Source organism: Tamandua tetradactyla, chromosome 8, assembly GCF_023851605.1.
Source record: "Tamandua tetradactyla isolate mTamTet1 chromosome 8, mTamTet1.pri, whole genome shotgun sequence".
NCBI classification, from domain to species: domain Eukaryota; kingdom Metazoa; phylum Chordata; class Mammalia; order Pilosa; family Myrmecophagidae; genus Tamandua; species Tamandua tetradactyla.
Genome location: NC_135334.1, coordinates 19,609,920 through 20,098,345, shown reverse-complemented (window position 1 = coordinate 20,098,345; position 488,426 = coordinate 19,609,920). Strand labels below are relative to the sequence as shown.

Here is a 488,426-nt window from a genome sequence, read left to right as displayed (position 1 = left end):
TCCCGCGCTGCCCGCCAGGAGGCGCCCCACGCCCCGGTCGCTCTCCCTCCCGCGCGCCCCGCTCCGCGCTCCGCGCTCTCGGTTTGCTCGCAGCCGGACACAGACTCTGCCTTCAGCTGCCGGCGAATCGGGCTGGAGCCTCCGCGGCTGCTGCGGAAGGAAGAAAAAAAAAAGGGGGGGGGGGAAGAGGGGCAGTAGCCCGCCGAGCAGCGCCCGGCGCCCACCTCAGCCTCCCGGAGTTGGGACCCGCTCAGGTAAGAGCAGCGGCCCGGGCTCCCAGGCCCGCCGCGGCGCCCCCGGCCCGTACTGGGGTTGTCCCCCCTGCGCCCCCGAGCCCCCACGCATGTTCCTCTTCTCCTGTGTCCCCGACTTCTGACGCCCCTGTGCCTCTTCCTCTCCTTCCCTCTGGGGCCGCTTCCCCTCACTCCTACCCTGATCCCTACTCCCGCCCCTTCCCTGCGCCCTTCCTCCCAGCTCTCCCCTCCGCCCGCTCTGGCCCCTGCACCCCTCTTCCCCGCGTCTCCCGATCCGTTTCTGAACGGATCCTAGTTCCTCTGGCTCCTTCTCCGACTCCCTCCTTCCTCATCCCTTTCCCGGGCTCACAGCCCTCCCGCGTTGGCCCTTCCCCTTACCGGGTACAACTCCCAGCCCTGCCTCTGCCCCCTGCAGAGAAGACGGCCCCTTCCCAGCGCCGGCTTTTCTCCCTTGGCCACTCTCTACATCTCCAATGCCGCTTGTCCCAGGCTACAGTCCCCCACCTCAAGCTCAGCTCAGGCCCGGAGCCCACGAAGCTCCCTCCTCCTCTTTTCCTGATTACCATCTGCCTCGATGCCCCCTGCCCCTGCGCTGGACTCGGTCCACCCCCTTCTCCTATAAACACTGTCTTGTTTTGAGGGAACCAGCGTCCTATCAGAACTGATCCTCTTTCCTGGGGTGCCCACCCCTCCCACTCTAGTTCACCCGACCTGGAAGTGAGGGAGAAACTCTGGAGACCTGCCCTGGACCTGTGATGGGGGAGGGGGCTGGGAGGGTCGCAGGGGAGGGCAGCTGATGGAGAGTCTCTCCAGATAGGACTGGCAGAGCTGTGAGCTGTTCAAACAGGGGCAAGGTGTAGAGTGCTGGCTATAGCTGGGACAGGGATTGCAAGACACAGAAAGCACCTGTGTCTCCTTCCCTAGATCCCTTGAGCTGAGAAAGTGACTGGGAAGAGTTATCGAAGGCCTCTGGGGTGGGGGGAAGGAGGCCATGCAGAGTGTCTGACCTAGTCTGCCTGGCAGTGGTGGGGCAATGCGGGCTGAGCTTCTCCACTGGACCTTTGGCCACACAGCTCTTGGCATCTGTACTTTATGCTGCCATCTTTCTCCTGGTGCTGTTGTCTGGTGATGCCACGCGGTGCCACCTCCCTGCCTCCCTCCAGTGGTTCTCCTGGGCATGTCTCCCAAAGGCCAGGACTGTCTGGAAGTAGTGGGCTCTGGGTTCAGCCAGGCCCTTTCTTTGCCAGGCAGTGGGCATCTATCAAGACCAGCCTGTCCTCCCAGCCCAGACTAAGAGGTTCAAGAACTGGCCGAGGGACTGAGCCCTGCCAGAAACAAAGAGGACTTTCGCTACCTATGGTAGGTCAGCTGGGTGAAAGGGACCCTTCTAGGATCCCCTGAATATCCCTCACAATAGAGGCTGTTTGGTGGGTATCCGGCTCCGAGAGAGGAGTTTGGTTTTGCCTTACTCCCTGGGTGTCTATGCTTGTGTGACTGGGGACAAGAAGCTGGAGAGGTTGGCTGTGTTCTGATCCCACTAGGGAAGAAAGCCCCTGGGGAACTCCATTGGGCATCATTGAGCTGACTTTATTTGTTGAAGCTGCAGCTCATGCCTCATCATTAATCAGGTTTATTCTTTTCTTCCACTGGCTGGATGTGTTCCTCAAGGTCATGACCCTTTGGAGAGTTAATCTAATATGCACACATTACCGTGTCTGGGTTTGTTTAATTTTCTGTGTTTTGCTCATTTCTCGTGGAATGAGCCTTCCACAGGGAATTATGGCCTGGGCTTGCCCGCCAGCCTCCTGGCTGCCTCCCGAGCTCCTCCACTTGCCTTCCCCTGGACTGCTACCTGCGACCCAGCAGCAGGGCTGGTCTCCAGAGCTCTTGGGGGAGTGCAGAATGGGTAGAGGTAGGGTGTTGGTGGAGGGGAGGTTGAGAGGAGAGCTTGCTTTTCTATGTTTCTCCCATCCCCCACTGTGGGCATCCTGATCACTGGTTGACAAAGTGGTCAACCACTTTCCCCAATGTGGAAAGTTCTTCGGAGATACAGGGTCTGCTTGGTAATCTGCCTTTCTGACTCGTTTTCCCTTAGAATAGAGAAGGGACTTTTGTGCAATGTGAGAGAAATGTAGACCTTAGGAAGCGGTTCCCAGTGCTAGGAGGCATGGGGTCCCTGGAGAGTGGTCCCCAGCCCTACAGAGATGGGAGGAAGATGGGTTCTGTGAAAGGGAAACAAACCGCTCAGAAAACAAGAGGAGCAAGTAGTAGGAAGCCGTTGGTTATGTGGTTGGTGAAGGTAAGCGAGTTGCGGCAAATGTGTGTGGGAAGAAAGCATCTCTTGTTACTTCTGCATAGTACTAATCCCTTATGTGTCTATGGAGTTCTGCTTTTCAGAAAACCTGCTTCATTTGATCTCTACCCCTCTAAGCTACCATTCTTAGCCTTATAAGCATATGCTCTGTACAGGAGTCCTATAAGGAGGTATTACTGATTCCACAGAAACTGAGGCTCAGAGAAGTTGAATGACATGTCTAAGGTGCCACAGCTACTACCGAAACCTCTGCACTCCCATTCCAGTGCTCTTGCTGCTGCTCCTGATTGCTTTTCAAGGTCTCAGCTATTCTGTCCTCAGAAAGCCCTAGCCCCCTTTCATCCCACCCAGCAGGTCTCCTCCATTACTTTTTCCAACATCAGCTCAAATTTCTTCTTCCATGTAAGGGCTGATCTTTTTGGGTCTCCACCTCTGTCCTGGGCTTGGCTCATTGTTTCTTTGCTCCTTGGCCATAGACTGGCTGCCTGAACATTCTGGATGTTCTGCCATCCCCTCCAACCCAACTTTTCTAAAGCTGAACTTGCTCTCCCCCCACCCCAGGTCAGATCTGCCCTCTACTTCCCTTTGGCTGAGAGAGCACCAGGGTTCTCCCAGTACCACAGACAGGACACCAGAGACTCCTCTTCAACTCTGTCTTCTTCAGCTTCTCACACTCCACTGCCTGGCCCTCTCAGATCTTTTGGGCACTTCTAGTACTCAGCCTGACTTCTTCCTTGCCACTACTGCTGTCCCCACTTGGGGCTTTAGCTATTCACCCTGGGTTACTGGGACAACAACCTTCCCCGGGCTTCCAGGCTGCAGACTCTACTTCCTGGCATGCCGCTGCTCCACCTTGGTCCTACAAAGGACGATGTTTTATCACGTGACCCTGTCCCCGAAGCCCTCCGTGCTCCCTGACTATGGACAGAGTTCCCATGCCGTAGCTTGGGGCCATCGTCCCCTCCCACCACACACTGGCCCTTGCCTTGTGTCACACCATGGCTCTTGGATGTGAGCCTTGGCCCACTCTCTGCCCACCCTTTATGCCTAGGCCCTTTTCTCTTCCTCCTCGTTTCTGCCCATCCACATCTTGCCCAGCCTTCAAGGCACAGCTAGAACCACACTTCCCTAGGAAGCCTTCCTAGCCCTTCTCTCCCAGCAGGAAGTAGTTTTGGCAGCTCCAGCTGCTATGAGTCCAGCAGCCCTGACTTTTAATCCTAGTGGTCACCCCTGGACAAAAGTCATTCGGCTTCTCTGAGTTTCACTTTCCTCACCTCTAAAATGGGGATACTATTACCTGTCTCAAAGGGTTGTTGTCAGCAGAATGGGAAAGAGATTGTAACACGGTTTGTAAAACATGGAGGTCAGCCCCTGGCTGGACCCTTCCCCCTCACCTGCTTTGGGACACTGGGTTAGCACCCAGCTCCTGCTGGTATGATAATTATCTGTCCCTGTCTGCTCCCCACCCAGATGGAAGGTCCCCTTCCTGACAACCACAACATTTTGCCTGGTGCCATTTCCCATTTCCTGCTTCTAATAGAGCAAGCACCCTCCTCCACGTCCTTCTATGAGCAACTGGCCCTTGCTCATAGAAGAAACCTAAGTTGTTACTTGATTATAACATCTTTTACATAAAATAGGTTATGCCTTACATTTAGTAAATCCAATATAAAAAAATCTCATGCCACAAAACGTGCCATAGTACATTATGGGAAGAAAGGAAGGAAGTGTTGACTGCCTCCTTGGCTTGTTGATTCCTTGGTTTCCCCAGCTGCCCTGGAGTTGTGAGCATCTCCATTTTTACTGAGGAGGAAAGGGGCCCACAGGGGACTCCCTGATGTAACACACTGTCCCAGGTTGCAGACCCGTGAATACAGGGCTGGGACTGGAACTGAGGGTCTCAGGGGCTCTAGAACCCTGGTTCCTTTCCCTATAACATGGGCATAATTTGCTTTAAAAAAGGGGTGGGGGTGGGGGTGGGAAGGAGGCTCTTTGTTAAAAGATTCCACACAGGTTTTCTTTAAACAGCTGGACATTTTAATCATTTGCATGCAGTCTAGCAGGGACAGGCTAAGTGGAGAGTTCCCATGCTGTGCTGGGACTGAAAGGGGATTTAAAGAGGTGTGAGAAAGGAGTGTTCTCCTTAAGGGGGGGGGGGGGGTCTGTCATCAGGGCGGAGGGAGCACACTGAGACCCCTCCACAACTGGAAAATAAAGTGTGTGCTGGCGTGCTGCCTTGGTCACAGGTGAAGTCAGCACTCAGATGGGGCTGGAGCAGAGGATGGGGAGAGGGGTCTGAGTGGGTGGGGTGGGCACGGTGGAAAAGTCCGTGGAATCGGGGTGGGTAGGGGTAGGCGGAACCACCTAAGTTCAAGAGGATGTTGAAAGCCAGAGAAAAGATTCAGGTTGATGCGATAGGAAATGGGGGGGTCATTGATTTTGGGGCAGAGCATCATGAGCTGCCAAAAGAGGGGTATTGGTGGGGTGATGCAAAGGGGATAAACTTGAGTGACATTTCCAGAAAACAGCAGAACTTGAGGACAGATTGGAGATAGCAGCTGGGGGAGCAGGAAGTGTTGGGTGGATGGTGATGCTGTTTTCAGAAAAAGGGGAGTTGGGGTGGGGGGAGGCAGTTCTAAGGAAAGTCTGGTGACCCATACCCAGGGCCTCTGGGGCTCTCAGAAGCAGGTGGGAAGCCCACCCTTGGGCATATGCCACCTGACCCTGACCCAGGGGCTGCTTTCTCTAAGGAGTTTCTGACGCCTGAATTTCACCTCCCCAAAATTTCTCTTTGAGCCCTCTGAGACTAAATTCTCTACTTCTTTCCTCTCTGCCCTCCCCTCATGGCCCTGTCACCTGCAGAGGACCCAGAGAGCAGCTTTCATCCAGGAGGGCAGGGGCCGTGCCTGCTCACGCTCTCGCTGCCTCCCTCAGAAAAGACATTAATGAAGTGTTTGTCTTATTTAAGTGCCCTCACCTCACGTTTAACGAATATCTGCTACAGAGATAAATTCATAGCATGTGGGAGGTGAGGAGGGGAGAGGAAGGCTGCATAGGCCTCAGGTGTCCGGGGAGGGGTATCTGAGGCTCCTGATCAGACCTCACCCTCTGAGGTCTGCGACCCTCTTCCCTCTGTGTGTGCACCCCCCGGAGCCCTGGACGGAGGTAGGTGCAGGCGCTGCTGGATCCTGACTTGGAGGCCGGCCCCGCTGATCCCACCGTGCAGCCTGGGGCAGACCCTGGGCCCCGCCGGCCTCCTACCTACCCAGCGACCCTCATGCTGCAGGCCTTTCCCCAAGAGCAGCCGAGAGGTCTCCAGGGAAAGTCTTGTGAGGAGCTGGACAAATGCCGTTACCAGGCCCAGCGTGCCGTGCCAGGTTGGGGCAGCCCGAGGGCCAGGAAGGCCAAGGAGAAGCTGTTTCTGTCCTCTCGAGGGGTAGAAGGAAAGCGATGCCTGACTGGGGACGTGGGGGGCAGTTTGCTCAGAGGGAGTGGGACAATCATAGGTGACGGTTGTGGTTGTTCCTGAGGGCTGTGGGGTGTGTCGGCCCTGGGAGAGGCTGAAGGGTGAGCTGGGGGTGCACAGAGTCACGGGGGGCACCTGAGGAAGGAGAGCTGTGGGGTGGTAGAAGGAGAGCTGGCTTGGGAATGGCAAGTCCAGATCACTTACTACCGTGGGTGGATAATAGACTTGACCTCTTGGGGTTCCTGTTTCATGGAATGATCCCACAAAGGCCTGGGGCTGGGGAATGTGCTTCTTAAACTCATAGACTCTGTCCTGGACGGTGGGAAGGGGCCTGACCCCAGGAAGGGCAGACCCAGCAGAGGCCTGGAGGGAGATGCTGGGGAGTAAATACATGTTTAGAATTGGAGTTTAAGGGCCAGAGTTAAAGAGGAGGATTTAATAGAATGAGAAATCAATAGCCCAGAGGAGGTTAAGATGTGTAAGTGAGAAGCTGACTGTGAGGCACACTTAATAAAAAATAAGTTTAAGGAGAAGGGACATGAGGCACAAGCAGGGGGGAGCTGGACTGACCAGTCTCTGTACCCCCCACCCCCAATACTGGCAGAGACTCCCCGAGGAGGGAGACTGTTTAGGGAGTGAGGTGCTACCTTCGTCTTTTGGGGACAGCTCTCTGCCTCCCTCCCCCTGTTGGGGTGGCCTGTGTGTTTGTGTCTTCACCCCCAAAGGCCATGAGGTGTGGTAATTGGCCCAGAGCCTGAGTCCTGGAATCAGATTGAGATTCAAAGCCCAACTCTTCCAGTTCCGGGGGCGTGGCTTAGGGCAGTGAGGTTGACCGGTTTAATGCCCACTGCCGTGAACCTCAGCCGAGGGTGGCGAGTGCTTAGGACCTTTAGGTAGCAGTTGTTACTAATGGTGTGGTTATGTGTTCGCCTTTACTGCGTCTCTCCTAGCCCTGCCTGGCTCTTTAGACTCTGCAGAATAGATTGGTGACAGGGCAGGAACTTGGACATCTCCCTTTTGGGAGGCAGCAGAGGTTTTTCTTGGTCATCACAAAAGTCTAAAGTGGGTTTAGTCCAGGGCCCAGAGGGATTGACTCTCTTGCCCATCAGACAGCGTGGTGTGGACCAGCTCCGCTGAAGCCCTGAGCTCCAGGTCCTCGGACTTGTGACTTTTCCATGGTCTTACGGCCCTGCACGCAGGGGTAAGACGGTGGGAAAGACAGGCTTACACAAAGCCTTTGGTCCAATTCCAGCATCCCAACCAAATTGGATGAGGACAAAATCAGCGGGCGATTTTGATTCTTTAAGGCTCTTCTTGCTTGAGCTCCTTGTGGGGGGAAGGTATGGCCTTATCTTCACATCTCTTATGCTGTGCTGACACGTAGTAGGTGCTCAATAAATCAACAACAACAACAATAAATACCACCTAGGAAATGCGCATTATGTACTAAACATGGTGCAAAGTGCCTTCCATGTATTTTCTTAATTAATCCTCTTAATAGCCTTAGGATGCTATTATTATATCTGTTTTATAGATGAGGAAGCTGAGATTCAGAGTAGATGATTGATTAATCCAGAGTCCCTTGACTAGGAAGAAGCAGAGTCGGAATTTGTCCCTAGCCAGTCTGATTTGAAACTCAGGCGGTAAAAACTCCATGGGTGTGTTTATGTGAGCATGCACACACATGTTTCCAGATGTACACATGCGTGTATGTGAATCACTTGCTGTTCCTCCCCTAATCTCCTACACTCTTCCTCTGCTTGCCTCACTCCTTCCCCTAGTCCTCATCTCTTCAACAAAGATGCCAAAGCTCTCTCATGAGCTGGTGCCCTCCAGCCCCTGTTCTAGCCTGTCCAGCCATCAGCAGACCTGGAGGCAGGGCAGTAGATGCCCCCTACATTTTGATGTTAGTATTTCCTCGGCCCATTCTCCTTGACCCCTCAGTGAGAGGGTCACTGTCAATATTGGCAACACTGGGGAATCGATTACCGGCTCTACCCCGACTGAGCTACTGCAGCTGGAGCTGAATTGTGCATGGCATTTGTTCTAACACAGAGGCCACCCAGGGAAGGGTCTGGGTGGGGGCGGGAGAAGGCAGCTCCATGAAGCATTTGTGAGCCGCTCCAGTGAGCTGCACAGTTTGAGCAGCGATTGGCTCAGGTGAGGCCAGACTCCACTAACAGCAGCCCCAGCCTGCTGGGAAGAACAGGCAAGTGATCTCCTCCCCATTTTCGCAGCTGGCTGGCATGGCTGTCCGGGGTTGCCAGCTGGGGTTCTTAGGAGGGGGCTATAACTGGGTCCATGTGAAGCGTGTGTCCTTTTGAAGACATATGATGTTGGCAGTGTTGTTTCAGTTTGGGTCATTATTGATCTTTTTGGTGTCTCCCCTGGCCCAGTTCATGAGACCGCTGCCGAAGAACGTCTCTAGAAGGTTGGTGATCAGATGGGAATTCAGGCCTCTCATTTTCTGAGAGTTGGTAAAGACTGGAGTGGGTTTAGGGAGGGCGCTCAAGCCCTGGTAGAGGCCAGAAGACCACTGAGGGGTCATTTCCTGGGTCGGGGGTCCCAGGGCTGCTCACAGCCCCCACCAGCACACCCGGCCCTTCTGCTGAAGCTGCACCACCACCTCCCTGAGGGAAACACTTCTCACGGATCTGCCACGTTCCTGGCAATTTTTGCTCCTCGAGATCTCACCAGGCCTGGAATCTGAGAGGCAGACAGGGCAATAGGAATTAATGTCCCCCAGAATTTCAGTAACTAGCTGTAAACCATCCAGTTGGATCAGGATCCAGGACTCCTGCCCCCTTCCTGGGGCTCCATCCACACACCCAGAGCCTTCCTTGCGGCCTTTGGGAACGGTCCATGCAGTGGCCCTGCTCTTCCCAAGGTTGGAAACACTACACAGAGTAAAGCCGCATTTTGCCCAGAACAACAATACCTGTTTTATGTTTGGGAAAACTGAAACCCAGGGAAGTTAAATGAGTCATAGAATCTTACTTCTGGGAGGAACTGGAGATCATTTCATTCAACAGCCTACCTGAGGCTTTACTCTCTTCTACAGACAGAATCTATAATGGATAATTATCCAGCCTCAGCTGCTGCCTCCTCCTCCCTCTACCCCATCCTCCTCTTCCTCCCCTATTTATCTTTCTCCTCTTTCTTCCCTCCTCCACCTCCTCCTGCTCCTCTTTCTCGCTAACACTATTGGATGTTTACTGAGTTCTGGGCACTATTCTAGATGCTTTGTATAGATTAAGTTGATCCTCCAACAACCCTATGAAGGACGATTGTCAACTCATTTTAAATAAGAGGAAACTGAGACCAAGAGAGGTTAAGTAAGTTGTCCAGGACGACACCCTAGTAAAGGGCGACACAGCCAGGATAAGTTGGACATCGGGGCCAGGCTGGTGGCCGTGCCTAGGACAGGCCATGCCGTAGTTGGGCAGCCATAAACCAAGGAGCATAAGAAACACTCAGCCCCTGCCCAGCACATAGAGATGCTTAGTAAGTGCTGGGGGCTTTCCTTTAAAAATACCAGGATCGTTTTCCTTATACTATGCCAAATCTACTTCCCAAGAGTCCTGGTTCCACCCCTCCTGGGACCCAATAAAGCACTTTCCCTGGGATTTGAGGATACCTAATGAGCAAGAAACAAATCCTACTTGGGTTTCTGTACAAGACTCTCTTCCTCAAATTGAGTTTCCTAGCCAAGAAGATGACCAAGGGTGTCAGAGAAATGTCCAAAGCTAGCACTAGGCTCAAGGAGGAGACAGTTACCCAATCCATGGCCATGAGAGTTGAGCTGAGGGTTGCCGTCCACCCGTTCTTTTGCATGCATTTCCCGAGTGTCCTTAAATGGCAGGCACATGCTACCATGAGCACAGGGCGGGCTCTCCCCAGGGTTAGACCCTTACAAAATGTGTGCACAGGTTACTTCTGAGCCTGCCAGATGCTAGATGGGGTCCCAGATCCTAGGGACAGAGGGCTGAGGAGTATGGGGTTCACCTGTTCCGTTGAACTCCTTGGAGGTGCAGGCAATGCAGCAGACTCTTCACCAGAGAGGCAAAAGTTCATATGACCCAAATCTAAGAGTACAGAGTTGATAGGTGGAGAAAACTCAACAGTTTATTTGAGCAAAAACAGCACTATCCTGCTCCCCTGCCAGAGTCCAAGGTAAACAGGCTGGAACATGAACTCTGCCAGGTGGGTGCACACTGGAAGTAAACAAGGCAGTTGGACTGTCTGAGTAAAGTCGGCAGAGAAAGTGCATTTCCCTCAGCATGAGGCCTGCTGGCTGGGTGATTGGGCAGACGGGTGGGCTCTCAGCCCCTCTGAGGAAGGGGCTAGAGGAGGGTGGGATGCTGAGAGGTTGACCGTGGGCTCCTGGAGCTGGGGTGGAGTTAACCTTTGTCCTATATCCTGGCCCAGGAGCATTGCTGCCTTGTTGCTTCTAGGAATCCCACTTGCTCAACACTTCTGGCCTTGTTGTCATCACAGACTCTCACTGCACTCCTATGAAATGGGCATTATTCATCCCGCTTGATGGAAGAGAAAACAGATGCACAGAGGACCTGAGTAACTTGCACAAGGTCACACAACTAAGCCATAGCACCACCTGTAGCATAGCCTGCCTTTTTCTCTGCTGCTTCTCCACAGTGATCAGTTGCCTGTCTAAGGAACCAATAGGCATCTCTGCTTGAGACTCCAGCCCCCAGCAGGTGAGGAACGTACATAGCCAAGGGGTTGGCTCATTTATGGAATGTCAGGATGGGTTGTGGGGAGGCTAGGTCAGGCCATGTTGGGACATTTCAGAGCAGTCATCGGAGATTGTCTTTTATTTCCATTACAAGACCGTGAGTCCCTCCAGCACAGGGACTGTGCCTATTTCCCAGCATTCCATCCCCCAAAACTAGGACAGGGCCAAGCCTTTAGTAGGTGCTCAATACATATTTGTTTCACTGGGTTGTTTTGTGAACCACTTGCCTGCAGACACCCTGGATAGTGGAGCCCTAGGCTAGCAATGAGCCTCAGCTCTGGACAGCTTGGGTTAACTGCGTTCAGTTTACAGATGTGTGGGATTGCATGGTCAGTTGTACAGATCTTGAACGTGTGCCCCCAGTGGATCATGAGGTTTGCATCTCTGGTTAGCATGACCTATCCTGGAGCTGGACCAGCAAAGGGTAACCTTGATTCTGCCTAGACCTTGACCCTAAGCACTTCGTGCTCTCTTCTAACCCAACTGAGCCCTGCATCAGGGCTGAAGGGCAATGGACAGGGGTGTCTGGTAAGAGCAAAGGTGGCAATGGGGGTGTGGATCTCTGACTCCATCAGTGGTGGGAAGAGTAGCAGCTCCTATGTGTCAGAAGAGGCTCTGAGAGCAGAGGCCAGCACCCAGGGGTGTCCCCCAGACATGAGCTGTCTGCACTGAGACTGTGTGTACCCCTGGCTTCTATCCTCAAGTAGAGGTAGTTATGCAGGAGGGCAGTGGACAGGATGGGGAGTGGGCCCCAGATGGGACAGAGGGACCAAGGTCACGGCTACCTTTGTGTGGGGACAGCAAAGAGCAAACCCAATATCTGGAGAAGGAGACGAGGTCCTGTCTCCTTTTATCCTCTTGGCTCCTGAAATATGATCACGAACTGCACCAGGACCAACTGATACAGAGTCCTTGTGACCAGATCAAATAGGGGCGCCAGGTAGTTTTCTTCTCCTGTGCTGACTTCTGCTCATTGGCCGTGGGACCTGAGGGCCAGATTGAAGGAGTTTGAGACCAAGTATGGGATCTGTGGGAAGGAGCTCTAGGATCGAACGGTGATGTCTGCCATGGCCAAGGATGCAAAGAATTTGTCACATCAGAGTCAGTCCAATCATCTCATTTTATAAATGATAAAACTGAGGCTCAGACTGGGAAAGCAGCTTGCCTAAGGTCTCAGGGCTTGCAGAATCAAGATTAGAAATGTACTTCCCTGGCTCCTAGTCCATTTTTGTCTCATGCCTTTCACTATACTGATCCATGGGGAGCCACAGAAATGGAGAAATGGGCCTTGTTTCCAACTAGGGGGGCCTGTACCCTGTTTCCACTACTCTTCATCTGGCTGGGACTAATTCAACAATGACCCCAGCTTCTGGTCAGCTCCATTCATACTGGGCAGAGCCAGAGAAGCAGGTCTTGCCCACTGGGAGCTGTGGCTCTGAAAGTCAGGTAGAAAAGAGACGGACATGGCACAAACCCATGGGAGACAGTGAACACACACCCAACAGGCCAAGATGTGTGTGTGGAGACCAAGTGTTCTATGCTAAGCTGAGACTTGGCAGGATAAGCTACTGTCTCTCCTCTGAGAAATTCAAGGAAGCTTCCTGGAGGAAGTAGAACTTTGGGGAGGAGTGAAGCTTAACTGCAGTGGTGATGACGGAAGACCAGTTTGGATGTGGAGGAAGTGGCCTGGTGTGGTGAAAGGCGACAGGAGAGGCGTTGGCCAGCCTGGGGTTAGGTCCTTGCCTCTCTACTATGCAGCCTTGGAGAAGTCAATTGACTTATCTGAAGCCTCCATTTGCTCAGCAGTGAAATGGGAATAATAAAAAACCTAATATCTCAGGCTTCTGAAAAAGCAGATAAGATAACATCTATGAAAGGACTTCTTAGCTTGAGGACATACAGTATGATTTTATTGATATCAAGTTCAGAAGCAGGCAGACAAATTTAGGAATAGTAGTTCCTCTTGGAAGGAAGCCCAAGGGGGCCTCTAGAGTGCTGATAATATTCTGTTTCTTCATTTATGTGAGAAAACCATGAGCTGAACACTTTGGTGCTCTTTTCCTTATATATATTACACTTCAATTTAAAAGGTTTTTTCTTATGTTCTAATAATGGCCAGGTTATAAAAGCTAAAGTATGGTCACTTGACAGAATGTCCAAGAAGAGACCTGGAATGATGCTTATAAAAAAAGTCAATGTTTGTTCAACATTTTAGGCAGTGAGCTTATTTTCTCATGCTTGTTCTCATTTAATCCTTACAACTCCCATTTTATAAGTGCAGTGGAGCTTCAGAGAGGTTACATAAATTGCCCGAAGTCACACAGCCAGTCCAGGGCAGAGGTGGGGCTCAGATCGGGTCTGACTGCAGAACCAGCCCTCTGGGTGGAGTAGGGTTTTGAAGGACACGGAGACTCAAATGTTGTACTGAGCACCTTCCTTAGCTCACCGGGGTTTGGCTCTTACCTCTGACCATACTGGGTCCTGTAGCTTGTGTTACCCAGTACGGTCAGACAGGTTAGTCTGAGTTACAAGCCATGCTCAGCCAAATAACAAAGGTGACAAAGGCACCTACTTGCCATGCTCCCCCTAGTCCCCCACCCGCCCCTGACAGATGCAGGCATGGGTCCTACTCTGACCATACTGGGTCCTGTAGCTTGTGTTACAATGTGCAAAATAGCCTCAGTTTCTGCACTGGTCCCCATCTGGAGATGCCTCCAGAATGAAAGTAAGTGGAAAGTGGGAGCCAGGAAGGAGGGTATTTGTCTGGAAGGCAACAAAATGCCCTGTGCCCTGTACAGGTGCAGCCTTTGCAGGTCGTTTGGAGAGGGTGGCCAGACGGAGGCTCCCACAAATGGGGTGGCGCCCGATTAAAACTCTCTGTGGCAGATCCCTGCCAGGTGTGATAGGGAGAGTCGCAGTTTATCCCAGTGGTCGAGGGGAGGAGGGAGCTGCTGCTGCATATTTGAATTCTGTCACTGCCTTTCCAGAACCTGGGCTGGGGGATTTGCATCTTCTTAGAGACCTTGCTGCTGTCTGGGAGAAGAGAGGGACCCATGCCTGCATCTGTCAGGGGCGGGTGGGGGGCTAGGGGGAGCATGGCAAGTAGGTGCATTTGTCACCTTTGTTATTTGGCTGAGCATGGCATGTACTCAGACTAACCTGTCCCTGGTGTGTGGCCTTGTGTAGTGAAAGAGGGAGAGAGAGATGGCATTGTGTGCACGTTTATATGCAACTGGCAAAGCAAATAAAGCCTGATTGTTGTCCAAGGTTTCCGATCAGATGGGGAAGAGAGGACCTGATGGTGTCATTCAGGTTGCTGGAGGATGTGCTGCCCTGATTAACCCCTTCATCTCTTGACATCTCCATCCGCCCTCAACAATGGTGTCCTAACTGTGACTAGAATAAGAATATGAATGTATTCTGGTTGTCTATGTTGGTTGGTATTTTAAGTCTGTCTCTACCTCATTGGTCCTATCTCCCCTATTTAACTGGGGTTTCCCCAGCAGTGTGGGACTATGAGGACCTTTCCTCTAAGCCTCTCTTAGGGACTCCATCCACTTAGCAGGCTCCCATCTGCAGGGCTGGCTCCAATTCCCTAGTGTAGTGTAGCTTAAAACGAAAACAAAAGCACAAAGAACTAAAGAGCATTTATTTATTCTTCACTAAGACGTTATCTTGAGGTCATAACTAAACTTTGTCACCACCCCTCCACCTCATCTTGCAGAAAGGTGAATGCTGTAAAGCAGATGCCAACAGCTTAAAGGATTGGAACCAACATTAACAGATAAGGAACACCTTTCATCTAAATCATCATCAAAATGTTTAAAAAAGGAAAAGAAAAGAGGGGCAATGGGGGTTTTGGGTTGAACAAGACCTTCACATTTCATTAAGTGCATCCAATCTTGGCTGAGGTGTACAAAATGGAAACAGGACTGCTATAGTACTAAACTTCCATTTTCCAGCTGTATACACCTGCATTCTCTTTTTTAGTTTTATTATTTCCATTTTCCAGCTGTACACACCTGTATTCCAGGTCCACCCGAACCCCCTAATGCCTCCAATTCAACTATTTCCCAGCCTTTGGGCCTGCAGACAAAGAAGTAGGTAGATCTTCTCCCTCATCCAGTCTCTGTTGCAAGGCTGGCATGCTTGGTAAGCATGGCAGTGAGTTCTGCCAGATCATCAATAAAAACCAAACAGCTGACTGATGTCATCTGTGATAGAGGGACTGTTGGGATTCATTTCTTCAGATGTTCTTCCTATACTTTACAGATGACTTCCATGCATTAATTCACAGATTCAGAGTCAGCATAAGTTTTGTCTTTCTGACCTCTTGATAGGCTGTACCATCAAAATGGTATGAGACACTGCACCAGACTCCTTTAGTGCAGATGCTGCCAACATCTCTCCTGCACATGAACTACCCCATTGTAGTCTTGATTCTCTGCCTCAGGACCTTGGCACATGCTGTTTAACTCTGTTTGGATCACCCCCACCCCACACCTCCTCTCCTCTTGCTTCCATTCCTCTTCCAGGAAGCCTTTTCCAGCCAAAGTGAGCCCCCTCTTGTGTGTTCCTCCAGCCCCCTGCACTCCTTCCCTTTGGAGTACTCACCCCACTGCATTGTAGCTGCCTGCTCCCTGTTCATTCTTCTTACCCGGCACTGAGCTCTGGGAGGCCTAGAATTGGGTTGTAACATCCACTTCTGTGTCCCAGCCCTCAACACAGAGCCTGGTCTGTGGAAGGATCTTGCTGAATGCTTGTTGAAAGAAGCAAGGGCTCTGAGCGCAGAGGAGAAGAGCTAGGATCCAGAGTTCCTTCTTCAGGAACCCAGCTGGGCCTGCCCTGAGTCTCAGCCCTGAAACAACACCCCGAAGTAGGAGTCTGGAGCTCAGCCTGGGCATTAGTGAGCACCTCTGTCTTGCTCAGCCCTGAGCTCCTGATGTCTGCACGCTGCCTGCAGCATCACAATGCCCTGCAAATAAGTCTGACTATTCAGACGTGTAGGCCTCCTGTTGGGGATGATGGGGGACCAGGAAGGTGCTGCCTGTCGTTTATCCTTCCACAGAACAAGGTGGAGGAGATTTCAGTATATCTACCACTCTTGGTAAGGAGAGACCTTATCTCTGCTATGTGTCACGTTTGCTGCTAGGTGCTTTCATACCCAGAATCTCATTTAATCTCCTCGATAACCCTGGAGGTGGGTGCTATCGCCCCGTCGTATAGATGACAGAAGAGTTGTTCAGGGAGTCCACGTGTCCCAGGTTGCACTTCTGGTAAGTAGCAGAGCTGGAATCCTGTTCTCCTTTTTGTTTGCATTACCACTCCACCATGGCTGTCCTTCCTTCCTTGCACCTAAGGGAGCCCCAGGTATGTGTTCTCTGAGCCCCCTTCCAGCCCCTGTTTGGTGCCTGATTGCCCATGACCTTGGAAGTGTCTCCTGGCCACAAGGTGCAGATTGGGAAGAAACTCTGGCTTTGACAAATAGCCCTGTGGTCCCAGGACATGCTGGGCTAATTCAAGTGCAAACAGTGTATTAGTATTTATTACTCATGCTCCATTGCTAATAAAATTTGAGTTTAAAAAATAATGGTGAGCAAATGAATTTGTTGATGGTATGTGGGGAAAAGATGCAGGAGAAAGATATTTCATGGAGAAGAGTGACAGGGACTCAGCTATTTCAGACTTTATAAGATGAGTCTCTTACTAGAATAGGTATTGGGGGGACTTACTATTGGAGTCAACTCTCCACCTGCTGATGTAGTTCAAGAAGCTGTTAATCTGTAAATTGAAATTTATCAAATGCACATTTGCCAACAGTAGAAGCATCTCCAGGCTGAAGAGGTAGCTCTGGCTGGGTTAATAACTCCCAAATATCTATTTCAGTCATCTGTGTTTAAAATCCTTAATTTGGAAAGCCATTTGCTGCAAGATCCTGAATATATAATTCAGTGGAGGTCTTTATCTTCTGGGTTACAGAGCAGGCTGGGTTACACCTAGCAAGACTGAGAATGAAATTCAGACACCTGAGATGGTTCTAAGAAAGGGGCACATCTTAAGTCCCAGGGGCATGCCCTAGAAAACTCCATGATGTCTGGGGAATGTAGGAAGACAGAGACAGGGTCCTGGGGTGTTGAGGGGAATTGGAGCCAGATAGCATTTTTGGGATGAGCAGAGAATAAGAGACCCATCAGTTAGTTGGAAGTGACCTCCAAATGTCATTTAGTCCAATGCTTTGCCTGCTGTCATGGACATAGTTTAAGGTTCCTGGGTCATTTCATGTAGTATTAGAATGGGAGGGGGCATTAGAGACCTCTTTGTCCGTCCCTCCAGGTTACAGATGGAGAAACCCAGGCCTGGAGAGCTTGAGGACTTGCCTAAGCTCATACTGCTGAACAGTGAGAGCTGGAACCAGAACTCAGGCCTCCTGCCTCCGCATCTGGGTTCTTTTCCGAATCTGTCTTAGCTCTACTACTCACTCAAATAAGTGGGTATTTTGGTTTGCTAAAGCTGCTGGAATGCAATATACCAGAAGTGGATTGGCTTTTACAAAAGGGATTTATTAGGTTACAAATTTAGTTCTAGGACTGTGAAAATGTCCAAATTAAGGAATCCAGAGAAAGACGCCTTGACTTTGAAGAAAGGCTACCAGCATCTGGAACACCTGTCAGCTGGGAAGGCATGTGGCCGGCATCTGCCGGTCCTTGCTTCCTGGTTCATTGCTTTTAGCTTCAGATTCCAGTGGCTTTTGCTGAGTGTCTGTGAGTCCTCACTTAGCTTTCCTGGGACAAACTCTGGGTTTCATTTCTTAGCTTAGCATCTCTAAATGTCTGTGTCTTGGTTTCATCTCTCTGCCCTCTGTGTCGACTCTGAGCTGTCACTATGTTTTCTGCCTTTTTATTTTTTCATAGAGGACTCCAGTAAAAGGATTAAGGCTCACCTTGAATGGGCGGGGTCATATCTCCATGCAAGCAACCTAATCAAAAGGTCCCACCCACAGTAGGTTGGAGCAGAAGAACATGGCCTTTCTGGGGTACATGGCAGTTTCACATCAGCACAGGGGGTCACGGCCTCCATCTTTTCTTGCCTCAAACGGGAAACCCCTCTGGCTGGCTTTACCCAGCCAAAAGTTTGAGCCCTGGGGGTGTTGAGAAAGAAGAGCATTTACTTACCACTGCCTTTCCTTTCTTTCTCAAGGTCTTTGCCAAGGATGCTCCCTAAGGGTTGGGTCAGTGACCTTGGAGTGTTCCTGCTGAATTGGTGTCATCCCTTCCCCTTCCCTTTACTCCCAAAAGGAGACCTTCCTCTGCCCTGTGCATGAAGAAGGGTTTCAATATACCGGTCAGGGCGGCCTTGGAAAGGAGTTGTTGGTACTTTGCCTTCAAAGTGCCATTGATTGCAGGGAGAAAGACATCCAAAGGCTGAGCTGGGGCCTCTGTGGCCGCTCAGATCCCAGGGTTGCTGGTGCAAGGATGATTGCATGATTCTGATTTTGAGCTCTTTGAATCCTTCACCCCTCCTCCACAGTCAGAAGTAGCCTGGCCTCCCTGCTCCAAGCATCCTTTCCCTCTGCATCAGCCTGGACCATTTCTCCATCCCTGAGCTCCCCTGACATGACTGCCCCAGGGCTTGGGGTTGGCCCTGCCATGTCAGGCACAATGGCCCAGTCCAAATAGCTGTAAAGAGTAGAATCAGCATTTTATTGGAGGGGAAAAGGGTATTATTTAGACATTTTGTGTAAATTAGTAATATTGTAACTGTTAATTGAATATCCATTGATTGCCTGTCAGGGGGTTGATTTAATCTGTCCTTCCCCTTTTGAGTCTTAGTCAACTGCTTAAAGAGTTTGCTTGTTTTGTTTTCATTTTTCTTCCTCTAATGTGGACTTGTTCCCTGCCCTCCCCCCTCACCTTTCTACAGTGGCTTCATAATTAGCATCTTTTGTTTTCTGGAGTGGCTTTGGCTTCCCTGCAGCCTCTGGTCCCTCCCAAGTTAATTCCTCTGATTCATTCCTCAACTGAAATATCTGGAGTTTTCTGAACTACCTGGAGACCCAGGACAAAGCCAAAGGGTGGAATGGTGCATTTAAATGCTTTGAGATTTGCAGTGCCTGGAGATTTAGCGGATCAGCCCTGGTTTTGCTGCTTCATTCATTCATTTATATATGCATTTAATCATTCATTCAATGACTATTTTTTGGGTAGCAACTCTACTCCAGGTGCTGCGTTCAGCACTGAGGACAAGTCTCTGAGTTCATCCTTTTGCAGTGGAGATAGAGAAGTAAACAAATGATCACAATGCAGCATGGTATGCAGGGTAGAGGCTAACGCGGGGGACCATGAGGGCACAGAAGACAGCATTAAAATCAGACTTGGACAGCAGGAAAGTTTTGCTGGGGAGGAGGTGCTTGAGCTGCCTCTCAAAGGATGGGTAGGAGGTAGCCTGGCAAAACAAAGGGCAAGGACATCTTAGGCAAAAGAAACAGTATGGATGGCTGGGACACAGGGCCACCTGGAGGCAGAGAAGGCTGAGAGCAAGGCTAGGGGCTAATAATAATAATTATAATTGAGCATTCACTAAGCCTCAGGCAGTGTTGTAGGGCTTTCCCTCTATTATTGAATTTAATCCTCTAACAACCCTATAAACACCTACTATTATCCCCTTTAGTAGCTGAGATAGCTGAGCACCGTCCTGTTGGTGGTCAAACCTACATTTGGATAAATATGTCTGTTTTGTAACTTGGCTGTACTAAGAGGGAATGGATGCAAAACACTCTCACATTGCAGAGAAATCAGGGGTGTTGAGTTGGCATCACCAGACTGGTGATGAGAGACATGTGAGAAGGACCAGGTGACGCCAGGACACAGGGTTTGAGTCTCTCCCCTCAGACATGCCCGCTCATTCTGGCTGCAGAACTGAAAGCCTAGTCCAGGAGCCTGGTCTTATACCAGGGATAGGGAATAGGGACTTAGATTTAAGAGTCCTCCTCTGATCCCTCTTGCTGTTTTTTTTGTCTCTGCATTTGGGCATGTTTAGGCTGAGCCAGAGAGCAAGACTCTTGGCTTGGAGAAACAGTACAGTTGAATCTGTCTGTAGACAGTTGTGGGTTTGAGTCCTAGCTCCGTCATTTAAACTCCAGTGTCCTTGGTCAGGATGCTTGCCCTCTCTGAGCCTCATCTATAAAGTGGGAAGCATAATAGCACATGTCTTATAGACTTGGAATGGGCTGAAGTAGTACATGTCACGTGTTAGCCTCATGGCTCTCTGCATTGACCTTGCTCGCGTAATGTTAGATACAGCGGTGGTAGATGATGTCAGTGCCAGCCAGGCCCTCAGGTAGCCTTTCTTATCTGCCTACCTCCTTAAATGAATGGTGTTCTGGTTTGCTAAAGCTGCCAGAATGCCATATACCAGGAATAGATTGGCTTTTATAACGGGGATTAATTAAGTTACAAGTTCCATGTCTAAGGCCATGAAAATGCCCAAATTAAGACACCAACAAGAGGATGCTTCACTAAAGAAAGGCCAGTTGAGTCAGGGTTCTTCTGTCACATGGGAAGGCACATGGTGAAGTCTGCTATCCTCTCTGGGCTTCTGGTTTCAAGTGACTATCTCAGTATCTCTAAGTGTCATGTCTGAGCTTTCTCCAAAATGTTCTTCTCTTAAAGAACTCCTGTAAGCTGATCAAGACCAATTTTGAATGGGTGGGTCCTATGTCCAAGGAAACAATGTAATCAAAAGGTACCACCCAACAATAGATCTGCCCCCACAAGATTGAACCAGAAGAATATGGCTTTTCTGATTAAATAGGATGGACTTGGCTCACCGTCTCCACCATCAGAGGTGGAAGTTAGGCAGCTGAGGGGCCTTGTATTTTTTCTGATGCCCTGGCTTAGTTCAGTGAATGGTTAAAGACAAAGCCTCTCTGCCATTTTGGCTGGCACCTTCTGGTGGGAACTGAGAATAGGTCTCTGAGTTCAGGAGCCAATGGGGCAAAACTGCCTATAGCATCGTTGCCTTCTCTACCTCCTTCTCTGCTTTATTCCTCCCCAGAGCACTTATTACCTTCTAATATGCAAATCTTTTACTTATTTGTTTCATTTATTGTCTGTCTCCCCTCATTGGAATGTAAGCTCCATGAGGGAAGGGATTGTTCACTGCTGTATTCCCAGTGTGTAGACCAGTGCCTGGTGTTCAATTTGTTGAATGAATGGGTAAGTGAAAGCCCCAAATAACCATCCTGAGGGACATGCTTCACAGAGAAAGTGATATTGGATTGGGCTCTGAAGGATGCATAAGGAGTTTTCTGAGTGGGCAAGAGGAGGAAGGAGACTCCAGGCAGAGGCAACAGCATGAACAGAGGCCAGTGGTGTGAGTATTCAGGGAATAGTGTGTATACAGAGATGAATGGTGTGTGCTGGGGCATTGGAGAAAAGGAATTGGAAAGCCTGGGTTTGGGTCCTACTGCTATGTATATACATGCCTAAGAGGCAACAATAGTTGAGAGCCTACTCTCTAGGGCCGAGCTGCTTGGGTTCCAATCCTGGCTATCCCACTTAAAGATGTCAGCATCTGTTTGCTGTGAAGTGGGGATAATAATAGTACCCACCCCATAGCACTAGAGTGGGGATTAAGTGAGTTAAAATATATAAAGCACTTAGTACCTGAAGCGTAGTATGTGATATAAAGCTTTAACCTTTATTATTACAGCAGGAATTCAGTGAATGTTGAATGTTTTATACAGCTATCCATGTACATTTCTCACACTGCATATATTCATCCCTTGCTCACCTGTAATGAGCGATCTTGAAGAAATGAAAGCAATGCTCTAACCTCCCTTTAATCAGTGCAGCATAATTTTTATTTTTCAATAGTAGGCGTGAGTGCACATGAATGCTGTATTAGCATGCCCGACTGGCTCCTCCTGACCAGCAGAAGCTGCATTTATGCCACTGTGGGCCAAAGCAAGCGAGAGAACCGGAGACCAGGACGAACAGAGGTGACCGTGAAGCCATTCTGAGGGGAGCAGTGGAAGGTTATAAATGCAATTCTGGGGGCATTTGTGCATGCTGTGGAGAAATTGTGGAAAAGGCGAGATGCGCCGAAGTCTGGCGACAGGCAGATGCTTTCACAAAGAAGCAGCAGCTAGATTAGAAATATTATAAGGCTGTAAATGTTATGCCATTTCCCTCCAACATTTTGGAAGTGTGTCTGAAGCAGATGGTTTTGTTGCTCTGGGAAGACAAAGAAGCCATCACCGGGGCCAGCAGGAGTCCAGGAAGAACATGTCAGGCCAGCCGCGCCTTGTGTTCTTTTTTTTTCCCCAATAGCTAACCATGTCTAAATATCTTAGCTATGGGGTGTCTTAATTTCAGCATGCATTGAGCCAAGTCTGGATGGTGTCTTTAGGCGTAGCTTAAATCATAAGATGAAAAACTGTAAACTGCCCTGAGGTGTAGGTAGGTGCGCTCATTTGATTGAACAACTGGATCCAGAACTGATTACGGGTCAGGGTGGACTGGAGGGAGGCCACAGCTGCCAGTGCATTCATTCACTTACTCACCCATTTGATGAATATTACCCGAGCCCTGCCCGTGGGTCTCCACTGTCACAGGGCATCATCCTTTGGCCTTTGACGTATTTATCCATGGCTTGGATGAAGACCGAGAGGGCAGGTGATCAAATTCACACGTGATACCAGGCTGGGAGGGACATTGTCAGCATTTGGAATGATCAATAGGCAGAAACAATGGGCCAAAACCCACAAGATGGAATTAGCCACGAGCAAATGAAGAGTCCCACATATAAATTCCGGTAGCATGAATGAGGATGGGAGGCTTGCCTTGGCCACAGTCCAAGGCCCAGTGTGGGCCGGCTGCAGCTTCGAAAGAGGCCCCCTGCTTGCTGAGAGGCACGTGCCCCCCGTGTTACCCTGACTAGAGCATGCACAGAGGGCTCTCTGCCCAGGGCCCAAGTGCCTCACTGAGACACCTTAGTATAAAAAGTGCAGGTTGTCCAGACAAGGGCAGGCAAGATGGCAAGGGATCTGAGAACATTGCGTGGAAGGTGCTGCTGAAGGGAGGTGGGGGCTTCCCCGAAGGGAAGGGGACTCAGGGTGGCCAGTGCAGATACTTGTAAGGCTGCAGGGGAATGAAGGAGAGCCTAACTTACTTGTGTCACTGTCTTTACATTTTGCCCCCAGCCTGTGGACATGCATGACCCTTCCTTTTCTCATCCACAGTCCCACCATCTTCTCCTTACCTGGCTCCTCATGTTCTTTGGGAAGAAGAGAGTTGACAGGAGGAGGACATCTGGTTTGTGGTTAGAGGGGTAGTTCAGAGCTGGAGATGCCTAATGCCTCTTGAGGCCTAGTCATGTGGGAAGCTTAAAAATCAGCAATCATCAGCCTTATTAGGGATGTCTCACTGCTTTTTATTGGGCATGAAGAAAAGGCAGATGAGTGTGTATAGGCAAAATCCCTGAAATTCACTACCAGGGCCACCTCTGTGCTACCTGGGGTCACCTACCTGGGAGCACAGTGAGGACACGAGCCCAAAGGCCTCCTTGAAGCGTTCCCCAGACCCCGAGGCAGGATTAACTGTTTCTCTTCCTTGGTCTCCAGCCACTTAGTCCTGCCTCTGTTAGAGCACTTCCGAGTGTGCAATATGGATGCGCCTTTGCAGCCACCTCCCCATGCTGGGGAGCTGCCTGCCCCTGTTGGTAGCCTGGGCCACCAGGCATAGAGGAGGTGCTTAATAATGAATGAGTGAATATGCTACAGAATAAATGCTATAGGATAAATATATGTTCTTCTGTGTATAGGTTGGAACACATACTCACTTGTTCTTTAAAAAAAAAATCTTTGAATGGATTTTCTTTGGGGAGAGGCAGGCCCAGGGCTGGGTTGCAAGGATGTATGTCTATATTTTACATCAAGGAGAACCATGTGACAAGTTCATGATGTATGGCCAAGGCCTATGTTTAAATAAACACCTCGATTTAATTATTTAACTTCAATAAACAAAAATATGTTTTGATGTCACAGCCACAGACTCACATGTATTACAGAGCTCTGATGAGGCAGAAGTCATTCTTGAGAGATGAGGAAGGTTGGATACCATGTTGGGGTGTCCAAAATGACCCACGCATCCCTCCTGAGGTCATCTGTCTCCCGGAGGGTCTGCATCCTCAGGCACTTTGCACACATCCCTTTGACAAGAGGACAGTGGGGAGCAAGCCTGGAGATGGCGTCTCCTCCTGGTGAAGAGAGTGGACTAGAGTAGTCAGTTATGGGCAGGTGCTGATTCAGGGAAGTTAGAAATAGCCAGGCACCCCTCACCCCTCACCCCAGCCCCTGTCCACCTGACAAATGTGTGATTCCCTCCCCAGGAGGTCGATGCTGCCAAAGTCCTGCTCTTCCAGCACAAGTGCATGTGACCAATCCAGATCCTTGGAACTTAATATTCCAGGCAGATTTTCCTTTTCTTTCTCCATGAGTTAGAATCAATTTTCACATTAGTAATGAAATTGTGTCTATTACATTAGCCATTGTTGTTGGCTTCCTTGCCGCTTAGGGCTGGCTGGGCAGACTGCCGCATGCCGCAAGTTCCTTCTCTGCCTGAATGCAGAGACGGGGCAAGTGCTGAAGTTTGACACTTGTCTGAGGTCTTTAAACTGGCAACCCTCCTGGCCAACCACTTGTCTTGCCCCAGAGAGGGAGGAAGTCAAGGTTGGATTTCTCCATTGCCAAGTCAATACGACACATTTCTGCAGATGCCACATCCGGGGCTCAGGCCTCTGACTGTATCTGAGGATGGGAGAGGGGTCTTAACCCAGGGAGGTCTCAGAGAAGGCCCACGGTCCTCACCAGGCTAGGGGTCAAGTTATAGATGTCTCCACTCCTCACTCTTCAGGTTGGGAAGTTCTGTGCCTGGTAAGGAAAAGGTCGCTGACCACCTGTCCCCAAACCTCTTGGGTATCCTCAAGGCCAGAGCCACTTCCAGAGTAACTGGTAGGTCTAGCTGGGGTCAGTTTCCTAGGGTCTGGGAAGTAACACATGGGACACTCTGCTTAGGGGAAGGCACCCTTCAGAGGTGCCACCCCCCTACAGGAGGTTGCAACCCTGATACTGGGGTGGCTTCTGGGGCCTACGGGACAATCCTGGATGTTTTAGTCAACTTGTGTCCCTTCTGTCGTAAAGAGCACCTGGGTAAGAAGCAGACCCCCGAGGGTGAGCCAGGGATAACGAGCTCTTACATTTGTATTCACTGAATAGATTACAAAAGGAAAACACTTTGGCAAACATGATCTTATTTGCACAGTGAGATAATAATGAGATAGCACAATGAGAATAAGTATCATTTGCACTCCCTTTGCAGGTGGACTCCAAGTCCAGTGCTCCTTCCAGGATGCATAGCTGCCCTTGTGGCCACTGGCTGTGAGGAAAGCTGGCCAGGGAGTTAATTAGAAATATTTTAGGTTCAACAAATCTTATTTGATCTGGAGCTTATTTTGAGCTGCCATCAGCAAAGTTATTATCATTACCAACGTATTTAAAATGATTTAATATTTAAAACCATGTCAGCATCTCCTAGATGAACGGGGTCACTAAATGTGAAAGCAGAACGCTTCCGTTGGGGGCCAGACTGCAGGTTTGTGCAAAGGGGTGTGTGTGCGGAATGGTTTAAAGGAGCTCCTTAAGGGGTAAATGGGCAGGCAGATAAAGGGGCTCCAGTAATGCTAATCTCCTTGGCCTTCAAAGGCCTTTTCAAGGTTACCCACCAAAGGCAATTTAAAGATAATTGAGTTGCTGTGGGGCTGGGGCTCCAAGAGTTTCTCACAGGTACAGAGGCTGCTTGGTGACAGGCAGTGAAGAGTGAGGGGCGGAGAGGGGTGGGTGTGGAGTCCTGGCGCCCGGCTGAGCCTGGGCTTTACTGACCAGCTCTGTAAATGATCAGAAAGGCACTCACGGAATAAGCTCCAGGTTTGCAGAAGACTCTTCCAGGCCCCTGGGGAGAGATCACAAAAGGTCTTACAGATCTGAGCAAGTGGCCATGAGAGTAGGGAAGCTTTAATGTGAGATAGCGTGTGCTATGATGCTGTGAGAGGTTCATAACCCAAACTGCAAAGTGCAGGGTCTGAGCCTCTGGTGTGCTCCAGCAAAGGGATGGGGTCAGATTACCAGGTTTAGTCCTGAGAACTGCAGCCAGCTATGGACACCCAGGGCTTTCAACCTGGGCTCAGAACCCCCCGAGGAATCCATAGATACAGCACAGGGGTTTGAAGCCTCTTGCATTGTATGCAATATTGCGACTGTATGCATTTGGGGGGGTACTTATATTTCCATCAAGCTCCCGAAGAGGGCTATGACCTCAAAAGAGAAAAAAAAAAACATTTATTTGTCTGCTCTCTGAGGCTCTTCTCTACCTGCACCAACCCACCTCTCCAGGATAATTTTTACCACTCGCCATCTGCCAACACACGGTCCAGCCTAAACATGCTGTGCTAGTTCAAATTTCTTGGTCTTTACCTGGGCTGCCCTCTCTGTCCTTTCCTCCTTGCCTTCCTGCTAAGCTCCTATTCATCCTTCAAGACCCAGTTCAGCCCTTTGCTGACTCATCCCCAATGGGCAGAGCTGAGATCCTCTTTTGTGTCAGCTCCTATCTCCTACAGGTTTAATGGAACACTGATCACACCGTATTTCCAAATTATTTATTGGTGTGTCTCTTTTACCCAGAAATACCCAGGTATTTCTTGAGGGCTCGGGCTGTCTTATTCATTTCTGAATAAGCCTTTTGGGTATGCCTTCATAAATATTTGTTGCATTGACCGGAATAAGCCGTTTCAGTAAAAAGAGCAACAACATGTGGGTATCAAAAGAAATACTCTATTTTAAACTTAGAAATTAGAAAAATTGCAGCAGTGTTATAGGAAGTTGCCCCTCCCCCATTTTACACCCCCCTTCCCCCACCCCATTGGGTTTGGAACAGGCTCAGTTTGAGATACCAGGGAGATAAGGAAGGGAGATGTCCTGGGAGTGATTGGAGCACTGGTCCAGTGGAGAGACAGTGGTGGCTGGACACAGAGATTGAGGGATGTCATTGTGGAAGCCATATTTGACCCTTTTCACAAAGGGACTATAAAGAGGAAACTGAAGAACTAGAGGAAAGAGGAACCAAGCTTTGTTGAGCCCAACCTGGGTCTCCAGGGACAGCAACTGAAGCATCTTATTTAGTCCTTATAGCAACAGCCCTGGGTGTTGGGTGGAGGGCTGCTATTTTCTCTGATTGGTGAATGGGAAAACTGAGGCAAAGAAGGCCTCCCCACCCTCACTCCAGCTAGTCAGTGGCAGGGGTCAGAACTGGGTTCCAGTGAGCCACTCATGAGACCTAGGCATTCCCTGCTCACCGTGGCCATGCTGGGGGAACTTGTTGCCGAGTCTGCAAGGTGTGAACAGGTCTGAGAAGGTGTGAACAGGTCTGAGAAGGCGTGAGCAGGTCTGAGAAGGCGTGAGCAGGGCCTGATGGAGACTTTGCTAAAGAGGGAACAAGGGCACTTTTGTGTGTGCCTCTTAGCACAAGACCTCATATTGTCCTAGCAGAAATAGAGCACTACTAACTCAAAACCACCTCATCCACTGCCTTTAAATTCAGTTCTTTTGGCTGAAGCTGTAGGAAGTTAATTCAATTGAGGGTTATTTCCCCCAAGATCATTTTTTCTTGGGCAAAATGATATATGCTCATTGATGAGAGTTTAAAACTTACGTGAAAAAGATGTAAGGGCTGATTGTCTGAATCGGGCCAAGTATAATAATGTTAATAATGAAAACCTGACGTGTTGAGTGAGTGCTGTGTGGTGAATACTTTTCTAAGTGCTATCATTATGAACCCTTTTTATATACGAGGAAAGTGAGGCTCAGAGAGGTCGAGTGGCTCTATAAAGGTCACAAAGCCAGGAGATGATGAGATTTTATACACCTGACTTGACTCCAGGGCCTAGACTCTTAATTACCTTTCCCTTGTATGAAACAGTAGTAACAATGAATTTCCGAAGTGAGCAGTTGAAGCTGCTTCCTGGGTTTTACCTACTCTGGACTCCAGAAATCTTGATGATAATTGTCAGGTAGGGACCCCCTGGTTTCAGGAATGTTTAGATAACTACACCTAGAGGTTCTTTAATTCAGGCTTTATGAAGACAGAGAGACAGTTATGGAGAACCATGCTCTGTAATGAGAATTTCATCGAGTCGGTGCTCCGTGCATGCAGAGACAAGCAAAGGATGGAACACAGTCTCCTCCCCTCCTCATCGAAGGGTGTGGTTTGAAAGGTAGGCTCTGTTCTGTGCTGGTTCCCCACAGCATGGCCGGGGTCCCCTCGACTTCTCCCCCTGGCCTTCCTGTGGCCAAAGCCTAAAAGTCCTTAGTCTGCCTTGGCTGTCCAGGTGTTGATGCTGATACATAGCAGTTCTCTGTTTCTAATGGGCGTCCCATAGGGTGACTTTCCCTACAGGGGAGCAGGGTGTGGAAGCAGGCAGGAGCTCTCACTAGAAGCCACCCTGTCCAGCCCTGGCTTTGCATTTCCGTCTCACTGGTCCATCCTCAGTTAACATGGGTTTGCGCCTTCCGTCTCGCTTAGGGTCCTGGGTGCGGTTCTCAGGACAGCATCTCAAGAATCATGGGCTAAAACCCCATCTTGTCCAGAGTAGCAGTTGGGAGTTTCTCTCCAAGGGGCTCTGCCTGCTAGGCTGGGGGGTTCTAGCTTGCATACCTGCCATTCTGACGGCCTGATTCCTTCTTGCAAGAGGCCCACGCCCTAAGTAGGGGATGCAGTCTGTGCCTGAGGCCAGCCCCTTGGGTGGTGCTGGGCCCTGGCCCAGAGAGAGAGTGTGGTCATAGAGCCTGGATGGTGAAGGATGGGACTCGTCAGCATGCACAGTGCTTGGGTAGGTGGGGGGTGCCTCAGGCTCAGTTCTACTGTCAACCTTGAATTCTTTAGTGTGTCCCTCCGTTTTCTGAGCTGCAGACCATCCTCCATCTCCCAGCCCCCAGACTCTGTTGTTATTAGGCATATTATGGGGAAATTGACACACAGAACCAATGATTCTTATGCTTGCTAGAGGAACCAAGGGTGCCTTTGATTCCTAATCTCCCCAGGCTCTGGGAGAGGGCAGCTAAGAGAGGGGAGTCAGCATGGGAAGACTGCCCAGCGTTAGCCTCTTGCCTGCAGAGTACTGCGTGCCTCCCCAGGTCCCCTGTCTCTTGGGCTCTGCAGCACCAAATGCTTTCCTATTTTCTCTAATGCTTGTGTCTTGCATCCCTCAGCCCTTTGCATGTGCTGTTCCATCTACTTGAAACCCCCTTCCCTTTCTCTCTCCTCCACACATCCTCAGGAGCCAGTTCCGTGGCCATCTACTCCGTAAAGCCTTGCCTTGAAGTCTTTCCTAGGAACAGTCACCCTCCCTTTTGTCCTCAGAATACGCTAGACATGCCCTTATCATGGGCAGAGACTATGAGCTCCTGGAATTCAGAGGCCTTGCTTCAGGCATCTTTGAATGTCTAGCATCTGGCTCACAGTGCCCTAAACAGGTGGCTGTCTGGGTGCGGGGACAGAGAGATGAATGAGTAATAGGGTGACCTGGAGTGGGCAAGAGAGCCCTGCTCCTGGCTCCAGCAGAGTCTGGTTAGAGATGTGACAGAGTCTCATAAGCCTTTTCAGGGCAACAATCAGGTAAGTGGAGGAAGGTGTTGGGAGAGGGTAGAACCAGGTGTGGCCAAGCAGGGAAGACTTTCTCCTTGTTTCCAGCCGTTCAGAATTGTTTTTTGTTTTGTTTTGTCCTGACTTAAACACAGTTTTTCCACTGAAACATCATACATGGGAAATCAGAAAATCGTTCTTAGGGAAAGACCAGAAATTACATGAGCTCATCATTATTATTTTTTAATTAAAAGACGGCAACTGCCTGGCATTTGGGAAATTTGGGCCCCTCCTTGTGGATCAACTAATGTGCTGAATTTGTTTTTTATAAGAATCTGTTACAGAAACCTGCTCGTGGAGAGAGCCTTGTTAGAGCTTTAGGAAGCTTCTCATTAGTGGGATAAATGTGCTGGGTGCAAGGGGAATTAGCTCGGTCCTTGTTGCTGGGTGCCTGCCAAGGTCAGCAGGGCTGCCTGGTCCTATGTCAGCGTGACTCCCCAAGGGCTACTGTTGGGTGGGTGGGGGACTGCGTAGCACACGGGCTGTGGGGGTCCTGACTCTGGAGGACCCCGGGGAACCCATGCACAAGCATTCGGCTTAGGCTGTATGTGAGCTTTTGCCTGGTACTGGGGGCTGGTAGGTAGCCCAGCCGGAATCATGACCCAGCCCTGCTCCACTCACTCCAAGCCCTTGCTGTTTCCTGTACTGCCTGGCACCCAGGAACTCACAGACATGTGAAAATGCACACAGAGCTGTATATGCTGCTGTGGTAGGGGTGTGGATATCCAAATTGGGGTTGGGGGGGTGGGCTTTCAGCCTGATTAGGGGATGGGGGTGGGAAAGGACACACCAGGGCCATTCGAGCAGAGCCTTGATTATTATGGGCATGTGGTGGCCAAGAGACAGGGGCACCCCAGGCACAGAAATAGCTGGGTGGCCACAGAAGGGTGGGGGTTCTTGCTTGCCTGGCCATCAGGCCTGCAGGAGGAGTGGGGGGAGATGAGGCCATTGGTTGCCTTCCTGGAGGATTTGGACTTTGTCACCTGAGCAGTGAGTTTTAAGAGAGAGACCAACAGGGGCCTATTGATGTTTTGGGAAAGACTCCAGTGACAGCATGGGGAGAGACGTGCCTCCTGGATAGAAACACTGGAGTCAAAATTTCCTTGTGTTGTGTCACTGTTTTCCTGGGGGTCAGGCATTTGGCGTGGATACACAGCTCCAGAGTCATGTGCTAGACCTGAGAATCACTGCATGTTAGAGCCCAGGGAGACCCTGAAGATCACTTTCCTAGCCCCTTCATTTTACAGATAGGACTCCAAAGCCCTGAGCGGCTGAGGGATTTACCCAAAATCATGCAGCAGAGGGGACAAAATTTGCAGGGGAGAAAATTCTCTTGCACAGGAGAGCTCTTCTGCTCGGGGCACATATTTCTCATGAGAATCTAAAACTGTAAAATGCCTGTCTGAAGGGCAGAGGCGATGGTGTCTATGGCTTAGTGTGGCCAGAGCAGTTTCTGGGCCCCTCATATGCATAGCAGCCAGCTAAGGACCGAGAAGGCTGGAAGATGCTCTGTTTCTTGGCTGTTTCTTCTTGGAAGAAACATGACCTCATGGCGTGCTATTAGATGGCAGGTGTGTATGGACACAAACTGTAACAAAGTAGGGGTGCTACCTCTGTGGGGAGCTGTAGCAGCATGGGTTTAGAGGCCTCTTTCCTTTTCCAGCATGGGGGTGGAGAGAGGATGGAGGAGGCAGAGTGGACGTTCCTACTCCAGAGCCTGCCTTGTCCTTTCATCAGGTCCCTTGGTGGGCAAGGAGAAAAGGTTATGTGCAGCCACAGGCTGCTCAAATTACAGCAAAAACCTTGGGACAAGAGAGAGGCCAAGCGGCTGGTGGAGCTGAGGTGCAGCGTTGCAGCTGAAATGAGGGAAGACCAGAAGAATCTCTAAGTGGAGAGAGCCTCCAGGGACAAGAAGTCACAACTGAACAGCCAGGGCTGCTGCTGGCCTCTCTGGCCCCTTGTGGCATTAAGGAAAAGGCTCCCCTGATTATTTGGGGGCAAAGAGGTGAGGTCTGCAACAGCTTTAGCTATTGTATTATCAATAAATTAATTTTTATCATTGAAGCCAATTTGAGTTGCGTTTTTTTGCCTCTTGCAGTGGATTTTGTTTTAAGTGAGATGAAAAGCCATAAAAGGTTTTGAGCAGAGGAATAACATGATCTGACTTACATTTTAAAATGATCACTCTCTGGCTGCCATGTGGGGTCTGGACTGTCGAGAGAGTAAGAATGGAAACCGAGAGCCCCCTCAGGAGGCTGTTGTGATGGTTCCAGTGTGAGATGAAGTGGCTTAGCCTGCTCCGGTAGTAGTAATAGAATAGACAGATGCCAGCAGAGCTTTGTTGTGCTTTGTTGTGCTTTCTTGGAGGGAGAGTCAGAGGAGGCTGTTGAGTGATGCTGGGATAGGAACAAGAATTGGCTGTGGATAGGCTGGGGTTCTCTTTGGAGCAGGCTAAATTTGAGATGCTGGTTAAACAACCAAGTGGAGGTATCAGCCAGCAGACAGATATATAAGTCTTTTGGGCAGGTAGAAGGTCAGGGCTGGAGACGTCATTTGGGAGTCATCAGTGATGGGCAGGAAAGCAAAAGGACGAAGGGAGAAAATGTAGATAGAGAAGAGGGCTAAGGACAGAGTCCTGGGTAAGCTTATATTAAAGTCAAGTGGGGTGGAGAGGGCAGCATTGGAGATGGAGAAAAAATGGGCCAGAGAGGATTGGGGGTGAGCCAGGGAAGTGTGGTGTCATGGCAGCATGGAGAGGAGGGGGCGGTCAACTGTATCCAGTGGTGCCGACAGGAAGAATACAGACGTGTCTACAGGATTTGGCAACGTGTGGTCATTGGCGACCTTGGTAAGAAGCCAATCTGGTGTGGCTGATGAGTGAACAGGAGGAGAGGAATTAGGGGAATGACCCAGAAAGTTCCTTGAGGTTTGCTGTGAACAGAAGCAGACAGATGGGGCATTGGCTGGAGAGGAATATAGTAGGGTCAAGTGAGGGTGATTTATTTTTAAAGATGGGAGATTGCAGAGCAGGTGCGTCTAGTGATGGGAATGGTCTAGTGTAGGGGGAATAAATTGATAGTAGAGGAGAGATAGGGGCTGACTTCCAGAACGAAGGCTTTGAGAAAGAGCGTCGTTGGGATTCTGAGAACACGTGGTTTGGCCTCTGAAGGAGGCACAACACTTCTCCCACCATAAACGGAGGGAATACTGAGAATGTGAGAACAGAAAGAATTTGGTTTGTAGATTGGTGGTGGAAAGTTAAGGGAGTTCCTGTTTACTTGTTTTCTCAATGAACTGCGGGCTAAGAGTGATGGGGAAGGGGAAAGCTGGAGCCCAGCAGTCAGAGAGCAGTGTGGGAGGATTGCAGGGCGCTGAGTGTCCGTTCGAGGCTTGTGGTTATAAACTGAAAGTGCAAACAGTCAGCCTAGGTTTGTGGTTTTCTCCATAAATATTTGGTTGCTGAGGTGCAGGCGTGGGGGGATGGGCAGTTGGGCTTGGGATTCTGCCAGGTGAGTAAAAGGAGGAAGATTGGGGTAAGGGAAAAAGGAGGTTCTTTGCAAGGGGCTATCATTATGGCTACTTCCTACAGAGAAAAGAAGCTGAATGTAAAGACTTGGTGTCCTGAGCTAATAGGGTTTCAGTGAGATTGCCCAGGGAGGGGGTGTTGTGTGGTAGAAAATAGAGCTCGTGACCAGACCCTGAGATCCACCATGTAAGGGTTGAGCAGAGGAATCCATGAACTCAGGAGAACCAGAGGAGGAGGAAATCCAGGAGAGCTGGCATCATGGACACCAGGCAGAGGAACTGGGGGTGGCCAACAGTGTCCCTGCCTCCTGAGGCTGGCCCTGATCATTTGGTGCCATGGGTGGCTTCGGTGGGAGCCTCTTCAGAGGAGGGGGACAGGGTGGGTGGAACGAAGCAGGGAAGGGAGGAAGTGGAAACAGTGAAAGGGATCAGAAGGGGTTAAAAGTGTTAGAAACTGAACTTGACCTGGGCCCGAAGAAATGAGAAATCAGTTCATTTTCCAAGAGGCTATAGGGAAAAGAAGTTATGACCTGAACTTGGGGTTATATTTGGAACCAAGCATCAAGCTGTGAGCAAGGGAACCCTCTGAGACTGTGGGCGGGGTGGGGAGGGACAAGTTAAAAGGGGTCAGGGAACTGGTTGGAAGTAAGGCTCATGGTACTGCTGAACTCTGAATAAGCTGAGTGACTGTAAATTGCCTGCCTGTATGTCACTTGTGCCTGGAGATTTCTCACTCTGAAGTGGATTGTGTACTCCCAACACCAGCAGGTTGGAGGAAGGGCCTGGGAGAGGATTAGGCCAGGTCCAGGCCATTGTCTCAAGGTCTGGCTTTAAAAGAGAGAAACCACTTTGAAGTAGATGCAGATGGGCCTGGGAATGGGGACCCTTATGTATATGGATAACACCGAAAGTTTCTCTCTCTCTCTCACAAACACACACACATACACATACAGAATATCCGGAATTCCTATACAATAGGTACCTATATAAGGCTATAGGAATGAAGGAAAGGTGAATGAATACGTGACATTTGAAAAACTAGAGTTTTGACCAAATGAGACTGACAAAAATATTTGTAGATTGCTTGAGTTTCTGAGTTCAGGTGTCATTGGCAGAGTCAGTTTACGCCCTATAACAGCCCTGGTTAGTTGGCAGTAGCGAGTCATTATCCTTAGTCACGAAAGCTTTTCTAGAATTTCACAGCATGCCAATTCTACTGTCTCTTTTAGGTTCAGGTTGTGGTCATGTCTCACATAGTTGTTGTTGAACAAAAACTATCTCTTAACTTTGCAGTCCTTCACCTTCATGGTGAGGGTGAAATTCCTGCCTCCACTTAGTTAATTTTTTTTCTTCTTCAAGGTACTTTCCCAAGTCCCAAGATTGGACTATGACATAAAGACAACAGCGGAGGGCCTGGCTTCCTTTTCCTTTTTTGTTTCTTGTGACTCTATGCTTCTGATCCCCTCCTTTTCAAATGGGAACTATATGCTCAGCTCAGGGGACTGATAGTGAGAATAGCATGCATGCAACGCTAGCATCCTGCATCCTGGAAGAGCGGTCCATGGGAGTCCACAGGAAGGAGCTGGTTGCTTTTGAAGGGAGAGAAACTTGAGAAGGCTTTATGCAACCTCAGACCACACCCTGCCCCACAAATGGCCTGCCCTTGCAAGCTGGGGTACGAATACAGGAGCTACTGAGCTAGCAACTCATTCTTTGCCACTCGTTCTTGAGCTTGATTCCCGCAAATGAAGACACTAAGCCTGAAAAAGCCCCGTGGTTTTCGCTGGCTGGGATTCCTAACACAAAGCCCGGCCGGCAGCTTCCTGTTGATTCCTTAGGTCTGGGAGCACTTAGCATTGAGTGGTGAACCAAAAGCCTCCGCAGGGCAACGAGGGCCAGATGAGAAGTGGAAAAGCATCTCTGGAGCTGATACAGCAGCCATAGGTCCGACTTGTTTCTCCAAGTCTGATTTGCATCGACGTTACTAAGAAAGCTTTCTACCCACGTCTGCTGCGTTCCATGTGGCGAGCCAACACGCTAAGACTTTTTCATCTTCCCTCAGGAAAATGCACTGGGGACCGGGGCTGCTGCCAGTCGCACACAGCGGGCTGCTTCTCTTTCCTGGTCCGCCTGCCTCTTCCTACTCACCTACTTCTGGGCAGTTTCACATTTGGCAAGTAGAATTGAGAAGCATGGAGCATATAGGTGGTGACATGGGAGGAGGGGCAGTGAGAGGTGTCTGCTCTCTTGCCAGCACTCCTGCAGACGTCGCAGGAAAGCTGTGCGTGCAGAAAGTCCTTCCGTCCCCAACCACTCCATCACTAGGAGAGGCCTTGGGGTTTCTTCTGGCCAGCCATTGTTATCCAGGCCCCTGCCCACTGAGAATCAGGGCGATGGGGCTGCCATTTGCCTAGGGAACAACAGAAACCACTTTGCCTTGGATTTGACGAGGTACCCATGACACAGTTTACATCGGCACTTCCCACCTGGGTACAGGTCATATTTCTAACGGTTTATTTATAAATGGGCTGTCAGCTACTTGAAACCAGTTCTTCTTGTAGAAATATATCCTCAGGTGGTGGTTAGGTTTCCAGGCTGGCTCACAAAGGGCTGTTAACTTGGATTAAAGTAAATTATCACATAGTTGGAAGGGACAAGGATAGGTCTAGGTTTAAATGGAAGAGAAGTTAGGTGGGGAATACGGGTCTGCCGGGGAGAAGGAAATGTCATTGCATCTGGGTCCACATAATAGTCCATTACGGGTGGGACACTCATTCATTCATTCTTGATGCCTTTCTTTCTCTCACATCTCATATATAGCAATCTTATTTGTTCTGCCCTCAAAATATACCCCAAATATCACTACTTTTCCTCTATTGCTAGCTGCCATGCTAATCAGAACCTCATCCTCTCTTCATCTCTCAGCTTCCACTTTCCCTGCCCCACTCCCCACATTCTACTCTTCATATTACAGCCACAGTAAAGCCTCCAAAATATAAGTCAGATCAAGTCATTTTGCAAGGTTAACGCAAAATGCATCCAGGCAATAGCACCTGTTACCCCCAACCCACCAGTAAACTCTCCTATTTCCTGCCAACACCATAAAGAGGGAGATTCAAGGTTTCTTGGGCATGCTTGATTTCTCTTGGATCCTGCCTGATTTTTCCTGTTCAGCCCACCTAACTTCTCTAAGCCCATAGGTCCCTGTTTACTTTCTTCAATTTACTGATAACGTTTACATTTGGAATTGGCTTAACCCTTACCTTTTGCTTTAGGAGCAAGAGACTCTCACCCTCCTTTCACCTCTTGCATATACACAAGATACACACAGAGAAACACTTTTTGCTCCATCTGCTTATAATTACAGTAATTCATCTCCTCTCTGCTTCTTTGTTAATTGTGAATGGCAGTCACGTTCCTGCCCCCCCGTGCCAGTTCAGCTCAACTCTGCTCACAGGGCCTCTGATTTCTCCTCATTAGTCTTGGAGAAGGGACCTCCCTCCTGAGGTCCCTGCCTCCCGGAGGGCCTCCCTATCCTGGTGTGAGCTGACCCCATCCCCGCCGCCTCCCGCCCACAGAACCCACTGACCTCAGACTCCTGCTGCAAAGTCGGCCTGGCTGGGGCCTAAATTACTGTGACACTAGGGACAGGCAGCTTCTTCTTGGAGCCTGCTTGGTGGCAGCATTTGGGGGACCCAGGGCTGACTGTCCTTCTAGTGTGGTTCTGTCTGTGAGGTTGTGGGCCATATGTTATGACCGCACAGGACTGACTCGGTGACTGGAAGGAAACTTTTGTACCCCTCCCTTCCCCCTGCCATTTGCCAGCACTATCTAGATAGAGCTTGCCTCTCTGCCAAGTGTCTCCCGTTCTGCATGGCCTCCCTTCCATCTACCTGCTGTCTTCTTGCTGCAGGTGCTGGTTCTGCCCCTTCCAGGGAAGGAGAGCAGAGCCACCAGCCGTGGGAGCCTCCCCTCAGACTGTGTCTGCCTCTGGTGCTGCACTCCTGCTCCTGCCCTCCTGCTCCTGCCCATCCAATGTCTTCTCTTGACCACTTGTTTATAGTCTCCCAGCCTCCCTGCTGTCTAGATGACAGGAGCACCCAGCCATGACAATCCGAATTAATTTTGCAAGTAAAATTTCATCAGACGAACCATCAGGCGCTTCACCAAATCAAGACATATTACATCTCGTGTCTGCCCTGAGCCCATTCATCATGAAAGACGGCCCCTGAAATACCAGCCAGCCTTAGGCCAACAATGAGGTGCAAGAATGTCTGAAGCCAGTGGGGTCTTCCTTGGCCCCAGATTTGCTTGCCAAGAGGCTTCTTTCTGCTCTTTTACTGGTGATAATCATCAAAGAAGGCATTGCCCGCTGTCAGTTGGACCAAGCAGTCTAAAGCAGTGGTGCCTGAAGTCAGAGTCAGATGGGCCTGAAACAGAATCCGTTTGATACTCACTAGCTGTGTGACTTTGAGTAAGTTACTTAACCTCTCTGAGTCTCAGTTTTCTTATGCGTAAAATGGAAAAATATTTCTCTTATAGGGCTGACGTGAGATTAAATGAGACAACACTCCATGAAATATCTGTATCATAGTAGGCGCTGTATAAATGTTAGCCCGTTTTCTCCATATGAAGTACCTTAAATGCCCCAAAGGTGTTTTTGGTTCAGTTCATACTGGTGTGGAGCCCTTTGGACACAACATAAATGGTGGGAAATTAACAAATGAGTAGGTTATATGCAAATAACAATTAAATGTATATACTTGATAGAGGGAGGAAGATGGGTTCAGGGGACATTTTAGTTGCAGATAGAAAATAAGCAAAAGTTTTCACCTTCTGAAGATGTTATATGTTCATGCACCAGTCTCTTGCCTCCAGCTCTTTTTCTTGCTCTGTGAGTGTTTGGTTTTCCCCAGGCTTCTGAGGTCCTTAATGAGGCCTCCCAGTGGTACCTAAAGGGCTCACATTGTGCTGCCTTGTTTAAGCTTCCCGACACCTTCCCAGACAGTGGGCCCACTGACCAGAGCCTTTTAGGGCCAAGCAAAGGGAGACAGAGAAACTGGGTTTATAATCAGCTGGGGGGCGCTCAAATGCCCGAAACTAGGCCTTCTACAGAAGTCCAGGAGTGGCCACCCAGGACGACACCTGAGGCCCCTTAGGTGAGGTGGTGGCAATTCCGCTCCAAGCTTGGCCCCCTAGGAGCTGTGGAATGAGGTCCTGGGCTCCCTAGGGCTAATTTTGGAGGGGCAGACCCCCTCTCTTCCACTACCTTCTTGGCCATGTGTGGATGAGCCACATGGGGCTTGCCAATGACTGTTATATATTTGGGGGATTACTTGTGCTGGGTATTGAGTTCAGATGGCCCAGCAAACTCTATTCCTGTCTGTCAGCTTCCCATCTTGATGGCTGTGGCACTTAATCACACACTGTAATTCTTATTTCCTCCTGATTTCATTAAATATTTACATCCAGATGGACAAAAGAGACATATGACTAATATGCCTGCCTTCTTTTTTAAAAAAACATTTTTATTGTGAAATATAACATATACAAAAAAGCAATAAATTTCCAAGTATGTTGTAACAAGTAGTTATAGAACAGATTTCAGAGTTTGATATGGGTTACAGTTCCACAATTTTAGATCTTTTCTTCTAGCTGCTCCAAGATACTGGAGACTTAAAAAAAAATCAATGTAATGATTCAGCAGTCATATTCATTTGTTGATCCTTCTCCATTGATACTTTTCCCAATCTTTAGGGGTATTTGGGCTATGCCCATTCTAACTTTTTCATGTTAGGAAGGGCTGTTGATAATATGGGATACGGGGATGGAATTAGTTGATCTTCTGGAGAGACTGGCCCTTCGGGTTTCTGGCCTAGGAACCTATCTTGAGGTTGTAGGTTTCTGGAAAGTAATCTTAGTGCATGAAACTTTTGTAGCATCTCAGATAGAGCCCTAGGTGCTCTTTAAGATTAGCAGGAATGATTTTAGTTTTGGTTTGGCAAACTGTGCTAATTAGCAATATCTAGCCAAAGCTTGCATAAGAGTAGCCTCCAGAAAAGCCTCTTGGCTCTATTTGAACTCTCTTAGCCACTGATACCTTATTTTGTTACATTTCTTTTCCCTCTTTTGGTCGGGAAGGCGATCTCCACCCCACTATGCCTGCCTTCTTAAACAGCATACGTGGAACAGAGTTTGATCATTTTTCATTTTTCACAGTGAAAAACATAAAGTACATTAGCTACTACTGGGTGCTTTGATGAATGAAAACTCCCAGGGGCTGGTAGGAGAGTCTATTTCTCCCGCACCAAATGGCCCAAGTGTTCTTTATCCAGTGTTCTTTATCCACTTTTTATGTTTTCCTCCCTTTTGCCTACTTCATTGATGCCTCTTCTTACTTTTGCCAGCCTGCCCACCTCCCTCCTGCCTTTTCTTCTCTGTTCTGCATTTAAACTAGACGCTTGAGCTGGTCTCTCTTGTTTGTTTGGGATCTTTTGATTCCTGTCTCAGTAGAGTTGAGTCCCCAGGTAGGTGGGTTTAACTTTATGCTTTGTGTTGGTGCTGCATTGTTTTGCATACATGCCCAATTTTCCCTTTAGATTTTAAGGTTGTGGTAGGTAAGGGCCTTCCCTTACATTTGTTATGGCGTCCCTGTAGCAATGCCCTGTGTGTAGCAGGCACCCTACACATCTGTTCACATTGAGTATATTAATGCCTCTATCTGACAATGGAATACAGAATCAATTGAATCAAGGCATAGCCTAGTTGTACCACTAGAAAGAAAGGGCAAATTTCCATCGTAATACATGCAAAAGAGATAGTAGGAGTGTGGGTAAGAGCCAAATCTGAGTTCTAATGTCAGGTCCTCTGTTTACTCGTTGGGTGTGATCTTTGATAACTGTGTGCCTCAGTTTCCCCATCTGTAAACTGGGAGCATTATAGTGGCTACCTCATAGGGTTGTAAGGATTAAATAAGACTGTTTAGCCCAGTGCCTGGCACATAATGTGTGTTTGGTGATGTTGATAAAAATGACCAAGAAAGTAAATGTTTGATTTAGCAGGAGAGAAGTGGGGATGATATGAGCTTTGAAGGAGCCGTGGTGTTTTCCAGGGGCCTGTACTCTCTGCCTAGGATTTCATTCCCCTCCCTCTACACTTCCACGCCTCCGGGAAGATCTTTATTTTGCCTCAGCTATAGAGGGATATTAATGTAGAAAATATTAGGGCTGGAGATTTCCTTGGCCTTTGAATAATAGACATTTGGAAAATTAAATATTTCTGTCAAGTGTGCCATAAATCTTGGCTGTTTAGGCAGGTGAGAAATTAAAATTGCAAAACAGTCAGGGAGGGAGTGAGCCTGTCCAGCCCCCTTGCAGGTGGTCTCAGGATGGGGAAGGAGATAGTGAGCAGGGAGGAGCAAAGGGCTTCCAGGCGCCCCAGAGGCAGCCAGGAGAGGAGTAGGTTGCTGCATGTCATCAGCTTTGCAGACTTTGAAGTGCAGCTGGTTTTGATGGTGTGCTTTTCTCTTTGTGTCCCACGTCACCCTCAGGCTTCCCTCTGGCTTCCAGTCTTCCTGTCTTCTCTCCCTTCCTTCCCACAAGCCACATTCCACTGCTGGAGAGCCAGTGCAGTGGTGGTGCTGGGGGCATGCCAACCTGGGACTCCCCAGAGACTCTTGTCTGCATCCCCTGCCCCAGCAAAGGCAAAAGCTGCACGAGGGTGTCATATCCAGAAAGGGTCTCCCAGGCCATAGAGGGGGCAGCACATGTATCACTAGGGTGAGGAAACAGTAGAAATGTTTCCTCTGTATACATTTGATGATGGATGTGTGACTCGGTCATCAGTTCTTTGGGACCCCCTTAGAAACGGATACAAACCAAAGGCAGTGAAGAGACTCAAGACTGACTGTGCTATATTCTTCCTTTTGTGCATGCAATCATACAACAATTATGAATAAATGTTAAGGGTATGCCAGATGTGCCGGACGCTAAGAAAATACAGAGAGATTTACAGAATCTTTACCGTTGCCAGGCTTTGTACTAAATTCTTTAAATCCATTCATTCCTCTATCCCTAACAGTTATAGTATTATTATCCATTTTATCAAGTAAACTGTGATTCAGAAATATTAATTGACATGACTAAATGGAGGAGCTGAGAACTGAACTCACATCTGACTGACCCCAACATGAGACTTCTAACCACTTACCAATATGGCCAATAGGGAGTAGGGTCTTGTCCTTGATAGGAGCTTGCCGTGTAGTGGGGGAGCACATAAGTACATCTGGGGGGGGCTGACACAGCCTAGGATGGGTGTCAGGGAACTGGGAGGGCTCCTTGGAGGAGATGGTGCCTGAGCTGAGTCTTGAGGGCTGTGCAGGAACCACCGGGAGAGAGAGGGAGTTGGGGCGGGACTGGGGGAGGAGCTTGCACAGACACAGGCTGAGTGAGAACTTGGGTTTGGATCTAGGCAAGCAGGAGAAGCCCAGGGTGCGAGGGAGAGAGAAGAAGCCAGAGGCGAGGCAGTGATCAGTCATGAAGAGCCTTGTAAACCAGCCTGAAGGCACCAGGGAATACTGCGGGATTTGTCCGAGAGAGAACAGGTTGAGGTCCTCTGGTTGTAGTGAGACTGTGGAGTGATAGGAGGCAGAAAAACCACGGAGCTGCCGCAGACATGAGAAATCCTTGTGGCTCAAACGAAGGTCTGAAAGTAGACTAATTGGAGACAGTCTTCCGTAGGTAGAATCCACAGGACTCAGACCTGATTGGATATGGAGTTGGGGAGAGGGTGGAGCCAGGTCTGGGGGACAAGGGCGGGCAGCCAGTCCCTGAATATAAGCAATCCAGCTGCTTGGTCACAGTGGGGACCTCATGGGGGACACAGGCCCTGTTCTGGCCTTCTCTGGACAGAGTAGATGCATTATGACTGCTGGGCTGTGGGATGTGTGTGGCTATTGAAATGTCAATCCCACAGGCTGGCCCGGCTCCTAGGAGCTGGGCTGGGAGTGTGCCTCTCCGCCTTGTCCTTCCCCAGCCAAAACCTGGCAATGGACTCCCTTCTTTGCTGCAAAGGAAATGGACTCTTTCTGTATTAGGCATATGGACAGCATGTATTACTGGCCTCTTTTTCTGTGTGGTAGAGGGATCGCTTGGCCAGTAAGCATTGCTTTTGGGCTTAGCTTCTGGGTTATGGACGTATGGCCATTTGGAACGCAGCCATCTCAAAGCTATGGGATTCTAAGGGGTGGTTTCAGGTTCCCCCGGACCCCAGCTTCTTTGAGTTCTAGGTGAGAACAGCTTCTGAGGCTCAAGGAGACACTTGTCAGAGGAGATAAGACAATCCCTGCATTTTTGGATCCCTGGGAAGGAAGCAGGATGGACGACAACCTTCACTTTCCTGACTGAAATTTAAACTTTTGAAAACTGAGGACCAGTAGCTGATCTCAGTCTTGGGTTAAGCTGAGCCAAGGGCCAGGGCAGAGCAACAGCAGCGGGTCTTGTGGTTACAAGGGATGGATGAGGGAGTAGGGGAGTGGGGTGAGGGGATTTGCCCACTGCCCACCTGGTCTCTTCCTGCTGTACATCAGACCCAAGTACTTCTGGATCTTTGTCCTCTGGTCTTCCTCCTCCATCCAAGAAGGGGTTTTACATGATTTCAGTGCAAGCCCAGAGAGCCCCCTAAGGGCCGGGGGTTGGATGGGGATGCAAGAGAAAGCGTGGGTAGTGAGAACACTGAGGGGTGGTGGGCGATGTCCACAAGGAATGGGTTGTTGACTGCGGGCCCAGGAAGACAGGCTGCGGCACGGCACCGTGGGGCTCGGGCGTCGCTATGGAGTGCGGCCGCATGGGTCTGGGCAGAAGCAGCCCTGGAGTCCTGATCCGGTCTCCTCTCACACGTGTGCACTGGGCCTTCGTTACTCTGGCAACTCGCCCCGCTCAGACGGCACCAGGCAGCTGAATCCAGTCCCTTGTTAGGGGGGAAAATGCTCTCATTGAAGTGCCGGAGCGGAGCTTCTGCCTTTTATTGCAACCGGCGCCACTGGCTTCCATTTGTAAACTTATTAATGTGCGCACCCAGGGAGAGGGCCCAGGAATCGGCGCGCAGGGGGCGGGGGGACGACGGCCGCCGCATGCTAATCAGGGGCTCGGGCTGGCATAACCGAGGCGGGCAAGGCCACCCGCATCCCCGCCCCGAGCGCTCTGCCCCTGCATTGCCCTCGTTCCTGCCTGCCAGGGTTCCACCAAGAGCCTAGCCGCAAGGAACAGGCAGTGCGTGCAGAGCTGGGAGGGGTCTCGAGGCCCTGACAGGGGACAGGCGCGTCTTGGAGAAGGAACGCAATTCGCCCTCGCCCCGGGGGCTGCGCTAGCCCCCCTCTCTGGGCGTCCGGCAGCCGCAGTTGCTTCTGGTGGGGGGGCAGAGCTGCGGCGACCCCACGCGGGGAAGCAGCCGGCTGCCGGGAATGACAATGAACCTCCCGCGCGTGCCTTTTTATTTGTAAAGGGCAGCGACCCGGACGGTCAACCTGGTGATTAGCTGGACAGATGGTTACCGCCATAGAGGTAGAAGTTGGCGGCGAGGACTTCTCAGCCTCCCTCCCTGCTTAAAGGCTCCCAAAGCCTGAGCCTTCTGAAAGTCCACTGCTTTGGACCCATCTCAGCGTTTCCACAAGGGCAGCTCTTTGTTTACTCTTTTTTCCCTCTCTCCATTCCCCATCTCCTTTTCTCCCACCTCTGCCATTTTCTGGTTATCAGCTTTTCGAAGGGGGGTGGGGTGGGGCTGGTCGTGTATAATCACGCATTCCCGGTTCTGGGCTCTCCTTATTTTGTTGGGAAAACCTATTGCCAGCATGTCTTTTAAGACACAGACAGACACACACACAGCAGACCATCAGACCGAGGCAGTGATTCTGGGATAGGCGTGGGAGAGGACGCTGGAGCTGTCTTCCTGCTTTGTCACAGGAGTATGTTCTACCAGCGGTATGCCCCGGCCTTGGGGTTTGCCTGCCATGAGGCCACTCGCCACTCACCTCATTAAGGCTGGTATCGCAGAGGAGCAAGTTGTTAAAGGACCTGAAAATCAGAGCTAAGTGGCAGCAAAGATATCGAGAGCCTCCCTGGAAACTCCCTTTCCAATGGGGTGCTGCATCCCCTCCTCCTTTAATTAGCAGGAGGGTGCTGGACAAGTTGTTACAACTGCAGGGAAAACGATAAAAGATGGCTTTGTATTAGTGTGGCAAATTTTATTAAACCAAGAGAAAGGGTAACTGAAACATGACAGCCGTGTGTGTGTGTGTAGTGCCTCCTGAATTTGTAATAACCCAATCTTGTTCTGAATCATCCCTGCATTGGCATACGGAATATAAAGCGTTTAACAGATCCAGTATTGTAAGAGGTACAACAGAGAACAGCTGACTGGGAAGGGACAGGTAGGAGATGAGGGCCTTCAGCCCAGGGCAGTGCTGGCCCGTTAATGAGAGTGGAACAGAAATACAGGGTCTGGCTTAAGGCTTTGTCTCATTAATTTTGTCTTTTCAAAATTAATGACTCTTTTCTACATCTTGGTTTCCACTTACAATTCTGGGGTAATACCTGGCCATGTGAGAAAACAACTAATAGCACATTAGTTGGCAGAGAATAGGCAAAGCCATCTTTCCCTAAAGGGAGTGAAAGGCAAGGAAATCAAGGAGAGAGTTGGGCACAGGCATGTGGCCATTCTGGGTATGACTTTGGCATTTAAGCTGGAAGGGGTGAGACTTTACTATGCTTTAGTTGTGTTGCTAATAAGTGTCATTATTTCTATGATAAAGACATCGGCAAGGAGGTTATGTCATATACCCAAAGCCTAGCAAATGGCAGCCTGGATTTGTCTTTCAGATGTCAAAACCCTGTGCTTTTCCCATTTTCTTAGGCCTCAGATTTTATTTGACAAATAAAAAGAGGAGAAAAAAATCTTCATTTGTAGAGGCCATTTAGTGAGGAATTGTAGCCCTTGAGCTGTAAGGGATTTCAAGAGATCTTCTGATCAAGGTAAGAGATTACTTACTTCGCTGTGCAGAGGAAGTGACTGGGGCCCAGAGAGATGGAAGGGACCTGTCCAGGGTTATACAGCTGAGAAATGAGTGAGAAGAGAGACCAGACCTCAGATTCCTTTCTACTGAGTCATGTCTCAGATGTCTGATAAATCCATGCTGTTATTAAAATAAGAGACTATTTAAGGTGATTGCAAATAATCTGTGCACTAAATCAGGCCAACGTGTGGCATGGTTTGGGCCCTCTAGAATTGGAATGAGGCAGGAGCTTAGCATATACATCACCGATGGTTCAGGCAGTAAGCAAACCCTTTTTTGACTTTAGGTTTAGTTTTCTGAATGGGAAGAGTACCATTAAGTGGATTCATAACTGAGGGAGCAATTAATGGGTTGATGTGAACTAGGAGGGGTTACTAAGGACATGTTATAGGACTTTGTCCTCATTCTTATCTACTTCAAAGCTTTTGATGTGTTGACTGTTGGAATTAAGACCCAGTTAACTCTCAGTAGGACGGGAGAGAGGCTGGAAGATGGACTTTCTGTGTTGGGGTAGCAGAGATAAGGGTACAGACAAATGGGCACAGGACTGAAGGCTGTGAGAGCCAGGGCTCTAAGGGAGCCCTGAGAGAGTGGCTGCCCCTGCCTGGGCAGGGTATAGGGTGATGAAGTGATGGTTGCCAAGTCAGACTAGGCTAGACTAGGAAACCCACATTCTCTTCCAAAATACTTGTTTTTGTGCCTGGCTCTAGGTAGAGAGCAAGTATTTGATATTAACAGCTGGTATGTCTTATGTGAGCTTCTTGTAAGTTATCTATCCCATTTCTCTGCCCCAAGGCAGGTATGTGGACTGATCTCCCATTAAGATAGCTGTCTAACTGTGTAACATCCTTCCGAAGACTTTACAAACTCTTTGGGTGATGCAATCAAATGTTATCTACCACCTTACATTAAGACAGTTCCTTCTGGTATCCAGCCTAAGTTCTTGTTGCTGCCATTTCCTCCTGTCCTCAGCTGAGACAGAGAGGCACGCCACCCCCTTTCCAGCGTCATTCTTCCTATATTTGAAGGTTGGCACTTAAGTCTCACCTCTCCTCTTGCTCAAATTCTTTCTGCTGAGGAAATTCCCATTCAGGAGTGATTAACATGTCCCTTTTCCCAGCATGGAGTGGAAATGAGCTAAGCATTTCTATTAAAAAAAAAAAAGAAAAAGAAGAAGACAAAAATATGTCATACAACTCTAGGCTCCAGTTTGGGTTTACAAAGTGGGAAACAAAACAGAACCATTTCCCAGGTACTTTTATGTTATTGTCTCCATAATGTGCCCCAAAATATATTTCAAATGATTCATCTACAACCCAGTAAGAACAAAGGCTGTTGCCATTCATATGAAAAGAGCCAAGGAGCATTCAGGAGCAATTTTATTTTATGATGGGGAAGTGGCACAGGTGTTTGGAGTCGTTTGCCCGAGACTCCAAAGTTTGTGCCTGGGATCTCTGCAGCTTTAGGCAGGGCTGCTAGCACGGCTGCCGGTAGGATAACAGACCCACCAGGCTCCCCCGTGGTGAATATGGGAAAGGTGGAAGCTTTAAAATTTAATGCAATAGTCTCCATCAATTCCAACTTTGTTCTTGGTAACTTTGCTCCTGGACCCATCTGTTCTTCTGCCTGGACTGCCTGCTCTCTAGGCTGCTGTGTGCCTGTTATCCTAGGACTTGGCTCTGCTTTCCTCCCTGCAATTCCCTTTGCCCTTGCGTGATTTATATTTCCTGTTTCTGGGATTTCTCATCATCCTCTGCCTTGGTCTCCTCCATTGTTTTGATGGAGGTAGGTCTCGAGAACTTTGCAGGGTGGCAAAGGGTGCTGGCACTCATGGAAGGTGTTCTAGTTTGCAAGCTGCTGGCATAAAATATACCAGAAACAGAACAGCTTATAAAAAGAGGAATTTATTAAGTTGCTAGTTTACAGTTCTATAACCACAAAAATGTCCAGTGTTAAAGCAAGGCTATAGAATTGTCCAATCTAAGGCATCCAGGGAAAGATACCTTGGTTCAAGAATGCCGATGACATTCAGGGTTTCTCTCTCATCTGGACTCTAGGGTCTACTTGTCACTGAATTTTTCCAGGAGAGGTGTGTTGTAGAGCAGATCACTCCAAAATCATCCCACAATCAAAGGGGCATGAACAGGGCTATGTGAAAGGCAAAGGGAGGAGGTGCTGTGTGCTGGTTTGAAATGATGTATGTATGCTAAAAAAGCCATGTGGGCACATGGTGAACACAATCAGGGTTTCTCTCGCATCTGGAAGGGCATGTGGCGAACACGGTGTCTTCTGCTAGCTTTCTCTCCTGGCTTCTGGTTTCATGAAGCTCCCCAGGAGGCATTTTCCTTCTTCATCTCCAGAGTTTGCTGGCTAGTGGACTCTGCTTCTTGTGGCTATGTCATTCTGCCCTGCTCTCTCTGAATCTCTCTCCAAAATATTTCCTCTTTTATAGGATTCCAGTAAACTAATCAAGCCCCACCCAAATGGGTGGAGACATGCCTCCACTAATCCATCTTAACAACCACTCTTGATTAAATCACATCTCCAGGGGGATGATCTAATTACAGTTTCAAATGTACAATACTGAATAGGGATTAGAAGAAATGGCTGTCTTTACAAAATGGGATTAAGATTAAAACCTGGCTTTTTTAGGGTACATACATCATTTCAAACCAGCACACAGCACCTCCTCCCTTTGCCTTTCACATAGCCCTGTTCATGCCCCTTTGATTGTGGGATGATTTTGGAGTGATCTGCTCTACAACACACCTCTCCTGGAAAAATTCAGTGACAAGTAGACCCTAGAGTCCCATACTGGGGAAAGGTCAGGTGAGAGCCTCTGAAACTCCTTTCCACTCAGTAGGTGTGAGGGACAGAGCACTCCTCTCTCCTTCGCAGGCTGCCTTTGGGGGATTTGTCTGGCCTGCTTTAAGGGGTCTCTCTTCTCCTGACCAAGCTCCTGCCCTACTTCTCTTTTCATTCACCTCCTTGGGAAGTTTTCCGGGCAGAGTGAAAGCAAGATGACAATTCATGCCAAAAGTCATGCATAAATAAAATCCACAGATAATTCCCAAGCCCTGCTTTAGCCATTAGTTTCAATCTTCTTACCCTTTCTTTCTTTCTTTTTATATGCTGTATGGCGGGGACCACATTTCATTCTTTTTCCATGTGAATATACCCTTATTGCAGCACCATTTGTTGAATTTTTGTTTGGTTTTTTGTTTGTTGGTTTGCTTGTTTGTTTGTTTGGAAAGTGTATGGGCTGGGAATCGAACCCGGGTCTCCCACATGGCAGACGAGAATTCTACCACTGAACTACCCTTGCACCCCCCTCACCATTTCTTAAAGCTGCTAAAGGGAACACTGATTAATTTCGGTCTTTTCCCTTTTCATTTCCTCTGCTCCCTTCCTCCTTTTCTGATTGAGGTACAAATTAGCAGTGAAATGACCCAAGTAAGGTCATTAAATGTTCTGCAAAAAGATGGAAAATCAAGAGGCCTAATCCATAAATTAGGCAATCAGGCCCAAAGCGATTGAAGTGACTATACACTAGTTACCCACCTTCCCTCCCTCCCTCCTTTCACGGATCTAATAAAGTTCTAGGCTCTGGAGTTATAAAATCACAGTGTCTTTTAGTTTGAAGTATTCTGGTGTCTGTGTGCCATTAGATGACTGCATTTAAAGCAGAGTTACCTCTCTTGGATTATAATCAGCCCAAGGCTATGGACCAGGTTGATTTTGCAGCTTGGAATTCTGTCCTCAGTGTTCTACTGCTTAGATTGAAGGACGGGCAATGTGCTTAGAATGAGAGCCCCATAAACGTTTGTTGTTGATGATGGTGATGCTTGATCAATAAAGCTAATCCTGTTGTTGTCATCAAGGTATAAATCTTTAGTCATGTGTGTGAGAGTTTCCCCCTTGTACGTGATTCTAAGGAGGCCCAATCAGACATTCTTTTTTACAGTTTCCAAGACCTGAGGCATGATTTTAAAAGACCTTGGCAGTTTGCTGCTGAGGAGAAGTTGAGCAGATAAGAAGGTCATATTCAATTAGTCCAGGCCTCGCTGCCCACCCCCACCTAGTACTACCCATAGCTGCCCAAGAACCTTGCCCTCAGCTCAGCTCTCTTTAGACATAGCTTGCTGGTTCTTTGAGATCCACTTCAAATCTTGTCTCATTGGGTGGGAGGAAGAGACGTATTGAGGATAGAAAGTCAGAATCAGAGCACTGGGGATTCTGAATGGGCGTTGAGCAGGTATACCAGAAGGCTAGCAAGTTGAATGAGGGCAAACTAGGAATGAACAGGAGAGGAGTAGGGTGAGCCCTGGACTTGGGGTCAGCAGACCCTGGTCTTAACCACCATAGACAGTGTCGATGGACTTGAGTCAGGAGTCAGGAAGTGAGGGCTTGATTCTCCCATGTTAGCAGAGCAGCCCAGGGCTTGGGGTTTGGGGCTTGGGGTCCCTCTCCCAGCCTTTTATATCTGGAGGTTTCCTCAACTGACAGCTGGGCCAGTCTTCTCACTCTGGTTCCCCCACAACCTAGAGGCCTGGGCAGAACCCTGTGGAAGTGAGGCTGATGGCCAGGAATTGGGGCTCCTGTTGTTTTGTCTGCAAAGAAATCCCTCTACTTGAATTTCACTGAGAGATCTCTTGTGTTTTTGGTAAGCTCCTTCTTTGCCCCAAATGTTCTGGAAAGGGGCTAATGGGCACCTTGCTCAGCAGCCTTGTAGGCTTCAGATGGCCCTACCATGCCCGCCGTTCCTCAGGTTGACTAGTGGAGGTGATTCTGTTGTGCGCATTTAGTGCTGGGATCCTATGCTTCCTGTTTTGAGGACATGAGCATCTTTGCAAAGTCTGAAGAGTGCAGAATTTCCACTCAGCTCCTGGTGGGCTGTTTCCATTTGTCATCTCACACCGCTCCTCTCCTCTCCCTTCTCAGCCTCAGCCTTTTACCTGATTTAATTTTCACACTCTACTCAGTGGCTCCTCATGAAATTTGTCTTTTCTTCCTTCTGGCAAATGGGTCTTTCTGGCAGGAAAGTACTGGTCCCAAAGGGTTTTCTTTTCACTTCTCATCTAGCCAGTTGTTTGCTGCAGCTGAATGAGGTGCGCTTGTGAGTGTGAACAAGTGTTTGGGCATGTACATCACCCACCTACCCAGGCACAAACAACCACATACAACACTCCTGCTTCTGTCTCCTTCTCCACCATTCCTCTCCAGAAACTCCAAGCCGCTCTGACTTCCTGCTGGGCATCCCTGGAGATGCTAGCAGGACTGGACCTGGGCATCTGCCACTCTCCTCCCTTCACCTTGTGCCCAGGCACCAAGTAGCAGAAAGCCTGCTGCTAAGAGGAAGGACCCGGGGAGTGGCTCAAACGTGATTCAGACAGCATCCGGCTGCAGCTGGAAGATGCAACCCCTTTTATTTTCTGGGAGTTGACCACAAGAAAACAAAGTATGAATGGCTATAATTTACTGGGCTCCTGGGTAAATTTGTACTTCATTCTGATTATTGAATCTGTTGCCTAATTGCAGCTATAAAAAGGAACAGTCCATCTTCTCCATGAAAGCCCGGTGCCAGCTCATTGTTGTTTAATTAGTTGATTCCAGTGGTTGAGGGGTGAGTTTGGAATTACAATTATAACTCCTATTATTTCAGGGAGATTGTTGAATTAATTAGTGGAACAATAGGATTCCTCATTGTTGACATCTTAAGAACCCACAATAATAACTTTAAAATTGGTTGCAATAATGGAAGTTGGTAATAGATTTGTCTTCTCTGCTGAATGGGTCTGGGCTTTGGTGGGACAGTGGTGTTCCTTCCTGCTCCCATCACACGGTTGGGGTGAGAGTGTGGAAGCTGTTGACTTGGTGAGATTTTTGACTGACCAGGAGTGGTGGAGGAAGCAGGGAGAGCTCACTTAACTTTATCATCACCTGAACAGCTGGAGGCCAAAGGTAATGTGAGACCACAGGATGGAAAGAATAAAGAGGGAAAAAGGGTTCATCTAGGAACGTGCAGGGTTAAAGTCAAGGTCACTGAAGAAGAGCTCTGCTTGCAGCTCTGATGGCCATGGTCAGCTGCCTTGGCCAGTGGCAAGTGACAGTGTCTCCAGAGAGGCAGGCTCAAGAGATGGCAAGGCCAAGGTCATGCATGGGGAGAGCATTTGTAGCTGGATGGACCCATGCAAGCCCGTGTTCCCAAGGCCCCTCTGTGACCTCTCTGTACCGGGCCTGGGACAAGGCCAGTTGCTGTTTGGTTCCAATGACCTCCAGTCCTCTGTTCAAGGTCTTGCCTAAGCTCTTGCTGGGCCTCCAGACTGCCAGTGTTGGGGGTGGGGGGTGTTCTGGAACGATTCAGCTCTCTCTCCTTCCCTTTCTTGCTTCTCCTTCCCTTTCTTGTCTTCTTTCCCCTTCCCCCAAGAGTCACCAGAAGCATCTTCCAATCTGTATATAAAAGAAAAATATTGCACTTGAGCTCCAGCATGAGAGGTGATAATGAGAATATAGGAGAAACTGTTTATCCAGGTAGTTAATATTTGAATAATCCTGAAGGTCATGTGGCTTCTACTGTCAGTTGTATGACGTGGAACAGAAGACAGTTTTGCCCTAAACTGTGCATCTTGTGGCATTAGAGTTTTTCCAGCCTAGAGGCATGTGCAGGAGGTTGAGGCAGGCCAGGTGAATTTCAGGTAAGAGAACAGACTGTGGCCTCCAAATAGTGTGCAGGGAACTGATCCTTTGGATATGGCAGAATGGGATGATGGAGATATCTTGTTTTAGTAGGACCTTCCGGCTCTGAAGATGCAGCTGCCCAGTAAAAGATGCCCCTTCCTGACATATCTATTAAGTATTTATCTTCCCCTTTCCTCCACCACCAGCTTATCCTGATCTTCCAGGGCAAGGTGCCCTCCCAGGGACGGAGGGTTAGGGAATTTCTTGGAAGGCAGATCATGAAGATTTAATGGGACATTTCTCACCAGACAGAGGGATCGTAAAATGCAGCTAATTTAGAGAGCTAGGGGATCACAGAGTCATTTTTCCTGTCAGCTAGCAAAGGCCAGACATAAGATTATGCCAGTCCCTGCCCTCCTCTCTCCATCTCTTCCCAGCACACAGCTGGGCTGCAGCTGAGCCCTCCCTGTGCACCTACAGGACAGAGCCCATTCCCACTGGTGACCAGGTGTGCCCCTGCAGCTGAATGGCACAAGCAACTGACAGGTTATTTAGCATGGCTGAAAGCTTAAAGAGGAGAGATGCTGCAAGGAGGTTTAGGTGAGTAAGAGGCCCTGGTTGCCTTCCCCAGAGCTGGGATGTTTGGTTGAAGTTGATCTCAACTGGGTATCTATACCCACAGGAGTTGGGAAATGAAAACACATGGAGGGGCAGAGGTTGGCATAGCCCAGGGAAGAAGAAAGGAGAGGCTAGATGTTATATCAGCAGCAGGGTCCTCTGAGGCTCTCTGGTGTGTTCTTTTTCTCTTTGGCTGAGAAGGTGCTGGATTAGTACTTAACCAGAGGCCAGGAGAGAGGGTGGGGTTTAGAGTTGCCCTTAGATCTGAAATGGAAACAGCCCTGGACTTGGGCTCCAAAAGATTCTGCCACTCACAACTGATGTGATTTCTCTGAGGTCACATAAAAATGAAGGCACCAGTGGAATAAAGATCAAAGACCAAAGATGATGGTGGAGTTATACAGAGAAGGTCAGGTTTAACAAATAAGTATGAGTGCTGAATCATTGTACTGCTGTTTCTTTTAGCCTCCAGTACCTTAGAGCAGCTGGAAATAAAAACATAAAATTGTGAAATTGTAACCCATACCAAACTCTGAAATCTGTTCTACATCTAATTATTGCAATGTACTTTGAAATTGATTGCCTTTTTGTATATATGTTATTTAAAGAGAATGAGGAGTATAATGGAGAAGATAGGGTTTAACAAATGAGTATGACTGCTGAATCATTATATTGATATTTCTGTTGGTCTCCAGTGTCTTGGAGCAGCTAGACAGAAAAACAAAAAATTGTGAAACTGTAATCCATACCAAACTTTAAAATCTGTTCTATAACTACTTGTTAAAATGTACTTGGGAATTTATTGCTTTTTTGTGTGTATGTTATATTTCACAATAAAAAAAAATGAGGGTACCATCACCAGTCTTACAGTGTGTGCATGTTCAATGAAACAACAGAGCTAAAGCTTCTAGAACATACTGGGTACCCAATAAGTCAAGGACACATATATGTCTAATGCAGTTAACACTCACTATAACTTGGAATTCAATTCTACATCCTGAGAACCAGTCAGCAGCTGTGCCTCAGCCCTGGGAGCTACATGCTGGGCAGAGCCTAGAACTGGGCTGAACTGGCCAGCGGATTGCCCTGATTCTTGGTACTGCCTTGCTGTGTCTTCCTTCTTTGTTTGGGCCCAGTGTGACCCATTTCCATGTATACTCAGAATGAGAGGTGGCAAGAGTTGCACACACCAACAGCTCCACCAGTGACTGGTTTTAGCTCTGGTCCTGCCACTAATGGGCCATCGGAAGTTCCAGGCTAAGTACTCTACCTCCACAGCCTGGGGTGAGGGAGGAAAGCTCCTGTAGGCTGCCCTGTGCTTTCCCATGTCAAAGGGACCCTGTCTCTCAGGGACTGCCAGGAAGGCTTGAAGGTAGGCACCTTACCTGAAGATAACAGTTCTGTTCAAACAGCATTGATTGAGCACCACTGCACGCCAGGCCCTTTGCTGGTACTGAGGATCCATCAGATCACATCACCTCTGATGGATTGGGGGGATAACCAGTGACAATTGCCTCATCAGAGGGTGCTAAGTGTCATGTTGTGATATAGGGTGCTGAGGTGGGAGGGAGGGTGTCTTTCTGAGAAGGTGACATTTAAGCTAAATCTTGAAATGTGAGAAGGAGCCTGCCAGGAAAAAAGAACCAGGTGGGAACAGAATCACCAACCTGGGGACATACTTGGTGTCTTTGAGACTTAGGAAGTTGACCAAAGTGGCTGGATCACAGCAAAGGGAGAGTGGAGTAAAATAGGTCAGAGAGGCAGCTAGACCTTTAGGCCAGGGAAGGAATTTGAGTCTTACTCTAAAATGAGATGAGTGACACCAGAGGAGTGGTATGATCTCATCTCTATTTTCAAAAAAATAAATTTGGACTTTTAAAATAATAAATAGTAGTGGAGAAAAAGTGGAAGCAATAAATTGTAGGAGGGTATGAAAGTGATGGGGGCATGCCAGAGAAGGGCAGTGGAGACTCCGTCTTGTGTTGAGCATATTCCAGATATGTGTGTTTTTTCATTTTTAATAATTAAAGTATATTTTATATACACTTGTTCTAGTTTGCTAGCTGCTGGAATGCAATATACCAGAAACAGAATGGCTTTTAAAGAGGGGAATTTAATAGTTGCTAGTTTACAGTTTCAAGGCCAAGCAAATGTCCCAATTAAAGCAAGTCTATAGAAATGTCCAATCAAAGGCATCCAGGGAAAGATACCTTGGTTCAGGAAGGCCAATGAAGTTCAGGCTTTCTCTCTCAAGTGGAAAGGCACATGGCAAACACGGTCAGGGTTCCTCTCTCATCTGGAAGGGTACATGGCGAACACGGCATCATCTGCTAGCTTCCTCTCCTGGCTTCCTGTTTCATGAAGCTCCCCGGGAGGCATTTTCCTTCTTCATCTCCAGAGGTCACTGGCTGGTGGACTCTGCTTCTCGTGGCTATGTCATTCTGCTCTGCTCTCTCTGAATCTCCCTCATTCTCCAAAATGTTTCCTCTTTTATAGGACTTCAGAAACTAATCAAGGCCCACCCAAATGGCTGGAGACACATCTCAACCTAATCCAGTTTAACAATCATTCTTGATTAAATCACATCTTCAGGGACATCTGATCACAGTTCCAAATGGGATTAGGCTTAAAATATGGCTTTTCTAGGGTCCATACGTCATTTCAAACCAGCACAACACTCAAATTCATCCTCTTTAGGGTAAAGTTCTATAAACTTTGAAATATGCATACCGTCAGTGCCTACCATCAAAATCAAACTACAAAATGCTTCCATCATCCTCCCAAACTTCCCTGGACCCCTTTGTGGTCAACCTTCTCCCCACCTCCAACCCCTGGCAACCACTGATGGGTTTTATCCCTATAGTTTCTCTTCTCCAAATAGTCATATAGATGGGATCATGTGATATGTAATAGCATATTTAAGAGAAGTTGTGGGTTTACAGAATAATCATGCATAAAATAACAGGATTCCCATATACCACCCTATTATTAACAACTTGCAATGGTGTGGAACATTTGTTACAATAGATGAAAGCACATTTAAAAAGTTGTATTACTAACTATAGTCTATGGTTTAAATTAGGGTTCACTGTTTGTATAGGTCCACGGATTTTTAAAAATTTTTTATTGTTACCATATAAATAACCTAACATTTCTACTTTTAAACACATTCAGATGTATGTATCAGTGCTGTTAATTTATGTTCACAATGTTGTGCTACTATCACTGCCATCTATTACCAAAACTTTTCCATCATTAAAAATAGGAACCCTGTACATTTTAAGCCTTATCTTCTCGTTCCCTATCCCTACCCCATCCCCTGGTAAACTACTCTGGATTCTCACTCCATGAGTTTGCTTATCTAATTATTTCAGATCAGTGAGCTCAACAATACTTATCCTTTTGTGTCTGCCTTATTTCACTGAACATTATGTCTTCAAGGTTCATCTATGTTATCACATGTAGCAGGACTTCATTCTTTTTAATAGCTGAATAATATTCCATTGTATGTATAAACCACATTTTGTTTGTCCATTCATCAGTTGATGGACACTTGGATTGCTTCCATAGTCCATAATGCCACTGTGAACATCAGTGTGCAATTATCTGTTTAAGTCCTTGCTTTCAATTCCTTTGGGTATATACCTAGTAATGGAATTGTTGAGTCACCTGGTAATTCTATACTTAACTTTCTAAGGAACTGCCAAACTATTTTTTACAATGGCTGCACCATTCTATATTGCCACCAGCAATGAATGAGTGTTCCTATTTCTCTGTATACTTTCCAACACTTGTTTTCCTTTTTAAAAAGAGTAGTCATTCTAATGGGTGTGAAATGATAGCTCATTATGGTTTTGATTTGCATTTCCATGGTGACTAATGATATTGAGCATCTTTTCATGTACTTTCTAGCCATTTGTATATATATATTTTTTGGAGACATGTCTATTAATATCCTTTGCCCATTTTTAGTGGCTAGTTTGTCTTTTCGTTGTTAAGTCGAAGGATTTCTTTATATATTCTGACTATTAAACCTTTACCAGATATGTAGTTTCCATTATTTTCTCCTATTGTGTAGTTTGTTATTTTATTTCATGATAAACCCCTTTGAGGCACAAAAGTTTTTAATTTTGATGAGATCCCATTTATCTATTTTTTCTTTTATTGCTCATGTTTTTGGGTTTAAGGTCTAAGAAAACATTGCCTATCATAAGGTCCTGAAGATGCTTCCCTGTGTTTTCTTCTAAGAATTTGATAATTCTGGCTCTTATATTTAGGTCTTTGATCCATTTTGAGTTGATTTTTGTATATGGTGTGAGGTAGGGGTCCTCCTTTTTTTTTTTGCAAATGGGGATCCCATTTTCCTAGCATCATTTGTTGAAGAGATTATGCTTCCCCAATTGAGTGGTCTTTGCCTCCTTGTCAAAAGTCAGTTGGCCATAGATGTGAGTGTTGATTTCAGAGCTCTTGATTCTATTCCCTTGGTCAACATTTCAGTTCTTGTGCCAGTAACATGCTATTTTGATTACTATGGCTTTGTAATAAGTTTTAAGACTGGGAAGTGTGAGCCCTCACCTTCATTCTTCTTTTTTCAAGATGGATTTGGATATTCTGAGCCCCTTACCTTTCCATATATATTTGCTGATTGGCTTTTCCATTTCTGCAAAAAAAAATTGCTGGATTTTTTATTAGGATTGCATTGAATCTATAAATCAGTTTTGTAGATTGACATCTATGGGATTGATATCTTATTGATATTTACTCTTCCAACCCATGAACATGGAATGTGCTTCTATTTATTTGGGTTTTCTTTGATTTCTTTTAGCATTTTTTTGTTTTAGTTTCCTGTATACAAGTCCTTTACATCCTTGGTTAGACTTTTTCCTAGATATTTGATTTTTTTTTAGTTGTTATTATAAATAGAATTTTTTTCTTGATTTCTTCTTCTGCTTGTTCGTTACTTGTGTATAGACACACTGCTGAATTTTGGGATATTGATCTTATATCCTGCAATTTTGCTGAATTCATTAATTATCTCTAGGAACTTTTTTCTGTGCATTTTTCATGGTTTTCTGTATGCAGGATCATATCATCTGCAAATAGAGGAAGTTTTACTTCTTCCTTTCCAATCTGGAGGTCCATTTTTTTCTTGTATAATTCTGGCAAGAACTTCCAGTATGGAGTTGAATAAGAGTGGTGACAGTGGGCATCCTTGTTTTGTTCCTGATCTTAGAGGGAAAGCTTTCAGTCTTTCACTATTAAGTAGGATGCTACTTAATAGACAAATAGATATACTGTGGGCTTATCATATGCTTATTATCATGTTGAGGAAGTTTCTTTCTATTCCTAGTGTCTAAGTGTTTTTACCAAGAAGGGATGCTGGGTTTTGTCACATGAGTTTTCTGCATCAATTGAGATTATCATGTGTTTTTTTTCCCCCACATTCTGTTAATGTGGTATTGGTGTATTGAATTGATGGATTTTCTTATGTTGAACCACCCTTGCATACCAGGGAGAAATCCCAATTGATCATGGTATATAATGTTTTTAATATGCTGTTACTAGTATTAATATGTAGTTTGCTAGTTTGTTGAGGATTTTTGCATCTGTGTTCATAAGAGATATTGGTCTGCAGTTTTCTTTTCTTGTGGTATCTTTATCTGGCTTTGGTGTGAGGGTGATGTTGGCCTTTAGAATGAATAAGGAAGTGTTTCCTCCTCAATTTTTTAGAAGAATTTGAACAGAATTGGAGTTAAGTCTTCTTGGAATGTTTGGTAAAATTTCCCTGTGAAGCCATCTGGTTGGTCCTGTTGGAAGGTTTTCGATTACTGATTGAATCTCTTTGTAAGTAATTGGTCTTTTGAGATCTTCTATTTTTTCTTGAGTCAGTATAGGTAGTTTGTGTGTTTCTAAGAATTTGTCCATTTCATCTAGGTTATCTAATTTATTGGTATCCAGTTGTTCATAGTATCCTATTATATTCTTTTTTATTTCATCAGGGTCAGTAGTAATGCCCCCCTTTTCATTTCCACTTTTTATTCTTGTGTCTTCTTTTTTCTTTGTCAGTTTAGCTAAATGTTTGTCTTTTCAACCTTTGATCTTTTCAAAGAACCAACTTTGGTTTTGTTGATTCTCAATATTTTTTTCTGTTTCTTTTATTTATGCTTTAACCTTATTTCTTTCTTTCTGCTAACTTTGAGTTTGTTTTGCTGTTCTTTTTCTATTTCTTCCAGTTTTGAGGTTAGGTCTCTGATCTGAAGTCTTTCTACTTTTTTAACGCAAGCATCTAGAGCCATTAAGTTTCTGTCTCAGCACTGCCTTTGCTACATCCTATAGGTTTTGGAATGTTGTATTTTCATTTTCATTCACCTCAAGATATTTCATAATATCTCTTGTGATTTTCTCTTTAACCAATTGGTTGTTTAAGAGCATGTTGTTTAATTTCCACGTATTTGTGAACTTTTTATTTTTCCCTTTGTTATTGACTTTTAGCTTCATTCTGTTATGATCAGAGAAGCTACATTGTATGATTTCAATATTTTTAAATCTCTTGAGACTTGTTTTGTGACTAACATATGGTCTATCCTGGAGATTGATCAATGTGCATTCAAGAAGAATGTATATTCTGTTTTTGCTGGGTGAAGTGTTTTATATATATCAATAATTATCAATATTTTATCAATATCAGATATATATATATATATCTGTTAGGTCTAGTTGATTTAGAGTATAATTCAAGTCTCACATCTCCTTATTGGCCTTCTAGCTGTTCTATCCATTATTGAAAGTGGGGTATTGAAGTTCCCTACAATTAATGCAGAACCATCAATTTGTCCCTTCAAATCTATCAGAATTTGCTTCGTATATTGTGGGGCACTACTTGTAGGTGCATATATATTTGTAAGTGTTAATATCTTGTTGAATTGACCTCTTGATCAGTATATGATGACTGTCTTTGTCCCTTGTAACTGTTTTTTGCTTAAAGTCTATTTTATCTGATATGAATATAGCTACCTCAGGTCTCCTTTGGTTACCACTTGCATGGTATATATTTTTTTCCGTCTTTTCACTTTCAACCTACTTGTATCTTTGAATTTGAAATTAGTCTCTTGCAGAATGCATATAGTTGGATTATGCTTCTTAATCTATTCTGCCAATCTCTGCCTTTTGATGGGAGAATTTAATTCATTTCTGTTTAAAGTAACTACTGATGACAGAGGACTTTCTCTGCCATTTTGCTTGTCATACCTTTTTATTGGTCCCTAGATTTATTTATTTATTTTTTTGCATAGTTCCATATTGCATGCCTTATCTTTTCTATTTGGGTATATTTTTCATCTGTTTTCCTGTGGTTACCATGGAGTTAAAATTTAACATCCTAAATATATAACAATCATATTTGGATTGCTACTATCTTAATTTCAATAGCATACACATATACTTTTACCATACTCCTTTGTCTCCCAACCTCTTTTTTTTCATTTACTACCACTTATATCTTTGCACAGTGTGTATCCAAACAATAGATTTATCAATATTTTTTATTCATTTGCATTTTAGCACCTGTAGGAAGTAAGAAATGGCAATATACTACAATAATGCTGGCATTTATAATTACTCAAATGATTACCTTAACTTGAGGTCTTTATTTCTTTATGCTACTTTAAACCATTGTCTAGTGTCCTTTCCTTTCAGTCCGAAGAACTCCCTTTAGCATTGCTTGTCGGACAGGTCTCATGGTGATGAACTCCCTTAGCTTTGTTTTTCTGGTAATGTCTTAATCTTGCCCTCATTTTTGAAAGACAGTCTCACCGGATATAAATTCTTGGCTGGAAGTTTTTTTTCTTTCAGCACTTTAGATATTTCAACCCACTGCCTTCTTGCCTCCATGGATTCTATTGAGAAGTTGGATCTCAGTCTAATTGGGACTCCATTGTTCGTAACACATTGCTTTTCTCTTGCAGCTTTCAGAACTCTCTCCTTGTCCTTTGCATTCAAAAGTGTGATCAATATATGACTGTGCATTTTTCATCATGCTTATTCTTTTTGGTGTTCTTTGGGCTTCTTGGATGTGCATATTCATATCTTTTGCTATGTTTGGAAAGTTCCCTGTCATTATTTCTTTGAATATTCCCACTAAGCCTTTCTTTCTCCTCCTTCTGAGACTCCCATATGTATATATTGGTATGCTTGATGGTGTTCCAGAGGTGTCTTAAGACATTTTTGCTTTTTATACATTTTTTCTTTCTTCTGGTCAGCCTGGCTCATTTCAGATGTCTTGTCTTCAAGTTCACTGATTCTTTCTTCTGCCAGCTCCGATTTGCTCTTGAAACCCTCCTGTGAATTTTTCATTTCAGATATTGTCTTCAACTTCAGCTGTTATGTTTGGTTCCTTTTAAAATTTTCCTTTACAAAGATTCTCTATTGCTCATTCATTGTTTTCCTGATATCTTTTACTTCTCTCTATATATTTTCCTTCATCTCCTTGAGCATTTTAAAGAGATTTTTAAGAAGTTTTTCTTTGATATGTCTACATTCTGGCCTTCTTTTTTGGTGTTCTCTAGATTTTTATTCTATTCCTTTGAATAGGCCATCATTTCCTGTTTCTTTGTTTGTCTTGTTCTCTTTTGTTACTGTGGTAGTTAGATTTAGGTGTCATCTTGGCCAGGTGAAGACACCTAGTTCTGTTGCTGTGGACATGAGCCAATGGTACATGAACCTCATCTGTTGCTGATTTACATCTGCAGTTGGTTAGGAGGTGTGCCTGCTGCAATGAATAATGTTTGAGTTAATTGGCTGGTGTTTAAATGAGAGAGTGCAACGTAGCACAGCCCAAGCAGCTCAGTATACCTCATCTCAGCACTCACAGCTCAGCCCAGTCCTCTGGAGATACAGAAAGGAATCACCCCGGGGAAAGTTGTTGGAACCTAGAGGCCTGGAGAGAAGGCCAGCAGAGATCACCCTGTGCCTTCCCACATAAGAAAGAACCTCAGTGGAAAGTTAGCTGCCTTTCCTCTGCAGAACTAACAAAATAAATCCCCTTTTATTAAAAGCCAATCTGTCTCTGGTGTGTTGCATTCCAGCAGCAAGCAAACCAGAACAGTTACACACTGTGTATTTTAACATTTTAAATTGTTAACCCTGGGATTTTTTTTCCCTCAGATGTCTGTTTCTTGATTTTGTAATCAGCTGGTGATAAGACAGAATTTTCTTGAGCTTTTGCTGTCCAGTCAGGAAGGTCTGCCCAAGGCAATGCAGTGTGCAGGGATCACCTTGTCTTTCTGGCCCTGTGTCTTGTCCTAGACTTGGACTTGTTAGTTATTTTGGAGTTCCCCTGTTTACAAGTGTGTGAATGTCCCCTCTGCTTCCCAGGAGACAGACTTCCCTCCCCTGGGCATCTAAAGCTGAAAGCCCTCGTCCCATACTGTCTACATCTATAGATTTTTACATTTCTTTCCTTGTCCCAAGGTGCTTTTTTCCTAGAAAGAAAATTATGGAAACAGGGGCATACCAAAAAGGAGTTTCCCAAGTCAGTCCTTTCCAAGTGAAACAGGGTTGGAGAACCATGAGGTGAGCACAGACTGGCTTCAAAGTGTCCTCGGGAGGGGGTCAGAAAGGGTGCTGTGCTAATTTGAAAGTGTTTTGTACCCCAGAAAAGCCATGTCCTTTAATCCTGCTTCAATATTGTAGAGTGGAAACCCTTTAAATTAGACTATCTCCATGAAAATGTGGTTTGCCCAGTTGTGGGTTTGGCCTTTTGCTAAGATGGAGATGTGACCTCTGCCCATTCAAGGTAGGTCTTGATTTACTGGAGGCCTTCAAAAGGGAGAACATTTTGAAGAAAACTCAGATGCAGATGCTTGGAGAACAGTTGTTTCAGAGCTGTCAGAGCCATGGATGCTTGGAGATGCTTGGAGTGCTGACAGAGAGACCAGCTGCCCAGACATGGGCAGAGCCCAGCAGACATCACCATGTGCCTTCCCATGAGATGCTAAGCAAGCCAGAACCAGAGTCAAGTGATGGAACTGGAGATAAGTGAAGACCCAAAGACACTCAGAAAGGAAACCACTGGTATCAGCAGCTGGAAGCAACAAAAGTGGAAACAAGGACCCACAGACGCCAGCTATGTGCCTTCCCAGCTGACAGAAGTATTCTGGATGGCATCACCCTTTCTTTTTCTTTTTGTATATTTTTATTTTCAAATCTTCACACACATACAGTCTTTACATGCTGTACAATCAGTGGCTCACGATATCATCACTTGTATGTTCATCACCATGATCATTTTTAGAACATTTGCATCACTCCAGAAAAAGACATAAAAAGAAAAAAGAAAAAATTCATACATCCCATACCCCTTGCCCCTCCCTCTCATTGACCACTAGTATTTCAATGTACCCAATTTATTTTACCCCTCATCCCCCCTATTATTTATGCATTTTTTATTCTTATTTTTTTTCTCATCTGTCCATACCCTGGATAAAAGAAGCATCAGATCCAAGGTTTTCACAATCACACAGTCACATTATGAAAGCTATATAGTCGTACAGTTCTGTTCAAGAATCAAGGCTACTGGGATACAGCTCAACAGTTTCAGGTACTTCCCTCCCACCACTCCAATATGCCATAAATTAAAAAGGGATATCTATATAATGCATACAGTTAACCTCCAGGATAACCTCTTGACTCTGAAATCTCTCAGCCACTGTAAGTTTATTTTGTCTCATTTTCCTTTTCCCCCTTTTGGTCAAGAAGACTTTCTCAATACAGTAATGCCGGATCCCAGCTTATCCTGTTATTTCTGTTCCATGATGCCAGGGAGATTTACAGTCCTGGGAGACATGTTGCACATGGGGGGAGGACAGTGACTTCACCTGCTGTGTTGCTTAGAGAGAGAGGCCACATCTGAGCAACAAAAGAGGTTCTCTGGGGGTGACTCTTAGGCATATTATAAGTAGGTTTAGCCTATCCTTTGCAGGAGTAAGCTTCACAGGGGTGAACTCCAAGCTCGTGGGCTCAGCCTCTTGATTGGTTGTCCTCACTGCTTGTGAGAATATCAGGAATTCTCCAAATGGGAAAGTTGAATATTTCCTCCTTTGCAAATGCTTCTTTATTTACTGCCTAAATTACTTGGCATCAACCTTTCTTGAATGAAGGTAACCTCTTGTTGGTGCCTTAATTTGGACACTTTCATGGCCTTACAACTATAAACTTGTAACTTACTAAATTCCCTTTATAAAAGCCATTATACTTCTGATATATTGCTTTCTGGCAGCTTTAGGAAACTAATACAGACACCAGTAGATTTTCTTTCTTTTTTTTTTTTTTTTTTTGCATGAACAGGCACCGGGAATCGAACCCGGGTCCTCGGGCATGGCAGGCAAGCACTCTTACCTGCTGAGCCACCGTGGCCCGCCCACCAGTAGCTTTTTCCATGGCTCCCTACAGCTGAGCTTTCTTGACCTGCCAGAAAATGCAGCCCATCAACTAACTATCGCTTGCAGCTCTGAGAAAGTGCAGTGACTCTAAATCTCCACCACCACCACCCCTGTTCAGAGTGGATTGAAACAATAGCCACCCTCAGAGCTGGGCTTTCAGTGATCCAAAGTCACTAATCAAAATCTGTGACCAGTGATCGGCCTTGTCCATCCATGGTCTTGAAGAAGAGAATTTTTATGTCCCTTTCTGACACCAAGTGTGCCAGTTTGAAAGGATTTATGTACCCTAGAAAACCCATGCTTTAATCCTAGTCAATCTTGTGGGAGCAACCATTTCTTCTAATCTATATTCAGTACTATAGGTTGGGAACTTGATTAGGTTCCCTCCACAGAGATGTAACTCAGTCAATTGTGGTTATCAAACTTGATTAGATGGAGATGTGTTTCCACCCATTCTGGGTGGGTCCTGATTCCTCTACTGGAATCTTTTAAAAGAGGAAGCGTTTTTGGAAAAGGTTTGAGATCTGAGAGAGCCTCTGGAATGATAAGAATGACACAGCCATGAGAAGCAGAGAGTCCACCAGCCAGTGACCTTTGGAGATGAAGAAGGAGATGAAGCAAGAGACCTGGAGAGGAAGCTAGTAGCGTCGGCATGTTTGCCACATGCCTTTCCAGTTGAGAGAGAAGCACTGAATGTTATTGGCCTTCTGGAACCAAGGTATCTTTCCCTGGATGCCTTAGCTTGGACATTTTTATAGACTTTCTTTAATTGGGACATTTTCACGGCCTTAAAACTGTGAACTTGCAACTTAATAAATTCCCCCTTTTTAAAAGCCATGCCATTTCTTGTATTTTGCATTCTGGCAGCTAGCGAACTAGAACTAGTTAACTAGGAGCTGAGCCCCATGGGGGCCTGCCATGAGTGTGGGGGTTGCCCACCGGTAACACCAACTGGAAAGAGCAGTTTACTGTTCTTTACCATAATTCGCTCTTCCTCTCCGTCTTCCCTGGCTGCTGTACAGTGTTCTACTCGCCTCTGGTGTTTCAAAATAATTGTTCCAGACAGTTCCTGCCTGTTTAATAGTTGTTTTGGTAGAAGGACTGAATCCTGGAGCTCCCTACTCCACCATCTTCCTGCAGTCCCTTTCCATATGCAGCCTTTTGAGTCTGGCTTCTTTCACTTATCATGAGGCATCTGAGATCCATCCATGTTGCTGTATGTATCTGAAGTACATTCCTTTTTATTGCCGAGTACTATTCCATTGAATGGAAATGTTCATTCATCTGTTGAAGGACATTTGGTTTGTTTTCAGTTTTGGGCTTTTCAAATAAAGCTGTATAAACATTTGAGTACAGGTTTTGTGTAAACATAAGTTTACCTAAGAATGGGATTGCTAGATCATATGGTAAATGTATGTTTAACTTTATAAGTTGTTTTCCAGAATGGCTGCGGTATTTTACATTCCCACCAATAATGTGTGAGCATTCCAGTTGCTCTGCATCCTCACCAGCATTTGGTATTGTCCTTTTTTATATTTTTATTTTATTCTTTCTTATAGGTGTAGCTAATGGTATCTCATTGTGGTTTTAATTTTCATTTCCCTAATGACTAATGGTCTTGAACATATTATTTTCAAAAAGTTATTTGCTATCTACCTATCTTTTTTGGTGAAGTATCTGTTCAAATCTTTTTGTGCATTTTTGTATTGGATTGTCTGTTTCTTCAATATGGAACTTTGAGAGTTCTTTATATTTTCTGGATGCAAGTTTTTCATCAGATAGGTGACTTGCAGATATTTTCAACAGAGTGTTGGTGGCATGTCTTTTTTTAACATTTGTTCACGTTCTCTTTCTAAGAGCAGAAATTCTGAATTTTGATCATCTGATTTATAATTTTTTATTTCATGGATTGTACTTTTGGTATTGCATTCAAGAACTCATTGCCTAAGCCCAAGTGATAAAGATTTTCTCCTGTATTTTACTGTAGAAGTTTTATAAGTGTAGGTTTTACAGTTAGGTCTGTGGTATATTTTGGATTTTATTGAATATGTATCCTTCCTTTATTGATTTATTTTTGCATTATGAAGGGTTATTTTTGGTTCTTTACTTAATCAAGGTGACATAAAAGTTTGAAAGTAAATAGAGGAGTTAACATGCATTATGTAATTTTTTTGAGATAGGAGCAACAGAACTTGATTTTGGGTGTAGGACACAAAAGAGAAGGAAGAATTAAGGATGTTGACTCAAGTAACTGGATGGATCTGGGTGCCATTTTTAAAAATTATTTTAGATTTCATCATCTAAATATTATTACCCTACTTTTACCTTTTTTTTTTTTTTTGCATGGTCAAGCACGGGGAATCAAACCTGGGTCGCCGGCATGGCAGGCGAGAACTCTGCCTGCTGAGCCACCATGGCCCGCCCCTGGGTGCCATTTTCTAACATGGAGGAGCCTTGGGAAGAAAGCAGGCTGTTTTGGAGATGCCTCTTAGGCATAAGAGGATTTGTCAAGGACATAAGGGTGAGGGCTGGAGCTATACATTTTGAAATCATTGGCACATAGAGGTAGGCATGTAAGCTGATGCTTATAGTGCCACATGCTAAATGTGGTGATGGAGCTATGTATACAATGTAGGAGAACGGGGCTGAGCGGGTCTTGTGAGTGGGTCTTAAGGGTTGAGTAGGAGTTTGGCAAGCAGAGAACCTGGAGAATGGTGTTTCAAGGGAAGGAAGGATGAGAATGTGCAAAGGCACAGGAACTCGAAGCATGCCTTGTGTTCAGGAACCTACAAAAAGTTCTTTTTTTTTCCTTTCCTGTGGCCAGAGGAAAGGTGGCTGGGAAGGCAGAAGGGAGGTGAGGCTAGAAGAGAAGCAGGTCCAATTCAGGAAGGGCCTTTATTTAGAGAGAGGAATTTGGACTTTTTCATGTAGATGCCGGGGGAATGAATGAAAAACTTTCTGCAGGGGAATGACCGTTTCATTCCTTCCTCAGATGTTTTAGCAGATCACCAGGACACAGTGTGAATGAGAGGCCATGGAATGGGAAGCAGGGAGGTCAGCGAGGAGGCCCCTGCTCAGGTGCCAGAGGCTGTGTCTGAACTTGGCAGAAGTCGTAGGGATGGAAAGTTGGGATGAACATGAGGCATTTAGGATGGCACGTTCCTCCCTCGTTTCTCTTCCCTCTGTCTCACCCGCAAGGCTGCTCCTCCACCCACCCCCCGATCTGCTAGAGTGGGTTCATCCCTGGGAATCTCCTGATAAGATCAAACCCCACAATGAGACGAGTCTCTCTGTGCTTTGGCCACCCAAAACTTGATGTGCAATTGGGATCAAGACACCTAATCCTCCCTGCTCTGTCCCCAGAGCTGCCGAGGCCCCCGGTGTGGCAGTGAGGTGGGGTGCTGAGAGGGTGGTCCAGACACAGGCCTTCGGTGGCCCGGTGTTGGTCTGCCCCTTCATCCATTGCCTAATCAGACCCTGTCTACCCTGCCAGAAATACAGATGTGATGCTTCTTCCTCACTCTGCCTGAAATTGCTTTGTAATAACAGTAGGAGTTAGAGAGGCATTTTTATTGATTAAGCAATCGAGGCGATTTGTCTTTACAAAACTGAAAATATAGAGGTGTCTCTTTCTCCCCCTGTATGCATTACACATGCTTATTTATTAGAGGCAACAGTCTTTGCTTGTAATCAAGCTGATGTTTATGACGGGGCTGCTTTATAATGCCAGTCCCAGATGATATAATGGGAACTGGAATGAAAAGAAACCTAATATAACGGCTCTAACAATCAAGGGTGAGAGGCCCTCGGGGAAGGCTGCTCAGGCCAGGTGTGAGTGGTTGGAGGGGCCTCAGGAGCCACCTCGGCTTGGGAAACGGAGGCTTGTGATGTTGTGCGTGGTGGCAAGCATGGGCTTTGGACCCCAGCTTACGTTTTGAGTCCTTGTCAGCCATGTATTACCTGTGCCACCTTGGAAAAATCACTTAAGGTCTCTGACACCAAAATAGGGATACTGGTATCTAATGAGACGGCATAGATGAGATGTCTGGTGTGGTATGAGACTTATGTACTTACTCTTATTGTCACGAGCTCCCCAGAGTGGGGTTCTAGATCTAGATAGGAATGGATGTAGTTAGGTGCTGGGACCAGTAACTTGTGGAAACGGTAGGCCAGAATCTTTGGGATGATTTCAGGCCAAGCCAAATCATCCTAGGTCCTGTTTGCAGGGCCAGCCTGGCCATGGCTCGGCTGGGCAGGTACATCCGGCCTTGTGACATCTTGGACCTGCTGGACTGCCTGGCCAGGTGCTGGACAGTTCTGGTACCAGGTAAATCTGTAGGGTTCGGGGCAGGCACCAGAAGGTCCCGAGTTGCCTTTCGAATTGAGTAGGAGGAGCAGGACTTCTGTTGGACAAGAAGCTGCTGCTGGAGCAACTAGCTGCATTATTAAGAGATCTTTCTAATTCCACCCTGATATGGCATAATTGTTCCAGCCCTGCAGGGCTCAGTATGAAAACCGTTGTCAATCACCTGGCTGCTGGGATTTGCTGACCCGTATTCACGAATTCAATTTATCACCCGAACTGTGAGCTGAGGCACGCAGACTGCAAGCATGCAGGCTCAAGAGGGCCGGCCGTCAGACGTGAGTGAGACAGCTGTCCAGAGCGCCTGTTCTGGCTGCTGTGTGATGGACTTGGCCTGCCCTTGGGGACACCCAGGACCTACGGGAGGTGAGATAGCTTAGGCAGGGTTCCCTGCCTGCTCTGCCGAACCCCTGGTTTCTCAGTGCTGGGGCTCGGGATCTGTTGCGGTGGAGGCGACTTGGAGTGTGTTGGTCTTGATATTGATGTGGGGGGTGAGGTGATGCCTGGCAACCAATCAACAAGTGCATATCTCGTACCCATCGCGGGCAAGCATAGAGGGGCATAGGGAAGCATAAGACCCAGTGAGTTCCCTAGAGTCTCATGGCTGGGAGGAAAAGACAGCGGGAGCAGTGCAAGGCCATTACTTGGCTAATTCTGAAGTAGGTTTTCAGAGGCCAGGGAGTTACTGGGAGTTAGACTGATCAGGAAAGCCTCATAGCTGGTGAGTTTACAGGAGGGGTTTTCAGAAGGATTCAGTAAGGTATGGTGGCAGGGAAGGCATTGAAGGGAGGTCAAAGGTATAAGCCAAGGGGCAAAGTGTTTGTAATAATGAATAGAAGAATTTGCATATTAGTGGCTAACATAGGGCAGGGATTCTCAACCTCGGCACTATTGATGTTTGGGCTGGAGGATGTTTGGGAGCAACCCTTGGCCTCTCCCCTCCACCCCCCACCCCTGTGACAACCAAAAATATCTCTGGACATTTCCAAACATCTTTAGGGTGGCAAATCTCTTCCAGTTGAGAGTCACTGGTAGGGGACAGTCAGAGATAAGAGTGGAAATGTTAGCTGGGTCAGGTCTTTCTGAGAAGTTTGGGATTTTCTTCTGGAAATAATGGGGAGCCTTTTATGAGCAGCTGGTGCAGTGAGACATCAGGAGACTCCCATGAGGAGCTTTTGATCAGGGTGACACCACCTTCTCTGCTGAGTGCCAGAAAAATCAGATGCCTCATGGAGCCCAACTATCTTAAGTGCACCAAGCAGGCCAGGCTCAAGACAATGGGTGTTAACAGCTTATATATACCTAATAATAACCTCTACCTAGGTTTACTACCTCAGTGGTTATTGAACTTTAGCAGGCAACTTGTTAAAACAGATTGCTGGGTCCCTCCTCAGGGTTTCTAATTCAGCAGGGACCCAAGAATTTGCATTTCTTGAAAGTTCCCACGTGACGCTGATGCTGCTTGTCTGGGCAGCACACCTGAGAACCACCAGCCTACCTACTTTTAAATCACTGCCCAGACCAATGAGACAGTTTGCAGGCTGCAAGAATGCAGCCTCTGACATGTTCCTGGAAGTCAAATCGTTCCTTGGCCATCATGTAAGTGATGAAGATCCAGGAAGGGCCTAACAGATTGCAAATGTCTGCTTTGGGCCCAAGATAAGGTCTTAGGAATACCTGCTGGCTTAGCCCAGGGAACCTGGCTACCTGTGTCTTCTAGCAATCGAGTCTCTTGAATTAGATGCAGTCCCTGGAGAAGGACAGGGCTCAGAATACTTGAAAAATGAACAAGAGCATTGAGCTGGCATCCATTTGTTTTGGGAACATTCCCTGTTTATACTCTTTGGCTCACAGGGGAACTTGGAAAACAAAACATAACCCTCCCAGCAGAGGTGAATCCCCCCTGGGCTTCTCACTGCCCCCTGCCTGCCCTGCTCCCTCATCCACAATAAATCCTGTCCTCAACAGGGCAGAAGTACATTTGTCTCTTTTAATAGATATTTAAAAGTTATTGATAGTCACAAAGGCCAGACGGACCCATCGCGCAGTCTTGCTTGGGCAGCTGGCATTTCCACATGTGAAGGCTTCTTCTGCCTTCCCTCCTAGAAAGCCTGAGCAGGAAGGGAACTTAAAGCTCATTCTACCCAAAGCTCTGAAGCCCAGCGAGGAAGGTAAGGGTGAGGTCACATGGCCTAGGAGGGGCAGAGTCAGCTCTGGGGCTCTGGTCTTTCTCTAGTGCTTTAACTGATGCTTCCTACTGATTCAAGGACATTTGTCCTGAAGGTTGAGGTCTGGGACCAGGCAGTCTCAAAGCCCTTTTCATCCATGAAGGATTAGTTGTCATTGACTTTTTCTTCTTTCTCTTTAGTGTGTCAATTACTCCTGGGAGCCTGTCCCCTACTCTTGCCTCTGTTTCCTCAAAGCTGGTCCCAGGAGGCCCCTACCTGCCAGCCTTAGCACCCCAATTCCTGAGTTTGTCTTGCCTGAACAGATTGTTTTCTCGCAGCTTCAGACCTCCTCTTTCCCAGTGAATTAGAATTCATTCCCCTTGCAGGCCCTGCAGTCCTTCCTGGAAGCAATGTTCTACCTCTGTCATCAGCCTGGTGGCTTGGGTCTCAAGGAGGAACCCCTGCACCCTGACATCCAGGTACCACCCACTGCTGCAGAGAATCTCAGGCGTGTCCGTCCCATTCCCTGCTGTATTGGTAGGCTGAGCACAGTGCCTGGAAGGTAATTGGCACTCATTTCACCTCAATGAGTGTTTAGATATTCTTTGCTCTTCGCCTGGATTCAGACTCAGGCCCCTTCTCGGGAATCCTGGGGCTGACTCACGCGTGACTCAGGGATGGGTGTCAGTGGAATCTGAGACCCCCACTGCCTGGCGGCTCATCTGGGGCACCCTACCGCAGGCTCCTCTCCCTAACCTTTCAGCCATAGAGCTATCTCTGCCAGCACCGTGCTAAGTAATTTTTGCTTTGTTTTCTCAGAAACCTCTGAGATGGGTATTACAGTCTCCTTTTTCAGAAGGGTTAAATTAATATGTAGAGAGGTTAAGGGACTTGCCATCAGCTCCCTCTCCTCCCTGGATTTCTGTAGGCTGACTCTGACCCTGGGCCCAAGACGCAAATTTTGATGGTCGGTCCAAGGGACAGTATGTTCAGTGGCTAAATCACAGGAGGTCTGGCTTTTTAACCTGCATCCTTCTCAGACCTGAGGATTAAACTGAGGCAAATCATCATACTGGGAGAGCCTGATATATCTGAAAAATAGGAATGTGGTGCCACTTATTCCACTTCTTTGGCTGCGGAGATGCCATCCCTGGGGCATGTGCTCTGTCCTGTCCTTCTTGAGCCTGCAGTGCGGCTTTGACATGGGCACCTGGGTTACTGGTTGGCAGGGGTTGGGGGCTGGGAAGTTAGTGCCTCAAAAAGGCACCATCCTATGACCACCTTCTCTCTACAGCTCAGTTCTGTTTTTCCCATGCTTCTTCTTGATAAGTTCTCCTTGTAGTCACAGCAATAACGATGTCCAAAGTTTCACGTGAAAGCGTGTTGGGACAGTGGAGTGTGGGGTATACTCAGTGTGCTTCTGGCTTCCTTCTGGCTCCTCCCACCTTCCTGCCGTCTCGTCTCGGGGCAGGACAGCCGCGCGTGCAGCCTTCTTCTCTCCCTGTCTTTGTCCCAGAAAGCTATGGTTCTTGTTTGCCTCTGGATTGATGCTCAGAGACAAACATTTTGGATGTAAGTGAAGGGCTGATGCCTACATTTTGCTGAGTTGTAAAATGTCTGGTCTCTCTTCCTTTTTTAGCACCCGCCTCCCTCCTCTACTGTGCTTATGTCGTCACAGGAGCTCTTGTTCCCACCAAATGAGTCAGGGGAGAGAGCTTGGAAGAGTAATTAATTTGAGCAGATGTGTGTCAATGTCCTAGGAAATAAAAAGATGTCAGTACAAACCACTGGTGCAGGCTGTGGCCACAGAGCGTCTGGAAGGCAGGTGGGGCCTCCCTTTAGGAAAACCCAACTAGGTCAGCACCATTTGCATCACAAAAAAAACTTCACTTTATTGAAGCCTACACTGCCAGGTTCCTTAAAATTGGAGCTCTTTTGGTTTATTTTAGTGTTGTACAGGTCATTAAATACTTGACAGAGAGGCTTTAGGGACTGGAAAACTATGTTCAAGCTTAAGAACCAGTGCCAATTATGGTTCCTTCAGAAATGAAGATGAAGCATCCCAGAAACTGTATGTGAGTCAGTGGGGAAATGCAGTTCTGATTTGCCTGATTATGTCTGCACACCTCCTTTCAGGGATGATCTCCAGTGTAGAAGGTAGGGACCCCCATGCAAATGGGCCTATTTTGCCTTCATGATGAATCATGAGAACAGGAGCTAAGCTCTCTGTACCAGTTTTCTAACTGATCCTTTTTTAACTCCACTGCATTCCCTGGGACTGAGAGATTTCTTAACTGAAAATCATAGTTCAATTCAACAGTCTTTTAAGAATTTTTATCGTGTGCTGTTTCTCTAGTAGACTCCCTTAACACTCCCCAAAGCTATTTCTTGCCTTATCCTACATCGCCTCCCCCACCCTCACTCTCAACTCAGCATCTCAACTCATACTTCAAAGAGGAGGCTGGGAGCATCAGACTGGAGCTCTCATCTCTCCACCCTCAAATCTGCACTCTGATGCCTCCCTCCTGAGCTCCCAAACATTTCCTTCCTTCCATTTATGCCCTGGATCCCAGACTCTCCCTTCTCGAGGACTTTGATTCACTCCCAGCAGGGCACCAACAGGCCTTGGTGTCTCTCATCTTTGCAAAGACTGCCTGCAAGTGTGCCTTCTCTTTCAGCTGCTGCTCCATTTCTGCACACTTTGGTAGCCAATCCACGTGGAAGATTTGTTGGCACACACTGCCCCCACTTCCTCACCCCAAGGTCACTCTCCTGCCCACTTCAATCTGGCTTCCGTCTCTATCATTCCACTCAACAGCTTGTGGAGGTCACTAGTAGCTTCCATGTTGCCTAATCCCACAGACACTTTGTGGTCCTCATTTTGTCTTCCCGGCAGCATTAGATATCCTCTCCTCGGAGACACTTTTCTAGTCTCTGAATAGTGTACTCACCCTGGCTTCCTCCCACCGTGATCTCTCCTTCTGTGAGTGCTCTGTTTATTCTTCCTTTCCCCTTGACTAAATGTTGGGTGGCCCAAGCCTTGGCCCTAGGCCTTCTTCTCTTATCTAAGTGCTGTCACCATTGTCAAGCGTTGAATATCACCTATAAGGTGATGACTCCAAATTGATTTTTTATGTTCTATTCGCTTCTTTGAATTTTGGCTTTGCAATTCCATTTGCCTACTGGAATCTGCCATTTGAATATCTCACAGATATTGTAAACATATAAAAAACCAAACTCTCAATTACTCTGCCCAAATCTGTTTCTCCCTAAATCATCCCCCATCTTAGTAAATGGCACCATTTCTCCCATTTTGCAAGGCCCACATGTTGTGTTAATTTGCTTCCAAAATATGTCTCAAAGCCATACCCTTCTCTCCACCTGCCCTGCCACCACACTAGTCTAAGCAGCCACCATCTCTTTCCTGCCCTGAGGCAATAGCTTCTTAATTGGTCTCTGTATTTCCACTCTTGCTTCCTGTTCTTCACATGGTATAGCATTTTAAAAATGCAAATTGTTTCATGTTACTCCTCTGTTTTAAACCCTTCCCTGTTACGCAGTACTCTTAGAATAGAATCCTGGATTCTTTGCTATGCCTTACAGGCCCTTGTCTTGGCCCCCACCCCTCTTGATTGGCTGCCCATCATTTCCTCCCCTCTTCCATGATACTAGAGTCCCAATTTTGATTAGATATGGCAGATTTTTTTCCATAAAAGAGGTGACAACATTGCAGGAAGGAAGAACCATCTCTCTTCCATGGGAATGTTGATGGTTAAGGATGTTATGCTTGGACCAGCCTTCACGAAGGGCACGTGGCTCATTCATGGATGATGGCAGATGGCACGAACAGGTCCCTAAAAACATGGTCAAGCTGGTGACTCAATCCTGGAATCAACAACCTCCTCTCTTCTTCTTCTTTTTTTTTTTTTTTTTTAACTTTTTTTATTGTGTAGTATAACATATATACAAAACAAAGAAATGAAGAAGCAATAGTTTTCAAAGCACCCTTCAACAATCCCAGAGTTTGTCATGGGGTACCATACGATCCTCTCAGATTTTTCCTTCTAGCCACTCTAGAATATAGAAGGCTAGAAGGATTAAATATTCTTTTATCATCACAATCGACTTCTTTTACTTTTTTTGTGAAAAATAGCATATATACAAAAAGCAATATATTTCAAAGCACAGCACCACAATTAGTTGAAGAACAGATTTCAGAGTTTTACATGGGTTACAATTCCACAATTTTAGGTTTTTACTTCTAGCTGCTCTAAGATACTAGAGTCTAAAAGAGACATCAATTTAATGATTTAACATTCATATTCATTTGTTAAATTCTGTCTTCACGGTATAACTCCACCATCACCTTTGATCTTTCCATCTCTCTCTTTAGGGGTGTTTGGGCTATGGCAATTCTGAATTTTTCATATTGGAAAGGTCTGTCACTAATATGGGGTAGGGAGATAGAACTATCTGATGTTCTGGAGAGGCTGGACCTTCTAGGTTTTAGGACTTATCTGGACCAGGGACCCATCTGGAGAACAACCTCCTCTTAAACAGGATAAGAAATATCTTTACAGTTCCAGCCACATTGAGCAAGGTTTTCTGTTGCTTGTAGCTGAATACATCCTAACTAATATCCTTCCTCTCACTTGCTGTTCCACACTCATTGGCCTTTCAGCCTTGGACATGCCCAGCTTTTTTCTACCTTAGAACGTTTGCACATGCTGTTTCCTTTGTTTAGTGTACTCTTCTACCCTGCTTTCCATACAGCCAGTGCTTTTCCATCATGTACATCTCAGATAGCCCTCACAAAAAGCTTTCCCTCTTCAATGATTTCTGTATCTCAGCTTCTTATTTCTTTCGTGAATAGCCCTCAGCACACATTGAAGTTATTTTGTTTGTGTGTTTACATTCTTCTCCCCCTCTAGACTGAAAGCTCCACAGGGTCAGAGACTGTATAATTTGTTCACCATCTCATCCCAGTCACCTTCTTCAGAGAGAAACCACTCATCATGTCTTTGTTGACTGCGTAAACGAATGGAAGAGTGATTTGATCCATATTTACCCTCCCACTCATATCCTGTGTTGCCCACTGATATATCATGCTTTACACTCTAGCCATATCAACCTATGGCATTGTGGTTTCTAGAATATTCCTTAGATGTTCCCATCTCTGGACCTTTACGTATACAGTTCATTCTGCTTGGAACAGCTCTCCCTTCTTCACCCAGACACCTCCCACTCTTTCGTAGGTCTCAACTGAGATGTCAGCTCTTCCTGGAAGCTTTGTTCCCTGGAGTATGTGCTCCCAGGACTCTGAACCCACCCACACCAACACACTTACCAGCCTGCACCATGCATTCCGGATTGTCTGATTCCCCTAGACCCACAGCTCCTGGAGAGAATACCTCCTTTATCACTGTATGCCCGTCATAGGTATTCAAACATTTTTTGTTGAACTTATTCCTTTGATTAATGTGTTTCAGTGCCTACTATGCATCAAACATTGTGCTATGTGTTGGTGAAACAAAGATGAATAAGAGCTTGTCTCTGTTTTCACATTCTGGAAAGGAAGACAGACCTATTAACCAGTTAATATAATACAATGTGATGAGTGTGCGGAAAGAGGCTTTTATCACAAGTGCTGTGGGAACGCGGATGAGGAAACGATGAATTCTGCCTGGGAGGTAGGAAGTGGGGTGTTAGGGAGAGCTTCAGAGGGGGTATTGGAGGAAAGGTAAATTGGGGTTCAAGCCAGAAAAACTATTTTCATGAAGGAAGGGTAGATATCCATGTCCATGGCTATGTCTTTATCTAAAATATATGGAAAAGGGTGCCAGGCTGGGTAGATGAGGCGAGAGGGGCGGTGTAGGGGCAGGGAAAAGGAGAGGGAAGGTAAGAGAAAGAGCTTCCGCAGCTAGACTTGCACTCCTTCCCGTTGGCCACTCCTTTGTATGGAATGACTCGGAGTCCCTGGGCCCTCCAGCTTAGTGGGCGGCCAGGCACAGAGCCAGGAGCCCCTCAGCCTCACAGCAGGCCAGCTTTGTTCCCCCGGGGGCCCTGCTTGCCAGAGGTGTCCCCACTCACCTTGGAGGGTTGACCTCTTTCCTACTGGATTCCAATCTGGCTCTGCTCCTGGCCTGCTGGCTGACCGGGGGCGAGTCCCTTCCCACTGCGTCGGGGGTGGTGACACTCCTTCATAGGGCTCTCGGCAAGATTCAGCGGGGTAATGTATGCAAAGCACCTTGCGAGAAGCTACTGCACTGTGGGAGCTCAGTAATTGCCAGTCTCTCTCCTTCCTCTCCCCTTTCTTGGCTGCCTCTACCTGACAGGTGTTGACCTCCCTCTGCTCCTTGCCCCAAGCCCCCAGCTCCCTCAGGTGAGCCCAATGGTGAGCAGCAGAGTCCCAGCGTAATGTAAAGGCAATTTCTTTAGCTCCTTCTTTTTAAACAACAAAAGTAAAATTGCCTCTCAGTCTTACTTGGCTGCCTCAGCCGAGCTCCTTGCCAACATGTTTACATTAAAGAATCTGCGGGGGTCCTGCAGGTTGTGGGCTGTGTGTGTTTTGCCTATTTAGTGTGACTCCCACTTTCTCTAATTTCCTAATACACTGCGGCATTCTAATTTTTTCCTTTCAGGGTGTGAAAGGAAAAGGGAAATTGTGGCTCTGGATGAGTCTCTCTTTAGCAGTCTGGGTGAAATCCCCACAAAGCCGTTCTCCATCCCAATTAGAAACCTGTTTGGCTTTTAGGAGCGGCAGTGCCTGCCGACAAAGATTCCTCTTCTGGGCCCTAATTACCTCTTGATGGAATGAATAAAGACGTTGTGTTTTCTACATTTTACTCACAGAGTTGCTGATGCGGTGAATGTTGGATGGAACGTCTCTTTCCTCAGAGAGATTAAAAACTAAGTGCCTCAGCAACAGATCCAAGTGGCTGTGTTAGCGACAGACCTTCCTCCTGTCCTCTCTTGGTTCTGTCATTTGAGCTTCTTTGGGGTCAGAGAGAGAGAATCCCTCTGGGGGAGGCAGTGCTTTCTGCCCCTCTGGAATCAAGGCACAAAACTCTTTATCGAGACTGGCTGAAAAAATGAGACAGACAAGCATTTATTGACCACTTACTACGTGTCAGGAGTTTTCCCAACTGTTCTCTCATTTCCCTCTTTCAGCAACGTTATGTACTTTCCCTCTGTACAATGGAAAGTGCTCACTATTTCCATTGTACAGATGTGGAACCTGAGGCTCAGGGAGTTGAGTTTCTTGCTCAAGATCACACATAGTTAGCAAGCAGCAGAACTGTGGTTTGAATTCAGGTGCTAGGTCCATTGGCTCAAAGACACTTTCCTGGCCTGCTTGGTGGAGAGTGCCCAACCCTTGAGGAACCTCCAGTTCTTTTCCTTGAGACTGAGTGGCAAAGAAAGTGTGTCAGTTAACTTCTGCTGCACAACAAACCACCCCCAAACTTGGTGGCTTCAACAACCAATATTGTTTTTCATAGCTCTGTGTTAGTTACATGGCTCTTCTAGTCTAGATCATCTGGGCTGGGAATGGAAGGCTGGGGATAGCCTCACTCAACATCAGCTGGGGCAAGGACCACGTGGTCACACATCCTCCAGGAGGCTAGCTCAGGCCTGGCCCCTTCTTCCGTATATTTTATATGTGGAAGTAGATGTGGGTATGGGTAAGGGACAGGTATAGGTATTCTGCCTTCCTTTTTGAAAATAACTTCATTGGCTTGCACCCAGCCTATTTATCTTCATTCACGTGGTGGTAGAAGGTTCTTAGCAGCAGAAGAGGGAAGTACTTTTAAAGCCTCTGTTGTTTCATGCTTCCTAGTGTCCAGTTGGCCAAAGGTAGTCATATGTCCAAGCCCAGATTCAAGGGGTGAAGAATAGGCTCCTTTGCTTGATGGGAGTCATATCACAAAGGATGTGCAGGATTGGGAAGATATTGTGGTCTACCCCAAAGGGTAAAGTTCCTTAGAAGGCCATTTCATGGTGCCTGGACTGCTAACTCAGGGCTTAGAGAGGAAGCTTAGCTCATCTCCTGCATCTGGACAAGATGTCACTAAAGCCTGTTCCAGGCAGATGTCTCATTTTTTTTTTTTTTAATGCAGAGAATGAGAAAACAAAACTTCCCTTTGGTAGTTTACCCACGTTCTCATAACCAGCCATTATCTTTCATTATTTTTTATTTCTCTGAACCAGATGCTTCAGATGCCTGGGTCTGCATGTTTGGGGTTGGCATTAGGGAATGTCCCCGCTCCATGGCCTGTAGCTGCAGGGATGAAGGCAGGGAAAGCTTTGTGCTCCAAGCCTCAACCCTTCTCTCGGACCCCAGCATGTTCTGGTTTCTCTATCTGAACTTCGTATGTTAGTTTCCTTCCATAATTTGGGAAATAGAGACCACAGAATTTTAGTTTATTTGAAGGAGAAGTCCAGAAGAATCAGTTCAGGAATTAAGTCTCTATATTTCTTGCCAGCCCCATCTCAGCTTCTATATTCCCAGCTTCTCTCCTTTGCGTCTGTCTTAGTAGAATCTGCTTTCATCAGAGGCTTGCAGAAACCAGTTTTGAGGTAGCCTGCCTTAGGTATTATTGGGGTTTGGGTGCCCAGGCTTTATTGCAAGGCTGCCCTGAAGTTTTTCCTCCAACAGGGAGAGAAAAGGGAGGCAGGAGCCATGAACACTGGTGGCCTGTCCAGCTCAACCTGCTCAGGTGAGTCATTCCTGGGAGCAGGTCAAAAACTGTTAAGACTGAGGTCCTGCTCCAAGGCCTGGGACCCAGTTGGTGGCTGGTTTCCACTTTCAACTTTTTCCCACATTGGCTTGAGTTCCTAGCACAGGGTCTGGTATAGAAGAAATGTTCGGGAAGTGATGGTCCCTTTGACTGCTGTGCTGGTGGCTGAGCCCCTCTGGTGGAAGGTTCCAGAGAGGAGCAGTGCTGGGAGTTCTGGTTCAGGTGGAAGTGCAACATAATGTTCTGGCTGCTCCACTTGCCAAGGAGCGAGGAAGACCCCCTCCATGTGGGACTCTGCCTTCATGGTACTCAGGCTACTGTCATTTGCCCTTAGAAAAACAGAAATTCCTGAAGCTACTCCTTGCACAGTAGGAAACCCCCAGCCCCCTGTCTGTACTCAGCCCCCACACTGCCCTTAGCCTGATGCTTTTTCAGCTTGGCTGGCTCCTGGTGCACTGTCAGCCTTTATGTTTCATGACAGAGCAAAAGAGTAAAAGGGTTTACTTTATTTTCTCCTCTTTCATATATATATACATACATATATATATATATATATACACTCATATATATATATAAAGCAAAGTTTTCCTGCAAATTAAACAAATGTCACATCAGCTGTGACTGAATGTCTGAATGGCAGCCTTCCAGGAGCTGTGCCTCAGACTAACCTGGGGAAGCTGGGGTTGCCCACTCTTCAGCGCCCCCCCGAGAAAGCCCACCTGGTTTTTGTTCTCTTCTTGAACAGAGGGCTGAAGAGGGATGTTGGTCTTCATTTTGCCCCTTGACTCAGGGCTGGAAGAGACCACTTCAGGGGTACTGAGGCAGAGGGGTCGTCTGTGAACCCCCACGAGGGTCTTCACGTGTTCTGGGAGCCCCTGACATAACCGGCAGCCTTTTGTATGTATACATAAAGTCAAGCTGGAAGCGGTAAATCTACAGCTTTCTCCCAATCCTTGAAGAGGTTGGTGACCCTATAAGAGATTAAGACCTATGATAACTAGTTCATCTCTCTCATTTTGGATAAGAAGAACTTCAGGCCCAGAGAGGGCAAGGGACTTGATTCAAATCACACAGCATGTTAGTGGCCTTTTGTTTAAAGACCACGTCCCTGTGTTTAAGGGGAGGGGGGCAATCGTGAGGAGGGGAGGCTTTTTCTCATTTGCTGGTGATTTGCAAGCAGCTTGTCTCCTAATTGATTGTGGTTTGTGTGTGTGTGTGTATGTGTGTTGTAAGTTGGAATCACTCCCAGAAGTAAAGGGGCTGAGATGAGCAAAATAAATAAGGAATAAACAGGCTCAACGTGTGGGGGAAGTGAGAAGTGGCTGTGAGTTTGGGGTAAACTGACTCAGAACTGAAGGGGAACAAAACGGGGCCCGTGCTTACATTTCTCCTGTCAAAGCATCATGAGATGAGAAAAGAGCAGCATAAATGATAAAAAGCTGAGATGAGTTTTCATATATATTGTTTTCCTACTGTGGGGCTAAAGCGGTTGCCTTTCTCTTTAAATGAGAGCCCTGGGCTTGGAGTGTCCTCCCGATTTTTGCAGGCCTAGAGGATTGAAATGGAGCTTTCACCTTCTGGGCCATTGGTGCTGGCCTTTGATTTATCCCTCACCAGCTCAGTGCCAGCCAGGCACCCTGGATTTGCTCTTGGCTCTCTTTCATCCAGCAGCTCCTTAAATTTCCCACTTGCTCCTTTTACAGTATCAATTTGGAAGCCCCTAGGTGCCAGCTCTGCCCAGATTGGCCCCTTCTTCTTTCTTTGTTACCTTTGGATGAGCCTTGGATTCCCCCCTCCACATTCCTCTGAAATGATGAGGATGTTGAAAACATCCTTTTGCTATTCTCGATGATAGAGGGTTTTGCTTCCTGGGGCTGGTCTCCGTTTGGTGGATAAAATAGAACTCTTAAGGAACTGATTTACCACCCTACTGGTTCCTCACTGCCTGGCAGCCCCATTTGGGGACCCCCAAGCCGTTTCTGGGAGAGGCTGGATGACATTGGGAGGAAGGAAGGGGCTGGCTTGGCATCTTAATAGGCATGATCTCAGGCCACCCTCATCGCAGCCCTTGTGGGGTGGGCCTGGGTATCTCATTCTGCAGATGAGATCATGCTTCAGTGTGGGTGGGAGGAATACAGAGGGGTCTGAATCCAACGTCCAAGTCCTGGTTGAAGGTCTCACTGGGTGTGGTTGCATCTGCTGCACCTTATTTTTCCTGGCTGTGTCTTCTGCAGGCTTTTTATTCATACGAAAACTATGTCTGTCATGTTCAGCTCTAGTTCTGATCGTAGAGCCCTGGTGGCAAAAGGGAAGGGGAAGGCAGGCAGAGGGATAATTTTCTGATGGCAGAACTCAAGAGTAGAGGTCGCAAACTGGTGGGCTGCCTCATGCTGGCAGACGTGCTTTTTTGGTCTCCGAAGTGTTGTTTTGTTTTGCTTTGAAAGGATTCTGAATGCCTTTAGGCCTGACAGGCATTTTCCAGTGGGGCCACCGGCCGCTATTCCATATTACCGCCCACCTGGTCAGCTCACACTTACTGTATTGGTGTGGCTGGCTGGGAGAGTGCTTCTATGCATCTCTTCCCAGTTCTCATTCAGTGACATCGCGTTGCTATCTCCAAATGGGCCATTTTGGGGGCATTTATACCATGGAAATCAGCATACACTACAAATCCGGGCTCTTTAGTTAGTTATTTGTTTATGTTTTGGGAGCCAGTTTACCTACATGTCGCTTGTGAGCATCTGTTTTCAATCCCTGTTCTAAAAGGCTTTCCAGTTTGTTCTAGGCATGTTCACCAAGGTCAGTTTTTTCAATTCAATCTCGCTTATTTCTCAGGACAGTCCTGGGCAGCAGGTGCCATTGATCCTATCTTGAAGATAAAGGAGCTAGTGCAGGAAGGGTAGGGTCAGAGCTGGGATTCAAGAACAAGTCCTTTGTCTTCAGGCTCAATGCTGCTTGATGACTTAGCTCAGGGGTTCTTTAAATGGGGGTGACTTGTCTCCCCAACCCCCCTGGAGGACATTTGGCAATGTCTGGAGGTTTTGGTGTTTCATCCAGGGGAGGGGGCTTCTCCTGATTTCTTGTAAGGAGAGGCCAGAGTAGCTGCCAGACATCCCGTAATGCACAGGTCAATCCCACACTAAAAAATGTCAGTGCTGAGATTGAGGACCTTTGGATTAGCTGGATCCCCTGAATATTTCTCTTCCTATCTCAGGAAAAGAGAGAGAACCAAATTAAGGTAAGTGTGGTCAGAAAGGAGAAGTACTGTTTGGGAAGACATGGACCTCTTGCCAAGGAAGGCTTCAGGAGGGGTTGGGGGGACAGGTGAAGCTTGGGCTGGGCTTGAGCCCAGCCTGGGAAGTAAAAATAAGGCTGGAGAGGGTCATAGTCATCACCAAGCAGAGGGGACTGTGAGCAGAGACAAATAAGGACATGGGAGGATTTCACGAGAAGAAGAGAGGTGAGGCATGCTTTAATCAACAGAAAGTGCTCCTGTCCCAGGAAGGGGGCCAGCTGGTCTCCACTGGCCCTTAAGTCATAGGGGAAACAGAGTCAGGCTGCAGATGAGAGTTTTAGAGGGCCACATCAGTGGTTTCCAAACCTGCCTTATCACCAGAATCTTCTAGGGAGCTTTAAAAACAACATCAAAAAAGTATGTGCCAGACTATACTCCAGACTTATGTAGAAACTCCAGGAGTGGGACCCAGAATTCTGAATTTTTAAAAAAACCCATAGGTAATACTGATGACCACCCAAGTTTGGGAACCCCTGGGATGGAGGAGCATATAATTGGTCAGTAAGGGATGTTAAAGGTCAAAATGAGTACTTGAGGGAGGCCTGGAATCCACACATATTCATTCAACAAAATTATGAAGAGTTTTCACTTGCCAGGTTCCACCCTGGGTGCCAGGGTTACAGCAGGAGGGCAAAGCCTCTCCTGCCTTCTAGGAGCTTACAGGTGTTTAGCAGACAAGGTGACAAAACTTCTCTGAGCCTCATTTTCCTCATCAAATAGGACAAATGCTACAAGAAACCAAGGTCTTTATGAGGATCATATACATAGCAATGTGCAAACCATTGGCCAGTTCCTAGCTGAGCGTCCAGGCCAGAAATGGTTCCCTAAAGCTGTCTGACATCTGCAACACGCAAGAGCTTCCTCTCTTTTCTCAGTGGAAATTCCACATGTATTGAGAGTCCACTGTGAAAGGCATGTTCCAGGCAGTGAAGGATATTTAAGTTGAGGGAAACCAGGACCCACCCTCTGAGAACTTACGGTGAGCTAGACAGGCAGGTTCGTAGAACATCCAGTGCTTCAGAGGAAAGCATGACCACATTCTCTGGGTCTGGGGTGAAAGCAGTGGTGCATAGGCCAGGGGCAGCTGCTTGGCAAAAATTCCAAAGGAAGTTGTTGAATTTTGCAGGATGAATAAAAGTCTTTAGGCAAGCTAGGTGGAGAGGATTTGTAGGCAGATGGGACAGATTATGAGAAGCTGGGGAGGCTTGAGAGAATGCAGTGTATTCAGGAGTCTCTGTCTTTTCTTCAGGTGCCTCTCACTTGTTTCTTGCCCTCTTATTCTCTCTTTTTTCCCTCTTCCCCTCCCAAGGCACCACACACAATTGGATGCAGACACTTGAAAAGGTTCACCTGCTTGGTGCTTGATTTATCATTCAAACCTTTGGTAACCGATTTCCAGTCTCATAAAATATTAAATACATCCATATATTGAATATCACATTTTGATATGTTTTCACACCTCATTTGCTACTGAAGTCAAGGACAGGCTCACATTTTTCATGGCATGGGGCCCAGATTTGTCTTCATATGGTGTTTTATTAGACTCCCCCCCCCCCAGCCCCACCCCTCCCCTGCTGCCCTGTATGCATTCCTTGGGGTCTCTCCCAGCAGCTGCACTGACAGTCTACTTGGCATGGACTTCACAGGCCCCAGATGGAAAGGCCATGTACCCCATCCCAGGGGAGGGCTGTTGGCAGAAGGCCAAGGTCTCTGCCAGTCATCTCCAGGTTCCCCATAGACAGCGGCCAAGCCAATCACTGAGCCCAAGGGGAAGGGCTGCATCTTTCTGCACATCTCAGTCCATCATCTGTCCCATCCATTCATAGTTTCATGCCTTCAGCTGACATTTGATGAGTGTCCGCTGAGTCCCAGCCCCTGAGCTAGGCACTGTGAGGACTTTTAAGTTGATAAGTTCCTGTCTCACCTTCAAGGGAGAAAGGCTGGAGGTCAGTAAGAGCCTTAGAGTACCGCAGGTATTCTGGTAGAAGTATGTTCTAGGACTTGAGGGTGGAGAAGGAGGCGTTCTCCCATGGGGAGGTGGGGAGATAATGGGCAGCAAGAAAGACTTCATAGGAGTGATCCTTGAGCTCAGTTTTTGACTAAGAGTAAATGTGCAGCAGGCAGATGGAGGATGAGGACATTCTGATAGAGCATGTCCCTGGAGCCACAGTGTGGAGGGGTGAGGCAGCCTGAGCATGCTCCTGGAGCTGCAGTGTGGAGGGGTGAGGCAGCCTGCCTTGCAGGAGTGTTTTGGTATGGCTGGGGTTGTAGGGTTCAGGAAGGGAGGGGCCTGATGAGAATGAAGTATGGGAAGAAGTGAAGACAGATCATGGAGGGCCTTTGATACCACATGAAGGAATTTAAGCTTTATCCTGTAGGGGTAGGGGGTGGCGCTAAAGGGTTTAGAGTGAGGGAGTGCTGTGATCAAATGCGTAATTTGGAGGCTAATTTGGATCAGGGCAAGACCAGAGGAAGGAAGCCAATCAGGAGGCAGGTTCCGTGGTCCAGGTGGGAAATGACAAGGGTTGGAACCAGATGGAGGTAGAGGACAGGGCTTCAATCGGCAATGATGACTGATTCCGTGTTGCTGAGCCACTTGGGCTGGGTTGATCCTGAGAACAGGATTTAGATGTGAGAGACTTGTTTGAGAGGTGATTGTTGGAAGCACTGATGGGAAAGTGAGCTAGGGAGGTTAAGCAAGGCAGTACGAAGTGCTTAAAGAGCAGCTTCCCACAGTGGGCAAATGGGACTCTCTTCATTGGCATCACTCGGGGACAGTAGTAATGTGTGTGTAGGGAACACATCTCAGCGCTGTCCCACCTGAGGCACCAGAAAACTGGCATATCTTCTTTCCAATTTGCGTTCACTGGGGACTGAAGATTGCTCCAGTGTTTAACTCCAAGACATTTTGGGCTGTGGGAGGCAGAGAGTCACAAGGTATCTGCAGTGAGGAGATGGTGATTGCCAGGGTGTAAAGGATAGGATGTCTGCTAAGGTGGATAAGGGAGAGGGAGGAGCTGAGAGTGGTTCGCAGTGTAACGGATTGGGTGCTGGTGTTGTTCATAAGGAGAGAACTTGGGGGGAGTAGCCAATTTGGTGCAGAAAGGGAGATAGCTAATTGAACTTTGGCACGTCGAGTTTGAGGGGCCTATAGGACAACCACATGGAAATATGCACCAAGCAGCTGATTGTTGGGATCTGGAATTCAAGAGCGTGGTGTGGGTTTGAGACATAGATTTGAGCTTCATGTTGGGGGAGATGCCAGCCAAAGCCATGGGCTCAGATTGTAGTCAGGTAAAAGGTAAGAAGAGTAGATGATGGAGGCCAGAGCTGAGAAAACAAGAATTTATGGCGCATGCTGAAGAAGAGAACCCAGGAAGTCAACTGAGGCATAACCAGAGAAATAGGTGAGATGAGAGCAAGTGAGACCTTAGAAACCAAGGGAGGTGGTTACAAGGAAATGACATGCTATTAGTGAGGTGCCAAGTATGATGAGGACAGAAAAGTGTTCCTTGGATAATGAGGAAGGTATCAGGGACCTTGGGGGGAACATTTTTAGTTGAAGGATGGGAGCAGAAGCCAGAGAGCAGAGGAAGCCTTATGAAGTTTTATTTTTTAATCTTTTTATTGAGAAATCCTCACATGCATACAGTCCATGCATGGTATACAATCAATAACTCACAATATCATCATATAGCTGTATATTCATCACCATGATCATTTTTAGAACTTTTGTATCACTCCAGAAAAAGAAATAAAATAATATAATCTTTACCCCCCCCCATTGACCATTAGTATTTCAATCCATTTTTTACCCTTTATCCACTCCCCTATTATTTATTTTTTTATCCTTATTTTTATACTCATCTGTCTATACCCTGGATAAAAGGAGCATCAGACACAAGGTTTTCACAATCACACAGTCACATTGTAAAAGTTATATCTTTATACAGTTGTCTTCAAGAATCAAGGCTACTGGAACACAACTCAACAGTTTCAGGTACCTCCTTCAAGCCACTCCAAGACACCATAATCTAAAAAGGAATATCTATATAATGCATAAGACTAACCTCCAAGATAACCTCTCAACTCTGTTTGAAATCTCTCAGCCACTGAAACTTTATTTTGTTTCATTTATCTTTTCCCCCTTTTGGTCAAGAAGGCTTGCTCATTCGCATGATGCCAGGTCCCAGCTCATCCCAGGAGTCGTGTTCCATGTTGCCAGGGTTGTTTACACCTCTGGGAGTCATGTCTCACATAGCAGGGAGGGTAGTGAGTTCACCTGCCAGGTTGGCTTAGAGAGAGAAACCACATCTGAGCAATAAAAGAGATTCCCTGGAGGATAACTCTTAGGCATAATTATCAGTAGTCTTAGCTTCTCCTTTCTAGGAATACGTTTCATAGGGGCAAACCCCAAGTTCAAGACCTCTGCCTATTTAATGGTTGTCCTCCCTGCTTATGAGAAGATCAGGAATTCCCCAAATGGCAAAGTCGAATATTTCTTCCTCTCTCCCTAGCCCCCCAAGGGGACTTTGCAAATTTTTTTTTAATTCTCTGCCCAAATTGCTCTGGGATATACTGCAGCATCACACTAACCTGCACCAACAAAGAGGACGTGTGTGTGTGTGTGTGTGTGCACGCGCGCATTCCAGGACTAATTGCTGTCATCATTAATACATGGTTTCTGCCCTTCCCTCCCCTCAGAGGGTGATGTTGGTCAAGCTCCTAACCCTTCCAAAGCTTCCTCTTCTTTGGGGAAGAAGCACTGATACCTGCCCTGTAACATTGCGCAACTCAAAGGAATGAGGCATTTCAAAGCACTACACAGGTTTAAATGAACTACGTGGGTTTTAACTATGATCAAACTACCGTCAGAGATTTGGGAGAGTCTAGGACCCTGCTGGCTCCTGCCCTGCTTCTTTACCCTCTGAGCTTTGAGCCTCCCAGCCTCCCTCTTCTGGGAGTGCCTGTGTGCGCTGACTTTGGATGCTTTGACCTCCAGGTACACAGGCCCGGCTGGCTGGCAGCCTGTGGTCCAAAAGGTGACCTGCCAGCAGGAGCCTTTCTTTCTCTTTTCTTTTCAATTCAGGGCTGGTCTGCAACCCACTGGCAGAGATTATTGATTCTGATTGCTGAAATACAATAGTAAATTGATTTTGTAGCCACCAGTGCCTGTAACAAATTCCAAGTGAAGTTTGGAAAGCTCTATCGTGGGGTAATGACATTTTAATTATATGCCCTATTTAGGGCAGCTAAGTTATGAAGGCCTGAGCAGAGTCTCAATCCTGAATGCTCCCCAGTTCTCCCTTCCCCCTGGAGTCAGGTCTGTTTGTCCCCAACTGGAGATGTCACACGCCTTGCCCAGGCCCCTCCTGTCTCAGTGTAGCACAGTACAGTTGAGGGCAAAGTTGAAAGAGGCTCTGGTTTATATGTCTTTCAGATTCTTTCCCCCTTTCCAACCAATTCTGTGGCTCTCCCTACCTTTGTCTGACCTTTTCTGCTCCTTTTTTTCTCATCCTCTTTGCACATCTTTATTGATCTGACTTCTGGCTCCTTTTTCTCTCACCCACACTCAATTTTCTTATCCCTGCTTTCCTCTCTTTTGTCCCCTTTCCAGATATTTGATCTTGGGCAGGTCACTTCCCCTTGCTGAGTCCCAGTTCTCTATGCCTAAAATGAGGGGATTAGACTAATTGGCCTCTGAGGTTCTATGGAGGCAATACTCAATGTTGTCTCCCATCTCTCTCCCACCTACCTTCTCCTCTCTCTTTTCTTTCCTCCCTTTCCCCAGGCCAATTGTGGTTTTATGACCTGCCTGCCATTCCTTCCAGCCAGCAGTCCTGAGCCCTGGGAGAGGGAATTGCCCATCTCCAGAGCAGGGGTGGAGGCCAAGGCTGCCTTTTATGATCCTGGAGGCTTCCCCAGGAGATGAATTTTGTGAGGAGCTGGCTGGCTCCCCTCCCCCAGAACAGCCGAGTAATTGAAGAAAACATGAATGTTAATGATGCATTTAGCATTTGGAAGTTAGAGGTGTGATTAATATGTTGTAAGTTGTATATTAGCACCTTCATAGTGGCATAATGAAGACAAAATATATACTCAGAGATGAGATTGTTTATTCTGGTATGCAGTGCGCTGGCTTCCCAGTCCCTTAAGCCTGGGAGAAGGAGGTGTCACTGTGGGTGGGGTGTGGGGAGGGAGTGAGTGGGGGGGTCATTTTCCAGCCTCATGATTCCTGCTGGTGAGCACTCTCACTGGTGGGGCTGGCCCAGGCACTGGGAGGGGAGGCCGCTTGGAGTCAGGCAGGGTGCTGCTTAGGGCTTGTGGGTCAGGGATGGGCTTCCCAGAAGACAAGGTGACCCATTCTCTGGGCCATGGGGCTGAAAGATGTAAGAAAGGGTGCAGTGAAGGGCAGGCACGGAAGATGGGGAACCCCTGCAGTGTCTTGAGCTCCAGGAATGTTGAGGGTTTGCCCTGAATCTGCCCAGCCTGCTCTGGGAAGCTATTCTCTTCCCAGCTCAGAAGGTCCATGTGTAACTGAGAAATTAGAATTTAAAGGATGATCTTGGTTGCTGAATCATTACATAGATAGTTTTTCTTACTTTCTGGTATAATGGGGTAGACAGAGGGATATACCTGCAATCTTTGAACTGTAATCCAACTGCCTTGGTCTCTGATAAAGATCGTATGGCCTTTACCTTGTGCCCTTGTGGTTATAAAAACCTTATGACTGACCCTCACTTGTACCCATTTTATCCAGTTTTTCGACTTTGTAGTCTTGTGATCACTAAAGGCAGCCCCTAATATTCATTAATGAAGGGCCTTGGGTAAGCCCAGAACTAACCCACCCCAAGTCCAAAGTTATCTTGATAGCTGAAGCTGGATCTAACCAAGGCGGGCCCACCTGACATGCATAGTAGCTTGACTTCAACCTATAAGTGACCTATACCTCATTACAATACTGAAAATCACACCCATCATCATATTAGGGCCGCTATTTTCTTATATACGTTCTGTGACTGAGCATGTCATCAATCCGCCCATGCTCAGTAATTAGATCACCTCTAATTACATCATCTGGGGCCACTGTGCTCATTATCCTAAAACCTGCCCGTCTTTTAATTCTATAAAACTTTCAGAATTACTGCAGTTCAGGGAGACAGAGTTTGGGCTGATAGGCCATCTGATCTGCTTCATGCCTAGCAATAAACTCCTTCTCTCTTTGAAACCCTGATGTCTCAGGAGTTGGTCACTGGAGTGCATAGGGCGGAAAACCCACCACCTTTGTCTGGTAACGCATGCCATAGGCTATGTATAGTAAGCTACAAGCCTGGTGTCCAGCCAAACACGCTGGGAAACTCTCTGACCAGGTTCTGTATCCAATATGGATGTCCAGTGAGGCTGTTAGCTAGAACCACAGGGCCACAGAATGTCAGGGCAGGAAGGGTCCCAAAGAATGTGAGTCCAAGGCTTGGGTTTTTCAAATGGAGACTGTGGCCGAGGGAGGGGCAGGGACTTCAAGCACACAGCTTGAGGCAGAACCAGGAGAGGAACTGGCTGTCCTTTGTCATCCTCAAGGGCTCTAGATTGAAGTGCTGAGCCATGGGGACTGTGGCCCCTTGATGTGGCAACTCCTTTGGTGGGCGGATCTGTGGACAGCTTGGTTGTACAGGAGGCCAGGGAGGATTAACTCTGAATTCAACCTCACAGTTACAAAGTATGGAATAGCAGATAGAAGATGGGCAGATTGGAATATCAGCTCCTCTGCTCTCTGGCTGTGTGGCTGTGAGAAAGTCACTTCATCTTCCCCAGCCTCGGTGTCCCCATTTATCACACAGGAACAATAATATCTAATATGAAGTGTAGTTATAAGGATCATGTACACCCTATACACATGTGCTCAGGATGATTAGAACAAACACATGTGTGTGCGTGTGTGTGTGAAATACCAAGTACAGTGTCTGGCACAAAACAAGGCAGTGATGGCAGTTATGGTATTTTATAACCATTTTTACTATTTGTGCTGGTTTGAAAGGATGTATGTCCCCTAGAAAAGCCATGTTTTAATTTAAATCCCATTTCATAAAGGCAGAATAATCCTTATTCAATACTGTATGTTTGAAACTGTAATCAGATCATCTCCCTGGAGATGTGATTTAGTCAAGAGTGGTTGTTAAGCTGGATTAGGTGACAACATGTCTCCACCCATTTGGGTGGGTCTTGAGAAGTTTCTGGAGTCCTATAAAAGAAGAAACATTTTGGAGAATAAGAGATACGAAGAGAGCAGAGAATGCTGCAGCACCACGAAGCAGAGAGTCCAAGAACCAGCGACCTTTGGAGATGAAGAAGGAAAATGTCTCCCAGGGAGCTTCATGAAACAGGAAGCCAGGAGAGAAAGCTAGCAGACAACGCTGTGTTCACCATGTGCCCTTCCAGCTGAGAGAGAAGCCCTGACTGTGTTCACCATGTGCCTTCTCACTTGAGAGAGAAACCTTGAACTTCATCAGCCTTCTTGAACCAAGGTATCTTTCCCTGGATGCCTTAGATTGGACATTTCCATAGACTTGTTTTAATTGGGACGTTTTCTCAACCTTATAATTGTAAACTAACAAAATAAATCCCCTTTTATTAAAAGCCAATCCGTCCCTGGTGTGTTGCATTCCGGCAGCTAGCAAGCTAGAACACTATTAGCATCATTATTTGCTTTCAATACCACAACCTGCACACACAAGTCCTACCTGTCCCACAAGATCTGGCTGGATTCAGCAGCCTACAATGCATGGCTCAAGCACTGATCCTACCGTGTCACTGCTGCGAGTTTACCTGCCTCTCTCCCTCATCCGACTGTAAGCTCAGTGAGGGCAGACACTGGGCCTCCCTCTCTGTGGCATCCTCAGCGCCAGCTTTTGGTAAACAGTTATGAATGAGTGAGTGATCCAACTCAGGACCCGGAGGACACCGCCTGGAATGAAGCCGGTGGGCATGTACATATGCCAGCTTTTCATTTTCCAGTATTAATCACACATTCTCTGGTGCAGTGCAGGGAGCACTTTTGAGTTTACAGCACCTCCTAGTGAGGTGGCGCCTGTGGTCCAGCCTGCCTCTCAGTAGGACCAGTCAGAATGCAAGTTCTGTTGTTTCTGCAAAGCCTTCCCCGGGAGTGCCATCTTTTGTGTACTCCCATAATATTTAACTCTTGCTTCCCCTCACGTGCTTGTCATATTTTACCTTGTCCTATAGTCACTTGCTTCCCCATCCCATTTCCTCCAAGCTCTCTGAGGATGTGTATTCCTTTTTTTTTTTTTTATTTAAGTGAATAGATTTTTAAAAACTTTTTAATTGTATGTTATAACAGGTACAAAGCAAAGAAATGAAGAAGCAATAGTTTTCAAAGCACTCTTCAAAAAATGGTTACAGGATAGACCCCAAAGTTTGTCATGGGCTACCATATGATCCTCTCATATTTTTCCTTGTAGCTGCTCCAGAATATAGGAGGCTAGAGGGCTTAAATACTTTTTTATCATCACAATCAACTTTTTTCCTTCTTTTTTTTTGTGAATAATAGCATATATACAAAAAAGCTGTACATTTCCAAGCACAGCACCACAATTAGTTGTAGAGCATATTTCAGACTTTCACATGGGTTACAATTCCACAATTTTAGGTTTTTACTTCTAGCCCATCTAAAATACTGGAGACTAAAAGAGATATCAATTTAATGATATTCTTTTTCATTTAAGTCCTTTCTTCTGTGTATAATTCCACCATCACCTTTGGCCTTTCCATACCTCATTGGGGTTGCTTGGGCTATGGCCATTCTAAATTTTTGCTATTGGAAGGGTCTGTCACTGATATGGGGTAGGGAGGTGGAACTATCTGATGTTCTGGAGAGGCTGGACTAGGTTTCAGGATTTATCTGGACCAGGGATCCATGAGGAGGTTATAGGTTTCTGGAAAGTTACTCTAGTGCCTGGAACCCTTGTAGAACTTATATATTGCCCTAGGTGTTCTTTAGGATTGGCTGAAATGGTCCTAGTTGGGGGTTGGCAGGTTATGATAGGTAGCAAGTCTACTTGAAGCTTGGGTAAGAGCAACCTCCAGAGTAGCCTCTCAACTCTATTTGAACTCTGTCTGCCACTGATTCTTTATTAATTACACTTCTTTTCCCCCATTTGGTCAGGATGGAGTTGTTGATTCCATGGTGCCAGGTCTGGATTCATCCCTGGGAGTCCTCTCCCACGTCTCTAGGGAGATGTGTGTTCCTTTTGACACCTCTCCCAAAGTGAACTTCCATAGCACCCACCTTCAATAGAAACTACTATCAAATGGTATTTATTTAAATGAACAAATGAATGATTTCTTGCCATATTTCTAGGTCAAGAGCCCATTCAGGTGACCCTCATTGTTTAGCATGCTAGTTTTTCTGCTTATCCAATATTTTAAACTTCCAGAAAGCAGAGATTTTATTAAATACTTCGTGTTCTCAGTATTGGACAAATAGTATTTAATGGATAATTAATTACTGATTGATCTCTTCAAATTCCCTTTCCTTCTAAGACATTTGAGTCAAAACAAGAAACCTTATTAGCCTTGTTTAAGGGTGATAATATTTGAAAGAATTGACTGAGCCCAAGTCTCTGTATGAAATTCATGGTGTGTGTGAGATATACCATGATGTGTGGAAATCCTAAGAGTTTTTATCATACTTTCCTGACAGAAACTGATTACTTGAATGAAGGCAAAAGAGCTCAGCTAGAGTGAATTCTTAGATGTGGTCATGGAAGTTGTAAATGTTAGTCCTCATCAGCGACGTGGCTAATTGAGCTGCCCTGTAGTGGCTGGTAACTGGCTTTGGGGCTTTGCCTGTTATATCTATAAAAGAAAGAGGAGGTGTTTCTGCTGGGCCAGGCTGAGGCCACACCATGGCCGTGAGTCTCCCCTATGTGGAATCCTGAACTGGGGCACTGCTGTGGGTGGGGGTGGGGCAGGCAGGCAGGGAACACAAGGAGGAGAGAATTCCAGGAACTTAGATCTGGGAGAGGAGAGAGGTTATGAGCACATGATGCAAATCTGGGTTTGTGCAAGAAAAGGCATTTCAACCCAGTTATCCTCAGAGTACGTAGGGGTCTGTGCATGGGTAATGGGGATGCAGGATAGACAGCATCATTCTAGCCAGGAAGGGTTGGACTCTGCCTTGTGATCTTGGATGGTGAAGACGTTGAGGATGTTAGCTAATCTCTGTATAGACTAGTGTTTAAAAGAGCTTAGGTTGTGGAGTTAGAGAGCCCTAAATTCATAGCTGAGTTCAGTTACCTCCTAGCTGACTGCTCTTGATTCAGTCACTTAAATTCTCTCTTCTTCCTCTCTTGCACGGGATACCATAATAGTGAGCTCATGGGGGTGGGCATGAGGCTTAAATGAGATGATGTAGATTGCACAGCTTTTAGCATAGAGATTGGCCCATCATAACCCTCAATAAATATGAGTGGTAGCTGCTGCCATGATGATATTGAGGAAGATAACAATGGAATGGGGAAGATTCTTTATAAAACGATTTCATGCATTTGATTTCAGAGCCACCCTGAGAAGGGGGACAGGCAGACTGAGGATTTTGAGCCTCAGAGAGGCTCTGACTCATACAACAAGGCATCACTTGCCACCTGGGACTAGAACCTGAGTCTTGTCAACTCATGTCCTACACTTTGTACATACTACAGTCAAGAAAAGGGGACTGTCTGTTTAATTAGCTGATGTCGGTAAGAGCTTTGGAGATACAAAGCTCTTGATAAGAGCTAATCCTTTTAATCCTTGTCAGGGTCGTGTATGAATGTAATGTACAAGGCAAACAGCACTGGGGGAATTGACCAGGAATGCAGGGCACGGTGTGCATGTGTGTGTGTGCACATGTATGTGTCATTTATGCTCCCCTCCAGAGTGCTGCACACATGAAAGTTTGTGATTCCTGTATTAGGAGATGCTTTCTATCTGTTTGTTTCCCTAACATGCAGTGGTTCTATCCTTGGTTTGGAAGGTGATGCAGTCCCGGGGTAGGGAAGTCCCTGAGTGCTAAGTGAATGTCTGCATGACCCAAGAGGAGGCTTTAAAAGCTTGAAGTCAGGTGCAGGGTGAGTTTTCTGCATGTCACTCTGTTGACTCAGGATGCCTGTAGCATTTAAAAACTTGTCCCGATGAATCCTTTTGGCAAGATGGCCAGCCCTGCTGTAGCCTAGAACTGGAGAATCTGTGAACTCAGAGACACTCTGTTCTGCTCTCACTCAGCAGCTGCAGTCTGTGTTCTCTCAGGAGTTCAGTTTTGGCCTGAAATCATCCATCAGTCCACCCTCCCCCGGGCTCCCTCCCCTCCGGATAAGGGGCAGATGCTTGTGCAGTCAGTGCATGGCCTGCACTCTGCTTTTGGCTTGGTCCCCTAGAAGCAGACCTTCAGAGGAAGACACAAGTGCAAGGAGTTCCTTAGGGAGGGGATCCCAGGAAACCCTGGGAGAGATCGTGGTGTTTCTAAAAAATGAGACCACTTGCCTGAGAGAAGAGCCACAGAGATGAGACTGGGAAGGGCCACAGAGATGAGACTGGGAAGGGAAAAGACAATAAAGCAGGTGATAGATTGTCACTATAAGCAGCTGGGGCCCACACCCATGGGGGACCTCCAGGAGAGGGCGTAGATCCTGTCTCAGTTATCCCGAGGGCCACTGCCTGAGGGCTGCGGGACGTGGACCTGCTCCATTGCAGCCAAGGGGGCTCCAGAAAGCAGATAGTTCTCAGGTGCCCAGAGCTAGATGCCTTCAGGTGGGCCGACTACATGGGAATGTGGGCAGGCACCCCAGGCTCTCCTGGCCACCCGGAGCCAACTGGCAAACCAAACCCAGACTGGGGTCCAATGAATTCGGGGCAAGGGCTGCTCTTCTGGCCGTGCCCTCACTCACAAAGAGAGACCGGCTACCCCCAGGTTGTTTCTAAGAGCATTTTTGCAACTGGCAATGATCTGATTTATTTAAACTACAAACAAATACAGATTTATTGAAGGCTTTCTATGTGCTTCTACTGCATACCTCATCTTGGTCCTTCCAATAATCCCATGGAGTAGCTGGTGTCATTCTTACTTTCCAGTTGAGGCAACGAGAGGTAGAAGGGCTAAGTGATTCCCCCACTTCACTGTGAGAGGCAGACTGAGGGCTCTGACCAGACCCTTAAGCCCACACCATACCAGCTCTGCTACTGGTCTATCTCTGGGTGCTTTTCTGTGCTCTCTGGCACTTCACGAAGTCCTGAGTGGCCCAGATGGGCCAGTTCTGTGGGTTCCCTAGTTATAAAGACACCAAAATGAGTTCCAGTCCATCTAAAACCCACTGATTACTCCCCTGGATTATGAATCAATTGTTGTCTGGGTATGGATGGATGAGAGCCCACCCCTAGGTCAGCCTATGAGGGATGCCCCAGCCTCTGCTCCTTTAATGAATTTGTCTTCTGCCTGGCAGGGCCTGGCAATGACGTGAGCCCAGCTCTCTTGATTCCAGGAAGCCCAGCAGTGCCAGCTACTGCTTGTCACTCTCTTTGTTCCAGGGAGTCCCTGGAGACTTCTCAGTAACACATTCTACCTGTCAAGCCTGGCACCCTCCCTGCCCCTCGGGCCTGGGACAGAGACTTTGCCGTCTCTGTATCAGATTTGGTGGTTGCAGCTTGTAGCCTTGCTGGGTCCACTAGGTCCCCAGGGTCCTTTTCAACTGGCTGCTCAGTTTTCACTTTGATCTTACAGCTAAAGGGCCCTGGAGTAGGAGCCAAGAGATCTTGATTTAAATTCCAATAACTGTTCCTGCGCCCTGGTGCTTTTCTTCTCTGGGTCACAGTTTCCTCATCTTCTACGTAATGGTATCTAATATCCCTTTGAATCCTGAAATTCCAGGAATCTTGGAAATGAAGGAGTTGTTTTGCAAAGATGGGAAAGGGTTAACTGCTGGTTTCAGAGGCTGTTATCATTGGGACTAGCCATCTGCCTGCTAGCCATCTGCCTGGTCAAGTACCAGGATCCATTAGATCATCCCTAGAGACCTTGGGGCCTGTGAGTCCTAGGAGCTTGAGAAAACTGCTGACCTCAGTTCTCCATAGAGGTGGGGAATGGGGGACAGGAGGAGGAACTTGGAAAGCTGTGCATGGTGGGGCTGGGGAGGGGAAGTCTGTACTCAGACAAGAGGAAGCATTGGCGTCTGGACCAGCTCCAGGAATAGAGAGGCCTGAAACAGACCAGGCCGTGATGGATTGTGACAACTCGGCTTCTGGGTCAATAATCCCTCCACTAAGGGATCCCCAGGTACAGTTTAGCTGGACCTCAGTCATAAAGACAGCAGTGGAAAAGGGAACTTTCACAAGGGGGTACTGAGGAAAAACCTATTAAACTGCTCTTTCAAATTGGCCAAGATAGACATGTCCCTCCAGGAGCCATTATTAGCTCTCTCATCAGATGGAAGCTGGTTACTTTGGTCCAGAAAATTTGACCCCAAGCCATTTAGCCGGGTGGATGGGAGAGGAGGTTGGCTCTGTAGTGAGTGCCTCAGGCTAAAGATGCTGGGTTCAGACTCAGCTAGCTTGCTTGATCCTCTTCTTCAGCCTCCAAGCCTGCCCTTGCCCCAGAGCCTTTGGCCAAAGAGCTTTTTTTCCAAAGAAAACAAAAAGCAATAGTGACTGAGCACCTACTGTGTGCCAGACTCGGTTCTAGGTGCTGGGGCTTCAAAGTTTATAAGATAGAGGCTCGTCTCCCAAGGGGCTTAGAGTCTGCAGGCAGAGGCAGGACATGTGCAGAAGATGCTCTAGGCATTTGTGGAAGGTGAAGAAGAAGATGGAGGAGGAGTAAATGCCACAGACAGGGAGATGGCTGAAGACTTCCCAGAGAAGGAGGATTGACCAGGTTGAGGATGGAGAGGAGAGCAAAGTTTCTCTCTGGGAAAACTCTCTAAGCAGAGGTGTGATGGCAGGAACGTGTCCCTGCTCAGTGCAGATGTGTCAGGGGGTGGCCTCTGTATCAAGCACCTGGGAAAGGTGGTCAGCTTTGGCCCATGTGCAGGGAGGGAGGCAGAGTTTTGAGTGGGAAGTAGATGGGTTGGAGATGGCCATGCACAATGAGGCACCAAACTCCTTCCCGGGGTGGTTGGGAAACCAGAGGCCAGTGCATGAAGCTGAATTCAGACCTTGAGGGAGCAGACAGCTCTCAGACATGGGAACAGCCTGCTCAGATTTTACCAGATACACACTCCACGTCCAGCAGTGAGCCAATGAACTTGCCTTGTACCAAACAAGCTTACAACATCCCCTGATTACCTGTGCAAATAATTCTAGTTCCCTCTACTGCATCAAGCAGTTTTTGTTAAAAAATAATTTTTATTAGAGCACTTTTGAGTTTACAGAAACATCATGTAGGAAATACAAAGTTCCCATATACCCCCCCCCCACACACACAGTTTTCCCTATTATTAACATTTTGCATTAGTGCGGTACCTTTGTACAATTCATGAAACCATATTATTATAATTATACTATTAAATTTAGCACTCTGTTTACATTGTGTTGTACAGTTCTCTGGGTGTGTGTGTATGTAGTAATTTACATACAACCTAAAGTTGCCCTTTTTGAACATACAGTTCAGTGGTATTAATTATATACAAAAGTTATGTCTCCATCCCCATCATCCAGTGCCAGACTTTTCCGTCATCTCCAAAAGAAACTCCGTGCCAATTAGACTTTAGACATTAACTCCCCATTCCTCTCTCCACTTAGGTCCTTGTAGCCTGTATTCTAGTTTTTGACCTCCTAAACAGGCTTGTTCTGCTTATTTCATATACGTGAGATCATACAGTGTTGTCCTTTTTTCCCAATGGCTTGGTTCATTCAACCTGATGTCTTCAAGGTTCATCCATGTTGTCGCATGCCTCAGAGCTTCATTGGTTTTTATGGCTGAATAATATTCCATTGTATGGTGTGCTAGTTCGAAAGGATATATGTCTCCTAGAAAAGCCATGTTTTAATCAAAATCCCATTTCATAAAGGCAGAATAATCCCTATCCAATATTGTATGTTTGAAACTGTAATCAGATCATCTCCCTGGAGATGTGATTTCATCAAGAGTGGTTGTTAAGCTGAATTAGGTGACGACATGTCTCCACTCATGTGGGCGGGTCTTGAGAAGTTTCTGGAGTCCTATAAAAGAGGAAAACAAAAAAACCAAACAAACAAAAATAAATTAATTAATTAAAAAAGAGGAAACATTTTGGAGAATGAAGGAGATTTGGAAAGAACAGAGAATGCTGCAGCACCATGAAGAAGAGAGTTCACAATTTGGAGATGAAGAAGGAAAATGCCTCCCAGGGAGCTTCATGAAACCGGAAGCCAGGAGAGAAATCTAGCAGATGACGCCGTGTTCGCCATGTGCCCTTCCAGCTGAAAGAGAAGCCCTGACTGTGTTCGCCGTGTGCCTGCTCACTTGAGAGAGAAACCCTGAACTTCATCATCCTTCTTGAACCAAGGTATTTTTCCCTGGATGCCTTTTCTGACCACTTTTATGTTTGAACATTTTTATGGCCTTAGAACTGTAAACTAGCAACTTATTAAATTCCCATTTTTAAAAGCCATTCCGTTTCTGGTATATTGCATTCCGGCAGCTAGCAAACTAGAACATACGGATATACCACATTTTGTTTATTCATTCCTCAGTTGATGGCCACTTGGGTTGCTCCCACCTTTTGGCAATTGTGAATAACGCTTCTGTGAACATTGTTGTGCAAGTATCTGTTTGAATTCCTGCCTTAGTTCTTTTGGGTATTGTTCTAGTTTGCTAGCTGCTGGAATGCAATATACCAGAATCAGAATGGCTTTTGAATGGGGAATTTAATAAGTTTCTAGTTTCTAGTTCTAAGGCTAAGAAAATGTCCATTTAAAACAAGTCTAAGGAAATGTCCAATCAAAGGCATCCAGGAAAAGATACCTTGGTTCAAGAAGGTCAATGATATTCAGGGTTTCTCTCTCAGCTGGAAGGGCACATGGCGAACAAGGCATCATCTGCTATTTTCTCTCCTGGCTTCCTGTTTCATGAAGCTCTCCGGGAGGCATTTTCCTTCTTCATCTCCAAAGTTCACTGGCTGGTGGACTCTCTGCTTCGTAGTGCTGCAGCATTCTCTGCTCTCTCTGAATCTCCTTCAGTCTCCAAAATGTTTCCTCTTTTATAGGACTCCGGAAACTTATGAAGACCCACCCAAATGGGTGGAGACATGTTGTCACCTAACCCAGCTTAACAACCTCTCTTGATTAATCACATCATCCAGAGAGATAATCTGATTACAGTTTCAAACATACAGTATTGAATAGGGATTATTCTACCTTTATGAAATGGGATTTAAATTAAAACATGGCTTTTCTAGGGCATATACATCCTTCCAAACCAGCACATTCCACCCTCTGGTTCCTAAAAAAGACGTTTTTCCCGTATACAAAATACATTAATTTCATAACAATATCGGAAACCCTTAAACCATTTCATTAGCAATACAAATGAAATACAAAGTTAGAATTACAAGCATGGTCCGTTCCAAGGCAAAATTATCCTCTGGCTCTGGACCTGTAAAAACTCATAACAAGTTACTTGCTGCCAACATACAAAGGAGGAACAGTCATGGGATACATATACACATTTCCATAGGGAGGAATGAACACAGTGGTCACTGGACCCATATGGTTTCGAAACCCCGCAGGGCAAAGATTGTTAGATTTCAAAGTCTGAGAGTCATTGATCTTTGGGGCTTTAGAAAGTGGCAATCCCACCCTCTCCAAGGGCCTATGCAGAGGGCTGCCTCTTTCCAAATGCAACCTTGCGTGACATTGGGGAGGCCACTTTTTTCTTGGCTCCACCCTCTCCAGCATCGGGGCTGCACCCAGGCTCTCTGCCATCTCAGGGGAACACGCTCAACCCCATCATGTGGTGGCAGCTAGGTTCTCCCCAAATCCCAAGGAATGTGCTTCACCCTCTCCAAGGCATGAGGCGGCATGACTTTTCCACTGCAACGAGGTGGAAGGCCCATCCTCTGCCTTTGGGGCAAACTCACCCTCTCCACGGGCTTGGATGGGTCCACTCTCCTGGCCCAAGGCTTCTTGACTTCAGACCTCAGCCTCCATGGTTTTGCCTCTGAAGTTGTTTTTCCTCCAATGTGTCCCTTCTCTGAACCCCCAGTCCAGACTGGCAGTGGCTCTGTTTATACAGGTCCCACAGCACTCTTGTTGGCTTTCTATGCAGTAGCCTTGGATCATGCCCATCAGACAAGGAGTTTCCACAAATACTTTCTGGATAACTCCATGTCCAGTCCTGGCTTTCTCTGAGATGGCTGGCTGTTTCCACATCTGGTCAAATCTTCACATGGAGCACTATTCTCTGGGGTCTCCATTTCTGGAGGGCCAGAATTTTCCAGAATATCAATTTCTGGTTTCTTTGTACTCAATAGTTCAGTTTTCAGCTTATCTCTTTCCTGTTGCATTTCACTATAAGCTGTGAGGAGAAACCAGGCTGCAATGTCGACATTTAATTTGGAGATCTCTTCTGCTAAATATCCAAGTTCATGGCTTTTAAAATCTGTCTTCCAGCCAAAGCCACTAGTCAATTTTGCCAGATTATCTGCCATTTTAAAACAAGGATTGCCTTCCTTCCAGTTTGCAATAACATGTGCTTCATTTCTGTCCAAGGCCTCCTCAGAAGTATCTTCAGAGTCCACATTTCTATCAACAGTCTCTTCAAAACATTCTAGGCCTTCCCTCTCAACTTCTCATGACTCTTCCAGAATCTTCCCTTTATCCATTTAAAAAGCCATTCCAACGTGTTCGGTATTTGCAAACTGCAGCAGCACCCCACTTCTCTGGTACCAAAATCTGTTCTAGTTTGCTAGCTGCTGGAATGCAACACAGCAGAGACAGATTGGCTTTTAACTATTTCGTTAGTTCTTCAGAGGAAAGGCAACTAACTTTCATCTGAGGTTCCCTCTTATGTGAGAAGGCTCAGGGTATTCTCTGCTGGTCTTCTCTCCAGGCCTCTGGGTTCCAACAACTTTCCCCGGCATGATTCCTTTCTGCATCTCCAGAGGCCTGGGCTGAGCTGTGAGTGCTGAGATGAGGGATGCTGAGCTGCTTGGGCTGTGCTACATTGAGCTCTCTCATTTAAGCACCAGCCAATTAATTCAAACATCATTCATTGCAGCAGGCACGCCTCCCAGCCGACTGCAGATGTAATTAGCAACAGATGAGGTTCATGTACCATTGGCTCATGTCCACAGCAACAGAACTAGGTACCTTCACATGGCCAAGTTGACAACTTAATCTAACTACCACAGGTATCTACATAGAAATGGGATTACCAGACTGTTTTCCACTAAGATGTACCATTTTACATTCCCACCACCAATGTGTGGGTATTCCTAGTTCTCAACATCCTGTCCAGCACTTGCTGTCTTCTGTATTTTCACTAGTAGCCATTCCAGTGAATATGAGATGGTATCTCATTGTGCTTTTGATTTGTATTTCCCTGATGGCTCATGACATTGAGCATCTTTTCATGTGCTTTTTGGCCATTTATATATCTTCTTTGGAGAAATGTCTATTCAGGTCTTTTCCTCATTTTTTTTTAATTGGTTCATGTGTCTTTTTGTGGTGAATTGTAGAAGTTCTTTAGAAATTCTGGATATTAAACCCTTAGAAGATATATGGTTTCCAAATATTTTCTCTCATTCTGCAGGTTCTCTTTGACTTACATGATAAAATCCTTTGATGCCCAAAGGTTTTAAAGTTTACATCTATTTATCTCATGTATCTATTTTTTCTTTTGTTGCTTGTGCTTAAAAGTCTATTGAGGGTGGGCCACCGTCGCTCAGCAGGCAGAGTTCTCCCCTGCCATGCTGGAGACAAGTGGTTCAATTCCTGGTGCCTTCCCATGCAAAAAAAAAAAAAAAAAAAAAAGTGTATTGGGTAGTTTTCACTGGGCTTTTGCCCTGGGGTGTCTTAGTGATGCCTCACAGCCTCTGTTAGAAAGGTCATGGAAGCTTCCTGGGGCAGCAGTAGATGGGCATGACTGGGGCAGAAATTACACTTAGGACAGAGGTTCTTCCTAGGCTTAGAGAAGCCTTCTCTGAGCCTCCTGAATGTCGGCAAAGTCTTGTGTAAATAGACTGATGTATTTTTCTGAGGAAAAGTCTAAAACTTTCAATCAGATTTCCAAATGATCCCTTACCTTCAAAAAGTTGAGGACCACCGTAAATGATGGGACTAGGTCTGCCTTGCTCAGTACCTGACATATAGTAGGTGCTCAACAAATAATTGTTGGATGAATAGATGATTACGAGGAATAATGGTTGATGGGTGGGGAATGCTTTTAAATGCAAAAACTTACATCCCCATGGAAAATTTCTGGTGTAATTTATTTAATAATTATTTCCTAGCTCCTGTCATGCGTCAGGCATTATAGTACTAGTACTCTTACTGTAACTGCTACTGCTGTTGCTATTACTATGATATTACTATGATGTCTGGGCATTGTGCTAAGCCCCTTACAAACATGATCTCATTTCATTCTTACGGCAGTCCGGTGGAGGAGCTGTCATTACCCCTATCTTACAGGTGAGATGACCAAGATTCAGAGAAGGTTAAGTTGCTTGCCCCAAATTACCCTTCAGTGTAAGTGGAAAAGCTCTAATTCCAACCCGTGTCTGTCTCATTCCAAAACCTGTGTTCTCAGCCGTGATGTCTTCTTCAGGCCTGGGTGGCTGGGGGCTGAGAACATAAGGACTCATCTGCCATTTCCCCTACTTCTGCAGATTGGCTTCCTTCTCTTTGGCTGAGAGAGCAGCCTACGCTCACGGGCCAGCTCAGAACCCCCTGCTAAGTAGGAAAGAAACACAGGTTGCTCTGAGTCCCTGGTGAAGTCAGGAGGCTGCTGGGCGTGGGAGGAATCTGGAGGGTTGGCAGGTGATCCTAAGAGTCCTCTCTCTAGTTAAACTTTTCCCATAGCTCATTTTCTTGCCTCTGATCTGCTGGCTGCTTGGAAGCCCACAGGTCCCCCCTCTCCTGCTAGCCAGGATCAGGAGAGCAGGGACTTAGCTGTTAAGGAGAAATATTGGAATCATTTGACCAGGTAATCATAGGGTATTGTAAGCTTATGCAGTGCAAGGCAAGCGCTCATTGGCACAGAGACCCCCTTCCAGAAGATCAGTGGGCATTGCATCTGTGGGATTTTGGTATGTGTGGGGTGGACACGAAGAGGCTTTCCCAGCCCTGTCAGTGGGGTGAGGGCCTGGGCTGCGGGGAGGCCAGAAGAGTGGTGGCCTTGATGTCCTCAGGGGTAGTGAGGAGGCCTGGGGAGTTGGGGGTAGTCTTTGCCTTAGACTGGGAGTTCAGAGATTGAGTTCTGGTTCCTTTCTGAGTCAGTTACTGACTGTGTGACCTTAGCCAAGCCATTGTACTTCTTTGGGCTTCAGTTTCCTCCACTCTAAGATGAAGGGGCTTGATTGCATGTTTTTTAGGGCACTTCACAGTAATGGCATACTATGATTCTGGGATTCTCTGAGGCCCCACCGCTGAAGCAGCAGGACGGAAGGCCTGTGTAATAATTAACATGGGTGTGGGGTATAACTTGTGCTTGTCTTTATGATGGCTTTTATTAATATTATTATTAACAACAACAAAAATAAACAGCTAACATCCATTGAGGATGCAGTACATGTAATGCATTGGGACAAGCACATCTCTCATTTAATCTTCACAAGAAACCCTTGAGTTACCTGCTGCTATAACCCCCTCCAGGCCAAGACATCGAGCTTCAGAGAGGTTAAGCAACTAATGCAGATCACACAGCTTGTAGGGAACAAAAATGAGATCTTTGTCTAGATTGCTTGACTCCAAAACCCCTATTCTTAAACCACTAAGCCAAAGTTTTCAAATTCTTTTTTTTACCCCCAACAAACAATACATTTCAGTGTCCAACCCAGGTCACACACACATGTATATATATTGACCTGAAATATTACCCACTACATGCTCTTAAAGTTCCTTTTTCTATTTTGTTGGCTTTCACTTTTTTGAGCATCATTACTGTATTAGCTTTCTGCGCCTGCTGTAACAAATTACCACAAACTAGGTGGCTTAAAACAAACAGAAATGGATTCTCTCTGTTCCCTGAAATCAAAGTGTCAGTGGGGCTCTGTACCCTCTGAAGGCTCAAGGACAGAATCCTGCCTGGCTTCTGGGGGCCTCAGGCATTCCTTGGCTTGTGGCTGCATCACTCCAAACTCTGTCTCTGTCTTCACGTCACCTCCTCCTCTTCTCTGCACGTCTCTCTGGTAAGGATACATACAGATGCCATGAGAGCTCCCACTCCCACCCCACGGTCCAGGATAAGCTACTTTTCTCAAGATATTGCCATTTAAAGTAATATGTACTTTTTGCCATAAAAGGGGATTAGAATGTGGGCATATCCTTCTGAAGGCCACCATTCAGTCCATTACAATTACAGACTTGTGAATTTTGCCTATTCAGTGTTTTTCAATCAGTTATCCTCACTATTCTTTTTGAAGCTCACATTGTCCCACCGTTGGCCCCTGGGAGCCCTTCACATCTGCCACTGTGCCCTTTTGTTTATTTTTTGGTTTGTTTTATTTTAATTTTTTTCATTTATTTATTTTATTTTATCTTATTTTTAATTTATTTCACTGTGCCCTTTCAACATGACCCCATTAATCTGCTAATGAGTGCTTCCTTGCTCTCTGGCAAAAGATGTCCCCGGCTCAGTTTGTGTATTCCTTGGCCCAGACTTCGAATTTCTCCAAGGAACCCTGATTTCTTTTAGCAGTGAATGGTATTTCTCTCTGATATTTTCCCATTCTATTCTATTTCATTAAAAAAATGCTGATTGCAATCTACTAAATTGATTTCAGGAACTTACTTATGGGTTTGAAAAGTGCTGTACTGGCTATTCTGCCTCTCTCTACCTTCCTCACAAATGTGGGAGCTTCCTTCCCATCTGAAGGTGCTGTATCCCAAAAGGCCTGGTCTCTACCTCCGTCCACACCTCTCCTGCGGCCCGGGGTGGGGTCTGCATACAGAGGGCTGCACTCTCCAGTCACCACCCCACCCCCTGGGCCTCCCAGCCCCTGCCCTCCTCCCCAGTGCCCTGCTTCCTTCTGGGCTTCAGCCCTTCCCTCTTTTCCTCCCCCCACTGCCCTGCCCCTCCCCGTGCTGCCGGGCCTCCACTTTGCTGTTCTAATGTGAAAATTGCTCACAGATGGCACAAACAATATGGAAAAGAGCCTCTCTCTTCACTAAAGCAACACAAGATAGTGTTTTTAAATGATTAAATTGTTATTGCAATAATTATGCCCAAATCCAAACATCTTCTCCCTGTGCTGCTTCAGCCTTTTATCAAGGGTTCCCGAGGCCCCCTTGGGGTTTTTCAGGGGGTGAGCCCAATGGAGACCTCCAGAACCAGCTGTCCAGTCTTTTCTGTGGCCTTCAACGTGGACGGAAACCTTTTGGAAGGGTCAGCGTCTCATTGGCAACCTCTCACCTATAACCGGAGGCAAAGATCCCTGGGTCCCAGGCCTGGCTCCAGCTAAGCATGTCTTTCTTGGCCACCCCATCTCCATTGGTCTCCTCCTGGTCTGGCTCCCAGGCTCTGCACTCTAAATAGCCTATGGGTACTCATAGAGGGCTTGTCCTACCCGCATCTCAGGGCTAGGCACCCCAGCTTCCAGCATTCCCTATCCCTTCAGCACCCTTTCTGGAGCCAACTGACCAGAGGGAAGAAAGTGAGCTGGGCAAAGTTCTTTGCAAGAATTGTTTGAGACTGACAGACACCTTATCTATTGCCCCTTCCACAGAGTTATTTGCATTTCCTGGAGCGCCTTGGGAATTGCTGTCAACTCAGTTCTTCTTCTCTATCCAGATCCTTATTTCTTCCTTCCAGGATGATTGGAAATAGCCTCCCACCTCTTCTGTCCTCCAGTCCCTTTCCCCACCTGCTGCTCCCGAAAAGCAAGCAGAGACAGCTACACAGAAAAAAAAGTTGACTCCAGGTATCTAGTTATCTGAGAGGGGAAGGCGGTGGAGATTTAAGAGAGATCTCTAAAATATTAAATGCACCCAGTATAAAAATCAAAGGCCGACCATCATGGGATTTGATTTTAAACGAATATTTTAATGTGGACTTTAGTTTTGTATTAGGGATAACCAAGGCAGTGAGGAAGGAGGGCGAGTTGGAGAAGAGGTGAGTCAAGGGGGAGAACAATGAGTGGGAATGGCCAAGGAGTAAGTGGCCCACCAGAGAAGGGGGCACAGAGGAAAAGAGCGGAAAGGAGGGAGAGAGGAGCTCAGGAGGGGAGGCCTACAGAGAAAGGGCCACGGCATGCAGAAGCATCAGGTAAATTATTGACAGACTCTGGGCTTCGTTTCAGTTTGGGGACTCCGAGCATTATTGGCTCACTAACATCAAATTAGTCAGCTCTTCAGCTGCTCTTTCACTTAGATCTTTCTGTTCCCCCCCCCGCCCCCACCCCTTAATAGGGACAGCTCCATCTGTCTGGGAGAAAAGACATTTCAGTGGACGGAAGCCATATCTGGCCTGTACATTCTTATCTTCTTATCCTCAGTTCCCAACCCAGTGCCAGGGATAGGGCAGGAGCTCTGTGTGTTTGGTGGAAGCGGTGGGTGGATGGATGGGTGAATCAGCACTTCCAGGTGGAAGCGAGGGGGAGGATGGAAGTGTTGGGATGGGGACAGCAGCCTATGGGGGTGCCGGGAGCTGTCAGTGACTGCACCCCCCCGCCCCCCCACCCCCGGCTCCGGTGAATAAAACCCGCCTAGTCCTTCTTCTGCCCAGATTCTACCTCTGATTAAGGACCCTGACACAATATTTGAAGAGAAATAAAAAGCCAAGTTCATCTATTGGGATAGAATTAAATTAAGAAGGATGAAATTAAAGGCTTTTCATGGAAAGAGATCTCCAGGATAATGTGATGGAAGACTTTAATTATTTCAAACTGTCCCCTAAAAAAGATACTTTAAAAAAGAATTCATTTGGGGAGTCATATAAAAATATTATGTATGTATTTCTCTTTGAGGTTTTACAGCTGCTATTGATCTAGAGGGCTGCCGGCAGCCCAGGGAAGGTGGGAGGCTTCACTTCCCTGCCCCCTCCTCTATATGCCAGAGACAGATGAGGCCAGGCTCTGCTGGGAGGGGAACGAAGACCGGGGAAGGGGAACATGGGTTTAAATTACTTAGGTGAGACCCAAGGAAGAACTGAAACCATTTATCTGTTTTAATTGAATTGGCACCAACCCCTTCTTGGAAGAAGGCTAATGAACTTCCCCATCCTCAGAATAAGAGAGCAGCATTCCACATGTGAACGGAAGGTGAGGCTGTTCAAGATGCCGGGCTCCGTCAAAGCTACACTCAGTGGTAGTTCTAAGATCCACTGTCCTGTTGTCTTTCCACTGCAGCCCCACACCGCTTCCAGGAAGCTCTCCCTTCTCAAGCTCAACTTGATCCACCCTTTACCTGCAAAGGACTAGATCCTGGGAAGCCCCAGAGTTTACTCAGTACACCACCCCCTGCCTGCACCCCCACCGAGATCAAATCTCAAGGACTCCAGGGCTGGTGTCCATTCTTTGCTCTGGATCCACTTAGCCTAGAAACTCTCTGGCAGCATTTTCAGCCCTTTCCCACTTGTTCAGGGCTAATCAGGAGGATGATAGAATCCCATAGCCAGAACTTTGTAGGGCAAAACAGATTAAAATCTTTGCCAGTGGTCAGCTCGCATGAAACACCCACCTGATGTCATTGCAGCAGCATGGTTGGGCCAGTGCCGCTGGTCTGCACACCAGGCCTTTGTGTGCCCACGGAGGTCTGAGGACTCAGGGGGGCTCTGCACTGCACAAAGCCCTGGGCACACTGGGCCTGTCCCAGGCTCAGCTTGTCTTGGGGCCAGTACTGAGAGTGCATCTGAGATTGTGTGGTTTGGGGGTCCCTCTATAACTGCCATCTGTATTATTTACTGTTGAATCCCAGGGTCTCGCACATGGTAGGTACTTAATGAGTAGTGTTTGATGACTGAACATTGTGGAGCCCCACTTGATTCAGTTCTTCAAAGGAAAACGCAGCATTTGCTGTGTCCTCACAAACTGACTGGAGATGGGAGCAAGAAGCTCTGCAAAGCAGGTGCCAGGAGAGCACCAGATGAGAAGCAGGAAACCTGGGTTTTAGCCCTGCCTTTGCCTCCGACCAGATCTGCGAACAGGACAGTTCCTCTCCTGTAGTCTCTGGGTGCTTCTCTGTAAATAGGGTAGGGGGTGGTGCTCACATTCCTTCTAGTTCTGAAATGGTCTCCTCTTCTCCCTTCCCTACTCACTCCTGTGTCTTCCAGATTCACTGATGATCTGGGAGATGGAGCAAGGTGTGCAGGGGCTTCTCTGCCCCCGAGGATGAGCCTGCTCCTACCTTCCATGCCTGCTGCATCTTGTATGTAGCGGGAAAGGCCTTGTCCCTCCTTCTGTGACCTGCTGCACACAGCTGGGGCTGCCTGGGAGCACAGCTGTTAGCACAGCTGCAGTCATCTCGGCCACAGGGCCTTGGGTGAGATTAGTTTGCGGTTTAGGGGCACGAGAGTGCATAGCTGGAACTGGGTAGGAGGGCCTGGGCCTGGGTCTGGCTCTGGACTGTTTAAGCCGGACAAGTGCAGAGGGGGTCCTCAGGGGTTGCCCCTTATTTCTAGAATGAAATTGTTCTTAAAGTCATAGCAGGGCACCCCGGGAACAAAGGCTGACACAAACTCTAAAGCAAACCACGGGGTTCTTGTCAGGGGGCTGCCCACAATTTGCTATGTCCCCTAATTTCCCGGAGCCTCAGTTTCCTTATCTGTTCAATGGGGACTTGTGAGGGAATGTATGTGAAAGGTCTTTGAAACATGCAATGGGACAAGTCAGCGTGTGGCCCGGGGGGGGGCGGAATTTGCTGGCGGGGACTGGTGGTCAAAGATGTTCCCTGGGGGGTGGGGGTGGGGCGGCTGGGCAGTCCGGCCGTCAGCTGCATCCCATTTCACCCATGGGCGGAGGAGGAGAGGGGAGAGCCGGCCCAGCGGGGCGAGGGAGCCAGGCGCACCCTGAGGCCTCTGTCCTGGCTTCAGCTCTCGGGACAGAGGGCTTCTTTTGGCGACGGTGAGAATCCCACGCACAGTTCTTGCTGGGTTTGTTTCTTTTCTAACCATGAAAAATAATTGTGAAGTTAAAAGGGCTTCAAGGGAAAATCCATCCTTCTCTCCCTCTCTTCCTTCCTTTCTTAAATATTTATTAAGCAACCTGCATAGTCCTGTGCTAGGACACCAAGGGTGAAGACGTGTCTCCTGCCTGCCTGGGAACTCACAATCCAATGAGACAGATTAGGATAAACACCAAGCGAGGCACCAGCAAGAAGTAGCAGAGACATTCAGGCTTGGATGAGCTTGGCTGCCTGGGCCAATCAAGGAGGGCATCATGGGGAGGTTGCCCGGCGCGGGGCCTTGGTGGTGGGGAGGATTTGGAGAGGTGGAGAAGACAAAGAGAAACATACAGTGAGAACAGGGCGGTGGTTGATGATCTGAGTTTGAATCCTGTCTGTACCACTGAATATCCACATGGCCTTGGGCAAGTCATCTTCCTGTCTGAGCTTTGGTTTCTTTCTTTGAACAGTGGGAACAAATAGTAATATCTCCCTCATAAGGTTGCTTGAGGGTTAAATGAAATAAAACATGTATACTACCTTGCTCCAGAGTTACATGCATAAGAGGGGAGCGCTGCTGGTGCCACTGTCCCGCCTCTCCCTCTGCTTGCGCCTCCTCTGCCTCCTCCCTGCCCTCCCTGCCTCTCCTTGACCACCTGGACAGCTGCCCCTGTGATGGGAAGGGACCTGGATCTTCCCGGTGGGCCTGTGATGCGCCTGAATATGGTCCCAGGCCTCTGACAAACCCCTTCTCCCCAGCCAGTGAAGGAGGCCAGAGCTCCCCAGGCAGGCGTGAATTAAACCCAGCTTCCCTCCTGCTCCACGCTGATTGTCCTCTGAGGCAGAAAGTTTCCCTGCCAGGCCCGCCACTGTTTGTATTGACAGCTCCAGTCACCTTTTCCTCCCAGCGTCCCCCCATGCTGGTCGACTGGGGAGCTGGCCTTTCCTGGGAGACAAGGATGCAGTGCCCACAGAGGCAGCTTCTGCTCATCCCTTCAGGAACCTGACATTTTGTCTGCACCAGGGCCAAGGCCCCTGTGCTAATTGGCCAGTTGTGGCTGTGGTAGTGTTAATCCGATATCATCGAGCCAGCAGTGGGACTGGGGAAGCTTCGGTACAGAGGGCCTGGTGTGGAGATGAAGGGTGGCCAGCGCTGGTGCTGGGGGCAGGTGCACTGTGGGCATGGGGCAGGGAGCATCCCTTCCCGGCCAGGACCAAGGAGCACAGCTGAGCTCCTTCTGCAAGGGCAGTGACTGGGAGGTTTCTCTCTCTCCCCTACACTGCAGGCTGCAGCCACTCCTCTCTGCTGCCCTTTAGGGGCCCTTGGCTGCCTCTCACCTGTCAGCCCCTGCGGTGAACAGAAGCCCCTGCAGCCCAGGAGCTGGAGCTGAGCCCCTTGGGAATAGACAAGCCAGGCCTCCGGGGATCTGCTCTTTAGCTCAGACAAAAGACTGCATCTTTTGTGGTGACCTGATCACTTTGTGTCATTCAGAGAGTGTTTCTGAAACAAATCGAAACATGCTTGAAGAACAGTGAATAAGAATCTCTTTGGGCTGCACGTGTCTCTGGCAGCCCACTGGGAAAAGGAGGCGGTCCAGGCTTTGGACCGTCAACACTTCTGCTGATGGCTCTGAGCTGGCAGCCATCTCCAGCTTTCCCTGCTCTGCCGGGAAAGAGCAAATTCCAGAGAAGCAGATTCCCAACTCCTCTTCCCAGGGTGGATGGGGTTCCATCTCAGGAGCTGACAGGTAAGAGGGAAACTCTCTTGGGAGAGCTGTTCTGTTACAGTCTGGGAGTCCGTACTGTTTTGAGTAAAAATGAGCCAATGATTTACGATGATCTTTGCATACTTTAAAACTCTACTCCAGTTTGCTGAGTGCAGATTCGCCTGGTGCTGGTGAAGAGTAGTGTGATGTTCTGGAAAGTCCACTGAGCAGGGGTTCCGGAGTCCTGGTTGTGGGACCTTGGGCAAGACCCCTTCTCCCAGCCTGTTTCTTCACCTGTCAGGTGGGAATGTGTGCCCATGTGATCTCTGGGTCTTGGAGAAGGCCTCGAGCCGAGTGGATGAGAATGTGCATGGGCTATGGGGTCGGGTGGTCCTGGGTCTGGCCCCAGCTCTGTCATTTACAAGCCACGTGGCCTCTCACCCCAGCCTTGTCGTGTGCAGAATGGGACTAATCGCAGCATCTGCCTCTCAGCACCGCGGTGCAGAGTGATAGAGATGCACCAGAAGCACTCAGCATGGCGTCCCGCTCGCAGTCTGCATGTAGTATGTGTCGGCACGTGTGTTTGCTGTCGTTGTTATCATTTTTCCCATCCACTTCTGACTGTATGGGACAGGTGGCCGGTCGGGGGTTCCTGAGTGTTTCTCCAACTTTAATGTGCACATGGATCACGGTGGGGGGGCATGTCACAGGCAGATTCTGATTTGGGTCTGCCGTGGGTCTCGAGCTTCTGTGTTTCTGACAGGCTCCCGGGTGGTGCCGACACTGCTGTCCGTGGGCCACGCTGGGAGTGGACGGGCTGTGGGTGCAGAATCGCAGGCGCTGATGCACACCGTACATGGGGGTGGGACCCAGGCTGGCCTCCGAGCCGAGCACAGGGCTCTTAGGGTCTAGGCAGAGGTGCCACGAGCCTGGGAAGCACAGCAGTCCCACCGGAAGGATTCTTCCACGAATTCTTTTTTGTGGAAGAATGAGAAGGGGGACAAAGGCCTCTGAGGACAATGAGGTTGGGAGAGGTCTCCCCAGGTGGTGTCTAAAAGAGATTTTGAAGGTGATTCTTTCCTTGAATGGCTGTTTTTCTCATAATTTAGGGTGATTGTTGTAATTGACTAATTAGTGTTGGACTCACGTCCTCAGTTATTCTGAAAGCTCTTTGAGGACAAAGACAAGGGTTTCACTTTCCTCTTTACCCAGAGTTCCTGGGGTAGTAGTGCTGGGCTTGTAGGAGGACCTTGAATTCAAGAATATCCCTCAACGTCTGCCCAGGAGCCCAGGCTTGGAGATTGGTGAGGTCTGGGAAACAGGCCGTTGTTGTTCAAACAGTTTGAACAACAGTCCAATCACATTCTATTGTGCATCAGTCTTGGGCAACCTCCTCAACCTCTCTAAGTTTCCTCATCTGGAAAACTAAGAATGGCAATACCCACCTCCTAGCTTGGTGAGAATTCATTGAGATGAAGTTATATGGAGGACCCAGCTTGTGGTGGGGGTTCAGTCCCTGATTGCTCCTTGCTCTGGGTTGAATTGAAATGCTGAAGTCCTAATCCCCCAAATCTCAGAATGTGATCTTCTTAGGAAACAGGGTCATTGCAGATCTGCAGATGGGATTGGCTAAGAAGGGGTCATACTGGAGTAGGGTGGGCCCTGATAACACAAGGAGAAGAGACAGACAGGACGGGAGAAGACAGCCATGTGAGGACAGAGGCAGATTGAACTGAACCCAGGAATGCCAAGGATGGCTGGCAAACCACCAGAAGAGGCAAGGAAGGATCCTTCCCTACAGCTTTCAGAGAGAACACAGTCTTGCCAATGCCCCAGTTTGGACTTCTAGCCTCTAGAACGGCAAGATAATACATTTCTGTTGTTTTGAGGCAAGCAGCTTGCGATATGAAAGCATGCCACTTCAGCATCCTGGAGCCACTTAGAACTCAGTGCTGTCTCCAAGGGCTGCATTGTGCTGGCGGGTCCTACCTGCAAGTTAGCTCCAGGCTGCTCTTTGCCCAGTGCCTCCTGCCTCCTTCTGCCTGCCCCCTGTTTGTCTTGGTGAGAACTTTGCTCTTTCAGGGATTGCACTCAAGGAATACTCCCCAGTGGGGTGAGAGTCCTGGGGTGGGGGCTGGAGGTTCTTGAGAGGGAGAACCCCCTGCAGCCTCCTGCACCACCACCAGCACCCCACAGAGGCCTCTGCGCATTCGCAGTGAGCCTTGCTCCAAGGAACCTGGCTGTACTCATTCTGTGCGGACATGAGGGCACTGGAATGTGCTCGTCTGCCTGGGTGTTGCTGCAGAGGCAGACCTGGGAGGGGAGAGGGTGTGGATGGTAATGCCTTATTAATTGCTTGGATCTGTGACCCATCTTGGAGTTTGCACATCGTTTCCTTTCATCCTCATAAACAACCTGTGAGGTTGGCTGGTTATTTCCCCATCCTCGTTTTACAGAGAAGGAGACTTCAGAGTCACATGGTTCTCCCAGGGCCACCATTAGATGGTGGTGCCCTGTCATCTGGCTCTAAGTTCAGCACTCTTTGCCTTGGGTGACAGGTGCCCAGATGGCCACCAGCCTGCAGGGGTGGGTCAGAGTCAAGCAGGAGCATTATGTGTGCAGCCACAATGATTTCAGAGATACCTTGGCCTGTGGTTCCATTTAAGATGAAGTGCCGTCAGCAAGGTAACTATCATTATCTGGGCATTTAAAGTGCTTAAATATTTGAAACCATGTCAAGCCTTTACAGCTCTCTGTAAGTCAGAGAGGCAGTTACACCACAGCTGGGCCTCCTAGAATTCTGGCTTTTCTCGATGGGAAGTGGAGAAAACCGTTTCCTGGGTGAAATAGGGATCCCTGCAGGCAGGTGGTTCTCTCTCTGGACTTGCCCCAGCCCCATCTGTCCATGTGAGTATGTATGTGTGCTTTCGCGCATCAGTCTCCAAGTCCTTTGATTTAGACATTTTCAGTGTGTTACGCTGTGTCTGAAATTAGGCTGCTGCCTCAGCCACTGATGGTGTTCAATTAAGGGCCTGAGAAGCTTTTAGCTTTTATTGTTTATTAATAAAAATGAATTCTAGGCATTAAAACCGTACAGATTTAGCTTTCTTAAGTAAATGAAAGTGACGCATTCCCTAGGTGAAAGGGAACCAGCTATGTCAGCATGAGAAGCCCCTGAGCAGGATGGGGCTGGGAGAGGAGAAGGGAGCCTCTCAGTCTCCCTGAGCTGACATCAGGGTAGTTTGCTGGGAAGGACCAAGTGTAGGCAGAAGGAAAGCACGGCTGGGCACAGAGATCTTTTGAGGGCAGGGCCCGGCTCGCAGAGCATCTACCCCTGGCATGTGCAAATAGCCCTGCAAATCTCTTTGCTTATGCACACTGAATATCATTGAGCATGGGGGCTCTGGGGAGGCATGGCTTGGTGGTTACCAATACAGACTTCACAGGCGGCCACGCTCAAGTTCAAATCTTGGGGCTCCCACTTAGAAGCTGTGTAACCTTAAAACAGCAGCTGCGACTGGGAACCTTGTCTCTCCATCTGTGTGCAGATTGAAAGCGATAATCTATGTCAAATGCTTGGCGCAGAGGCTGGCATGTCGGAAGCCACCTAATTAATGGTGAGGGCTGACACTGGTGCCCTGGGTTTGATGGCACTCTCTCTGTCACTCTGATACTGTCAGAGTATTAATGGTTTACTGAAAGCTGACCATGATCTGTGGTCAGGTCCCACAGCCAACAGATCTTCAGACTCCAAAGCCCCTTTTCTTTCCAGCATTTGATCCTACTTCCCAGGTTGCAACAGAAAAAGCCCATAAACGCTTTAACCTGTAACAGAAAGCCCCCACTACCTACTCCCCTCCAAGGGTCCTGCCCTGGTTAACCCCCCTCAGGGGCCCCTTGCTGGGACCATTCTGGAAAAAACCCTCCCAGACACAAAAGACGCTCCCAGCCTGCCAGCCTGCTTTCCTCAGAGAGACTTCAGAGAAAGTCTTTGTTCCTCTAGGGACCCATTCAGCGTTGAGTCTGTCAGACAGAGGACCTGTTGCTGTGTCTGGAAAACCCAGTGATCTGAAGACAGTGCATTTGGGGAACTGAAAAGAGACAAGGAGCAGAGTTGGGAGATAGTGAGAAGTTCATCCCAGGAGCGCTCATGAGACCCTTGCAGGAGGGAGCAGTTCCTCCTCCCTGCCCTTCTCTTTCCTCCTCCCTGCCCTCCTCCCTGTCTCACTCACGGGGCCACCAAGTGTGCAGCCTGCCTGCCTGCAGTAGCAGGTGGCTCGACAGAGCAGCTTTTCATCTCTAGCGGCCTAGGGAAGGAGCCCCTAGACTTCACCTGAGCTCAGCCTTGACAGCCCAGGAGCAAAGGCTAGGAAGAAAATGGACCCTTTATCCCCTTTCAGGAGGGAAGATGGCGAGGCAACAGGGGTGGCTAGGTGAGGTCCAGGAATGCCTGTAGAACCTCATGTCATGGCCCTGCATGTGTGTGGTTCTCCCCCACCTGCCATGAATTTCCTTAGATGATCTGGCCATAGCCTTACAAAGGTCTGCAATTCCCCACCTGCTCAGAAGGGGAAAAATGTTTGGATAATTCTTAGAAACACGATAAACTGTCCAAGTTGCACTAAATCAGCTATGTAAATTGAAAGACATAGCTCGAAGTCCTGTTTGTTCTTTGGCAGCATAAAATTGCAAATTCCATGGCAAGAGTTGCACCAGCTCCCTCACCCCCACAAGCATTTTTACATTTCTGTTGCTCACTCTTTGCTTACCTGGGGCTAATGGTTGCTCTCCTCTGAGAGGCAGACCTGTCAGGAGAGGTGGCTGACAGTTTAGATGCCCAAATGTTTCCTCTCTGTGCTGCGGCCCAGGAGTCCAGCTGCATTGCCACCATTGCTCATTCTCCAGGTGGAGGAAAGAAGCTCAGCCATGTTGCATCAGCCTGTGGGTCAAGCTGTGGCCCAGACTGAGTTGAAAGGTGTTAGGAAAGTGTCCCCCGTCCACTTATCTCTCTTTGCTCCTACTTATCTGGTATTAGACAGTCAATTCTGGGTTAAAACAATTCTGCTTTATTTGAAATAAAGGAAATCCCCCAGAGAAGGGTAATACTGTTGAACTGCTATCAGTCATGGACAATTTAGTGTGAATTAATTATTCCGATGCTTTCCTGTATGACTGCAGAAGGAGAGGGGCGTGGTGAGGAAAGGGCATAAGGTCACTAGGTAGTTATAAAGAGGTGGCATAGGAGGGGAGCCAATGGCATCAAAGACAAACATGACCCCTACTTTGTCAGGTTATCTCTTATCTTTTTAAAAATTATTTTAATGTGAAGTCTTCATGGAAGGATATAAAACATACCACCCACTAAATGCACAAATGTGAAGTGTAGAGCTCTGAATTTTCACAAAGCTAACACATTCTTGTATCCAACACCCAGATTGAGAAACAGCACCCCAGTTGTCGCTTTCTGCCCCCCCACACAAGGTATCCGCTATCCTGACTCCTAGGGCCATTAATAAGTTTTCCCTGCTTCTCAATTCTATGAATATGGAATCATCAATAAGTATCTTTTTTTTTTTGTATTCTCTATGGTGGGGGCCACATTTCATTCTTTTTCTATGCGACTATCCCATTTTTGCAGCACCATTTGTTGAATTCATTTTTTTTTTTTGGTGGTAGGGGTAGTGCACAGGTCGGAAATCGAACCCGGGTCTCCCACATGGCAGAGAAGAATTCTACCACTGAACTACCTTTGCACCCCCAATAAGTATCTTTTGTGTCTGGCATTCCTTATTAACTATCCTGTTTGTGAGATTCATCCACGTGTATAGTTTGTTCATTTTCATTGCTGTGTAATGTTCTGTTGTATGAATATATCCTAATTTATTTATCTCTTCTATGATCGATGGACATCCGGATGTCTACTTTGGGGCTCTTAGAAATAGTCATGCCTTGCATCTCTTTTTTTCTTATTCACCTTTTAAGTCTCAGGCTGTATGCCATTATCTTGGGGAAACTCTTCTGCCCACCTCCCAACAAAGGAGTTTGGGTTCCCTCTCTTTGGCCCTTTCAGTAGAATATATGACGGCAGGAATGGTGAGCAGTTGTATCCTTGGCTCCTAGGCTAGTGTGTGGCACTAGATAGAAGGTCAAACATATTGGTTGGGTGAATGAATGAGCAAATCTTAACCTACATCACAGATTTGCTCAGGACTGACCTTGATATCTAAGGAAAACAGCTTGGGAAGGCTGTTTGTGAGCTTTTGGGAGCAGCTGGGATCCCTCTGTAGAGGGGGCATTGCTAGCTGGGCTCTAGGTTCCACCTGGATCCCAGGTGTCCCTGAGAATGGGGCTGGAATCCAGCACCATGGACAGAGGCGCCTGGCTGAGAGGATTTCACAGGCTGCCCCCCCCAGAAGGCAGGCTGGTACATAACCAGCTTTCAGCACTCTTTGGGGGCTCTGAGGTCCCCCAAAGCTTGAGGCTTCCCTGAACATTTGGTAGCCAACTCAGAGACAGGAGTCATGAAGAACAGAAGAGAAAGGGGAGAAGGTGCAGGAAGGAAGCGAAAGAGAAAAAGAGGAGGCGAGAGGGAGATCAAACACATGCCCAAATCTTTTTCTTGTCTTTTCTAGAAGCCAGGCAGGGGGACACCAGATAGGCACAGAGCTGGTGCTCTCGTGGGAAGTGAGTGTCCTCGTGTTCAGGGTGTATTTGCTTTCACTAGCAAGTGACAAAGTGGAAGCAGGAACATGAGCCTGTTGAAATGCAATGTCAGGGTGCCCTGGTGGGACAGGCTTTTTTTTTTTCCCCTGGCGCCTGGCAAATCCCTTTCACGGGCAGAGAAAGGCTCTCTGGCTGAGCAGTGTTGATTGAGCAGGTTATTCTTTATTCATACATCTTTTGCTGAGCCGCATAACAAATGCGCTGTAAATTTCAGTGCTTTAGAGAGTCTGAAACATAAAACAGGACTACATGTCCTAGTATAGCGGAGGCTGATCAGATCCCACAGACATCAAAGCTGTGTGGGGCGCAACTGCTATGTTTTAGAAGTAAACATTACATCTCGAAGAAGATCCACACTCAGAATAATTATTTCTTGGAATGTTCTGAGGCTAAAGCCGATTTAATCCATTCATTTGGCTCAACCTAGTGAAGTGTGTCAGCGCACTGAGGTCCACACCACAGAGTGCTCTGCTCCTTCCTCCTGCTGGGCCCCTGTGACCACAGAATCACCCCCCTGCCAACCCCAGTTCTCTTGTTTCCAGTGATGGCATCCAATAACTTAACAAAATTTTATATAGCACTGGGTACCAGGCACTCTTCTTCGCTCTTTTATAAATATTAACTCATTCACTCTCATAACACTTCGAGAAGCACCTACTGTATCTCCATTTTCCAAATGATGGGAAAGAGGTACCGAGAAGTTAAGTAATTGCCCCAAATCACACAACTGGTGGGTGGCGGAGCTGGGACTTGAACACAGAGTCTGCCATCTTGACCACCGTGCTTCTCTGCCTCTCAGTTTTATCTTCTAAGGTGGCCTGATAAGCAGGGGCCCACCTTTTTCAAGGATTTGAAGTAACTTTCTGTGCTTTTCTTTACATCATCACTACCCATGGTGGCCCTTGACCTTGGAAGAGCAAGGGTCAGTTCCTGGGAAGAAAGTCAGAGTCTACAAAGCACACTAGGCTTGGCTGCATCTGGAGCACCATGAACAGAGATGGAAAGGTGAACTTGATCTCAGGCCCAGAGCTATCTGAGCTCTGGATGGAAGAATTCCAAGGGCCTGCTATTTACATTCTACATCTTGCTAGATATACACCACCGGCTACCCTGGGCCTCTCTGGGATTACTGTCTCTTTCTCCTGCTTTTTGCTTTCTCTGTTCTCTTGGGGTGGTTGTCCTCCCCACCCCCTACCATAACCCCTGTCTCTCCTCTGGGGTTCTCCTTCTCAGTAAGTGGTACCACCCTCCACCCCGTTGCTTACCTTGGAAGCCTCTGAATCAAGCTTATTTCCTGATCGACATCTGATTTCCAGCACGTCCTATCAACTCTACATCCTAAAAAGGTCTCAAACACAGCCAAAAACTGTCTCTCTGTTGCCTCTACCTCAATTCAAACTACCTCAATTGCCAGGACATCTTCAATGCCAACCCAACTGCTTTCCCAGACTCCAGACTTAACCCCTTCAGTCTCTTTTCAAATTCCAGCCAGAGTGATCTTTCTGTAAATGATTCTGATTATGTCACCCCTTTGCATAAAACCCTTCAATAGCTCCACATATCCCTAGAATAAAAGTCAAACTTCTTAGCATGACTGCCAAAGCTGTAGGCTATCTGAGTTCTGCTTCCTTCCAGCACCACCTTTCACTGCTTTCAGTCCACTGAGGAACCTGCTTCCTTCCCTCTAGGCCCCCTCCCACCCCTTCCCTCTCCTTTGGCTGATTCCGACACAGCCTCAGTGTCCTTTCCCCAGGCTGCCAAAAGTTGGCTTGGGTATCCCTTCCCCATGTTCCCCTGGCACCTGGGAAACACTCTCCCTAGAATAGCACTGTTCACTTTGCATTTGAATTTGATTGTCGCCTGCGTGTTTTCCCGATGCGTATTATCCATCTTGTTGCACCTGTGAGCGAGTGGAATAATGGAAAAGACATTGATCTAGCAGTCAAGAGACTTGGGTTTTGGAACCTGCTTTGTGACCAGGATTAAGTCATTTCTCCTTTTTAAGCCTCGTTTTCTCATCTCTAAGTGAACAAGTGACCTCCAAGTTGCCTTCCAGCTCTCAGAGATTCTGGAGTCCTTTTTCTGAACCTAGGGTCCGCGTGTCTCTTGACCTTCTGTGCTGTACAGAACCCACCCTTCCACAACTCCTCTGGCTTCCTACCTTCAGCTGTGCTCAGGGGCACCAGCAGTGACCTTGGGTTCCCATTTTAGCTAGGACAAGAGCTCCTTGATATTCTCTGATGTCCTCTTCCTCCCCTCTTCTTGTTTGCTGTCAGATGTTGCAGATAATGTTGTGTCTGCCCCTGGATTGTCACAATAGGTACTGGGAGGTTGTCATATCTACATGCTCCTCAGGCTGCCCTTCCCTCAGCGGAGGTGAGAAACTCCTGGTGGCCACAACCCCCTCCCCAGATTGCACACACCTTTCGTCAGTGCTGTGAGTGTTTCATCTCATTGTCCATTTTCTTGCTTGAATGTTTCTCATTCATTCATTCAGCTTATGTTTCTTGAGCGGCTGCAATAGGGTAGGTGTGATTTAGGTGCTTAGGACACGTAAAGAACAGAGGAAACAAAATCCCTGCCCTTGGAGAGCTTATGTTTTGGCAAGTATATAGTGGGGGAGGGGACCCATGTAAATAAAAATTATAAATAAGGAATTTAAATAGCAAACGAGAAAGTGATGAGCATTATGAGAAAAAAATGAAGACAACATTCAGCAGAATAAAGAAGATCAAGACTTCCTGATGACCCAAAGCCTAGGAAAAGATGGGGGAGGATGCTGAGCTCCTCTGGAGGGAGAATGTTCAAAGGCCTCAGGGTGGGAGCGTGCAGGGTGAGCTGGAGCAGCCTCCGGGTCACCAGTGTCACCTGTAGACTCTGCACATTGGGGAATCCTGTCGGAGCACAATGCCAGTGCCTGCCAGGCCCACCACCACCAGCGTTTGTTGGAGGTTAGAAGACAGGCCACGGGGCTTGCAGCCAGATGGCCTGCAATTTGTCTGAACAGTGCCCCTTGTTAAATCTAGTCTGGTCCTGTGGGAGCAGCTGGCAGGCCTGAGTCAGACAAAGCTATTTTCATGCTGGCTCATCACTTATTAGCTTTGTGATCCTTGGCAAATCACTTAACCTCTCTGAGGTTCCTGTTGCATCATCTTTGAAGGAGGGCTCCGATGTGCCTCACTTGGTCTGGAATATTTGCAGTGTATTGGTTGGGGACTTAACTATGTGCCAGCCCATGTACTGAGTACTTTATATCCATGTCTCATTTGAAGCTGCCACCAGCCCTGAGAGGAGGGTCCTATTATTATCTATGTGTTGTGGCAGAGGCAACTGAGGCTCAGAGAGGTGAATTCCTTGCTCGAAAAGGAGGGAGCTGAGATTGGAACCTGGCCTCCCAGAGCCGATAAACTTACCTGCTACTCTGGATGGCCTCCTAAAATGTCACTGCCTCCTGTCCTGGCACACCCATCTCTCAGGATGAGGAAGACTGCTCTTGAAGCCAGGTCAGGAGGAAAGTTGGAGACTACAAAGTCACTCATCAGGCCATCCAGTAAACCCTCCCCTGGAAGAGGAGAAGGTGGAGGACTGACCCTTTCTTGTGTGCAGTAGATGATGGAAATTGTCAATGACAAGGATTGTTTTCTGCCATCTACTTGAGTTCATCCCTTTCCTTTTGGGCTCTGAGCATGTTCAAGACTTGGTGGAGTTAAGTGAGCTCTGGGTCTCACATTTTCCCTATTAGGTGCCTGAAACCTGAGGATATCTGTGCATGAATATGCATATGTATATCTCTATATGTGCATATATGTATGTATATATGTGTGCATGCATGTGTTTGTGTATGTGTATCCATTCTTCAAGACTTGCATAAGGGTTTCTCTCTGCAAAGCCTCTCCTGACTGCCCCTGGGCAGCACTGAGAGCTTTCTGCCTAGTGACAGCACTATCCTGGGCCTTGGCTGTGTGACTGCACTCTCCAGCCTGTGCCAGGTGACCAACGTCTATGCTTGTTTCCCCTAGAGAGGGCAGACCACTTGGCAGAATGACTTATGCCATATTAACCTTCTATCCATATGCAAGTGATGTTTAATGAATGCATGTTGAGTGGATAGGTGAACAAATGAATAATCTTTATGCCATCACTGCCCACACCTGCATCGGTGAGCCCATCACCTACTCCTGATCTACGCAATGCTCAATGCATGTGCGTGTGCGGTGGGGTTAATATCAAGGAGGCTGCCTTCCTGTGGGGTGGACCGCCTGGAGGATGCCTAGAGAGACTCTGGACATGCTTGGCATCTACACTTCGTCTTGGAAACACTGGGCCATCTGTGGCTGACCCAGTTGTTCTCCTCTCTTCCCAGATCTGTGGAGGTGCTGGGTTGGATGGCTCATTGTGGTTGCCTGGAAGAGCCTTTTTTCTGTGTTTCTGGAATGTTCTCCACCCTGGCACCTGTGTTCGTTTTCTCTTGCCTGCTGGCTGCTCCGTGGGTCAGTGAGGAAAGCAAGAGTGTTGGAAACTTGCTCTTCCCAGTGGTTAATGTGTTCCATGCCTGCTGTGTCCCCCTGTGCTCAAGTTCTGGGCAATTACTCTCTTGCTGGGTTTTGTTGCTGAGCACAGCAGGTGGGTCTTATTTGTAATTCACTTGCACTGTTAGCATTGGGTTAGCACCATAAGGGCGACTCATCCACTCAGGGCCCCCAGCCCCAGATGCCACTGGATAGCAGGTTAAGTTGGCTTCGGAGGTCCAGGCATTTCAAAGCTCATCCAGATCTGGTTTCTCCATTGAAGGCTTGGAGAGGTTTAATCCCTCAACAGTCACAGGACACTCCTAGTCATCCACACTAATGGGAAATCTGAACCCAAATAGAATCCCCTCAAATCATAGTGATTTGACTCGAAAATAATAGCAACAATAAGCACTATCAAGCATTGAGCTCTTGTGATTTGCTGGCATGCTGCTACAGTGGTAAGCAATCTTTGAAGACAATATAAGAGTATTCTCCATCTTATGGATGGGGGAAGTGAGGTCTGGAGGGGTTACTGGCTTGCCCAAGGTCATAGTGCCAGTTAGTAGCAGAGCCCAGGTTCAGGGAGCTCTGTCTGAAGCAGACACAAAGCTTGATAACCACTACTTTTATCTGCCTCCTTTGGGGATGAATCATGTGAAGCTTTGTGAATGGAGGGGTGGAGGATAGCTCCAATTTGCCATCCTAAATTTTTTTTTTTTGCTTGCATTAAAATTCAAATGAGTCACTGAATAGGGGGAAGATGAATAGGATTAAAACATCCTCTATAGGTTCATTTTTATTAATTAATCAATCATACATTTATTGAGCGCCAACTTAATGGAAAACGTTGTTCTAAGTATTTTGTAGGAAACAAAGATAACTCATTCATCCATTGAATAAATCTGAGAGGTAGGGAATCAGATGTATATTCTAGAACACAGGGCAGCGTGGGAAATGATGGAGGGGAAGGGGCGCTGCGAAGACTGAGATGCGACTTAGGAAGAACCTTCCCTACGTTTTGACTGTGGGCTTTTAAAATATGGTTTCAAATATACTGTCCCCTTTGATCTCGTAGCAGCCCTGGGAACAAGACAGGAAGACTGTCTCCCATTTTATGGGGAACTAAGGCACAGAGAGATTCTAGGGCCACAGTTACCCAGAGAACAAGTGGCAGAACAGTAGAAACTCAGGCTTCTGTCTCCGAGTCCAGACTCTTCTACAGAGTCGCTCTCATGAGAACCCAGCCTCATGCACTGGACTCGATCCAGCCTTGACCGTATGTTTGACTCCCCAGAGCTCTGCCTTCCTTGGAGAGCTCTAAGGAGTGCACACTTACCCAGTTCTTGGCTGCTCAGACACCTCCTTTGCCAGTTTGTGAGATAAAGCCCAGGACATGAATGTTCAGGCAGTATTGGGTCAGGTCCCTTCAGAGTCCACCCTGCCACGTTCACACGCCCCTCCCACCTGGCTAAGGAACCAGCCTTTCTGCTCTCCAGTCCCTCTGGCACACCTTGGGTCCCATCAATTTCCCTGAAGCACAGCTCTGGTCCTGCCAACCCTTGCTCAGAAACTTTCCACAGCTCTTTATTGCCTAGTGGATAGAACCCAAACTCCTTACCCTTGGCATTTGAAGCCTTCTTGAATCTAAATCAACACTTCTCTCCCTCCGGACCCCTAAGTCACAAAGAGTCCTTGCCAACTTGGCTCTTTTCTGTCCTTTGAACACCCCTTGCTTTTCCCAGCACACACTTGTCCTTTCCATCACATGCCTCCGGGCTCAGCAGATGGCCCCTCGTTCCAGCTGCAGGTTCCAGGAATGCCTTTCCACCTCTGTCTTCCCAGCATTGCTCCCTTGTTTGATGACGAAGGCTGCCCTGCCTTCAGAGAGCTGCTTTGTTGCTGTCACAGAGCATGAATTAATGGGCGTGTTATTTTACTTTTCACACAAAGACATAGAAAGCTCCTTGAGGGCAGATAGGTACTTGAGAGTTCTGACATCCCATAGTGCCTGGCATGGAGCTGGAGCCGCCTGGGCCCAGAAAGTGTGGAGATGCTAAGGTGTTGCTGGGATCTGGAAAGTGCGTTGGAAAGTGCCCTGCTGCAGGAGGGCTGTACTAAGCAGTGAGCTGAGCTGGGCTCTTGGGGTTAGGTGCCCACTTCATCAGGGTCCCTACTGGGGGGATGGTGAATGCAGGGACAGCCCACCCCGCTCAGCTTGGTAAGCCCAGATACTTATTCAAGGTCGCTCTGTGAACTATGGAAGGGGAGGGGTTAGAGCCTTCACCTGCTGGGCCTCCAAACCCCAGAATCACCCACTTCTGCAGCACCTCCAGGCGGCCCTTGGCAGAAGAGTGGGTAGGCGAGATCTGTGCTCTCTTGTGTGGCCTGTGACAGATGCAGAGGCCCAGAGAAGCTCCTGGAGAGGGTGTTTTCTGCCTGCCTGACCACCTTGGGGCCCCACCTCAATGTAACTGCCCCCTCTTCGCTCTGGAGTCCTTTTTTCCTCAAAGGAGGACCCTCCTCTCCTTCCCCAAGGCTGGGGATCCAGCCACCAACCAGAGTTGAGGCTCAGAGGAGAATGCAGGTAGACAGAGGCAGGTGGCAGGTGTGCAGGGAACAAGTGAGTAGGTTGGGGATGCGTCTGTGGGGCGGGGAGGGGAGGGCGGGTCTCAGGGGACCTTGGTGGGTGAGGAGTGGTCCAGGTGGCTGGGGGGACCCAGGCAGGCCCAGCCTTCACTGTGCACTTGAACTTCACTCCACAGAGGAGGGGACCAGGGCTTCGGGGGGGTTAAGTAGCATGCTCCAGGTCGTGGAGCCAGTCAGTGAGAGAGTCTGGATTCTTTATTGTTTTCTAAATTATTAACCAGTTTTTTTAATTGAAAAAGCAATCCAATCTTTGTTAAAAATGCCAACAGTGGAGAACACTTTAGAATGAAAAGCAAGCCCTGGCTGTAGTCCTATCACCTCTCTCTAGGGGGCAGCCACTACCCTCTCCGCCCGCGGGGAGCCTGGGGCCAGGCCTTGCCTTCTGCACAAGGCAATAAATGCTGAGTGAGGTGGCTGGCGGGAAAGGGGGTGGAAGAGCCCCTGAGTATGATCCTAGGCAATTCCCAGAGATGGTTCTGTGCTTGATGTCCCCAGTGTAATGTGTCCTTCGTCCTGTATTTTGAAGGGGACACCACTTATATTGGTATGGACCTTTATTTAAACATACCTAGCCTCCACCCCTGAATGTGCATGTACCCTGCACTGGCCTGGACTTACAGAAAAGGCTGGGGCTGACTCTGACAACAGTGTCTGAGCCACATGGAAAGGCCGATGTATATATGTGTGAAGTGACCGTGGAGAGGGCAGATGCCATGAGGTTTCACTTGGGCATGAAGGAGCCGGGCTGAGGGAGGGAGCTCCACATCTGAAGCCAGCTGCTCTTTCTTTACTCCAGGCCCTGCCTCCCTGTTACTAAGGCTCACTCCAGAGCTTTCCTCTCACTTTGACCTCAGGGCAACCCTCGGTCTATAATAACCTAACTTTGGCATAATATGGTTAAATTCTGATTGCGTCTCCCCCACATTCCCCAACCACGCACCAGCATCCCCACCCTTCCCTTCTCTGCACCGAGAGGCCCCAGCCCTTATCGGATCTCTTTAAGAAGGTTGCAGCATGCATGGTCTCACCCCAAGGCACGGACATGCTTCTCCCGGACAGCCCCTCTCCTTCCAAACACCCTGAGAACTCGCCAGCAAAAGAGGGAAGGCTGGGTTTTTCTGGAGGTAATTAAAATGCTGTCCTTAAAAGCAGTTTCTCTCGTGTCTCTCTCTCTCCTTCCCTGTTTGCTCTGTTCCTCTGTGCGTACATCTTCTGCAAGGTCTCTCTGCTCTAAATATGTTACAACGGCTCCAGCACTCGGCTGTGTTATTTCACAGCTTCAGCTCACGTGGGCCCTGCCAGGAGCCCTGCTCCCCCGGGGCCCAGGCTGGTGGCTTCAGATAAATGCCAGGGACATTTTTTTACCATTCAGAGCCATTGCAGCCCTTCATATCTGACCCATTGGTCCTTGACTTCCCACCTCCCCTTGCTCGCTGCAGTCTGGTGATTAACTCACAGTCTTCTCACCTCCAACCTCCTTTGTTTTGGTGGAAAGGAGATGCAGATGCCAGGGTCCCCCTCACCTTCCCTAGGAAGGATGCTGGGTCCAGAACAATTTACAGAGATAATCAGCTGTAGCTAAGAGCTTTCTCCTGAAATCAGGGGGCTGCAAGAGAGGGGACAGGCTTTCAACCTTGGAGAGGCAGCACTTAATAAGGGAGAATAGACATAAACACAGCAGAGAAATAGTGAAGAAGCCCTCGGCTTTCCAGCTCACTGGACTCCCTTACCTTTTCAGAGCTCTCTGTGTTACCTCCCTTCAAGGCCTCTGGGTCTCCTCGCATGCTGTTCCACCTGCCTGGGCTCTCCTCCTGCCCACCCTGCCCACATCACCTGGCTAACTCAGGCCAAAGGTCACATCCTCACGTCCTTCCACTCCCACCTTAGACAAGGCCAGGTCTCCCTGCTACACTCTATGGCATCCTGTACTTTTCCTTCTTGGCCTGTAATTATAGTATAGCATGTGATTAATGTCTCTTCCTCTAGATTATAAGCTCCACAAAGTCAGGGACTGTATGCCAGGACCTAGAATACTGGCTGGCATCCAGCAGACAATAGAAATATTTGTTGAATGAATGAAGTACAACTCACTTCGTTGTATTATATGTGTTTATACGCTTTGGCCAGTCTAAGATAAGGGAACAGTAGATATCATTTTGCTTAGAAAGCACTTTACTTGTCTGTAAAGTAATTCCACCTCCATTATTTCATTTGATCCTCTTGGCCATCCTGTAAAGTAGATGGTGTGAGTATAATTTCCCCCATTTTGCAGAAAAGGAAATGGAAGACCTGAGAGGTTAACTGATGAGTTCAAGGTCACCCAGGTCTCCCACATCCAATCCACTGAGTTTTCTCCTGTATCAGACTCTTGCCGAGTCTGAATAAGAAGAAATGCCACCTCATCAGAGAAAGCTTCTGGGATGGGATTGATTTACATTATTTTGAAGGTGAAAAAGCTATGAATTAATATTAGCAAACATGTGAGGGAGGCTGTATTGTTGGGAGAAGTGAATGCAGTCACACGTGCCTTGTGTCCAGGTCCTGGAGAGAAGTGTTTGAATGGGGAGGGTTGGGGCAATAAGAGATGAAAGGAAGGAAGTTCACATTTACGGACTATTTTATACCTGTACTCTCAGTTAATCCTTGCAACAACCTTTCAAGGCAGACATCCTTGCCCACAGTTCTATGGTTGTAATGAAGCTTTCAGGGGTCAAGTGGCAGTACTGGGATTGGAAGCAGGGGTGTGTGCTCCCACCCCTGGGGAGGTGACATTGTTAAGACGTGGACTGGGGACTTGAGCTTGAAATCTGTATGGGAGGCAATTTGGAGAGGAAAAAAAAAAAAAAAACGGGCATCCCCCCTTCTTGTTCAGTGATACCTGAGAAAGAAAGCCTTTGTGTTTGGAATATCTGTCCCCAGCTGTGTGCCCTGAGTGTTCTCCCTGAAATGCTCGTCCTGGACTAGGCAGTCGTTCCAGCCATCGTTCTTTGGGATTCAGCTTCCATGCCTGCTGCCAAGCCACCCCTGGCTAACCTGCCACGTTGTAACTTATCATCAGCTCCTAGAAGCATCTCCTGATGATAAATCCTAAAGGTTGAGGATACCTGGGCTGATCGTTTTGCCAAAGGATGCTCTCAGACTCATTCATCTGTTGCTTTCCCCCCCCCCTTATTTGGCTTGCAGGTGGGCCCTAGATCTACTTGCATTGAACATTGTAATCACCACCCAATGTTTCCTCAAAGGTCTGTTATGTGCTGAGTTGGGTATAGAGAGTGATGGGTAAGGACCTGCTTCTGGAGCTGATGGCCTGGTTCCTGATTTACCAGCTGAGTGACCTTGGCAAGCCCCTCAACCTGTCTGTCTTTGAGTTCTACATCTGCAGATGGGGCTATTGAGCTACAAAGAACCTTAACAGTCATTTAGTCTAACTCCCTCATTTGACAGAATGAGAAACTGAGGCTCAGAGAGGTGAGGTGATTGATAGACTCCTAGATCTAGTGAGAAGTACAGCATGCCCAGTGCCCTGACTCCCAGGCCAGGGCTGTGTCCTGGAATCGCAGTCCTTGTTGCCAGGGAAACTGCATCCCTCCAAAGTGGTACCTGACTGTGTTAGGGCACAAAGGTTGATTCTCCCTCATGGTGGCCATTCCCTTGCTCAGGCCACCCTGCCACTCTCCATGCTCCGTCTGCTGTCCCAGGCAGCCTAGCTGCTGGTGGCTGCTTGGAGTTTCTCCCAACCAGGGGGAGTCAAAGAACAGTGAAGAAGCCCACATCCATTTGTCTTGAGGAGCCTCGAGTGTCATGAGAAGTAATCAAGATCTTGTTGCCCACAGGCGAGGGAAAACCTGTAATTAATCTGCCGTTCCTCTGATATCCTCTGTCCTCCCCACCACCAAACACTGTCTGGTGGCTGTCAGCCTCCTCTCCATCCCACCCTGGAAAATCACGATTAATGGTGTAATAACGCTTTGAGGGAGAGAGGGGGCCAAGCGAGGGACTCCTGACAAGTCAGGAGAAGAGGGAGTCCCGGCAGCTGTGCACCGCCTGGATTCAGTGAGCGATGGGAGGCTGCACCGTCCATGCTTACAGACCGGCCACTGGTCAGGAATCAGCAAACACTTCCTGAGCATCTTCTCCACATACGCACCACAGCAAATGTTTCAGGAGGACACACGCCTGAAAGGCATGTGCCCCTGCCCCCCCCCCACCTCCAGGGGTGTACAGTCTAGTCATGCAGATAAAGCATAATTAAATGCAAAGTTAAATTACCGTTCATTCATTCAGTCACACATTTGACAATATTTAATCCTATCTGCATGGCCTAAGTGGCCTTTTACGTGCTGGAGAGAGTAAGAGAGATGGATCCCTGATCTCAAAAAGGAGGGAGCATTCAAAAGACAAGCATGGAAGTGGGAGCCAGAAACTTTAGGATTTGAGAGAAGCACTCGAGGATCTTCTTGTTCCAGGAAGCTGGCCAGTCTGGAGATTCTGCAAAAGTGGAAATGAGATTCCCCTACTGGAAAAGTGGAAACTTCTGATTTTTGGTGTTTAGGTGAAGAAACATCCTGGGCAGGTAAATAGTAAAGCAGAGAAGAGAACTCAGGAGCCTCAGCTCCCAGACCAGTGTCTCTCAAGACATTGAGGGGTTAAATGCACCCTGTGAACTGTGGGCATGGAGGGCTGGAGGGCCAAAGGAAGCACGCTCATCTGGGTGGAGAAATGGCACCTGGATTGTAAACCCCTTTTGGTAAAGACTCCAAAAGTAGCTACTGTGGACAGAGTAATTCCCACTTACATGATTTGATTGGGTTCTCACATTATTTCGAGGTATTTTTTTGATGGTCTTGAGCACTGGGGACACAGGTGGGAAACTCCGATGTGTCCCCTGCCTCCTGGCACCCGCTGCCTCATGAGAGAGGCATTATTCCATGCTGCCAGTGAAGACGTGGGCTCGGAGGGGTACTGGCATGAGCATATCCACTGAGTAAGGCCCAGAGCCGGGTTCAACCTGGTGGCCATCAGGTCCCGAACGCAGAAGCCCTTACAATCAGCTTGGCCACCCTGGGGTATCGGACAGGATCCCAGTTACATGGGAGAGTTCTGTCTCTGAACTCTCCGCCTTTGGCGTTTTCTCAAGTGCAGGAGCGGGGCCTGATTCTGTCTAGGTGGGAGCTACCAGAGACCCTTGGAAATCAGAAGCCAATCTTGGACTTCTATAGTCAACTACTGTCAAAGAAGGAACCCAGGCTCTGTGATCCCATATGATTAGACACTCTTGAATTTGAACCCTGGTACTTCTGCTTGAGCTAGTTGCATGACTAACTAAAGCAAATAAGTGTCTTTTATTTATTTTCTTTCTCCCTCCCTTCCTCCCTCCCTCCCTTCCACCACCCTCCCTTCTACTCTCCTTCCATCCTTGATAAGCTTCTGAGCTTCTCTGAGCCTCAGTTTTGGGACATGTAAAATGGGGATCGAAGCACTACCTTACAGGGTGATTATGATAATAAGGGATAAATTATCCCTTATGGCAGGGGTGCTTTCAATGAGCAGCACTGTACAAGCATCTTATCCTTTCATCCTTGTAACAACTCAGTGAGGATACTTTTATTATCCCCATATTACAAATAAAGAGATTGAGGTTTAGAGAAGTTAAATACCTTGCCCCAGGTGTATAGCTAGTAAATGACAGTGTAGAAGTTAAATGGGTATTCTCAGCTGTTACTACCGGCACCGCCTACCCTCCCTTAAACAGAGTATTACGTGTGAAGCCGTGACCACAGAATAAAGGGGCAGTGAATGCTTGCCTCCCCCTTTCCCCTGACATATTGTGGCGTTTACCTCCTGCCTGATTTACAGCATTGTGTCTGCTGAGGATGCACAGCAAATATACAAAATATACAGCCTAAACTGGGAATTTATTTCATATTGATGTCAATTCATAAAATGCCCCTTTGATCTCGGCTGTCCATTTACTCATTCAGTCAATATGAATAGAGCATCTATTTTGGCCAGCTAGGATGGTTGGGTGCTTGGGTCAGCCCCCACCCCCACCCCCACACTCCCCCCTAATAACCCATCCAGTTTCATGGGGAGGGAAGGAGGGTTGTAGTTGTAAGCATGGGGTTTGCCCTGGTGGCGAAGTGTTCAGGGGTGGTGGAAGCATGTGGGAGCCTGGGGAGGAGCCCAAGGAATCCTCAACGGGGGGATGATGAGCTGAGCCAGGCATCAGATGTGAGACAACATCCCAAGTGGAAGGAAAAGCCCCAGCAAAGGGTGGCTGGGTGAGGATGCCCACTTTTAGGGAAGTCGGGTCAGCTCTGTGGAGCACAGTGAGCAGGGGCCACACCATGGAGGGGCGTATATAGTGGAGGGAGAAGTTTGCTCTTGATCCCTTGTAATAGGAGAGCCATTACCAAGTTAACATTTTAGTTCTTACTCAAACCCTGTGTGGACAACCAACTGGAGAGGGAAAGACTAAGGAAGGGAGACTCATGAAGATATCACTGCAGAGGCCCAGGTTGTTACTGCTAAATGCCCAGCGTGGAGTGTGCCAGTGGCAATGGAGAGAAGGTTCTGGTGTGCAGGAGGCAGAATGCTGGTACTTGGTGACTGTCGGATGGCGCGGGGTGCAGGGAGGGTGGCTCATGGTGCCACCGACCGAGGAGGAGAGTGTAGGAGCAGATGGTGGTGAGTGGCAGGGATGACAAGGTGTGTCTGAAGGGCTGTGAGTCATCCAGGTGGAGATTTTGGAGGTGGCTGTGTACGTGCACACTTTCTGGGCTCGGGGTGACAATCTAGAAGGTCTAGTATGCAGGTGGTAAGGAGCCATGAGCAAAGATGACACCCCACAGGGAGGGGTAAGTTTAGTAGGAGGAGGGTCTCGGTGCTCTAACTGCAGGATAATTTATCTGTTTTCTTCTCATTTTTGTTACTTGGAGGTGAAATTCACCTAACATAAAATGAACCATTTTAAAACGTACAGTTCACTGGCATTCATTTGGTACCTTCACAATGTTGTACAACCACCAGCTATAACAAATTCCAAAACATTTTCATCACCCCAAAAGGAACACCACACCTATTAAGCAATTCCTCCCCATTCCCTCCTCCCCAGCCCCTGGCAACCATCATTCTGCTTCTGTGTCTATGGACTTACCTATTCTGAATATTTCTTTTAAATGGAATCTTACAATATATGACCTTTTGTGTCTGGTTCCTTTCACTAAGAAAAATGTCTTTGAGGTTTGTCCATATTGTAGCGTGTATCAGAACTTCATTCCTTTTTATGGCTGAATATTATTTGATTGTATGGCTACACCATGTTATTTTTATCCATTCATCCATTCATGGACATTTGGGTTGTTTCTACCTTTTGGCTATTGTGAATAATGCAGCTATGAGCATTGGTGTGCAAATATTTGTTCAAAGTCCTGTTTTCAATTCTATGGGGTATATAAGTAGAAGTGGAATTGCTGGGTCATATAGGAATTCTTATTGAAGAAATATATCCCAGGATGACTTTTTTTTTTATAGTATGATCATAATTTAGTATTGTATAAACTCACAATTATATAAGCATACATATTCATCATATATGTGTATACATAGACAGAGTCACATGGCAAGATGGAATTTTCAAAATTTGAATTCATTTATTCTGAATGGTGAGAGACGGACATTGCCGTTTTCTTCTTTCATGCCTTTTAGCATTTGTGTAAGTCCTCTCAACCAGCATGTACTACTTTTATTTTATTAGAGAAGTTGTGGGTTTACAGAATAATCATGAGTAAAGTACAGAATTCGTATATTGCCCCTCACCACCAACACCTTGCATTGGTGTGAAACATTTGTTGCCGTTTATGATAGCGCATTTTTAAAGTTGTACTATTTATTAAAGTCCATGTTTTAACCTAGGGTTTGCTGCGTAGTGTAGATCTGTGGATTTTTTTTTTTAATTTTATTCTGTTACCATATATGCTATTTAACGTTTCCCCTTTTAATCATATTCAGATATACATTTCAGTGCTGTTAATTGCATTCACAGTGTTGTGCTTCCATCACCACCATCCACTATCAAAACATTTCCATCATTCCAACAAGGAACCCTGTACCTTGAAAGCCTTAACTTCCCCTACCTATACCCACCTCGTCCCCTGGTAACCTATTTTCTAGATTCCGACTCTGTGAATTTGCTTATTCTAGTTGGATAACTCCTTTTTTTAAATGCCATTTTATTGAGATAAAGTCACACACCATACAAACCATCTGAAATATACAATCACTGGCCCACAGTAGCATCACTTACTTGTGCATACATCCCCATGACCAATGTTGGAACATTTTCATTACTACAGAAAAGAAATAAAAAGAAAAAAGAAAACTCAAATCCTTCCATATCCCTTATCTCCCCCTATTATTGACCCATAGTATTGATTGGGTACAATTGTTGCTGTAGAGTATTAAAATATTACTGTTAACTGCAGTCCATAGTTTGCAATAGGTAGATTTTTCCCATATACCCACTATTATTAACTCCGTGTAATAGTGTTGTATATTTGCTCTAGTTCATAAAATAACTTTTTAATGTTTGTATAGTTAATCATGGACATTTGTACAGTTAATCATGGACATTGTCCACCACAAGATTCACTGTGTTATACAGTCCCATATTTTCACCTCCAACTTTCCTTCTGGTGACACACATGAGCCTACACTTCCCCTTCCCACCACTTTCACACACCATTTGGCACTGTTAGTTATTCTCACAATAATGTGCAACTGTCACTTCTGTCCATTTCCAAACCTTTAAGTTAGACTTAGGATAACTTCTTTTTGAATCCTAAATTATTAAAATATTTTCAGTAGATGAAGTCTATTCGGTTCTAGGAATCATCAGTACATTTAACTGAAAAGAATACCTCAAAATTCTTTGCGCTTTTTGATAAAGAACCTAAAAACTCCATCTTTCTTCTCTCAGACATGAAGTTAGGGGATAGAAGAAAAGCCAGTGGAGTCAGAGAACTGTCCAGCCTTATAACAGCTGTTTGACCTTGAGCAAGGCCTTTCACCTTTCTTGGGCTCAGCTTTCTCATCTGGGCAAGAGCTTGTTCTGTGTGTTGAATGAGATGAAGACTGGGTAGTGCATTTTACAAGCTTTGGAGTTTGCAAACATGTAAAGTGGTGGTTCTGTTGTTTTGGTGAGGCTTGGGGATAGATTATTTCTCACCACCATGTCCAAGGTCACACAATTAAGGCCCAAGAGCATGTCAGAACTCATGGGCACTTGGCCGCTTAAGTTTGGGCTCCACGATCAGCCAGGCTTCAGGGCCATGAATGGCGAAAGTTGGGCTGTACAGACTGGAGTGTAGTCCCGTCATCAAACAAGACTCACACAGGCTAATCTGACACCTCTTTAGCCATCTGCATAATAACTTTTGTGCAGGATGCTGATCGGGCATAAATGAAATGTATTTGATGTAAATGATTTGTATTTAGTGTTACTTTTATGTAGCCTAATCAGATTTTTACAGTTCTTTTCCTCTTTGACAGTTCATTCATTTATGCATTCAACGAATATTTACTGAGGCCGTAATATATGCCTAAGATTGTCGTGGACCCTGGGGACACAGACAAATACAATTCCTGTCCTCCTTCCCCCTGTCCCTCATTGAGCTTAAGTTCTGGTGGGGAGACAGACAATGACCAAAGAGTCAGCTTGTATCCGTAATGAGCAAGGATGTCAAGCGTCCCTTGAGACCGTATTTGCTTTCATCTCTCCCTGCACCAACACTCTTGAATTAAAACACAAAGATTCTGAGCCTGATTTACCAACAGCAGAGACACCTTTACCCAGATGCTTTACCCTTCGTTTCCTTGTGCCTTACCATAGCAGGAGATTGCTTGAGGCCTTCCATTCAGTGAATAAATCTGACCTGTGCCCCTGGAGTGAATGAGTCGATGCTGGGGACACAACAGTAAACCGGAAACCGTCCTTGCCCTGCAGGAGCCCCCACCAAGCCCATGTGTGGACACATAGGGGAAAAGTGCTGCTCTTGGGAGGGTGCTGTGATGGCAGCAGAGGGGCATCATTCCTTCAAAGGGAAGTGGTGGGGTGGGGGTGGGGGGACGGGAAAGAAGTGCGCTTCCGGCAGAAGGAACCCCACACTCAGGAATCCGCAAGGAGCTGGCTGGATGACTGAGTGTGTGTGTGAGGCGGGAAGGTGGAGGGTGTCATTAAAATGTTTTTCTGAAATATTACATATCATAAGCATGCAGCTCAGTGAATTTTCACCAACTGAACATACTTGTGTGAATACCCAGAGCAAGAAGCAGAACATTACCAGCCCCCCAGAGACCCCTATGCCCCCTCCTGTTATCACTCTCCCCACAAGGGTAGCCAGCAGCTGGACTTCTAACAGCACAGAAAAGTTGTGTCTGTTTTAGTACTTTATATAAATAGAATCACAACATATGCATCCTTTTGTGCTTGTTTTCTTTCACTCAATCTTCTGTTTATGAGATAATGTGGTTTTTGATTGTTCATTTAAACTGCTGCATAACATTCCATCATGTGAATATGCAACAATATATTTCTCTATTCTGCTGCTGGACGTTTGGGTAGTTTCCAGTTTGGGAGAAATCCAAAGAGTGCTGCTATGAGCATTCTGGTCCCTGTCTTTGGTGAACATGTCCCTGCCCTTCTATTGACTGTATACCTGGGAATGAAAATGCTAGGTGAGCAGGGGATGTGTAAGCTCTGGTAGACCCATTTTCCAAAGTAATTGTACCAATTTCCACTCCCACTAACTGTATGAGCGTTCCGGTTGCTCCGTATCCTTGCCAATGTTTGATATTGTCTGTGTTTTTCATCTTAGCCGTTCTGGTGGTTGGATAGTGCTCTGTTATTGCAGCTTTCTGTTGCGTTTTCCTAATGCCTAATGCAACTGAGCACCTTTTCAAGTATTTATAGGGCACTTGAATTTATTCTTTAGTGAAGCATCTATTCAAGTCTCCTACCCATTTTTCTGTTGGGTTGGGAGTGGGGATGGGTGCGAGAATCATTTTAACACTACTTTCCTAACCAAGAGCCCCCAGAATTAGCATAGCCAGGGACTCACCAGTCCACCCTCACCCCAGAGATGGGGGCAGAGCTGGCAGCCTGCAGAACTGGGCTTCCAGGTCTCTGGAGGCTGAGGTGGGGGAGAGGGTATGACGCCCATCTGCCTTGGAGGGAGGTAGCCCCCACCAGCATTCTCACTTGAATATTGTGAGCCCAGCTGTCTCAGGAGGGAGGAAAGGCATTGATGGGGGAAGGATTGAGGGCTCATTTACAGCTGGCAGCAGAAAGCCAGGATGTTGGTTATTGCTCACAGTATTCGCCGGGCATGGGCTTCACACATCTGGGCTGGGAAGGAGCTGGCATTTGTCTGGCCCTTCCCTTAACACTGAACATGGCATCTCTCTGGCGTTATGTTGGTGAATTCTTATTCAACTCCACCGGGAAGATGTTACTATGCCAGTTTTACATATGAGGAAGCGAACATGAGAAAGAAGCTCTCACCAAGACCGTACAGCTTGCCCCTAGGCCCTGCCACCATGCTGCTTCCCCGAGTGCAGGGCATGCAGTCTCTTGGGGACAATGGAATAACCCTTCCCACTCCTTCCTTTTCTGCACTGTGGCTTCGGTTCCTTAAGAGCAGATGAACATTTTTATTCCTAGTTAGAGACTTAAGAGGGGCATCAATCATTCCACCACAGTAACACCATCCTGCCCCGTATATTCAGGGCAGGGAGTTCGAACCTGAGCTTTGGGGGTGGGAGGGAGGGCAGGAGACATCTCTCACGGGCACTGCTCAAAGTTCTCCTGGAGGGGTTGTTGCCCTCCCCATAGAGGCTCCCCTGGTGGGTGGACCAAGTGGTTCGCTACTCGAAGTCCGGGATGACGCTGAGATGGACGGGGAGGCCACCTTGCAGGGTGGAGGACTTACGCGGCCCCCTGCTGTCTTGCAGAGTTATGTCATGCCCAGACCAGCAGAGGGCTCCATGAGGATTTATAGAAGATGCCCCGCCTCTCGGCGCCTCTGGTGCTGCTTCCCGCGTGGCTCCTGATGGTCGCCTGCAGCCCACACTCCCTGAGGATCGGTAAGTGCCACCCTCACCTCATGCCGGGGGCAGCTGGCTTGGGATGGTGCCCCCCACCCATCACTCGGCAGTCCCCAGGGGGCATCGCTGCTGCTGTGGACCTACAGGAAGCTGCCGAGGTCCTGCACTGCACCCTACTGGAATTTGGCTGGGGTGTGGAGGGCAGCTGACAAGCCGACACCTCTGAGCCCATCAGCCTGCTGTGAAAGCACCCCTTCTGAATGGAATAAAGGTGCTGCTAACTCCCTGTTGTAGTTTATGACCGACCCAGACCTAGGTCATTAAGGGGCAGCTATTAGGGGGTGAACAAGGGCAAAAATGAGCCTGGGGATCCCAGATGCAAGGCTGAGATAAGAGAAGAGCTTGCCTCTCCTCTCCTCTGATCAGTTCAAGAAGGCTTCTGGAGATGGCACCTTTTTCAGGGCTGTTTGGATGAAAACTGAAGATCCCTTGGTGACCCTGGCCCTGCTGTTTGGAAGGTCCCCTGACTTTGTGTCTGCTCGTCCTTGCCTGGCTCTGGAGAGGGTGGGCAGAGCCTCAGCGGCGTGTGTTGTAACTGCTCTCTCCTTGTCCTTGAGGCTGTTGGGATGCTGGTTCTAGGTGTGGGCAGGCAGAGCTGCTCCCTGTGCCATCACTTCCTCCCCTTCCCTCATGGGACTGGAGGGGTCCAGGAGGGCCTGGAAATCAAGTGCCTCTTTCCCCGTTGGGGCTGAACCCACTACAGGCTGGGTGCCCCCAGGGGCAGGGACCAGAAGCAAGTTCAGACCAGCAGGCATAGTGAGGTCATCTGAGGGTCCAGCAACAGAGAACCTATGGAGCCAGAACAAATACCTGGGCATCAGGGATCGTGGGTGCCTCTGTGTGTGTGTGTGTGTGTGTGTATGTGTGTGTGTGTGGTTCGATGTGGGTAGTCAATGGAGCACAGCAGTGAGAAACTCAGTGACCACTATCGATGGATGAATCCATCCCCTTGCAAGACTCGGTTTACCAATAATGTGTTCAGTGTTGTTGCTTTAAATCCAGGCAGGTAGAGCGTAGGTTGCAAGAAGTCCTGTCCAAGGAACCAGCAGGACCCCAGGGGCAAGGTTAGGTGACAATTCTAGGGAGATGCCAAGTCCCAGGGAATCGTCTTAAAGCTCTTCAGTTCCTCCAGCTACCATCAGGACTGGTCCAGCACATGGCGTAGCAAGCACATAACTCGGCCCCATGAGCGTGATAGGAAGACGGATCTGTGCTCCTTGCAAGACCTGCAAGAGTGAAATTGACATGCTGGTGGTAATCAGAGGGCCCAGTGGTAGGTGGAGATGGGCTAGGGGCCAAGTCTATAGGCCTACGAGCTGCTTTGTGTTACCTTGAGAGCGTGTTTCTCCAATGACAGCTGAGAGGGACTCAAAAGGCAGACCAGTGACTTGATTCTCTCACAACCCCTGCCTGCTGCTCACCACTCTGCAAGCTTAAAATAAATAAGAAAAAAAAATCCCCATGTTTTTTTTTTCTCTTCCTCTTCCCCATTCATTTCTACTGAAACTTCAAAACCTCATTTAATTCTCATTAGCTGCAATGCAAAACTGTTCATATGCTTAAGGTACTTAATTTATAAGATGCCTACAGTTATTTAGCATTTGCCGTGAGGTCTTCTTCCCTTCTGAAAGAACAGATAAAGTGGTAACCCTTCGATTTCTATTTGTCGCTAATGGGGAACGGAAAGGGAGTCAGCCAGAATGGGCAGTGCCTGGCGGCCTTGGCTCTCCTGACACTTGTTTTCCAGAAGGGAAGCAGAAAGTGGAGCTGACAAATCCCTCTCTTGGCTGCGATGCCGATGACAGAGGGCTTTGAAGGGCCCCTCACACTCTCAAACTCATACTCAGAGCAGTGCTCGTCCAGCTCCATCAAGAGTCCTGAGGCCCTCGGCTTGGGTTCATGCCAGGCCACTTCCAGCTGACTGCCAGCCAGGGCCCCTGCTGTCTGGCAAGGTCACACTTGGGCCTAATCCCTTGCAGATGACAGGACGCAAAGTTAAGCCAATAAAGAGAAAAAAATGGTGGGGGGAGGGGAGAGAAACACCCAAACAGCCATGCCAGGACCCGTTTTGCTATCTCCTTCGTTATTCCGAGAGCTTTTTAAGAGTCTCCCAATCCTTGTGGATGGGAAGGTGCTAATTAGATGGCCTCCAGAGGGAAACTGGAGTAGGGCAGGGAACCGGAAGAGAAGTAGGTCAAGAAAACACAAGTTGTCGAGCTTAGCAGTGGGCAGCCCAGCACACAGATGGACTGGGCAAGCCTTGGTGCTGTAAGGGTCTTCCAGATCCTTGAGAGGCTCACAGGACAGGGAGGGTTTGCTGCTCCCCCCACGTTCACATGGGTCACTTCTCTCCGTATCTGGGTTTTCCTGAGATGTACCCCAGCCTCAGAACGGATGGCAGTCGGAGCAGGGCTGCTCAAAGGGCCCAGGAGTGTCAGAGATAAATCTCCCTGTCTGCTCCATCCTCAGGCCCACTTGTCTGCTAGTGACAATATGGATGTTTGTCAAGAGGCAGCCAAACCCGTTACCCTGCCTTGTGACTGCTGTTTTCATTTAAGTGAGGCATGGGTGGGTGATACGGCCAAATTGTCTATTACTGTGGCTGATGTTTACCTCCTGAATGAGGTTTTGGATAAGAGAAAGGGATTTTATTTATGGCCGTGGAGCTACCTACATAAATTCCCCCAGACTCTCATAGATATGTCATCCCCCTTCAGTCATCCATCTTCTGCAAATGTCTTTTGATTTTGCTTCTGTCCCTCTGGGTTCTCAGTGATGACTGTGGGAGCCGCAAGTTAATAAATGCTCTGAGAGGACCCTATCCCATCACCATAGCCCTGTGTTACTTAAAGTATTTCAGAGCCATGAGGGACTGTAAGAATCCTATTATCTACCCTGCTCATTTTACAGATGAGGAAAAAGGCCGAAAGGGGGTTGAGATTTGACCAAGGTCGCATGGCAAGAAGCTGGCCAGGGGAGTGGCAGTCAGTCCTGGAGCAAGGCTCCGGCTCCTCTCCCAGGGTGCTCCTCATGGCCCACCAGCGGGCTTCCACAGCCCTGCAGAAGCAGAATCACCTTCAACAGCATGTGAAGGTGATGTTCTCTTGCAATTTTCTCTAATGCTGTTCGGGAAAACCTTTAGATGTCAGCAGATGTTCCCCTTGCCCCAACATGCTAGGCCCTCAAGAAGGGTCTGCTAACTGGTTGAAAGTTACACTTTCCAGTCTGACTCCTACTACCCCTTCCCCGGGTCCGTATTTTAGCCACACTGAGCCACTCACTGCTACCCAAATATACCAGGAGACTTACTCCAGGCTCTCTCTATTCCACTTGCCCTGCTAGCAGTGTTCTTCCTCTCATACCTTCTTCTCTGCCTGGAAAACTCCTCCTCCTCTCGCCCCTCCTCTTCTTCCCCTTTCCCCTTCCCCCCTCTCCCCCTTCTTTTCCATCTTCTCTTCCTTCTCTGTCACCACCATCATTGGCTTAAATGGCTCTTCCTTGGCAAAGTTCTTTCCTGATCTCTCACTGATCCTCCCAGGGAGAAATCACCTTTCCCCACTATCCTACTATCCTATTTTCTACTTTCTTTTCCCCAAGTACATACTCTGTCCCAGCTCTGTTGTGTTGTATTCTATTTATTATGACATTTCTCCTCCAGATTCTAAATTTCATTGGAGACCGTTTAAGACAAGACCAACAAATGATATAGGCAAGTGTAGAGCTCAAACTCAATGAGTGTGATGGGTGGATGAATCCATGCCTCTTGCTTGCAAGACCTGGTTTCCCAGTAATATGTTTGGTATCATTGTTTTGAAGTACTTTCTCTGGTCTTGCCTAAGCTTGAAGCAGTAGACTTATTAGAAGAAGTATAAGGGGAGGGAAGAAGAGGGAAAGAAGGAAATACAAGAAGGAGAGAAGGTCCCTCTATCTTACTTTAAAGAGACAAAGAGGGATGGGCTTAAGAACTGATTAGGTTCTAATACAAGTTTTAGCTACAATAATAACTCTAATTTTTCAAGTGTTCATTCAGTAATTTACCCAACAGGCGTTTATTGAGGGTTGATTGCCGAACACTGAGAATACAGCACTGAACAATAACTACAATTCCCATTCGCAAAGGCCTTACCTTTGGGCAGGCGTTGAGGTATTTCATATATGCCGTCACATTCAATCTTCTTGTCACAGTCAGTGATCCCATATTACAGATGAAGAAACAGAAGCTTGGAGAGCTTTTAAAGCTCATCTGAAGTCACACAAATGTGAAATTTGAACCTGCCTGTCTCCAAAGCTGTCTCTTTTTGCTCTGCTCTTCTGCAGCTAGTGAACCCACAGAGACATTTGGGGTATCCCATTATCACAAGTCACATTAAATATATTGTGTTCTATCTGGTAAATGGAATTGAAAGATGGAATCATAATTGCTAATACAATCTCTTGCTTTTCTTTGATACTTTTACCTCCAAATAGTTTCCTAAGTGCTTGGACAAAGTCTGTCTGACAGATGGGAAAACTGAGGCTTGGGGCAGTTTGGAGGCTCCTTGATGGTGGTAAAGGAAGTCCTGCTCAGCGTGGGGGCAGGAGACATATCAGTAGGTTCTTGTAGCAATTGAATCTCTTTCTTGTTTAAAGTTTCCCTGTGTGGTGAAGCAGCAAGATCTTGGATTTATTTGACACTTTGTCTTACTAGAACCCTCAAGCACTTTACAGCTACAATTTTTAAACGTAGTTGGTTTCCCCCATGCGTTCAAAGCCCTCTACAGAAAATGTTAAACACAGAATGTCCAAATGCTATAAAGATGAAGATAATAGGAGAATTGAGGGAGTCAAGGGGGAAGAATGAAAAATGGGTTTCACATCCTGTTCTGCTGCATGCTCAGTATATCTGAGACACTGGCATTTGAATATAGCGTCTGAAGGATTCGCCTGGTAGAAGAGTAGCTGTAGGCTTTTACAAGTAGTGGCCTTCCCCAATGATGCTGCCCCATGATTCGATTTTATGAAATTTTCATCTGCGTATAACTTTTCATCTCTTTTTCAAATTGAGTCACCCAAATAGGCAATCAATTGGTCTTTCATATTGGTGATAAATAAAAATTAATGGCTTTCTCCTTCATCTGTCACCTAAAAAGGGGTTATTGGAAGGTTTCTGAGCCATAAATCTCTCCCTTGCAGACTACCTTTCTTAATCGTGTCTGCCATTCCTAGGTCTAGCACCGTGCCTGGCCCAGAGTGGGCTCTGGGTGAAAGTTTGGTCAGTGAATTATCTAGGGCCAGTTTTGAATTGTGAGCTGATCTGCTGGATATCAATTTATCTTCCCCTGGAAGTTGGCCAATGCTCAAAAATTGCCAACCTACCTATTGTTAACCTTTACAATAAAGATTGAGAACACATCTTTTGTAAGTATCTGTGTGCTTGTGTGCTTCCATGGGGCATTCTCCCCTCCTTGCTGCCCTGCTCTTCCCTCAACCCATCTTTAGGTGGATGAGGGAGACCTAATGGAAGCAGGCAGGCACCCAGGCCTGTGAGCTGTGTGGATCACACATATGTGGGTCATATCTGCACCCAGAGCCACCTGTGGCCCAGTCACCTTCCAGGAGCTCTACACAGGAGGCTTTCAGGATGTTTATCTTCTCTCTAACCCTTCTGGAATAAATCTTGTGAGTTACAGCCTCATGCCTTATCTCTAATGCCAAGAAGCAGGGGTGAATTAGGCCCAGATGCTCCATTTTACAGATTTGAAAACCTGGGGTCTCCAAAAGGCAAAATAGATTGCCTTTGGCAGTGCCAGGGGCCGGCAAATGCCTTGCTATTGCTTGATGTTTGTACCACAGTTTTACAGTTTATAAAGTGTTCTTACGTACATTTTAATCCAATTTCTGCAACAAGCTGCATGGCAGGCAAAAGTAAGCACATCTTCTGGAAAAGGGGCTTTAATTTATAGAGTGTGTGACTTGCTCAAGCTCATACCATGTTGAGTGATAAAGTCAGGGGGAAAAGAGAGAGGGACATCTCCCAGGTTGGGGCAAAGAAGGTGAGCCAAGCAGAGTCTGAGGACAGCTGGGGTGGCCAAGTCCCAAATAGGCTGTTGGCAGCACGTTCCTGATGGATGAGGCCTGAAAGTCACCAGGGGTGAGTGTGACAACCAGGCAAGTGACAGCACCAAAAGCTAATAAGTCTTGCTTCTCTATTTTGTTTCCTTAAATGTATCATTATTATCTCTGGGAGGAAACCAGGAAAGGTCCCTGTGGCAAGGGTATCAGAGATGAAGGGATGGCACCATTGCTACATGGCTTAAAGTTCTAGATAGTAGAGCTGATTTCCATATCATTTTGGTCTCTGACCACGTGTGTGTATTTGTGCCGGCATGGCCTGATCCCCTAGGCTCTCATTTGGTCCTTCAACACGTGTTGAGGCCTGATGGTATCTCCTGCCTGCTGCATGAAACAAGGTCAGCAGGAAGGGGGGCTGCTGGACCCAATGGCCGTGTGTAGCTGGGAGGAGATGGTTATGGTACTGGGAGAATACCACTGGCAATATTTTGTCTGAATTTCAAAAACCTATCTCCCCAGCTCTATGAAATGATTCACGAAAGACTTGAGGTGGGGAATGAGTCATTAAGAAATTATGTTCTTTTCACGGGTGGAAATGATGGGGAGAAACTTTGATGCAAAAAAAATGTTTACTTTCCAGATGGAATGATCTGTTTTGGGTACCGAGGTCCCCATAGCTGGAGATGGCCACAGATGGTGCCGTAGTTTCCTAGGGCTGCTGTGAAACAAGGTGCCACAAACTAGGTGGCTTAAAACAGCAGACATTTATTGTCTTCCAGATTTTGAGGCTGGAAGTCTGAAATCAAGGTGTTGCTGGGGCCATGCTTCCTCTGAACTCTACAGGGAAGAATCTGTTCCGTGCTTCTCTTCTGGCTTCTAACAGTGGCTTACGGGCAATCCATGATGTTTTCTACTTCAGCTGTCCCATGGTGCTCTTCCCTGTGTCTATCTGCCTATGTCCAATTCTGCCCTTCTTGAAGGGCATGCGTCATATTGGATTAAGGCTCACCCTTATCCAGTTTGGCCTCATCTTAACTAACAACATCTTCAAAGATTTCCAAATAAGGTTGCATTCATAGGACAAAGGTTTAGGACTTGGACATCTGTTTTTAGGGGACGCAGTTCAACCCATATCAGATAGGTTGGACAGAGATTGCAGCATCAAATGGGGAATTGGATCTGCTACCCCCAAGACCTCTTCCACCCTGGGATTTTTGGATATGATATGGCAGCCTGCAGTATGGTCTCATACTCTCATAGGGAAACAGTCCATTCTCATGGTGCCCTCACTAAAACCAAAAGCTTAGAATTGAGGCAACGATTTACATAATTTAAACCATGACTCCATTTGTCCCCAGTTGCTAGGATATACCAGGCAGTAGATAATAGCCCTACTGATTCTTTTTCTTTTGTTGGCATAGCCCTGGTCTGACCGGGTGTTTCCTTTCTCCATGTGACCACTGATGGAGGGTTTAGGAGCACAGGAAATAATGGGAGCTGCTGCTAGACATCGGCTCCGTCCATAAGTCTGGGTGGGTAGGATGTGAACAAGTGCATCGGTGGATCCAGCATGTCCGCAGGCAAGACAGTGGTCACAAGTAACTCTCATTAGTCTAGGTAAGGAGGCATCTGTTCCATATAGACTCTTCAGGAACTGGACTGGGCTGGCTGGTGGGGAGCACTAGGTAGCAGGATGCTACCGACAGCTGTCTGGCACCCCCAACAGCCCCTCTGTGTCTCAGTGGTGTGTGCTTCTTCCCATTGAGTTGAATTATGGAGCCTACTCAGCTCATGGTGGGCCGGGTAGGTGAGGCCCCTTAGTGTACTGGAATGAAGAATGGGGCCAAGAGGGAAGACCTCTGCCTGTGCATGGGCACGGGTGGAGCAGCGTATTCTTCTGGCCAGGCAAATGAAGCCACCATGCTCGACTTGGGAGATACTACAAGTGATTCCGACACCCAGACCAGAATTGAGGCTTTCTATTTGGAAGAGAGGCTCTGTTCCGAAATGCTACACCATGGGCAGGTATTAGCCACAGCCTTTCATTCCTCTTTCAACCTCTGTTCCAGTGGAGGAAGCCAACATAATTGGGGTGGAACAGCCCTAGGGGGTCAGTCCATAGGGGAGCCTCAAGTGCCTCCCTCTTCTCTCAGGCCTTTCCTTAAAGGCTTGGGCTGTGCAGAATGAGCTCAAATTGTCACTGATGCACCCAGCTGCCTCAAATGGCTCTTCCAAGCTGGTGGGGTTCTGGAGAGCAAGGGGAAAGTGGAGTCAGCTGTGTAATGGATGACTTTGGGGTTGGCTCCCCAAAGCCTCCAGCATAGTGTAGAGAGATTAAAACTAGAGAGCATGGACTCAGGATCCAGACTTCCTGGACTTGAACTTGAGCTCCCTCCTTTGCTAGCTAGTTTCATGGCCGTGGGCAAGAACTTAATTTTCAATGCCTCAATTTCTTCATCTTGGACATGGGACAGTAGTCGTCCCCACATGATGTCGTTAATGAGACTTAAATAAATTACTATAGCAAGTGCTTAGGACTGTACAGGTCTATGGTAAGTACTATGAAAGTTACATCTATTGTTATTATTTTTTTAACTTTTTTAAATTGTGTTATACGTCTATTGTTAGTAATACAACTACGGGGCCAGCCTGTCTCCATCTCTTAGCCTTCGCTTGCATGGAGCACTATTCCCTGTTCCTCTATCAAATCCTCTCTCTTCCCTCTTTCAAAGCCCTGCTTGAAATTCAGCTTTCTCAGAGATGAGAACCACCACCTGGCTTGAAAAACCTTATCTTATAGAATTCTCAGAATGCAAGATGTGTGTGTGTGCCCACTCACTCACACATATCGCCCTGTCTTCGTTGGTACTTAACCACCTGTTTTTGCAAACATTAAAACAAAAACAAAACCCTCCTTATTTGAATTCCTTCTGTCCCACAAGCCTAAGAGCACCCTGAGGGATGGACTCTGTCTCCTCTACCCTCCCAGTGTCATTTGCTTATCACACCTGGGGAAGGGCACAGGTACTGGCTAATGGATCCAAACTCTTTCCCTGCTTATAAACCGCCTTTAGTCTCACATCACTCTTCAGCTTACCCTCTTTTCCTCTCCTTCCCTTTATAGCAAAACTCTACAAAAGAATTGCCTATTAAAGCTGTCTTCATATCAAGTCTTCTCTTTCCCTACTAACAGCATACCCTCCAATAAGGCTTCTACCCCCATCGCTGACTTCCATTGTTAATTCCGGTCATCTGTCCCCCAGGCCTCTTCTTACTGGACTCAGCAGCAGCATTTGACGTAGTCTCTCACTTCCTCTTCCTTGAAACATTCACGGCTTCTGGGCAACAGCCTGTCTTGGTTCTCCCTATTCTTAGCCTCCTTTGCTATTCCTTTTGGCTTCCCTGCCCTCTGAATGTACATGTGCCCCAGAGCTCCACCCTTGGACCACAACTCTCCCCATATCACCTCCTCTGTTGATCTCATCAAGTCTCATGGCTTTACATGCATCTATGTGCTTAGTATGCTCCACCTCAGGGCCTTTGCACATGCTGTTCCCGCTGCTGGAACACTCTTCATCTGCATCGTTCTTCCTCCAAGTCCTTCTCTGACCATCCTATACAAAATGGTGACCTCTCTCTTTGTTCCCCAACACCCCATACCCCTCTTCCCTGCTTTATTTTTTCTATAGAGCTTATCATCATCTGCTATAATAGTTCTGTTTATTGTGTGAGTCCTCCCATGACAGCAAAGCCCTAGGTTTGCTGTCTGCAGTTTCCTTAGCACTTAAGATGGTATCTGGTAGACAGTAGGTCTTTACTAAATATCTATTAAATGGATGAATTAATGATGCAGAACCCGAAGGAGCTTAAAATTTGAAAGCCTTTAGAAGCAGAGACCATGATGGTTTCTCCTGATACACAAGTGGGTCTTCACAAGTGTCCCCTTGTGGAGGACAATGCAATGAGGCTGCTGGCTCTCTGCCCCTACTTTGTCTGATTCCTGCCGCCAAGCCCAGGTCCTTGCTCCCGTTGTGAGGAAGCCCAAGCCAGCAGTTTAATGACTCAGCAGCAAAGTAAATCTTGGCTGCTGGTCTTACTTTGTCCCTACCATCTTAAAACCAGGCTCTTGGCTTATAACCAAGCTCTACCTGTGTTGTCACTGCAGTGCCCCAGTCTCTGTCTTGCCTTCGTTTCTAAAACTTCACTTTGATATTCTGACTGTGTGCAGGCTTCCCTGGGACTATGGTCAACCTTGCTTTTCTGTCTACCAAGAGCCTGGAGACCTGAATCTGGACCTAGCCTCCTAGCTAGGACCCTGCCACCTGCTTCTAGCTCTTCCCCGAAGCTGCCAGTATTGGCTGGGGTGCCTGCCTGTTATCTGCCAGCAGACTTTCCCAATGGTGTGCTCAGCCTGTCTGTTTATACCAAGAATCACACAGTCTTGATGGTGACAGGGGCCCCCCAATAACCCATTCTACCTTTAACTTCTTCTGCCCATTGATTTTTCTTTTTATTGAGCCAACTCTGTCTCTCTGTGGTTTCTGCCTATTGTCCCTCAAGAATAAGTCTCCTACTCTTCCCTGTGATGGCTTTGCTGAGAGCTGAAGCATGGCTTTTCATGACCCCTTGGGTGTTATTTCCTCCAGTGATCTGACATTGGTGGTACCTTTGATTGTTCTCCTCTCCCATTATTCTGACCATCGCCTGGTCACCTTCCTCAAAATGGGTTTTCTTTTTTCTCTTTCCCGGTTGGGATGTGGTCCCCCAGTCAGAGGCAGGCTTCTGGTCTACTTCTAATCCACCATTCCATCACCTACTGCGGCCTAGTGGGAACCTAGTCCCTAGATTTAGAGCCCCTTGTTGGACCAATCCCACCAGGCCATGGCTGGCTAGTCTTTGGGGTAAAGAAAGCCAATCTAGGTCTCAGCCTATGCTTGTAAAATGCAGCCCCCTGGCCCTTCACAAGCTGGGCCTTGCCCTTAGTGCCCAGAGCTGATGCTGCTCTTTGAAAGCCCTGTAGCAACCGACCCCAGTGTATAAAGAAACCTGTATTTAAAAACCAAGGCCTGGGCTGCAACCTAAGTTGTATTCCCTAAACTATTTATTTCCCATCCTTTTTAGGACATGGTCTTTTGAGCAAGGAGTGACACAGGCAGGGGAGGGAATGCCACTTGGCTGGCAGCACTCATAAATTTCCCCCAGTGGCAGCGTTCTAACAACGTATGAGACTTTGAGCTTTCAGCTCACAGATGAAAGAACAGGGATTTTCCCAGAGATGACAGAAAAGGGATGCACATAGCCCTAGGGTCCTCAGCAGGAAGCTCTGTTTAGGAGTTGCCCCAAAAAGGAACTAACCACCAGCTTGTGCTGAAGCAGATCTACAGTGGGTGGCCCAGAACCTCTGGCCCAGCCACACAGGCGTGATAGGTCACAGGGCTAGGGGAGAGGGAGAATTCGAAGGAATTCTCCTTGCACTTCCTGGGGCTCCTGGGGTTTCTGAAACTCTCCGGAAATGGTGGTCGAATGCTAATTTCCTCTTGAGAGTCAATTTGGAAAACTTAGAGTGCTAAAGGAATTAAGGTTGTTAAATAGAAATCAGTCCAGTTGGCGGAGATGAAATAAGGTGTAAATGAGTGAAATTATCTGTGCTTTGCTCCCACTGGAACTCTCCCCTAATTTAATCAATCTCTTCCTCATCTGCCACATGCATGGTCTCCAAAAAAGCAAGATTGGCCCCTGGGAGGGCCCTGCGGAGGAGGACATGGGGCTATCCTCTTCTGGAGGCTTGCTACCGTTGCCTTGTTGAAACCCGAGCAGGGTTCCTTTGGGGTCCCATATTTTAATAGCAAGAAAGGAAATGGTTAGGCTGGGCCCGCTTGGTAGCTGCCTGCTGTCAGGGACCGTGAGACCCTCTGAGAAAGAGTGAGAGAGAAAGAAAGTGAGCAAGCACCCAAGTGTACTCATCTCACTACTAAACCATGAGCTGTCATCTGGAAGGAACTTAGACTTTCACATTCAAGTCTAATATTCCAGACATCATGGAACCCATCTGGTCTTGGGTTCAAAAGGCATGGGTTTTAATCCCACTTTTAGCCATGTGCGGATTACTCAACCTTTCTCACCTGGAATTTCTCCTCTGCAAGCTGGCGAGAACAGCACTTCCCAATTGAGAGGGTTATTGTAGTAACTGGGGAGACAGACATAAAGCCCCGTGCACAGCATGTGGCACCTGGTAATGTGTAATAAATGTCAGTTCCCATTTGTGCGACAATTATGGCAAGCATAATTCTGGATGGGCCATAGGGAGGTGGAATGAGCAAACCTGGAATTGAATTAGAATTTCAGCATGTGATCTTGGGCAAATTATTTGGCCTCTGTTTCCTACTGTAAAATGAGGCTAATAACATTCATCTTATAGGATTGTTGAGGTTATGTGAGATCATGTTTGCAAAGCGGCTAGCACAATGCCAGGTAGTATATCAGAAAACAGTAGCTAGTCTCATTATTACTTTTATTCCCATTGTTACTTTTACTCTAGTTTCCTATTGCTGCTGTAACAAGTTAGGGGAGAAAGTACTTCCTGCTCATTCGGGCTGCTGGCAGAATTCATTTCTTCATGGTTATAGGACCAACGCTCCCTTTTCTTGCTGGCCATTATCAGCTTCTAGAAGCCATTGCATTCCTTGCCTTACAGACCCCTTCCTCAATTTTCAAAGCTAGCAACGACAGGTCACGTTAGTCTCACACTACATCTCTCTGATCTCAGCCGGATAGGTTCTTTGGTTTTGAAGGACTCATATGATTTGGTTGGGCCCACAGGGATAATCCAGGATATTCTCCCCATCTTAAGGTCTGTAACCTTAATCTTATCTGGAATGTCCCTTTTGCCATGTAAGGTGACATGTTCACAGGTTCCAGGGATTAGGACTTGGATAGCTTTTGGGGGCTGTGATTCTGCTTGCCCCAGTTGCTGTCTGCTGGGGTGACCTCCACAGCTGGAGGCCGAGCCACTTGAAAGCCTTCTTGTAAGCCGTACCTTATGCAGGGGACCGGGCACTTGGAAGCTGTCCCAAGCCCAGTCCTGGGCCGAGTCACTTGGCTCTTGTTACATTCAACTTTTGCATGAGATCCAGGCAGCCCCTGAGCAGCAATGCTGATGCATTTCCTTAACCGGTGGTGGGAGCTGGACCTCTTGGCCAAATCACTATGAGATTGTGCCACAAAGGGAGAGAGAGCCGAGAAGAGGCTGCATACTGGGAAGTACTTCATTGTGTTGATTTTGTGATCTCCCCTCTTATAGCAAATCAGGGCTCTACAAGCAGAATGTTATCTGAGGCTTGGAGTGATGTGCTTATTTCCTACCATGGTAGAAGAAGGAGTCTTGGGACCTAGAGAGAATAACGTCCCCCCAGAGTTCCAGGAGTTTGTGTGTTTCTTTGCCTATCATCCTTCCAGAAAGAGGCAGATCCACTTGTGCTTTAAGAAGCAACGTGATATAGGAAGGCACTTTTGTGAGGAAGAACTAAGAGACCAAGCAGTATTGTGCCCTAGGCTAAGCTTTGTGGGAAAAGCAAAGAAATAGGATATTTTGTTGGTCCCTGTTCTAAATGTGGAAGGGTGAGATTCTCAGACACAGGGGAACTAGGGGGCAATTTGAGACAATGACTCATGAAGTGCAAAAGGTCAGCTCCAGGGTTAAGCATCAGTGGTAGTGGTGGTCCAGGGACCTTATGAAAGTTGGCATTTGGGGTTTCTTTTTCCCCTACTTGACATTGTGTCTTTCTCCTCCTGTAGTGGAGCTAATGAGAGGGTGGTGGACCATTGCTCCAAAGGGCTGCCTCAGAGGGAGACAGGGTGGCATTACAGTTATCGGGCACCCCGCATGTGCCATCACTTCCTATAAATTGTATAATGTAATTTTTAAGACAATCTCCAGAAGGGCACTTGCTAATCTCCAGTATTTAGATGGAGAAAGTAAGGTGTGGAGAGACAGAGGTCACCTCGCTGGTACATGGGAGATCCTGGATTTGAATACAGATTTCTGGGCCCCCCACACCAGAAACCTCCCTTTCTTACCCGCTGCTGTCCCCACCCCCACACCCCATGGGGACCCTGGGGCCTCTGGCCAGTGCTTCATGGATTTAGGAACCATGGGGAGGAGGTAGCAGCATGAAAGGAGGCAACGCAAGTCCACCCCATGCCACCTCAGTTTCCTTAGAGAGGCAGATTGCAGATACCACACCTCAGTGCCCTCAGCCTCTGCAGGCTTCCCTTCCAGACATTTCAGAGGGAAAAATTAGCTTTAAATGGAATCTCAGGAGTAGCACCGAAGGCATCTTTGGGCTAAAAATAAGAGCAGAGACTGTGCCATGAGGACGAGTCTGCACGCTGGCTTTATTTATAGCTGCTTATTTATTAGATTCCAAACGATGTTTAACCAGGAATCATATGGCAGTGATCTTTGATTACTTATGCGGCTAATGGGTGAACATATATTATTATTGCAGATTTATTCAGCCCTGCTAAGAAGCCGGGTGCTTCTTTCTCAAGAAGACTTCAAGGAACAGGGCCAGGAGCCTCCTTTGCTTTAAGATTGGCATGAGGCTCCAGAGGTGGCTTGGCTGGTGGTTCTGTAGACGAGGAAAGAAGCTCCACTGGAATTTTCTTTTAAGAAAGGCAATTCTTGAGAATAGAGGGGTGGGGTGGGAGTGGGAGAGAACATCCTAAAAAGGAAAGAAGAGCTTGAGCTAAGAGTTGAGGCTTTTGGGTAGAAATATCTATCTTGATAATCATAGCAGTCACTTATTGATTATTTACTGTATGCCAGGTACTCTGCTCAAAAATTATTTAATCCTAACACCACTCCACTTTACAGATGAGAAGGCTGAGGTGCAGAGACGTTAAATTACTTACCTGAGCTTAATTACTTACCAAGCCCTGTCTGCCTCTGGAGACCATGTACCCTTTATTTTGCCCTGTCTGCTTTAAACCCAGTGCTGTTCTCATCCTCTTGTTAATAAGTTTAACGTCATAGGTAAACACCCCAAGAAATAAGTGGAAAACACATTGCTCCAGAAGCCCAGGAAACAGTGTGGAGCCTGGAGTTCTGGCTTTTGTTTTGCTCCCCAGGGTGCTTTCCAGCTATTCTGGATGAGCAAGCTGTCAGCATCCCAGAGGCACTGTCCACCTGGGGGCACTAATGCCAACCCGGGGCAGGTGATGCAAGACCCAGGATGATGAGCAAGGGTTTCTCAGGCTACAGGGCCTCTCTCCCTAAGCGCCCAGAGCGTGAAGGCGGGAGCATCTGCCTGAAAACCTGGTAGGAGTGGGGGGTGGGCACGGCCAGGCACTGGGTCACGAAGGTAGGAGGCCGTGGTATCTCTGCCCTTTGGACATCTGAAGAGAGAACTCATCTTGGTGAACCGCCCCATTCCCACTTCAGCCCCTCTGAGCTCCTGAACTCTTGCTCACCTGTTACATCTCCACTCTTTCCCAATTTTGTCTTTCCAGAAGAAAGAGCTTAGACTGCTTTCCAGGTTCATTCAAAGCCTTTGGAGGCAGACCTGTCTAGGTGACTTCACTTTTTAGTATCACTCCCTGTCCCCATCCCTACACCAGTACACTCACCAGCATGCATCCTGAGCTCTGGGCACTCTGGAGTCCTCAAAACATCCCTAACCATCAGATTTACAAGCCTTTGTTCCCTCTGCTGGAATACTCGCCTTCCTTACCTGTCTGGAGGAATCTCATTCATCAGCCAAGGCCTTGCTTTTATGCAACCTCCTCCTCTAAGAAGCCCATCCTGACTGTCCTTCCTGTCCCCTCTCGGATGGAATCTCATCTCTTCAGAGTTCCTGTTCCTGGAGTGGGTGACTACCTCAGCCCTCTCTCATATGGCATCTCTCTGAGGGCAAAGCCACATCTCATTATTTCTCACTCCCCCTGGCCTTGCTCATAGTAGGTGTTCAACAAACACTGGTTGAATGAATGCATGAATGAATGAATCATTCTATTCTGGGCTTCTGTGGAGAAGGCATTTGTTCCACTTGGGACTAAATGCACACTGGTTGTGTGGAAATGGGGCTATTAGGGCAAGAAGCAGGAACTAAATGCACTAAGCTACACACCCTGAATTAAAACAGGAGAGAGCCTGGAACACTCTGGTTGGGGGAAGAGAGGAAGCTGTACCCTGGCTGTTCATCTCTGAATTTGGGAGGGGAGAGAAAGCCTTTAGCTGGGTGCGAAAGGAAGAGCTCGCCAGCTTCTCCCAGTGCGCCTCTCCTCCTTGTATTACCAGCATTGAGTCTCTGGCCTTTTCAGTTCCAGTAAAATACACTGTGTGAAGCATTTGACCTTTAGAAGGAGGATTGTGTGCGCTTGGCCCAGCATCACAGGAGCTGCTACACTACTTGGCCCTGATGTCCAACTGTTACCCAGGCAAGTGCCACCCACAGTGGCGTGGACCGGCCTCGGCCTCTTTCAGCCTTGCACCCCGTCACCCTGCGCCCTTCCCGTCACTGCTGCGGACACAGGCAGTGGCTGCCTGGGGTTTGGCCAAGGACCAGGGGACTTGAAGAGAGGATTCTTCTCTCTTCTTACAATCACGGGAAGGGATTCAGTGGGGGAGAAGAGTAGAGAGAAATTGGGAAAGAGGCTGGGACCTGGCAAGGAATGGCGATGATAAAGCTCAGGGCTTAAGAGGACAGTGCTGGATGAGAACGACCCAAGCTTCATTAACTGTTGAATTTGCAGATGTCACGTCACCTCTCTGGGCCTTGGTTTCCCCCCTCCGTGGTCTCTGAGGTCCCATCCAGCCTGGACTTCTGTGTTTCTGTTCAGTCGCTTTCACTCAAGGCTGCAGTAGATGCACTTTGGCTTCCCTGTTGTCCTCACCCTTCGTGGTTTGCCCATCCCTCCCTCTCTCCCCCTTGCCCCTCTAACTATCTCCTATCCACCTGGCTCTCGATTATCCCCTGATTAAGTGCCATTTAGCCGTTGGCTGCCTGTTCACTCGGTTTTATAGACGTATTCAGCAAGGCACAGAGGCCAAGGCCTGATTTTGGAGACGGAGGGTAATGAGGACAGAGAGCAGCGGCGGCCCACTTAGATTGGATTTTAATAAAGTTTCCAGCTAACCTAAATCATCTCCGACACAGGCAGCCCGGCATCCGCTGAGCGCGTCGGTCAGCTCCAAGCTGCCTCCCCAGCCTGGTGACAGGGAAAAAACCACAGGAGTAGGGGCCCGGGGCAACAAAAGTGGGGAGTGCTGTGGAGAGGAAGGGTCCATCTCAACCAAGAGTCCGCCTTGATGGCAAGGACAGGGCTATGCCAAAGTGCTCCGAAGTAGAGGCTCTCAGAGGGGAAGCGTGAAGCCTGTGCTTTCAGCAGCTGTTAATTAGTTGCAGATGATGAGATAATTCATAAAAATTAGCAGTGATTTCCTTCATTGTGCTAATATCACCGGGCAATAAAACTGCTGTTAAAGGATGACTTTTCTCTGCATCGAAGATCAGGATGTCAAGGAAAAAACCAGCCCTCAACAACGGTGGAGGGAACAAAACAGGAAACAGAACTGGTAAAAGAATGACAAGGGGAGTGATTTCCAAACCTTGGCTGGAATCATTGGAAAGTCAAATTGGAATGCAAATCCTGCTGTCTCTCAGAGCACTGGCCAGGAAGAAATGCATTTGGTGGTGTCACCTTGACGGCCGATGGGCAGGCAGACTGCAGCGGGGAGGGCTTCCCCTGCTGCTCGGCGGAAGGGAAGATGGTGACAACCAGACACCGTGGCTTTGGCTTTGGCCTTGAACAGGGAGCTGGTTTGGGTCCACTAGAGAATTCTCCAGAGAGTGTCACACTGGTCTACAAAGCCCTGCACATCTGACCTTTGACCCCCCTCCACCAGTATCCCTTGCTGCTATTCCCTCTCTCACTAAGCTCCAGCCACAATGACCCCTTGCCAGTTTTTTGAATGTTCCAAGAGCTTTCCTACCTTGGGACCCTCACACTCACATTCCCTTTATCAAAACCATTGTTTGCCCCATTTTTTTCGTCTGACCATTTCCAATTCATCCTTCAAGTGAAGTCTTCTCTGAACTGTATCCCATTGTACGTAGAGGGTGAGAGATGGATAGATAAAAGTCTCCTCCCTCCTTAAACTCTTCTCTATACCCCCATTGCCCACAGGATAAGGTCCAAACTCAATTACATACAGCCCCTTATATTTTAGCCCCTGCTGACCTCACCAACCACATCTCCACCTGCCCTCCCAAATCTGTGCTCTGCTCGAATTCTTTGAACAAGTTATGCTCTTCTACCTTTGTTACCATACCCAGAAGGTTTTGTCCATCTGTCTGCCTGGTGAATTCTTCCTACTTGTCTAAAACCCAATTTAAGGGCCATGTCCTAGATGAAGTGTCCCCTACATTTGGTGAGGTGCCCTTGCCTCCCCTCATTGCTCGCACCTTCCCTCCCTGTTATTGTACCTCGTAAATACCTTTATCGTAGTGGGTTTGTTTACAGTCTTACACTGTGCTCTCTCGAGATCAACTGACACAGAAGATACTCCATAAATTGTTGAGTGAATAAGTGAGTTGAAAGCTCAAAAAATGGTTTGAGGCGCTATTTAATAATTAAGACCAGAGATGATGTTGGCTTAGATAAGGGAAGTAATGATGGAGGTGGTGAGAAGTGAGCAGGTATTTTTGAAGTTGATTTGGCCAACCTTGGTAGTAGATTAGATGTGAGGGATGAGGGAAAAGTCAAGAATGACTTGAGAAACTAGATAGCAGAGGGATTATTTGTTGAGTAGGGAAGAATGGAAGAGCAACTTTGGGGTAGAGAGAGGGAGATCAAAAATTGCCTTTGGCGGGCGGGCTACGGTGACTCAGCGGGTAAGAGTGCTTGCCTGCCATACCTGAGGACCCAGGTTCGATTCCGGGTGCCTGCCCATGTAAAAAAAAAAAAAAAATTGCCTTTGGCAAATATTAACTTGGAGACATCAGATGGTCAAATAGATATAAGAAATCAGACCTCAAAGGAGAGGTCTCTGATGGATATAATTAGGGGAATCATTGGCATGTAAATGGTATTGAGAGTCCTGGAGTAGACAGCCACTTTGGGGGAGAACGGTGAGAGAGAAAAAGAGGGCTTAGACTGAGCCGTTGTGCACACAACTTAAAACTTTTGCTCAGAAAAGAAAGATGATTAAAGGCTCATGGGCCATTTTGCAAAATATGAATAGTATAGTGAATCTACAATAAACTGCAATACTTAAGTATGTATCAGACTTAACGAGCCAAAGAATTTCAAGCAGCGAAAAAGGAGGAAAGCAGTGAATTTTGTATCTGGGCTGCACATTGGCCAGTGATGGTAAGCGTGGTGGTTTGGAACTATATGTTGCCCAGAAAATCATGCTCTTAAAGCTAATCTATTCCTTTGGTTGTAAACCTGTTGTAAGTAGGACCTTTTGATGAGGTGATTTCAGTTAAGTCCTGGCTCTGGGTTGGTCTTAATCCTCTTACTGGTGTCCTTTATAAATGAGATGAAAACAGAGAGAGAGAGAAAGCACATCAGTGTGCACATATGAGCACACACACGCGTGCCACGAAAGCAAAAAGCTGAAAGCAATGAAACCCAAAACCTGGGAGAGAAGAGAGAGACCAGCAGACAATACCATGTGCTTTACCATGTGGCAGAGGAGCCCAGGATGGCCAGCAGCCAGTCTTCAGGAAAAAGCATCATCTTGATGCCTTGATTTGCACATTTTCATGGCTTCAAAACTGTAAGCTGTGTGCTCGTTAGAAACTATTCCGTACCCAGAAAAGCCATGTTTTAAATCCTGATGCAGTCTTGTGGAGCCAGACCTGTTGTTTAGGGTGGGAAACTTTGATTGGATTGTTTTCATGGATCAGTGACATACCCAGTTGTGGGTGTGACCTTTTGATTAGATGGAGATGTGACTCTACCCATTCAAGGTGGAGCTTGATTAGTTTACTGGAGTCCTTTAAAAGGGGAAACCTCAGATGTGGATGCTTGGAGAATAATTACTTGAGAGCCAGTGGGAGACCCAGATGTTTGGAGTTGCAGAAAGAAAATGCCCCCTGGAAGCTGTTGAATCTAGACGCTAAAGGACCAGCCACGTGCCTTCCCAGCTGACAGAGGTGTTCTGGACCCATAAGTCTTTCTTAAGTCAAGGTCTCTTTCCCTGTATGTCTTAGTTTGGACGTTTTTATAGCCTTAAAACTGTAAACTTGCAACTTATTAAATTTCCATTTTAAAAGCCACTCCATTTCTGGTATATTGCATTCTGGCAGCATTAGCAAACCAATAAAGCTTGTAAGCTAATAAATTCCCGTAGTTAAAGTCAATGCATTTCATGATATCTGCTTTGAGCAGCTTAGCAAACTAAAACAGTAAGGAAGATATAGAAAAGTAGGGCATGGTCTTGATAGAGCAGCTGTTTCTTTTGTAGACCAGCCAATGAACTTTATACCCAGGTGGCCTCGCACTCTGCCCTAGATGAAGTAAACATTAGCTCCAGAGTGTCCATTTTCCAGGCTAGGAAAAATTATCCTAACAATGCATTGGGAGTTTCTCAGGGGATAAAACATGAGCACAGACTTGCAAATAAGTACAGAAATTTTACAGACTCGTGAACACTTTCTGGTAATTTTTTTTTTCCCTGGGAAGAAAAACGAGTGAAACAAATCGGCTATGCATTTGATTTAATTTATGGTTGATTGATCCATGCACTTGTTCATTTCTCACTGCTACATGAATAAAGCATTATAAGGGAAGGCTTTGAAGAAAATTAAGAATAATATTTGCTTCCTGACCTTCAAGGGTTTGTGGAAACAATATGCACATATATGAAAAATTGAAGGACAGTGCAAGACAATTTAATAACTACACGAATACTAAACATATTTAAGTGTCCAATGAATGGCGCCAACAATATATAGTATAAGAGCTTAGAAGGGGAAATTCATCTTCTAATGTACTACAGTGATTAAGGGAATCTTTGTGATGACCACCTGTCCAATTATTTATCTTAAAGGAGTGAATAAAAGGTTCTTTTTAAGACAGTAAAGGAAGTCAGGGCTTAGAAGATGGAATAGGATGTCTGAACCTACACTTTTGTGGATGATGCCATTAGATCTGCTGCCATCTGTTGGTGAGTGCAGAATGGAGCCGGCAGCACCATCCTCAGGTGGTAAGAACAAAAAGAGCCCAGAACAAGCTTGTGCTGGCATCTGCTTCTCTGGGACAAATGAGTTTTGGTCTAATCCCTTCTCATTAAAAGTATGGTCCCAGGGCAGGCGATGTTGGCACAGTGGCACAATTCTCACCTGCCATGCCAGAGACCCGGGTTCGATTCCCAGTGCCTGCCCATGGGAAAAATATATATATATGGCCCCAGACTAGCCACATTGACATCACCTGGGTATGTATTAAAATACAGACTCTCAAGCCCTATTCCAAACCTACTAGGTCAGAGTATGCATTTTAGCCAAATACTCGAGTGAGTCTCAAGTCCGTTTAAGTTGAAGAAGACCTAGTTTAGTCCAGTGTTGCCTAAACTTTCCTGATGTAAGAATCTTTTAGGGTACTTCCCAGGCCCTTCTCCCTGGAGGTTCTGATTGATGGAATTAGGAAACAGCTTGGGAATTTGTATTTTTGAGAAGTACCTACCAGATGATTCCTGTCATCAGCAAAGTTTTAAAAGCTCTTCTTTAGACAATTCCATAGCTCTGACCATGCCTTTGTGGCCGGGTCAGCTTTCTTATAGCCCTGGCTATAGGACACCTTCTATTGACACCATTTCTTGAAGACCCCAATCAAAAGCTGCCTTCTTGGTCTTCATCCTTCCATCCTGTTCCACCTCTTTATTGTCAGTAGCACTTTGACTACTTCTTCCTTCTTGAAACTCTCTCTTGACCTTGGTTTCTGTTTGGCTAGGGTCTTCTTTCCCAGTTCTTCTCCAACTCCTGAATGCTCCTCCTTGTTTCATTTTCTGGTTATTTGTCTTCCCTTGCTCCCTTTATTTTTTCCTTACCCTTTTTGGAAAGCCTCGTCTACTCCATGACTATAGTTACCCTGTCTGTATAAACAACTTCCAAATTTCTGCAACCCCGACCTCTCTCTAGGTCTAGTTTTGTGCAGACGTCCCACCCCTTGTGATACCACCACTTAGGCTGGAGATCAGTGATGCTAATATGGGCTTTAGAGCCAAACGCACTTAGATTTGCAACCTGCCCTCTACTTGTGAGCTGAGGGATCTTGGGTAAAGTAATGAACTTTCTAAGTCTCAGCTTATTTACTTCCAAACTGAAATTAATATTTCCACTTCAGGGGATTATTTTGGAGGTGAAATGAGATAATATATGTAAACTGCATTATACAAAATAAGCAGTTAACATGTTAGTTCTTTTTTATAAAAGTCCTTTCTTCATGATGCCTCTGTCAAACTGCACTCAATTTCTTGTACCCATTCTACATTTTTTTTTGCCTCTGTGTTTTTGCTCATATTGTTCCATTGGCTTGGAATACCCAATGTTACTGTCTTTCAAGGCCAAACTTTTGCTACCTTGGCTATGAAGTTTCTGTTCCACCCAATCCCAGATAGCTTTCACACAAATTCCTGGACTTTACTTTAATGGTCACTCTTCTGGCATTTGGTTCACTTTCTACTTCGTATTATAATTATCTGAGCTCTTGGCATCTTTTCTATAAGAGTCAAAATTCCATTCAAATTGGAATCATGACCATATAATAGTTTTATTCCCTCAGGAGACTTAGCACAGTGCTTGTGCAGGTCCTTTCCATACCAGGGAAGCTCAAATGGCCTCGTGGTAGTAAGTGGGGGTGGATCACCTTTTCATGTGAACTGGCACATTACTCTCCCTGATACATACTAAAAGAGGGGGCAGAGATGTGGAGAATCTCAATAGCTAACAGCCCTAACATTGTGGTTGGGTTTGGAATGTATCATGGCATTTCTGCTTCAGATTTACTTTCCTGACTATATTTCATCAGTGCCACATTAATATAGGGGTTTGCATTCTATAAGCATCTACCATCTGGGAGACTGAAGGAGTGACCCGAAAGCATGCTGAGCACTGGGAGAAGCTAGTTAAGGATTTCTAGTTAGCCGGGGATAGTCTACAAAGTGAATGACCAACCCCAACATAACTGATAGTTAGCTGTCTTGTTATTATTCCTTTCTTAGCTTCTCTGGCCAAAACCCTTTATAACAGTATGGGCATTAGTCTAGGGCATTCTAATCACCTGTCATTGACATAAAACACTTCTGCTGATGGAACAGAAGCAGTGTGCTTTAAATTGATGCCAGACTGTTATAATAAAGGTGCCTTATATTTGTGTGATGACTGGTAATTTATAAAGCGCTCTCATGTATGTTATTTAATTGTGCCTGCTTCACACTCTGAAGTAGACAGAGTAGGTCCCATTATTTCATGTGGCAGATACGGAAACTGAGGCTCAGAAACGTTGTGACTTCTCCAAGCTCTCCTAGTTATTTACAGTCAGAATAGGCACCACTTTGCCTTTGTCTTTTTGATGTTGGAGTCTAATGCTTTCTCCATCTTACTATGCTCCCTTAATAAAAGTACAGTTCTTTAAGATGTTTTATTATTATTCACTTGTAGAACTGCCAAGTGATTCTTTTTTTATAAGTTTTCAGTTCTCTGGTAGAAAATCTCCATTTTCTTCTATTTTCTACATTTTATTTTCTTTTCTTCTTTAAAAACAAGGCCATCATGGGTGCATGGGTGGTTCAGTGGTAGAATGCTTGCTTTTCATGCGGGAGACCCTGGTTCGATTCCTGGGCCATGCACCCAAAAAAACCAAAAAAACAAAGCTATCACATTTAAAGTCCTTTCTGTTAACTCCAAAATCTGGGTCTCTTGTGGGTCTGTTTCTATTGTCTGTTTTTATTTTTCTCTTGGTTTTTCATCATATGCCATTATTCTTTCTCTGGGCATACCTAATAATTTTTTCTTGAATGCGGGATATTGTGTATAAAAAATTGTATAGGCTCTAGATACTGTTTCTGTCCCAAGGGATGATTTACTTTTGTTAGTTAGAGTGATGCTGATCATCTGTATCCAATCAAGGATCAAACTGAGTCCATACTGGTTTGTGTTTTGATAAGGTTCAGAACACCTCCGGTTCAGTTCTCTCCCCAGAGCATGTCTGAGGCTTTCAGTTGAGAGCCCCATGTGTTCCCTAGGACCCCTCCCTGGTGGGTCCTGAATTCTAGTCCTTGTCTCTTCAATATGTAAAAATTGGCATATTGAAAGTGTTCTGCATAGGATATTTTGGCCTCTGCACCATCCAACTTCAGAATTCTGTATATCACTTCAGGGGAAAATGGTGTCTGCCCTTAGTTTTCTCTATCTAGGCTCGAGACTGCCAGAAGGTTTCTTTGTTTCCCAGCAGCAGCCCTATACCTATGCAAAACCAGAATTAACAACCTCTCATCCTGCCCAGAAATGGTAAATGCTTCCAGGTAAGAAATGGCTGCAGAACATCACTTCATCACCTCCTCACTCACTTTCCCCTCTCTATAATTGAATCCTCTCTGATCCTTGCTGCTTCAGAAGGTCCATCATGCCTTAAAACAGATGAATTTTGTATTTTATCTAATATTTCTAGTTCTCAGTGGAAATATTGATTGGCCCCAAGCTATCCCATCTTACCTGGAAGCGGAAGTCAGATGTTTGTTATTAACATATAAAAGGCACAGGATTACAGTGGTAGTGCTTAACTAGGGGTCTCAGTAGATGGCCCAGCCAACTGCAGGGAGAGCCCACCCCAGGGCTTCTATTGGAGCCTCCGGGCTGCCCAGCCAGGAGGAAGGCAGGGGAATGGATGGGACTGTAACTGTGTGCCTGGGTGGAAGGCATCCATTAGGCTGAGGAATGAGTGTTTGGCAAGCTCAGGAGGCCTCCGATACTGCATCAGGTTTCTAATGATTTTGTCAGAGCGTTAATCCCTCGGGTGAGCAGCAGCATTTTGATATCAGCAAACAAATTGTGTTTCACCCCAGATAACCCAATATGGACTCCTGCCTGAGAACTGAAAAATAATTCATCATATTTTAATGGGCTCAAGAGTGGCTAGTAGTCAAAGATGATGTACATTGGAAATAGGGTGATGGGGCTCAGAGCAAGAGTGGGATGTGGACATGGGACTGGCTCGTCTCTGTGCCAAAATGGAATGTGTTTATGTGTGTGGGTATGAAAGAAAGCAAGAAATTCTATGAGAGCACAGAGAGCAGTGACCTTCCCTTCCATCACAAAACCCTTTTGAGTGCTCCATCTGGACCAGGTTCTGGGAGGACAGAGATAAAGAAGATCGAGCCTTCTCCATAGTCTGATGGTGGAGGCTGACAAGTAAGCAGATGATTACTAACAGTAGCACTAGGTACTGGAGTGGAAGAATGCCTTGGAAGCACAGAGCAGGGAAGCAGTTGAGTTGATCATGAACCACATGGGCAGAAGGACATTCCAAGTAGAAGGAACATGTTGAGGGAATGTGCTGCCTCAACATTTGCGATGACCTGCCTTTGGCTCTACCAAGGAGTTCCCATTGCCTCTTCATTGCCCTGGTCCGTTCTTTACCACCTCTTGCCTAGCAAGAGCCTCCTACCTACCTCGCATCTCTTCCTTCTTGAGTCTATATTACATGTTGAATTTGTTTTCTTCCTGACATATAGTCCTGGCCATTGTTCACCATTCAGGAGCATCTTTTGATTACTCTTTTTATATGAAATAAAGTACAAGCTCCTTAGTGTGCATTAAGCGCTTCCATGGTCTGGCCACAACCGACTCACTTTTCCTTTACCATCTTCCTCTCCACCCTCCCTAGCCCTACCCCACGCCCCTGGGCTCTCTAATCTCACTGGACCACTTACCGCTCCTATAGACAACCAGCATTTTCCTGCCTCCATGGTTTGTTCATGGAATTCCATAACCCAAAATGCCCATCCCTGCCATCTCCACCTGATGAAATTCTATACTTTAATCAAGACCCTGCTCATGTCACCTCCTCTTTAAGCCCCCTTGATCCTTTATTTCTAAATTCTGAAATACTGAACAAATTTGTGTATAATCTGGCTGTTCCCTGGAACTCTGGATATTTGTGTAACCCCTGAGACTCAGAGTTAGAGGTCTGAAGCTGTGAAAGTCAGCAGTACCCTATACAGCAACTGGTAAAAAGTTTGAAAAAGTGATCAGACTTCAACTGGAGATATGAACAAAGCTGATGAGGATAGGGCTAAGGTAAATCGGAATACAGGGTAAAGCAAGATATGGTTCATATTTTAAAACTTCAACGTCTGTGTGAGACCAAAGGAAGAGAGATTTATTTGGTACAAAATTTATATTTTGGGTAGCACACTATCTAATTTAACTTGTATGGCCAGTTTTTTAAATAGCATAATTACATGAAATCTTTAATTGGCGTGAGATCTTGTTGATTTATATAGGCTAGTGGGATGCCCCAATATATTCCAGAGTAATTTGGACAGAGAATAAAAAAGTACTTGCAAAGTCCCATTGGGGGACTGGGGAGAAAGGAGGAAATATTCAACTTCCCCATCTGGAGAATTCCTGATAGTCTCACAAGCATTGAGGACAGCTAATTTAATAGTCCAAGCCCTCAATCTTGGAGCTTGCCCCTATGAAACTTATTCTGGCAAAGGAGACACTAAGCCTACTTATAGCTATGCCTAATGGTCACCCCAAGAGAGCCTCTTCTGTGGCTCAGATATGGTCTCTCGCTCTCCAAGCCAACTTGGCAGGTGAACTCACTGCTCTCTCCCCTACATGGGATATGACTCCCAGGGGTGTAAATCTCCCTGATCTTCCTGGCAACATGACTCCTAGGGATGAGTAGGGACCTGGCAGCATGGGATTGAGAAAACATTTTTGACCAGAAGGGGGAAAAGAGAAATGAGACAAAATAAAGTTTCAGGGACTGAGAGATTTCAAACAGAGTCAAGAGGTTATCCTGGAGATTATGTATATATAGATATATCTTTTCAGTTTATGGTGTTAGAATGGCTAGAAGGAAGTACCTGAACTGTTGAACTGTATTCCAGTAGCCTCAGTTCTTGAAGAGAATTTACAATGTGACTGTGTGATTATGAAAAACTTGTGGCTGATGCTGTCTTTATCCAAGGTATGGACAGATGAGTAAAAAATAAGGTCAAGAAAATAAATTAATAATATCAGGTTAAAGGGTGAAAGAAAAAATGGGTAGATTGCAATACTAGTGGTCAATGAGAGGGAAGGGTAAGGAGTATTGGATGGTTTTTTTTTCTTTTTTTCTGTTTATTTCTTTTTCTGGAGTGATGCAAATGTTCTAAAAATGATTCAGTTGATGAACACACAGCTATATGATGATATTGTGAGCCATTGATTGTATACTTTGGATGGACTGTATGGTGCATGAAGATATCTCAATAAAAATATTTAGAAAAATAAAAATTCCTTGTGCTGGTTTGAAGCTATTATGTATTCCCAGAAAAGCCATGTTTTAATCCTGATCCAATCTTGTGGGGGCAGCCATTTTTTAAAATCCTGCTTCAATATTGTAGGGCAGAAACTCTGATTAGATTATTTCCAAAGAGATGTCATGTGCCCAAATGTGGGTGTGACCTTTTGATTAGATGGAGATGTGACTCTACCCATTCAAGGTGGGGCTTGATTGGTTTACTGGAGTCTTTTAAAAGGAGAGACATTTTGAAGAAACCTCAGAGCAGATCCGGACACTTGGAGAATAGCTGCTTCAGAGCTAACAGAGCCAATATAGACGTTTGGAGAGCGAGACAGAAATAGCCCAGGTCCTAATAAGCAAGGACTCACGGAAATAGCCAGAATCTGAAGGCAAGGAATCTCTGGCCCCAGTAGATGCTAAGCTAAGAGATAAAGCCCAGAGTTGTGTCCCAGAGAAGCTAAGTGATTCCCACAGACACTTTTAGAGGAAACCCCTGGCATCAGAAGCTGGAAGCAACGGAACCAGAAACAATGCCCAACAGATGCCAGCCACGTGCCTTCCCAGATCACCTTTCCTTGAGCCAAGGTATCTTTCTTTGAATACCTTAGTTAAGACATATTTATGACCTTAGAGCTTTAAACGTGTAGCAACAAATTCCCTTTTTAAAAGCCGTTCCATTTCTGGTATATGGCTTTCTGACAGCATTACCAAACCAATACACCCCTGATGCCCCTAGTCAGAAGGAATCGTTTCTCTTCTGTTACCTAATCATTCACCCTTTTGTTAACATAAATCACATTCTGCCTTATCTTATAGATTTATGTGTTTCTGCCTGTTAGTAGCTGTCACCCCGCCCCACCAGGGCAAACTCCCCAAAGGCAGGGAGAACACTAGCCACGCTGCCCTCTCCAGCACATGTCATCTGGGGCCTTGAACATTCTTGGGGCACCACAAAGGTTCATTGATTGAATGAATAAGTAAGTATTGAATGGGGTTTCCATGCATTTTGCTCTAGATGTTACTTATTATAATTAAAGTTTTTTTAAATTTGTTTTTTTTTTAATCAAGGTCAGGCAAAAAACAAGATAAATTTTATGTGAGTTTTGAGGAAGTCTATAAAAGTTACTTATGGCTGGGCAGGAGATCTGTGCAACAGGTTGGGGAAACGCTTGCCATTGATTTTTGCCTATCCCTTCCCATGCTCCAAACCTTCAATGCAAAACTCAGCTGCCCCCAGCAGCCCTAACCATCTTCAGGCAGGAGGTCCCTATGCTGTCATGGCACATGAGTGACTTTAGCATTTGGTGTTGAAGGACTGGATAAAAACGCTAAGATGGTTATGGGTAGCATTCCCATATGATGCCCTGCGGTCCCGGGTTTGGAGCAGTCTTTATGAGTGAGGCTTGTGTTCTGAGGCACATTTTCAAGTGGAGAGAGCTCTTTGCTTTCTAGATACCTTCTCTCACCACAAGCCTTGGCAAAGGCCATACGGGAATCAAAGCTGTGACCTTGGCCTCGTGCTTCAGCCAGCTGAGCCAATTGGCCACAGCAGGAATTGGCTGCACCTGTCTCTTTCTATATCAAGAGCTGAAGTTGAACATAAGACCCCCCTGTACTGAATCAGATGCTTGGAAACATCAGTTCCGTGTGAAGAGTGAGAACACCACCTGAGCGGTCGAGATGAGTCCCAGAGGGGCCATTTCTCCCAAATGGGGACAGCAGCTCTGGGACCTATGGCTTTTGCTTTCTGATGGCTTTGCACCAATAGCTAGGTATCTTGTCCCCCTCCCTCCCCACCAGTCAGTGTTCCCAAGGCCCAGATTTAACTTTCTCTTATTTTAGTTTCAGGCCATTTCTTCTTTTAATGGTGTCCCAAGCTGCCTGAAATAATTCTTGTCCTTCTTTTATGTGGCTTTGTCTCACATATTTATGGGAAGTTATCAGGTCCTCATAGTCCCTGGTTCACTGGCTTCCACCCGTTATATTCCCTTAACCTCCCTTTATAGGTCAACCTTCTAATTCCTTTCATCATCTTTATTACCTTCCTCTGTGTTCAGTCTCTCTCCTTGACTTCCTTATCTCTTCTTTTAAAAGCAAAAGGCCCAAACTTCAGCATGGGCTGCAAGAATGACTGCAACAGGGGGCAGTCAGGGGCCCTATTTTGGGGACTCTGCTCCTTTCCCCCCCACGGACCTCTTGTGTTTCTGGATTCACCATGACCTCCACTCTTCCCAAGTCATCTACCCTAAGCGCCATTTTCCTAGACTAGTCTTATTCTCAGTATGGCCCCATCCCTAGGCTTGGCGTCATGGAGAGCTCAGAAGCTCAGTTGGGAAGATTTGGGGTAAAAGGAGGAGCTGGTAGTGAGTCCCTGGAAGGCATCAGGCACTGTGCTGGACACTTCATAGACACCCCCCGTCTCTCACCTCCTTGCACTTGCACACAACCACGTGAGAGAGAGACTGTTGCCCCCTTTTTGCAACTAAGGAAATGGAAGCTCATATTTGTTAAATAACTTTCACAAGAGCACAGAGCTATTAATTGACATATTGAGGATTTGAACCTAGGGGGTGAGATGACTCCAAACACTCTTTTCTTTCCACTCTATGCAGCCTCCTTTACAGAAGGGGGAGAGAGAGTTTTGCAAAGGGTGCAGTATAACTCAGAGCAGCTTTAAGGTGAGGATTCTGATATTTCCTCTGTCACCACTGAACCCAGGACCTGGGGACAAGTGGCTTTCTTCTGGCACAACCCAATACAATAAAACTCATTTGGTTTGGTCCAGATGCCTCTCCCTTTATCCTGAGTGCAGCTTATTTCCTGCCTCTTGTGCAATGAGGTCCACGTGCCCCAGGCCCCCTGCCTGTGGCCTGGAGAGGCATGATGGGATGACTGCTGTGCTGTTCCCTTCTGAGTTGGATTAGGAGTGTCCTTCGGCCTCGGGTTTTCAAATTTTCCCCACTCAGGAATGCTGTGCCCAGCTCTTTCCTGCTCCCCATCAGCGCTGCTATGAGGGGTACCCTCGTATGATGGCTATGCAGTAGGTTAAAGTGACAGCCTCACTGTGGGTGGCCTCCTACCCCGTCCCTCCCTGTCCCCAGGCAGGGGGAGGACATGATGACTTCTGGGACCAACATAGCAAACTCGCCAAGTTACAGTGGCACCTGGGCTGCTTGCTGCCCTCCCTGCCACCTGGCAGGGAGTGGGGATGAATGTACCACTGTACCTTTGTCACCTGCCCTACCTCGTCATAAGAGCAAACACGGAAGAATAACTCCTCCATCAGAAAATATCACGAAAAAGCCCTGGGCTCTCATAGTAGAGGTAATATGAGTAGAGACGTATTCTTAGGAAGCTTTGCTTCTCAAAATCAGCCCCACAGAGCACATGCACTGCTGTAAAAACCTAGCTATGGGCATTGTGCTGGGCACTGTGCAACACAGGTGAGTACGAAATGGTATGTGTTTCCAGGCAGTGAGCCATCATATGGGGAAATGACACATAAGCAGATGAAGATAACTCTGTGTAGCAGTTACAGGGATGGAGATTTGTCTGATGGATGCCCAGAGGCAAGGGGCCAACCCAGCCTAAGACAGGACAGCAGAGGCAAGGATAGTTTTTGAGGGTGGCGTCACCTGAGCTGAGTTTAAAAGAAGAGGGGAAGTTAAGCAGCTGAAGGAGAAGGGTACGCCAAAGCAGGGTGGGGGAGCGGTGGCAAGGGGCCCTGGGTGCCATGGCAGGAGCTTGAACTTTGTTTTGGAGTGACAGGGAACTGTTAAGGAGAGGTTTTATGTAAGTAGGGTGCATCGTCAATGTATCTTTTAAGTTAAATCTTGTCAGCAGTAAGATGGAGGACATATTTGAGGAAGACAAAACTTTAAAAAGAGAAACCAGTTAAGAGACAATTGCAGCAATCCATCCATCTGTCCATCCATCCTTTCAGTATAACACTCCATATTTCATTTGTACCTAGTGTGTTGGGTACTGAGATGAGTGCTGAGTATGCAGAGGTCAATAAGAAAGCAGCCCTCCAAAGCTGAGATAGGAGAGATGGAGAGGCCTAATCTTCTCTTGTAGAACAGATGGAGAAAGGAAGACGAAGTAAAAAATCATTTTGGACATCAATTTAATAGGATTTGGTCATTGATTAGATGTGGCGGGTAAGAGTGAAAGAGGAGGCAGGGATACTCCCCATTTTCCACCTTGGGTGACTGCAGTGGCTAAGTCACGAGGATGCCTTCCATGATGTCCCCAGCACCCCAGTTAAGTATATAACCTGAGGAAAAGCAATGTGCTTGCCATACTAACTTCAGCTCTAAGACACATTTGCTAAGGGGGGGTCCCCTTTCAGCTGGTTTGGCTTTCTGTCTCTGCTATAAAAATTCTGGAGCTGTCACCGGGTGACTGGGTGGATGGGTGGGTGACCACCTGAGATAGATAGGGGTGATGCTGATCTGTAGGTGTGTTGGACTGCACATGCCCGTGGACAGCTAGGCTGAGACACCTGGTAGACAGATTGACAGGTCTGGAGCATAAGGGAGGGTTCAGCTTTGGCGTTGTCAGCAAAAGAACCCATGAGAGCAGATAAAATGATTGGGGGCAAACTTTATAGGGAAAAGAACACTGAACTAAATGTCAAGATACGTTGGTTTGAGTCTTAGATGTGCTGTTCATTCGCAGTATGGCCTGGAACAAGCCCTAACTCCTCTGAACCTCAGACGCCCTCATGTGTAAAATGATATGATCAGATACTGAATCCCAAGAGATAAAAATTGTGCTGCTCTGGTTGAGGCAGGATGTCAGGGGCCTGGAGATTGGGCCCCCTTCTCCTCCCACTTCTCAGCACCCCAACAATGGCCCCTGAAGTTGCTCTAGGGAACATAGCTTGAAAACCAGAATTTTAAGCCATGCCTGCAATGCCTCCCATCCCGTGCCAGCCTCCTGGAGCCTGATTCTTAGCTTTGCTTTGGGTGTGGGAAGGTAGAGACCTGGACTTAGGCCTCCTGGAGGTTGCTGTAGGGCTGGTGGGAGACTGGGGAGACAGACACTGCCTGGAGGCTGCTCCTACCAGCACAATCCCTGAGAAATTTTTGTCTTTTGCTAGACTAATTAAGATCCAAGCGCTTTAATTTGTTTCCCTTAAAAAAAGAAAAAGAAGAAGAAAGAAAATAAACACAGGCCATAAAACACTGCAGCCTCCTGTATTGCTTTCCCATCGCCTCCTGCAGTTCCAATTCTTCCTAGTTTATCATCCTCAGGCTTGATCACAGGAACTTTATTATTTCCTTTCCCCCTTCAGAGCATTTAGGAAGGTATTAAAAAAAAAAAATCCTAGGCCCCAACTGAAATTGTGCTTCTCACTCTTTTTAAAGGTCTGTGCTTTTTACAGCTCCAAAGGAGGAGACCCAGAGACACCTGGCTAAGAGCATTGCCTGCCAGCACATGGGAACCTATAGCCCAGGAGTGTGGGGGGGTTTGCTACTACAGGCTCGGCTGTGTTTGCAGGCAACCGTGGCAGTGGCGGCTGTGCGGCCTTCATAGCTGAGAGATTGCAGTTGCGGTTGCCGCCCCAGAGGGCTGTAAATAGGCCAAGGGCCTTTAGCGAACCTGTGGAACTGAAACTCCCACGTGCTGGACTTGTGCAAGGAGCTATTCTGGCTGCCTCCCTTCCAGCCTTTCTTGGGGCTATCTGCTCTCCCTCTGAGGTCTTGGCCCTCCTGGCCTGCGCGGCTGCTCTGTCCAGCTGCAGAGGGCCTTCTGTGCCTCTCCAGGGAACTGATCTGAACACACACATTACCCCCAGACCCCATGAGAAAAAGCCACTCCCTGCTCTCAGAGAAGCACGAAAGGTTTCTTTAGTCACATCAAGACGTCAGCTTTGTAGTACCGAGAGTGCTGGAGGCCACGCTTGTCAAAAATTTCATTTATGCACATGAGGGAGAGAGGTTAGCCTGCGGGCGCAGCCTACCCACGGCCTTCCATGCCCGGAAGGCTGCCATGGGCGGGAGGCAGGGACAGGCAGAGCTGCCTCTGCCTCGTTAGTGCTACCGGGTCCCTGTCTGGCACTGAGGTGGCAGCAGACCGGTGCCCCTGATGACCAGGATGAGATGCAGCATCATTAGGCAGGGTGGCCTGGCTGGCTATCGATCGGCCCTGTGGAGGCCATGTGGGTTGGCAGATGGAGGTGCTGTGGATATCAATGCCTGTTGGCCCAGCTGTATGCAAGCCAGGAGGAGTATTTTTGAGGTGATGAGACCAAAATCGGGCTGGGGCACCTCACACCGCTCACCTGGAGCCCCACCCGGGGTCTGGCACTCCTTGAGAGCTCCCACCCTCGGAGGCTCTTCCTGGATCCGTCTTCCAGGCTCCAGCTCTCCCTCCCCTGCAGCGGGATCTGGGCTATCTGCCTCTGCAAGATGGGGCAGCGGCCTTGCAGCGCTTGTGCAGCGCCCAGTGACTTATTCTGTAAATTATACTATAGCTAACAAGATCTAATTGACTGTTAAAGGAGAAAGCAGCCCTATGGACGTTGCAGGCTAATTGGCTCCAGGCTTGCCGAGCGTCTGGATGTATCTCTGCAGGGGCTGCACGTGAGCACATCCGAGCTGAAGGGGTTCTGCCCCAGTGGCAACTGGGGAAAAGGATGGCGCCTGCACAGCAGACCTCGCAGCACCTGTACAGAGTCCCACTGGGTGGACTTGAGGGGCTGCAGACCCAAAAGGAGCCTTAGAGTTGTCAGAGCCCATGTGCTCATTTTACAGGTGTGGAAACTGAGGCTCAAGGATGGGGTAGTTCTACCTGAGGCCATGTGGCTGGCCAGTGGTGAAGCCAAGAGTGAACTCTGAGTTTGGGCAGGCCAATCTTTCCTGTGTCAAGTCTGGCATGGTGTGTGGGGTTTCTGCCTCTTGAGGTGTTCACTGTCCAGTAAAGGGGGCAGACAGCCTCTGTAGGTAATTCTAGCCCCCATTGTGCAGAGTACTAGAGTACGAGTCTTATCTTAGTTTGTCAGTGCTGCTACGACAAATACCCCAAACTGGGTAGCTTAAACATCAGGAATTTATTGTTTGGAGGTGAGAGGTCCAACATCAAGGTATCAGCAGGCCATGTTTTCTCTGAAGTCTGGAGCCTTCTAGTGGCGGCTCAATCCCTCCCTCTGTCACCTGGCAATCTGTCCCTTTCTGTCTCCTGTGGCTTCTACTTCTAGCTTCTCCTCTGTGTTCAATATCCTCTGCTTAAAAGGTTTAATAAAGCTATATTACATTAAGGCCCACCATCTTCAAAGGCCTGATTTACCAGTGAGCTCACACCCCCAGGACTGGGGGACTAGAACTTGAGCATGTTTTTATGGAGGGCATGAATCAGTCCCTAACAAGTCTGAACCAAGCAATGACTTCTCTGCTGTACCTGGGGGAGTTGGAGAAGACTTCCCAAGGGAGCTGCAGTCTGAGCTCAGTTTTGAGTGAGATCATTCCAGACAGAGATGCCAGAGGAGGGCACTGGGATAGAGGCGCCTAGAACCTCAAATCTGGTGAGGCCCAAGGTGAGAGAGCTGAAACTGGAAAGGGACTTTGGGGCCCTGCATACCACCGTGGAGTTGAGGTGCTATTCTTGGAGCAGTGGGATGTCATTGTGGATGTGGTGTCCTCATAATTCTCCTTTGGAAGATAACAGGGTGCAGCCAGAGTTGACTTGGGATGGGGATAAGGCAAGGGCAGGCAGGCCAAGGAGGAGGCCAGTGCCCCGGCCCAAGTGAGAGATGTCCAGGTCTGGCCAAGGCCATGCAGCAGGGATAGAAAGGAGGGAGAGGAAGGAGCCAAGGACAACACCCAGGCCAGGTGACCTTAGCGATGACCGAGCCTGCAGGAGACCAGGGCTCTGCTCTCTTCGCCCTCCGTGTCAGCTAACTCCTCAACTCAGAAACTGTCAGAGCCAAAAAGAGGCCTTTGGAGATCTTCTGGTCCAGCTCCCCCAGATCATAGAAGAGAAAACCACGTCCTGGGGAGGAAGTATGATTGACTTGTGGGGGTCCAGCCCACATCTAGAACCCTGGCACCCAGCCCCTTGTCCAGGGACCTCGCTACCCTCCCTCACTGGTATTTGTGCAATGCATGCCACCCCTCACCCCACTTTTCCTTTCCTGATGGAATCACTCTAGTTCCACCCAGGCCTTGCCTTCCTTGCAATTCAGTATTAAGCATCTGTGTTCTGTTCTCAAATAAGGGGCTGTTAGAGCCCCTGGCTAGTGGTGCAGGTGGAGGGGTCAGCCAGGACAGTCCAAAACATCTGCTGTAACTGCAGATCCTAGGTGCACACCAGCACACTGCATTCACATCGGTATAGCTAGGCCTGACATTTAAAGAGAGTTTGTTTTCCTTTAGCACATGTCAACTGCTAGAGGGAATGGCAGGCTTTGGAAGCTCCAGAGGAGCCTGGGACAAGCTGCAGCGCACACAGAAAGAATGTCCTCTTGCCAGGATGGTTTTGGTGAAGGGGTCAGTGGCCTGATCTAGGCATAACTACCCCCCCACACACTCCCAAGTGTAATTGGTATTGGGGTGTTGTGTAGGGCTGGGGTTGTCGAGTTGGGGCAGATCCTTTCTGGGAAGGGTTGACCTTGGTGAGTGGGAGCCCAGACGTGGTCGCAACTGAGTGTCCCGGCTCCTTGCACCTGCACCGGTCTACATCTTTCTGTCCGACCTGGGGCTCCAGGCCACCCCATTTCTACCTCCATTGTCTGGGGATAGAGGTGGGTAGTTTTAGTAGAGCTAAGGTGACACCGCTCACCTTTTCCGGGCTGTGTTTGGCATGATGTTTCTCAAGTCCATCATATCTATTTTATAATAAGTATTTTGAGAAAGCCCACTTCATTATCCTAAAATGAAATTCTGAGATTATATAACCTTTCTGTATACATCACTTGAAAATATGTAATGTTCTAAATATAGTATAAAGAAATAATAAAAACAACATAACTTATAATAAAATGTATTTCAATAAATAAATGCTTGGGTGTACTACATGGGAGGCAAATTTCCAGTAAGCCCCTTAGGGCTCCTGTTAAGGAACACAGGGTTTGGAGTCAGAAAAACTTGGATTCAGATTGTGCCTCCAGCAGCCAGTAGCTGGGTGACCTTGGGCAGGTGAGCTAACCTCTTAAGCCACAGGTTCCCTTCTGTAAATTGCACATAGATTCAGCTGGCCCTAGGATGCATGTCAGGAGTTAATGAGATGCTCTGTGTTTAAACTCTTTACACTTGCTGACTTCTTCCCTCCCACTTCTTTTGCTCCAGATTCCCATTTCCTGATAATATCCATACTATCCTAATGCCTCATCTTTGTTCTGTACTTTACCTTTGATGGCACTTTGCCTTCATCATTCCCTGGTGCCCTGCTGCTTCTCCCCTCTGCCCATTTTTGGGGGTCCCTGTGCTGCCAGGCCAGCAGGGTAACTGCTTCTCTGCCCTCTGACTCCCCATCTTTTCTGACCTCCTGAGCCTCTGCCTTCCCTGCAGCTCCTTTGGCTCTACCTTTTATGCGAGTGGATATCAGGGGTAGGGAGCAGATCTCAGGATCCCCTAATTTACCCTGCCCACTCCCTCCCCTGCTTGCGTTCATCTGCACTGTCAAAGCATTAGGTTACTGAGAGAAGTGGGCTCTTGGCTTTCCGTGGGTCTCCAGTGAGGCCTGGCTCCAGGTAGGAGTCCTTAAATGCTCCACCACCTTCCCTGCTAAGCCATGACTGGGAGAAATCCTCAGTGGCTCTTGGAAGACTTCCTGCCTGCATCTCTCTGCCTCATTGGCTGCCCCCAGCACACACTGCATCTCAGCACACACACTTTATATTTTCCATTGCCATTAGGTGGTAATCGAACCAGATGTTCCAGTCCCTCCCAGCTGCATGTGAACCTCTGACCTCGAGTGTCGAGGTGAGAACAGAGGACTGCCAGCTGCTCACACAGCCCAGCCACATTCCTCTGAACCCGGGGTCACACGCTTCCTTAAAGCAGAAGTTTTAACCTCCTCCTGGGGATCTGTCCCTAAGTGTCTCCAGCTTGGGTTCAGTTGTTCATTCATTCATTCATTCATTCATTCATTGAACAAATACTTACTTGGTGCCTATTATGGGACCAGGCACTCTTCTAGGCATTGGACGTAAAACAGTGAATTAACTATCAGAATTCCTGCAATCATGAGAAATATAAACAATGTCAAAAAAATATATAGATGGCTAGACAGATATGGATATAGATATAGATATAGATTACTAGTGATGAATGTCAAAGAGAAAAATAAAGCAAGTGAGGGGGGGATAGAAAATGTACAAAGGAAGAACTGTTAAAATTTTAGACAGGATGGCCAAGGAAGGCCTCATTGAGGAAGTAACATTTGAGCAAAGACTTAAAATGAGAGAAGGAGCTACGTGGGATGTCTAAGAAAGAACACGCCAGAAAGAGGCCTGCAAAAGGCCACAGGCCCAGAGACAGAAGTGCACAAGGTACGTTCAGGGCATAGCTAGGGGCACAGCAGCAGGAGATAAGGCTTGAGGTGCCAAGGCTGCAGCACAGAGGTTCCTTGGGGCAAGATGGGATACAGATGGAACCCACCACACCAACACCAACGGAATATAGATTGAACCATCTCCACTCCCCCGGGTGGAGTACAGATGCAACACTCACCGCCCACCCCCAGATGGAGTACAGATGAGACCTTCCACACTGTCACAGATGGAATACAGTTAGGTTTTGAGAAAACTAAGGTCATGATCTGACTTGGCTTTTAAAGGGACTACTCTGGCTGCTGTGTTGAGAATAAGCAGAAGGGAGCAAGAGAAGAGGGAGGCCAATTTAGGAGACTCTTTTCTTTTAAATATTTTTATTATAAACAACGAACAAACGTGCAAACATTCTTCACATATGAACATTCTTGACATGGTTATAATCAGTAGCTCACAATATCATTACATAGTTGTGTATTCATCACCATGATCATTTTTTTGAACATTTGCATCTCTCCAGCAAAAGAAAGAAAAAAGCAAAAAGAATAAACTCATACATCCCATACTCCCTGCCACTCCCTTTCATTGAACACTAGTATTTCAATCTACTCAATTTATTTTAACGTTTGTTCCCCCTATTATTCATTTATTTCTTATCCACATTTTTCACTCATCTGTCCATACCATAAATAAAAGGAACATCAGACAAAAGGTTTTCACAATCACACAGTCACATTGCAAAAGCTATATCATTATAGAATCATATTTAAGAAACATGGCTACTAGAACACAGCTCTACAGTTTTAGGTACTTCCCTCTAGCCACTGTAATATACCATAAACTAAAAAGGGATTTTTATATAACACGTAAGAATAACCTCTAGACTCTGTTTGAAATCTCTTAGCCACTGACACTTTATTTTGTCTCATTTTTCTCTTCCCCCTTTTAGGTCAAGAAGGTTTTCTCAATCCCTTGATGCTGAGTCCCAACTCTTTCTGGGATTTCTGTCCCATGTTGCCAGGGAAGTTTACACCCCTGGGAGTCATGTCCTACATAGAGAGGGGGAGGGCAGTTAGTTGGCTGAGAGAGAGAGAGGCCACATCTGAGCAGCAAAAGAGGTTCTCTGGGGGTGACTCTTAGGCCTAATATTAAGTAGGCATAGCCTATCTGTTTTGGGATAAGTTTCATAGAGACAAACCCTAAGATTGAGGGCTCAGCCTATTGATTTAATTGTCCCCATTGCTTGTGAGAATATCAGGAATTCCAAATGGGAAAGTTGATTTTTCCCCCTTTCCCCCTATTCCTATACTTTCCCCCTATACCCCCAAGGGGACTTTGCAAAGACTTCTTCATTCACTATTCAAATCATTCTGGGAATTATTGGGGCATTGCACTAACCTGGACAAACCTACAAAATCTCATGCCCTATTCAAGGTTCCATGTACTTATGGTGTTCAATTAAACTGTCCATATAGGTTAAATTAGGAAATACACTAGTCAAAATATAAATTTTGTAGCAAATAAACATTTCTTGCTTTAGTCTCACATAGAAGTTGAAGTTTTAAAATACGAATGACCATCTATTTTCAACACCCTGCAATAATGACATTCCTTTGTTCTTCCTCATGCAAAAACATTTTTTAATTTGTACATTGTACATTATCATTGTGCATTCCTAGATTATACCATCTCAGCCTTTATTGTCCATCTTGCCTTCTAGTTTCATATGTGCCCTGCCCTCCTCCCTCTGTCATTCTCACATTCAGCTTTGTTCAGTGTTCTTACCAGGTAGTATTGTGCCAGCCACTTCTGAATTTTTACAATCAGCCGTGTTGCACAATCTGTATCTGGTCAGCTCTGATTACCCAATCTCTACCCTATTTCTATCTCCTGATAACCTCAGTTCTTAATTGAAATTCTCCAAGTTCACTCATTAATGTTAGTTCATATCAGTGAGACCATACAGTATTTGTCCTTTTGTTTCTGGCTAATTTCACTCAGCATTATGTCCTCAAAGACCATCCACATTGTTACATGCTTCATGACTTTATTCTGTCTTACAGCTGCATAATATTCCATTGTATGTGTATACTACAGCTTGTTTAGCCACTCATCTGTTTATGGACATTTGGGCTGTTTTCATCTCTTGGCAATTGTAAATAATGCTGCGATAAACATTGGTGTGCAGATGTCCATTTGTGTCCTTGCCCTCATGTCCTCTGAATAGATACCTAGCAATGGTATTGCTGGATCATATGGCAATTCTATACTTAGCTTCCTGAGGAACCACCAAACTGCCTTCCATAGCAGTTGTACTATTTTACAGTCCCACCAACAGTGAATAAGTGTACCTTTTTCTCCACATCCTCTCGAGTGCATGTCATTTTCTGTTTTTGTTTTTTTTTAACAATGGCCATTCTGGTGGGTGTGAGAGGATATCTCATTGTGGTTTTGATTTGTATTTCCTTAATAGCCAGGGAAGTTGAGCATCTTTTCATGTGCTTTTAGCCATTTGTATTTCCTCTTCTGCGATGTGTCCATGCCTTTTGCCCATGTTTTAATTGGGTTGTTTGTCTTTTTGTTGTTGAGTTGAACAATCTCATTATATATTCTGGATACTAGACCCTTATCTGATATGTGGTTTCCAAATATTGTCTCCCATTGTGTAGGCTGCCTTTTTACTTTCTTGATAAGTTCTTTGATGCACAAAGGTGTCTAATTTTGAGGAGATCCCATTTATCTATTTCTTTCTTCAATGCTCGTGCTTTGGGTGTAAGATCTAAGAAACTGCCTCCTATTACAAGTTTTATAAGATATTTCCTTACATTTTCTTCTACAGATTTTATGGTCTTAGCTCTAATGTTTAGGTCTTTGATCCATTTTGAGTTAATTTTTATATAAGAGGTGAGATATGGGTCCTCTTTCATTCTTTTGCATATGGATATCCAGTTCTCTGAGCACCATTTATTGGAGAGACTGTGCTGTCCCAGGTGAGTTGGCTTGACTGCCTTATCAAAGATCAATTGTCCATAGACGAGAGGGTCTATATCTGAACACTCTATTCAATTCCATTAGTCAGTATATCTATCTTTGTGCCAATACCATGCTGTTTTGACCACTGTGGCTTCATAATATGCCTTAAAGTCAGGTAGTGTGAGACCTCCAACTTCATTTTTCTTTCTCAAGATATTTTTTAGCTATTCAAGGCACCCTGCCCTTCCAAATAAATTTGGTTATCTATTGGTTTTTCTATTTCTGCAAAGTAAGTCTCTGGAATTTTAATTGGTATTGCATTGAATCTATAAATCAATTTAGGTAGAATTGACATCTTAACTATACTTAGTCTTCCAAACCATGAACACGGTATGCCCTTCCATTTATTTAGGTCTTCTGTGATTTCTTTTAGCAATTTCTTGTAGTTTCCTTTGTATAGGTCTTTGCATACTTAGTTAAATTTATTCTTAAATATTTTATTCTTTTGGTTGCAATTTTAAATGAAATTTTTTTCTTGACTTCCCCCTCAGATTGCTCATTACTAGTGTATAGAAACACTACTGATTTTTGAGTGTTGATCTTATAACCTGCTACTTTGCTGTACTCATTTATTAGCTCTAGTAGTCTTGCTGTGCATTTTTTGGAGTTTTCAACATATAGCATCATGTCTGTAGTGAGAGTTTTACTTCTTCCTTTCCAATTTTGATGACTTGTATTTCCTTTTCTTGTGTAGTTGCTCTGGCTAGAACTTCCAACACAATCGTGAATGACAATGGTGACAGTGGACATCCTTGTCTTGTTCCTGATCTTAGGGAGAAAGCTTTCAGTCTTTCCCCATTGAGGATGATGTTAGCTGTGAGTTTTTCATATATTCCCTTTATCATGTTGAGTGAATTCCCTTCTATTCCTATCCATAAAGTGCTTTCATCAAGAAAGGATGTTGAATTTTGTCAATGCCTTTTCTGTATCAATCAAGATGATCATGTGGCTTTTCTGCTTTGATTTGTTGATATAGTGTATTAGATTAATTGATTTTCTTATGTTGTACCATCCTTGCATACCTGGAATAAATCCCAGCTGGTCATGGTGTATAATTCTTTTAATGTGGTGCTGAATTTGATTTGCAAGAATTTTGTTGAGGATCTTTGCATCTATAGGCATTAGAGAGATTGGATGTAATTTTCTTTTCTTGTGGTACCTTTGTCTGACTTTGGTATGAGGGTGATGTTAGCTTCATAGAATGAGTTAGGTAGCCTTCCCTCCTCTTCAATTTTTTTTGAAGAGTTTGACCAGGATTGGTACTAATTCTTTCCTGAATGCTTGGTAGAATTCACATGTGAAACCATCTGGTCCTAGACTTTTCTTTTTAGGGAGTTTCTTGATGACTGATTCAATTTCTTTACTTGTGATTGGTTTGTTGAGGTTGTCTGTTTCTTCTTGAGTCAATGTTAGTTGTTCACGCCTTACTAGGAAGCTGTCCATTTCATCTATGTTGTATAGCTTATTAGCAGAAAGTTGTTCATAGTGTTTTCTCATTACCTCCTTTATTTCTGCAGGGTCAGTGGTTATGTCTCCTCTTCCATTTCTGATTTTATTTATTTGCATCCTCTCTCTTTCTTTTCATCAACCTTGTTAAGCGTCCATCTATTTTACTGATTTTCTCAGAGCCAACTTCTGGTTTTGTTGATTTTCTTGATTGTTTTCATGTTCTCAATTTCATTTATTTCTGCTCTAATATTCATTATTTCTTTCCATTTGCTTCCTTTGGGGTCAGTTTGCTGTTCTTTCTCTAGTTTTTCCAAGTGAATAGTTAATTCCTTGATTTTTGCTCTTTCTTCTTTTTTGGTATAGGCATGTAAGACAATGCATTTCCCTCTTAGCACTGCCTTTCCTGCATCCCATAAATTTTGATATGTTGCGTTTTCATTTTCATTTGCCTGAAATATTTACTGATTCCTCTTGTAATTTCTTCCTTGACCCACTGGTTGTTTAAGAGTATGTTGTTGAGTCTCCATATACTTGTGAATTTTCTGGTCCTCTGCCTGTTGTTGATTTCCAACTTCATTCCTTTATGATCCAAAAAAGTGTTTTGTATGATTTCAATCTTTTTCAATTTATTGAGACTTGCTTTGTGACCCGGCATTTGGTCTATCCTTGAGAATGATCATGAGCACTTGAGAAAAAGGTGTATTCTGCTGTTGTGGGGTATAGTGTTCTACAAATATCTGTTAAGTATAGTTCGTTTATTGTATTATTTAAATTCTCTGTTTCTTTATTGATCTTCTGACTAGATGTTCTATCCATTGGTGAGAGTGAGGAACTGAAGTCTCCAACCATTATGGTAGATATATCTGTTTTCTCTTTTCAGTGTTTTCAGTGTTTGCCTCATGTATTTTGGAGCACTCTGGCTTAGTGCATAAATATTTATGATTATTATTATGTCTTCTTATTGAATTGCTCCTTTTAGTAAAACATAGTGTCCTTCTTTGTCTCTTTTAATTGTTTTACATTTGAAGTCTAATTTGTTGGATATTAGTATAGCTATTCCTGCTCTTTTCTGATTGCTGTTTGCATGAAATATCTTTTCCCAACCTTTCACTTTCAACCTATGTTTGTCCGTGGGTCTAAAATGCATCTCTATAGACAGCATATAGATGGGTACTGTTTTTTAATCCATTCTGCCAGTCTTTGCCTTTTGATTGGGGAGTTTAACCCATTAATATTTAGTGTTATTACTGTAAGGGCAGTACTTTCTTCTACCATTTTGCCTTTTTTATTTTATATGTCATATCTAATTTCTTTCTTTTTTTTACATTTACTGATAGTCTTCATTTCTACTCTTCTCCACACCTCTTTCTCTTGTCTTTTCCTATCTGCCTCTAGTGCTCCCTTTAGTATTTCTTGCAGAGCTGGTCTCTTGGTCATATATTCTCTCAGTGATTTTTTTTTTTTTTTGGTCTGAGAATGTTTTAATTTCCCCCTCATTTTTGAAAGACAATTTTACTGGATATAGAATTCTTGGTTGGTAGTTTTTCTTTTTTAGAATCTTACATATATCATACCACTGTCTTCACATCTCCATGGTTTCTGCTGAGAACACATTGTCTTATTGGGCTTCCTTTGTATGTGATGGATTGCTTTTCTCTTGCTGCTTTCAAAATTCTCTCTTTCTCTTTGACGTCTGACATTCTGATTAGTAAGTGTCTTGTAGTATGTCTATTTGGATCTATTCTGTTTGGGGTACACTGCACTTCTTGGATCTGTAATTTTATGTCTTTCATAAGAGATGGAAAATTTTCAGTGATAATTTCCTCCGTTAATCCTTTTCCCTTCTCTTCTCCTTCTAGAATACCCACAACACATATATTTGTGTGCTTCATGTTGTCATTCAATTCCCTGAGTCCCTGATCATATTTTTCCATTCTTTTCCCTGTATTTTCTTTTGCTTTTTGGATTTCAGATTTCCTATCCTCCAGTTCAATAATCCTTTCTTCTGCCTCTTCAAATCTAACATTGTAAGTTTCCATTGTTTTTTTTTTCATCTCTTCTACTGTGCCTTTCATTCCTGTAAGTTCTGTGATTTGTTTTTTCAGACTTTGTTCACCCATTGCCTTCTTTATATCTTTCCTCAACTTGTTGATTTGATTTTGATGAGATTTTCCATGTCTGTCTAAACATCCTGAATTAGTTGTTTCAACTCCTGTATCTCATTTGAATTGTTGGTTTGTTCCTTTGACTGGGCCATATCTTCAATTTTCCTAGTATGACACGTTATTTTTTGCTGGTGTCTAGGCATTTGATTTTCTTAATTAGTTTATTCTGGAGATTGTTTACACTCTTTTACCTAGTGGTTTCTTCCCAGATGGCTTTGTTCTCTATCTGTTCTTTGACATTCAGTTCACATTATTATAGACCTCTAGCATAGGTTTTGTTTAACGAATCGGAATTTTTCAGTTCTTGGTTTCTTGTTTGTTGCCTTTCCTATAAGAGCCTGTTTTTTTTTTTTTTCCATAGGAGTATCTACTTAGATATTATAGACCCCAGTCAGATTTTCCCAGATCAGACTGGCCTCCTCTCAGGAGGAAAGATTCACCTACATCCGTTTTCGCTGGGGGGAGACCCAGAAGGTTGAGAGACTTTCCTATGAAGCCTCTAAACTCTGTGCTTTTCCTGTCCTGCCCAGTGATGCTAGTCTGCCTGCAGTTTCCCACCAGTATAAAGTGATGTGGTGCCTTTACCTTGAGCAGACTCTCCCTGCTGGGGATGTGGTTGAGACAGAGGAGAGGTTGTAGACTGGCTTTAATTGCTTCAGTTTTCCAGTCTAGGGTCTGAATTCCTTGAAGGAGAGATTCTACCTGAGCTGGGTCCCACCCCTCTCCCAGGGAAGGCACAGCCTCCAAGGAATTAATTCCTTTCACCTGACCAGCCTCTTTATCTCTCAGATGAGCTTAATTCCTCCCTTGCCTGGGGCAGTTGAAGCTTGAGAAGCCTTGCAGTTCTGTCTAATGAGCAGTTAACTAGTAGAAACAAAGCAAAAAAAAATTCTTTTTCAGAAAATTTTCTTAAATTCAGAACAAACCATTTCTCAGATTTGTTCATCAAGAACTTAAGTTGGTATGTGGCTCTATGGATCTCCAGGTTCTATGTGCCTGCTCCCTTTTTTTTTTTAAGCGTCCAGCCCTTTCCACGTGTTTTTGCTGTCCGATCAAAAAGACCTCTTGTGTTTTTTTTGTTTTTTTTTTCTACCCTTCCCCCTCTGTGCTGGGGCAAAAACTCCTAGTACCTTTAGCTCTTATTTGAGGTTTATTTGAGCTGGGACCCTATTTTCAGTAGTCAGAATTTGTTACTTAATCCTACAAGTGGAGCTTGGTTGAGCTAAGCCCCTGTTGCTAGTAAAGTCTCTTTCCTTTCCTTTCTGGGAACAAGGTGGCCATGCCCATGGGGGAGGGGCACTGGCCTCCATGGCTTGGGGGACTTACAGTTCTGTGTGAAATTGGCACTGGTTCAGCTTTTTTATCCAGACTGGTGTACGCTGTGTGTCTAGTCACTGACATGGCCCTAGCAGTTGTTCTGTACTGTTCTGGCAATTTACTAGCTGCTGTGGAGAACAAACTAAATTCCGAACTAAGCTGCCATCTTGAACCCAATCTTTTCAATTCAAGAGACTCTTAAAGTGATCCAGGTGGGAAGTAATGGTGGGCTGGACCAGGGTGAAGTGGGAAGTTCTAGATCAACTTTGAAAGGAAAGCCAAACAGGATTTCCTGATGGTTTAGATATGAGATGTGAGAGGGAAGGAGCCAGGGTGCATTTTCGGGGAGCGGGAAACCAAAGTTCAGTCTGGGTAGGATGAGTCTGACACATGTGATGCTGGGTGTGGGTGGCACCTAGAATATGGAGGGCGGAGTTCAGGAGATGGATTCCGCAGAAGATACAAGTTTGGGAGTCATCAGCATGGAGGTAAAAGCTAAAGCCATGAGGCTGAGTGAGAACCTCAAGGGAATGTATGCAGATAGAAAAGAGAAGGGGCCAGGACACTGCTCTGAGTGCTTCAAAATTAAAAAGTCAGAGAGACAGTCCAGCAGGAGCCAGCAAAGGAGAATATGAGGGAACAACATGCCTATTTCCCTCAACATGGTGTCATCAAGGTCAATCCATGTTGTAGCACATATCAGAATTTCATTCTTTATTATTGAAAGGTTTAGGAGGTGAAAGGGTGAGAAAGAAGAAAAATAGACCAGGAAATTTAAAGTGGGCGAGTTCATTTCTGCGCTCCTGGGTAGAGCTCCCCAAACCCAAGATGGAGAGAGGTGAGTCCGTTTGCAGGCTTTGGCACAGGCAGTTTTTAAGGATGGAGGTCAGGTGACGTCTGGAAGGGGCGGTTCATTAGTTCCAGAAGTCAGGTTGGGAGGAGTGACACAGCCTCCACAGCTCCAGTTGCAGTGCCCTTCCCCGTTCCCCCAACCTAACAATTATGGCTGAATAATATTCCATTGTGTCTATATACCACATTTTATTTATCCATTCATCTGTTGATAGACACTTGGGTTACTTCCACTTTTTGGCTATTGTGAATAATACTGCTAAGAACATTGCTTTGTTAACATCTGTTTGAGTACCTGCTTTCGATTCTATTGGCTATATACCTAGAAGTGGGATTGCTAGGTCATATGGTAATTCTAAACTTGACTTTCTGAGGAACTGCCAAACTATTTTCCACAGTGGCTGTACCATTTTACATTTCCACTAACAATGCATGAGGGTTCTTCCTTCTCTACATCCTCTCCCGCATATTTTCTGTCTTTTATAAGTAATAACCATTCTTTTCCATGCAGTAGACCTGGATTCGGTTCCTGGACCATGAACCACCCACACCCACACACACACAAAAAAAAGATTCTAAATAATAGCCGTTTTAGTGGGTGTGCAGTGGTATCTCATTATGTTTTTTATTTGTTTTTGTTTTTGTTTTTAGCTAGGTTGTTTGTCTTTTTGTTGTTGAGTTTTAGGCATTCTTTATGTATTCTGGATATTAAACTCTTTTCAAATATAGTTTCCAAATATTTTCTCCCTTTCTGTAGGTTATCTTTTCACTTTCTTGATGATGTCCACTGATGCACCAAAGTTTTTAATCTTAATGAAGTTCAATTTACCTATTTTTTCTTTTGTTGCTTACTTTTTGTATAAAGTCTAAGAATCCATTGCCTAATGCAAGGTCCTGATGCTGTTCCCCTATTTTCCTCCACAATTTTTACAGTTTTAGTTCTTATATTTAGGTTTTTGATATGAGTTAAATTTTGTAGAGGGTATGAGGTAATAGTCCATTTAGTATGTGGACATTCAGTTTTCCCTGCATTATTTGTTGAAGAGATTATTCTTTCCCCACTCAGTGACCTTGCCTTCTGCCAGTGTCAAAAATCAATTGGCCAGAGATATGAAAGTTTATTTCTGAACTCTCATTCGGTTCCATTGATCTTTATGTCTGTCCTTGTGCTAGTACCATGTTATTTTGATTATTGTAGCTTTGTGAAAGGTTTGAAATCAGAAAGTGTGATTCCTCCAATTTTTTGTTCTTCTTTTTCAAGATGGTTTTGGCTTTTTGGGGCCCCTTATCCTTCTTTATAAATTTTGGCTTTTCCATTTCTGCAAAGAAGGCTGCTGTGATTTTTACTGGGATTGCATTGAATTTGTAAATTGCTTTGGATACAACTGACACCTTAATGATATATTTAGTCTTCTAATCCATGTGAGTTCAGTATGTTCTCCCAATTATTTAGGTCTTCTTTAATTTCTTTTAGCAGTGTTTTGTAGTTTTCCATATACAAGTGCATTGCACGCTTGGTTAAATTTATTCTGAGATATTTTATTCTTTTAGTTGCTATTGTAAATGGAATAGTTTTTTCTTGATTTCCTTTTCAGATTGTTTATTACTAGTGTATAGAAACACAGCTTATTTTTGAGTGTTGATCTTGTACCCTGCCACTCTGCTGAATCTATTAACTCTAGTAGCTGTGTTATAGGTGTTTCAGGGCCTGTGGGCTCTTCTGTTTCTCTTTATTATTATTTTTTTTTGATGTTCCATATTTTTCATCTTTTTAATTCCACAGTCACAGTCCAGGGAAGGACAGCTGAACCATTGTAGGGACGTTCTCTGAGTGGAATGAGGGCCCAGCCCTGTGAAAAGCAGGGAGGAAGTTGTATTAGTGCCTAAGGGAAGTTACCAGCACTTTTACAAGTTTTCCCCGAAGGCCTCAATGTTTCAGGTTACTAACTGATACATTAGCCCCAGTGAGGCCTCCGGATATTCTACTTCCAGCCAGGGACTTTGAACACCAGAGGACTTTTTCCCACAGCTCTGTGGACACTGGAAAGCTACCAAAAAATCCACCTGGTATCCACTCAGGGCAGACACAGGAGTTTGATGATCTACCCTGAAATCCAAGCACCTCCTAGGACGGAACTGAGGGGTCTAGCACTGACCTGGATTTCCTCTATAACTCTAGCTGCTCTAGGTAGAGTAGATTTCTTGTCTCATAAATATTCCAGACCCAATTTCTTCTGATCTCCTAGATGCTTCAATCACAGTGTTTTACACATGAGTTGTTACCTCCCAGGTCCCCAGATCTTTCATCATACCTGTTTTGACTTGTTTGGGCTCTGTGGGGAGTGGGTGTGAATGGGCACATGTGGGTATGCACGTGTGGGGTTGTGTATATATATGTATAAGTGAGTCTTTGCTCACATCTACCCTTGGTCTCTCCCCTTCTTTAGGAGCCACAAGAGGAAATGGGATAGGCACATGGACAGCCAGGCTAAGAGCCTGCTTGTATGATGTGAGATCTAAAGTTTTAGGAAGATGTGAATCCCTTAAAGAACTGGGATTGATTTTTGGCCCAGGAAATGCTCAACCTAATAGGATCTTTATCACACAAGAAATACCTTTAGTCTGTTCTATGGAGGCTCAAAGCAATATGGGAGGCAAAGAGAGGGGAGCCCATGACCCAAACCTTGGGAGGCTTTGACTGGATCAGTGGCAATTAGCCTCATCCCTGTGTGGCCACTGTCCCAGCACATCTCCTGATTTCAGGTCCCTGGTCTGCACGGTGCAGGTCACTTAGTCACCTTGTCTCCTCCAATGCCATCCTTGTTTGTTATGAATCACCATGTTAACGTAACACCGCATTGCTGCAGCCTGACACTGTCTTGGGCATCCTGGAAGGAATAAATAGCCGTGGATTCTCTCCCACTCTGGCAAAGATCCTGTAGTACCTCAGAGTTCCTGGGACAATCAGGCAGAACTTTGTGTCCTCATCAACACTCAGCTGGCAGGCTTGGGTGAACCTGCCAGAAGAAGGCCTCTCAAGAGGACACTGCAGTATTATGCCCATTTACAGACAAATGGAGACAAGGGGAAGGAGAAGGTAATGAGACCAATACCCTTGGGAGCCATGGAGGTGAGGCTAAGTACTTGAGTCAGAACCACATGTCCTGAGAGCTAAGTCCATCACATCTCAATGTGTCACTTCATTGGCTGAGACCACCTGCTTGGGCTGTCAGCTCCCTGGGCACAGCCACTCTGCTCAGAGGAACCATGGAGGGGGAAGCCTCAGGTAGGACCCACCTATGTGGGCTGCAACTCTGAATTCTGTCTCCCAGCAGGCTCCACACATTTTTTTCTCTGTATGGATACATTTGGCCTTTAACCTCTGAACTCCCTTTTGGTGATGGGCTGGTAAAGGTCAAGGAGAGTGGTCAAGAGGCTGGGTTCCCAGCACCTAACCAAATGGCTCTGGTTATCTATTGCTATGTAACAAGTCACCTTAAAACACAGTGGCTTGATACAATAACAATCATTTATTCAGCTCACAAGTCTTCAATCTGGGCAAGGCTTAGTGGGGAAGGTTGAGAAGGCTCATCTCTGCTCTTGTAGCATCAACTGGGACAGCTTCCAGGGAGCTGGAGGTTCTCCTCCAAGATGACATCCTTAAATGGCTGCCAAGTTGGTGCTGGCTGGCAGCAGGAGGCTGGGGTTGGGGGTTGGGGACCTCTGTTTCCAATCAAATAGGCCTTTCCATATGGGTCCCTCTGTAGGCTACTTGAACTTTCTCAGAGCCTGCTGGCTGGTTTCCAAGACTAAACAACCCCAAAGAAGTGCATCACCTTTTATGACCTAGCAGAAGTCACACAGCATCACATTCCACTGTCATCAAGAGCCCACCTAGATTCAGGGGGAGGGATCCTAGGGCCTGCTTCTCAGTGGGAGGTATGTCAGAGTCACCTTGTAAGAAGGGCACCAGGACAGGAGATATTGTTGGTGCCAGTTTTTTTGAAAATACACTCTGCCATATGTGCCATGCAGAACCCTAAGGGACTTGATGATATGGCAGTGGGTAGGGTAAAAGGGCAAGCTGTGGAGGAAATGGCTCTTGCTGTGGGCATAAGAAGCCTGGCTGTAACTCTGGTGCCTGCTTTCTGTTCTGGGAGTTGGGTAAAGAGAAGGTGGGCACAAGGCTTTGATATATTTACAAGAGATCCTTTGTAAGAAAAAGACCAGTGGGATTGGTGTGTGCTGAGTCTCCTCCCAGCCCCTTCTCCAACCCCTCCCATCTCTAGCTCAGCTCAACAGAAATCCCTGATGAATAATCCTCATCAGGAAGAGACCAGAAATATCTTCCTACTTAACAGCCAGTGAGTGGTGGGGGTGAGCACGGGGCTTGGAGGTGCTGGTCCTGGCAGCTGGTGAATTGGCCGGTGTGGGTTTTTTTCCCTTTTGAGTCTCTGGGCCTTGGAACAGAGCCACACCTAGGGAGGTGCCCCAGTGTGTGCTCCTTAAGGGAACAGGGAATATGGAAAGGCTCCAGAGGTCAGAGACAGCAGCTTTTTCCAGAAACGAAGCTGTTCCTGCAAAGGTTAAGTGCCCTCATCTGTGTTGGGTTGATAAGCCTCTGCTGAGAGCCACTGTCCTCTGGTAAGCTCCTCACGGGCAGCATCTACTGAAGTTTTTCCTTTGCCCAGCTCAGGGGTCTGCTGCTGTCCCCACCCTCCTCTTCTGTCACTGACCTCCTCCTCCTCTCACGCTCCCCACTGGAGTCCTAGATTAAAACCCTAGTCGGTGCCCCTGCAGAGCAGGTAAAGTGGGAAGTTTCTTCTTCCTCTGTCCTACTGGACCATAAAGTCCTTTGTAGGACTCCAGCAAGCCAGCTGGCTCTTTGCTGATGGTCCAGAGCCTGAGCACAGTCAGGGAGTAGCTTTCACCTGGTCTGGCCTGGAAACATTTATAAAAGTCAGCAGCCCTGGGGTATACTGTGTGGATGAGAGATGTGTAAATAACTCTGAAGAAGACCTGCCAGCTTTGGCCCTTTCTAGGCCAGTCATTTTCAAAGAGAGGACCCAGGACCATGTATTTAGAATTTTACTTGAAGAGCTTATTAAAAATGCAGATTGTGGACTCACTGAATTCAGACTCTCTGAGGGGCAGAGCTCAGAAACCTGCATTTTAACAAGTACCCCAGAGATTCATAAGATTGCTAACACTTGGCACCCAATTCTAGGCCCTACCCCTGATCTGAAATGTCAAGAGCAGCGGTCCCCTTGCCTCTATCGAGTACCTACCCTGTGCTGTGTGTTGGCGGTCTGAGGGCAAATAAGACAGGGTAACTGCCGGGGAGGGGATAATCCTTTTCCCAAAATTCCAGGACCAAGTTTTATCATCTAAAAATGGGGCTTCACTTCCCTTGATCCTTCTCCTCATCTTCTACCAGGGTTTTAGAATTACTTCGTAAGGGATCCTCTGAAAATACTGACTAGCTGATAGAAGAGAAAAGGTCAGTTTCATAGGAGGCCTGGGGAATTGATGCCATCTGGTTTTGCAGTGTGAGACTTTAATAATAACCATACTTTATTTTTATATGGCACCTTTGACTATCCCTGCAATTAGACAAATCTAGAAGTGTTTGTTCCATACATAGAATGCTTTGGACAGCTGTTCATCCATTCCCCAAAGCCCCTTCCTTTCCAAAGGTCCTTGAGTTTTCTGAGTATACCAAAGGGAGACTCAGTTTCCCTGAACAACAACAACAAAAGGCAGAGTCACACAGAAGAAATAGTCCTAGAAAAGGGATAAGAAGACCAGATTCAAGGTCACTAGTTATGATCTGAGATGTAGGAGCAAGTTTCTCAGTTTTTCTTTTTTGTCTGCAGCACCATACCTTGCTGCCTCCCCATAGGGATCAGCTAGATAAAGCAGGTGAGGGTGCTTTGAAAATGGAAAAGCAGCCAGACACATACTGTGATGAGTAACCAGAACTCTGTACCTTGGTTTCTTAGTTGCTTGCAGATCCCAGCTGAATTGCAGTCACCGAGGGACTAGACGGTAACGAAATGAAATGATTGCCCTCATCACCAACCTTAAATCCTGCATCCATACATAAAGAAGGTTTCTGTATTGCAATTAAAAACTGGTAGAACAGATATTATCTGTACAGAGAGGAGAATGGACTAGATATTTTCTGGGCCCTCCTCCAGCTATAAATTGCAATAATTCTGTGACTTGCCAGGTGAGGAAACTGAGTTGAATTGAACTGAGATATGGAAGGGTCAGGAAGCCTGGCTAAGTTCACACGGCTCATTAATGTCAAAAGTCAAGTTGCCTTTCTTTAAGATGATTATATAAAGATTTAGTTTTCACAAAGTGACTGTGTGATTGTGAAAACCTTGTTCTGATGCTCCTTTTATCAACGGTATGGAAGATGACTAAAAAATATGGATTAAAAATAGATAAATAATAGGGGGATCAAAGTTAAATTGGGTAGAGGGAACTACTAGTGGTCAATGAGAGGGAGGGGCAAGGGGTATGGTATGTATTAGTTTTTTCTTTTTTCTTTTTATTTCTTTCTCTGGAGTGTTGTAGATGTTCTGAGAAATGATCATGGTGATGAATATACAACTATGTGAGGATATTGTGAGCCACCATTTTGCACACCAAGTATGGAATGTTCATATGTTAAGAATGTTCATGTTGTATGTTGATTGGTTTTATTAATACAAATTAATAAAAAAAAAGTCAAGGTGCAACTCTGGCTGTCTGGCCTTCCACCCGAGGCTCTTTGAATAGATGACTTTGTCTTGTTAACACGTGTATCTAGAGACTTTGCTGCTTCTACAGTTATGTCCAGCCCAGCCTCTGTAGCCCTTGAGGACGAGATATGAGTCCATTCCAATACAGCCTATCCTCGGGTTAGGGGTCCTGTCCTCCATGAGCTCTGGTCCTTTATTGACCAACTGTATAGTGGTTCTGAGTCTGGCCTCCTGTATGGGCAAAATAGTGCCCGATTGCAGCTGTACACAGTACAAGCTAGTATGGGCCTCTCTCCTGACCACTATGGTTCACCATAGAGACCTCAGTCTTCTCAGATGGGAATGTCCTGGCCAATTTCTATGCATAGGGGTCAGACAGAAGCCAGCAAACCTTGGGACCCTGTCCCCACTGGGCCTGGTGTTTCAAGATAGAGCCCATGCTTAGCCTCCTCCTAGCTCCTCTCTCTGGGCTTTGCCATCTTGGGAGAGTCAATGAACTGTTGCTGCTTTACCATTTAAATGTTAATGCTTTGAATTATTTTTAAATCTGTTTGCATGCCCAGAGGCCTCTTTGCCAGAGGCCCAGTGAGGAAGGAAGCAGGCTAAATAAATAAACTGGGAGTCTTTAGCAGACTCCAGGACTGTCATTTGTCAGCGCAAAACTTGAGCCTCCAGCTGCCCAACCCATACCAACCAGCATGTCCCTGGAGGGGAGGGAGGCTGCGTTGCCACCCCAGGGCCCTGCTGTCCAATTCCAGCAGTACGGAGTGGGCCATGCTGAACTGCAGGACGCCAGGAGCTCCAAGTCAGCCTCTGACTAATGCTGCACCTGAGCGTGTATGTCAGGGAAGCAGGCCTTCCCGGAGACATTCAGTATTAATAGCAGCAGTAACAGCAATGGAGGCAGGAGATAAACAAAGGAGTTATAAAATGCTCATTTTAAGGGCAACTGTGTTAACTCTGACAGGTGAGAGTAGAAGGAGCCAGAGCAAAAGTATTTGAAATCCTTGGGTTTTAGCTTTACCCATGGGCTGGCCAAGTTGGGGCCGAGTATCTAGCACTTCCTTTGCTGTCCCAAGTCTGAGATTCCCTGATGCCTCTCACCTGCCTCTGCCACAGCCCAAGGTGTGCAGCAACAAAGAGCAAAATCACCCTGGTGTGATTCATCCTTCTGGGACTGGGGAAGCTGTGGACCCGTTTCTGAACACTGCTGAGTCACACCCCAGAGTGGGGCATATTTCTATTCAAGGGCCATCTCTCAGGATAGCCCAAGATTAGGATGCCAAGCCCTTCCAGAATCCAAAAGCAGAGATTTTCTGGGCAGTAAAGGGCTTCAGAGATCATCTTTTCCCATCTCTAACTGCCTGGCAAAACCATAACAAACAGATTTATCCTTGGTGCTTTCCAGATAAGAAGTTCCCAAAGTGCCCATTGAAGGGTTGTCCAGTGAGAATATCCCCAGAAGCTGCAAAAAGCCTGTGGGTTTAGAGAGAAAAGGGACTTTCTCCTCAAAGCACTGAGGTCTGAGAAGAAAAGCTATAAGGCTGAGAAGCTGCTCAGCCTGGGCCAAGGCCTGACCTAAGCCCCAAGTGATGGAGAAGCTGAGTCTTGGAATCCATCCGGAATCCATCCATGCAGTGTGCTGGGCTGGGGGTTGTGCAGAGAGTGCAGAAACTGGAACTTGAAAGGCAGGATGTAAGACGGGAAAAGGAACCAGGACTGCTGGTCTCATGAAATTCATACTCCAAGGGAGTCTATAACCTTTTTCAGTTAAATCAGTGTGATGGTTAATTCTCTGTGTCAACTTGGCCAGGTGGTGGTATCAATTGTTGGGTCGAGCACTGGCCTACTTGTCGCTATGGAGGTATTTTGTAGATGGGATTAAAATCTACAATCAGTTGACATTAAGTGAAGGAGCTCACCATCAATAATGCGGGCAGGCCTCATCCAGTCATTTGGAGGTCTTAAGGGTGAGAACTAAGGGTTCCAGGAATTAGAAGGAATTCTGCCTTGACTACACCATCCACTCACCCTTTCCTGAGTTTCCAGTCTCAGTAATTCCGCTACAAGACTTCAGCATCACTCTTACTGGAATTTTCAGCCTCCAGCCTGCCCTGTGGAGTTTAGACTTGCCAGCCTCCAACAAGCGTGTGATGTCATGAGGCAGTTCTTTATAATAAATCTCTTTGTGCATACACACACACATGCACACACACACACACACACACACACACACATTTTCTGTTTCTCTTGAGAACCCTGACTGATAGAATCAATAAAATCTCCTCTAACCTCATTTGTTTCTGGGCTTTGCAGAAAAAAATGTCAACTAAGGCCATAGACCTTATTTTTTATTTTATTTTGTTTTTTACTCCTAAAACCCAGCCTCTGCTTAAATCCTTCTAGGGACAGGGCACGGCTGCCTCTTGAGGTGGCAGCTCTAGGTATCGGTCAGTTTTTCCTGAGATTGAGCCCAAAACTGAGCCTCAACCCTTCCTTTTACTCATCCCACTTTGGTTCTTGTGGCCAATAGAATGCAGACTCCTAATTTTTCATGATGACCGTTTATACATTTACAGCCAGCAACCATGTCCCTTCCAGATCTTTTGTTCTTCAGGATAAATCACTCCTGCCTTCTCAGTCACTTCTCATGGGATTTGATATCTATTTGTGTGACCAGCCTGGGCCCTTTCCCTTTCTAATATGTCACTGTCCTGAAAGTGGCGACCATAGCTGGTCACAGCAGTGGGCACTGGTCTGGCTGGACCAGGGATCAGGGAGGCAGACTCTCTGTTGTCATTGACATAGCCCTAGGTGGCATTTCTTTTTTTATAAGCAGCAGTTTGTCACAGTTGTCTCACATCAAGCTTGTGTTTCTAAACACAAAACAAACAAACAAACAAAGCCCATGTCTTTTTTTTCCTTTAATAAACTGGGCCAAGCCAAATGTCCCCTTTTCTATATTCCTGACATTGATTTCTCGAATACAAATGCAAGGTTACATTTTCCATTTAAGATTTCATTTTATTGGTTTCCACTGGTATTTTATTCTGTTGATTATTTTGAATTTGGATTCTGTCCCCTGGCATGCTAACTGTGCCGCCTCCTAGCTTTGGGCTCTCTACAGGTTTGATCAGCATGCTCTCTATGTGTGTTTCCATCCCTGGCACCTGCAGAGCCCCCAGACCCCAGCTGGTAAACTCCATATGAGTGCAGGAGGAAGGCAGAGTGGGCCCTGCTCGCATTTCTGACACTAGGTTATTCCATCATTGTCATGTTGTAATTGGCAAATGCAGAAAGCACCAGCATGTTTTGTGCTTACAGCCCTTCACCAGGCGAAGTTTAATTGCAATGGGATTTATGACCATAGCTTGTAGGAAGTAATAGATGTGGCTGTGTCTCTTTCATCCTCTCTGGCTATAGAGGATTTTTTTTCAGGGAGAGGAAAGACAAGTGGGACTGGAACTGGGAACTCTACAAGGTGGAAAGGTGGCTACGAGTAAGTTAATGAGTTGAAGTTGCTGAGGTCACCTTTAGAGATATATAATATGAATATTCATAGTTCTTTTTGCCTGGATCTTTGCTTTTCTAGCCTTATCTCTTCACTGCAGCCTCAGAAGATAGGGAAAATTGGGCTCAATTCTCCATTTTACAGAGGGGGAAACTGAGTCAAGAATGGATTGGTGGCTGATACCAAGTCCCAGTGAAAGTCAGGAATAGGACTGGGGCTAAAATCAGATCCTGTGCTCTGGTCGTCTGAGCACAGAATGTCCCTCCAGCATTTTCACACAAGTACATCTGTTCATCACTCATTCCCTTCATTCATTCTTTTCGAGATAACGTGAATGACAGCTTATTGTAAATTAAAGCCTAGAAGGGCTATTGATAGTTTGTAGTGTGACCGAGGACTTACTGACTGCAAGATGCCATGCTGGGCACCACGAGGGATGCAAAAGCGTGTTAGATGATATCCTGGCTTTTCAAAAGAAGGGACTTTAGAACAGTTATGTAGAAACTCACCCAACCTAGTGGTTCCTCTTGATTTACCATCCACAATTCAAGGGTGTTTTGGAGAAAGGAAGCGCTACTTCATGTGCCCATCACAACCTACGATGAAGACAGTGAGCACTCAGAAGGAAAGGGCTAACTTTTTTCCTCCCTTCCTTCCGCTCTTTTTTTTTTTTTTCTTCTCATGTGTGCATGGTCTAAGAATCGAACCCGGGTCTCCGGGTTCGCATGCAAGGCAAGCATTCTACCACTGAACCACCTGTGCACCCTCTGCTCATTTTTTAATTCTATCGACAGTTATTTATTGCACATCTACTGTATGCTGGTACCAAGCCAGTGCTATCAATACAGTGGTGAAGAAGGCAGACCCGGTTTCTGCTCTCATAGAACTCACTATCTAGGGCGGGATAAAGAGGGCTTGGCATTTATTAAAAAGTGTCCAAATTGTTAAATGATAAAAAGAGGAATTTGAAATTTGCTTTTGTCTCCTTGAAATGTAAAAATTACATATGACCTGCATTTTCTGGACCTGTTCTTACTCTCTCGTACTATTTTTCTTCTCTGTAATTACATCAGTAATTCTTTTCCCTATAAATTCTAGGGTAATTTTTATCTTGTTTCTAATAAACTGATCCCAACCCCCTTTTTAAAAAGTGTACAATATATGCTAATTGGGGAAGTATGGCTGCTGCAGGGTCACTTCTCAAGGGCGTGTCAGCAGGTCTGGGTGTTAGGGAAGACATTCCAGAAGAAATCATGACTTAAACTGAGAACTAACGTTTAAATAAAAGGTAGGAATTTGCTGAGGGGAGGGCGTGAGGAAGGGTGCTAGAGGAGAAAGCATATTCAAAGGCCTAGGGCAAGAGAAAAAAATGGTGTTTTTGTGAAATGCGGGAAGAGGGGAAAGTGGGAAAAGATGGGCCGGAGAGTTGGGCAGGGGCCAGCTCATGAAAGGTCTGTTCAGCGGGTCGGGAAACCCATTGAAGGTCTGCAGCGGGGAGGAACAAGGCAGGGTTGCTGTTTCAGAGCGATTGCTCCAGCTGCAGTGAGGAGAGTGATCGGAGGGGGCCAGGTGTTCAGTGTTGGTCGTGCCAATTCTGCGATGCCTCTGGGCTTCCTAGCAGAGCTGCCTCCACTGTAGGGCCCCTGTGCATGGGTCTGGAGCCCAGAGGAGAGCTGCAGCCTGGAAATGGGAATTCACTATGTCTCCTCAACATTGGGGCACTAATGCTGGGCCAGGAGCTGGGGGGGGGGGGGGGGGGGTCAGCTCCTGGAGCAAGAATTGAAGTCATGGATATAGATGCTGTTTCCAGGAGGGAGAAATCCTAGGGAGCCCCTCCAAGGAAATGGAGGCTACAGAATATCTGGGAAAAAGAAAGCCCTTTTTTGGAGTCACAGACCTTTTTGAGAATCCAGTGGAAGCTGTAGGTCCTCTCTCAAAAAAGAACAAAAACGAAGTTGGTAACTGATTAATCCTCCCATGGTTCCTCTTTGGAGCTCGGGTGAAGAGCCCCCAGAGGAAGTAAAGGTGTCCCCCCTTCACATGCCTTTCCCTTCCCTTCTCTGTGGGATGCCTACTTGTCCCTCTTTCTCTTTCTTTCCCTTCATGTTTCCTTTTTCAGACTTTAGCTTTCCCTACCACCGACTTCCAGGTCAGGTGTGGAGAACGACATCTGCTAAGTTCCTGGGGGGGTTTAAATCACGATGGCCCCAAACCACTGAGGAGGGAAGGCCATGCTTTTATTGCATTATTTCCCACCAGGCACATGAGTACCTTATGGTCTCTCCCTTTTGTGGGGCCGATGGACGTGGGATAGTTATTCCTACTTTGGAGATAGTGCTGAGGAGACTGAAGCAGAAAATAGGACACAGCCTCCTCTGGGTTCCAACTTCAATTTAATTCAAATGCATTAAACATTCTGTTCCTGAGCCCCTTCTTTGTACAAAACAGTGCATCCCCAGGTGGTGGAAAGAACCCAAGCAAAGATAAAGAGGCAGGACCATCCTTGAGCAGAGAAAGGGCTTCCATGTAGTTTGAGAATCAGGGCGTGTGGGGAGCTGCCCCTAGGGGTATGAGGCTCTTTAACAGGAAAGTTGTAGCCAGATGACCCGTCCTAAATGCAAGGCTAAGGGGTTCTGGATTGTTCTCTAAGCAGTGGAGAGCTAGCAAAGGTTTTCGAAATGAGAGTGACCAGATCACAGTTGAGATGAAAGAACAAGACTCTGATTTACTGACGCTCAAACCTGGGCGTTTTAGAACTCATTATAGAACTCATTAATTTACCCAACATGAATCAAATGTCTGCCATGTGCTGGCACAAAGCTTGATACAAGAGATGCAAAGATAACTAAGACATACTCCCTGCCTTCAAAGGGTTGGCAGCCTTGCTGCGGAAGTAGAAACATAGTGTGATAAGTAGGTGGGGAGGACAGGCCCTTAGCACTTCCTCCCCCACCCCCGTCCCCTCCTCCCACCCCAGCGCATTCCCTCACCCTGTGCGGGAATCCTTCCAACAGTGAGAGGAGAAAAAGAAACTCTGCTCTTCCGGAGGCTTCTGGAAGGGAAAGCTTTCTCCAGCAGCAGCCGCTCTGATCGGAGAGCTAAGGATGGATTCCCAGGGGCAGGTGGCTCTGCTGCATGAGAGTTTCCTAAACTTCTTTCAGCAGCTCAGAGGCCTGGTAAAAGAGCCTGTTTGCACAGCCCGGGGCTGAGAATTTAGCCCAGAAACCTGCAGGGGGTGTGAATTTATGGTCCAAATCCTCTAAATACTTGCAGTGAGGAAATATTACTGTACCTGAGAGGGGGAAAACTGCTGAGGCAGTGGCTCCCCCTAGCTCTGACAGTGGTATGTGGTCCAGGCAGGAGCTTTTTTCCTGCTAACCCATTGACCTAATTTAAATGGAAGCCAAATGCTGGCTCTTGCTGCAGACGTGGTCACCCTGATGAGAGCCGGGTGGCACGGATTCCCTGACGGGGGCTGATGTAGGTGTTGTACCTGGGAGGTGAAAAGGAGGAAGTGACTGCAAACACATGGGTGGGGCAACGGTACAGCAACAGATGCTTCCCGAAAGGCAACAGTTGCTTCCCGAAAGGCAACCACTAAGGGCCCCCGCCCCCCCACCCACCACAGGGGATCCTCTGGGCTTCTCCCCTGCTCCTCCATCCCCTGAGCTTGCTTGCAGGGGTGGGTGAGCGTGCCAAGCATCTGGCAATGCTGGGAAAGTGGAGAAAGACAGGGGCCACCTCTCTTTTGCCACCCCTTCCCTACCTCCTAGCTTGTTTAGAAAGGCCATTGTAGGGCCGGGAAATCTAAGTCCCCAGAGCCAAAAACCTGGGTTCCAGAATTTGACTTGTGACCTTGGCTCAATCAGTTGACTTTGTTGATCCCTATTTCCTTACTTATAAGAAGGGAAAAGTGAATCCTCCTGCTTCTTATCTCACCAAAATGATGTGAGGACAAGGATGGCTGTTATAAAAAAAAAACAAACAAACAGAAAACAGTGGGTGTTGGAGAGGATGCAGAGAAATTGGAACTCTAATGCATTGGTGGTGGGAATGTAAAATGGTGCAGCTGCTGTGGAAAGCAGTATGTTGATTTCTCAGAATTTAAATATTGGACTACTGTATGGCTCAGCAATTCTACTCTTAAATATACCGAAAGAAAAAGAAAAGAGGGTCTCAAACAGATTCTTGGACATCGAAGTTTACAGCAGCATTATTCTTTATAGCCAGAAGACAGAAACAACCCAAGTGTCTGTCAACCAATGAATGGATAAACAAAATATGGTCTATACACGCAATGGAATATTGTTCAGCTGTAAGAAGGAATAATGTTATAAGACATGTCGCAACATGGATGAACTCTGAAAACATTATGCTCAGTGAAATAAGCCAGACACAAAAGGACAGATATTGCATGATGTCACTTATAGAAGATGTCTAGAATTAGCAGAAACAGAAAGTAGATTAGAGGTTACAGAGGATGAGAGATTGGAGAGGGGAGGTTGCTTGGTGGTATAGAATATTTGTAAATAAAAATTAATAATAATTATAAAGATGACATGAGGAGGCTAAATGAGGTAATGAACGACAGAGTGCTGTATTTGAGTTTTGTAAGCAAGAAAGCCTGGCAGGGCATGTGGTATTTTAGCACTGGGATTGGAGAGGTGGGGGAGGCGAGAACTACCAAGTTTAGGATGCCAGGCCCTTCTAGAATCCAAGAGCAGAGATTGTCAGGGCAGAAAAGGGTCTCAGAGATCATCTTTTCCCATCTCTAAGCTCCTGGCAAAACCATAACAAACAGATTTATCACTAGTGTTTTCCAGATAAGAAGTTCCCAAAATGCCCATTGCAGGATTGTCCAGTGAGAATACCCCCAGAAGCTGAAAAAGGTCTGTGGGTTTAGATAGGGAAGGGACTTCTTCCCCAAAGCTCTGAGGGCAGGGGAGAAAAGCTACAAGGCTGACAAGCAGCTCAGCCTGGGCTGGGGGCTGACCTGAACCCTAAGTGATGGAGAAGCTGAGCCCTGGAATCCAGCCATGGAGAGGCCCTGGCTCCGCCCCTCTTGGGAGCAGAGCATCTGGGACTGGAAAGTCACCAAGGCAGGCATCCCCCACCAGAGGCCCTACCCTCACTGAATGGGCAATTGCCTGTTGCAAGGGGGTGTGAGGAAGTTCGGAATAGAATGACATCAGTGAGGTTTTTTCCCACTTAAGTGTCTGTCTAGACACAACACCTGATGCCAGGAATAGAGGTTCATAAGTCATTTGCCTGCTGCGTTGGGTGCTAAGGGCCTGGCTTCTCCTGCTGCCATCTCCCCTCTGTTCAAACGCCTCCTTCCCTCTTCTCCCTAACAAGAACAAAAGACACAGCTCAGCCCTGGAACCACTCAACTCACAGTACAGTGGCTGTAGCTGGAGTTCTGAGCGCCAAGGGCTCACCCCAGAAGTGTGCGCCCTTCCCCCAACCCCTCTCTGCATCTGTAGGCCAGTCTGGTCACTTCTCTTCTCCCTGTCTTTATCCAGGCTGTTCAGAAACAGAAGAACCCCTGACTGCCAATAGACTGAGGAATCCTACGACCAGTTTCTCTCAGTTGCTTAAGCATCCATATTCAGAAGGCAGTGCTTCCAGTTTCCATTTTCCCTGAGGACAGGGCAAGGAGAAGCAGGCTTAGGCAGCAGCCAGTCGGATTTAAGCTGGGGTTAAGAAAGAGCTTGATTATGCTGAATATAATGATTTGCCTGGCTCGTGCTCCTACTCCTCTCTTGTGTTCTAAGCCGGGGCTACTTACCCTCCAGCTGTAGTTGCAGGCCTCGACCCAGCCCCTGCAATGGAAGGAAGGTGGTGGGGGGGAGTGGAGTGTGCCAAGTGCTGTCAGGACTCTGAAGCCCAGTGAGGTGCTTTTCCATCTGGTGATTCCTCACCTCCTCACCTTGGGTGGAGGGATGGATAGCCTTGGCTGGCTGCTGTTGCTTCTCCCATCCCAGCACCCGCCAGGCCTCCCCCACCCCCACGGTGGTCCTGCCTTGACCCCACCCTCTTGGCCTGGACCCCTCCCTCAGGGGCTGCTGCTGGAGCCTTCTCACCCTATTTCCAGCCTGCTTTCCAAACTGGCGGCTTGGATCTTTCACCCCTTCCCTGTCATTCTGCCTGGTTTCTAGATTCCATTCTGACCCTGATCTAAGCAGTTCCTTGCCTGGCTGAGCTCTGGGTTTAACCACAGGAGTTGTTGATCATGGGGATGATTTTGCTAGGAGAGAAGGTGACCTCCTCCAAACCTTTATCAGGCAGTGCTCAAAGAAGTAAAAAATAAATAAATAAGCTTGAAAAGAAAAGAAAGGCTATAGCACCTTCTATAAGCACACATGAAATAATCCTTCCTACCATCTCTCTGGCCCCCAGTTAAAGGCAGAGAGGTGGACCAGATGACCTCCTCCCAGAGACGGCTTGGTGGAAGATGAAGGTTTTAAAGCAAAGCAGGTCTAGGTTCGAATCCCGGCTCTGACACGCACTGCCTGTGTGGCTTTGAGCCAGCTGCCTGACCCCTTGAGTACTTGATTCTTTTGGTAAGGTCTTATAAGGCGCATAATAAACAATCCCCACCCCACCCCGCCCGGAGCTGTGAAGGTGAGCTGAGATACAGTACGAAAGCCGGTCCCATACATATTATACCTCCTTCCACCTGCCCCTTCCCCCTTTTGCTTCAGCCTCAGGAGTCCATGGTTATTTGCAGACACGTCTTCTCCTCCTAAAAAGGCATTTAATCTTAAATAAAAGAGTTATATAAGCATCTCTCCCACATAATTATTCAAATTCAGAATTTACAAAACAGAAAATTAAGGAAAATGACTAGATATAATACCCAAGGATTTTTGCATAAAATTATTTCCTAGGCTACTTCTACTACAGAATTTTTTCCTCCAAGTGAGATACTGTTGTCTATTTTGACAGAGAAGCTGAGATGAGAGGCTGAAAGCCAATGGCTTGACTATTAGGAGCCTTTGTTTCCTAAAGATCAATCAGAGAAAGGAATAAAGTAGATCTGGGAAACTGGGATTTGATTTATAGAAATTCAGGTTGTTTTAGGAAGCATTCTTTACATAAAATGACTCTGAACTGAGGAGCATCACTCTGCTTTTGTACCTAGAATATGGAGCACCTCGTGTGTGTACGTGCATGCGCACGTGCGTGTGTGCGTGCGTGCGTGTGTGTGTGTGTGCGTGTGTGTGCCTGTGTAGAGAGAGAGAAGAAGAAGAAGGCACAGGAGGAGGGAGGGAGGGGAAGGGAGGGGAAGATTGAGAAGCAAAGGCTTCTGTGGCACGACCATTAAAACTCCTTCTACTGGCCACAGTCACAGCACATTAAGGACTGCTGAGGCAGGATTGGTCATGAAATCGATCAACACTGCATTTTATGTTTGACTCTGGTTTATTGTAGATTGTTTTCTCCAGACATCCTTTGTTTTGGGCCCAAAGCAAGCTCATATAGATTTTTTTAACCACATTCCAGATCTCCAGGCTGGCTCCCTGGCAGTCCTACACCTGTGGGAACCTTGGAGCTATTTTGGCTGGTGTAGGGTCCAGACCGCAGGACCTGAACAGTGTGGGGGGGAAGTAGGAGCTGAAGGCGTTGATGTGGGTCCTGCCTTGGTGAGGATTTGCTCAGGAATGGGAAAGAAATAAGCTTTCAGATGGGACACCATGGTGCATAGCCTTGGGTAGTTGGGGAAGAGGCAGAGTTAAATTGGGGAGGATAGGAGGTGCTGACACCAAATAAGTGATTGGGTCCTTATATTTATTCTACCAGGGTAGGATTTGGGGAGGGGCCGGAAAGGTGGTACATTGAATATCTTAGATATATGTTAAGACGTCTAAACTGATGGTAGGATGTACAATTTGGGTTGGAGGGGAAAATAGTGGAGTTAAGAATATAAATGAAGAGGTCACTGCTCTGTTAAAACATGTGATGAAAATGGTAGTGGGACAGGGGATGCTGGTGAAAAGGGAAAAGAAGAGAGAAGAATGTAGGGCAGAAGAGAGAGAGGGAGTAGTTACAGATGATGACTTTTAGTTGAAAAAAATTGGATGAGTCCATTCATTCATGTCACCATTCATTCTTTCAACTAACAGTTGTTAATCAGGACTGCATTGTGCTAAACATGGGACAAAGATGGGGCTCATGCTTTCTTGGAGTTGACTGTCTAATGGAGGGTTTATAGAAGCAAAAATGGACAATTATATTAGTTCTGGGTGCAGGTAGGAGGGAGCCTTCACTGGGATTCAAGGCAGTGGTTTTGGGAAGACTTTGGGACAGGTAACCTCTAAGCTATGGGCGAGACAACAAAGTTGAATACTCTAGAAAGGCCAAGGGAAAAATAGACACTGATGAGGCCATCTGGTTGACAATCAGAAGATTATGGACAACATTCAAGAAAGCTTTGCAGGTCAATTAAAGCTACAGCAAAGGCAGGTATTGGAATTGTTGTAGGTAACATTCAATACGCAAGAAAGTTCAATATGCCTTGTGTCAGGCACCCTTCTTGATAATTTACATATTTTAACTCCATCATCCCAGCATCTTTAGGAGTTAAGTGTTACTATCATGCTTACTTTACAAATGAGGAAACCGAAGTTCAGAGAAGTTAAGTAACTTGAGCTAGGTCACATAGCTTGTCAGGTGTCCAATCCAGCTGAATAGCTCCACAGCTAACAGATTTAATCACTTGTGCTTTGCCACCTCTCTAGCAGGTGCCCAGCAAGTCATGACCATTTTAATTAAAGTTAAGACTTTCTTGTTTTTCTGCGTAGCATTTTTCTTTTCAAAAGCCTCCCTTTCATCCTACTACTTCCCCCATGATGGAAGTAATGGCATTTTGCAGTCAGATGAACTGAGGATCAGAAAGATTTTGTGGTTCTTCCAAAGAGACATCTTGATTCAGCTGGGGAGCCTGACTCCTGCCTTTGGCTCTGTTGAAAGGGACTCCCATTTCCCTTTCTGGGCAGCGCCAGCAGGCTTCCCCCACACACTGCTTCTCCTTCATTGGCATGCATACGGAGCGCCTCCAAGTTTCAAGGAATCTTTTGCAAACCCGTGTGTCGTTCTTTCTATAAAGAAGGGATGAAGAACAGTCTGTGCTGCAGCCTTTCGAGCATTGAGTGAACTGAAATGAGATTTACTTGGTAATTATGTTTTCCTTAACGAAGTTTAGAGGAGGCGGTAACTAACAGGGCTTAATTCAGACGCCCAGCCATTCTTCATCTGTTGATGGCCCTTCACAGCAGAATCATAAACAAAGGATTTTAAAGGGTTCAGATTGCAAACGCTGGAGCTGGAGAGGGAAGGGGGAGGTGCTAAGGTTTGGGATGTATGTTCCAATCTCTAGGCAGGGCAGCTGCTGACAACTGCCTTCCCTCCTCAGTTCTGCAAGGCTAAGGCTCCAGGGGGTGCCACAGGCTTCCACTGGTATTACCTCTTCTTAAAGGTACCACAGGGCTCTCACAGGGAGGCTGGGGCCCAGCCTTCTGCCTGGGAAGGCCCTCTGGAGGTCTATAGTGCTAAGTGTCATCCTTTACCCTTTATAAAAGGGCAAGACTGAGTCATAGTTGTACTGTAAACAGTACAGCAGAGAAAGGTAGGAAAGAAGGAAAAGAATACCCCTTGGGAATCCCTGGGCTACTACTGGCGATTAGAAAGCAGGACCTTGTCAAGATAGGGATAAGTTGCAGCAAGAAACTTTTGATTTGTCCCAAAGTCATCTTTTCCAGACTTAGCAGGATCTGGACTTCCTGACTGTTCTAGTTTGCCAGCTGCCGGAATGCAATATACCAGAAACAGAGCGGCTTTTAAAAAGGGGAATTTAATAAGTTGCTAGTTTACAGGCAGAGAAAATGTCTCAATTAAAACAAGTCTAAAGAAATGTCCAATCTAAGACATCCAGGGAAAGATACCTTGGTTCAAGAAGACCGATGAAGTTCAGGGTTTCTCTCTCAAGTGAAAAGGCACTTGACGAACACAGTCAGAGTTTCTCTCTTGGCTGAAAGGGCACATGGCAAACACAGCGTCATCTGCTAACTTCCTTTCCAGCTCCCCGGGGGGCGTTTTCTTTCTTCATCTCCAAAAGTCCCTGGCTGGTGGACTCTGCTTTGTGGTGCTGTGGCATTCTCTGCTCTCTCTGATTCTCTTGCCTTCTTCAAAACATTTCCTCTTGTATAGGATTCCAGTAAACTAATCAAGACCCACCTGGAATGGATGGAGACACATCTCCACCTAATCCAGTTTAACAACCACTTTTGAGTGACTCACATCTCCAGGGAAATGATCTAATTAAAGTTTCGAACATACAGTACTAAATAGGGATTAAGAGAAATGGCTGCCTTTACAAAATGGGATGAGGATTAAAACATGGCTTTTCTGGGGTGCATATATCCTTTCAAACCGGCACACTGAGCCAGGGCAGTAGGTACTTCCCTCCAGTGTCTGTTCTCAACGGTTCCCACCCACTGCTCTTCTGGACATCAACCCCACCCCTGCCCTTTGTACTGACCTTGGGCAAGAGGGTGCACATTGGTGGGTCTCTCCTGTAATGGCCCAGGCCCTGGGGACTCTACAGCCTGGTCCTGGACTTACCAGGCCCCTGGCCAATCACTGAATTCAAGACAGTCAGGACTGACAGTTTAGTAAATTGACAGATTAGGAAGGTGAAGTTCAGAAGAGAAAAGTGACTTGCCCAGGGTCACACGACTATGCCCAAGTGGCAAATTCTACCCTGGGAACCAGACTTCCAACCTAAGTGTTGGTCTTCCCACAAAAAGTCCCACAAACTCTCCCACATAGCATGCTGCTTGTCTCCAGCAGGGGCCAGTATATCCTGCCCAGCCCTCAAGAACGAGGACGTCTGAAAGGGTTTTATAAACTGTATGGCTTTAAAATGGTTGTTCTCAATAGGGTGGTGCCTATTAATTTTTCAGCACTTTTTAAATTTAAGGTATGATTTGCATACAGTAAAATTCACCTTTTTAAAATGTGTAATGTTATGAGTTTTGACAAACATATGCAATCAAGTAACTGCCACAACAATCAAAATACAGACCCCTTGTGTCAGCCCTGAAAAATTCCCTTAGGTCCCTTTGTGGTCAGTCCCTCCACCCAACCTCAGCCTCTGGCGACCAATGATCTGTTTTCTGTCCCTACAGTTTTTTGCCTTTTTCAAAATGTCATATAAATGGAATCATATAGTGGAGAGCTTTTTGAGTCAAATTTCTTTCCCTTAGTATAATGCATCTGAGACTCAATCATGTTTTTGCATGCATCCGGAGTTTGTTCCTTTTTATTATTTAGCTGCATTCCTTTGTATGTATGTAACCACAGTTTGGTACTGTGTGTTTATCCACTCATCAGTTGAAAGGCATTTGAACAGTTTCCAGTTTTGGTGATCATCAACAAGGCTGCTATTTTATAATAATATAAACTGAGGAGCTATTTTGGAAATGTGTTCATCCTTTTTTTTTGGTTTTTACAATGATTGTCCAACACAGTGAAGGTGTTTCCTATTTCCTACAATATTTTAGGTGTTTTGCTGGGCATTCCCATAAGTGATAAACCTATTATAAATCTGTATCGATAAACGACCTGCAGTTTATGTATAAATCCAGAGTTTTTAAAATAAATATTTAATGTACATTCGATTTTCCATTTAAGTAACTACTATGTAGATTGGAAAGGCAATGCTTGGTTTTGTTCTGAAGTTTACCTAAAGTTGTTCATGATCTTGGAAAATCCTGTCATTCTTCCTCTTGCCAACTTGGCTTGTGGTATTTGAGTTGCCAACACAGCACCCCAGTATTAGCCTGAATTTGTTGGTATGCTCTCCGTGGGAATTCTACATAAAGGTGCAAATATCCGACTTCTTCATTATGTCTTTAGTTTAGTTATGCTTAAGCATTTATACAATATTTATTAATTTATTATAAATTGCTTTGTTTTTATTACTCCTTTATGTCGTAGTTAGGGAATTATATGATTAAAAAAAAAACAATGAACTCTGTAGAAAGTTTATTATATATGACTTTTCTTTCAGAATAGAAAAGAAGCATTACAAGATGTTTTTTAATAGAAAGAGGGGGTTGGTTCTAATAGACTTGAGAACCACTACTCTTCACGAAAATTAGGTGGTCAGTACTCTATCCAGCAGCATAGACAGGACAGTGCCCTGAGTGTAAGGTTTAGGTTGGTGGCTGCAATTTTTAGGAAAATACTCATGTTTCATAGCTCATTTGGTTCCAGGGCTTGTCCATATACGGTATAATGGTCCATATACCATTAGCTGGCAATATTTGTTGAGCACCTATTATGGATCAGGTGTTATCCTTGTCCACAAGGAGAATTCTAGTGGTGGTAGTGGGTGACACTTATATACAAATAAATTTTTAAAAAGTAATTTCAGGTGCTAAGTACTAAGAAGAAAGTAAAGCAGGTAATAGCATTACCTGGGGTGCCAAGAAAGGCTTCTCTGAGTTCAGACGTGATTGATGAGACAGAGGCAGTGTTGCAAATATTTCGCAGGAAAACATTTTAATCATAGGGTACAGCAGAGACAGAGGCCATCAGGTGAGATGCATTTGGGGAGGCTTCGAGGACAAAGAGAGCACAGATGCCTGGAGCACAGAGAACATAGTGAGAGTAGAGGGAGATGGAGTCAGAGAGGATGTCATGTTTCAAATTATGCAGTGTTTTATAAGCTGTGGTTAGGGTTTGGAGTTTTATTGTGATCAGCAGGAAGCCTTCGGGATGTTGAACATGGGAATGGTGAAATCTTAGTTATATTTGAGAAAGACCACTCTGACTGCCCTGCAAGGGAGAGGAGGTGGAGGCAGAGATACCAGTCAGGAAGCTAGTGCTGAAGTCCAAAAGAGAGATGGTGGAAGCCTCGCTCAGGGGTAAAGCTGCAGAGATGGTGAAAAAGTAGTGAAGGAGGAATATATTTTGGAGGTAGTATAGTGAGGAATTTTTTATATGATTAACTTTGGAGGGTGGGGAAGTGGCTTGGTTTTGGTCTTGAGCAGCAGGGAGGAGATGATACCATTTATTGTAGTGAGGAAGACTAATAGGTGGTAGCTTTGGGGGAAAAATAAGGTTCTTTTGGCCAAGTTAAGCTGAAGACACCTCTCAGTCATGCATGTGAAGATATCAATTAACAGTTGGGTATACGAGGTCAGATGAGAGAGGCAGGCTAGAGATAAAAATTTAAAAGTAATCAGCAGGAGATTTTGGTTAAGATTGCTGTAGTGGTAGCCATCCTGAATCCCCACATAAAACTGACAGAACAATGAGTAGCAAAACCCAAATCCCATAGACAACATTTACAATAAAATTAGGTGACAGCATATTCCCATGAACTCTAAAATACAAGCAGGTAGGGAGAAACCAGTAACAATGATAAGACTTGGGTGTAATTGGTGTTCATACATGAAAAACAGAGGGAAAAAGTTGGACTTAGGAACAGAAGAACCTCAAGTAGCAATAGATTTTCACTGGAAAATGTGGTGGGCCAACAAGTTAGAATGGCCAGAGCCCAAACACCCCTAAAGAGAGGGATGGAAAGATCAAAGGTGATAGTGGAGTTATGCAGAAAAGATAAGATTTAACAAATGAATAAGATTGCTGAATCATTAAATTGGTATCTCTTTTAGGCTCCAGTATCTTGGAGCAGCTAGAAGAAAAAAAATCTAAAATTGTGGAGTTGTAACCCATGCCAAACTCTGAAACATGTTGTACAACTAATTATGAAGCTGTGCTTTGAAATCTATTGCTTTTTTGTATATATGTTATTTTTCACAAAAAAGAAAGAAAGAATCTATATTTAAGCCTTCTAGCCTCCTTTATCCTGGAACAGCTAGAAGGAAAAATCTGAGAGGATCATATAGTAGCCCATAACAAACTCTGGGATCTGTCCTGAAACTACTTTTTGAAGAGTACTTTGAAAACTACTTTTTTATTTCTTTGCTTTGTATATATGTTATATTATACAATTAAAAAGTTAAAAAAAATATATGGTGTGCCAATTTTAGAACAGCATCCGAAATTGGGAGAGGTTTCACTCACTCCAGTAGCAGGAATGCTGAGATTCTATCGGATAGGACTGAAGGGGCTAGAGCAGCCTGTTCTCAGCATATTCTTAAAACTGACCTGCCTGGGCTTCTTCCCCCCAAGCCTGAGGAGAAACTGCAGGGAGTCTAATCAAAGTTGATAAAGGGTAAGGAAAATAAAGATGAAAGAAAGAGAAAGCCAAGTAAAAAACTACAGAGAGGAACAGAGCCAGGAAATCTCAGAAAGTATCTTTAAAAAAAAAAAACTATATGAAACAATGGAAGAGGGAGCACCGTAGAGTAACAAATGGCTTCTGAACTAAATCTATTTCTAAAAGTTCAGGAAAATATTAAAAATGAAATAATTGTGGTCAAATCCTATAAAGTTACTGTAAGAAAGATAGATTAAGGAGAATAACATCCCTTTACACATTGAGAACACATCAAAGACATGTTAAAAAAAAAGAGAAAAAACTATAACATTATTTCACAATGGACTAAAACACATGTTTAAAATGGCACAAGGTATGTAAGATAACATAACTCAGAATTATAAAAGCTCAAAAATGAGGTGATGAAAAATTCAAGAAAGAATTAGAAAGAAAAGGAAAAAGCCATCGTTTTAGAAATGAAGACCCAACCACAAGGAACACAGAGCAAATAAATGATACAAATAATGCCTTATGAAAAATAAAAGGTTAAGGGATGAAATTTTTTTAATTAAAAAGAAACTAAGAAAGATATAAAAAAGAGTGTGAGATAAAATGGCAAATATTAAAGATAGGCAAAGAAGACCCAACATATGGATGATATGAAACCCTGAATCAAAAAACCAAAAACATATTCTAGTAAAATTATTGGGCTTTTAAAAAGAAAACGCTTTGGACATCTAGGCAAAAAAAGTCAGTAACTTATATGGGAAAGAAAGTGTGGGCCAAGAACTTTGTATTCGACAAATTGACGTCCAGGAATAAAGGGCACAGATTATTATTAACATGCAAAAACAGAGAGAATATTGTTCCCATGAGCACTTCCTCAGGAATCTACTACAGAATAAGTTTCAAGCCAGATGACTTCAGAGACATTAAGACTGGTGGTGAGCATTAAACATACTGTTACTTGTAGAACTAAAAGTAAGTGAGGATTAATGGAGATATATATTATGCAATGGCAATATGACCTCACAGTATAGATATAATATGAAATGGAAGTGGCATATGCAAAAAAATATTTAACAGTTTTTAGTGCTCATAATTGGTAGTGATGGTACTAGAGTCGTTGTTATTCTGAGGCTGTTGTATGTGTAATGTGGGATGAAGCCAATGAATAATTGTGGGTCATTCTAAATCTATCATCCCCTGTGTCCCTGAGAACCAGAATTCTCAATGCAGAAGAAAGAAAGTACAGAGACAGTATAGAAGATGTAATATTGAAACTCTAAAGACTTGAGCTTGGATTATGCATATATTTTTCCCTAGCTTTTTCCACTGAGAAAAGGCCTTGAACCTATGGCCAAGAGAGTCAATGAGCATCTCTTATTCACAGCTTGTGGTCATGACATATCATTTTCCATTAAAAGAAACAGGACTTTTTGGAGAAATGGCTGATTGCAAGTCTGCACAACCTTTCTAGAAGATGAATCTGAAGCATGCCATGTCAAAAGGACTTATGAGCCAGCTTAAAGAGACTCCTTCATTGGCCAAAGATAGGACAACTTAAGCTTTAATAAAAATAAGAGTTGCAATGGATTGAAACTCGTTTAAACATGGTTTTAATATGTTTAGATCCATGAGCTTATAATAACATTTTAAAAATTAATCATCTTCTGAAGATGACAGGGAAACAATTTATTATCTTGAAAACTGGGTAAATAACAAAATATGTATTTATCCTGTGTTTTTTTTTTTTTTTATGAACTGCACCCCTGCGTAGCCAAATAATTGATGAAGGGCAGTATCTCCCTGTAAAATTATTCTAGCTGACTGATAAAACAAAAATGAATTAATGGATCAAGAGTTTAGATTGTAAGACATTCAAAATCAACAGATGCTAATACTGAAAAAGAGCAAAAGCCAGATATTAAATACCTTCTGATGGAAGATTTATAATCTTGACTACTGGCACTGAACATGAGTCTGATCAAGTCTCTGGATCTAGCTCCTAAATTACAGGAATACAAAGATAGAGAAACACATTGAATTGCATCATGAGCATGCAGGCAATAAAATCCAGACTGTGGGAAACTCTACAGGACCAACAAGCAGATATATTTTAAGGAAAGGAAAGAGATGAAGAAAGAAAATTAAACGAGATTTAAAAGTCAAAGTTTCTCCAACCTCTCCCAGAACATCAGATAGTTCCATCTCCCTACCCCGTATTAGTGACAGACACTCCCAATATAAAAAATTTAGAATTGCCATAGCCCAAACAACCCCAATGAGAGGTATGGAAAGATCAAAGGTGATGGTGGAATTATACGTAGAAGATAGGACTTAACAAATGAATATGAATGCTGAATCATTAAATTGATATCTCTTTTAGTCTCCAGTATTTTAGAGCAGCTAGAAGTAAAAACCTAAAATTGTGAAATTGTAGCCCATGTCAAAGTCTAAAATATGTTCTACAACTAATTGTGGTGCTGTGCATGGAAATTTAGAGCTTTTTTGTATATATGTTACTGTTTGCAAAAAAAGAAGAAAAAAATAGTCGATTGTGATGATAAAAAAGTATTTAAGCCCTCTAGCCTCCTATATTCTGGAGCAGCTAGAAGGAAAAATACGAGAGGATCATATGGTAGCCCATGACAAAATCTGGGATCTGTCCTTTAACCAATTTTTGAAGAGTGCTTTGAAAGCTATGGCTTTTTTATTTCTTTGCTTTGTATATATGTTATACTATACAATAAAAAAGTTAAAAAAAAAAAGTCAAAGTTTCAAAAAATAGTCAGTGTTAAACAACAAGTATCTAGGAATGCACTTGGATGATGGACACATAAAAGAGAAAAAAAGACAAAGAAATAATTACTATAAAAGTCAGGAAAGTTACTATTTTGGAGAGAAGGGAAGGGCTGTGGTTGGAATGGTGAAACATCCTACTTTTTAACCCAAGTAGTGGTTGCAAGGTAGTCCACCTTATAATAACTCATCAAGCTATTTAGTCTGTGTGGTTTTCTGTATCCATGTGTTATTTTATAATAAACAGTTTTAAAAACCCAAAACAATAAAAGTCATTCATATGTAAGCGGAAATTAAAGCCATGGGAATGGATGAGAACACTGGGGAGAGAGAACAGATAGGAAAGACAGCCCAGCACGGAGCCTTGGGGACACGCCAATATTTGAAAATCTGGTAAGGAGGAGGAATCACAAAAGAGTTTGAGGCGGAGCAGCCATTGAGTCAGGAAAACAAAACAACCGTAATGGAAAAACAGATGAGTGAAATATCAGAGAGGCTTAGAGAGGAAAATAGTTCCGGATGGAGTGCATGCTTTAAGTGGTCAAATGCTATCAAGAGGACAAATAGAATGAGGATAGAGGATTGCCCTCGGGTTTTAGTGCAACGTAGGTGACTCTAGTAAGTGCCGTCTTGGGAGGTGGAGGTGAAAGCTCAATGGGGTGGGTAGAGGGGAGAACAGGAGGTAAGGAGAAGGAGACAATGAGACAGACAATAATTTCTAGGGCGCTTTGAGGGCTACTCAAAAGAGAGGTCAGAGATTGGCGTGGAGTGGGGCTGGGGTGAAAAGGCCCTTGAACTGTCTTAACATGCCAGGCAGAGGGCAAATCCTACCCAGCCCTGAGAACACAGGCCCCTGCCCAGATGAGCTGCCTGGTCTGTACTGCTGCTGCAGCCCCTCACCCTCTACCCCACAACCTTGCACCCCACCCTGTCCCACATTGCTCCAGCCAGTGTGGGATGCTGAAGAGAGTTAGTCAAGCAACAAGGCGGCTGGTGGCCAGCAGATGGTTTATATGCAGTGCAAGCAGTGGCTGAAGGGCGGAAGGCTCCACACTGATGGGCAACTGCAGCCAACTGCTGAGAGAACATGCCAGTCAGATCAGAGAGCCATCCGCCGGGATTTCTCATCTCCATCCCCACAGGCTTGGGCAAAGCCGGGAGAACTGACTTGTTCATGTCTTCTCTCCAAAGTTCAGTCACAGCCTTCTCTCATCTTGGTGAGACAGGAGGGCCCAGTGCCTGAAAATGAACTGGGCTGGGGCTGTTGGAGACACAGCCAGCAGGGAGCGGATTTGTTCCTGGATGTTCAGCTCTGACTTGTAGGCGTCTAGCAGCACAATAGTGGTTTGCTCATTCAAAGAGCAGAGCCAAAAAGTTGGGGCAGAGAAGCTTTAGCTAAAAGCAGCCTTGGATATCCTCTTCAGAGCAGCCTGGCCATTTTAAAGCATCATTGGAAGCCTTTGACCCATACCTGCCTTAGTGCCTACCCCCCTTCAGTTTGGTCGCTGAGGCTGCAGCAGGTGGCATAGTGACAAAGCCAGACACGGACATCTATGTGGAGGTAGTGAGAGTGCCCACCTCCTAGGATTACTGTAAGGATGCGGTGGGCTGGGCTCGAAGTGCTTAGAGCAGAGCTGGCCACACCGAAGTTTCCCGTAGGTTCAGTCACCCTTACTGCCCTCTCTGACAGGAACTTAAAAGACAGTCTGAGAGTCTGCACTGGCGCCCCCTTCTGGCCTCGCTCCACATGCCAGAGGGGCCAAGGAGGTGAGAGCCTGCAGACCAACTTCTCCCTGAAATTGAGAATCAATTTCAGTCAGGAATTTAGAGGCGGGAGGGAGCCTAGTGTTGATTTATAGATGGGCAAACTGAGGCCATGAGAGAGAAATCCTTTTCTACTTCTTCTCAAGTTCTCTTCCCATCCTGTGTCTCTCTGAGACAAAGTATTTATACATCTCTTATTTTAAAATAGCTATTGGAGCCAAATTTCTACATAGATTTATGGAATCTGGAATGGGAGGACAGGACAAGCTGCACCTGGGTGATGCCAAACACCATCTGTTTGTGTGTCTATCTGTCTACCTTTTTATTCCGGGTGACGATATTCAGTACTGGTTATGTATGCACAGTTGTTTTCTTGTGTTTGTGGTGAGGTGAATTCACACCAAATGGTCCAGTCCTAGGCCTTGACTGAAATGACTTGTGTGGCCATGAGCACAGTCACACTAACAGCGTCACATGTGGAACCAAACCCACCCCCTGTGCCATAGGATCGCACACCAACTAAATGGGCTCATGTGTGTGCCAGCCTTACCCACCATGACAGCCCATCTGGTGTCCAAGGTCTGACTTGGAAATGCAGATGGCTAGTTTGCAGGACATCAAACAGCTTGGGATCCGGACTACATGGGCAGTTGGCTGAACTTTGCACATCCAACCAGATGTTTGGCATCACCCAGGTGCAGCTTGTCCTGTCCTCCCATTCCAGAGCCTCCACTCAGCCTCAGGGAATTTTGAAAGATGCCGGAGCCTGGCTGGACTCTAGAATCTATAGCCTGTTACACCTGAGCATATGCCGAGCATAGCATTGGGTTGGAGTTAGGCCACAGGGCTGCTGTCCATGCAGCTGCTTCTGATTTGAAGATCAAAGGGACCTAGAAAAACCACAGCTGGTCTCCCACAGAGGACAGTAGCTCTAAGCTCTTTCTTTCCCCCCAGTTAGAGTAAGGGCAGGACTGGGGCATCCCCACAGGTACTTGTGAGCTCACGTCATGCACGCTGCACGCTGGTCTACCTCCTCTGCAACTGAGCACCACGGTCCATCGTGTGTTCCACACAAAGAGAGCCTCAGCCAGGGTAAGAAGAAAGTGTCCCAGCATTGCCTGGTAACCTATAAGGAACTGTCTCTGGGGTCCTGGCCTCGCCAGGTCCAGAGGAGATTCTCTTGCCACTCAGCCAGGTGAATACAGAGGTATGAAGCCTGTCAGTTTCCCCTTGTCCATTGGTCAATCCCCCTCCTGTGAGTGCCTCGGTTAGTGCCTCTCCCTTACCTCCTCCTAGCTATGCACTTTGCAAAATGCTTTGATTATGGGCCAACCCTTTGTCGCCCTCACCTTACCATGAGGTTGGCCCCTTTCTTTGCTTAGACATGAACCCAAGAGCTGAACTACCAGACACCCTGCATTTCTGAGGTCTTCAGGTTGAACCAGGGCCTCCTCATCCAACAGAAGCAGGGACTCCCTAGAGCTGTGGGTTGTGTGCAAAGTGTGCATCTAAACACATTCCTGGGGCAGATCTCTGGTGAATGACACAGGGCCACACTGCTGCACTCCCCTCCTCCCTGGTGTCCTTGCTGTCCCTGAGTACTTGCCATGTTCTGGCACATTCTGAGCACTTGCATGTAGTAACTCATTTACTATCCACAGCATCCTCATTTTCCAGTTGAGGACTCTGAGGTATAGAGAAGTTAAGAAACTCACCCCATGTTTCACAGCTAAGAGCAGAGCACGTGGCACGCTCTTAACCACTGTGCCATCTTGCCTTCCAGCAAGAACAGACCTGCAGATTTGCCTTCTCAGGCTGCCTTCTATTAATGTGAGTGCCACAGAGGGCACCTTCACCTTTCAGATCAAATAGAAAGAAAGTGTCCCCATGGTGTCAGTGTACATGTGCGTTACACCCCACCCCGCACCCCCACACAAGCATCAACAAATAGTCGTTGCCTCACTCTTCATTCATTCATTCAAATAACCAAACTCTGTTGATCCCTAGTGAGTGTTGTAGATGCTGGGGCTTGAGAGGTGAGTGAGATACTGTGCCTGCCCAGGAGGATTTCTCGGGCTAAGAGGAGACACAGAACTGCAACTGCACAATGACCGTAGGGATGGTACAGCAATAGGCGTAGGCGAGAGTTACTGTGGGACACAGAGGAGAAGTGTGATCTGGGAATCTGGAGACCAGGCTCTCATCCCATGAACTAAGTAATTACTTGGTATCATGCAGAGTATCTTGGAGTTAGCATAAGTTAACAGAGGCCTGGGTTCAAATCCTAGCTCTGTCAATTACCACCTGGGGAGCTGTTGCGAGGATGGAGCCAAAGGACCCAGAACAAGGTTCAGCACATATGAGGTCTCCTAAAAGTGTTTTTTTTTGGGGGGGGGGAGGGTTGAGGTGGGGTGGGGTGCATGATCCAAGAATTGAACTTGGGTCTCCCGCATGGAAGGCAAGCATTCTACCACTGAACCACCTGTGTACCCCTCCTAAATGTTTTTTGCATTATTTTTTTTGTGACTTGCTCTGTGACTTTGAGTAAGTCAGTGGAACTCATTGGGCCTTGATGATCCCATTTATATAAAATAGGAATAATAGTACTGCATTGAAATCTTTTAAGGATTGTGACAAGGAAAAAAAAATCATTGTGGATGAAAGGGCTTGGAAATGTGAACCTGCCTCTTCATTTAAATTCATAGCACTGGAGGCCAGTCTAGGGGTTGCATGGAGGCAAGCCGAGGTCTCCGTGTCACAGGCCCAGAAGTACAGCATTGAACCTGGAAGGTGCTCAGATGGAAGACGCTAGAGACGGCAACAACATCAGGTCAATTCTCCCAGCACCCTAGTCTCTCCTGTGAGATGGCTGTAAGGCACTTTGCAGCGACGCTGTCTTTTATAAATACTTCCTAATAACAGCCGCCTACCAGTTGCTGGTGGGAGAATTGCTGAGTTTGTTGGGTGTCCGCTGCCGGGACTCAGGAATGCTCGGGGAGTCGTGTGTGTCCCAGGCCTCTCCTCTCTCCTGGACCTGGCCGCCAGGGCGAGCACACCTATGAGAACAGTCTCCCCACACATTCAGCCACTGGGGCTTTTCTGGCTTATGCATTTTGTCTTGGGGTTTTCATTATTACTAAATAGACACAGAAACACGAGTTTTCTTTTCAGAAAACTAAAAGAGCCCAAGGGCTTATCCGTTGATTGGTGGAGGGGGAGTTGGGGCTGTAAACTTCAGCCAGAGGATGAAGGATCCTTTTTCCTGGGAAGAAGAGATGAGGAGGAAATAGGAGGAGAGCCAGGATAGAAGGAATGTGACGGTGGCAGGGTGGAATGGATGGCGTTTGCATAAAAGACTCATGAGGAGATTTGTGTGGATGTTGGTGCTGGAAAGAAGCCACAGTTCTAAGTGGAATATTAATGGAATCCATTTTCTTGCCATCTCCTGCAGGAACACTTTGGAAGTGCAGGGAAAAAATCACTTTGCAGTAATAACTGTTATTTATGTAAGAGAACAGCATTGGATATATCAAAATGTGAGGTTTCAAGGTAATATCTGGACCCTTGGAATCATCATTATCCATTTAAAAGGCAATTTCTGTGGTGGGAAATTGATAGGAAAAAAATGGCCCAATCCTACCATGGTGGTAAATAAATTTGTGCTTCGTTTTTTTTTTTTTTTTTTAAGGAAAGACAGAGAGAAGGAAGGAAGGATAGAAGGAAGGAAGAGAGGAAGAAAGGGAAACATCTTCTAAACATTTTCTTGTTTTATTGTATTTTGTTTCTCCGTTTTCATTACATGGGCTGGGGCCGGGAATCGAACCGAGGTCCTCCGGCATAGCAGGCAAGCACTTTGCCCGCTGAGCCACCGCGGCCCGCCCTGTGCTTCGTTTTTATTATTTGATTTCATTCTGAATCAGATGGGACTTGGTGACTGAAGAGAATTGAATAGAGATGTAAATAAGTGTGCCCTTTCCTAAAGTGCCTTTATTGATGCCCAAATATGAGTGTCCTCTCATTCAAGTCACAGCTGGAGGGAAGCTAGAGGGGGCAGAGAAGGCCTCCTGTACCATCCACTGCGCACCTTAGGAAAGTTTGCTCCCAGCTCTGACATTCCCCCTTCTCACCTGCCAAGTTACCCATCACGTGTGGATACGCCTCTGGATTTCTTTCTATCCATACTAAACCTATACTTTTTTTTCCTCTCCAAAACACTCAGGGATTATTCTGTAATACTGTTTTGCAACTCACCTCTTTTGCTGTATTATGAACAGCTTTCCATGTCAGCTTATAAATCTACTGGCTTCTTTTTAAAAGCTATGTGCTCTCTTTTTATGACTCTGCCATCATTCAAGTAATCATTCCCCTTTTGATGGACACGTGGGTTGTCTCCATCCTTGGTCATGAATCTTTTGCAGGAGTGTTTCTGGAAGAGTAATCCCTAGAAGTGAAAGATTTGGGTCAAAGGGTATGAACATTTTAAATTATAATCAACCGGTCGTTGTTGGTCTTGAAAAATGAGATCTGACAATCTCGGCCTAGAGGACAAGCGGTTCTCACCATGTCAGGGTGTTGGACAAGACTGTGAAAAATCTCTTGGGAATCGGTGATCTTGCTTATTTGTGAATTAGGGGCTGGGACAGAGTTTGAGAGAGAGATGGAGTTGGTTTTGGAATACATCTCTGTGGAGGGTGTCAGTGGTGTAACTTGGGGAGTACTGAGGAGGGTAAAAATAACTCCCTTTGCTACTCAGCTGGTGATAATACAACTGCCACTGAACACTGACCGTAAATGAGGCAGGGACTTGCTGGCTAAGAGCAGCATTGGAATTCCAGCTCTGCTGATAATGAGCTCAGGATTTGGGCACCTTTTTTAACCCCTTCCTGGGTGTAATGGGGACTACCAGACATACCTCAGAGAGTTATTATGAAGATTAAAATGAATTCATTCTTGTACTATTGCTTTGTAAAGCATAATGTGTTGGTTAAATGCCAGTGTCTTTGCTGTGGATTTTGAGGTTTATCTAAAGCTGACCAAATTGTTTGTTAAACTCCATGCCCAATGCTCATGGTCCCCACACCTAAAGAACAGATATATCTTTTTCCTGGATTATTTTGCTCTTGGACTCTAAGCCACAGTTCCCTTTCCTGAACACTTAAAGGAGGCATAATTGTGTAAGAGGCTCAACCCCATGGTACTCAGTCACATCTTTAGACAAGACCATCCATCTAGCTCGGTACACCTAAGCACAGGTGTGCTGCCCATGTGTGCGACAGGGGTGAATAGAGACGAGAGCAGGATGAATAAAGCAAACTGCTCCATCCTCCAAATCTCCTATCCCAGCAAGGAATGGAGGGCTGTGTGCCCTCAGAACCCAAGGACACAGAACTCAGAGAACTAGTACAGAACATGCCTCAGAAGCCAAAGAACTGTCCTAGATAGTAGACGGGAAGGAGCGTATGCTCTCACGGACGGTGGAATGAAGTTTCCGTTTTTATTGAACCACACTCCAGAGAAATCAGGAAATATTCATGAGTTGCGCACACCAGACTCCAAGGTCTCTCTGTCATCAGCAGGGATACCTAGGTGCCTCAGAAAAGAAGCAGGAAGAGCATAGCTTTTCTCACCTTCTCTCAGCACACCACTTAATGGAATTTCAAACTCGTGAGCTCTTAAGTTAATGAAGTCACTAACGTAGAGAGGATGGGGACAGTTCAGGCGAGTGGCTAAGACCACGAAGTCGGAATCCTGGCTCCCCCGCTGGTAAGCTCTGTGACCTTACTTAAATCACTTAACCTCTATGAGCCAGGGTTCCCCCCTTCCTATAGCAGGGATAGTGATACCTTTCTTGCAGGCCTGTTGTGAGGATTAGAGGAGATAAAATGCCCGGAGCATAGGAAGCTCTCAATAAGCGGTAGCTCTGTAAGAATAGCACCCCCCTGAAGTGGCAGCTTTGTATGCTGATGCCCAGCTCCAACAACCAGTGAGGCCGACAAACAGGCCTTTACCAGTATCAGCAGACACGGCCTTGATGTGCTAACTATCCCTAATGAGCGCCATGATTATTAGTTAAATAAACAAGCAATTAGTGGGCCAGCAGAAGGCTCTTCCTCAACACATCCTATTAATCTACTGATCCCTGCATTAGTTGGAAGCTGATTAACTGCATGTCCCAATAGGCTTCAGCCACTTCACTTCTAAGTGAGACCTATGCATTCCTGCCCCGTCTTGACTTGCCTCAGTCTCCTCCCCTCCAAGGTTTGTGACAAACTGAGTCAGTGTTGGGAGTGAGTGAAGATGTCTGGATGGAAGCCACGAAATGATGGAAGAAGTCCCAAAACCCATAAATGGATTATCCTAGATGTGAAGTCAGGAGTGTGAAGGTGGTTGGAGGCTTTTGAAAACTTAGACAAATAGCTAAGCTTTTCAAAATTGCATTAACAGTATTCAGAACAAAAGGATAGGTGAGGGGGTAGGAAGAGACAGGCAAGCTGCAGGATTCCTGGTTCTATGCATCGTTCTCTTTCACTATATTTTTGCTCAGTGGTTTATTTTGAGTACAGCTCAGTATTGCTGTTAATATTTTTCAGTACTGTGGTTCGTGTTGTGAATATTGTCAGATAATTTAATCAGAATTGTATCATGGTTTCTAGAGGAAAACCTGATTGTAAAAAATCAGGACCTGATTTAAAAAAAAACAAAACCTGCATGCGCACACAGTCACACACACACTGGTTTTCAAGCCTTGTCGTGTCCAGCTAAGTGTGCTTTCCAAATGAGACCCAGGTGAGGGCCATGGAGATTTGAGTCCTTAACATGAGGCGTGAATTTGACTGTTTGTAACCCCAGTCCATGATCCAGTAACTAAATGGTTTAATTAAGCTTATCGCCAGGACTGGCGCCTCTGTGGATTAGTGTAACTAATTCAATATCTTCTCTAAGAAGCACCATCAGGGAATGTGATTCAGCTCCGAGGATCAACCCGTGGTCTCTCCTTCACCACCCGAAACCCTGGTGGAGTGTTTGTCTTTGTCCCCTGAGATGGCCTCTGGAAGGCTGGTCCACGTCTCCTCTCTCCCCATCTGCCTCCTCAGATGCTGACCGCTGGAAACCTCCCCAGGCCTCTTCCTTCCACCCCCTGCCGAGCACTTTTAATTTGCTCAGAATAATTGAATCTGTCTTCTTCTTACACCTCATTCTTTTCTCGCTTTTATTTATCACTTTTAAACCTCTCCTTGATATACGCAGGCCTTGGGGTCCGGGGGAGAAGGGAGAGCCGGAGACATGGCATAGGCTCCCATGGAGCAGACAGGTGCAAGGTGCTCTCCTCATGAGGGAATCCACAGTGTCCACCTGTCCCGTCCTGCCTCAGGCCCTGATGACCTCCTGGCTGTGTCCTCAGTGTCTAGAAAGTGCCTGTCGCAGAGGAGAGAAATGAATCATTGCGGAAGAGGTAGGCGAGCATAGGAATGGAACTGGCCTTGTGCTTTCCTATTTCCAACCTTTTGCACATGGCTTTCCTGCTGGTAGATGCCCTCCCTTACGCCTCACTCCTGATCATTCCCAGTAGGATTCCAATGCTGGTTCCTCTGTAAAGCCCTGATCACCATAAAAAATCTTCTAGTCCCACACTTGCATTTCATCAAAGAGGAAGCTGATCCCCCAAGAGTCACCTGTCCAAAGTTGCCCAGCAGCAGACCCAGGACGAGAAGTCAAATTTTATCTTGCTTCTCACTCCTGGACGCTTTAGCATTTATTTTCTATTTTATGTTCATTGCTGTTTCCTCCCAACTATTTTGTCAGCTGCGGGGGACGGGGATCACCCTCTTCTTTGAGGTTCCCATAATGGATGCCACCGTTCCTGCTGCCCCATGCTCATACCCCAGTAATGACTGTCAGCGATGATGATGAGGATGATAGTAACCCCTTGGATCTGGGAATTTCAGCCTCTCATAGATATCCTCTAGCTCTTTGCATGAAAAAAGATAAGCTTTCTATTGCCGCCCTGGACAGCTCATTGTCCAGGGTCCTTCAGAGGCTGAAGGAAAGGCTGCCTAAGATTGTTCTAGAAATCTGCCTTTTTTTTTTTTTGTCCCAGTAGAAAACCTTGATGAATTTTAATTTTCTGAGTGGTCTGTACCATTAGCATGTGCATTGCGAGTGGGGTGGGAAATTGAGACCCAGAGACCTTGAGAACTTTCTTATGAAGCTGATCTTGGATGCAGTACTGATAACCCATCACCTGGATAAAAATGTTAATGGGCTCCTATTTTAATCCATCTGCCTTGGCTCTGTGGCTGTTTTCAAGTTATTTAAGCTACGCATCTCCTCCTTGTCCTGCTCCTCCCACGCTGATCCCCGAGGACTGGAGATGGGTCCTAGGCTGAGGCGGGTCTGTGTAAGCAGGAGAGTGAGGGCTCCTGTGGGTTTGGAAGTTGGTAGGCAGAGTTGGATCTGTTCTTGGCCCCATAGTATTTTTTTAAATAACTTTTTTATTGTATAATACAGCGTATATACAAAGCAAAGAAAGAAAAAAGCAAGTTTTCAAAGCACTCTTCAACAAGTAGTTACAGGACAGATCCCAGAGTTTGTCATGGGCTACCATACCATCCTCTCAGATTTTTCCTTCTAACTGCCCCAGAATGTAGGAGGCTAGAGGCCTTAATTATTTATCATCACCATTGATTTTTTTTTCTTTTTTGTGAAAAATAACATATATACAAAAACGCAACAAATTTCGAAGCACAGCACCAGGACTAGTTGTAGAACATATTCAAAGTTTGATGTGGGTGACAGTTCCACAATTTTACCTCTTTACTTCTAGCTGCTCTAAAAGAAATATCAATTTAATGATTCAGCATTCGTATTCATTTGTTAAATCCTATCTTCTCTGTATAATTCCGTCATCACCTTTGAACTTTCTATCCCTCCCTTTAGGGTTGTTTGGACTATGGCCATTCTAACTTTTTCATGTTGGAAGCGGCTGTCAATAATATGGGGGATCGGGACTTCTGGGAAGACGACCGACTAGAATAGCTCAAGATTAGCCCTGCTCCACGGAAAAGTTAGAGAAGGGGCAGGAGGGTGACTGAGGCAGCAATTTGGGAGTGCAGCTGATTTGGGAGAGCCTTCTGCACCACATGCTGCAGCCCTGGCTGCGGAGGCCGAGGAAACTGAGAGGCAGAAAGCTTGAGCCTGGCGCGGAGACGCGGAGCCCGCCAGGAGTGCATGGGTGGGAATGTGGGACTAGGAAGTAAGCCAGGATGCATTCCTTGGGTGCACTACCCTCACCAGCGCAAGCCCGTGACCAGCGACTCACCTCACACCCCACGCACCCGAATCCCATCACCTGCTCCCATTCCCCGCGCATCAGGCACCCCCACCCCACCAGCCCCCAGTGCATGTACCTGCCCCTCCCACCCCAAGTGCAGCCCAACCTCCCCCTCCCTGTTCCCTGCAGGCTGTTGCCAGTGCATAAAGGTTGTAGGTACTAACTTCCATACCTAGGCTACCCCCGCCCTCATCCCTAGTGTCACACAGCCTCATGCCGCCCTCACTGAGCTCAGCGCATCCTTTTAAGGCACTTCCAGGCCCACACATGCTCACGAGCCCCCAATCACAGCATTCGGCTCTGGGAACCGCACTTTACAGCAGTCCTAGAACCGCACATGTGCACAGCCCTCAGCCTCACCTCCCAGCTCTGAGAAAGTGCCGACCTGCACAGCCGGGTCACATCTGCCCCCAATCCATGAAGGTATAATGCTGACCTGCTACCACAGATCTACGCATGTGCACAAAGGGCCCCATGCCTTAGACCAGCACACACCAGGGTTGTGTTCACCAGACCAGTGCACCCACACAGCTACACCCTCCCGGCCACTGGGCACCCACATTCACAAGCATCAGTGTAACATCCACAACCTGCACCCATACCTGCCCTGAAACAAATCACCATACTGAATGTTCCACCCTGTACAACTGTCCCACAAACACAAGGCCTTAGACCACTGAAAGAAATCAACTCTCAAAGTAAATCAGTCAAGATATTTACATGCTACAGAGACAGCAGAAGATCACTAAGCATATCACAATGCAGACAGATAAAGCCTTACCTAGTGACCAAATTAAAACACCAGAAGAGACACAGACGTTGGAACAACTAACCAAAGATGTTCATACAACTCTATTTAATAAAATAAGTGGGATCTAGCAAATGACATAAAGGAGATCAAGAAGACAGTAGAAGAGCACAAAGAGGAATTTGAAAGAATAAATAGAAAGATACCAGAAATCACAGAGTTTAAAGACTCTGTTGACCAAATAAAAAACATACCAAAGGCACACAACACCAGATTTGAAGAGACAGAAGACAGAATAAGTGATATAGAGGACAGGATAATTGACTTTGAAGACTCAAAACAGCAAATGGCAAAAAAGCTGGGAAAAATTGAATGGGAATCAGGGAAATGATAGACAAAATAAAGTTCACAAATATAAGAATCATTGGTGTCCCAGAAGGAGAAGAGAGGAGTAAAGGGCTAGAAGAGTAGTTGAGGATATAACGGGGGAAAACTTTCCAACCCTCATAAAGGACATAAATAGACAAGTCAAAGAAGCCCAAAGAACTACAAACAGAATAAATCCATATAGGCCTTCCCCAAGGCACATACTAATCAGTCTGTCAAATGCTGAAGAGAAGCAGAAAATCCTGAAAGCAGCAACAGGAAAACAATCTACTACATACAAGGGAAACCAAGTAAGACTGAGCTCAGACTACTCAACTAGCACACTGGAGGCGAGAAGGCAGTGGTAGGCTATATTCAAGATCCTGAAAGAGAAAGACTTTCAGCCAAGAATTCTATACCCAGCCAAACTGAGGGTGAGATTAAAGTTTCACAGACAAAGAAGTCTGAAAGAATTTGTCAACAAGAGACTGGCCCTACAAGAAATGCTAAAAGGAGTTCTGCTGGCTGGAAAGGAAAAAGACAAGAGAGGGAGGTCTGGAACAGGGCATAGAAGTGAAGAGTACCATTAAGGGTAATTTAAAGAATACAAAGAGAAAGAAGGAAAAGAATATATAGATCTGACAAATAAAAATAAAAAGGTAAGATGGTGGATTCAAGAAACGCCTGTTCAGTAATAACTTTGAATGTTAACAGACTAAACTTACCAATTAAAAGATACAGATTGGCAAAATGGATTAAGAAACATAATCCAGCTGTATGCTGCTTATGAGACCCATCCTAGACACAAGGATACAAATAGATTGAAAGTGAAAGGATGGAAAAAGATTTTCCATGCACGTTGTAACCAAAAGAAAGCAGGAGTAGCTATACTAACATCAGAAAAATAGGCTTTAAATGTAAAGACATCATAAGAGACAAAGAAGGACACTATATACTAATTAAACAGTCAATTTACTAAGAAGATACAACGATCATAAAAGTGTATGCTCCCAAAGAAGGGGCTTCAAAGTACATGAGACAGTCATTGGCAAAACTGAAGGGAGCGATAGATGTTTCAACAATAATAGGAGGAGACTTCAATATACCGCTCTCCTCTACAGATGGAACAACCAGACAGAAGATCAACAAGAAAATAGAGAAGTTAAATAACTTGATAAATGAAGTTTTATCATTTATCAAGCCCCACCCCCCACCCCCCGTGGTTAGAGTGTGTAGCACGGGTCAGGTATTGGCCTAGTTCACATATGGCCATGAGGAGCTACAGAGAAGCAAGCAGTCCCAGCCACCGTCCCACTGCCACCGACTTCTGTGGAAATCACGCAGCTGCAGGGATCAAAAGAATGAGCAGAGCTTCCCAGGCAGGGTGCGAAGGGGTGAGGGAGAGCAGAGAACTCCATAAAAGGAGCCACCTGGAGAGATAAAGGCCTGAGTTTGTCTGCCTGAGAACCAGGTGCTTAGCCAGGCACGATCAGCACGGCCTCAGAGATGAGAGGCAGGCACGGAGGCCGCAGGTAACCCCACAGTGCTCCTGCTGGGGTTCTCCCGAAGGCAGAAGAGGAGAGGCTCCACATCAGTGCAGCCCTTCAGCATCTCAGCCTTGGCTGAACTCCCTAGGGATCGCTGATGGGATCCTGTGCTGTGGGGACAAGTTTTGAAATCATTTGAATATTGACTTTTATGTTATTAACTTCTGCTGACGCATTAAAAAGAGGAATCAGTCTTTTCGTGGGTCCCAGGTATCCAGTTGTTGTACCGTGTATGTAGGAGCCATTTGCTCATGTGTTCTCTCGGCAGTGCTGGGGGAGGGCAGGGCAGCTGGCAGCCCCTGGTAGGAACCCCCAGAGGAAGAGACCTCAGAGGCCGTGGTGCAACCTCCCCAGTTTACAGGTGGGAAACTGAGGCAGAGGGGGACGTGGCTTGCCAGAGTTCATGCAAAGTAGCTGCAGGGTTGAGACCAAGACCCAAAGCTCTTGGCCCCCCAGGCTAATGTCATTCTGAAAAGAGGGTTGATAAGCTACTTGATGACAAGGAGGGACCCTCTTTGTGTCTCCCATGGTGGCTCATGGGCAGAGGTCATCAATAACATGTTTGTTGAATTGAAAAAAAATTGGTGCGACATTAGTATAATCATGGCCAGGGGATGCCTGCCTCTTCCTTGACTATAAAAATAGAGCTTCAAATTAGAACTTTCTCTTTCTATTGTTCTAATACCCCCCTCATGTAGAATGCAAGCTCCTTAAAATGAGGGACTGTGTGTTCAATTTTATTAGTATGATATAATAATAAGGGGTACATGGGCAGTTCAGTGGTAGAATTCTCACCTGCTGTGTGGGAAACTTGGATTCGATTCCCAGCCCCTGCACTCTAAAAAACAAACCAAAGAAAAAAAACATTCAGCGAACGGTGCCATGGTAACGGGATGTTCAGTTGAAAAAGAATGAAATTAAAATAAATGTAAATAAATAATATGATATAATGATTACCTATTGATTGCCTTCTCTGAAATGGGCATTGTACTAAGTTCTTTAGCTAAATTATCCCCCAGCATCAAGAAGTAATCGTTATTTATCCTCATCCCAGATGAGGAAGTTGGAGCCCAGGGACATTAAGTGAGCTGCCCAAAGACACACAGCTGGTTAATCATTGAGTCAGATTTGAACTGAAATCCAAAGAAATACAAGAGTCATACAAGTACGCAGCAAAGGCTTTTTGCAACATAAAAGTTAAGCAGGGAGATTTCCTTGCGACATATCTGGGCTGAACTTGAGTGCAGAGCAGGTGGGGTAGGGAAAGGACTCCAGTGTGAAGATCTCAGGGAAAAGGGAATATTTCCTTTTCACCCTGGCAGGGCCGGGCAGGCCCACTCACTGCTCCGGCACCCTGCTGCGAGTGCAATTACCCAGCTCTCTGTGGCCAGCTCAGAGCCCATGCCTGGCAGGAGTGAGCAGAGCCCTTCCCGTCACCGCCAGACTGAAGCACGTGGCAAGGAGGCTGCTGAGCAAGGGCAGAGACCAGGCGGGGGGTTCTGCAGCTCCACTACAATTAAAAAGAGAAAGAAAAAAAAGAAGAAAGCCATAGAGGTTCTTGGCTTCAAATCCCAATTTGCATCTCATCTGGGAATCATCTGCATAGGAAGTCCTATCTGTAGCTTTATGAAATAACATAAATAAAATGAATGAGCCAGTGAGGCTGACAGCAGATTCCCATAAGCCTGTGCTCTGAGGGGCAGTTGTTGCTTGAGGGTTCTCCTTTGACTCCCAGGAGCCCGTCCTTGGGAGGCTTTTTGTGGCGTGGGGTGTGATTGGGGAAGGGCAGATTCCCGGCATAGGGTCATAACATGGACATGGTAGAAGCAGCCCCCGTGTCCCCACCAGGACACAGTTTGTCACGTTCCTCCAGACTCTTGGCGCAGTCTCAAAGTCAGCAGAGCCTTCCCTGTTTTCCTCGAAGGCCTTCTCCTCCCTCCCCACCCCTACTTCAGGGCCGGTACTGCACTTTCCTGAATAGCGATTCTCAATATTGAGTTAGCAGGATAATCCCTTGGGAAGCTTATTAAAATGAAGATTCCCTGGTCCCATCTCAGAGATGGATGTGGTATCTGGAGGGGGCCCAGCCTGCAGGTGGGGTGGTGGGAAACCACCCTTTGAGGAAACTTGCTCCAAGGTGGAGGTAGGAGCTGGTAAGATGCAAAGCATCACCTTTAGGGTGACAGCATCTTCTCCCCGGTAAAGCTGCCCACCCCACCAAGCCCTGGTCTCCTTACATCCTCTCTTCAATCTGTGAAGAAGGAAGGATCAATTTTCTATCACAAATAAGGGCAAGACACTCAGACTGGCCAAGGACCTGCCCAAGGTCACTCAGCAAGGAAGCAGGAGAATATTACTTAAAATGTAGAAATAGTCAGGCTCGTTTAAATTTTAGATGCACATAGAAAGGGCTAAGAAAAGAGAAGACAATCTTGAAGGTGGACAGATTTGGAGAGCATGTCATACTGGACTTCAAAGCTTATTTTGAAAACCATAGGAATTATGACAGTGTAGTATTGGCACAACAGTAGATAAATAGATGAATGGCATAGAGTGGAGAGTCCAGAAAAGACCCAGTCCTATATGGCACTGCAGAGCAGTGGGAAAAGGACAATAATGTCAATAAATGATGCAAGCTCACTTGAATATCCACACTTAAAATAATTGTTTAACCCCTACCCTCCTACAATACACGAAAATGAATTCCAGGTGGGTGTGTTTCTCTACATGCAAAAGGTAAAACAGTAAAGCTTCTAGAAGATAACATAGGAAAACACCTCCATACCTCCAAGGTAGGAAAAGATTTCCTAACGTTGATTTCTGTTTATTGAAAGATACCATTAAGAAAATGAAAAGACAAACCAAAGAGTGAGAGATTTTTGTACCCCCATATACCCAAAAAGGCTCATATAAAGAATGTATTAAAAAACTGCTACACTCAATAAGAAAAAAGACAAAATGAAAAAAAAAAATTAGGCAAGAGTCTTGAGTAAGTGCATCACAAGAGATGATATCCAAGTGGTGAAATCAACAAATGAAAATGTTCTTAACCTGTGAGAAATTCTCATTGAAACCACAATGAGATATAACTACACACCCATAAGAATTGCTGCAATTTCTTTAACTGACTATCCCAAGCGTGCTGAAGCGGCAGAGCAGAGAATGCTCATCCATTATCCATCGAAGTCAAACATATGCAAATCCTGTGACTCAGCAATTCCACTCCCAGGTTCTGAAACATGTAACATGGCAATGCAAGGGTGTAAATGTTTATAAAGGTGAGTGATGCTGGCTGTCAGCTGGGGGCCGAGCTGGGGCTGGGGGCCAGAAAGTGACTTCTCCATGTGACCTGGGCCTCCTTGCAAGCATCCCAACAAAGAGAGCCAGATGCAGGCTCTCTGTATGTCCTTTTATGACCTATTTCCAGAAGTCACACATTACCTACCCCACAGATTCCACTGGGAGACGCAGTTGCAAAAGTCCACCCAAGTTCAGGGGGAAGGAATGTAAACCCAACTCTCAGTGGAGGCATGTCAATGTCATAAGGTAAGAAGAGTAAAGAGTAAAGAAATGCAACCCTGCACAAATGGCCTAAATATAATAGAAGGGAAAAAGGAAACAAAAAATTATTGGTAAGTGCCTAATTTATAATAGCCAAAACCCACAAATAACCCAAAATCTATCCATAGTAAAATAGATGAACAGTACTACATTCATTCAATGGAATGCTATATAGTGATGAAAATGTATAGGCTATACCCATGTGCAACCACATAAATGAATCTCACAAACATAATATTGAGTGAACAGAGTCGGGCACAGAAAGTAAATACTGTATTATCTATTTACATAAAATTCAAAAAACAGGTGAAGTGTAGTGTTTAAGAATGCAATTCATCAGTTTAAAGCAATTTCCTCCTCCATAGAATAAGGATAATATCCATTCTAACTGATTAGACAAAATAAAATAGGTAAGCAAGTCCCAGCGCATGTCAGGAGTGAAGCCTTCCTCACCGCGCTCACTCAGTCTCCTGGGCAGCCTCCAGGGAAGTCAGCCTGAGAATGGGGTGCTTGGCTAGTCGCGGGGGGGAGACGACCTGTGAGCGAGAAGCCGTCGCTCCTCTCATCACATCCTTGGCAGGGGAGAAGCTGAGTGCAGGAGGGGTGGTGTGGGGAAAATGAGAACACTCTGGAGTTTTGCCCGACTTTCTCCAGAGCAGAACAGAAATGCTTCGCTTGAGCCCAGCTCTGCATCCAGCCTGTTTGGGTAAATCCAAAGATTCTGAGGCAGAGGCTTCAGGGCCGGGGTCTTCTGGCCTAAATTTGGGGAGTAGAAGCAGATGCCAAACCCTGGGTCAGTAGCTGAGCAATCAAGCAGTGAAGGTGTGTGTGTGTGTGTGTGTGTGTGTGTGTGTGTGTGTGTGTGTGTGTGTGAGAGAGAGAGAGAGAGAAAGAGAGCAAGAGTTAGGGTTGCTTTGTGTTAGGAAAGGTAAAAGCAGGCAGGTTAGAAGATAGAGGAATCTAATCCCACCTTTGTCAATTATTAGCTGTGCAACCTCAGACAAGCCATTTTTAACTTCACTGGACCTCAATTTCCTTCTCCATGAAAAAAGGATAATACCCATTCTAACTGCTTGTGATTAGACAAAAATAAAATAGGTAAGCAAGTCCCATACAGATGTCAGGACATTATTATCCTGATGATATTGAGTTTGAACCTGAGGCTACATACCCTATGTTCCTTTTCAGTCCAACAGATAATTATTGAGGAGTTATTTCACATCCAGCCCTGTTTTAGGTGCTGGGGAGTAAGGGGTGGGAGGTACAATATATGAGAAACGATTCAGGCTCTAGATTGCCAAAATTAGAAGCTTGAGAGTTGGAAGTCAGAAAAATAAAAATTTTTAACAGCTTTTTTGAGATATAATTCACATGCCATATAAAAAAGTGGACAATTAAATGTGTTTTAGTATATTCTGAGCTATTCAACCATCATCAAATCATTTTTAAAGCATTTCTTCACTCTAAAAAGAAACCCTGTACTCTTTAGCTATCACATTACTCCATTTCCCCCAGACCTCCACCCCTGGCAGCCACCAGTCTACTTTCTGTTTCTGTAGATTTGCCTATTCTGGGTATTTCATGTAAGTGGAATCGTACAGTATATGGTCTTTTGTGACTGGCTTTTTTTCACTTGGGATGTTTTAGAATTCATCCACATTGTAACATGTGTCAGTACTTCATTCCTTTTATGGCTGAATATTATTAATAACGATTATGAATAATGCTGTCTGAGCATTTAGGTACAAATTTTTATACGGATGTGTGTTTTCAGTTCTCATAGATACAAACCTAGGAGTGGATTGCTCGGTCAGATGGAAACTCTATGATTCCATCTCTTAGAACTCAGTAATTAAAAGACTGATAACCCAAAATCTATTGAGTAGATGGAAATACTAGTGGTCAATGAGAGGGAGGAGTAAGAGGTATGGTATGTGTGAGTTTTTTCTTTTTATTTCTTTTTCTGCAGTGATGCAAATGTTCTAAAAAATGATCATGGTGATAAATATACTTCTATGTGATGATATTGTGAGCCATTGATTGTACACCATACCTGGAATATTTGTATGTTAAGAATATTCATGTTTGTATGTTGTTTTGGTTTGATAATACAAAATAAGTTAATTTAAAAAAAAAGACAGATAACCCAATTAAAAAATGGACAAGAGCTCTGAATAGACATTTCTGTTTGGGGAACTGCCAGACTCTTCCACAGCAGCCATCCCATTTTACATTTCCACAAGCAGTGCATGAGGGTTCCGATTTCTCTGCACCCTATCTCCTATGATTTTGATTTGCATTTCCCTGATGACTGATGATGTTGAGCTTTCTTTTCATGTGCTTATTGCCTACTGTGTATCTTCTTTGGAGAAATATTTATTCATATCTCTTGTCTTTTTTTCTAATTGGGTTATCTATCTTTTAATTATTGAGTTGTGAGAGTTCTTTATATATTCTAGATGTAAGTCCTTTAGCATATAAATGCTTTGCAAGTATTTTCTCCCATTGTGAGGGTTTCTTGATGATGTCCTTTGAGGCAAGACCTCTGAATCTGAACTGCAAGAAAATGTCACTTAATTACAATGAAACTTCACTAATGTGGACTCATGTAATTTGGCATTGGCCAAGGTAGAACTTCACATATACAGTCCATCCATTCAACAAACCGTCCATGGTCAGGGATGGGGCCAGATCATGGAGATGGAGATGGGAGAGGGGCAGAGCCCTGCCTTTGCAGCCCATAGGCTCGACTGAGGAGGACGCTAATAAATGCACCGTCTCCACCTACTGGCCAAGTGTTAATGGAAGAGCTGGGCGCCCTGGAAGCCCTGGGGAAAGAAGAACTGGCTCTCCTACTAAAACAGGGCTTACTAAGCACACGAGCAGTGAAAACGATTTAGGAAAGTAAACTGCTTTTGAAGACCTGCCAGCCCCTTAATGGCTTTCATTTCTCTGCTAAGAGAGATGTGGTTGGCCTTGTCCTCCCATCCTCTGAGGAGAGTTGCTGTGATTGCCATCTGCTGCTCTGTGCTGGGTCCTAAATATTTTGTCTCCTTTAATCCTCATGATAACCTGGTGGGTGAACTGCTATTGTCACCATCTACAGATGAGAAAACTGTATTTGGGGAGGTTAGAGACTCGCCTGTGGTGACAATCTCTAATTGTTGGGGTTGGGATTAGGACGTGAGTGCTTCCTCCAGCTTTGTGGGGTGCTGTCCACTGAACCGGATTCCAGCCCCAAGCCCCACGGTGTAAACACAGTGTCCTCCTTAAGACAGGTGCTCGGTCACCTGCACCACTCAGAGCCAGCACACGGCACTGCTGCTGCAACCTTGGCTTCTCCGGGCCTCACCAGCCCGAGGAGTAATAATTGGAAGGTGAATTTCTATTCATCCTACTGTGTATAGTATTATAATCCCAATAATTGTAACACAAGCTTGCTGGGTCAGCACCATTGCCCTTACTATCTGGCTACATTGCTGGGACCCCGTGTCCCAGCCTACTCTAAGATCCTCTGTGGGTTCAGTGGCTCCATGCCCATCTCCACCCCCTGACCCCCAAGTTCTCTGTGGTGTCCTGATGTGAATAAATGACCCCCAGTCCCCATCCCATGACCCACTCCACTGCATGGGGAGTGAAACAGGGCTGCCTTAGAGGCTCAGTCTCCTGCGGAAAATCTCTCCCTTGCTGCTGGGATGTGGCTCAACAGGCAGCAGGTGAGGTCCATGAACCATGCCAGACTCAAAACCATTTCTCCCCCTGCCAGTTTCTCTTAATTGAAGTTTACCATAACTCCCTTTTCTTTTAGGGTAAATTTCCTCTCATAGGGCTCTGCAGTCCTCCATGCACATGGATCTCATAGAACTACCCTATGGATCTCCCAGACTTTCCATTGGTCTACAGTAGACACACAACTCAGATTCTAGCATGAGACTCTAGGGCATTTTTATCATTGAAGAGGCTGGTGAGGGTGGGGATTAAGGAGATAGGAAGTAAGCACATTGGCACATCAAAGCCCCGAGGCCATAGCCCAGTCTGGGCTACCCTTCGCAGCTTCTTGATTAGTTCCATCCCCCTATACCACATTATTGACAGCCCCTTCCAACATGAAAAAGTTAGAATGGCTATAGCCCAAATACCCTAATGAGTGGGGTAGAAAGATCAAAGGTGATGTTGGAGTTACACAGAGAAGGTAGTGTTTAACAAACGAGTATGATAGAATTTTATATAGCATGGGTAACTGAGCTTCCTTTCCCCCTTTCTCTTCCATTGCACCAAACACCTGCAGCCAGACACTCTGCCCTGCGCTCAGCTCACTTACTGCCTGAAGAACATGGTTCAGCGGTGCCTATTTCTCCGCTCTTGAAGGAGGTGCTGGATTTCACCCTTGAGTGAGTTGAGCATCTACTCATCAGCGCAGTGGCCCATGAATGTCTTGTCCCATTGATGGCACAGCAACAGTAGCAGGTGGAAATGCCTTCTCTCCCTGCAGGGTCAGAGACTCCCAGAGGTGGCCCAAGGAGACATTGGAGGCATGACCCTGGCCATCAGGAGCCACCAGCCCCAGAGAGATACCAATGTCTTCCCTGAAAGCAGCATCTGGGGAGACATAAGTAGAAAGAGCAGCAAAGGCCTCAGGGTTTGTCTGATGGGCCATGATAGCTGCTTTGGAACTTTCCAGAAGGTGGTGCGGGCTAGAGGAAGGATTATGGGCTTTTTGTCAAATTCCAACCTGATTTCTCTCTGGCTCTGCCTTTGGGCAAGACCTCTAACTTCTCTGAGTCTCTGGTACCTTATCTGTGAACTGTGGATAATAATATGACCATTCTCACGGCATGGCTAAGGAGGGCTAAACTACTCAATGTATCGAAAATATGAGGGTTAGCATGTCACCCAGAAGAAGGCTCAGTCACTGTTAGAATCTCTTTCTGGAAAATCTGTCCACCTGCGTGGCTATAAAAGGGAGAAGAGCTCCAGGGTCAGGAAGGAAACAGTGAGGTTTCAATTTCCAAACCCCCTCTATTTTATTTTTTTTTGAGGTTTCAAAATAGGGCTTGGTGCCAAACCAACCAAAACCATTCCTGTCAATCCTAAAGAATACCCAGAGTATTATATAAGATTCTATAAAGGTTCCATGCACTAGGGTAACTTTCCAGAAACCTACAACCTCCAGATGGGTTCCTAGACCAGATAAGTCCTGAAATGCAGAGGGGCCAGCTTTTTCAGAACATCAACTAGTTCCATCTCCTTACCCCATATTATTGACAGCCCCTTCCAACATGAAAAAGTTAGAATGGCCACAGCCCAAATACCCCTAAAGAGTGGTATAGAAAGATCAAAGGTGATGTTGAGTTATACAGAGAAGGTAAGGTTTAACAAACAAGTATGACTGCTGAATCATTATATTGATATTTCTTTTAGTCTCCAGTATCTTTGAGCAGCTAGAAATAAAAACCTAAAATTGTGGAATTGTAACCTATACCAGATTCTGAAATCTGTTCTACATCTAACTGTTGCAATGTGATTTGAAATTTGTTGCTTTTTGGTATATATGTTATTTTTCACAAAAAAAGAAAAAGAAATGTGTCATGGTCACAAGAGAAAAAGAAAGATTGAGAAACTGTCACAGATTGGAGGAGACTAAGGAAACATGACAACTAAATTCAATGTGGGATCCTGGATTGGATCCTCAACCAGAAAAAGGACATTGATGGAAAACTGGTGAAATGCAAACAAGGTCTGTGGAATAGATTGTTAACTGTATTGCATAAATGTTAACTTTCTGATTTCGTGTTATGGTTATATGAGATTAGGGGAAGCTGGGAGAATTATCTATACCATTTTTGCAACTTGTCTTTAAATCTAAAATTCTTTCAAAATAAAAAGGTTTTAGAAAAAAGAATAGCACTTGGACTCCAGAAAGGAAGAGAGCTATATTTAAATATTGGTTTTCTCTCTTGGGCAGGGAGCCACCAGTGCTTCTCTCTCCTGCGTGATCAGGATCAGAGGGCTTTACCAAGTCCCTATTGTCTGTGGAGGGGACCTGAGTTTGGGGAAAATTTGGACTTTGTGGGATTCCTTTCCTCTGGACTTACAGAGCATGGGGGCAAGGTCCCTCCATTCCCACTGAAACACCTGACACGTTCAGAAAACATGAAGGGAACCCGAAGCCTTCGATTTCCCCACAGGGGCTCTCCTAGACCAATGCCTTCATCAAACACTGCCAATTCCTTACAGTTTACAAAATTGGTAGCATGGAGGTTGATATTGTAACAGCAGAGTGGAATAGTGCAGAGTAAGCAGCATTCGCTGTGGACCCCTCACCAGCGGAATTGCCTCCATAGCTAATGATCAAGCCAAGGCTCTAGCTCCATGTCCAGGAGTGCAAGTTGGACCCATGGGTCACCTGAGCACTGCCCTTGGTCCCCAGGTGAACCAGCTGGTCCCATTTGCCCATGCACCTGCTGAGGCTCGAGGCAGCACAGTCTGTGCCAATCAAATCCCACTGGGAGCAGGGAGGATACAGTGCTGATGCAATGGAACACACAGTAGATGCAGAACCCCCCTTTATCCCCCCACTTCAGCTTTCTGTTTTGCCTCCTCAACTTCAAGGACTTAGGGGTCTCCTGTGCCTAAAAGCAGTGCTTCTAGAGCTTTTTAGCAAACTAGTTGCTTTTCTGCTGGAGACTCCTTAATACTTTTCCTCTGCATTGTCTTTTCCCAAAGGCTTTAAGCCAGCATTTCACAATGTTTTTTTCTTAATTCTCAAGGTCCAGTAAAGTATTACTTGGTTTAGAGAGAAAGGTAACATGGTCAGATAAGTTTAAGAAATTCTGCCTATTATACTCCCCTCCAAGGACATAAAATCAGGGCTTCAACATCGCCCACCTCCTGGGGCATTATTGCAGGGTCAGCTCTGTAACAATGAGATTAGTCTATCAAAATCTCTAGAAATGCCTGTAGTGAGGAAACTGCCTAACTTTGCTTCTCAAAATTATTTAAGAAAATGAGACTCTTTTTTTTTTCTTGGAACATCTAATAATAGGATCGCCATCTAATATATAGTCCTCATGGAACACTGTGGTGAAAAATTGCAGAAGACAAAGGGAGAACAGCTAAAAGTAATTATTGGGTGTTAATTGGTCTACAGTAGACATAAATAAATGGTAATGTCTTGGGTACCTCCCAATAGCATCTCATGGGACACTGGTTTAAGAAATGCTGTTCCTTGGGCAATTTAGTTAGTGTCTAAGTGCCTGGTACTGTGTGAAGCACTTGGGACCAAGTGGAGAGCAGGACAAACGTGGTCTTGATTGTAATGAAGCACACAGACAAGCAAGGAAGGCAGGGATAAATGCATAATAATAATGGATATGTGATGTATATTATAAAAGGGAGAGTTTGCAGCATGGTGGAGGGATGGTATATAGTACAGGGATATTCTCTAGTCTAGGAAGTCACAGATGGCTCGCCAAGATATTGCTATTTATCTTGAAACTGGAAAGGTGAGTAGAAATTAGCTGGGCAAAGGATAGGGGGTGGGAGCTTTCTGGGCAGAGGGAAAAGCATGTGCAAATGGTCAGAGGCGAGAGATACTTTTGGCTGCAAGGAACAGAAAACCAAACCCAGAGAAGCTTAAGCAATGAGAAAATGATGTTAATTCAGTCTGATGTTTACATTTGGGTGGGCTTTGGCATGGGTCCTTCCAGTGGCTGGGTGATGGCAGCGGGGACACAGGTTCTTCCCATCTCTTCCCTCCATGGTGCAGAGGATCAGCTTTAGCCTAAGATTATCCCCACTCCCCACCCCCACCCCCAGCCCCACCTGGTATGGTGGGCTATCACTAGCAATTTTTTTTCAAGTCTAGCAGGAGAATGAGATCCAGACAGAGAAAGAGTTCTTACCCCTGAAGTCTTAATGGACTAATTTGGATCACCTTACCATCCCTGAACCAATTATTGTCATGGGGGAATGCCTCGCTTTGAATGTATTAGTCTGGGAAATGGGGTTACCAAAATTGACTTAGACCAGGGGTCTATAAAATGTTTCTGTAAAGGGCTGGGTAGTAAATATTTTAGGTCTTGAGGGCCATACAGTTTCATCCCAACTTCTCAGCTTTGCAGTTGTAGTGCAAAAGCAGCCATAGACATTATGCAAACGAACGAGCATGGCAGTGTTCCAATCAAACTTTATTTATGGGCATTGATATTTGAATTTCATATAGTTTTCTCATGTCACAAAATATTATTCTTTTGATTTCTTTCCCAACCATTTAAAAATGTAAAAACCATTCTTATCCTGCAGGCTGTGAAACAACACTTGGCAGAGCCAGATTTGGCCCTCGGACTGTAGTTTGCTGACCCCTGACTTAGCGTAATCAGAACTCATTCCTGGAACAGGGGTTCAGTTCCTAAACCACATTAATGTCGCACAATGAGGAAGGGAGACTGGGTGCGAAGTCAACGTCAATATCCTCTGAGAGCAAGTCATTTTGAGGGTCTGCAAGAAGTGCCGTGTGGCTGGACTGTGGATGGTGAGGATTATGATGTCCATGCCATGCTCTTTGGTGGACATAATGCCACCACCAGTGTACCACCCATCCCTAAGCATCAGCCCCCTTTCCCTTCCTGACCACCTTCTGGCTTAACCGATATACCCTCTAAAGAATTCATCCTTGCAAACAGTGCCAGTAGAAGAGAGCTGGGGACTCTCCCTCTCACTTCCAGATAATGCCAAAACCCATGCATTTCATCAGGATCTTCCTGAAGACCAGGCCCCTGCATCTGTTGCTAGACTGCAAGGAGTGACTACAATTAGTCAGTCAGTAGTCATTGAAATTCTCACCAGGTTTGCAGCCCCCCTGGGTGCAGTAGGAAAACAGGAAGAGCTGAATGATCCTCCTTTATAATGAAGGCGTGGTATTCAAAACAAACACAAAAATATTCCCAAATTCTTCAGAGCAGAGACACCGCAGGGACAGTGGCATGATAAAGCAATCTCGCCTTCCAGTATCTGTTTATGTCACACAGTGAAAGCTAATGAGAGCTGACCCTCAGCAAAATGGGGAAGGCAGTGTTCAGCCTCTGGCTCCAGCCATCCTTGATGAAGACGTGTTTCCTCTTTCAGTGGCAAACTGTTTCCCAGTCCCACCACCATAACAAAGCTCTGTCTCCTTTTTTACCTTGCTCCAGCCTCTATTAAAGCTGTAGGGCTCTGCCATCAGCCAAGCACACTGGAAATTGGTTGACAATGGACTTTCTCTTTTGTTTTTTTAAACATTTTTAAGAAATCTTCACACACATACAGTCCATCCACAGTATACAATCAATGGCGCATAATATCATCACATGGTTGTGTATGCATCACCATGATCATTTTTAGAACATTTGCATCACTCCAGAAAAAGAAATAAAAGGAAAAAAAAACCCTCATACATCCCATACCCCTAACTCCTCCCTCTCACTGACCACTAGTATTGCAATCTACTCAATTTTTTTTTACCCCTTACCCCTTTTTATTATCCTATATTTTTATTTTTTTACTCATCTGCCCATAACCTGGATAAAAAGAGTATCAGACACAAGGTATTCACAATCACATGATCACATTGTGAAAGCTATATAGTTACACAATCTTATTCAAGAATCTAGGTTACTGTAGCATAGGGTCCTGGATAGGTACTGACGGCAGGAGCCGACATCACAGCTGAGAATACTACCTTCTTGAGCTTTATTCAGTTGCAGGTACTCCCCTCCAGGCACTCCAGTGCACCATAAACTAAAAAAGGATATCTAAATAAGGCATAAGAATAACCTCCGGGATAACCTCTTTACTCTGTTTGAAATCTCTCAGCCACTGAGACTTCATTTTGTCTCATTTCTCTCTTTCCCCTTTTGGTCTTGAAAGCTTTCTCAATTCCTTGATGCCAGGTCCCAATTCATCCCAGGAGTCTTGTCCCACATTGCCAGGGAGATTTACACCCCTGGGAGTCATGCTGTACATAGTGGAAAGGGCAGTGAGTTCATCTGCCAAGTTGCCTTAGAGAGAGGCCACATCTGAGCAATAAAAGAGGTTCTCTGGGGTGACTCTTAGGCATAATTATCAGTAAGCTTAACCTATCCTCTGCAGGAATAAGTCTCATAGGGCACCAAGCTTGTGGGCTCAGCCTATTGAATTGGTTGTCCCCAGTGCCTGTGAGAATATCAGAAATTTCCCAGAATTAAATTAATTAATTAAATGTTATTTAATATTACCATGATTTCTGCCCTCTACCTCTCCCAGATCCAGGTCAATCACTACCACGTTTTACCTTTGGCCTGAAATTTTCTGTCCGAGAGACAAAATCTCTCATTGCATAAAATACAAAAGTAGGCATAAAATACCAAAATGCATCCATAGTGTAAGAGAAAAATAACTGAAATCCATTCAAGAAAATCTCTATTGACTGTGGTGTATAAATACAATGGAAGTTTAATACTTCCTCCTTTCTCCTTTGCAAATATTTTTTATACTCTGCCCAAATTACTCTGGAATATATCAGAGCATCACACTGACCTGTATGAACCAACAAGATCTCAAGCCCTATTCAAGATTCCTTGAATTATGGTGTTCAAATAAACTGACCATACAAGTTAAATTAGATGATGCATTATGCAAAATATAAACTTTGCACCAAATAAACATCTTTTCCTTTAGTCTCACACAGAAATTGAAGTTTTAAAATATGGGCCATATCACCCTGTATTCTGATTTACCTTAGTCCTATCCAGGTCAGCTTCATTCATATCTCTAGTTAAAGTCTGATCACTTTTTCACCTTTTTTAACAGTTGCTATATGGGGTACTGCTGACTTTCATAGCTTCAGAGCTCTAAGCTATGAAATAGCTCAGGTGTCACATAAATACTTGAAATTTCAGGGAATGACCAGTTTATACACAAATAGCTCAGTATCTCAGAATTTAGAAATAACAGTTACAACTCCAGAATAGATGTGATAGTGGAAAAGCTTATCATCTAGGACACCTTTATAATAGGCCCCAAACTGATAACCCATGCTCTCAACTTCAGTTGTCCGAGTCTGTAAATTATAGTTAGTCCATATGAGTGAGGCATGATAATATTTGTCTTTTTGTTTCTGACATTTCATTCAGCATACTGTTCTCAAGATTCATTCACCTAGCTGCATGCCTCACAACTTCATTGCTTCTTGCAGCCGCTCAGTAGTCTGTTGTACGTATACACCACACTCAATGGACTTTCTCTTCTCTCTCAGTTATCTTTCTTTCACACTTTGCATAAAATTTAGTATTTTATGCAATGAGAGATTTTGTCTCTGGGACAGAAGATTTCAGGCCAAAGGCAAATCTGGTAGGGATTAATTTGGCTCTGGGAGAGGCAGAGGGCAGAAATCATGGCAATATTAAATAACATTTGCATTTCACTGTACAGTTAATAGAGTACATACATTGTTTATCCCCAAAACTCTGGGAGATAGTAAGGCTATGGGAGTGTTATTACTGTTATACCCATTTGGTAGATAAAAAACAGAGGCCAGGAGACTTGGCTTGCCCAAAGTTGCTCCAAAGCTAGTATTAGTGAGACAGAGAGTTGAACGTAAAAGTTCACACTATGACAAATTATGCATTTTTTTTTTTTTACTTTTTATTGTAGTAACTGATAGAGTACAAAAATTCCCTTTTTGACCACATTCAAGAGTACAATCAGTAATCTTAATTATGGTCACAATATTGTTCCATTGTCACTGGGACCCATTGCCCCTCCTTTTTTCATTATTTCAAGCAGAAACTATTTACTCATTAAGTTATAACTCCCTCTTTCCACGCTGTCCCCCGTCTCTGGGAACCACCTGTGTCTATGGAGTTTGCTTCTTCTAGGTACAAGTGTTTGATGATGTACCCAGGACATGTTTTTTCATTCAGCTGTACTACCCTGTTCCTGGTCCCTGGCCATCCTTACCTCTCCCTAGGCCTGCTGCTCATCAGGGTAGCCACAAAGATAAATCTAACCGACAGTCCTTTTCTTTTTTATTTTACCTCCTAGAGGTGGGGATAATAAACAAGTATTGTTTCTTCACTGGCTTCTTTCTATTCATTTATTCAACCAGCATTTACTGAGCACCTCCTATAAGCTGGGCTCTTTGCTAAATACTGGGGATACTGAGAGCAGACAATCCCCAACATCCAGTAAATATGCAGCTGTCCTGCAACATGCAAGGGCCAAGATGGAAATCAGGGCAGGAAACAATGGGCTCCTGGGGAAGACCGTCTAGTCCAGGCCAGGAAGTCAAGAGAGGAGTTGGACAGACATTGAACTTGGCTGGCAGCAAGGTGAGGATGTGGAATTAGCAAGACTGTTCTTAGGGGGTGGATAGTTAAGGGTGTATATGTATGTGTATATATACATGTGTACTGTGTATGTATATGTATGCATATATGTATGTATGTGTGTGTGTGCTTTATATAAGAGGACATTTAAATTTCTAGGGAGAAGGAGAGAAGGAAAAGTGGAGTCATAGCGGAGAGGGGACAGGAAGTGGTGGGAGGGATGACATCTAGAATATGGCTAGAAGGATTGACCTTATGCAGACAGGTGAATGTACGGTGGTGGTTTGGAGCTATTACCCCAGAAACACATGTTTTTCAACTTAATCCATTCCTGTGGGTGTGAACACTTGTGAATAGGACCTTTTGATGAGGTTGGTTCAGATAAGGTATGGCCCAGGATAAGTTTTAATCCTATTACTGGAGGCCTCATAGAGAAGGTCACAGAGGGAAAGAAAAGCCGCAGAGGGAGCTGCCAGAAGCTGAAAATCAACTGAACCCAGAAAAGAAGTGAGAGAGCAAGGCTCCATGCGCACGTGACAGAGGAGCCCAGGGCGAAGGATCACCAGCAGCCAATCCCCGAATGCCAGTCTTCGGGAAGAAAGCTTCACCTTGATTTGGACTTCTAGCCTCAAAATCATGAGCCAGTGACTTCCCATAGTTTAAGCCAACCCATCACATGGTATTTTCATAGCAACAAGGAAACTAAAGCAATTTTTGATACCAGAAAGTGGGCTACAATCGCATATACCAAAAACAAAATGTGGGAATGGCTTTGGAATTGGGTTATGTGTAGAGTGGAAGAATTGTGATGTGTCTGATAGAAAATGTGCAGATTGCTTCGAAGAGACTCTTGGCAGAAATACAGATGCTCAAAGTACTTCTGAAGAGAACGTAGAAGGAAATGATGAATGTGATCTTGGAAACTGGAGGATAGGAGATCTTGTTTTAAAGTGGCAGTGAACTTGGTGAAATTGAGTTCTGTTGTTGAATGAATGGAAGAACCTAAAAGTGATGAACTTGGATTTTTTTTGGGGGGGGGTGTATGGTCTGGGAATCGAACCCGAGTCTCCTGCATGGAAGATGAGTATTCTAGCACTGAACCACCCATGCATCCCAATGAACTCGGATATTTAGCTGAGGTTTCCAAGCTAAGTGTGGAAGGTGCAATCTGCTTTCTCTTTGACACTTATAACAAAATACAAGAGGAAAAGAAAAAGCTAAAAAATGAACTCTTAAGCACATAGAAACCAGAAACTGATTGTTTGGAAAATTCTGAGCCTATCCAGATAGTGTGCTCTGAGACAATGAGTGGCCATAAGCAGCTCTTTCGGGGACCCCCCTGAAGCTTCCAGAAAGTGAGTTCCCAGAGAATAAGCCCCATGTGAGGGTTTACCTGAACATGGGACAAGTCAGCCATTTCAATGGAAGTCAGGATTAGAAATGCAGTTATGCAGGGAAGATCTGTGAAAAGTTCTGTTGCTTGATGGTTTGGACCCCTGTAAACTGCATACAAAGCCAACAAGTATGTTTTTGTGAAATTTGTGTGAGGAGAACCACTGCCATCATGGACTGAAAGAGACAAAGAAGGGACAAATTGGAGGAAGAATGACTGCAAGGGTAGAGACATGGAAGCCGTGGTCTGTACTAAAGAAATTTCAGGCCAACAGAGTCGGCACACCCATGTGTGTGAAAAGACGGCTCTGCCCCTGCACGTGGGAGTAGGAGGAAGGCCTTATGCACTAGTAGTTGGAGGGGACAGGAGTTGCACCCCATTGTTTTGCATGTGGAAAGAACATGTCTTTGTGGGCTCCACAGGGCAGACTGTGGTGTTTTGGAGCTTTGTCCCCCAGAAGCACATGTTCTTAAGTTTAATCCATTCCTGTGAGTGTGAACGCTTGTAAATAGGACCTCCTGATGAGGTTATGTCAGATGAGGTGTGGCCCAGGATGGGTCTTAACCCTATTACTAGAGGCCTCATAGGGAAGGTCAGAGAGAGAGAGAGAGAGAAAAAAAAAAGCCTCAGACGGAACAGCCAGAAGCTGAAAGTCAACTGAACCTGGAAGAGGAGGGAGAGGCCAGGCGCAGCCACCTGTGTGCATTGCCATGTGACAGAGAAGCCCCAGACCAAGGATCGCTGGCAGCCAGTGCCAGAATGCCAGTCTTCGGGTAGAAAACATTGCCTTCATGCCACCTTGATTTGGACTGCTCTTAGCCTCAAAGCTGTGAGCCAATAAATTCCCATTGTTGAAGCCAACCCATTGCATGGTTATGTGCTTTAGCAGGAGGAATCTAAAACAGTTCCTCTTTCCTGGGACAGGAAGGAGCATGGGGACAAGTGTCAACTCATTCATTCTCCCCTCCAGTCATGTAGTCGTAGTAATCATTCAATATTTAGTCAATGCTGTGATGTGTCATCATTACTATGCTAAGTAATGAGGAGATGACATTGAAAATAATTAACTCAGTACATATTTACTGAGCATCTATGTGATTTTTGGTGAGTTATCCTGACAATAATAGCAATTTATATTGAGTATTTATCATGCCTGTTTTTGTTGGAAGATTTTTTGCTGGTGTTATTTCATTTGATCATCATTACAGTAAATTCTCCTAATTTTACTATTTTTTTATTGGGTCTACTGAACACAGAGATTAGGTAACTTGCCAAGTACTACAAAGCTAGTAAGAGGCAACACAGACTTTGAACCTGTGCTCTAAAGCCTGTGCCTTAACCACCGGGCACACTGTCTTAAGAAGCTTAAGGCCCAGTGGTGTAGACAGGTGTGCAAGCAGACAATTAAAACGCAGCAGATTTCTATTCCTGACAGTATGCTCAACTAGATTAACTTAAAACTCTTCTGCTATAAAATATCAAGAAATGTTGAGTCAAATATAATAACGGACCTTTTTGAGATGCTAGCTGAGCAAGAAGGAAAGTAAGGAAGATCACCAGGGGCCAAGAATGAAGCAAAAACTGACAACTGAAGTGCTAAGAGTGTGAATTGATGCTGTGGCAGCCTGGAGTAGAGGTGGGAGGGGGTGTTACTAGTCTTGGGATTCAATGGGTTTGGATTTTTTTTTGCCCATGAAGAGTTAGGAGGGCAGACCTTGGAACTCTGTGAGGTGGAGAGTTAGAATTGAGGGTTCTGGATAAAGCTGGGCCCTTGAGGTTGTGCCCTCAGTGAACTGGGGGCTGTGAATTGACCCACCCATTGGACCAGGACTTTGAGTAAGAAAACATAACCCCTCTGAGATTTTATGACCAGGGTGTTCCATTAATGGATTTGAGGTTTGAATTTTTACTTCCCATGCGTCCAAGAATTAGCAAGTCGAAGCATTTACATAAAAAGTGGTCAGGACTGGTAATGCTCCTGGAGTTTCTGACAGAAACAAAACAAAAACACCTCAAATCTATGAGTCACACTCTGGCCACAAAGGAATACGACAGAGGAAACCTCATGGAAGATAAGCTCCCAAAAAAAAGGGAGAGAAGGAAACAGCTCCCCAGGAATGAGGGTTAGCAGATGCAACGAACATGAAGATCAGCCTTTCAAGAAGTGGAGTCATTGGAACCATTGGATAGAGCCAGTCTCAAGCCCACACCATAATTTTCATAATAGGACGATGCTGTCATGGATCGAATTATGTTCCCTAAAAAGGTATGTTGAAGTTCTAATCCCCAGTACCTCAGAATGTGACTTTATTTAGAAAGAGGGTTATTTCAGATGGAATCAGCAAGTTAAAATGAGGTCATACTGGAGTAGAGTGGGCCCTAATCTAATATGACTGGTGTCTTTATAAGGAGAAGAAATTTGGACGCAGACAGAGAGGGGAACACCATGTGATGATTACAGCAGAAAACACCATGGATTGCCAGCAAGCTACCACCAGAAACCAGAAGAGAGGCTGGGACAGATTCTTCCTTGTAAGCTTTGAAAGAAGCACAGTCCTTGATTTCAGACGTCTAGCCTCAAAAACCATAAGACAGTAAAATTTCTGTTGTTTTAAGCCACCAGGTTTGGGCACTTTGCTGTGGCAGCTCCCAGGACACTAAGACAGATGCTCAGAGTCTAAGGATGCCCAGGAGTCTAAGACAGAAGGAGCGCTGCCTGGAGGAGCCTGGGATGGCCCCCACTGGTCCTGTGTGAGCACAGACTGAAGGATGGGTAGGAGTTTGCCAGAGAGATTGCTGGGGAGGCAACAGTTGGGTTAGAGGGGTGGGACCTGGTCTTCTGTGTTCTCTCTGTAAACTGGGAGGCAAGATAAGCTGCTGAGAGTGAGGGGGAAAGGATGGATGGGAGGCTGAGGAGATAAAATAGGCAGTGCCATGGAAAAGGGTTCAAACATGCAGAGCCCAGCTTTGACTGGGTGAGCGAATGAATGCATGATAAATAAACATAAAAATCTGAATCACAGCAGAAGGGACGGGCTAAATGCTGGCATGATGGGCCAGGAGAGGAGATAAAGGAGACACTAGGTGCAGATGGGTGTGGGTGGGTGGGCAGGAGGTTGAGGGAGCCTAGCAGCCCTTCCTTCCTTGCCCTGTCTCAGGCCTGAGTGTTCCAGAGAGGTGGTTTATGTTTCCTGTAATTATAACTAGCTTTGAGTTGGTAGTTAATGAGGGCCTTGCAGCTAATGACTCTTGCTTTTTGGATGTTCTGGGGCAGGGCCTTGGGCCTCAGCACTTCTGCATCTGATTCACTGACAAGTCTTCAAGATTCTGCTGTCCATTGAAGAACCTAGATTCTGACATGTGACATTATGCACAAACCATACAACAGCACTCCCTTAAGGGGGGAAATGTGTGATGAGAAGGAGAAAGGGGAAGTGTCTGGGAGATGCACCTTTTATAGGGTGGCAAGAGGACTGGGAATTAGCCAGCCCGGGGTCTAGTCCTGACTCTTACCTTTCCCTACTGTATGGCATGGGCAAAACTGGGGCTCACAGGACCTGCCCTCAGACTGCTCTTGGTTATCTTAGGATCTAATGAGTCAGAGGATATGAAAGTGCTTTGTAAATTATAAAACAGAACAGTAATGGCAGGTGCCATTTTGGGGTGCTTAATGCATCCACTAACAAAGAACAAGAGGATTTGCAGTCTCCTGGTTGGGGTGAGGTGGGATGGGGTGGGATGGGGATACATATCATTCCAGCAAAAAGGCCCTTACTGACTACCTGCTGTATTCCAGACCCCGTGGTGGGCACCTAATGTGCAGCTTCTCACTTAGATCAAACAAATCACGGAACTTACCCAAGGGCAAAACTAACCGGTAGAGCTGAAATTGGAATTCAGGAGTGCCTGACTTGCAAGCTCACAGACTTGTGGCATTTGCAGGGTACATTTATTATCGTTCTTGGGGTCAGGTGGAGCTGCTTCTTGACACAGGGGTCGTCCCCTCGGGCCTCCCCTGGCAGGCTGTGCAGTGTCGTAGTGGCTGGGAAGACTTCCTTGGGAGGACATCTCTCGGCTTGACTGAGAGCCTGGGCACCCAAGTTCTTCTCAAGAGTGTTAATGACAACGTCACAGAAAGGTCAGCCTCTGAGTGTTGTTCCAACAGGCGATAAACCTGCCCTGAAACATCTGTTCTCTGTTATTGCTGTGCAGACGCTATTGCAAAAGTCTTGATTAGTTCATGAATTAAGCAGAGAGGGGAAGCAATAAAAGATGATTGTGCTCACATGCCTACTGCACCTCTGGGACCAGCCTGGGTCAGAGAGCCAGGTGAGAGAAGCTGGCAAGCACCAGAAGCTGCAGGAAGGGCTGTGTCTCTTCTGGCTTAGACAGAGGCTGAGTTCCAGGAACTCTTCCCACCTGCTGGGCGAAGAAGTTGGAGTGTCCCTCCTCCCCTCCGCCTCTCCTTCCTTACAGTGTTTGTTACGGCTATGTTAACATCATAACACAACATTTGCCATTTTAAGCCTTTAAATGTACACAATTCATTGACACTAATTACATTTACAATGCTATGCTATCATTACCTCCATCCGTTACCAAAACTGTTCGTCACCTCAAATAGAAACTCTGTACCCATTAAGCAGTACCTCTCTGTCTCCCCCTCTCCTGGCCCCTGATAACCTATAATATACTTTCTGTGTCTACAAATTTGCTTATTCTAGGTATTTCATATAAATGGAATAATAATATGTGATGTTTTGTGTCCTGCTTCTTTCACTTAGCATAATGTTTTTGAGGTTTGCCCAAGTGGTAGCATGTATCAGAACTTTGTTCCTTTTTACAGCCAAATAGTAACCCATTATATGTACATACCACATTTTGTTTATCCATTCATCTGTTGATGGACACTTGAGTTCTTTCCACCTTTTGGCTATTGTGAATAATGCTGCTGTGAACATTGGTGTGCAAGAATCTGTTTGAGTTCCTGTTTTCAATTTTTTTTGGCTATATACACTATTCTAGTTTGCTAGCTGCCAGAATGCAATATACCAGAAACAGAATGGCTTTTTAAAAGGGGAGTTTAATAAGTTGCAAGTTTACAGTTCTAAGTCTGAGAAAATGTCCCAATTAAAACAAGTCTATAGAAATGTCCAATCCAACACATCCAGGGAAATATACCTTGGTTCAAGAAGGCTGATGAAATTCAGGGTTTCTCTCTCAAGTGAGAAGGCACATGGCGAACACAGTCAGGGTTTTTCTCTCATCTGGAAAGGCATGTGGAAAACACAGCACTGTGTCTACTAGCTTTCTCTCCTGGCTTCCTGTTTCGTGAAGCTCCCCGGGAGATGTTTTCTTCTTTATTTCCAAAGGTCGCTGGCTGGTGGACTTTCTGCTTCTCATGGTTATGTCGTCATGCTCTCTCAGAATCTCCTGCTTCCTCCGAAATGTTTCCTCTTTTATAGGATTCCAGTAAACTAATCAAGACCCACCTGAATGTGTGGAGACACTTCTCCACCTGATCCAGCTTATCACTCTTGATTGAGTCACATCTCCAGGGAGATGATCTAATTATCTATATTTACAGATTCGAACATACAGTACTGAACAGAGATTAGAAGAAACGGCTGGATTTGTAAAATGGGATTAGGATTAAAACATGGCTTTTTATAGTACATACATCCTTTCAAACTGGCATGTATACCTAGTGGTAGAATTGCTGGGTCATATGGTAATTCTTTGTTTAACTCTCTTTTTTTTTTTTTTTGAGGGAGCGACCTGGGGATGGGGCAGGGGACGGAAGAGGGACGGTGGTTCTTTGTTTAACTTTTTAAGGAACCACCAAATTGTTTTCCACAGCAGCTACACCATACCATCAATAATGCAAGCATGTTGCAATTTCTCCACATCTTCACCAATACCTGCTATTTATTTTTTAATATAATAGCCATCTTAGTGGATATGAACTGGTATTTCTTCGTGGTTTTTATTTGCATTTCCCTAATGATTAATGATGTTGAGCACTTACTCCCATGTTTTTATTGGATATCTTCTTTGGGGAAATTTCTACTCAAGTCCTTTGCCCATTTTTTTTTTAACTGGATTGTCTTTTTGTTGTTGAGTTGTAGCATTTCTTTATACAGTCTGGATATTAAATCCTTATCAGATATATCATTTGCAACTATTTTCTCCCATTCCATAGGTTATCTTTTCACTTTCTTGATAATACCCTTTGATGCACAGATGTTTTAAATTTTGATGAAATCCAATTTATCTATATATCCTTTTGTTGCTCTTGTTTTTTGGTGTCATAACTCAGAATTCACTGCCAAATCCAAATCATGAGGATTTCCTCCTATGTTTTCTTCTAAGAGGTTTATGGTTTTAGCTCTTATATGAAGGTCATTTATTCATTTTGGGTTAATTTTATATATGGTGTGAGGTAGGAGTCCAACTTCATTCTTTTGCATGTGGCTATCCGGTTTTCCCAGAACCATCTGTTGAAGGGACTATTCTTTCCCCATTGAATGAACTTGGCATTGTTGTCAAAAATCAACTGGCCATAGATGTGTGGGTTTATTTCTGGACTTTTAATTATATTTCACTGGTCTATGTGTCTCTCTTTATGCTCATACTGCAATGTTTTGATGACTTTGTAGTAAGGTTTGAAGTCAGAAGGTGTGAGTCATCCAACTTTGTTCTTTTTCAAGATGGTTTTGGAACCTTTGATTAATGGCCTTTATAGAACGGATGGACCCCAGCTCTATTGCAGTCTATGACCTGAAGGTGGGAGGGTGCTTTTGGAGGGAATTAGGTTGTATTAGCTATCTATCACCACAAAACAAAAAGTCCCAAAACACATCAACTGAAAAACAACCCGTCTGAGGGCTGGGGATCCAGGAGCTGCTTCACTGGGTGGCTCTGACTCAGGGTCTCTGACAACATTGCAATCAACCTGTCAAGCAGTGCTGCAGCCATCTGAAGGTTTGACTGGGGCTGGAGCTCATTCCATTTACAAGCTCACTTGGGAGGCTGTTGGCAGGAGGCTTCAGTACCTGGCCACCTGGGTCTCTTCATCAGACTGCTCACAGTATGACAGCTTACTTCTCCCAGATCAGGAGATCAGAGAAAGGAAAAGGAAGTGGGCCCGAGACAAATGGCATCCCATCCCTTCTGCTGCACGCTGTTGGTCAGACCAACCCTGCTAAAACTCTGGTGGGAAGGGACTGCAGAGGGTATGAATAACAGGAGGCAGAGTTGACTGGGTCTTCTTGGGAGGTGACTCCTGCTTCAGCCTGGTAGAAACCTGTACTGGTAGAATCAAGTAAGAAACCAAAACTTTACCTGGAGACTGGACCTCCTATTCTAAAGACAGTTTTATAGATTTCTCAACCAGTATCTTTGAGATTAAGTCCAAGTCCCTTTAAATGGCTTACATAACCCTTTACAATCTCACCCCCCTCTGCACACACACACACACAAACACACACACAAACACACACACACACACACACACAAACATACACAATAACTCCAGCCTCATTTTCTGCCCTTCTTTCCCATCACCCCCAAACCCAGCTACACCAATGATTTGTTTCATTCCTCCTTATCCAGAGACCTGGAATTTCCCTTCTCCAAGTGGTAAATTTGTAGCTCACAATCCAGTTTAATGATCACCTCCTTTGCAAAAACTTCCTAAACCACTCCCCCAGAAAGAGGGGGTATTTCCTGGCACTCCAGGATCACTTAATATGTATCTCCACTACAGCCGCAGGCCATTCCACGTTCGGCAAATGCTGAATGACTGTGCACAGGGCACTGGGCTGGGGCTGTAGATATGGCAGTAAACAAAACAGAAAGACAAAATGCCTGCTCCCTGAGTTGGATGTTAAGTGCTGTGGATAAAAATAAAGTGAGCCAGGGCAGGGTATGGCGAGAGGTTCTGGCAGTTTCCTACACAGAGTTTGGGGAAAGAGACCTGTGAGCAGACCCAGGATGGAAACGAGCAATTAAGGTGGGAGACTCCCAGGGGAAGAGTGTTGGGGTCCTCCACTTAATAATCATATGTTTGTTTCCACTCAAGTCTGTAAGCTTCTCAAGGGCAGGGACCAGGAATAAATCAGTTTTGCATTCCCACTGCTTAGCATAATGCTGACCCATTGTCAAAGCCTAATAAATGATGAATGATGAATGCCCTTGTGGTGCTGGAAGCTGAGAGGGGTCTGAGACAGGCTCCGCCACCCAGTGCATCTCAGAGACGTCAGGCGGGCTCACTGCGGGAAAAACAAGAGCAGATACATTTGTTTTGACAATTAAAGACTTGCTCTGTTTACCTCCTTATGTTTTATAGACAAAGATGAGGTGAAAGTGAGTTTAAATGAAGACGTTAGTCTGTATTTAATGATGCAGTTATTAGGCTGTATTTGGCAGTGTACCCCCTGACATAAAGTTTTTAAATCGGTCTTTTCAAACACTAAATTACCCTTTGGGTCTGCCAGCTCTAATGATAAATAAAGTGAGAGTCGACCTCATTATCCTCAGATTCATGGAGGGGGTTAACTTTGGGTAGATGAACCAGTTCTGGCAGCTGAGAAATGAAGGGCCCTCCATGGCAGGAGAATCAGGGCTAGAACTCACATTTGCAGCCCAGTTCATTACAAAGGGGTCGATATGAGCCCCGGCTTCACATTAATGTGACCTCAGATAGCTCCACATTCTTAAAATGGGGCAGCCCGGGGATGCCTTTGCTTGGCTCAGGCAGCATCCAAGTACCAGATCTTGAGGAGGCAGTGGCTGGAGAAAGAGCTGACTCAGAAGGTGATATGAGGCTCCTCTGACAGTCAGGAGGGTGGAAGTAAGGGTGACCTCTCTGGCTTCTGCATCCCAGCTCCCCTTCTCTTCCAAGGCTCCTTGGGAAGCCTGGCCAGCAATCCCTTTGGGGGGAAGGGGTTTCTAGCCCCTGTGTGGGGACTTGCTATGCTGCTCACTGTCAGATCGGGAAGTACTGAGTGCTGGTTTGGTGGAAGAGGTACTCCAAGACTTCAATTATGTGTTCCTTCATGAGTGGGGGGAAGGGCTGCAAGAAAGGAGATGGTGTATCATTCTTCCTTCCCCTTGACAGTCCTGTGACAGAGAGGAGGGAACACCTGCCCTCTCAGGAGATGGTCAAGCAGGTCTGGGGTGAGCCAGAAGGAAGGGAGAGTAGAGAGAGACCCTCCCTCAGGCCATGTTTCTTCCCACCATCGCAGAGCCCAAACCAAGTGAGCTGCTCAAGATGGGGCAAAGTAGGGCTGTGCAGGTGGGTCCATTGAGAGGGGAGGGCCAGGAGAACATTTCAGGAAAGTGTCCCCTTTAAATTGCAAATACCCTGGTTGGGGTGGCTGTGGAGGAAGAATGCCACCTGGGCAGGGAGTCAGTTGACTACTGGCTTAGGGCAAGAAAATGTGGATACCATGTGTGTCCAACTAGACCATTCTAGAACTCAGAGGTCAGTGCTTTTCCCAGGAGTGGGAACCTCGGCCCGGAAGTCACACAGGTCCGAATTCAAAGTAGTGGCGAAATTGGTCAAGTGATTTAAGGTCTCTATTTTCATTAGCGTCATCTGTAAAATAATATAATAATAATAATGCCAACTGTATAGGGCTGTGGTATGTAAAAGTTAAGAGGAAACACACAAACTGCCAGGTATCTGTCAGAGTTCAGAAATTGTTTTCTCAATTCCCCTAAATTGTGAGAGAGGAATCTTCAGCAAACAAAATAATTATTTTCCCCCCTCTCTCCTCCCTTGCTTTCTTGCCTTCCTCCCAACTAGCCTGCTAGTATTTACTCACCATTTAGCATATAAGAGATATGAGGTGATTTACTAAGCAGAACATTCTATAAGAAGCATCACAACGGATGGAGTAGGAGAGCAGAAGATCTGATTTTTGGCTTTGTTCCTTTGGGTCTGTGTCCTTGGTTCATTTACCCTTTCTGGGCCTCTAAATATTCACCTATAAAATGGGAATAATGATGTATTTTACTATCTCAGATTATTATAAGGTATAATTGAGATAAGGTGTGTGAAAATGCCTTGTAAAATATAAAAGAAGACACAACTATTACACATTTAGACAAGTGGCTGTTTCAGTTATAGCTCACCTCCTTTAAAACAAAAGAAAAGAGGGATTCTGGAGAGATTTGTTAAGATGGGGTCCGTGCTCTGGAAGAAGTCCCGGTTTAGAAGGGCAGCTGAGGCCATCACGCAGGTCAGAAGGTGTTCACGCCTGATGGGTGGCACCCACCCTGGAGGACCACTGGACAAGGGAGGAGTGGTCCTTTCGCCTGGGGTAGTCACTGAGGGCGTGTGTGAATCTGATGCTTTTCAGCGGCATCTTGATGGCTGGCTGGGATTCCGATATACAGAGAATGCAGGGGAGGGGTAGAGGAGTGGGCATTCTCAGCAGTGGAAACAGCATGAGCAAAAAGCTATCTCAGAAGAGTAAAGTTTGTTCAGAGAGAGCCATTCAAAGTGTGGTCCCTGGACTATCAATGTCAGCACCATCTGAGAACTTTGGTGGAAATGAAAATTCTCAGTTCCTACCCCAGACCTATACTGAATCAGAAACTCTGGATTGGAGCCCAGAAATCTGTTTGAAGCCCTCCAGGTGATTCCGATGCTCACTCAAGCTGGAGAACCACTGGTTTAGAACATCATGTTCACATGAAGAAGTAGAGCAGATAAAGCTGGGGAAGCGGGTTAGACTAGATTAAAGGGGCCTAGAATGAGGTCAGGGAGTTCGGACTGTCTCTAACCCCCCAGTGACTACCTGTCGCAACTGGAATGAAATGGTGCTTCTCCCCATAAGCCAGCCGGGCCTCTGCTCAGATCCCCTCTTCACGTTGCATCCTTCCCCCATTCACCCCAGCCTCTGGACTCCAACCCTGCCAAGCTCTTTTTTTTGTTGTTCTGTGTTTCTTGTGCTTGTTCTTGCAGCTTGGAACGTTCTTCACCTCTCACCATGCAGCTCTCAGCTCAGATGTTGCTTCTTTAGAGACTTACCTTCCCTGACCATCCTGTCATTCTCTCCTAACAATCCTGTTATTTTTTTCACGGTACTTCTTGCTATCTGAAATTATCCTGTAGTTATCCCTTTTATTATTATTATTATTATTATTTAAGACCCTTATTAACAGGTGCTTGAAATTGGCTATTTTTTAAAAATCAAGTTGCATACTTTAATTACAAATTAAAAATGAGGTTCTTAAAAATCTCAACTTGAGACATGAAACCATTTAAAAACCTTTAAAGGTGTATTGAGAAGAGCCAGGCTTTTTTTTAAAAAACAAAAAGCACGTGTGTCATTACCAAAAAGAGATGTCTTTAGGTAAAAATGATAAAAACTCCATACTGCATAGACAATGCAGATAGTTCTGGTCAATGGGCAGGAAGCAAGCACTTATGGTCTTCAGCTCCAATCCGTGTTCATTTCTCGTTGCTGGCATTTCATATTCACTTCTTGTTGGATGCCTACACCGGATGATAGGAGAGATGGTAAGTTGGCATGGACTCAGCCTCTGCCTGCTCAGTCTCGGGAGTGCACCGGCCGCTTTTGTCTCTGCCTCCTCGTGCTTTAGGGTTTTCTGGGCGTCTGCGTCTGTAACTGAACTCAGGGCGGCATCTCCTTGATTTTCCCTATCATCTTCCTCGCCGTCCTCCCTAGGCTGTCTTTGGCGAGGAGGGCCCCTGCGGAATCGTGCTCTATAACCCCAATACTATTCTGCCTCACTGGTCTACCTTGTCCTCCTGCTCCCGGGTTGTCAGCACCCTCCGTCACTTCTCCTTGCCCAGGAGGGCTGGAATGCTGCGGTCGGCGCCCCCGGGGTCCCCGCATGTAGTGAGGGTGGGAACCGGGGCCTGCGGTAGGGCCGGCGTTGTTGGGCCTGGCCTTCGCGAGCACCGTCTGATCCCTGTTCTTTCCCCCACTCTCGGTGTTCTGGTAATTCTGCTGGGGATTGCGGGAGGACCCCCGCGGCGTGGAGACGGTCTGTCACGGCTGCGGCCTGCTGTGTGCCCACTGCGTGGCCCTGGAACTCCACCCGGACCTGGGACGTGCGCTGCGTCCGCCCCCTCGGTTCCTTTAGCGACATCAAACTCCGCAGCCGCTCCATCTCCTACGCTGCGAAGGCACTTCCTGGGTTCTTCTTCTTCACGGTAGCCCGGTGTACAAACACATCTTCCTTGGTGTCATTCCTGCTGATGAAATCATATCGGTTTCTTAACGCTGAACCATTCTACGGGGCTTCAAATGCTCGTTGCAATAACTCTGTTGTCCCGACCGGCGGGCGCCAAAGTGAGGCGCCCCGGGAAGCGGCTCCCTGCGCCGCTGCGGGGCTGGGTGTCTGCAGCGTGGAACGCGCGGGGTGGGGTGGCGTGGGGGTCCGCTGGCGGCTGCTGGGGCTCGGCCTCCTGCCCAGGGTTGCGGTGGTGGGGACAGGCCGGCTGCGGTAGCTGCGGCCCTTCTCGGGGTGTGATGGTAATCAGGGCCCCCTGGGGTCCGCTCCCACTCCGGCTCCAGCTCTGTATTTATTTACCTCTTTACGTGTTCGTTGTCTGCCTCTCCAACTAGAGCATGAGGTCCTTGAGTCGCCACTGTAATTCCAGTGCTTGGAACAAAGCCTGGCACATAGTAGGTATCTGATATTATTTTTAGATTTATTCAGTAGCCACTGGGATGCTTTTTTAAAAATGTGGTAATGCATATGCATAATTTACTAAGTTAGCCACTATTAAGTGTGCAATTCAGTGGCATTAATTACTTTCAGTGTGTTGTGCTACCATCACCACCATCCCTTTCCGAACTTTGTCATCGACCCAAGCAGAAACCCTGTACCCAGTAAGCAATAACTCCTTATTCCCACTCCCTCCTTCCCTAGCTCCTAGTAACCCCTAATCCACTTTCTGCTGCTGTGTATTGTCCTACTCTGGGTGTTTCGTATCAGTGGAATCATGCAATATTTATCCTTTGGTGCCTAGCTTATTTCACTTAGTGCAATGTTTTCAAAGTGCATCCCTGTCTCATGTATCAGAACTCTGTTCCTTTTCATGGCTGACATATTCCATTGCATGGATAGACCACATTTTGTCTATCCATTCACCTGGTGATAAACGCTTGGTTTATCTCCCCCCTTTCGGCTATTGTGAACATTGGCGTACAAATATTTTGTTTGAGTTCCTGCTTTCAGTTGCCACTGGAATGGTTTTAAATGGTTCTGGATAGTGAAGTGACACCAGCAAAGTGGTGCCCTGGGCAGGGGTGGGGGGTGCTTCTCTTGTGCCTATGTGAGGGATATTGGAGCAGAAAGACCCCAAAAGAAGGGAGAAGTGTTAGAGGCAAGAGTTGAGTTATGAAGTGATAATGGTCCAAACCAATGGTTCTTAGCCAGAGGCCACTAACCCCCCTCACCCTGGGGCATGTAGCTGTCTGGGGACATTTTTGGTTGTCACAACTTGAGAGAGTGCTACTGACATCGAGTGGGAGCCAGAGATGCTGCTAAACATCCTCCAGTGCCCAGGACAGCCCCCACAACAATGGGCTGCACCCCCAAATATCACTAATGCTGAGGGCGAGAAACCCTGCTTGAAGCTATGGTGGTGGCCGTGGGAGTTGAGAAAAAAATAACTGAGTGTTTTCTAGTCAGCAGGGTGAGATTGTGTCCCCATCTGTGCCGACAGTTGTGACTTTAAATCTCTTTGGCAACAGAATGAGAAGCCTCAGGAATGGGCCTCTGGGAATGTGCCTGTTTCATGCGGTTTTTCTTTCCTCTGTTTTTCAGTTGGCACCTGTTTCAAGTTCTGTCTCACTAATCCCGTATTTCTCTCCCTAACTCCCATCCCCTACCCCACACACATATTTTCTTTCCTCCTCTTTCTCCTCTCCTTTCTTCCTTTCCTTCTTCCCTCCATCTACCCCCTTTCCTTTTTCTTTTTCGTTTTATCCTCAGCTCCCTCTCTCTTTTTCTCTCCCATTTAATGGCCCATTATAAAGATTTGAAGTTTAGTGGATTTATGGTCTCCGTCCTTAGTTTTTAAAGTGGGTGATTGCGTGGTCTATCCTAAATTACATTTACTAGCTTTTTCTTTTCTTTCTTTTTTCTGTGACATATGGTACCTGAGTGAGATTTCTGTTTACCCATTGCGGGTTATTGATATTTCTTTTCCCTTGTCGCTCTATGCATTTTGAACATTCCAGTGAGAGCCACTGAGCATCTCTTTCAGCTAACAGCTCTTTAGGAAACTCAGCCAGGCCGTGTCAGTTTTCCTAGAAGAGCAGGGCTGAGGCAGCTTCCTTGCCAGCTTGGTCTGCTGGGCTCTGATGCAGAAGCTTCATAGTTGTCCCTCCTTCCACGCGCCCCCCTGCCTGCCCTCCTGGGCACTCATGTGGCCAAGGCCATGGCTGTCCCCTAAAGGCTGCCTTACCTCCTCCTCATTGTCCCTCTAGAGGTTCCTGAGTAAATGATTCCTTAGGAATAGCCCTGAGGCACCCCTGGACACCAGGTTAAATAGGTAAGTTAGTTTCAAGGATAAATATGGTGCAGAATATGAGTTTTTGAGGGAAGACAAACCTGAGAGGTATTTGGGTTGGTGAGGTACAGCAAAGGATATTTGAGATTGTACATGCTACAAAGGAGGTCTGTGGCAGGGAGGTCCTGGCCTCAGGGAGGCTGAGGGGGATAGGAAGACAGGGGCCTGCCCTTTGTTCTAGAAGTGGGCCCCATAAGAACTCTGCCTGTCTCCCCAGTACTCAGAACAGTGACTGCCATTCCCAACCCGAAACTGTGATGATAACGCGAGCTGTAAGTTTGACAGATTTTGTTGCTGTGAATCTCCTCCCTTCCACCATAGGGAAGGGGCGACAGGAAGCTGACAGGTGATCTGATTATTTGTTGAATGAATGAATGGATATTCTGTCCTTCTCCCACTGTGGGGCCCTCTCTTAGGCTCTCTAAACCCCGGTGTCATGCTGGATGAATTTTCCTTGCCCTGTTCTGACTCTTCCCCAGAGAGATACATGAGAAGACCCTTCACTTGTTTTTTGATCTCCTGGGAAAAAAAGAGACAGTCAACTTCAAGATGGAAATAAGTAAAGCAAAGCAATGGCCCTTCCGATTTTTATAGCCATAGCCTTGAAAAGAACTCAAAACAGTACTAATCTGTCATTGTCTCTTGGTTGCCCTTTTCTCTGGGTGCAAGGGGGATTAGCGTCAACCAAACAGATCAAATTTCTAAGTCCCATTGTAACAGTCATTTCTGATTAGAGGGGACAGGGTCTTGGATTATAAATGTTAGTGGGGTCACACTCGTTAATTCACAGCCTTGAGTGGGATGTAGAGATAAGCCCCCCTCAGTGGTACTGTGGCTGTACTCAAGGAGGGAGAGGTCACTCTGTGGTGGTGTCACAAGGTGGAGATTGACAGGCCGGGTCTGCCAACAGCATTGGGTGGTGGATTCTTGGGTTGGCAGCGGCCAGGTGCCCTCCTGGGCTCACATTTTGAGTCTGCTCAGCACATAGCTTCTGCTCTCTGCATCAATGCTCAACCCCTTCGCCATCTCCCCAACTAGCCTGTGAGCCTTTGAGGGCAGGGGCAGAGCTGCTTCACATCTTCATGTCTTATGTCCTCAACTACATTTACCCCGTGTGCCTGGCATTAAATAGCATTAGATGCTCATCAAATTGAATTACCCAAACCAAAATAAAGCTGATTTGGGCTCAAACTGCTCTGGAAGCCGTGGGCAGACTTTGCTGGTACCCTTCTCCCATAGACCCCGTAAGACTCCCAGCAGTCCCCGTCACTCCTCATACCTCTGCCTGCATTTGTTCTGTCCCATAGCACCACAGAAGGCTGTCACCAGCAGCCATTAGAGGAGACAAGCAGACAGCGTCGGCCCTCTGCTTCACCCCAGACTGACTCTGTGTGTGGTGGCCAAGCATGTGGGTACATATGCCAGGCACTGCCCTGCCACCATCGTGCGTCTGAGCCCAATGCCCAGACCTAGCTGGGGGCTCCTTTGGCCACCCCTGCAAAGGCAGAATGTATGGGGACTGTTCTCCCCAACAGAAAACCTGGAAGGAGGAGGCAAGACCTGGAGAGAGAACGGGACAGTTGAAGGTTAATTGGAATGTGAATCGTGCATACAGGGACCTTACAAGTGGCCATGTTAATAAGGCACAAAATGCAGCTATGATTGCTAGTTATGCCAGGGACTTGATTCATATTATTTATCCAGGGGCCATGTCCCTTTGCTAACTGGGGAAGTGTGAAGAATGAAGGAAGGCAGGGACCAAAAGGTGGACTGCGTGATGAAAGTCACACCATCACCTCCCATCAGATTCAAGTCTCTTAACAAGTTTGCAAGGCACACATACCAAACATTTGCCCAGATCTGGGCTGAGCCAGAGGAGGGATACTGGACAAGAGGAGACCCAGTCCCTGCCTTCACGGTGTTCATAACTTAAAAGCAGCCCATCTGCACATCCCCAGCTCTCTTGTGCGGGGCCTCCATCTCCCTTCCTCCTTCCTCAGTTCCTCCCCTTAGCTGCCCTGCGCGTTCCCTTCAGGCCCTTGCCACCTGCACACGGAGCCTGCCTTCAGCCAAGAAGTCTAGCCCACCACATACGGCCGCTCCGCTTGCCGGAACCCAAACATGCCAATGAAGTGCTTCCCTCGCACCCACCTCCAGAGGCAACTGCTCGCTCCTAAGAATGGCAGCTGCCTTTCCCTGGCTCCCCAGTGCAGCCTCCAAACTCTTCTTTGCTCTCCTCATGGGTACCCCTGGCTCTTTCACTGCTCCTGTTGTTCAGCAGTCCAAGTCTCCACTCGTCACTGAGGACTTTGACTCCTGGCTCACAGCCTTCCTCTTCGTTCCCCATCCGATGCTCTCCAGCTGATGCTCCTCCAAGCCAATATCCCTCCATCTAGTGTCATCACCTTCTGGGCCATTGACTTCCTTGCATTTCACTGTCACAGGCCGCATTCCGGATCCTGGCAACCCTCAATTCTCTTCTGCCTCTAAAATCTTAAATTTCAAAACCCCACAGCCTGAAAACAACATCCTATCCTCCTGCCTTTTACCACCTTACTTCCAGCCCTCCTGCTCTTCCCTGCATTCGCATATTCACGTGTCCCAAATATTCTACAGCCTTTCGTCCACTGTGGAGCTGCCCAATTGGACATCTCTTTCTGGGTTTCACTCCCTGTGCTGTCCAGTCAAAAGGCCACAGCCCATCGCCCTCGCCATGTCCCGGTCAGCACCTTCAGTAGCTTTGTCCCCTCATCCTGCCCGCCCACCCGGATAACCTCCTACTACTGATCAGTTCTAACATCTACCTGCTTTGCTTCCTCTGCGCCTTCAGGCTGCTTGCAGAAACACACCAATGTCCCTTCATTTCAACGGGGCTCACAACAGAAGTCCATTTCCATATCAGAGCAGCTATCCAGCGCTTTCACCTGCAGCCATCTACCTTATCTTTGTCACTCTTGCTCTCTGAGAAAATAGAACCTATCAAGTTCAGTCTCTCTCCACTTCCTTCCCCAAATATTTATCTACAGCTGCCTGTCTCAGCACCAGTTAGACCTGTGCTGTCTGATAGGGTAGCTGCTAGATCGTAAGCATTTGGAATGTGGCTAGTCTGAATTGAGCTTGCTATAGGTATAAAATATATGCTGGCTTTTGAAGTTTTCACATGAAAACAGGGAATATAAAAGATTTCAGTAGTTTTTATATTGATTAGATGTTGACATAACAACTTTGGGGAAAAGTGGTTAAATCAAGTATTTAAATTCATTCCACCTGTTTCTTTTTACTTTTTGAATTGTGGCTCCTAGAAAATGCGTAGTATTTAATTACATACATGGTTGCGTTGTATTTCAATTGGATACCACTGAGTTAGAATTTGGGCTGAGCTGCAAAACAGCGAGTCCTGAAAATGCAGTAGCTCAAAGATGGGAGCATATTTTTACCAGCCGGCTAAGACTGGAGGCAGGTGGTGATCCGAGGCTGGGGATGGTACAGCATTGTCATCATCAACAGACAGCTTCCAGGTGTTCCTTCTGTCACCATTTCCACCCAGTCAAAAATGGAAGGAGAGTCTGGGGCAAGGAGATACCCCGGATGTTTCACAGTCACTTCTCACAATTCAGTGCACAGGCTCCCCAAGCTGCTGGGAGGCTCATATAAAAATAGTTTGTAGTTGGGCAGCCACATAGCTCATTAAAATTTGGGGTGGTCTAGTATTATAAGGAAAAAAAGGACAAAGGATCTGGGAGACAGTTAGTTGTCTTTGTCATGCCTCCTTCCCTCTTTTCCTGCCATCTTGGGGGAAGTCACCCCATCTCTTGCCCAAGGTGGACATATAGTCTGGACATATCGCAAATCTCCAGACTCTGTCCCTATCTGACTTTGCTTCAGAAAGGTCAGGACTTGCTTCAGAAAGTGCTCCCTTTCTTCTCACATGATCAGCTTCTCCCTCCCCACTGGCTCCTTCTGAGGCCCTCTCATCTTAATTTTCGAAACCTTCCTTGGACAGTGTGAGTCACTTCACCTTTTGCCCTAACTACCCACTTACCCTATTAATACAAGCTGCTGGGCTCTCTTGATTCGTTTCTCAGTCACCCCTCAACCTGCTGCAATCTAAATGCCTCCCCACCTTCCCACTGGAACAGCTCTTGCTAGTGTCACCATTGACCCCCTAATTGCCAAATCTCATGGAAAATTCTCAGGCCTTATTTTATTTGACTTCCATCCTCCCCGTAACACTCCTTTCCTGGATCTTCTGTTCCTTCCCCTGGTTTCCTCCAGCCTAATCTTGTCTCTTGTGTCAGTTTCTCCTCCTCCACCCTTAGCCCACATGTTGATTTCCCAGGGTCTTAGCCTTGATCCTCCTCTCTTCTTACTCTCCACCCATTGCCAGGTCCAAATTGCCCCACCTGTGATGGCTAGTCTTATGTGTCAGCTTGGCTAGGCTACAGGACCCAGTTATTCAATCAAGCACCCATCTAGGTGTTGCATGATCAACATCCACAATCAGTTGGCTCTAAGTGAAAGAGATTATTCTCAATAATACGGATGGGGTTCATCCAATCACTTGAAAGTACTTTGAAGTGAAACTGAGCTACTCTGAGGGGGAAGAAATTCTGCCTCAAGAACACAGGATCAATTCCTGCTTGAGTTTCCAGGCTGCTTGCCCATGTTATAGATTTTGGACTTTGCCAGCCCCCACAGTCATGTGAGCCAATTCCCTGAAATAAACCTCTCTGGCAATTTGTCTGATTGCCAGACACTCCCAGGTCTGTGTCTCCAGCCTAGACGGTTCTCTGGAAAGCCAGGCCAGTTACTTTGATGAACAGTTTATCAACATGACACCAACATCATCATCTCTACCCTTCTCAAAAAAAAAAAAAACAACCAAAAAGAACAGCCCTCATCTCTAAGCCCCTGTATTCCTTATCTTGACGGGTGATGTCACCAGCTAAGAAGTAAGTGAAACTGGGGAGCTATTCTCAGTTCCTCTCTCTCCTCCCCAATCTGTCACCCCTGTTAATTCTACCTTATAAATCTCCCTTGACGTTATGTCACCTCTTTGATCCTCATCGTCCTGTCCTTCAGAACCTGCCTCGTTCCTCTTTCCTGAGCTATTAAAATAACCCCTTAGCTGATTTTCCCAGTGCAAATTTCAACTCTTTCTCTAGAATATATCTAATGTGCTATAAGAGTGATTGCCCTAAAATGCAAATCTTATGATGTCATGCTCGGCTCAAAGTCCCCCGATTACTCCTCCTCACTAAAGGGTAATGTCTGCGTGCCCTGGCATGGAACACAAGCCCTTTCATGCTCAGGTTCCTGGTCTCCTGTGTTCAGACTCCCCTGCCAGGAGCTCGGGCTCTTTCCACTGGTTGAACCATTTGCCCCAGGCTTCCTCATGCCTTTCTAAGCTCTGCACACTAGAGCACACATTGCTCCCCTGCCTTCCTGGAAAGCTCACATGCCTACAGTAAGGTCACTGGGTACAGTTTCTGGGAGGTGGTTGGCACTCAACATGTAAGTATTAGATAAATGCCAGAGGCCTTCCCTAAAGCTACCCAGCCCCCAATCCCCCACCTTCAGCACCTGAAAGATTCTGGTTTCCCTTTGTCTGTGCTTCCTTAGAACTTTGTAATTCTCTCTATTGAACCGCTTTCTTCATTATACTGTAAAGGTTTGCTTCTAGATCTGGCTTCCCCAACTTGTGAGTTCAGCACCATGTCTTGGTTCTCTTTGATTTCCCAGCACAGTAAGCACCTGGTATGTGGCTGCAACATTATGAGATTTTGCCATCTCACTTATCATATGGGACAGTGGCTATTTGCTTCTATGTTCATGTCTTCCTCCTGACACTTTGAAAACAGAGACTATCTTATTCTTCCATATATATATACTGTCTTACTTTAGGTAGGTTTACTTGGTTTTTGATGAATTAATAAAGGAATGATAGAGTGAATGAGTGAATGAATGCATTACCTCTATTGGTTACAAAGCACATGATTAGGTGCAAAAATGAATGGCCCAGACAGGAAATGCTTTAGGGGATTTGAGGAGAGTGAGCGATCAGCACAGACTGGAGCTGTCTGATACTTACCTGAAGCGGATGGGAGCAGGGCATCAGAGTGGGACATAATTTAGGTAGGATTAGGAAATGGGTAAAGAAAATCTTGGCCCTCTCCAAGGAAAGGAGACCACCTGGACAAAAGACACAGAGTGAAATGACATACTCTATTCAGTGTTCAGTGAAGCCAACCTAGAGGTCACAGAATATAGTAAAATATGAACCTAGAAAGGCTTGTTCAGGCCAAATTGGGGCGGGCTTGGGGGCCAGGCAGGTGAATCTGCAGTGGGGAGTAGCTGCAGTGGTACAAGAGAGACAGGTGGCAGGAGACAGTTTAAGGGTATTGCAGGAGAGAGGAAAGTGTGGGGACACTGGGAACAGAAAAGGGGCAGTGGATGGGAGGCACAGGAAGGCTTAGCACTTGTAAGTGAGCGATAGAGTGGCTGGAGGGATGGGAGAGTGCAAGACAGCTCTGGCTTGGATTTGCATGTGGACAACTGGTGCTATTCATTGAAACTGGAAAGTCAGAAAGTCCTCGATTCTATGAAAAGAAAATGGGTTACATTTGGCACTTGGAGTTTGGAAGAAATTCCAAGGGGACATTTCCTGTTAGCAGCCAGAAATAAGAGTCTAATGTGTGGATGAGAAATTGGGGCTGGAGAGTAGGGGTTTGGAGTGATCTGAATAGAGCCAATTGTGGAGAATAAGTTCTTCAAAGGATAATGTGTACCGTGAAGAGAACAGCAGACCAAGGGCTAAACCCAGAACATTAGATTTGGGGGAACAGTCACAACCAGGGGTATAGATGGAGGGGAATTAGGTATGGGAGGTTGGGGCATAAGCGATCAGAATGAAAATCAGAATAGTGTCATATCATCGCAAATGTGAAAAGAGGATTTCAAGAAAAAGGCTCCAGTTAAGATTTCTCAGAGAGCTTCAAAACCTGAAAACCAAGAAAAGACCTTTCAATTTCTAAAGAAGGAGAACCTTGTGATTTCTGAGAGTAGAGTAAGACAGGGTGGCAGCTTAGAATGCAGAAGAAGCAGAGGAACTGGAGTTAGTAAGCACAGACAAAGTTGAAATTGTTTAGTTTGTTGTGGGGTGAGAAGTTAGGGTAGAGAACAGATAGAAACAAGCCAGAAGAATAGTAATTTTGTGATTTTGTGTGATAAGAAAGGCTTTTTAATTGAGGAACAATTGACATGCAATAAACTGCACACATTCAAAAGTAAATAATTTGACAAGTTTCTATCACTCAAAAAACGTTTCTTGATGCCCCTTTGTAATTCCTCCCTCCTACCTCTTCCTGCTCCCCCCAGTCAACCTGGCTTGTCCCCGAGTGAACTGAAGTTTAGTTCACAGTTTCTGGAAAAGTATATACATATGGAAGCTGGCAGTATGTATACGTTTTGTCTGGCTTCTTTCATTCCATTTTATTGCTGAGTGATATTCCATTGTATGTATATTCAACCGTTTATTTATTCATTCACCTGTTGATGGCTACTTCCAGTTTTTCTTTATTGCAAGTAAAGCTAGTGGGACCATTTGTATACAAATCGTTGTGTGGAACGTATGCTTTCTTTTCTTTTGCGTAAATGCCTAGAAGTAGAATGGCTGAATCTTATCGTAGGTGGGTATATTTAATTTCTTGAGAAACTGCCAAACTGTTTTCCAAGAGTTGTACCATTTTACATTCCCGTCAGGGTGTATAGGAGTTCCTCCTATCCTCATCAGCACTTGTTACGGTCAAGCTTTTTAATTTTAAACGTTTGCGTTTTTCTAATTACTAATGATGTTGAGCAGCTTTTCATATACTTATTTGCCACTATATATTTTCTTTTATGAAGTGTCTAATCAAATCTTCACCCATTCTTAAAATGGGATTTTTTGTTTTCTTATTATTGAGTTTTATTTAAGTTCTGGTATGTTCTGGATACAAGTCCTTTATCAGATATATGCTTTTTATATAATATTTTCTCCCTGCCTCTGGCTTGTCTTTTCATTCTCTTCATGGTATCTTTTGAGAAAAAATGCTTTTAATTCTGTTGCAGTCCAATTTATGATTTTTTTTTTGGAGATTGTGCTTTTGGTGTTATATCAAAGAGTCCTTGTCTAGCTCAAGCTCACAAATATTGTCTTCTAAACGTTTCTTTTTAAAACATTTTTATTGTACATAACAAACAAACATCCAGACATTCTTGACATACGAACATTCTATCCATGGTGTACAATCAATGGCTCACAATATCATCACATACTTGTATTTATCACCATGATCATTTTTTTGAACACTTGCATTTCTCCAGGAAAAGAAAGAAAAAGAAAAAACTCATACATGCCATGCTCTTTACTCCTCCCTCTCATTGACCACTAATATTTCAATCTACTCAATTTATTTTAACCTTTGTTCCCCTTTTTATTTGTTTATTTTTTATCCATATTTTTTACTCATCTGTCCATACTGTAGATGAAAGGAGCATCAGGCACAAGGTTTTCACAATCACACAGTCACATTGCAAAAGCTTTATCATTATACAATCATCTTCAAGAAATATGGCTACTGGAACACAGCTGTACAGTTTCAGGTACTTCCCTTTAGGCACTCGAATACACCATAAACTAAAAAGAGGATATCTATATAATATGTAAGAATAAGCTCCAGGATAAACGCTTGACTCTTTCAAATTTTCCAGCCACTGACACTTTAGTTTGTCTCATTTCTCTTCTTCCCCTTTTGACCAAGAAGGTTTTCTCAATCCCTTGATGCCATGTCCTGTCTTATCTTGGGATTTCTGTCCCATGTTGCCTGGGAAGTTTATGCCCCTGGGAGTTATGTCCCATGTAGAAGGGGCTGGGCAGTGAGTTTGCTTACCGTGTTGGCTTCTTCTAAAGTTTTGCAGTTTTAGGTTTTATATTTAGCTCTATGGTCCATTCTGTGTTAATTTTTTAATACAATATGAAATAGGGATTGAAGTTCTTTTATTTTCACATGTGAATATTTAATGGTTCCAGTACAATTTGTTTAAAAGACCATTTTTTTCACATCTTTATCAAAATTAGTTGTCCCCATATGGAAATCAGAGTAGTAACTTTGAAGGAATAAATAGAAGTGGATGTAAACTCCCTCAAAAAAAATTTGGCTCAAACATTTATAGAGTGCCTCTGAATGTCAGGAAAGGTTCCTAACGCTGGGGATAGAAAAAATTAGAAAATTGAAGACCAAACTGTTAACTAAAATGCAATATAATATGCGTGGCTCTCTATGAAAACACAGTTGGTCAGCTAGTGTGTTCAGGGATTGCCTCCCGAAGAAGGGGATGTCTCAGGTCTTATTCTGAGTAAGACTCATTCTGAGTAAGAGGGGTCAGTGAGCAAAAGCAAGGAGACAGCTGGCAAAGAGTGAGCCAGGGCATGTAGGCATGACCCAGCACTGTAGATGGGGGTGGCTTGGGTGGCTTGATATTTCTCAAAGATAGAGAAGGATGAGCAGAAAAACAAAATATCAGGTTAGAGAGATATGTAACATCAGGCCTTGTATGCCAGGCCAAGGAATTCCATTTATTTTGAGATGAGAGCTTTTTAAGCAGGGAATTGCATTTTGAAGTGGTCTGGCAGCCTGGCGGAGGGTGGTTGTGGAGTGCCAGAGCCAAGGGGGCCAGATTGGAGGTAGGAAAGCCAGGCGAGAGATACATGGTTGTGGGCAAAGAATTGAGATGAAAGAACTGAATTAGGACAGTGATGTTGAGACTAGAGAGAAGAGGACTGATTTGGGAACTGTTGAAGTGGTAGAGCCAAGAAGCAGTTGGTGACTGGTTACCGGGAGGTGGGGAAGAGGGGTGAGGCCACGATGTCAGGGTAGCTGGTGCTACCATGAACTCAAATTAGGAATATATCAAGAAGAATATAGGAGGGATGAGGGAGGGGTTACTTTGAGTCTTAATAAGTTTGTGATGCTCATGGAGCATGTAAAGAAAGCACTGCGAATGAGTCCTCCCCTGGAGATGGCTGTGAACTGGATCACTTAGGAAGGTCCTGGCATAAGGCAAGAAGAGGGCTCTATGCAGAAATTTGGGATTCACTGATAATTAAAAAGCAGGCAGGATACGTATACACCAGTGAACATAGCATTATTCACAAGAGTCCAAAGATGGAAATAACCCAAGTGTCCATCAACAGATAAGTTGATAAACAAAATGTGGTATATGGGTACAGGGGATTACTACTCAGTCACAGGAAGGAATGCTTCTGATCCATGCTACATCATAGGTGAATTTGAAAACATTATGCTCAGGGAAATAAGCCAGATACAAAAGACAAATATTGTATGATTCTACCTACCTGAAATATCCAGAGTAGGCAAATTCATAGAGTCAGAAAGTGGATTAGAGGTTATCAGAAGCTAGGGTGGGGGGTTGGGATAGGAATGGGGGAGTTATTGCTTAATGGGTACAGAGTTTCTGTTTGGGGTGATGAAAAGTTTTAGTAACAGATGTTGGTGATGGTACCACGACATTGTGAATGTAATTGATGCCACTGAATCGAACACTTAAGAATGGTTAAAATGGGAAATTTTACTATATATATATGTCATCACGATTAAAAAAAAAAAAGGTAAGCAGAAGAGGCACCTGGCAAGAATGGTCAGAGAAGCAGGAGAACCCCAGAGAACAGTGTCAAAGGAGCCAAGGAAGATGAGAGTCTTAGGCAAGAAAGAATGCCCAGCTTACAAGATGCCAAGGCACGCCTAGGAGGCAGCCTAATGAAGCAGTCGAGCAGCTCAGTGCCCTGTGCCCAGACTGCCAGGAAGTGTGATCTGGGGCAGGTTGCTTAACCTGTCGCTTTCTCGGTTTCTCACCTATGAAATGAGATCATTCATTGTAGGGTTGTGTGAAGACGAAATGAGATAATGCACATGAGGTTCTTAGATGAGCACACGAGGCAGGTAGTGAACAATGATGCCAGGTGGTGATATAATTAGACAAAGAATAAAAAGCGTGCATCAATTTTGGAAAAATGGTCATTGGTGGTGACTTTGTGAGTATTGTTAGCATGGGGTGGTGGAGGCAGGAGGCACATTGCAGGGGGTCAAGGAGAATACGAGGTGCATTGAAGTCAGCAAACATTGAGAAGCCTGGCTTGGGTGGAACACGAGACGGAAGGAGGTACTGAGGGGACACCTGGGCAGTGAAGGAGAGGGTCTTGAGCATGTGTTGGCAAAGGGAACTGATGAGGAGGGGAGGGTGGTGAAGCTGTCTCGGGGAGAGGAGCACAGGCCTTCGGGGACTCTCCTTGAACAGGAGTCCCCATTATCTGAGCCCGTGGGGAAGGTGTAAATGAACAAAGTTGAGGCATATCTCGAGTGGCGTCAGTTTAACCAATCTGTGTGCCAAGGGTGAGGCGGTGGGAGCTGGGCAATGGATGAGTGAAAACAAGCCAGCTGAGTGAGGCAAAGGACCAGTGATGGGCCTGTGTTGCACCCACCTAGGTGAGGGTGAAGAGTGAGAGTTTGTGGGGGAGCAGCCTGCACAGGTTTGATTTCCTCCAGCAGGAAGAGCTGACTAGTAACAAAGGTGAATCGAGGGGCACAGAGAGGACAAAAGATGAGCAGGGGAAGCTGGTGCCAGGTGTGTGAGTGATGGGAATGGAGCTTGGACCCCAGAGGAGCACTTGCTGGCTCCCCGAGGGCTCAAACCATCTCTTTTTCTTGTTAGCACAGGGCTCTAACTGGCTGAGTCAAACAGCCATAGGCAGTATTATAGATACTGCCTATAGAGATGCTCCAGTAAAACCTCTTTATTACCCTTTCCCCCCCACCTCCTCAAGGAGGTACGACTTAGCGAAGTGCTTGGAAATCTTCAGCAGTGAGACCGTGGAAGAACCAAGGATTTAGAGGCTGATTTTCCAACTGGAGGATCACTTCTGGGCTGCTGAGAATTTGTAAAGGGAGGGCAAGTCCTGTTCCAGTGTACACACATGAGCAGCAAGTGGGAAGGGGAAGTGGGCCCTTTGGTGTCATGGGGTCTCCGTAGGGTACCCCCCACCCCTGCTGGCACAAGGCATCTGCCACCTGCCTTAAGGGATAAAAAGACAAATGACCTTGAATCATTCATTCACTCAGTAACCATTCATTAAGGCCCTCTGCACATCTGGGACTGTGCAGTTACAAAGATGAATCAGGCCTGTTCCTCACCCTCAAGGAGCTATCTGTCTTGAGTGGGCAGAAAAGATAGACAATTACGTGTAATAAAAAAAGTCCTAGGGGATTAATGTCTAATGAAAGGTACAGAGAAATTTCAGTGGAAGTTCAAGGGAAGGAGGAATTAATTTGGGATGGCTCAATCTAGGAAGATTAAAAGGAAAGAGAGATTACTTTGGGACGTGAAACCACAAATTTATCAAGAAAACACATATAGACAGGGAGAAGGATAAGTATCCCTCCAAGGCATTATGGAAGAAAGGCCAATGGAGTGGGACAACTTGCAAGAAATCAAAGGAGAAAGAGGGCACGAGGACTTGGGGAGGCAGTGACGTCTCCTTAGAAGGGGTAAATCTGAGGAAAAGAAGACATCCGATATAGGAAGGGGGAACGAGGGACAGAGGCAGCATCTGCAGAGGCATGAGGTGGGGGCATATGGCCAGTCCAAGGGCTGCCAGGTGACCACATGGAGGCTTTTATCACCATAGGAATTGGAGAGGATGCTGGGGCTGAAAAGGTGTGTTGAAGCCAGGTTGTGAAGAAGCCTGAGTGGTATTCAAGAAAATCAATTGGGACCTACCTTTCAGGCAGTTGGGCCATGGGGACTTTGAGCTCCCCTAGGAGGTCATGTCCACATTCATTAGGGACAAACCAGAAAGCATGGTGGGGGCAGAGCCAGCCCTGAGAGCCCCAAGAGAAGCATCCTCTCCAGAGTGGACACAGGCATGGACCAGGATGTGGAGAGGAGCCTGTAGGGGAGGTAGGAGCAGAGTTAAATGGCCATCTTTTCCTTGGTAGGATCCTTAGAACTCAGAAAGCACTGGGCAGGGGGTGAAGTCCTTGGGTCTCATGAGGAGAAAGGCCATGGAAATTAAAGGGAGGCACATCCAGCACATCTGGATTGGAAGAATTACTGTGCACCAGGTCCCCACGGCTGCAGAGGTATGGAAGTGCCGTCTCTAGCTAAGACCAGGACAGACACTCGATGTGTTCCTGCATCTTGGTTCTACATTTGCTGCAGCCCCAAATCTCTGGGCTCCTCTGTGGCTGTGGGTTGACCTCTCTGCAGAGCAGTCCCTGGGGGTGGAGGATGTGCCTGACCTTAATGTTTCTTACTAGGGAGCAGCAGTGAAGCTGGGCCCCCTACCCCAGCCACGGAACAGCTGGGTTTGGAGGATGCATCATTAGCCATGAGCACTAGTTTGGGCATTAAGACATGACTGGGCACACCATGTCCTGTCATCTGAGCATTCTCCCGAGACTGCCGAGGAGGGAGGGGGTTATTAGGGAACACGCTTGGAACATGTTCTTCTGGTTTCCCGAGAGAACCCGAGTCTCCACCTTATCTGTGGTCTCTACAGCCTTGAAATTGTGTTCCTGTTACCATCCTAATTATTCTGATCCCAATATGTTTGATGTCAACCAATCACCCCATCAAGGCTATTCCCAGCCAGAAATTAATTAGTGTCTGGAACCAAATGAAGAGTGATGCCTAGAAGGGCAAGGGGCTGGGAGGTGGGGAGGGGCTTCTAGTGAGTTGGAAAATACCTGCCACACACCTCTGAGTGTCCTATGTCAGACCCTGTGGGTGGAGAGAGTAGAGAAGGTAGCAGAGGCACAAGGGGCCTCATACACACTCCTCCTAAAAGAAGACTCTTCTCCATCTGCTCCCCCCACTCAGAACTAACCCCCAAGTCTTAAAATGCAGCACACTGATGCTCTGTGATTTGCTGGTTGAATGGCATGGTGCAGCTGTCCTGTGTCCTGCACATCTGGGTTTGCATCTGTACTTCTTGAATGTGCACTCAGCAAAAAAGAAGGGGGCAAGCAGCACTGATGGGCTCTGGAACAGACCCTCCTGTGTGTGTTACCTTTTGTGACATAGGTGTGACTCTGCCCTCTCTGCACTGATGAAGTAGATGCACGTCCAACAACATGGAAGTTGAGCATTGACCATCCAATCAAAGCAGAACTGTTGGGAACACGAGTAGTCAACTCCTTTCTGTCTCTAGAGGTCTAAGTTCCCAGATACATAGGGGGCCTGTGCGTTTTCTGAGAGGTCATCCTCTTCATTTACATATTTGGTTACAAGTGATTTGTTAAATATTTAATAGGTTGTAGATGGCCACGTTGTTGGTAGTGAGGTCGCAAGGCCAGCAGGGAGGGATAGTGGCCTCCAGGTTAACGAGTTTCACAGGTGAGTCATTACCTGAATCCTGGGTTTGATCTGTTAGTGTTTCAGAGTCAATTTGCTTTGGTGAGATTTCCTGTCCAGGGATAGAAAGCTCACATCCCCTTCCTACTACACTCACTTCTCAGCAGCAAATCCCTGCTAAGACAAGTTTTCACCAGGAGACAGATGAACCTGGTTAAGACAGCAGAATCTGAAGCCAGATGGACCTGAGCTCCCCTACTGCACAACATGTTCTATGACCTCTATGGGCCTCCATTTTCTCTTCTCCAGGTAGAGGTAATGCACCCATCTCGGAAAGTCGTTGCAAAGATCAAGTGCGATTATTTTCCCCTAAGCACTTCCTCAATGTTGTCACCAAATAAATACGCTCTTACTAGTGTTAACTCTTAGCATATTTCTCCATTAACCAAAAGCTCTTGTGCCATGGATCCAACATCTCTTTCCCATGCATGTGTCTGAATGGCACTGCCAGTTCCTGACATTTTGGATGTCTCTTTTCTGGGCTCTAGGGCTAAGCTAATAGTTTCTTTCTTTTTTTTAGCTTTTTATTTTTAACAGTGGCCATGCATGGACAACCTGAGTAAACAAAATTTAACTTTTATTGTTTAATAAGGCTATTAATATAAATCAATCCAAAAATAAGAAAAAGTACTTTGTCATATTCTGTGTCCTGGTTTTTGGTTTGGAAAATGGGTCACAGTAGACAAGGGGCCAGTATATAGAAAGGACAATCTGGAAGCTGGATCTGTCTGTCCATACCGGCCACAGAAATTCAAGTTCACATGCCATGAAATCTATTTAGCTTCATTCCCTATTTGGTTTCCTGAGACTTCAAACTCTAAAAGAGTTCAGTGATTTTAGTATATCCACAGAGTTGTACAACCATCACCATAATCAACTTGAGAACATTTTCATCATCTCATAAAGAAACCCCATGCCTATCAGTAGTCACTCCTCATTTCCCCCAGACCCTCCAGCTCTAGGCAGCCACCAATCAACTTTCTGTCTCTGTGGATTTGCCGATTCTAGACATATCATGTAAATGGAATCATACAATATGTGGTCCTTTGTGTCTGGCTTCTTTCACTTAGCATAATGTTTTCAAGTTCATCCGTGTTCCAACATGCATCAGCTGCTTCATTCCTTTTTGTTTGTTTTTTCTTTTCAAGTGCTTCATTCCTTTTTATGGCTGAATAATATCCCGTTGCACATACCTGATTTGTTAATCCATTTATTTATCTGCATTTTGGCTTTTGTGAATAATGTTGCTATGAACATTTATGACCACGATTTTGTGTGGAGGGATTTTATTTTCATAACTCCCTCCATCAAGAGAATTGATGCTGATAGGTGGGTTTACCAGATGTTTCCATGTGCCACATGTTTCCATGTGTCCGACTGGTAGGCTGTCTCCCATTTTACAAGTGAGAAAACTGAGGTCCCTTAACTAATAAGGGGTGGGTCTGATATTTGAACCAGGTCTATATGGTGCCCTAACACATATCCAGCTTCCAGAAGTTGGGCAGTGATTGGTGCTACCCAACTCCAACCATTCATTCAGTCATACTGATTAAGTCCTGATGATGTGCTACTTACATCCATTATCTGGTTAATCCTTATTTCAATGCCGAGAGATTGTCTTATTGAGTCCTAATATTCAGTGAGGAAAAGAGGTTCAAAGAGACTTCATTGCTCAACTGTGGTGTCCTGGCTCATCAGTGTCAGAGCTTGGAGAGTCACCCTCCACAGTCTGCATGTCTCCCCCCAAAGCCCATACGTACCTGTGGTGTCCTACAATCACATCTTTATAGCACAGCACTCACCCACCTTAGGGAGGGATTCTCATGTATCCAGAATTCCATTTTCAAAGGATAACCCTCATTGTCCCCTTGGACATGTATGCCTGTCTAAGTACATGTAGACACATAGATAAGGGTCTCACCATGCCAGAGCCTAGGGACCTCATGAGACAGTTCCCCTGACATTCCAGGGGCCTGCTGTGATATTACAGGGTTGCTGAGGTGGGTACGCACATTGGAGTTCACCTTGCTATACCTGGCTGCAAACCAGACCCTCACCCACATGGAGGACTTTTCTTAGGGACAGTTCTAGGATGGCAGGGTTGAAGAGGGTTGGGGAGCTGCCTGGAAGAGAAAGGTGGCGGTGGGGGGAGGAGGAAGAGGAGTGGAAGAGGGCAGAGTACCAACTGATTCGATGTGGTTGCCTGCCCACAGCTGCTATCTTGGATGACCCCATGGAGTGCAGCAGAGGGGAGCGGCTCTCCATCACCCTGGCCAAAAATCGCATCAACCGTGCTCCCGAGAGGCTGGGCAAGGCCAAGGTCGAAGTGGACATCTTTGAGCTTCTCCGAGACAGCGAGTACGAGACTGCAGAAACCCGTACGTAGAGTGGGCAGGGCTGCCCTCTGCTCCCCTCCCGGCAGAGGAGGGGCTGGTGGTGTGAGCTGCACCCTGTGCTTCTGAAACAGATGCTCTCAAAGGAGGGAGAGAACCTGTGCAGGAGGACTTGTGGGCTTTCGGCCCGGAGGAGATTCCCAGGTGGTGTTGCTCATCACTGATGGAGGAGAATTAAGGCCTCCAGGCTTCAGGATAGTCACTCATTCATTCACTCATCCATTGAGCCATGTCTTGTTTCATTCATTTCCTGAACATTTCATACACAAGTCCCTGAGTGACATCTTTTTTTATTTTAATAATACATATACAACCTAACATTTCCCCTTTTTAACCCTATTTTGGTATATCTAATTCAGTGGTGCAAATTATATTCACAGTGTTGTGCTTACAGCACCATCATCCATTATCTAAACTTTTCCACCACCCTAAGCAGAAATTCTGTGCCTCTTAAGCATTAACTACCCAGTCCCTGACCTCTCCCTGCCTGAATGAAATCTTGCATGTGGTTAAGAAAGAAGAGATACAGCCAGCCCAAGAGTAGCTTAGTCATTGCACCCCTGATTACTTGAAGTGCTTTCTTCTGCTGGGGGCAAGTTGTGGGAAGAGAGCAGGTGTTGGGAGGGAGTCCGGCCACTAGTTCTAGATAACCTTGGATAAGTCACTTAACCTATCTGAACCTCGGTTTCTTCATCTCTAAAGTAGGAATGCTAAGCTCTACTTGGCATTTTGCAAGTTGTTGTGATATTTGGATGACTTAAAGCACAGGAAAATGCTCCATGTTTTGCATTGCTTCTGAGACATGCAGTGAGCCATTCAAGCCACGTGTGGAACTCCTACTCTGTACCAGGCACTGCTTTTAAATTCAACAACAATTTGAGAGTTCAGTGTTATTATTCCAACTTTGCAAAAGAAATTGAAGAGTGAAGACATTGAGCAGCTTGACCAGTCACAGAGCTAGTCAGCGACAGAGCTGAGGGCACAATCTACTCTACCTCCACTGCCATCTTCCGGCATCTTGCTGGCTTTCCCTTGCAACCTTATGGGATAAGCTTCTGAGTTGGTGGGCTGGCAGGCTGCAGTTATGTTGGCAACAAACAGCTCCAGTTCCGAGGGAAGAAGAGCCCCCCAAACTCAGAGAAATAATAGCATCTATTCTCTAAGACTTGGAAGAATCCCTTTCTCTTCCATTTCTAGCCCAATTCAACCTTTAACAAGTCTCAATGGCAAACGCAAACAAATAAAATAAAACGAAACAAAAGGACAATTTGCTCAACCTGAGTAATGTGTATATGTCAGACACCTGGTCTTCTATATACAGATCCAGTGACGCTCTCGCCTGGGCTTTTAGGGTTGTGAGTGAAGAAAAGCATCCACACCGGCGCTGTTCTTCCCTTCCTGCCAGTTTGGTTTTCCTGGCTTATTCGTCATGCACCTGCCCATAATAGCCACCCAGGTCCTATTTACTTTGTGTTTTTTCATTCAGGAAACTTTGAACATATATTCTGTTTCAGATATGATTCAGAATGTCATGCATTGGAAATACTGCAGAGAGCTAGATGGAAACGGCCCCTGCCCGGTGTCTCTCCAGCATGTGCATACAGCATGTGTGGCTTCCCTCAGTGCCTCTGGGTTGGGGTTTCCATGGTAGAGGGTCAGAATGGTTCAGCACATCTGGTTGTGGAAGGTCTTGCCAGTTTCCAGTGTTGGCCAGTTGGCCTAATATCTACCTTGGGTAGAATGTCCACTTCGAATCTGTAGCTGTGGGTGAGTGTGGGTACATACCACACAGAGCAGGGCTATTGAGGTCAGTGGGATCTGTGGGTCCAGATTCCTTCAGAAGAAGGCATTGAGGGACAGAGGCCCTCAAATAGTCATTTTATCAATCAGCCAATCAACACATATTTAGTGAGTCTCTTTTATACCCCTTTTCTAGGCATTGGGGGAATCAGCAGGGAAGAGATATAAACTGGCAGGAAGGAAAGAAGCCCGTGTGGATGCTTTTCTTTACTCACAACCCTAAAAGCCCAAGCTAGAGCCTCTTAGATGTTATATTCTAGTGCGAAGAAAGCAAGATTCAGATATCCCAGGCTCTTCCAAATGAAATCAGAAAGAGCAGCAGCAATTTCTTGTGAATCTCTTAGTCTAGTCTGCAGTGTTTCATTGTCCAGGAGGATAGATCTCAGACAAAGGTTCAGATTTCTAAATAGTTCTTTAATCCACACTTTGATAGCCAGTTCCTCCGTTTTTTGGTTTTTTTTTTTTTTTTTTACCTTTCTTCAAGGTTTCCTTGCCAGGGCCAGGCACAGATTCACTCCTTAGGATTGGGGGTCATTAGCTGATGTGAATTTCCTTTCCCAATGACCCATGTAGCCTTGTTTAGGAAAGTCAATATGTCTAAAATGTGAAGCCAGGTGAAAAGGAAACTGACGTCTTTATTCCACATTGCAGAGCTTTGAGACTTTTTTTTTTTTTTTTTTTTTAAAGGAAAGACAGAGAGAAGGAAGGAAGGATAGAAGGAAGGAAGGAAGGAAGAAAGGGAAACATTTTTAAACATTTTCTTGTTTTATTGTATTCTGTTTCTCCGTTTTTGTTACATGGGCTGGGGCCGGGAATCGAACCGAGGTCCTCCGGCATAGCAGGCAAGCACTTTGCCCGCTGAGCCACCGCGGCCCACCCGAGACTTTTTTTTAATAGCAGCCATTTATTTTGATCATCAGTCAGTTGGGCAGTCCTTGCTTAGAGTCTCTTTTGAGGCTGCGGCCAGTTGATGACTGGAGCTGGGATTGTCTTAAAAGTCTCTTTAGTCACATGTTGAGACACCTTTTTAATGCCCCTCTTTTAGGCCCAGTATTTTATTAGCAAGTGGCCCTCTGTTCAGCTTTTACATCTCAGTGTGTTTGAGGCATGATTAGCATTTGTTAGAAAAGAGGGTTTCTAGATCCTTCTACCCCAAAGGCTTTTCATCTGAAGCCAGAGCTGCTCCCCCAGCCTGGGTTTGAAGCACCACCCAGATAGTTCATAGAAGTGTTCCAGCCTAGCTCTTTCCTTCCCCAAGTAAGGGGGCAGGGGGCTAGTGCTATTAGTGGAAGCAGGGTGGGAAAGGGACTGGACTTTAATGGCAGTTTGGGGGAAGGGAGGTAGAAAGGAGACAGGATCCCTGGATGGGGTGGGGGGACAACAGCTCTGGGATCCCTACTTTGGGGAAGCTGTATGATATGCAGATCAGAAACATGAATTTTAGAATCACACTGAGCAGGTTTGAGTCCTGGTGCCACGGTTTACCAGATGTGCAATTAGGGATAGCTGTTAAACCATTTTGTGTCTCAGTTTGCTCGTTTGTGAAATGGGGGTGATGATAGGAACATTCCATGGAATGTGGCATGTGAAATGGTTTTGTTGTTGGCTTTAGTTCTCTCAGCCTCACCTTTAAGCAGGCTTCCTCCTGCCCTCTTACCTCTTCCTCTCTCCTCTGTTAGGTCGTTTAGCCAGATGTTTGTGGTGCCCCAGCCTCTCTCCCAGCCTCTTCATAAGTGGCCTGCTTTTGTATCCTCATTCCTCATGGGGCAACCATCATAATTGGCTTGTTCCCATCTCTTTCCAGTCCAGTTTTCTGAGCTTGATGTACCAGACATCTTAGTGCTTAGAAGTTGTCATGGGCCATCTCAAGCAGCTGCTGCTCAATGTTCTGGGCTGTGTTGTCCCCAGGCTAGTGTCCCAGAGATAATTTGCATTGTTAATTTAAAACTATGTAAGTACCTCTAGGGTGCTGAACAACTCCCAAACCCCATCCCTATAACCCTGTGGCTGGGGAATCTGCTTCAAGGGGAGTAAAAGAGACCCTCGTGATGACATTCTTGTTTGGAAAACAGCCTCTCATCCAAACAGGAGAGCTGTAGCAATCCAACAATGTACAGTTATGCCCTACGTTCAACAATAGGTGGTTTTTGAAAACCTCTGCAAATCCCATTTAATCATATGAATCATATGAAATCAAATGAATCAGTGAGAGTGTCAGTAGAAGGGAGCAATGTCTATTTGTTGAACCAAAGATTATGACGTATAAAGAAACTTTAAAGATGCTGGAGCCTAGAGGCCAATCTCCTTCTTTGATGATTGGAAATGAGGCTCAGGAATGGAATGCACCACACAGAGCGAATCTGGAAACTGGAAAGATACAAGGAGAAAATCACCCCCTTTTCTATCTGGCTCAAAGAGCCAGATTTTCATATAGTGGCTCTGTTTAAAGTCAGAATCCCCTGTAAAGCTTCCTCAAATCCACGTTTCACCACCATTGCCTCAGTCTTCTTGATGTTTGACTTTCCAGACCCCTCTGCGTAGCCCACAGATAAGGATGGACAAGACCTATTAGGAAGACCTATTAGGTCATCGCCCCACCCTTCTCGCTGGGTCCCTTCCCTATCTTATCTCCATCTCAGCCTTCCTTTTGCAGAAGCTCCCACTTCTCTGTTCCTGTAGATCAACTTGTCTCCTGAGGCTAATGTATTACAATTTAACTAAGCACCCACCCCTTATCACCCAAACACCCTGAAGCGTCATCCTGCTGCTGCCAAAACCAGTTTGAGGCTTAATTTACAGCAGAGCTAGAAACAGGAGCCTCCCTTTCAATCCTTAGCCTTTGCCTGGATTTGTCTCTGTGAGTCCAAGCGTGGTATTGGCTGTCCACACCGTTTCTCTTTGAAACCCAGAGCCACATTTGTTGCCCCTGACCACATGTGGAGATTGTACACCACAGAGAATCATGGACCAGCTCTGCCTGGCTGCAAACATGCCTGAGCTTCCTGGTTCCATGGGCTCGACCTCCAGTGATTTGAGCTGTCTCTAGTAATTGAGGGTTGATATCCCCTCATCCATCTAATAGAATGAATCAAAGTAAAGGAAAAAGAAAAAGTAAGTCAGAAGAGAAAGCCATTCAAATAGTGATAAGTGATTCAACAAACATTTCTTGCTCTCTTTCTCTGAGCTACCCACGTTGCTTATGCATAATAGGATCTCAGAAAAGGTCTTGGATTATAGGACTTAGAAATCATCTTGTCCAGTCCTGTCATTTTACAGATGGGGAAACCAAGGCCCATGATTTTTTCCAGGAGAAAGTTAAGACCCACAAAGAGGTCAGAAAAAGGTTATCAACATAAGTGAGAGTGGTTGGGTAAGACTTCTGGACCAGATAGGTAGAGAGAAGGGAAGAAGGTGTCAGGTAGAAGTTGTAGTAGCATGAGCAAAGGCTTGAAGCAGGGAAAAACAGAATACATTGGAGGACAGTGACAATGGGCTTGGCCAGAACAGCAAGCATAGGCAGGGACTGTGGTGAGGCCCAGGGTTGGAGAGCACTGTACACAGCGATCAGAACTCAGTTGCCAGAATCGGATGCTTCCTCTGCCAGCACTTTGGACAGCTCCCGGATAGCCTGTGCCTTGGGCTTCTCAACTGTAAAACGGGAATAATCAGAGTCCTCACTTCATGAGATTTTCGTGAGAATTAAATGAGGCGAGGCACTTAAGAGACTTAAAAGGGTACCTGGCATGGGGTAAGCTCTCAAATTGTGCCTATTACAGTTATTACTAGATAATGCCTCCCTCTCGAGGTCTTTGTGTCTGGCACATGGGCAGTGCTCAGTATTGCCACTCACATGGTGGTTCAGGATCAGACTGAGCAGAGCCTGGAAGCCAGGCCAAGGGCTTTGGATGATAGGCTGTGGGTGAGAAGAGCCATTGGAGGTCTTGAGTTCTCTGACACCCTGGAGAATCTGAACTGGTTGTCCCACGATCACCCCCCACACCGCCCCCATTGCAAGCGTGACTGAGCCAAGACCGGGCATGGCCGCCCTTACAGGCTCACACCCTCAGTTCTGGGACCAGTAAGGCCAATTGTTTAGCTCGTTGTTCACTCACCGAGAGTTGAGAACTGAATGCATCTCTGAAAGCTTCTGCTAAAGAGCAAGGTCTTTCTTCTGAGTTGATTTAGGCACTTATTTCACTTGCTCTAAGATGGTCTGGTCTCCCCAGTAGGCAGGATAAACAGGTGCAAAAGATTGCCCTCCCCACTCGACTTCGCCTCTCCCACTGTCAAGGGTCTTTAAGCAAAGGGCTCTTGCTGTCTGCAGTTCCCTCTGCTCCTACGTTGCTGGCAGCCCCACGTGGCCATGATTGTTTCCACATGGGCTCTAAGAATGGTTTACCTGTTGAGTGGCTTATCAAGTGCCACGCTGTAAGTGAGGAGGCCTGGGAATCTGCTCCTTCCCTGGAGGGGGCTGAAATCTAGAGAACTGGCCCTTTCTGGACCAGACCCTGCCCCGTTCTTGAACTGTTCTCTTCTATAGGGAGGGACCCTGTGAAGACTCAGGAGTTCCTCCTGATCAGCTCAGGCTTCTAAACAACCTTGGATTCCAGGCCAGAGCTGATATTTCGAGGGAAAGAAGGTCCCTCCGTGGGGTTACTACCCCCCATTGTGGTCTTTTATTCCAGCAGCTGCCTTGACAGTTGCCTTCCGACTCCTCTGCTGGCTGGAAACTTAGTTGCCATGGCAATGTCGCTCATGTCCCCACATTCCCTCTCATCCTTGTTCCCTGGGAGGCAGAGGTAAATCTCTTCTCCCCTCTGTCCTTTCACACAGACACCCAGGCCTTGCTGAACTGGGGTGCAGGGTTTCAAAGCAGTGTCCCTTGATTAAAGATTCCCATTTCTACTGAGCAGGGGATCCTTCCTAGGGAACAAAAGACCAATTTCCAGATCCCAGGAAACCCCAAAGCCATGGCTGCTAAGATGAGATTCAATTTCATTGAATTCATCTCAAATCATTTTGAGTCATTAGAGCAGCTCCTTTTGCCAGGACTAGATAGACATGACCTCTGCCCCTCTAGGCAGTCACAGTTCAGTGAGGGAGGTGGACACGTACATGTGTGAGGAACTTAGAACAGCAGGTACAGGTCCACAATCTCTTGATGTGTTAAGAATCCAGAACTTTTCAAATATTGGGAAAGTCATGTGGAATATATATTATATATTAGGTAGCAACTCCAGTGGGGCTTTGGGCAGAACCTGGTACTTGAAGAAATCCATACTTATATTGAAATATTCACACAAAATAGTTTCACATCTATTTAGATCAAATTTTGCCACCAAGAGAACTTGATGAAAAACATCCAGCTTCAGAACCATTTGGATTTTGGAACTGGAAATAAGTGATGGTGGCCTTCTTAAGAATTTGTTTTAAGACCTATTAGGACCCATGGTAAGGAGCCTACTTGGGGCGGAAGCCGGTGGGGAATTGCGAGGACAAGCAAGCTGTCTCCTAAAGGCTCGTTAGGAGCCGACTGAGGCAGGTGTGATGAGGAAACAGGGAGGGAGAGACACCTTCTTGCCTGAGGACAGGGAAGACGTTTGAGTTGGGTGCTGAAGGATCAGTAGGAGTTTGTCAGACAGAAAGGCAAGGACAGCCTAAACCAGGGAAGGACTTTTGTTGTTGTTGTTGTTCTGTGGACTCCTCTGGGAGTCTGGGGATGCTGATGGGCCCTGCGATGGTTAATTACATGTGTCACCTTCACTAGGTTTTGGAGTCTAGTTGTTTAGTCAGTTGATTGCATTTACACAGATTATATCTACAGTCAACAAAGGAAATGGCCTTCAGCAATGAGAGGAGTGTCCTCATCCAGTCAGCTGGAGGACCTAAAAGGGAGAACTGAGGATTTCAGTATGGGGTATGCAGCATATCTTCATCAGAGTTTCCAAACTGTGGCCTCTCCTGGGATTTCAATTTCACCTTAATCAGGTTTCCAACTTGTGGCTGCCCTACGGAATTTAGCTTACCAAGCTGTAAGTTCCCATGAGCAAATTCTTATAATAAATCTCTTAATAGTTACATATCTATCCATGTCCTGTTGGTTCTGTTTCTCTGGAGAACCCTGACTAATTCAGGTTCCTTCTCAGGAAAACACTTTTTAAATGACTAAAATAAAATAGATAGAATGGGGTGCATGGGTGGTTCAGTGGAATGCTTGCTTTCCGTGAGGGAGACCCGGGTTCAATTCCTGGACCATGCATTCACCCTCCCCCCCCCAAAAAAAGATAGGATGGCCATGACTGATTATATGGAAATGCAACTGAAATAATTTTGACAGTAAAGTATTAATATATGTGTTTCTTTAATAATGTATTAAATATCCAATGCTAGCATCCATTCTAATTACTTGCATAAGTTTGAGTAGTAATGAATGGAAATCATATTTCAAGATATCTGTAGCACTGTCATGAGCAATGAAAATATTTATGATTTCTGTTGGCAAAACGTCACATACTACTAATATACTGTGGGGTGTGTGTGTGTGTTTTTTTTTTTTAGTTTATATTCGGAATTGAAGGAAATGCTAAATTTTAATTAGTGGTTAGAGAAAGTGATCGTTTTAGGTTTTGCCCAAAATGACTTCTATTTATAGACCCCAGGTAGCAGGTTAAGAAACTTTAGTCGAGTGAGAGAGAGCCACTGGGCAGGCTTAGGTAGGAAATCATGGAGATAGTTTTAGAAAAAGAAGGGCTTCCTGTTGAGCTGGCATGAGGTGGAGGACACATGATGGTAGAAAGGGCTGGGAAGGTGGGACCTTGAGACCAGGTCCATTTGGATTTGACCTCATCAGAAGAGGTTTTTTTCTAATGATATTTTATTTTCTGCAATGATGTGCTTAAGAAGGCATACATGCTCATAATAGAAAATACAGGGTCCCAGTGGCCAAGGCAATTTCTATGAACATTCCAGTGAATTTGCTATTCACTTCACCAGGGAGGTTACATCATCTAGCTGTTAAGGAACTGGATTCTCCAGACAGAGGGTGAGGGCTTGAATCCTAACTCTGCTGCTTAACTTTTCTGTCTTGTCTTCTCATCCGTAAAATGAGAATGACAGTTATATACCTCTCTTGTCAGGTCGTTATGAGCATTAAATCAGTTAATTCACATAAAGCACATGGAATGGTACCTAATTAGTACTCAATAGATATTGGCTTTTACAGCATTTTCTTTCCAATCATTTTCTTTTCAATGCATAACTGTTTTCTGTCTTTGCCTAGTTGAGGCCATTATGTAGGTATACATATAATTTTATATTCTGCTCCTTTCTCCTAATATTATTACATAAATAGTTTTAATACTATTATAAAATATTCATAAACATTTTAAATGCCTAAATAATATTCCATTTGAGTATATGACCCACACTTTACAAAACCATTCCCTTATGGCTGTTTCTACTTTTCCATGGAAGGTATTGAAAAGGCTTCAGTACGATGCCACAAAGATTCATTGAGCATATAACTCTGAGTCGGGCCAGCTCCTGAAATGCAGAGATAAATAAGACAAAGTCTCTTCCCTTGAGGAGCGCACAGATCTGTGTTTAGGGTAGTAATTTGGCTAATGGTTTGGAGAACAAATTAGAAGTGAAGAATCGTGGAGACAGGAGACCCTTTGAGAGGCAGGTAGTGAAGAAGGGTTGACCTGGAACAGAGGTGGTGGGAATGGGGAACAGGGGAGAGTAAGCAGGTCCAACTGTCAGAACCTGCCTCTGATTGGTAGAGTACATCAGGAGATTGAGTGAGTGGTGAGGAAAGGCAAGGAGGAGGCAAAGGCTGTTTTTGAGGAGCTGAGGGGAATCGAGTAGAGTGATTAGGAAGTTCAGATGGGCCCCCAGGTTCAAGCCCAGTTCTACCATATATACTTGTGTGATCTTAACCAGTTTCCTTAAATTAAATCCTTAAATGCCTCAGTTTCCCCATTTGTACAATGTGGTTATATTGAATCTTCTTCATGGACATGTCAAGATCAAACCAAATGGTGTATGAAAAGTATATAGCAGAAATTATGTAATGGGGATAATAATAAGACAACCATGTAGCAGTTCAGCTACAATTCCAAGCATTTTGTATGCATTAACTCATTTTAATCCTCACAACAACCCTACAAGAGAGGTGCTGTCACTATTTCAGTTTTATAGGCAAGGAAACAGGCACAGAGAGGTTTGGTAGCTTGCACAGCTGGTAAATGACAGAGCTGGGACTCAAACCCAGGTGGTTTTGCATCAAAATCCATGTTTGTAATGATTGTGCTCTGCTGCCTCTCTGCCTTAGGTGTATTGATTGTGTTACACCAGAGGGAAGTCTCTGTGGTGATGTCCAGCAGGTGGTTGGAAACTTGATTTTATAACCAAGGACATGGGTCAGAGAGCACAGGGTGGCTGGGGCAGGGATAAGGGTGGAGCCCACAGGCAAGGGTGAGATTGCCCAGTGAGAATGAGACATGGGTAAAACATTGCCTTTAGGGGGTGGAGGAAAGAGGAAACATCAACTAAGAAAATGAGAGAGTCATCAGGGACCCAGATGAGAATCAGGATTGGGTGATGTTATGAAATTCAAAAGAACAATGCAGTCAGCAATGTCAAATGCTGCAAAAAAAGAGTAGGATGAGAAATGATGAGAGGTCATAGGTGACTTTGCAAAAAGATTCAGCAGGATGAGATGGGGGACACTCAATTGTATGGAGTTGAGGAGAGATGAGTGAAGAAGTAGTGGAGTAAGACAGGGGATAATGCAGACAAAATAGGTGCCTGGGAGAGTAGACAGAACCTGGTAAGGTCAAGAGACTTGAATTCACATCCTGGCTCTGACTGTTTCCTAGGTGTGTGACCTTAGGTGACACACATTAGGTCTAAGATCATAAAACAGTTAGAGGAAAATGTAGGGAGATATCTTATGAATCTTACAATTGGAGGTGGTTTTATGGACCTTAAACCTAAAGCAAGAGCACTGAAGAAAGAAATAAATAAATGGGAGCTCCTCAAAATTAAACACTTTTGTGCATCAAAGAACTTCATCAAGAAAGTAGAAAGACAGCCTACACAATGGGAGACAATATTTGGAAACGACATATCAGATAAAGGTCTAGTATCCAGAATTTATAAAGAGATTGTTCAACTCAACAACAAAAAGACAGCCAACCCAATTACAAAATGGGAAAAAGACTTGAACAGACATCTCTCAGAAGAGGAAATACAAATGGCCAAAAGGCACATGAAGAGATGCTCAATGTCCCTGGCCATTAGAGAAATGCAAATCAAAACCACAATGAGATATCTCATACCCACCAGAATGGCCATTATCAACAAAACAAAAAATGACAAGTGCTGGAGAGGATGTGGAGAAAGAGGCACACTTATCCACTGTTGGTGGGAATGTCAAATGGTGCAACCACTGTGGAAGGCAGTTTGGCGGTTCCTCAAAAATCTGAATATAGAATTGCCATACGACCCAGCAATACCATTGCTAGGTATCTACTCAGAAGGACTTAAGGGCAAAGACACAAACGGACATTTGCACACCAATGTTTATAGCAGCATTATTTACAATTGCAAAGAGATGGAAACAGCCAAAATGTCCATCAACAGACGAGTGGCTAAACAAACTGTGGTATATACATACGATGGAATATTATGCAGCTTTAAGACAGAATAAACTTATGAAGCATGTAATAACATGGATGGACCTAGAGAACATTATGCTGAGTGAGTCTAGCCAAAAACTAAAGGACAAATACTGTATGGTCCCACTGACGTGAACCGACATTCGAGAATAAACTTGGAATATGTCATTGGTAACAGAGACCATCAGGAGTTAGAAATAGGGTAAGATAATGGGTAATTGGAGCTGAAGGGATACAGACTGTGCAACAGGACTGGATACAAAAACTCAAAAATGGACAGCACAATAATACCTAATTGTAATGTAATTATGTTAAAACACTGAATGAAGCTGCATCTGAGCTATAGTTTTGTTTTTTTTTTTTTGGTTTTTTTATATATTTTTTGTATTTTTTATTTTTATTTTTTTCTCTATATTATCATTTTATTTCTTTTTCTGTTGTCTTGCTATTTCTTTTTCTAAATCGATGCAAATGTACTAAGAAATGATGATCATACATCTATGTGATGATATTAAGAATTATTGATTGCATATGTAGAATGGAATGATTTCTAAATGTTGTGTTAGTTAATTTTTTTAATTAATTAAAAAAAGATACAGAAAATGCTTAGCACACTGAAGAGGTTTTCTTTGTGATCCTTCAAGGTTAATCATCAGTTACTTTTTTTAACTGCACAGACAAAATGAAATGGGTATTCAAGGAGGAGATAGGTCTTAAAAGCACCACGTTAAGTCTGTGAGAAAAAAAAAACAAAAAACAAAGCAACACTGTGACCAGTAGCCCAAAAGTAGAAACAGCCCAAGTCCTCTTCAGCAAATGAATGTATTAACAAAATGTAGAACTTACAGTGGAATATTATTCAACTGTAAAAAGGAATGAAGTGCTGATACATGTTACAACATGGACCGACCTCTGAAGCATTATGCTAAGTAAAAGAAGCCAGACAGGAAGGGTCTCATGTTATATGATTCTATTTATGTGACATCTCCAGAATAAGTAAATCCTTATAGACAAAGCATAGACTGCTGATTGCCAGGGGCTCAGAGGAGGAGGAATGGGGGAGGTACTGCTTAATAGGTACAGGGTTTCCATTTGGTGATGAAAATGTTTTGAAATCAGACTGAGATAGTAATTGCACAGTGAATGTACTGAAGTCCACTGAACTGTTCACTTTAAAATGACTGATTTTACATTATGGAAATGTTACCTCAATTTAAGAAACTCAGAAAGTAATAGTCACTTCTGAGGTGGTTGTGGGAATTTGATGGGGTACTGAACATAGTGCACTTAGCAGGCAGAATGAGTTGAGTTGGCTGAGAATCACAGGAGATAATTTAGGAGGAAAGAGCTTGAACTTTGAAGAGCACTCTTCAAAGGCAAAGTTTGGTCATCACCAGTGGGAACGGTTCTAACACTTGGAACTGACGACTTTCCCTCAGGCACCCTCTGATCTCAGTCGGTTGAAATCCAGGTTGTTGCACAATCCCTGCCTGAGCTGCAGGTGGAGAGAAGCCCTAGTAAATCTGCAGTCCTGGTACACGGTAATGCTGGATTAGGAGCCCTGGTGTTCTATTCCACCACCTGTGCTCCATGAAAGGGAGCCCAGTGCTCTAACCTGAGAAAGTGCATCCAGGTTGCAGGTATGGTTCGGGGGCTGACTCAGCAAGGCACCTTGAGCTTATCACTTAACCTCAGTCCACTGAGCCAGGAAGTGGCTCTAATGTGATTGGGAGGCAAGTGGGTCAGGGTTAAGCTTTGAGTTTTGCAGAGAAGTCATGTAGTGCAACCATTCTGAGGGGCAGCTCCTTGGTTCTATTATCAGTGTGTGTGTGCTGAGGATTATTTCATGTTCTTTCTCTGTTTCCTCCTCCTGTTCTTCCTTTCGCAGTCTCTAGTGTTTGAAAACCTTAGATTCTTTTCTTCTGATCACATGCCCCATTCATTTACTCATTCATTCAACAAATGTGAACCCAGGAAGGTCTAAAAGAGAAGGCAACTTTGAGGTCATTCTCGACAGGTGTCCAGAGTAAAAGGGAGAGTGGGCTTCCAAGCTGAGGACACACAAGATCAAAGGACATGCTTGTTGGTCAGAGAAAAAACTCAACACATTCAGGGAAACGAGTGTGCCAGGTCCCTGCTGAGGTGAACAAAAGGTGGCTTTGAGAGATGAGACCCCCTCTGCCTCTCATTTTCTCTCTTTCCTCCCCTCTATCCCTCACTCCCTTTGACTTGGGCTGCATCTGCTTTCTACCTCTCTGCCTGTACCACCCTCACCACCCTTTATCTTTCTGCTTATCTGCCATCTTCCTTCCCAGACCCTCTTACTTCATATTTGGGGGAGGAGGGACTTACAGGTTGTGTGTTGGGTGGCTGTTCTGTGAACCGGCTTCTCCCACTCATACTGCATGCCGAGGAGGGGGAAGGAATCTACAGGTTTCTTCCATTAGCTTCTGTCCTTGGGTGACAGGCCAGACAATTTATATACCCTGTTTGCTATGGCCGTATGTTGTCATAACCTGGGTCATTTCCTCATTTAATATCTTCCATAAACTCCCATAAAACTGTCCTGAAGCCGAGGAGGCCAGAGGAGAGGGAGAAGTACTGGTCTTGGAAGGGGTGGGGCCCGGGCATTAGATTAGCCAGCTCAAGGCCTCAGCCCCAGGGGGTGGGGGGGTGGCCCAAACCATACCTGACAAGTACCTTATTTCCTTCCTGCTCTGGCCTCTCCCCCACCGCTGGCTGCAGTGTGTCAGATCCTCCCCAAGGGGGTGGTTGCAGTCCTGGGACCCTCCGCCAGCCCAGCCTCCAGCTCCATCATCAGCAACATCTGTGGGGAGAAAGAGGTGAGTACCAGTCAGGCTGGGAAAATGTCTGCTGGCCAAACAGTCTCTACCTCGGGGCACAAGGATGGCATGATTCTTAGGGGCTTCCAGTCGGAAAACTCCATCAGAGCTGATTGGTATTCCTAATGACTAACAGAAGAAGCGGTAGTTTGTTGAGCACCTACTTTGCTCTAGGCAATTTGGAGGGAAGGGCCTCAGAGGAGATGATCTACAATAGGAATTTCAAGCTGAGCTCCTCCAGGTCTGGATTCTGTGGTGGTGCCTCCTGGAGCCCCTTTGATGGTGGTGGTGGTGGTGGTGGTAGTGCCGGTGGGTAGAGGGAGAGGCTGGGGGAGGGTGGGAGGCAAAAGAGGCCCTGGGGCAGCAGCCTGAGCTCCCACACTCACGCCAACACAAGCAGCAACCCAGAATGTGATCAATATACAACCTGGTATATATTAGGATTCCAAGGAATTATGCCTTTGGGGAATAAGGAGGTTTTATTGCCAAGAAAAAAAGTTTGCAAACCTTCATTTTGTAAGTTCACCAAAAGAGAGCTTCTATTTTGCTTTCTTCCTCATTCAATGATTTCAGTGTTTACTTCTTCAGTCAGTAAACTCTTCTTCATGTCTAACTGCTAATGGGAACTGGAATTTTAAAGTATCACATGCATTTCCTCTAATTCTGATTCTGTGGGAGATAAAAAATAAATAAGGTAAGGGATATGTTTCTGAGTAACAGTCCACTCACACTTTCAACAATACTCCCCACTCCTGTCTCCCTGGAGAAAATAAGCTTGAAACTTGAGAGATTCTGTCCATCCCTGGCATCTTTCCTAGTCCTTCCTGGAATCAGTCAGTCCTTCCCCTGTGGATGTATTCCTGGGAGACGGTGGGAAAGTGAGCCCTTAGCTCCTCTCCACCCCCTGGCCTTAGAGCCTGGCCCTTGTGGGCGCACGTAGAGCTGGGGCTGGTGAGGGTGAAGAAGGCAGGAGCGATTGTGGAAATGGGAGGGGATTGATCTGCTCCAGAAGCTTTAGCCTTAGCAGATTCTCCTCCGTTGGTTGGTGGGTGTCCACCATTTGATTCTGTCCTTTGATGACAGCCCAGAAGTAGGACAGGGTCTCTACTGCTAACAGACTGGCCAGCTCCCCAGCTAGCTGCCCCATAGAAGCAGCAGAGCAGCAGACAGGCTTCTGCCCACCCCTGGTCCTGAGAACCTGTTGGGTTGGATGCCTCCTCTACTTTCTTTGGAATCAGAGGGTGGGTAAGTCCCTGAAGCTTTGGGCAGAATATTTGTTTTCTCTTGTTTATGAACCTATTCTCAGAACTGTTATCTGCAAATCAGAATGACATTGTGACCCTAGCCCCAGTCCCAACCTTGGTCTTGCTGAGACCTTCTCCTCTAGGTTAACCCACCCATCAACCCCCCAAGCCTTCTGACCATGGGCTGTGTCCATGGCAACAGCTCCCTATCCCCTTGCCCCGCAGATGTCTGAAGGATGGCCAGCCAAGGCCCAAAAGGAGCTTCCAATCCTCTGCAGTCCCTTCCAGCATCTCAGAGGACCCGGCCGTAGGAAGTTAGACATGATGTTTAATTTAAATCTTCCTTGCCGTGCTCCAAGTAAAAGCTCAAATCTATGGCAGGTTATTATTCCAGCAATCACTCTGATCTTTACCAAGTGAGGTTGCCAAGACGTCAGCTGCCCATTTTCTTTTTTCTACTCTCTCCTCTTCTCTCCCTGGTCCCCCACCCCACCTCCCACCCGCCATCCCCACTCCCAAGTAGCATTCTCTTGGAGTTCAGTGGGTATTTTATCTTGGCCAACATGTCTTTAATCCTGTTTGGCATTTCATGCAGAGGGAGAGACCCTGATTTATAACCCTGTCCCCTCCCCCTGCCCCCATCCCTGACCAGCCTCACTGCAGCCCTGCCCACAGAATGGCCATTTACCCTCCTTTGTCTGGTCATGTTTCTTCCAGAACAACCTTTACTTGCCATTCAGATTATGCATTCCTTTTAATATTTTATGAGGCCGAACTGCCTTATAACTGATTTCCACCAGCTCCAGGGAAAAGAAATGGAGTTCTCACCAAGGAGTGCATTCCTTTAAATGCTACCAAGCATTTCCACAGTCCTTGTGGTTGGCTGCTTTCGGCCTAACCATTCTCCCCTCCCTTCTGCTTGCCTCTCCTTGTCCCCCTTCCCCCCTCTCCACCCCTCCCCCCACCACCATGATGGGAAGCATTTACGCTTGCAAATCAATTATAGATTGATCTTTCTCCTAGAGAGAGAATCAGTAGGCTTAGGCTAGGCCATTCCTGCTTGGACGCATTAGAGCAGCTGGCTGCTTCCCCAGTGGGCTGCACGGTGGCAGGCAGTGCTAGAGTCTCCCCCACTGACTTCCCTTCCTGGGGAGGCCCCTCTCCCCTCATCCCCTGCACAACAGTTCCAAGAGCTTTTTTTGGGAGCACTTAGATTTGGGGAGAATGCAAAGGGAAGGAGGAAAGTCATTTTCTGAGCCGTATGCCCTTCACACACAGAATCTCGTTTTATCTTCCCAGCACTCTGAGAAGCACCTCTTGGTATTTTCATTTTTAATGAAGCTTAGACAGTTAAGCAGTTGGTCCCAAATCATGCAGCAGAACCTGGATGCAAACTCAAAGCTGTAGAGCCCCAAACCCATTTGTTCTTCACCTTCTCAAGTTCTTTTTCCAATCCATCTCTTAGATCCGCGGATTCAAGGGGAGGTGTCTCCACAGGCTCCATCCTTTCTTGTGGGGGGAGGGCAGGTTAGCTGCGAAGGGAGTCCGGTTGGCTGGATGGCCACATAGGAGGGCCATGGTCACAAAGACGGCCTCCGTCTTTCTCCTTTGTGACCTCTTTTACTTTCAAGGTACATTTGTTACTCATTTTAGACAGATTTTATGGGATACAAAACACAAGCAGGAAGGATACCTACCCTTTATGGCACACCCAGGTCAACTTCACTCTCTGTGGAATCTTCTTTTATAACTCGTCGTGCTTTCTCCAATTCTGTGCTTTTCAGTCTCTGCTAGAAAGTATTGGTTGCCCCCTCTGGGGTTAACAGGTTAACCTTAGCCGAGGTCTGTAATTTTCTCCCTAGTTTCTGCTAAACCTTTACCTTTGCTCTATCCCAATCTCAGAGGAGTGCTGGTGTCAAGCAGACTTCTCCTGCAGTTTAAAAGCATCATGCAGACACATCTCAGCATCTTCCCAGACTCCTGGCAAGATAACCTCTGAGCCAGCAAGCAAAGAGAACTTAGTTCTTCAGTCATTTCAGAAAAACTCATTGTAGAAGACAGCCAACTCCCCATCAGGAAGTTTTTCCTGCTGTCTACCCTAAATCTTTCTTGCTTTAACATCAGCACATACCCATACTCGCTCTAAGTTAGACCTCCGGTAAGGGAACTGGTCCTGATGGAGCATGAGGGTTGAGATTTCCACCCCATCTGTCTCTCATAGAGACCCCATGCAGACTTTAGCACACCTAGCTCTGGGTACCAGGAATGAGGGTGACAGGATGAAATCAAGGCAGATAGCAGCTTATTACCTTGAAACTTTTCTATTACCTACCAAATAGCCTAAGCCGCCAACACAGCAGCCACTGCAACCTGTTAATACCTCATCCTGAGAGAAGAGGGGCAGAAGGCAGGGACGGCTCCTCCCAGAAATGTCAGTAATAGGCGCAGAGAGAAGCTGTCACTGTCCTAATGAAGCCAAAGCAGGTATTTATTTACCTGGCTCCATTTGGAAGTTCCCTAAGTGGTTTCTCAGCCTGTGGTGCACTCCCCCATATACATCTGCATGGGCCCCACCTCTGCCTACCTCATCTCTCTGTGCATTCACCCAGGGAAGCTGGCTGGGAGCTGGTTTACACACCTGTGGGCTGGGCTGGCTGGGCCATCTCTGCTCTGATTTATTAACTACAAATAAAGTTCAAAAGCCGTTTGTCTCCCTGCCCAGCAGCTGGCAGTTCCTCTGAGAACAAAGATCTAAACTTTCACCTTCTCTAGGGGCACAGGCACCAGCTTCCAGACCCGAAGTACATTTATACAAGTCTCTGGACAAAGGGCTTCTCCATCTGCGTCTCCCTATTTGGGGCAGCGCTAGGGAGCTCACCTTGTCCCGCTCCCCTGGAGTGGGTCCTGCAGACTCTCCTACAGGCTTCAATTAAAGAACCCATCCTCATGGCTTCGTCTCCAGCATCCCTCTGTCTTTCTTTTTCACTTTCCCCCACTCGTGTTGGATCCTCCCAGTTGCCCATTTGTGCTCCTCCTCCCAGGTTCCTCATTTCAAAGTGGCCCCCGAGGAGTTTGTCAAGTTCCAGTTCCAGAGATTCACAACCCTGAACCTCCATCCCAGCAACACGGACATTAGCGTGGCCGTGGCTGGGGTCCTGAACTTCTTCAACTGCACCACCGCCTGCCTCATCTGTGCCAAAGCGGAATGTAAGTTTCCCTCGGGTGGGCTCCACCCCCACCCCCAAGCCGTCCAGTCTAGTTGATTCGGGCTCCGGATTCTTGTCCCTAGGGCTACAGGCATGCCTGGGAACAGGCGGGGAAGGGGCGGGCTTCCTCAGATCATGTGGGCTGATAACCAGTGCGTTTGCGCATTCCCTGTGTCTCTGTGTGACTGTCCATATATGTGTGAATGTGAAAGAGAGAGAGGTACAGAGGTATCCTTTGCCGGGACTCCTGGGGTATGACTGGGACAGAGAGGAACTGGGTTACCGGGGAGATTGGCCAACCTCCAAACCATTTTGCATCTGCAAACTCAATTCCCACATTTTCAGCCTCCTTGTTAAGGAGATACAAAATGAGAGTGAGAAGGGGAAAGAAAGTAAAATTGGATGCATTTGTACTTAATGGGTTGAAGAGCTTCTGTTACTGATGGAACAAGGTCCAAGGTCAATTCCTGATAAAGCATTTTTTTTCAAATGTAAATTTTAGAAATGCATTTTCTCTTTTAGACAATTTGTGACACGAATTTAGTGTTCATGAAATTTAGCTATTTTAAGCCAGCACCTACCAGCAAATAAATGTGTCTGTGTGTGCTCAGCTGTGGCTATGTACTCATGCAGGGCAGGTGCTGGTCACTGGCAGACCCTGGGGCCAAGTGCCCAAGCCCAAGCCATCTTGTCCTGCCCAGCTCATCTGCACCTCACAGCTGAGACATGCAAGTCTTAGCAGGCTGTATGGCAGAGATATGCCATCTTCAATCAGGAATACTTTCTATGGCTTCTCAGAACTGCTCTATCTTCATAAGTCCTTACTCCACCCTGGTGTCCCTACAGCACAGAAACAAAAGTGACTTCATCTTCAGGGACAGAACCATCTACTTCCAGACCTTCACACCTGACTACCTCCACGTGTGCATTAATTCATTTGCTCAACACCGATCTATTGAGTATTTACTTTATGCTACCCAAGAAACAAAATAACAGAGTCCCAACAAGATATGTTTTCATGTACCTTGTTTAATTCTTATAATATCCCAATGGATTTGAAGTATTGGAATTTCCCATTTTAACCTTGGGACTGAGAGGTGAAATGACTTGTCCAAGGTCATACCATGGGAGCAACAGAGCCTGAGCTCAGATATAGGTCTTCTCACTGCAAGTTCAGAGCTCCTCCCAGGAATCTGTAGTGGATACAGAGATTTGACACCTGCCCTCCAGGTAGGTAGTGGTAAAGCCCATCCAGTCGAGAAGGCACAGAGTGGTTTATAGTGTGTCAAATAGGCGATATAATTAGTCGAGTAGGCAGTGTAAGTTAGTCCCCGAACATGAGAGTGATATTGGGAAAGCCTGAGGATCAGGGTCAGGCTTGAAATGGTCCTTGAAGGATGAAAACACTTAGATGGGGGAGAAAAGAGTTAGAATGTACCAGAAGAGAAGAAAAGGAGGGAAGCAAGGATCCTGATGGCGTGCCTGAGGGTTTGGTTGGAACACAGAGTCAATATATTGGTTAAAGATGGAAGAGTGGTGGTGATGGTGGGGTATGGAGACCCTTGAGTGGCAAGTGAGGGAGTGTAGACTTGGTCTCTATCAATCGAGAGCCATTGAAGGTCTCTCCACCAAGGAATGTCCTCAGACAAAAGCTCATTTGAATTGTGGATCTGCCCATGGGGAAACCACCAGTGTGGGGTGCATGAAAAGAGATCTCAGGAGCTAGAAAATCAGAATTAGACCTGAAGAGCTGGAGCCAGTCAAACTTGGAGACGGAAAATGGACCCCAAGCCTTTTTCAGCAGACACGTCCTATTCTGGTCCAGAGAGTTGGGCATGCATGCAATGTGCCAATTCTTTACTCGGTCAATCAACAGGCATTTATTGCGCACCTGCTGTGTGCTGGGCAGTCACTGAGCTAACCTCTGGGTGAGATAGTAAAAAACAACAGTACACAGTCTCTGTTCTCAAGATGTGGCAGCTTTGTAAAAAAACTAAGCTAGGCCTGTGGACAGGAAACAATTAAAACCATGCCACGATGCATATGAACTCAGAGGGATCATCTTGTGCTTTGAGTTCTCAGACAAGAGCTCCATGGAGGGAGCTTGGCAAGAACTCAGGGAACATAGAGTCTAGTCTCCTCGTTAAAAGATCAGGAGTCCGAGGCCCAGAAACTAACTTGACTTGCTGAGGAGTCTTTAAGCTGTGTTTTGAACCCAGGTTTCCCGTTTTGCTGTCCAGCGTACCTAGGCCATCATACAAGTATTTCTCAAATTGGGTTCCTCTTGACCCATGCTGACCAGTCTGGTAACCACCAGCCACGTGTAGCTATTTACAGTTAAGTGGGAGTTAGTTCATATTTAGTACAGTTGAAAATTCAGTTCCTCAGTTACAACAGCCCCATTTCAAGTGCTCAATAGCCCCACATGGCTGGTGGCTACCATATTGAACAGCACAGATATAGGACATTTGCGTTGTCACAGAACGTTCTAGTCGACAGTTCTGCTTTAGATGATAAGTGATTTGTGAAAAAGGAGGTCTGTGAGGAAAATAAATTGGGGGTAATAATAACTTCCATTTCCCCTTCTTGGAGATTCACAACACACATTAGCATGGACACTCAACAAATCTTGTAGCCCAAACAACTATTTACCTCATCATTTTCCAAACAGATGTGACCATCGAGTCCCAAAAAAGGATGCTGATTAAATAACCCACTGAATGCTAATATTTTATGGAACACAGCTGGGAAATGCTGCATTCCACCAGTTGTCCCTCTTCATGTGGTAACCTTGCACCATTGAATGGAGTATTAGAACCAAGGATTCTCCCTTGGAAATGACTGCCACAAGCCACTCCAGCAGGACTGAATTGAGCATTCCATGTACACAGAGGGAGTGTTGAAAGACAGAGGACAGGCAAAGATAATCCTGCAGTCTTCTGCAATGCCAGGTGCAGTGTCCCACCAGCCTGACAGGAAGTTCTTTCTTGTGTCTAACCATAGTCCCTCTTGCTTCTGGGTTGATCCCTATTTCCTCTGCTTCAGCTATTTTACTGGGGCTTGGGAAATAGGTCACTCAAATGTTGAAGAATTTACTCTGTGCTGAGCACTATGATAGATACTGTCACCTTCCTGCCCAGGGCTCATTTTATTAGAATGATGACATGTCTTGATATTCAAACAGTTGCATGCAGTTTGCAAAGCACTTTCACTTAGGTTTTTCCATTTTATCTTCTTCCTCCCTCAGTCATACTAGAACCGAGAAAGTGTGAGTCTTGGAGCTGTTAAGAGACTTGCTTCAGGTTACAAGGCTAGCATGTGGCAAAGACAAAACTCTCACTCAGGCCCTTTGACTCTCAACCCAGCACTTCTTCCTCCAGGTCCCCTCCCGTCCCTTTGGGCTGCAGAAACAGCTTGAGGGCAGCTCTGCCTGGCAGTGACATCGGTTCCATTTAAAGGGCATTGATCTCTCTGGTACAGAGTACCCCCTTCCTCCTGGAGCAGGAGTGTAGGATGGTTGAGCATCCAGGAAGACAAGATCCTGGAGAGGCTGAGCCTGCCCAGGCAGTGGGGTGGGGGGTGGAGGGGACAGCCCAGGCAAGACACATCAGCCATACAACACGGGCTTTGCTTTGAAAACTCACCCTTCTGGGTTGTCGAGTGACTCCAGCCCCCACCCATCCACTGTAGGGGAAGGAAGGTTGGACAGAGCAGGAAAGCTTCGAGGGCAAAGAGGATTAAAAAATCTAATCAAACGATGAGGAAATGAGGGTCTACAGTGAAATGCAGCTTCCAGCTTGGGAGAAGACACTCTTCCCTCTTCTTTATTAATTCAGGGCTGAGAGACATGGCAAGTAGAATTAGGAACAGGAATCTAATTCTATTTTCCAGTCATCAAAATTAGGCTCAACTGAGATCATTCCATAGGGAGCCATGCCACTTAGTCTCCTTCTTCCCCAAAGTAGATTTTTAATAAGCAGGTTTTGGATTAAGTAGAGATGTATTGCAGATTAAATTATTATTTTTTTAATGGGGAGAAAAAAAAACAAAACAGAACATCTGCAAGTACTAGTGCTAATGAGACTGCAGGAGGAGACGTAGTGAGGGCCCCCGAGTGCCCACCCCGGTCACCCCCTGCAGAGCCTGGAAGAGCTGGCCACTTGGAGGCTTCCAAGAGGAATTGGAGCTCCCCATTGTGGTCCCCAAGGCCTGTTTGATCAGATCGCCCATCCCTGCCAGACAGCTAACTGCTGAGACCCGCAGGTCTGACCCAGAGTCTTTGATTGCTTGTGGTTGTCAATGTAATATGCTCTTATTTTGCTGGTATCTTTGTATCTGGCTCAATTACTCTCTTTAATGCTCCCCTTGGTCTTTTCGTATCCTTATCTTGGCTAAGTGTCCTGTGTCCCTACACTTCAGGCCAACTGACTACCTACGTGAACTTGGGAAAGTGACTTCATCTGTCTCTGGCCTCAGTGATCTCATCTTTAAAATGGGCTGATGCTTTCCTCTCAGGGTGGCTGAGGAGATTCAGTAAGACAAGATACCTGCTGTCCACACCTCGGAGGCCCTCTGCACACACAAGTTTCCCTGCCTTTCCTTCCTTCCTTGGATCCCTTGTGCATGAGTCCAAGCCAGGACCTAGAGCTGAATGAGGCGGGATTTGGCCCTGTGGTGCTACCAGCTTTGTGTTCGCTAAACCCAGCCCAGGTTGAGCAGACTTCGATCTCTAGTCTATTCCTGCAGTTGGAGAGGAAGTGCAGCCAAAGAGAAAAGCAGGGTGGTGCAGTAAAAAGAGACCTTGTCATTGGAACTACTCCCCAATCCTCTCTCCTCTTCTTGCCCCCACAGTCCTGCCCTCCCTGCTCTGAGCTGTGTGATATCCAGCCGGTCACTCCACCTCTCTGTGCTTTAGTTTTCTCCTGTGTAAAATGGGGGTAACAATGCCTCTCAGAGTAATTGGGGAGAAGTATCTGGGCCCAGAATATAATCACATTTAATGTCTGTTTCTTCACCTTGTCACACAGGGGCGTGGAAGTGGGCCTGGGCGTGTGGGTTGGGGTTGGTGCCCAGGATTGTGGGTGAGAATAATTGGACCAGTAGTGGGCCTTCCCCTTGCCACCGCAGGAGGCGCTGTGGGAGGACTTTTGTCCATAATGGTGTAAAATTAACCATTTACTGAGCACTTACTGTGTGCTGAACACCATGCTTAGGGTTTTAGCTCCTTTAACATTTAGATTATCCCAATTAGACCTCTGATGGCCACCGAAGATGGGCCCTATTGGCATTCTTGTCATATGCATGAAGGAAAGGAGAGATTAAGTCCATTGTGAGGTCTCACAGTTCTTGTTACCTCCTCTCCTGCTTCTCCTAACATTGGAGGAGACAGAGCCGAGGGTCCAAACTTCCCACGTTATGGGAGAACGGAGACCCACCCGTGCCAACTGACTCAGAGGCCGGAACTTGGAACCAGAAAACCTGGGTTTGGATGCTGGCCCACCGCAGTTCCTCTAGCTTTGAGAACTCAGATGAGTCACCAACCCCACCCTCCCCCGCCCTCGCCTCATTTATTTTATCTGTTACCCAGAAATAACGACAATAATACCTACCTCCCAGGGCAGTCCTGAGAGTTAAACCAACTGGGTATGTGAAGGAGCTCAGAAAAGGCTGAAAGGTGTTCCCAGGGCACCGCTAGCCGAGACCCAAGCTGGCAACACACTCCCTGAAAAAGGAGGTGACGAGAGCCGAGGCAGCGCCATCCCCTCCCATTCTTGCCAGCACAGAAGGCAGCAGTCCTGGGGGCCAAGCCAGGCGGGGAGGCAGCCCTCTCCCAAACCAGAAGTCCTGCCCCCCAATCCTCTCTCCTCTTCTTGCCCCCACAGTCCTGCCCTCCCTGCCTCTTCCCGGGCTGAATCCCAGGGTGGGAGGGAACAAGCCTCAAACTCCCCATCCTACCCGCCTTCCCGACCCGGCCACGCCTCCGGCCCTCTTCCTCTCTGCTCTGAATCTGCTCCAAACCGGAGGCCTGGGCCTCCCAGCCGGGCTCGTGCTCGGCGTGGGGAAGGGGATTAAGAGTGGAGAGGTGTAGGGCGCTCTGCCCGAGCTGGAACTCATGTCGCCTTGTTGAATCCTCACCACCATCCATATCTGCTATGTCCCGTGAGATTTTAACATGCGCCTTTCCAAGGAATAGGAGCATTTTCCAGGACCAAAGCGTTCAGCCGAGGAATCAGCAAGTGGGGAGGGAAGGAGACAGGTTGAAACGGACGTTTCCTTTTCTTTTATTTTTTTTGGCATAAAGGCCCTCGATTCTCCTGCAGGCCCATCTCTTAGGTATTTGTGTCTCTGGCCTGCAGCTATAGTCATCCCTGGCTATGCTTTTTACAGCTTCTTAAAACCTTCCCACACTCCCCTCTCTGCCCTGTGAATTCCAGTTCCAGAAGCCAGCCTCGTTCTTCCCAGAGCAGCTGGCCTGCTGAGTCTCCATCCCACTGCATCCTGAGTGAGACTAATAGGGTCCCCAGGTCCTTCTCAGCTTAGACTTGGCAGGTAAGCCTGCAGCCCGGCTGAGGGTCCCACCGGAGAGGAGGGTTGGGGTGAAGGTGGAGGAAGGGGCTACAATGTAACCATGTACATTGTCAGTCATTTTCATTCCACTGCTTAGTATTTAAAAAATACCCTCTTCTGAGTCATAGAATTAGAGAATCTCTGGAATAGAAAGAGATCAAAGCTCTTCTATTTCAACTTTCCTATTCACTGGTCTAATTCTTTCTGCAACAATTCAAGAGAGGCTCCTCAGTTTCCTGAGGGTCACTTTCCTTGGTCTGGCACCGTGGCCACCTTGGCCTGTTGGGACACAAAGCCCCTTCTTTCCCCCCACAGTCTCGAGTTCAGGCCCACCGGCAAACACAGACCATGTCACACACTGGGATGGGCGAGAAGCTTGAAAGGGGACCCCTGAGCTCCAGAAGTCCACCTGCTAGTTGGTAAAAATACCTAACATTGTGAAATAATTTATACATGTGTTACATATGTACGCAATTACTGTATGTGTGTATAATGTGCATGTTACATTTACACACACAGACTTGTATATGCACATCGATGCTGTCAGATACTTTATATTGCTTATAATGAAGGGCTAATAAATTTTTGTAGGTTGGGTAATAAATCCTCTAAGACTTGGGAGAGGTGAGAGTGGGTGAAGGCTGGAGAATGGAGAGAAGGTTCAGGGGAGAAGATGGGTTGAAGGACAGTCAGGATGTGGATGGGTGCGGAGTGAAGGGGAAAGCAGATTTGTTGAGCACCTTGTAGACGACATACACTGTCTATTTACTTGACCTCCTCACAGTCACCCTTTTACAGATGAGGACACTGAGGTGCAGGGGAGGTGAGAGAGTGGCCCGCACTAACCTCGCCGCTGTTCAAGCCCAGGTGTGGCACTCCTCTTGCCGTGCCGGGTGCTGCCAGGTGGGAAAAAGGATCGACTAGCTGAGAAGTAGCTCTGGGTGGGGAGGCAGGCCTCCCAGGACATGCCGCCCTTCTGCCCTCCTCTGTCCCCACCAGGCCTCTCAACATGGCCAGAACATCTGCTGGATTGAGTGGAGTGGAGCTCCTGGGTTCTCTGTCTGATATCTTGGATATATTTTTTTTCCCCTGGGAGCTCAGTGCATCTGCCAGGTTAAAAGGGTAAAGGATTCACGGGCTGCCTTTGCCAGACATCACCAGGCTGGGCCTAACCCAGCTGTCATCCCCAAGCATCCCTGTCTCATACCACTGAATCTCATTGGCTGTCTGAAAGATCCCAGAGGACTTGGCCTCTTTCCCAGCCAGGCTCCAACATCTTTCTGTGTCCCCCTTTCAGGACCCATGCGCTTTGTCTCTGCCACCCCGCCTTCATTCACCACTTCCAGCCCCAGTAGATTGTGTTTCTTTGTCCATAACATGCCCAGGCAGGTCTTTTCTTGAGCCCAGGAGATGGCTTAGACTGCAGGAGCGTCAGCTGTAGACTCTCCCACTTCCTTGTCATAGTGTCTTTTTTAGGGGGGAGGGGGCAGTGATGTCAGGAGCTTAGATCCCAGTCCAGGCAGATTTTTGTTTTTCATGTCATCTCTGAAGAAGATGCAGTGAATATTCTTTGCATTTTATTATCGGGCAAAGCAAGTTGCACAATAGAAAACCAGATTGAGATATGCCACCAAACGAAATAGTGCTGTGATATGAACTTAATTTTCAATTTAGCTGTGAATCACTGGACGTAAAGCTCCCGGAGGGCAGGGAGGGACTGTATTTGATCCATCTTCTCTTCCCAGTGTCTGGTTAGCTCAGCGTGGAGCCCTTGGGACACCCACCGGCCTGTACTTTGCTCCCTCTTTCTTCTGCATGGAAGAAGTCTACTTCACCAACCAGTTCGGCCTTTTGAGCTCTTGTATGATAAATAACTATAAGAAAAGTAAAATTTACACAGTACACCCCAGTTGCAACATGCTTCCCATATGATCTCATTGAGTTCTCACCTTGTCATACCCATTTCACAGATGACAAATGGAGACTTGAAGAAGCCAGATGACTTCTCAGGGTCAGAAAGTCCGATCTTCTGGTTCAGAGTTGGCAGGAAATGCTTGAAACCAGTGTGGGGACTGGTAGGGAGGGGCAGTGAGGGTCCCAAGAGATCCCCCTGCCCCACATCTGTGGATCTTTGTAAGTCTCCATCAAGCCTGTTTGGGAAGGGAAGAAAAGGTAATTGATTTGGCTTAAACGGCTGGGCTTTTTCTGAACCTCTTTGTAAATAACCAGGGCCTCTCCCCTCCCTGTCGTAACCTCCCAGCCTCCCAGGAAGCCTTCTCAGGACTGGGTGACCAGAAGGCAGGAGTAGGCAACACCTTCCCAGAGTCCCTCTCTCAATCATGCCAGCCCTTGGGTTCCAGCCCCGCTCCCTTTCTTTGCCTTCATGTTAAAAAAGGAGCATCAAGTTTAGGCTCTCCTTCCCTGATGTCCCTGTGCTTCCTCCCTGCAGGGCTGAACCTGATGCCTCCCGGTGTGTTTTGCCCTAAGAGCACATCCCTGCTCTCGTGGAAAGAGAGTTGAGATGGAGATCAGAAAATAGGAATTCTGGTCCCAGCTGTGTCCCTGTGTGACGGGGCATGTTATGTCCCCACAAAACAGGAGGCAGATGAGATGCACTTCAATGCCCTGTCTGGATATTTACTACCTTTTAATTCTCAAGGGTCACAAAGTGAATAACTTTTGCAGGGAGGAGTCTTTGGAGATTGGATTGAAAGTACCCCGAATTTAATTGCAGTTCTTCCCTTTAGCTAGTCCAGAAACTAGCAGCATGAAGACCTTTGACTGGCTAGAAAACCAACCCTTTCCTCATCCTCTCCGTGCCTCAAGTCCCCTACTAGTACCAGGGGTTGTAAATCCTTATAGGATTGTGGTATGGTGAGGAGCTAAAGGAGGTATGTCATGCAGAATTTTCAGTATACCACTGGAACACAGTTTTCAATAAATGTCACCATGGTCATTTCTTTGGGAAACAAATGCCTACAGGTCTCTATCCTTTGGAATTGAGACCTGTTTTCCCAGGAGACACACACTCCCACCCCAACACCCACTTCCTTCTCCTGGCCTGCCTTTTCTCTGAATAGCTCAGTAACGTCATCTGGGCACCCCTCCTCCCAGCCGCCATCCCAAGCAGCACCTAGCTGGGGAGGTGGGGTGGTTGGAAGAGCTTAGCTCACAGTCACAATTTTCCACTTCATTCTGGTCCCCAGATTATTGCCTGCTGAAGTTAAGTTCAAAGCCTGTTCTTTCATAAGCATAATAATATCTTGTCTAAATGCAGCTGCTGTGCTTTTAGGAGTTAAAAGGGTTTTGCTAGACCGTGTTTCCGGCCTTGTGATCTTGAGGTCACAGGTCCCCCACCTGCAGGATGGAAACAAAGGCTTTACAGAGCTCACGGTGACTTCAGTGAGGGGTCACTCTGTGCAAGGTTCAGGGCTTAAGTGCTTTGCAACTTACCTCACTGAATCTTGGCAATAGCCGTACAAAGCAGCTGCCCCTTTTAATCCCCTTCCCAGAGAAGAAACTGAGTCCTAGAATCCTGGCCACATGCCAGAGGTCATGTGTGAGTAAGTCACGTCACTGCCCTGGGAACAGAAATCAGGCGCCATGGTCCCTGGTCGCCAGGTTCCGGCCTGTGAGCAATCCTGCCTCCATGGACGGGGACAAGTAGAGATTCTCGCACACAGCCCGAGGAAGCCTCATTCTCTGCTTTAAAAGAACATCCCAGGCCAAAGTGGAGGGAGGCGATGGGAGTTCAGGAGAATTATTTCAATTTCAGATGGGCTCATGAACGCCCAAAGAGGTTAAGACATTTGCTTGGGTTTTGGTGCGGCTCCTTAGCACCTCCAGCCCTGGGCTTCTCCTTCTGCTCTGCCCGGAGCCTCCTGAGCCAGCCCTGCGAATCCTCAGGGCTCCGTCCTCTCTCCCCGTCCAGGCCTTTTAAACCTAGAGAAGCTGCTCCGGCAATTCCTTATCTCCAAGGACACCCTCTCGGTACGGATGCTGGATGACACCCGCGACCCCACCCCCCTCCTCAAGGAGATCCGGGACGACAAGACGGCCACCATCATCATCCACGCCAACGCCTCCATGTCCCACACCATCCTCCTCAAGGTGGGAGTCGGGCTGGGGTGGGTGCTGGAGGGAGCCGGGCGGCCTTGTCTACCCCACCACCCAGCTCCCATTCCCCTGTGGCCTGCATGTCCTCCTGCCCTCCCGTGGTCAAAATCTTTAACACTTAGTACAGCACGGGGCCACCCAACTGAGACAATGGCCAACCCAGACCCCGCCCGGGGCTCCATGGGGAGGTTCCTGGGCCCCTAGTCAGGGCTGGGGGCTCAGGGTGGGCTCTTGGGAGGGGGTGGGGTCTAGGGGCCAAGGCGCTTTGCCAAGCAGCATAGGACTATTTCTATATTTTGACAGCTGGGATAGTCACACAAGCATCTTTTGCTGAATATGCGCCCATATAATCCTTACAGCGTGCAGAACAGTTTACAAAGTGCTTTCCTCTAATTTCCCAGTGTAATCCTCTCAATGACTCCGTGAGGCAGGTGCAGTATCTTTACTTTATAGATGAAGAAACTGAGACTCTGTGAGATTTTTAAAAAGGGGGAAGAAAATTGCCTAGGGCTGAGACATGAACCTGAACCAGACATCCTGATAGGAAATCCGAGTGCCAGCCCCTGAATCAGAACATATCCGTGTGGAAACTGACACTCCGGGGGCCCTGGCTGGACAAACAGCTGGCAGCCCTGAGGTCACCCGACCCCTGCCCCTGGGCTGGGGGCTGAACTATGTGACTTAAGTCACACAGAGCAGACCCTGCCTGCTTCCACGCTCCTCAGGGAGCCCCCACGGCACCCCCAGCCTCTCCAGGCATGTTGGCCCCTTCGGATGCCATTTTACTCGCACATTTAAACACAGCCTGGCGTCTTCCACGGGGGGCACCGGGCTCCTCGTTAACCTCCGCCAAGCTGTGGGGAGCCCGGCACACAGTCACACACAGTCAGATGATTGTCTCTTCCTCTTTCTCCCAGCCCTCCCCCACTCCCAGCGAGTTTCTGTCTCCGAGTTAATACGAGATTTGAATGAGTTCTCTCAGTACCTAAGGCTGTCCCCTCAGCCCGTTGCTATAGTGATTTTCCACAGCTCCAAAGCCACATCAGGTTTGTGTGTGTGCACCTAACTCTCTCTCTCTCTCACACATACAGATACACACTCACACTCAAACACAGAATTGTCCTCTCTTCCTATTTCTGTTTCTTCTCTCATGTCTGGGGCTATGATGCATGAAGCCTTCAAGGATGGGAAGCTCTTCTACGTTTCAGGAAACGAGAGATAGAAGTCGAGTTGTCTTCCTTGGAGAAGGTGGGACGGGGGTGGTGAGAGCTTCAGCTTAGTGGACAGAGGTCCTCTCAGCTCCCTTGTGGCACAATTCCCCCAGCTGGGAGCCTCTAGGGGGCAACCCCTTCCCCAGGAACCGTCCCACAGCTCCCAGCAAATGAAAGCTGGGCTTTAATATTATGTTTTTAGTAATAAGACTCCAATTCATTGTGAAAAGTTTGAAAAATGCAGAAAAGCATATAGAAGAAAAATAAAAACCATTCACAACGCCATTACCCGGAGATAGCCACTATTAAGTTTTGATGTCTCTCTGCTTTTACAGACACACATTTTTCTTTTGCAAAATTAGCTTCACACTGCACATATTCTTCTGTAACCTGCTCTTTTCACTTAATTATATGCCATGCATTTTCTCACATTGTTAGATACTTTCCTGCAAGTATCATTTAATGGCTGCATCATATGCTGTCATTGGATACACCACAGTTTCTTTAAGCATTGCTTTATTGTTGGAGATGCAGGTGGTCTCCAACCTTTGGCTATAATAAATAATGCTGTGCTGCACACCTTTGTATATAAATCTTTATGCACATTCATGAATATTTGCATAGCACAAATTGCCAGAAGTGGAATTGCTGAGTTAAAGGTATGCAGGCATTTAAGGATTTTGATATGATTTGCTAAGTCGCATTTAAGGTAAGTTGTCTTCTAGAAAGGCTGTGACAGTTTATACTCCTACAGCATCCTTGCCAGTATTGGGTATTTTCATTGCAAATTTCTCCATGTGGCTGTGCTTTTGAAGGAAACTCAGCCTGCCAGGATCATTCATAGCCAACACTTACGTTGGATGGTCAGTGGCCAGTTTTCATAGACCACCTACAGCCTCCGTCCCTGTGACCTTGGAGCCAAACCAACAGGTGACCTGTGAGCCTTAGGGAGACTCTATTCCTCATTCTCCAATTTTAACTTCCTAGTGGTCCCAGGTGTGCAGACTCTTCACCAGGCCCGGAAGCAACCCTTGTGCTTCCCTAGGGTTCCCTACTCTGCCTGGCTAGGGGGTTACCCCAGGACCTCAAGGGCTCTCAGGGAGGGTGGAGGCATGTGGAAAAGCAGCGTGAGCCATCTCGGGCTGTGCACATGTGAGCCCAGCCCCGGGAGCTTGGCAGCACTTTGCTGTCTCTTGATTTCAGGAGGATTTGCGGCGTAATCTCCTACTTTATTGAGCGGCTGTTCCGGCAGCAAACTCCGTGTTTACCCAGAATTCAGGTCTTAAAAACTGAGGCTCTCTTGTCTTTTATCCATAGGACAGCAGATTTCACAAAAACGGGGTTTAACTATGTGATGTGCCCTCTCCCAGTTCCTCACCCCCAGCCCGTTCCTTTAATCAGTGGGCTCCATCGACCCGGCAGTGGAGGGAGGCAGTGGCACTGTAAGCATTGAGGTGGGCCTGGCACCATGTCACCCCAAACTCTTGGAAGTAGAGGAGGAAATGGGGCTTTGCTTGGAGGAAGAAGGAGCCTGGCGCTCCAGCATGAAGCTCTGTGTGAACTTGCCCCAGGTACTAAGCCTTTTTGTGTGCTGGTTTCCCATGTGAATGATGGCAGTAGAATCACCCCAGCCTGACCCGTGAGTTGCCTATGAGGATTCCTGTAGGAGCTATTTGAGTCCTTTAGGCAATAAACACTATGTAAGAGGAAAATGGCATCATCCCTGGTCCTCTTTCTTCCCCGTGCACCTCAATAGTTGCAACTAAAATGGTTTCCTGGTGGCCTGAGGCTGCAGGAGGCTTTATGAAAATTAAGCAGACTGTCAGGAGGGATGAGGTTTGGGGAGACCTGCACTCCTTATTTACTCAATCTGCTTGTTGGCTGCTATTGTACCTGTCACACTCTGAGACAGGCATGTTGACAGGGGAGGTTATTTAGGGGTATTAAAATGAGTGCAAAGATCAGACAGAAGGGAGACTGTTCTGTAGCAATTCTCAACTGTGGGATGCGGCCACACTGGTGCGCTATGATCACCAACTTGTTTACTCACCACTAATAAAGGACCAACGCTTACATATTGTTCCCTGCACTAGTGCTGATTCAAGAATACACTTATGAGCCTCACCTGCATTCTGGCAGCCTTTCTTGAGTAGGCAGGTGAGGGGTGGTGTTCATTTGGGACTTGCCTCCAACCTACAGACTCTCCTATCTGTGTCACAGCTCCTGAGAGAGCTATATCCGTTGACTCATCAATAGCCCTAGAAACATCAAGGGGTAGTAGGGTTTGGCTGAAAACACTGAAATTAGACTGCCTGGCTTACATTTCATCGTGACTATTTATGACATGTGCTACATGCTAGCCTGTGTATGTCAGTTTTCTCACTGGGTAATGGCCTGGGAATAATAAGGCCTATCTCATAACCCGTGTGGAAGGCTTTTGTGGGGCCTAGCCGGTCCTGGTCAGTGCATAAAAGTTAGCCATTGTTATTGATAACAGTCATGGTGATAATAAATTACTATGGTCTGTTCTATTTGCTTCATTTGTTTCCCTTAAAGTCTTTCTGAATTCCAAACGATCTGGTTATGTCCATGGGAGTTTGTTATGCAAGAAAACATCAGCTACAATGAATGGCACTGCAGGGGTGGGGAGTGGGATGGAGGTGGAGAGACCCTGCTTTAAAGGCCAGTGTTTTGTCCACCATCCTCCAAGTTCAAGGGCAGTGGAAGAACCAATCAAGACATTCTGCTCTGCATGGTGCCCAAGGGTAGAGGGTCCCACAAATGGCAGACCCTTAAGGCCCTCGCTGTCATCTGCTTCAAGGAGTTTTTGGTACTCTTCTCTAATCTCCTTCTCTTCCCTCTGCAGGCTGCTGAACTGGGGATGGTGTCAGCCTATTACACATATATCTTCACTAATCTGGTAAGACATTCTTCACAGTTCACTTTCCTTGGCATGGCGAGTGTCATTAATCCAGGTTGGGGGGTTATGACGGCATGAGGCCCAGTAGATGAAGAGTGGGGGAGAGGGGAGCAGAGGAGCAGCAGCAGCCAGCAAAGCAGTGTCCTGAGAACCTGGAGTCCAAGGAGGATCCACCGGGATCCTCCTTCCAATATTTCTTAACCTTGGGAGATTGCAAATGTTGGGATGGGGTCTAAAGCCTCCATTCAAATGCTACTTAGTGCTAATTGCTCTGTGAACCTGCCTTCTCCATAGATCTTACTACTGGTCTGCAGTCCAGTCTCTCTGTCTCTCCTTTACATCACCAGCCCTACCATGCTAACTCAGAGGAAGGAAAGCTAGGCACAAAAAGCTTGCAGGCCTTGCAGTGTGATAATTGGATGTTCCTTTAGAGACCATCTTAAGCAACCCTTATTTTGCAGATGAATAAAACCAAGGTTTGTAGAAATTATCATGCCAGATTTGAGTCCTGGCTTTGCCACATAGCATGGGTGTGACCCTTAGCAATCACTGAGCTTTGGCTTCCTTAACTATATAATGGTGTTAAGAACAGATATTTCATGGAGTTACTGTAACTTTGAAATGATGTCATTTGATCTATGTGGAAGCATTTTGAAATTATAAAGCATTAAGCAACATGAAAGGTTATGGTGCTGTATAACACCCACTTGTCAACTAGAAAGGACCTCAGAAAACAGGTTTATTTTTTTAAGTTTTTCAAACTTCTTATTTTGAGATAATTATAGATTCTCAGGAAGTTTGCATAAACAGTACAGAGAGGTTCCATGTACCCTTCACCCAGTTTTTCTCAATGGTTGTATGTAACATAATTATAGCTCCGTGTCAAAACAAGGACATCAAACTATCAGATCTACCAAAAACTATCCCATGAGTAGATCTGTGTAACTACCACTGTAATCAAGATATAGAGCCCCCTTTATGCTCTCCCCGAGACTTCCTCCCCACCATCTCTAAACCCTGACAACGATTAACCTGCTCATTATTTCTGTTATTTTGTCATCTCATGAATAATATATAAATGCAATCATACATGTGTGCAACCTGTAAGATTAGCTTTCTTTTCACTCAGTATAATCCCCTTGAGATTCATCTAAGTTTTTGCAAGTATCAATGGTTTGTACCTTTTTATTGCCAAGTAGTAGTGTTCCATGTTATGGCTGCAGCATGATTTGTTTAACCATTCACCGATTGAGAGACATGCTGGTTATTTCATTTTTGGCTATTGCAAATAGAACTGTAAGGAACAATCATTCAGTGAACAGGTTTATTATATTTTAAAAATGCATGAGATACCAAGACCACTCAACTAGGGCACTGTTCATCTAAACCTGCCTTTGAGTGCTACCTATGTAATAGGTGCTGGGGTGGGTGTTAGGAATTGCAGAATGAATAAGAAACTAAACCTGCCTTGGAAAAACTCAGAGAACTTATTATAGTCTAAAGTGGCAAAATGTATATTAGACATGTGCACAAAATGTTCAAGGCTTCATAACACAGAGGAAAGTGCCATTTTCTCAGCTTTGGGCAGCAAGAAAAACATTACTGAGGAAAGACCCCTTACACTATGCCCTGAAAGACTGGAAGGGTTTTTCTAGACAAGCGAGGAAGGGAAGAGCTTTCCAAGGAAGAGAACAGTGTATCCACAGACTTGGAATTGGGAAAGAGCATGGCATGTCCAGGAAACAGTGGGTCCCTCTAAACTTATGGACTGCTTCAGTAATGTGCGGGCCAGTTGGTTATTATTCATTTATCTATTTACATCCAGCCTTGAAAGTAACCTGTTTAGAGGATTAATTGCAGGTAGCAAATTAGTGAAAGAGACTTAATAAATTAGGGAGCAGGATTCAACCTCATAGATTTGAATCTTCAACTTTAAAAAGAAAAAGGTAACCCAGAAGTTAAGACTTCTTGGTCCAGATATGCAGTAGAGTAACTTAGGAGACCACATAGTCTGCCTCTCTGAACTTAGGGACCTGATCTCCTGAATGCCCCACAAGGTTTAAGAGATGCCTGCCTAAATTAGAGACTAACTTGGACTCTGTGTTCCCTATTCCTTTCCAGCTATAGGCCTCTATGAATATCCTTTCCTTTGTGCTGATGTGGAACTTTTAGCTCTGAGCATGCTGTAGTCCTTGCTCTGAGAGTTGGAAAAACCTTAGAGAAATCCACTGTAATCTCTTTTCATTTAGGGATTCTCTCCACAACAGACTAGCCAGAGAGTCACCCATGACCATATAATGGCCATCTGCCACTATAAAACTGCTTGCTCCACTGTTGGTAATATTTGAGGTCATCTTTTTATTGAAGTCTAGAAAGACACATAAATTATATGTGCTCACCTTAATGAACTTTCTCCATGTGCACACCTGTACAAGCAGCACCCAGATCCAGAAATAGATAATCATTAGCAACTCAGAAGCCCCCCACCAACCCCCCCACACCCACACACAGTGTCCCCTCTGGGTCACTACTCCTCAAAATGCAAAACAGAAGGAACTCCTTAACTTATTTATTTTCCCTACCTAACTCTGCTGCTGTAAATCAGAGCATTAACATGTAAAGGGGGAGAAAATGATTAGGCTATGCCAAGAGCAATGCAAAAGCATTTGCTAAAAGTAAGAAGGCATCTGGGGTAGCCTGGGCAAGTTGGCAGAAGAGTAAAGAGAAATTAAAGTGCACGTGTGTTCCATTTGGTGAGCCTGGAAGAAAGGCAAAAGGCAAGCCAGAGGCTGCCTGCATTACTCCAGCCTGCCTGGACACTTACTCCATTAGGCAGCCACATTGGTAGAAGAGGAAGGAGCTGGGCAGCTAGAGTCACTAGTGATTTATGGTTGGAAGGAAGCCAGCCATTCGGAATGTGAGTTCCATGGCAATAACCAGAATGAGGTGGAGTTGCTCCGCTTGGAGATTTTTGAAGAGACTGCATCACCCACACTGCATACCACCTCCACCACCCCATCCGGGAATTATGATTATGATAATGCTATCTAGTGGAAAAAGTAATTGGCCCGTGAAATCAACAGACCCAGGTTCAAGTCTCCACTCTGACTTTTACTCTGGGCAACTAACATTGACTCTCTGAACCCCATCTTTCTTGATTTAAAATGAGGGTAATAAAACCTCACAAGGTTGCTGTGAGGTTGTTGGGTTTTTCTATAAGTGAAAATGCATTTTATATTGCAAAGCCATATATGCTTCTAAGGCATTGTAGTTTTATATAGCATCGTGATACTTTCCACTTTGAAAAAGCTTTTCTGCTTCTCAGGTGGGCATGGAATGAGATAAGCTCTGGGAGCATGCCTCTGTAGGAGAGTTCATTGAACCTGGAATTGACAGGACTCATGTTTTTAAGTTTACAGAAAAGTAACTGTATGGCTGATACTGATTGAATAATAGGCAAGCAAGAGGGAGCACAGCCATTGTAAAAATCAGACAGTGAAAGAATATTCTGGAAGCTTCTCTTTAGCTCTCTTTAGCCTTGGCTTTCTAAAAAGGATGGATCTGCACTAAGAATGAAGAGTGAATGAGTGACTGCTTTTAGGTTCACTCTCCAGCCCAGGTTCAGTTGGAGTCTTGGATCTCAGCACAAGGGGCTACCAACAGCGTGAAGTAAGTTACCTTTTGTGCCTTTGCAGCCCCTTCCTCTCAAATACAGATACCCCTGGGCTTTAATTCATCTTTATTCTTTCTCTGAATTCCTCAGTGACCCCTACCAGGTTCCATCTCTCTGAATTGTGCCACAGTGATTCAGCAGGTGTTCAGATCAGCCTTTTGAGAGCTATCTCAATGACCTGGAAAGGCACAGGCCTCGACACAGGGTAGTTCTGACTTAGCACTCTCCTTTGACAGCTACTAGCTGTGTGATCCTCCTTGGTTGCTTAAGCTTTCTGAAATTCAATGCCCTCATACGTAAGTGGACACTAGTAACACTTGTCTCATGAGATAATATATAGAAAGTTACTGGCTCCCAATAAAGAGTTTTGTAAAGAGAAGTTATTTCTTTTAAGAAGTCTTGTGTGTGTTTCTTATGGGCTAAAAGCAAAGAGAGGTCTTTATTTTGCTGCACGGTCCTTAATGGCCTGTACAAATGACTCCTAAAATGCAATTTTATTTCCAGAGAATGACTAGAACCCAGTAACTTGGTTTGTACCTGACTGAGTTGGCCATTGTAGGATTTATTTGTGCCAATAATTACTGAGCAGTCAACCAAGTTGCCATACCTCAGTCCTATCCTGCCTTAAGGAGGCTGATAGATTTAGGGCATCTGTCATAAATGAATTAGCTTGACTGCTCTGGATTTGATCTGTTGATTACCAACTCACAAGAGTTGGGACAAAAATATCCATCAAACTCCTACACTATATCAATTCCTTTGACCCTATAGAAACACAGTTTCTTTTCTGTCAGTGTTTGGCTGGCCAGGAGAGTGAGCCTGACAACCCTGGGACTTGAGTGACAGAGGTGACACATGCAAGGATAGCACTGAAGCCGGGCTAGCAGCATCATGCAGCTGTCTCAGGCAGAGCCAGGGAAGAAACTGGAGAGGTCCTGGGAAGAGCCACGTTCTCTGAGTCCAGGAAGCCAGGCCTCTGTCACTCTGGAAGCCAGGCTTGAGTGACAGGGGATATACAAGCAGTGGAGTGTCAAGACTGAGAGGGACACTTCAGTGTATAGGGACAGATCCTCTCCAGGACAGAGGTAGATGACAGTGACAGAAGATTTGTAGATGTTGAAAGCACACAGTCACAGGAACAGAGAACAAATATCTAGGTCTTTTATTTATGTATTTCCAAAAGAGATTTGGTGTCAGAGTTTGGACCTTTGATCAGTGAAACAGCTTCTTGCCCTTGCTTCTTATTCTTATGGGTCAGGAATCACTCCCAAAGAGCAAACCTCAGATCAACAAGTGCAATGGGCCTCTGAAGACACACCTGGCTAAGGTGAGATGCAGGGATTCAAATCACAAGAGCTTGAGTGGTAAATTGAGAACCAGGCTGTACATTTGGTCAGAGGTCAGCACACGGAGAGGAACCATGAGAAAGTAAGTCCTGATGGGTAGACCAAGGGATCAAGCATCCAGGCCAAAATGAGATGTACCAAATAAGGACAAAGAAAAGAAAAGAAGCCTAGTGTGTGGAGTCACGAAAGACATGGATACATGAGGAACCTGAAGAGATGCTTCCTGCCTTCATCCAGAGGTGTTTCCTATTTTCTGTTGAGAGTTTTCAAACTGAAGGAAGCAATACCCCGTGGCTGAAGTTGAGAGTCCTGTTGATTAAGAAGGTTTTCAATGTAAGGGAGGCTGGGAAATGCAGTTAGCTGTGTGCCTGGGGAGGAGAGGAAATGGGTTTGGTGATCAGCTAGCCAACTCTGCCACATTATCAAATTATTAATCATCATCACCATTCCTTCTTGTATGCTAGAAAGACAATTAGTGTCCTGAGCCCTGGCTTGTCGGTTTAGGAGCTATCTGATCCCATTAGTGGAGATTAGCAGAAGACCCCACTGATGTTACCTCCTTTATAACTCAAGAGGCTTCAGGTGCTCTTAGTCAAATGGGCTGCTGGCCTAACAGTCCTGTCTAGGGTTTCCAAGTGGAGCATCATAGAACAGTTATAGATTCCCTGTACTTGGGCCACTCTTTAATGTGGAAGGAATTCCTGTCCTCCATTTGGCCTCCATATATGGCTGGTGAAATTGTTGTTCCACAAAACTGATGGAAGTTTGGATAGAGATGTGAAGAATTAAGGGCCTTTGGGCAAAGCCCAGTCCAAGGCTGAGACAAAAGAGACGGTTGATGCCCATCTGCAGAAAAGAGGTGAAGGAGGAAGCTCAATTTGAGCTAATAAATATGGAGGGATTATCCAGCTACTAATGAGCCCAGGGAGATTTGCAATAGAAAATAATAGAAAAAGATAAAATCTCTTTCTGCCTAATAGAAAAGGATAAAATCACCCTGATCTATTGTCTGAAAGTAGAGATGGGCCAAAGGAGGGAGCTGCCTTGGCTGGGAGAACTGTTGAGATTTAAGGATAAAGGTCAGAAGTCATGAAAGAGTCAATGAAAGGCAGATAATAATTGGGCCCTGGAAGCAGGAGCCAGTGCCGTTGGGCTGCGACCAGCACTGCAAGCAGCAGTGACCATGGCTGGATGCCGTGACCACCACCTCATCACCAGGCTCCCGGGCAGGGCCCGAGTGCTCTGTTCAGGACGCCATCACCACCCTGGAGGGCAGGCTGCCATTTGTCAGATGTATATTAAGGCAGTGGGAACATCACAGTTTCTTCCTTGGGGAATCTAGAGAGGAGCCAAGTTCTGAAGTGCCATGTTGGTATAGAATCTGGGGGAAGGGTGACACCAGTGATGGCTTGTCATACAGAGGTCAGAACCCTGGAGCAGCAGTGACGCACTTATGACTTCTAGCTCCAGCCCTGCCACAACTAGTTGTGTTAATGAGATGGTTAATTTTATGGTGTCCAGTTATTTGGTCAAACATTGGCCTAGATGATGCTATGGAGGTATTCTGTAGATGGGGTTAGCATCAACAAGCAGTTGACCTTGAGTAAAGGAGATCCACAGTGGATGGGTCTCATCCAGTCAGAGGTCTTAAGAGCAAGAACTGAGGGTCCCAGGGATCAGACAAATTTTTGCCTCAAGATTACACCTTCATTCCTTCCAGAATTCCCAGCCTGTGGCCTTCCCCATAGAATTCGGATTTGCCATCTCCCACAACTGTGTGAGGAAATTCCTTATAACATTACCTCATATATCCCATAGGTTCTATTTCTCTGAAGAACCATGACTGATACAGTTACATAATAATTGCAGTCGTTAATATTTACTGAATACTTTCCACATGCAAGCCTCTGTAGTAAGTACTTCATATTTATCTTTTCATTTAAACTTTGCAATGACCTAGCAGTAGAGGCATTCTTAGCCCATTTTAGAGACAGCTGAGCCTCATCAAGCTGCGGTACCTTCCACCAGGTAGTGGATCCAGATCGGGAACCCAGGTAATTAGCTCTTACCCACTCACTCTACAACCTTTATTCATCCAGGCAAGCCATGTCTCTTCTCTGAGCTTCACATTCTTTATCTGTAAATTACAAGGTGATCTCTAGGATCTTCCTCATCCCTGGGGTCCTTTAGTCCTCACAGTGTTGGGACATGATGATTCGTGAGGCCCTTGGGCTGGGAATGTTCCCTAGAGAGAGAAGAGAATGACCCATCAGGGTTGGAGGACCCACACAGCCCTTGGAATCAGTTTCTAATCACCTAATAGTGTCTCAGATTCCCAAATTACAGCCAGGTCAAGCCCTACAAAAGAAACCCTTTCCTGGCCCAGTCTCCATCTTGTTTGGGCAAGACGGAGATTTATGATAATAAGCAGCCAATCTTTTTCCTTTGGGTTCATTTTATTGTCAAGTAGACCTGAGCCTGTATTTATGTTTCTAGAAGTTTATCAAAGAGTTTAGCCATCAGTAATTGAAATTGCTACATTTATTACTGAAAGGGGAGCCAGGGGAGACAGAGTAGGAAGAAGCAGTTGATTCCAGGAGGAAGTGAGAGTGCCTACCACCCACTCTTGCTCTCCTTTCTTTGGTGAACCAACACTTCTCATCTTTTGCTTCTTCTTAAGTGTCATTTCCTCAAAAAAGTCTTCCCTAGTATGCCCCCCTAAGAAAAGCCATGTTTTAATATAAATCCCATTTCATAAAGGTAGAATAATCTCTATTCAATACTGTATGTTTGAAACTGTAATGAGATCATCTCACTGGAGATGTGATTTAGTCAAGAATGGTTGTTAAACTGGATTAGGGGATGACATGTCTCCACCCATTTGGGTGGGTCTTGATTAGTTTATTGGAGTCCTATAAAAGAGGAAATATTTTGGAGAATGAGAGATTCAGAGAGAGCAGAGAATGCTGCAGCACCATGAAGCAGAGAGTCCACCAGCCAGCGACCTTTGGAGATGAAGAAGGAAAACGCCTCCCGGGGAGCTTCATGAAACCGGAAACCAGGAGAGGAAGCTAGCAGAAGATGCCGTATTCGCCATGTGCCCTTCCAGCCAAGAGAGAAACTGTGACTGTGTTCGCCATGTGCCTTCTCACTTGAGAGAGAGACCCTGAACTTCATCGGCCTTCTTGAACCAAGGTATCTTTCCCTGGATCCCTTTGATTGGACATTTCTATAGACTTGTTGTAATTGGGACATTTTCTCAGCCTTAGAACTGTGAACTAGCAACTCATTAAATTCCCCCTTTTAAAAGCAAAAAAAAAAAAAAAAAAAAAAAGTCTTTCCTGACACCCAGACCAGGTTGAATCCCCTGTTGTACACTCTCACAGCATACTGTGTTCATATTTCATAGCACTCATCTTGACTGGGCATTCCTTCTATATCTGATCCCTCCACCTGACTTTGAGCTTGAGAAAGGCAATACCAAGCCTCTTTTGTCTACCACTGCAACCCCAGTGGTAGCCTAGTGCCTGGCACACAGTAGGTGCTTAATGAATATTTATTGGTAAATTAATGAAGCAATTCATAACATTGTAGAGTTCCTGGACTGGGAGGGCTGGTCAGGTGAGGTAGCTCATCTCCTTGCCCATCTGACTAATCCTTTAAACACAAAGGAACCCCATGGGTGATGTGTGGTTCAGCCATGGAGAGCTGGGCCCAGTCTCCTTGTTTCCCAGATTGCCTTGGCACTTTCACAGCCCACATGGCAACTCTACTCATTCTAGAATGCCCTTCTTCCCTTTCTGGGCTGGACAGGTTTGAAATAAAGGGCGGAGGGGGAGGGGTGAATGGCCATGAAGGATGGAGTTTAGTTCCAAGAGACTAGGTTTCAGGAGGCTCTTCTGTGTGAGGGCAGCGTCAAAACCCAAGGCCCAGGGTTGGCACCAACAATGACCATCAAGGTAAAAAGTGGGAGTGCACTAATTGCAAGGACAGTCGGGCTGGTTGTGCTAAATGGCCTCTCTGTCACCAAGGGCTGCTTCCTTAACTGGCCATCCCATGCCTAGGTCAGCCTTTCTCAAGTCATCTCTTTGGGTCAGCACCTGGCACCCAACTCCTGAAGCCAGAATCAAGGATCTTAGAAACAATGCATCTCCTTCAGGAAGGTCGTTATGAAATTACCTGGCCTACCCTTTGCTCCCAGGGCTTGGATGAGCCTCATTATTGTTTTTCCTTTTTGTTTATTATTGACAAAACATAACAACATACAAACATGAACATTCTTAACATATGGACATTCTGTTCTTGGTATATAATCAATGACTCACAATATCATCACATAGTTGTATATTCATCACCATGATCATTTCTTAGAACATTTGCATCACTCCAGAAAAAGAAATAAAAAGAAAAAACTCATGCATTTCACACCCCTTACCCCTCCCTCTCATTGACCATCTACCCTATACATTTTAACCTTTGTTCCTCATTCCTGTTTTAACACAGAGATTGGCAACATGGTTTAATGGAAGCAGCAAGGGCTCAGATTAGAGAAGACTTAGGTTTCAATCTGGGAACTTCACATATTTTAGATGTACATGTGGCAACTTAAACTTTCAGAGTCTCAGTTTTCCCATTTTTATAATGGGGATAATAATGTTTACCCCATAACATCATTTTGGAAGAACATGGAAAATTTTTATACTCAGGAGGCTGCTAGTAAGTATTATTTCCCTTCCCTTCCCTCCCATCCCCCTCTCCCTGTTGAATATTTCCATCCTTAGACCTCATTTCTTGATTTACTGCCTCTAGCTTCCCAAAACTCCAAAGGTGTTATCAGAAACATTTCAAAATTGGACTCCCACCTAGTTGGAACTTCAGTCCTTCACTGAAGACACACCATGCTATGTGCACATGCACACACACACACACACACACACAAACACATGTGCACTTGCACACACGCGTACATGCACACACGTGCATGCACACAGGCACCTACACACATATGCAGCCAACCAGTGGCTACAATCTATCAGTCGGACAGCTTTCTAGTGCCACGGCAATTGATTCTAAAGTGTAGTTTATTGTAAAATTATTAAGAAAATATATATATTTCAGTTTTATTGAGCTTTTTAGGAGTGCCACTCTGCATAATACAGCACACTTTGGTGAATAAATATGTTTTTAGTGGAACTGGGAAAAGAGTAATGGAGTGAAAACTCCCCAGGTGTCCATTGAGCTTCCCAGGAAGCACCCCCACCAAGTGCAAACTTGGGTAGGTGGCAGGTCTGCTGTGATTGATGTCTCCTGGGCATACATGAGCACAACAAGGTCTGTAGGAGTAGCTACCACTCTAAAGAGCTGTGTTTTCTGGAACTACACACCTTCCTCTACCTGATTCTCTGAACTAGGTTTCTGGTAAAGAGGGAAGTAATCAAAGGAGAAATGAAAGGGAGAACAGAAGGGACTTCAGGATTGACTGAAGCATCATTACTTCCATTTGCATTTGGGGAAACTGAGGCTGACAGCTTGAAGCCCGTTGGCCCAAGTTATAGAATTATAAAGTGATTATCCAGCCATGACTGAACCACTTACCTATGGAAAATCTTGAAATAAACTATACTTATTTATCAAATATTTGTTAAGTGCCTACAGCATGCAAGAGAATGCAAGAAGTATGATGTGGTCCAGTGTGATGATTTGGAGAATTCTTGGTTAAGCAGAGGAGAAAGGCAACATAATAAATGAAGTAGTAGACGCCCAGAGAAAGGAATATTTCATTCTTCCATGGGAGCTTGGGAAAGATTTACAGATATGGCTTCTGTTGAATCATGTATTGAAGGATGGAGAGTGTATGTGGACAGAGCTAAGTTAGGGCCTGAGAAAGCATCTGATGAGTGAGCTCTAGTCTGCCAAACCAGGAGTTGGCCCTTGCCCCATATCATAAAGGAGGCTGAGCCTGGACTGGAGGACTGGCCCCTTCTCTACTATTCCCTAGCTGGAGGGCCTTCTAACCCTGAGAAACCTCCTCCTGGAGGAGCAGTGCTGCCTGGGAGGACTGTGGCAGCCATTGACAGATGTGTAGGACACAGTGGACACAGGTATAAACCATATTCTAAAAAGGCAATGTGGGTAAATCAACTTCTGCTGATGCTCCAGGCAACCTCGGGCTAGCAGGGCTCATTTCTAACACTCTGGCCACCTTTCTAATTGCCAGCCACAACAGCAGCCTCAGAGCTTCTGAAGAGCAGGCACTCCTCCTTCCTCAGCCCTCTGGCCTCTCCCTCCCTATTTCCCCCCTCCTTACTCTAATGGTCCCTGCTGTCTGGACCCTGACCCACTTGAATGAGGCCAATGCCTTGCTTGGCTGGCAAGTCTGTGGCTGGTCACCAAGACTGTTTGGGCACGGGAGAGAGGAAAGAGTCTCAGAGAGGGAATCATCCCTTGGGTAAGCCCAGGTGACCATACAAACCATTCTATGCTGCATAAGAGGCTTCCCCAAGAAATATTCTGTTTGGGTCCCTTCATTTGCCTTCTACCCACTGCAGTTTCATCTGGGACTGACGACTAATCAGTGTATCTGAGAAACAAGAAAGTGAAGCATTGTTGGCAATTATCCTGGAAGAACGACCAGGCACGGGTAACAGGGATGTAGGATTACTGAAACTGGAAATTACCCAATCAGGTTTTTGTCCATCCCAGAGCTTGGAAGGGAGAGGAGAAGCCCAGCACCTCAGCATCACAGCGAGCCTCGTACTCTGGTTATTAAAAGTGAGGCAGGAGTTTCCAAACCCAGTGGGTTCCTAACCAAGTGGAAGCAGGAGATGTGAGAGCAGAATGAGGGCTGCCAGGAAAATCAATAGAAACAGAAGCAGCTTTCAATAGGGGGTGTAGAGACCCTGGTGGAGGCGAAGCAATTCTGCTTTGTGTCGGAGGAACTAATTATCAGACAACTCGTTTGCTGATGTTTGACAAACAGCATGACAGTGAAAATAAGTGACACAGGGCTCCCAGAACTGAGTTTGAGATATTTGTATATCATCCATTCTTATAAACTTGAAACTCACTCCTTGTATCTGCCCCCAACACAACACACACACATGCGTGCGCGCATGCGTGCTCATGGTCTGTCTGTTTGTGTTGGTGATGGGGTGCACCAGACTGTGCACATAAAATAAATCAGATTGAAATGAAGGCTAGACTCTAGGGACCACTGTGGTTCAGTATCTGGAAACATAATGGAAATCTCCTCCTCTGGCAACCCAGACCTTCTGTTCAATAGAGCTTTGGGAGAAAGGGGGACCTGCCGTGACCTCTGTTGCAAGTTTATTGAAGATTCAGAAGTCCCATTAATTTAATGAGCTATTTCTCAGCCTCCCCTTCTGGGTAGCTGTCCAGCCATCCTGTTATCCACAATCAAAGGAATCTGGTAATAGAAAGCCATGCACTTCCATGAGCTGACATTCTGGTGATAGCCGCTGCCTGACTCTGAGTGCGAGCAGTGCACCAGACACCCCACTCAAGATCTATAATCCACAAAATAGCACTACAAAGGTAGGCCTTCGAGTTCTGTAAAGTAGGAACCTAGGCTCAGAGAAGCTTGAGACCTTTGTCTAAGCTTATTCAGTCAGCAAATAGTGAGCCTGAGAATTTACCTTTCACCTCTCATCCCACTTCTTTCCCAATCAAACTGCTCTTCAGGGTTTTTCGCTGCTGCATGGATTTTCTATTGTTGTGTAACACATCACCACAAAGTGAGCGGCTTAGAGCAGTACCGTTCCTTAACCCCAAGTTCTGTAGATCAGAAAGCTGGATTCCCTAGTTAGACTGACATCAGGGAGTTGGCTGGCTGTATGCTCACCTGGAGCTCAGGGTCCACTTCCGACTCATTCCTGTTGTTAGCAGAATTCCGTTCCTTGAGGTTGTAGGACTGAAGTCCCTGTTTCCTTACTGGATGTTGGCGGGGGACTGCTCTCAGCAACTAGAGGCCACTCACAGGTCCTTGTCCCCTGCCTCGTCCAGCTCATCAATGGAGAACTCCCCTCTGGCAAAGGACCCTCAAGCTTCAGTCTTTCTGACATCCTCTAATGCAACCACTGGTAAAATCTCTGCTTTTAAGGGGCTTATACGATTAGGTCAGGCCCACCCAGACAGTTTGCTTAAGGTCAGCTATGCCATAGTGCCTAATAACCTAATCACAGGAGTAAAATTTGTCATATTCACAGCCCTGTGGTTTATGCAGGGAGGGGAGGTGGGACTTCTTGGGAGCCACCTTAGAATCATGCCTACCACATATGCCCACCAGGTAAATGAGTTCATTTCTTTGTCTCCCTCCTACTACCTGGTGAAAGGGTCAGTGAAGTGAGATCTTGGGGCAGGAAATCAGAAGACTGACAGTGTTGATGATCAGCCCCATGTGCTCTCTGCTGGCCCAGGGTGGGGGTCCGGGCAGGGACCACCCCTGGGCTCCTGACAGGGGTCTGCAAACAAGCCCCGGAGAGAAGATTGAAAGCCGGGGTGAAGGGGAAACTGAAGTCACCCGGGGCTGCTGCCGCTACCAGGGTGGCTCCTGGACCTAGGAATTCAGGTCCTGCTGAGAAGAGTGTTTGGCTTTTAATGAATATTCGGAAAGCAGATGGAGACTGAGAATAAAAGACATTATGGTAAATCGCATTATTATTATTATTATTACATTATAAGTGCTATTGTATTACAAGCACCATTAGGAATAGCAAGTGCCGTTATTAGTAAGCAGTCGCGCTTCTCCATCCCCAGCGTCAGGCTCCACTCAGTGTCAGAGGCATCAACGGCCCAATTCATCACTAGCTGAGGCTTCCCCAGCCCTGTCTCTGTAGTGCTGACAGTTGACATTCACAGCCCGGTGGTCAGAAGGATGCCCGCCCGTCCCTCTGCAGCCCCCCTGCCATAACTCATGCTAGACAGCTTCCCCGGGAATCTCAAAGCTGATTTTATCTAGGCCAAGAGGTAAGCCATTCCTGATCATATCATTCTCTTGCTTAAAACCTTTCAGTGGCTCCCCATTACCCTCAGGATAAAGTCCAAAGTCCTTAGCATAATGACTTATGAAGCCTCTGATGAGCTTACCTTTTGGCTATCCATCTATTCCCCGGCACACCCCAACCAGACTGAATGTCTTTGCGGATCCCTGAATTTATCATAAGCTCTTGCTCCTCTGGCCTTTTGCAATACTTATTCTTCTCCCTGGGGAGCTCCTCTTCCCACCTCTTTTGACTAGTTCTTGCTCATCTTTCAGGTCTCAGATTAAGAAAATCAACAAAAGTCTGATAGAAAGGACCACCTTATATGTGCCCAGAATATCCTGTACTTATCACTCTTCAAGCATTTGCCTCTTTCCTTGCATTTCTCCCTATATACTTACTGCACTCTACATACCACTCCCACTATACTTACTGCAGGCACATTGAAGACTGGAATGGGGTTTGCTCATGACTGTCTCTCTGGTGGCTAATGCTCATAGTCTTGTTGAATGAATAAAGGAATGAAAGGGGCTAACAAAAATGCCCAAGAACTGAAAAGCTCTTGTCATGTTCCTTTCCCTTCCTACTATGGGAACCCATCTGAGAGCCTGGTGGCCTGGGTTCTGTCCTGCTTCAGTCACATACCTCCTGAGCGACCTTGAGCAGTTTGCATCAGCAAGATGCCCAGCTCCAAGGTGCAACCCATCGTTTGATCCTGCTGCAGAAGTGAGACAGGGAGAAGCTGCCAGTTGACAGAATCACTCATCTTCCTAGATAGCTCCTTGACCCCCTGTTAAGATGAAGGCTGGACTCCTATTTGCCTAATGCATCCTCCAAGGTGAGGACAGTTGGGTGCCTTGGGTCTCTGCATGCCCGAGGCTGATGAGTTGGGATCTGGGGAGGGAGAAGTCTAGCACCTGGAAGGTAGACAGGAAGTCCGGCCAGTGGTTCCTCTGTGCAGGAGATATCAGAGATAAGGAATCATTGCCTGAGAAAGCAAGCCAGAAAAATAACAGTAGATCTCTGCAGCCTAAGGGGACAGCAAAAATTGCCCACCATTTCTTATGTCAGTTTGACCCACTGAGCTTTCAGTTACACAGTTAATAACTATGTATTTTTCGCCCAGAGAGACAGAACAGTCTTCTAAATACAAGATGAAGATAGGCAGAGCTGCTGGATGCCTTTGAAGTCTTGTTTGTGGACTCATGTTGGGAAAGAGAAGCAGAGAAGGGACAGAGCTCCTGGGAGGAATAGATATGCCTGCTCAGGTCAGGGGGATAAATGAATAAGAAACATGCAGGAAGAGGAATCCAGGAGAGCTGGGAGCTGAGAGATTTAGGATCAAATCTCCCATTAGATAGAATTCACTGACAGGTATGAATTAGCCTCCCAGCTGCTACTTTCTTCAAAGACCAATAGGTCTTTACACAAAAAAGCAATCTCCTAGCCTGCAGAGAGCACAGGCTTTGATGCAGATAAATAGGCAGAGAGGTACCATGGTTAGATGGACTCTAGAGAAAAGGAGAGTAGGTCAGGGGTACCCAGGAGATTCTGGACTCCTGATGGTGCCAAGATTTCCTGGGGAAGGCTAAGAAGGGACTGGTGAGACAAGGGTCAGAGGGCTGGCCTTTTCCATGCCGTGGGTCCCAGGAGAAATGAATGGGCGTATCAATAAAGATGGCCTTGGGCAGTTGAGAGAATCAGGCTGCCCTTGGGTAAGAGGGCAGGACAGTCTGACAGATGTGCCTTCCTAAATTCATTCTGTCCAAGAGCACTGAGTTCTATGTGCAGTGCACTGGGGTAATCACTGATGAGGTAAGTGCATTTGCCTCAAATAGCACCTACTCCTGGGGATGTGAACAAACTCAGGTGATGATAAGTATGCATATGAGGCACAGTGATGGCACATTTGAAGTAGTGGCCAGTTTTGCCTAGCTTGGGTGATTCAGGTTAAGGAGAGGAATGAGAAGAAGGGTAGATAGGGGTCATAGCATGAAAAGACATGCATGCCTAGCTAAGGCCTAGCTAAGGAGTTTATGGAAGGTAGGTCATGATCAGATTTATAGTTTAGAAAGATCCCTCCAGCAATAGCATGGAGAATGAACTTGGAGAAATATAAGATTATAACCAGTTAGTCTGTAGCCCAGGAAAATGCTGATGAGGCTCTGAATTGAGATAAAGGCAATGGGGATGGGGAGTAGGGAATGGATGCAAGAGACAGTAAGAAAGTAAAATGGTCTTGAATGACCATGAATGAGTGCATGAATGAATGAGTAAATGAGATGCAGAGGGTGAGAGGATGTAGGAAGTGGAGGATGAATCCCAAATTCTGGTTTGAATGATAGGTGGCAAATGGTCACTTTCACAGATGGGGAGCAGGGAGGGAATCAGATTGGAGTAGAAAGATAAGAAGGTCAAATTTAAGAGTGGCATCATCTTAAGGATATCTTGCACCATTCTAGCTTTACAATAGTGGGTTAAGAAATTGAAATCTTTTGGTGTTCTCAATACACCTGGAGTGAGCACATTTGAAGTGTCAGTCATTAACAACCTCAGTGAAGGGGCCATGTGTTTATACCAGGTCGCCTGGTGGCATAGCCCAGTACTGAGCACCCAGCAGGGAAACGGAGAATGAATACTGTCGTGTATGCCAAGTACCTGGATCTTAGGCTCATTCTATCTGAACTCCTGAACATCTCAGTTTCTTCTTCCCCCAAAAAGGAACGTGAATATGACATATCTGGTCAACTTCCAAATGTGGATGTGTAGGAACAAAAAAGTGTTCTGTAAACTATGTCGAGCCACATCTAGGAAAATGGTTATGGTTGTTCTACTCAATATTTAATTCATGTTTAATAAATTAATTGAGATTTGGGGGCCATAAGGCTGCCGACGTCCCCTCCCAGGCAGTTAGGGGCCAGGGCTTATCATGGAGCAGAGGGTATAAAAGCCTGAGCCTTGGGTGAAAGCAGGTAAGAAGTATGGCCTGTTTGAAGTGCCACTTGCAAGAGAGTGTTAGAGAATAAGACTTTTCTGGAGTGAAAGGTCTCCAGATAAGGTCAGTCAAAACCTGACAAGGTCTGGGTGGCAGAATTTGGAGAGATTCTCAAGGTCATAGCAGCATCAGGATGGCCCTCCTAGAGGCCGCCTGTGGCCCCAGCAGGAAGGGAGCTGTTGGAGTTCTTGGGCCTCCTCGAACTGAGGGCCTTATGAGGAAGCAGAAGGACAGCCAACTTTGTGGCATGATCTCCTAGGCTATAGGAAGGTCCCTCCCCTGACTTCCTCATTGCCTGTAAAAGAGCCTGAAAGTACATGAAAAATGCATTCCTTGAGTTATTTTATTGTTTTCAATAATAAAACTGGTAACTCAAGGAGTCTGATTCATACTTTCAGTCTACATTTCCTACATAATATCTCTTTTGAGTCTCACAACAAGACTATAAAATATTTCCCCATTTTATAATGAGGAAGTGTGTCTAATTATGTGAGACAAAAATAAAGAGATGAAATTGGGGGGAAAAGGCAAAGATTAGATTTTTGGAATGTGGGATTTCGGAAAGGAAAACTTAGGACAAAACACCAGTAGCATGTAATTTAAAATGTTATAACTCTAAATCTACACCTACATTCCCCAGCAAAATTATTCTCCTAACTACTTAATTAAACCAAAGAGCCAGCTTTTGATTTCATTGATTTTCTCTGGTGCTAGGGCTACAGCAATGAACAAGGCAGACCTGCTCAACCTTCTAAGTTCACAGACCAGTAGGGAAGGCGTTTGTGACTCAAATAATGGTGACCATAGGAAGGTTTTCCAGGGATGTTCCAGGATGGAACAACTCTCTGCAGATGTTAGCCAAGTTCATGGAGCTGCATTTGACAGCCTCCTTCTCCATGCCATCTTAGCCACAGAGGTCTCCTATTAGGCTGCAATTAGTTCTAATCCTTCCTTGAATGCTGCACCCTGGTTTTTGCTCTCATTCCTCCTCTGAGCTCTTCATGCCGAAGAGACATGGAGTCTCAGCTTTCCCATATTCTCAAGATCACTGTTGGTTGTGAGTCCATATGAAGCCCCAGAACCCTTAGTAATTAAAGCCCTTCTCATGTGCCCATTTAGTGGTGTTGGATAATCCCTTTGCTCAGCCAGACCACCAGGGTTCCCTTGGTAGGTGCAGATCTCCTCACTGGTCTTAAACTTGACATGTGTATTCTGAAATCAATTTTAACTTCATGTTGCCAGTTATTTTATAGCCTAATCAGAGCCAACTCATAATGCCTGTTCTCCTCGCTGCCCAGATAGCAAGGCCACAAACTGATGAGTAAACAATGCCAGGAACATAGAACAGTGACTCTGATATTAGAGGGGTCTGGTTTTGAATCCAGACTCTCATTTACCATCCTTGTGACCTTGGGAAAGCCACTTCACTCCTCTGGGGGCTATAAAATGGCAATGATACCTCCAGTAAGGATGAAATGAGATAATGATCGTGCAGTGCTTAGTTCTGCCTGGCACACAGCCGGTGGTCAATAAATTGTAGTTGTTATTATTATTTTCTTTTTACTAATGATTGGAAGATCTGGAATTTCAACTCAAGTCTCTGTCTCTACACAAATAGCTGCGCAAAGCAATGAACACCGTATAGTGACTTGTTTTGGAGAACTTTACGCAGTTGACAGGTAGCGAAGAATAGCTTCTTGCAGAGTGAGAGGGAAGAGAGAGAGGATAATCCCCCAGGCCAGATATTTTCCCTTGGTGGGGACTGACTTCAGCCTGGGAGCCAGGAGAAGGCAAGAGACGGGGACCGCCACAAGCAGCAGTCCACCCTTTTCTGTAACACCAGCAGCCTGAGGGTGGGGGTGGGTGAGGGGTGGGTTGCTCTCGGAGAGAAGAGGACTCAGATAGTGAGTGCCCACTGTGTATCAGGAACTTGATAGAGTTACCCTGGGAAGGCAGAGGTGAATACAACCCATTCACAGGGGTGAATGACCTGCCTAGTCATTTGGGTGGGTTGAATTGTGTGCCTCAAAAAGACATGTCCACCCAAGTCAATGGGCCAAGCCCTTGATCTTGAGGCTTGCTTTTGTGAAGCTTATTTATGTAGCAGAGAAGCTAATCCTACCTGTAGGTATGCCTAAGAGTTACCTTCAGAGGACCTCTTCTGTTGCTCAGATGTGACCTCTCTAAGCCCAAATCTGCAAGTAAGATCACTGCCCTCCCCACTATGTAGGACATGACATTCAGGGGTGCAAGTCTCCCTGACAATGTGGGACATGACTCCCAGGGATGAGCCTGGCCCGGCACCGTGGGATCAACAATGTGTTCCTGACCAAAAAGGGGGAAAGAAATATAATAAATAAGGTATCAGTGGCTGAGAGAGTTCAGATGGAGTCAAGCAGCTACTCTGGAGGCGACTCTTACACAAGCTTCAGCTAGATATTGCTATTTACTATGGTTTGCCAAATCTTAACCAAAACCATTCCTGCTAGCTCCAAAGAACACCTAGGGCTTTATCTGAGATCCTACAAAGATTGCATGCACTATGATTACTTTCCAGAAACCTACAACCTCTGGTTTGGTTCCTAGACTAGATAAGTCCTGAAACCCAGAAGGGCCAGTCTTTCCAAAAGATCAACTGGTTCCATCCCCCATCCCATATTATCAACAGTGCCTTCTAATACGAAACAGTTAGAATGAGCAAAGGTGAAGGTGGGATTATAACAGAGAAGATAGGATTTAACAAATGAATATGATTGCTAAATCATTATATTGATATTTCTTTTAGTCTCCAGTGTCTTGGAGACTTGTCTTGGTACCAAAACCCTGGTGCCTGTAAATGGGACCTTATTTGGAAAAAGGGTCTATGCAGATATAATTAAATTAAGGATCTCAAGATGAGGTCACCGTGAATTTTGGGTGGTGTCTTATAAGAGAAAAGAGAGGGAAATTTGACACACACACAGACCTGGAGAAGATAGGCAGGGAGGAAAAAGCCATGTAGCAGTGGAGTCAGAGGTTGGAGTTGTAGTCCCAAGCCAAGGAATGTCAAGGGATGCAGCAGCCACCCGAAGCTAGTTCAGAGGCAGGGAGCAGAGCTCCCTCAGAGCCACCAGAGGGAAGCAGCCCTGCCAACACTTTGAGTTTGGATTTCTGGCCTCCAGGACTGTGAGAGAATACATTTCTATTGTTTGAAGTCATCGAGTTTGTCATAATTTGTTGCAGCAGCCCTAGGGAACAGGGCTGTTGCCTAACCAGTAAGGGACTGGATCGGGATTTGAACCTGGGCTCATCTGATTTCAGAACCTGTGCTCTTTCTACTACGTCTTGCTGTCTCCTGATGAGACTGCCATGTTGCACAATTCCAGGGGGCGCCACTCGCATGGTCGCCAATGTAAATGGCACCTGGGGGATGTGCAATAGAGCAGTCACACCTGAGATCAAGGCATGGAGCCCAGTTAACAGACAGCTACTGCAAGGGAGAAATGATGAGGGCCTAACCTGGGCAGGCTGAAAAGGAAGAGATTCAAGAGACATTGAATAGGAATTAAAAATGACTGGATGTGGAGTTAAAGGCAAAGGCAGTTGAGGCTGACTTCGACATTTCTGGTTTAGGTGGCCGGGAGAGTAGTAATGCACATACCAGGTTGGGAATACAAAAAAGAGGCTGTTGGGCTGAGAGAATGTCACAGAATTCCACTTCTTCCCCATTTTGCTTGCTCCCAGGCCCAGGTGGTGAAGGGTTAGGAGATGGGCTTGACGCACACACACAGACTGGACATGTGTTTTGGTTTCCTGCTTTTGTTCTCAAAAGTCAAGCCCCGGAGCTAAGTCTGAGTAATTAAAAATCTCACACTCACAGCTTCTAGTTGACAAAAATTGTTCTGCCCCAGGGTTGGCTCTAACTCCAGCCCCTGCTGATGGGATGTGTCTGCTTAGCCTAGGCTGAATGGCCCCCTGCTGCTCCGAGAGAGCATGCATACCCCTCCCACCCCTCAACTACCTGGCACCAACGCTGCACAGCTTTTGACACTCGGGCCCCATGTGGTGTGAGGTATTGTCATCCCATTCCCAGCCACGGGACTCTCAAGAGTTTCCAAATCCCTCTCCTCCCCCTTGCCCTCCAACAACTCTACCTGAGACCTGGGACCTCCAGCTCCTGGCCCCATCTCCCATCCGTGCCCTCTCCTGCTCACAGACTGCCCTTGCTTCCTGGCCCAGGTCCACACAGACTGCTGATCCACAGAAAGGGCCCTGGAAGCCAGAACACCCACTGGAGAAAGTGAGGGCATCCAGCTGAGCTGTGCCCCCCACGGTGAGCTTTCCATAGAGCTCTCAAGCCAGTATCCATGAGGAAGTCCCCCCAGACCCTATTTAAAACCCCCTTCATCCCAGGATAACGACCTCCTATGTTTACTTGTGATCATGACCTGGCTTTTACCTGTAGTTCTCCCATTCCTTGCAAATCATTGTGTACTCAAGGATTGACCACCCACCCCCACACACACACACACGTGCATGTGCCTGAACACTTAAAATTTTTTTTATGAGAAAACCCAGTGATAAGAGAACAAGTTGTCAAGGATGTGTTTTTCAAAATTTAATAGGGCGATTTCCTGAGGATAATCGGAGGTTGGTACAAATTCTGCTCATGTTCTCACACCTTCTATAGGTGGGAGACTGTGCAATTAGTGATCAGAGTGGGGCGCAGTGAGGACTCCAGGGCCCTGAAATGTCTTCAATCAAGAGCCCTTCAGCCAGCATTTACCATACAGCTTCTGGGTCTCAGGCACTGTGGTAGGTGCACAGTGGTTCATCTCTGTGGAGAGAGAGGACACGTCAGGATAAAGCATTCAACCCGAGGGTTGTCCTAAAGCCACACCTGCTTGGAGCAATTGACAACCCAGGTCCTGGTCTCCATCCACTGCCAGGCCTTGCCAGGTGGCCACTTGCTCCATTCTTGCCCGGTTTCCCTGGTGTCAGGACCGTGGAGATCCACTCCCCAAGGACGCTTAGGATTTTCCTTTCCTGGACATTTGTAAGAAGAGAATCAAGCTCCCTATGAGATCCTGCTCCACCCCAGGGACCACTCTCAGCCCTTTTGGTTCCTTGGGCCCTGTCATTTCATGAAGGTCAAAGCCAGCCAGGCAGTGTGGCTGGGGGGTGAGGGGAGCTACAGGAAAGCTGAGTGAGCCAGGAGTGCTTTGCTTGTGGCGGGCAGCAGAAACCAGACGATCTTTGATCCTTTCCGATTCTGAAATTAGTTAATTCCAGGAAATACCCCCTTCAGTAAAATGTCACCACCGCTTCTTTTTTGTGTTTACAATACATGGTTCCCTGAATATGTTTCAAGTAATCTTTCCCAAATTGTTTTCTGTGGAACACTACTGTGAGACAGTTATAGGTTTCTGGGGAAAAAAAGTGTTCCATGGTCAATATGCTCGAAAAGTGCCAGGTTGAATGGAATTAAACCACCGCTTCGCTGCGGGTTTCCTTTGAACCTTTAATATACTGGTGTGTGTTGTGAAACTTGAAAAGGTGGATATAATATGCAATATTCTCTAACCTTATTTCTAACCTTATTGGAACATGGAACCTTGTATTTATGAGATTTCTGTTAACATCTCCTGGAAGGCTGTTGTTCTAAGGAACATGTTTTGGGAAATAGCCTTAGAAGATTTTCGTTGTATATGAACTGGTGATGGTCAGCTGTTTCCCATATTCTTTTAGAAAAAAGTCTCCCATAGCAGCAGAGCATCTAAGTTTAGACATAAAGAAGAATTTATGAACTGTAAGGATGCCTAGGGAGTAGATCCTAGAGTCTCCTGGGAAATTATAATAAGAGAACATGCTACCCTCTTTCTTGTCTTTCTTAAAGCTCTCCCATGAGTCATTATAAATAGAATGAATTATCAAGGAAGCTCCTGGAATCTTTTTATCTTAAAGGGTCTTTGAAAATAGGATATAATTGAGGGATGGGAAGGTAGGAATTAAAAAGCAGGAAGACAGTTTGTCTGACTTCTGCACGAACTGTCTCTAATTGTAATTAACTCATCTACTCTTACTCTATCTGTAACATGTGTTTGGAGGAAACACCTCCCTAACTCAAGTTCCCGAGACAAGTGGAACTAAAGAAGTAAAAGGCCTGAACTTGCCCACAATGATATTACAGTAACTATCATATATTGAGCCCTTCTCATGTGCCAGACATGATGCTAAGCCTTTTGCATACATCTCACCCATCCCTGGAAACAACCTATGAGATTGGTATCATTATTGTTCCCATTTGACGAAATGAGAATCTTCAGCCCAGAGAGGCTAAGGACTTTGCCTAAGGACACACAGCCAGTATAGTGTGAAATCTGAATTCGAGTGCCAAAGCCCATACCCTTATCTACTGTATTCTCTTTACTGCTATTGTGAATCTGTGACCATCCAAGATGTCATGGCTTCCTTGAAATGGGCCTCTAGCCATCAAACTGGGTGTGCAGGGAGAGGAAAGGGGTGGGATGATGAGCTGCCCACATTGACAAGGAAGCCCAGGGAAAGAAGGCATTGTCCATCTCACAGCACACAACCATAGTCCATGAGGCCCCTTGATTGCCCAACAGCAGCCTGGTTCTGTGCCCAGTGTCCTCACCCCAGCCCGATGCATCTCTCTTAATTAGCCATCTGCCCTCTTATGACAGCTGTCCTGTTAGACACAGGAAATAACATCAGCTGTATGAATCAATACATTCTATGGCACATCCTTGTTCCCCTACCGGGAATTTGGGAGGATCCAAAATATACTTAATCCTCATCCGCTTCCACTCCTGTGAGGGGTCATAGGCTACAAAGGATGCTTTGTAACTCCGTTCTGTAAGCTGAAGGTAATGAGGCCGGGCTCTGGGCAGGGGGGATCAGGCCAGCAGCCTGAGACCTTGGCAATGACTTCCAGTGTGAGCAAGGATGCAGGGGATGTCAGGGGGCTGGAGGAGCTAAACTTCAAGAAAAGAGACTGCCCACAGGAAAGCAATATTTCTGCCTGAACAGAAAGTAAGCCCAAAGCAGCTGCAGTCTGTCATGTCAGGCTGAGTGACTGGGGTCTCTGGATGCTGTGTGCCCTGGGGTGTGGAGCTGCATACAAGGCACATGAGATGAACGTGTGACAAATGGAGTGCAGTGTAAGAAGGTGACCTGATTCATGCTGGAGGTGTTTTTCCAGGCTTAGGGATTGGTGAGCTGAGCAGTCTATGCTCTCTGGCCTAGTTTCCCTGCATATGGCCAAAGAAGGTCTCTGGGGCTCAGGGCTCAGGGCCCAACCGTGCCTGCAGAAGGCGATTTTTCTCTCTCTAGAACACTAATAGTCCTTGATGGGACTCATGCCTGCAGGTTTTAACTTGCCAAGAACCACAGGTTGCTGGGAGAATTGCCTTGAGCTCTCAAATGTCACTGCTCCAGATGGGGTTTCTTTGTCTGCCACATCAAAAGTAGTGGCTCCCCACCCCAAGCCCCATAGCTATCTGAAATTATGTGTATTTACTTGTTTACTTACTGTCTGTCTCCTCCACTATCCTACAAGCCCCTGAAAGTAGGAAATGTGTTTCTCTTGCTCCTATCTCTGTGCCTAAAACAATGTCTGGCACATAGCAAGCATGTAAATATTTGTTAAATGAATGAAAATAATAAATTGAGGGTACAACCTTCCCTGTAGGCCTTCAGGATGGCCTTCTTAGAAAGCAAACTTGACTTGTCACTCTGCCGACACTGCTCTTGGGTCCCATGACCTAAGGGTAAAGCGCATCCCCTGGGCCTGGCATCCAGGTCCTCGTGCTCTGGCCCCTGCTGAACTCTCCAGTTTCATGTCACACTGTTCCCTCCCCACCCCCCATGCATCCTACGCTCCCACCCAGGAGCTCCTAAACTTTGGTGTGCATCAGACCAAGGGACCTGTAGAAAAAGACAGACTCCTGGGCCTCAGCCCCAGAAGTTCAGGTTCACTTGGTGGTAGGTGGGGTGTGGAGTCTTCACTTATATTCAAGAACCCAGATGATTGCAATGGCCCCTATTTTCTGGGCCACACTTTGAGGAGCAATGCTTTTATCAAAGCACACCACTACAAACTCACTGCATGTGCCGTGCACTTCCTCACCTCCATGCCTTTGGATTCACAGTGAATCAGCCTTTCTCCAGCCACATTTCCACCAAAAAAAATGCCTTATACATCCTTCAAGACTCTGCTCAAGTGTCGCGTCTCAGTCCTGTCTCTACAAGCCCCTATTATTTTTTTCTTTCTCTCTCCATCCAGTGCATCTTATACATGCCTTTCTTGGAGCTCATTCTGCTTATTTTTGTTTTTCTCTCCACAGTACTGTGTGTTCACAGAAAAAAAGATTCTTAGTTATCTCTATGTCCTAGTACCTAGCAGACAGCCTGACATGAGTAGGTACTCAATAAGTGTTTGTTGGAATAGAATTAGCTATCCAGACCTGCTCCAGCAAAGCCCATCCCTGCACAACTTCCCCTCCCTAACTCTGTTTTGTTTCTGACTGCTGGGCCTTTCTAGGAATTCTCGCTCCAGAGAATGGACAGCCTTGTGGATGATCGTGTCAACATCCTGGGATTTTCCATTTTCAACCAATCCCATGCTTTCTTCCAAGAGTTTGCCCAGAGCCTCAACCAGTCGTGGCAGGAGAACTGTGACCATGTGCCCTTCACTGGGCCTGCGGTAAGCATCCCCTGGAGCTCCCTGCTGCTGGACCTCCGCATGCACACTCCCTCGGCGGGCCAGCCGCTGGGCCACGCACCCTCCCAGAGTGCAACCTCCTCTTTCTACAGGTCCCAACTCCAACAGAGAAGTATAGAAGGGCTGGGAAAAGATTCAGGATGTAGTGAGCTGTAGAACAACAAGCTCCATTGAGGAGACAGCAGGGGAGAGTTGCATGGAAGCACTGACTTGTTACTTAGAGATGTCTGCAGGCTTCCCATGGCTGGAGCCCCATGACACTGTTGCTGAGAACTTCCTCGGTTTAGGATACCAGCATTTTACTATTGGGAGGACCTTTAAGATGATCTACTCCACCATTTTTCTGATAAGGAACTGAAGCTCAGGTTGGGGGTTGAGAGGGGCAGGTCTTGCTCAAGAAAAACTACCATGCCTTCTGCAGGGTGCAACCATATTCCAAGACTCCTGCCTCCTGGTCCAGTGCTCTTCCTGTTCCATTGCACCATTGCCTTGCAGTAGGAGCTCATCCATCTCTTTCAGAGAGGTTTCCCTTGTGCCCTTACCCATGTGCTTCTCTTTATAGTTCCTTCCCCCTGCTGTGTGCATGATGGAAACAAATGTTTCCCTGGCCATTCTCTGGTGGGTTTAATGTTTTTACTTTTCAGGACAGATCAAGTATGTCTGCTTTTGGCAATTTGTTAAAGGGAAAGTTCTCAGGAGGCCAGGATTGCATGGTTTTATCCACTTACCCACCATTCTTTGGAGACTGCCTGCTTTCTAGGCCCTGCCCTGGCCATTTTTCACACAACATTTCATTTTAGCCTCCAAAGCCCCATGAGGCAGCTCATACGATGCTTGCAACATCCTTCTAAGGTAATTACTATAAGTATCTTATTTTACAGATGATGCAACTGAGGCTCAGAAAGGTTAAGTGAATTGCCATGATCACACAGCTAATGGGTTGGGAATCTGGGCTATACAGTTCATACTTTCAGCCACTGTGCCATTTGCCTCGCTCTAGGACAATCCATCATTCCCTTACCACACTCTGCTGCAGTTTTGCTTGGCACAAAAAAGTACTTATAGGTATTTGTTGAATGAATGAATGTCAGGTGGAATGACAAGTTAGAGACAGAAAGAAATGGAAAAGAATTAGACCTAGGAATGGGTACCCTCTTGGAGTGGAAATTCTCCAGTGAGTTTTTAAAATAGGAATGATACCTGTCTTTGACAAGACATGTCCAGAGGCCAGGACATGTGTGGACATCTGCACACATGGGCAACCACTAGTGGTTGGCCAACATGGTAATCCGGGGTCAGGCCTGGTGTAGGCAAGGGTGAGACAAAGTAACCTTTTACAAAACCCTGTGCCTTTACAGTTTTGTGGCCTGATGGAAATCTTAGAAAGGAAGAGGTAGCAATGGGGCTCAGAGATCATGAAAAACCCAGGAAGCTGTGATGGGAGCAATTAGACAGGAAGAACTGAGTTTCATGGAGGGTTTATGGAGTAAGTCCAAGAAAGCTATTTGAGATGTGAAAGAGGCAGGAGGGGTTTGGAAAGAAACACATGAAGAAAAGGGGTCCTCAACCCCCCCCCCATTAAATGGCTTAAGGGACTTCCTCATGCACAGTGTTGAGTGCAGGATCAGATGCATCCTCCTGGCACGAATCTAAGCCCTCTTCTCCCAGTCCAGTCTGCCTTTTTTGTCATCACTCCAGTATATTCCACTGAGCTACTGATAAAATTGAAAGGCTCACAGCACAATATTAGGAAAGGAAAAAATTATCTGTGTCCTGCCCTCCCACCCAAATCCTCCCGCATTTGGTATCTCTGCTACATGTCTAGTTTCTTTCTGAGGGTTTCACCACTTCTATTAATGTTGCACATTGACTTGAGTAGGCAAGTGAGAGGCCCTTGGTACGTAGTGGAATCCCTCCAGATGGATCTGACGGAAAGGCTGGGCAGTGCCTTTCTCGGGGCTGCAGGGTCAGCTCTGTCAGTAGTCACATGTGGGCAAAAAGCACTGGGCCTTGGAGGCAGAACACCTGCATTCAAACACAGGCCTTGCTATTTTCTTGCTGTGTGACCTTAGGTAGGTAGCTAACCCTTCTGAGCCTCAGATTCTTTATCTGTACAATTGGGCTAATTATGTTTGGCCATCTCAGAGGGTTGTTGCAAAGATAAAATGAGATATGATTTTATCTGCAGTTCACAATTTTTCATCAATAGGTTTATTTAGCTTTCTATATAAAGCTTTCTATATACAATGGGATAGGCATTAGTAAATATACCAGGTAGCTTTTGCTACAGAAATACTGTGTACCAAACAACCATAAAGTCTCACTAGCATACTGCAATAAGTATTTACATAGCTGAGGTCAGCTGGTGATTGGATAATCTGGATTGGCTCAGCTGGGCAGCTCTGCTGACCTGGCTGGGTTCACTCTCACAAGCATAGATCTCCCAACCTGGCTGGGCTCACTCCTGTGAGTGTGGGTCTGCTGACCTGGCTGGGCTCACTCACATGAGCGTGGATTGGCTGATCTAGGCTAGGCCTGATGGGGCAGCTTTGCTCCGCATATCTTTCATCCTTCTCTTAGACCAGCGGGCTAGCCTGGCACGTTCTCATGGTGATGCCAAAAGGACAGCAAAGCAAGTGGAAACACACAAGATCTCATAGTCTTAGGCTCCCATAATGGGCGTGCTGTTCCTTTCACCTCATTATGTCAGTCAAAGCAAGTCACTCAGCCAAATTCAAAATCAGAGGCTGGAGAAATGTACTCCCCCACCCTTTCAGAGGGAAAAAATGCAAAGTCATGTGGCACAGGACTTGAAGATAAAGGATTGGGGCCCATCATACAACCTTTCTCAGTAAAAAAGAGCCAAAGTACCTGCCCTCCCTGCAATGTGAGGAGCAAGAGATCCCTCGAAGAAAAGGGTTCCTTGAGGTACAGCTACTCCTGTGGAAACAGAGGGAAGTCCTTCAGTTCCACCTGGGGAGGTCAGGAAAGCTTCCTGGAGGAGGCAGCAGCAAATACATACTGCTCACTTACTTTGTGCGAAACACTGAACAGGAAATAGAGCCAACGATGAGAATAGAGGAGCCATGTGCTGACCTGCTCAGTCCACTGGATAGGATCCTCCATCACAGGGAAACCCAGGGCAGCTTAAAGGACGCAAAACCCCAACTTCATTTTTCTCCTTCCCAACTCAGTCTCAGACTTTCTAAGCCTTGGTATCCTATGGTCCCCAAAAATGTTTTGGGCCTGGGAGCAATCAGTAAGTGGGAGGGTTCTCTGGAGGCTACCTCGGTGCTGGGGGTGAAGAAAGAGTGAAAACAGACTGTGTTATGCTTACTGACTGCTCTCCCAGGGCTGGTGTGAGAACAATAAATGTGAACTCTAGACCCAGAGCTGGTTGCAGGGAGGGGAAAACCTATCTGAGCGAGCTGTATCGTGGCCAAGCCTCTCTGGGTTTCATGCCAATGAAATGGGAACTTGTGTTCTTTCTTGCTTAGGAGAGTGGGGGTCTTTGAACGCTTTGGTTTCACCTCAGCACAGAGCTGAAAAATGCTGAAAATACCTCCCCTGCCCCATGATGTTATCCCATCCTAATCTCTTTATCCCCCCCTCATGGCATCCTACTAAAGGAGTGGGCATTCACTTCTCAACGAATGAGGAAACTGGGGGTCAGAAAACTGAGCACAGCCAGAGCAGAGGGTCTTTCAGAATTCAGTACTCGAGCACAGCCAGGACTAGAGTTTAAATCTGCCTCTTGGTCTCAGGGAAACCTTCCAGCCATAGCCTCTGTGGCCTCCTAGGAGGGAGGAAAGGTGTTACAGGCGGCTGTTCACCTCCAGAGGTGTGGAAAGGAAGCTCATAGCAGTGACTGCAGCAACAGATCTCACACAAGGCTTCTCACTTCAGCAGCTACCTTTTGGAGAGCAGAGCCTCTTCCTGCCTCATCCAGGGGCTGCAATTCCCAGAACAAGCAGCTCAGCTTTTTCATGTGATCCCTGCTGCTGGGAGCTGGAAGGCGAGGAAGAACCAGTCCTGGAAGTACAGCCTGTTTTTGTCTCCCCCGTCCAGCTTTCTAAAAAGGCTGCAGCACCCTCCTTCCTCAGCAGAGACGGCCTGTCTTTCCCTCCTCCTCTCTCCCCTTCTTTGTTCTCTTTTCTTCCTCTTTATCCTCTCCCCTTCTCTCTCCAACTCACTGCCATTCCCTCTCCTTCCCTTCTCTCAGCTTCCCCTCATTCTTCTCTCTCGACCTTCCCCTTCCTTTCTCTTTTGTTTTTCTCCATTTCCCACAGTCAGTATTCCTTACCCCTTCGCCACTCTCAGCATTTTCCCTCTCCTTCTTATTCTCCCAGCTTGTGGGTGTCCCTTTCTTCCTCACCCTCCCAGGCAGGCTTGTAGTATTCGAGGTGAAACTTGCTGGAAAAGGGCCCTATTTCTAAGGGCACTGAGAGGGTGTGGTGTCTGAGAGGGAACCCCGAAAGGAGGCTCAGTGCAGGTAGCCAGGAGTCCCTGCCAGGTGGCTGCCAGCAAGCAGCAACCGTTCTTCTTGCCTGAGACCAAGAGAGGAAGGAGTGTCACGAAAAGAGAAGCATAGCCACAAGTTTCACACTCCATTCCCATTAATCATGCTGCAAAGAAAGGAAATCGTGGAAAATCGTTAAAATTACAGATGGCTAGATTAAGTAATTAGAATTTAGGCTAAAACAGATGTTTGTAATTAAGTGTTTATTTCCTTGAATAAAATCCAGATTGTAAGGACTATTCCATGTGATTTTGGTGATTCCTGTCCTGATATTAATTGGCTGGGGAGTTAAGTTTAAGTTGGCGGAGACTGAGACAAATGGGCATTCAGGAGGATCCTGGGAATCCAGGGACCTGATGGGGGTGCTGAGGCAGGGGGAGATGTGTGTTACAGAGTGTTGAGAAAAGATCCTTATTTCATTTCAGGAAAGGGGAAAGAAACTCAGCCATAACTCCTTGAGTCAGAATTGATTCCTCTTAATTTATATATAGTCTTTTCATTCCCCCCAAACAATTTACAAACAGTTCAAAAGAAAATAACAATGAGGAACCGAATGAAAGTATAAAAACAAGAGAATCGTGGGTTCTTTGCCAAGTGGCATTTTGGTGCCAAGAAAGAGGAGAGGATCTTAAATGAGGTCTGAGCTATTTGGGGGATTTAATATTTAGAAGAGACAGGGACAGAATATGCAGAGACGAGAGCTGGAGGCCTGGACAGCCGGTAAGGGGCGCTGCAGAGAGGCAGAGTAGGGCGGTGAAGAGAACAGAAAACAGTGGAAGATGGAACAAGGGACAGCGGGCAGCAAGGACACCCTCTCCGTGGGCCCGGCGATGGGCACGTGTGCCCAATGCTATTTTGTAACAGAACCGCCTTTCTCTGACTGCAGCCCCAAATGCTTTCCAGGGCTAAATTAGTAAATAATAGCAGAGGGAGAAAGCAATTAGGAGAGCAAAAGAGATGATTCAGGATGGAGATTTGAAATGAGATGGAAAAATTGATGAGGCACAGAGATTACAGGCTGCTGCACCATCGGAGGTGAAATTGGGTGAGGGGAGGAGATTGGCAGCTGGAGGAGGTAAACTAGAGGAGCAAAGGATTCAGTTTGGGGGCCTGGGGAGATTGGCAGGAGCCTGCAAAAGAGGGGCGCCTCGGTTATGACTAGGCACCCCTGAGGAGAGGGAACCGGGTTAGGAGGTTTCCGTTCACGTCACCCCAGGCTGAACCGCAGAGAGGACCCAGAAGACCAGAGCCTCTGGGGGACATGGTACTGTTCTCACTCCCACTGAAGGCGATACACCGGTGGAGAAGAGGCAGGAACCTGGGATTTTCCTTTCGCCTACTCCCTGTCCCGGCATCCCTATCTAGAGATGTAATTACTAGAAACACGCACAGAATCTCAAAGGTCCTGACTTGAGAGATTCCAGACAGCATTATCAGTAGCACATAGTGCTCTCTCAACATCCACATCATTTGCTAATGCAGCCTCAGTCAAGAAAACCACATCCCAGATGGAATGGGAATAGCACCAACCATGTGGCAGGAAAGAGCCAGGAGTCTGGTGGGAGGATGTGAGAAATGGCATAGTGAGCTTCGAGCTTCGTCTGCAAGTCTGCTGTGAAGAGGATCTCCGGGGACCAGATGCAAAGCCTCCTGAGAACACGGGGGGCCTTGGGAGGAGGTGTGCAGCCCCGGCCTCCCTGGGCACCTGGTGCAACGTTGTCCCCAGCACAGACGGTCTCCAGGGCCCTCAGTATCAGCTGGGGCGCTCTCAGCTTCCACTATCAGAAACCCTGAATTAAATTGACTTCCACAAATAGGAAATGTGCTATCTCGTGTCCCAAACAGTCAAGAGGAAGGTCAGATTCCAGAGCAATGCCACTAGGGACCGAGGACATCTTTGGCAACCACTTCGTCCTCAGGATGGACCCAACATGGCTGCAGGTGTTCCAAGCATCACATTTAGACCCAGTAGTATTTGGGGGAGAAAGAAAAATGGGCTCTTTTCAGAGAGAAGAAACTTTTCTGAGAGGCAACCCTCACTTCATGTCTTCACTGCAAGTCTCATTAGTCAGAATGGAATAACTTGCCCAACCCTGAGTCACATATTGACAGGGGGTCTGGGTTTACTTTTGTACTGATCAGGCTCACCTGGAAGTTGGGATTGCATCAGCTTTTCCTGAAGCACATGGATGCTCGGGTGAGGAAGGATGTTTGAACAAGCTGGATGTTCTGTTATGGAGGAAAAGGGGAGAACGGGTACAACCATGGTACCTTCCCATTGCCTCCTCGGCCCCACCCTTATTATCCCATCCCAGCAAAGGTGCCAGGTGGCTCTTAACAAAGGGGTTCACATGAGGACAAACAGCCAGTAGGGCCAGGGGGCCAACTGGACAGTGGCCCAAACCCAGGTCAGCAGGGAGGCCTGCCTACCATTTTCAGCTGCCCCAACCCTGGCCAAGAGTCCCGTGTTCCCCATCGGCTGTCGAGAAGGTCAGGGTTTCTCAGAAGATCCCCTCAAGTTGTCCTGGGCATCTGGGCACACACACCCACACATCAGTCTGATAAAGCAATGATAGTCTCCAGGCTTCTCCAGGCAGCACTGGTGGCAGTGAGATGCAAAGATGATGCAACGGAGAGGGGAGGAAACAGGGCTGGGGAAAGGGTGCCGAAGTTCCAGCCCTGACTCCACCTCAGTCTTGCTTTGTGAGCGTGGGCAAGAGAACTATTCAAGCCTGAGTTTCATCATTTGTAAAACAAGAGTTGGGCACGTTGAGTTCTAGGATCTCTTCCAGTTTGAACACTCTGGAATTTGCATTCTCAGAATGGAGATGAACAGGGAGGCAAGGGAGAAGAATGGGACAGAGATTAGTTTGCAATGTCCTTTGATTAGTCAAACAGAAAGATCTAGACGCCAGCATCCATAGGGGGAACTAACTCTCCCTCAGGTGGCTTTTTGCCTGAGCTGGAAAGGGAGAGTCTGTGGCTTTCGTCCTTTCCATATGTCCTTTTGGCAAGGAAAGGTGAAAGGTCTATTAATAAAGGAGCCATATGTGCTCATGGGACATGAATTATGTGCAAAGGACAAGGAGCACTGCAGGCGTGCCAGAGAGTACCAGGTGTCCATGCAGGTGAGCCTCAAATCAAATCAAGAAAGAGCAAAGCGGCCAAGGAGCAGAGCAGAAGGATGAGGAAGAGAACGCTGAAAAGGAAGGACTAGAGGAACAAGGGGGAGTGTGGCCGGTTGGCAGAGACCAGTTGTCGCTCAGCAGAACCACAGACACTTACACGGATCCCAGTCCCAGGGTTCAGGTGCCCTTATCTGCTTGGCCTTTGGATCACAGCTGTGGCTTCAGGACCAAGGATACAAAGGGGAGGTGATGAGCTGGGGGCTGGGGGGCGGGCGGACAGAGTGGAGGTAGAGGGAACACATTGGGATCTGCCTGTAGGATGTAGCTGAGAATGGAGAGGTGTTGAGATCGGCAATACCTCTCAGATTACAGCGGCTGAATAAGCATGAGAAGAAAGAAAAGACAAGAAGTAGGGGGAAGGAAGGAAAGAAGGATGTAGAGTGTGAAGGAGTGAGAAAGAATACACTGTCCAAGTAGTTTTGCAATGGATGTGAACTTGGATCGGGGCAGAGAAACTTTATTTGGCATGTCTTTGCCTGTAATTGCATTTTTAAAAAGGCATTTTGTTTTAATTTATTTTTTATTAGAGAGGTGTAGGTTTACAAAAACATATGCAGAAAATACAGTTTCCCTATACCCCCTTTCTTTACACACACACTCACATACACTATTTTCCCTATTATTAGCACCTTGCATTATTAGTGTGGTACCTTTGTTACAATTAATGAAATGATGTTAATATAATTATACTATTAACTGTAGTCCCTAGTTCCCTGTTTCAGTTGTTCAGTACTGTGGTTTTCTAAAGTCTTATTCTAGTAACATATTCAAACTAACGTTTCCCCCTTTTAACCACATTCTAAAATATAATTCAGTGTAATTAATTACATTCACATTGTTGTGTTACCATTACCCCCATCTATTAACAAAATTTTCCCATAGTGCTAAACTGAAATTTTATACCAATTAGGCATTAACTCCCCATTCCCTAACCCCAGTTGCCTGGTAACCTGTATTTGAGTTTCTTGTTCTATGAATTTTCTTTTTCTAATTATTTCTTATCAGTGAGATTTTATAATATTTGTCCTTTTGTGTCTGGCTTATTTCAGTCAACGTGATGTTTTCAGGATCCGTCTGACTTGTCCCATGTGTCAGAACTTCATTCCTTTTTATGGCTGAATAATATTCCATTATATGTATATACCCCATATGGTATATCCATTCATCTGTTAATGGACAATTGTGTTGCATCCATCTTTTGGTAGTTAATGAATAATGCTGCCATGAATACCAGTGTGAAAATATGTTTGAGTCCCTGCTTTTGAGTTTTGGGGGGTATATACCTAGAAGTGATATTGCCAGATCATACGGTAGTTCCATTTCAGAGGAACTTTCAAACTGTTTTCCACTGTGCCTGCACCATTTTACATTCTCACCAACAATGTATGTGTGTTCCCATTTCTCCACATCTCTCCAACATTTGTAATTTTCTGTTTTTTTAATAGTAGCCACTCTAGTGGGTGTGAAATGTCATGTCATTGTGGTTTTGATTTGCATTTCTGTAATGGCTAAAGATGTTGAGCATTTTTTCATGTGTCCCACTACTTCGCTGAATTCACTTATTAGTTCTGGTGGCTTAGTGTGGATTTTTCAGGATTTTCTATATATAGGATCATGCCATCTGCAAATGGTGAAAACTGTACTTCTTCTTTTCCATTTTGGAAGCCTTTTATTTCTTTTTCTTGCCTAATTGATCTGGCTAAACTGCCAGTGCAATGTTGAATAACAGTGGTGACAGTGGGCATCCTTGTTTTGTTCCTGATCTTAGAGGGAAAACTTTCAGCCTTTCACCATGAAGTATGATGTTAGCTGCAAGCTTTTCATATATGTCCTTTATCATGTTAGGGAAGTTTCCTTCTATTCTAGTGTTCTAAGTGTTTTTATCAAGAGGTCTTCAGGGATTTTGTCAAATGTCTTACTGCATCAATTAAGATGATCATGTGTTTTTTTTTTTAATTCCTTTTCTCTTAATATGTGTGTTATATTAATTGATTTTATTATGTTTAACCATCCTTGCATACCTGGGATAAATCCCACTGATCATAATGTATAATTATTTTAATGTGATGTTGGATTTGGTTTGCTAATATTTTGTTGAGAATTTTTACATCTCTATTCATAAGAGATATTGGTCTGTAATTTTTGTGGTATCTTTATCTAGCTTTGGTTTGAGGGTGATGTTGGCCTCATAAAATGAGTTAAGAAGGTATCTCTCCTCTTCAATTTTCTAGAAAAGTTTAAGCAGGACTGGTATTAATACTTCTTGGAATATTTGGTAAAATTTACCAGTGCAGCCATCTAGTCCTGGACTTTTCTTCGTGAGAAGTTGATGCAATCTCTTGTTCCCAGTTTGTTGAGATCTTCTGTTTTTGTCCTGAGCCAGTGTAGACAAGGAAGGTGTCCTAGAAAGGTGTCCATTTCATCTAGGTTACCTAATTTGTTGGTGTACATCTGACTATAGTATCTCCTTGTAGTCGTTTTGATTTCTGCGGGGTCAGTAACAATCGTCCCCTTTCAATTCTGATTTAGTTTTTTCCTGTCACTCTAGTTAGAGGCTTTCTAATTTTATGGATCCTTTCAAAGAATCAACTTTTTGTTTTGTTGATTCTCAATCTAACTTATCTGTGCTCTAATCTTGTTCTTTCCTTCTGCTTGCTTTGGGTTTAGCTTGTTTTTCTCTTTCTAGATCCTCCACTTGTGAGTTTAGAGGTCTCTGATTTAGATCTTTATTGTTTGTTTGTTTAATGTCAGCAGTTAGGTCTGTAAATGCCCCTCTCAGTACTGCCATTGTGACATCCCATAATATTTGGTATGTTGTGTTTTCATTTTCATTCACCTCAAGATATTTCCTAATTTCACCTATGTTCTCTTCTCTAAACCATTGGTTGTTCAGTAAGAGTGTCTTGTTCAATTTCCACATATTTGTTCTCCCTAGGTTACTGATTCCTAGCTTCATTCCACTGTGGTCAGAAAAGATAAACTCTATGATTTCAATAGTTTTAAATATATTGATACACTTCGTGACCTAAAATATGGTCTATCCTGGAGAATGACCCATATGCACTAGAGAAGAATGTGCATTTTGCTGCTGTTGGGTGAAGTGTTCTATATATGTCTTTAGATCTAGTTGGTTTAGAGTATTATTCAAATCTTCTGTTTCCCTGCTGATCTTCTGTCTAGGTGTGTGCTATCCATTATTGAAAGTGGTATATTAGAGTCTCCCAATTAAGGTAGAACCATATATTTCTCCCTTTAAATATGTCAATATATGCTACATATATTTTGGAGGCTCTCTTATTAGGTGCATGTGTATTTATAATTGCTATGTCTTCTTGTTTAATAGGCCCCCTTATCAGTACATAGTTGCCTTCTTTGTCCCTCCTAACAGGTTTTTACTTGAAGTCTATTTTATCTGATATTAGTATGGCTCTTCCTTCTCTTTTCTGGTCACTATTTGCGTGGTATATTTTCTTCCACTCTTTAACTTTCAATCTACCTGTGTCTTTGAATTTAAGGTGAGTCCCTTATAAATAGCATATAGTTGGGTCATGCTTTTTAGTCATTCTGCCAGTCTCTGCCTTTTCACTGACAGTTTAATTCATTATCATATAAAATAACTGCAAATAATGCCCAAATTTCTTCTGCCATTTGCTATTTGCTTTGTAAGTCTTACACCTTTTTTGTCCCTCGATTCTTCCATTAATGCCTCTTTTCATATTTATTTGACTTTTTTGTAGTGTACCATTTTGGGTCCCTTCTCATTTCCTTCTGCATATGTTTATTCAGATATTTTCTTTGTGGCTACCGTGGGACTTATATTTAACATCCTAAATATATAGCAATCATATTTGTTTGGATACCACTTAACTTAAACAGCATACACATCTGCTGTTCCTATACTTCTTTCCCTCAATTTTTTTGTTGTACTTGTTAAAATTATATCTTTATAAATTTATCATTTTTTTATGCATTTATATTTTAGAAACTGTAAGGAGTAAAAACTGGAATTACATACCAAAGAGTCCATTCCATTAGAACTGGTAACTATAATTACCATGTGGTTACCTGTACCATCTCTGTATGCCACTTCGAACCACTGTTTGGTGTTCTTCCTTTCAAACTGAAGAATTCCCTTTTGCATTTCTTGTAGGGTGGGTCTAGCGGCAACAAACTCCTTCAGTTTTCGTTTTTCTGGAAATGCCTTAATCTCTCTCTCATTTTTAAAAGATAGTCTTGCCAGATCAAAAAACTTCTTTTGTATGTTGTATGGTGGGGGGGGGGGGTCATAATTCATTCTTTCTCCGTGTGACTATCCCACTATCGTTGCACCATTTGTTGAATTTGGGTGGGGTGGAGGAAGAGTGCATGGGCTGGGAATCAAACCTGGGTCTCCTGCACGCCAGATGAGAATTCTACCACTCATTTAAAATCCCAGATTTAAAATTTCTGTTTGGCCATTATAACCTTTCAGCACTTTAAGTATTTTATCTCACTGCCTTCTTGCCTCCATTGTTTCTGCTGAGAAATTAGCACTTAATTTTATTGGGGCTCCCCTCTACATAACATATTGTTTTTCTCTTGCACCTTTCAAGGGTCTCTCATTGCCCTTGGCATTTGACAGTGTGACCACTATGTTTCTGGCATGAGTCTGTTTAAGTTTATCCTGTTTGGGGTTATTGGGATTCTTCAATGTGTATTTTCATATCTCTTTGCTAAATTGCGGAAGTTTTCTTTCATCATTTCTTCGAATATTCCTTCTGCCCCTTTATCTCTTTCTTCTTCTAGAACTCCCATAATGGGTATGTTGGGATGTTTTATGGTGTCCCATAGGTCTGATAGGCTCTATTCAATGTCTTTCATTCTTTTTGTTTTCTGCTCCTTAGCTGATATCATTTCAATGGTCTTATATCAAGTTCACTGATTATTTCTTCTGCCAGCTCCCATCTGCTATTGAAACCCTTTTAGGAATTTTTCATTTTCGTTATTGTGGTCTTCGACTCCATTGTGTCTCTTTGTTTCCTTTTTAAAATTTCTTTCTTTGTTGGGATCCTCGTATTGTTCATTCATCATTTTCCTGTTATCTTTTAGTTCTTCTTCCATGTTTTCTTTTATCTCCATTACCATATTGGGGATTTTTTTTTTAATTTTTGTTTATTATTTTTTAAAAAATATAACAACAAACAAACAAAAAATTTTAACATATGATAATTCTGTTCTACGTATATAATCAGTAATTCACAATATCATCGCATAGTTGTGTAGTCATCATCATGATCATTTCTTAGAACAAGGGGATCATTTTTTAAAGTCTTTGTCTGGTATGTGCAATGTCTGGTATTCTTCATTGAAGGTTCTGGAGTTTTACTTTGTTCCTTGGATGGGCTGTCTCTTCCTGTTTGTCTTGTGCTCTTTTGTTGCGCACTGTACATTTTAGTATTTTAAAATCTTAAATCTGGGACTTAGTCCCTGAGCCCTCTATTCCTTCCATTATATCCAGCTAGTGGTATAACAGAGATTTCCTTCTGTGACAGGATCTATCAAAAATAAGCCAAAAAAAAAAAAAAAAACACCTTTCCAGTCTTTGCAAATTGGCTCTGTATTGGTTGGTGCTTGCCTTCAGAGTTGTCCTATCATGAAGATCACCCTGGAACGAATATAAAGGGCATGGTCTTCTCTGTCTTACCTGAGCCTGCATATTGTCCTGGACTTGGGTTTGCTCATGGCCTTAGGAATTCCCCTGTTTACAGGATTTCCAGTGCCACCTCTACTCCCCATGAAATAGACCTTCTCCTCCTCTGGGGTGCTATATTGTATTTCTTAAAGCAAATAATCCTTGCACTAAGCCACTTTGATTTTATTGTTTCTTACGCTGCTTTAGCCGTCCACAAGCTCCTTGTCCTGACTACAGGGCAAGTTCTGGGAGAATGAGCCAGAGAGAGGTTCCCTGTTTCATCCTTTCAGGTTACCCCCGAAATAGATCGGCACCTACATACAGGCACCCCTGTATGTACATATGATCTGTTCTGCTCCTATGGAACAAGGCTAGGGGACCCATAACGGCAATGCGGGCTGGCTCTGCACTGTGCCAGGGAGGAGGTGGGAAACGGGCCAGCTAGGGTGTCACGGGCTTCTCCTACCGTTTTGGGTTTTTTTTTGCTACATTTATTTATTTTTAACATTTTAAATCGTATAACATATTATATATGTTATATTATCCAAAGCAGAAGAAGGAAAAAAGCAATAGCTTTCAAAGCACTCTTCAATAAGTAATGACAAGACAGATCCTAGACTTTACCATGGGCTACCATACCATCCTCTCAGATTTTTCCTTCTGCTCTAGACTATAGAAGGCTAGAAGAAATACATATTTTTCTATTATCAGAATTGACTTTTTTTCTTTTTTGTGAAAAATAACATATATACAGAAAAGCAATAAATTTCAAAGTACAGCACCACAATTAGTTGTATAACAAATTTCAGAGTTTAGTATGGGTTACAATTCCACAATTTTAGATTTTACTTCTAGCTACTCTAAGATACTGGAGACTAAAAGAAATATCAATTTAATGATTCAGCAATCATATTCTTTTGTTAAACTCTACCATCTCTATATAACTCCACCGTCACCTTTGATGTTTCTATCCCACTCTTTAGTGGTATTTGGGCCATGGCCATTGTAACTTTTTCATGTTGGAAGGGGCTGTCAATAATATGGAGTAGGGAGATGGACCTAGCTGATTATTTTTTTTTTCAAGAGTAAAGTTAAATTTTACGGTAATTTTTTTCTATATACAAAGAACTACATGTTTATGGGGACTCCTCTCACAGGGCTTCCCTTTTTTCTCAACTAGGAGTTTCAATCACAGCTGACTATCTATTGGGGGGGGGCAAAAAACCCAAACAAACAGTGATGAACCTCAGCTCAGCACCCCACCCCTTTCTTAATAATATAAAGACAGATCTATCTTGTCAGCCTGCTTCTTTGCCAAGACCTAGAGAATTGCTCTTTCGTGAGCTCCTGCGTGCTGCACTCACCAATGCTGCACTCACTCAACACACTGTCACCTACAGGCACACACGGGAAGCACCAACCTCAGCCCTGGAGATGCCTCTCTGCACCTACCCTGGAATTCTGGGGTACCAGAATCATTCGTTCTCCTCTCTGTGCTCACCTCCTGACCTCAAAGCTTTGCTTGACTTCCAGGGTGTAACTTCTGAAGCCACTCAATAACCCGATGTTTTTAAAGTCACAGGGAAGCTGCTCTAGAGAAGAGACTACGTGAGAGCTTCACGTGTGCTGTTTTTGCTTATGTTGGTAGGAAACATTTCTTCCCAGGCTGTGGATTTATAATGATAACAAACTCTCCACTTCCTTAAGAAATATCACCCTTCATCTTCATAAGCAATAGAAGTTGTCCCATGAGAAAAGAGATAGAGAGGAGTAAGTGGGAACCGAGGGAGACCCTATGCCCAGAGTTCTCTACCAACCTGTTCTCCAGGCAGTATGGACATAGGCTATGGACAAGGTGATCTCAGCCCTGAGAAACTCAATCACCACCCTCTCCTGAGTATGGCGTATCTCCCACCTCCTGACATCTTTAAAGCTATGTTTCCTTGATTCAGCATTTGCCCTGTTATTGCAACCCTTTAACTGTTTTCCAGAATTTTGAGGAAAATGACCTAGCCAGATTTTGTTAGCTGTTCAAAGATTCTATGGGGGAACAGCACCCTGGAGTGAATTACGCCATCCTCTTGGTCAACTGGATGTTTCCTGAAATTACCTTTTGGAAAGAGTGTCCAAAGTCAGCTCATCTAGTTCATAGCCCAACATGTAGCATATAGAAGAACTGTGGTGGAAGTAAAGTCAATCTTCCCAGCCCTTTTTCTGCCCTTGTAAATCCCTCCTCCAATTATTTTCCAATACTTTAATTCAGTAACACCTGTTTCCCAGGCACCTGCTAACACCTGTCTCCAGACCTTGAGATGCATAGCCCTTGCCCTCAGGAAGAGCTACCCCTGACATCTACACTTTACGGTGTACATTCCCAGATCCACAGTGCAGGATCTGCTATCTCTCTTTTACAAATAAAGAAGATGTTACTCGCTCTGAGCAGTGAAGTAACAAGCCCAGGATTGTTGAGTGCATAATGGAGGGTCTGGGATCTAGACTCTGGGTTTGGTATTCCTCGTGGCAAGCTCTCCTGGGCCTTGCTGTCTCGAGTTGCATACTCTCTGTCTGGAGAACTCAGGCAAATCCAAGACCTCACAAGGTGGCCTCCCTCCAACCTGGCATGAGCCAATGTCCCAGGATCCTAGCCAGGTTGGAAGGAGATTGTAAGAAGTCGGTCACATGGGAGCGCACTCTGCAAGCCTACACAAGCGTGTCTTCAGTGGAGTGAGGGGACTTGGGAGGGGCCGTATTTAATTCTCATTGTAGGGACTGCAAGCTTCCGTGAAGGAATGTGCTCTGCAGTGCAGTGGCATGTGGCCTTCCAGCCTCCTACCATCACTGCTCATAGGAAGCCTCCACCTGCCTTTCTCCATCTCCCCCCAGGGCCCTTGTGCAGTGTTTACCTAATAGTTTTTTACTCTCGCTAAGTCTGCCTTGACAGAGAACTTATGCCCTTTGAACAGAATTTAGTGCTGTCTCCTCGTGAGACTGTACATTCCCCAAGGACAGTGTATTTTTTTCCTACTCCTGCCACCTGCACCCAGACATTCAGCCTTCACCCATAAATGCTGTGAACATTGAGTTAACTCATTGCTCACGGGGTAGTATGTAGGCTGGGCCTTGTGGACACATTTCAACCAAGATTAAATTCAATTCAAATAAAGAAATAAATGCTGGGGTCCTTACCACCTGTCAGGCCCTGTGATAAATAGATGCTCTGCAGGACATAGAGATTAAGACTCTGTGTGGTCCCTGCCCTATTGAGCTTACAATTTAGCAGGGAGAGGTGAAAATATAGACAGACAACTGCAATGACATCTTCTCCCTGGCTCTAACGTCCTCAATAGTCAGACCCCTGCTTTCATTTCTGATTCATCACTTCCTACCCTCGCCTCCTCCACCTTTGCTCTGTACTTTTCCACCCCCTTATCTTAGCTCATGCAGTTCTAACCCTGGGAATGCTTTTCTTCCCTCCCCCAACGGCCCCCCATTCCCTTACCCAGTAACTTATCTAGCAAAACCCTTCAGTGCTCGGTTTCAATGCTGCATCCTCTAAGAAATATGTATTTGATTCCCCAACCAGATAAGATATCTTCCTCTCTGGAACTCCATTGAGCTGAGTGCATCCATCTCACTCACAGAACCCATATTTGTGTCCCATGTCCTTGCATACCTCCACCCCATCCCACTATAATCTACTGTAAGAAAAGGTTCTCCCTCCTCTCCAGACTTTGGACTTATTGTGCTCCATAAACCCTCATCCAATTGAGTAGTTATATTAGGTACATCTAGGGAGGAACTATACCACTGGGGTCCTTTGGGGGGAAGTGACCTTCAAACCGAGCCTTGTAGAATAGGCAGATGCGAGGGGGTCACACTTCTTCCCTCTTCCTGAGATAGGCAGGTTCCCCCTTCTTGGGGATTCCTGAAAAGCCAAGGAAGTTGCTATTTCTTAGAAGCAAAAAAGTGAGAAGGGGCCCAAAGGGATAGCTTGAGGCTTGAGTCCGTTTGCCTTAGCCAACACGGCCGGCCTCGGGCAAGGTCCTGGGCTCAGCAGAAGCAGAGCCCGCCACCCAGTGATGGGATGGCCAAAGACAATGAAGACACACCCTCAAGTCTGCTTTCTTTTGCTTTTCTCTCTTTTCTGCCTATTCCACTTATTCCTCACTTATTTTCTTCCTCCCCTTCCTTCCTTGTCCCCTCCTTCACCTCTGTCTCTTCCTCTCTTCTCCTCTCCCCCACCCGCCTACATGGCTGCCGCTTTTTCGGGGTCTCCCAGCTCTCGTCAGCGTTGCTGTTCGACGCCGTCTACGCTGTGGTGACGGCAGTGCAGGAGCTCAACCGGAGCCAAGAGATTGGCGTGAAGCCCCTGTCCTGCGGCTCAGCCCAGATCTGGCAGCACGGCACCAGCCTCATGAACTACCTGCGCATGGTGAGGGCCACGCCCGCGGGCAGGTGGGGCTGCGGCTCAAGGCCCAGGGGCTATAGCAGAGCCCCAGGTAAAGCAGTGGTCTGAGGGCACCCCTGTTCAGTGGAGCATGGGTCACATGTGTTCCCTGATGACATAAAACTACTGAGAGGATCTGGCAAGTTGGTTCACAAGGCCGCGGCCCTTGAGCCTTAGACCACGAGAGGCCTCCTAAATTCCAGGCTCTGAACCTGACTCCTCTGCTCAGAGGGGGTCCCCACGAAGCTCAGCACGGCACAGCCTGGGAAGGGCAGTGCAGCGGGCAGCTGACCCCACGGGGCACTTCCAGGCTCAGGCCTTCCAGCGTTGCAGGCTTTTCCTGGGATTCTCCTCCCCAGTGGAGCCTCTTCTGGTGGGATAGAATTGGATCTATAACCCACAAAGGAGCGATCCGTTGGAGAAGCATGGTTCAGAGCATATTTTGTATTTATAACCAGGTGTGGGCCATCCTGACTTCTTGCATACCTAGGGGTGGGCGAGCAGCTGCCCAAGGAGGATAAATGCTATTAATAGCCAAGGGCCTAGAGCAGGGGCATGGGTGATTTGGAGTTCAAGCTAAAATCCTGGTATTGCCTTGGTTTATAAAGCAGGTGTGGGGTCTTTGGATGCAGGGGCATCCTGGCTCCAGCCCCAGCCAAGTCTGAACTGGCTCCAGCAGCATCCCATTCATAGTGACAAGCTGCTGTGGCTGGGAAGTGGGCAGGAGAATGGCTCCATGGTTTCTGTTCTCTTGAGTATCCTTAAATCATACATGTGTGTGGGATGCTTGCTTAGGGCCAAGTGGAAGCCGGGACCTATTTGGTGCTGTAACTCACTCTCTCTTGGACAGGTAGAATTGGAAGGTCTCACCGGCCACATTGAATTCAACAGCAAAGGTCAGAGGTCCAACTACGCCCTGAAAATCTTACAGTTCACCAAGAACGGCTTTCGGCAGGTAAGCCCCGTGATGACAAGTCCCTCCTGCTCATTCCTTCCTCTGTCCCCAGCCCATTTCTTTGGCTCCTGGGAACTCAGGATGACCGCCTGGTCTCAGTGTTTCCTAAGAGCAAAAGGTTGCACCTTGCAGGCACCTGGCATGAACCGGCCACCCCCGCCTGCCACCTGGATCAGCCAGTGTGGGTCAGAGAGTGCCTGCCCAGCAGGATCCCAAGAGAGAAGCACCCATCCTTTGTGGGAGAGAGGGGCAGAGAGGAGTACCATGAAGGGGAAGCATTCTCAGGCCTTATCCATGATTTTGCATTATTCTACTCCCCGAATCTCACCCTAACTCTAAAATCAGTATTGAACTCCATGGAACCCACTAGTAAGGCACAGATTGGATCCCATGTGGGCGGGGGATTCCTGCAGCACTGGGATGGGCTGCCTGTTCCCTCTTGTCAGCTCTTTTCTGGCCAACGCCCAGCACCCCCTCCTTCCACGCCCCTCACACCTCCCCTATTCCCTATGACCTGTCCACTCCCCATCATCCCGGGAAGCTTCCTCCTTCATAACTCCTTTCAGTTTCCTACTCCTCCATTAACCTTCTTATTCTCCATTTCTTCAGTTCTCGTACATCAGAGGAATCAAGGATTCTGACAGTCAGTCCAAGTGCTTCTCAGACAGTCTGTCCACCCTCCCCATCGTCCTAAAAATTAACTCCCTATTCTTACCCTAGCTCTTCTTCAACCTCAGAAAATGCTGAAAAATAAGAAACAAGACACAAATTGTAGCAGAAAACAGACATATTACTTTCTGACTGTCAGGGTGGCTGAATAAGGGAACATAGCACTGAAGGGACTTCAGAATCTCCTTTCCAGGAGACCCTTCAGAATCATCATCATCATCATTATCATAGCAGTTTTCATTTACTAAGTATGTACCATGAGCCACATAACTGTGTGTTAAGTGCATCGCATGTATTTGCTCATTTAACCCTACAACATAGGTACGTTGTATTAATCTCCATTTTACAAATGAGGAAGCAGGCTCAAGGAGATTACCTGACTCGTCTTTGACCGATTAACAATGGCAGTTCTGTGCTTTCAACACAGATATGTCCAACTCTAAAGCTCAAGTGCTTAGCCATTAAGATAAATTATGCATCAGAATTGCCTTGGTAATCTGTTAAAGATGAAGCATTCTAGACTCCTCCCCAGAAGAGCCTGAGTGAGTAGGCCTAGGGTGAGACTGAGGAAGAGCTGTCTCCATCAAACACCCAAGGAGACCCCCATGGAGCCTGCACTGCGTGGGGGACACTGCAGTCACGCTGCCTCCTGCCCCTTCATCCCCGCATCTGAGGGTCCCTGAGTTGGCCCATCTCACGTGGTCCAGTTGAGTTCTTTCTAGGAGAACTATGACTATGCTGGGCCATGGGACAAGGCCACCCTTCTTGGAAGACAGCAAGGTAAAAGGAAAGAGGCCCAGATGGAGAGTGAGGAGCCCCGGGGCCTGTGGCTGCCTATGGCAATGCCATAGGCAATGCCAATGGCTAACCATTTTTGTAACTTCTCAAATGGGGGCAGGTCTCGGTGGGCACAGAGACTGCAGGGTGGAGTCTGACAGTGACTTATTCTTTAGGCAATAAGCAATTCATTTATTGAACACATATTTTGTGGATGTGGTGGGTGTGGGGGCTGAAAAAAAGCCCAGGCCCTGCACTGAGAGAGCTCACAGTCCAGCGACCAGACTGATGTCGAAAAGCAAAAGTGCAATTTGGGATTATTAAACTCAAACCATGCCCTCAGGCTCATAGTTCTTTGAGCAAATGAAGCCTCCAGCCGTTAGGGCATTTTGCCAGGCAAGCTTTCCTCTGAGCGCCAATATGCTTGGGAGATGTGAATGGAAGGACGGTGGTTCATTCTTCAAGAAACATTTGTTGAGGAGTGACTGTGTGCTGGGCTCTCTTCCAAGCAGTGGAGTTCCATGGGTTAAGAAAAATAATCAGTGCCAGCTTTTGTGGTGATATATTCTGGTAGGGGGCAGGCAACAGGCAAACAAAAGCATATGTAACATAATGTCAGTAGTGATAAGGGCTCTGACGAAAAATAAAACTGGGTAAGGAAATAGAAAGTGTGTGGAGAATAATGGGGGAGGAAAAGTAATTAGGAGACCTGAGTCTCCGACAGTCCAGAGAAAGCCCAGTCCCAGGCTCTGCAGCCCCCTCGTCCTGCGGAACTCAGCCCTGCTCTCTGAATGCTCCCCAGAAAGGACCCATTTTCAGCACCCCTTGCATGAAGCAGCGCTTGCTGTGGCTGGAGCTGGACCCTGGGCCTGATGCCACCCTTTGCTTGAATCACAGCTGATTAGGCTCAAAGTCCCTCCTCACCTTACTCTGCTCCTCCAGCAGCTGCCCCTCAGGCTCACTTCTTTGTCATTAAGAGCAAACACCTGCCCTCCAGCTTCCATCCCAGCCTCCCTGCCAGGGATTCTGCTCCGGGCCATCCTAAACAGCCCAAATGTGACTGCCACGGGGCAGGGACTTTCAAATGTAATGGGCACAAGAATGGTCAGTGGCGCCTGCTTTAAAATGTAGATTCCCAGGCCTCACACCTATAAATTCTGATTCTGCAAAACTGATTCCCTAATTCTACGTACTTTGAACCAGCACCTAGATGCGTGATAACGCAGGGCATCCACAGACTAACTACCCTTTGAGAAAAACTGCCCTGAAGGAATGTCAGTGAAACTGCGGCCTCTATGCACAGAATTTCTTCTGAATCTCCCCCCAGGGCTCTCCCATCTTTTCTGAGCTAATGTTTAATGGAATCTGCTCCTGAAATGACCAGAAATACTGGTGTTTCTGACCTTCAGTTACCCCAAAGCACACACACTCCTGATTGGACTTATAAAATGGATTGTAATCATCCTCATTATTACTCACAGAGCTTCCACAAACGTGGGGACTGTCCTGCTGATTCCCTGTCTAGTTCAGGTTCCATGAGTACCAAGTGGCAACTGCAGAATTTATCATGGGCACAGATGGAGCTCTGTGGCACTGGTCCCCAGGTCCCAACCCAATCTTGACAGGCGCCCTTCCCCTGCTTATTACAGGATGAAGAAATGGTTTGGGAAGTGATAATTAATTGGGCTTCTCTTCCAGGGGGGAGGAGTGACAGGTTCTGCTGTAATATTGTTCCAATTCTGTCCAAGGTGATGCTGGCAGAGGAGGTGAGGATGACAAGGAACAAAGGAAGTAGCTTCTCTTGAGTACCTGTTACGTACCAGAGACCACACGGGCACTTTGCAGAGACCTCTTCCAATCTTGAAGGACAACCCTCACAGGCAGATAAATTCCCATTCACACATGGGAAACTGAGGCTCAGGGAGGGTAAACTTGGCCCAAATCTCATTATTAGCCAGGACTTAAAGCAAAGCTGTGCCCACTCTCAGATTTGTCTAACCCTAGAGCACATGCTCTTGGGTCTCCCACTCTTGGCTTTTCCTCCCTTTCCCAGAACCTCTAAGTCCCAAATCAAAAAACTTGACCCAGGCCTGTTGCTTTGCTGCCCCCTGCTGCAAATCAGGCCAGTTCCTGGTTCCTAATGACCTGTCAGGCTGGGCTTTCTTAAGTAATGGCTTCTTTTCATTTTCGCTTGGTTTTGTTCTTTCTCTTCCTGTCTGGATAAGTGACTATTAAGAGCTGGTTTTGATTATTTAGAAAGCACCACGCAGGGACTCAGTGTGTTATAATTGGTAAAACGTCTGAACCAAATGCCATATTCCCTGCCAGTGGCTGATTAAAGGATTATTACCACTTGTAAAGTAGTCTTTTGGAATTCAGGACCACTTCCTACCATTTAAAAAATTACTATTTTGACTCTGTTTGGAGAAGATTTTCCATCTTGGGACTCTATGGAGCTTCCTATTGGAGACTGTTTAGGGAAAAATGTTCCCCATGGCATCCTGTAACTGACACTTTCTGAACCTGGACCATCTCCTAATTATTTATGAGCATAGAAGTCCATGCTGCTACTTTCAGGTTTTCTAGCTCAATCATACGGCTTTTCCCAATATAAGATCTTCCTTTTCCATCCCATTTCTTCCCCTCCACATCCCCCCAAAGATACCTTGGGTAGAACTGAAATAGTATAATCTTCCTTTCCAGATATAGAAATTGCATTTGAAAAGGCAAGGAAGAAAGAATCACAGCATTAAAGGCATCAGACGGTCCTTAATTTTCTTCGTTTAACTTGGTCTAAAGATCAGAGATTCTGAGAAGCCCCTCGTGACTTTGTTAGGGCTGTAATAAGACAAGCATACCTTTCATCTGAGCATCGGAAATAGCTTAACAGGCTCTAATTAAGCCTTGGAGAGAGGAAAGGCTGAGGCACTGGGGTTTGACATCCCTAGCTAAAGAGGTGGGATCTAAAATTTCTATTGGCTCACGGTGAAACACAATGGGCGAACCTCAGTTTTCTAAATGTGCAGTGAAGAGAGTGACCCCTGCAGCATTTGGCCTGGCTAAACCAAAAGGATTATTGGAACCAGATTTGCACTGAAATCTCTTCTCTTTGCCTATAGTTAACATCGAAAGTCGGCTCTATTGACATCATCATAATAATAGCTAACATTTATTGTCTCCCACATGCTTGCACCATGCTGGGTGAAATAAATTTATATTTGAAATTTCTCACCCTTTTATCAACTGTGCATGAAAGCTATTCTGTCTGACTTGCAGGTAAAGACACAGAGACAGAGAGAATGTGCCCACATTCATACAGCTAGTAAGCGCCAGATTTAAGATTTGAGTGTGGACCTGGCTGTCTTCAAAAGTCCATGTTGTTTCCACTACGCAGCATGGAACGTGTTGGAAGGGCCTCTAGTCTAATCTTCCAACCCAAAGCAAGAATAGTCTTCACAGTGTCCCGCCTCAGCCTCTCCTTAAGCATGTCCTGTGCTGGGAATATTCCCCAACCACCTCTCAAAGAAACACATTCCAAATTCTTCCAGACATTGGGTCAAAACCTGCTGCCTCAATCTGCCCTATGGAGTCCACAACAAACCTGTCTCCTCTTTCTTGCTCTTCAAATATTTGAGAACAGTGTCATTTCATGTATTCATTCATTCATTCCTGAATTTAGCTTGAATTTTTTTTTTGAGCAACTACTCTGTATCAAGACCTGAGAATACAGAGATAAGTGAGTCTTGGTCCCTTCAAGAGCTCAAAGTCTTTTAAAGAGGGCAAAGATAGCGGACAACCTTTACTATCATGGTGCAAAAGTTGTTAGGCTCCTGTTTTTTAGCTGCTCCAAGCAATGGCCCACAGCTGTTCCCAATGTGATGTGGCTTCCAGCTCACTCATCACTTATGGTCTCTGGTTTGTCTAGGACTCTATTAAAAGTCCTAGGCTAGGCTCCGAGGGTGGGAAGAAGGGAGGTGCTGAACAGCTCAAGGCTGAGAGCCCTGTGGGGCTATCAGTTTCTTCAGTCCAAATGCGAAAATTCTGTTCTTTGTGTTAACTTTCTTACTGGAATTAGTTTTCCAGTTTTTTATGCATTCTGAACCCTTGGCTTTGGGGTCAATTAATTACTCCATTTACTTCCCTCCTCCTCCTAAATACACAGGGTCTTTTTCTAATGAACTTTTCATGAAATACAGAGCTGAGCCACCCTTTACGTGGACAGCTGTTTCATTTAACTCTGGGTGCCTGTGGAAAGGGAGAGATTAGGAGGGCTGGCCCATAATGGGTGAGTATAGAGCTTTGCGGGCTGATAGCCATATTTTGTTTTCTGATGCTGATAGTAACTCAGCTCCAAGAGGCTGGCTTTCTGGAATAATTTGAGCACAGTTCTAACCAGCAACAGCAGGATGGATGAAATGGCTTTTCGGTGCCACTCTCGCAAGCCCAAAGCTCCAGGATTCCGTGACCTTTTTAGAAGGTTCAGAGAATCCAGCTCCCACTTCCTGGTGTTCTTGCAGGTCCCTCCCAATTGCAGGGAGTATAGGCTGCCTCTGTTTGACCTCCTCTCCTGTAGTTTCCCCTGATAGAAACCCACACAGAGACAAGTCTGCCTCCTTTCTGGGGAAGCCTGGAACCCTCCAGTGTTCACAATGGCAGGACTCATTTGGCAGCACCCCAAATAGTGTAAAGGCAACTGCATTTCCTCTCGTGGCTCTCTCCAGACTGGACCACCGGGAAATGCCTTCTGTTGCTCTGATGGCAGTTTTAGCAGACCTGCTGGTGGGATCCACCCCATCCCCACCGGCAGACCCCTTCCCCCACTTCAAAAACAAACACCCAAAGCACAGCCACAAGAAAACATAATATCACCCCATCACATCAGCGTTTGCCTTGACATTGCCTTCAAATGGCCTTGGGGGAACAGTGAGCAAGTATCTCATTTTCCCCATGGAGCAAGCTGTCTCTCCCCGCATCTGTGCCCCTCCCCCCCCCTCCCCCCCCCCCACCCTACCGCCCTCCCATCCCCTCTCCTCATGAGAACAGTGGCAGCTCCAATTCCATCTGCACTAACGAGAACAGCCATTAAGGTTCAGACTGGTTGTCAGTGGGGGGAAGCGGCCTTGAGAATGCTGCGATTGCTACACATTTTCAATTTGAAGAGGGAGTTTATCATAAATATGCAGATCCTCCGAAGCTGCCTTGGCTGGGACCTAGCTCGGAGTGCTGGAGCAGGGGTTAAATTGCTGGAAATCAGCAGCATCCAGGGCCAGCCCCCCACCTGGGGACAGTTCTGACAAGAGTGGGCCAACTGGGGAGGCTGTTGGGCGGGTGATTCCCTGAGAGCCAAAGCGACTTTACCTTTGATGAGGAGATACTGAGGCGGCAGATCTGGTTGGAGGGGGCAGAAAAAGATGGGTGGTTTGGGGGCTGCTTCGAAGGTTATTGAGAAGTCACTTCTTCCTTTTAATTAAGGAGCCGGGAGAAAGAGATTTGGCCCGAGGTTTAAAATAACTTGACGACCTCTCATAGAATGTCATAAATTCTTAGGAGTTGGAGGAGACCTCAAAGATCTTCTGGCCTGACTGTCCTACTAGAAAATGCAAACGTGAGCATGCCATTCCCCTGCCGGAAACCCATCTGTGGCTCCCGTTTGCTTTCAGGGTAAAATCACTACTCCACGGCAAGGCCAAGATGTGCTGCCTGCCTTTTAGCCTCCTTGCCTAACAGCCCCCATCAAACACTGAGCTCCAGCAATACTCAATCCTATACTGTCCCTTGAACACATCAGGCTCCCTCATAATCCCATTTCTGGGCACGGGTGCACAGGGCCCCAAGCCCACCCCCGGTTTTCCCCTGGTTGCTCCAACTCATGATTCCAGACCTCAGCTCAGATGGCCCCTCCTCCAAGAAGTCTTCCCTGATTCCCAACCCCTATGAGCTGGGTGAAATGCTCCTTTTATGTGCTACCTCTGCCTGCTCTGCTGTAGCATTCTCATATGCTTTTCACTCCAGGCCTGGGGACGGCAGCTAAGGGTGATGTGCAACATGGGTGTGGAGAGCAGATGTGAGTGAGAGAGCAACCCAAGGCTAGAGACAGGGAAGGGAGGGAACCAGGGGCCCAAATGGATATATCTTCCTGCCCCTAAGGAGGTAGGATCAGCAGGGGTGCCAGAGGCCTGGGGACCTGAGGATTTTGTACTGAGAGGTCCCTAAAGCCACCGCTCCCCAATTTGTTCAAGAGAGCCTTTATGCGACAGTTGCCATTGGCAACTGGAATTTGGAAATTTGAAATGCGAGCCCCCTCAAATTATCCGTGGGTTTCTCCCTATCGGAGTTCTTTCTATTCTCTAAGAACAATACTCTAGCTAATTAAAAGGTTGCCAACCTCCTCCTCCAGTGGGAGACTAGCTCTCCTGGCTGCCTGGGGACCGAGGCAGGAGAGCTGGTTTTGAAAGGACGTAACCCGAAGGTCTTCTCTCTCCTCCTGTCTCCCCAGCCCATATAAGTCTCATTCTTGCTCCCAGAGCCCAGGGACTTCCTGCTTAGTAGCTTTGATGGGAAATTCACCGACTGCAGAAGCTTATTCACACATCAGCCAGCAAACAAATGAGAGATTCTTAAATTTTCAAATGGGTGGGTGGGGGAGGGGAGGTAGGTGCTGCTTGTGAGCAGAGAAGCAGGATTTCAAAGTGCTGCATTTTAAATATATTTCTTGTAATGTGCCCGATCACGCTTCCTGCCTGAGCTCAGCCTGGGGAAGTCTGCCAGTTCTGAGTGACTCCTTTTCATGGCTCTTGAGCCAGCTCATGCCTGGGAGAGCTGGAAGAGGCTGGGCTGCCAATTTCACGTCAGGAAGCAGCCTGCACCAGGCAGCTCTGATGAGAGGTGGGGCCGGCCACGGGCCGAGTGGTAGGCACTGAAATCCAGCGGGCCAGGGCGAAAGAAGGAAAACCCAGGGAGGTGACCGGGAGCTGTGTGCCGGGGCAGGCAGTGGAGGGTAGTGGAAAGAACACAAGGCTGAGTGGCAAGAAACTCAGGGACGTGTCCCAGCTCTCACAGTTCCCAGCTGGCTGAGCCTCAATTTCTTCCTCAGTAAAATAGAGATGATGATTGTAATAATATCTGGTTTATGGCACATCATAAAATTTTTGTGAGAACAAAATGATATATTGTTTGTGGATGTGCTTTGCAGGATTGTGCACATTTTACTTCTGTTGTCTCTCATGGAGATGTCTGGATAGCACTCCATCTTTGTGTGCAGGGTTCCTGGAATCTCCTGTCTAGCTTGGGTCGGGGAGAGAGGACAGCAGGAGTGAGGGCCAGGCTCACACACTCCTTCCCAAAGCCCAGAGCCCCAGCAGAGGCCTGCAATGACCAGCCATATGCCCACCATGCCTGGTGGCGATAAATTCTGCCCGATGGCCTCTCCCTGCTTCAGATAGCATGGTGCAGCTTGGGCCAGAGTTGCTGGCTTCTCCCAAGCTAAACCCCCAGCCCCACCCCATTTTCTCAGAGCACGAGGAGCCTGCATCCAGCTAAAGGTAGAAAAGAGTCATTCTCAGCCCCTCCCTGAGAGCTCAGAAGTGACACCTATCTTTGCCCTCCAGCAGTTCTTTCAACTTTGTTGCCCTGAGTTCCCGAACTGCTGAAGGACAGTGAGTTGCCAGCTTCCTCCAGCCCCAGCCCTTTGTTAGAACCATTAATTCAAGCAGCAACTGCCACGCAGATCTCAGAGGTGTGTGTTATGAGCACAGCTACTTCCCTAAGATTCTTCTCCACCTGTAACAAGTGAAGCCAGGAGCCCTCCAAGCCCTGACTGTGTCATGTTCATTGCAGTGATCTTGTAAGATGAAAAATCTCTAGCACTGCCTGAGCCCTCTGACAAATCCTCTCTCAGCTCCTAGTTCCAAATATCTTCTGCCTTCTGGGAGGTGGGAGAGGGACTTGCCCATGAGTCTTTCTTCTTATTTGCAGACTGCCATGCTCTCACCGCATGCCAATGTGATCATCCTCCAAGATGTTTAGAAGAGAGTCTATGGGGCTTTTAACCATTTAAGAAAAAAAAGGAGGGGAAGTGGAGTGTAGACAAAAAGAAATTATTAAACTCACTTTGTACTTCTACCCCAAAAGATAGATCTGGACATCCTCATGATGCCCTCTACTCAGAGAAATTTAACTTCTAAAACCCTGAGCCAAAGAGCAGCCCATTAAATCCAGCAGGGGTGTCACCAGGGGGCAGCATTGTTGTCTGACTGACTGGAGGGGGGCTGCCCCTGCCCTGGACAGTGCTTGTCTGTCCCTGGAGTCTCTGAGAACAGCCAAAGTGGGTTTATTCTCTAAGACAAGAGGAGTGGTGAGAGTTAGAAAAAACCGTATTTCACATTGCCGAGGTTGGGGGGTAGGGATGGAAGTCTGGGCACATCTTGGCAAAAGCCCATCTGTCAGTCTTCAAGCACGGTCATTAATGAGATCATCCAGAGAGAAGACAAACTTATGAGGAACCAACCTTCCTCATAGTGGCCTCTCCTCCCTGCATTCCCTCCTGTCTTCTCACAGTGTCCAAAGTCTTCGTCTGCTCCTTGAGACCCCGGGCTTCCTCCTGTTAGCCATGATGTCGGAGTAGAACCTAGATCCTACACACCTAAAGGGACTGAAAGTAGTACCAAAGGTCCCCTAGATTGGCATTCCAATCCAATGCTTGGATTCTTGAGAATGAATACTCATGAAGTACAGTCTGTCCTTGAATACCTCCAATATCGGGGAACTCACTATCTATACCCACAGCTTGTTCCATCTAAGAAAGCTCTCATTGCTAAAAAGTTCTTCCTTCTATTGGGCAGAAATCTTTTCTGAAGCAACTTCCTTTTAGCCATAGTTCTGCTCCTTGGGTCCACATATCTATTCCATCCTCCCATGACTGTTTTCATTTTTTCCTTCTATAGTGTGATTTCAATCCTTTCATCTTCCTGGCCATTATCTTTGGGACACAGATTAGTCTATGTTCTCCTGAGGAACAGCGCCTGGAAAAATGCATATATTTCAAGTACAATCTGAGTAAAAGAGCACTCTTTCTTTTAGCATCAAAGCTGCCATCTCCTTGTTGATGGTGTGCAAAAACTGAGGAAAGTTGAATGGGTTTCCACCCGTAGATTTGCTTCAGTGTTACTCAAACACAATGTCGTAACTCAAAGGCTAGGCTTTCCAGTGGAGGAACGTCAGGCTCAGAGAGAGCTGTTCTGTGGCAGCCGGGAGAGGGACCTTTCTACCATCCCTCGTATCAGTGGCCTGGTTCTGACATGCCTGCTTCATCTTCGCACCTGCGTACTTGTCACCTGCACTGACAGGCACCTGTCCGAAGCCTCTTTGTGTTGCCCCTTTCAGGCCTGTCTCTCCCAGGCACTGGTCCGGACACTTTGAAAAACTGTACCGCCTTATAAGTATACTGGCATTTTCAGGAATTCTTATTGGAGCTGGAAGGGGTCTCACCTATATCCTTCTATAATAAGTCAGATAAATGAAGACTCAAGAGAAGTGATTCGCCTGAAGGAATTTCATAATTCAATTCAATAAATATTGATTGAACAACCATCGCAGGCCAAGCACTGTCCTGGGAGCTAGAATCCCACAGAGGGAAATTGATCTGTGTGTCCCCAGATATTTACTGAGCACGGATTCCGTGTTAGGCATTGGGGATGTGATGATGAATAAATAGGATCTCGCCACTCCCAGAATGTATTGTTTAGTGGGAGAAACGGGTTTGTAACAAATAATTACTAATATTGGATTATACGATTTCTAATGTGACCACTGCTATGAAAGGAAAGTCCTATGCATGGGTCCTTGTAAGGAGAGATTGGACCATGTGAGAAGGGTTGGAAAGGGCGTCTCCATGAGGGTGGCATTCAAGCTGAAGCTTGATAGATGAATGGGCATCCTTGGGTGAAGGAACATAAGATGAGCCCAAACCAGGGGCTGCCTCATGGACCTGTGTCTGTCCTGGGACTTAGAGGCCAGTGTAGGTTGATGACAGAGCCAGGTCAGGAAATTAGATCTCCCAATGCTTTCCTTTTTCCACTCCACCCACTGTCCCCTTTCTCAAGTTTTATTTAACATCCTCTTTTATATACTTATGTCAGAATGAAAGGCAAGGACAAGCAAAGGCTGACTTCAGGGATGTGGAATCTCAGACAAGAATGCTTCAGCCAATGCCAATGGACAGAGAATGATAATTCAAATGTTTTCTAAATGTTTACATGTCTACAGTAAAATTAATATCTTGCCTGGGTTTGAATCTGCATAAGCTATAGAATTTTAGGCAAGAAACCTAACCTCGCCAAGCCTCAGTTTTCTTGTCTGTAATATGGGGATGACAGCAGTACCTCCTTCATAGGGAAGCTGGGAAGATTAAAAAAGGCAGCAAATGTAAAGCATTTAGTACAGTACCTGACACATGGTAAATGTTCAAAAATATTAGCTTGTATAATTTTCTTATAGTCTCCTAGATTCCACAAATAATTAGGAGTCCATTTATGACAAAATATATTTATTGATCTTCAGTTATTTCCCGGGTACTTTGTTAGGACACTGACTATAGAATGGTGAATAAGTAGGATTTCCAAAACTCTCACTCCAGACATGGTCACACTTTTTGAGCATGATGTGCATTTAGGTTACAACCCAGGATATACCATATACATCACCCACATATCCATAATTGAAACTGGGATTTATGAGATGATACTTGCCCCTGCTGGAAATGCTGCACTCTGATCTATCCAAGTCTCTATTTCATTTTTTAAATGTAGGTCTTGACCCACTAAATTGATTTCATAACCCACTAAAGAGTTGCAACCCACAATTTAAAAAAATAACCACCTTACACCAACTTGAGTAGAAGGCTTTAGCCCAGGTGAGTGTGGAGGTCTTTTGAAATGGATTGAGTCTTCCCATCTTTTGATCTCCTACCTTTGGCATTGGCCATTGTTGTCCTTCGATCCTGAATTTTTACAGCATACATTCCAATGGCTCTTCTAAGAGAATGCAGTATCTGACCAACTTCATCAACTCTCCTTGTTCTTCAAATCACCACTCAGGCACTGAACTGTGCCCTTTCTCCTTACCCAGACTCCCACATAAATTAAACTTTTATGATTGGAAGTATTGGATTTAAATTCAATAAGCGCTTTATTCTTTTATGCCAGAGATGTTCTCCATGAAGGCTTACATTACCAGCCTATTAGCTGGTCTTAAATTGAGGTACAGGCCTATACTTTCGAGACCCTGAAACTGTAACTCAATATTATAATGCAATCTCAGTTAATTTCTAGGGTCTCTGGCAATAGTGTTTCACACTTGACCATCATTTTCCATGTCCATGATGTTGAAATCAGTTCTGTGCATTCAAGGAGATACTAATGTACTATAAGTAGTGTCATTCCTAATGAGAATTTCAATTTAGAACCCTGCACTGAGGTGAAAAAAAAAAGGGATTGGGGGGTTTTGTCATGGTTCATCCAATGTTGGATGGTACTAGAGAACCAGGATTTGGAAAAAAGAGACCTGCTTTTGGATAGACCTTTAAACTTTTGTCACATCTCTGACTGCCCCAGATCACCCTAATAAGGGGAGAAGGGAAAGAAGTCTTACCTTATTTATAGGTAGCAAACTTGACTTACCAAGGCTACATGGTAAATGGCAGAATGGAGATTGAACCCAAATCTCCTGACTTCTGGTCAGCTGCATTCCCACGAGAGATGAAACAGCAAAATTATCTTACATTCCTCATCAAAAGACATCACACACATTATTTCAGTTGCTCGTCAGTAACCGTGCTGTACTGTGGGCAGACAAGGGCATTTATCTCCATTTTATGGCTGAGGAAGGTTCAGAGAGGTTAAGGGATTCACCCAAGGTCCTACAGCTTATGGAAGTGGAAAAGAAATGAGCTCCCTGGTTCTTGTGTCAAGTCCTTCCACAGAACCTTGGCCAAGGTCATTCTTGGGGGTTCTGGTAGCTGACCCCCTTCAGGGATGCATTCTCCAAAAGACAAGTCTACAGTGATCAGAGAGCTGGGTGGGAAGGCCCATGTCTCAAGGTCAGAGTCACCACTACCTGCCCTAACTTGATGAGATGCTTTAGTAGTGAAGTGAATCCCAGTGTAGTAACTACGTGATCCTAAGCAACTTGCCTGACATCTCTGAGTCTCAGGTTTTTTCATTCATTCCGTTAACAAAAGCTGTCTGTATGACGTGCTACATTGAGTCTCCATTTCTCAGGTGGAAATAATAGCAGGGTTGATATGAGGAATCAGTGAGGTGTATGTAACTAAAACCAGGCAACTGAGCACCCAGCATGAAGAGATGGCCAATGCATGTTTGCCAAATCCAACTGAAGCAGAAGGACCCACCCTGCCTGGGAGTCACATCTGCTTCCCTAGAAAAGTTGGATCCTGGCAGCGCTGAGTGCAAAGAACAATCGTCTAAATGTACATAAAATATTAAATGTTAGAGAGCCGTGTGCACACCCACGGATGCAGGCAAGGTTGCAAGGAAATCCCTGGGGACTTTAAAAATGAATCCCTTTTTACCTACTCGGGAGAGAACAAAGTGGCAAAATGACAACCCTGAGTGCTTCTAGGAAGGGAGGGAAGGCAGGGAGCTGGAGGCGCAGGTGGCTGTTTTGTGCAAGACTGCAGGTCTCAGGGGGGAGTGGAGAGCCGTCCCTGGCATGAGCGGATCAGTCCCAGGGTCTCCAGGGGAGAGCAGCAGGAAAGGGGCCAAGAGATCATCTGGCGCAGCCAGTGAGGAAACTGAGGCACAGAGAGGGAAGGGGCTCGGCATGGATCATGCCAGCCCTGCTGGCATGCCAGACACTGTGCTAAGCTTATTCCTGCCATTATCTTCTGGAATCTTTGTGACAAAAGAGCACAGTAATTGGGAGCTTGTGCTTTGGGGATGGAGAAAGCCAGGGTTTGGATCTCCATTCTAGCATTTACCTAACCTCACTAAGACTAAAGATTTTCTTTTTTAATTGGTAAATTGAGCAGCAGCATATCTACCTCTTACAGTTGGGCTGAGGATTAAATGAGATATACATGCAAAGTTCCTGACGCATTCATTCAGCTCAATTTTATTGGGCACCTACCATGAGCTGGGCACCCTGCCAGGCCCTGGGATAAAAGGGCAGGTGAAAGCAGCCATGATCTCTGCTCCCAGAAAGCTGATTGTACAATAAGAATGACAAGCCGAAAGCAGTGGGCACAGTGATGAAAGGGCAATTACAGCCTGAGATAAATGTTCCAGAGGAAAAGAATATCATCCCTGGAAAAGTCTGATTTAGTAGATGAGGAAAGGCTTCCTGGAGGAAGTAACCTTGCCCCGAGGACTGAAGGATTCTCAAGGTGTAAATTAAATCGAAGTCTGGCAAACTTTTTCTATAAAGGTGCAGAGAGGAAATATTTTAGGTTTTGCAGACCGCACAGTCTCTGTCACAGTTTTGCTGTTACAGATGAAAGCGGCCAGACAATATGTGAACAAGCAGGCTGTGCCTGTATTCCGGGAAAACTTTATTTTCAAAAACAGGCAGTGGGCCGGATTTGGCCTGTGGTCTGGTTTGCCAGTCCCTAAACTAGATGCAAAAGGGGACAGGGATGGAGTGAGGGACGTGCGACCAAGAGAGAATTCCAGACAGGGAATGGTGTGTGCAGAGAGCCCGGAAGGAAGGATTTTGTTGTCCTTGAACACGTGAAAGAGGGTAGGTGAGACTGGGACACAGACAGCCGGTGGGAGGCAAGGGTGGGAAAGTGGGCAGGCGCCAGTCCCCGCAGGGACTCAGAGGCTGTGTTCAGGATTTTGGTCTCTCTCCTTAAACCAAACTGGGGAAGAATTGAAGGCTTCTAAGCAGGGGCTGGCAGGATCGTATCTGAGATTTTGTGGGGATGGCTCGGACTGCCGGCATGTGGAAAACAGAGCAGAGAGAGGCCCACGGTAGGTTCTGGTCCAGGGAAGGTTGCTGGGAATGCGGATGAGGGTGGAGCCCTCCAAGCCCTGTGCCCTGTGGGGTGCAGTGCTGAGGGAGTGATCAGCTTGCTTATGCTAGCTGTATCTATCAGGGTTTTGCAGAAGACAGAGCCGGTAGGGTGTGTGTGTGTGTGTGTGTGTGCGTGTGTGTGGGTGGGTGGGTGGGTGAAGGTGTGAAAAAATATACAGATAATATATCATTTATTTTAAGGCATTGGCGCACACGATTGTGGGGGCTGGCAAGTCCGAAATTTGTAGGCAAGCCAGAAGGCTGGAAATTCAGGCAGGAGTTGATGGTGCAATCTTGATTCCCAAATCTCAAAGGCAAGCTGGCTGGCTGGAAACTCAAGCAGTGTTTCTTCTTCTTCTCCTCCCCCTCCTCTTCCTTTACATCCTCCTCCTCCTCCTCTTTTTTCCCCCACCCCTTCCCCTGGGAGACCTCAGATTTTGCTCTTATGGCTTACAGCTGATCGGATGAACCCCACCTACATTGTTGAGGATCATTTCCTGAAAGTCATCCGATTGTAGACGCCAAGCCCATCTACACGCTCCCTTCCCAGCAGCCCCGGGGTTGGTGTGAGGTTAAGTAACTGGGTACTGTAGCCTAGCCAAGTTGACACACAAGGATGAGCATCACACTGACCCGGGGTCACAGGGCAGACCGAATCCAGGTCTGTGGCACTCGTTCAGCTGTGCAGAGGTCACCTTTCTGAAGGAATCTAAATAGCCCATGCTGGTGTCACAGAGCCACCCACACACCCCTGGGTTCCATCAGGTCTCATCCATGCTTTCTTTTACCAGCGGGTCCTTCCAGCTTAGTCCGTCCTTGGTCTGTCTGCCCAGAGGCCTTAAACACAGCCGCTGAAAGTGTAGGGACTCTTAGAGACAGCCCCCCTGAAAGCAGTGAGAAGTGACAGCTCACCGTGAAAAGAGACAAGCACTGTGAAAAGTAGACAGGTTAACTCCCCCCCCCCCCCCCACTTCTTCAAGCCTTTAGCAAATACACGGAAAAATCATTCCAATTTTCTAAAACTGTATCTCTATTATAGAGTCAGGTGTGATCCCCGTTTGAGCAGGCAGACTGGGGGCTGGGGAGCCGTGCCTCCAGGGCTCTTCCCCATCCAGGGACCCACAGTGCAGGACCTGCTTAATTCTTTCTCTCTCTCTCTCTTTTTCTTTCTTTTTTTTTTTTTTAATTTTACAAACACTTCCTCTTCCCTTCTTCCCCTATCCCTCCTTCTGTTGGTAACCTCTAATTTGCTTTCCATCTCTGCAAATTCCCTATTTCTAGTCCTCGCTTATCCTGATGGACTTTTACAAAGCACAAAAATGCAGGCAGTGGCCTTTCCCCTTTCAGGAGCCCAAGGGACAGCTTCACAGCCCCGCCCAGCCTAAAATCTGGCTTCACACTGCAAACCCTGCACGTGGAGGTAAAGATGCTTATTCCGTTTACCGGGCAGATGGAAGCATAATTCCTTCAGAAAGGATTTTTGAAAATACTGCTTTTGAATAAATAATTGAAATTGCCAAAACTTTAATGCTTAAGGGAGCAAGATTAGTAATAACATATGGATTCCATGTTCCTTGGGGATGTTAGATAAACGATATTTCCTATGCACGTGCAAACACATCCCCTGTTAGTTATGGTTACCTGAATTTTCATATTGGACTAAGTATTCCTATTAAAATATTTCGTCTGGTAGCATTAGAACCAGTAGTTAAGAGGAGTACTCTGATCCCAGCTGAGTGGCACATTGACTTTGTTTTGAAAACATTTTCCACTTACCAGCTCTGTGGCCTGGGCAAATCATTAACCTACCTGGACTTCACTTTCCTTGTCAGTGAAGCGGGGTGGCAGTGAGATTAGCATGCATAAGCTTCTAGTGCCCGGCATGGAGCCTCTGTGTGTGTGTGTGTGTGTGTGTGTGTGTGTGTGTGTGTTTGGCACCAGTGACAGGCTGGAGCCGACATGGCAGTGAGATTAGCATGCATAAGCTTCTAGTGCCCGGCATGGAGCCTCTGTGTGCGTGTGTGTGTGTGTGTGTGTGTGTGTGTGTGTGTGTTTGGCACCAGTGACAGGCTGGAGCCGACCCATGTGCATCCATTACACACATCTCTTCCCAATTCTGTTCACTGACATCACATCGAGAGCTTGAAATCAACCATCGTGGGGATATTTACGCCCCAGAAATGGTCACATGCTGTCATTCTGGAACTTTTTTCCTGAGGAAGCAGTTTTCAAACGTTTGCCAGCTCACATGGGTTGGCACTCTGAATCTCTACACCCTTCCCTGTCCCTGTCAGCATGATTGTGGTCTACTGTGCTCCTTCCTTTGTGCTCTAGTCCAGCCTGCGTGAGGGTCACCCCGAGGCCTTGTTACAATACACACTGCTGGGCCCCCGCCCCTAGAGGTTCGGATTCCATCAGCCTAGGGTAGGGCCTGAGAATTTGCATTCCTGACATTGGTACTGCTGGTCCGAGAGCCAAACTTTGAGAGGCTGGTTTAATCTCTCTAATAAACTGGAGCCCACAGCACAAAGCCTCTTGGAGGGCACACAAGATATCCCATCTTCTGTCTCAGGAAACAGCCTTAAAAATTAAATTAGTGGATACTTACATAGTACTTTGCACATACTCATTCATCTCAAGAACTCTAGAAGGTAATAATTACTATTTCTATACCCATTATATAGTTGGGGAGATCTGAGGCTCAGAGACATTAAGGAATGTACCCGGATGTTAAGTAACATAGGTCACACAGCTCCTAAGCAGAGAAGCCAGTCAAACCCAAGTCCTCTAGTCCGGGGCCATTGCATTTGTGGTGCAGGTTGTACACTGCCCAAGGGCAAGCGGAGGCTGAAACCCAGCCTCCCCTCTGCATGCCCAGCCATGTACCCATGGGACCTCATCAGCTCAGAGGCATACGTTTGTCTTCTCTGCATCAAGGTGTGTACAGACCAGCAGTGGCCCTGTTCAAATCCATGCTCTCTACTCCCTTTACTGCATCCCTTAAGTCCCCTAAACTGGTGGAGAAGCAGAGGCAGTGAGAGAGGCAGAAAACAGAGAGATAGAAAGGAAAGGAATTTGAAACATGATCAAGACTACACATGTGGGCATGTGGAAGCGGCTTGCAGCCCAGCTGTTTCTACCGGAGGTTTTGGGGGCAGGTGGAAGCAGGATAGAGCAAAGGGATTTGGCTGGAGGCAGAGCTACAGATTGGCAATGACAAGAAGCTGTGTCTCCTGCCTACCCCTGGCATGTGTGTGGCATCGAAGGTTCCCAGTGGGTGGGGCAATTAGCCTGTATCCCAGGGTGCCTGGCTCTGTCTCTCCCTTTCCCTCCCACTGCCTTTCTGCAATTAGATTGTGCTGGGTAATAGCTGCCAAGCCGCTTTGTTGGATCTGATGAGTTTATTAATTTCTTGGTAGTAGTGGGAGAGTGGGTGGGAGATTCACTTCCTGGCTGGAGCTTGAGGGCTGATTAGTTTCTTTGCCCTGTCCCCAAAGATGGGGTGGTGGTGATGGCGAGGGTGGAGGTGCAGAGCTAAGGCAATTGGATCTGATTTCGGGTAAATCATCTCCATCCCTGGCTTTTGTGGAACCTATCTCGTGGCTTGTGGAAGGCCAGGGAGTCTGGGGCTGTGACTTCCTAGAGATGGTGGGTGGTGAGGATTAGGTCCCCAGAGAGTTGGGGGTGGCAAAGTGGGTGGGGGCACTGAGGTCTTATTGGCGGTGTTGGTGTGAAGTGTGGGTGTAATGTGACAACAGGACCCCAAGAAGTTCAATCCTATCCCAAACACTCAAAGCTGGACTGGCATCCAGCCCACTTGCTCTTTATGTTCCTTCTGTCTAAATGTGGCCTTTCCCAGCCAGGGAGACCGCCATGGGCCACCTCTGTCCGTTTAAAGACAGAAGAACTGAGTCTCTGAGAGGAGGATCATTTCACCAGGCTTTGTGGTGTGCCAAAACCGAGGAAGAAAAAACTCCGTATCCAGAGTTCCTGCTGGATGGTCCTGCTTATGGGAAAGGCATTCTAGTGTCCCCACCAGAAGAGACAGCAGCAGAGATAGACAAGACCATGGACTTAGGGTCCTGTCGGATGGCTCTGGGTTCAAGCCTTTGCCACACCGATCAGCCCAAGGCAAGCCACTAAACCTCCCAGAGTCTCAGTTTCCTTCTAGAAATGATCATTCTACTCCACAGGATTGATAGAAGAATTCAAATTAATGCTAGAACTCAACATACCCAACACCCAGTCTATGTCCAGCGACTACCATTACCCTTACCCCCTTCATATGAAAATCTAGCTGCTAATCCCTCAACCTCCCCAACCCTCCGCGCCCCCCGCCCCCGCCCCGAGAGGTATGAGAAAGGGGAAGCTCAGATCATTATGTGACTCCAGAGGACCAGGGGAGGGCCTGCTTGCCTCTACCCGAGTCTCACCAGCAACAGCAAATGGCTGATGTGCAGAATGACAGCTTTCCCCTGCTTCTGGGTTCTGTTCCTAACTGAGACACTGGGCATGAGCGTGGATGAGAATTGGGCCTGCTGTCCTGAGCCACACAGGCTGTGGGAGAGACAACGGGTGAGCAAAGATGTGCAATAGAACATTGGGCATGGCCGTCAAGCTTCTTTAGGAGATTTCTTCTGGGGCTGAGCGCTCAGGGGTTAAAGCTCAGACCTCTCAGTTGACTGTATGACCCTGGGTGAGCTGAGAAGCCTCTTTTATTTTGGTCTTGCAGATACAGTTTCTTTATCTGTAAAATGGAGTTTGCTGTATGGATATGCATGAGACACTGATTATAAAATTTAAAAGGAACACAAGCACGTGCAGGGTCATTCTGTCCTTGCAGAGTTTGGAGGAAGGTGCTTATTACTCTTTTCAAGGTAGCATCCCTGCTCAGGCATGGAGGGGGGTGTCCGGTCATCTCCCCTTTGCCAGATGAAAGCTCACCTGCAGAGACCACAGGGCTCCGGTCTGGAATTAATGCTTCAGGAGCTCCCAGCTAATGGTCCAAGGGTCCTGGGTTGGTCCCCACTCCCCCCCACCCCACTCCACCCCACAAGCTCCAATTTTTCTGAGGCCATGAAGTCGGGAAGATAGGTCCTGCTCCTTGGGACCTCCACCCTCTGGCTCCATGGGGTGGGGGGAGGATCAAGGCTAGGGTTTGTCTTTTTTATTCTTGGAGCTTCCAAAAGAGAGATGCAGAAGCCAGCTCTGGGGAATAGAGCCACATGGCAGGGGCTTGTGAGGGTTTTCCAAGGAAGCTGTTGCCATGCCTGTGGATGCCTGGCACAGGCGGATGTGTGCATTTCATTGGTTTCGAGCCAGCCGCCAGCCATCTCTGTGGCTGCCCACCTCCAATACTCAGCAACAGAAATGATTTGCCAGTGGCTCCAGCTTGTAGGATTATATTGGGATTTTACATAAGATTTTTTTTTAATTGAAACAGTTTTACAGGGAAAACAAACAAACTACCACCAAAATAAACAAACAGACACATGCACACACAAAAACCCACTGCTATTGAGTTTAGATTTAAGTGAGTTTCCAGCATGTGGAACTGAGTAAGTTATGGATTTTTTTTTCCTGGAGCTCTTTAAGACAATGGAGAAGAGGAAGGAAAATAGCATTTGTTGAATGCCAAGTTAAACACCTTCTCAGAACAACCCAATGAAGTTCCTATTATTATTATTATTCCCATATTACAGATGAGGAAACATGCTCAGAGGGGCTCAGGAACTTTTCTGAGGTTACAGAGTTGGAGTCTGTGCTCCTCAATCTGGCTGAATAATGTATCATCAAAGTGGAACATATGTGAGCTCAGCTGGTTCTCAAAATGGCTCTGTGGAGAAGGCAGGCCAGACGTGCCATCCATATTTACAGATGGGGAAATTGAGGTGTGAAAGATTTAGGTAACTCTCCTAAGTTCTTATGCCTAGCAAGTGAATCAACCAAACTAGAACCTGGGTCTTCCCTCTTCTAGTTCATTCATTCACTCATTCATTCAACTACCCAGCAAACTTTTTTTTTAAAGGATTTAGTATATGCCAACTCTCTCCAGAACATCATTCTGGTTCTCATTTAAATAATAAAAATTAGTGAAGGCGGGCTGACGCACACAGCACTCATGATTCATTCCTATACCAAGATGTGATTCCAGATGTTCCATCCTGGCTTATGTGTGAGACCATCGTGAGCCACCTTCCATTCCTGTTCTATTTTTCCATTTTCCTCTCCCACGTCTCCCAAGTCTTTACCCCTCTCTTCCCTTACTCTCACATGTCCCCCAACCTTTCCCCTTCACCCACCCAGCCCTGTGTAACAGTGTCCCCTTGCCCACCTGGAGGCCTGGCCTGCGCCCTACCTTCCCTGGCCCAGATACCCTGGGGACCGCAGCAGCCTGCGTCCCAGCCTCCCCCTCTTCCTCGTCCTCTCCCATTGGTCTCCTCAGATCGGCCAGTGGCACGTGGCGGAGGGCCTCAGCATGGACAGCCACCTCTACGCCTCCAACATCTCCGACAGCCTCTTCAACACCACCCTGGTTGTCACCACCATCCTGGTAAGCGGGCGCGCCCCGGGTCCCAGCTGCTGCTCCCCAAGGGGCCTCCCCAGTGCCAGGCACGCACAGGCTTCCCAGTGAACAGAAGATGGGGCTCTAACCACAGTGCCAAGGCCAACTGATGACAGTGTAATTAAACTCAAGTTGCCGTTTCATATGGAAATGATATTTGATGAGTTCCAGAGCAGCTGGGGAAGACAAGTGGGTGGAGAGAGCCTGCAGCTTGCAGATGCAAGTTCCTCCAGGGCACCCCAACAGCCAGGCAGCTGCTCACAAGGGAAGGGGCTCTCGTGACACAGGTGGGAGAAGCCCCTCCTGGATCCGGTCTTCCTGGGTGGCCAAACTTGCTTGCTTGGTGCCTATAGCTTTCAAAATAAGTAAATGGGTCTCATGACCTCTAACTCCCAGTGGGCACCTGGGCTACTGTGGGTTTCCATGGCCTGGATATTTATCATTTAATCTATATCGTAGGGCAAGGCACCTTCTGCCTGTTTTATTTGATTCAGTTCTATTCAACAGCAACCCCAAACCAAGTCTGAGGCGCTGGGCACCACGCTAGAGATCCAAAGACCTAATTAGTTCCCTAGCCTCGAAGAGGTTATAATTTAGTTGCTGGGATAAACCAAATGCATACTTGACCAAGGTATTATCCTTTTTCCTCCCCAAAGACCGTCTGCTTGAAAAGATTTATCAAGCAAACCAACTGCATGTATTAAGCAATAATTAATTTGTTCTTCCCACCCCCCTCCTTTTTAACTAATCAAAAGTATATTTCCCTGCCTGGCACAGCATCTTATCAGCAGGAGATAACCAATGTTGCCACACACATATAATTCTAGCCCAAAGCTAAGAGACTTGATATATTGGTCTGTTCAGCATTCTTGCTGCTGAATGTGCAAGGTCTGAAAGTGTGTCTGTTTCTTTTAGGCTTTTGACATAATAGAAAGAGCTGAGGGACCTTTGTCACCACCTACATGAACTCCTGGGACCCAGGAACCCTGGAATGGGAATTATTGATCTACTGTAAGCAGAGTGTAATAAGGGCACCAAGAGAGCAAACCTATGCTGTGGGGGCTTGAAGGAGAGCGAGGTCCTGTCCCATCCAGGAGGTCTGCAAAGCCATCAGTGAAGAAGGGACGTTTAAGATGGGCTCCCAAAGACAGGCAGAGATAGGGAGGGTGGGGAGTGAAGGTGAGCATTGTCAGGTGTCAGCACTGACACCACCCCCTCTTATCTCTTGCTGTTTTCACATGGGTTCAGGGAAGCTTAGGTTAGAGCAGACATGGTGACTGACTAAAATCCTAGAAGCTTGAACTGCTGGCTCCTTCCTTGGCTCTAGCTGCTCCCTCTGCCCTGTTTATTAATACAACCTGCCCCCTAGCACCCCCTTCCTCAGTTCTGCTGTTCCGTCTTAGCCTGACAACCCTCTAATTTATTGGTCAATTATATTTCACTGTTATTGCCTGTCACAGAGTCCTTGCTGGGATGGGAATTCCTTGCAGGTAGAAATTTTTGTCTGTTCCGTTCACTGATGTATTCTTGGCAAACTTCCTGGCACCCCTACTTGAACAGTGCCAAGCATATAGTAGGGGGCTGATAAATATTCATTGAATGGATGAACAAAAATACTCAGTGGCCTCCTGTTTCCTACCAAATGCAGGGAAAGCTCAATAGACTGGCATTCAAGCTCCTAAGCACTATGGACCCAACTCACTTTTCTGGCCTGATGCCTTTCCCCTGCCCTACCAATACCAGAGTAGTGTTTGTAGACTCAGGTGTGTGTGTGTGTGTGTGTGTGTGTGTGTGATTGTGCATGTGCACATGTGCATCCATGAGGGGTGGGAACACTGGCAGGACACTTGTGTCAGCTGACATTTAATAACATCAGTAAGTGCAACTCCCACAATAATCAGTGCTGGTTCTTTTTGTGTGTGTGCATGTGTGTCCAAAAAAACTGATCTAAGTCAATAACTCTTACCAACAAAGACTATCTTAATTCAGCCCTGATGAGCCTCTGTGGGTAATCTCTTGCAAATAGTAATCCTGGGTGACTTATCCCTTAAAATGCAGCACATACCCTGTTGTCTCCGACTCCTGCCCGTGGACATTTGGGACACGAGAATGGTCGATTGGTTAATGCCAACCAATACACAGAATGACCGCAGTTACCATTCCCTGCACACTATTCTGGGTCAGATCCCACATAGAAAGGTGTACCTATAGGGTCGCCGCCATTCTCCCAGCATTCCTGCATTCCTGCAAGACAGGGCCTCCTGCTCCAGGCCGATGCTTGACCCTGTATATTTTCCAAAGTGCCAGTGAGCCCCAACATTTTCAACACCTTGGCTTTACAACATGTCTCCTCCCTTTAGGATCAGATTTGCATCCATTTACTTTGAATATACCCAGTAAATTTTAAATTAGCTTCAGAGTAGAGGATAATTACAGAGGAGAATTTTGAGACTCTACTTGGGACAACTAAAGATTTCCTAAGATGTTGCCAAACTGGGAATGGAGACCTCTGGCCAAGCCCTATCCACAAAGCTAATTCAGTGCTTTTCAGTCACACAACCAACCAATGCTTATTGCTAGAGACAGGTGGGGCTAAAAAGGAAGGGAAGAACCCCACTTTCATTCTGCCTGGGGAGCAGGCTCAAGTAGGAAGACATTGAAGGGTAATTAACTGGCACCCAGACTCAAAGTAGAATAAGAGTCCTGAGAAGTGGCTTGGAGTAGGAGGAGATGATGGGCATCCAAAGTCAAAGAGTTAGAATAGGCAGAGAATAGGGAGGGAGAGGAGTTTGGGTAGGGAGAAGCCCTTGAGCAATTGCATGTGTGGAAGGCAGGAGACTGTTCCCATCTCACTGACCTGACAGTGGACTTGATCATGAATCAGAACCACATGACCTTCCACTCAGAATTCCCCACTGACTTATCTTCCCACTCTCCACTTCATCACACTCACATTTTCTCCATCCTCCCCTCATGATCTCTGGTCACTCTGACTGTACATGTTCTCCCAGCCCAGAAGCCCCATTCAGCTTAAGCTCAGGAAATAAGCATTTCAGCATTTCTTTCCTTTAGCTTCTAGAATCCTCTCTGCCATGATCCTTGACCATCTCATCTCTCGCCTGTCCCCAAATCTGATTGTCTTTGCCTTGGGCATTCCCTGTCCCCAACTATCCATCTGCATTCACCCTCCTGACTTCAGCTGAGCCTTAGCAATCCTTGTAGTCATCTCTTGTTCACTCCTTATTCTATCCCCCGAGCAATCTTGCCAAACCTTTCCACACACCATGCTTTCAATTCTGTCTCCCCCATGTCCAACACAACTCTTGGGGCAGCAAGAGTTCCTCTAGCTTCTGGCCTCCTCTGCTATACTCCGTTTCTACATCCACACTCTCCAGCTTACCTCTGGGCCCACTCCCTAGCCTAGATTTCACCTTGACCTCTTCTCCTTCCACCAGGTCCTGGGACCTGGCTCTATCAACTGGTCCTCCTCTCTCTTCCTTCCCTGATCTCCCCTTGTCTGGAGGTCCCTTTCTTTCTGCCTACACATACACTCTGGTCTCCACTATCCTCAAACACTATCATTAACACCTTACCTATACCTTCAAGCTGCCCTCCTACTTAGCAGATCATAGGACCATAGAATTAGAACAGACCCTTGGGTATCCTCCAACCATATTGCAGATAGACAGAGAAGGGGCATAACTCGTATAGCAGCTGGGTGGAGGGGAAGGCATTCCACTTCTTGCCAGGCTGCCCTCCTCCCTTTGTCACCTGACTTTCTCAGAATTCTGCACCACTATTCATGCCTTAATCCTTGCAGAGTTCTACCACTCCACTGAAGCCACCTTCTGTTGGGTCACTAGCAATGCCCTTTCATGATCCTGCTTGATTTCTACATGGGAATGTCTATATTTTCCTTTCTGAAACTCCTTTCTTCTTGACTTTCATGATCATATTAGCCTGATTTCCAGCCTTTCCAGATACTTCTGCTTTGTCTTCTATTACTACTCTCCATTTTCCCGGACTCTAAGCTCATATTCTCCCCAAAGTCCTACTCTTATCCCTTGTCTGTCCTTTCTGAGTTCTTTTTCCTTAGTGATCTCACATATTCTGCAGCTTCAGCTATCACTTCTATACAGCAACCCTCCAATCACTGTCACCCGGTCTTACACTCTCATCCCTTCCCCACTTTAAACGTCTATTGGACATTTCTTCCTGGATTGCCTACTGGTGTCTCAAATTCAACATGTTCCAAATCCCCTTCCCTTCTAACTGTTCATGCCAGTGATAATACCATCCTTAGAACCACTTGAGATCTAACGGCCTAAGGACTCTTCTCTTCTATAGCCTACCCATTCAGTAATCAAGCTTGTCCTTCTCTGAGTCTCTTATATCCTTCCAATCCTCTCCAATCCAACATGATTGAGGCTCAGTCCTCAGTATCTCATAACTGGAGAGAGTCTGTCCACAGCCCTAGACTCTCCCTCTAGTGTTTATTCTTAAATCTTAAAAACCTTCAATGCCTCCCCATTACATGTTATATGATTTACAGTCACCTACCTCATCATGGCATCCAAGACCCATGCTGACCCTAATTCATCTTTTTAGATGCATCTTCCCACCTCTACCCTATCACATAACCCAGACACCAACTACACTACAACTGAACATCCTTCTTACCCTGGCTTACACCCTTGACCACATAGGCCTCTGATCATAATGCCCCCAGTGTTTTTCCATCCCCCAGAGTCCAGCTTGGGTTCCACCTCCCCTGTGGAATCTTCTTTTGAGGTTTCACCAAGATCCATCCTTCTTCCCAGCATGCTAATGGCTGGATTGCATGCTGCCTTAGATGACAGTTGCTTGTGCCCATGTTCTTGCAAGGATTGTAGCTGTCACTAAACCCAGCAATAGGTCTGCATGAGCAATCGAAAAGAAGAAAAGGATGTGGTCACAAGAGCACATTAGACAAGGGAATCCTGTGTATATGGTAGTCATAGTGTGTTCCTGATAAGAGAAGTGCTTGGTTGAAGGAGAGCTTTAAGAAGTCAGGGAACTTAAAAGTCCCTAAAGGAGCCCATTCCCTAGGCCCTCTTCTCTCCTTCTACCCCATCTTCTCCCTGACCTCCTCGGCCCCTGGCCCACTTCATCATGTGTGGATGAGATACCAGGGCTAAGATGAGAATGACAGCTGCCCAGTTTTGCTGCAGGAGAACCCGTATTTAATGCTGAAGGGGAACCACCAGGAGATGGAAGGCAACGACCGCTACGAGGGCTTCTGTGTGGACATGCTCAAGGAGCTGGCAGAGATCCTCCGATTCAACTACAAGATCCGCCTGGTCGGGGATGGCGTGTATGGCGTTCCTGAGGCCAACGGCACCTGGACTGGGATGGTCGGGGAGCTGATCGCTAGGGTAAGGAAAGGGCAGGTGATTTGGACTTGGGGGTGGGCCAAGGAGGGAGATGGAAGGGTTGCACTGTGTGCTTACGTATCCTTCCTTCCTTCATTCATTCATACATTTGTGGGTTTTTTTTTTTTTGCCATTCATTCCACAAACCTTTACTGAGTAGGCACAAGCCTGGCACAGGTGATGTCTGCTGGCAAATAAGATGGCTGTGACCCCTGCCACAAGGCTCTTCTAGTCTAGCATCTGTGGCCAAAAAATGGAGGCTCTGACCCACTTACATGCATGAGGGAGATTGGGCTTCACTTTTTTAACCATCCAGGTGCTTTTTCTTCATTCTGATTGTTTTATTGCTCATTGGCACCCCCTGGCAGAGTCTGGACAGATTCTGGGTACATAGAGCAGACCTATATCAACTGGCTTGGACACTCAAGAAGTATGGTCAAGAGATGTGCTTAAATAACAGGAAAAAGGACCAATTGTCAGAGGAACTGGTCATAGTTACAGTCGTTATGGTGCTCCTGGTATTTTTTCCTGCTGGCGTTAATGTCCTCTTACAGACCCAGGAGCAAGGTAGACTTGGACGGGCTGCAGATTTTCAGGGTGAATGTGGGATTTGATTAAAATGCAGGTGAGGATCATAAATCGTCAGGCATGTGTTAGGTTAAAACGAGGGTAGAGAAAGTTCTTCCAGGAGAAAATCTCTTGTTTTCTTGATATATACTATTAACATCTATAAAAATTAATTAAATCATTACTAATTCACTGTGCATATCTCCATGACCCAGTTTTATGGTCAGAATAGGTGAGGGGTGTCCAATGCAGAGAACGCAGGGCTGGGTTCTTGGTGTGACCTTGAGCCAGCCCTTGGCCTACGGCTCTTCTGCAGCCGCCTCAGCACGTGCCACTGTGCAGGGCGCTTTCTGCATACATCATCTCTAATCCTCCTGAAACACACCTTTTAGCTGTTTGTTACCCCCATTTTACAAATGAGCAGTAATCTGAAGCTCAGAGGACTCAAACGACTGGTCTAAAACAACGGGAGCTAATCGTCAACCCCAAAGCAACCCATTTCCCAATCCCTTTGATAGTAGTTGGTAAGAGACAAAGTGGAGATTTGAACCCAGATCTGTCAAATACCAAAACCCACTTCCTTTCCATGACAGCACATTGCCTCAGCTGGACTTTGATATCATGAAGAAAGGCATGGCACAAATCCAATTCTTTCCTTCCTCCCTTCCTTTTTATCCTGCCTCTGTACTTCTCTTCCTCTCACCCGTCTTATCTTCCTTTCTGTTTTTTCTCCCTTCCCTTTCTTTATTGAAGTAATATGAGTTTAACCTTTTTACATGTAACAAACTAGGAATAACAGATATTTTTTTAAACTCTAGTTTTCAAGGATGAAAATATTCATTGGGGTATTAAATAGGCAATCCTTGACAATGCATTGTAAAAAATTCTGCATTGACAAGAGCTATGAAAAAATGATTTATGAGATGAGGAGGGAGGATGCGTAGGAGCTTTCCTGGTAGTATACACAGCATCTACAATAACACATGGTAAAAAGCAAAATAGCAAAGCTTGCTCAGGGAACTATAGAGCAGCCCAGTGTGCCTAGAGCCCCGAGAGAGCTGGTTCAGAAATGAGGCCTCCATTGCAGAGAAGAGCAGCTTGCACATGGAGAGCTGGCAAGTCAACAATAGGCCACAGAAGGCTTACAGGGAATCTCATGGGTGTGAGCATGAGGGGTGAAGCTTCTGCAGGGAGCTCTCTGCTGCCTCTTGGACCTGAGCCCACCCTGCTGATGACATACATGTTTCAGCAGAAAAGGACCAGCTGCTTTCCACTACAGCCCAGACCCCTCCTGAGATGTTCCTCTTGTTTGGATTTCACTGTGAAGGGAAAGCCCAATAGAAATACCGGGCCATTTGCCCTCCATTCTTACTGATGTACTTAGTCACCTTGAGCCTGCTTCTTCAGCCCCTTTGGCTGCCCGCTGACTGGCAGGGTGATTTCAGGGATGGTGGAGTCAGTGCACAGCCATCTCCTTCTTAGCTCCCTAATGAGCTGGGACATGGAATGACAGGAGGAGGAGAAGGGTCTGGGACTCAAGGACATGCAGCTGCATATGAATGACTTGGGCAGTGAGCTGGGATCTTTAATTTTATCCCAGATCATCTTCTGAGCAAAAATACTGCTCCTTTGGTCTCATTGAGCTGTGGCTGCATTGTAGCAATCAATTAATGAATTAATCCTTTAATTCAATAGTATTTATTGAATACTTTCCACTATTCCAGACACTGGAGGTGCAGTGGGGTCAAAATAAACTTTGGCGCTGCCTTCATGTATCTTATAGATGAGTGGGCAAGAAAGATGTTCATTATCATTAATAAATAATTTCAAACTGTGATAACTGCAAGGTAAGCATAGGTGAGAATATAGAGACAGGGACCAGATCCAGCCATGAGGGTTAGAGGCCAGGGGAGGGAAGACTTTCCTGGGAAAATTATACTTGAGATGACATCTGAAAAATGGGTATAAGTTACCTGGGCAAGAAGAAGGGAAGAACGTTTCAGCCAGAAGGCTGTCTGAATGCTGCTGAAGTTGATCCTGGCAGGAGTGGGTGGCACTGGGATCCTGCCTTGCCCCAGGTTTGATAGGTCTCCCAAGATGTTCTGTGGGATTCTAATGGCCTTAAACCCTGGATCCATCCTCTGGGACATCTTCATAAACTGTACAAGAAACTTTCAGAGGCCATAACAACCCACCCCCAGGACTACCAATGTCCCAGCTGGAAGAGAACTTAGAGGTCACCGCAGCCTCCAAATCTGTCACTTACACAGATGAGGAAATGCAAGCTCAGGGAAGATAAATAACTTGCCAAAAGTCACACAGCTAGTAAGCTCAGAACCAGCATTTAAACCCTGGTTAGTCTGCCTTCAGTGCTCTGAATGTGTGAGAGCACAGATCTTCTGTTAGAAAGACCTAAACTCAAATACTAATTCATCCACTTACTAGCTATGTCTTCTTGACAAGTTATTTTACCACCTTCCTTCCACCCCCACAGGTTCCAATGTTCACCTGAAAGGAATTTTTTTGTGGAGATTTAAAATAGCGTTAAATAGATTTACAAACACCACACAGCGTTTGGTGTATTGGAAGTATGAGAGTTGTCTTAGGCCAAGTTACCTAGAAAAGAAATCCAAAGTTTACATGCTAGCTCTTTATTAAGGAGTACAATTCCAAGAGGGCAGAAGTGAGGCAGAAGGGAGCTCAGCAGACAAGGAGGGAGAGCATATATATGGAAACATGCTACTGTGCTGGCCATCCTTGGTAACAAGTACAGCTGATTGTTTCGTCTTTGCCTCACTGAAGCAGTCCATGGTGGGAAGAGAAGAACTCAACTGGGTCCACCCCACCAGGGAATCAACTCCCCCACTTTTGGGTTGTGCCTCCATGATCCTCTGGCAGCCTTCAAGGGAATTAGATCCCAAGACAACAGTGATGGCACCCACAGTGCAACCACATCTAGTTACCCCAGGGAAGGGTGCGAGCCCGTGTCCACCTCTCTTTGCCTGCAGCCTTGCAGCCCAGAGGGATGAGCCATTGCATGTAGGGTTTCCAAGATGCATCCCCCCCACCACCACCACGTTCTCACATCTCAGCAGCCCAAAGGAGCCTCAGTGCTGGAGGCTAGAGGTACATGGGTGGAGGAACAACCAACATGATGGGCCAAGCAGGTGAGTGCCATGTTGGAACAGCCCCAGCCACCAAGGCAAGGACAGAGCTTGATGGGCTTCCATCTAGTGAAGACTGAGACTTTCCCTTGTGGATAACTAGAATGCAATTGGTGCCAGGCCATCTTCCTGGACGGTTACTGATAACACTGGGATGAAATCCTCATGCCAAGCAAATCCAGGGACACCATTAAGCTGGTTTGGCCCAGCAGTCGTCTTTAGGTACTCCAGTCTATCTGTCAATGCCCCTCTTGTTCAAGGAGTGCATATTGCCTGGTACAGAGAAAAGTAAGCCAACTGACAGTTAAAAGGTGAAGGTGAAAGCCATTATTTGCATCACACTGAGGCAAGCCTAAGATTTCTTCATGGCAGTCCAGAGACCAATCCAGTGCTCCTGTGGCATGGCTTAAGAGTTGTCTGCAGGCGTGTTGGCTCATCAAGGGCTGGTCATTCACATGGGCCCATGTGGAGCTTAGGGCGAAGAAAGGGAGTGTGTACAAGGATGAGGTTCCAGGGGTGTGTGCATGTGGGGCTGCCAAGCAGTCTCTGGGTCACAAGCAAAGCGAATGCATCCAGAACTGCAACAGAAGAGATTAGGATTGATATAAAGAAGAACCTCACCCTACCTTTGCAACAAGGGGCTTATGGCTGACTGAGGAATTCCTCCCCCCCCCCCATAGGGAATCTGAAGACTACAGAAGCTGCCTCTATATCTGGGGGTGCCAAAAAGTAAAGTAGAGAGGCACAGGGTAATCTCCAGTGGAAATTCTAGAACTTCATCCTTTTCTAGTCTGATATCCCCTGCTTACTCACGATTGCAAATTTGGATACATGAAGTAGTAATTGTAGAAGAATTTGCAAATATGTTTTCTGCATATGCATGGAAATCATCAGAGCAGCCTTCTCAGTATAAAGCCAATTAAAAGGGAAAGTGTGTTTGGACTGAAAACCAATGGACTCAAATAATTTGGGCGGCTTTCCATCCATTCTGTGTCTAAGCAAAGGCGGTGAGAAGGATGACTGTTTGGGAGGCTCTTGGGTTTGGATTCCTTTTGCCACAGTCAGATCCTTCACAGCTGAGCCGACAAGCAGGGCCTGCGCAGGAGGGATGGTGTGTCTTGGTGGCAGAGATGGGGAGATAGACTGGAGTAGCTTGAGGAAGAAGAGGCCCCAGAACCTATCTCAAGGGCCCCTTTGTATTACCTTGAATAAACTTATTTGAAGTGAATTTTTAATTAAAACTTATTCAAGGTATTCAGATACAGAGGTGAATAAGATAATTTCTGACTTCAAGAAGGTCATTCTTTTATGGGGCACCAGTCAGGTGGGAGCCAGGTAAGAAGGGCGTGATGGCCAATGCAGGATAAGGTGAGAGGACTGGAGAGGAGTTCCTGACTCTGCCTGTAGACATCAAGGAAAGGCCCCTGCAGGAGGGGATGCTCTTCCTGAGCCTGTAAGGAGAAGTCGGCCAGGTAGAAAAAGGGGCATGAAGAGAGAAGAGCATTCCAGGAAACAAAAGAGCATGGTGGGAAATGAGTCTAGGTGGGCAGTGGTCATTTATGAAGGGCTTATATGAACTGTGGTGTGGAAAATGGTTGGGGAGGTGGGGCAGGATTAGAGGCTGGGGAATGAGGGAAAAAACTTTCATTGTATGTCGTGCAAGAGACAATGGAGAACCAAAAGTATTCTGGAAGTTGAGAGCAAACTACAGATTCAAAGGCTTTTTAAAAAGTGGTTTTTCTTTTACATAGAGGTATGTACTCTTTTTTAAAAATAGGTAAGTTGAATAAAACCTAAAAATTACCTGGAAATCCATATCCAACAATGCCCATGCTTAACATTTTAGTGTCCTAACTCCTGATTTTTTGAGTATATATTTAATATGAGTTCTTTTTTGTAAAAATGGGATTGTACTATGTACTTGTTTTAGTTCCCTGGTTGCTAAAACAGATACTGTGCAAAGGATTAACTTAGAAACAGAAATGTATTGGCTCATGGTTTTGAGGCCAAGAGCAGTCCAAAATCAAGGTGTCATCAAGGTGATGCTTACTCTTAGAAGACTCTTGTGTTCTGGGGCTGGCTGCAGGTAATCCTTGCTCTTGGTTTCTCTATCACTTGGCAATGCTCATGGCAGCCTCTGCTGGCTTCTCTTCCACATCCTATTGACTACTACTTTCTGGTGACTCTCTCAGCTTCCCTACAAAAAGTGAATAAGTACATGTTTTTCTCCACATTTTCTCTAGCACATGTTTCTCTCTGGTCATTTTTAGAGCTTTATTGACACATCATACAATCCAACCCAAGTATATAGCTGTCTTTGCCACCATAACCTATATGAAGACATTTCCTTTTCTTCCACAAAGAATCCATACCGCTCCCCCTTGGCTCTTGACATTTAGTTTTGGCACAATGCCTTTGTTACCATCAGTGGAAGCATATTACAATGTTATGGTTGACTACAGACCTTAGCTTGCATTAATTATACGTTTTCCTGTATATCGTCCATTTTCAACACCTTCCATTGTGGTCATTCGTTTGATCTCCCTCATGCAAAATGTTTTTATATTTGTACATTTAATCACCATCATTGTCCATTCTAGACATTCCTAAGTTATACCATCTCAGTCTTCATCCTCTTTCCTTCTGGTGTCATACATGCCCCCAGCTCTCCTCCCTCAACCATACCTTCAGCTTCATTCAATGTACTTATATTATTGTGTTCCTATCAGGTGGTATTGTGCTATCCATTTCTGAATTTTTACAGTCAATCCTTTTCACATTCTATATTCCTTCAGCACCAATTGCCCAATCTCTAACCTGTTTCTATCTCCTGATAGCCTATGCCTTAACTTTAACTCTCAAAGTTCACTTATTAATGTCAGTTCATATCAGTGAGACCATACAGTATTTGTTGTTTTGTTTCTGTCTAATTTCATTCAGCATAATGTCCTCAAGGTTTATCCACATTGCTACATGCTTCATGACTTTATTCTGTCTTGCAGCTGTATAATATTCCATCATAGCAGCTTGTTTAGCCACTTATCTGTTGATGGACATTTGTGCTGTTTCCATCTCTTGGCAATCATAAATAATAACCATGAAAGCTTAGATTCAAGGCTCATAAATCAGTGCACAAATGTCCATTGTGTCCTTGCCATCAGTTCCTCTGAATCTATACCTAGTAATGGGATTGCTAGATCATATGTCAATTTTATACTTAGCTGAATGGATTAAGTTTAAGAAAATGTTTTTTCCGGAATACATAGCTCCAAGCCACCACAGTTCTGTTTGTAACTTATTGAAAACCATTCATCAGACAAATTTTCATGACTCCGGGACCAAATGGAACATGAGAGAGAGGGAGAACATGGAATGAGACCAGATTTCTGACCTGGACATCTAGGTGGATGGTGGGGACAGTCACAGAGGAAGAAAAGCAGGTCTGGGAGGAGAGAGGATGGCTTTAGCTTTGGAAGTGGTAACTCTGAAGTGCCTTTGGACATCCAGGTAGAGATGTTCAACAGAGAATTGGCTGGAGAGTCCAAACTGCAGACATCGGGATGCCAGCATGGACAGTACCTCCATGGCTGCAGAAGTGCTGAGAAGGGAAGGCATCACCCAGGGAGAAAAGCATATATTCAAGGGGGAGGCAGAGGAGAGCCTGTTAAGGTTCCTGAAAGGGAATGGGTAAAGAGATTTTCCAGAGAAATCTTGTAAGGTAAGTACAGAAAATCACTCATCAGATTTAGCAATACAGAGATCACTAGCAAGGCAGTTGCAGTGGGTGCCTGGGATGGAGGTCAGATGGCAATGGGTGAACCGTGAAAGGAAGAGGTGGAGAGAGTGATTGGTGGAATAATCTTTCAAGATGCTTAGGTTTTATGGGGAAGCAAGCTGTAGGGTTGTGGCTGGAGGGGGCTGTGAAGCTGAGAGCTTGGCTATGGTTTAAGATGAAGTAGCTAGTGTAAGAAGCTGCTCAGAATTGAGGGGAAAATGGCTGGAGCAATGCATGGGTTGGGAGTAGCAGTAAAAGGTAGGCAGAACAGAGGATAGGGGAGATGGTGCATACATAAAAGGGCTTTACAGTACTTGCTTTGACATGAGCAAATGACTGGGATCCACTGCAGACAGGCTAGTTAGTCTCTGTCCTGGGCCTTGTCTTAATAACCCTTTATGCACTGCTTTCACAAGCACTAGCTCTTTCATCCTTCACAGCAGCTCAGTGAAGTAGGTATCATTATCCCCATTTTATAGATAAGCTACCTGAGGCGTTGAGGTGCAAAATGATTCACCCAACGTCCCACAGCCTGTGTGAGTCAGAGGTGGGGTTAAACTCAGGTACCTGACTCCAAGTTCTCAAGAGCACGTGGATTCTTGCTGCTGGAATCACAGTCTCATCTCCAGCCACAGTTAATTTCTGAAATGTGCTTCTAGGCAGGGGATTGGGAGTGTACCTGGAGCTTACAACTCATCTCTGAGTCTGGCCCACCAGGGGAAAACTCATCATCAGTAAGGTGAGAGGGTTGGACACATGATCTTCAAGACCCCTTCCTCCTTGACCATCTGTGTGTGAAGGGAGAAGGTCTGCAAAGCACATTTGGAAAGAGGAAGAGCTCCCCTCTAGCTTCAAAATTCAAAGCCAACTGCCTCTTTGGCATTCAACACCATGCTGGCAGAATGGCACATTAAGGTTCAAAGAGTAAAGGGCTTTGGAAAGCTTAGATTCAAGACTCATAAGCCTTGGACATCAAATAGCTCTTACCACTGACATTTTGATGAATTAAGTGTAAATGAAGCTGAAACACCTCATTCCATTTCCCCATGTGAGCCCCTAGGAGAAAGGATTGTGGAGGAAATTTTCCTGAGACCTGGTGGGGTGGGCTGTCATTGGCCTCAATCCACTGGTTGGTTGTCCAGAGACATTTTGCTGAACTGAAAAAAAAAAATACAACAACTGTTCCCCTGGGATTACTTTTCACCTTGAAGTCAGAGACTATTTTAACTGCAAATAAGTCATAGAATTCTATTCAGCATGCTTTAAAAGAAAGATACCGATCCAGAGGCCAAAACTGAGGGCTCAAGTGTCCCACATGACCACCAAGCTCTGGGAGGACTTTACCCTCCCTTTCCCAGCAAGTCTTGGGTTCTGCATTTACTCAAATCAGCCAGGGATGGGCTTCAACTATACTGAGCTTTTCATTCATTCATCAAGACATTACAAAGGGCCCACTCTCTGCCAAGCATTGCTTGGAGGCTCTTACAAAGCTCAGAATCTTTTCAAGGAGACAGTCAGGTAAAGCAGTAATTACTGTGCAGTGTGATACCTACTACCTGGTTATAGTGACATAACAATAGTTGACATTTAATGAGTGTCTTCTGTAGGACAGACACAGTTCTGTCCTATAGCATTTTATTGTATTAACTCATTTAATCCTCAGATCAACCAAATGTTACAGGAGAGGGAAATTCAGCCACAGAGAGGCTAAGTAGCCCATCCTGGGCCAGGTGAAGGGTGAGTGGAGAGGTACAGTGGAAGTCTGAACAGATGTGCTGCAAAGTGGGGGTTACCCAGCAAATGATAAGTGAGATAGAGAAGAATCATCTCGATAGAAAAGGTTCTTTTAAAGCCGAGAAAGCTGTGAGACATGCTGAGTGCTGGAGTCAGTTTGGTGTGGCTGGGATCAAGCGTGAGAGAGAGCAAAGGAGAATGGGCCTGAAGGGGCCATTCGTGACAGAGACTTGTGTGACATGAAAGCCATGTCCAGGGGTCTCCTGGGTACGAAAACAGACAAACCAACCACCTAAAGAGCAAATGGTTGGTTTGTCTGTTTTATTCAAAGAGGGGAGGCATGTCACTGGCTCTGGTTTTGGAAGGTTATCCTGGCAAGCAAAAGAGGGAATGGATTGGAGCTGGGAGGGTAAGGTACAAGCGCACTCGATACAGAGGTCCCTTGACCCAGGCAGACTGGAGTGAGGCTGGGATTGAGACAATGGCAGCTCAATGCCCAGGTGAGGATTGCCACATTGTGGGGATTTGAGCATTTAATTCTTGGATTTTAAGTGGGGTGAGTTTTCCTTTCACCTAGACTTTGAAATACAAGATAGGGTAGACCTGCCTCTCAGAAGAAGGATGGGTATTTGACCCCGAGAAAGGTCCTTTCTGGAATGGTTTCTTGAGGGATGCAGCAAAGCAGTGATCCCTGCACAGTGCCCACTGAGACCAGGGGAGGGAGGAAATCCATCTTGCTGGTTCATTATTCACAGACGGTTGTGCTTGGAAGTAGGAAGGCCAGGGGTCTGGACTCCATCTTGGACCACAACTGCTCTCCCTCTCTCATCAGTCTCTCTCTTTGTAACACTCTGTCTCATTTTGAGTTCTCTAAAGGTTCTTTGCTGTCACTGGAGTCCTTTCAACGACCATGATGAAAAGCCAATAAAAGCAGTCCCGCAGCTTCTCCCTTCCTTTTGAGCTGGCTGTCAGCCACCACCAAGACAGTGGGTTCTCCTGCCTCCCTCCCGTGGTTGCTTCCCGCACCCACTCAAGACTGAGGCTTGTGCAGTCCCCAGAAGAGTGAGGCTGAGCCTGTGATCTACATGTCCCCGTGGGCCCCGGGAACTCCCCACCTGCCAGTTACCTGCTTTCAGTAGAGGGCGCTGCCCCGGCCCTTCAGGTTCCCTCCTTGTCTGGCTTGTTGTGGCTTCGAAAGGGATCCAAACGGGGTCGCCTCTAATCCAGATACTCGACTATGGCTCTTCCTAGTTCAAAGCCAAACCACCTGGAAAGAAAGAAGGCAGAAGGGCTGATTGTTTCTCACGAGGGCCAGATGGGCCATTTCATTTCATCCTTCAGTGGCTGGCAAGGCAGGGATTCTTACCCCATTCTACAATGAGGACCTGGGGCTCAGAGATGTTGTTGGAAAACCCAGCTCAGACACACAGCAGTGGGCAGAGCCCAGACGTTCCCCTATCCAAGCTCAGTCTTGAGCTCTTCTTGCTGCACTGCAAGGGATACCTGAGAACTGGAGGCTGGGACAGAGAATGATGCTGGTTGAGTCCTCCTGTTCTTGGCATCCACTTGCCAGGGGATTAGGGAGGAAGGAGAATGGCAGCAAAGAAGCCACTCTAAATGGCTAGCTTGAAAGGGACCCTTGGATGACACATATCCTCAACCCTGTTATCTGGGAAATGGCTATTATAAACGCCTCCTTTTTTGCAGAGAAGAGCACAGAGCCTACGAACAGCCAATACATAGGAACTTCTAGGATTTGAAGCCGGGTCTGTTTCTTTCAGGAGCTCATGGACTAGGAGAGTACAGGCAGACACAAGTAGAAATAATTGCAAACAAAGATCATATGGAAAGGGTTGTATTAGAAATATAAACTATATCAGACTCAAAGAGGAGAGGGAGCGACAAATTGCTTTTGAATGGGGATCACTGAGATGCATTCTTAGTGGAAATAAGACTGAAAGCTCCTTGAGAGCAAGCTTGTATCTTCCTCGTCTTGGCATCCTTATATTCGGTTCCTGGGGAATAGTAAAGACTCTTAAATACTTTAAAAATAAATGCTCCCATTGAATCATACAGAATCAGGCCCCGTGTGATAAATGTTTCTGTATAGATCTAGGAAGACCTTCCATCAGCAAGTTTATTTCAACACACTGTCAAACCAAGACCTAGAAAACCTGGCTATCAATGGATTAATCAATCAACAGAAATTGATTTCGCACTTAACTATGTGTCTGGCACTGGGCTGGGGGTTTGGAGTAAGAGGAAAATCAGATCTGATTCTGTCTTGACAGTTTCCAGACCTGGCAGTTTGGGGGTATAGGGGGTACGGACATATTAAGAAACTATTTACTCCACTGTGGCTGAGAGAGGTATGAATGCACTGCTAGAGAAGCACCAAATGAGGCAGGCCTGAGGAATGGCATTATACCTCACCTGTGACAATGCATAGCTTGAATCTTTATCTCCCATAAAGCAGTCTCAAGCCTTCTCCCCCCACTGGAAGGCCCAGAGAAGGTCAGTCACTGAGTTGGCAAAAGAACTGAGAATTTTGCCTGCCCAAAATTCTATTGTCTGCCCCTACTTGAATTGACTCAACATTGATTGTGCCTTCAAGGTTGAATAAGATTCGGTTCTTGCTTTCACAGAACTTACATTCTATATTCATGTATCTCCAAGTATGGTTGTGCAGATAATGTATTGTACAAGGGGTGAATGGGATCTGAAATCCAGCCCTCACTCTGCTTACCAATCATGTGCTCTGGCGTAGGTTCTATTCACCTGGGTAGATTTTCTTCCTACAAAGATGGCTTAAGTCTGCCAGGAGGATCATTCTTATAATTCATATTATGATCCCATCTATTCTAGGAATAAGGTCCTGTATATAAAAATAATATGGTTCTCTGTCATGCAATATGTGCAAAATGGAAGCCTATACAGAAGTCTGTGGGAGCAGAAAGAAGAAAAGAGGTGGTTCAGCTAAAAAGTGTCAAGGAAGCCTTTAGGGACAAGCTAATGATAATAAAGGCAACTATTATTTACTGGGTATCTACTACCTGTCGGGTATTTATAAATGCATCATTTCCTCTCTGTACAACAAGCCTACAAGAAAAATACTATTATTCATTTTTTTATCGAGGGAGAAACTGAGGCCAGCTTTGACTTCCCAGACTCATCCAGCTAACAAATGACTAACCTGGGATTCAAACCCATGCCTGTCTGACACACAGGACCACTCGTTCTAACACACTGTGAGACCTCTGTGGGAAGTTGCATTCAGGTTGGACCTTGATGGATGAGTAGGAATTTGTCAAGTAGACCGGTGGGGAAGAGCTCCAAGCAGGGGAACTGTGCGGGTAAAGGCTGTGGGAGTCTGAGATAGACGATGGGTTTAGGGAGCACGGGCAGTGCAGTGTGAAGGCCCAACGGTGCATGGCAGCCCTGGCAAATCTCGGCCAGGACGTGAAGATCCTTGCAGACCCCAGTAAGGAGTTTGGACTGTATTTAAAGGTAGTGGAGTATTCATGGAATTTTTTAAGCAGGGAAGTGATACCATTAGATCTTTAAGAATCAGCTTTAGTGCCGGGCTTCTCAAAATGCAGATCTTGAAACAGCAGCATCAGCATCACTTAGGAGCATGCCAGAAACCCTAAGTCTGTAGATCTGGATGGTCTGCAGAATGAGAAACTCAGGAGTGGGGCCCAGGAAATAGCATTTTAATGGCTCCCTGAGTGATTCCAATGCATGCTCAAGTTTGAGAGCCACTGGTCCCCAATGCGATTTAATGGATGAATGAGTGGAAGCAGAGACTGGTGCAGAGGCTGTTGAATAATTCAGTTGAAGTCTTGAATGATGGTGGCAGCAGCAGGATTCGAATGGCCATATGGATTAAACAAGCTATTCAGAGGTAAATAGGTGAGGGATGGTTTTGAATGGAGGAGAGCAGGGAAGACTCCAAGCGGACTCTTTGGTCTCTGCTTTGGATGACAGGAGGATAGTGAGTGAAGTTATTGACTAAGAAATGATGCATGGAAAAAGAGTAGCTTTAGGCGGCAAAGATGAGGAGTCCGTGACCAGGGTCTGAAGCATCGTCAGGACTTGGAAGTGGAAAAGTACAGTGGCAAGAGGGCAGAGCTATGCGTGGCCTCCATTTGGGGTGGTAGTGAAGTGGGGTGGGGGAACGATGTGCTCACCCCTATCCTTATACCCTTTTCCCGCTCTGCTGGTTGCTCAGGGTGCTGCTCCCTGCTCTGCCAGGTAGGGGTTGTGTGGGCTTGGACACCTGACCTAACGTTTCCAAACCCCAGTGTTTTCATCCTCAAAGTGGAAACCTATCCCTGGGTTATTGTGAGAAATAAATGAAACATAAACACCCTTAGTGTGCCTGGCACATAGGAGACTCTCCATGAGTGTTAGCTCTCTCCTTCTCCAAGGTCTGTTACCAACCTCTCCACATAAGGCTCTGCCCACACATCCTCCACTGGCTTAAATCTTGCTCCCTCAGCTTTCCCTGCACCCAGCTCCAAACACGTGACATGCACATGCATGTCCGCGTGCTGCTCTCTGCTGTGCTCACCTGGAGCCAGGGCCTTCTGTCCCCCAGGATCTCCTGAGTCGATTTCTCCTTGCTATACTATGTCTGGAGACTACAAAAGCGTAATTTATTGGTGCAAAACTGAAGCATCACGCGTCCATCCTGGCCCTGCAATAGGTTGCCTTTGAAAGGTTGCATGGTGAAGGTGAATGCCTGCTGTTCTGGCCCCCATCTTCTTGGTCTCTGCAGGTGAAGAGGGCCCAAGGAGCAGAAATTCCCTCCAGCGGGAGGGATCTCTGTGCCACCTCTTATGGGAGGTACCTCTGCTAGGTGACAAGGTGGTGGCAGTGGTGATGAACCCATTTGTCCTCTTGGGCTTTGAGGAAAATATCTTGAATTGGAAGTCAGGGTCCATACCTGAACCTTAAATTAGGACACCTGAATCTTCCTGGCCTACTGTTTGTTCACCTGTTAGATAGGCATAAACTTTACTCTCACATCCCGCCTTGCATCAGCCACAATTTCACCACCACCTCTATAACAGAGCCCACAAGGACTCATGTCTTCCATCCCTTGCCCTTCACTCACTGTGCTCCACTCCTGTTGGCACATGGGTCCTTGGACTTCACCCCTTAATTCCAGCATTAGCCTTTCCATATGCTCTTCCTTCTATCAAAAACCAGTTTCCCTAAGTCTCCCATGGACTGTTTTTATCTCGTTATCTAGGTCTAAACAGAAATCATCTTCTTCAAGAAGCATTCTTTCCCTGCCACCCTCAGGGACGCCCATCCCCTCCAGCCACTCTGTACCACATTACTCTGTTTTGTTGTCTTCAAAGAAATTGTTGCCATCTAAATCATCTTGCTTATGGATAGGAATATTTGTTTGTGGTCTGTCTCCCTTCACTAAAATGTAAGTTCCCTGACATCAAGAACTATGTCTGTCTTATTCATCCCTATGCTGACAGCACCTGGGACAGTCTCTGGTACAAGCATCACTCAGTGATTATGGAGTCAATTATAGATGGATGGATGGGTGGTTGACTGGCTAGCTGGATGGATAGATGGATAGATGGATGAATGGATGAATGATGGATGGATGGATGGATGGATGGATGGATGGATGGATGGATGAATGGATGGATAGATGGATGGATGGATGGATGGGTAGACAGATGGAATGGGATGAGAAATGGGAGAGAAATAACAGTTACAGCCCTTGCCCCAAAAGAACACAGAGTCTGGACAGAGCAGCCCAATGCTGAGAACCAGTTGTAGGTTTTCACATGACCCCTGGGACTGACCTGAGGTCAAGTGGCCCAGCCACCCAGATGCACTGGGTTACCCAGCAGGCTGGGGTTGCAGGAGATGGTTGGTTCCCCTGGGGCCACGCTCCCATGACAGTCCTAGGCCTGCACACCCTTCCCTAAGTCCCTGCCTTCCCTCCCTGGGCTCTGGCATTCCCAGGCCCCCACAGCTGGGCCTCCAGCTCATCCCTTTGCATGTTCAACCCCACCTCCTTCTCACACCGTATTTTCTTATGCCCAATGATTTTAAGCACCCTCAGCCTTCTCTCCTCTCTCCATAGGTAAGACTGTTCCAGGTTAGCCTCTGACTCTAAGAGTGACTAGAGAAAACAAAACGTCTCCTGTTTTGTTCCCCAAGTCATAGCTCCTCTTTTCTTCACTCTTTGAGCTTTAATTGGCCCAACTAGGTATCTGCTGAGCTCTCAACATGCACGTTTTTTGTTGCAGCTGCCTTTAGAATACATCTACCCTCGCTGTGCTTACTGGCTTTATATCCCTGAGTGTGTATGTCATGGGGAGGGGAGAGCAACATGGAGCAGGTGCCCAGACCACCTGTCTGGGCTTCAGAGGAACCTCCCCTGAGATGCCCATGGGCTGTGCTCAGACCCTTGGCTGATCTTGGAGGGGTTTTCCCGATGCTGATCTTGGAAACTGTCCTAATGAAAGTAATGTGCATCATTTATTTGAGCACTTACTATGTGCCAGACATAGTGCTGATTGTTTACAAATATCATCTCATTAAATTCTTTAACAACTTTATAAGGTAAAGTGTTAATGCTTCCATTTTACAGATCAGAAAATTGGGGCTGACAGACACAAAAGGGCAAATATTATATGATCTCACTGATGTAAAACAATTAGAACAAGAAACTCATAGAGCCAGAATCCAGAACATAGGTTACCAGAGGATGAGGCAGGGTTAGGAAATGGAAGTTAAGGTTTAGAATGTACAAGCTTCCTATTTGGAATGATGGAAAGGTTTTAGTAACAGATGCTGGTAATGGTGGCACAACATTGTAAATGCAATTAACAGCACTGAAATATATATCTGAATATGATTGAGGAGGGAGGTATTGGATTGTGCATATGGTGGCAGAGTAAAAATGAAAAAAAAAGGTCCATGGAGCTGCACTACACAGTGACTGGGTTGGGCCATGGACTTTAATTGAAAGTACATTATGAAAATACGCTGTCACAGAATGGGGCAGATGTTCCACATCAGTGCAGGGTGCTGGTGGTGGGGTGGGGTGTGGGAGTGCTGTAGTTTGTACATGGTTATTCTGTAGATCCATAACATCTTTAATAAAGCGGGGGAGGGGAAGAAAACTGGGGCTGAGAGATTAATAATGGCCCAAAGTCATGGGGCTGGGAAGTGGCAGAATCAGGGTTCAGACTCAGGTTGGTCCACAGCGGATCCTCTACTGTGCAGAGCTGCCCTAAATACATCCTGTGTTTTAGCCCCTTAGCCATCCACCCTGCTGCCGCGGCTCCCTGCCCTGCCTAAGCAGGTAGACCATTCTCCTCTCTTGCCTTCTTGTGAATCTAGCTCTGCTTTGAGGACTCTCACATGCAACGACTCCCTCCATCCGCTGGCATCCCTCCCTCCCTGAAATGAATTTGCACCAGAAGGTCCCATGGTGTTCAACTAGCTCGTTGCCATAGCTTGGCCTCGCCGTCTGGCAGTTCCTGGCCAGAATCATTATATGCTCTTGGTAGGGGGAGGGAGGGTCTTGTTCACAGACCATTTTTCTTGCTATCCTGTAGCTTGTCAGGAGCAGCTGATATCCCACCATTAGGCAGTGGGAGAACGAGGCTGGGCTCAGATATGCCAGCGGTGGTGTTGGCAGGTCGGGAGGCTGTCCCCAAGAGCCTCGCTATGTTCCATCCATTCCAGAACGTATGGAATGATTCTTTATCTTCTGCAGCTCTCAGATATGCCTTTTGCTTGATGACAAATTCCCATTCCCCAGCTGTGTCTACATTTGCGATTGAAGTAACGAAACAGAGGCCTACATCCTTTTAAATGACAGCATGTGGTCCAGACAGTGAGTTTCAACTCTTGCCCAGCAAATCCCCAACCAAATCCAGGAAACCCCCGCCCCCCTCTGATCAAGCAGACTTGAAAGAAATGTGATGTCACAGCCATGTTTTGGAGAGTAGCAGGAGAGCAGGCCGGGGCCAGACTAAGGCTGCCAGGCTGTGGCAAACAGTGGGACCCAGGCAGGGGATCAGAACAGAGGGCCGGGGCTGGTCATTAATACAGCAAACGTGCACGCTTGTGTCTCTGGCCAGTGGTGAAGGGGAAAATCGTAGGCGCAAATCAGGTGTGAATATTTGACCTTCAGAAAACCCCATCAGGCAGGATGGCGTAGCCCAAGGCAGAGGCTAGATCTCTGGGGTTTGAGGAATTGAACAGAGTATGGAGGCAGGATGCCAGAATCAGAAACAGCATCGCGATGAACATTCATTGCACACACTCTGTGCCAAGCCCTGTACATTAATTCATGTAATCCTCGCAACAACCCCATGAAGTAGAAACTGTTATCACTCATACTTTACTTATGAGAAAACAAGTTCAGAGAGGTTAAGTGACTTGCCCAAGGTCACACAGCTAGCAAGAGGCATGCTTAAATCTGAGGGTCACATACCATGGGAGCTTGGGACAGACTGCTCTCCTTCTTCTCTGGGTTTTAAGGACTCCTTGTGGTTGGGGGCTGGCAAGTGTTGGAGGGCAATCAAAACTCCCAGCAGAGAGGCTAAGGCTCCCCCACAGGGACTTTGCCTGGCGTTCCAGCAGATAGAGAATGGGGTCCTCTGGGAGTTGAACAATCTGTTCAGCTGTTGGGACCAGATGAAGGATCTGGACTTTACCCATCCAAATGCAAATGCAAACCCAACTAAAACATGCAGATGTTCATTTTACCCTTCTCAAGTTAGAAACCACCCACATGTTAAAGCGAGCGCAGTACAGTAGGCTCACTGTGCCTGAGCAGACCTTCCTCGTGTGTGTAAAATCACCAGAGTGCCACACACGTAGTGTGGCCACTGCAGCCCCTTGAGGGTCAGCCAGGTCTTTCGTGTCAGGCTTTAACATGGTATGGCTATGGTAGCCGAGCTTTGCTTAGATTCTCTCTCCTACCTGGGAAAATCACTTAACTTCAAAAAAAAATTTTTTTGTTGTTGTTGCAGTATAATATATATACAGAAAGATGTCCAGCTCATGAGTGTGTCAGCTCAATGACTTATCACAAAGGGAACATATCTGTGTCATCACCATCCAGGTCAAGAAATACACCATTACCCTTGCCCCACCCCACTCCCACTACACTTTTTCCTCTCAGTCTCTACACCCTCCTTTCTCCCAAAAGTAACCTGATTTTTAACACCACTTAGCTCTCTTGAACCTCATTGTCTTCATCGATGAATGGGCTGATGCTGGTCTTACAGGTCATTGTGGGGTTCAAATATAATCTGTAAAAAAAAGACAACTGACATGTAATTGCTGATGGGCACGTGAGCCCCAGGTCGACAGGCTGGAGCACCACTCTGAGGCCGACCTAATCCACTCCTTCATTCCAGGGAGAGTGGCCAAGGCCTTCCAGCCACGTTTCTGGCTTTTCTCTTCAAAAAATTTGTAAGGAGCCCTGAAAAACACCCTACTGTCCTCTGCAATGCTTTCAACTTGTGTGTGTGTGTGTGTGTGTGTGTGTGTGTGTGTGTGTGTGTGTGTGTGTGCTAAGAAATGAGGAAAAGGCTAGGGCTATGTGGTTTGAGGATCTAACCGACCAGATAACTGCTCACCCTTTATGGTGCAGGGGGGCAGCTCAGGAGCAGGTCTCTAAGGCAGATCTGGGCCCCCCTTCTGTCCAGCAGGAGCAGTAAGGGAGAGGAGAAGGCCGGGAAGGGGCCTCATGGCTGGGAGTGGAAAGAGGGCAAAAGGGAGGCCTCTGGAAGTTCTCTGTGACTCAGCAATGCTCCCAGCCATCAGTGGTACTTTATTTCACCCGTCATCAACAGTCATAATAACAGGCCTTTGAATCACACCATTCCTAATTACAGGGCTGACAAGTGGGAAGAAACATAAAGGAAAGATAACACTGGGAGCTGGTGGCGATGCCAGTTCCTACATCAGCACCTTGTCTGAGCCTGCCTGAGCTTGCTTTACGCAGCTGCCTGCCCAGGCCTGGTGTGCAGGGGCCCCTAGAAGGTGTGCAGCTGCCTAGGCCCGTTCACGTTCCCCTGCTGGAAAGGTCAGAGCTTCAAGTTTGATACCCATGTGAGTCTGTTAGTTTTGCTAATTGTGTCAAGGCCCTATGCTGCATCCTAGACCTTAACTAGCTTTTTTGACAACCAGGAGAGATGGGGGTTAGGAAATGACTAAAGAGTGTGGACTTGTAGGTGGAATTCAGTGCCTCTTAGCACGTGGTTCATTGATGATGTCCTTGTCATCTGGTCTGAGGAAAGAGAGGACACCTCATCCTGAAAACCCAGATAGGATCCTATTACTTTTCTTTATTTGATGTGTAAGTTTTGGGTCAGTCTTCGGAAAATCAGGTGGCGATGATGGTGGCGGTGTGGGGAGCACATGTTTTTAGGGACTTCACAAACTCACTTTTACTTCTTTCTACCATCTCAGCTACTAAAACCTGTACGACAACTAATACATATTAGTCTCCCAATCATAGGACTTCTTTGCATTCTCTTCAAAGCCTACATTAATGTCTCTGAAATGATGACTTGTTTTTTAAAAATTGAAGTGAATCCTTTAAATTGCAAGAAAATAATAATGGCTTATACTTCTATAACACTTCCTACGTTCCTGATACTGTTCCAAGCTATATATTCTCATTTAATCTTCACCCCGGTCCTATGAAGTCTATACTATTATTATTCCCATTTACAGATGAGAAAACTGAGGTACAGAGAGGTGAAGTAACTTGTCTAAAATCAGTGGCTAGTAAGTAACAGAGCTGGTCTTAGAGGGTGTCTCTTTGCCAAAACCTTGCACTACAAAGTTGTTCCCCCCAGCTCAGCATCACAGGTAAGAGAATAGTGTGAACTTAGCTCCTCCTTCAGTTGATTCATCTGTGCATTCATCTGAGTATAGCTTTATTCAATAAATATTTATTTCCAGCCACCATGAGCCAGGCACCATCCTAGGCTCTGGAGATGCCTGATGGGTAAGGAACACAAGAGGTTCCTGCCCTCGTGGAGCTTGCATTCTAGACAGACAATAAACAGGGAAATCAATAAACAAGACAAGTTTAGGTCGTGATGTTTGCTGTAGAGGAAATAAAACAGGATAACACGACAGGCGTGTCAGGGAGAGGGGCTTGTCGGGGGACGCCTCCCTGGGGACAGGACGTTTGAGCTGACATCTGAACAGTGAGAAGAAGCCAGCCGTGCTGGGGCCAGGGCACAGCCTTCTATAGAGGAAAGGGTGGGCAGAAATACCAGGGCAGAGGTGATCCTGATCGTGAAACAGGACAAAGGGCAGCCTGGCTCACGTGTGGAGTGTGAACAGCAGGCGATGGTGGGTGGTGGTTAGGAGTTGGGATTTTATTGTCAGCAAACTGGGAAGTCTCTATGGCTTGTTTTTCTGGGGTGCTCACAAGCCTAAGGGTCTGAGGGTAGGACTAAGCGAGTCTGTGTACTCAGGAGGAAGAGTTGGCGTCTATGTTTTTTCTAAATTCAAATGGAAATGTAATATTGCCTTCAGTTATGAATGTGGCAGCCCGCGGCTGTGGTGTTAAATGGACCTCTGCCTTCATCCCTGAAGACATTATTATATTACGATGCTGCTATTCAACCCACCTCCAGCTCTTATTGTGTAAAGCATGTGTGTCACTGTATCATAAAAATTGTCAAAATATTTCGATACCTGTATTGCTATATGACCATTTAAAAATATTGCTAAGAAGGGATTAATAGACGTCACCAGCCCATTTTGGAGAGGAGGAAACTGAAGCTCAGACTTCTGGCCATTTGTTCAGCTGGCAAATGGCAGAGCTGGAATTCAAACCTACATCTGCTTGAGCCCGAGGGACAAGGGGGGCACAGGCTGGTGAACGGGATGCTAGGATGAGGTCAGAAGTGTATAGCATGTGCTCAGCCTCCTGGCCCAGCCTGGACCCCTGGGCCACACGCCTTCACCAGTGAAGGAACTACCAGCCCCTTCTTTCCTTCAGTCTGACTGTTTCCCCCAAATTATCCTCGTAGGCCAATAACACAGCCCTGCACTGAGCCAACTAAATATTTCATGGGGATTTTAATTTCATTCTAGAGAAGTTCATCCAACCCTGGGAGTAGACCGTCACCTCGAGAAATAGCACCAAGGGGCACCTGGATCAATGACTGGCATTGCCATTTCCTGACCAACGCTTCCGATAGGGCCTGGCCCCGTGAGTAGAGCAGGCAGAGATCCTCCAAGTTTGAACCCAGATTGGTTTACAAAGGCTCTGATTGGAGCTGCCCTCTGAATAGGAAGCAGGCTACCTATGAGGGGGTGCAGGCTGGCGGACGTGTGTGTGCACCCGCCTGTGTTCCAGGTGGCTCTCTGGGTGCCATTCCTTCTTCTTTGCTCCCGTCTCCTGGCTCCAAAAGGAGCAAGAAGTGGTGGGGTGGGATCCACTGTCCCCAGTGGACAAGGATGTGGACACTCCTGCCCCCTCACCCCCACCCCCGGAGTTCATCCTTGGCTTCGGCCTACAGTGGGTGGAGCGGGGAGACAGCTCGACTCGTGGGCAGGAGAGCAGCTGTGTGCCTTGCCGAGGCATGTTATTATGACGTCTAAGTGATAGCTCCTGCCGCTGCACGAGCCAGGAGTGGGAGCGGACCTCCCTGTCTCCTGCAGAGCCCATCACCTCGCAGCTCTGTGACCCCAGTGAGTCACGGCAAGTTTCCTGGGCACTTGAATAGGTGGGGGCGGAGAGGGAAGAGAGAGAGAGAGAGAGAGAGAGAGGCGATGAGCAGGTAAACCCATCAAAACACAAGAAGCGAGCAGATAATCTAATTTAAAATGGGCTGAGATGCAGATGTTAGTCTGCCTGACTGCACAGCACAAAAGGCCTAGCACGCTGGGGAGAATTTGGAAGCAGTTCCATGGAGTGCCGTGCGACCTTCCCCTGCCGGTGCCTGGCTCAGGCTGGGCCTGTCATCTCGTTCCTTCCCAGGGTGTAGTTAACAGCCCTGCGCTGGTGCCAGCAGCTGCCAGAAGCAAGGCGTGTGAAGCCCCATCCTCGTCTGCGTGGGGTCTCCACGTGACACTGTCCAAGGTGTCCAAAAGAGCAGGGCCTGGGGTGGCGGCCAGGGGAGAGGAGAGCCCTCTGGGGGGCTGTACGGCTTCAAGTCTCCTTGGGTCCGAGGATGAGGGGTGGTGCCTGATCAGGCCTGGAAGGTGACCTGAATCTGGATGTAATGTTCGGCTTCCTGACACAGTCCCTGCTGTGTAACAGCATCTGTCAGAAATCAGCCCGATTCTGCTGTCAACAAGAAGGGGCTCTAACAAGGCCATTCGAGAAATGGATTGGATCCCAGGTTGGCTGCACCGGCTGTTCTGCGGGGGGTTATTTTATGCCCACTTTGGAAAAGACACTATAAATGGTGCAGCAGTGAGAAAGCAAAGGGCCCAGTCCTGGAAATCCATCCAGGCAGACCTTAAGCTGGCTTTCTCCATGCCCGTGCTGTGTGGACTTGAACCAATTACTAACCTCTCTGGGCTTAAATTTCTTTGTATAACAGAGTCAATGGGAACTCAGAAACGCTGTATATCTCAAGTCTTTTTAAAAACCTGGTCCCTGCCTCAAGAAATTTATAATCTGACGGATAGATAAATTGTGCACACATGCCAGCAATGACAATAATAGTAAGAGCTAACATTTCCTGAACGTTCCTCTGTGCCAAACACTGATCTAAGTGTTTTGCATGGGTTGTGCATTTAATTCCCACAGAGTCTCCATAATGGTGGGAACTATGTTACCCCATTTTGTGGATGAAGAAACTAAAGCACAGAGAAGTTAAGTCCTTTTCCCAAGGTCACACAGCTCTTAAGTGGCAAAAGTGGAGAGTGAGCCCAGGCAGGCTGTGCCAAGACAAGGCAATTTCTAGCAGATGCCTTGCAGGTGGTCTGTTCTGGGGATGAGGGGAAGAAGAGCTGGTTCTGGGGAAGATGATCAGGGATGGTTTTATGGAGGAGGGAGAATGTGAAGGGACCTTGAAGGGTAGGTGGGATTGATGTGGCCATTCAGGGGAGAGGAAATGGCATCATTCAAGCCACGTCTGTGGGGAAGTACACAGCCTGTCTGAGAGTCGATTGGCCCAGCCTGGCTGGGGCTGGTGTGGAGGGAGAGCAGGGCTGTAAGGCTGACCTCGTGGGTGTGGGCAGATCACACCGTTCCGATTCAACTCACACGGCTGGGCTAGAGGAGTGGGAGGCATGGATAAATTTTTAAGAGAAGGGAGAGAAGTGTAGTTGTCATATTGTAAAAGTGAATTTTATTAGGAAAAATATTAATAGCCATCCTTTATTGAGCACCTGCCGTGGACGAGATGCTGGGCTACACGGGTTATGTGTATCGTCTCACAGCAACTCTAAGTTGGCAGTTATTATCCCATTTTACAGATGAGGAAAGTGAGCCTGAAGACATTATGAAACCCACTTGAGGTCATGCAGTTGATAACTGGCAGGGTCAGCGTTGGAACCCAGTTTGGTTTGGTACTAAGGAGTCAGGGCAATAGAATCACAAGGCAGAGTGGGTGGGCGCAGGCCAGTGTCCTTGGCACTGGACTTGTTCGGGAGGGCCATGCAAGGGCTGGACAGAGGGGGCCAGCTGGGAGGTTAAGGACTGAAAAGCCTCCCTTAGACATTGTAATACAGAGGTCATTGCTGGTCTTGGTTGGAGTGACACTGACAGAGTAATGGCATGCAGATGAGATTGCCCTGAGTGGAAGATTTAAGTGGCAAGGAGACAAGATTATAAATGAGGATAGTTCTTTCCTGCCCCTCTTTAATTTTATTTTTCTTCACTGGAGCTAGTTGGACTCATTGTAGGGTCAGAATGCAGTCTCTGAAGCCAAACTGCCTGGTCAGAATCCTGACTACACAACTTTCTTGCTGTGCAACCTTGGGCAAGTTACCAAAACTCTCTGTGCCTCAGTTTTCTCATCTGTAAAATGGGGGTAATAATAGACACCTACCTCATAGGGTGATGGTGAGTGCTATGTGAGAGAATGCATGGAAAGTACTTTGTACACAGGAAGCACTATAGGACTAGCTGTGTTATCATTACAAATCTGACTCTGTGGTCCATTCCCTGCTTAAAATACTTCAGGGTCTTCCAACTGTGTCTTCTGTCCCTGTCTGCCTCTCCAGTCTCATCTTACCAGGCATTCCAGCCTTCTTTCAGCCCTGGGATGCACCAAACTCCTTGCCTCAGGGCCTTGCCACAGCTGTCCCTTCCTCTCCCCGCCTCCCCCATTATTTATTTATCTTTAATCCATATTTTTTACTCATCTGTCCACATCATAGATAAAAGGAGCATCAGACACAAAGTTCTCACAATCACACAGTCACTTTGTGAAAGCTATATCATTATACAATCATCTTCAAGAAACAAAGCTACTGGAACATAGCTCCACATTTTCAGGTACTTCTCTCTAGCCACTCCAATACACCATAAACTAAAAAGGGGATATCTATATAATGTGTAAGAGTAACTTCCAGGATAACGTCTTGACTCTGTTTGAAATCTCTCAGCCACTGACACTTTATTTTGTCTCATTACTCTCTTCCCCCTTTTGATTGAGAAGATTTTCTCAATCCCTTGATGCTGCGTCCCAGCTCATTCTAGGATTTCTGTCCCATGTTGTCAGGGGTTTATACCCCAAGGAATCATAAAGAAGGGAAGGGTAGTGAGTTTGCTTGTTGTGTTGGCTGGAGAGGGAGGCCACATCTGAGCAACAAAAGAGGTTCTCTGGGGGTGACTCTTAGGCCTAATTTTAAGTAGGCTTAGCCTATCTTTTGTAGGAATAAGTTTCATATGGGTGAACCCTAAGATTGAGGGCTCTGCCTATTGATTTGGTAGCTCCCACTGTGTTTGAGATTATCAGGAATGCTCTAAATGGGGAAGTTGGATTTTCCCCCTTTCTCACCATTCCCCCAAAGGGACTTCGCAAATACTTCTTTATTAACTATTCAAATCACTCTGGGATTTGTTGTCCCTTCCTCTTGTGGGCCTCCTCGAAGGTGACTCACATTCAGGTAACCTACCTCACCTTGGGAAGCCCCTGTGGCCCTTCCCATCTCTGTCAAACTTCCTTCTCTCCCTTTTCACGATGCCGTAGATGTCTCCCTTATAACACTCACCTCATTGTAAGTTTACGATCTGTTTTTGACAATCTGATAAATGTCCACCCCTTCCACTGGACTGTAAGCTCTGCTGACAGGACCACGCCTGCTTGCTCACCACTGATTCGTAGCACTTTGCACTGTGCATGGCACAGGGTGGAGAGAAAATAAAGAGCAGAGAATGAATGCTGAGCAAGCGGAGTGTGGCATCAAAGAGGAGGGGATGGCAATGGGCAGGGGTCAGTGGGTTCTGCAGGCAAACTCTGCCCACCCTGAGATCCCATACATGGGGGCAGAACCCATAACATGATGCTTCCAGGGTCTCGATGAGCTCAACAGCCCCCTTTCATCCTCAGCCCAGATCCCCACGCAGACCCAAACATGCCTGACCCCTCCCAAAATGTCCCGGGTGTACTGGACTTAGAGTACCCTCTTACTTACAAATAATGCCAGCCCCTGTTTCACAGCCTCAGGCCTGGCCTTGCTTGGAATTCAGTACGGCTCTTCAATATACAGGGAATCTCCAGAGACAATTACCTTGGAATGAAGGTTTCCAGGAATGTTCAGAAAAACCTTATTCTGTGTGGCATTTTCTCATTCCAACTGTATCCTCCCAAAGCTTTCCAGAGTTAAATAACCCGATTACAGAGTTAAATAAATGACAGCGAAGAATGTGAGGTACTACCAGGTTTGAGCAGCAGGTGAAACAAGATCTGTGCAGATGTGGCTTGAAATGGAGTTGAAAGCTGCTGGCATGGAAGGGCCAGCTGGTCTCCCCAGGGACAGGACACTAGGGGCTGGTGGGGGTGGTGGGGGTTGAAAAAAAGTCAGAGAATAAAGGTCTGGAAGCTGATCAGAAATAGTATGATGGATCTGAAAATTCAAAGGAAGCTTGGGAGGTCTTTTAATCAGCTCTCCCCAGAAGAGAGTCATGTAACAAGGAAGAGACTATGAAAAGTGGCTGGTTTTCCAAGCTGGGTGTCAATTTTTTGCCCCTAGAGTTTCCCAAGTGGTGGGACAAGTTGACACCTGAGAGGGTCCCCAGACAGGTCTGCAGAGATGGACATTCCCCCAGGGAAGCACATGGTGTGCACGCAGCTGTATGTATGTCCAGTCGCCTGGGAAAGGCTGCCAGAGGCCAAGCATCCAGCTTCCTCGGTGAGCAGTCAGCTCATACATAGGCAGAGCAGACCTGCCCGCCCCAAACACTCTAACTGTGGGTTGAGATGTCTTCTCCAGAGACCCTTGTGGGGATGATCCCCAAATCCATCATTACCATCACCATTGCCAACATCCTAATAATGGATACTTACCGGGCACCTACTTGGAACCAGTTCCATGCTCAGCATTGCAGACATTGTCTCATTCACCTCAGCATTTGTAGGGAATTATTTTCCCCATTTTACATATGAGGAAACTGAGGCTTAGAGAAGTTAAATGACTTGCCCAAGGTCACACAGCAAGTATGTGTGCAGTCAGGTCTGTCCTCACTGAAGGCTGAGCTTTCAGCCACATAACAGCCTCTTATTTGTGTGACAGCACTCTACAGTTTATAAAGCTCTTCCACATCCATCTTCTCTCCTGCCCCTCATGTAATACTGATAGGCAGGCATTGCTCTGATGTAAAGCTGAGAAAAGGAGGCCCAGAGAGGCTCAGTGAGTTGCACACGGTCAGCAAGAGGCAGAGCCAGCTCCTCTGACTCTCATTTGCCACCCCCTCCCCTCCTCTCCTCTCCTTGACTGCTGTGTAGAGGAAGGAAGGGGCTGAGGTAGCTGGAGGGCCATGTAATGGAGCTAGGCTACAGTTGAGGGGAAAAGGTAGAGTTTTACTCCAAAAGGGAGACAGCAACTATTTCAAAGGGGAAGGGAGGGAGATAGAAAAACACCCTCGTCCAGGGCCGGTGCTGCCGTGGACCCCTTCCTTGTGCAATCCTCAGGGAAGCTCAGGGTGGGTGCAGCAGGTCCAAGGAAAACTCAGGCCAGCACCCTGCAATGACCACACTCTCTCCTGCTTCATCCCAGCCAGGGCTCGGTCCCAGGAGAAGAGCCTTCAGGCTTTGATAGCAGTGGCAGCGTCTTGTGACCCCTATTAAACTCCATGTGGCCAGTGGCAGTATGTTTTAGAAGTCTCCTCCAGGTTGGCTCCAACCTGCCCTCCCGTTCTAAGTTCCTCAAACATCCAGGAGATAAAAGAGGGGATCTCTCAGGGGTGGAACACAAGGCTCTTCAAAGAACAGTTTCCAACCAAAGCGGGGAGAAGAGAGGGCTCTTTCTCTGCAAGGGAGTGTGTTTATCCACCCCCGTGGGCTTGCCCACACACCCACCGTGACCAGGAACACCGTGGTGCGTGAGGCCTGCTCCCCCACCTCCTTTCCCAGGCCTGCTGTCCGTCCAGCCGATGCTGCCTCTGGCTCATGCCCCTGGGTTAAGCTTCTGAACCTGCTCTCTCCAGACGGCTGTGCGTCTTCCTGCCCTTTCTGGGTCTGCCTGCCTGGGATCCCTTTCAGCAGCTGCTCTTTGCTAACTGGTCTGGTGAAAGGTTTCATGTACTTGAAACTCATTCTCCTTGACGGCTCCACAGCATTCGATTCTGGGGACCACAGCCATCTTTGTGAGCAATGTGGGGGCCTATTGAAGCTCTTCCAGCCACGCAAATCAGAGCATGGGGTTTTAGAGCTAGAAAAGAGCTTAGACAGCATCTAGTGGAACACTTTCCTTTTACAATTGAGGAAACTAAGGCACGGAGAGGGGACGAAGTTGCCCAAGGTCACAGGGTGAGTTTGGGGCACAGCCACCACTCGAGTCAGACCTTTTGATGTCCTGTTTGCTGGAGCAGACAGGCCTGTCCGTGCCCCCACCCCCGACCCCCCACCACCTCCCAATGTCCAGAGGAGCAAAGGGGCTTGTGGAGCTGTTGTGACCACCACACTTCCCTCAACCTCTCCTGGCAGCGCTTCCTCGCATTTTTGCATTCGTTGTTTAGTTCAGTTTCATGGCACATTATCTCCTCCTCTGAAGTACTCTATAGCATAATGTCTTTTTAACTAAGGCAAAATAAAACGAATGCACGTCTTTTGGAAAAATTCGATCCCGTGAGATTGTTGGTGATACCCCAGGGTGCAGTGAAGCCAAGGCGCATAATTATTGTTCTGTACCAAGTCAATTAAATGTAAAAAAAAACCACCACCACAAACCCTCCAGGTTTTTTCTCTGCTTGTCACTGCTTCCTTACCATCTCTTCCCTCCTTTCCACCTCCCCTGCCCCTACCTTGCTGTAGGCTGGGAAGAAAAGAAGGGGATGGGGGGGGCCATGCCCAGGGAGCAGAGACTCAGCCAGGTTTGGCATGAAGTGGGGGTTGTGTGTTTCTGTTCGGCCCAGCTTGGGGCCGTGTCTGTGAACAGGCAGAAGTGCCCTGGGTGAGCTTAGGGCAAACGCTCAGCCCGAGTGTGTTGTCCGTCTACACGCCCTTGGGAGACACCCTAGCGGGGGGCAGTCTGTTTCCAGCCTTCTCTCCTAATGGGATTATTTTACTATAATGTCGTTGTTGGCCAACTGTTGTAAATGTTCTAAATCATTTCCAAATTTTAATCCAAATTTTGCTCTTTATGGAAGGAAGCTGGGTGTGGGGAAAAGAAACTTGAAGTTAGAGATGCTTACTTTGGTTAATGGATATTTTTTGGAGGGGGGTTGTTTTTAATAAACAGAGAAGAGATTGGTCTATGCATTTATCTCTTCTTCATTTTATTAGTTTTAGTCTTCCTAATCTTCGCTTCAGTTCTTTCATTCCAACTCATTTAACTCTTGTTTTTTTCCCCCACAAGGTTTGGGCTGGGTTTGGCTGCCGATTTGCCATAAACCTGCTGATGTAGTCCCTGCTGGGACTTCGGGGTTGCTTTAATCCTGTGCTCGTAAGCTCTGAACTCAAGTCAGTGCCACTGTCATTGAGGGGCCGAGGTTCTCAAAGTCCCAAGCAATCCTCTAAAGGGTCCCCAAAATGTAGGCGCAAACAATCTTCTAATCAAACCTCACTCTCTAACCCAAGAGTTGATTTACTTGATAGCAGTAATCAACACTCTCTAGGAGAAATACAGAATGAGTATAATAAGTCATTCACATTTTTCATTTTTTATTAAAAGTCTCTTACATCTGCGCTCTAGTTTCTTTAAAGCCTGGCCTCATTTTATAAGGCCCCAAGTTTATTAACCTATGCTGGATCATGTGACCGCCTTAACTGATTAAACATGAACTGGGAATGGAGAGTTGGGATTGAAATGTAAAAGAATCTGACCTTTGTGGATAGATTTATCCTTCCTATACATAAATCATAAATTCCCTTGTGTGTAAAATGAGGGCCAGTGTGTCTGTCTCTCAACTTTGTTTGCAATGATTTAATAACAGTCCAATTATACACACACTCATTAGAACTGATTGGCCTATTTGTAGATTGTAGATTGTTTGACACTTCGCTCTTCTTCCTCATTTATTTCTTCATCTTTTGCATCGATTGACCTACCAGTGTTAGAAGAAGTTGAAGGAGCTAAAATATAAACCGTTGGGAAGTGAAACTGAGATTCAGTGCTTAGGTTATAAAATATGGTTCTTAAATATCAGTACGTCAGAATCACCTGGGCAGCTTGTTACAAATACAGGATCCTGGGTTCTTCTACTGCAGAGCCCGATCCGGGGGTCTGGGATGGGATGCAGGAATGTACATCTCAGTAAATCCCACAGGTGATTTTGATGCAGGTGGCCCATTTTGAAAAATCACTCTTACTGAATTACTGAAAAAGATCCTAGCGCTCTCTGGGTTTTGGATGAGATTAAGGAAGCCTAGAGTCAAGCAACTGGTTTAAATCAGTTAGGACAGAGCCTTGACTAGACTTGAGAGCCAGCTCTGGGCTTTCTCCAGTGATCCATATATAGGAGAAAACTAAATTAATGCCAAAATAAGTGTTGGAATTACCTATAAATCTGTCTCGAATTTAACTGGAATGTGCTGAATGGCTTTCCCAGATCAAATTTCAAGTTTCAAGCAAGCTTCTAAGACTCAGATTATTTGGATGAAAGTAGGGTTTAGGTCTGGACCACGTTCCATTGCACCAGCCCAACTCTTCAACAGACCAGTCCCCTGGAAATGAAGGTGCATGGGGCTCTCTGGCAACACTGTGCACTTTGGGAAGCCAAATGCCCAGCCTTGGAACACAGCACTTTGTCCACACCACCTTCATAACATGAGCTTCACTCTGCCGCGCCCACCACTCTGCAAAGGCCCCTACCCAGTTCCCTGCCATTCTGGCGCCTGGGTACCTCCGTGCTTCCAGCAGTGCCAAGAAGCTGGGGAAACCCTACCTAGAGGCAGCCAGCTTGAAGCTTGTCCTCCTGGCTCACCCCATGGTCCCTGTTGCAGTATGTGTGCCCTCTTTCCACTCATCTTACGCTCAACTCCAACCCTAACCTGCTGCCTAATACTTATTCAATAGAAGAACCGGCCAGATGACCTCCAATACACTCTTCAAATTTAATAAATGTTATGTCAATGATTGGACTCCATCTTTTTCAAAACTGACCAATAGGAAGTGGGCTTCCTTTGCAACAGGATGGATTTTAACTAGGTACAAGGAAGAACTTCCTAAGAGAAGGGAGTATTGAGGAAGCCTATAGCATCTCCTTTCTCAGAGGGCTTACTGCAAAGCACACTAGAAAATGTGGGCACTTGAAGTGCAATTTAGAGGCAGAAAATAGATGGAAACCCTTCATAACAGATCCTGGTTATTTTGCATTTATTAAAGAGACCAGAGACAATTTTCTGCTTCGGGCACCAGTATTTTAACTTCAGCAGCAGTATAAGTGGCTAGTAAACCAGAAGGCCTGAATGCCTGTCCCAGCTCTGGCACGGACAAGCCTTGTGACATTGTACCCCTTCCTCAATTTCCTCACTGTGAGATAAATGGGGTTGTATTAAATTGTGTCTAATTCCTATTGAGTCATCATTTTTATTTTTCATTGCAGGCCCCCACCCAAAGCAGCTTACACACCATAGGCATTCAGTGAAGTTTTGTTGGCTGAATAAACTGGAATAAAAAAACCAAATAGCCAATGCTGAGAGACAGGAGTCCAATTTGCCAGTTTTTCCCTGCCAACATCCTCCCCTCTGAACTGTCAGGAAGGGATCCCCTGCTTTTTTAAAATCCTAGGTGGGCTCAGGGAGCTCTGACCTCAAATACACACGAGTTATAGCTTCAATATCCATCTCCTTTCATGAATGAGTATTCAGATCTGGGATGTGCTAGGTCTGCTTAGAATCACTCCCAGAGCTGAGATGTGGGCCCAGAGGAGAGATGCCTTCCCTGGGCCCCTCTCACATGCCACCCCCACTGACGGGCTCTCTCTGCTCCTTTCAGAAAGCAGATCTGGCGGTGGCAGGCCTCACCATTACTGCCGAACGGGAGAAGGTGATTGATTTCTCAAAGCCATTCATGACTCTGGGAATTAGCATTCTTTACCGAGTTCATATGGTAAGAGACTTGTTTTATAAGCATTTATGCCATTCAAGTTATTTTGCATGCAAACACTGAGTTATATGGTAATAATGAATGATTCATGGAAATATTTTGATTTCAAGACTTAAATGCGAATGTACTGGGCTATATTTTACCCCCATCAGCTGGGCTGACTTGCAAGCAGGAGGAATGAAAGAGTCGTACTTGTGGGCTTTTCAGTAAAAATTGATTCCGCCTCCCTGAAGAGGGGTGGCCAAGAGGGATTGGTCAGCGCTTGGGGCATAGCATGTGGATGACCGGACCATCGGTCACTCAACTTCCTCCTCGGGGATGGGACTTCCAGCCCAGCAAGTCACCCCAGCCTTCTCAAGGACTTCCTGATTCCGGGTTTACGTCTGTCCACTCTGGGCACCGCAAGTGGTGATGGAATGTAGAATCCTGCCTCCCTTGCTAAACTGTATAGGTGAATAAAGAGCAGATAATCTAATGTCACTTATGCCTGGCCAGCCCCCATTTTGGCATCCCTTCGATAAAAAAAAAAAAAAATGACTTCAGTTTTTAAGGTTGGTCAGAATGAGTCAGAATGAGTTTGCGAGCACACCAATGGGCATCCAAGGATGGACATGACTCCAAAGATACTGAATGGTGGGGGGAGTATCTGTACCTCAAATGGGTGATCGTTATTTGGCCAGCAAGTAGTTGGCTTTACCTGAATTACCTTACAGAAGCTTTCAGACTGGCTCCCAATGCACAGCCATTGTAGGGATTTCTCCAATACTCTAGTCATATGCCAGGGTCCAGCTCCATGGCATATTCTAGTGCACAGCCTGCACTGCAAAGCTGCCCAACAGGGTCTAGACCCAGGAGGTCACCCTGCTTGCCTGCCAAAGACGTGACCCTCAGGCTCGTCCAAGTTTCTAAACCTGCATGCCACTCAGTTCCATCCAAAATAAGAACAACACAGCCCACACCCTGGGTGCCCAGTAGAGTGTCTGACATGTAGGAAGTGTCCCATCAATATGTGCCCTCATCATCATGAAAAGAGGAAGGAGACCTGGTCACTTGAGAGGGAGCCAAAAAGTCAGCCAGGGAGAGAGCAATTCTGAATTGACCAGACCCAGGGAGACCTGGTGAGCACAAGTCTGAGATGAACTTTGCTGTATCAGAAACAATGGAGGCACTAGGAGGAGCAGCTGATGCTAAAGGGGAGTCTGGCAGAGTCCACCACAAGAGCCTCAACCTAAAATTATACAGGGAAGCTATCTCTAATATAATAGTGTTCAGTTAATGAAATTAAAGTTAATACTAGGTGTTTATTATTATTAAAATACAAATTTTCTCTAATTGATAATTATCTTTGAGCCAAAATGTGGTTAATTTAATGTCATTTACCATCTCTAAGGACCTAGAGTCTGTACCTTAGTTCTACGTCCATGAAGTCACTCAACTGATGAGTGGTTGTTATTGAAATCTGAGCATCTGGTGCAATCAAACCTGCTTGAAATAATTAACCCAAAGTGTAAGTGCCTAGTTAAGAATTATTGCAAAACCCTCTAAAATAATAAGTGATGGCAAGTGTGCCTCTGAAGTCTAAAGATAACCAGAAGTAATTTGTGAATTTCCAGCCATCTAAGATTGTCTGGGCTTTTTTTCATGAGCGTGGACCAGCAGGTGTTGATTATGGATATTTTCCTTCTTTCCTGCATTGGGGGGTAATCTCTGTTTCTGCTCAGATATCCCTAGGACCAAAATAAGTGCTCTTTTCACCACCTACTCCCTGCCACTCAGGAGGCTGGCTCAGCATTCTGGCTTCAGAATTTGTTACTGTTGATCCCAACCGCTTTTGAAAACTCTTGGTTTCTAGCATCCAAGCCGCCATTTTCTCCTGGTTCTCCTCCTGCCACCTGTTTCTCCGCTTCTCTGCCTCATTGCTCATTCTCTCTCTATCTCTCTCTCTCTCTCCCTCCCTCCCTCCCTCCTTCTCCCCTTTCTCTCCTCCTGCCCCTTAGGTGCCCTCATTTCATTCTCCTCCCTACTCTCTCTCTGGGTAATAGCACCCACTCCCACATCTGAAAATCTAACCCTGACTTCTCTCCTGAATTCCAGAAGCCTATTTCAAAACATTACTAGGCTTCTCTACATGGACCTCTCCCACGCACTGCAAAAACAGTGCTTCAGACTGCATTTGGTGCATTTCTTGCTCAGATTTGTTCTTCCCCCTCCCTTCTCGGGTAATGGCATCTCCATCCAATTGCCTGAGTTGTCCTTTACTTTTCTTGCCTCCCAGGTTCAGTTGGTTATCTCACCTCTAAGTGGTTTTCAAATATACTATCTTTCCTGACTTCTTCTGCTTTGGTTCAGGCTGTTTTTATCTCTCTAACCTGAACTGTGGTCATTCCAGCTGCTTGAGGGTGGGGTTGTTTCTTATTCATTAGTCTATCCCCATCTCAGGACCACATAATGGGATCACACCCATTATAGACATTCAGTAAGAAGCAGTAGAGAAAAAAACCATGGACTCTGAAGTCATGCCGCCTGCTTTTATTCTCAGCTCTGAAATTTATTAGCTGCGTGATTCACATGTCTCAATTTGCTCACCTGTAAAAATGGGTTGTCCAACGAATTAAATGAGAATACATATGTAATGCGCTTATGACACCTCCTGGCACAATAAATAGGTATGAATTTCTCCATGCAACCCATCTTCCCCCTTGCAGCCTGAGTTATTGTTAATAAAATGTAGTCATGTTGGCCCTCTACTTAAAACCATTCACTGGCTGCCCAGTGAATGATTTTTCACTTGCAAGAAAAAGTTTAGTCTTCTTAACATGGAGAATAAAGTCACCTCTTGCAGCCCATTTCCAGATCTTTGCCTGTAGGCTCCTTCACCTCATATTTCTCACTGCTTTTCCACCAGGTCAGTTCTCCTCCTGCCTCCTTGTCTTGTCGTTGCTCATCTTCTTGCCTCTCAACCATCTAACTCTTTCCTGGCCTTCAATACCCAGCTCAAGTGGCACTTGCTTGTCAGTGTGACTCCAGTAGATGGAGCTGACTGCTTCTTTCTCTGAGCCACTCTGCTCTGCCTGTATCTCTATTATAGCAATTCCATGCTATATTACATTATTTTTATTTATCTCTCTCTTCCCTAGTAGACCTTAGTGGTAGTTACATTGAGGAGTTACATTGAGGCCATAAATCTCTGTGATATCATTTTTGTTATGAGAAATGTGGTTATCCTAAACACATAGTATTTACGTAATAAGTAAGGAAGACAGGAGAAAGGGGACAGGAGGGAAGAAGGAAGGATGGACAGTGAATCCAGTGATCCTGTGGGCAGTAAGCTCTGGCTTTGTGGCTGCTGGTTAGACATCACTAAGGCTCAGGGTCCCTGCAGGGCCAGGTTCCAAGAAGGATGAATGACCTACACAGGTTATTTTTTTCTTCCCAGATTTTACCCCATTGGTCCTGTGAACAAAAAGAGTTGGGAGCCAGATGTTCTAAGAAGTCTAGACACAATTTGCTCAGATCTGCTGGTGGCTGCCACCCAAACTCATTGCTCTTTCTCTCCTGGATGCCTGCATATCCCACATAGAACACAGACACCCCATGAGAAGATATCAGAAGCCCCAGCTGGGCCCAGATGAGTGTTCAGGCCATAAAGAAAGGGCTCAGTGTAGTCGCTGCCTTTAGAATCTGGGGTGTTCCCGGGCACTCCAAGGAAGGAAGTCGAGTGACAGGACATCTGAAATTCAAGGCTTGCTGGATTTCTCTGGCATATTAGCTTATTTCCTCTCTTTGCACTTGGCACGGCAGTATAACTCCAAAGGCATTTTGGAGTGAAGGGTTTTATGGGTGTGAATGGAAGGGAGAGTGGTATGGGAAACCAAGAATGCTTATATATGACATTAAGAGTACATGTTTTCTGTTTTCTGTAGCAGTAATTTACCTAATGATGTTTTGCCCAAACTAATATTAGTAAGTTTGTATTCTCCAAGCATACACTCACTCAGATTAAACACTTGGCACCTTTAACCCCAAATAGATAATCCATGTTGAGAAGAAGTCAGTGTTGACACATTCAAGGAGGTTGGCTATATGTCCCGGATATTTGCATTTTAACTAACATCTGTCTGGCATCTCTTCTTTTATGAAAATCTTCGCAGACGGTCTCTGGTTTAATACAGCGATCCCCCAAGGCAGGTATTAAAATTCCCACTTCACAGAGGCGAATTCTGAAGTTCAGTGAGACTAGTCAGTGCAGTGGAAAGAGAAAAGCCAGTACAGTGGTAGAGGTGGGAGTTGAAGCCGGGTCTTCTGTCTTCAAATCCCATACATTTCCAGCCACCAATCTTTGTCATATAATAAATGCATTTTTTTAAATAACGTGTTAGATGATCTTTCAAGATCTTTTGCAACCAGAGGACACTATTTCTGATTCCATATAGAGCCAGTCAGAGCATTTGAGACTCCCTTGAAAATGTGAGCTTACCATTTTCCCCTATAAAGTCCTGCTCCATCAGTTAACAAATAGGAACATTTCATGCTCTGCCCTTTTTCTCTTCTTAACCCTTAAGTAGAGTCTCCTCTCTCAAAAATTTTCTTTTAAAAAAAAGGAAAAGCAGACAGTGATTAAAAAGTGAGGGAGAAATAAGTGCCAACGTTAAATTAACACATGGCATTTGCTGGATGTATTACCCATTTCTCAAGAAGGTTTGTTTCATTTCAGAAAGACTGTCTGGGAAAATGGAGAACAATGCTAAGTAAACCAGTGAATCATTTCTAATGCTGCTTAATACTCTGTTATAAGAAAATGGAAAATGAATAGAGTTCTATTCCTCAAAGCTAAGTAACATGATAGCCCATATAATGGAAATATGGGTCCCTGAATGTATAATCGCTCTAATATTGGTTATTTATTGAGGTTTTCTCTCTCAAGAAGCTCAGGTTGTTTTATTAACATTATATTAGTAATTTTCACTTTCCACTTTAATGTTGATTGCAATGTTACATTTTATGGAAGAAGAAAATGGCACCCCAAAAAGTTGAATGACTTGCCTCGGGTCACTGAGCAAGTCAAGTTCAGTGCCAGGATTAGAACTAAGGACTCCTCATGCCAGATTTTCAGTCAGCAAAGTGAATAGATAAACTAGAATCTGAGTTATTTAGGCAAAAAAACCATCTGAGCATTTCATGTGAATCAATTTTTACTTCTTTCTTGTCTTTGGAGTCAGTGGCAGGAAGTATGTGTTAGCCCTAAAACATCATCAAAACAATCCACGGCAGACAGGCTGAGAGAGGCTCCCCCTGGGTCCCTGCGGTGGGACAGAAAGAGACTGTGCTCTCTTATCTCTTCCACCCTAGAGAGTGTTTTATTGACTCTTGATCCCTGCTGGAAGTTGAATATATAACCAGAAACCTCCCTATAAATCACTGTTTAGTTCCAGAGACTGGCAAAAACATATGGAGGACATGACGAGTGTAGAATCTGTCATAGGCCCTGCTGGGGAGAAGACGGGTTAGAAGGGAAGGAAGAGTGTTGGCATGGCAGTCTGTGTGTTGGGAATCGTGGCTAGGATGCAGCCCCACACAGACACGGAGAATGTGCCCCCACATCTACTCCACTCCGTCTGTGGCCTCTGTGGGAAGTCTGAAGTCGAACTGACTTCCAGAGGTTGGAATCGCTTGTTTCTAAGAGCCGTGCTTCCAGAAGACAGCCTGGTACTGCCCTAATTGCTGCCCTGGAGAGCCCTGGGGGAACCCTCATGATTCACCTATTACAATCCATAGAAACTCCAGGAGTTATGAAAAGTGGCTTTTGCCAGATGGCATTTTCCCCACAAGCATCTTTAACATGTGTCCCTGTAGGACAGAGAGTAGTATTTCTTGTCCATTGAGGGAGGCATCAGTATAAAAGGAAGTTCCCTCCCTTGCCACCCACCTCCCCCTTTCCCTTGACTCATGGCTACCATTAAACAGGAGAAGCAAACACGTACATAGCCCTCACTGTGTGCTAGGCTCTGTATTAGTCCTTTATGTGCATTAGCTCAATTTTCAAAATAACCCCATTATTATCCCCAGGCTACAAAAGGGGAAGCTGTGGCCCAGAGAAGCTAAGTAACTTGCTCAAGGTCAACCAACTTATAAGCTGTAAGAGGTAGAGCCAGGATTCGATCTTGGGCACTCTGGCTGCAGAGTCTGTTTAAATTCACTGCCCTGCCTACCTTGCCTGGCTCTAGTGTCCTCATGCATTTGACTCTGGACTCTGGGAGAGCCATTGCATTTTTACTATAGTACATACAGAATGAAGTATCAGTGATTAACAGAATTTTTGAGGATTTCTCAGCATGTAGTAGACTTTAGTGCTATTTTGTTGCTCCATGGGTGGTCCCACTACTGTAGTTCAAACCCACTGGGAAGGTGGAGAGTCGATGACCAGCCCTTTGGGTCGTCCCCACCATCTCATGTCTAAAACACAGTCCAAAAGTCAAGAGAACCAGTTCTAATATTGGTGCCATCTAATTTTCAATTCCATCTGCAGTGCTTTGACCCATCCCAGACATTTGGGGCATACGATATATATATAGCCAATTATCCACCTTCAAAGTGGTTTCCTTCTCCAGGAGAAACTGGCCCAACTTACAGTGAACAGAGACTTATATAAATCAATACAAATGCCTGCAAGTATGACAGACTCACAATAAATGATAACAGGTATAAATAAATGATATTTAAGAGGACTTTAAGGGGGGCTAGAAAGAGGAGGTTGGAATTCTGCTGGCAATGGAGAGGAGACATGGGATTAATTAGGGAGTTTATTAGAGCAAGTTGCAAAGATAGAAAGGAGAGAAAGTTGCGGTACAGCTGCCATTTGAACAAGGGACACCATGGCATGCCTATGGCACAGCTTGACGAATGAGCTCCAGTGAAATTGAAGCCATCACCAATGATTTGAGTGAGGCACTTAACCTCCCTGGGTCTCAGTTCTTCCATCTGTTAATACAGAAAACTGGGAATTGAAATAGAGAGAGCATAGTGAAGTGCTTTGATTTCTTCAGAAGAAAAGCATCACCATCATATATCCTTTGGGTTAAAGAAAATCTATTATTTGGAAGAAATGCCTATGGTATACGTAACTTGACTTGCCCCAAGCTCCAGTGACTCAGATGTCTTTTGAGAAGGAAGCAATCTAAAGAGTCTGCGTAGAAAAAATGGTAGGCATTCAGAGTCTGGCAAGTCACGTACTTGTCTTTGGCATCATATGAACAGCTTGGGCTCAGACCCAATCCAAGGCTGTATAGCCCAGAACAAAATTTCAAGTGACTGCCCATTCCTTGCATCCTCTGGTTGGCGTCAGTCAATCACAACTGGAATCAGTTGTTGCCTTGCCAACGTGACTGATAAGTTTCCAGCAGAGCTGTGTTTATGTCTTGGTCCTTGTTTGTGTGTTGTTCTGTGTATTATACTTGAGTCTTCAGGAATTTTTCCCATGACTATGCATCATTTCTTATCACCCATAACCGAATATGGCAGCTCTAAATAGTGCTGTCATTTTCCTCAATTTCACTCATTGTGATATAATCAGGTATAGATTTCTGACATTGAGCATCTAATGGGGTTTCAGATTCAGAAAGCAACAATAAAATATTTTTTTCTCCCACTTATCTGTCAACTGAGAGACAGAGCGAAGCAGTCACGAGTGACAGAGCATGTAAAATACATGGGTGTTTGCCTGGGAAAACTCTGGGGTAAAGAAGGGCCCTAAGAATAGCCAATCTAGTGGTTTCTCTTGCAGTGGGTCTGAAGGCTCCTTTAAACCCTTCTGGACTCTGTGTTTGGTCCTGCAATCTCTCTCTCCCATCCTGGGTCTGCCACTGGCTCTTAGGACAATGAAGGAAATATGGTCCACCTGTGGCGGACACGGGAATGACAACTCTGGAGCTCCAGTTCAGCTGCTCACGAGTCCTTTGCTTCCTATTAGAAACTATACATGATGATGGGACCAGACTTGCTCCAGTGGTCTTCTCCACGTTCCTCTCCTGTTCCCTCCCTTTGTTACTGGGCTTCATCCCCTGGTTGTTTTCATTTTCCCAATGGAATCAGCTGAGTGTTCTTTCTGTGCTGCAGACCAAGCATAGATGCACTACGAGGCAGAGAACTTGCAATTGGTATCAAAGGGCAGCTCCCTGGTGTAAGCCATCCTGGGAAAGAAAACCTGTTTCAGACAGACAATCCTAAAAGTCACTGTCATGCAGCCAAAGGGCCATGAGGCCCAAGAGCAGCTGCTTCACTGACGGAGGGTGAGCTATTGACTTCCCCTATGTGAGCCTGCCATGCGGTTGTACCCAAATGGTTCGGGAATGTGCCTACTGATGCCATAGCTGGGTCCCAGAGAAGGGATGGCAAAGCCCCAGAAGAGAAGCTGAAAATCACCCATGATTGCAGCTATGCAAATGCAACAGGACCGTGCAGAGCTGTCTCCCTCCCAACTGCCTCAGACGCTGCAGTGCGAACTGCTATTGTTTCGTGGAATTTCTCGGCATTTCTCAGCAACCTAGCATCCTGTGGATAATGAAAGCTCAGAAAACTGGTTGAGTTCAGCTGAGTTTGGGCATAGGTAATTTCCCTGGCTATTTCTGCTGATCCTAGTGTAAAAATGATAGATCTTGATATAAAAATGTATCATGATGGTAGGTTGTGCCATGGCCAAAATGAGCTTGAAAGTTTACCTGTTCATAGAACCCTTGATGTTGAGTCCTACTCTTGGACTTCCCAGACTCCTGGAGTCATGGAATCATAGCATTTGCTGTTTAGAATGGTCCTTGGAGAGCACTGAGCCCAGTGGTTTCCTCGTAAGTGAAAGAGCAAGGCTGGTGCAAGTAGCAGCAGGGAGCTGGAGAGATTGTGCCCCGTCTACAGTGGGTAGCACTTGTTGGTTCCAGCTAGTTGGTGGCCATGTGGGAATTCAGGCCCAATGTTGCTAAATTACTCCATTGAAAAAAATAAATAAACAGCCAGAAATCTGGATTTTTATGTGAAATTCCACCATCATTTAATTCTGGCAACTGATACCAAATGTTCAAACACTGCAGGATAAACAAGACAAATCTGTGGGCTGTATCTGGTCCACGGGCCCCCAGTGTGTGAACTCTGATCTGGTCTAGCTCCAACCAAAGCCAGGGAAGAGTGAGGACGCATCCAAGAACATGCAGCTCAAGACCGAAAGCAGATGACTTAACTCCTTCCTTCCCATTCCATCTTTCTTTCCTGCTGAGAAGGGGTGGGAGCTTGGCTTCCAGGGGTTCTGTTCCTGGCTCCATCCTCTCATTCACACTAGCTGATGCACATCCTGAGCTTGGGGTAAAAGCCGCGTGTTCCTATGGCATCCTGGGACAAGCCCTGTACTGTGTGTGCTTGTGTGTGTGTCGGGAAATGGGTGTGTGAGTCCCAGCTCTTTGACGTACAAGCTGTGTAACCTTGGGCACATCTTGTGACTGCCCCAGCGTTTGGTTTCTCCATCAGTAAACTGACAGCGATAATCCACGTCTCTCAGGATTGCTTCGAGTCTTACATGAGAAGGTCTCTGTGTACAAGTTCACTCTGCAGCGCAAACACCAGCGATGCCTGTTCTGTTAGGATCCTCTTGAGGAAGAGGCCACCCACGCCACCCCCACAGGCACTGAGGTTGTTCTGCTTTCCCAGCACAAAACCTCCCTCACCCCAGGAAGCCGTGTGGCCACCCTGTTCTTTCATTTTGCCCGCTGAAGTCGGGCTGGGTCAGTATTTTGGAGCGGTCCCCTTCACGCCTTCAGCTCCAGCGGCACCTAAACCAATTACTCAGAACCCTCAGGGAAGTGACCTCTGGGGCCGGACCCACACTCACCATCCCCTCAGCCATGCCCTGCCCTGCCCTGCCCTTTCCAAGGGCCATCTCGACTGAATGTGTACAGTGAATCTTGTTTTTATCTCCATTTCCAGGGACGCAAACCGGGCTATTTCTCCTTCCTGGACCCATTTTCTCCAGGCGTCTGGCTCTTCATGCTTCTGGCCTACCTGGCGGTCAGCTGCGTCCTTTTCCTAGTGGCTAGGTACTCGCCTCTCCCCTTTCCCGTCCCCGCACCGCCACCTAGCGGCCACCTCTGGGAACGGCATGGGGAGGGGAGCAGGGAGGAGGAGAGGGGCGGGTGGAGAGCACTTTTGTGCCAAAATAGAGGGATGGGAGAGGGTCTCAAGACCTGACGCTCTCTGCCCAGCTGTCAAGCTCACATCATCCGTCCACCACTGCATCACATCCTTTGCACGCACACAGTGGACAAGTCAGTTTGCCCACATTTCCTTCTGCACCCCTGCCTTTTTCCCTATCCCCTCCCCTAGTCTCCAGCCCCCTGCTTATGTAGCAGCCTCGGGAATGAGAGGAGGGGAGGAGGGTGGCAGGGAGATGACTCTGATTAAGTGCTGCTCATTTACCTGCCCTGGTATCAGCCTTTGCCGGGATCCATCCACCACAGCGTGCTAAATCACAAGAAACGGAGCCTACAAATCCAGAGTGGGGAGACTGGTGGCAGAAGGGAAAAGAGGCTTCCTCTACAGAGAGCCCAGATCTGCCTATAAAAACACAGCTGCCCTTGTTGAATGGGAACCCTGGAGGGCGGCAGGCAGCAAGGGGGCAGGATGGAGAGAGAGATGTTCGCAAGTAGTGTTGAATTGAGTTTGTGAGTGGTATTGAGTCCAGATCAGGGATAGGCGGGAATAAACCCACCCACCCAATCCCGGGAAACCAGGGACACCCAGGCCTGTGGAAGAATCTGAGTGGCATCCCTAGACTGTGGCCTCCCAAGGGTGTGTGCAGAGGGGAGGGCTGTTTTCCTCCAAGCCAGGCTGCGAAGAGCCAGTTACTCTCCAGAAGTGGTACAACCCTTATGGTTCCTAGCCCACCCACCAGACTCCCCTGTCCTACTAGGCCCTCAGCTGACTGTAGAGGAGACCCCAAAATGGCTGTTGGGTGGGAGTGGACAACTGCTCTGAAGGAGCATCCAGATATTGGATGGTGATGTGGGAGGAGGCTGTGACCCTAAAGGACACATCCCACCTCTGCAGTGAGTCTTTTCTGCCAGCGTGTTTGTTCAGCAGCCCCAGGGGAGCCCACACTCTCTCAGGTTAGTAGATGGAGCAGCAATGTCCTGAGATCCGAGGGGGCTGCAGGGTACCTGACCCCTGGGGCAGTGCCCAGCCTGCTGAGGAGGGGCTGCCTTACCCCTCGGTGCCTTTTCCAGCAGAGATCAAAGCTGAGATCAGAAGGTCATCCAGAACCACCAAATCCAATCCCCAAGAGTAAGACTGTTCTCACAAACTGATGGCCTCCCAAGGCAGCAGGTGTTGAGCTTGCTGCTCGGGAAAGGAGGAGGAGGGCCCTCCACCCTCCTTGGGCCCAGAGGCATTGCCGCTGCCAAGTGGCTGTTATCAGTGACTGCTGGCAGGAAGGTGCAGGAGCTAAGGCAGCGTCTGACACTTCCCCTCTCCACTTTGTCACCCTGTTTGTGCTGTTTCCGGAGAGCTGTCTGCCTGGGTTCAGGCTCCTCTGCTCTGCAATCCACTCTTGCCCTCTTTATTGAGTCCCTGTAAGAAGCATGCTGCAGCTCTCAGGTGACCCAGAGGGGTGCCCCAAATGGTCTCAGGGCTTGGCTCCCAGCTCCCCCTATGTTAGCCCCCTTCACTATGCCCACAGCCTCCTAAAGCTTTTCAAACCAACCCTGAGGGGCTAAACAGCCCCCTCTTCCCTGCCTTCCATGCAGGCACACACTGCCCCAAGAGCCAGCATTAACAAAAAGGTTGTGCTGACTGGCCTGCCACACAGCCACGGGCTTGTCCTGCTGAGCCTGGAATGTTCCAACATAAGGTTGTGGTTTTCAGACTGGATTTCATGGAGCATGAAGTCTCCAGGGAGGTACCAGAGACATAAGTGGGGTGAAAAGAAGCTGGGGTCATCAGACTTTGGGGTCCCAAACCCTCTTCAATACAGACTAGCTCTGCTTTTCGGGGGGATGGTGTGTGATCCGGGAATTGAGCCTGGGTGTCCGTCATGGAAGGCGAGCATTCTACCACTGAACCACCCCTGCGCCCCTTACTAGCTCCACTTTCAGTTTGTGTATTGTACTTCTGGGCAAGATTTTAGAGGGGGCAAAACAGTCTTAGTAACTTAAGAAACATAGAGAGCTTTAAAAAAAAAAAAAAGTTGAATTTCTGGGTCCCGTCATCTCACAATCTCAGGGTTTGGTCTGGGAATCTGTAGCTTGGAGGCTCCCCAGATTTGTCCTGGTCATAGGCTCAGGATCCACCAAGGCCAGGCACCAGTAGGGCAAGCCATTTCTGTAGGACATACAGGGAGAGGGACCTGCCCCCTAGGGTGTGGGGCCAGCAAAGACATCCTCGTGTTCAGGATGACAGGCATCAGTGGAAATGTGGGCGAGGGAGTGTAGGAGCTCCCAGCACAGGTTAGGCCAAGCGAAGGGACGGAAAAGACCAGTGATGATAATTAACACCCTGTGAGCAGAAGGCCTCGGCCCCCGCCCCCTGGAGCACGCCCCTGCACGACTTCTCCTGTCAGAGCTGGAAGGCTTTGTGTGGGAGGCGCTGAGGCCAGGGACAGAGAGATAACTTGGGTTTGGTGGGCAGGGAAGGAAAGGCTCCTCCAAGACAGGCCGGGGTGAGGCTGGGCGAGTCAGTGGGAGGGACTCGCTGACTTGGACGGAGACCAAGGCCTGAACTGGGCCCTGCTCAGCCCTGTCTGCCCATTGGACCTACCTGGGGGGCTCAAAAAAATGCTGATGCCCAGGCCCTACCCAGACCAGTGAAATCAGACTCTCTGGAAGAGGAATCCAGGCTCCCCAGAGGGGATTTGCAGAGCAGACAGCATGCAAAGCCTCGGCCCTGGAGACCATCTAGGTCCCTGGTTCTCCAGGTAGGGACCCTGGACCAGTGGCATGAACTTTACCTGGGAATTTGCAAATTCTTAGGCCTCTCCCCACGCTAACTGGATCAGGCACTGTGAGGTAGGGCCCAGCAATCTGTGCTCTAACAAGGCTGCTTGGTGATTCTACCCAACACTGAAGGTTGAGAATCGCTGCTCTAGGCTGAGGGTTTTCAAATTGTGGTTCTGTCTGGTCCTAGGTTTGCCCCATGATCACCTCCAGGGAACCGGCGATGACAGCTTCCCAGGCTCTGCCCGCTGTGACCCTTCACAGTAGGGGGGCTCCCACGTCCATCTATTTTGCAGATTGGAGTTCCACATCAGAACTTATTTGGAGAGTAGTTTCTTTGATTCCAGAGAAAGCTTGAAAACCACCAACCTGGTCCAACCTCCACCTTTTGGGGTTGAGACCATCCAAATCCAGCCAAGGGACGTGGCTTGCCCAAGGCCACAGAGCCAGTCCCTGAGGTCCAGATGTGAGACCACAGAGGAGAGCCCGCCCCACTCTCTCCCGCGCCCTCGGTGTCCCTGTGACAGTGGTTCCTGTCCGTTTCCACCCACAGGTTGACTCCCTACGAGTGGTACAGCCCACACCCGTGTGCCCAGGGCCGGTGCAACCTCCTGGTGAATCAGTACTCCCTTGGCAACAGCCTCTGGTTTCCGGTCGGGGGCTTCATGCAGCAGGGCTCCACCATCGCCCCTCGAGCCTTGTCCACCCGCTGCGTCAGCGGCGTCTGGTAAGATCCCAGGCGGAGACGGGGCCGGACCCAGTGGGGCAGGGCCACAGCGGGGCATCCTTGGGTAAGTCCTGCTCGGGCCGCTGGTAGGCAGGGAGGGAAGGCAAGCAAGGCTCCAGTGGGGGCTGAGCTGCACTCTGCCAGCTCAAGAAAGTTAGGGGTAATGGCGGGGGGCACGTCTGCTCTCCACATCTTTCCCCTTTCTCGGTCTCTGTGGTCTAGATAAAGAGAGGAGCCGAGCCATGGAGGCAGATGGGGGAGAAAGCAGCCTTGATGGCTCTCAGCAAAGCTGTGCCAACTCCCTGGCCTGAAAATAACCTGATGTGGGGTGTCTGGGCCTTCAAAGCACATACAGATTTTATACAAATATGAGCATGGGACAGGCAGTCAGGCCTGCGGCCACATTATGCCCCCCTCTGCCAGCTCCCTCAAGCTTGGACCCTGGGCACCCAGCCTCGGGCCATAGCAGGTATGGGAAAATGTACACTCTTAGTCTTTTGGACAGGACCTTGAAGGGTAGGTTGACAGCCTCCTGTCCAGGGGGCCAGCAGTCCTCTCTGGAAATTCCTTTCCTCTCTTGGTTCATCCAGGGCAAGAACTTTGCTAAATGAGCCAATGTGTGGGAAACTCTTTAAAAACCTGAAAGTGCTATATCAATGCATGGACTAATGAGTATTACTAGAAAACTAGGGGGAAAATAAGTAAGTATGCTTGTGTACACGCACACACACATATGTACACACACTTACGTATATTTCAGTAACAACTAAGTCCAAATTCTCATAAAAAGTAGTTTTAGGTGTGGTCCATCTTGGGGCACAATTCTTCTCCGTCTCTGGACCTGTGAGACCTGGAGAACCAAGTATCTGCTTCCAAAATACAGTGGTGGGACAGGCATAGGACAGGCATTCCCGTTCCAGAAGGAGGAAATTGGTAGGAAAGCTCTTACATTCCAAGGTCTGAAAGTCGTCTGCAGACCGATGGGCCTGCTGGAGCCTTGAGAGTCAAGTTTGTAAACTACAAGTTCCGGGTCCTCACTTTAAAATCCACTGTTAGGCTTGGCTGCTATGACTTACAGGGTGGTTCTCTCCCCTGTTCTCAGCCCTGTCCAGGCACAGCTGAACAGTGACCTCCTCCCACCTGGTGTTCTCATCTTCCCCGATCGACAATAAATGCCTAAAGAGTCTAACCACTTGGGCGAGGTGCTTTCCCATTATCAGATAGTTCTGAAAAGTCACCAGTCCGGAGAACTCAGTTTCAGGAAGAAGGGACGGACCAGGTGGGGATCACAGAGGGGAAGTCACAGAGAGCCTTCAAAATCCAGGAACTCGGGACAAAAGTCGTGGGAGACAAGCAGATATCCGCCATAGGTGTTGATGCCTGTCCGCCCTGCTTGCTGCCCGCAGGGCCCTATTGCCTGCTCCACCCACCTGACCGTGCTCCAGGGAACTTCTGCCTAGTGCTGGGGAGGGGTCACCGGTTCTCCAGGTGGCTCCGCCCTGGGCCCTCCACCCAGCGCTGCTTTAGCTAGCAGCCCGGGTGCGTGGGTCTTTTGCCCCGTAGTGTGGGTGGGAGGTGGCTCACTGCTGGGAGAGCCCACACAGCAGGCCTCAGCTGCCCCTGAACCCAGCGGATATTGTGCCCCACTCCCTCTTTAATTTCTTAGTTATGAATTTGAGGCCTCTGTTTTGTCCGTTCCCTGGGGGAGTAGAGACCCAAAGACAGAGCCGCCCTGTCCTGCTTTGGCCTCCTCATCCAATGCCCTGTCGCTAAAAGGTATGCCAGCTTTACAACTGGGGGTGCCCCTGCCACACAGGGGCACAGCTCCCCCGCCCCTCCGGAGAGAGAGTGGGCATGATTTGCTTTATCCTCAGAGGGCTTGGGCTTGTGCTGAGCCCCTTCTGCTCTCGCACTGAGTTCCCCTTGTGACCAGTGGTGTAAATGGCCACACGGCTGTCTGGGGCAGAGCAGACGCCGAGACATAAACACAGGGCTCAGGGAAGCACCCTCCGCCCCCACCCACCACAACCACCCCGAGGCCATGTCCACACCCAGGCTCATTAACCCAAGGCATTGGCCAGTGGAGCTGAGCCACTCCAGAATGCTGCTCCCCCCTGGGGCTTACCCTCCCCTGAGCCTTTCCCCGGGCCTGGTCCAAAGAGTATAAGAGCTGAGGCAAGGGCAAGGAAAGCAGGTCTTGGGTACAGAGGGACACCTGGCACTTGCAGGTCATATAAACAGGTATGGAGGGAAGGAAAAGGCCAAAGGATTTTTGTCCCATATTCAGTCTGGAGTTCTATCCATCTGTCTCTCTGTATCTCACATTCATATAGCACTTCATAGATGATGAAGCACTGATTACACGCTCCCTCATTTGATCTCACAACCATCTCAGAAGATAGGCAGAGCAGACACAATTATCCCATTAGACCAGTAAATGGACTTGGAGAAGGTGAGTGACTTGCCCGCAAGGGTCACAGGTGGATGTGACAAAGCCAGAGCTAAAACCGAGGCCGCCCTTACAGATGGTCTGGCATATAGATGGGCCCACCGAGTCCACGGATGCCCCTGCCACTTCATGATGGGGGCAACAGTGGGCAGGAGCTCTCGGACAAAAGGAGCAACGGGACTTCTTGCCCGTAACTGTCCTCCTGGAAGTGGCTGGCTGCTGAGTCCTGATGCAAACACTAGTTGGCGACTAACTGATTCAGAATTTGTGATTGCCCAGCCTAAATTACACTTAGATAGATCCTTGAACCACCTACACAGGGATTGGGTTGCAGATCTATACTGTTGACCAGGTGGTGGAGGGCTTGTTTAATCTGCTTAAGGGAACCAACTCTTTTTAATAGCTCTAGTGTCTATGCTGCCTGAGTTGCGAAATTATTCTAATTTTAGATGATTTCAATCTACCCAATAAGTCACCCTTCTATGTTGGAATGACATGACCCTCATAGAAGGATTTTTCTGTCCTAACCTTTCAGCAGTTCAAAGATGCTTTTCCCCAGTTCGTTCTTAATTAAAGAGTTTGTGCTGTTACGATTTGCAGACCCGGTTTTAAAAATACGGATATATCAATGTGTTATTTAGTAGGTTAGTTCCCTTCTCTGAGCCTCAATTTCCTCGTCTGTAAAGTTAGGGGTAAGACTTTTGAAGGCCTTACATGAGATATTGTACATGGTGTTCAATAAAGATTGGTTGGTTTCACCAAGAGAGGTAGAGCCAACATCCCAGCTCTAGCCTTAAACCAAACCCTCAAAGCTAGCACCCTCAACGCCTTTACTGTTACTTCTCGTAGTATCCCAAACTGTCTCACATGCATGGAATACCCGCATTCTAAATAACTACCCAATGGCCACCTCCTTTAGGAAACTAAAAATAAAAAATAAAAACCAACCATCTTCCAAGCCACTCTCACAAATGTCATTCATTTCTGTTGACATCATATGTCCCTGCCTCCGTTCTCTCCATCCATTAAGTCGAAACTTCCTTCAGAAGAGGGACACCTGGTCTCTGCCATGTCTCAGTGGGACTGGGATGAGAGCTGAGGCTCCTGGTGGTTCCCGGGCACTGATGGCTTCTGGTCTGTTCCCACATAGGTGGGCATTCACGCTGATCATCATCTCATCCTACACGGCCAACCTGGCGGCCTTCTTGACCGTGCAGCGCATGGACGTGCCCATCGAGTCGGTGGATGACCTGGCCGACCAGACTGCCATTGAGTACGGCACAATTCATGGCGGCTCCAGCATGACCTTCTTCCAAGTAAACCCCTTTGGTTGCTCACAAGCACTGGGAATGGGGCAGGATAAGGTTGAGGTGTTTGTCTGCTGGAGATTGAACATCTCTCCTCATCCCTGTACCTCTTTTGAACATCTAGTTGAGATGTCCACATGAGGCTCATTGATTTCCTGCTCCACAAAATAGCCCTGGAATGAGGTTCCAAAGGGACTGGGTTAATATCAGCAAAACCCAGACTATTAAACATAAACCATTGGTGGTATCTGAGATGATTTTAGGTATGATGTGGCAGAACTATTTTTTTATTGCAATAGTTTCATATTGGTTTTCATGAGAATTAGAAAAGAAAAAAATCTGTGTAGTGAAAATCCAACTGGCAATTTTATTTATATTGCTGGATAGGATGAGGCTAATGTATGCATTTAAAATTCCTGACGTGAGTCCAATGTTGTAGGTAGTATTTAGACAAAGGATGATTAAAATAATTTTCAAATGGCTGAAGTCTGAGAAATTCTAGATTAAGGAGAACTGATTTCATTGACCCCAGACTTGATAGGTCCCAGATAGGGACACTGTTGGCTTCTTTGGGATTCTGTTGCAGGGTGTTAGCCTGCCCACTCATTCATCACCAAGACTGACAGAGCCAGGCCAGAAAGATGAGTAGTTCTCATAGGCTTCAAGATCTTTAGGGAAGATTTCCCCTGGGGTTAATAGGTGTCTAACCAACCTACTACACAAGAAACTCATTTTCACATGCAAAGGGACCAACACGTTCAGTTTTCTGTTTTCCATACAAGTCTCAGTGCCCACTAGCAGAGAGATCAGTGAAGAAGGCATTACCCAAACACAAACTTTGGATAAATCCCCAAAATTCTCAGTCATGTTATCATTTGTGACATAGAAGCCCATATTGGGTATGTGGCTGATGAAGTGGATTAGGATGTTGGAAAATAATTGGCATTGCTCCTTCAGATGGTGTCTCTTTAGAAGTCCTGAATGAACTTGAGTCCATTGCCTCCAACTTGAAGGACAGTGAAGGGACCCCAATAAAAATTTCAATTCTGACTTCTACCAGAATGTGGAGGTTGGCGCTGGAAGACCTCTCTAGGGTAAACAAGGCAAAACCTGAAGTTATCAAACCAGTGGGCAGAGCTTACAGTGCCATAGGGCCCTGTGGCTGGTTCATTCTGTAAAAGCTATAAAAATCACAACTCCTTCCTCCTACCACTATTGCTAGGCAGATGTTTACATGGCCCTAGGGAACATCCTGAGTTGAGAGAAGAAAAGGGAAAAGGTTATTGAGTGTAAGGAAGGGGTTGATTCATGGAATGGCCGAAAATTAAGACCTGCTTTGATTCCCTCTCTTTTCTATGCTAACATTCCCTTTCTCTTTTCCCAATGCTGCTTCCTTTTGTTTTTTTTCTCAGAATTCCCGCTACCAGACCTATCAACGCATGTGGAATTACATGTATTCCAAGCAGCCAAGTGTATTTGTGAAGAGCACGGAAGAGGGAATCGCCAGGGTGTTGAATTCCAACTACGCCTTCCTTCTGGAATCCACCATGAATGAGTACTATCGGCAGCGCAACTGCAACCTCACTCAGATTGGGGGCCTGCTGGACACCAAGGGCTATGGGATTGGCATGCCAGTCGGTATGCAGGAGAGGAGCAGCCTCTTGGGGTAGCTTCATCCAGACAGGTTCAGGGTAGCTAAAATCACTGGACACGGTGTGGAATCCAACAACCCCTATTTCTAGAACTAGTTTAAATGGAGACTTTAGGTGAACACTTTCAAGGTTTAAAAAACAAACAAACTGACATACTTCTACAAATCAGTGATCAATCCTTAATCCTTAATTATTAAAGGGCCCCCGGTGGATTCTTTAGATCTCTGTTCCTCCTCTCTCTTGCTTCCTGCCATTTCTCCGTTGATTGACATCTCTACTGACAGCGGGAAAGAGAAGGAAGAGAGAGTAAAATGCAAATGAATTAATTTCGTTATTTGTTAATGTCCCTGGTGAAAAGTTTACTGCAAAAGGGGACTGGCATGATGAGAGGAGATGGCTTTCCAATTATTTGTGGATTTCCCTGATCCATGCACTCTGGGTCAGCATGCATAATTGAAAACGGGCATAGAGCTCTGGGATTCAGCTTGCTGACTGTGTGCCATCTGCTTTTGTAATAGGAGAGTAGAGGTGTTTGGCTGCCAGAAAGGTATCCCAGCTGTGCTTTGTAAATGATGTTCATCCTTTGAGCCTTCCCTGCAGAGAGGATCTCCCCTGGCAGATGAGGGAGGGGAGCATAGTACGTGTTAGCTACTTGCTGTGAGAGTAGCGGGGACTTGAAACTGTTTCCCAGATGATTCTCATATGCAATCCCCCGCCACACCACACACACACACACACACCATGGAGAGCCACTGTCAGGTAGGGTTGCCCTTGGACAAGGTAGCAGTGGAAGAAGCAGGAATTGAGATTATCAGCTCATGTGAGGAAATTGATGCATATATGTGCGTCTTTGTAGTTATATTACACATGCCTTCTATGGATTGACATTTACCTAACTCAAATGACAGGATTCACTTAACTGTGGAATGCAAAGAGCATGGGCTTGGAGTCCTGCTGACTTGGGAATGAATCCTGGTTACCGGCTGTGGGACCTTGGATAGCTTACTTAACCTCTCTGTGCTCCAGTTATTTCACTTATAGAACCAGGTCTCTAATACCTACCTCACAAGGTTACCGTGGGGGTTAAATGTGGTAATCTGGCCAGGTGTCTCAACCACAGTCTCTCATTTAGTCCTGGGGAATATTAATTTCCTTCCCATCTTTTCCATAATTCCCTATGTTACGTGATAAAAGCAGATAACATCTTAAAGACTGTGCAGAAACCAAATGAGCTAACATCTTAAAGACTGCAGAAACCAAATGAGCTCATATAAGTGATGATACAGTGAATCACTGCGCTTGGTAAATTCTGATAGTAGTTGTTCTGTAAAGTAGGGGCCTCACTTGGAACACTTGAGCCTCTGTCTCCTCCACGTGCCACCATATTTCACTGATGTCCACTAACATTACAGATTGTGGACCTCCCTGAGAAATTTATTGTTTGACCTTTTGTTTCAAGACGGTGGAATGAGACCCAAATTGAACTTAAGGTGCACCTCCATAACACTCTGACAATTTAACAAATTTAACCAAAATGTCAAGAGCTACAAAAGTTTTCATGGAGCAAACTTATAGAGAGTTGAGGTAGAATAGACTGGTTAGAAATTTTCACTGATAGCCAAATAAAAAAGGAGGGAAATGCATTTTTTTCTGTATCTGCTATGGTGCTATTTTCACATGTGTCATCTCACTTAATTGTCCCACCTGCAAGGCAGGTATGGTTATTCCAGTTCTGCACAGGATAGAAGTGGGATTCAGAACAGGGTAAGTTACTTGTCCAAGGTCACAGAATAAGTAGAGGAGCTGGGCGTGAGCCTGAGAGGTTTGTCTCAAAATCCAGTGCTTCATTCTTCGGACCAGGTTGCCAGTGGGCCCCACCAGCTAGGCAGCATAGGTTGGGCTGAAAGGAGAGCTGTAGGCTGGCCAGGGTTCTCAAATCAGGCTGGGAGGAATCCGCTGATAGGACAGAATTTAGGTCCGGCTGAGGTGATGTCCAGGAAAAACAAGCCTATGAGGAGAAAGGGCACAGCTTTAGGAAAGAAATACGGTTGGGCCCAGAAAAATTAAGAGAAACAGAACAAGGAACAAGATTGAAAAAGTACTCATGTGGCCTAGGAGGTAAGGGGCTAACATGGAGTAAGCAGAATAGTATTTTCATGCATTCCCTGGGTGCCATGAGGTTGGATTGAAAATGCCTTGAAAGTATTTGAAATGCCTTGCTGGGGTGGAGAGTTATCTCTAAACCTGGAATATTCATTAGTCTCACCACCTAACAATATCTGTGAGGCAACTTTTTCATATGCCCAACCAGTGGGCAGGTCACTTAGCCCGGATAGACGGTGTTTTAACCTAGAAGGTGGCAGGGCCTGGGTAGGGAGGGCGGGGTGGGGCAAGTGCCTGGAAGCTGTTCCCTGACTCACGTTGGGGATCTTTGGCTGCAGGCTTGACCTGCCACTCAGTGTGGAGAGAAGCAGAGTAGGAAAGACTGAGCATTCCGTCATGAAGCCAGATGCTCTCCTCTCCGTGGAGGTTTCTTAGATCGGGCAGAGTGGGGAGCAGGGGTTCTGTGGGGACACCCACCCCATCTGTCATTCCTCTCCTGAAGTCAGAGTGGGTGGAGTACACGGAGGTTTACGGGAAAAGGGCGCGGAGGGATGCACGAGCGCGCTCACAGCCTGTGTCCTGGGCTCTCCTGTGACCCCCACAGGCTCGGTCTTCCGGGACGAGTTTGACCTGGCCATTCTTCAGCTGCAGGAGAATAACCGCCTAGAAATCCTGAAGCGCAAATGGTGGGAAGGGGGCAAGTGCCCCAAGGAGGAAGATCACAGAGCCAAAGGTAAGGACTTCCAGGGCCCTCGGTGCTCCTGAGCCTGTGGGTGCCACGGCAGCTTGTTTCTCGGGTCTGCATTCCAGGGAATGCCTTCTTGCAGACATCGAGAGCGAGCCTCAGGAGGAGCCTAAGGCCAGGCCAGGGCCGACTGTCAGTCTGTCCTGTCCCGGAAGAGCCCAGTACCCCAGGCTTACCTCTCCTGGAGGCTCTACTCCACAATGGTTTCCCAGTCCAGCCACCTCGTACCCCAGCTCCACCAGTCTCTGCCCTGGCCTACACTCTGTTATCTCACATCTAAACCTCTGTGATCGTCCGCTTTCCCCTCTCATTCTTGCCCACTGCCAGGTCCTCTCCACCAGTAACCAGGGTGATTCTTCCTCAAGTGCAAATCAGATTTCAGCCTTCCTTTGTGCACACTTTCCCATGACTTCCCATCTCACTCAGGATAAAATTCAAACTTGCAGCCACGGTCCCTCTGATCTCTTCCACTCTCGGTCTGGCCTTTCTCCACATAGGCCTCCTTTCTGCTCCCCAAGCCTCCCAGCTTGTTCCCTTCTCAGAGCCTTGGCACTCGTTGTTCCCTTTGCCTGCGTGCTGCTCCCCCAGACCCGTCCTGGCTAGCTTCCTCTTCACTGACCTCCCAGAGAAGGCACCCTTCAGAGGGGTCTTCCTTCCTACCCTCACCCTCCTTTATCCCCATCGCCTGAACCCTACTTTATGTTTCTTTGCAGTCCTTTTCATTACCGGGTATTACGCATTCCATTTATTTGTTTACTTTCCACCTACCTCTACTAAAATGAAGTTTCATGAGGGCAGGGTTTCTGTCCTCTTTACAAGGCTGCCCACAGGTCCTTTCACATGGGTATTTTTACTGAATGAATGAATGAATTCTAAATGGGGCTGAGTGGAGAGCAGTTGCTGACTGCTGTGTAGTTGGTGAGTGTTGGGGGTCCCTCAGCACCGTGGGTTTTCGGTAGGGAGAACACATGTCTTCGTTTGCCCAGAGCAGTTCTGGATTATATCTGTTGTAGATCAGTTATTGCCTGTTAGTTATTTATAGAAACCCTATTCATTCTCAAAGTGTCTTGGTTGGGACAATAAATCTTATAGTCACCCTAGTAATCTACCTCAGCCTTGCTAAAATATGCAACAAATTTACCTCCCGCAGGAAAGCAACTGGGGAGTGAAATAAATGATATCAAGCGCTTTCCTCTCTGCTTGGCATGAGTGATTATCCACAGTGAGACAGTGAATGAGTGACTCTGTATTTCTAAGATCTATACACGGATCTCTACCTTCAGGGAGATGTCTCAGAAAAACGGACCTTTGAGCCAAGTCCTTTGTAATTTATATGTAAAAACAGTGGGAGAGAGTAAACGCTCCCCTTTCCCTCACAGGACCCCAGCAAGCCCCCACACTTCTTGGGTCCCCACTCCCCAAAGGCCAGTGCTGACCACATGAAGGCAGTGGACATTAGTGGAATCCCAGGTCCACCAATTGCCAGTTCCGTGTGCTTATTTAGACATATTACTTAACACTTCTGAGCCCCCGTTCCCTTATCTGTAAAATGAGGACGGTAATAAGGGCACCGTGAAGTCAGAATGAAATAACACAAGCGCAGCTCATAAAAGCTGGCGTTGCAGACCCTGACATCGTACTGTGCTGCTCTTCAGATTTCAAGGGCGTCTGGTCTTCGTTAGCTGTCTGCACGGGACTTGTTTTCAGTGGGTCAGTCACCCATTCAATCAACAGGGATGTATTGAGTGACACCGAGGAGCCCCAATGCATCGTTTAATCCTCCTGGGAATAAGAGAGAAGGTATTATAGGCTTACAGTTCTTTACAAGGATCTGAAAGTGATTTCTGGAAACAAAACCAACATACTTGGAGTGATTAGCAAACACTTCTAGATACCAGCCAATCTACAACTAAATACTGTGGTGGTAGGTGGGAAGGGGGGTGGGGGTGAAGTGTTTAGGAGACTCCGTCAGAGAAAAAAGAGATGGGGAGGGAGGCACATAGAAAAGTCTCCAGAAACTTCTGTGGCTCGTATAGAATGAACTAGATTTTGAAGATGCCCAGGACCTGAATAGGGAGGGAGAGGAGGGGAGGGCATTCCAGGCAAATAAGCACCTTGGGGAGCGATATGGAGGCCAAAACCAGAGCAGTGGGCAGGGCTGGAAACAGGACAGCTGATGGTGCCCAGGGAGTAGAGAGAGTTCTTATCTGGAGAGTCAGGCCATGTAGACAGTTTGTAGGCAGGAACATGGGTTGCAAAATGCCTCTCCACCATCCCTCCCCACACAAATTCATGGATTGAAAACAATCTAAATCTGATTGGGCCTGGAATAGTCCAAATAAAATAGGATTATTGATAAGTTAACACATGTTCATATTGTTCTGTGATAACGGTGAACTTCAGAAAGGTGGGAAAGAATGTCGTCTTATCAAGGAGATGTGGAGGGAGATATGTGTGGCTTACTCAAGTGTTTATTGTTCTCATTAGAGCCCATGTGGTGGCCACAAGAGGCACCCAGGCCCTCTGCACAGAGACCCGTGGGTCTTCACGAGATGGCCGGTGAATTCCTGATAGGGAGACTTGCTGCTGAATAGGTCTCTTTCCAGAGGTCGGGAGCGAGATAGCGGTCGGTCTTGGAGATGGCGTTGAAGGTGGCCTTGGGGAGGTTGCCTGGGGTGGCTGTCCAGCCCCCAGCTGAGGTGTAGCCATCACTGATTCTGACCAGCAGCTGCAGCTTCTTGGGCACAGTGACCGAGACGATGCCAGTGCCTCGGGGCAGGGATGAGGCACACCAGCACAGAGCCGCAGTGTCCCATCACCTTGCAAGGGATGATGTGGGACTTGCCGATTTTGTTCCTCTAGTAGCCCCCAGCACACAGGGACAATGGAGAGCTTGGCCAGAACAATGGCCCCGCGGATGGTGGTGGCTACCTCCTTGGAGCACTTCACGCCCAGAGCCACATGACAAAGGCCAGCGCGGGTCTGCTTTGGCACAGGCATAATTTCTAAAACCTCATCCCCGAAGGACATCTCCAGGGAAAAGTCAACGATCTCAGACTTTCTTAATGGGCAGAGAGAAAAAATAGATCTCCTTCAGGCACTTGCTCTTCATATCCTTGACCAAGCGGCCCAGCTGGGTGACAAGTTGCCACTCCTTGGCCTTGGCCTTGGCCTTGGCCTTGCCTCTGTGAGCTCTGCAGCCTTGGCCCCAGCCCTGACCATGGCCGTGACCTCAGCCCCAGACCCCTCTGCCAAAGCCTCTGTGGAAACCACCACAGCCTCTCATTCCATCCAGGGTTCCCTGGCCCTCCAGGACCTCCTGCAACACCGGCATCATCGCCATTTGATGTTTTCTTGAAGAAGAAGACGTGTGGCTCTTTGACTGGAGCAATTTAAAGTAGAAACAGAGATATGGGATCTGGAGCAGAAGAAAGCTGAGTCCTTCCTCTGGTTTGTCTTAGGGTAGATTCTGAATGAAACAGAAGAAGTGTCCAAGTATCCATCTTCCTAGAAACCCTCAGCCTCACCCAGCATCTGCAGCTGGGTTGGGTGTCTTGCGCAACTTTGGATAGAACCAGGTCTCCTCTGATCAAGTGATGGCACCTTAGACCAAGTTTTATTTGTTTCTATGTCCCTGGCCTCTGCCACCGACGCTGGCACATGGTAGGTACTCAGCGCTTGGGGTATGTGTGAATATAGCCATCAATCAATCAAAAACTATCAATTGCGATGTTCTCCAGGGCCATGTAAAAGTGATTAACGCAACTGTATTCGTAATTACTTTCTTGAATCACCTTCACACCTGGAGCCCTCCACTTTAATGTCATGTCGTTCCTGCCTCTGAACAGATGATTGGACATATGCAGTGATACAGAGATACCAGGAGAGGAGGCTGGAGCAAAAGGAGAGGTGGCCAAGGACAATAAGGATCAGAGCCATGCAAGAAACCCCAAAGTCTCCCTGTTGATCCCCCAGGTGTAGACTACAAGCTCTAGTGGGCTTCAGGTAGCTCTCCTCTCTTCCTTCCCATTAGCCCCAGATTCCCTGAGCTTGCCTTTCCTTGTTAAACAGATCCCACTTGATCTGGTGCTCATTTTCCCATGAGACTCGCTACTTGAGTTGATCCCATCGCTTTCGTCCTTGACCACCAAAACAAGTCACGAGACCTTCCCTTTGGTTTGCCTATTTATTTGTCTGTGTTTATGTATGCTGCTACTGAAACAGATGGAGGGTAGCAGAATTGGCAAACACAAGGGAAAGTGACACAGGATCTTGGCTGCTTTAGAGTTTTCATTTTCACACTTGAGGGTCTTGGTTTGGTGTCTGTCCCATTGTAGATGTCACCCAAAACCCAATGAGCTTTTTTTGTCGTTCTTATTCCCCTGAGAATGGAGCTCATCAAACTTTCACCCTCCTGTGTACCTCAATTTATTCTACTCACAATAATTGGGATGGTTCTCTTCTTGAAGTCATTTTGATAGGGGTCAGGCTCATGGACATTGGGTCAATGGACTGCACTACAGAGATGAGCCTTATTATATACAGTATGAAGCATCTTAGAGACTCAGTTTCCTTCTCTGGAAAATAGAGATGATGATGATAATAATAATAATAGAGGTAATTTTAACACCACCTTCTTCTTGGGAAAATTGAATGAGCTAATTCAAGGGGTGGACCTTGAAGCAAAGTGCCTAGGACAAAGTCAATGGGAACTAATTTTATGCCAAATCTAGACCTAAAGGAACAATTAAGGCATGAGAAGAAGTCTAAAGTGTCCACAAGTCACAAGCATGCCTGTCTACCCTGTGCTTCTTCAAGGTTGGATAGGTTTTTGAACATCAGCACATGGCATTTATTTTGTGTCTGTTGACATTTCGCTTGTCCGCATAGACTATGAGCAACTCAAGGGCAGGGACTGTGTGTTACTCATTTTTGTATCCTAGAGTCCAGCACATTGCCTGACATCAGTATTTGAAGAAAGAATGAGCAATGAATGAATGAATGAGCAAGCATCTCAAGGACCTCCAGACTAGGTACCATTCTCACTCTCACCTCCTGTATTTTTCCTCCCAAATAGGAGCCCTGCCACCCTAGATGTTGGCATGGAACACATTCGTGTAGCTCCTGTGCGTTCAACACACATTATTTGGAAATCACTGTATACCACCCATTGTGCTAGGCTCTGGGATTTCAAAAAGGAATAAGACATGGCCTGCCCTCAAGAGTCTTTGACCTAGAAAGAAGCTCAGTTATAATGATTGCAGGCAGAAGTGCTTTATTACCACTATAAAGAAAGTGTTGTGAAACCCAGAGGAAGGAGTGATTAATTCTGATAAATGGTAAGGGAAGGCTTTACCAAGACATTTGGCCTGGATCTTGACGCATCCGTTAAGAGTTGCTGCTTTAGGAATGTTGTGGAGCACAATTTCTTAAAATTAGAAATCAGATTGAATAAGTAGGACAAGGTTGAAATTCAGGCTGCAAACTTATATGTCTCAAACTTTTCCATAGAAGGAACTCTATTAGCAGAGGAGGCTCTTGGGGATCTGGTGACATAAAACACCATGCTTGAAATGCCCTTAAAGTCTTCTGTTGTGCCCTAAAAATGCATGTGAGTCTTGCATCTAACTCCATAGTAGAGTCATGTTTATTTAATATAAACTTTTTCCCATCCATTTGATTTTACTGGGATATCAAAGTAAAATTAATATCCCAGGAAGATGCCCTGTGATCATCCCTTGGCTTTGTATATGCCTTGGCCCACCCAAAGTGCCCTGAACATGGTTTGACAATATTGGCTGTAGACATCAAAGGTTCTGGGGAGGGATGTGGTAAGATGAGAGCAGTTGCTGTGGGGTAGATTCTGAGTTCTTTGTCAAAGGTTTCCTGACCCATTCAGTGGCATTCACGATTCCAGGGGATAGCCATTGGCTTAGGGAGGAGCAAAGAATGCAATTACTGACTCCAGGTTCCAAAAATAAATTCTTACAACTCATAACAGAAACAATATTCTTTGGAATCAAAGTTGGGTTTTTTTTTGTTTTGTTTTTTTGTTTTTTTCTAGAGAAAGCATTTTGGAATTCAGACGGTTAATAACTGAAGGAAGTTGGACATAAAGTTTGTACTAAAGTTAGAAAGCAAAAAAAGAATAGGAGAGCCAGACTGCCCAGACTGCCAACCAGATAAGAGGATGCCTTGGCTAGAGGAGCACAGTTTCTAAGCAGGAAAGGATGTGGTAGGGTGTTCTGGGTCCCTGGGAAGGAGCCTGGTGCCCTAGATTAGTTGGAGTTTCCAAAAGATAAAGAGATTTTTGCTTGCTTCTTGAGTTTGGTAAGTCCCAGAAATATATATCGTGCTACAGAGAAGGTGACATGTGGGTACTCAGGACAGGGAGTGCCCAGTTTACCAGACCTGAGTTTACCTAAACATTAGACAGGGATATTGGAGATATGGGTGGAAACCAACATAAGACCAGACACCTACTCCCTACCACAGACCATGGCACATAACCAGACTCCTTTGCAACTCTATAACTGAAATACATGCTGTAGAAAAGAGGGAAAGGAGAAAACCTTGAATTTAGTTGAGTTGAAGCCTGAAATGACTGAGAAGTCTCAGCGTTTTGGGCAACCAGGTGGATATAGGAGTTGGAGGTAAAAATCAGGTTCATTTGTAGGAAATAAAATTATAATTTTTGCAGAGTGTTAGCTTTGGAAATTCTTCCCCAGTGTAGAGTTTAAGGAAGACTGATCTGACAACAGAGTTTCAGGATGGGAAGGAGAGGGTAGACAGGCAGAGAGAGCTCACTTTCCCAGAGAAGATGGAAGGAGTGAGCAGGAGGCTTCTCACCACTCTGCACTTTGGGACCAAATGTTCCCTGGCACAGAGAAGAGAGCTGATCAGATGAAAAGAGAAAATAAACAGCAGAAGTCATCCTGCCCAGGTCCCAAATGCTTCAGAAGATCAACCAGCCAGTGGCAATTTGTCTCTATGCAGTCATCCTTTGGAACAAGAGGGTGAGCTCTATTAATATGCAGTAATGCCCAAGAGGGAGGCTGTCTGGGGGATGCTATGCAAATCACCATAAAAGCCAGGGCTTCGGTTGCCATGCCAGCCAAAGTAGCTAGTGCCAGTTTAATGCAGTGGCTCCATTCTTGCCGTGGCTGGGACCCAAACACACATTACTCAGAGAGGCTAAAAGTCTTCTTGGCCAAGCAAAATGCCATGTGACCTCCTCCAAGCCAAGCAAGAAGCACTAGCCTGGAACGGGAGGCACCATTGCTTGATTTTTCTTTGGCAAATTAGCCATGCAGACTCATTGCCCAAGAGACTCCCTGCTGTGGCAGGATAACAGGACCAGCATGCCCTAAAGAGCTCCTCCTTTGCATCTTGAAATGGCCACTAGGGATGGAGCCACAGGAACATATTTTTTTCCTTGTCTCAAATTGAATGGAAAGCAGTAGTTTTAATTTGCTTTCTGCCTTTTATATGATTGGAATCAGTTGGCCTTTGCATGTGCTGAAGGAGTGAGGGGAACATGGAACCGAGAGGGAGGAGTGGAGAGGAGGGGAGGTATAAGGGCAGGGTGGTCCTTTTTTCAGAGAACTATGAAACTGTGAGAGCTATGGGTGCTTTGTTTTCAATTAGAATGTACCAGACAATAGCACAGTGCCTAATATAATCCTTTGGTGCTTTGTTATCCTATTCAAATACGAGACATTTCAAAGAAAGGGATCTGTTGCTGCCCTCCTTCTAATCCAATATTAACAGCTCAAACATCGCTGCCAAGCTCCAGAGAAGAATCCTGACATTGGGACGATGACTCCAATCCTGAGGCTTTTGGGTCAGGCGGTAAGAGCCACAATATTACCCCTTCGCTTCATCTCCCCTGTTCCTTTGTCCGTCTGTAACTTAATGGCTGCCCACCTTCATAAACGGCTAAAAAAATGAAATAGCAGATCAGGTGGAAGCCTGGAGAATAAAAAAAAGGAGCAGGCTCCACTCCAACAGTTGCATTTTCTTCTGCCTTTTCTTTTTCACAAACAGTTCTTTTATTTATTTATTTGTTCACTCAACTCCTACAAAAAGAAATATCACTAGCCACTCACTGATGCCGGCTTCCCAATTCAAGAGGATTGGATTACCGAAGGTTTTGCAGAAGAGTGGCTGGACAAAGAGGTGGTCGGTGAATTCCAAGGAAATTAAATACCTTTATCTTGAAACACCCAAGCTCACAATCTTGTGGGCTTCAAAGGAACATAAATACACCACCAGGCTGTGAAAAGCAGAATCCCCTTTCAAGGATGGAAAAGAGGCCATGGCATTGACTCACAAAATCCTTAGAGAAAAGGAAGTTTGCTGTCTGGCATAGTGGGAATGCACGCATGAGACAACTTAGCAAAAGTTGTGGGGTAATGAGAAGAGGGGAATTCTGGGGGCATTTTCCTTTCTCTTTCTTCTCTGGGGGCCCAGCCTGGGTATCCTGGTTCTCTGGTTTCTCTGGATAGAGAATAGACTAGAAACCTGAATATGGAAGTTTAGATAGTGTCTCAGAAAGATGCTAGCAGAGGAAGCCTCTCCCCAGTCAAATCGGATTTATTGCTGAGAGATGGAGAAACTCCACAGGGAGGGTTGCCAAAAAGCATGGTCAGGAGCAGAGGCAAATGGTAGTCCAGGATGTCTGCAATAGAGAGAGGCAACAATTGTCAAGACCGCAGCTCAACTTGGGAACTGAGCCAAGAAGAAGTCAATAAATCATTGACTCAAACATTTGACATAATGTTTTGAAGGAGAGAAAGGGATTTTATAAATTGACTATTGGCCTATACATAGGACCCTCTTTCCTAATTGTTCCGGGGTTTGCCAGGAGCGAATTCGGCCCCCAGGATGTCCGTTTGAACTCAGTAATCATAGCACCATAGCACGGGCAGATGTGGAGTCCCAGGGAGAGGTGGCATGGGTCAGGGGTTAACAGCTCAGGCTCAGTTTGGATTCAGGCACTCCCACTTGTCAGCCACATAACTTGGGCAGTTACCTACCTACTCTGTGCCTTGAGTTCTTTGTCAAGAAAGTGGAGGAAGAATGGTGCGTGTTTCATAGGGCACCATAAGGATCGACTCAAAGTGTTAGCCTAATAACCTTGTGCACGGTAAGCCCTCATGAGTCAACTTTATTCTTATAAAGAGCATTAGCTTTGGAGTCAGCGTGATCTAGAATTCATATCTTAGCAGTGAAAACTCGAGCAACTTTCTTAATTTCTCTGCACTTTTGTTTCTTTAACAAAAGGACAGGTAGGTCTGCTTTCCAGTGTTTTTTGTTTTTTTTTTTTAAATGATCATTGATTTTATTTATTTGCATATGGGCACAGGCACCAGGAATTGAACCCCAGGCCTCCGGTATGGCAGGTGGGAGCTCTGCCTGCTGAGCCACAGTGTCCCCCAGTGTTTTTAATATGATTGAAGGGGATAGCATATGTTTAAAACATCAGGTGCTTGAGCTTCTATTTTGATAAATAGTAAAATTTATCAAGTGCCTCTCCTATCTCTCTTCTGTTTCATGCCCCTTTCCCTTCTGTTCTTCTGTCACTTTCCCCAGCATCTGCTAGGTCTAGTCAATGGATGGCACCGTGAATGTAAGAAGAAATGGCAAGCTTACTATTTCACAGTCCTCAACAGCCAAATACAATCAGTCACTTTATTTTCTTGGAAGGTCCTACAGGTCAGCTAACACATGGACACATGAAGTCGCTATTTATGCTAAGTCTGTTTAATACATTTACATGGCTGTAGGTGACTGTGGCTCTGAAATAGAAGCTGTTTAACAGCCACATTGGCCAAGGAATCTGTGTTCCTGTCAAATGCCTTTAACGTGTGAACATTGCACAGAGGGTCACACCTAGCCTAGTGCTCAGCTCATGGAAGCTCCTCATGAAGACTTGTTGATCAAAGTCAAAGAATGAATTCTTCATCCCTTGGAGCGAATGTGGCTGTTCTAGTTTGCTAGCTGCCAGAATGCAATATATCAGAAATGGAATGGCTTTTAAAAAGGGGAATTTAATAAGTTGCTAGTTTACAGTTCTAAGGCCGAGAAAATGTCCAATTAAAACAAGTCTATAGAAATGTCCAATCAAAGGTATCCAGGGAAAGATACCTTGGTTCAAGAAGGCCAATGAAGTTCAGGGTTTCTCTCTCAAGTGAGAAGGCACATGGGAACACAGTCACAGTTTCTCTCTTGGCTGGAAGGGCACATGGCGAACACGGCGTCATCTGCTACTTTCTCTCCTGGCTTCCTGTTTCATGAAGCTCCCTGGGAGGTATTTTCCTTCTTCATCTCCAAAGGTCACTGGCTCACGGACTCTCTGCTTCATGGTGCTGCAGCATTCTCTGCTCTCTCTGAATCTCCCTCATTCTCCAAAATGTTTCCTCTTTTATAGGACCCCAGAAACTTATAAAGACTCACCCAAATGGGTGGAGACATGTCGTCACCTAATCCAGTTTAACAAACACTCTGGATTAAATCACATCATCCAGGGAGATGATCTGATTACAGTTCCAAACATACAGTATTGAATAGGGATTATTCTACCTTTATGAAATGGGATTTTGATTAAAACATGGCTTTTCTAGGGGACATACATCCTTTCAAGTGAGCACAGCAGTACTAGTCTGTTAGCATCCTCAAGCAGATTCTCTGAGCCTGCCTCTGCAGCTCCTCCAGTTCTTACCTCTTGGCTTCCCAGGCTGCAGCCTCTCTGCTCAAAAGTAGCTGCCCCTCTGTAGTGCTACCAGGAGATATGGGAGGGTCTTAAGGCCCAAGACATAATTGCTTCTGAATCCAGGAGATGAACCAAAGGAAGAGCAGGTGGGTGGGTGGATGGGTGGAGACTCACAGCTCTTCAAAGTTACTCTCTTCCAGGTTGCCCTTCCCCCTCTTTAATTCTAGAACCAAAGTGTGTTATTCATTTGCATTTGCAAACTATCATTTGCATCTATGGACAGTCTGTGAATGACACCAAAGTTAGTATTTAACCAACCAGGAGTTTGCGGAGAGAGTTTTACTCTATTTTGGCTAATGCAGCATGATTGCTGGGGCATCGCAGAGGCTCAGAGACTCAAGTGTCAGGAGAAAATCTCACTTTTAAAACCATCTGTCTAGATGGCTTCTGTGTGGTCCCATCTGAAGGAGGGAAGGTGGGGGCCGCAGGATGAGTAGATGGCTTCCCAGCTCCCCCTTGCAGGTGCTCTGGCATCTGTGAGTGCCTGGAGGGTTTTCTCGTCAGCTGGAGGGAGTCCACATCAGAGGCTCCTTCTGATTAATGGCCTTGTGCTGTGGAAGGCATTTGACTTATAGGAGAATGACTGATGACAGTGCTAAATGCAACTGCAGCACTCTTCCAACACTCCCTTCCACTCCCCGCTCCATCTGTTTCTCAGCTCTGATCCTGCCAGCAATCTATTCTTGTTTCCGCTTTCCAATAAGTTCCTAAAGGCTAGAATGGTACATAAGCCTTGCTTCTGTGGGGAGGAGGCCACCCCGCCAGAATCGGCTTGCTGGAGCCAAGACCAGGATTAACACGCTGGGCGAGTTAGCTGGGAGCTGGGAATGGGAAGGCTGTTGAGTGTTTCCGTGACTCATGATTTCTACCAGAATCCTGTTAAAACCTCAGCTCCTCCAGGAAGCTTTCCCTGATCTAATCCAGATCACCTGTCTATTTATATCCCTCCCCCACCCCCACCCCACCCTCACACCTGCCCTGGACTGGGCAGACTCAGTACACATGTTGTATTTATCCATGTCAGTGATCGGTCCCCCTTTACCAGCCATTTAAGAACAACTGTGGGCCATCTGCCTCTGTGACCAGGCTGGAAGCACTCATTTTACTATTTAAAAAAGATTGAATTAGGAAAAAAAAAGTACATGGAAGTATTAAGTGTTCAAGGAGCATGATGTGTACAAACTACTCTCAAATGTTTAGAAAATAGATCATAGAAAGATAGATATAGATAGATGAATGGATGGGTAGGTGGGTGGGTGGATGGATGGATGGATGGATGGATGGATGGATGGATAGATTGATAGATGACTGATAAAATGATAGGACGAATGTGACAAAATGTTAAAAGTTGGTAGATATGGGTATGTAAGGGGAGATATGATGGAGTTCTCTGTATGGGTTTTGTATTGTTTTTGCAACTGTCCTATAAGTTTGGAATTATTTCAAAATTAAAAAGTTAATTAAAAATGTAAGGATGAACGCATATCGTAGTACAGATTCCAAAGCTTTTGATAATGCAGCTCTCTACAAAGACATCTGGGGTGTCTTTGTCCTCTTTCTTAATGCTTATTCTTTCAACAAACATTTTTTGAGTTGTTTTTATGGACCAACACCACAACTGAGTGGAACAAGACATGGTTATTACCCTGAGGAACTCACAGTCTAGTGGGAAATACAGATATACACATTTAAGCGGATTTTTATGCAGTATTGGAGTGAAACATGGTGAATTAGTGGAGCATAAAATAGGTGTAAATGACAAGGTCAGACAAGATCAGAGAAGACTTCTTGGAGTAAGTCACACCAGACCTGCTTGGAGTTCACCAGGTGTGTGTCTGGGGGTGGAGTTAAGGGTTGGTTACAGGAGAAGAGGCCCAGGAGCTGGGAGCATGTGCTGGGAACTGTGTACAGTTCTGTGTTGCTGGAAGATGTGCCACAGCTGGATTTTGCATTTCAGAAGAATCCCTCAGGCAACAATCAGGAAAATCATTTGGAGGCTGCTTCAGTTGTCCAAGCGGGAGATCATGGGGGCCTGAACTGAGGAGGTGGTAGGAGGAATAGCAAAAAGAGTAAGAAACTGAAACTATATAGGTGGTAAAATCAGCAGGACTTGGTAATTGCCAGTGGGTTCATGGAGAAGAGGCACGATACCAAATGCAGGAAAATGAGGAGAAAGTAGGGGTCCTAGAGCAAGCAAAAGAAATGAAGATTGCAAGAAAACAGAGACTGTGCCTGGATAATAATCCAAGAAGGGGGTATGGTTGACAATGACAAGTGGTAAGACAGCTGAAGTAAGCTCAGGACTGGAAATTTTCCAGTGGGTTAGAAACAAGATTTTGTTTGGTGACCTTGGTGAGAGTTTTTTAGTGGTGCAAGACCAATGCCATGGGATGCAGAGTGAATAGGAGGAACAAAAGGAAATTTTGAACAGAATCATTTTCTCCTTTGGATACGATAGAGAAGGTAGTGCCCAAAAGATTTTCAAGGGTCCAAAACTATGTTTAAGGTCTGAAAAAAAACATTGACTTCAAAATGCAGAAAGGAAACTGTACAATTGAATTGACATGTTCAGTTAAATATCGCCAAAATGTGATGTTGTTTCAACTGCATTAGTTTTTAAATTTCATATTCATAATAAGTTCATTACATTCAGAAACAATTTTTGGTTGCATTTTCTCATTTTGCAGACATTCCCTTGTATGCACTATGCTTGCTGAGAAATCGCAGCCAATCATAAATTAACTATTTCTTGCTGCTCAATAATCCCAAAAAGCAACATTTTAACAATGCATTGAGCATAAGGTGGGTGTGTTTTCTTTCAGTTGCTTTCTTTGGCAAGGGGCCTCCAAATGTAAGAGTTCTAAGAGCTTTAGAGTGTCTTAAAATGTTTCTGATATAGACAGCTCTTTCCAAAAGCATGGCCATGGGAGAAACTGCTCACTAAACAGAGTTGGAGGTGGGGGTGGGTGGGTGAACGGTTTAGAAGGTGAAAGGGTGAGAAAGAAGGAAGGTAGACCAGGAAATTTAAAGCGGGTGGGTTTATTTCTGTGCTCCCAGGCAGAGCTCATGGAATCCAAGACCCAGAGAGGTGAGTCTGCGCCTGGGTGATAGCATGGGCAGTTAATTTTAAGTAAGCGGGTCAGGTGACGTCAGGAAGGGGCGGTTCTCCGGAAGTCAGGTGTCCGGAGGGGGCGGGCTCGGAAGTCATGTTGGGAGGGGCTACACAGCCTCCGCAGCTTCAGTTGTGGTGCCGTTCTCCATTCCCCCGGCCTAACAGGGGGAGAATTCTTTTGTTTTTCTTTTAGAGGGGAGAGACTTGAGTGGAGCCAGTGGAAGAGAAAAGCCTCATGGGGCTGGGATGGCATGGTTATCGCTAGAGGCAGGAACGGTGCCTGCAGCCCAAGAGGCAGAATTAAGCCCAGAGAGGAGGGAGAACAATTGCTCTACTCGAGCAAGAGGGAGGGATGAGTTCCTTCCAGGGGATCATACTCATTTTTTCTATGTCAAACAGAACTATCCCAAAATGGTGGAGGGTCTTGTTGCATCACAGCAATCTCTTGGGGCCTCCCTATACCCAAGCAGGTGGTCATCCTTACGAGCATAGAGGTCATTTGCCTTCTTCCCTGGGGATCTCCAGCCAGCCTCACTCCACAGGGGCTGGCTACAGAAACAAGTTCATCCACCATGCTCTCAGATGTGCGTCCTAATACTTCAGTTCTCACCACCTCTAAACCTGTGGGCTGGAGCATCTACCGCACACATCAGCTAGATCCTTGGTGTATTCCCTCATGGGTATCCCAGTTCTGACTCTTTTCCTGGGGTCTCCCAAACTCTCAATCTTCCCCACCATGCATATGTTCCCATGGTCTAAAGCCATCCACCCAAAGAGCCCAGGCTGAGGGGCAGGCGTTCAACTGAACCCCAAGCTTCCTTTTCCTGGAAGGTAGAAATCTACCCGAAACGCTATCTACCATCCCTTGGAGTTGGATTTTTGAGTGAGCCACTGTTTGGGGGCTCTTCACAGAAAAGGATCCTGCCTACACACAGGTACTGAAGTTGACTGAGTGGGTCTGCAGACCCTAGTACATAGGCTGCCTGACACATCCATTATGTCAGTCCTCCAAGCCACCATCAGCAGGTTTTTGGTGTAGGGAGGCACTGCTAACTAACTCTCTTATTTTGATACAAAAAAGCAGCTGCCCATTTGGAATTTCATAACAGGTAACCCAAGGCCACTTGAAATGGCTTGGTAGAATTGTCTGTTCCCAACTTTGCAAGGTGTAGAGGGTAATGTCAGATTTCTGCTCCTGACCTGTGGCTCATCACATGAGTTTGCTTTTCCCTGACACTGACATAGCTCCGTGTTCAGCGATGACACCACTGATTGAACAGATTCTCAAGTGTGCAAGCGTTCCTGGAAAGCAGAGGGCATAAGCTACCCTCTTGACATTTTCCTGGATAAAAGATGTTTTTTGATTTATGACTGTAACCCCTATTTAATCAGGGTTTCACGTGTTTATGATGCTGCCCCTAAAGTTTGGGTTTTTCTAATGCAAAAGGAGAAAAAAAAAGCATACGGCCTATCAGTTTGGCAAAGCCCAGTGTCTGACACTGTGGAAATAAAATAGCCATGTCATCCTGCAAATATTTATTGAGTAAATACACTACATGCCAGATGCTAGGCAATGAGGATTCAACAGGAAAGTATGCCTGATTTCAAAGAGTTTACAACATTACTAGTACAGTGCTTCCAAAAACACCCATTTGCAAACTAATTTTAGTCTGCCTGGAAAAGAATCACTTGTGAAGCTTTTTTAAAAATACATGTTCCTGGGCCCTATCCCCATAGATAATGACTATCTGTCTGGAGTAAGAACTAGGAATTTATATTTTTACCGTTTCCCAGGTGGTTCTGATGGCAGCCTGGTTTAGGAACCACTGTGCTGGGTGGGATAAAAAATTTCACTTTCCAAATAAGTGTTTTTAGTAAATGTGTTGACACAGATAGGTAAACATAATTTTTTCTATCCATGTTTTAGTCAAAGCAGTTGCTTTATACTATGCGAGCATAATACTGGGAAGATTGACTAAAACAATTTTTTGAAGCTTCTAGAACCTACAGGCATATTTATGTCATGTCTCTATAAGCTAAGTCAAATGGGGTAGAACCCTTTTCTTAAGATGATCCTCACCTCCCACCCCAAGGTACCCCCCTTATAGGCTTCTCATCAGCCTTATCCACTTGCAACTGAATTTCCCTTCTGCTTTTTACTCCAGCTATGCTGCTTTTTTTTCCCCAGCAGAGTAATTAAATCTCTTCAAAGAATGTGTGTCTAAAGTTTTACAAGACTCGTTTGGGTCATTTAAATGACCTTCAGCATTTTTGGTAGAATGATTATGTCTCCCTGCCCCTTTACACTATTTTTTGTCTCATCGTTTTCTTACAGGCCTGGGAATGGAGAATATTGGTGGAATCTTCGTGGTTCTTATTTGTGGCTTAATCGTGGCCATTTTTATGGCTATGTTGGAGTTTTTGTGGACTCTCCGACATTCAGAAACAACAGAGGTAAACTTCCAAAGAGGTGCTATGTACGGAGTTGGTGGCTGGTACAAAACAGATGCCCAGACATTGGCTGAATTAATTTCAAACAGAACAGATAAAATCCCACACGCGAGTGGAGCACCCATGGGATGGTGCCATGGAAAGAATTCCAGTCTCAAGGACAGGAGACTTGGGTTAACGCTTCATGGCTTACTAATTATGTAGACTCAGAAAGGGCACTTAATCTCTCTAGGCTTCAGCTACTACTTTGAAACAGCCCATAAAATAAAATAAAGTGTGAATAATGCTTTATGGACAGTAAATTCCTATGCAACTATAATTTAAGGTGTCTAACAGTAAAGACAAGCAGGTAAAAGTAATAAGCCATTAATGGAAAAAATTACCCCAGTCCTTCAGTTTGAGTATGCTTTTGCCTAGAGATAAAGATATTTAGGGAAGTGCTAACTCACATGAGCTCAAGACTCATGCCTTCCTTCTCGGGGACTTTGAATAAATTTAATTCCCCAACCTGGGGTTTAGAGACTAGGTTAATATAAACTTCAGACAGATTGGAGAGCCTGGGAAGAAGGAAGAAGACTCTTCCACTCTCCTTCCATTCCCACCCCAGACAGGGAGCATGACTTCCTACATATGCATAGTATTAGTAGATTTGTAAAAGTACAATAGCCTCTACCTCAGTTGCCCAACCCTGGATTTACCTTAAGACTCTTTCCCTAATTGCAACCGGATAAAATTCTCCTAATTGTACAGACAGTGTCCCTATAAATGGATGGCACCCAGCTTCATATAGGACCACCATACAACACCACTTGCTAGTCCTTTTACTCTCTCTGCTCATCTACCTTTCCCATGTCCCAAAGAGAATTTCCATGCCATTGTCAACTCCTCAGGCCCTTCTGCTCCTTCATGCACAGAGGTTAATTTTACCTCCCACCTCACCAAGAAATCTGGAGTAACCAGCCCTAAATTAAAGCCCCCCACTACAAGTTAACCCCCTTCTTTCCTTCCCCACAGCTGTGGCAGGAGATATTCCTACTCATCCCTAGTCTCTGCTCTGGATCTCATCTTCCCTTAGTTACTCAAGGAGGACCCTCTTTCTCCCCCATACTTCTATCTGCTCTCTCTCCTTGAAATCTTTAAATAGGCTCAAGTTTCTCCATATTTAAAAATAATAGCAATATTACTATTGCTCTCCCCCGTCCCTCCCCTCTTCCAAACCAAGAGGCTTCCATTGTTCCAGTCTCCATTTCCTCATTTCCCATTCAGTCTTCACCCCAGAGCAGCCTGGCATCTTCCATCCCTCAATTAAAGGCCCTCCCAATATGCAAAGCCAAAAGAGAAGCCACTGAGCTGTATTGGACCTCTATGTGCCCCTTGACAACATGGACAGTTCCTTTGGAAGCTGTCTCCTCTCTTATCTTGTGTGGCACCAAGCTCTCTTAGTTCTGTTCCTGCTTCTCTCTCCGGCTTTACTGGCTTTCTCCCTTTGTCCACTCCTTAAATGGTGGTAGAATGTTTACTTATTCCATAAGACCTAGTTCAGTGGCTTCCTTCCCTGCAAACCCTTTCCCAACTCTCCCGCCTTCTCCCCTGGACCATTCCTCCTCCTCTCCACCACCACTGCATAGACCACAACACTTGTATGCTGCATTGCAATTATTTTTCTATCAGCCTCCCCTGTTAGACATAATTAAACTGTCTTTTCACTTTGTATTTTCCTTGTAAAGCCCAGTGCTTGATACATAGCAGTCAATAAGTATACGTCGAATAATATTATTGTCATATGAAGTAAATTGGACAAGTGTTGTTTCATTGCTATTGTCAGAAGCACAGAGAAGTTGAGTGATTTGCTTTGTCTCTGTGAATAAGCAACAACAATGGGTCTAGAATCCAGGTCTCAAGTCCTAACTTGGGCTATATTCCATTAGGCCATACTGCCTCTCTGTAGTTGCTTTGGGTAGAGGACCTGTGGACATTTGGTTATTTGGTTGTTTGACCAAGAGCTCACCAATGATGTGTATGTACTTTCAGAAATTAAGTTCAGTTTGGAGTTAGAGCAATCCCACCAGTTGAGATGAAGAGAAAAGGCTACACAAGTATTTGGCTATGGTAGAGCAACTGTTCCCTCTATAGAACTGGAAGAAAGTACATGAAACCGGGTTCCAGAAGGTTGCTTTTCTCTTCCTTTCCAGGAAAGTGTCCTTTCTAGCATGGAGTAGAGAAGTGTACAGAGCTTGCATGCATTTTGGAGTCAGATAGATTGAAGTTCAAATTCTGAATCAGATTTTTATTAGCCAAGTAATTTTTGGCAAGATGTATAACCTCTCTGAATCTCCATGTCCACATCTGTGAAAATGACAGTAATCTGCTTCTGAACAAGGTTCTTAAAAGGATCCAGTAAGTAAAATTTTTATCAGAGAGGTTGGCAAATAAATGGTGTCAGCAGTAGTAGTAGAAGGAAGTGGTAACAGAGGAGGGGTGGAAGTAATAGTAGTACAAGTTCATGATTCTTCACCCACTATTCTGAAACCCTGAAAGTTCAGAAAGTCCCATATTTTTTGTCCATCCAATGCAGATGCATTTGGTGGCAAAACTTGACTTGAACTAATAGGCAGGTAATTTTTATTTATCTCAGTGTGTATGTATACACATTTTACTACAGAAATATTAATGCATTTAAATGCAAGGTTTTCCCCCAGAACTCACTGGATGTAATAATATACAATATACTGCATGTGCATTGTATTACCTTCCAAAAATACAAAATATTTTGAATTTAGAAACACAGCTGGACCCAGGGGTTTGGCATTGCTGTTGTTTGGGTTGTTGTGGTTATTATTAGAATATACCATCTCCTGCCATAATCAGCTGATTAAAATAAATGGAGAATCTTTAGCCTCAGAACAGAATGTTCTGGAGTCAAGTAGCTTTTTCAAATACCTGTAAGACTGACATGAAGCAGAGGGGTTATTTGTTTAATAGACTCCAGAGTCTAAATTTAGGTGTCAATAGATGAGAATTTCAGGGAGAGACACTGTTAAGGCAAGTACAAGAAAGAAGCGGTTAGCAATTAGAAATGTGCAAAAATGGTAAGCTCTTTCCCAAGATAGCGAGATGACTGCCACTGAAGGTGTTCAAAGACTGGACAACCAGCTGGCAGGGATGTGATGGGGCGTGTTTAGACATTAAGTTGGGAATAAGGGTGGAGATGGGAGAGAGGGGATGGGCTGGAAGCCCTTCAAGGTTCCATTCCTACCTGAGATTTTATGATTCTGTGACACCCACCCACAACAGACCCGCAGGAGACAGGCGGGGAGAGGAGGGCGGGGCTGGTTCTCGGAGGCTGGGCTGTGACCCCCTTGTCTTCTCCAGGTATCCGTCTGCCAGGAGATGGTGACCGAGCTGCGTAGCATCATCCTGTGTCAGGACAGTATTCACCCCCGCCGACGGCGCGCTGGGGTGCCGCAGCCCCGACCCCCAGTCCCCGAGGAGCGCCGGCCCCGGGGCACCGCCACGCTCAGCAATGGCAAGCTGTGCGGGGCCGGGGAGCCCGACCCCCTCGCCCAGAGACTGGCCCAGGAGGCCGCCCTGGTGGCCCGCGGCTGCACACACATCCGCGTCTGCCCCGAGTGCCGCCGGTTCCAGGGTCTGCGCGCGCGGCCGTCGCCCGCCCGCAGCGAGGAGAGCCTGGAGTGGGAGAAGACCACCAACAGCAGCGAGCCCGAGTAGCCCCCGCGGCGGCAGGACACTTCCAGGCCAGGCGGGGAGGTGGGAGGGGCTGGGCGGGCGCCCGCTGCCTGCGGGGAGCCGGGACTTGCACCGCGCCAAAACTTCTCTCCGGATTTTGGATACAGTAACTTTACAAAAAAAGATCCAAGAGCCTGACGCCCCAGCCCCCGGTTCGGGGAGCCGGGTCCACCTTGCAGCCAGTGACCAAGGGGCCGCTCCCCGTCCCAGGCACAAGGGGCCCACCTTCTCCCCATGGGCCTTTCCCTCCCACCAAAATAACAGAGGGTCTGGGCTGGGGGCCCCCGCTGCTCCGCCAGACCTGTCCAGTGAATGGGTGGGATCATCAGTGGAGTTTCCCCTTAGGAAGGGACCATTGTACCCTGGGTCTAGTTCTTACAGAAAAAAAGAAGAAAAAAAATTAAATCCAACAGGGAAGTTTTTCTTTTCTGGATTTGTATATTTTTGTTAATGTTCTTTTCTTCCTCCCTTTCTATCCTTCCCGCTTGTTTGTTTTCTTCTGAGTTCTGTTCATTTGTTTTCTGCGTTCTGGAGGGGGAGGCTGGGGTTAGGGGGTGGAAGTCTGAGTAATCTCTGTTCCCTGTTCAGAATTTTGGGATGTGGAGTCACCGATGCGTAAGATTTCAGGTGCTGAACTCTCCTTTCTGGATGGCGAAGGGGGCGAAGTGGGGAATATGGGAGAATGAGTCTTGGGAAGAATGAAATGGAGAGTCTCAAATAAAAGTCCATTAGAGTAATTTGGAAAAAAAAATGCCAAAAACCAATTAACCCATAGTCCACGCAGAGAGGCCTTGAAATGCCTGGGGTTTCAGGGGTTAATGTGTCTTTCCTTTCTCTTTCTGACTTTAGTTATTGTTAGGTTTGATTTGGTCTTCTGTGAACGTGAGCTCTGAGGAAGACAGTGAGCTCTGAGGAAGACAGGGGAGGAGAGCGTAATGTGCAAAGTGTCCTGGGGCCTGTTTAAGGAGCCACGAGGGGGGTGTTAACTTTCCCATACTGTGGCCTGGGCTTCCGTTGGCAAGCGCTGTTCCCAGAGAGGAGGGATGCGCGCCCCCTGTTGGTGTGCTGCATACTTTGTCAACTGCATCGCTTTTTAACCAAACTCAATAGCTGCCTACCAAGTCAGACTCCCAAGGTTATCATGGATTGGGAGAGTTCTTGCTCCTAGATGTGAGACCTGATTGTGACTCTGTGTGTGTATCTGTGTGCGTGTGCGTGATCATTAAATGGAGAGACCTAAAGTAGACAAGAATTTGCCAGGGAAAGAGGTGGAGTCTCGTAGGCAATAAACTGGCCTGGGAAGTAGGAACTCTAAAGTCCTATTTCAGCTCGGACAGTTACCACCGCCGCCACCCCCCAGCCATCACCACCACTACGTGGCTTCAAGCAAAGCATCCAACTCCTCTTCCATGCACAGAATAGGAGTTACTGATGCTTTCCAGGTTATATGGTTGTTAGCTAGTGCTCTACGTGACCGATGTTGGCAGGTTCCTGAGCACTCCCTGGTCCGATGGAAGGGGAGAGGCTTCCCAGCAGCTGCTTGACCTTTGCTTGGCTTCGCCAGTTGGGAGTTTCAGGCAGAGAAGGAGTTTTCATTTTCTTATGGAAAGCAATTTCTATGCAATTTCTGATTGGAAAACCTAGAAAATTCAGAGGGAGAGAGAATCAAACAGCTGCTATCAACCTCCACCTCCACGACCGTCACCACCACCTTGAATCGAATTGTCCTCCGATTGTTTCTGTTCTGAATGTGCTAAAAAATAAAGACGTCTTTGGAAGATGACGAGCTTACTTCCATGCTTTTGCTGTTCGGGCAGGTTGGCATCCTCTTTGTGCTGCTAGTTAGAGCTGCCATCCTAGGGGCCAGGTGGCACCCTGATTGTTCCCATAAAGGATGCCAGTGTGGTCCTAAGCTGACCTCTTTTGTCTCATGAATTTGAATCTTTTTTTTCCCTTTTTTTCTCTTTAAACGTCAAGTGACAGCCAGCTGTGCAGGACACTTGAATATTTTTTTAAACCTTGCCTCAAGCCTAGTGGAGACACGTGGACAAGGAGGCCGGCGAACCGCAGACCCCGATGGTGCCATGCTGTTCTCCATCCACAGCTCCATCTCTTGCTTCTGACAGTATGGTCCATACTGTCAGATCACATGTAGGGGTGGGGGAATGGGAAAGGATTGTTTTTTAAAACGTGTTTTTATGAGCAGGATATCTTGATCAATAGCAAACTTTTTTTAATGGATTAGTCAAGTAAATGTCCCCATGAATCATTTATAAAGTCTGTTTCTTTCACCGTGTGGCATAAAGATAAGACTGACAGCGTAGACAGCTCCTATTAACTGTTGAGACCATCAGTGCACCTCACTCAAGCTGGTGGGTGAATTTGCAACCAGCTAGTTTTCTTCCTCGGTTTGTCTTCATTTTTTATCTGTTGATTGTTAGCTTTCTTTTCCATTCTGTATTTTCTATCTGACTCTGTATACTAAAGCAATTTTTTCTTGTCTGTTTACTTTCTTTGACTGGAATATTTACAATAAAACAGAAACAAAGCCTGAAATGTTAGTGATGGGTGAAAGCTGTTTTGGCTTGGAGAGTATAGTCTGGTGTGTCCAATACCCAGGCAGTCTCAAAACAAATAAAAATATAAACCCACTTTCTGTCTTCCCCTCCCCCTGCCCTGCTCTCTCTCCCTCTCTCCACCTCCCTCTCCACTCCCCCACCCCTTTTGGCTCTTTATTCGGACGGATCCCAGAAAAATCTAGGTGGCTTCTTTCAATTTTTAGCCCTTGGAGCCTGAGCCAGTCCCCCTCCAAATGGATACACATGTTAATGAAGTTCAGGATTTGTAGGGTTTTGTCTTCCTAAATGCACTTACACAGAATAGTCATCTATTGATACCCAGAGTAACTCTAGTCAGATATCACTCCAGATTCCACTGGGAGCGTGAAGATTACATCAATTAAAATATAATACTGTGCTTTATTTCTTTTAATTGCTTTGCAGGTAGAGACCGTCACAAGATCTCTACCCCAGAACTCAGGTGGGATGTAAATTGAGCACGTAGATGGCCGAAAATCTTTTGGCTTCCTCTAATCCAGTGCTCATATGAGAATATTCATCCTGGGAACTTGCCAACCGGCCCTCTTATTGGTTAGGTGAGACTGAAATATCATGATAACCAATCCACCTGGGGCCACTCTGTGAAAGTTGATTAGTTTTGGACTCCAAGGAGTTGAATTTTCTTTTGGAACCCAAGGGGGACTGGCCCACGATGTGGGAGTCGGATACAGGAGGCCAGAAGGGGCTGGGGCATTTCAGACATGGCAGATTGGTGGCTTGAGCAAAGCCTGAGCTAGCCGTTCGCGGCCCTCCAGTCAGTGGGGCCGGTGCACAGAAAAATGGACTGGGGCCGATAAGGGGATTTGGTTCCCTGACTGGTTGTCAGCTCTCTTGGTATAGTAACAAAGGGGGCTGTTTGGAAAACTCAGAGAAGGAATCCTTTCACAAAGAGTTTGCTTTAAAGGGAGCGCTTCCTCCCGGGCCTTTCCAAAGAGAAACTAAACCTGTGTTGCCTTGAGCTATGAGTAATTAATTCCCCTGCCTTTCTGAGGGCTTTTTCCCCTCCACCGAATACCGAGAGGGCATTTTGCTTCTGACAACCTCATAATCTGAAGGTATGCCTCAAAGATAGGTGATGATTTGCATCCAGAAGATTCTTCTCATAGAGGTAAAAAGAATCCTAACTGGTGTGGCTTCAGGAGAAAACAAAGTTCCCAGTGTTCAAATCGAAGGAGTCAAAAACCCCAGATGATGGGGGGACCTGACCCTGCTGATAGAACATTAGCATTCAGATTTTATTAATCTCTAATTAATGCAACCATAAGTAATGAGTGAAATATATGAATATGCCAGTAAACAAATAGTAGAAGTAGTGCTGAAATCAAGGAAGAAAGAAGTTTGTGAAGGCAATAAATTGGGGACCAAACCAATAACAACAAAACACCTCAATAGAAGCAATGAAAATGTTCATGCTTTCTAAGCATGAAAATGTTTAGACCCCAAGAAGAAGCATGAAGAAATTGAACATATAATATGGCCACATATTAAGAGTGTGCATTTAAATATTTCCCTGGCTTAGATTTGTTGAAATGTGTCAGGGAATTCATGCATTGTGACTGACATAGCATCTGGGGAGTTTATCCTATTTACAGGTTAGACTATGTAGAACATATATATAGAGGATGGAAGTCAAATGGGTGAGTACAGAACAAATTATCTTCCTGCTAGAAAATTACCTAAAGAGTTCTGCCCAGTCTTCAGTCTTCCTTGTACCTAATCTAATGATCTCTCTGACTACACCAAAGAAGCCAGAGAAGGGAAACGGGAATCAGTGACTCACCTGTTGGTTACTTTTTCATAAATTGGTGGATGAACGTGCACCCAGCACCACATTAGATGCTGTGGGAAACAATGAAGAAGTAGATCTGTACCCTGCCTAGGAAGACAAAACTTCCTAGAAGAAACAGTAAAAGAAAATAGGCTGCTGGGGTGTCCGATTTGGAATAGAAACCCTATGGAAATTCAGAGGTGCTAAAGATTCCAGGTAGTTAAGATAGCAAGGGGAGGCAGTGGAGGAGACCAAACTGTTTGTGTCTCTGGGTTGTTAAAAAAATTTTTTTTAGTGTCTAGAAAGGCAAGATTTGTTTCCTCTCCCTTGGAGTGAAATATGGTTAATTTGTGTTGATGGATTCAGCCCTCCTCTGATAAAAGTTTGTTATTGCCGTGATTTTGTTTTTGCCCATACCACAAGGAATTCTGCTTCTCCCTGTTTGCTGCTAACACTGCTGAGAGACTCTTGCCACTCTCTCATTCCTGGGCTTCTATAAGTTGTGTTGGTGGAGTTAGCTACAGAGAAAAACAGTCTGGCCCTTACAAAATACAGAAAGACGAACTGAAATGAGCAATGGAAATTTATGAAGTGGATTATGCAGGCTCGAAAAATTAGAGGATCCTGTATCTATATCTTTTTAATGGGGGGGAGGTAAATGCAGAATGAAGGTGTGGAACCAATGCAAAACATTAATAAAGAATTAAAACCTCCTATTTCTGATGTATAGGAACATCTAGAACTATTTTCCTTTTCAGTCCATTAAGCCATCTAGCTATCCACAGCATAAGAAATCAGTATGGAGAGTTATTCTACTTTGATTGCTCTGATTAGATTCTTATTAGCTTTTCCATCAAAAATAACGCAATGTAACTTCCATTTCTACGTCATCTGTAATCATATAGCACGGAGTATGCACGATAAAATCACTTTAAATGACTACAACTGGGTCAAATGTGAGGGTCAAAAGAGAAAAGCTACAGACAGATAAACAGCATAGGGTAGTATTTCCCCCCAACCCTACAGGCCCACAAAGCTCAAACATAAGCTTATAGAGGATCAGATGAGAAACAGTTCTGTATAGAATCTTAAAGTTATTTTTCTCCTTGCTGTTTCCTTTCTGTTCTTTTTCTCTTTATAAATAAACTAAACCACTATGTATGCATGTGTGTATGCATGTGTGTATGTAGGTGTGTACGCTGTGTATATGTGTATAGGCAAATCTTTGTGTATATCTGTGTGTGTGTTTGCATGTAGATATGCATATGGGTGTGTGCGTTGCAGTTTATGCAGACCTATAGGTACTTGTCATCACTCCTTAGTCCATTTCAGAAGAGAGGAGAACACTTTCCATGATCATGTCAGTCTTTCTCCATGCTTCTTGATAGCTGCTAGGTTTAGTCTTTTGGCTTTTAATGGCTTAATTCTCACTGAGTGGGCTTTGATGTAAATTTCTTTCTAAAACAAATATATATTAGGTGCATGAGGGAAAAGCTGTCTTTCCCCATTCCCAGGTGAGTGGTAAAATGCCTGAGATGACTTGGTAAAGACTTTTTCCACCCTATCCGTTGAAAAACAAAATTTCTCTAGCGTTACTGAGAGGCTGTACAAAACGCTCTGCTGATAGTGTAATTGAACATAGCCAGTGATTACTCCATACTTATTGATAGCCATGTCCATTTTAGGCAGAAAAAAATTTTCAGAAAGGTCAGGCAATGCATTTGTTCAAATTTAAATGGTTAGGTTGGCCAAAAATACAGAATTCAGAACATTTTTATTTGGCTAGCAAACATTTTATTTCAAACAAAATAGCAAATTTGCTGAGGCTGCCATTATTTCTAGAGGCTTAAAGCCCTTCCTGACTCTCCCCTGCTGATCTCCCAATTTCCTTATGACGCTTTTTTCACCTAACCACACTGCAGTCAAACCATACCACTGACTATGCTATACTTATCCTGATTACCCCATGCTTTTCTACTTCTCAGCCTTTGTTTTGGCACTTCCTACCTGCTGGAATACCCTTCCCAGTTAGCTGTACATATAGCCCAGCTTAAATACCATTTCCCCTGTGACATCTTCAATGATTCCCATCCCCAAGGCAGTAAGGAGTATCCTTTCCTTCTCCTGAATTTTCTCAACCTGGGTTTATGACCCTCTACACTTTCTACATTAAATTATACATCTCTGACACATTTCTTATGCCCAAGTACTCCACCTACCACAGTAAGGCTTTTAAAGTGCAAAGAAAATACCTTGTTCATCTTTAATTCTTTCAGTGTGTGGGATTCTCAGCATATATTGGGTTCCCATGAATGAATGAGTGAATGAATGAGGCAAATTCCACCGAGAGCAAATGTACCCAAAAATGCCGCAGGTGTGAAAATTAGTGGTGGCGGTAAACTAATAACATTCTTGATTTAAAGCAACCATGCAAAGAACAACTTAATAATCTATACCAAGCAAAAATGTAACTTAATTTATTTTACTGGGCATGAACCTAGTGGGAAGAGCAAGTTGATAATATTTGTAGGCTGGTGAGGAGTTGGTTCCGATTGGCAGGTCCAAGACAATGTTTTCTTCCAGCTTTCTACATGCCTTCCATACAGGTTAGAAAACTCAGCCTCCTGATCCCAAGCCAGCTTTGGAAACATCCATCAGGTACTTCCATTCTTTCCTTATTATCCTCAAAAAATTACTTCTCCTCCAAAATAAAACTACCAAAACTTGGTTCATGGACAATCCGTTTCAATATAAGTCCATTGAGATGGTACTTGACTAGAACAAATGCAATATTCTTTACCAAAATAATCAAAATAAACTTCAGTTTCCTCCTTGCTGGCCAGGAAAACAGGAATATCTTCCCTTGGTATTTTGCTTTAAAAATATGAAAACACTATGATGGTTTGAAGGGCAACAAATCATAGCTCTAGCATTTGGAGTATTTACCGTACCAGGAAGTCTGGCCAGTTTTGATCCACTTAGAAAAATGCTGCAATTTTCCTAAGTGCTGGTATTTACATCAAAGAAAACAGAGGGGAGTGAGGGAGAGAAAAAAAAGCAGCATTTCTCCAGTATCTGCTACATGCCAAACACACTACAGGCATCCATTTATTTAATCCTTGTGATGGCCCATGAATTAAATATTATGATTTTCAGGAGAAGCCTTCTGGAAGTTAAAGAACATACCCAAACTTCCACAGCCAGTGAAGGGCAAAGATTCAAATCCAGTTTTGAATCCTCTGTCTCTACTGCCAGGATGCCCCATTGCATCCCATGACCCAATCCCATTGGGGTTGTTTTCTCCAGAAGGTTTAGAACACGGGCAGAGTTTCACACATTTTTCATTTTGTTTAGCTAGGACTCTTGCTTATTGTTGTTGAAGCAGACTAATCACTTTGATTCTATAATTTTGTTCACCCATTGTGTGTATATATATATATATATATATTTGCATGGGCAGACACTGGGAATCGAACCCGGGTCTCCGGCATGGCAGGCGAGAGCTCTGCCTGCTGAGCCAAAGTGGCCTGCCCCACCCATAATATTTTATATTAGTTTTTGAAACAACCTGTTCCTATAGATGCTTGGAAATCATGATAAATGCTGAATATATTACTTTAGAGATGGAATTTTACTAGAATAGAACTTTATTTTAATTCATATTATTAAAAGAAATGAAAGTTTATGGCTTTAATACAGCACTGTCTTAGTTTCCCAGTTGCTAAAACAAATGCCAAACCATGTGTTGGGTTAAACAATAGGAATTTATTGGCTCATGATTTTGAAGCTAGGAAAAATCCAGAATTGAGGCATCAGCAAGTCGATGCGTCCTCCCCAAAGGCTATGGCATTCTGGGGCTGGCTACCAGGGATCCTTGATCTTTTGCTTTTCTAACACATGGCAATGCACGTGGTCACCTTCTCCTTTCTCCTCCAGGCTCTCTTGACTTCTGGCTTCTTTCTGTGGCATTCTCTTTTTGTGTCTAATTTCCTTTGTTGACAAGGACCTCAGCCGTAATGGATTAAGGCCCACCCTCAATCACTTTGGACACCCCTTGACTAATAACATCTCAAAGGTATTATTTACAAGTGGGTCCACACCTTCCAGAATGCAGAGCAAGACCAAAATCATGTCCAAACTTGGGTACATAATTCATTCCACCGAAAGCACACATTAATGAGTCAGAGCACACATTTAGCTTCTGTATAAGCATCTGGCTGTTTTTTATTTACAGTTCAGTGGCCAGAGATAATCTTCACGAGGAAAATTATATATAGGGCTTTCAAAAATCTAGAGGTTTTTCACCTAGAATTGTAAAACTGGAAGGGCTATCCAGTAGTCAGTTGATACATTTTAGTCCATCTGCCTGCTAGTAGGACTATACGAAAACCAAGGGCTTGTGGGTGCAGCTGAGAGACATGAAAATTGTTGAAAATGTAGTAGACTCTTTATTCTGGGTAGCCCCTAAAATGAAGTGTGTGTTGCTGATATACAGAACACAGATCGATCAGAGGAAGAACTTTTAAATAAAGTAGCATGTTCTCTATCACTGTCAGTATACAAGCTAAGGTTATCTGAGATGTCATAGAGAGGATTCTTACATTTTGTGGAAAGTTAGACTATATAGCCCACTATGGTGGTGATTATAAAATAGTAATATGATAATGATAGCAACTGTATTTTCTTTAGTACTTAAAAGTTGTCAGATAATGTGCTTTGTGTTTTATACATGCTATTTTTATGTTCACAACAGGTTGGTATTATTTTCCTCATTTTATAGAAAAAGATACTATTTTACTTGGCTAGGATCAATTTAGAAGTCAGTGGTGGAACCAGGATTTGAACACGACTGTCTGGCTCTAAAACCTTTGCTATTTTCAGTAAAGTCCTTTCCATACCAGTTTTGATATCCTATAATTATCAGGGGTGGAATCTGCCCTCAAAGTACTATTTAAAACAGGAGACAAATATACATAGTTATAGTGCAAAGGGGGAAACTATATAAATCACAAAAAATTATTGTTGAAGAGATATGAAATACATAGTTACAAAATCATAGAAGAGATTTATTTAATAACTCAAGACATGACTACAAAAGGCATTAATAATTATTTAATTAACCATCAAAAAAGTGACATTTCAGTTATTATACTGGGACTTAACTCATATTTTCAAGTTTATTTTTTCTTAAAATGAACAAAGTAATACACACCTATTATAGAAAATTGGAAAATTCAAAAAGTAGAAGAAAAACAAGACTCAAATGTCAGTACCTAAAGACATTTACATTAACCTTTTATCTTTTGGGGCTTTGGGGTGTGTATTGTTTAATCATTTTGATCTTACTCTATACTATTGCATTATTTTCTATTTCCATATACATTAAGCTCATCCAATGTGATAGTGAGTTATGGAAGGCAGAAACTAGGTACCACATTTTTCTGGGACCCTAGGAGGACCTAGAAATAAGCCTTTCACAGTGCTCTACTGTAGTAAGTGCTGGATAAATAAGGGCTTAATTGCTGATTCATTTATTAGTTAATGAATGAGCTCAAACAATGTAAAGCAAGATTTGAGCTTGTTTTACAGAAGAGGATTTTACAATCCCTTTTGAAAAGTAAGACTTATTGCACAGAGCATCCTAACCCAAGACAAATGTGATTAAATGCAAAATGTGTAACTGTAGGATCCTTATTAGTAAGAAGGAAAGTGGCCTAGCACATCCCTGAAGGATGCTAAGTAGGGTATAAGAATCTGAGATTATTTTTGACTGTCCATTCAATAAGCACCCAGTAGAAATGGGTTGCTATATCCTCGACTAGTTCCCATTAAGCTCCCTAGTGCCAAGTGATCTCTCCAAAGACTGTTTCAGAGGACCCACCGTACTCTACAAGCAAAAGAAACCAAAGGGCCTCTCTCTTCATGAGGGGGATTACCCAGCTAGAGTTTCCTCTCAGCTTCTGGACAAGGAAGGAATTCTAGGCTACAGAGCCATTCTATGGATACCTTTCTCCAGTGGTAAACTTACTAGAAAGGGGCTTAAAAACTTTTTATACTTCTTTCTTTTTAAGTTCAAGTCTGCTGAGGTAGGAGCACGGAAACAGTACCCTCTGCTGCCTAGTCATCTGATAACTGTGGTCTCGGGGTCCCCATCATACAGCTTGTGTTGGAGCCTATGAGAACTGGGTGACTTGCCTTGGATGCCTGTGCAGGATGCCCCAGGGGCCTGGGTCTTCTCAGATGGCCTGATTCAGCTAACAGTTCGCAATTAATCAAGAGGAGCGTAGTAATCCAGTGGGTGTAAAGAGGGCTGGATTTGAAGGCTTTTCAAGTAATCATATAGGAGACTTACCCTAGGTGTAAGGACATGTATACTATAAGCCCCATTTGGCATGCTACAGCTAAGGCTGCGGCAGCATGCCTAACCGGAGGCCAGCCTCCTTAACAGCTCTTTTAATTCCAGATGAAATGAAAATCCCCTCTTTAGTAGTCATTAAGGTTCCAATTTTATTTTTCATTATTAAACCATGAAGTTGACCAAAACGTTTAAATTAGGCAACATGAAGAGATTCATGAGCAAATTGGAGTTTAGGTGAAAAATTCAGGCCTAATCTCCAAAGCTGAAGAAAAGCACAATAAGTAAAAAAAAAAAAAAAAAAAAAAAAAGCAAATCTCAGAGTAAAGAGGAGGAAATGTTCTTTCTTATTTTTCCCAGAGAACCAGCTCATTGAAATGGAGGTTTTAGATGATAATTTCATGCTTGGTAATGCCCACATGATTTGAGAAATGTTGGACTAAGACTTAGATGGTGTCTTAGTCTCCGCGTAGAACCAGAGAAGTATGGCCGATTGATAGCCCTGGACAGCAGATCACTTGTGCAGAGGAAGAACGGAAGTAGTGAGAGCAACGTGATTTCCTTTGCCCTAAAGACAGAGTCCTGTCAGGGGTCAGAGATTAAACTTGTTTGATTACTGACACTGTCAGTGAGGGGCTGTGTGCCAGAGGGGAGGGTGTTTCCAGCCAGCTGAGAGTCCATAGGTACAGGACTGGGCCGAGACCCCATTCGAATTCCTTATCAGAGGCTGCCCCTTTTCCCCTGGAAGGTAATGCAGCTGCAGGAGCAAATGGGAAATGCTAACTCAGAGATGAAAGGTTCCACAGACCAGCGCCTAAACCACCAGCCCGTGAGAGCCTTTTAATTTGAGACCAAAGGATATTCCTAATCCTGTCTATTGGTCCTAAATCTCTTCCTGAAGTGAGGAGGGGCAGTTGCCTTAAGGGCTGGTATGGATAACGATGATTCCTTGGGGGCTTTCAGAGAAAAATCAGTTCACTTCAGTTCATTGCCAAGGCTAGTGCTGAAGTTAAGGGGTATGATCCTTAATTACTGCAAGATTCCAATGTCTCTAGAAACCTGCTCTGGTACCTGAAATTGTCTTCAATAGAGTAATTTCTTTAGGCTAAGGGAGGTATAATGCTGAATTAATCATGCTATTGTTACCCAATAGCAGAGGCAAGGTCAGGGAATGCGACAAGGTCAACTTTACTGGAGGTTCACGCAGGGCTGGTGCCAGGGCACCTGCCCCAGAGGATCCTGCAGGGCTGGGGGCTTACAGGGCACTGGGTTCTGACTGTGGGAAAGCTGGTCTCAGAGGCAGTCACAGGATGGGGAGGTGGGGAAGGAAGGGAATTGAAGTTTCCTCCATGTCTCTCATGTTGTAGCCATTACGCTAGGCACTTTTGCATAAACTGACCTATTGAAACCTCACAGTAAGTCTCTGAGGTAGTCATTATTATCCTCTTTTTAGCATGACAGTTTGGGACTCAGAGAGTTTAAGTAATCTGCCCAGGTTCACAGACTTCTCCCAGCATGGACGTTTGCTTAAGCTTGCCTGGCTTCAAAGGTCGTGCTCTTTCTGCATCATGCTAACTCCCTGGAAATAAAGGAACAGGGGGCTTATTTCATGATCAGGTCAGTCAGCTACTGCAGCCTCGGTGGGAAAGTCCAAGTGTTAGGAAAACCCACAGTGTCCCTTAAAGAAATTTCCAAGACTGGAGGATGGATCTGACAGCCAGACTCTTATCTCCTCAAGATCCATCTTCCCCTTGGAGCCTTGTCACAAATTACTGTTGCTGCTGCATTTGTCCCTGGGGCAGCTTTTGCTCTTTCCCAGATCTGACTTCAGTGGATTTATGGGGCAGAGCTGAAACGAGGCTGAAATTGTTCCCGGACAAAGGCTATGGACTCTTTTGCCCGATGCGTTCAATAACCAATTCCTGAGACACCGAGAGAAAAAGTTTAGTGCTAGGTGTGTAGTAGGAGAGCAGATGGCCTAGCAGCCCAAAATCTGTCTTCCCAAACCGTAGTGATTTTGATAGTTTTATTAGAGAAAAAGATGGGCAGTATTTAGGATAATGAGCACAGTGGCCCCAGTTGATGTAGTTAGAGGTGACCTAGTCATTGAGCATGGGCACACTGATTACATACTTAGAGTCTATGTAAGAAAATGGCAGAATGAGGTACAGGTAATTTATAGGTTAAAGTCTAAGCTACTGCACATGTCAGGCAGGCCCACTTTGAATAGATCCAGTCTCGATTATCAAAATAACTTTGGACTTCGGGTAGGTTAGTTCTGGGCTGACCCAAGACCCTTCATTAATAGACATTAGGGGTTGTCTTCAGTGATTACAAGACTCTAAAGTTGGAAAACTGGATAACTGGGTACAAGTGAAGGTTAGTCACAAGGTTTTTGTAATCACAGGGGCAGAAAATAAAGGCTATACAATCATTACCAGAGATTAAGGCAGCAGGATTACAGTTTAGAGATTTCAGAAATTCCCCTCTATCTACTCCAATATACCAGAAAGCAAAAATGAATATCTGTATAATGATTCAGTAATCAAAATCATCACTTAAATCCTGATTTCTTGGTTACAAAATGGTGAAGCAAACCTAAAGGATCAGAGATTACAAAGGAAAACTAAACACAGATTAAGAGGCAACTAATGATGGGCCTGAGGAGTTATGGTTACTCTCCAGAGGAACTCGCTTCCCGTCCGCCTTTGTGTGGTAGGAGCCACGACCTTCCCCACCCCTCCCCGTCCCACTCCACTCCATCCCAAGAAACTGGGAACATCACAAAGCACACCTAGGGTGCTGGAAGTTCAGGCCACAGAGAAAGAGGAGGTTTCCCCATCCACAGTCTGAAGGCAATATTCCCATTTCCAGGCAACTGGTTTCCCCATGCAGATGGGCACAAATTTTAGTTTATTTGTTTGTTGGTGGCCCCAAATTCCTAACCCAATCTGGACAGAAAAAGGTAGGTAGCATAGGAAAAGGGATAGACCTTTCTTTTATTCTTTTAGGGGGAGAAATTTTTATGATTTGTCAAAATATGAACAACAATAACTCATTTTTATTTTAAATACAGTTGCTCAAAGGATTGGCATTAATAGAACTCCTAAACCACAATCAACAGGACCCTATTGAGATCAATTCTTCTCGTGCATTATCTCCTTTCTTTAGAGCAAGGCCATGTTTTCATAAAGCTAGTAAATCCATTGTTTTCCAAACATGTGAAGACTTTCAAAACAACAATGTACTAGCACTTCACTCCCATCAGATAGGCAAAATATATAAATAAAAATCCAATGATATCAAGGGCAGTTGTGGATGTGGGGTAAAAGGAATTCCCAAATATTCACGTTACCCAACGAAGGCGGTGAGTTCTCTGCCCCATGTGCTCAATGACTAATTCCTGAGACAGCAGGGTTTCAAAGAGAGAAATAATTTATTGCTAGGCACAAAGCAGGAAATCAAATGGCTACTGGCCCAAAAATATGTCTCCCCAAGCTACAGAATTCTGATGGTTTTCATTGCATTAAAAGATGGGAAGGTTTTAGGATAATGAGCACAGTGGCCCCAAGAATATAATTAGAGGTGATTTATCACTGAGCATGAGCAGATTGATTAAGTGCTTAGGCACAGAATATATGTAAGAAAATAGGAGCCTTAATATGGGCGTGATTTTCAGTATTGTAATGAGGTGTAGGAGACTTACAGGTTAAAATCTAAGCTATTACACGTCAGGTGGGCCCATTTTTGTTAGATCCAGCTTCTCTTAGCAAGATAACTTTAGACTTGAGTTGGATTAGTTCTGGGCTGACCCAAGACCCTTCATTAATAAACATTTGGGGCTGTCTTTAGTGCTCACAAGCCTCTAAAGTTAAAAACAGAAAACACAGATAAAATGGATACAAGTGAAGGTTAGTCACAAGGTTTTTACAATCACAAGGGCACAAGATAAAGGTTATGTGATCATTATCAGAGATCAAGACAGCTGGATTACAGTTTAGAGATTTCAGGACTTTCCTTCTGTCTACTCTAATATACCAGAAAGCACAAAGGAATATCTATATAATGATTCAATAATCATAATCATTCCTTAAATCCTAGCTTCTCGATTACACAGCTGGTTGGAGTGTAAAGTGGAGAATATGTGACAATATCCACTAAAGGTAAAGATAAGGAATATGGTGTGAACCACCAATTCTTATATAAGAATTTATATACTCTAGATAAATTCTTGCAAATATGCATACGTAGATATGAATGAGAACGTTGCAGTTTGTACTAGCGATGATAATAACAAAACAAAAATCTGGGAACAGATGTGCATCAATAAAGGGATGGATAACAAATGTTGGTATATTGAGACAATAGAAAGATTCACAGCAGTAAAACTGAGTGAACCAGATCTACATATTTAAACATAGGTAAATTCTTTACAATAAAATTGAATGCAAACCCCAGTAGCTCAGGTGAACTATGGCTGTCTCTGAAGTTTAATCATTGATGAAGAAAAATATTTGCTCAACCAGTCTTTTTTTTAATTTTACACTTTTTTTTTTTTACTTTTTCTTACTGCATAGTGTAACATATACACAAAGCAAATAAATAAAAAAGCAATAGTTTTCAAAGCACTCTTCAACAAGTGGTTACAGGACAGATCCCAGAGTTTGTCATGGGCTGCCATACGATCCTCTCATATTTTTCCTTCTAGGTGCTCCAGAATATAGGCGGCTAGAGGGTTTAAATATTTTTTTATCAGCACAATCGAGTTTTTCTCCTTCTTTTTTCGTGAAAAATAACACATATACAAAAAAGCTATAAATTTCAAAGCGCAGCACCACAATCAGTTGTAGAACGTATTTTGGAGTTTGACATGGGCTTGAAGTAGTTTTTAAAAGCAATATTCCTAGTTATATGGACATGGCCTGAGTTAGGTATTTTAGGGGGGTGAACTAGTGATCTCATGCCAGCAAGGAAGATCTTCCTGAAGCGTCCCATGGTTTCTGTTCCTCTGTAATATATAGTGAGGACTTGTATTGGCACTGGATTTGGTGTGTGCTGATGAACTGAAACAGAAGCAAGCGGGAAAACAAAACCAAAAAGCAACTCTCTCTCGCAAATGCATAAAAGGAGCAGCAATCTACTCAAATGTTTTTAATGAGATAAGTGGTTTCTAATGACACTGTGTTAGTCAACAAAAATCTGGACCAGACTATTCAAGAACTCAGATTGCACTGTTGCTGCCACAGAGTGAAGGAATCGAGGTGTTTGATTTTTTGTTTGTTTGTTTTTGAGTGTTAAATCTACTCAAAAAATCAACAAAGCAATCTTTTTTCAAATGATTTTTAGTCCTAGGTGCCATTTGGAAGAAGCCACACTAAATACAAAGGGATTGCAAGAAGTCAGAGGAAAAACCTTCTAATTAAGTGGTAAAAACATGAACCCTAGCCTCCTAGATGTATAGTATGATAGAAAGTGATAACTGGAGTCAAATCTGGCTCTACTGCTTATAGCTGGTGGCTTTGGGCAATTCACTTAGTGGTTATAATCTTCAATTTCCTTTTTTGTAAAATAAACTCTCTTTGCAGTGTTGGTGAGAAGATTACGGAGACAAAACACATAAAGTGCATATGTATAGCGCTTGATAAATAAGGTCCCTCTCCCCAAATGATAGAGCTTGATTTTACTTATTACCCTTCTCTAGACCGCTACCACTTCTCTAAGCTACATCCTCCTTCTAACATTTATGATACTGATGGAAAAGGAATAGGGAATTTTTTAAGCTAATCAGTCAGTAAATTTAAGTCACTAAAGCCTTGAGTGGGAAAATGTAACTTCTTGCATCCAGATGATAACCAGCCAGCTTCTTTTATTAATATAATGTTCTCTGAATTCAATTTACTTTATTGTTTGCACATTATTGATCAGCAGAGAGATGATTATATAAACTGCTAAAAGGAAAACATAGCAATACCAATTTGCAAAATTCTTCTTACGGAATTATCCTTTGGGGAGATGCTATAAGCTGATATGGAGGGTCTTTATGAGAAATAATCCAGTGAAATTTACTGACTCTATTGTAAAGAATGTTTTTGAGTATGAGACTCACTACATCATATAGTGTGCATTTCATGAGGTCTCTAGGGAAAACCCTTAACTGATCTTGGTACCAGAAATAGCTAAATATCCCTTATGCAATTGGTTTTATCCTATGGACACTACGAACTGACAAGGGCCTTTCCTTTTTAGAGTCAATATCTGGGAAGATAAATTTGAGATCCATCAAAAAAATGTGTAGGTCACAACTTTGTGCATTTTTTAAGCCTTACTCTGGAGTCATCTTTATTCCTTCCCTCATGTTTTCCTCCTTTTTTCACCCTAATTTTAGCAGGAAAAATATATTTATATACATTCCTACATATGCACCTATACATATAGGCATACATATATACAGCCTATATTTATGAGATAGAGTGTGCCAACCTTATCTGTAAAACAAAGTGTACAAAGTTTTGTCGCTCTGGATGGCCTGCAAATAAATAACATCAAGCAACTAGTCTGAAGTTTTTTTGTTTTTCCCAAAGAATCTTCAACATATGCATGCTTAACTGCAGCCCTTAAAAAGGCAATCAGGTTGTTAACTCCCATCTAGACTCTAAATAAAGGTTGTTTTCCAAGCACATAATTTTATAATATACAGTCATACCACAGGAGTTAAGGTTGCTGTTTGAGATATGCTTGGAAAATAACTTGCTAAAAGAAAAATAGTTCAGGAAAGCAATTTTATGTTCCATTTTTCCCAGTGGGATCTTCAGAGATAGAGTGGCTCTTTTAACGTGTAAGCAAAAATCTGTTCCATAAACTGAAAGAAAGACAGAAGCAATGTCACTCTGAGACTTAAGTAGCAGTTCTCAGCAGATAGATAATTTATGGGGCACAGAGTCAAGGATTCACACTTTTGCAACCACTGTTATCTTTATGCATGAAGGACCACCATTATACCTTTTGCCTTTCTCTGGTATATCTATTTAAAGGGGAAAATGGGCTCAGAGGTATATCTTAACTCACTCAAATCACACACCTTGTCCCTACTGAGAAGAGGGAACATAATTCAGCGTTATTACCAAGAATGAGGCAATGGACCTTGATTCTAAATCATGCATATTTGCCTCCTTCAGGAAAGGCAAATTGATGCCTTCTCCCCAGGTCTAGTTCACTTTATAACTCTCTTGGTAATTCTGTCTGAACCTGCTGTTTTCCGTTTTTTGGGGGCTAAATCCAAGTGAGATGCTGTGAAGATGGATGAGATTTCATGAGGAAAGAGTGATAATTTTTTAGCCTAAAAGAAAGATGAGGAAAGGTCCCTCTCATTATACCTTCATTTTCCTCAGACTGTTCTAAATTGACTTTCTTCTTTTTTTTTCATTGCATAATTAATGAAGAAAAGAAGAGAGCCTAGACTTGTGGTGAAGAAGTCCAAAGAGAAGTTTCTTAAGAACTTGTAGGAACAGAATTCACTGCCATAAAACAGGACACAGAATCCTCACTCTTCATTGAAGAAGATCAAACGTGCTTCTGCCTTATTCCCTTCGGAATATGCTGCCCTGGTATATAAGGTGGGTCACAGGCTCTGGGGTCAGGTTCGGGGGTTTAAATCCCAACTTTACCACTTTGTGTTATGTGATTTTAAGCAATTGCTGCACTTAAGCAAATTGCTTTAAGCACATTGCTGCAGACCCCTTGGAAAAAACTCTCCAGCACCCAAGGCATCTGCAGTTCATGGCTGTGATTTTCTAGCTATGCTTTGTTGAACACTGGAGTTCTGTGGCATGTTAAACAGTATTGCTTGGCAAAGCAGTCAGAGACCAGATGTGATTAGAGTATACTGTATGTAATAAATTTAAAGTCTTCTCTACTGCAGAATTTCTTGGAGCATTTATAATGCAAATATGTATAGTGACTTTTTCAAGAGTGTTAGAGGATGCTACTTTCCCCAGGCATTTTCACAAGAACTCTGTGCATGTGTGTATGTGTGTAGCTCTTGTGGCAGTTTAGGAAACAAGACTGGGAAACTTGGCTGTGGGGATGCCCAATTGTGGGTGGTAGCTTTTGATTAGATGGTTCCCATTGAGGTGTCTCTGCACACATTAGGTGGGGTTGCTTACTGGAGCCTTTAAGAGGGAACCATTTTGGACAAAGCTTGAGAGCCACCAGAACCGACAGAGCCAACAGAATGGACAGAGCCCCAGGGAAGCCGTTAAAGATTCCTGGAGAGAAAGCTAACAGAAGACACCATATGCCTTTCCAGCTGAGAGAGAAACCCTGAGCATCATCAGCCTTCTTGAACCAAGGTATTTTTCCCTGGATGCCTTAATTTGTACACTCTTATAGAATTACCTTTATTTGGACATTTTCACAGCCTTAGAACTGTAAGCTTACAACTTAATATATTCCCCTTTTGAAGAGCCGTTCAATTTCAGGTATATCACATTCCGACAGCTTGCAAACTAGAACATTTTTCCAAGGAAACAATCAATGGTTCCAAGTATAATCACATAGTTTTGCACTCACCACCACAATCTATATGAGGACATTTCTATTTATTCTGCAATGAAAGAGGAAGAGGAAAAAAACAAAAGGAGAAACAACAACACAAGCCCAATAATCCCATACCTCTCCCTTATATACCCCTCTTATTGACATTTAGCTTTGTTATATTGCCTTTGTTACATTTACTGGAAGCATATTACAATTTTCCTGTTAATGATAGACTCTAGCTTGCATTGATTGTATTTTTTCCATGTACCATCCCATTTTCCACACCTTGCAATGTTGACATCCATTTGTCCTTCCTCATGTAAAAGTGTTCTTATATTTGTACATTTAATCAGCATCATTGACTACTCTAGGTTTCACTAAGTTATACAGTCCCAGTTTTTATCTTCTAACTTTTCCTTCTGGTGTCATATATGTCCCATTCCTTCCTCTTTTAACCATACACACCTTCTTCATAATGCTTACAATATGGTGCTACCATTAGATAGTATTGTGCTCAACATTTCTGGCTCTTTATAATCAGTCTTTATTCTCTACTCTTTCGGCATCAAATGCCCAATCTCTACCCTTGTTATAACTCCTGAAAACCTGTGTTCTCAACTTTAACTCTCAAAGTTCACTCATTAATGTTAGTTCATATTAGTGAGACCATACAGTATTTGTCCTTTTGTTTCTGGCTAATTTCACTCAGCATGTAATGTCCTCAAGGTTCATCCACATTGTTGCATGCTTCATGACTTCATTCTGTCCTACCTCTGTGTAATATTCCATCATATGTATAAACCACAGTTTGTTTATCCGCTTGTCTATTGATGGATATTTGGGATGTTTCCATCTCTTGGGAGTAATGAATAATGCCACTATAAACATTGGTATGCAAATGTCCCTTCGTGTCCCTGCCTTCAGTTCTTCCAAATATACACCTAGTAATGGAATTGCTGAATCATATGGCAATTGTACACTTAGCTTCTGTGCTGGTTTGAAAGGATGTATGTCCCCTAGAAAAGCCATGTTTTAATCAAAATCCCATTTCATAAAGGCAGAATAATCCCTATTCAATACTGTATGCGTGAAACTGTAATCAGATCATCTCCCTGGAGATGTGATTTAATCAAGAGTGGTTGTTAAGCTGCATTAGGTGACAACATGTCTCCACCCATTTGGGTAGGTCTTATAAGTTTCTGGAGTCCTATAAAAGAGGAAACATTTTGGAGAATGAAGTAGATTCCGAGAGAACAGAGAACGCTGCAGCACCACAAAGCAGAGAGTCCATGAGCCAGCGACCTTTGGAGATGAAGAAAGAAAACAGCTCCCGGGGAGCTTCATGAAACAGGAAGCCAGGAGAGGAGAAGCTAGCAGATGATGCCATGTTCTCCATGTGCCCTTCCGTATGAGAGAGGAATCCTGACTGTGTTCACCATGTGCCCTTCCAGATGAGAGAGAAGCCCTGACTATGTTCGCCATGTGCCTTCTCACTTGAGAGAGAGAAACCCTGAACTTCATTGGCCTTCTCGAGCCAAGGTATCTTTCCCTGGATGCCTTAGATTGGACATATCTATAGACTTGTTTTAATTGGGACATTTTTTCAACCTTAGAACTGTAAACTAGCAACTTATTAAATTCCCCTTTTTGAAAGCCATTCTATTTCTGGTATATTTCATACCAGAAGCTTGCAAACTAGAACAGCTTCCTGAGGAACCACCAAACTGCCTTTCAGAGGGGCTGCACCATTCTACATTCCCACCAACAGTGGATAAGTGTGCTTCTTTTTCCACATCCTCTCCAACACTTGTAATTTCCTGGGTTGTTTTTTTTTATATATATATATATATAATGGCCATTCTTGTAGGTGTAAGATGATATCTCATTGTGGTTTTGATTTGCATTTCCCTAATAGCCAGTGAAGTAGAGCATCTTTTCATATGTTTTTGAGCCAAAACATATTGTACTGTGTTGTGTTTTGTATTGTATTGTATTGTATTGTATTGTATTGCATTGCATTGTACTTTGGAAAAATGTGTGTCCATGTGTTTTGCCTATTTTTTAATTGGGTTGTTTGTCTTTTTGCTGTTGAGTTGCAGGATCTCATTATGTATTCTGAATATTAAACCCTCATCTGGTATGGGGTTTCCAAATATTGTATTCCATTGTATAAGATGTCTTTTACTTTTCTGACAAAGTCCTTTAATGCACTAAATATTCAGTTTTGAGGAGAACCCATTTATCTATTCTTTCATTGCCTATTCTTTGGGTGTAAGGTCTAGGAAACCACATCCTATCACAAGATCTTTAAGATATTTTCCTACATATTCTTCTAAAGCTTTGATGTTCTTAATTCTAATGTTCAGGTCTTCGATGAATTTTTAGTTTATTTTTGTATAAGATATGAGATAGGGGTCCTCTTTCATTCTTTTGGATATGGATATTCATTTCTCCAAACACCATTTATTGAGGAGGCTGCTCTGTCCCAGTTGAATTGGCTTGACCACCTTATCAAAGATCAATTGTCCATAGATGAGATGGTCTAGTTCTGAACACTCAACTCTATTCCGTTGGTCACTATGTCTACATTTATGCCAGTACCATGCTGTTTTTGATCACTGTAGCTTTGTAATATGTGTTAAAGTCAGGTAGTGTGAGACTTATCACATCATTTCTCTTTCTTGAGATATTTTTAGCTATTGAGGGCACCCTGCCATTCTAAATAAATTTGGTTATTAGTTTTATCGTGTCTGCAAGATAAGTTATTTGTATTTTAATTGATATTGCATTAAACCTATAAATTAATTTGGGTAGAACTCAAATGTTAACTATATTGAGTCTTCCAACCCATGAACACAGTATGTCCTTCCAATTATTTAGGTCTTCTTGAATATTTCTTGTAGTTTTCTGTGTATAAGTCTTTCATGGTCTCTATTAAGTTTATTCCTCAATATTTTATTCCTTCGGCTGCTATTGTAAGGAGAATTTTTTTCTTGATTTCTTCCTCAGACTGCTCATTGCTAGTTGTTTTGGTTTACTAAAGCCGCTGGAATGCAGTATTCCAGAATTGACTTCTTTTTTTCTAGCTTGGGCAGGCACCGGGAAGTGAACCCAGGTCTCCAGCATAGCACGCAAGAACTCCACCTGCTGAGCCACCGTGGCCTGCCCCGGATTTACTTGTACAAAGAGAATTTATTAGGTTACAAATTTACAGTTCTGAGACCATGAAAATGTCCAAATTAAGGCACCAACAAGAGGATAGCTTCAATCAAGAAAGGCTGATCATGTCCAGGGTTTCTCTGTTACATGGGAAGGTACATGGTGACATCTGCTATACTTCTTTCCCGGCTCCTGGTTTCAAATGACTCTCAGCTTCTGGCGTCTCTCTGGCACACTCCTTCTGTATCTCCATTGATTTCATCTCTCTGCTCTCTGTGTCAGCTCTTTTAAGGAATCCAGTAAACTAATTAAGACTCACGTTGAACGGACAGGGTCACATTTACGTGAAAATAATCTAATCAAAGCGGCCCACCCATAATTGAGTGGGTTACATCTCCATGGAAACAACTTAATCAAAGATCCCACCCAAACTATAGGTCTGCCCCCGCAAGATTGTATTAGTATTAAAATAACATGGCTTTCTGGGGGTATATAACAGTTTCAAAACAGCACACTAATGTAGAAACATCACTGATTTCTTTGTGTTGATCTTATATCCTGCCACTTTGTTGCATTCATTTGTTAGCTTTAGTAACTTTGCTGTAGATTTTTCAGGATTTTCTATGTATAGCATCATGTCATCTGCAGACAGTGAAAGTTTAATTCTTCCTTTTCAATTTGGGTGCCTTTTATTTCTTTTTCTCACCTAATTGCTCTAGTTAGAACTTCCAGAACAATGCTGAATAATAATGGTGACAGTGGGCATCCTTGTCTTCCTCCTGATCTTAATGAGAAAGCTTTCAGTCTCTCCCCTTTGAGTATGATGTTAGCTGTGGGTATTTCATATATTCCCTTTATCATGTTCAGGAAGTTTCCTTCTATTCTTATCCTTTAAAGTGTTTTCATCAAGAGGTGATGTTGAATTTTGTCAAATGCCTTTTCTGCATCAATCGAGATGATCAGGTGATTTTTCTGTTTTGATTTATTGTTGCGGTATATTACATTAATTGATTTTCTTGTGTTGAACCAACCTTGCATACCTGGAATAAATCCCAAAATCCCACTTGATCATTGTGCTTGTTTGAGGCCTTTGTGTACCCCAGAAAAGTCTTGTTCTTTTTCCTAGTCCAATCTTATGGGGGCAGACTTATTGCTTTGGTGGGATCTTTTTTTATTGAGTTGTTTTCATGTAGATGTGACTCACCCAGTTGTGGGTGGGACTCTTTGATTGGGTGGTTTCCATGGAGATGTGTCTCCACCAATTCAATTTGAATCTTAATCTGCTTACTGGAGTCCTTTAAGAGGGAACAATTTTGCATTTATGTGATGCCTGAGACTCAGAGTTAGAGCTCTGAAGTTATGAAAGTCAGCAGTACTCCATACAGGAACTGTCTAAAATGTTGAAAAGGGATTTGACTTTGAGTAGAGATATGAATGAGGCTGATCTAGATAGGACTAAGTAAATCAGAATACAGGGTAAAGGATGATATCATCCATATATTAAAACTTCAACTTCTGTGTGAGACCAAAGGGAGAGATGTTTATTTGGTGTAAAATTTATATTTTGGGTAATGCATTTCCTAATTTAACCTGTATAATCAATTTAGTTGTGCACCATAAGTATGTGGAATCTTGAATAGGGTGTGAGACATTGTTGGTTTGTTCAGATTAGCATATGTCCTGATATACCCCAGAGTAATTTGGGCAGTGAATAAAGAAGTATTTGCAAGGCCCCCTTGGAGCACTAGGGAGAAAGGAGGAAATATTCAGCTTCCTCATTTGGAGAATTTTTGATATTCTCACAGGCAGTGGAGACAATCGAATGAATAGACTGAGCCCTCGATCTTGGGGTTTGCCCCTATGAAACTTATTCCTGCAAAGGATAGGCTAAGCCTACTTAAAATTAGGCCTAAGACGCACCCCTAGAGATCCTCTTTTGTTACTCAGATGTGGCCTCTCTCTCTAAGCCCAGTGGCAAATGAACTCACTGCCCTCCCCCACATGAGACATGACTCTCGGGGGGTGTAAAGCTCCCTGGCAATGTGGGACAGAACCCTTGGGATGAACCGGGACCTGGCATCAAGGGATTGAGAAAACCTTCTTGACCAAAAAGGGGAGGAGAGAAATGAGAGAAAATAAAATGTCAGTGGCTGAGATACTTCAAACAAAGTTGTGAGGTTTTCCTGGAGGTTATTCTTATGCATTATATAGACTGCCTTTTTAGTTTCTGGTGTATCGGAGTGGCTAGAGGGAAGTACATGAAACTGTTAAGCTGTGTTCTGGTAACCTTGATTCTTTTTTTAATTTAATTTAATTTAATTTTTATTTGGTAGCCTTGATTCTTAAAGATGATTGTATAATGATATAGCTTTTACAATGTGACTGTGTGATTGTGAAAACCTTGTGTTTGATGCTCCTTTTGTCTAGGGTATGGACAGATGAATTTAAAATATGGATAAAAAATAAAAAAAAATAGGGGGAACAAAGGTTAAAATAAATTAGATAGATGGAAATACTAGTGGTCAATGAGAGGGAGGGTAAGAGGTATGGTATGAATGAGTTTTTCCTTTTTTCTTTTTATTTATTTTTCTGGAGTGATGCAAACATTCTAAAAAATGATCATGGTTATGAATACACAACTATGTGATGACACTGTGAGCCATTGATTGTACACTATGTGTGGAATGTTTGCATGATAAGATTTATCAATTAAATATATATATATATATATAAGAGTGAACCATTTTGGAAAAAGCTTGAGAGCCAACACAGATGTTTGGAGATGCAGAAAGAAAATGCCCTCAGGGAATGTGTTTGAAACCAGAAGCCAAAGGACCAGCATATGCCAGGTGTGTGCCTTCTCAGATTGGCCTTTCTTGAGTCAAGGTATCTTTATCTGGATACCCTAGTTTGGACATTTTTATGACCTTAGAACTGTAAAATTGTAACTTAATAAATACCCTTATAAAAGCCAGCCCATTTCTGGTATATTGCATTTCTGGCAGCATTAACAAACTAAAAGAGTCAAGGTGTGTAATTCTTTTAATATGCTGCTGCCTTTTATTTGTGAGTATTTTGTTGAGGAATTTGCATCTATATTCACTAAAGAAATTGGTCTTTAATTTTCTTTTCTTGTAGTATCTTTGTCTGGCTTTGATATTAGGGTGATGTTAGCTTCATAGAATGAGTTAGGTAACTCCCTCCTCTACAATGTTAGTGGAAGAGCTTAAGCAGGATTGGTACTAATTCTTTCTTGAATGCTTTGTAGAATTCAAATGTGAAGCCATTTGGTCCTGGGCTTTTCTCTTTGGGGAGCCTTTTGATGACTGATTTGATCTCTTTACTTGTGATTGGTTGGTGAGGTCATCTATTTCTTCTCAAGCCAATGTCAGTTATTCATGCTTTTCTAAGAAGTTGTCCACTTCATCTACATTGTCTAGTTTATTAGCATATAGTTCATCATCGTATCTTCTCATTATCTCCTTTATTTTTGCTGGGTCAGTAGTTATGTCCCCTCTCCCATTTTTTATTTTATTTATTTGCACCCTCTTTTTTTTTGTCAGCCTAGCTAAGGGTCCATTGATTTTATTGATTTTCTCAAAAGGAACTAATTTCTGGTTTTATTGATTCTCTCTATTGTTTTCATGTGCTCTTTTTCATGTATACCTGTTTTTATCTTTATTATTTCTTTCCTTCAGTTTGCTTTGGGGTTAGTTTGCTGTTTCTTCCTCTAGCTCCTCCAGGTGAACAGTTATTCTTTTTTAATATAGGCATTTAGAGCAATAAATTTTCCTTTCAGCACTACCTTTGTTGCATCCCATAAGTTTTGATATGTTGTGTTTTCATTTTCATTTGCCTTTGGATGTTTACTTTCTATTGTAATTTCTTCCTTGACCCACTGGTTGTTTAAGAGTGTATTTTTTAGCCTCCATATATTTGTGAAATTTCTGGCTTTCTACCTGTTATTGATTTCCAACTTCATTCCATTGTGATCCAAGAAGGTGTTCTGTAAAATTTCCATTTTTAAAATTTATTGATACTTTTGCTTTGTGATCCAACATGTGATTTATCCTGGAGAATGATCCATGAGTACTTGAGAAAAATATGTATACTGCTGTTGTAGGATGAAGTATTCTATAAATGTCTGTTAAGTGTAGTTCATTTATCATACTATTCAACATTTGTTTGCTTATTGATCCACTGTCCAGATGTTCTAGCCATTGATGAGAGTGGTGTATTGAAATTTCAAACTATTATTGTAGAGGTCTACTTCTCCCTTCAGTGTTTGACTCATGTATTTTAGGGCACTCTGGCTCAGTGCACAAATATTTATAATTGTTATGTCTTCTTGATGAATTGCCCCTTTTATTAATACATAGTGTCTTCTTATTCTCTTTTAATTGCTTTACATTTTATATCTAATTTGTGTGATATTAGTATAACTACCCTTGCTCCTTTCTGGTTATTTTTGCATGAAATATCTTCTTCCAGTCTTTCATTTTCAACCTATTTTTGTCCTTGTGTCTAAAGTGAGTCTCTTGTAGATAGCATATGGATGCATGCTGTTTTTCAATCCATTCTGCCAGTCTATGTCTTTTTATTGGGAAGTTTATTCCACTAAAACTTTAATATTATTACTGTAAAGGCAATACTTTCTTCTACCAATTTGTCTTTTGGATTTTATATGTCATGTATTATTTTTTTCTCTCTTTTCTGATAGTCTTCAATTTCTACACTCTTCTCCAAACCTCTCTCTCCTGTCTTTTCCTATCTGCCTGCACTGATCCCTTTAGTATTTCTTGTAGAGCAGGTCTCTTGTTCACAAACTTTCTCAATGTCTGTTTATCTGAAAATATTTTAAACTCTCCCTCATTTTTGAAGGACAGTTTTGCCACATATAGAACTCTTGGTTGCCAGTTTTTCTCTTTCAGTACCTTAAATATATCATACCACTACCTTCTCACCTCCATGGTTTTAGCTGAGAAATCCACACATGATCCTATCGTAAGTGTCTTGGAGTAGGGTTATTCTGATCTATTCTGTTGGGGTACACTGCATTCCTTGGCTCTGTAATTTTATGTCTGTCATAACAGATGGGAAATTTTCAGTGATTATTTCCTCCATTATTCTCTCTGTCCCTTTTGCCTTCTCTTCTCTTTCTGGGACACCCATAACATGTATATTTGTGTACTTCATGTTGTCATTCACTTCCCTAAGACATTGCTCATATTTTTCCACTCTTTTCCTTATCTGTTCTTTTGTGTTTAGGATTTCAGATGTCCTGTCCCCTTGTTCACCCATCCTTTCTTTTGCCTTTTCAGATCTTCTGTTGTAGATCTCTATTGTGTTTTTCATCTCTTTATTATAGCCTTCATTCCCATAAGCGCTATCATTTTTTTCAAACTTTTTATTTCCTCTGTATGTCTGCACAATATCTTCCTTATATCCTTCATCTCTTTTGCCACCTTATCTTGACTTGTGGATTTGATTTTTGATGTGATATTGCATGTTTGTTTGTACATCTTCAGTTGTTTCAACCCCTATATCTCATTTGAAATATTACTTTGTTCCTTTGACTAGGCCATATATTCATTTTTTCTAGTTTGACTTATAATTTTTTGCTGGTGTCTAGGCATCTGATTTCCCTGACTAGTTTATTTTGAAGGTCATTTTTACTTTTATCAAGGGTTTTCTTGTTAGTTGGTTTTGTTCTCTATCTGCTCTTTAGCATTTGCTTCAACTTCTTTTAGAAGTCTAGCATAGCTTCTGTTTAACTGATCAGTATTTTCCTGCTCTTGTTTTTCTAGTTTTTGCCCTGACTATATGGAACCTTTTTTGAGGAGTGTCTTCCCAAATATGATCAACCCCAGTGAAATTTTCCCAGAATGTACGGGCCCAGGTCTCAGTAGAAGTGGGTAATCAGTGTCAAGTTTCCCTGATGGTGAGACTCAACAGGTTGTCAGGCTTTCCTGTGAATCCTCCAGAGTCTATGCTTTTTCTATTCTTCCCAGCCTGTGGTCCTTGTCAGCCTGCAGCTCCCCACTGGTATAAAGTGATGCAGTGCCTTTAATTCTCAGCAGACACTCTCTGCCAGGGACATGGTTGAGATAGAGGCTGAGGTAGAAGGCAAGCTGAAGCAGTTTCTGTTTTCCAGCCTCTGAGGCCTTAATTCTCTGAAGGAAGGCCACCACTAGAGGCCCTAACCCCCCTTTTCTTGGGGAAGGTATACCCTTTAGAGAATTATCTCCCTCACCAGACGCATTATTTTGTCTCTCAGACCTATCTTAACTCAGCACTTGTCTGGGTCCTACTGACAATTGAAAATGCCTGAGGCTTTCTCTAATGAGCTTAAAATAGTTTTCTAAAAGAAAAAATAAATCCCTTTTCTGAGCCAGTCCCTATCCCTTAAGGTTCACCAGTCAAGAGCCAGAGTTGCTACCTAGATCTTTATGTCCCCCTTCTTGGGGCACAGCCCCTTTCCAGTACCCTGAGCTCAGCCAACTCCAAAAGCCTCTGTATTTATTCTTTTTTAATTGACTTCATTTTATTTTGTTCCATCAGCTCCACCTCCTCTCTTCCAAGAGCAAACCCGCAAATGGAGCTTGGTTGAGCTACCTTCCTTGCTTCTAGTCAAGAATGCTTCTTTTTTCCTCAGGAACCAACTCCAAAACAGCCTGCCATGCAAGTGGGGGAAGGTTCCAGCCTACACAGCTTGGTAGGTTTATGGTTCTGTGTGGGACCTCGGCCATTTCACCAGTTCCACAAATGGATGTGTGTCCATTCATTGAAGTTCCCCCAAACAGTTGTTTCAGACAGTTCCTGGATGTTTACTAGCTGCCCTAGAGGGATAACTAAATTCCTCACCTCACTATGCCACCATCTTGCCCTGCTATAATCCTTTCAATAGGTGCCCCAAAGTGTGGCCTCATGCTGAGTTTACATACTCTTTTTTGGAAAAAGTTGGAGAAAGTTTCCAAGGCCTTGTCTAGAGGGGTTTAACGCCTGTCCTAAGTGAGTTTTTCTCCCTGTGCCACACAATTGTCACTCAAAAAAATCTATGCCCTTTACTCTTTTCTATCCTATGGTACATTCCCTACCCGTCCTGGAAGCTGGAAAAATCTTATCCCCTCTTAATTTTAGTGTGAATTAATTTATGCTCTGGTCCCCTACTGGCAACAGGGACACTAAGTTCTCATATTGTAAGACTCTCAGCAATCCAGCCCAGTGTTTCTCAAGTGGTCAACACATATTAATCTTTTTTCTGTTCATTTTTTCCTTAATAAATATTTATAGTGTGACTATTTGAGCCAGGTATCTGCAACAATAAATATATTTTAGAGGTTGACAGCATTTGGTAGACGCAAGTCTGAACTCCAGGTTATTGATGTTAGCAATTAGTGTGGAAAATGGTGGTATTTATTGGAATGGGATAACTAGATTGGGAGGAAATAGAGGGAGGAGATCTAGAATTCTATTAGGACTTGTTAAAACTGAGATGTTAATGGAATTCCAAGTGGAAATATTAAGAAGGCAGTTGGATATGCAAGGCTGGTGGCTCAGTGATATCTGGGCTAATGATTTAGAATTAATCAGCATGAGGATGTTATTTAAATCCAAAGCAATAGCTGACATGACCTATGGAAAGAACAGAGAGAGGAGAGAAGAGGGCTCAGAACAGAACCCAGAGAGACTCTAATATTCAGAAGTAGGATAGAGGAAGATGAGCCAGCCAAGGAGGCTAAGAAGGAGCAGCCAGGGTGAAGGGAACAAAACCAGAAGCGAGTGAAGCCACAGAAACTAAAATGAAGGAGGGGCTAAGTGAGTCAAACACTACTGTGGATTTAAAATGAAAACAGAGAAGTGGTGACTCTCACAATAATGGTTTTAGTGGAGGATGGTGGAAACAGAATCCAGATTGGAGTAAAACCAGGAGTGAATGGTGAGTGAAGAAACAGAGACACATATAACAGCTATTTTTAACAAATTTTTCTCAGAAGGGAGCAGAAAAATAGAGTAGCAGAGGAAAGTGTACAGAACATGAAGTCAAGGACGTACTCCTTAAGGATGGGAAAACCCAGAGCATGTTGATGTTGTGATGGGAATGATCCAGTAGACGGGAAGAGACTGGTGAACCATGATATGAAGGGGGAAAACAAAAGAATGGAAGAACCTGAATTGGTGCAAGCAGAAGAAATTCAGTTCATAAATGGAGTAACTGTCCTCCAATAGGTGGAGGGACATGTCCTCCATTTAGGCAGGAGAAATGGAGACAACTGCAGTAAACCTTTAAGGAAGGTGTAGGAAAATGATTAAATTCACACTGATGGAATCTAATTTTGCAATGAAGTTTAAAGGCATCAACTCAGCAAGAAGAAGAACACCGAGGAGGTCTGAGTAGAGAGAATGGAGTGGGTAACCAGAAAAACTCAGTAAGATGAGTGGTCAGTACTGTGTGCCTTTTTATCATGACAAGTGAAGTTAAAGTCTATCTGGTCAGCTCAATTATGTGATTTTCTCCAGCAGTGATCAGCTCCTCTGATACACAGTTAGGTTCACCCTGCTGTTTGCCACTGTGCTGGTTTGAAAAGATGTATGTCCCCTAGAAAAGCCATGTTTTAATCTAAATCCCATTTCATAAAGGCACAATAATCTCTATTCAATACTTTATGTTTGAAATTGTAATCAGATCATCTCCCTGGAGTTGTGATTTAATCAAGAGTGATTGTTAAACCGGATTAGGTGACGACATATCTCCACCCATTTGGTGGGTCTTGATTAGTTTATGAAGTCCTATAAAAGAGGAAACATTTTGGAGAATGAAGGAGATTCATTCATTGAATGAATGTGCTTTGAAACTTACAGCTTTTATGTATATATGTTATTTTTTCACAAAAAAAAGAAGGAAAAAAGAGTTGACTGTGATGATAAAAAAAAGCATTTAAGCCCTCTACCCTCCTATATTCTGGAGCAGCTAGAAGGAAAAATATGAGAGGATCATTTGGTAGCCCATGACAAACTTGCCATGTGCCCTTCCAGCTGAGAAAAAAACTGTGACTGTGTTCACCATGTGCCTTCTCACTTGAGAGAGAAACCCTGAACTTCATCAGCCTTCTTGAACCAAGGTATCTTTCCCTGGATGCCTTAGATTAGACATTTCTATGGACTTGTTTTAATTGGGACATTTTCTCAGCCTTAGAACTATAAACTAGCAACTTATTAAATTCCCCTTTTTAAAAGCCACTCTGTTTCTGGTATATTGCATTCCAGCAGCTAGCAAACTAGAACAGCCATGCAAGGGCAGAGAAAAGGGAGGGCCATTACCGTGGGGGATATTTGCAAAGGAGTGTGTATAATGATGGGCCCTGGTGTCTAAATTGTATAAGACTTACTAAAATGCCTAGGACATAGTGTACAATAAATAATGAATAATATACCTATCCTCTTACATCATTTCCATGGTCCACTTTTATTTCTTTATTTATTTATTCATAGTATAACATATATACAAAGCAAAGAATAAAAAAAGCAATCATTTTCAAAGCACTCTTCAACAAGTGGTTACAGGACAGATCCAAGAGTTTGTCATGGGCTACCAAATGATCCTCTCATATTTTTCCTTCTAGCTGCTCCAGAATATAGGAGGGTAGAGGGCTTAAATGCTTTTTTTTATCATCACAGTCAACTCTTTTTTCCTTCTTTTTTTTGTGAAAAAATAACATATATACATAAAAGCTGTAAGTTTCAAAGCACAGCATCACAATTAGTTGTAGAACCCACTTTGACATGGGTTACAGTTTCACAATTTTAGGTTTTTACTTCTAGCTGCTCTAAAATACTGGAGACTAAAAGAGATATCAACTTAATGATTCAGCATTCATATTTATTTAAGTCCTATCTTTATTTATTTATTTATTTTTTTACATGGGCAGGCACCAGAAATTGAACCCGGGTCCTCTGGCATGGCAGGCAAGAGTCCCTGCCCGCTGAGCCACCGTGGCCCGCCCTAAGTCCTATCTTTCTTATAATTCCACTATCATCTTTGATCTTTCTATACCTCACTTTGGGGTTGTTTGGGCTATGGCAATTCAAAATTTTGGTATTGGAAAGGGTCTGTCACTAATATGGGGTAGGGAGATAGAACTATCTGATGTTCTGGAGAGGCTGGGCTAGGTTTCAGGACTTATTTGGATCAGAGACCCATTTGGAGGTTGTAAGTTTCTGGAAAGTTACTCTATTGCCTAAAACCCTTGTGGAATCTTACATATTGCCTTAGGTGTTCTTTTTTTTTTTTTTAATTGTATAGTATAACATATATACAAAGCAAAGAAATAAAAAAGCAGTAGTTTTCAAAGCACTCTTCAACAAGTGGTTACAGGAAAGATCCCAGAGTCTGTCATGGGCTACCATATGATCCTCCCATATTTTTCCTTCTAGCTGCTCCAGAATATAGAAGACTAGAGGGCTTAAATACTTTTTTATCATCACAATCAACTTTTTTCCCTTCCTTTTTTTGTGAAAAAATAACATATACATAAAAGCTATAAATTTCAAAGCACAGCACCACAATTAGTTGTAGAACATATTTCAGAGTTTGACATAGATTACAATTTCACAATTTTAGGCTTTTACTTCTAGCTGCTCTAAAATACTGGATACTAAAAGAGATATCAACCTAATGATTCAGCATTCATATTCATTTGTTAAGTCCTATCTTCGATGTATAATTCCACTATCACCTTTGATCTTTCCATACCTCTCTTTTGAGGTGTTTAGGCTATGGCCTAACATATTTTTTATATTGGAAGGGTCTGTCACTAATATGGGGTAGGGAGATGGAACTATGTGATGTTCTGGAGAGGTTGGACTAGGTGTCAGGACTTATCTGGACCAGGGACCCATCTGAAGGTTGTAGGTTTCTGGAAAGTTACTCTAGTGCCTGGAACTCTAGTGGAATCTTATATATTGCCCTAGGTGTTCTTTAGGATTGGCTGGAATGGTCCTGGTTGGGGGTTGGCAGGTTATGACAGATAGCAAAGTCTAACTGAAGCTTGCATAAGAGCAATCTCCAGAGCAGCCTCTCAACTCTATTTGAACTCTCTCTGCCACTGATACTTTATTAGTTACACTTCTTTCCCCCATTTTGGTCAGGATGGAATTGTTCATCCCACAGTGCCAGGTCGGGATTCATCCCTGGGAGTCCTCTCCCACGTCGCCAGGGAGACTTTCGCCCCTGGATGTCATGCCCCATGTTGGGTGGTGGGCAATGATTTCACTTGCAGAGTTGGGCTTAGAGAGACTGAGGCCACATCTGAACAACAGAGGTCCTCCAGAAGTAACTCTCAGGCATGCCTATAGGTAGTCTAAGCTTCTCTGCTACCTACATAAGCTTCACAAGAGTAAGCCTCATGATTGAAGGCATGGCCTATTGATTTGGGTATCCCTAAAGTTTGACACAGTATCAGGGGATTCCCTGAAGGTAAGGTTTAATAGTTCCATAGTCTTTCTCCCCTCCCTCAGGTGACTTTGCCAACACTTTTTGATTATCTACTTGATATACTCTAGGATGTTTCCAGACATTACAATAATCTATGCAGGATTAAAGGACCTTTCTCGTTCTGTGCTGTGTTTCAGTTGTTCAAATGAGCTATACAGTTAGGTTGAATTAGATTATGCACTACAGAAAATTTCAGTTCCAGAACAAAAACCTTTCTTCCATTGGTCTCAAAGAGTATGTATGGTTCTAAAATATAGACACTGTCTTCCTTACCCCTCTGTTCTGAATTACTGTAGCCCCAACCTGTTTGGCTTCATTCTTATCTCTAAATATCAGGTTATATATATATATATAACCTCAAAATCCAGAAATAATAATCACCACTCCGGAATTAATGTGCCTGCTCTAAAAGCTTAACATCTAGGCACCTGTTTTCTTATAAGCATTTTTTAAAGGTGACCAAACTATTGTTTTTTTGTTTCTGGCTTATTTTGTCTCACCAAACACAGTTCACTTTTTTATGCTCAGTGAATAAAATTTTTTTTAAAAAATCATAAGGCTTGTGAGTGGAGAGAGTATTTGTGCAAACTCAAGTTCTGTAAATTCCTGTCTTGTCCTGCAAGAGGCCTATAATTAATCTTCATTTCTCTTTCCCCATTATTGTATTTGATACATATGTGTGTGTGTGTCTGTGTGTGTACACATATATGGACATAGAAGACAAAGGCATTCTTCACTCCTGTGATATCTTTATCCTAAATCCTTTCCTGTGGAATATACAGTCTAAAAATGCCTTTTGAAAAGCTATAATAGAATAATGAATAAAGTACTTAGAAACATAATGGAAGGAGCAAT

The 488,426-nt window shown here is 45.8% G+C and overlaps 1 protein-coding gene, 2 long non-coding RNA genes and 2 pseudogenes across 4 annotated transcripts; 1 reads left to right on the top strand and 4 right to left on the bottom strand.

Annotated features, from left to right (window-relative positions):
• Positions 1 to 13,969: 13,969 nt before the first annotated feature.
• On the bottom strand, positions 13,970 to 15,411 carry LOC143644102 (enhancer of rudimentary homolog pseudogene; annotated as a pseudogene).
• Positions 15,412 to 15,715: 304 nt separating this feature from the next.
• Positions 15,716 to 453,624, top strand: GRIK4 (glutamate ionotropic receptor kainate type subunit 4). Its single transcript, XM_077112649.1, has 21 exons — positions 15,716 to 16,066; positions 27,973 to 28,115; positions 137,307 to 137,438; positions 273,944 to 274,108; positions 288,349 to 288,446; positions 292,732 to 292,897; positions 303,395 to 303,573; positions 307,657 to 307,710; positions 333,269 to 333,430; positions 351,106 to 351,258; positions 352,124 to 352,228; positions 374,148 to 374,255; positions 379,478 to 379,681; positions 411,503 to 411,616; positions 421,577 to 421,686; positions 425,129 to 425,302; positions 428,902 to 429,067; positions 430,471 to 430,696; positions 433,418 to 433,546; positions 449,780 to 449,898; positions 453,268 to 453,624. Exons 3-21 carry the CDS (start codon positions 137,357 to 137,359, stop codon positions 453,622 to 453,624), a joined length of 2,871 nt encoding a protein of 956 aa, XP_076968764.1. The 5' UTR covers positions 15,716 to 16,066; positions 27,973 to 28,115; positions 137,307 to 137,356.
• LOC143643279 (uncharacterized) lies at positions 138,442 to 141,086 on the bottom strand. 2 transcript variants are annotated; one of them, XR_013156187.1, is made up of 3 exons: positions 141,064 to 141,086; positions 138,790 to 138,891; positions 138,442 to 138,685 (listed from the first exon to the last, which is right to left on the bottom strand). It is a non-coding gene; the product is annotated as an uncharacterized LOC143643279 (long non-coding RNA). The 2 variants fall into 2 exon arrangements; XR_013156186.1 differs by lacking the exon at positions 141,064 to 141,086 and adding an exon at positions 140,769 to 140,859.
• On the bottom strand, positions 288,309 to 291,232 carry LOC143644104 (uncharacterized). Its single transcript, XR_013156515.1, has 3 exons — positions 291,123 to 291,232; positions 288,954 to 289,115; positions 288,309 to 288,430 (listed from the first exon to the last, which is right to left on the bottom strand). It is a non-coding gene; the product is annotated as an uncharacterized LOC143644104 (long non-coding RNA).
• On the bottom strand, positions 436,022 to 448,122 carry LOC143643830 (small ribosomal subunit protein uS5 pseudogene; annotated as a pseudogene).
• Positions 453,625 to 488,426: the final 34,802 nt, after the last annotated feature.

Excerpts from the sequence above, each read along its gene's own strand:
- GRIK4 (XM_077112649.1), top strand. The coding sequence starts at position 137,357 with ATGCCCCGCCTCTCGGCGCCTCTGGTGCTGCTTCCCGCGTGGCTCCTG. Across the intron at positions 288,447-292,731 it reads ACATCTGTGGGGAGAAAGAG|GTTCCTCATTTCAAAGTGGC; the intron begins GTGAGTACCAGT and ends TCCTCCTCCCAG. Across the intron at positions 351,259-352,123 it reads TCATGAACTACCTGCGCATG|GTAGAATTGGAAGGTCTCAC; the intron begins GTGAGGGCCACG and ends TCTCTTGGACAG.